This window comes from Manis pentadactyla, chromosome X, assembly GCF_030020395.1.
Source record: "Manis pentadactyla isolate mManPen7 chromosome X, mManPen7.hap1, whole genome shotgun sequence".
Lineage (NCBI taxonomy): Eukaryota > Metazoa > Chordata > Mammalia > Pholidota > Manidae > Manis > Manis pentadactyla.
In genome coordinates, this window is record NC_080038.1 from 107,166,821 (window position 1) to 107,677,422 (window position 510,602).

General features: G+C 38.9%; 1 protein-coding gene and 1 pseudogene across 2 annotated transcripts; one reads left to right on the forward strand and one right to left on the reverse strand.

Moving 5' to 3' along the window:
- Window positions 1-93,132: 93,132 nt before the first annotated feature.
- RTL4 (retrotransposon Gag like 4) lies at window positions 93,133-451,872 on the forward strand. Of its 2 annotated transcripts, none has more exons than XM_057495531.1 (4): window positions 93,133-93,274; window positions 95,307-95,368; window positions 440,363-440,464; window positions 448,029-451,872. In XM_057495531.1, exon 4 carries the CDS (start codon window positions 448,284-448,286, stop codon window positions 449,223-449,225), a length of 942 nt encoding a protein of 313 aa, XP_057351514.1. In that variant the 5' UTR covers window positions 93,133-93,274; window positions 95,307-95,368; window positions 440,363-440,464; window positions 448,029-448,283; the 3' UTR covers window positions 449,226-451,872. The 2 variants fall into 2 exon arrangements, with proteins under 2 accessions (XP_057351514.1, XP_057351515.1); XM_057495532.1 differs by having other exon boundaries at window positions 95,312-95,368.
- Window positions 136,757-146,599, reverse strand: LOC118926112 (calcineurin subunit B type 1-like; annotated as a pseudogene).
- Window positions 451,873-510,602: the final 58,730 nt, after the last annotated feature.

Consider the following 510,602-nt stretch of genomic DNA (forward strand, 5'->3'; position numbering starts at 1 on the left):
CAGGTGCTTGAGGCAGGAGGGTGGTAATCAGAAGACAGTGAAGAGAGATGGAAAGATGGTCAAAACAAAACTGTTCCCTTAATGTTTGCCAGGGGCATATTTTGATAGAGGCATGTCTTCCCTGGAACCACAATATCAATTTGAAAGAGGCTTTTTGGAAATTCAAGAAGGGGAGAGAAGTTTCTATTGAGTTGTAAAGTAAAGCTAAAGCCTTTTGAGCTCACACTATACATTCAGAGAAGAATGATGCTATCCTATGTGACTTACATCAGTTTTCAGAGACTGCCTACACACCCAGACTTCCTCTACATGTCAAGCAGCTTCACTCAAGACGCATTTACAGGTGGACTTTTTTGGTATGAAATACATCACCAAATATTATAGAGGATACAAACATGACTGCAATATAAGCCCATGTTCAATGGCTTTAAAGTCTAATGGGGGAGCAGAAGTACAACCAATATAATCAACAGAGGCACAAATAAAACATTATGTGTGTGCAAAGCAGACAGGCTTACTTTCACCTGACAGGTGGGGGTGATGGTGGTAAGGGAAGGTTTTGTAGTGAAGGCAGAGTTCAAGCTGGCCAGCAAAATGATACACTTTTCTAGGCCAGTGATTCTCAAAATGTAGTCTTTTGATCAACAACATCGGCATCATTTGGTAATTTGTTAGCGTTTCAAATCTCAGGCCTACCTTGGACTTATTGAATCAGAAATTCTGAGGTGGAGCCCAGCATTCTGAGTTGTAACAAGCCCTCACTTTGGAGAACCAGTACTTTAAGCAAAGAAAGGGAGGCATTCTGGGTCAAGGAAACAGTGTCAGCAAAATTTCAATGGAGTTAATGTACTTGGTGCCTGTAGATTGTAAAGAAGCAGGTGTGGCTGAAGGGTAGGTTGCATGGGTGAGGGTGGCAGGAAAGCAAATAGGAGTTATACTGGGGGACTCTTGGACTTTATATTTCAAGCAGTAGTGACATAGAGGGGTTCAAGAACTGGAAAGAATGGAAACTGGGAGATTGGGTAAGAGGCTACTATTCTCATCCAGTGGTTCTTTGCCCTGGCTGCACTGGAGAATCACCTGGGGAAACTTGTCAACATCACAACCCCAAGAGCCCCTCCCCCCGACCTTTGATTTAATTGACCTTGAGGGTGACCCAACATACTGGTATGTTTCAGCATTTCCACAGGTGATTCTGAAGTGTGGCCAGGGCAGAGGACCCTGTTAAGAGGAGGCTCCAGCGTAGCTGTCATGGGCGGGAAGGCACAGGGAGCAGGCTTCCGGCAGCTGCCCTTGATACAGCAGGGCTGCAGCCAGGAAGCCATGCTGAAGGCCTGAGAGCTGGGCTCCTCCACCTCATAAAGGCAGAGCCACTTGCCTGACTACTTTGTGACTTTGGCAGGTCAGGATGAACCTTTGCTGCAACACTGAAGTTGATCTGATATGACTTAGAGGACTTTCCCAGAGTCATTACACAGAGATGCCTGGGCAAAGCTCATCTGAAATCTCTATGTATCCCCCAAGGTCCACCGTGGGAATTTGCCAGGGAAATGGGTCAGCTTTGGCATGGGGAAGGAGCTGTGCTCAAAGTTGGAGTGCCAGTTCTCAGAGCTGCTTCCCTCTGAAGGCCTCATTGGCAAATGTGCTGCTTCCTCTCCATTTCTGCCTCTGCAGCTTCTGCTGGCCCATCAGGTTGCTCCCACACTAGCAAAGAGGGGACGCTTAACAACATGCAAAGTACAATGACCTACAACCAGAGGAGCGTTGTTGAGGTACACACAAGAGCTAAGTAGAGGGCCATGGCAGGTCACTGTGAGATACCCGAAATCTAGCCAGCTATGTGGCTGATTAGACTGGGACAAAGACTTCTAGAGCCACTCAGCTCTGTAACAATTAACAATATTAGCAGCTAATGTTTATTGAGAGTTTACTAGGCGCCAGTTACTGTTCTTAGAAATTTGTTTCTATTATTTCATTTAATTCTTTCACTGACCTTATGAGACAGGCGCCCTTTTGACAGATGAGGCAACTGAGGTTCAGAGAGGTTAAGACATTTGCCTGAAGTCACACAGCCAGTAAGTATAGAACCGGGAACTTAAGCCAGGTCTGCCTGACTCTGATATGTGATCTGTTAACCATTCTGCTGCAGTTAGTTAATGGTAAAACCATCCCCAGTTCTGGAAGGATGGAATTTGTGTGAGATACATGGAAGATTAGATGGAGGACAGATAACAGAGGCCAGGCTGAAGAGTTTGGGTTTGATTCTAGAGGTACTGGAGAGCCATTAAAACCATTAGGGCATTAGCAAAAGAGCTCTGGAAATACATATTATGTGTAATATGGATCCAGATGGGGAAAGATAGGCAGGTCTAGCTACCTAATTTGGGAGGCCTAATAAAGTGAAAATGCTGGGCCCCTTGTTAAAAAATTATTAAACCTTTCAGGATGGTGACAGCAGACTATTAAATCAAATGTGAGTCCCCATGAGATGCACAGACAGCATGCCCATGAAGGCAGCCCTGGAGACAGAAAGACAGTCAAGAAGGTATTGAGTGTCAGAGGGGGTGGGACATGGATAAGGCCAGGGATTGGGTTGGTGGGGGGTAGCAGCTAGAAAGCAAAGGCTAGATGCAAGCCTCATTGGGAAAGGAGAATTAACAAGATTTCATGAATGTTTCTCTCTCTTTCATCTCCCATATTCAGTGACAACTCTTAGATCAAGTCTGGATGATTGAATGGAAAGATCAAGAAGGGGAGCTAATTTGAGAGTGAAATTGATAAATTTGCTTTGGAAACCTATGTGGTTCCACCTGCATTTTTGGTGTTTAGATGAGTATGAATGTTATGAATTCACACTAGATGGTGTCCTATAAGTGACTCGGTCACTTGCTTAGCCATGAAAGTATGCTTTGCTTCCCTCCTGAGAGATTTACTTAAAGTTTGCTCCTGGGAGCTAGAGGTGGACAAAGTAAAGTCTCCTTCAATCTGCTTTCTTTGGACTAGAAATGGAGTTCTTACACAGGTTGGAGTTAAAGAGCATTCAACAATAACTTCCCCTGCTTTCCATTACTATGAGTCTATACAGACCCTGAAGGTCATTCCAGGTACAAGGGGTCAGGCAGTGTAAGAGATTCATTACCTTAACTTACATCTTCCCCTGTATTCTCAGCACTTCCTTGGCCCTGTTACCCCTAATATGCCCCTTAGTACATAGAGGTACTCTTGGTAATCCTTGTCCAAGATGGAAGCCTCTGAATGGATCCATAGCAGGTAGCCTTACTCTCTAACCAGGTCACTCTGATGAAGAGAGTCCGACCCCAGAGGAATCAGGGTGGTTTCAGTACCAGAGCAGCCTGGCAGGTCTGCTTGTTGACCAGTCATCAGTCAGCTCCACAGTGAAGAAGCGGAATCGAGGAGTCCACTCGACATGGCCTAACCATCTGGGTGGTAGGAGGATATAAGGTGTGAGGAAATTCATCAAGTAGCCATGCCATGTCCTACTATTCATTCTCTCCTTGTCTCCTGTCTCATGAAGTGTCAAGACCTACTCCAAATGGCACCCTACCAAGAAAATAGACCCTCCACTCCATCCAAGGTGAAACCCACCAATCACATGCTCATATGTTAGTTACCCTGGTGAGGAGGCCCTGGGCTGGACATAAGCGAGAAGATAGGTATCTTGGCAGATGATGTGAGTGGCATCATCTCTGCCTGATTCCCCAGTCTTCTGGGTCCTTGGGCTGTCACAGAACTCAAAACCCTTTATACTTCCAAATGAGACATATAAGATTGATAGAACCTCATGCAGAAGTCACTCTTCCTGCATGTGCCTCATTATATTTTAGAAACAGAGAAGTTGGCTTTGGGCATAGAGATAATGAATCTCTTGCACTGCCTGACCCCCTTGTACCTGGAATGTCCTTCAGGGTCCACTTACTAGCTGTGTGACCTTTCACCAGTTACTTAATTTCTCAGAGTCTCAGTTTTCTTATTTGTAATGTAACTGTATAATAAAGTTACTGTGAAGTTAAGTTAGTTAATGCATGTAAAACAACATCTGCTACATATCAGACGTTTGATAAAGGGAGATTCATCATAATCTTAATTATAATGACAGAAGCTGAATGGTTTGGGCATGTGGGCTGTGCAGCCACCTCAAGCTGAAAGTCTGGGTAAGCTGTCCTAGGGGATCTGCCTGTCACTGTGAGAGTCAATAACCTTGGGCTCATCAGACCATTAAAGAACTTTCTTGTGCCTTCTGTTCTCGATGCTTTGCTATCACCTTGTTTTGTCAAATGCTGCTACTGATGGGTGAGCAGGGGGCAGACTTCACTGAGGAGTGTCACAGCCACGGTGGGGGCAATTGTGAGTTTGGACACCCAACCACCAGGGGACTCATTAACCTGGGAACTTCTGCTCCTGCAGAAGAGGACCTCGCTGCTGCCTGTCAGGTCTGATTTGGGGCTAGTTTAAGAAGTCAGATCGGGAGCCAAACCATGAGAGAGGTAATGACTGTCGCCAACGCAGTCTTATTTCTCCTGGTGGGATCGTGCCTCCAGGTACCCTGTATTTTCACATGAAACCCCTGGCTACTTAGGGGTGTTCCTCATGGTTATTCTCAGGCTGATCTCTCCTGGGCAGCTTTGCCAGTTAGAGACCTTTCCTAAACTTTTTTTCTCATCTTCACAATTTGCCTGTTCAGGGAGCCAAACTATCAGGTCTCTGCTGGGCTTTGAATATGATAACGTGCTTTGGGTCTGTGTTAATGACCGATGATGACTGTATTACCCCTGCCAGGATTTATTCACAATTCAGGAAGGGTCATAGATGCCTGGCAGCGAAACTTCCTGCCTGCGAGAGGGCCAGCCACATAACCACTCAGTTCTCTCCATCCAGGACAGCGTGAGGAGTGTTTAGCCTGGATACAGAGTGGTCTTAGTCCTCTAGGTGGGGACATGCTGCCCTCCCCAGTGTGACACGGGTAAAAGGCTGTGTCTAGGGAGAAAGTGTGGGGAAAAGGATGAATCTGATTCTATCATCAGCTGAGATTCGGCTGCCTTTCGGAAACTTCTGCCAGGGAAAGTGCCTCCAGTTTCTCCTTAGATTTAGTGGATATTAATCCCCTTGGCTGATTTTGCTTCTTTCAAAACAAGGGACCTAAACTGCCAGCACCTGAACAAGTCAGAAGGTATTGAATCTGGTGGGTGTGAAACCCCGTGGCAACTCAAGGAATGTGGAAGCAGCAGGGCTCTGTGGGGTATGTGTGTATTTTTATAATGAAAAGGTTACACGCATCATAATGACTGTTACTTGGGAAGAGTCATGTGCTGCTGCTGCCTCTTCTTGCCAGAGATCAGCTCTATGAAACAGCCTGCTCCCTTAGGTCAGGGACTCGCAGAATCTCAAGGAGCCAATCTCAGCCTCACTTTGGCTGTACTGAGTTCTTTTGCCTGAAAGACAGGAAGTCCTCAACCTGGCCTTCAGCATGCCACGACTTCTCCTGCGGGGCCTGAGCACTCCACTCTCCATATATCTGTGAGCCACCAGAAAGCAAGAGAGAGGGGCCAGATGGATGGCTGAAACGGAGGTATTTTGCAAAAACAATTTAGAAAGTGTGGGGATCTCAGTAGGTCACTCAGCCAAAAAAGGGAGCTCATTGGCTGCCTCCAGGGCCACCAACTCCACCCCCAACACTGTACATTTTGTGTTCCAATCAATTTAGCACTTGGTCGAACATTTGGAGATTGCTATTGTTTTCCTGCACATCAGAGATTTCTCCACAGTATCAGACTTTACGAGAAATGAGGCATGGGCTCATATATTGGGTTGAACCATATAACATTGGTGAGTTTGTCAGTAAAATGGTCAAATGTTGCAATTTTGTGTGATTCTGCCTGCCATTTCTTGGCCATACCTCAGTATCTTGCACAGAGTTCGGTATATAGCAGGTACTTGTCAAGCCCATTTTTGTTTAAATTGCATGTAACCAGGATCTCATAACTCCCGTTGCTTTTACGTTCAAAGATAATTCATGATAATAATATCCTCTCTCATTTATTGAGCACAACATTGTTCTGGGTTCTAGCCATAATATAGAACCCAGAAATAAGCCCACACATATATGGCCAATTAATATATGACAAAGGAGCCAAGAATATACAATGGGGAAAAGGCAGTTTCTTCAATAAATGGTGTTGGGAAAATTGGACAGCTACTGGAATGAAACTGGATCACTGTCTAATACCGTACAGTAAAGTAAACTTGAAATGGATTAAAGACCTAAATAAAGGACATAAAACCATAAAACTCTTAGAAGAAAACACAGGCAAAAATCTCTTGAACATAAGCATGAGTAATTTTTTCTAGATACATTTCCCCAAGCAAGTGAAACAAATGCAAAAATAAGCAAGTGGGACCACATCAAACTAAAAAGCTTCTGTACAGCAAAAGACACCATCAACAAAACAAAAAGGCAACCTATGGTATGGGAAAATATATTTATAAATGATATATCTGATACTGGGCTAACATCTAAAACATATAAATAACTTACATGATTCAACAACAAAAAAACAAATAACCCTGTTAAAAAAATGGAGAGGAGCTAAATAGACATTTTTCCAGAGAAGACATACAGATGGCTGACAGGCCCATGAAAAGATGCTCCACATCACTAATCATCATGGAAATGCAAATCAAAACCACAATGCGATATCCCCTCACACCAGTTAGAATGGCCACTATCCAAAAGACAAGAAATAGCAAGTGTTGACAAGGATGTGGAGAAAACGGAACCCTCCTACACTGTTGGTGGGAATGTAAATTGTGCAGTCACTATGGAAAGCAGTACAGCAGTTCCTCAAAAAACTAAAAATAGAAATACTGTTTGACCCAGTAATTCCACTTCTAGGATTTACCTAAAGAAAACAAAATCTCCGATTTGAAACAATATATACACCCCTATCTTTATTGCCACATTATTTACAATAGCCAAGATATGGAAGCAACCAAGATGTCCATTAATAGATGAATGGATAAAGAAGACAAAGTACATATATACACAATAGAATATTACTCAACCATGAGAAAGAAAGAAATCCTGCTATTTGAACAACATGGTTGGACCTAGAAGATATTATGCTAAGGGAAATAAGCAAGGCAGAGAAGACAAATACCATATGATTTCACATATATTTGGAATCTAAAAGCAAAACAAAACAAAATGAATAAAATTAGCAGTAGACTCATAGACACTGACAAGTGACTGGTGGTTACCATGGTGGGGGATGGGGGCTGGTGGGTGAGATAGGTGAAGGGAACAAAGGGCCACAAAATCTCAATTGTAATATAAATTAGTCATGGGGATAAAAGTACAGCATGGAGAATGTAGTCAATAATTCTGTAACATCTTTCTGTGTTGACAGATAGTAACTACACTAGTTGGGGTGAACATTTAGTGATGCAGATAAGTATAAAAAAAGATTGTTCTGGGCCAGTTACATAATCCATTGTCCTATTTTACCCTGGGAACAACCTTATGAAGCAGGTGTATTATCTCCTTTTCACAGATGAGTCTGTTGCTCAAAGATGTTAAATGGTATGTCTGGTATTTTCACCATCTTTGCCACAGACATCTTTGATGCAAACATTTTTGCCAAAAGCATTTTTGACACATAACTAATTGGTCAAAAGGCAATTTTGCTACAAAAGATAAAATCACAAAAAATAAGAGGGATATTCATTATAAAAGATATAATGAAACATGAGAAATGAATAATAAAATCAAAGACTTTATTGCAAAACATCAAATATTGGAATGCATTTAAAATGTATGTACATTCATGGCAATACTGTACAAATAACTGATTTTATTTTGTGGATTATACCTAAGCACTTGTCTTCAAAATCTTTCATTCACCCTATTACACATTTTTTGTTTTTTTGCTCATTGATTCATCTTCTCATTCAATGTCACACTTCTTTTTTGCTAAAATTTCTCCCTTCATTAAGAGAGGCATCAGTTTCTAAATACTAGGATGCGTATTTATAACTGGGTTTTGTATTGCATTGTGACAGCCTTCTATGCTGTTGTTTGTTCTTGGCATATTGTCACAGGTCCATTGATAGATGTTCCAAAGTTCAAAGGAAAATGTGGAAGAAATGCTAAAGCTGCAGTGCATTCGTAACTGAGCTTTGTTATCATTGCAACTGATACATGTTATCATTTCCTGGTATAGTACAGTTTGCGATTTGGCTTTGCACTCTTATTTCACACTTTCAGTAAATTTTATCACCATATTTTCTATCAAGTCAATATACATAGTGGTTATTATCCACTATTTTAAGACCACAATGTCTACTCATCACTGTACAGACTAGCTAACTAAGATTTATATAATATAAAAATAGGAAATTTGTCAATGGAGAAATGAAACCAACCTGTTAACTTGTTATTTTATCTTTTACCGCAAAATTGCCTTACGGCTAGTTAGTTTTGGGGCAAAAATGCTCGGAGCAAAGATATCTCCAGCAAGGACATTTTGGGGAAACTACCCAGAACAGTTAAATGGTATATTGAAGTTCCCACTGCTACTGTGGAGCAGGGATTTGCATGAGCTCTGGCATCTTTACATTGCCCTAGTTCTTTTCCCTTTTTGCATTCCTTCCTGAACTGTGTTGAGAGTTTTCCTTGACCCTTTGTTCTATTTTTCACCTTCTAATGTTTAAGGGTAATTGATGAGTTTACTCAGCCCTACAGTCCTAATGAGCACAACAGCTTGCCCCAGTCATTGTGCAAAATGTTTGCCGGCTACTTCAAACAGCTTCCTACCTGAAGAGAGACTCCTGTGTACCCTCAGAAAATGGAGAACTCTATTACACAGGTCAGGATAGTGTTTAATCAGGTGGTTGCTTGCCACACATTAGTGATTAATTAACCACCACCAATAATAGTGGTAATAGATTTTTGTTGGGTGCTGGAAATTGATCACATATATAGAGCATATTCTGAGGCTGCAGAAGATTTTGTATTTGTATGGCCCTATCTTTATAGAAACTATTTGGGTCACCAAACTCTCTCAGTATTGGAGTGCAGATCTTTAAACAAAAACAATGTAGATGTCAATAGAGCCTTTGGAGATCTTGTTTCAGAATTTTGTAGCTGAGAAAAACTGAGGTTGAAGTGGGAAGTGCCTTGCACCAGGTCAAAGACTAGTTTAAAGGCAGAGCCAATATGCAAACTCGGATGTGCCTCACTCCTTCCTTCAGTATATCTTGCGTCCTTCACTATTGTCTTTGGTTTACAGGTACTCAGATAACAAATATTTATTAAGTTCCTGCTGTGTGCCAGATTTTAAGTCAGAGATGTTAGGTGACCTTCCTAGGGTCACTGTAAGTATGTGTGAGGATTTGGAGGCCTGCTTTCTAGTGTTTCCTACCAGCCACTTGGCCAGTCCTCATTGCAGCCCTGCACCTCTCTCAACATTTTCCAATGCAGTTCTGAGGAGGCCAGATAGGCAGGCTCCTTGGAAAATACTTGCTGATGAAAGGAAAAATTGATGGTACCTTTGAGAATGGGTTGAATGAATTCATTAGAGCTGCTGTTCTCAAACTTGAGCATGCATCAGGGTTACCTGGAAGACTTGTTAAAACATAGACTGCAGGAGCCCACTCCCAGAGTTTCTGATTCAGTAGGACTGTGGTAGAGCCTGAGCATTTGCATTTCTAACATTAGAATTTCTAACAAGTTCCAGGGACTACATACTGAGAACTGCTATTCTAGTTTACAAAATGGGTATGATAATATTTGACCTCATTCCTCCTTAAGGTTACCTGAGTCATCTCAAAATTTTAGGTGAGAATACTGTCTTGCCAATGGGTTTCAGCCCCAGACAATTTCACTATGGATTCAAAGAGACTGAAAAAATGACAGTGGAACATTCTTGGGGTGAAAGGGTTTATATGCAACTTTATTCGCATGGTGGCATTTCAATCACTAGAAGCCCACCCACTCAGAGCGAGTGTGCATGCAGCAAGCTGGTCTCTGCCTCTGAGCCTCTCTGCCCCTGCAGCTGTCTCAGCCTCTGTCCTCGGTGCTGCCACCACTCCAGTCTTTGCTCTTCTTCAGCCTTGAAGCCCTACAGCCATGCAGCAGCCCAGAGCACTGTGTACAGCTCTTTATATAGAGTCAGTTACAACATATTGCCCACACGTGTGTGGTGAGCGAGCCAACCAGGGCCAGGTGAGCATCTTGGCCATAAGAACCTTCACTTTCTCCACAAATGGTTTTGGACATAGTACCTCAGTTTTTGCCATAATTTTGAATGTGCAGAAATAGCTTCCAAATCATATCTTCTGGGAATATGGGAGTTCCTATAGCCAGGATTCTCAGGAGACCTTAAACTACTTGATGATTTAAATGTAGCCTAGCCTACTGCTAGGCTAATGCTCCCACACCCACAGGCGATAAGCTGTAACTGATAGAGTCACTATACAAAGAGCTCCGCCCAGTGCTCTGGGTGGAGGCAGAGACAGAGGTGGATTATGGACCTGCAGACTTCTGGATGAAGATGTGATTCAAGTGCTTGACCTACCGCTGTGAGACTAAAGCCTTTTACCCCAAGAACGTTCCGTTGTCATTTCTCAGTCTCACTGCATCCATAGTGAACTTGCCCAGGGCTGAAACCTTCTACATTTATGCTGGTGTACCTAAGCCTTTCCAAATAAATGCTTGGCTCCCACGTCTTTTATTCATTAATTCCTTGAATGATTGTGATAAGCATCTTCTCTGTTTGGTCCTGTGAACTAATCATCTCTTTGTCCTATTTCTCCTGTTGGATATTCCACACTGATTGTTCCCAGGAAGTCTATCTGCTCAGGGCTGTGTGGGCCTAGAGCCTAGCAGAGTGCTTGGTGGTGAGCAGGCAGACAGTGTATGTTAGCCTCCTTGCCTTCCCCTTCTCAAACTGGTAATACCACCCTATTACTCATGAGCCATCCTGCCATTCTCCTGCTTCAAATTGAGTGATATTTACCAGTTGATAACTGAGAAGGGAAAGCCCTCCAGGTGACATCCTACCCCGTATTTCTAAAAATGGTGACATCCTACCCTGTATTTCTAAAAATGGTGTTTTTCAGCCCTTATTGCATATTAGGTAGCTTTAAAAAAAAACCCTAATGCCTAGGGCCTACATCAGATCATCTGCATCTGAAACTGGGGTTAGGGCCCAGACATCAGTATTTTGATTCTAATGCATCCAAGGTTAAGAACTGCTGGGAAACTGAAGCCACTTTCCCCTTTACTCTGCCTTCTTGCCATGTTAAGCAAGGTTTCTCTAACTATATGGGCCTTACCTTAGCAGGGCTTTGGTAAAGTAGTGGTTCTGAAACATTAGTATGCATCAGAATCACCTGAATCACACAGACTTCCGGTGTCACTTCCAGTGTTTGATTCAGTAGCACTGGGGCAGGGCCTGAGAATCTGGATTTCTAACAAGTTCCTAGGTGGTGTGGATACTGCTGGTTCAGGGACTACACTTTGCAAACCTCTTTTTTAAGTTTTTAAGGCAAGGGACAGTCCTCTTCACCTGGTACCCCTTGAAAGACAGTTGTGATGGGTAGTTTTTTACCCTTAATTTCAACGACTATTTTCAAGCTCTGCAAAGTTGTGTACACTCACACAGCTGTGTTGGGGAGAGCAGTATCAAAATTATCAAGTATCTATTTGCAAAGACAAGTGAAAGACAAATGGAGTGCATTAGGGGAACTAAGCAAATGTTCTCCTGGGTAATGGGAGGCAGCCAGCAGCTGGGGAAAGAGTTAAATCATTAGGTTGTTTATCTTGATTCAGTCTTCATAGGGCTACGGTATCTTTGCCTCCATCTCCACCTGCCATGGTTAGAACTGTCTTCTACCATCTGAAGAGGAGCAGGTTCATTATTAAAGCACAAAGGCAAATTAGAGATCAGAGGCACCAAGAGAGCAGAACAAAACAAATCAAAGCCATAGCTAATCCAAGGCCAGACCAGAAAGAAGAATGTTTTTGGTTGTTTTTGAATATCACAGTCAGCTTTAGCTAACACTGCCTAGTTTTTGTAAGCTTAATTCTTCTCCACAAAAGTGGGGGAGTATGCAGACAGACAGGGATGATGAGGTTGGGAGGGAAATGGTTGGTTATTCTCTTGGCTCAGAATGACTGGCAATGTGGCTCCTACATTTGCCATCCATTCTATCTTCTCTACTGGATTAAAGACAAGAATAGAGGTGATAAATGAGTCCAACATCCCTAATTACATTATATCGTGCAAAGAAGCACCTCTGGGAGTTTGGAGTGTGTGTGTGTGTGGCCCAACAATACCAACTCTATTAGATATTCAATCTTTCTTCCTACTTTTTCTTTTGTACAGTCCAGAGCAGGGATGAGCTGGCATAAATGCTGGCCTAGTTGGAGGTACTCAGAAAGCAGAGTCAGCAAGGCAGTCCTGATATCTTTTCTCGGTTCTACATCCTAGTACCTTAAGATGATGAGGAACAGGGTGCTCTCCATCTCAGGTTCTTTCTGTCAGAATGACCACCTGTTTACCTCCTTGAGAGCTTGGTCTAACCTAACCATGTATTTCTCAGGGCTAAGCTTTTGCTGTATGTGCACGTGCATGCACACACATGTATGCGTATGTGTGCAGAGGGAGGTGATAATGAACTAGAGCTTAGTTATAGCAAATTCAGATTTCTTGTGTTTGAATCCCAACTGTACCTCCTATTAGCTACATTACCTTGGACAAATCACTTCACACTCTAAGCATCAGTTGTTGTCTATAAACAAGAGATAAAGAGCCTAATACAGAGAATGTTGTGAGAGTTCAGATAATCCATGTAAAGCACTTGCTTGGCACGTTATAAAGACTTAATACATGTATGTCTTGGCAATGGGTTTCAGCCCTGGGCAAGTTCACTATAGATTCAGTGTGACCAAAGAAATGACAGTAGAACATTCTTGGGGTGAAAGGGTTATACCCAACTTTATTTCCACGGTGGCAGGTCAATCAGTAAAATCCCATACACTCAGAGAGACACTGCACGCAGCAAGCTGGTCTCTGCCTCTGGACCTCTCTGCCTGCACAGCCATCCTCTGAGCCTCTGTCCTCAGTGCTGCCACCCCTCCAGCCTCTTCTCTGCTCTCCTGCAGCCTTGTAGCCCTGCCACCGTGTCACCCAGAACACTGGGTGGAGCTCTTTATATAGAGTCAATAGCAACATATTGCCCACACGTGTGTAGTGAGCTAGCCAACCAGGGTCAGGTGAGAATCCTGGCCACAGGAACTTCATTTTATCCACAATGTGAGCTGTTGTTACTATTATCATTACTTTTATGGAGGAAGATGGAGACTTCTGGGGCAGGTAGAGAAGCCCACAGTAGAAGCAACATAATCTAAATGTCTGTGGCATTGCAAAGCCTCTGTTTTAGGTCCCCAGGATAGCCTTAACTTGGGTAATTGCCATTAACACCATGGATCATGTGGATAAAGTAAAGGTTCCTATGGCCAGAATTCTCACCTGGCCCTGTTCGGCTGGCTCACTACACACGTGTGGGCAGTAAGTCGTTACTGACTCAATATAAAGAGCTCCTCCCAGTGCTCTGGGCTGTACGGCTGCAAGGCTACAGGAGAGCAGAGATGACTGGAGTGGTGGCAGCAACAAGAACAGAGACTGAGACTGCTAGGGGGGCAGAGAGGCCCAGAGGCAGAGACCAACTTGCAGCATGCAGACTTGCTTTGAGTGGACAGGATTCTAGTGACTGACCTGCCCACTGTGGGAATAAAGTTGGATATAAACCCTTTCACGCCAAGAGTGTTCCATTGTCATTTTTTCCGTCTCATTGAATCCATAGTGAACTTGTTCAGGACTGAAACCCATTGGCAAGACAGATGAATTAAGATATTTCACAGTCTGAAACACAAGATACTCTTGGGAGAAGGGGTCTGAAGAGGAACATTTTCAAGCAGAGAAAGGACTGGGCAGGATTTGCCTATGAGTGACCCTAAGCAGGAATACACAGAGCAGCTGGAGTCAATCAGCAGGCAGTGATGCTGATTCCATGGGGACATTGGGCCTTTCTTCTTCCTTCCCCATCCACGCTCCAACAGTGTCTGAAATTCTTGTGGTTCTCTGGGAATGCCCTGCTTTTCTTCATGTGCCTTGGAGTATACTCGTCCTTCTCACATTGCCAGTTCTTTGCTTAAGCTGTTCCCTCACTCTGGAACACCCTTGTAGCTGCCATTTACCTGTTTAACACTTATTAAGCTTTCCTTGTTTCCCTCTCCTTCCCCAGGTCTGAGCTCAGCACCCTGCCTTCATGTGCCCACAGGCCTCAGTAATTCTCATAGCATAACAAATTATCACAGTGCATCCGTGTATCAAGCAGACTTCAAGTTGTCTGGTACAGCAGCCATGAGCCACATGTGCTTACTGAGCACTTAAAACGCGGCTAGTCTGAAATGACATATCTTATGAATATAAAATACACACCAGAATTTGAAGACTTAGTATAAACACAGAATGTAAAATACCTCATCATGAATTATGATATTGATTATATGTTGAAATAATATTTGGGATACATTGGGTCAAATAAAATATATTCAAATTAATTTTATCTGCCTTTTATTTTTTAAGGTGGGTAGTAGAAAATTGAAGATCACAAATGTGGCTAACATTATATTCTTGCTGAGCCATGCTGCACTAGACTGTCAGCTCCATAAGCGCAGGCAGCTTGTCTGTTTTGCTCACCATGATATCTCTACTGCTTGCCATAAAACAGTGCCCCACAAATATTTCTGAATAGATAAACTGAAGGAATTGATCTTGTATCTGGGTTTTCAATGAACCTTGGAACTTTGGCTTGAAGGTACCTGGAATCATCTTGGATTTATTTTTCTATTCCTCTGGGTGATAGGTTATTTAATTCACATTACTGGATTTCATGTCTTTAATTTCACTAATAACAGGAAGTTGTAGCTGTTGCTAAGTGATGTAATGTTGTTCCACTTACATACAGATTTATTACCTGTAAATCCTTCTCATGTCTGTTCAGAGAAGCAATGTGAAGAAGAGGAAATAATTCCCAAGCTAAGGGAAATTTAAAGCAAAAAAGTGGAAAGGCCAACAGGAGCCAGCACTTTGTGGCTAACAAGACCTGTATTAGTGTTCTACTGCTGGACAAAAAAATTACTACATACTTAATGTCTTAAAAATGACATAAATGTATTGTCTCACAGTTCCTTTGTTTTGGAAGTCTGGGCACAGCATGCCTGTATTCTCTGCTCAGGGTCTCACTGAGCTGAAATCAAGATATTTGGCTAGAGCTGCATTTCCCATCTGAGGCCAGGGTGTCTTCTAATTTCATTCAGGTTTTTGGAAGAATTTGATTTTCTTCTGTTGTTGGCTGGGTACTGCTCTCAGTTTCCAGAGGCTGCCCAGCGTTCCTTGCCATGTGGCCCCCAAAGGCGGTTCACAAGATGACTTTGCTTTCTTCCAAGCCAGCTGGAACATCTCTCTCTGACTTCCTCTTTCTAACTAGCTAGAGAAAACTCCCTGCTTTCAAATGTTGATGCAATTGGGTCAGTCCCACCCAGAAAATCACCTTCTCTTAAGGTCATCTGATTTGAAACCTTAATTACATCTGCAAATACCTTCATTGCAGTACCTGGATTAGTATTTTATTGAGTAACTGGGAAAAGGTGTGTATACACAAATGACTGGGAATCTTGGGGGCTCATCTTAGAATTCTGTCTACCACAGGATCTCAGAAAAAGTCTTCCAGTGTTTCAGTGAGAATGAAATCACAAGCAGAAACTTTGAATCTACAGAAGGTCACAGCTCTTTTAAGAGCTGGAGAAGGCCTCTTTACAAAGTGGTCAAAGGATTGATGGAGGGGATGCTGAAATAGGGAAATGTCGGCATTGGCTGTCATGTTAAAGATAATATAACTTTCCTGTTTTACAGATGAGGAAATAGAGGCCCAGTGAGTGGATACCTCTTGGGAATGGTCATTGCGGACATCTCATGTGCCCTCTCTGGGATCCCCTGACTATTGGAAGGGCTGGCAGATGGAACACTTGAAATCTGGTGAGATTAAAATCTCTCATCCAAACTAATTTTCTCACTTTTCCCATAACTACTTGTATTCTCAAACAACTTACAACCTGAAAACACTTTTATTCTTTGAGTTTTAGGAAAAAGAATCTACTTTGTATATAATACTGAATTCATCCTCTAATCCATATCTACCATTGAATGTACTTGTTAAATAATTAATTGTGCTACATTTCCCATTTTTCAGATGTATATTTTTCTTTAAATCAATCATTTAAGACATGAAGAGCTTGGGCAAAGAAGTGCCTCTATTTCTCATTCAGGACAAAGTACAGTGATGGAATTACTTGAGAACAGACTTTCAAGGGCAGGGACTTGGAGGCCCTTGGCCACTGAAGGCCAGGAGTCTTGATAGCTTTGGATGGAAATTACCTTTGAGACTCCAAGTCCTCTGTTCAGACCTCCCTCTACCCACTGTCTCCCCCAAAAAAGGATCTAATGATAAACACAGAAGGAAGTGTAATGCCCTGGGGTCTCAAAGGAACATTACATGAGTGACATTATTAGGCCCAAATTTAAAAATGCATGCATACAGTTTGTTCCTCCAGTGCTGACAGTACATTATCAATGTGATGAGATGAGCAAATTTTTACAAAGGCAGAAAAAATAAAAATGGAATCTCTGAGGCCTGACTGACAATGATAGTATTTGACTTTGTTGACAACTGTATTTAAAGACAGCTGTCTCCTATGTTCTTTACCTTTGGGTTTGGACTGGGGCCTGATTCAGATCCCTGTCAAATCCACTTAGGTTATTTGTTGAAAATATTTTTTCATTGTTCATGTTTCTAGGAGTTCAAGACTGAGAATATTTTTCTCCACTGCAAAATAATCAATAACTTGACTGCAGCTGACTTTTCTAACTCACAATAGCAGTGAATTCTTAACTCTTCTGGGATGTTTATCTAGTATCCTGGTGCTTCAGGCTACTTTCTTGATGACTTCCATTTGCTTCTGGCCTTTGGGATCTTTATTCTCCTTATTACCACCTCTACCACTGGGTCACAAGAGGATAGAAGGAACTGGTAGAAAATCAGTTTACCTTCTTGCTGTTTGAAGCTTTAAGGAAAGGCCTGGTAGAAGTTAGAGTAGGAACAAACTATTGATTCTACTGGGCCATGGGGAATTATCTGTCACCTGTCCCTTTCTCTTGCTTACTTGTCTGCCTCACCCTTGCATATAATTGGGAACTGACTTGGTCTAGGAAACCCTCTGGGTTTACAATATTAAATGGTGTCCACTGTGCCAGTCCACACAGTAAATGTGATAGGTAAAAAACAACTAGAAGAAAACAAACAAAAAAATGCCAAAGATCCTCTACATGGTCAGTATGGGTACACCTATCTAATTAACACCTTGTAGCCAAGTCAAAACAAGGTTTTTTTTTCCGACCAATTAAGGGTTAAGAAGAATATTCATAAATTTCACCACACAGAGATCTGAGGCTCCACTTCTGTTTTTGCATTAATCTCTTTTGTGAAACGGCCCCACCCACTGATTTCCCAATCCCAAACTGAATAGGCGTAGAACTGCAGACTCTCAGTCACCTGCTAGTGAATGAATCTTTCACTATCACCACTGCTGCCCTGTCCTCCTTTGGTGACCCTATGCAAATGTGGAATCTAAAGGGAAAAAAAGCTCCTGAATAGTCAAGATGATTGAATAGACCTTCTCCAAGGACTACAGTTACTGTGTGCGCTGTGCTTATGGCATGTTTCATGCACATAGGGGGGTTGATAGGGAAAAAGATTCCCTCAGAAGGATGTTACACGGCAAGGGTCATGGAATCAAAAGAATGATTTTCATATTCCAAATGGTCTACTTACTAGCTAATTGACACATCCTGCTGGGAAATAGGCTAAGAATACCTATTCTGCATCTCCCACAGGGTTGTTGTGAGGAGTAAATGAAATAATTATGTGAACGTCTAGCCAAGTGCCTGGCACTTAATGGGTATTCAGCAAATGTTTGTAGAGTCTGAATGATGGCCGTAAAGGGTCTGGCTTCAGGTGGCCCAGGAGCTTGATGAGTAGAGTTTAGGTGTACATTTTGGAATAGGTGAGTCTAAGGTATTAGCAGGGGGAGATACTCTATACTGTAAGAATTGGATGTTCTAAGCCACACTCAGATTTCCATTCATCCTAACCCTGTGTCCTATTCGATGGGGAAAGGACTACTTTTCTGGGACTAAGATACTCCACTAAACATTAAAGTACAGTCAGAGAGGAAAGAGTTTCTGGTTACAGTGAGAAGCTGAATCTTTGTGTGTACCAAGATAGGTCAAAAGTCCTTGTTATCAGGCCCTCTAAACTGTGCATTAGGAATTCACAAGAACACAAGCTTTATGAGAGAGGAGATTTTTGTGTGATTTTCCCACTGCTTCATCTTTAGTACTGAGAACAATGCCTGGCCCATAGTAGAAACTCAATATCTTTGTGGAATGGATGAATGAGTACTCTCATTCATCATTCTAGATAGGACATTGTAACTAATGCATGTATATTACTTTATAGTGTAATTGTCCTGAAGTGGGACTATGGAATCTAGAAAAGGCATGGCTGTGAGAGAGAAATTTATGGTATTCCAAAATTACAACCACAAAAGAAAATTAGGTTTCCAACTTGGCTCAAGTTCAGGAAAAAAAATAATATTTTAATTGTCATGGGATTTATTTGAAGTAATCTTTTACTGGAGCAACATTAATTGCTATGGATTTTACTGACAGCAAGACTAGTATTTTCTACCTTCTTATTGTTTAGAATTTATGTAGTCCAATTTTCATACAGTGAAACCCTCTAGTAAACCCATCCTTGGGGGTTGGGGAAGATTGGTTACAAACAGGACTTACTTTAAAATTCTTTACTGTCTCCTTCCTTCTTGGTCTTCCTTTTGCAATTTTCCCACCTGCCACTGAAATCTGTTCTCAACCTCCAGCCTCTAGTGGGTTTCTCAGACTGCTTGGCAGATCCTCTGACAAAGATCCTGATTCTGTGACTTGTACCATGGTCCTGGACAGCTCCTGGCAAGTAGGTCCCAGGCTCCTGTGAAAAACTTTGAAAAGCTTCCTGTCAGAGACAAGTTGTCTGGTTTCCAAGTCTTGTCTCTGGATCCTTGTATTAACCTCTACTATTCTGACTCTTTCTTTGGACTTGCCTTGCCATCTAGCTTCTGGAGTTTTCTATTGATTACTTGTCTGGCTCTGATCTGTTATTTTATTCTGATTTGCAGTTTCCACAAAATCCCTGGAGCTGGATTCTTTTCTTGATGTGTTCCTATATTCTGGTTCTATAACTTACCTTTAGTAAGTTCCAGATATAGTTCCATGTTTTTCTGTAGCTCATGGCTCCTTTGCCTGATATCCTCATATTCTAAACCTTGATGCTCAAAACCCTGCCTATTGAGCTGCTTGACATTTTATAGCATACTTATGGCATAGATACAGGATGATCAGAAGGGAAAATGCAAGATGGGACCAGTCCCATAAAAGAAAATTTGCAAATGGAGTGAGGGCAGTTCCAACTAGAAATTTTATACCCTTCCTCTATATATAGAGTTAGGGACATGGTCTGCCCAATTCCTAGAAATCTCTTCCAGAGGAATTCTGGTCTTGTAGGTTTCATTCAGTCAAAATCATCTTAAAAATTAACCCTACCTTCTTGGAGATGCTAGTCCATATCTGAGCGGAAAGAGAAAGGTCTAAGGATTCCTCAGGTTCTACCTCCCCTGAAAAGGAAAAACGTTTCCCCGATCCCTACTGTGATGGTTAATTTTATGTGTTAATTTGATTGAGCAACGGATACCCAGATATTTGGTCAAATTATTCTGAGTGTGAGGGTATTTTGGGATGAGGTTAATATTTGAATTGGTAGACTGAGTAAAACCAATTTCCCTCCTTAATAAGTGGCCCTTATCCAATCAGTTCAAGGCCTGAACAGAATAAAATGGTTGCTCCTCCCCCAAGTAAGAAGGATCTTCTCCTGCCCAACTGCTTGAGCTGGACATTAGTCTTTTCCTGCCTTCAGACTTGAACTGAAACATTGGCTCTTCTTGTGTCTCAAGCCTACCCAGCTTTTGGACCGGAATTTACATCATTGGCTTTCCTGATTCTCAGGCCTTCAGACTTGGACTGTTATCAGACCATTGCATCTCTTGGGTTTCTAGCTTGCTTACTCATCACAGATCTTGGGACTTGATAGCTTCCATAATCATGAGCCAGTTCCTTATAGTCTCTCTCTCTCTCTGTCTATAAACATAGATATAGGTATCTACACATACATGTATGTAGATCTCTCTCTCTCTCTCTCTCTCCATTCTATTATCATATTGTTTTTATTTCTCTGGAGAACCCATACTATTACACTTACCCTTCCACACTGGCTGCTCCATGAAGAGCAGAAGAAAAGGTGGAAGAAAATTTCAAGCAGTCGTATTATACTTGAGAAAATATTTCAAGTTAGGGTGATTTTGGAGAAAGTAAGCTTTGTTAAGAATTAAGAGACCAATGTTATAATCCTGACCTCAATAACTTATTTGTGTTAGGACTTTTGGTAGGTCATCTCCCCTGTATTATTCCCATTTTATAGTGATAGAAACTGTTGTAATGAATGTACATCCTTTATCTATGCCATAAGTATGCTATAAAATGTCAAGCAACTCAATGAGCAATAATATCAACTCCCAACTTTTTTCCTTTTAACCAAGATCAATTCATTATAATCTTCCCTGATGCTATTTATACCAAAGGCAACACAAATTCCTTGCTTTCTTTTGTTTCTAAATAGAAATAGAGATACAATATCCTCCAGAAAGAATTTTTTTGTGGTCATGACAATTAATAGACATGTGCAGGATGGGTACCCAGATATTTTGAGAAAATCTAGCCACACATAATCAAAAAGCCCTGTAAATTATGGTATTTAAGTATATTGGATAAAATTTGATATTTTATTTCCAAGCTTGCCATTGGAGATAAAAACAGAAATAGCTTACCATGCCAATTGTCAAAACTGCAGCTTCTTAGAACTCATATAAAAGCTGATTTGATAGAATCTTCCAGTACTGACACCATTCTGAAAGGGTCAGTAGGAACAGATTTTGTCAGGATAGGAATCAAAAAGTTTTGTGAGCAGGAGACATAGGTAACTGGCACCATTTCCACAAGGAATGGCTAGAAGAGCATTCCAGATGCATCAACACCCCTGCACTTCTACTTAGGTTGTACCTGTGCTGGGCCCCCCTTTCCTTGAAACCCGCCCCCCAGGCCATTGCCGAGTTTAAGTCTAATCTCCTCTAGGAAGCAGACCCTGTCCACCAATGCTTCCCTGTGATTGTGCCTACCCAGATGATTTGTCTCCAGCACTTATTTGGCACTTGGCAGTAGCACAGATAGCACAAGGCAATTCTCCTCTCTTCAACACTACAGGGCTTGGCTAAATACTTGCAAAACCTTGGACTAATTGATGGAGCCTTCTGGATCTCCATTTCTTCATCTTTGAAATGAAGAATTTGGATCAGATCTGTGCTTTTCAATCTTTGCTTTATCATGGAACCTGTTCTACTAACAAAATCTGTAGAACTCCAATTTATACAATAGAGACAAAAAATGGGGTTTCTTTTAAAAAACAAGGCTTTGGACCTAGAGCCTTCTGGGTGTACCTCCCACCACCAGCAAAAGAAAAAAAACACATGCAACTAAACAACCCTAGAACTCTTCTTAATGTTAGTTTGAAACCTTTCTGTGGAATTCTAAAAGCTCTATGAAAGAACGGGAAAACCACCAGACTAGATGACCCCTAAAGACCCTTTCCAGCCTCTATAGTCTATGATGCTATGTGCATGTGTGTTTGGCTGGACTGCAAGCTTCTTAAGGGCAGTGATTTTGTATGACATTAGATTCCTAGATTATATATGCTTGTGGAGAGAAGGTGCTACATTAAGATATGTGGGACAAGGAGGAGGGTTAACTCCTTTGGAGGCATTTAGTCTTCTGTTCAATGGTCTGAAGAAATTTTGTCTTTTCCTTGACTAGAGAGATGGAGGCAAATTACTGCATTCTGGCCTTGACCTTGAGACCTTGAATTTGCCCTTTTGTAACCTTCCATAAATTTTGGCCTCCTAGAAGCTCTACCCTTGGAAGTATTGGTAGATTGCTTGATTCAATTGCTGGGTGAAGACTATGCAAGTCTCCTTGGAAACATATCTAACTGGTATTATTTGAGAGATACTATATCTCCTTTAAGAGAAGTGGACTGTGTGTGTGTGTGTATGCACAAGAGAGTGCATATTTGTGAAGTTTTATACATCCTGTTATGTTTCATCTTTCAAAGTACAGCAGTTAAAGCTTACCTAATTAAGTTTGATAATGGGAGAAAATGCCCTCAGCCCTGACAGTAGACTATGCTGGTATTTCAGACCAAATAACAAAATTCTTTTTTAGGTTCCCTTTCTTGATTATCTCAAAACCATGCCACACTGAAGAGCTCATCGTCATGTCTTTGAGCATAGGTTGATTCATTACACCAACACAGTGACTATTATATACCCATGTTATTTTCATACCCTATTGTATGCATATAAATTACAGAGGATTACTTTCAGAGAGAATGAACCTTAGAAAAAAGCCCACAAGGAAGCATGTTTGATCACTATCATAGGTGCTGGGCTTAAATCATTCTAATACTAAATAAGCTAGTTAATCTCTCGAGCTCTCTTAAATATCCACAGGTACCTGACTCTTTTGTTCTTGCTAGCAAAGGTTGTGTCAAGCTTTAGTGATCAGTTTCATGTAACTTTAAAACTGGAAGGGATATTTCAGCTCAGCTCCTCATTCACGATATGTAAATATAGGCACAGAAAGATGGTGTGTTAGTTTGTGGAAAAGTTAGGACTAAACTCAGTGTTCCTAACTTTTAATTTGTTGTATTTTCTACTGACAAAAGCTTCTTGTCTCTCAACTTTTAAATTGAGCCAGATTGATAGAGACTTACATAACCTAATGTAGGGGATGTTTAAATGGTAATTTGAATGAAAAGAAAGGTAGAGATGGTGATTCATTTTCAGGACAGCCTCATCTTTAAAAAGGAGTCCTTTTCTATAAAATAGGGTAGAATTTTATGTGATAGGAAGAGGGAGGGAATGAACTCTTATGGATTATTGACTATGTGCTTGGCATTGTGCTAAGTACTTTACATGCATTATCTTCTGTGATACACAGAACAACCCTACACGCTCAGTATTTACTTATAAATGAGAACTTCAAACTCAGAAAAGGAAAGTGACTTGCCCCAAATCCATAGCTAGGATCCATTGCTCCAACCCAGAGTTGGAGATCTGGGAACTGAACCAACATCTGTCTGGATCTACACCCACATTCTTGTTAGTTACTATAGTACTCTGGATCCTGGAACTTCCTGAAGAGGATAAGAAAACTATTACACTTCATGCTAAATAATTTCATTGTAATTCATTCAAAAACTTAGCATCCCTTTGTTTATGGGATGCAGATACCTTTGGTTTCTTATGGGACCAGTGGAAAAGACAAGGATTCTGGGGTAAAATAGTTTATTAGCCTTGTTATTCTTTCATTCTGTTGACCTCTCCTGGAAGAATTTGCTTTTATTCCTCCTCATGCAGAATGTTTTACCAGGTGAAAAAGGACTGCTTTTGATACTCTACTCCATCACCTGATATAATTGTTTTGGTGTCTTTTGTAATTGAAATTTTGGTTTATTATTCTTCCTCATAAACCAACTCTAATTACATTTTTTTGTAGAGGAAATGAAGGAGGAGGGAGAAGGAATCTGCAATTTAATTGAATAAAAATAACTAGTATCAGTTATCTACTTTGTGCCTGGTGTTGTGCTGGGAATTTTGCGTATATCTGAGCTCTCCCAACAATCAGCTATAGATCCACATATAAGAGAAGGGGAAGCTGAAGTTTGAGAAGGCTAAGTAAATAACCTAAGGTCACATGGCTTAAAGGGACAGAGTTGGGATTTGAACCAAGTCTTTTTTACTCTAAAATCCAAGCTCTATTCCACTATGCTACTTAGCCTTCATTTAAAACAGTTACTACCTTCTACAAGAGTCTAGGTAAGCTGAAACATCTGTCTTCCTCAATTGTCTCTAAATCCTGACTCTCCATCTCTGAAGGTTCCCCATACAGTAGAATGAGCACAATCAACCATTTTCTCTAGAAGGAAAAAGGGCAGAAAGCACAGTAGAAGAAATACAATCTACCATCTTACCCAGAAAGAAAAAGGGGAGAAAGCACTGTTCCTTGAGACATAGAATTGAAGGATTATTTCCTATTTCCTCCTGTCCCTGCTTAGATGAAAGGCCTGAGTATACCTGTCCTGCCTCTAGTCAAAGCAAGGACAAGCATTTGGAAATGGCTTCTCAGCTATGAAAGTCAGTGTTTTTATTGTCATTTTAAGTGCGAGCATTTCTTCCAGTCTCCTGTTTCTAATTCCTGCACCTGCTAATTGGCTAATTTTATTTCGCTATAGCTTGTGTATTTAATTGTGTTAATAGGGGTAAAATATTTAAAATATTAACATTTAAAACATGTACTGAGCATCAGCAAGTTTTAAAAAATAATTTATTGAGGTAAAATTCACATAACATGAAGTTAATCATTTTTAAATTGAGGAATTCAGTGGCATTTAATACATTCACAATGTTGGGAAACTATCTAGATCTAAACATTTCCATCACTACTGAGTAAAACACCTAATCAATGACGCAATTTCTCCTCATTCACACGCTGACCTCAATCCACCCCAACCCTTGGCAACCACCAATCTGCATTCTATCTCTATGGATTTATCTATTCTGGATATTTCATATAAACAGAATCATATAATATATGTGCCTTTTTTGTCTGCTTTCTTTTACTTAGCATGTTTTTAAGGTTCATGCACATCATAGCATTTTCAGTACTTCATTGCTTTGGCAAATAATGGCAAATAATATTCCATTATATGTATATATCACAGTTTATTTATCCATAAATCTGCTGATGGACATTGGCACTGTTTCCACCTCTTGCCTGTTGTGAACAGTGCTGCTATGAACACGTATGTATATATAATTGTTTGAGGACCTGTTTTAAACTATTTTGGATATATACCTAAGAATGGAATGTAGGTTTATATTGCAATTCCAGTCTATGTTTAAATTCAGAGGAACCACCAGCCCATTTTCCAAAATGGCTGAACCATCTTAGATTGTCATCAGCAATGTACGAAAGTTCCAATTTCTCCATATTTTTGCCAACAGTTTTTATTGTCCTTTTTTGTTAGAAGTCATCGTAGTGGTTGCAGAGTTCCTCATTGTGGTTTTGATTTTCCTTTCCTTAATTACGAATGATATTAAGTATCTTTTTATGTTCTTGCTGGCCATTTGTCTATCTTCTTTGGAGAAATGTATATCCAGGTCCTTTGCTCATTTTTAATTGGGTCTTTATCTTTTTGTTATTGAGTTGCAAAAGTTCTTTATATATTCTGGATACTATTCCCTTATTAAATATATGATTTGCAAAAACTTTCTCTGATTCTGTGGGTTATCTTTTCATTTTTTTGATAATGTCCTTTTATGCACGTAAATTTTTAATTTTGGTAAAGTCCTATTTGTCTTTTTTTTCTTCTCTCATTTGTATTTTTGGTGTCATATCTAAGAATCCATTGTGAAATGAAGGTCATGAAGATTTATCCCTATTATTTCTTATAAAATTTTTATGGTTTTAGACATTATACTTAGGTCATTAAACCATGTTAAGTTATTTTTCATATATGGTATAACATAAGGGTCAACTTGATTCTTTTGCATTAGATATCTTTTGACTGCTATGGTAAATGGAATTATTTTCATAATTTCCCTATGGATTTCCCTTTTGGATTCTTCATCCTTTCTTGCATTGGATATCTAGTTGTCCCCACACCATTTACTGAAGGACCACTCTTCTCCCGTTGATTGGTCCTGGCATCTTGTTAAACATCAATTGGCCATAGATATATGGATTTATATTGGACTCTCAATTCTATTCCTTTGATTTATATGTCAATCCTTATGCTGTGCCACACTATATCACTGTAGTTTTGTAGTAAGTTTTGAAATTAGGATGTGTGAGTCTTCTAACATTGTTCTTCCTTTTCAAGATTGTTTTAACTATTTGGGGCCCCTTGCAAATCCATATGAATTTGAGAATTGGCTTTTCCATATCTGCTAAAAGGCTTTGGAATTTTGATAGGGATTGCATTGAATTTGTATATCCCTTTAGGCAGCACTGACGTCTTAATAACATTAAGTCTCGCAATCCGTGAACATAGAATGATTCTCTACTTATTGAGATTTTCTTTAATTTATTTTAGCAATTTTTTTAAAGTTTTCAGGGTACATCTTCCACCTCCTTGGGTAAACTTATTCCTAGATATTTTATTCTTTTGACTGCTATGGTAAATGGAATTATTTTCAAAATTTCTCTATGGATTTCCCTTTTCGATTCTTCATTTCTGATGTAAAGAAATACAACTGATTTTTGTATCTTGATTTTGCAACCTGAAATTTTGCTGAATTTATTAGCATTTTCTTCATCAATTGAGATGATGATGTGTTTGTCTTCTTCTTTCCTTCAATGTAATGCATTACATTGATGGATTTTCTTACATTGAACCACCCTTGCATTTCTGGGATAAATCGCATCTGGTTCTGGCACATAATCTTTTTAATATGGTGTTGGATTGAATTTGCAAGTGTTTTGTTGAGGATTCTTCCATCTATATTTATGAGGTATATTATTTTGCAATTTTCTTGTGATGTCTTTATCAGGGTAATGCGAGCCTCGTATAATGAATTATAGTGTGTACTTCTGTTCTTTTGAAGAGTTTGAGGAGCGGTGTTAATTACTTTTTTTTGGTATCATTAATCTACAATTACATGAGGAACATTATGTTTACTAGACTCCCCCCATCACCAAGCCCCCCCCAACAAACCCCATTGCAGTCACTGTCCATCAGTGTAGTAAGATGCTATAGAATCACTACTTGTATTCTCTGTGTTGCACAGCCCTCCCCTTACCCCCACATTATACATGCTAATCATAATGCTCCCTTTCTTTTCCCCCCTTATCTCTCCCTTCCCACCTATCCTCTCCAGTCCCATTCCCTTTGGTAACTGTTAGTCCATTCTTGGGTTCTGTGAGTCTGCTGCTGTTTTGTTCCTTCAGTTTTTGCTTTGTTCTTATACTCCACATATGAGTGAAATCATTTGGTACTTGTCTTCCTCCACCTAACTTATTTCACTGAGATTAATACCCTCTAGCTCCATCCATGTTGTTGCAAATGGTAGGATTTGTTTTCTTCTTATGGCTGAATAATATTCCATCGTGTATATGTACCACCTCTTCTTTATCCATTCATCTACTGACGGACACTTAGGTTGCTTCCATATCTTGGCTATTGTAAAAATTTGTATTGTAGGGGTGCATCTGTCTTTTTCAAACTGGGCTGCTACATTCTTAGGGTAAATTCCTAGAAGTGGAATTCCTCAGTCAAATTGTATTTCTATTTTGAGCTTTTTGAGGAACCTCCATACTGCTTTCCACAATGGTTGAACTAGTTTACATTTCCACCAGCAGTGTAGGATGGTTCCCCTTTCTCCACAACCTCACCAACATTTGTTGTTGTTTGTCTTTTGGATGGTGGTGATTCTTACTGGTGTGAGGTGATATCTCATTGTGGTTTTAATTTGCATTTCTCTGATGACTAGCAACATGGAGCATCTTTTCATGTGTCTGTTGGCCATCTGAATTTCTTCTTTGGAGAACTGTCTGTTCATCTCCTCTGCCCATTTTTTAATTGGATTATTTGCTTTTTGTTTGTTGAGGTGCATGAGCTCTTTATATATTTTGGATGTCAACCCTTTATCAGATCTGTCATTTGTGAATATATTCTCCCATACCGTAGGATGCCTTTTTGTTCTATTGGTGGTGTCCTTTGCTGTACAGAAGATTTTCAGCTTGATATAGTCCCACTTGTTCATTTTTGGTTTTGTTTCCCTTGCCCAGGGAGATATGTTCATGAAGAGGTCTCTCATGTTTATGTCCAAGAGATTTTTGCCTATGTTTTTTTCTAAGAATTTTATGGTTTCATGACTTACATTCAGGTCTTTGATCCATTTCGAATTTACTTTTGTGTATGGGGTTAGACAATGATCCAGTTTCATTCTCTTACATGTAGCTGTCCAGTTTTGCCAATACCAGCTGTTGAAGAGGCTGTCATTTCCCCATTGTCTGTCCATGGTTCTTTTATCTTATATTAATTGGCCATATATGTTTGGGTTAATATCTGGACTCTCTCTCCTGTTCCACTGGTCTGTGGGTCTTTTCTTGTGCCAGTACCAAATTGTCTTGATTACTGTGGCTTTATAGTAGAGCTTGAAATTGGGAAGTGAGATCCCCCCGGCTTTAATCTTCCTTCTCAGGATTGCTTTGGCTATTCGGGGTCTTTCGTGGTTCCATATGAATTTTAGAAGTATTTGTTCCAGTTCGTTGAAGAATACTGTTGGTATTTTGATAGGCATTGCATTGAATTTGTAGATTGCTTTAGGCAGGATGGCCATTTTGACAATATTAATTCTTCCTAGCCTAGAGCATGGGATAAGTTCCAATTTGTTAGTGTCCTCCTTAATTTCCCTTAAGAGTGTCTTGTAGTTTTCAGGGTATAGATCTTTCACTTCCTTGGTTAGGTTTATTCCTAAGTATTTTATTCTTTTTGATGCAATTGTGAATGGAATTCTTTTCCTGATTTCTCTTTCTGCTAGTTCATCATTAGTGTACAGGAAGGGAACAGATTTCTGTGTATTAATTTCGTATCCTGCAACTTTGCTGAATTCAGATATTAGTTCTAGTAGTTTTGGAGTGGAGTCTATAGAATTTTTTATGTTCAATATTATGTCATCTGAAAATAGTGACAGTTTGACTTCCTCTTTAATAATCCGGATGCCTTGTATTTCTTTGTTTTGTCTGATTGCTGTGGCTAGGACCTCCAGTACTATGTTGAATAACAGTGGGGATAGTGGGCATCCCTGTCTTGTTCCTGATCTTAAAGGAAAAGCTTTCAGCTTCTCGCTGTTAAGTACGATGTTGGCTGTGGGTTGGTCATATATGACCTTTATTATGTTGAGGTAATTGCCCTCTATACTCATTTTGTTGAGAGTTTTTATCACGAATGGATGTTGAATTTTGTCGAATGCTTTTTCAGCATCTATGGAGATGATCATGTGGTTTTTGTCCTTCTGTTTTTTGATGTGGTGGAATGGTATTAATGGATTTTCAAATGTTGTACCATTCTTGCATCCCTGAGATGAATCCCACTTGGTCATGGTGTATGATCCTCTTGATGTATTTTTGAATTCGGTTTGCTAATATTTTGTTGGGTATTTTTGCATCTATGTTCATCAGGGTTATTGGTCTTTAATTTTCTTCTTTTGTGGAGTCTTTGCCTGGTTTTGGTATTGGAGTGATGCTGGCTTCATAGAATGAGTTTGGAAGTATTCCCTCTTCTTCTATTTTATGGAAAACTTTAAGGAGAATGGGTATTATGTCTTCTCTCTATGTCTGATAAAATTCTGTGGTAAATCCATCTGGCCCAGGGGTTTTGCTCTTGGGTAGTTTTTTGATCACTGCTTCAATTTCATTGCTGGTAATTGGTCTGTTTAAATTTCCTGCTTCTTCCTTGGTTAGTCTTGGAAGGTTGTATTTTTCTTGGAAGTCGTCTACTTCTTCTAGGTTTTCCAGCTTATTAGCATATAGATTCTCATTGTATTCCCGAATGATTCTTTGTATTTCTGTGGGGTCCATCATGATTTTTCCTTTCTCATTTCTGATTCTTTTGATTTGTGTAGATTCTCTTTTTCTCTTAATAAGTCTTGCTAGGGGCTTATCTATTTTGTTTATTTTCTCAAAGAACCAGCTCTTGGTTTCATTGATTTTTTTCTATTGTTTTATTCTTCTCAATTTTATTTATTTCTTCTTTGATGTTTATTATGTCCCTCCTTCTGATGACTTTGGGCTTCATTTGTTCTTCTTTTCCCAATTTCAATAATTGTGACTTTAGAATATTAATTTGGGATTGTTCTTCCTTCTTTAAATAGGCCTGGATTGCTATATACTTTCCTCTTAGAATTGCCTTTGCGGCGCCCCACAGAATGTTGGGCTTTGTGGTGTTGTTGTCATTTGTCTCCATATATTGCTTGATCTCTATTTTAATTTGGTCATTGATCCATTGATTATTTAGGAGCATGTTGTTAAGCCTCCATGTGTTTGTGAGCCTTTTTGTTTTCTTTGTACAATTTGTTTCTAGTTTTATATCTTTGTGTTCTGAGAAGTTGGTTGGTAGTATTTCAATCTTTTTGAATTTACTGAGGCTCTTTTTCTGGCCTAGTATTGGTCTATTCTGGAAAATGTTCCATGTGCACTTGAGAAGAATGTATATCCTGCTGTTTTGGGGTGTAGAGTTCTGTAGATGTTTAATCACTCCTCCATCTCTTCTAGTGTGTTGTTCAGTGCCTCTGTGTTCTTACTTATTTTCTGTCTGGTAGATCTGTCTTTTGGAGTGAGAGGTGTGTTGAAGTCTCCTAAAATGAATGCATTGCATTCTGTTTCCTCCTTTAATTCTGTTAGTATTTGTTTCACATATATTGGTGCTCATGTGTTGGGTGCATATCTATTTATAATGGTTATATCCTCTTGTTGGACTGACCCCTCTATCATTATGCAATGTCCTTCTTTATCTCTGGTTACTTTCTTTGTTTTGAAGACTGTTTTGTCCGATACTAGTACTGCAACACCTGCTTTTTTCTCCCTATTGTTTGCATGTAATATCTTTTTCCATCCCTTGGCTTTTAGTCTGTGTATGTCTTTGGGTTTGAGGTGAGTCTCTTGTAAGCAGCATATAGATGGGTCTTGCTTTTTTATCCATTCTATTACTCTGTGTATTTTGATTGGTGCATTCAGTCCATTGACATTTAGGGTGATTATTGAAAGATATGTACTTATTGCCATTGCAGGCTTTAGATTCGTGCTTACCAAAGATTTAAGGGTAGCTTCTTTATTATCTAACTGTCTAGCTTAACTTGCTTATTTAGCTATTATAAACACAGTCTGATGATTCTTTATTTCTCTCCCTTCTTATTCCTCCTCCTCCATTCTTTATATGTTAGGTTTTTTATTCTGTACTCTTTTGTGTTTCCTTTGACTGCTTTTGTGGGTAGTTGATTTTTTTTTTTGCCTTTAGTTTGTATTTGGTTGGTCTGCTTTCTTTGCTGTGATTTTATTTTCTCTGGTGACATCTATTTAGCCTTAGAAGTGCTTCCATCTAGAGCAGTCCCTTTAAAATATCCTGTAGAGGTGGTTTGTGGGAGGCAAATTCCCTCCACTTTTGCTTTTCTTGGAATTATTTAATCACTCCTTCATATTTAAATGATAATCCTGCTGGATACAGTATCCTTCATTCAAGGCCCTTGTGTTTCATTGCATTAAATATATCATGCAATTCTCTTCTGGCCTGTAAGGTTTCTGTTGAGAAGTCTGATGATAGCCTGATGGGTTTTCCTTTGTAGGTGACCTTTTTTCTCTCTGGCTGCCTTTAATACTCTGTCCTTGTCCTTGATCTTTGCCATTTTAATTATTATGTGTCTTGTTGTTGTCCTCCTTCGGTCCCTTTTGTTGGGAGATCTGTGGGCTTCCATGGTCTGAGAGACTACTTCCTCCCCCAGTTTGGGGATGTTTTCATCAATTATTTCTTCAAAGACACTTTCTATCCCTTTTTCTCTCTCTTCTTCTTCTGGTACCCCTATAATGTGAATATTGTTCCATTTGGCTTGGTCACACAGTTCTCTTAATATTATTTCATTCCTGGAGATCCTTTTATCTCTCTCTGCCTCAACTTCTCTGTGTTCCTGTTCTCTGATCTCTATTCCATTAATGGCCTCTTGCACCTCATCCAGTCTGCTCTTAAGTCCTTCCAGAGATTGTTTTATTTCTGTATTCTCCCTCCTAACTTGATCCTTTAGCTCTTGCATATTTCTCTGCAGGTCCGTCAGCATGGTTATGACCTTTATTTTGAATTCTTTTTCAGGATGATTGGTTAAATCTATCTCCCCAGGATCCCTCTCTGGGTTTGTCTGGGTAATTCTGGACTGGATCAAATTCTTCTGCCTTTTCATGGCGATAGAGGTAGTAGTAGGCAGTTGGTGTGTGTGTCAGCTGGGAGAACAATGTCCCTTCCTGCACCTTGCCTTCTCCGCTGCATGTCCCATTTACCTGCACACAGGGAGCAGCTTCCAGTTTTGTTTCCTGAGCCACCATGGGTGGGGCAGCTGTCTGGGCAACCCAGAGACCCGCGGGGAGGGGCAGGCACACTGGGTGTACTCTCCTGCGAGAACGGCAACCCTTCACATCCTGTCCCGGCTTCTTTTGTCTGTGCTGGGCTGCCACGCACTGGCAGAGCCCCTGAGTCTGGACTGGGTGGCTGCGGAGGAGGCTCTGGGCGGCTGCTGTGGTCGCGGCTGCTCTCAGGCTGCTCCCCTGCTGTGGTGGGGCCGTGTGGAAGGGGGAATGGATGGGAGGCTATTTATTGCCATGAGGGGCTTCAGAGCTGCGTTGCCTCCCAGGGGGCTGGGGTGCCTGAAATTCCCTGGGATTCCCAGCTGCTGGGCCGCGTGTGCCGTGATGGTTCCGTCTAGCTGTGAAGCCCCCGTCCCTTTAAGACTTTCAAAAAGCATTCGCTTTTCTTTTGTCCCAGGGGCGCTGGCTGCGGGGACCCACTCGCAGGTTTTACTGTTCCGTGTCCTTAACATCCAGCACACCATGCACTGTCTGTCTGTGCTCCCGGTGCGGGAGACTAGGGCTGGGTATTTAGCAGTCCTGGGCTCCCACTCCCTCCCCGCTCTGACTCCTCTCCTCCCGCTGGTGGGCTGGGGTGGGGGAGTGCTTGGGTCCTGCTTGGCTGAGGATTGTCTTACCCCTTCATGAGGTGCTGAGTTCTCGCAGATGTAGATGTAGCCTGACTGTTGTACTGTATGTTCTGGCCTCTCTTTTAGGAATAGTTGTATTTTTTGTATTTTCAAAAATATGTATGGTTTTGGGAGAAGATTTCCGCTGCCCTACTCATGCTGCCATCTTGGCTCCTCATGTTAATTACTTTTAAATGTTTGGCAGAATTCCTTAGTGAAACCCCTCAGGTCATGTTCTTTTTTTTTTTTTTTTTTACTAACTTAATCTCTTTACTGTTCAGAATTTCTGTTTCTTTCTCAATTTTGGTAATTGGTACATATCTAGGAATTTTTCCACTTTGTCTAGACTGTCTAATTTTTTGTCATGTAATTGTTCATAGTATTCTCTTATAATTCTTTGTATTTCTGTAAGGTTGGTAGTAGTGTCCCCATTTTTATTTCTGATTTTAGTCATTTGTATCTTCTCTTTCTTTCTTTGTGAATCTACCTAAAGATTTGTTATTATTGCTGATCTTTTCAAAGAACCAACTTCTTCTGGTTTCTTTGATTCTATTATTTTTCTGTTCTCTATTCTAATCATTATTATTTTCTTCTCTTTGCTAGCCTTGCATTTACTTTGCTCTTCTTTTTCTAGTTCTTTAGGGTGTTATGTTAGTGATTTGAAATTTTTCTTTTTTGAATGTAGGAATTTACAACTATACAACCTCTTAAGAATGGACTCCCTCAAGGGTGGTTTCTATTTCTTTTTTCTTGTGATGGGCTGTACTTTCCCGTTTCTTTGTATGTCCTGTGATTTTTTTGTTGAAAACTGGACATTGAATATTATAATGTTATATAACTCTGGAAATCAGATTATTCCCCCTTCCTGAGGGTTTCCTATTTTTGATTATAGACAGATATAGTTGTCCATTTGTTTGATGACCTTTCCAAACTATTTTTGCAATGACTGTCTTCAAAGAAGTCTCTGTTCCTTTAGCTTGTGTTCAACTAGTGTCTTGACAGAGATTTCCTTGAAATCCAAAATATATACACACAAACACATATACACCCCAGCATTAAAAAAACAAAGCCTAAAAGCCAAAAAAAAAACAAAACCCAAACCAACCCCACCTCTCCCAGTCTTTGCAGATTGGTTCTGTGCTAGGACACTCCTTCAACACTTAACCAGACTATTTACTACTTTGGCTTAGCCTTCACTTCCTGCCTACACTGAGCCTGGAGATCAGCCAGAGGTGAAAGCTTAGGCCTTTTCTAATATGTGTCCTGACCTGGGAGTGTGCATGGCTTTCCAAATTCCCAAAATGGGTGCTTTTAAATGTCCTACTTTCCCCCCCAGTACCCTCCTCCCTACAAAAAACTCTCTCTTGAGATATTCTGCCAGGATTTAGGTAGTCTATTATTTATCTCAACCATAATCTTCTGCCCCAGGGGAGTGAAGGTTTTTCACTCATCTTGCAATGTTTTTTAGCAAAGTCTACTGTTTTTCTGCCCTGAGTGATTTCTGAGTTTGGTGAAACAGAGGCGAGCACCTCACATCAGTCCTTTAGGAAGTTCTCAGTTTAGAACAGATAAACACAATAATTCTCAGATAAAGTCTGCACTGCTCCCTTTAGAACCAGAGCCCAGGGTCTCACACAAGGAATGGGGGTTGCTGTCTTCAAGACTGCTGCTGAGCTGGGGAGTGGGTAGGGCAAGGGCAGGTAAAAATGCTAACGCTTTCCTACCATATGGAAGTTACCTTTTTTCTTGATTCAGCATTTGCTTGGTTTCTGTAAATCTTTGACGGCTGTTTTCTGGAGTTCTAACAAAGTTAATTCTGACAGATTCTACTGTGTTTAAATATTTCTGAGAAGGGATAGGAGTCTGGAGATCCCTACCCTGACATTTTGCTAATGTCACTCTCACTGACAAAGTTTTAACTGATCCATTGAATCCAGGTCTTATTTTTGAAGACTTGTTTTAAGAAGGCTATAACATGTGCTCACCACAGATACTTCTCTCTAGAGACCCTTAAAAGGAACCCTGGTCTCCCTATGTCTTCCCCACATAGAATTCCTTGCTTAGACTTAGGCCTAGAGGATACCCATTGGCATTTGAATGTTGATGGGCACTGGGAAAAGATTCTGTTAATTATTAAAGCAATGGGAAGGGAAGTCAAGCAACATTTCAAGGTCAGTTGACCAGATTCCAGTCTGTCACTAAAATATGTCCTCACAAATGGCTTTCACTGATGCATTTGATCTTTCCTTGGGTAGTTCTTTTCTATTTTCTTTCTCCATCAATTATAAATACTCTTTGTTTAATGGGAGACAGAGCTTGATAAGCACAGCTCTGAAGTATTATCATATTCTCATAATGCTAGGTAATTTTTTTGGTATCTAGGTTTACCTGATTACTCCTCTTCTGTAACTCCATATGTATCACTTTTTGCTGTTCACTTACCTTCCTAGTCTGGACTTCTTAATGCTGAAGGCCTAGATTCACTGAAAGGCTACTCTTCCTACTTCTCTAATACCCCTCCCCGCCACTGCCAGGAAAGAGTAGGCAAAAAATTTCATCAGATTTCTTCTATCTGGTTTAATTCCTCTAGAATCTGACCATTTTTATTATTGGGAAACTAATGCCAATTTTCATTTGCCATCTTGACCTTATCATTTTTCTCCATAAATCTTTCCTGCTGCATTGCCCTCTCTTAGAAGTACTTTTTTTTAAAGCCATTATAATAGCTTTTAGAAGTAAGCCATACAATTGCCTCTCAATCTCAATTCTCACTCCTGCTCTGGACCCATTATTCTTACCCTTTTCCAAAATCTCTGAACTGCACCTTAAAAACATAGGTAGTTTCTGTTTCTGTGGCATTTTAAGAAAATGTAGGTTATGGATCTGTCAGACAAATTGTCCAAGCTGCAGTTGCTGCAAGTACAATAGAAGCTAAGTGCTAAGTGTACAGATGAGAAATCACACTAATTGTCTTGTAACCTAATTGGACCAGCAGTCCACTAAAAAGATGCATTGTGAGTAATTTTCTTCTACTTTTGGGGGTGTCTATATTTGCACTTGATTTTTGATTGTAAATTCACTGGTAATATAAAAATCAGAATGCTTTATGACTTTTAGAAGCATGTAAATATGCAATTAAACATAAAATCCCCCCATTCTTCCAAGAGTTGAAAAACTTGGTGTAAACAGGTACATGTATTTTTCCATTGCAGAAAGGAGTATCAGATGCAAAATCATCTTCTCCATTAAGAAGTGGCCAAGGCTGTAAAAGATGAAGTTTGGATGATGTAGAGGGAAATCATAACACATGGAGCTCCTGAAAAAGGAATCTTTCTGGATACCAGAGTTTTCTGGAGTTCAAATTTACCTCTTTGCATTTCAGTGAATTTTAAATTAATCATTTTGGCTGGGATGTTTTCTAATATGTATTACATACCTTGTTGCCTTCTTAAGCAGAATATATTGAATATAATTTTGTTTTTTTCTTGATGTATCAGGGTCCATGTTATGATTTTCAGCTTCTCAGTGTGCTGTACCCAGTGATGCCTTCAGGGCCTATTACAGACTATAAGAATGTTTGCTTCAACACTAAATTTTCCCAGACTGCAAAGAGTTATTTTGTCAGCTTTTCCCTAGCTTTCTCTCTTTCTCTCCCCTTGATGTAAGTGTTCTCTTGTATTTGTTTTAACATCCACTCTCTAGCACTTGACATGATGTTCCCAAGCTTTGGTAGGATTGGAAATAAAATATCTAAACTTGGTTCAAATTATACATAAAGTACAAGTGTATATAGATGCTGAATCAAGTCCTATCAGGCCTTACCTTGAGGGAAGCATATGCGTTAAAATGCATGGATGTGGTACTCAGATACTCTATTTGCTTTGACCCTGGTTCTTCACTATGTTACTAGTAAGTGATGTTGCTGAAATTGTAAGATCAAGTTGGGAAAGGTGAAGGGTCACTTTTTACAGTAACATTCAAATTACTGTAAAGCCAGGAGGGAGTTGACAATGCGTTTCATGTTGCACTCCACTATTGTAAAATGATAGCCATATTATTTTGCCTTTCAGAAAAATATATTAAAGCCATAGCCGAGGGCCATGATTCAAGCATATCAGTGTGCTATACCTCTTTCTTGCAACCTAACTGTCTGATCTTATGATCTCTCTTATGCCTAATATCCAGGACTCTGAAGGCTTTCACTTATAGGTCCTGCAGATGGAGGAGATAAGGTAGACAACAAGTGTCAGGATGGAGCGCCTTTTATTTTTTATTTTTATTTTTGCATGAAAAGAGAAGCTTCTGGTTTGATCACATCCCTCGGTTGGAACATTGCAATGCAGATGATTTCTAACTTGGCAAATACTCTTTGGGAGCTTGGATGAAGAATGCTCCTTTGATTATTCTCTTAAGGAATATCTGTGATAGGAGTTTTTCACTTATGTTTGTAATGAAAAAGACATGTGCAGATCCCTTTGACAAAGCTAAGGGTCTTGTTCAGCTTTTTATTTATTCTGAAGCTGCAGGGAGCCTCTATTACTGTTATGCAGAGCCTAAAATCAACTGCAAAACACAGGGACAATGAAAATAGCAGATCTGTGCTGAATCAGATTTGGCAAGGAGCATTCTGATGTCCTGTGTCTGCCACTTAATTCAATCAGTGATTTATTTTATCCCAACCTCTAGACCCAAATAATTTTTTATGAAAAATAAAAATAGCCCAATGTAACCTTGGCAGTCACCTGAGTACTGAATATTTTGGAGGGAAAGCAAGCACAGGCGAGTTTTCTACTAATGTATCTGCTCATACACTGTTTCCCTAATTACAGTCCTTCATGGTGGACCAGATGGCCATTAATTAAGGAAGCTTTCCAAATAAGAGACCCCAATATACAGAATCTTCTTGTGCTCTCTATCTAATATATACTCAATCTAGCTAGCCTCAGTTATGGTACCCAGGGTTATGGGGTACTTCCCTTTTGGGTCAGAGATTCAGAACATTGTGATGGCCCAGATAAGATGGTGCATCACATAAATAAATCTTAATATCCTCTAGCGCATCATTTGGGAACCATTAGCACCCAGCTCTTTTGTAAGTCTTCTAATGTACTGAAAATTGATAAATACACACATGACCTGAGGTCCTTTGGGTCCCCAGTTTCCTACCAAATCATCAAAGGAACTTTAATTTGCATTCAGTGAAACCATCATGCTAAATGTTACTTTAAAAAAAAGTTTCAGTTAATTCAGAACTACTCCATTAGCTAGACTCTGATGAACTAGAATAATCCATTTCTAGACTGTGACAGATAATTCAGTTTTCATTAGACAGATGGCTAGTTAAGATCATGCACTTAAAGAACAAACTAATAAATATGCATGTCAGACATGGAAAAGTTCAATGATATCTAAGTCAATTGGAGTGTGACCCTTTCTTGCCTTGTCCGGACATACTTTTGGGAAATCAAGTGATGTGCAATGAGGAGTAGGGTAATGAGTAATTACTGACATTGTTAGTCTGTGTGTGTGTAGCTAAAATAGGTTATGATATATACCCTGGTAACAGAAAAGGAATACAGGTGGCAAGAAACTTGCGTTCTAGGCTGGGTTCTTCCATTAAAAAGTCACATGACCCACAACTTCGTTTACTTACAGCAAAATCATGATGTCTACCCTTACCCATCTCACAGGTTTGTGAAAAGATCATAGTTTGGGCTCCCCAAACTAAGACTACGATTCAAATGTAAGTAATTGAGAGTTGAAGGAAACACTGGTAGAAAAATGGGGTAGTGAAACAAGGAAGGGAAGAAAGTGGTTATTAAAGGGAGCATTGTCTGTCAAAGCATTTAGCACAGAGAGTGACTGGGGCTTAACCTTTAAGGGAAAGTCTGGAAGGCTGTGCAAGACATCTGCGGAGGTACCCCCACAAGGAGTGAGGCAATACCAACTCCTGTTAAGTGTTTGGTTGAAGGCCACTCATACCTCAACACATCCAACCTGCCATATAGGTTGGCAAAGCAGGTTTCAGCATCCATAGGAAGTCCTCAGCGAAGGAAATGCAAGTGCTGGCAGGAGGAAGCAGTGAGAGCAAAGAGGAGTGTGTGTGATAGCATCTGCTGATTTGGTACATGGGTGAAAGTGAATGTATTTTGTATAAATAAAAGTTCTTAATAATTGTAAGCATTAGAATTATAGTTACCTGCTAATACCCATGAAACTGATGATGAAGAGCCATATGGCTGCAAAGAAATTGAAATAATTAGAATCATAGTGTCTATTGAATACTTACTATGTGTCAGTTTCCATGATGTGTATTTTAAACATGTTGACTCATTTAATTCTCTTTATGAGTGAAATACTATCTACATTTTATAAGACTGAAGTTTAGACAGTTGACTTGTCTTACTCAAGATCATAGAGCTAATAAATGGCAGACCTGGGATTTGAACCTAGCAGTCAAACAACCCAGTCCACACTCTTAAAATCACTGTGTCCTACCAACAACCCTGATGGTAAGGGGCAGAGCAGTGTCCTTGGTGACCTTGAAGATCCTGTGTCTTTAATTTTCCATTTATAACCAACTGCCTCAAGCTGGTAAAGAGGATTTAAGATGTCTTGCTGAGGTTTTGTTTGTTGGTTTCTGGACCAGTGCCTTGAAAATGACAGGAATCTATGATTTATTTTTTTACAGGTTATATTGCATATAGCTCTGCAGTGGGAAAAAAATCAACATGTTTTATGAACATGGCTCCCTTTATTGCAGAAATATATTTTATAGCTTGACTCTCTAGTTCTCAATGGTTTTAGGCAAGCTGGTCAATCTTGAAAATATTTTTAGTTTTACCTGTCACTTTATGGACAGTGGGGTGTACTCAAATGCAAATCAAATAAACTGTGCTTAATTTGCATGTTTCAATCTACTCAGGAGAAACAGCATGGGGAAGCTAGAGTGTTAAGGATTAGAAACTAATTCTCTATGTGCAGCCTATGACAAGGGTGACAGATGCTCACTGTAGATATGACAAGTATGTATCTTATCTGAAAATGATCTTCTGCAAGGACTTTGGGATAAGCCTACTTAATGGTGCCCATGAAATGACAGTATTGCAATGAAGTTTCCTGAGCGATGTGACAGCCATTAAATGCATGATCCATGGGAAGGGAAAATAAATGGCACTGTACCTTTGGAGGACAGATAGGAAGTACCACATTGGACCTGGGGACTCTGATATTATTGATGGGCTGTGCTCATTGCTCCAGGAGGCAAAGGCTTTTCTTTTAACTCTCTTCCTGCATCTGAGGCCACCATCTTCATTTGTCGTCTCTGTGCATGTACTTATCAACCGCTGAGATAAATTTACCAAACAGAACTCATCACCCTTCTCCCACTCTTTTTTGGGCTTCTAATAGTGCTGCTGGATTTCTGCTCCTTCTTCTTAGCCTACCTCCTCAAGGTCACAGCCCCTCCCTTTTCCCTTCTCTGCATGGATTAGCCCTCTTCAGTCCCCCACATCTGGTTTCTCTCCTATCACTAATCCTAACAACAAACCTCTGAACTAAGCCTTCATCCCGACTGCTAGAGCACAGTCTTCATACTGGAGCAGATGAAAAGTATAAGCTGATCATTTTTTCCAAACTCTCTGCTTTTAAAACCATACATGTTACAACTTGTCTATATTCCTCCATCCTAATTTCTCCATCCAGGCAAGTCGCTATTCTGATCTGCAGTTTTACCAGGTTCATTCTCACCTCTCTGCCCCTGTGAGCCTTATTCCCTCCACCTGAATTATTCTTGCCTCTTGTATATGCTCATGTCAAGTCCATCCATCCTTCAAGTTATCCTTCATTAAACCTCCCTGTCTACTATAATCTACTGTATTTCATAATGTTTGCAATCACTCTTTTGAATAGGTACTTAGGTATGCATTATATTTTATATTATAGAAATGCTTCATTTAGGAATCTCATCTCAAATGGATTGTAAACCTCTGAAGATGGGAACCGTGGCTTACATTTTTCCTGAGTTCTGACAGTTCCTAGCAGAGTGCCAAGCCTAGACAGTTTCACCTTTAAAATTGGTGATGAGCTGGACATTTTTTATTACAATGTACCAGTGTATCTGTGGCACATCCATTGAACCTCTCCATATAGAAAATGTCCAACCGTGTGTGTTCTTCAACTTGCTGTTTTGGTGTGAGCTTGGGTTTATATCACAGCATGGAAAGAAAGGAGCTATTCTGTGGCAGTAGGAACTATGTGGATGTTGTAGGTAGTTAGAGATTAGCTGAGGAAACTCATCATGTGTAAATTTCAAGTTACAGTAAGCCAGCAGTTTAGCTTTGGGAATATTTCTTAGGAGGAGGGATGTTATTATCTGCTACAGAGTGAATATTTGCATCCCCCCAAGTTCGTATGTTTATGTCTAATGCCCAGTGTGACAGTATTAAGAGATGGGGCCTATGTGGAGGTCCTATGTCATGACAGTGAAGCCCTCATGAATACAATAAATGATCTTTTAAAAGAGATCCATATGGCTCCCAAGCCTTTTCCACCATGTGAGGACACAGTGAAAAGACAGAGGTCTATGAACCAGGAGATAGGTCTTCACCAAACACTGAATCTGCTGGTACCTTGATCTTGGACTTTCCAGCCTCCAGAACTGTGAGAAATAAATGTCTGTTGTTTATAAGCCACCCATCTATGATATTTTGTTATAGCAGCCTGAACAGACTGAGACACTATCTTTTTAGGGGGTAGAATGAAAGTTTACGTCATTGTTTTAGCAAGAAAAGCTGTGGGGCTCTGTGCTTTCAGTAGTAACACATTGCTGTTTGAATGTCTCTGTTAGAAAAGAGGCAGGAAAGGAAGGGATAGGAAACTCAGAAGAAACTGTCTAGCCTAGTCTTTCCTCATTCTAGAAGTCCTTTTCCTGAAATCTTAGAGAGACACTGAAGAAGAATAAAGGCTTTTTCCACTTAGCCCATGTCTCCTTTGTTGGTAAGGTAAATAAAAGTCTTAAAACCATGTACTAGTCAGTAAAGAATTTGATTTAAAAATAAAGATTTAGAGTGAAGTTAAGTGAAACATTCTGATTATAATCTGACGAAGAGACCAAGCTTTAGTTAAACTCTAGTTAGTTGATAGCAGAGATTATTTTGAAAGACAACAAATCATATATTTTTTGAATTTTCTTTAAATAATTTTATATGCTGCATCTTTAAGCATATCTGAATATATTACCTAAAATAAAATAGACTAGCAAAGTGTATCTTTATGAATGTATAGTCCTGGAAATCTGCAATTTTTGTTGTAGCCTAAGATAAACACATTAACAATTTAAATTTGTTCATTCAAACCACTTACCCAAGGAACTGACTGCCACCTGTTGATCATGTATCTGAATTACATGAAAAGTAATGACTGGGTACTTGAGTCTCCTCAGGGTTGAGCTACATAATTAAACATACAAAGTGACATTTGCCATCTATACTGATACCTCAGTAGCTGTGGGTCATAACTTCACGAGATATCTGCATATACTGTTCTTAGTGAGATAATATTTAGATGAGACAATTATGATAAGAGGAAGAAAGCATGGTTGGATTCTATTTCAGTTTGGGAAAGTTGCTTAACATCCCAAACCTGTTTCCTCATTTATAAAGTGAAATGATGATAATGATTGCTCTTCTATACAGAGGTGTTGTGAGAATCCACCTGGAGACTATTGTGTGAAAATGTTTTGAAAAATTGTACACAGCATATGCCTACTCATCATTGCCATGTGAAGTGCTGAATAGCAGATAAAACAGAATTCCATCATGGATTCAATGAATATTAAAAGGTTACAGTTTGCCTTCTTCTAAGAGCAGGTTAACTTTCCTTTGGTTTCCCTTGTGCTGTTCAGTGTGTTGGGAGAATCTATGTGGCTGCCCACCCCTAAATCCCTCAGCATGACATGAAGTTTTCCAGAATCTTTCCTAGCCTAGGAACTCCACTTTCTAATCCTTCATGATTATACAAACTCCACAGTGCCTTTAACTACATTTTCTGGAAGAAGGAGAAATAAGATTCTATCCTTTTGGGCCATAGTTAATTAAAAAGAGGAGTTAGGGGCTCTGGATTCTTGCCCCATCTCTGCCAGTCTTTAATTATGCAACCTCTTATAAGTCATTTACTTTGTTTATGCCAGTATTTCCTCATTTATGAAATGGAAATAATAATCTTTGCTTTTTACCTGCTTCACAAGTGTGGTGTGGTGTGCTGATAATACTCCCCCCACTAAAAGGAAAATCCATTGGTTAATCTGGAAATGGTAAATGTTACCTTATATGGAAAAAAAAGGTCCTTGCAAATGTGATTAAATATGGAAATCATCCTGGATTATTTGGTAGGCCCTAAATGCATCCATATGTATCTTTATAAAATGGAGGCAAAGAAAGATTTGATATTACAAAGAAGAGGAGATAAATGAGCACAGAGGCAGAGATTGGAGTGATGTAGTCACAGGTCAAGGAATTATGGCAGCCACCAGAAGCTGGAAGAGTCAAGGAACAGAAGATTCTCCTAGATCCTCCAGAGGGAGTATGGCCTTACCAACATCCTGATTTTGACCCAATGATGCTCATTTTAGACTTCTGATCTCCCAAACTGTGAGAGAATAAAATTCTGTTGTTTTATGCCACGAAGTGTGTGGTGATTTGTTACAGCAGCCTTGGGAAACTAATACAGGGGGTATGAAGATTAAAAGCCCCTGGTGCATAGAAAATATCCAGTGAATGGAAAATTAAACTCAAATAAAGTGACAGATGTGAAAAATATGAAGTGTTCTACATTTGTAAGGAGTAGTCATCTTAACTTGATTTGGGGCCCCCTAATTATTGGCCTTCAGGAATTCATCTTTAGTGAGTGAAAATTCTGCTCCAATAATGTTGGGTTATTTAAAGTCAAGGTAGGAAGTTGAGAGAATATTACAGGTGGGAGGGAGTTAAATATCCAAATTATTTATGTGAACCCTGGAGTGGTATCCTCTGTATTTAGATGGATTTGATCCATCAGGCTTAGAAAATACAGTCTGTGTGGTTCCTCAAGAGTTAATGTGCAGGATCTCTAACTGCCCTTATTTCTAGGGCAGTGGTTGTCAACTGGAGGCAATTTTGCCTCCCTCCCAATATTTCAAGGTGATAGCTCAATACATTTTTGGTTGTCACACTTTGGTGGGGGGACCTACTGGCATCTAGTGGGTGGAGGCCAAGAATGCTGCTTAAAATCTACAGGATGGCCCCACAACAAATAATGATCTGGCCTAAAACATCAAGAATTACTGAGGCTGAGAAATCTTGCTCTGAGGAGAGAGAAAACTACTAGCAGCCTAACTCTTTACCTCTGTTTTTTTAAAATTTATTTCTTCTGGATTAGAGAAGAGTACTTAAAACAAGTTTGTTCAAGGCTGTGGAACTTGGTGGGATAGTGAGCTCACCAAAACCTTTCTCTGTATGGCTTCGCTGGCTTACAGCCAGTGGAAGGCAAAGTTCTGGAGCTCTTCCCAAAGCTCTTACTGCTCTGAGCAGTTCTCCTGGGAAGCGGGACTAGCCAGCACCTGCTGTTTCCCTCCATACTAGAGTTCAGGTCAGTAGCTTAATTCTTGACCCCCTGCAGGTTGTCAAGCTCTCACAGTCACCAGGGTCCCCGATATATTATTTAGAACCAGAATGTTTGTTTATGTGCCTAGACAAAATGGATCAGACATTTCTATTGCATTGTGGTAAAAGGTTATTGCTTACATAAACTAGATAAATGCAGAGTCAAGATGACCCTATTTTATGAATCATATTAACATAGAACTGCAAATCCTTGGGGCATACTTCAGGAATCAAAGGAAGCTGTGGCTATGCTGCCTAGAAAAGGGAAAAGATGCATGCAAGTTAGAGTAATAACATGGGTAATGAGAACTGTGTAGAACCTTAGCATTTCTCCTGTCTGGAATCTACCTCTGTGGTGGAACTGTCTGTAAAGGAGATTTGACAGGACCACGTTGGATGGGCCCATTGTGCCCATTTTCTCTCATTCCACTTTTGTCCTCCCTATCCTGACCAGAACGTACTAATATTATCATTACTCCATTTTTCCTGCTCTCCAGGAGTTCAAAAAAAGTACAAGGAAGAACTTTCTTTGGCTATTCAACCCACTTTAACAAGGAACTTCTCCACTAGACAATTAACTTCGTGATGATAGGGACCTTAGTCTTAACTTCTTTATAGAATCTTAAGTACCTAGCAGTGTCTGGTGCACAGCAGGTGCTCAAAAAATATTTGTTGGATAAATGGATGAATGAACTCTCTTCTCAAGCCTTTTTGGTTGCAGCTGAGGCTCATATTCTCTAATTTGTGTCATTGGTGGTGCTGTTGGGCAGATGACCTATATCTGTCCACAAATATCCATTGAGTATCCCCTTCAAAGTGGTTTTCAAACTTTGTCGTACCTCAGAAATACATGAAGGGATTGTTAACACGGATTGTCAGGCCCCACCTGCAAAGTTCCTGATTCTGCTGATCTTGTTGGGGCTTGAGAATTCACATCTCCAATAAGTCCCAGTGATACCTCTATACTCTAAAGTTCCCAGAGGGAGTATACTTTGAGAAACAGCGCCCTAGATGTATGCTATGATTATGTGTAGTAGACATGAGCTGGTCAAAGCTGAGAATGCAGTGCTATTGATTAGCTCCTCTGGTGGAGAGGAAACAGCATGAAGTAAAAATAAATGTTCAACATCACAAATAATTTTTTAATGCTAATTATAAAATGAGCCTTACCCTCAGCAGTTTGTTAAAGGAAAGGAGACTCTTCCCTATTGGTATAGAGTAGGTATTTTATATTTTACTTGTGCCAGTCTCCTTTGGTGCAGCCTTCCCTTCACTGAAAATTTCTTTCTTATCCTTCAGATCTCAGCTTAATTGCCCCTTCTTTAGAGAAGCCTTCCATGTTTGCCTTATCTAAAGAAAGATTGCTCTTGTCCTTCACAGAGTTTGATACTTTATAAATCTCTATAAGTATTTATTAATGTGTTTATTGGTTTAATGCCTGCAGACCTTACTGGACTGTTAATCCCTGGAGGGTTGGGTCCATATCTATTTTGTTCATTATTCTATCTCTAGCACCCAGTACTATGTTTGGCACCTAGTAGGACCTTAATTCCTCATGTTAAACTGTTGCTCAGTGCTATTTGTAATCGGGAAAAGCTGTAAATAATTCAAATGCCAGAAATAGGTGTTCGGCTAAAAAAATATGGTACATACAGTCAGTGGGCTGTTTTGCATCCGCTAAATATATTGTTGTAGAAACATATCTATTCACATAATGATGCCAGGAAATATGGGAGATGATAAAAGCAGGTTCCAAAACAGCAATCTGGCATAATTTGGGGAGAAAAAAGATTTCTCACTGACTCTAAGATGCCACGATTTTAAAACACATCATCTATATGATAACCCTAACCATATTTGTGAGGGAAGCACTACCACATCAACTGTGAACATTCGTTAGAAGACACAGCCCAACTCCAGAAACAATACCATATGAAAGAAATGCATCATAGAATCTAATATACATAGAAAAAGGCCTGGAGCATTTCACACCAAGGTGTCAACAGTAGATTTTTTCTGGATAGGTAAGTGTGGGTATTTATTGGTATTTTGATTTTTTTCTTCTTTTTGCTTATTTGCAGTTTCTGCCCTTTCTATAATAAGCATGATTAACTTTTGCAATAAAATTTACCCTCTGTTTATTGCAACATTATTTAAAATAACCAAGATATGGAAGCAACCTAAGTGTCCACCAATAGGTGAATAGATAAAGATGTAGTATATATATGGAATATTGGAATACTGCTCATCCTTAAAAATGAATGAAATCTTGCCTTTTGCAACAATATGGATGGACCTAGAGGATATTATGCTAAGTGAATTAAGTCAGACAGAGAAAGACAAATACAATATAATTTCACTTATATGTGGAATCTAAAAAATAAAAAAACAAACAAAAAAGGAATAGACTCATAAACACAGGCAGTGGACTAGTGGTTACCATAGGGGAGAGCGGTGGGGGGATGTGTGAAGTAGGTGAAGGGGATAAAGAGGTACAAACTTCAAATTACAAAATGAATTAGCCACAGGAATGGAAGTACAGCACAGAGACTATAAGCAAATTATGTAATATCTTGGTATAGTGACAGATGGTAACTACACTTAGAGTGGTGAGTATTTAGTAATGTATTTAATTGTCAAATCACTATGTTGTACATCTGAAATTTATATAATATTGTATATCGGCTAAATTCTGATAAAAAAGTAAAAAACAAAATAAAGCAAACTTCTTTAAAGATATTCTGCTTATCCCTCCCTCCTTGGAGGTTAATCAGGGGCAAGAGGATACCATCATCCCTGCCTCCTGCCTTCACAGCAGAATGCCTAGAACCAAATGCCCAGTGAGTTTGGGCCATTACAAAGCAGAGGGAATCTTTCTGCCTCTAGCTTGGTACATTAAAAGAAGGACTGGATCTGAAATGTCTAGACTTGCTTTTTAGTCCTGGCTCTGCTGAGTAACCTTGGAATATATATACAATCTTGCTATTTTTCATCTATAAAATGGAGGTGGTCATATGTATCTCAATTGTTTATAAATGACAATGATGCACATGAAAGCTCCCTGCAACTGTAATCTGCTCTTCAAATGTGAATTGTTATTATTAGTGTACATGTAGTGGACACATTTCATCTTACCCAAATAAGGCCAAGTACCAAGGGATTGCCTTATCTTTAATGGTATTGTGGAGTTCCTTTTTCTGATTTGGGTAGGAAATTATACATTTCTTTGCGACCTGCTCCCCTCAAAAAATCTATCTGGAAGCACCATCATTAGCAGGGGTCACAGAGCAGGGACTGAAAAAGAGAATATGCTATGGGTTATATGCTATATAAATATAGCATATTTGGGAATAAAATACAAATGTGAAGAGAGGCTGACTGAATATAGGACTTAGTTTAGCAATTCAGATCATTCCAAAGTACTTAAGGTGCTGTAGGCACAGTGGTGGGAGAGTTCTACAGTCAAATAAGTTTGGCAAAAACAAAACAAAGCAAAACATTATACACTTCACTACTAGGGTAGTCTCAGATATGCATAACATATACTAGAACAATAAAGGCTATAAGAAGTCCTACAATAAAGGTGCCTGTTTACTTTTGTTTATCTCAGCATTTTCCAGACATATTCAATTCCCCACTCCTGCCCCTTGTAATACTTATTAACATTTTGGATGAACACATGCTGGGCAATCTTGCCTTAGGTGATTATCCCAGAGATGACTGGTCCCCCACATGTTATGATATAAAGGATAAACTAATAATGAATGTCCTGGTTCCCAGTCTCATGGATGGCAATGTTGGTTTGATGAAAGCAAAACCAAGTAAATTGGTTTAAGGAGAGTGCCATTACCAAGATGGTGACATAGGTCATTCCTGACTTTGCCTCCCCTTATAAGAACAACTAACATGTGTTCAAGAACAAGACGAACAAGACACTGCCTAGAGAATCCTCGAACACAGGGGTGAGGCTCAAGTACTCCTCTGCACCTCAGACAGAGACAGACAACATCAGAAGGGTGAGAGTAAAGGCTACATATTAACCTCATTGTCCATCCTCCAGGTTGGTACTACATGGAGAGGTCTTCCCCAAGCTGTCAGCTCCTCCAATGGGAAAAGAGAATCCAGAAGGGACAACCGTACCCTCATCTCAGCATTGTGGGTTGTTTTGCAGGAGCTCCTACTATGCTCTCACACCATGGGGATTTCGGGGTAAACTGTGAGGCCCAGCAACTGGGAATCTGACTGCGGTAGCAGGCCCAAGTAGTAATCACAACCAGTAGCTTTGTCCATCTGCAGAACCAAATCAGGCGCACACTTTGATCAGGGAACTCAGCAGCATGCAAGTCTACCTGATTCAGATTCTTGAACGAGGAGTTCCTCTGGTCCTAGAGCCTGGTTTACCCATGCTTAGGCAAGGTGCTGAGTCATAGCCCCATCTACTGTCAAGGGTGTCTTCCAGCCCCATCAGACCAGAAGGCCCAGTGTCAACTGGAAGCTGTGTTGCCTAGTGGTGCTCAAGTCAAGAGAAGGCCAGCAAGAGCCAATAGTTTTCAGAGCAAAGCCAATAGCCCTGTTTGGCCACAGAACTTGGGGTATGGGTCAGCTTAAGTTAAAACAACAAAGAGCTTTAGAGTTTTAGAGCTGCTTCTCTTGCTGTGCCCAGGCAGGGAGTCTGATCCGTAGCCCTGCTCATTCCTGCTCATTACTGAATACAGTCTTCAGCCTGTCTGTCAAGGAACCTAACCAGAGCACACAAAAAGCTGTGTAGCCCATTCACTAGCCCTATATACAGTGGCACTTGAACAGAGAGCAGAGCTCATACCTTCACCCATCTGCAGAGTAAAACTGGTAGTCTCACCTGACCAGGGAATTCAGTGCCCACTCAGGCCTAATTTGGGCTCCTAAACAACAAGCTATCCAGGCTGTGGGCCCTGGTCTGCTGTGCTGCCAGGTCAGGGAAGCTAATTCATAGCTCCATTTCATACTGAGTATAGTACCTAGGCCTGCCAATCTAGTAAGCCTGGCTGGAGAATTCAGGCAACCACAGAGCCCATTCTATAGCCATACTTACATAGAAAACCAAACAGTCCTATCCAACTGTCCTCAGCCAGTGAAACACTCTCCAGTCACATCCTCAGAGCTTGAACACTTGCCTTACCCAAAAATAGACCCATAACAGCAGGTCCCACCTGCCCATAAACATTAGCTACAAAAGCCTTAGACAGGCACACCTAGAAACCCAAACTGAGCTGACTGGTGAGCTGCCTGTGAAAGCAAAAAAAAAAAAGTCTGGAAGAGGAGTCCCATTGTTCAAACTTCACATTTACCAATGCAAAAGATCAAGGATCATGAAAGATCAGATAAATATGATACCAACAATGAAAACTCATAAAGTTCCAACAATTAACACTAAAGAAATGGAGATCTACGAACTGTCAGACAAAGAAATCAGAATAATCCTCTTTAGAAAGTTTAGTGAACTATAAGAAAACACAGACAACTAAACAAAATTAGGAAGACAATGCATGAACAAAATGAGAAGTTTGACAAGGAAATAGCAGCTATCAAAACAAAAAACCCAGAAATCCTAGAACTGAAAAATATGATAACTGAAGAACTCAATAGACAGTTTCAAAAGTAAACTCAATCATGCAGAAGAAAGAATCAGTGACCTGGAGGCTAGGACATTGGAAATGATACAGTCAGAGGAACAAAAAGAAGACAAGAACAAAAAAGAATGAAGAAAGCCTACAGGAAATATAGAAGAGAATAAAAAGAAACAATATTTGTATTATGGGAATTCCAGAAGGAGGAGAGAAGGAAAAGGATACAGAAAGTATGTTTAAAGCAATAATACCTGAAAATTTCCTGAACTTGGGGAGAGAAATGTACATCCAGATCCATGAGGCCCAAAGGACCCCAAATAGATTGAACCTGAATAGGGCTACACCAAGACACATTATAATTAAATTGTCAAAAGTCAAAGATACATATGCTTAGGTTTATGTCTGAGTTCTCTATTCTCTTTCATTGATCTGTGGGTCTGTTCTTGTGCCAGTACCATACTGTTTTGATTACTGTGGCTTTGTAGTATAACTTGAAGTCAGGGAGCATAATACCCCCAGCTTTATTCTTTTTTCTTAAGATTGCTTTGGCTATTCAGGGTCCTTTGTGGTCCCATACAAATTTTTGGATTATTTGCTGTAGTTCATTGAAAAATGCTGTTGGTATTTCGATAGAGATTGCATTGAATCTGTAAATTACTTTAGGCAGGATAGCCATTTTGACAATATTAATTCTTCCTATCTATGAGTGCAGGATAGATTTTCATTTACTTGAGTCTTCTTTAATTTCTCTCATCAGTACCATATAGTTTTCAGAGTACAGGTCTTGCACCTCCTTCCTTGGTTAGGTTTATTCCTAGGTATTATATTCTTTTTGATGCAATTGTGAATGGAATTGTTTTCATGATTTCTCTTCCTGCTAGTTTGCTAGTATATAGGAATACAACAGATTTTGGTGTATCAATTTTGTATCCTGCAATTTGCTGAATCCAGTTATTAGTTCTCACAGATTTTTGGTGGAGTCTTTAGGGTTCTCTGTATATAGTATCATGTTATATGCAAATAGTGACAATTTTACTTCTTCCTTACCAACCTGAATGCCTTTTATCTCTTTATCTTGTCTTATTGCTGTGTCTCAGACTTCCAGTAATGTGTTGAATACAAGTGGTGAGAACGGACATCCTTGTCTTATTCCTGATCTTAGTGGAAAAGCTTTCAGCTTTTCACCATTGAGTATGATGTTAGCTGTTGGCTCATCGACACTGAGAAATGACTGGTGGTTATCATGGGGAGGAGTTAGGGTGGGTGGGTGGTAGGGTGAGGGAGATAAAGAGGCATCAAAACTCTCAATTGTAATATAAGTTAGTCACAGCCATGGTGTTACAGCATGGAGAATATAGCCAATGATTCTGTAATATTTTTCTATGTTGACAGATAGTGACTGCACTAGTTGGGGTGAGGATTTAATAATATGGGTAACTCTTGAACCACTATGTTGTGTATTTGAAACCAATATAAGATTATATATCAACTGTACTCCAATTTAAAAAAGTCAAAGACAAATAAATAATTTTAAACATAGCAAGAGAAAAGAGAGAAGTTACAAAGGAACCCCTGTAAGACTATTAGCAGATTTCTTGGCAGAAACTTTTCAGGCCAGGAGAGAATGTGATTATATATTCAAAATAGTGAAAGAAAATAACTCAACCAAAAATTCTATACCAAGCAAAAGCTGTCCTTTATAAACAAAGGAGGGCTAAAGACTTTCCCAAATAAACAAAAGCTGAGGGAGTTCTCCCTTACAAGAAATACTGAAGGAAGTTTTCTGAGTAGAAATAAAAGAATGCTAATTAATATAATAAAAACACAAAAAGGTAGCATAAATCTTACTGGTAATGGTAAATAGTAATAGTTAGATTTTTCAGTATCATAATAGTAGTACATAACTCACAACTCTAGTTTAAAAGTTAAAAAGATGGAAGCAAAAATAAGTATAAATACAACAATCTTTTATTAGTTACACAATATAAAAACATGTAAATAGTAACAACAATAACTTAAAATGTGAGGCAGAGAAGTGAAAGTATAAACTATATGAAATGTATTGAAGTTAAGTTGTTATCAGTTTAAAATAGGGTGTTATAAGTTTAAGATATTATATGTAACCCTAATGGTAACCACAAGGGAAAATCCTGTAGGAATTACACAAATGAATGTGATAAAAGTCAAAGCATACTGGTATGCATACAACATACAACATATGCATACATACAACATCAAAAAATTCCAAAAAGACAGCAGAATGAGAAACAAGAAACAATGGATGTACAAAACAACCAGAAAGCAATGAACTAAATGGGGAATTTCACTAACATAGGGACTCTAAAAAAAGAAACCAAACTCATAAAATAAAAGATCAGACATGTGGTCACCAGAGGTGGGAGATGGTGGGAGGGGAAAGTGGAGGAAGGTGGTCAAAAGGTACAAACTTCCATTTATAAGATAAATAGTACTAGAGATATAATTTACATGATGTCTATAACTAACACTGCTCTATGACATACAGGAAAGTTGTTAAGAGAGTAAATCTTAAGAGTTCTCATCACAAGGAGAAAATGTTTTCCTTTATTCTTCTTTTCTTTGTATTGTATCTATATGAAAAGATAGATGTTAGCTGAACCTACTGTGGCAATCATTTCATTTCAAAATATATGTAAATCAAACCATGTAAGCATATATGCTTAAACTTACATAGTGATGTATGTCAATTATTTCTCAATAAGACTGGAAAAAAATAGTTGGGTTTGAGCAAATATATGTGTGACTTAAAGCAGAGGGATAAGAAGGACTGTGTGTGTATATTTGTATATAAATCTTTTTACTGAAAAATCTATGTAATTGAAAGGGGCATCAGTAAAAACATCTAGTTCAACTATTCATACATTGCAAAACTGAAGCTCAGAGAGGAAAAGCCACTTGCTTGAGACCATAGGTCTCCCACCTCCCACCTACCAATTCAGTTTTTCCCATTATGCCCTCTTGTCCCAGGCAAGGAGAAAAGGGTTAAGGAAAGAGGGAAGGGAAAGAAACATTATTTTTCCATGCTTAACAGCACTTTGTAGGGTAAAAAGGAGCCTGTTATTTGTTATTTTATTTGATTCTCATAGAGCCCCTATCAAGGAGCAGGACAGGGTTTACTGTGTCCAAATTCCTAAGTGGGTCAAAAATCAGAATACATTAACTGATTACTTAAAGTCCCATGGTTAGTAACAGGTTTAGGACTAGAACCCAAATTGCTGCTTATTTTGTTTGCCACCTTCAACACATATACCCCATATCCATTCTCTGCTCTGCTCTGTACTTTGAGAGGCTAAGTGCAGCAGAATATGTAGCCTAAGTTCTTTGCTAATTGGTTTTTAGTTAGGATTAGTTGGGAGGTTCCTGCAACATATTGAAGGGTGGGAAGAAATGGAGCTCAAGATATTCCTTCTCTGTTTCCTCTCCACTTTGGTGCCATTTCCTTGGCACCATGATTCCAGCTTCTGCCAGGTAGCTCCCCTGCAAGGTTCTAGTTCTATTTCCTTCTCTTATTCCTTCACCTTCAGGGGTGACAACAGAGTTCTGCTGCTGCTAGTGGCTAGATGTGTCATTTTGTCCATTCCCCTTATTAGAATCTCTTTGAACATACTGATTAGTATTTCTGTAATAATTAGTGATGCTGAGAATCTTTTCATGTACTTGCTGGTCATTTGTATATTTTTGGAGGAATATCTGTTCAAATCCTTTGCCCATTTTTTAGATCGTTTATTGTTTTTGTCACTGAATTGTAAGAGTTCTTTATTTATTCTGTATATTAAGCCCTTATCCAGGTACATGATTTGTGAACATTTTCTCCCATTCTGAAGGTTGTCTTCTCATTCTGTTGATTGTGTCTTTGATGAAAAGGGTTTTAAATTTTGATGTAGTCCATTTTCTCTCTTTTTACTTTTGTTGTCTGTGCTTTTGGTGTCATAGCCAATAAATCATTCCCAAGTCCTATGTCATGAAGTTTTCCATATTTTCTTCTAGGAGTTTTATAGTTTTTGCTGTTACTATAAAGTTTGGGTTTTTGGTCCATTCTGAGTTAATTTTTTATGTCATATAAGGAAACTTACAAAACTTCATTTTTTGCATGCTGATATCCAGTTTTGCCAGTACCACTGTTGAAAAGACTGTCCTTTTCCCACTGAAGGATCTTGACAGCTTTGTCAAAAATCATTTGAATGTGTATGTGATGGCTTGCTTCTGGGATCTATATTCTATTCAGTTAGTGTACATCTGTCTTTATGTGCCAGGGAAACTTTTGTGGAGAGTTCTATTTTTTTTAGTATAGCAGTGACTACCCTCACCCATTTAGGTATGGGGTGAGGGGTGGGGTAGCAATCACAGAGTCAGGGGAGGAATTGGTTGGAAGTACCAGGCAATGAGAAGAAAACTTTCAGCTAATGGCAGTGCTAACAGTATTATACTCAAGGAGAAAGCAGTCTAATTGGAGAAATGAAATGGACACACTTTACAAAGGAGCTCACTGATGAGTACAAATTCTTTAATGGTTCAAATTCCAGAAGCTGACATTTAAATCAACTTTGGAAACTTGGTTTGCATTTTCCTGTAGAAAGAAGGTATATATGGTACTTTCCTTCTAAAACCAGATCATAAAAGACTAATCCTAAATATGTTTGAAATAGTGGCTATTGGTGATGAAAAATATGGTAGGCTCTAATACCATTTTCCTTTTGAAAGACAAAGAATACAGATAGTAATTGTTTAATATATTGTGAAAACTAGTCCTAGAGTAAAAACAAGTTTAGTTCAAGGACCAAGGAGATTGGTGAAGACTTAGAGAATCTGAAGGAACCTTCCCAGACTGTGGAGTGGGGTGGTAAGGAAAGGGCTTTGGGGTCAGATAATCTGGGTCTGCTACTTTCTAACTGTATGACAGATTCTTTGAGCTTCAGTTTCCTCATCTATAGAATGATGATAGCAGTATCTATGTTCTCAGGGCTCTAGTAAGGACTAAATGAAATTATGTATGCTTAGTATCTATTAAATTGGTCCATAGTAGGCACTTACTTAATAAATGCTATTCCCTTATATTCAAAGGGATTTAGGGGTTAATGGCACCAGTTCTGATGCTGATATATCCATAGCACCATTTCCTTACTCTGTTAAAGTTAATACAGGAGTGACTAGATGTTGCTATATGGCTGATTGGTGGAGAGTTTTTCTGGTGTAATAGATTAAGAGCTGCCCTACAAAGAACATATAGGAAGGGGGTGGTATGTGTATGAGAGAATGTCCTGGTGTGATTAACTAAGTGGAGGAAAATGGGTAGCACTGCATACTTCCCCTGAGGTTGGAGAAAGGAGATGGCAAGGGAGGGAACATGCACCAGGTATCTGTATTCCCATATGAGAGTGATTAATGGACTGAAAACTTCTTAAGTAACCCACTAGCTCACATGTGTTAAATTGGCTCACATGAATCTAACTTACATGGATCTAATTGTTATACTAACTATAATTTTACACAAATCTTAATATCTTAATAAAGCAGACCTAGCCAAGCTGTTATTTGGTGACACTTTGTGAGTCACTGGTTTAGGTATATACATGCATTTAAAAAGTATTATAAGCTCCACATTCTTCAAATTTGATCTTTTTCTTCATTCATTGGAATGCTCAACTCATCTAAAGTAACTGAGGTTTGACTGTGATACAAATGGATTATTACCAACAACTTGAGGTGATGTGGGACTATAAAGTAATGAGGGTAGGGTAAAAGAATACAGGGAATACCTCCTGGAGGCAATGTATTCTCAGCTGGGCCTTGAAGAAAGTGATGTGGATTTGGAAGTGGAGAGAGGTGAATTGTCAAGGGAATGTCATATGTTAACTAATGATAAAGGGAAGAGATGTTGCAGTTGAAAGCCTCAAGAAAGTATCTTTATACACCAAGATTAAGTGGTTGGGGTGAGGATACTAGAGGCTGGACTAAGGTGCTAGGCTTTAACTCAGTAGGCGATAGGGAGCCACTATGTAATATTGTAATAGGGAGTGGCAGGATGTGGATAAAAATGCTATATCCGTGGTTATGGCCATGGTATACCTCAGTGATTCCCAAACCAAGATTAAAAAAATACAGATGCCCAGGGAACATCCCCAAAGATTCTGATTCAAGGGGTAGGTATGAGAGAGGTGGGTATAAGGGGTCAATGGTGACATGTGAAGGAGGGGGGACCATGGCCAGAACTAGGGATCAGAACCCAGAAGCCTGCCTGTCTCCAAAGTCTATGAACACAACCCTAACCGTTTTTGATAGCTCTCCTATTGTTGCCTCTTCCTGGGATCCTTTTTCTCTCTGTCTCCTTGAAAATATGCCCATCGCTCAAGGCCTAACTCAGAGGTATCCACCTCTGAGAAGCCCTCCCTGGACCATGTCTCCCTCTGGGACCTCTCCTGTGGTTACTGTGGGACAGGATATGAGGAAACCAGAGGACACAAGTTCAGTCACAGGCCATGAATACTAAGGGAAGGGTCTGAAGGACAGGATGAAAGTTATAGAACAAGAAGAGGTAGATGACGTCCTCACTTCATTTACTATCCACATTATTGAAAAGTATTGCAGTTTGTATATGCCTGCTTGTGTGGAATTGCAGATCATACTGCTTAGTTTTACCTAACTAAGCCTCACACAATGAGTAAGTAGTTTACAATTTTTCCTGAAAATAAATGCAGGATTGAGGAGAAATGTAATGGAAGCGTAAGAGAATGATAAGAAAATAGTAGAGGTAATGCCATTCTGCTCTTGGAAGATTCTACCCCTAGGATGAACTTGTCAGCCACATTACCAAATCAGAACAGCAATGATCTAACAAACTGGTAAGAAGTGGACCAAAAAGATTTGCTGAAAAGTCTTTGTGAGACACCATTTTTTTGGAGGGTGGGGGGTGTTGACAGCCATTAATACCAAGAATTAAAATTACTGAACTTAGAATTGGAACTTCAGATTGCTGCACATGCAGAATTAAACTAAGATGTAAAAAATGAAGTTTATTAAGTCGCATAGCTCTCTCTAAAGAAATTATTTTAATATTAGTGAAATATTTTTTTTAGTGAAAGTAAAAAGGATTTTGGAGCTGTTAATATACTTATAAATTATTTTAAAATACAGTTAATTTTATCTTTCTTGCATGCTCTTAAATTCCTTTTTGTGTTTGTTTTATAATATACACAATATATTAGTACAGTAGCATGTTTAGTTACAAATATTTACATAAGGGAATGTAACCTCAGACTTGTTTTCTTAGTCATAGATTTAGAAGTAAGAATACATGAAAACTAAGGGAAAGGGACTGGGGATGATGGGTGGGAAGGGAGGGATAAGGGCGGGGAAAAAGAAAGAGGGCATTACGATTAGCATGTATAGTGCATGGGGGACACGGGGAGGGCTGCGCACCACAGAGAAGACAAGTAGTGATTTTACAGCATCTTACTATACAGATGGACACTGACTGTGAAGGGGTATGTGGGGAGGACTTGGTGAAGGGTGGAACCTAGTAAACATAATGTTCTTTCTGTAATTGTAGATTAATGATACCAAAATAAAAAATAAAAATAAAAATAAATAATAAATAATTAAAAAAAAGAATACATGAAAACTGTTGTATTAAGTAACTGCATATTTGAAGTAAGGAGAGAGGGGAAAGGATGCAACCCATTAAAAGGGCTTTATCTGTCCAGAGTCACAGAAGAGGCAACCACAAAATTGAGCCTATGCTAGGATTGGAAGAAGGCTCAAAGAATATTGGAGTATTAAGGGAGGGTAGAGGAGGGAGTAACAGTGATACCTGCAAGAAGTGGGAGCCATGGATATAGGGCTGCTGCTAATCCATATTGTGCCTTAGTACAAATTAGAAAAGGTAAACCTTTCTTTAAGCAGATGTAGCCCCACACCAGGGTCCATAGCTTGGTAAGTCTGTGCGCTGGCTCAGGTTGAGTCTCTGTTGATCCCCATCAGCGGGCACTCTCGTGTAGTGCATAACCTGTGCAACTGTATACAGTGGCCCTGCATGAGAATACTTAGTAAGTAGCCGATCCACTAAAAAAACCTTCCCAAGTGATTCTGATGACAAGGCAAAGTTGTGAATGACTGGCCTACATAATATTATGTTTACTTAGTTATCCTCTAAACTTTGCAGAATTCTTCAAAGAAACAGATTTTTAAAATTGATCTACAATTGACAATAGAAAGCTGCTCAGGATTAAAGATGGCAGCATAAGAGGTGGGACAGAGGCTTCCTCCTAAAACCGCATACAATATGAAAATATAATTAATACAACTAATCCTGAAAGAGCAACAGGAAAGAAGGCTGTGCCAGACTGCATACACCTGGAGAAAAGAATAAACCTCACGGAACAGGTAACGTACCAAAGCCATGGCCCAGTGAGAAGCCAGCTGTTCCCCCACCCCAGCTCACTGGTGGGAGGAAGAGAAATGGGTGGGGAGAGAGTGGAGGCCTGGGACTGCTGAATACCTAACTCTGAAGATCTGCTCTGGGACCACAAACCTACATTTCATGGTGCTTGCATGGTACTCTCATGATTAGGGGGTTGGAAAGCTAAGACAGGCAGAATACCTGGAAAGACTGAGATTCCAGCACTTGTGGAAAGCAGGGATCCATATCTGGCTGCTCTGGGACAAAAAGAAAGGCAGGCAGTCTGAGAGACTTCCTAACAGCAAGAGGGCTGCTAAAGGGGCAAGGATTGCACAGAGCTTACTGCTCAGGAAAAAGGACAGGATAGACAAAATTGTCCAGGTGCACTCTGTCCAGCAATTTGGGAACTGTCTTGATCTTCAGGCACTCCAGCCCCTGGCTGGCTATGCAGCTCCAAGGCTCCACTCTGTGATATGCAGCTTGCTGTGCCTTCCTCCCAGCCAGCCCCACGTGGCTTGGAAACTGGGAAACCCTACTCTGGCATTAGGCCAGCCAGAGGAAAGCCCCACCTATAGCAGCTACAAATGCAAAGCATAGAGGCTTATACCTGTGTACTTGGCCCACTGGTTCAGGCAGTGGAGACAGGCATAGCAGCTGGGAAGCAGGAAACAGCTCTTTCCTCCTCCCAGGCACCAGTACAACTCCCCTGAAACCCCAGACATTGCTTCAGTGGCTCAGCAGCTCCCGAGAGTAGAGATTTTGGGCACTAGAGGGCGCCACATACAAATATGAAATGTCAAAGGAACCTGGTTCAATGCAAAATTATGAATACACCAACACCAAAGATTCAAATTAAATCAACCTCATGAATCTTCCTGGAAGGGATTTCAAAATAAAAATAATTAACATGCTCATGGAGGTACAGAAAAATATTCAAGAACTCAGGAATGAATTCCGGTCAGAGATCCAATCATTACAGAAAACAGTATCAGAAATGAAATATACAATGGAATGTTTTAAAAGCAGATTAGCTATGGTGGAGGAGATGATAAATAAAATAGAAATTAGAGAAGAGGAATACAAAGAAGCTGAGGCATAGAGAGAAAAGAGGATCTCTAAGAATGAAAGAATATTGAGAGAACTGTGTGACCAATCCAAACAGAACAATAATCACATTACATGGGTACCAGAAGAAGAAGAGAGAGAAATATGGATAGAAAGTGTCTTTGAGGAGGGAACTGCTGAATACTTCCCCAGTCTGGGGAAGGAGATAGTCTCTCAGGCAACGGAGGTGCACAGATCTCCCAACACAAGGGACCCACGGAAGACAACACCAAGATATATAGTAATTAAAATGACAAAGATCAAGGATAAGGACAGACTATTAAAAGCAGCCAGAGAGAGAAATAAGATCACATACACAGGAAAGCCCATCAGGCTATCATCAGACTTCTCAGCAGAAACTTTACAGGCTAGAAGGGAGTGACATGATGTATTTAATGCAGTGAAGCAGAAGGGCCTCGAAACAAGAATACTTTATCTGGCAAGATTATCATTTAAATTTGAAGAAGGGAGTAAACAACTTCCAGATAAGCAAAAGCTGAGAGAATTTACTTCCCCAAGACCATCTCTACAGTGTATTTTGGAGGGACTGCTATAGATGGAAGTGTTCCTAAGGTTTAATAGCTGTCACCAGTGGTAATAAAACCACAGTAAAGAAAGTAGAACAGTTAATTACTAAGCAAATGCAAAATTAAATCAACTACCCCCAAAATCAATCAAAGGATTGAAAAACAGTACAGAATATGATGCCTAATATATAAGGAATAGAGGAGGAAGAAAAAGGAAGAGAAAAAAAGTACTTTAGATTGTGTTTGTAATAGCAAACTAAGTGAGTGAAGTTAGTCTCTTAGATAGTAAGGAAGTTAACCTTAAAAGTTTTGTAACCATGTATCTAAAACCTGCAATGGCAATAAGTACATACCTATCAATAGACACCCTAAAAGTAAATAGTCTGAATGCACCAATCAAAAGACAGAGAGTCACTGAAGGTATAAAAAAACAAGACCTGTTTATATGCTGCCTACAAGAGACTCACTTCAAACTCAAAGACATACGGAGCCTGAAAGTAAAGGGATGGAAAAAGATATTTCATGCAACTAACAGGGAGAAAAAAGCAGGAGTCGCAGTACTTGCAACAGACAAAATAGACTTCAAAACGAAGAAAGTCACAAGAGACAAATAAGGACATTACATACTGATTAAGGGGTCAATCCAACAAGAAGATATAGCCATTATAAATATCTATGTGCCCAACACAGGAGCACCTACATATGTGAAACAAATACTAACAGAATTAAAAGGGGAAATAGAATGCAATGCATTCATTTTAAGAGATGTCAACACTCCACTCACTCTAAAGGGCATATCAACCAGACAGAAAATAAGTAAAGACACAGAGGCATTGAACAACACATTAGAACACATGAACCTAACAGACATCTACAGAACTCTCCACCCAAAAGCAGCAGAATACACATTCTTCTTAAGTGCACATGGAACATTTTCAAGAATAGATCATATACTAGGCCACAAAAAGAACCTTGGTAATTTCAAAAAGATTGAAATTGTACCAACCGGTTTCTCAGACTACAAAGGTATGAAACTAGAAATAAATTATGCAAAGATAATGAAAAATCCCACAAACACACAGAGGCTTCTCAACATGCTCCTAAACAACCAATGGATCAATGACCAAATAAAAACAGAGATCAAGCAATGTACGGAGATGAATGACAATAACAGTTCAACACCACATAATCTGTGTGATACAACGAAGGCCATGCCAAGAGGAACGTATATTGCAATACAGGCCAACCTCAGGAAAGAAGAACAATCCCATATGAACAACCTAAACTCACAATTACTGACATTAGAAGAAGAAGAACAAATGAGGCCCAAAGTCAGTAGAAGGAGGGACATAATAAAGATTAGAGCAGAAATAAATAAAATTGAGAAGAATAAAACAATAGAAAGAATCAATGAAAGAGCTGGTTCTTTGAAAAAATAAACAAAATAGATAAACCCCTAGCCAGACTTATCAAGAAAAAAAGAGAGTCTATTCACATAAACAGAATCAGAACTGAGAAAGGAAAAATCACTGGGGACACCACAGAAATACAAATAATTATTAGAGAATACTATGAAAAATTATATGCTAACAAACTGGATAACCTAGGAGAAATGGACAACTTTCTAGAAAAATAAAAACCTTCCAAGGCTGACCCAGGAAGAAACAGAAAATCTGAACAGACCAATTATCAGCCTTGAAATTAAATTGGTAATAAAAATACTACGTAAGAACAAAATCCTGGACCAGATAGCTTCACCGCTGAATTTTATGAAACATTTCATGAGGACCTAATACCCATCCTCCTTAAAGTTAGCCAAAGAGCAGAAGAAGAGGGAATTCTCCCAAACTGATTCTATGAGGACAGCATCATTCTAATACCAAAACCAGGCAAAGACACCACAAAAAAAGAAAATTACAGACCAATATCCCTGATGAACATAGATGCAAAAATACTCAACAAAATATTAGCAAACTGAATTCAAAAATACATCAAAAAGATCATCCATCATGATCAAGTAGGATTTATTCCAGGGATGCCAGGAAGGTACAACATTCAAAAATCCATCAACATCATCCACCACATCAACAAAAAGAAGGACAAAACCCATATGATCCTCTCCATAGAGGCTGAAAAAGCATTCGACAAAATTCAATTCAACATCCATTCATGACAAAAACTCTCAACAAAATGGGTATAGAGGACAAGAACCTCAACATAATAAAGGCCATATATGACAAACCCACAGCCAACATCATACTTAACAGAGAGAAGCTGAACTAACAGAGAGAAGCTGAACTATAAGATTGGAATCAAGACAAGGATGCCCACTCTCTCCACTTTTATTCAACATAGTTCTGGAGGTCCTCACCACAGCAATCAGACAACACAAAGAAATAAAAGGCATCCAGGTTGGTAAGGAAGAAGTTAAACTGTCCCTGTTTGCAGATGACATGATATTGCACATAAAAAACCCTAAAGAATCCACTCCAAAACTACTAGACCTAATATCTGAATTCAGTAAAGTTGCAGGATACAAGATTAATACACAGAAATCTGCTCCTTTCCTATACACTAATGATGAACTAGCAGAAAGAGAAATCAGGAAAACAATTCCATTCACAATTGCATCAAAAAAGAATAAAATATCTAGGAATAAACCTAACCAAGGAATTAAAAGCTTATACTCTGAAAACTACAAGACACTCATGAGAGAAACTAAAGAAGATACCAATAAATGGAAATACATCCAATGCTCATGGATAGGAAGAATTAATATTGTCAAAATGGCCATCCTGCGTAAAGCAATCTACACATTCAATGCAATTCCTGTCAAAATACCAACAGCATTCTTCAATGAACTAGAGAAAATTGTTCTAAAATTCATATGGAACCACAAAAGACCCTGAATAGCCAAAGCAATCCTAAGAAGGAAGAATAAAGCTGGGGGGATTACACTCCCCAACTTCAAACTCTACTACAAAGCCACAGTAATCAAAACAGTTTGGTACTGGCACAAAACAGAACCATAGATCAATGGAACAAACTAGACAGCCCGGATATATACTCAACCACATATGTTCAATTAATATATGATAAAGGAGCCATGGATATACAATGGGGAAATGCCAGCCTCTTCAACGACTGGTGTTGGCAAATCTGGAGAGCTACATGCAAGAGAATGAAACCAGATTATTGTTTAACCCCATACACAAAAGCAAACTCAAAATGGATGAAAGATCTGAATGTAAGTCATGAAACCCTAAAACTCTTAGAAAACAACATAGGCAAAAATCTCCTGAATATAAACACGAGCTACTTCTTCCTGAACACATCTCCTTGAGCAAGGGAAACAAAAGCAAAAATGAACATATGGGACTACATCAAATTAAAAAGCTTCTGTATGGCAAAGGACACCATCAACAGAACAAAAAGGTATCCTACGAATAATCATATCTGACTTGACTGTTTATAGTTCATGATGTGTGATCAAAACCGAAAGTTTCTGTGATATGACTGCCCTTGCACTGTTCACCATGTAAGAACCTATTCACTATGTAAGAACTTGTTCACCATGTAAGAACTTGTTCGTTATGCTTCAGAAGATTGGAGACTGTTGAGAATTAAGCTTGGGGTTGATTAATGATTGTGCATTGAGTCCCCTATACAGAATTTTATTGTTGTTAACAACCATTTGATCAATAAATATGAGAGATGCCCTCTCAAGAAAAAAAAAAGGTATCCTACAGTATGGGAGAATGTATTTGTAAATGACATATCCTACAAGAGGTTAATATCCAAACTATATAAAGAACTCACACACCTCAACACCCAAAAAGCAAATAACCCGATTAAAAAATGGGCCGAGGATATGAACAGACAGTTCTCCAGAGAAGAAATTCAGATGGCCAACACACACATGAAAAGATGCTCCACATCACTAATCATCAGAGAAATGCAAATTAAAACCACAATGAGATATCACCTCACAGCAGTAAGAACAGCAAGCATAGAAAAGACTAAGAACAAGAACTGCTGGCGAGGATAGGGAGAAAGGGGAACCCTCCTACACTGCTGGTGGGAATGTAAGCTAGTTTAATCATTGTGGAAAACAATATGGAGGTTCCTCAAAAAACTCAAAATAGAAATACCGTTTGACCTGGGAATCCTACTCCTTGGAATTTACCCAAAGAATACAACTTCTCAGATTCAAAAAGACATATGCATCCCTATGTTTATCTCAGCACTATTTACAATAGCCAAGATATGGAAGCAACCTAAGTGTCCATCTTTAGATGAATGGATAAATAGGAGGTGGTATTATACACAATGGAATACTATTCAGCCATAAAAAAGAAACAAATCCTACCATTTGCAACAACAAGGATGGAGCTGGAGGATATTATGCTCAGTGAAATAAGCCAGGCAGAGAAAGACAAGTGCCAAATGATTTCCTTCATCTGTGGAGTATAACAATGAAGCAAACCCGAAGGAACAAAACAGCAGCAGACTTGCAGACTCCAAGAAGGGACTGGCGGTTACCAAAGGGGATGGGTGTGGAGTGCTGGTCGGGAGGGAGGGAGAAGGGGATGGAGGGGTATTATGTTTAGTACACATGGTGTGAGGGGTCACGGGGAAAACAGTGTAGCACAGAGAAGGCAAATAGTCAGTCTGTGGTCTCTTACTACACTGATGCACAGTGACTGCAATTCAGTATGAGTGGGGACTTGATAATATAGGTAAATGTAGTAACAACATTGTTTTTTCATGTGAAACCTTCGTAATAGGGTATATCAATAATACCGTAATAAATAATTTAAAAAAAAAGAAAAAAAGAAAAGAAAATTGGTCTATAATTCTGACATCTCACTACCCTCCCACCAGTGAGTTTGATTTAGGGAATGTTTATAACAAATAATCTAGCTGTGTGACCCTTGCTTAATCACTTTCCCTCTCTGAGCCTCAATTTATTCTATTATAAAAAGGACTTGAACTGGATGATCCTGAATGTCCTTTCAAGCCATAGAACCGTATGTTCAATGCGTTTTGCTGCTTAGTGATGCATGAAATTTCTCTGCCAGGCAGCCTGTCCAGCCACATTTTACTGGCTGGTTTTGGCTCATTTTCCTGAGACAGTTGAAGGCATGTGTTCATCCTAACTGTTTTTACAGAGGGGCCATTTTTACCATTAATTGCACTGTTTTTCTCTTGCGAGTGTCTAGCAGACATCTCTAAAGTGGGGTAGCAGCATAGACATTTACAGCCAACCACATAGTGGCAATTAGTTGTTTGATTATCTTTCATATGACTATACGCTTAATTGAATACCAGATTTACTCATAAATCTTGTAAATTATTAAAAGAATGTTTTCTTTCCTGGCTGCTCTAGTGGATAGCTGTAAAACCAAAGATCTAGTTTCAGCAATTTGAAGGCTTGATCAGAGCAGCTGAAGATCTGTGAACAGCAGTTTTTGAATATTTTCACTTTGAGTCACAAAGCTTCATTAGATCTCCTTTGGATGCTCTGCCCAAAATCTGAGAACTTGTGCTTCAGCTGACAAGCAATAGATACTAGTTGGGAGGCCAAAATATACTGGGAGACATGGTGTTTTCTTCTCAAAATTGGGGGAGGAGTCGGAAATGTGGGCAGATAGCAAATAAATCAAGTAAGTTTGGTCTTTCCATCCATGACCGATGTAACAAAGACTTATAACCAATTAACTAGCTATTTAACATTGGACAAATAACTTCCCCTCTCTAAGCCTCAGTTTTCTTAGTTATAAAATAAGTTCATTTGGGTTCATGTTTCTCAAGAAATATACAGAGCACAACTAGAGGAATTTTTAAATTATTCTTTTATTATTGTTTCTGCATACAGAAAGATGAGCCTCCTTTCAGGTAGTTTAGGCTTCATTCAGTTCAGGCTTTTCCCTGAACTAGCAAATCTAGTCACCTTATTTTAAAAACAGAAATCCGTGCTAAGGGTGACTATAGTTTCTATTGGTTCCCTATTCCTATGTGCCTAACCACCTTGCCAGAGTCTTTTACTGCCTGTTCAATTCTCTCCAGCTACAATTAACACTCATTTCCTTACCATAACTAACTTGTGTATAATTGAGACCCCCAAATCGCTAATCAACCTTTTAAGTTGGATTCAGGGAGCTGATTGATTAGACCATTGGTCCTTTTTTTTTTTTTTTGCTTAATTTTTTAAATTAAAGTATCATTGATATACAATCTTATGATAGTTTCACATACACAACACAGTGGTTCAATATTCATCCATATTATGAAGTCCTCCCCTCCCCCCACATTATGGTCACCGTCTATCAATGTAGTAAGATGTTATAGAGTCATTACTTGTATTCTCCATGCTGTACTACCGTTCCCGTGACCTCCCTATGTTGTGATTGTGAATTATAGTGCCCCTTAATCCCCTTCTCCCTCCTCACCCAACCTCCCCAACTCTTCCCCTTTGGTGACCACGAGTCGCTTCTTGGTGTTTATGAGCCTACAGCTTTTTTTTGCTCCTTCTGTTTTACTTTGTTTTTATACTCCACAGATGAGTGAAATCATTTGGTATTTGTCTTTCTCTGTCTGACTTATTTCACTGAGCATAATAACCTCTAGATCCATCCATGTAGACCAGTGGTTCTTTAGCAGGTTTCTTAGTAGGAAAATGAATTACTTGGGGAGGTTATTCAAATTCAAATTCCCGGGCCCTGCTGCCATGGATTCAGGTCTGGTGGATTTGAGTAGTGCCTAGGAATCTAATATTTTAACAAGCACTCCTGCTGATTTCACTGCAGGTGGCCAGTGGTTCACCATTGGAGGAACATTTCACTTGCAAGATGGTAATGGAGAGAGACCACTAATGCTAGTCACTGCTTGCCATTTCTCTAGTCTCTGGCCTATCTTATTTTTTTTCTAGTCCTAGTTATTGTTTTCTAGATTAGAAAACAGACCTCGAGAGAAAAAACTGATAAACCTAAAGTCACACAGTAGGTTAGTGGCATAAGAGCAAAAACACTGTCCACCTCATGTACTATTGTAGTCCTGGGAGAAGTTCTGAGGGGTAACTTTGGCAGGTTTGAAATCAGCCTGAGCTTTCCTGGTGAATTAAGGACAGTGACTCCTAGTTAAGGCATGAAACACATTGATTAATACTGTTGCTTTGTAACCACGGATGTGTGGAGTTTGAGGATGGTTTATACCAGCTTGTCAGCATTGTTTTTCTTAATTGAGGTAAAACTGACATATAACATTATAGTTTCAGGTGTACAATATAATGATTTGATATTTGCATATATTGAAAATGATAACCACAATAGGTTCATTTAATATCCGTCACTTTAAATAGTTATAATTTTTTGTGATGAGGACTTTTAAGATTTATTCTCTTAGCAACTTTCAAAAGTGCAATACAATGTTATTCACTATAGTCACCATGCTGCCCATTACATCCCCATGACTTACTTTATAACTGAAAGTCTATACCTCTTGACCCCCTTTTGATCTTGTTTATGCTCTCCATGCGGTGTCTTTGTGAGAGGAGGGACAGCGATTGCAAACACCGTTGTTTTTTCCAGGTTCAGAGAGGTGAAATGACTTCTCAGGAGCTCCCACCCAGCGAAGAAGGAAAAATATTGGAGTTTCCTCTCCCAGCTTTGAGCTGATCTCCTAGGCTGGACTATTTAGAGCAATCTCACCCCACCATTCAGCGTGATCACAGGCCAGGATGAAGACCAAGCCCATGTACTAACAGTCTTTTTACCTACCAGTTAGTCTGTGTAATTCCACTGACCAATGTTAGGTTTGACAGGGAACAAAAGGAAACAATGAATAAATGACACATTGCCCTCAGATGCTTGCTGCAGCTTGTACTGTTGAAGGATGATCTGTGCTGTCCCCTATCAGCTGGTGTGAGTAGATGTGCTGAAAGCAGGAGCCTTTAATTCCACAATTCTGGTGTCACAGGGTTAAAGGCAGAGTAGAAAGGACCACTCTTGGTCTTGGGGTCCTAACAGGACCTAAGGCATATGTAAGGTATCATTCCCTTATACCAAGATTTAGGTAAAAAACAAGCATCACCTGACCTTGAAGAAAAGGTTGCGCTACCAAAAATTGCTTGAAAAATCTATGATATAGTCCCAGCATCTCATTTTACAGATGGGTAAACTAAAGCCCAGAGAGGGAACATGAGTTGCTTAAATTCTCTTCAAACCTATAAATATTGAGCATTGATTTCAATTCTTACTCTTAGCTTTTGGGAGGAAAGCATATTAATAATGGCAATCTATTTGAGGATTCATTATGGTTCAGGCACTGTGCTTCATATTTAATCCCCACAATAACACTATAGGGTAGATATTATTAACACCCTATTTTATAGATGAAGGAACAAGGCACAGAAAAGTTAAGCAAACTGCCCCTGACTTCACTGACAGCCTTAGAGTTTGGATTAGAACCCAGAGAGTCTGGCTCCAGAGCCTATGAGCTTAACCATTATACATCTTGTCTCAGCACAAGGGATAGGATTACCAAAATAATCTTAATTAAGCTCTCTCCATCCTGTCAATTCCCTGATCAAAAACCCACATTGGACTCTAATTGCAACAGTACTGAATCTTGATTAGCTTCACTGATGTTTGAGGGATTCTAACCACAATGAAATAAGCACCCCAACTCACCAACCATCCCTTGCACTATTACTCAGGGACTCTACTGCCTTCCAGACCCATTCTGCCTTTCTGGGTAGTTGCTCAGCACTACTAAAATGTGTTTGGTGCTGTTCTACGCACAACACATGGAATAATCCCTGGCCTCTAAGAAACTACATCTAAAGCATCTCTCCAGCTGCCATGGATGGCATACTATTCTTTTGGTTGCTACAGTCTCTGCGACATGATAAAGTCCTTTTTCTAGAACTGTTTAGGTCATTGATGTGAAACTCAGAGTGTGGTTCAGGGTATTCACTCGGTGGACAACGTAGCTCCAAGTTCTGGAGCTTCTGAGTCATGCTGGAATTTAAAGGGTATAAGGTTAGGAAGGTGTGAAAAGAGAGCCCAACAACCAAGCCAGTAGTTCTCTGCTAACTCTAGAACTCCATGCCCATCCCTACCATCATAAACTTGGCCCAGAGTGTGTGTTTCTCAGCATTTTCACCTGTGTTGACTCAGAACAGGGCTAAGCAAGGGCATTAGCTCCATACTCTCCAAAATGCCAGAGCTGCTCTCCCACAGCAGGGGAGTGGTATTAATGTATGAGCCAACTGATTTTTATGGAACCTCATTTAGAATCTGGTCCATAAGGAGTCCTGATTGACTTGCAACATCAAGCACAAAATGACCAAATACTCCATCTGAAAGATGCCAAGGACTCACCAAGCCCATCCCTCTCTAGTCTTAACCACAGGCAGAAGAAAATAAGGTGTCCAAAAGTGGAGTCCAAAGCTTAGAAACATGTTTGGCCATCACATGGTTTGGAAAAGTTTTGAATTGAAGTCTTTTGGTTGGGCATGTCCTCTCTGGATCACAGTGATCACCACTCCCAGTTGCCTTGTACCCAACTGTTTCACATGATTATGTTATCTGCCTGGCCCCTGAGACATTTATATTTGTAACCCCTGCCCAACTACATCAGAGTGGTAAGATTATACACTGTGCAGGGAGAGGTGTCCACCCAGGGCCATATGCAACTGTTCATAGCTTGAAGTGAGAAGGAATAAAAGGTATTATTCTTACACATTCAAGTGAGGTTGTGAATAATACTAGTAATATAACTTTTGAAGGATTTAAGATCTAACATTTTCCAATGTTGATGTCCATGAGGGTGCTTCTATCAGTATAATATATTAGCATAATAAATTACTTGGATATTAACGAATTTGAAATAAAGAACTTTATCTGAGGCCCTATGTCAATGACATTGTTGTTTTCTGATTCCTGTGTTTAGCTGAATTGGTCATCCTAGTTTAGCTCAGTGGTTGTCCACTGGGGGAGCACATAAACATATCAGAACTTTCCAGGGGAAGTTCCAACAGTAAATCACTTTGCACAATGAGATATGTTGCTAATTGGAGTTCCTTGTGTGTACAAATGGTATAGGTGCCAAAAAATGGTTAAGAGCTACTGACAGAGGCTATTTTAAAAGGCTTCCCAAGAAAAGGTTGGTTTGTCAGATGTAATTTGCTTTTTTTTTTTGAACTCGTGCCTCTACTGTTCCCTCGTGAAATGGGGAGGATAAAACCTACCTTTCTTGGTTTTCTTATTTTGTGGACTCTTAAATGAAAATGCCTGATGGCTTAATCTGGGCTTTCCTCTGGACTCTCTAACAATTGGCCATTTCCAGGACCTAGATGCCCTGTTTCCTCCTTTGAAACTTCCTTCCAGTGGTGAGGAAAACACTTCCTTGGTTGGCTCCATACTGATTTGTATCTGATTCAGCTCACAGGCAGTTGCAGCTGCTCAAAAATTGTTTATTAATTAAATACCCACAGTGTTTGTTGGACTGGACCAGCTCTGTCTATTCTAGAGCCAAATTCAATTTTGATCACATCTGCAATGAAGTTTACAGGGCTGGTGGCAAAACAAGAATAAGAGAGTTGACAGAAGGTATCTTCATCTCCTACTGGATACAAGAACTCAGCCCTGTCATATTCCCAGTGGTGTACAAGCCACAAGGGAATACTTGGGACTGGTCCTTGGATATTAGAGAAAATTGATTTCATTGGGAGGCCAGGCATACGTTAAGGCTAAGGGAGAAGGCAAAGCCATGTCTGAGGAGGAGTGCTGAGGGGAAAAACTGAAGACCACACTGGTCTTCAGATCTGAGATGAGCGTGGGGCCTGAAATCAGAGCTGAATCAAAAGAGGAGTTAGGTAAAAGCAGAGCAGGCCAAAAAGCAAGCTTCCTGGGAGTTCCTGGCATTTGGTTTGGGGTTAGCACTGTGGCCCTACACTCAACACCTTAGAGTGCAGGGAAAAACAACCATTATCAGAGCAGTGTCCTCTCTCTCTCTTTCACAAACACACACACACAAATGTTCAAAACCTGAGTGTGTATTTATATATGTGTGTGTGTGTAGAGGATCTAGTGGTAGTAGGGCATATAGCAGGGAGGAAATAGTGGAGCAAGGAGGGAAAGAGAGTAAAATAAATGGTCCAGAAGCAGGTTCTTCTGGTTCTAGCCCATCTCTTTGCTCTTTCTGTACACTAATCCACAATCTGTAAGGAGGCCTGAAGTGAAGTAACTGGAAGTTATTGAGAATTTCTAATTACTTCTGTCTACAACCAGGAACAATTTATTCCAATGATATACTGATTTGATTTTCCTTTGTTAGCTATAGTCATCTTTTTTTTTCTCCTGTATCATACAGGCATTCTTTATATCTTCAGGCCAGTTAATCAGCAAGATGTGTTTTCCTTCTAGACTTGGAGTGCAATTGTATTGTGACTGAGATGGCCAACTTATTTTACTTCTGCCTTGCTTCTTCTAGACTGTTTCCATGCCACCTGGAAGTAGCTCTCTTCCAGAGCAATACGGTTTCTGACTGTAAATATGTTTATAAAAGTAACTGAAAAAACATTTATTGCCTTGCTGTCACATGCAAGGCAATGGGTTATTCGCAGGCTGTGGAGTGAGGGTTGGATAGAAAAAAATACAGAACCAAGTCCCTGCTTTCAAGGAGCTTATGTTTAGACAGACAAATGATGACTAATAATAACATAAGGGAATAATTTAGAAGGGCAAATTGTAAAATTTAGATGCTATCCTATGAACTCAGAGAAGGAAACAATCATCAGAGACTAGGGAGGCTAGCAAAGATTTAAAAATGCCTGGTACATACTAGACATGCCATATGTATTTGTTGGGTGAAGCAGAATTTGAGCTTGATATCAAAGGATGGGTATTAGAGAGGTAGTTCAGAGCAGAACTACATTATTGATAGAATCATGGTATAGCAAATGTGGGATAGCATAGGTTGTGCTGGGGGACACTCTGAGTAGCAGTTTTTCTAAAGTAAAGGGTTTATGGGAGGAGATCATACTGAAACTCTAGTTGGTGCCAGATAATGGAAGGCCTAGGATGCATGAGAAAAGTGTTTGAGCTTTATCCTCTGGGTAGTAGAAAACCCCTGAGGGTTTTGAGAAAAGGGTAATGTTAAGGGAGGATGAATCTGGTGACATGGTGCAGGATGGATTGACAGAGAGTCTCGAAGCAGCTGAACCAGCTAGGAGGCTACTACAGTGGTGTGACAGAAAGAATAAGGGCTGTAACTACATAATAGCAGTAGGAATGTAGTAAGATATGAAGTATCACCATGTAGAAGATCAATGAATAGTACTTAGTGACTTGGTTGTGTATATGGGGTAAAGGAAAGGTGGGAGGTAAGATGAGTTAGGCTTCTAGTCCATAAGACTGAAGAATAGTGGTGGCATTACCAGAAATGTTTTCTCTGCTTAGAAGTTGTTTAATGGTGTCTTATGCTACCTTGAAAAAGAATGAGTCTCAGGGAGCCATTTTTGTTGGCTAAGTCTGTTCCATATCATTGTATCTTGGGACTCTGGGGCTTGAAGAGACCTAGAAATTCTAGACTGTCATGTTTGAACTCTGGACTGTGGAGAGCGCCAACCCAAATTACGATAGATCAATTCCATTGTGTCTTGATTCACTTCCCTTTCTATTTTATGCAGATTGCAAGGCTGTTGGTACTACTCAGACTTACCATTTTTACACAATCCATTTAGGGGCTGAATAACTTCTGCTCATTGGCAGGTCTTCCCCCTTACTTACCCGTGCAGCACTGTGTCTCTGCTTGATGTCAGCACATGTCTTCAGGCTCAGTTTTGGCCTTTGAGAACTACAGCTATTACAGAGATTGATACTTGCTGTTTTTTTATGAAACTTTATTTTTATTTTACTAATTTAAAGAAAGGAGCCCTTTTGTGTATACAGCAGGCAGAAAGGCACAGGGAGATTGTTTTTTTTCCCTTTCCTCACAGGGGCCTGGGTTCAGTGGTGTATGTTTGAATGAATTCCTTGAGGCAAATGAGATTCCAGGGGAAGATACAGGAAAGATTAAAAGAATAATGTCAGATAGTATATAAAAAACCTACTTAGCATTTTTAAGTGCTTACTTATTCCAAAGCCATTTATAATAATTTAGTTTGTCTGTAAGCCAGCATACTCCCCATCCCACCCCAACACAGACTTATTCCAAAATAACAGAGTTCTGTGGTCACTTCTGTCATATACAAGAAAGCAAATGGAGGCAGAGTAAAATACGATTTCTGATTGGAACAATGATAGACTGGAAAGTAGAGCACGTGGATTTTGGTGCTTGAAATTATACTATATTTTGCTTACAGTGTATTTTAGAAAGCATTTTCATACTCCTCAGTTCATTTGATTCTCAGTTTTCTTGTGAGGTAGATCAGGTCGATATAATCATTTCCCAAGCTACAGAGAGGATTAAGTTAATGGCCCCAGGTCACTGAGCAATTTAGTATCAGTGTCCTTTCTCTTCTTCTTAGCCTTTTCCTCCTCCTTCTTCCTCTTGCTTTTCTCTTCTTCTCCATCTGCTTTTCCTCCTTCTCTGCCCCCTTCATTTTCCTCTGAAGAAGAAAGACTATTGCCAAACTTTGCTCTGGGCCCCAGTAGTCAATCGGTCATCAGGGGCAGGGGACGACTGGAAGATGGTTGAAGTCCTCCCTGTAAGGTGGAGACCATGGAACAGCTGTCCACTGTGGCAGCCCTGCAAACCTCTGTCAGCTAGCTTCAGAAATGGGGAGGAAATACCCAGGGTCTTTGGCCCAACACCCTCAGAATGGGAGCTAATCATCTCCCTTGTCCATAGCCACTGATGGATTTTCCTTAAGTTTGTAGAAATGTTGTGTAGGGAATAATTCCCCTACTGAAAATTGTAGACAACAGGTTCCCTTTCAACGTAGTATGGATCAAGTCATGGTATGGATGGTTTAGAAAAAGATCAATCTGATTTCACACACATAATTTCAGTGACTAATGTGTAGAACAGTGAATATCAAATCTAATCTTCTTCCTCTCTCGCTTGAGCTTAACTTCTGTGTCAAGCTGCCTACTGAGCTTCAGCACTAAATATGTAATCCTTCCACACTTACCTCAAATTCAACAAATCTAATACCAAATTCACCATCACTCCCGTCTTAACCTGCCTCACATATTTTCTATCTGCTTTTGGCAACACAATCTATCCAGTTTCCCAGTCCAGGAAACTGGAAGTCACCCTTGAATCCTCCTTTTTCATTACTCTGCTGCATCTCAGAACCAACAGCTATCAGTACAATCTCTAAAACAGCTCTCATCTCCATTCCCTTCTCTCCATTCCTATTGCTGTTGTCTGAGTTAACTATACTGGACTATTACAAGCTCCTGTTTTGTGGCCTGGATGACTGCATGCTCTCTTCCGTCTTTCACTTGATGATTATGGGATTCCCTCACACAAATCTGACCATGTCTTTCCCCCACTTAGAAGTTTGTTGATGGTTTAACGTTGACAACAGGATCAAGTCTGATAAGTAGGCCCTTACCTAGCTCTCCAAAGGTATCTTTTGCTACTGCCGCTCACATATCCTGGACTCCAGCCACATCAGTTTACCTGTCCTCAGCACACCTCTGATTTTCCTCACACCTGTCTCTTGGTCTGGGATGCCTCCACCTAATGCCTGTTCTCTGCTTGTGAATACCTACTTCTCTTTCAAGTTATAGCTCAAATGTCACCTCCCATCTCTACAGCTCTCCTGACTTCTCTAGGCAGACACAAACGCTCCTGCGTCTGTGCTCCCACAGTCCCAGAGTTGTCAATAGTGTACATACATTAAAAATAGCTCCTTCCTTGAGATATTGCAATTATTTGTTGTTCACAAGCAAAACAGTCTTGGAGATAGGAAGATGGGTCTTATCCACCCCTCCCTCATCCTAAACACTTTGTATACTGTTTCACACTTAGTTGGCTTTTAGCAATACTCCCTATATTTTATTAATAAATAAATTTAATCACTCAGCCCCTATATTAGGCCCTGAGAATTTGGCTGTGGACCAGCAAGGCATTGCCCTGGCCTTCATGGAGCCTACCATCAGTGCTTAGACTGCTGGGGCATACCCATGAATAAATGCAGAATTCCAGCAGAACATGGTAGTTGTACAGTTTGAATTAAAGTTGTCAGACAGTATAACATAGAGGCTAAGAGTATCGTTTCTTCTCTGGAACGGGCCTGGCCTGGATTTGATTCTTGGTGTCATCATTTAGTAGTTGTGCTGCTTTAGGCGATTCACCTCATGTCCTTGTGCCTTATTTTCCTAATCTGTAAAATGAGAATTATAGTGTTTGTCTTATATGGCTGTTATGAAGATTATATGAGATATTATTTGTAAAACACTTAGTGTCTGGCATATGCCAAGTGTTTAATAAAATACATTAAACAAAATCTAGTGGACATACATAGAAACTTAAATTGCTTGGCTTGCAGGATAATGTGGCTGGCCTTGTTTCCTTCTTATCAGCTCTGATTTCACCTCCTCATCTTGATCTTCCTCATTCCTGTCACTTTAGGTTTAGAGTTTATATGGAAAAGAAAAGAGGAAGGTATGGTGGGCACGCCCCTTCAGGGGGGAATGCACAGCCCAGCATCCTGCTACTCCTTCCACCTGCCTACCTCACACACCTCGGAGCCTCAGCCTTGCTCAGGGCCATTCACATCTGTGTGGCTACAACTGAGTCATGGGGCCCTGACAAGTGGGCCTGAGGTATTTCTCTGTTCTATTACCAGTCTCCTCTTTTCTGTCCCTCACTGGAGGTGGCTCTTAGCCCATTTCTGCCTGTTCTCCTCACAGAGAAGACTGTGGATCCCCTGGGGCTTGTGGGCAGACATTTTGCAGAGCCCTTGACAACCACTGGCCAAATGGGGTCCCTAGCGCCCCCCATTCCTACACTTGTCACCTCTTTTCCTCTGCTTACCACTCTTTTGGGGCCTCTGAGCCCAGTAGTTGGGGAGGGGGGTGAGGAGAGAAGAGAAAAAATAGCTAATAGCCTCAGTAATTGTTTATATATTGCTTTATTTTCTGAGACAACTGTTTTGCCATATTGCTGAAACGTGTGTCTGCCGCCTCAGATTTGGCTGGCCAATTAAGTCACTGCGTTAATGACTCCCGAGCCTGTTCCTGAGAGGTCATCCTAATTGTTTCTGTCTCCCCAGCTTGGTCCCAGGGTTTCAGGTCTGTCAGGAGGCTGCGGCTGGCCGGGGGAAGGGCAGGCAGTCTCAAGTGCCTTGCCCTGCCCTCTCCCCAACTCTGCTGCTCTCAGATCAGAACTCTTGAGACCTACTGCTGGTCCCAGGGAGAGCTGGTAAGCTCTTTTCCTTTGCCAGAGAGCGGGAGGGAGATGGACTCAAGAAGAAGCATGACACGTATATGAAACTCCCAGTGAACAGCAGAGGGACTGGGAAGAACACCAAGTGCATCTCACCTGGATATTAGCTGTGAAGGTCACTGCACTCTGAGCCTCCTTTGAAAAGTTCACTGGGTCCCTTTAGTTGCTAGAGTCCTAATAATCCTTTATATATGGGAAGGGATTTGTAAGCAGTTCACACACATTTTTTTTCTTACTCTTAACACAGTCTGGTGAGATAGATGGTATTATTATCCCATTTTACAAGTGAAAAAACTGAAGCTTAGAATGATTAAGAAGTTTGCTTTTAATATGGGAACCCTGTCTTTCCATTCCAAGCTCATGCTGTTTTCGAAATTCCAGGGATGTCTCTTTCATGCTTCCTGATCCTCCATCACCAGAAGGGGTACAGATGTGCTGATGTAACAGCTTACCTTTTATGTGCCTCTTTCTGCATTTATATCTTCCCTATTATCTTTATTGCATTCTAGCTGTACAGGAGACCTGAGCCGTGTTCTATACCTTAAATCTCTCCCCATCCCAAAGACAGAAAGAGCTGAAGAATCTAAATCCTCCTATTCAGCTGATGACTGATCCTTAGTAGCAAGCATTGTATGCAGGTTCTAGGGAGTTCATCTTCTGAACAAGGGCTGAGGCTTAAGGAAACACAGCTCACCGGATGGAGGTTCTGACACCAATATCAGGTGGTAGTGGGGAAAGGAAAGTATTTTGTATGGAAGTAGCTGGAGTTCTCTATTTGCAAATACTATACATTTGCTACAGGACAAAAAGAAGTATGTGAGGTTGTTGCTTCTGGCATCTGAACGGGGCTCAGCCAGTGTTGCTGCCTTTCTGGCTGGCAAGCAGCAGGGAAGCACTCACATTCGCAGATCCCCCACCACCGGGACCAGCTGGGACCATCTATTCTGAGTAGAGGATCAACTGCCCCCAGAGACTGTAAGTGGGAAGAGCCCTGGGTTGGAAGTAGAGGGTCTTCGGTTCTCATTCCAGGTTTGCTATTGCTTTATTGGCTAAATGCCTTTCCCTCTCAGGTCCATGTTCCTGTCTGTATAACGGCATGAATCTCTCTCAAATGGAAAATAAGCATCTGGATAGTTCTCTATACTTTTTACACAATTTTGTTTGATCAAAATAAATAGGATTGACTAAATCCCATTCTGATTTAAACTGAGGATGAAGAAACAGGCTCAGGGAGGTTATGTGACTTGCTTATGATCAGTAAGTGGCAGAGCCAGGATTTAAGTCCAGTTTTGTTGGAACTGGTGCCCCAGGGTGTTTATATATTAAATAATGATGATGATGATGACAATGATGGCAGCCCAGACTTTGTGCTAAGCAGTGTCATTTAATCCTCACAAAACTCTTGTAGGATGGTACTACTGTGATTCTCATTTGACAAATGCTAAAAAGCTGAAGCTCAGAGTGGTTAGGTGTCTTGCTGAAGGTCACACTCCTAGTAAGTTGCAGAGCTAGCTAGGACCCTTGACTCTTAGATTAGTGCTCTTGATACCATACTAGTCAGCTTAAATGCTAGATGAGAAACTGTTGGGAATGTGTAGTGCTATCTGACTGCAAGGCAGTCCTCTACATCATTTTTATCAAGTCCACTGCATGAGCCTGGCAGCCTCTAAGGAGAATGCACACTTGTTTGAATCCCAAGCCAAAGGGTCAGCGCAGGATGGAGAAATGCCTACAGGAGACCCACTTCCACCAGCAGGAGGCTCAATGCTCTCTGCAGGTAGTGTGTGCAGAATCCTCAGACCTAGCCTGCCATAGGTTAGCTGAGATGCATGTCACCAGGGGACTCAGTGGGCACCTTCTTGGGAGGTTGCCCTGTTGTTCCATTTCTTCCTTGCCACCTCAACTCCTAGCTAAAGCATTTGTTCCCTGCATCTCTGCCCTCTTCCGGAAACTACGGAGACATGTTCCTTTCCTCCACCCCTGCCCTGGCTGTAGTTTGCCCAGACGGGAGTTGGCCTATTAGCCCTGACAGTTTACCTTGGAATCTCAAGGGAAGCAAACCTAACACACCAGCTGTTGTAGCATTTTATTCAGATCCAAGCCAGAACACCATAAAGCTCACATTCTGCACCTTGAAGATTGAAAGGGGTTTTATTATTGAGCTCATGGAGTTCTGATAGGAACTCAAGCCATCTCTAGCATTAGCCTCCATCCTTCAGCAATATTCTCTCTCCATAAAAATCACAGTTTATGTTCCTTCTCAGAGCTTTCCAGTGTATCGTCTGTCTGTTATCATGTTGCAAAAAGATTTCAGAGAAAGAAAGCCAGAAATGTCAGGGGGAGGCTGCGCTGTCATACAAACTTGCTGGCACAGTAGGCAGGATAAAGATGAGCAAGCTTCAGAGCCTGCTGGCAAGATGGTGGTTCCAGGGACAGGCTGGTGTGGGACCAAGTGGTTGCCAGTGGTGGCCTTGTACTTTCCAGGTCTTCCAACACATCTTCAAGTCCTGGGTCAAGTGTACCTCCACTTCCTAGGTCTCTTCTTGCAGGCTTTTGACCACTTTGAGAGAAAGTCACATGGCTGTGCAGATGGGTGCCACTATATTCTGATTTTCCAAGCTCTGCCAAGTCCACAGTGCTGTTCCATACACGTTTCTGTTCTGAATTTTTTGGGTCAACTTCCTTGAAAACTCCACAGTCATGGATGCATCCTGCTTCCCTGCCCCCCGCCTCACACCTCACAACAGAAAAGCTTGTCTCCTACCTGACAGGGGAAGTCTTTGAGATATGAACTTACTCCACTCCATGTCAAATCTCATATTGTACCCAACTTTATTTTATTTTTTGAGGTGTTCCAACTCCTTTCTAAGGCTAATCTTTCCACCTCTGCTCTTGATTCCCTACCTCCTACCTCCTCAGTATGTTCCGTTTCTTTTCTCCCACATGCTCAGTCTTCCCTCAATTCTTCCCTCTTCAGCCATTGAATGTGTATGAGTCTCCATCCAAAATGAATTCCCCCTTTCAAGCTACTTCCACACATCCTGAATTCCTCTTCGAAAATTCTCAAAAACATAGTTTCCATTTTTATAGTCTTCATCTCCAATTCCTTCTGCCACCCATTAGAGTTTGGCTTCTGTCTCTATGACTCATTTTTACCACATCAGAACATTAATAGCAGCTAACATTTATTAAGTTCTTATTATGAACCAGGCACTGTGTTAGACACTTTATATGAATTGTCCTATATTAGATCCTCACAACAATACTAAGAGGTAAGTACTATTATAAGCTCCATTTTATAGACAATGATGGGTAGAGCTTTTGAGTGACTTGTTCAAGGTTACATAGCCTAGTGAGTGGGAGAGCTGGGATTTGAACAGAGGTAATCTGACATAAGGACTCATACTCTAAATCAGGGGCTCACAAACTTGTTCTATAAAGTCTAGATAGTAAAGGCTTTAGGCTTTTTGTACCATATGGTCTCTGGTGCTGCTGCTCAGCTCTGCCACTGTGGTATGAAAGCAGCCATAGACAATATATAAATGAATGAGAATGACTGTGTTCCAGTAAAACTATTTATGGATGCTGAAATTGAGTTTCATATAATTTTCACATATCATGAAATATTCTTCTTGTTTTGACTTTTTTTTTAGGCATTTGAAAATGTGAAGATCATTTTTAGCTTGTAGGCCATACAGAAATAGGCAGTGGGCCAGATTTGGTTGTGGTTTGCTGGCCCCTGCTCTAACCATTGCATTATTCAGAGCTGCTTGAACTGTCAAATCCAATGGCTACAGCTCCCCCTTTTTTCTCTTCCCATGATTTTGAAGGCAACACTCAATTCCAGTTTTCCTTTATTATCCCTTAGTTTCTTCTGAAAGCTTCTTTCCTCCCACATACCTCTCAAATGTTGGTATTTCCAAGGATCAGTTGACTTATTTTTTGGTTTACTCTGGTAGAGTAATTGATTCTACCTCATGACTAATATCTGATGTTAATGTACTAACTCAAAGCATGGACTTTTATATGCCTGGGTTTAAATCCTGGCTCCAATAGATACTACTTGTGTGGCCTCATAGGGTGATTGTGAAAGTAAGTTATTTATTATTTGGAAAACTCTTGAAACCATGCCAGTAATATGAATATTTGTTTTCAAAAATATTTGTTTTCATCATTGCTATTACTGCACTACTATTACGGGATGTTGACTTCCTAATCTAATCTCCAGCTCAGACTTCTATTATGAGTTCTAGACCCATATATATAACTGTCTATTTAGCATCTGTTCTTGGATGTCCCACTAGCACCTTGACCTCAACATTTCTCAAATCTAACTCACCATCTGTCTTCCATCCCCATATCTCTTCACCCTAAACTGCTATATTTCCTCCATCATTTCTTATTCTTGCTAACAGCAACACTGGCCCCTCAATCACTTAACTAAGAAAGCTGGGAGTCTAGTTTCCTGTCAGAAAAAAATGACATGAAACATCCCACTTTAAATTCAAGATGAAACTGAACATTTTAAATCTCCCTCAGTTGGGACTTGAGATTAACTGATCTGTGACTGATCTGAAAATTTCTTCTTTTCCCTTTCCTAATCTTCTCCCCTTTACTTCGGCCAGATCGATCTCTCTCACCTTTAAATTTGATGTTCCCACCTCTGATCACATAAGTCCTCTCATCTGAAATGTACCCCTCCGTATATCTCCAGATGTCATCCATCATTCAAGAGCTAAAACACCAATGAAGTCTTCTTGATTTCTCTAGTCAGTAAAATAAGGTATATTTTGGAATCAAGAGCTTATATTTTTAAATGGAATTTCATTATTATGTATTTCATACTTTATAATACTTTCTGTCACAAGTCTCTAAGTCATGTTGTTTCATCTGGATTAGCAGCATCTTAAATTCACAGAACATAAAATATTCTTTTGTGAATTTCCCATATGCCTTGCACAGGTCTCCTTTTGCCTTTGACCACTCTTTCTGTGGCTCCTCTCTTTGCAATAAATGTGTACCACAATGTTCTACTTAAACTATTTGCTTTTCTCCCTCTTCTGACTTTCTTCCTTGGATATATTAAAATCCATTTTTAGAGATAAAATTTTTACACTTCTATGACTTCCCAAATGTTCATCTCATTCCTACCCCTCTCTCTCTTGAGCTCCATTCCCACATCTCAAATGTATGGGGGAACATTATTATGAGGATGCCTTGCCTGACTTCAAACTTAATACGATATCAAAATCCCACCTCATCATCCCCATCTCACTGTACCATCACGTTTCCTTATGGTACCATCATTCTCTGTTACCTGGATAAAACTTGCAGTTGTCTTTGACTACCTTCATCACACATATGCAACCATTCACTGTAAAATATCTACTGTTCCTTTATGGCGTTTTTTTATACCCTATCTTTTCCAAGTCCACTACTATAGTAACAACAGTAACAACAATGATAACAGTTAACATGGATTGAGTGTTTGCTATGGCCAGGTATTGGGCTAAGTACTTTATATGTATTAACTCACAACATTCCTATGAGGTAGGTATTCTTAGTATCCTCTTTTCATAGGTGAGAGAACTAAGGCTCAGAGTGGTAGAGCTAGAAACTCACCAAAATGGATTTGGACCCAGATTCCCCACTTAACTACAATGCTACTCACTCCTAATGCCTAGATTTCTATAATTGCTTCCTATGTATGCCTGCCATTGCTTACTCCTCCATCAATCCTTCCTGCATACCATTTCCAGAGTAATTGTCTCCAAACATTGCTTTCATTTCTCATCTCAAAATCCATTGCTGCCTGCTTTTCATCTGCTAAATTCAATCTAGCCACAGCTTAACATATAAAGCCCTCCACAATCTTATCACGATGTAACTTTCTAACCCTAGCTCCTTGAAGTACCTGAATACATTTCCATGAATGGATTAAACCACAATGCCCTACTCAGCCATACCATGACATCACTTCATGTTTGCACCTATCATCCTACTCCTGCCCATCTCGTGAGCTCCCAGAGGGAAAAGGATGAGCATCTGTGTTTGTACCCCACAGTGTCTTCTGCCTCGTCCACACTCGGTGACTATTTGTCAAGTGATTGATAGTAGGGGTTCACTTGGCACTTGGAGGACTGGATTGTATAATTACTCCTTAACACTCTCCCATTTCTCTCCTCCTATTTAAGCCTCTCATTTTTCTCTTCCCTGGCATCATTACCCTGAACAAGTGTGAAAATCCTCCCTTCTGCAATATCAACATCCTAGGAAAATATTTACCTAAATCTTTACCATCAACACTTCATCAGCTTTTTCCTCAGTTTATCCCCAAACATACCTTTCTGTCAATAATTCTTCATTGTTTGGTGAAGTTTACTAATATTACTAATCTAGGGAAAGTTTCTGGGGACAACCACTGTGTGGACATGACAGCACAGTCTATAGCATAAAGTTCTCTGGTGGCTCTTGAGGCAACATATTTCATGTATGCTGTAGACTTTCAGGTCATGTTCAGCACTGGCCAGAACCCCTGAACCATTATATCCAGGAGATGGCAATGCAAGTGACAATTGGGAAGCTTAGTTCCCAATCCAGATATTATAAATCTCTAGATGTTCTTGAATCACAGAGAGAAAGCATTCCCATTTTTATTGGATTTTTAAAAGTTTTTCTTGGATACTTACTGCTTTCTGTGCATTGCCGTAGATTAGGGACCCCAGTGCCAAGGGGCAGCATAGAATTCCCTTATAGTTCGGGAAGATCAAAGTTTTTATATTTAGGCAGAGATTCCTTTGTTTATAAAGATTATTTATAACATCTAGCCAGTGGTTTCAATCATTCAAGGAAACATTTGTCAAACTTTTTGACAGTAACCCATAGCAAGAAAAACATTTTACATTGGACCCAATATACACACAAACATGCACATATGTATGTATATACATATGTGCACATTACCGAACAGAAGTTTCATGGAACAATGTTAATTCTTACTACATATGATTCACATTTTTCTCTTTTAATCTATTTCATTTATAAGCAGTGGTGATGAACTGCTAAACTGATTTCACACTACATTAATGAATCATTGCCCACATTTTGAAAAACACTGGTTTAAAGGATGGAAACAAAAACGGATTATGAGATGTTCTGTTTTGTGCTACTAGAAGGCAAGTATATATATATAACATGTAACTGATATGCTGGGAAGAAGCAGTTTTTAAGTTGCAGCTAAAGACAATGCCCCTAGCAAGGATAACAAAATAATTAACTGTGGTGTATTGATTTTGTTATTAGCTTTAGACAATTCTTTGTTTCAACCAAACTTGTCATCTTTTGTTTTCTGTGCCTGTTGCTACATAACATGGTACCCAACTATATGGTTTAACATTTACAATTATGTAAGAGTTCCATGCTCTTTTGCAAGTTAGTTGGAAAACTGTGTCAATTTTTCAAAGATTATTTATAAATAAGATATTGGGCTTATTTATAGTAAAATAAGCTTATTACTATATGGAATAATAAGACTATTATTTAATGAATTTGTTACAGTTTTTTTTCCTCTCTCTCATCTTCTCCTTCTCCCTTTCTCTCATGTTTGTGCTTCCTGGAATTCCAGGATTCTGGAATACTCAGATATAATTGGTGGGCTATATAACAGTATTGAGGCATTGGGATTATGTAATGTACGGAGAATTCAGGTGACCCTCATGGGGCCAAAGGGACTATAACACATTTTAAACAGTGGCTGTAGCCACCAGTTGCTTGGATAACCAATTGGCCCAACAATCTATCCTTTAATACAGATGGTACTTCTTCCAAGGTTGTGTTGTACTGAGAATGCAGCAAAAACACAAAATGGATTTAAGCTATACTTTGAGAGCTTTTGTTGTGATATAAAGATCTGTCTGAACATCCTTCATAGTTTCTTGTATTGTCATTCAGAGGTTTTGGAGGGAAAAAATAAAATGGGGGAGCGGTGGTAGCAACCAGCTCCATGGGAAACAGAGTGGGAGCAAGCTTTTTCACTAACCACCCTTTCATATATTTTGATTTTTGAACAATGGACATAAATTAGCTTTTCACAATTTTTAAAAGAGAGAAAACACAAAACAAAACAGCAACAGGAAAAACAAAAATAAAAACGAAAAGAGCTTTCTGACAATGAGGGGGCAATATAATGTAGGAAAAGTGAAAAAATGCAAGATTTGGAGGAAGTGGTCTATGTTCTAGTCCTGCCTCCACAATTTACTAGCTGTACAATATTGGGCATTCCACTTAACTCGCCTGCTCCTTTTTCCTCATCTGGTAAATGGAAATAATAATATTTATCACATAGAGACTGTAATAAAGATTATTTAAGATAATGTATTTGTAGTGCTCAACACATAGAAGATTGTGATAGGCAGGATAATGGCCTTCTAAATACGTCAGTACATCCCCAGAAGCTATGATTGTATTAGGTTACATGGAAAAAGGGATTTTTCAGATGGAATTAAGGTTGCCAATTAGATGACCTTGCAATAGGAAAATTATCCTGGGTTATCTGAGTGGGTCCAATGTGATAACATGAGCTCTTAAAAGCAGAAGAAGGCAGAAGAGTCAGAGAGAGATGCAAAGGAGAAGAGGTAGGAGAGATTCAAAGTGTGAGAGGGACTCACCCTGCCCTGGGTGGCTTTGAAGTTGGAGGAATGGGGCCATGGACCAAGGAATGCGTGTGGCCTTTAGAATCTAGAAATGGCCTTCAATTGACAGCCAGCAAAGAAATTTGGACCTCAGTCCTACAACCACAAGTGGATTTATACCAACAAGATGAATAAGCAAGGAAATGGACTTTCCCCTAGGGCCTCCAGGTGTGAATGTAGTCCTGCTGACCCCTTGATTTTAGCCCAGCAATCCCTGTACCACACTTCTGACCTACACACTATAACAATAAATTTGTGTTTGAAACTGCTTCATTTGTGGTTGTTACAGCCGCAATAGAGAACTAATACATAGATATTCAGTAATTGATAGCATTGCTATTTTAAATTTAGGTTAATCATAGAAATCTTAGAAATTTGTGATCTGTGTTGTCTGTTACAAGATTATTGATGCCACACTCTTATCCTCTTGAAAATCAATGGATGTTGGGCAACCTCAGTTTCAATAGAAGCTGGAGGTCTCAAACACGCCAACAGACTAGCACCCAGAGGTTGTAGTATCTGTCTCTGTGTCTTTGCAATTGGGCTGGCCAAATTACATATGCCAGTCAGTAAGTCCGGAGAATCAAGTGCTTAGTGATTTTATTAGAATTTATAAAAGGCATTGGAATTTATAGACAACTATACCTATCATATTTTACAGGTGAGAAAACTGAGCAGGTTGGGGACACTTTAGGCTGGGAGGAGGTAGGAGCTGGTCATTTTTCTCACCTGTAAAATAGTGATAGGTATAGTATTTTCCTAAATTGTTAAACTATAAAATGAACACATTACTTACTTCCTTTGAAATTCAGTTTTGTCTGTAATATAAAGATGATAATGTACCTATTTCATGGAATTGTGAGGATTTAAATGAGATACTGCATGTAAAATGCTTGGCACATAACTAAGCACTCTTTAGGTGTTACTGTTGTTGAGCTGACCTTTGTAAGACGTGTTGTTAAGGTAAAGTATTTCTTATCTTACACCAAGTCATTACCTTCTGGGGGCAAAATTATTGTAGCTTAGCTGGAGACTTATATATAATATTTTTATTCCTTTTGTGATTTAGATTAAAAAGTGTTTATTGAGTTTCTCTGCTATGTTTTTACCTACATCATTTTTTTTACCCAAATCATCTCATATCCATGCTATGAAGTAGGGGTTATTATTCACCCATTCTACAGATTGTTATCAGGCCAGAAATCCAATAATATTTAAAATAGCATTCTACCCCTAGAATGCAATTTCAGCCTTGATTTTTTTCACAATTACCCCATTGAAGGATGTGTGTGTGTCTCTATATGTGCATGTGTTTACCTGCTTATTTATATGTAAACATGCCTCGTGTTTAGGAAGAGCCTCACTAATAACTTTTTAACTTGGCAATTTTGAGACATGCCATATAAAGTAGGGCTACTTCTGATTTCAGTCTTATTCTATGAAGTAATTTCACCAGGAATACCTGTAATTCTTTCTGAATAAGATTTGTTTTGGGGCCTCCATTCTACTGAAATATATTTTATTTTTGTGTGTCTTTCTTAGTATTCTATCTGTGAGTCACACCAATTAGAAGTAGATGCTCAGTCCCCCGAGACATCACATTCAGTGGCTAGTTTTCTAGCAAACCAAAATTATTGGCCAAATCATATTAATTATAATGATATCTTCTACGTAGTGATTGTTCACAATATGCTAGTGTCTTAGAGAGTCTCATATAATCTTCCTAACAACTCAGTGTCAGTGGGTACTATTGTTAATCCCTTTGTACTGATGAGGAATTTGAGGCCCAGAGACAAAGTATCTTACACAAGTTTGCACAGCTAATTATTTGTGAGCAGGACCAGGATTTGAACTTAGGTCACTCCTATGGTTTGGCTCTCTTTGAATCAAACTCTCTTGCCCACACTTATGGCTTTTACAGTGGAAAATGAGAGAAGTAGACCTTCAGAAAGTTTATATTTTTATTTTTTTTAATGATAAGCCACATTAATAGTTCCTACATGCCCAGTAGGTAATTTTTTATTTTCAAACGGCTTTCAGATCCTTTCTAAGTTCTAGCTCTGTGCCTCCCAAACTTTAATATGCAAACAAATCACTGGAGATCTTAAAAATTAGATTCCAGCTCAGTTGGTCTGAGGAAAGGTCTATGATTCTGCATTTATATATAGTTCCTAGGGGATGAAGGTGCTGCTAGTGTAGGGACTACACTTGGAGTAGCAAGGTCCTAGCCCAGTCCATCTTAACCTCTCTTTCCTAACCTGTGATGTCCACACTATAATGTGTAAGTGCTTCATATCACCTTCCTTCTTCTCATAAACTACTATAAAAAACATCTGCCTTGTCTTTTCTACTTCCTTTGTTTTAGTTTTTCAGGGAATGTGTGAATGTGTGTATGTATGCATGTGCATTTATGGGTGCTGATTCTTAGACTTAACTATACAAAGCCAGAGCCATAATCACTAGATTCCACCAATTTCCATTCCTCAGAACTACAGGGTGCCTCAGAGACTGGTCTTCTAGTTGCCTTGCTGTTAGTGGTGTGAGCCAGATCAGCCAGATAATGTGAGCAGCTTTATGTTTGTCATGTTTAATTCTGCCCTCCACATGAATATGCTAGCTATAGGCATATGCCATGTTTTCTTAGCTAGCAAAGATAGGAGTGTGTGTGTGTGTGTGTGTGTGTGTGTGTGTGTGCATGTACATGTGTGTTCGGGGCAGGTGGTGGGTAAGAAGGCAAGTCACAAAGATATGGCAGTAAACATGTAAATATAAATATGGGCTGGAAGCAGAGAGTTGTGATCTTGGTAAACTGGGCTTTAGTTCCCTTTTGATTCCTTAGGAATATCTCCAGAGAGCTTTAGGTTTATTTATTCAATTCAAGCAGGCAGTCCTGGATTCTGGTTTTGGTTTTGTTACTAACTAGTTATGTGGTTTTGGCAAGTCATTCCCACTTTCTGGACCTCAATTCCTCGATAGGAGAAATGCGGGGATTAGACCCTGCCAAGATCCCTACTTATATGCCACCATCAGCTCTTTCTTTACCTTTGCTAAGGCAACATGCTGAGGCAGTTGCATTGGTCACCATCTTTTTAGTGTCAACTCCACAAAGGGTGATGGAAAACCAAACCTAAGAACTTGCAAACTTCCCTTGATCCAGTAAATGGCAATTTTTGCTTCACCCCACCAGTTTTGGGTTTTTTTTGAAATCACCTGCTCTTGCTCAGTTGAGCATGATGTACATGTTTGTTTGTGAGACCACAGCTGAGTCATTCAGGTCTCATATTTTGCTATTGAGGGGGTCAGTTGGTCTCAATGGACAACAGACTTGAGAGACCCACCAACAGAAGAAAAGCTACATGAGTTTCAGAAAGGCTGACACTGGAAACCTCAGCTACTAAGGTCTGGACTCGGTGGCTAGTCTCAGCTCAGCCCTGATCTGGGGTTGATTGGCTCCAACTTCTGCCTAGAATGAGGCATCATTTCTGTGTGCAGGCTGCAAACTTTGTCATATTCCTCCCTGAAAACCTGGAAAATGACCAGGCCAGATTAGGTTGGTGTCTCTTTGGGACACAGGGCACTTTGGGGAGAAAGGCCCTGCCCCTCATATTCCCTACCAGTTAACAGGAGGCTTTTGAAAGGCTTAGCATACTTAGCCAAAAACAAGAACCTTTGGCAGAAGTAAAGCTGACGGAAATGTTTTGGTCCCTCTCTTTCAGTGATGGAGCCATGGCAAAAGACAAATTAGAATATTTGGGAGCAGGCTGCAGGGAAGTAAGCAGCATGACACATTTGAAATATCCATTCAATAATTAAGCACCTGAATGGCTCATAGATTGGAATTTAATATGCTAAAAAGTGAAATGAGATGGCAAAAGTGAAAATGTACTCAAATACACCCAATTCTCTGGTTCTAGGGAATTCTATCACTATTTACTCGGTGTTTATAAGGCAAATCACAGGCAATTTGAGGGTGCTTCACATCTGAATCAATTTTCTAGACAAATTCCATCTCTAGCCAAAGCAAAAGTAGGCAAACATCTGGATGGTTTTCTTTTGATGTGTTTCAAAACATCTTTGGGTTTTCTCCTATCCCTTTACCTCCTGCATCTCTGATTTTTCTGGCCCAGCCTTCTCTAAGTGCTGTGGTTCTGTGCACCATTCTGGTTTGGGTTGTTAATTCTAGAAAGAATGGAATCATAAGACTATTGCTCTTATAGCTGGTTGGAGATGGCAGATATTTTCTGGTCCATATCTCTATTTTGGAGCATACACTGAAGCCAGGTGAACCTGTGTCAACACAGCTGGAGTCTACATTGGTTCTGTATCCATACACTGCCCTCCCCCCTGTCCCCTGAGGAACCGTGGATCAGTACCCACTGCAGAAGACAGATACTCACATTACCAAGAAGAAGCCAAGACCTAAACACCTTTCGGCTTCATCACTGTTGTCTCTTTCAGTTCTTCCCCGAGTATGAAGTGCCAGTTCTTTTCTACCTGCCTGCAACCTGGTCTTTGCTATTTATGGGAAAGTGTAATTTTAACCCATCTAAGAAGATTTGCTTACGATTGCCTAAAAAAGTAACAAAATGGGCACCTTTTCAGATCCGACTTGAGTAATCCTCATTTTGTTCTGTCTCTAGGCAGTGTGCATTAGAACAAATTGCCTGATGCAACATAAACAGTTCCACTTAATGCAGAATCTGTTTCTCTCATTTACTGAGTTAGAAGGAGGTAATTCATTGTATTCTGGTAACATAGTAATAAATAGAAAGTTTAACAGAAGAGTCTGGGTGCTTTGGAAGCACAAATTCAAATGTTCCCCTCCCTGCTACAGCAGCAGAGTCCAGATTGTATGGGGTTGGTCCGGATCCTTGAAAAGATGTCAACACTCCCCCCCCCCCGTATATATATAGTACAACTTTATGAAAGCATCACACACATGCCATATATATGTGTATATATGGTACAACTTCATGAAAGTAGCATCCTTCTGGAACCAAACAGATTTCAAGTGTCATTCAGTTTTTCCTTCAGGCTTGTCAACAGAGCAACAGAGGTTCCTCCTGGCCCTGTGGGTTTTCTTTACCCCAGGCTCAACATTTACATTGAAACCAACTTAGTACTACATGCATGTACTTCTATGTGTTTTGATTTAGAATAAGCAGATGTTAAAGAGTGGGTAGACGGTACCTTTGACATCGTTTACATCTCAGTTTTTTAAGAGTCTATGGGAAAGGAGACATTATAGATCATCTACAGAACACCAAAAATAGTCTGAGACTGACAATAGACAATTACGAATGCTAATATATAAACTTGATATATTTGCTAAATGCCATGAAGATAAATATATGACAATAGACAAGTGGGTCTGGGATCCATGTCAACGTAGTAATTATTTATCATTTGAAGCCAGGGCTGACACACATTATCTCTAAAGGGAGCATTATTGATCAGTCTGTGTCCTCCTACTCATACAATAAACTAGGGTAAAGTTCAGAGATCCTGTCTTTCAGGCTGGTTTCTGAGCCCCAGGCTCTTCAGGAGGGAGTGATAACCTTGCGAGAAACTCAGCCATCACCACACACCTAACTATGGCCACAAGAGCCCAGGTTGGCAATGGGGAAAAAGCCCTTTTCCCAGTCTCATTTTTAGAGACCATAGAGATAGATCAGGATCTGTGAATATAGCTCATTACCTGTGTGTGGGGAGGGTCAGGGATGGGGGCATGGTCATGACTGTCCAAGACAGTGTGGGTGTTTGGGGGGAAGGAATGTCCACTTTGAAGCAGAGATCTGACTGATGTTCCCCCTATTTGCATTTCCTGGTTCCCTTAAGAAAGCCAGGAAAATGAATCTGGTCATTTCTTAAGTTTGAAGGATACAAAACAGGAAGAAGGTGAATGGTGGCTCTGGTCCCTGAGCCCTCACAAGCTCAGCCCTGGCTCTCTGCATCTTGAAGTGGCTTTTGGCGAAAGGGCTAGTGTCTTTATTCCCATGCTTATCTCCCAGGCCAGTTTTGAAGAGGCCTGGGATCAGGTTCCCCAGGGAGCTTAAACCCACCCAGGGATGGAGCAGATCACCGTCCAGTGGCAGGACAAAGCTCTGGTTTAGGAGAACATCCTGAGGAAAAGGGATGTTTTTGGTCATTGCCAAGAGCCCCCTTGTCCTAACTCCTAGAACTTTCCCCCATCTCAGCTCTCTCCCCCCGTCCAAAAGCAATCTGTTGCTGGCTTCGATGTGCTCCCCACCACCCCAGCCCACAGCCAGCCAGCGCCTCCCAGCTCTCAGCATCCAGCCACCCTCATCAACCCGCACCTCGCCGCCCCGTGGCAGCGCTCTGGCAGCAAAGCAGAGGGCACAGGGTTGGCTGTCGACTTACCCAGGGTCAAGTGGCTTGTTCGGATCTGCATTGTCTGGTGTCCACAAACCAGGACGCGTGGTATGGCCGTCTTACCCGGGCTCATCTCCCGAGGCGTGCCAAAAACAGCTTGCCCGGGACAGCCCTGGGCCTTGAGGCTGCCGGGCAGGCCGGCAGAGGAGCACAGGAAAGGGGCGGGGTGTGGAGAGGAGCGCAAGTGTTGGCTCCCACCTAGATTTCTTCCTTCGCCCCTCAGTTATCCTCAAACTTCCCTGTGGCTGGCCGGTCCTCCTCACCTTTCGCTTCCGTCAGCGCCCCGAAACTCTTTGCTCTGCCCGCGCCCGTGCCTTATTCTGGCCGGCTTCTCCGGCTCTCTGACCCAACCCGGGCCCCTTCAAGCGCACACACTCCCTTCACGCAGCCAGCCACACGAGGAGAGCAACGGAATAAACGGACACGGGAAACTGACAGGGGTAGCTGTCGCCGGAGCGTGGGGAAGAGAGAGAAGAGACGGGGGGGTGGGAGGCGGGAGAGAGAGCGCCAGAGAACCGCATTCACAATCTTACATGCAGCAACGCACACTCAATCTCCTGCTGCTAGGTAGCGGGCGGTGGGAGCCCTGGCCACCCCTCCAAATCTTTCTAGACTCGAGGTTTCTCTCCCCTTCTGCTGCCGCTTCTCAAAAATGCTATACAACGAAGGGGGAGAAAAGCAAAGAGGGGTGGGGAGGGGAAAATCGAGGAGGCGCGCTCCCTTTCTCCTCGCTACCCCTAGCTCCAAAAATGTCCAACCCTGAGCTCTCCCTTTTCCCTTCTATCTGCTCCCGGCTTCCCACTGCTCCCGTTCTCTTTCTTGCTCGCTTTGGGTGGCTGTGAGCTGCAGAGAACCCGTCGCGGGTGTGTGTGTGTGTGTGTGTGTGTGTGTGTGTGTGTGTGTGTGTGTGTGAAAGAGAGAGAGACAGAAGGAAGAGAAGAGAAGAGAAGAGAAGAGAAGAGAAGAGAAGAGAAGAGAAGAGAAGAGAAGAGAAGAGAAGAGAAGAGAAGAGAAGAGAAGAGAAGAGAGGGACGGGAGCAGGCGCGGGGTGGGGGGCGCCTCGGTTGGCAAAAGCACCTCTCACCTCCCCCAGTCCAGGCCGAAGCCTCACACCCTTCTGCTCCGGCAGGGGCGGGCGGGGCGGGGCGGGGGAGGCGGGGAAGGGGGAGGGAAAGAGGGAGGACGGGGCAGCCTGCAGGGGCAGCAGCTACTGCCTTCTCTGCAGCTTGGTGGCCAGGGGTGGAAGGAAGCCGCAGCCGCAACCCCAAGTCAGCCCCCGCTGCCCCATCCCACCGCTTCATCACTCCCCCCTCGGTACGGAATTTTCTGTTTGGTTCGTTTGCTCTCCCCGGGCCTCCCCGTCCCTTGGGTGGTGGCAGAGACTGGGAAACTGAGCGCGGATGCGGGAAAAGGGGGCCGGAGAGCCTAGGAGAGCCTGGTTTGCAGAGTCTCTCTTTGCCCCTTGGCTTGAGTGCTCCTTGCTTTGGACAGTGACTCCCCGCCCCGCCCCCCCCCTCTTCGCCCGGCTCTTGGCGGGCAGTGGGGTGGCTGCGCTAGCAGCCACGGGTCATTCCGGGGAAGGGGAGTTGAGCCACCTAGAGCGTGGGCGAGAGGCCGGCAGACAGCGGGACAGCGGGACCCTGAGTCGCCAGGGGCTGATCTGGGGTCCTCTCGGGCAGGCTTCAATCCCTGATAGGTCTGGCGTAATCCAGTGCAGGCAGCCTGGGAGTGCAGCCCAATTCTCCCATTCGCGCCCTCTCACCCATAGGGTTGGTCTTCCAAGACCTAGCCTAGATTGAAGTGGGTGGGGGCGAATTGTAGGAGGAGGGAGTAAGTTGCTCAGCGGTGTCAGTGGTGTCTGTGTGCGGCGGTGGGGGGTGGCGGTATCACTGGACACTTGGGCGATTCTTTGATCTTTGCGCCATCGTGTCACGTGAGGCACCTGCCCACCCCCATCTCTCTGTGCTTTGGAGCCCAGAATGCCGACCCTCTGGAACACTCCTGGAACCGACTGGGTGGCCCCACCTCCATCACCAGCCTGAGTCTTTTACCTCCAACCTGCAGGCGCTTAGGTCCGTTGGCTGGCAGCATCTCCTGGCCCAGCAGCACAGTCCCCAGGCTCGGCTTTATCTTTTATTTCCCTCCCTCCCTCTCTCCGGAAAGGGAGGGTGCAAGGCTCTGCCCTTCTGGACGCTGGGCTGATAACTGAAACTCTTTTCTCTACCCATTCTCAGAAACAATCCGGAGCTCAGAGAAAGCTCCGCGGTACTTCCCACTGTTGCCTTTTAAGCCCCTGAGCACACTCTGCGACCCTGAGTCGAGCTCCAGAAAGAAGCCAGAACCATCTGCCCTGCCTAAACGGCCAAGTGTTCCCATTGCTGTGCCTGTGAAGCTGGCGTAGTTATGTTTAGTGGGAGCCCTAGCAACTCTCCTAGGATACTCTGGGAAAATCTCTTGGGGCACCACACCAAACAAGGTTTTCTGTTGCCCTCAGTACCCTTAGCCCCGAGGTGGCCCAATATTCTGAAGAGTCTTAAGCTTTGTGTGGGAGCAAGACATTGGAAAAAAGGAATTTGGGGAAGAAGTTTTGTTTGTGTGTGGGTAGGGGCAGGGGTGAGGATGGAGCCTCCCTGTCCATACTGTTTAAACACTTAAGGAAGTGTTAAAAATGTTGGTCCATGTATGTGAAGAAAATCACTTGATTCTGGAAACTTTCTAACTTTTCTCCCATTCAGAGGCAGTTTACTGTGACCAGCCACCTCGTATATACAGCCTCCCAAATAAAAGAGGTCTATGTTTGATTAAGCTGATACTTCTTCTGGAATGAGGGCTGAGTAGGATATATGGTTCTGGGCAAGACTTTGGGGCAAAGTCTTTTTCTGACCAAACTGCTATCTAGTTGAGACTTCTACTCCAAGCCTAGGAGCAGTGCCTAGGGAGAAGGAAAGACCTATTATTGTGAACTATCTCTTTTAAAGGCCCTTGTCTTTGCAATTGTCTTTAGCATATGGAAATTATGGGTGTTTTTGAAGTTTGGTGCCTTCCCCCAGTTTTTGTGTGTGCTCCTGCCCTAGGCTGCTAACCTCTCCAGGAGATCAAGGTCATACACAGCAAACTCTTTCCAAAGTTAAAAGCACTATGCAGATGTCAGGCATTACCATGTGAGGATTCCAGGACAAACCTCTGGGGGATTGCCTAGAATGCTTTAAGAGCTGATTTGGGCAGAAGCCCCAGCTGGCCAGGTTGCCTGTCAGCCTTGGGGCTGGGTGGCTGATCTCTGTGATAAGGGTATTTTCAAATTTTCTACTGGGTAGTTGAGAGTGTATGTCTGTTTGAACTTTCCCAGGGCAGTTGGCAACCAGAGGCCACATCTGCAGAAGTGCTTCAAAGCCAAAAATGGAAGTGACTGTGAGTACTTTAAACCCAAATCTACCTGGCTTCGAAGAGAGGTTTACTCACATGACCTGGACTATTCAAACACCATTCAGATGTGACTGTCAAAATGCAACTGCGACTTAAACATTCAGGGGCATTTTCTTTACTATTATAGCCTTGACCTTAGTGCTAAGTGGGGTGGATATATAGACTTAAGTTTAGTGTAATATCATAGGCAAAGACAGCTTGATATGAGGAACCCAAAGAGTAAAGACATTTTCTTTTCCCCATTAAGCAGGGTTTCTCCACCTTATTGTAGTGGGATGTTCTGGGTATTGAAGGATGTTAAGCAGCATCCCTGGCCTCTACCCACTAGATACCAGTGAACCCTCCACTTTGTGCCAACCAAAAATGTCTCCAGGCATTGCCCAATGACAAAGTCACCCTCCCCATTTAAGGTAGTGTCACATTTATTTCAAAAACTGTATTTTACCTTAATTCTACCCACATGGCATGTCCAGATCTTGTATTGCACATAATTTCAGAAAGTAATATTTTTTAAGGAAACAGCATAAAAAGGACTCTTCATAAATTAATACATTTTGACAAATGGTTGAATTCGTTGTTATAATCATTGCCATGTCCTTATCACATCTAAGTGGTGTGTTATATCCAGCCCTACTACTATGAGTAGGGCTGGATATAACAAGGATCTATAACTCATAATCCCAGTTTTCAATATACTAAGAACCCATGGGCTTTCATGTCTCCAAAAGGAGAAGAGTTACAGATTTTCATGGATAGCCAATTTCTGGATTGAATCCAACCTACCTTTCTCCCTTTTTTATTTCTCCTTTGTCCCCAAGCAGTGACTTATTCTTTAAGGTTCTACCTTAGGGGGATTTCTCCTTGTCTTGCTAACAAATGCAACATAGCTCTATGTTGAATTTTTGGTGACTTCACTATATATATGGCACTTATGCCATGACAATGTATCCAGCATTGAAATGGCCACAACATCACAAAGGCTTTAACAATCTGAGCAGTTTGAAAGCAGGGTTTTTATTTACAAAGGAAAAGGCTTCTAGTTACCTGCATGTTAGAGAAATATTCAACAATGGCAGTGTAATGGAATGGAGTATAAGAAGTGGTGATTCTTAAAATACTGTGGAGTGTTGAACAATGTCTCAGTGTGATTGTGGGTTTTAACAATCAGCAGTTTGTGCTCCAGGATGTCAAACAACACTAGTGTGAGTTGTAGGATGCTGATCAGGAATTCAGCAAAGGAAAATGCAGGAGAAAGTGTGGAATATCTGCTCAAAATCACCTGAGTAAGTAAGCTCCTGTCTTAGAAAATATGTTTCCAGTAAACCAGACCTACATCAGTGTCACTGCTTTGATGAACTCCTAGCCCAATCCAATACCATTCATATATATATATATATATATATATATATACATATATCTCAACATGTCACTTGTAAAGACTAACACAGGGACTGGCAATCAGTGTATGCAACTTTGTATATTCATAAGTTATGGTTCTCTTGCCAAGGCGAATTATTTATTTAAATAAACGTCTTGCCTGAACTTGGACCGTGAAGGGCTCTGAAATAATTGAAAACATGTTCCACATTTCAAAAGTATTTAAAATTATTATATCACAACAGGATCCCTGTAATCAAAGCATAAGGCCTTAAATACTGATTAATCTCAATAAAAGAAGTGTAAGCAGAATCACACTTCAGAGATTAGCTAAGGATTTTGCTGTACTTACCATTAATAATAATGGAAATAGGGTTGGCCCTGGGCAAATTTATAGAGTGGAATTATAGAATAACAGAACTCAGAGAACATTGGGCTAGTAAGAAGGCTTTCCCTGAGGTTCCATCATAGTGACAGAAAAAGGCCATTAGGATTTTGATAGTGATTGCACTGAATGTGTAGATCGCTTTGGGGAGTATTTCTATCTTAACAATATTGTCTTTCAATTTATGACACATGATGTCTTTCCACTTACTTAGGTTTTCTTTAATTTCTTTTAGCAGTGTTTTGTAGTTTTCAGTGTGCAAGTTTTGTACCCCTTTGATTAAGTTTTTTAAAAGTATTTTGCTGTTTTTGATGCTGTTGAAAATTGGTTTTGTAATTTCCTTTTGGGATTGTTTATTCCTAATGTATAGAAACACAAATAATTTTGCATGTTGATCTTGTACAACTAGCAAATTTGTCATATTTGTCCATTAGCTCTAATAGTTGTATATTTTTCCTATCTATAAAATTGTATCATCTGTGAATAGAGATATTTTTACTTCTTTCTTTCCAATTTTGAATCATTTTATTTCTATTTCTCTCCTAATTGCTCTGGCTAGAACTTTCAGTCCAATGTTAAATAGAAGTGAAAAAAAGTGGGCATCCTTGTCTTGTTTTTGGTTATAGGTGAAAAGTTTCAATTTTTCACAACCAAGTGTGATGTTATCTGTGGGTTTTAAAAAAATGTCCTTTATGAGGTTGACAAAATTCCTTTCTATTTCTAGTTTGTTGAATGTTTTTTAATCATGAAAGGTTGTTCAGTTTTAGTAATTTTTTCTTAATTGTTAGAGATAATAATGTAGTTTTTCCTCCATTCTGTTAATTTGGTATATTACATCGATTGATTTTCTTGAACTAACCTCACATGTAGAACCAACCTTACATTCCTGGGATAAATCCTACTTATTCATGTAGTATAATCCCTTTAATACGCTGCGTGGTTCAGTTTACTAGTATATTATTGAGGATTTTTGCATCTGTACTCATAAGGGATATTGGTCTATAGCTTTGTCTTCTTGTAATGTCTTGGTCTGGCTTTGAAATCTGAGTAGTGTTGGCCTCATTGAATAACTTAGGAAGCATTTTCTTCTATTTTTAGTGGGGCTCAACAAGGATTGGTTTTAATTCTTCTTTAAATATTGATAGAATTCAAAAGTGAAGTCATCTGGTACTGTGATTTTCTTTGGAACATTATTGATTACTGATTCAATCCCTTTACTTATTATAGATCTGTTCAGAATTTCTAATTCTTCTTGAGTCAATTTTGATAGTTTGTGTGTTTCTAGGAATTTTTCCATTTCATCTTCAGTTATCTATTTTTGCGGTATACAACTATTCATTTTTTTCTTATAATTTTTTTTTCTGTAAGATTGGTGGTAATATTCCTACTTTCATTTCTGACTTTAGTAATTTGAGTCTTCCATTTATTTTTCTTAGTCAGTCTAACAAAATGTTATTTTTGTTGTTCTTTTCAAATAAATTACCTTTGCTTTGGTTTCTCTATTGATTTTCTATTCTTTATTTCATTTAATTTCTAATCTTTAATTTCCTTTCTTCTACTGGCTTTGGGTTTAGTTTGGTCTTTTTCTAGTTCCTTAAAATATAAAGTTGGATTATTGATTTGAATTTTTTTAAATTAAGGTATCAATGATATACAATCTTATGAAGGTTTCACATGAACAACATTGTGGTTTCAAATTCACCCATATTATCATGTCCTTACCCCCCCATTGCAGTCACTGTCCATCAGTCTAGCAAGATGCCATAGAGTCACTACTTGTTTTCTCTGTGCTATACTGCCTTCCCTGTGATCTACCTATATTGTGAGTGCTAATTATAATGCCCCTTAATCCCCTTCTCCCTCCCTCCCCACCACACCTTCCCAACCTCTTCCATTTGGTAGCCGCTAGTTTCTTCTTAGCGTCTGTGAGTCTGCTGGTGTTCTGTTTCTTCAGTTTTGCTTTGTTGTTACACTCCACAAATGAGTGAAATCACTTGCCTTTCTCTGCCTGGCTTATTTCACTGAGCATAATACCCTCTAGGTCCATCCATGTTGTTGCAAATGGTAGGATTTGTTTACTTTCTGCAGCTGAATAATATTCCATTGTGTATATGTACCACCTCTCCTTTATCCATTCATCTACTGATGAACACTTAGGCTGCTTCCATATCTTGGCTATTATAAATAGTGCTGCAATAAACATAGGGGTGCATGTGTTTTTGAGGAACCTCCATATTGCTTTCCACAATGGATGAGCTAATTTACATTCCAGCCAACAGTGTAGGAGGGTTCCCCTTTCTCTGCATCCTTGCTGGCATTTGTTGTTCCTTGTCTTTTGGATTTTGGCCATCCTAACTGGTGTGAGGTGATATCTCATCATGGTATTAATTTGCATTTCCGTAATAATTAGCAATGTGGAACATCTTTTCATCTTCCTGTTGGCCGTCTGAATAATTCTTCTTTGGAGAAGTGTCTTTTCAGATCCTCCACCCATTTTTTAATCAGGTTATTTGTTTTTACGGGTGTTGAGGTGTGTGAGTTTTTATATATTTTGGATGTTAACCCCTTATCAGATATGCCATTGATGAATATGTTCTCCTATACTGCGGGATGCGTTTTTGTTCTGCTGATAGTGTTTGTTTGCTGTACAGAAGCTCTTTAGTTTGATGTACCCCATATGTTCATTTTTGCTTTTCTTTCCCTTGCCCAAGGAGATGTGTTCAGGAAAAAGTTGCTCATGTTTATATTCAGGAGATTGTTGCATATGTTTTCTTCTATGAGTTTTATGTTTTCATGAGTTATATTCAAGTCTTTGATCTATTTTGAGTTTACTTTTGTGTATGGAGTTAGACAATAATCCAGTTTCATTTTCTTACCTGTAGCTGTCCTGTGTTGCTAACACCAGTTATTGAAGAGGCTTTCATTTCCCCAGTGTATATCCATGGCTCTTTTGTCATTTATTAATTGGCCATATATGCTTGGGTTTATATCTGGGCTCTCTAGTTTGTTCCACTGATCTATGGGTCTGTTCCTGTGCCAGTACCAAATTGTCTTGATCACTGTGGCTTTGTAGTAGAGCTTGAAATTAGGGAGCATAATCCCCCCAGCTTTGTTCTTCCTTCTCAGGATTGCTTTGGCTATTTGGTGTCTTTTGTAGTTCCATATGAATTTTAGAACTATTTGCTCTAGTTTGTTGAAGAATGCTGTTGATATTTTGATAGGGATTGTATTTAATCTCTAGATTGCTTTAGGCAGGATGCCCATTTTGACAATATTAATTCTTCCTATCCATGTATTTCCATTTATTGGTGTTTTCTTTAATTTCTCTCATAAGTGATTTGTAGTTTTCAGAGTATAGGTCTTTCACCTCCTTGGTTAGGTTTATTCCTAGGTATTTTATTCTTTTTGATGCAATTGTGAATGGAATTGTTTTCCTGATTTCTCTTTCTGCTAGTTCATCATTAGTGTATAGGAATGCAGCATGCTTATGATTTTTATTTTGAAATCTTTATCAAGAAGACTGGGAATTTTAGTTTCAGTTAGCCTTCTTTCTGGTGTCTTCTGCTTTATTTTTGTTTGTATGAAATTTTTTTGCCATTTCATTTTTTTAGTGTGTCCTATGGAATAATAACTTTGTGTAGGCAGTGCCCCCTAGTGCCCAGAAGCTCTACTCTCTAAAGCCGCTGAGCCCCTGTAGCTATGGTGGAGGTTGCAGCCGAGTGGTACTAGTGCCTGTCAGGAGGAAAAAGACCTTTCCTGCTTCCCAGCTGTAGTGCCTGCCTCCACTGCCAGGTCCAGTGAGCCAAGCTCTCAGGGAGGAGTCTCTGTGCTATTGTCCTATAGCTCCCATAAGTGGGGCCACCCTCTGGCTGGCCTGGTGCCATGGTAGCAGGTATGCAGGACTGGTACCTGCAAGGAGGAAGGAGCAGCAGGCTACGTATTGCAGTGGGGGGCCTCAGGGCTGTCTTGCCAGCCAGGGGGATAGAGCATCTGAAGTTCCTGAGAGTTCCCAACCTGCTGGGCTGAGTGCGCTGGGACAATTTTGCCCTCTTGCCCTTTCTCCTGAGCAGTGAATTATGTGTTATCTTTGCCCCTTTAGTGCCCCTCTTGCTGTTGGGAATTCTTTCAAAGTACCCACCTTTCTTTTGTCCCAGGGGGCAGTTGTGCATACCTGTTTTACACAAGCAGCTGGAATCTCACTCTCTCTGCGTATTCTGCCTGTCTTTGCTTTCCAACTCCACTCACCCCAGAGCAGATCTCCAGGGCTGGGTGTTTAGCAGTCCTGGGCTTCTACTCCCTCCTGCCTCTGTTTCTCTTCCTCCTGTCTGTGGGCAGTGATGGTAGGAGGGCTTGCGTGCCTCCAGATCATGGCTTTGTTACTTTAGCCTTTTCTGTGGGGTCTTCTCTTTTTCCACAATTGTAGGCAGTCTGTTCAGCAGTCTTTGAATCGCTCTTTCAGTGTTAGTTGTATTTGCTGTATTTTCATGTTATATGTGGTTTTGGGAGGAGGTTTCTGCCTCACTTCTCATACTGCCATCTTTTTCCTATTGTCTATTTGAATTGTTTTTCAACATAGGTGTTTATAATTTAAATGTAAGATGTAGAGCACTTGGAGCACTGCTTATACTGTATCACATAAGTGTTGGTATGTTATACTTTCATTTTCCTTCTTCAAGTATTTTTAAATTTTCTTTTGTGATTTCTTCTTTGATACCTTTGTTGCTTAAGAGTTTGCTGTTTAATTTCTATATGTTTGTGAAATTTCCTGTTTTTCTTCCATTATTGATTTCTATTTCTAGCTTCATTCCATTGTGGCTCATGAATATACTTTGTATGATTTCAGTATTTTTAAATTTATTGAGTCTCTTGCTTTGTGGTCTAAACTATGGTCTGTTCTGAAGAATGTTCCATGTGCACTTGAGGAGAATGTTTATTCTGCTATTTTTGTGGGAGGTGTTCTTTCTTTATATATCTGTTAAATCTAGTCAAATTATAGTGTTATTCAAGTCCTTTATTTCTTCATTCATTTCCTGTCTCACTGTTCCACCCATTATTGAAAGTGGAGTATTGAATCCTCCAACTACTATTGTAGAACTATTTCCCTCTTCAATTCTTTAATCATATATATTGTGTCTCTGTTGTATTTTTTGTGTTTATGCTTACAAGGTTATATCTTCTTGATGAATTGACCCTTTTATCTTTATATAATATCATTCTTTGTCCCTTATAAAAATTTTTGACTTTAAGTCTAATTTGTCTGATATTAATATAGTCACCCCAGCCCTCTTTTGGTAGCTACTTACATTAAATATCTTTCCATTCTTTCACTTTCAACCTATTTGCATCTTTGAGACTCTTGTAGACAGAATATATTTAGATCATACTTTTTGTTAAATCTCTTCTGCCAATTTTTGTCTTTTATCTCTTCGGCCAATTTTTGTCTTTTAATTAGAGATTTTAATCTATTCACATTTAAAGGAATTACTAATAAGGAAGAACTGCAACATTGCAATTATTCCTCTATCTTTTTTGTTCCCTAATACTCCATTTCTACCTTTTGTGTCTGATTGATTTCCCATTCTGCTTTGAGATTCTGCCTGGTAAAGGACAAGTATGGGAAAGTTATAAACTTATTCTTCATATAGTTATGCAATAACCATGAAGTATAAAACTCTCATTTCCCTCTATATCTACTTTCTCATCTACTCTCATAGAAATGCAAATAAACCTATCTGGTCCCTACTTCTCACTCCCATACCTAGCCACGTAAATGTTCAACCATCGGTTCAAACTCAGTGGTTCTGAAATTGGCTACCTCTTCCCAAGAAACCCACCTAATTTTAATAATTAAAATATAATCAGGACTTTTATTATTCCATTCCTCCAGACTTAACATTTTATTGGTTTCTCCTATCTCCCTTAGTCCTCCACTTCTATTAAATCTATCAAAGAAGATTATTGGCAATTCCTCCTTGTCATTTGGATTTGAGAGTATATGAAGGAAAATTCCCAGACATAGGTAATAATATGTGACAACTCTTGGGTAAAAGCAAAATATGTTCTAGGAAGTTAAATAAAATAAAAGCAACTGTCATATAGATTCCAAGGAGAAAGAGTGGCAAGAATAGTCAGGGACTAGATTATTCAATTATGTGAAATTATGTGAGGACTTGTTGCTATGTTAGGGACTCTGAAATTCATCCTAAGAAAAATGAGAACATATTTAAGAAGGGGAGTTACATGAACAACAATCTATGTTAGAAGGATCACTCTGTCTATGGAGGATGGGCTAGAGAGGAAGGGAGACAAGCTAGGAGGATTGAAATAATATGGGGAAGAAATAATGGTGGTTTTGAATAAGACAGTCATGGTTGAGATACACAGAAGAGGATAGGATTATGAGCTAGTTAAGAAATATAATCAACAAGACTTAGTGATGAATTGACTGTGGTGGGTGAGGGAGAGAGATGTATCAAAGATAACTTCCAAGTTGCTGGCTTGAACAAGTAGGTGAATAGTGATACCTTTTTACTGAAATGGGGAAACTGAAGGATATGCATATTTGAGGGAAGAATATGAGTTCAGGTAGGATAGATAGGAAGTGTTTAAAATGCCTGTGAGACATTCAAGGGGAGATGTTAGAGAGAGTTGGTCATATAAATCTGGAGTTCCAGAGAGGTTAAAGTTGGTGACAAGATTTGGAAGTTGTCAGCATGTAGATGGTATTTAAAGCCATGTGATTCAATGGTATCACCTAGAGAAAGAGTCTAAATAGAAGAGGTTAGAGGGCCTAACTGTGTAGTCTTCCAACAATTGTAGATCAGACAATGAAGTAAAGGCCATAAAAGGAGACTGGAAGTGGAAAGATAGAAAAATCAGAATAGTGTGATATTCCAACAACAGTTGAGGATGGTGGCCAAGGGATAATATTTCAAGTAATCAACATTATCTGATGCTGTTGAGGAGAAAAAGTGGCTACTTGGGTTTAATGACATGATAGTTACGGCTTCTTGATTTTAGTTCAAATGCACTGGAGTGAGGAGTGAGAGGGAAGTGAGAAGATGGAGACAGCTTAAAGGACTTGTTCAAAAGATTTGGCAGAAGAGACTAAATGAAAGGAGAGACTAGTTTGTGGGGCACATGAGATTGGGTTTCCTTGTTTATTTTTAAGATGGGAGAGCCTTTAAGATGTTTAAATGCTGACAGGAAGGGACCAATAGAAAAGGAGAGAAGAGAAAATCAATAGAGTAGGGTCCCTCCAAAGGGGTCAAGATTAGCTTTAGAGAGGAGGGGGACATATTTTCTACCATAACATAAACAAAAGAGCAAAACTATCAGTGTGGATTCAGATAAGTATGTAGATCTCATGGTACAAATGTGGGGGCAGTTCCCTTCTGGCACTTTTATATTATTTGTGGTGAACTAGGAAATTAGAACATTTGCTAAAAGTGAGGGCTCAAGGTGCAAGGGTTTGGAGGTTTGAGGAGAGTGGAGAAAATTCTCAGAATGGGAGATCCAGATAAGTAGATTAGAATCACCAGTAATGTTGAGAGCCCCTTGGTGGTTCTTCCAACACTGTTCAGCAAACTAAGTGCAGATGCAGAGAAGGGAGATGATTAACTTATCCAGGGGTTCGCCAGGTAGGTGAGATAGAAGTTTGATGGAACCAGAGAGCTGCATATGTGATTGATCATTGAAACCAATCTTGATGCAGAGAGAAGTGAAGGCAAGTTGAGGTTATGGATAGGGTAAAAAGTTGAGGGCTTAATAGACAGGTGGTTACAGTGAGGTTGAGGAACCTTATTGTCTTGAGAATGATAGAGTGTATGCAGCAGAAAGGTAGGAACTTGTGGTAAGAGTGGGATCATAATTGTAGAGAAGAAGCAGTCAAGAGTGTGACTGTTAGAGTGGATGGCTGAGTTATGGGGAAAATAGAAGATAATTGGAAATAGAACTGAAGGCTCAGGACATTGGTTGGATCAGCCATATAGCCATGTATATAACCCAAGGTGATGGAAGAAATTGGTTTATAGAGGAAATTGATAACCTAGAGTTTCCAGTGAATGACAGAAGATGGAGATGATAGTGAAGTGGTGGTGGTAACAAAGTGACTGGGAAGTTGGTGTATGATAACAAGAATGGTTAAGAGTCTATTTAGCTGAAAGGTATGAGCTTTAAAGTAGCAGGGCTTATGTCGAATCTGGAGCCAGACTGCCTGAGCTTGAATCCTGAATCCACCATGGAGTGAAGATTGTCAAGTGACTTAACCCATGTGCTTCATTTTTTTGTCTGTAAAATGGGTATGATAATAATACCTACCTCATAGGCTTGTTAAGAACATCAAATAAATTAATAGCTGAAGTATATTTAGAACAGCACCTGGCCCATAATAATCACAATACAAGTGGCAATTTTTGTGTAGTATCCTTCCTTACAGAAGGCTGGGTACCCATCTCTGATTTTATCCAGATCTAAAATCTCAACTAACTATTGACATCCCTTTCATCAGCTTTAGGGATTTTATTCCTGTCATCTCTGACCTATTCTTAGATAGGGCTATGCTAAATACATCATCAGTGAGGTCCTCAGACTCAGTTTCATAAGCAGGCAAGACATGATTTCTGAGACCCATTTTCTTGAGTCAGAGACTGATAGGAAATATGTAAGCTATATTCTCAGAGGCTATATTGGTAATGAGTGGCATCAGACTTATCATAAGCAGAGTGACCTGATGGGAGTGTCACTAGCACCTTTAGAACCACATTAAACAATGTGTTATAACCATTCTCAATAGCCATTTTCCTATTTAGAAACCACAGACCAACAAGACAAGCCTTGCACTGCATAGTAAAGCAAGAATGTTGAGTAGGGAGGAAAGTGGATGAAGCCACTCCCAGGAAGATGCTCTGACAGAGACAGTTATATATCCCTATAATTCAGTAATAGTCTTGGGTGGTACAATTGAAGGATGCTGTCATGATTTAATATTTTAGGGTATGTCCAAAGCAAGCATTTGTTCTGTAGTGTCCCCCAAAGCATGCCAACATCAGGTAATTCTAATAGAATCACAGACTCAGATGTGGAAGAGGTCTTAGAGATCAAGATGTGTCTTTATGGCAAAGGTTATACAACAGACTCAGTGGTTAACAATTTCCTTAATTGTTTAAGGAAGCTGTGAACTCTGAAACCAAGTAATATAACCATCCTTACCTCCATTCTCATATACACTCCTTCATTTAACAATTATTGTTTAGGCTATATCAGTGAATAAAACAGGTAAAGATCTCTGTCCTTGTGTCATTTACAGCAGGGGAAAAGGTGAAGGGAATACATAGCAGTGTAAGCAACCAAAAGAATCATGGTTATTTATTTAAAAAGTAATGAGTTACTTCCACTTTTATCCACCAAGATGACACAAGACTACATTGAGAGAGAAAGTCTCTGCCAACAAAGGATGGTGTCTGTTTTCCTCCATTTCCCCATAAGTACCTAGTGATGAAAATGCACTTTTTATACCCCCCTAAATGTGTTCTTTGGAAAAGATCTGTTAAGATGGTTATAAACACTTCTGGCCCATCCCAGAAGCACATTTTAGCAATGGTGAGTGCCTTAAGTCAAAGATGGAAAGGTGGGATTTTAGGCATTAGTGAGCTGGGAGGGTGTCAGCGCCCTGAGGACCAGGAATTTTCTCTTCATTCTGACCCTGGCTATTGTTTCCCATTTTTAGCCAGACACTCTGGCAGATCCTACATTTGAATAAGACAGTTTCTGGTTTCAAGGAGCTTGAAATGTATAGAAGGAAAACAGACACTACAAAACATAATCACCACATAATTAGTGCTATATCAGTGGTGTGGGTAAAGTAGTGGCAGTCTGGAGGAGAAAGACTAATTTCTAACTCTGTGGGAGTCAGGGAAATCTTCATGGAAGAGGTGATATTTTAACTGGGACTTGAAGGATCAATGACAGTGTACAGGAGAAAGAATATAGAGAAGATATTTTATTCAGAGAGAGCAACATGTGCAAAGATATGGAGCTATGAAAGGATTTACTGAAAGCATATTTTCAGTGGTATGAGAACTCTACCTATAGCTGGAGCATAGGAAATGTGTGGGGAAGGGGTGGCAGGAGAGGAAGGAGAAGGAGTGTGTCAGATTGTCAAGGAGTTTGTACACCATACTAAGGAATTTGGCAATGGAGAATCAAGAGATTTTTAAAAGCAAAGTGGATATGTGATTAAATACATGGCTTATTAGTCATTGAGTGGGATTAGAGGCTTTATGGAAATGAGGGAGAGACTAGAAGGCCATGGATTTAGGAAGCTATTGGAGTTGTCCAAGCAAGAGACATTGAGCATCTGAATTAAAAAGTATCTGTGATGGAGAGGATTGAAGAGACATTTTTGAGGTAAGATTGACAGGATTTGGTGACTAATTGGAAATATAGAGTGAGGCAGAAAGAAGAGTGAAAAATCATATTAAGGTAGGCTGTGTAGGTATTAACCAAAATGAGGTATATGAAGGAAGCAGGTTGAAGGAGGAAGAAGAAGATGGATTCAGTTTTGAAATGGATGAGGGAGATTCACCTAGATAGAAATATAGCTCTGGGTTTCAGGAAGAAAACAGTATCCTGAAAAACAAGAATGTGAAATATTCCAGAAACATAAAGTATAGTGAGGAATTTAGTAATACAGGGACCTTAACAAGAATGGCTGTAGTGCATTAGTGGGAGCAGAAATAAGATTGCCTTGGTTTGAAGTTTAAATGAGAAAAGTTAGGAACAAAGATAATCAAAGAAAAAAGAGTAAAATTAATATCAAATGAATTAGAAAAGCAGGTCATAAAGTATTATTTATGAAAAAACTGTTAGTTTTATTGAAAAATGCTAAAAACTACCATAAACATTAGTCATGAACATTTATACACCAAGTAATGTAGCATGGTAGTTTATAAAGCAAATACTATTACAAGGAAACATTAGCAAAATTTTCATCCTAGTGGGAGACATTAACCTACCTGTATAGTTAGAATTTCTTTTGGCTGCATGTAAGGAAAAACTTTAAATAGCAGGGGCTTAAACTGGATAGAGGCTTATTTCTCCTTATAGAAAACAAGACTGGATGTAGATATTCCAGCCTTTATGTCTTGCTGTTTTGCCATTATTAGTACACTGCCTTATAGGCCAAAATGGCTGCTTGAACTCCAGCTATCATATCTACATTCAGGTAGAAGGCAGTGAAAAGAAGAGGAGCTGCCCCTGCTATACATGCTTATCTCACTTATATTACAATAGCCAGAACTTACATGGGAGCTGCAAGGAAGGCTGAAAAATGTGGTCTTTTGGGTGCCAATATGCCCAGTGAAACTCAGGCAGGCCCCCACTACCAAGAAGAAAGGGCAGAATGGATGTTGAGTTGGCAAGTAGCAGCCTCTGCATTATAACTGACAGATCAAATAGACAAATAAAAAAAGAGAGAAAACCAACAAATTAAAAAATATAATTACTTAGTTTGACTATGTATATATATATATATCTATATCTACAACTGTGCTCTACCCAGAACTCACATTTTTACTAAATGCTCATGAAACACTTACAAAAATAATTTTTATTTTTAACACCACAAAGGAAAATGCAGTGTATTACAAAAACCAGAAGTGATTTAGTCCATAATCTCATTCTCTGATCACAGCTCAATGTACCTAGATATTAAAAGCCAAGAGTAAATAAACAAAATAAAAAAGACATAATATTTTTAAAAACTTACTCAAATAATTTCAGGATCAAAAATAAAATCAAAACTTTAATGCCATAATATTTCTATAATAATGATGAATACAACATACTAACAATTTGGAGAGCACATGCAACACATTATTCAAAGGAAAATCCACATAATTTTTTGTCAAACAAGAAAGGAAAAAAATAAAACATGAAGCTAGAAAAGGAAAAATTAGAAAAAATTAGGAATGCATGAGTAAGTAATTATTATAGCTGAAAGAAGAAATGAGAGAGCAGAAGCCTAGAAAACTGGTAAGTAAATCTAAGAGCCAGAGTTTGAAACAACAGATAAGTGACAAATCTCTGGGGAGAGTAATCAAGAATATAAGAGGAAAAAAAGAATGAAGGAAAAGAAAGCAGAACATTAGAAATATTATGTGTGGGATTGAATTAAACATGGTGGTATTAGAGGTGAGACAGAGGCTTCCTCCTAAGACCACATATAATATGAAAATATAATTAATACAACTAATCCTGAAAGAGCAACAGGAAAAAGGGATGCTCCAGACTGCATACACCTGGAGAAAAGAAGAAACCTCAGGGAACAGGGTAATGTACCAAAGCTGTGACACGGCAGCACACAAGCCCTTCCCCTACACCAGCTCACCGGCAGGAGAAAGAGAAACAGAGCAGGAAGGGGGTGTAAGCCTAGGACTGCTGAACACCTAGCCCTGGAGATCTGCTCTGGGAGCACAAACCTACATTAAATGGGGCTCTCATGATTAGGGGGGTTGGAAAGCTAAGACAGGCACAATACCTGGAGAGACTGAGATTCTAGTGGCTTGTGGAAAACAGGGATCCATATCCGGCTGATCTGGGACAAAAGAAAGGTGGGTAGTCTGAGAGACTTCCTAACAGTGAGAGGGCTGCTAAAGGGGCAAGGATTGCACAGAGCTTAATGCTAAGGAGAAAGGATAGGTGGATAAAATTGTCCGGGTGTGCTCTGCCCAGCAGGTTGGGAACTTTCATGATTTTCAGGCACTCCAGCCCCCTGGCTGGCTGTGCAGCTCCAAGGACCCCCTCCATGATACACAGCCTGCTAAGCTTTCCTTCCAGCCAGCCCACACCTGGTTCACAAACCTGCAAACCCTCCCCTGGCATCAGGCCAGGCAGAGGGAAGCCCTGCCTACAACAGCTACAAATGCAAAGCACAGAGGCTTATACCTGTGTGCTCAGCCTACTGGTTCTGGCAGTGGAGGCAGGCATAGAAGCTGGAAAGCATGAAACAGCTCTTTCCTCCCCACAGGCACCAACACTGCTCCCCTGCGACCCCCGACATTGCTCCAGGGGCTGAGCAGCTCCAGAGAGTAGAGCTTCTGGGCACTAAAGGGTGCCACATACAAATATGAAATGTCAAAGGAACCTGGCTCAAAGCAAATTTATAAATACACCAGAGAAAGATTCAAATGAAATTGACCTTATGAATCTTCCAAAAAGAGATTTCAAAATAAAAATCATTAACATGCTCATGGAGGTAAAGAAAAATGTTTAAGAACTCAGGAAAGAATTCTGGTCAGAGATCCAATCATTACAGAATGCAGTATCAGAAATGAAACATACAATGGAAGGTTTTAAAAGCAGCCTAGATAAGGTGGAGGAGACAATAAATGAAATAGAAATTAGAGAAAAGGAATACAAAGAAACTGAGGCACACAGAGAAAAAAGGATCTCTAAGAATGAAAGAATATTGAGAGAACTGTGTGACCAATCCAAATGGAACAATATTTGTATTATACAGGAACCAGAAGAAGAACAGAGAAAAGGGATAGAAAGTGTCTTTGAGGAGGTAATTGCTGAAAACTTCCCCAATCTGGGGAAGGAGAGTCTCTCAGACCAAGCAGGTGCACATATCTCCCAACATAAGGGATACATGGAAGACAACACCAAGACACACAGTAAGTAAAATGGCAAAGATCAAGGATAGGGACAGACTATTAAAAGCAGCCAGAGAGAGAAATAAGATCACATACACAGGAAAGCCCATCAGGCTATCATCAGACTACTCAGCAGAAACCTTACAGGCCAGAAGGTAGTGGCATGATGTATTTAATGCAATGAAGCAGAAGGGCCTTAAAGCAAAAATACTTAATCTGGAAAGATTATAATTTAAATTTAAAGGAGGGATTAAACAATTTCCAGATAAGCAAAAGCTGTGAGAATTTACCTACCACAAACTATCTTTACATTGTATTTTGGAGGGACTGCTGTGGATGGAAGTGTCCCTAAGGTTTAATAGCTGTCACCAGAGGTAATAAAACCACAGTAAAGAAAGTAGAACAGGGAATTACTAAGCAAATGCAAAATCAAATCAACTACCCCCAAAGTCAATCAAGGGATAAACAAAGAGTACCAAATATGATATCTAATCTAAAAAGAATGGAGGAGGAAGAAAAAGGAGGAGAAAAAAAAAAAAGAACCTTTAGATTATGTTTGTAATAGCATACTAAGAGAGTTAAGTTATGCTCTTAGATAGTAAGGAAGTTAACTGAACCTTTGGTAACTACGAATCTAAAGCCTGCAATGGCAATAAGTACATACCTATTGATAATCACCCTAAATGTAAATGGTCTGAACACACCAATCAAAAGACATAGAGTCACTGAATGGATAAAAAAACAAGATCCATCTATATGCTGCCTACAAGAGACTCACTTCAAACTCAAAGACATACGCAGACTGAAAGTAAAGGGACAGAAAAAGATATTTCATGCAACTAGTAGGGAGAAAAAAGAAGGAGTTGCTATACTTGTATCAGACAAAATAGATTTCAAAACAAAGAAAGTCACAAGAGACAAGGACATTACATAATGATAAAGGGGTCAATCCAACAAGAAGATATAACCATTATAAATATCTATGCACCCAACACAGTAGCACCTACATATGTGAAACAAATACTAACAGAATTAAAAGGAGAAATAGAATGCAATGTATTCATCCTAGGAGACTTCAACACTCTACTAACTCTGAAGGACAGATCAACCAGACAGAAAATAAGTAAAGAGACAGAGGCACTGAACAACACATTAGAACAGATGGACCTAACAGACATCTACAGAACTCTCCACCCAAAAGCAGCAGAATACACATTCTTCTCAAGTGCACATGGAACATTTTCAAAAATAGATCATATACTAGTATATGAAAAGAGCCTCAGTAAATTCAAGAAGATTGAAATTGTACCAACCAGTTTCTCAGACCACAAAGGTATGAAACTAGAAATAAATTACACAAAGAAAATGAAAAATCCCACAAACACATGGAGTCTTCACAACATGGTCCTAAATAACCAGTGGGTCAATGACCTAATAAAAACAGAGATCAAGCAATATATGGAGAGAAATGACAATAATTCAACACCGTAAAATCTGTGGGATGCAGCAAAGCTGTGCTAAGTGTAAAGTAGATTGCAGTACAGGTGTACCTTAGGACAGAAGAACAATCTTATATGAACAGTCTAAATGCACAATTAACAAAACTAGAAGAAGAAGAACAAATGAGGCCCAAAGTCAATAGAAGGCAGGACATAATAAAGATTAGAGCAGAAATAAATAAAATGAAGAAAAATAAAACAATAGAATCAATGAAGGCAAGAGCTGGTTATTTGAGAAAATAAACAAAATAGATGAACCCCTAGCTAGACTTATCAAGAAAAAAAGAGACTCTACACATATAAACAGAATCAGAAATGAAAAAGGGATAATCACTATAGACAGCATGGAAATACAAAGAATTATTAGAGAATACTATGAAAAATGATATCCTAACACTCTGGATAACCTGGGAGAAATGGACAACTTTCTAGAAAAATACAACTTCCTGAGGTTGACCCAGGAAGAAACAGAAAATCTGAACAGACCAATTACCAGCAACGAAATTGAATTGGTAATCAAAAACTTCCTAAGAATAAAACCTCTGGACCAGATGGCTTCACCACTGAATTATATCAAACATTTCATGAAGACTTAATACCTATCCTCCATAAAGTTTTCCAAAACTAAAAAAGGAGGGAATACTTCCAAACTCATTCTACGAGGTCAGCATCACTCTAATACCAAAACCAGGCAAAGACACCACACAAAAAAAGAAAATTACAGACCAATATTCCTCATGAACATAGATGCAAAAATGTTCAACAAAATATTAGCAAACCGAATTCAAAATATATCAAAAAAATCATCCACCATGATCAAGTAAGATTTATTCAAGGGATGCAATGATGGTACAATATTAGAAAATCCATCAACATCATCCTCCACATCAACAAAAAGGACAAAAACCACATGATCATCTCCATAGATGCCGAAAAAGCATTTGACAAAATTCAGCATCCATTCATGATAAAAACTCTCAACAAAATGGATATAGCAGGCAAGTACCTGAACATAATAAAGACTATATATGACAAACCCACTGCCAACATCATACTTAACAGCAAGAAGCTGAAAGCCTTTCCTTTAAGATCGGGAACAAGACAAGGATGTCCGCTCTCTCCCCTTTTATTCAACATAGTTATGGAGGTCCTTGCCACAGCAATCAGACAACACAAAGAAATAAAGGACATCCAGATTGGTAAGGAAGAAGTTAAACTGTCTCTGTTTGCAGATGCCATGATATTGTACATAAAAAACCCTAAAGAATCCACTCCAAAACTACTTGATCTAATATCCAAATTCAGCAAAGATGTAGGATACAAAATTAATACACAGATATCTGTTGCATTCCTATACACTAATGATGAACTAGCAAAGGGAGAAATAAGAAAAGCAATTCTATTCACAGTTGCATCAAAAAGAATAAAATACCCAGGAATAAAACTAACCAAGGAAGTGAAAGACCTACACTTTGAAAATTACAAGACACTCATGAGAGAAATTAAAGAAGACATGAATAAATAGAAAGACATCCATGCTCATGGACAGGAAGACTTAGTATTGTCAAAATGGCCATTCTGCCTAAGGCAATATACAGATTCAATGCAATTCCTATCAAAACGCCAACAGTATTCTTCAAAGAACAAGAGCAAATAGTTCTAAAATTCATATAGAACCACAAAAGACCCCGAATAGCCAAAGCAATCCTGAGAAGGAAGAATAAAGCTGGGGGGATTAGGCTCCCCAACTACAAGCTCTACTACAAAGCCACAGTAATCAAGACAATTTGGTACTGGCACAAGAACAGAACCATAGACCAGTGGAACAGAACAGAGAGCCCAGATATAAAGCCAACTATATATGACCAATTAATATATGATAAAGTAGCCACGGACATACAATGGGGAAATGACAGCCTCTTCAACAACTGGTGTTGGCAAAACTGGACAGCTACATGCAAAAGAATGAAACTGGATTATTGTTTAACCCCATACACAAAAGTAAACTCGAAATGGATAAAAGACCTGAATGTAAGTCATGAAACCATAAAACTCTTAAAAGACAACATAGGCAAAAATCTCCTGAATATAAACATGAGCAACTTCTTCCTGAACTCATCTCCTTGAGCAAGGGAAACAAAAGCAAAAATGAACACATGGGACTACATCAAACTAAAAAGCATCTGTATGGCAAAGGACATCATCAACAGAATAAAAAGGCATCCTACAGTATAGGAGAATAAATTTGTAAATGACATATGTGACAAGGGGTTAACATCCAAAATATATAAAGAACTCACATGCCTCAACACCCAAAAAGCAAATAACCCAATTAAAAATGGGCAGAGGATATGCAGAGACAATTCCCCAAAGAAGAATTTCAAATGGCCAACAGACACATGAAAAGATGCTCCACATCACTAATCATCAGGGAAATGCAAATTAAAACCACAATGAGATATCACCTCACATGAGTAAGGATGGCCAGCATCAAAAAAACTAAGAACAACAAATGCTGGTGAGGATGTGAAGAAAGGGGAACCCTCCTATGTTGCTGGTGGGAATGTAAGCTAGTTCAACCATTGTGGAAAGAAATGTGTAGGTTCCTCAAAAAACTAAAAAGAGAAATACCTGGGAATCCCACTCCTTGGAGTTAACCCAAAGAATACAAGTTCTCAGATTCAAAAAGACATATGCACCCCTGTGTTTACTGCAGCACTATTTACAATAGTCAAGATATGGAGGCTACCTAAGGGTCCATCAGTAGATGGATGCATAAAGAAGAGGTGGTATATATGCACAATGGAATACTATTCAGCCATAAGAAAGAAAAAAATCTTACCATTTGCAACAACATGGATGGAGCTGGAGAATATTATGCTCAGTGAAAAAAGCCAGGTGAATAAAGACAAATGCCAAATGATTTCCCTCATTTGTGGAGTATAACAATGAAGCAAAACTGAAGGAATAAAACAGGAGCACACTCACAGACTCCAAGAAGTGACTAGCGGTTACCAAAGGGGAGGGGTGTGGGAGGGAGGGAGAAGTGGATTGAGGGGTATTATATTTAGTACACATGGAATGACAGGTCACGGGGAACACAGTGTAGCACAGAGAAGGCAAATAGTGGCTCTGTGGCATCTTACTACACTTATTGGCACTGACTGCAATGGGATATGGGTGGGGACTTGATAATATGGGTAAATATAGTAACAATATTATTTTTTCATGTGAAACCTTCATAAGAGTGTATATCAATAGTACCTTAATAAAAATTAAAAAAAATAAGTAATATTATGTGTGGGTAAAATAGTGTCCCTTTCCACAATTCATATCCATCCAGAACATGAGAATGTGACTTACTGAGAATAGGATCTTTCTGCATGTAATTAAGATAAAGTCATACCAAATTAGCATGAACCCTAAATCCAATGACCAGTGAACACACAGAAGAGGGGACACACAGAATGACACACACACAATGCTGGTGAGCACACAGAAAAACAGATACAGGGAAGACTGTGGAAGATGGAGGCAGAGATGGGTGTTATGCTGACACAAGCCAAGGAATGTCAGGCATACCCAGAAGCTGGAAAAAGCAAGGAAGGATTCTTTCCCTATAAATTTTGGATTAAGTAGGACCCTGTAGACACTTTGATTTTAGCTTCCAAAACAGTGAGAGAATAAATTTCAGTTTTCTTAAGCCACCCAGTTTGTGATACATCGCTATGGCAGCCCCACAAAACTAATATACATAGCAGCTTAAAAATTGATGGCTAAATATATTATACAGAACATTCTAAGTGTTTTACATGTTTATATACGTTAACTAATATCATGCATACAGTACCTAATGAAGTAGATGCTGAGCTAGGTGCTCTTTTAAAAATGAAAATACTGAGAATTTAAGTAATTTGCCCAAGTAAAGGATTCAAAGCTAGATAGATTGATTTCAGAGTCTGGTATAAATCAGAACAATTAACTTCCTCTCAGACATAGTGTAGACATAGAAGGTTGAGAGAGAGAAAAAGAGAGAGAATGTTAAAGAAAATTATATATTTGAAATCCTGGGGGAAATAATAACTACCAATTTTTCCACCACAAACTAAACAATATAACAAAATAAACAGAAATAATATCACATAGAGTTCCATAGGTGAGTTTTTCAACATTAAAGAAAGGATTTGTGGAAGGCAATTTTACTATGTATTTTCAAAGTTTAAAAACCTTTATAGGCTTTAAATGAGCAATTATACTTCCAGTAATTTATTCCAAAGAAATAATGCTATAAATCTACAATATTTAATGTATAGGCAATTAATTATAATCATAATATTGTTTGTAGCTGGGAAACAACCTAAATTTGTAAAGTAGGAGATTAACTAGGCAAATTGTGGTTTATCTTTAAAATAAAATATAATGCAGTCATTAAAAATAACAATGTAAAGCTTATAGTTATGGACATGGTAATGTGTTCTTTTAAATTTTTTCCAGCTTTATTGAAGTATGGTTAACAAACATAAATTATATATATTTAAGTTCTAAAACATGATTTTTAAAGGTGTACAATGTTGTGATTTAATATATACATATACATTGTTAAATTATTACCACAATCAAATTAACCCATCCACCATTTCACATAGTTACCATTTTTTGTATGTGTAAGAACACTTAGATTATTCTCAGCAAATTTCAAGTATGCAGTACTATTAACTATAATCAACATGTACAGCAGATACCCAGAACTTACTTATTTTATAACTGAAAGTTTGTACCCATTGACCAACATCTATCCCATTGCTCATCACTCCCCCACCACCTTTCATAGCCCCTGGCAACCAGTGTTCTACTCTTTACTTCTCTGAATTTGATTTTTTTTTTTAGATTCTACATATGAGATCATATAGTGTTCATCTTACTGTGTCTGGCCTATTTTACTTAGCATAATGTCCTCCAGGCTCATCCATACTTCTGCAAATGGCAGGATTTCCTTCTTTTTTATGGTTAAATAATATTGCATTGTGTGTATATATGTAATTTCTTTATCCACTCATCTGTCAACGGACAGTTAGGTTATTTCCATATCTTGGCTATTGTGAAAAATGCTACAGTGAATATGCAAGTGACACTATCTCTTTGAGATAAAGACTTCATTTCCTTTGGATACATACCCAGAAGTGGAATTGCTCGATCACATGGTAGTTCTATTTTTAAACTATAAAGGAATTTCCATACTGTTTTCTATGATTGTACCAATTTACATTCCTGCCAACAGTGTTCAAGGATTCTCTTTTTTTCATATCCTTACCATTTATTGCTTGTCTTTTTGATGATAGCACTCCTAACAGGTAATAAGGTGATATTTCATTGTGGTTTTGATTTGCATTTCCCTGATGATTAGTGATGTTGAGCACATTTTTAATACCTATTGGTCATTTGTATGTCTTTGGAAAATTGTCTATTCAGGTCATTTGCCCATTTTTTATTCAGTTTTTTGTTTGTTTATTTTTTGCTGTTGAGTTGTATGCATTTTTTATGCATTTGGATATCAATTCCTTATCAGATAAATAGTTTGCAAATATTTTCTTCCATTTTGTAGGCAGCCTTTTCATTTTTTTATTGTTTCCTTTGCTGTATAGAAAGCTTTTATGGGGATGTAGTTCTACTTGTTTATTTTTGCTTTTGTTGCCTGTGCTTTTGGTGTGATACCCAAAATATCATTATCAACACCAAAGTCAAGGTTTTTTTTCATATGTTATCTTCAGGTCTTTTATGGCTTCAGGTCTTCAATTTCAGTGTTTAATTTGTGTGTATGGTGTAAGGTAAGAGTCAAATTTCATTTTTATATATGGATATTCAGTTTTCCCAGCATCATTTATTGAAGAGACTGTTCTTTCCCAATTGTGTATTCTTGGCACCCTTGACAAAGATTGGTTGATTATATATATGTGGGTTTATTTCTGGGTTCTCTTATTATTTTCCATTGGTCTGTGTCTCTTTTTACATCAGTATCATACTGTTTAGATTACTATAGCTTTGTAATAATTTTTAAACCAGGAAGTGTGATGCCTGGAGCTTTGTTCTTCTTTCTCAAGATTGTTTTTGCTGTTCAGGGTCTTTTGTGATCCCATATAAATTATAGGATATTTTTCTTTTTCTGTGAAAAAGTGACATTAGAATTCTGATGGAATTGCATTGAATCTGTATATAGCTTTGGGTGTTATGGACATTTTTACAATAGTAATTCTCCCAATCCATGAACATGGGATAACTTTCCTTTTACTTGTGTCTTCTTCAATTTTTTCATCAATGTCTTATAATTTTCAGTGTATAGATATTTTACTTTCTTGGTTAAATTTATTCCTAAGTATTTGATTCTTTTTGATGTTATTATAAGTGGGACTGTTTTATTAATTTCCTTTTTGGATATTTCATTGTTAGTATATAGGAGCACAACTAATTTTTTATACTGACTTTGTATCTTGTAACTTTACTGAGTTTTTTAATTAGTTATAACAGTTTTTATGATGGAGTCTTTAGGATTTTCTATATATAAGATCATGTCAACTGCAAACAGGGCAATTTAACTTTTTTCTTTCCAATGTAGATGGCTTTTATTTCTTTTTCTTGCTTACTTGTTCTAGCTAGGACTTTGAGTACTATGTTCAATAGAATGTCTTATTCCTAATCTTAGAGGAAAAGCTTTCAGCTTTTCACCATTGAATATGATGTTAGCTGTGGGCTTGTCATATACAGAAATAAGTCTTGAGAGAAGCTGGTTCCAAAGTGCTTCTGTATTATCTATTGCTGTATAACAAATTAGACCAAAACATAGAAGCTTCAAACAACAAACATTTATTATATCGTAGAGTCTTTGAGGGTCAGGAATCTGTGGGTGCATTACCTGGGTAGTTCTGGCTTAGAATCCCTCAAACATTTGCTGACAAGATGTTGGCTAGGGCTGTGGTCATAACAAGGCTTGAATGGGATTGGGAAAACTATTCTAAATTCACTCACATGATTGTTAGCATGCCTCAGTTCCTCCCTGGCTTTTAGCCAGAGACTTATTTTCCTTATTTTATGGACAAACAAGTAGGCTGTTCAAATGTCTTCATGGCATGGCATCTGGCTTACCCTAGAGTAACTGATCCATAAAAGAGTAGAGACAGAGACAAAGAAGGAAGGCACAGTTTTCTTTAACCCAATCTCAGAAATGTCATACCATCACTTCTGTCATCTGATATTTGTCACAGAGACCAACCCTATTACAATGTGAGAGGGAATTAAACAAGGATGTGACCACCACGAGGTGGGAATCATTGGGGCCATCTTTGGAGGCTGATTACCAAAACAAATATGCATATATTTGTATGGAGATATAGAGGGAAAAGATAAGACATCAAGCATCAGAAATGTTTACCTCTGGGTGTTGAGATTATGGGCATTTAAAAAATATATTTTCTTCTTTTTTATCTGTTTTCCAATTTTTTACAGTGAACATAATTACTAATGTTTCATAAAATCAGCAACCAATCAATACTTTTATAAAAGGAATGACTGGGATTTGAAAGAATAAAGAGAGTGCATATAGACTATTCTTTCACCAAGTTTCGTAGTCAAGGGAAGGCAGAGAGATAAAAGTTTGGTTGTAGGGGTAGGCATAGTAGAGGAATGTAGGTTTTTTTAAATAGAAAAATATGTTTGTCTACTGAGGGGAAGGATCTCTCCTCCAGATCAAGGATAGAGGAACAGGAGAGAGAAGATACTGTTGATGAAGTTCTAGTGGATGTGAAAGGGAGTGCACTCCAGCATAAAGGTGGAGGCCATTGTCACAATCAGTGAGTGACAATGAAAGCATAGATATGTGAAAGAGTTGGTCTTGGATGTGAGAATGTGTAAGCCTTTGACAAAACATATTAGCTTTGGCCAAGAACAGTTAGCCTTGGATTAGAGTGGGCTCTGAAATATAAGAAGAGGAAAAGATAGATGCCATTATTAGAAATATTAGAGTAATAAGGTAGGAAATTTGATGAAATTGACACTTACTAGTGTGTTTTTTCCCCTCTAATAAAGGCAGTGAGACTTTCTGCTGAGTCTGATTACAAAGGGTTAAAGGACTTGTAGACAGTTGACACAAGGTTAAATATCAGTTGTTTGGAATGGGAAAGAGTATTAACCAGGGAAAGGATTGTGGAGAAATGTTGAGGGTCCAGATGGTAATATCTGTGATCTCTTGGGTCATCTTTAAACTCAAAGTACATTACCAGCTCTAATGTTCAATAATATTCATCAGTTGATCATTAAAATGCTTGCTGTATTTCATGTTAAATGGAAGCTGTTTCTTTACTCATAATACTTCTGACACCAAATATATTGTTTTTCCCCGCAAACCAGCCAATTTTTCCAACTCTCTGGACACTACATGGATGTCCTATAATCTGACTCAATTCTGACACTAATTACTCAGAGTTAACATCAGACTTCACAAGTTTAAGGGTTCCATTCCACAAAACTGGCTTCACTTCAGATGTCATTGACATGTAATGGGCCCCTAAGGTATTCACACTACTGTTTGACTTGGCCACAAAGTTGGGGACTCCCACACAACTCCCCCTCAGTCTTGATGGAATGGTTCACAAAACTCTGGGCAACATTTACTTATATGAGTGATATTATAAAGGATACAGATGGACAGCAAGGTGGAGAAGTATGGAGGGTAAGGTCTGAAAGGGCCCTGAGTGCTGGAGCTTATATTTCTATAGAGTTGAGCTGCTGCACACTCCTGGTACAGGGTGTTCACCAACCTAGAAGCTCTCCAAACCCCATAGTTTAGGGATATTTATAGAGGCTTCATCATGTAGGAATGATCAGTTAACTCAATTTCCTGTTCCTCTTTCCTCCCCAGAGGATGGGAATGGAGCTGTTAGTTCTAAGCTTATAATCATGGCTTGGTCTTTCTGGTGACCAGTCCCCATTCTGAAGCCATCTAGGAGCCCACCAAGAGTCTCTTCATTAAAACAACAAAAACAATGTTGCTATCACCCAGGAAATCCCAAGGGATTTAGGAGCTCTGTGTAAGAAATTCTTTTCATCCCCATCACTCAGGAAATTGTGAGTTTCAGGAGCTCTGTGTCAGAAACAGGGGAAAGAGATCAAATACATGTTTATTATTATGTCACACATGTTATTGGCCAGCCTGTAGCATGGTTTCTCTCTCTTTAAAAATGATGATGAATTAATGTAAGATGTTTTTACAGCATTTCTCCTTACTGCTTCTAAGTCAACATTTTGAATAATGTTTATAGAAATCCATGATGTAGCTGACTTCAGTTTTAGGATGACAGTGTTCAGTTCCCATTTCAGGCCAAACCATAAGCAATATTTTGGTCTTCTTTTCAAAATGTCCATGGTCATCAAAATAGGATCTTTGCAAGGATATTTTATGTAGTTGACTTGAACTATTTTCAGATTAAAAAGACTTCATTACATAGGTCAAGAGTTTGCACATAGGTATGTAAAGCTTAAGGTTTTTTAGAAGTTGGAAGCTCATTAACTTTAAGATTAGTCCTCAAACTTAGAAGTTTTTCTAAATACCAAAGACCATATTTTATTGGAGAACAGAAAAAGCACTATATTCCTGAGCTTAGGGGCTGACAGGACATTAAAAATACTTTTTAGCAAATTGAAAAAATAACTCTTTTCATTCTACATACAGACAGAATTTTATACATTTAAAGAATTGTATATCCACATTCTAGTCCCTCTGTAAAACCTATTGTCTGACTGTTAGGACTAACTGAATACTTGCAGCTAATACATTCCTTTCTGTTAAGTCAGAATACACTACCTGCCACCAGTTGAGAGGTATAAAAGTCAAGATAGGGTTGTATTTGTTTCCAAACCTGTTTATGCCAATTAAACTTGGTATTGTAATTCCATAATTTAACTTTAATATTATGAAAGCTAATGGAACATAACTACAAAAATAAAATTTTTGTTTCTATAAAACCGAAGTTGAATGAACAATATTAGGAATAAAGGGATTTTATAAGAGATTAATGAGAATATTATAATGTACTTCATACTAATACTATTGAAAAATTAGATGAAATGAATAGATTTATAGAAAATTATTAATTACCAAAGGTGACTCAGTAATAAAAGAAGAGAAATGTCAAATTAACTATAACATTCAAGGAACTTATTCACTGATTGAAAATTTCCCCATAGGCAAAACACCAGATCTACAGAATTTTACCATTTTATACAAAGTATTTAGAGGAGATAAAAAGAGGAAACAATACCTAAATCATTTTATATGGTGAGTATATAATCATAATACCAAACTAGAGAAGGACAGCATGTGGGAGGAGAACTAGAGGTCAAACTCACTCATGAATATAGATAAAAAATTTTAATGCAAATATTTAAAAAATTAATTCTAGCAACATTTAAAAGGATAACACATTGAGGCCAGATGGATTTATTTCATACATGCAAGGTTTTAATTTCAGAAATGCTTTGAAAATAAAATTTAGGCTCCTATGTGAGAAATATTGACTTTTGCAATAATAGAATAGAAAATCTATTAATGCTGTCACATTAACATGTCATCTCAGTAGGTACAGTGAAAATTCAATAAAAATTTAACATATTCATGATAAAAATAAACTCTTACAAATTAGGCACAGAAGGAAATTTATTTAATTTGGAGACCTAAAAAAACCCCTAATGCAAACATTATACTTAAGGTTGAAATTTCAAAAACTTCCCTTTGAAATTAGATATAAGACAAGGAAGCCCATAACACCATTTCTTCTCTTTATAGGATATATTAGCCAGAAGACTTAAATAAAGAAATGAAAGTTATAAGGATTTAAAAGGAAGAAACAAACTATAATTTCTTTTTTATTTATTACTGTTTTCATTTGTCTCCATATATTGCTTGGTCTCTGTTTTCATTCAGTCATTGACCCACTGGCTATTTAGGAGCAAGTTGTGAAGCCTTCATGTGTTTGTGGGATTTTTTCATTTTCTTTGCGTAATTTATTTCTAGTTTCATACCTTTGTGGTCTGAGAAACTGGTTGGTACAATTTCAATCTTTCTGAATTTACTGAGGCTCTTTTTGTGGCCTAGTATATGATCTATTCTTGAAAATGTTCCATGTGTACTTGAGAAGAATGTGTATTCTGCTGCTTTTGGGTGGAGAGTTCTGTAGATGTCTGTTAGGTCCATCTGTTCTAATGTGTTGTTCAGTGCCTCTGTCTCCTTAATTATTTTCTGTCTGGTTGATCTGTCCTTTAGAGTGAGTGGAGTGTTGAAGTCTCCTAGAATGAATGCATTGTATTCTATTTCTCCTTTTAATTCTGTTAGTATTTGTTTCATATATGTAGGTGCACCTGTTTTGGGTGCATAGATATTTATAATGGTTTTATCTTCTTGTTGGATTTACCCCTTTATCATTATGTAATGTCCTTCTTTGTCTCTTGTGACTTTGTTTTGAAGTCTATTTTGTCTGATACAAGTACTGCAACTCCTGCTTTTTTCTCCCTACTAGTTGAATGAAATGTATTTTTACATTCCTTTACATTCAGTCTGCATATGTCTCTGAGTTTGAAGTGAGTCTCTTGTAGGCAGCATATAGATGGGTCTTATTTTTTTATCCATTCAGTGACTCTATGTCTTTTGATTGGTGCATTCAGACCATTTACATTTAGGGTGATTATCGATAGTTATGTACTTATTGCCATTGCAGGCTTTAGATTAGTGGTTACCAAAGGTTCAAGGTTAGCTTCCTTACTATCTAAGAGTCAAACTTAACTCACTTAATATGCTATTACAAACACAATCTAAAGATTCTTTTTTTTCCTCCTTTTTCTTCCTCCTCCATTCTTTATACATTAGGTATCATATTCTGTACTCTTTGTCTATCCCTTGATTGACTTTGGGGATAGTTGATTTAATTTTGCATTTGCTTTGTAATTCCCTGTTTTACTTTACTGTGGTTTTATTACCTCTGGTGGTATCTATTAAACCTTAAGAACACTGCCATCTATAGCAGTCCCTCCAAAATACAGTGTAGAGATGGTTTGTGGGAGGTAAATTCTCACAGCTTTTGCTTATCTGGAAATTGTTTAATCCCTCCTTTAAGTTTAAATGATAATCTTGCCAGATAAAGTATTCTTGGTTTGAGGCCCTTCTGCTTCATTGCATTAAATACATCATGCCACTACCTTCTGGCCTGTAAGGTTTCTGCTGAGTAGTCTGATGATATAGCCTGATGGGCTTTCCTGTGTATGTGATCTTATTTCTCTCTCTGGCTGCTTTTATTAGTCTGTGTTTATCCTTGATCTTTGCCATTTTAATTATTATATGTCTTGGTGTTGTCTTCCTTGTTTCCCTTGTGTTGGGAGATCTGTGCATCTCCATAGCCTGAGAGGCTATCTCCTTACCCAGATTGGGGAAGTTTTCAGCAATTACCTCCTCAAAGACACTTTCTATCCCTTTTTCTCTCTTCTTCTTCTGGTACCCCTATAAGGCAAATATTGTTCCATTTGGATTAGTCACACAGTTCTCTCAAAATTCTTTCATTCTTAGAGACCCTTTTTTCTCTCTGTGCCTCAGCTTCTTTGTATTCCTCTTCTCTAATATCTATTTCATTTATCGTCTCCTCCACCTTATCTAATCTGCTTTTAAAACCTTCCATTGTATGTTTCATTTCTGATACTGTGTTCTGTAATGATTGGATCTCTGACTGGAATTCATTCCTGAGTTCTTGAATATTTTTCTTTACCTCCATGAGCATGTTAATGATTTTTATTTTAAAATCTTTTTTTTGAAGATTCATGAGGTCAATTTCATTTGAATCTTTCTCTGGTGTATTTATAATTTGCTTTGAACCAGGTTCCTTTGACATTTTATATCTGTATGTGGCACCCTTTAGTGCCCAGAAGCTCTACTCTCTGGAGCTGCTCAACCCCTGGAGCAATGTCGGGGGTCACAGGGGAGCAGTATTGGTGCCACATCACATGCCAAGCATTATAAATCATAAATTGTTTTCCAAAGAACTGTGTTAAGGATTCTCAGGCTGCAGATAAGCCCAGAAAGATGGAGGGCTGTGTCAAACTGTAATTTCTTACTAAGATGTTATGACTACCATCACTTTTATCAGAGTGCATGCCTGTATATTATATGGCACTTTTATTTCTTGGGATAAGGAACATTAATTTATTTGACACCTCCCCCCCATTCAAAGAACTAAAAATGGTGAATAAAATATTGCTTAAAATGTTCTTAGGGGCAACCAAGAGATTTCTAGATATTAGTAAATTACAAGGCCAAAATCTAAGATGACAATGGGAAAAGACATATGAGCTGAGCTCCAAAATATTCAGTGAGCAATATGAAAGTAATTTAAGAAAAAAATTCAATTTATAACAGCATCCAAAAGAATAAAATATGTAGGAATACATTTTTAACCAAGGAAGAGAAAGACTTATACACTGAATATTATAAATCATTGTTTAGGAAATTAAAGAAGAACTGATTAAATAGAAAGATATTCCATGTTCATGGATTGGAAGCCTTAATATTGTTAAAGATGGCAATACAAATCAAGGCAGTCTATAGATTCATGTGGTACTTATCAGAAGTCCATTGGCCCTTTTTTCTTTTCTTTTCTTTTTTCTTTCCTTTCCTTTCCTTTTCTTTTTTCTTTTTCTTCCTTCCTTCCTTCCTTTCTTCCTTCCTTCCTTCCTTCCTTTCTTTCTTTCTTTCTTTCTTTCTTTCTTTCTTTCTTTCTTTCTTTCTTTCTTTCTTTCTTTCTTTCTTTCTTTCTTTCTTTCTTTCTTTCTTTCTTTCTTTTTCATTCTTCTTTCTCTCTTTCTCTCTCTCTCTTTCTCTCTCTTTCTCTCTCTCTCTCTTTCTTTCTTTCTTCTTTCTTTCTTTTTCTCTTTGTTTCTTCCTTCCTCCCCCCTCCCTTCCTTCATTCCTTTCTTTTCTTTTCTTTCTTCCTTCCTGCCTTTGCCTTGCCCTTCCCTTCCCTTTCTTCTTTTTGCAGAAATATAAAATCCAATCATCTAATTATTAAGGACTAGAAAGAGGCCTTGATTAGCCCAAACATTCTTGAAAAGAAGAAAGAAGTTCAGGAATAACATTCCCAATTCCAAATCTTAGTACAAAGCTATAGTAATGAAACAGTGTGGGGTTGATATAAGGACAAATATATAAACTAGTGTAATAGAACTTAGTGTCCAGAAATAAACCCATACATCTATGGCAAACTGATTTTTGACAAGAATTCTAAGGCCATTCAGTGTGGAAACAATACTTTCTTCAACAAATAGTGCTGGGTATCTGGATATCCTATACCAAAGATTGAAATTGGACCCCTACCTCACATCATACACAAAAGTTAATCAAAATGCATCAATGACCTGAATATAGTAGCTAAAACTATAAAATTCTTAGCATAAAACTTAAGGGTAATTCTTCATGGCCTTGAATTTGGCAATGATTTCTAAGATGTGACACAAAAAGAATGGACAATAAAAAAACAATTTAATCAGAATTAAAGACTTCTTTGCACCAAAGGACATTATCATGAAAAGGAAAAGATAATGTACACAATGGGAGAAAATATCTATAAATCACACATCTGATAAGGGCCAAATATCAAAAATGTATAAGGAACTCTTACAACTCAACAGCAAAATGACTAATAGGCATTAATTATTAAAATTAAAATTTTTTTTTTTTTTTTGCCAATTAAAAATAGGCAAATAAATTGAATGGATATTTCTCTAAAGAAGATATATAAAGGTCCAATAAGCACATGAAAATAAGCTCAATACCATTAGTCATTAGAGAAATACATATGGAAATCACACAATTCTACTTGACAACCATTAGGATGACTGTAATTTTTTTAAAACTGGAAAATAACATGCTGGTAAGGATGTGGAGAATTTGAAACCTTTGTACATTGTTCATAGGAATATAAAGTGATTTAGCCACTGTGGAAAACAGTTTGGTAGTTCCTCAAAAATTTAAACATATAATTACCAGATGACCTAGCAATTCCAGTCCTTGGTTATATATCCAAGATAATTGAAAACAGGCACTCAAAGACTTGTTCCTGAATGTTCATAACAACACTCATTACAATAGCCAAAAGGTAGAAAAACCCAAATGCCCATTAATGAATGAGTGTGTGAGTAAACTATGTTATGTACATACAATAGAATATTATTCAGTCATTAAAGTGAATGGAATACCAATACATGTTGCAACATGGATGAACCTTGAGAACATGCTAAGTGAAAGAACCCAGATACAAAAGATCATATATTGTATGATTCCATTTATATAAAATATCTAGGATAGATAAAATTAAATAATGAAAACAGCTTAATGTTTGCCAGGGGATTAACTGCTCAGAGGGTATGATAAAATATCAGACCCTTCACAGTGCTTGACATTAAGGGCCTTCAAAGTTATTTGTTATGACATATTTCTTAAACTGTGTTGTGAGTATGTGGATGCTCATTTAATGTTTATCCTTTATATTTTACATATCTATATATATTATATATTACTTTTGTATGATATATTTAATAGTAAACATAAAAATATTAAAATGATTTGGAAAAACTCAGTAAATCCATGTCACTAAAAATGTTGCTGTCAAACCAAATGGGGTTATGACAACTATAAGTAATTAGGAATAAGGTCATACAATCTAGAAGAATTCTTTACTTGGTACGCTTTACAAATATCTGTAGGTTTACTCCATGTTAAAAGAACTGAAATTAGAAATTATTGATGACATTTATGAGTGCATTTTATACAAGAAAATTTATAATGTAGGCCTTGGTTCCATATCAAAATATTGGGAAATAAATGTACATTTATCTTTTAAGTTAAAATATCTAAGGTATACATCTTTTTAAATTATTTTCAGCCTTAAAGGAGATTTGAGATTAGTCAACCATCTATTTGTCTCTATTGCATTGGTAAGAGGGCTTCTACCACATTTTAAGTAAGTAATGTAGCAAACAAGTCCTTGGGTAAATATTGTTTGGGTGTTTGGCATTTCATTTAAGTAAAAGCTCAAGAGCTTGGGGAGAACTTAAATCTCCATGGCACCCAGGGACTTATTTTCAGCTCTGAATGCAACAGGAAACCTGAAATTAATTTTGGCTGAGATTGAGCCATTCAGAGGACAGGGTAACTTTAGAGGCAGTTGCATATTTATATACAAGGTTTCAGGTGAAGATGTAGAATTTTAGTAATGAGGTCTAGTACTTGAAATGTGACTCAATAAATTCCTTTTCTTTTCCCTCGACTATTTGTGTCTTAGAATCTTTTAAGTTGCTTCATGTTTCCCTTCTTCCTGACAGGTAGTTGGCAGGGAACACAGACTGAGAATGAGAGAAAGAGACATTAAAGAGAGGAAGGCAGGAGGAAATTAAAAAAGAAACAAGGGGAAGTAAGGAAGAGAGAAGGAAGGGGCCAACCAGGAAAATAAATAGATTTAGGAGGACAGAGAGAAATAAGTAGAGGTAATTAAAAAAAACAAGAGTAGGAAGACTGTGTCTGTGGTGATAATAGTGAATTCTAATAAGAATCTCTACTATTTATCATGCCCATTCTATTTATCAGACATCTTAGCTAATCCAATTTAATCTGTACACCAACATTATGAAGTAGCTCCTACTATTCTCATTTCATAAATGAGGAAACAGAGGGCCAAAGAAGTTAAGTAATTTGCCCTGGAGTGGTGGAGTTTGAATTTGAATCCAGGTCTTTTTGTCTCTACAGCCAATACTTTTTCCACTGTATCAGTCTGACTCTAGATGATACTAAAGCAACAAGCTAAAGGCAAAAACATATGCTACACAGGTTATCTGGCCTTATACAAATAGAACACGCAGCACAAAATAACCTAGCTTTTGTTTCTCTTCATTACCTCTCTTCATGATGCCAACAAGAGAAAGGAGCAGGCAGGTAGGCAGACAGAAAAATAAAGCCCTTGACTCCGTTTTTACTTTTATTGAAGCTTTCAGATCAAGCTTACCTCCTGATTAATGCCCAGTTCACTCAAAGAAACTTAGTCCAAGCTAGTGGTTCCTAACCCTTTGGTGAACTTCTTTCAGATTCTGAAGAAAGCTAAAGACTCACTCTCTAGAAATATATGCAAATACATACAAAATTTTGCCTAACAATTTGGGAACTTCATAGACCTCCTCAAAGTTCTGAGGTTTGCATCTGAGATGAAAGTCTTAGGGCCTGGAACTGCAAAGAAAGTGTCTGAAATCTGAGACAGAGGTTGAGCACCAAGCATGCACCCTGTCTCTGCCAGAACTTTGATGAGTCCTTTTCAAATGCATGTTGAAATCAAATGCAAAATATGGTTGCCTTCTATTTTAAGGCATATCCCTATGAAAAGTTTGATGCAAGTAGCTTAAGCTTAAATTTCTAGCCAGACCCCTAATGATTTGCACTAAGAAAGATAAGTCCCATCATAGAATTAATTTCTCTGTACACTTCAGTGCCCACTGGTGGTCAAGGAAAAATCTTTTACCTCAAGTGTTTGGATGTTAGAGATGGCTGCTTACTTCCTGGAGGAGGGAGGATAGCTCACTCTGAATTTCAGAATAGGATATTTTCTCTGGACATTACATACTTTCAGTTTTGATTTTTCATGTATTCCATGAAAAATTTGATGGGATTTTGTTGGGGTTCATGATGAAATAGTGGCATATAGGAAAGAATGCTGGACAAAGAATCAGGACCTGCCACGAACTTGCTGTTACTGTTACTGAAGATAAAACACATTCCCTTTGTCTTCAGTATTTTCATCTATAACACTCTTTTCAAACTTTAAAAATTTTTTAGTAGTCAAAACGGTTTTTACATGGAAATATTATGCAGATTGTAATATATAAACAAATAAAAATAGAGTGGCTCTGATAAAAAAAAGTGAAGATTGTGATGGTCAGGGGTCAGATTTCCTCCCACCTTCTCACCCTCCCTCCACACCACCAATGCCTCAGTTTCCATGTCTAACAAGTGAGGATGATAAATAGCTCTTATGCCATAAGGTGGTTGTGAAGATTTAATGAGTTAATATGTATAAAGTGATTAGTCCAGTGTCTGGCACATGGTAAGTGCTCAGTAAATGTTTGTTGTTATTATTATTATTGTCGATCTATATCATTTTGGAAGAAAAATTGGCTCATGAAAAATTAGGTCATCCAGCTTTCCCATTCTGCTCTCTTGCTCAATAACTCATCGCTTCCTATTCCATGCTAGAGCTGATGTAACTAGAATAGTAAGCAGGACCTCCCAATCTCTCTAATGTTTTAGCTATACTATAATAAATGGATACAGTGAAAAATTAGTCGCATAGCAGTCTGTTTCAGTTACACATGTGATTTTCCATTTCTTTCTTTATAGTTGTGCAGTGCTTTTAGTTTTTCAAATAAAATATTACTCTGAAATGCAGAATATAAAACATAAGAGTGGAGCTATTCTAATTGAAGCAGGATGGAAGAGGGAGAATTACCTCCTATGTCTTTCTAACCCCTACAACACCACCCCCTCATATATGAATACACTCTGGAGAACTCAGAAGAATTGGAGTACTCCATAGGGTAGTGTTTGAAAGCCACTGAATCACTAAGACCCTTCCAAATCTTAGGTTCTAGGGAACTGATTCATATAAAACTTGAACAAACAATTTTAGATTTGCTATACTCCCTTCATTTCAAGGAAAATATAGATTCTGGAAAAGCATATCTCACTCCTACTGATCTTTCTTATACCGATAGGATTGGGAAGGTTAGACCTCATGCCCTACTGTGATCCGTCTTGAGTCTATCTGCTATGAACTCCCATAGTACTTTTTAAAAAAACAGCTTTATGGAGGTATAATTTGCATACAATAAACTGTACTTATTTGGAGTACACAACTTAATGTTTTCATATATGTCTACATGCATGAAACCAATACTACCATAAAAATTGTGAATATATCCATCATTACCCAAAGTTTCAACAGGCTCCTCTTTGTATTTCCCTTTCAGCCCTAGGAAACTGCTTTTAGTCATTATATATTAGGTACCATTTCCTGGATTTTTATATAAATGGAATTATATAGTATATACTCTTTTTTTGTCTGGTTTCTTTAACTCAGTGCAATTATTTTGAGATTCATCTAGACATCAAAATGTTTAGAATGGTTTTCAGTGTTTAGAGTTTAAAATAGTTTTAGTGTTTAGAATAAATACCTAGGAATAGAATGGCTAAATCATATCATTCTTGTGTGTTTAACTTTTAACATTTTGAGAAATTGCCAAACTGTCTGCAAAAGAGGTTCTACCACTTTAAATTTCCAACAACATTGTATGAGAGTTTCAGTTGTTTTTTTTTAACTGAAGTATTGTTGATATACAATCTTATAGTGGTTTCAAATATACAACACAGTGCTTCAACAGTTACCCATATTATTAAATCCTCACCCCCATTAGTGCAGCCGCTGTCCATCAATGTAGTAAGATGTTATAGAGTCATTAAGTGTATTCTCCATGCTGTACTACTATCCCTGCGGCCAACTTATATAATAACTAAGTATTTTTGTGTCCCTTTATCCACCTCACCCTCCCCATCCACCCACCCCAACTCCTTACCCATGTTAACTACAAGGCACTTCTCAGTATCTATGAGTCTACTATTTTTGTTCATTTTATTTTGCTGTGTTTTTATATTCCACAAGTAAGTGAAATCATATGGAATATGTCTTTTTCTGCCTGGCTTATTTCACTAAACATAATACCCTCTAGATCCATCCATACTGTTGCAAATGGCAGGATTTATTTTTATGGTTGAATAATAATTTATTGTGTATATGTACCACAACTTCTTTACCCATTCATCTATTGATGGACACTTAGGTTGCTTCCATATCTTGGTTATTGTAAATAATGTGATGAACATCGGGGTGCATATATCTTTTTGAATAAGGGATTTTGTTTTCTTCAGGCAAATTCCTAGAAGTGGAATTACTAGGTCAAATGTTATTTCTATTTTTAGTATATTGAGGAAACTCCGTACTGCTTTCCATAGCCATTGTACCAATTTACATTCCCCAAAACAGTCTAAGAGTGTTCCCATTTCTCTACATCCCTTCCAACACTAGTTATTTCTTGTCTTTTGGATAGTGACCATTCTAATGGGTGTGAGGTGATATCTCATTGTGGTTTTGATTTGCCTTTCCCTGATGATTAGCAATGTGGAACATCTTTTCATGTGCCTGTTGGCCATCTGTATTTCTTCTTTGTAGAAATGTCTGTTCAGATCCTCTGTCCATTTTTCAATTGGGTTATTTCTTTTTTAGGTGTTGAGGCATATGAGCTGTTTATGTATTTTGGATGTTAACCCCTTATCAGATAAATTGTATACAAATCTATTCATCCATACTGTAAGTTGCCTTTTGTTCTGCTGATGGTGTCCTTTGCTGTACAGAAGTATTTTAGTTTGATGTAGTCCCATTTATTCATTTTGATTTTGTTTCCCTTGCCCGAGGAGATGTGTCCAGGAAAAAATTGCTCATTCATATGTTCAAGAGATATTTGCCTGTGTTTTCTTCTAAGAGTTTTATGGTTTCATGTCTCACATTCAGGTATTTGATCCATTTCAACTTTACTTTGTATATGGATTTAGGCAGTAATCCAATTTCATTCTCTTGCATGTGGCTGTCCAGTTTTCTCAACACCAGTTATTGAAGAAGTTTTCTTTCCCCCATTGTGTATTCATGGCTCCTTTATCATATATTAATTGACCATATATGCATGGGTTTATATCAGGGCTCTCTATTCTGTTCCATTGACCTATGGGTCTGTTCTTGTGCCTGTACCATGCTGTTTTAACAGCTTTGTAGTAGAGCTTGAAGTAAGAGAGTGTAATACCCCCAGCGTTGTTCTTCTTTATCAGGATGGCTTTGGCTATTTAGAGTCTTTTGTGGTTCTACATAAATTTTAGAACTATTTGTGCTAGTTCATTGAAAAATGCAATGGTGTTTGATAGAGATTGCATTAAATTTATAAATTGCTTTAGGCAGGATGGCCACTTTGACAGTATTAATTCTTCCTGTCATGAGCATGGGATAGATTTCCATTTATAGTTGTCTTCTTTAATTTCTCTCATGAATATCTTATAGTTTTCAGAGTATGGGTCTTTCACCTCATTGATTAGGTTTACTCACAGGTATTTTATTCTTTTGGATGTAATTGTAAATGGAATTGTTTTCCTGATTTCACTTTCTGCTAGTTCATTGTTAGTATATAGGAATGCAACAGAGGTGTACATATAAATTTTGTGTCCTGCAAATTTGCTGAATCCAGTCATTAGTTCTAATAGTCTTTGTGGTGGAATCATTAGTGTTTTCTATGTATAATATCATGTCATCTGAAAATAGTGACAGTTTTACTTCTTCCTTACCAATTTGGATACCTTTTCTCTCTGTATTTTGTCTGACTGCTGTGGCTAGGACCTCCACTATTATGTTGAATAAAAGTAGTGAGAATGGACATCCTTGTCTTGTTCCTGATCTTAGAGGAAAAGCTTTCAGCTTTTTATCATTAAGTATGATGTTAACTGTGTGTTTGTCATATATGGCCTTTACTATGTTGAGGTATGTACCCATTTTGTTGAGATTTTTTATCATGAATGGATGTTAAATTTTGTCAAATGCTTTTTCAGCATCTATTGAGATGATCATGTGGTTTTTATCCTTCTTTTTGTTAATTTGGTGTATGATACTGATTAATTTATGAATATTATACCATCTTTACATCCCTGGAATAAATCCCACTTGGTTGTGATGGATGATCCATTTGAAGTGTTTTTGAATTCAGTTTGCTAATATTTTGTGAGGATTTTTCTATGTATTTTCATCAGGGATACTGATCTATAATTTTCTTTTTTTGTAGTGTCTTTGTCTGGTTTTGGTATTAGAGTGATGTTAGCCTCATAGAATTAATTTGGAAGTAATCCCTCTTCTTCTACTTTTTAGAGTACTTTAAGAAGGATGGGTATTAGCTCTTCTTTAAATTTTGGTAGAATTCAGCTGAAGCCATCTGGTCCTGGACTTTTATTTGTTGTGAGTTTTTTGATTACCAATTCAATTTCATTACTGGTGATTGGCCTGTTCAAATTTTCTGTTTATTCCTGGCTCAATCTTGTAAGGTTGTACTTTTCTAGGAATTTGTCCATTTCTTTTGGATGTTCAATTTATTGGCATATAATTTTTTATAGAATTCTCTAATAATTCTTTGTATTCCTGTGGTATCTGTTGTGATTATTCCTTTTTTATTTCTGATTTTATTTGTGTACTCTTTTTTTATTGATACTCTGGCTAAGGGTTTATCTTTTTTCTTTATTTTCTCAAAGAACCAGTCCTTGGTTTTATTGATTTTTTTCTGTTATTTTATTCTCTTCTATTTTATTTGTTTCTGATCTGATCTTTACTATGTCCCTCCTTCTATTAACTTTGGATTTCATTTGTTCTTTTTTCTAATTTCTTTCATTGTGAGTTTAGACTTTTACTTGGGATTGTTCTTTTTTGTTGAGGTAGGCCTGTATTGCTATGTACTTCCCTCTTAGAACCACTTTTGCAGCATCCCACAAATTTTGGACTGTTGAATTTTTGTTTTCATTTGTCTCCATGTATTGCTTGATTTCTGTACTAATTTTTTCATTGATCCATTGATTATTTAGAAGCATGTTGTTTAGCCTCCATGTATTTGTAGGGTTTTTTTGTTTTTTTTTGTAATTTATTTCCAGTTTCATACCACTGTGGTCTGAGAAGGTGCTTGATATAATTTCAATCCTTTTAAATTTATTGAGGCTCTTTTTGTGGCCCAGTGTGTAATCTATTCTAGATAACATTCCATGTACACTTGAGAACAATGTATATACTGCTGCTTTTGGGTGGAATGTTCTGTAGATATTTGTTAAGTCCATCTGATCTAATATATTCTTCAGCGCCTCTGTCTCCTTATTTATTTTCTGTCTTGCTATCTGTCTATTGATGTGAGTGATCTGTTAAAGTTTCCAAAAATGAATGTATTGCAGTCTTTTTTTTCCCTTTAATTCTGTTAGTATTTGCTTTAAATATTTAGGTGATCCTATTTTGGGTGCATAGATATTTATAATGATTATATCCTGTTGTTGGACTTACCCTTTTATCATTATGTAATGTCCTTCTTTATCTCTTGTTACTTTCTTTGTTTTGAAGTCTATTTTGACTGCTATAAGTACTGCTACTCTTGCTTTTTTCTCCTTATTATTTGAATAAAATATCTTTTTCCATCCCTTCACTTTTAGTCTGTGTATGTCTTTGGGTGTGAAATGAGTCTCTTGTAGGCAGCATATAGATGGGTCTTATTTATTTTTCCATTCTGCCACTCTATGTCTTTTTTTTTAAGTTTCAAATATTTTATTTTCTTATTCATACAGTATGAAGTTTTCTAAAGATCCCACAAGATGTTTCATGCTGAAGAAAAACTAAACATTCAATATAAACCATCCCTCCCCAACCCACACTAAAAATAAAGAAAGAAAAACCCTTACTTCCCAGTAAGGAAATAAATAATGTTTGCACTATTTTTCTGTAATGCCAGCCAACATATGCACAAGCAAGAGAAATACAAAGCATTTGCTAAAATATTAGTAACAAATACTTATGTACAAAAAATTCACAAAAGTCTAGTTTCCCCTTGAAGCAGAGCACATGCAGGTGACATTGGAACAGATCAAACCACTGGCTGGGATTATAAACCACATACTGATCCAGAGGAAGAAAGTTACATGTAGTGGAGATTTTCATTAACATTTCCAAAGTCTGGCAACATTATCTTTTAAAATTATGCAAATTACGTAAACAAGAGGTACACTGTAAATTGATCTACTTGCAAAACTCCATGTCATGCAAGGACACCAAGCATCAGGATTTTTCTCTCACAGACAGAGCCCCTGATGTGCAGCACTCAGCTGAAGGAGCAGCCATGGCAGACAGGTGTGCCTGATTTAAGATTCATTCACCTTGATTCAACCTGCTCTTTTCTATGATTATAAAACCAGTTTTTACAGAAAAACCATATGAGAAAGACTACTGTCCTAGAAAGCCAACCAAAATGTTTTCTTCCAGCCAACAGTACCTTTGCAGAAAAGGGAAGGGATAATATCAAATGATGGAACATGATACACTACTTTGAATCAGACAAATATTCTGTTATCATCCATTACAGATATGGGCAAATCAAAAAGAAAACCATCATGCACTCTCTATGCCTTGTGGTAAAGACATTTAAGATATTAAATTAAAATTTTGCTCTTCTGTGGCATACAGATTTAAATCACATATATATGTGGGTTTTCAGATACATATGTGCACTTTAAGTATCACCAGTTTTTTAGAAATAGCTGTGAGTCTTTTGAAACAGAAGGGAGATTTATGGTTCAAACATAAGTTTCATGACAAATTTATTTACCCATGTAATGAATCAAACATTCTAAGCAGTTCATGATTACTTCAGGTGCTCTTCATTCCTCTAAGATAAACCATGACTGCCTTGACAGCTTCTGGCCTTTCTGTGTAAAACCACAACTGGTAATTTACATCTACTCAGGGACATTAATAAACAGAATGGCTATAGCTCTGAAGTAACAGAATGAGGCAGCCACAGGCTTCGTGCACTTACTGTGTGAACAAGAACAAGCTCTCGGCTGTAGCACTGCACTGTACTTTCTCCTCAAGCAGAGATGTAGTCAAAGCTGCTCAATATTGAGACTAGTCCCTGGAAATATATTCACAGGTACAAATAAAGTTACAAAGTTCTTTGTTACAAAAATGTAATTAAGGGAAATAATAGGAGGTTAACAAATGCTTTGCCAATCTCTTAAAGGAGAAAGCACAGGAAAAGGAAAACAGCTGGCCTAACACCCTGCTCACATTGTACAATCTTGTCTATATAAAACTATGTGAAATAAAAGTGAAGATGTCTTATGTTCTGCTTGGCGCTTTTGTACTCTATCATTTTGTTTCTGAATCAAGTATATTAAATTAAAGCCAACCTACTACACATATAGAAAACTATATATATATCTCTATATAAATATTTATGTATGTATATATAGATAATTTCTTGTTATAAAAGATGAAGAAAAATAAATTAAAAAGCCAACCCCTTCCATTTCTTCACCACATTGATATGCTCTTGTCATGTTGCTGTCCTTCAGACTTTAAAGTGCTACACTGAGTTATTGAGAGAATAAAGAGTTCAATAACACTGAGCTGGCTTCATGAAGCTCATATTGGAAAATGTGGCTTCACAGAGAAAAATACTTCCATTTAAATACACAGAAAGCATTGCTGGATGTCTTGAGCAGATCTTCAGAGATGGAGAAGAAAGCAAAAGTGTTGGGTGGTACTCTTTGAAAAAGAGTCACACATCTACCACCGTCCTTTTGTGGATATCTAGGCCAACTATAACAGCACAGAATTCTTCAAAGGATATTCTTACATCTCCATCTTTATCTCTATTTATTATGGTTTTGTCTACAATTTGCTGTAACTGTGTATCTTTCAGATTGTTCCCCACCATCATATTCAGCACCTAGAAGAGTTCCCCATTGGAAATACAGCAATCTTTACCCATGTCATAGATATGGAGAGCAAACCTCTACTTCTGCTCCTTATTTCCTTTGACACTGAACTGAGAGACTTCCTCAATGAATTCTTTTTTTTTTTTTGTAGATAATTATTTTTTATTGAAGGGCAGTTGACACAGTATTACATTACATAAGTTTTAGGTGTACAACATAGTGAATCAACATTTATATACATGATAATTCTAGGTACCAGCTATCACCATACCGAGTTGTTACAGTATTTTGACTATATTCCTTATGCTATACATTACATCCCGGTTACTTATTTATTTTACAATTGGAAGTGTATATATATATATATATATATATATATATATATATATATATATTTTTTTTGTGAGGGCATCTCTCATATTTATTGATCAAATGGTTGTTAACAACAATAAAATTCGGTATAGGGGAGTCAATGCTCAATGCACGATCATTAATCCACCCCAAGCCTAATTTTCGTCAGTCTCCAATCTTCTGAGGCATAACAAACAAGTTCTTACATGGAGAACAAATTCTTACATAGTGAATAAGTTACATGGTGAACAGTACAAGGGCAGTCATCACAGAAGCTTTCGGTTTTGCTCATGCATTATGAACTATAAACAGTCGGTTCAAATATGAATACTCATTTGATTTTTATACTTGATTTATATGTGGATACCACATTTCTCTCTTTATTATTATTATTTTTAATAAAATGCTGAAGTGGTAGGTAGATACAAGATAAAGGTAGAAAACATAGCTTAGTGTTGTAAGAGAGCAAATGTAGATGATCAGGTGTGTGCCTGTAGACTATGTGTTAATCCAAGCTAGACAAGGGCAATAAAACATCCACAGATGCAGATTTCTCTCACAACAGGGGGGGCGAGGTTCTAAGCCTCACCTCTGTTGATCCCCAGTTTCTCACCTGATGACCCCCCTGTGACTGTGCCTGTCTTAGGTTGTTCCTTCCTTGAGGAATCTTACCCGTCTCTGGCTAACCAGTCATCTTCCGGGGCCATACAGGGAAATGTTAAGTTGGTAAGTGAGAGAGAAGCCTTATTGTTTGCAATGGTTAGCTTTTTATTTCTTTGCATATTTATGCCTTGTAGCTTCTATGCCCAGCATTTGTCTTGAGGTATCTTTACCACTTGGAAGAATTATGATACTCGGTAAATTTGATATGAGGCAAGAATTCTATTTAAGGGTTGTAATTAGGAAGGAAGAAGAAAAGCTATAGAAGTAGCAGGCGGAAGAAAACATGGGAAGATTGATTATTTCTTTGACATATCTTCTTGTAGAGTAACTTCAGCATGTATAGGTTTTAAGCTACTACTTAAATTACGCACACACATTAATGTAATAGGAGTATAGTTACATAACCAAAGCATACCTGTAATTACCAGCCATCTCCAGTGAAACCAAGAAAACCAGTTAGGCACCTTAGGCATTTGTGAAAACTTATGTATGATATGGTGGATATTGTCCAACTGAACTTGAACAGTCTGAGAGAAATCAGACAAATTAAAACAACCCATTCCTGGGGAATGTTCACATCCCTTATGTTCTTTTAACAGTAAATAGTCTGTAGTTGTAAGATTTTGGAGCGCTACAGTTTGCACTTCTCCTAATTCTTGATTGAGTTCCAACAGTATAGATCCAGTCAAATTTGTTGTTTTACTGTATGCACAGGCCAGCTTAGATATCTCCTCCTTCATTCCCATGGCAAGTCCAGGAACTGGTGGGATGAGTGCATCTACAGCTATAGCACTGCGTGGATCTTTGTTGGGATTTTTTGATGATCATCTTCTGGCATGAGTCTTCCAGAGAGTGCTGATGTTGGAAGTTCTTTTTCATACCGTATCTTAGTTCATTTTCAGGGTAGCCCAATTAGGCTTTGATCCTCTGTATAAACACAAACAGACCCTTTGCCTACACTTTTATATACCCTTTACATCATTGTGTAGAACTCATTGGAGGTCACCACACAGGAACTGCTTTTTTCTTATCATTAATCTACACTTACATGACTAATACTTGTTTACTAGGCTCACCCCTATAGCAGGTCCCCCCTATATACCCCTTTACAGTCACTGTCCATCAGCGTAACAAAATGTAGAATCACTACTTGTCTTCTCTGTGTTTTACAGCCCTCCCCTTTCTCCCACCCCCCTATGCATGCTAATCTTAATACCCCCCTTTCTCTCTCCCCCCTTATCCCTCCCTACCCACCCATCCTCCCCAGTCCCTTTCCCTTTGGTACCTGTTAGTCCATTCTTGAGTTCTGTGATTCTGCTGCTGTTTTGTTCCTTCAGTTTTTCCTTTGTTCTTATACTCCACAGATGAGTGAAATCATTTGGTATTTCTCTTTCTCCGCTTGGCTTGTTTCACTGAGCATAATACCCTCCAGCTCCATCCATGTTGCTGCAAATGGTAGGATTTGCCCTTTTCTTATGGCTGAGTATTATTCCATCGTGTATATGTACCACATCTTCTTTATCCATTCATCTATCGATGGACATTTGGGTTGCTTCCAATTCTTGGCTATTGTAAATAGTGCTGCGATAAACATAGGGGTGCATTGGTCTTTCTCATACTTGATTGCTGCATTCTTAGGGTAAATTCCTAGGAGTGCAATTCCTGGGTCAAATGGTAAGTCTGTTTTGAGCATTTTGATGTACCTCCATCCTGCTTTCCACAATGGTTGAACTAACTTACATTCCCACCAGCAGTGTAGGAGGGTTCCCCTTTCTCCACAGCCTCGCCAACATTTGTTGTTCTCTGTCTTTTGGATGGCAGCCATCCTTACTGGTGTGAGGTGATACCTCATTGTAGTTTTAATTTGCATTTCTCTGATAATTAGCGATGTGGAGCATCTTTTCATGTGTCTGTTGGCCATCTGTATTTCTTTTTTGGAGAACCGTCTGTTCAGTTCCTCTGCCCATTTTTTAATTGAGTTATTTGTTTTTTGTTTGCTGAGGTGTGTGAGCTCTTTATATATTCTGGACGTCAAGCCTTTATCGGATGTGTCATTTTCAAATATATTCTCCCATACTGTAGGGTTCCTTTTTGTTCTATTGATGGTGTCTTTTGCTATACAGAAGCTTTTCAGCTTAATACAGTCCCACTTATTCATTTTTGCTGTTGTTTTCCTTGCCCGGGGAGATATGTTCAAGAAGAGGTCACTCATGTTTATGTCTAAGAGGTTTTTGCCTATGTTTTTTCCAAGAGTTTAATGGTTTCGTGACTTACATTCAGGTCTTTGATCCATTTTGAGTTTACTTTTGTATATGGGGTTAGACAATGGTCCAGTTTCATTCTCCTACATGTAGCTGTCCAGTTTTGCCAGCACCATCTGTTGAAGAGACTGTCATTTTGCCATTGTATGTCCATGGCTCCTTTATCAAATATTAATTGACCATATATGTCTGGGTTAATGTCTGGATTGTCTAGTCTGTTCCATTGGTCTGTGGCTCTGTTCTTGTACCAGTACCAAATTGTCTTGATTACTATGGCTTTATAGTAGAGCTTGAAGTTGGTGAGTGAGATTCCCCCTACTTTATTCTTCTTTCTCAGGATTACTTTGGCTATTCAGGGGCTTAGGTGTTTCCATATGAATTTTTGAATTATTTGTTCCAGTTCATTGAAGAATGTTGCTGGTAGTTTCATAGGGATTGCATCAAATCTGTATATTGCTTTGGGCAGGATGGCCATTTTGACGATATTAATTCTTCCTAGCCATGAGCATGGGATGAGTTTCCAACTGTTAGTGTCCCCTTTAATTTCTCTTAAGAGTGACTTGTAGTTTTCAGAGTGTAAGCCTTTCACTTCTTTGGTTAGGTTTATTCCTAGGTATTTTATTTTTTTTGATGCAATTGTGAATGGAGTTGTTTTCCTGATTTCTCTTTCTGTTGGTTCATCGTTAGTGTATAGGAAAGCCACAGATTTCTGTGTGTTGATTTTGTATCCTGCAACTTTGCTGTATTCCGATATCAGTTCTAGTAATTTTGGGGTGGAGTCTTTGGGGTTCTTTATATACAGTATAATGTCATCTGCAAATAGTGACAGTTTAACTTCTTCTTTACCAATCTGGATTCCTTGTATTTCTTTGTTTTGTCTGATTGCTGTGGCTAGGACCTCCAGTACTATGTTAAATAACAGTGGGGAGAGTGGGCATCCCTGTCTAGTTCCCGATCTCAGAGGAAAAGCTTTCAGCTTCTCGCTCTTCAATATAATGTTGGCTGTGGGTTTATCATAGATGGCCTTTATTATGTTGAGGTACTTGCCCTCTATTCCCATTTTGCTGAGAGTTTTTATCATGAATGGATGTTGAACTTTGTCAAATGCTTTTTCAGCATCTATGGAGATGATCATGTGGTTTTTGTCTTTCTTTTTGTTGATGTGGTGGATGATGTTGATGGACTTTCGAATGTTGTACCATCCTTGCATCCCTGGGATGAATCCCACTTGGTCATGGTGTACGATCCTTTTGATGTATTTTTGAATTCGGTTTGCTAATATTTTGTTGAGTATTTTTGCATCTACGTTCATCAGAGATATTGGTCTGTAGTTTTCTTTTTTGGTGGGTTCTTGCCTGGTTTTGGTATTAGGGTGATGTTAGCCTCATAGAATGAGTTTGGGAGTATGCCCTCCTCTTCTATTTTTTGGAAACCTTTAAGGAGAATGGGTATTATGTCTTCCCTGTATGTCTGATAAAATTCCGTTGTGAATCCATCTGGCCCGGAGGTTTTGTTCTTTGGTAGTTTTTTGATTACTGCTTCAATTTCGTTGCTCGTAATTGGTGTGTTTAGATTTTCTGTTTCTTTCTGGGTCAGTCTTGGAAGGTTGTATTTTTCTAGGAAGTTGTCCATTTCTCCTAGGTTTCCCAGCTTGTTAGCATATAGGTTTTCATAATATTTTCTAATAATTCTTTGCATTTCTTTGGGGTCTGTCCTGATTTTTCCTTTCTCATTTCTGATACTGTTGATTTGTGTTGACTCTCTTTTCTTCTTAATAAGTCTGGCTAGAGGCTTATCTATTTTGTTTATTTTCTCGAAGAACCAGCTCTTGGTTTCATTGATTTTTGCTATTGTTTTATTCTTCTCAATTTTATTTATTTCTTCTCTGATCTTTATTATGTCCCTCCTTCTGCTGACCTTAGGCCTCATTTGTTCTTCTTTTTCCAATTTCGATAATTGTGATATTGGACCATTCATTTGGGATTGTTCTTCCTTTTTTATATATGCTTGGATTGCTATATACTTTCCTCTTAAGACTGCTTTTTCTGTGTCCCACAGAAGTTGGGGCTTAGTGTTGTTGTTGTCATTTGTTTCCGTATATTGCTGGATCTCCATTTCGATTTGGTCATTGATCAATTGATTATTTAGGAGCGTGTTAAGCCTCCATGTGTTTGTGAGCCCTTTTGCTTTCTTTGTACAATTTATTTCTAGTTTTATGCCTTTGTGGTCTGAAAAGTTGGTTGGTAGGATTTCAATCTTTTGGAATTTTCTGAGGCTCTTTTTGTGGCTTAGTATGTGGTCTATTCTGGGGAATGTTCCATGTGCACTTGAGAAGAATGTATATCTTGTTGCTTTTGTATGTAGACTTCTATAGATGTCTATTAGGTCAATCTGCTCTACTGTGTTGTTCAGTGCTTCCATGTCTTTACTTATTTTCTGCCCGGTGGATCAATCCTTTGGGGTGATTGGTGTGTTGAAGTCTCCTAGAATGAATGCATTGCAATCTATTTCCCCCTTTAGTTCTGTTAGTATTTGTTTCACATATGCTGGTGCTCCTGTGTTGGGTGCATATATATTTAGAATGGTTATATCCTCTTGTTGGACTGAGCCCTTTATCATTATGTAGTGTTTTCTTTATCTCTTGTTACTTTCTTTGTTTTGAAGTCTATTTGTCTGATATTAGTAGTGCAACCCCTGCTTTCTTCTCGCTGTTGTTTGCCTGAAATATGTTTTTCCATCCCTTGACTTTTAGTCTGTACATGTCTTTGGGTTTGAGGTGAGTTTCTTGTAAGCAGCATATAGATGGGTCTTGCTTTTTTATCCATTCTATTACTCTGTGTCTTTTAATTGGTGCATTCACCCCATTAATATTTAGGGTTAATATTGAAAGATATGTACTTATTGCCATTGCAGGCTTTAAATTCGTGGTTACCAAAGGTTCAAGGTTCTCCTCTTTAGTATCTTACTGCCTAACTTAGCTCCCTTATTGAGCTGTTATATACACTGTCTGGAGATTCTTTTCTTCTGTCCCTTCTTATTCCTCCTCCTCGATTCTTCATATTTTGGGTGTTTTGTGCTGTGCTCTTTCTAGGAGTGCTCCCATCTAGAGCAGTCCCTGTAAGATGTTCTGTAGAGGTGGTTTGTGGGAAGCAAATTCCCTCAGCTTTTGTTTGTCTGGGAATTGTTTAATCCCACCATCATATTTGAATGTTAGTCGTGCTGGATACAGTATCCTTGGTTCAAGGCTCTTCTGTTTCATTGTATTAAATATATCATGCCATTCTCTTCTGGCCTGTAGGGTTTCTGTCGAGAAGTCTGATGTTAGCCTGATAGGTTTTCCTTTAGATTTGACCTTTTTCTCTCTAGCTGCCTTTAAAACTTTTTCCTTGTCCTTGATCTTTGCCATTTTAATTATTATGTGTCTTGGTGTTGTCCTCCTTGGATCCTTTCTGTTGGGGGTTCTGTGTATTTCCGTGGTCTGTTAGATTATTTCCTCCCCCAGTTTGGGGAAATTTTCAGCAATTATTTCTTCTAAGATACTTTCCATCTCTTTTCCTCTCTCTTCTTCTTCTGGTACCCCTATAATACGGATATTGTTCCTTTTGGATTGGTCACACAGTTCTCTTAATATTGTTTCATTCCTTGAGATCCTTTTATCTCTCTCTATGTCAGCTTCTATGCGTTCCTGTTCTCTGGTTTCAATTCCATCAATGGCCTCTTGCATCCTATCCATTCTGCGTATAAACCCTTCCACAGTTTGTTTCATTTCTGTAATCTCCTTTCTGGCATCTGTAATCTCCCTCTGGACTTCATCCCATTTCTCTTGTGTATTTCTCTGCATCTCTCTCAGCATGTTTATGATTTTTATTTTGAATTCTTTTTCAGGAAGACTGGTTAGGTCTGTCTCCTTCTCTGGTGTTGTCTCTGTGATCTTTGTCTGCCTGTAGCTTTGCCTTTTCTTGGTGATAGGAATAGTTTGCAGAGCTGGGATGAGTGACGGCTGGAAGAACTTCCCTTCTTGTTGGTTTGTGGCCTTCCTCTCCTGGGAGAACAGCGACCTCTAGTGGCTTCTACTGGGCAGCTGTGCTCAGACAGGGTTTCTGCCTCCTGCCCAGCTGCTATGGAGTTTATCTCCGCTGTTGCTGTGGGATTGGCCTGGTTTGGGCCTCTGCTCCAAAGTGGTGGAGTCGCATTGGAGGGGGAGGGCTGGGATGCTATTTATCTCCGTAAGTGGCCTCCCTGCTCCCTGCAGTCCAGGGTTTAGGGTGCCCAGAGATCCCCGGATTCCCTACCTCTGGATTAAGTGTCCTGCCCTGCCCCTTTAAGACTTCCAAAAAGCACCTGCGAAAACAAAAGAACGACCCCCCCCCAAAAAAATTTTTTTTTAATTAAAAAAAAAAAAAGGTGGTCTCTCATTTTTCTTTATTCTCCAGTGCCAGCTTCAGGCATCTGCTCACCAGTCTTGCTGCCCTGTTTCCCTAGTATTGGGGTCCCTATCCCTTTAAGACTTCCAAAAAGCGCTTGCCCAAACAAAACAGAAAAAAAAAAATGATCGCTCGCTTTTCTGGTGTCCTCTGACGCCAGGCCTCCGGTGCCCGTTCACTGTTCTTGCTGCCCTGTTTCCCTAGTATTGGGATCCCTATCCCTTTAATACTTCCAAAAAGCGCTCGCCAAAACAAAACAAAACAAACAAACAAAAAAATGATCGCTCGCTTTTCTGGTGTCCTCTGACGCCAGGCCTCCGGTGCCCGCTCACTGTTCTTGCTGCCCTGTTTCCCTAGTATCCAGGGCGCCCTGTGCACGCACTGTGTGTGCGCTCTGGTCTGGATGGCTGGGGCTGGGTGTTCAGCAGTCCTTGGCTCTGTCTCCCTCCTGTTCTGCCTATTCTTCTCCCGCCGGGAGCTGGGGGGAGGGGCGCTCGTCTCCCGCCGGGCCGGGGCTTGTATCTTACCCCCTTCGCCAGGTGCTGGGTTCTCTCAGGTGTGGATGTGGGCTGGATATTGTCCTGTGTCCTCTGGTCTTTATTCTAGGAAGAGTTGTCTTTGTTATATTTTCATAGATATATGTGGTTTTGGGAGGAGATTTCCGCTGCTCTACTCACACCGCCATCTTGGCTCCGCCCCCTCAATCAGTTCTTTAAAGTCTACTTCTCCATTCCCATCTGTGTCTAATATGTCTATTACTCGCTGTACTAAAGGATTCTGTTGTAACTCAGGCAGAGACATGAACTCTTCCACAAAGAGCCAGAATTGTCCAAATCAAGCTTTTCAAATCTTTTTCCTAGCCTTTTAATTTCATCAGCATCAAAGTGTGAGCACATTTCCAAAGGATAACTTGCCTCATTTCCTATTTTGTTGGGTAGTCAGTGGCTCGCTCAGGTGGAGGAGAGTGTCAGCACTCAAACAGAAGCATCCTGCAGGAAGCGGCGGTGACCCAGCTGTGCTTTGTTGGGCTGTTGCGGCCCTCAGGACCCCCGCACGGGAGGGCGTGCAGGCTGCGGGAGGGGAGGTGGCACTGCAGGGCCCGTGCCAGCTGGGTGAGTGGCAGAAGAGAAATTAAGGTCAAGATTCAGAAACAGAGTGGGAGAAGACACGGCAAGAAAGATGAGAGGCAGAGAAGCACAAGAAGGGGAGAAGGGGGAAAGGGGGCTAGGCGGCTCGGGGGCTGGAGTCTCACGCTGGAGCCAGAGCCATGACTGACTCCTGTGGTGGCTCGCGCTGACCCGCAACCTCCACTCTATGTCTTTTGATTGGTTCATTCAGTCCATTCACATTTAAGGTAGTTATTGATAGGCATGTACTTATTGCCATTTTATTAATTGTTTTCTGGTTGTCTTTATATCTCCTCTTTGTTCCTCCCTTCCTCTCTTATAACTCTTCTCTTGTCATTTTATGGTTTTCTTCAGTGTTGTGACTGGATTTCTCTTTTTTAAATTTTTTGTGTATCTATTATAAGTTTTAGGTTTGTGGTTACCATAAATTTCAAGGATAGCTTTGTGACTATATAACAGTCTATATTAAGTTGATGATTGCTCTATTTCAAACACAACCTGAAAGTACATTTTTTCTTCTTCCTCCACCACATATTATGTATTAGATGTCATAATTTGAACTTTTTGTGTATCCCTTGACTGATTTTGTTTATAGTTGGTTTTACTGCATTTGTTTTGTTTTAATTTCATCCTTGCTTGGTAAGTAATTGGTCTACTACCTTTACTGTACACTTATTTTCACTGGTTAAAACTATTTAGCCTTAGAAACATTTCTATCTACAGCAATCTCTTTAACATATCATGTAATGTTGGTTTAGTGGTTATAAATTCCTCAAGTCTTTGTTTCTCTGGGAAATGCTTAATATCTCCTTTGAATTTGAATGACAATCTTGCTAGGTAGAGAATTCTTTGTTGAGGGCCCTTTCATTTCAATACATTAAATATTTCTTGCTAGTCCCTTTTGGTCTGTAAAGTTTCTGCTGAGAAGTCTGCTGTTAGCCTGATGGGGTTTCCATTATAAGTAATCTCTTTTCTATCTTTGACTGCTTTCAATACTCTCTCCTTATCCTTAATCTCTTCCATTTTAACTATTACATGTCTTGGTGTTGTCTTCCTGGGGCTCCTTTTGTTAGGGGCTCCCTGTGCTTCCATGACCTGATTGTCTATTTCCTTCTCCAGATTGGAGAATTTTCAACAATTATTTCCTCAAAGAGGCTTTCCATCCCTTTCTCTCTCTCTTATCTTTCTGGTTTCCCTATTAATTTTAATATTTTCTTGTTTGGAGTTGTCACACTGTTCTCTTATCATCCTCTTCTTTCTAGAGATTCTTTTTTCTCTCTGTTCCTCAGCTCTGTTGTTTTCCTGGTCTTTTAATTTCCATCTCATGCATTATCTCCTTTACTTGCAGCAATCTATTATTCATTCCCTCCATTGTATATTTCATTTCAGTTACTGTTTTCCTCAGCTCTGAGTGGCTCTTTCTCAACTCTTCTGTCTCTTTGTTGAAGTCCTTCCTGAGATCAGTACTTTCCACAGATCAGTGAGCATATTTATGACTTTTACTTTGAAATCTTTTCAAGAAGATTGGTGATCTCCACTTCATTTAACCTGTTTTTCTGGTGTCTTATCCTGTAGTTTTGTCTGGAAGATAATCCTCTGCCTCCTCATTTTTTCAGTGTTTCTGTGTTTCTTCCTTTATATTAGATGGATCTGTTATGCTTCCTAATCTAGAGAGTAATGGCTTTATGAAGAAGGTGCCCTGTGGTGTCTAGAAGCTCAAGAATCTTTCCTCTCCAGTGCCTTTTTCTCCTTTGTGGTGGAGCCCCAGTTGCTGTTGGTGGGTAATGTGGGAGGCCACTTTTCTGTCTGTCTACCAGCAGTGGTCTATCTCAGGCCACTGTGGCTGGCAGTTTGCCTCAGCTGGCCATTTGTGATAAGGTCAGTGGTTTCTGCAATGGTTGGGCAGCTAAGTTAACTAGGTGGGTGGGGCAGTCACCCACTTCTGGGGCAGTTGCATAGCACAGAAATTTGTATAGTTTTGGGGTGCCTGGACACCCAGGTGTAGCAGTGAGTCACATGGGCACCCCTTGGCAGTGGTGAGGGGCATAGCACCAGGCTTTGCCACCTGCAGGGAGGAAGGAGCTCTTGGATCTGGATCTTACAGGCATCTTTGTAACTGGGCTGAAACAGGATTGAGAAAGCTGTGAAAGCCTCCCTCTGCCTGCCAAGCAGCAAAGTCTAATGCTGCTCAGCCGAGTGGTGGGCTGGTGCACTGGCAGTGCGCAGGGAAGTGCTTTGGGGCTGAGTTGCCAGCAAAGGGAATGGAGCATCTGGGTAGCCCAAGAGTATATGACCTGTTGGGCCAAGAGAGAGCTGGGTAGGTATCTGCCACCTGCCCTTTCTCCTGCAGCAAGGGCTCTGTCTAACCCTCTGACCCTCTGGCACCCCTCCTGCTGCTGGCCAATCTTTCAAACTGCCACCTCTGCTTTGGGTCTTAGAGGGACTGGTAGAGCATACCTGTCCTCCACAATGGCTGGAGTCTCAGCCTCCCAGAGTGTTCCACCTGTCTCTGTTGTCCAGCCCTACTAATCACCAGAACCCAGTGCAATGTGGACTTGTTCTCCCAGAGCAGATCTTCAGGGCCAGGTGTGCAGTGTTCCTGAGTGCCTCTCCCCTCCCTGTTCTGTTCCTCTTAACTTCTGCCTGTGGGCTGGGTTGGGGGAAGGATTGGGTCTTGCTTGATTGTGGCTCTGCCACTTTACCTTTTTCAGTGTGGTCTTTTCTTCACCAGATGTGGGTGGTCTGTTCTGCACTCTTCAGTTTGTTTTCAGGTTTGGTTGTATTTGCTGTAGTTGCTTCCTTTGTGTGTGTTTGGGAGAAGAGTTTTCCACATTGCTTTCCTACTCTGCCATTTTTTTCACACTCTTGAGTTCCAGTTGTTTTATATTCACCAATACTTAGGTCATCCTTTCTAATTTTGAGCATTCTGAGAGATGTGTATTAGTATATGATTATCATTTTAATCTGAATTCCCCTAGTGATTAATGTTGTTGAATATCTTTTCATGTGCTTATTGGTCATATGTATATTTGCTGAAGTGCCTGTTCAAATTTTTTGTCCATTTAAAAAATTGATTCAATGTTTTCCTTATTATTGAGATTTGAGGATCACTTATCAAACATTCTTTGCAATGATTTTCTGCCAGTCTGTAGCTTGTCTTTTTATTCTCTTGCCAGTGTCTTTTAAGAGAAGTTATGATTTTTATGAAGTCCAACTTATCAATTGTTTTGTATAGATTGTCCTCTGGATTGTATCCAAGATCTTTGCCTAACCTATGGTCACAAAAATATTTTCCCATGTTTTCTTCTTGGAGTTTAAAAATTTTAAGTTTTAAATTTAAATCTATGATTCATTTGAGTTTTTGTATGTGGTGTGAGATAGGTATTGATGTTTCTTTTTTGCATATGGACATCCAATATTTTTAGCACCATTTACTAAAACTGTTTTCATTTCTCCATTGAATTGCTTTTAAACTCTTGTCAAAAATCATTTGAACATATTGTGTGCATCTATTTCTTGGTTCTGTATTTTGCTCCATTGATCCATTTATGCATTCTTACCTGAATAGCACACTGTCTTGATTTTTTAACTCTATAAAAAGTCTTAAAATTACATAGTGCTTGTTTTCCAGTTTTTTTTTTCTTTCCCCAAAGTTGTTTTGCTACTCTAAGTCATTTTCATTTGTAAACTTAAGTGTCAGCTTGTGAAATTTTAGAATCAACTCTATCTACAACAAATATTACAAGGATTTTTCAACTATTTAAAAAATAATTCTAGACTTGTTGAAGAGTTGCAAAAATAGCTTATAATATGCCCATCTACACTTTGCCCAAGTTCCCATAGTGTTAGCATCTTACATGACTATGCATGGTACAGTGATCAAAACAAAGAAATTAACATTGGTGCAATACTACTAACTATAGACTTTATTCAGATTTCTCTTGTTTTCTACTCATGTCTACTTACTGTTCAAAATTCTAACCCGGATATCACAACCCATTTAGTTGTCATTCCAATCTTTGAGAGTTCCTCAGTATTTCCTGTCTCTCATGACCTTAACACTTTTGAAAATTACTGGTCAAGTATTTTGTTGATTGCCTCTCAATTTGGGTTTGTGTGATAGCTTCTCATTATTAGATTGAGGTTATGGATTTTGGGAAATAATACCACAGAGGTGAAGTGATTGTCTCCTCACATAATATCAAGGGTTGCATGCTATCAAAATCACGTATCATTGGTGATGTTAATCTTGGTCACTTGGTTAAGGTGGCATCTGTGAGATTTCTCCACTGTAAAGTACTATTTTTCTGTTTGCACACTGTTCATTAAAAGAAAGTCAAAGGGTGAGGAATTAAACTCCCTCCATCTCTAGGAGGGAGGACTATCAAAAAATTGCGGACATATGTTAAAACCAACACAGTAATTAATAACTATTTTGGAAAATATACTTGGAGGCTATGTAAATATCCTGTTTCTCCTTAAAGTTTTACGCACTAATTTTAGCATTTATCTGTGGATTTTGCCTGCAGCAATTATTACTGTGGTGGTAAAATAGTTTCTATTTCCCCATTTCTTCTTCATTTATTAATTTGAATTATTCAGTAAGGAGGAGCTGTTACTTCTCTACCATTTATTTATTCAGTCATGTATCTTAGTATGGACTCATACATTTATTTTATTCTTTGGGTTATAATCCAATACTATTATTGCTTATCTTGTTGCTCAAATTGTTCAAGTTTTGGCTATTTGAAGCTCTTTCAAGTCAGCTCCTATGTCCCTTTGACATGCCCCTCTTTTGTTTATCTTTTTTTTTTTAGATAATTATTTTTTATTGAAGGGTAGTTGACACACAGTATTACATTAGTTTCAGGTGTACAACACAGTGATTCAACATTTATATACATGATAATTCTAGGTACCAGCTATCACCATACTAGTTGTTACAATATTTTGACTATATTCCTTATGCTATACATTACATCCCAGTTACTGATTTATTTTACAATTGGAAGTGTGTATATATATATATATATATATATTTTTTTTTTTTTTTTGTGAGGGCATCTCTCATATTTATTGATCAAATGGTTGTTAACAACAATAAAATTCGGTATAGGGGGGTCAATGCTCAATGCACTATCATTAATCTATCCCAAGCCTAATTTTCGTCAGTCTCCAATCATCTGAAGCATAAAGAACAAGTTCTTACATGGAGTTCAAATTCTTACATAGTGAATAAGTTACATGGTGAACATTACAAGGGCAGTCATCACAGAAGCTTTCGGTTTTGCTCATGCTTTATGAACTATAAACAGTCAGTTCAAATATGAATACTCATTTGATTTTTATACTTGATTTATATGTGGATACCACATTTCTCTATTATTATTTTTTTAATAAAATGATGAAGTGGTAGGTAGATACAAGATAAAGGTAGAAAACATAGTTCAGTGTTGTAAGAGAGCAAATGTAGATGATCAGGTGTGTGCCTGTAGACTATGTGTTAATCTAAGCTAGGCATGGGCAATAAAACATCCACATATGCAGAAGATTTCTCTCAGAATGGGGGGGGTGGTCTAAGCCTCACCTCTGTTGATCCCCATTTTCTCCCCTGATTGCCCCCCTGCGACTGTGCCTGTCTTAGGTTGTTCCTCCCTTGAGGAATATTACCCGTCTCTGACTAACCAGTCATCTTCCGGGGCCATACAGGGAAATGTTAAGTTGGTAAGTGAGAGAGAAGCCTTATTGTTTGAAAAGGTTAGCTTTTTACTTCTTTGCATATTTATGCCCTGTTGCTTCTATGCCCAGCATTTGTCTTGAGGTGTCTTTACCACTTGGAAGAATTATGATACTCGGTAAATTTGATATGTGGCAAGAATTCTATTTAAGGGTTGTAATTAGGAAGGAAGAAGAAAAGCTATAGAAGTAGCAGGCAGAAGAAAACATGGGAAGATTGATTATTTCTTTGACATATCTTCTTGTAGAGTAACTTCAGCATGTATAGGTTTTAAACTACTAATTAAATTGCACACACACATTAACATAATAGGAGTACAGTTACATAACCAAAGCATACCTGTAATTACCAGCCATCTCCAGTGAAACCAAGAAAACCAGTTAGGCACCTTAGGCATTTGTGAAAACTTATGTATGATATGGTGGATATTGTCCAACTGAACTTGAACAGTCTGAGAGAAATCAGACAAATTAAAACAACCCATTCCTGGGGAATGTTCACATCCCTTATGTTCTTTTAACAATAAATAGTTTGTAGTTGTAAGATTTTGGAGTGCTACAATTTGCACTTCTCCTAATTCTTGGTTGAGTTCCAACAGTATAGATCCAGTCAAATTTGTTGTTTTACTGTATGCACAGGCCAGCTTAGATATCTCCTTCATTCCCATGGCAAGTCCAGGAACTGGTGGGATGAGTGCATCTACAGCTGTAGCAGTGCGTGGATCTTTGTTGGGGTTTTTGATGATCATCTTCTGGCATGAGTCTTCCAGAGAGTGCTGATGTTGGAAGTTCTCTTTCATGTCGTATCTTAGTTCATTTTCGGGGTAGCCCAATTAGGCTTTGATCCTCTGTATAAACACAAACAGACCCTTTGCCTACACTTTTATATGCCCTTTATACCCTTGTGTAGAACTCATTGGGGGTTACCACACAGGAACTGCCCATTTTTTTGTTGTTTTTTTTTGTTTTGTTTTTGGTATCACTAATCTACACTTACATGACGAATATTATGTTTACTAGGCTCTCCCGTATACCAGGTCTCCCCTATATACCACTTTACAGTCACTGTCCATCAGCATAGCAAAATGTTGTAGAATCACTACTTGCCTTCTCTTTGTTGTACAGCCCTCCCCTTTCTCCCACCCCCCTATGCATGCTAATCTTAATACCCCCCTTTCTCTCTCCCCCCTTATCCCTCCCTACCCACCCATCCTCCCCAGTCCCTTTCCCTTTGGTACCTGTTAGTCCATTCTTGAGTTCTGTGATTCTGCTGCTGTTTTGTTCCTTCAGTTTTTCCTTTGTTCTTATACTCCACAGATGAGTGAAATCATTTGGTATTTCTCTTTCTCCGCTTGGCTTGTTTCACTGAGCATAATACCCTCCAGCTCCATCCATGTTGCTGCAAATGGTAGGATTTGCCCTTTTCTTATGGCTGAGTATTATTCCATCGTGTATATGTACCACATCTTCTTTATCCATTCATCTATCGATGGACATTTGGGTTGCTTCCAATTCTTGGCTATTGTAAATAGTGCTGCGATAAACATAGGGGTGCATTGGTCTTTCTCATACTTGATTGCTGCATTCTTAGGGTAAATTCCTAGGAGTGCAATTCCTGGGTCAAATGGTAAGTCTGTTTTGAGCATTTTGATGTACCTCCATCCTGCTTTCCACAATGGTTGAACTAACTTACATTCCCACCAGCAGTGTAGGAGGGTTCCCCTTTCTCCACAGCCTCGCCAACATTTGTTGTTCTCTGTCTTTTGGATGGCAGCCATCCTTACTGGTGTGAGGTGATACCTCATTGTAGTTTTAATTTGCATTTCTCTGATAATTAGCGATGTGGAGCATCTTTTCATGTGTCTGTTGGCCATCTGTATTTCTTTTTTGGAGAACCGTCTGTTCAGTTCCTCTGCCCATTTTTTAATTGGGTTATTTGTTTTTTGTTTGTTGAGGCGTGTGAGCTCTTTATATATTCTGGACGTCAAGCCTTTATCGGATGTGTCATTTTCAAAGATATTCTCCCATACTGTAGGGTTCCTTTTTGTTCTATTGATGGTGTCTTTTGCTATACAGAAGCTTTTCAGCTTAATACAGTCCCACTTATTCATTTTTGCTGTTGTTTTCCTTGCCCGGGGAGATATGTTCAAGAAGAGGTCACTCATGTTTATGTCTAAGAGGTTTTTGCCTATGTTTTTTCCAAGAGTTTTATGGTTTCATGATTTACATTCAGGTCTTTGATCCATTTCGAATTTACTTTTGTGTATGGGGTTAGACAGTGATCCAGTTTCATTCTCCTACATGTAGCTGTCCAGTTTTGCCAGCACCATCTGTTGAAGAGACTGTCATTTTGCCATTGTATGTCCATGGCTCCTTTATCAAATATTAATTGACCATATATGTCTGGGTTAATGTCTGGATTGTCTAGTCTGTTCCATTGGTCTGTGGCTCTGTTCTTGTGCCAGTACCAAATTGTCTTTATTACTATGGCTTTATAATAGAGTTTGAAGTTGGGGAGTGAGATCCCCCCTACTTTATTCTTCTTTCTCAGGATTACTTTGGCTATTCGGGGGCTTAGGTTGTTCCATATGAATTTTTGAATTATTTGTTCCAGTTCATTAAAGAATGTTGCTGGTAGTTTCATAGGGATTGCATCAAATCTGTATATTGCTTTGGGCAGGAAGGCTATTTTGTCGATATTAATTCTTCCTTGCCACGAGCATGGGATGCGTTTCCATCTGTTAGTGTCCCCTTTAATTTCTCTTAAGAGTGACTTGTAGTTTTCAGAGTATAAGTCTTTCACTTCCTTGGTTAGGTTTATTCCTAGGTATTTTATTTTTTTTGATGCAATTGTGAATGGAGTTTTTTTCCTGATTTCTCTTTCTGTTGGTTCATTGTTAGCATATAGGAAAGCCACAGATTTCTGTGTGTTGATTTTGTATCCTGCAACTTTGCTGTATTCCGATATCAGTTCTAGTAGTTTTGGGGTGGAGTCTTTAGGGTTTTTTATGTACAGTATCATGTCATCTGCAAATAGTGACAGTTTAACTTCTTCTTTACCAATCTGGATTCCTTGTATTTCTTTGTTTTGTCTAATTTCCATGGCTAGGACCTCCAGTAATATGTTAAATAACTGTGGGGAGAGTGGGCATCCCTGTCTAGTTCCCGATCTCAGAGGAAAAGCTTTCAGCTTCTCGCTGTTCAATATAATGTTGGCTATGGGTTTTTCATAAATGGCCTTTATTATGTTGAGGTACTTGTCCTCTATTCCCATTTTGCTGAGAGTTTTAATCATGAATGGATGTTGAACTTTGTCAAATGCTTTTTCAGCATCTATGGAGATGATCATGTGGTTTTTGTCTTTCTTTTTGTTGATGTGGTGGATGATGTTGATGGACTTTCGAATGTTGTGCCATCCTTGCATCCCTGGGATGAATCCCACTTGGTCATGGTGTATGATCCTTTTGATGTATTTTTTAATTCGATTTGCTAATATTTTGTTGAGCATTTTTGCATCTATGTTCATCAGGGACATTGGTCTGTAGTTTTCTTTTTTGGTGGTGTCTTTGCCTGGTTTTGGTATTAGGGTGATGTTTGCTTCATAGAATGAGCTTGGGAGTGTTCCCTCCTCTTCTATTTTTTGGAAAACCTTAAGGAGAATGGGTTTTATGTCTTCTCTGTATGTCTGATAAAATTCTGAGGTAAATCCATCTGGCCCAGGGGTTTTGTTCTTGGGTAGTTTTTTGATTACCGCTTCAATTTCGTTGCTGGTAATTGGTCTGTTTAGATTTTCTGTTTCTTTCTGGGTCAGTCTTGGAAGGTTGTATTTTTCTAGGAAGTTGTCCATTTTTCCTAGGTTTCTCAGCTTGTTAGCATATAGGTTTTCATAGTATTCTCTAATAATTCTTTGTATTTCTGTGGGGTCCGTCGTGATTTTTCCTTTCTCCTTTCTGATACTGTTGATTTGTGTTGACTCTCTTTTCCTCTTAATAAGTCTGGCTAGAGGCTTATCTATTTTGTTTATTTTCTCGAAGAACCAGCTCTTGGTTTCATTGATTTTTGCTATTGTTTTATTCCTCTCAATTTTTTATTTCTTCTCTGATCTTTATTATGTCCCTCCTTCTGCTGACCTTAGGCCTCGTTTTTTCTTCTTTTTCCAATTTTGATGATTGTGACATTAGACCATTCATTTGGGATTGTTCTTCCTTTTTTAAATATGCCTGGATTGCTATATACTTTCCTCTTAAGACTGCTTTTTCTGTGTCCCACAGAAGTTGGGGCTTTGTGTTGTTGTTGTCGTTTGTTTCCATATATTGCTGGATCTCCATTTTGATTTGGCCATTGATCCATTGATTATTTAGGAGCGTGTTTATTAAGCCTCCATGTGTTTGTGAGCCTTTTTGCTTTCTTTGTACAGTTTATTTCTAGTTTTATGCCTTTGTGGTCTGAAAATTTGGTTGGTAGGATTTCAATCGTTTAGAATTTACTGAGGCTCTTTTTGTGGCCTAGTATGTGGTCTATTCTGGAGAATGTTCCATGTGCACTTGAGTAGAATGTGTATCCTGTTGCTTTTGGATGTAGAGTTCTGTAGATGTCTATTAGGTCCATCTGTTCTAGTGTGTTGTTCAGTGCCTCTGTGTCCTTATTTTCTGTCTGGTGGATCTGTCCTTTGAAGTGAGTGGTTCGTTGAAGTCTCCTAGAATGAATGCATTGCATTCTATTTCCTTCTTTAGTTCTGTTAGTATTTGTTTCAGGTATGCTGGTGCTCCTGTGTTGGGTGCATATATATTTATAATTGTTATATCCTCTTGATGGAGTGAGCCCTTTATCATTATGTAATGTCCTTCTTTGTCTTTTGTTACTTTCTTTATTTTGAAGTCTGTTTTGTCTGAAAGCAGAATTGCAACAACTGCTTTCTTCTCTTTGTTGTTTGCATGAAATATCTTTTTCCATCCCTTGACTTTAAGTCTGTGCATGTCTTTGGGTTTGAGGTGAGTCTCTTGTAAGCAGCATATGGATGGATCTTGCTTTTTTATCCATTCTATTACTCTGTGTCTTTTGATTGGTGCATTCAGTCCATTTACATTTAGCGTGATTATTGAAATGTATGAACTTATTGCCATTGCAGGCTTTATGTTTGTGGTTACCAAAGGTTCAGGGTTAGCTTCTTTTCTATCTTACTCTCTAACTTAACTCGCTTGTTGAGCTATTATAAACACAGTCTGATGATTCTTTATTTCTCTCCCTTCTTATTCCTCCTCCTCCCTTCTTCATATGTTGGCTGTTTTGTTCTGTGCTCTTTTTAGGAGTGCTCCCATCTAGAGCAGTCCCTGTAGTATGCCCTGAAGAGGTGGTTTGTGGGAGGCAAATTCCCTCAACTTTTGCTTGTCTGGGAATTGTTTAATCCCTCCTTCATATTTGAATGATATTCGTGCTGGATACAGTAGTCTTGGTTCAAGGCCCTTTTGTTTCATTGCATTAAGTATATCATGCCATTCTCTTCTGGCCTGTAGGGTTTCTGTTGAGAAGTCTGATGATAGCCGGATGGGTTTTCCTTTGTAGGTAACCTTTTTTTTCTCTCTGGCTGCCTTTAATACTTTGTCCTTGTCTTTGAATTTTGCCATTTTAATTATTATGTGACTTGGTGTTGCCGTCCTTGGATCCCTTGTCATGGGAGTTCTGTGTACCTCTGTGGTCTGAGAGGCCATTTCTTCCCCTAGTTTGGGGAAGTTTTCGGCAATTATTTCTTCACAGACACTTTCTATCCCTTTTTCTCTCTCTTCTTCTTCTGGTATCCCTATAATGCTTATATTATTCCTTTTTGAGTGGTCACTTGGCTCTCTTAAAATTCTTTCATTCCTGGATATCCTTTTATCTCTCTCTGCGTCAGCTTCTCTGCATTCCTGTTGTCTCTTTTCTAGTCCATTAATGGTCTTTTGCATCTCGTCCATTCTGTTTTGAAGTCCTTCCACAGCTTGTTTTATTTCTGTATTCTCCTTCCTTAGTTCTTGCATATTTCTCTGCAAGTCCATCAGCATGGTTATGACTTTTGTTTTGAATTCTTTTTCAGGAAGACTAGCTAAATCTATCTCCCCAGGTTCCTTCTCAGGGGAAGATGTAGCAGATGCCGAAGGTGTCTGGGTTAGTCTTGTCTGGATCATATTTTTTTGCTTTTTCATGTTGACAGGTGCTATTGACTGTCGGCTGGGAGGGCCAAACTTTTCACTTGCTACTGGCCTTTCTTTACTGGGACAACTGCGACCCCTAGTGGCTTGTGTTGTGTAATTGCATGTAGACTGGGTCTTTGTGTCTTTCCTGGCCGAAGTGTAGGAATTTTCCTTTCTGCCTTTCTGTGGGTGTGTTTTGCCTTAGGCTGTTTCTCTTCTTTCACAGTGCCCGGAGGGGTAATGGACTGGGCGTTGTTTGGCTGTTTACCTCCGTGAGGGGTCTCAGAGCTGTTGCCCAGGGGGTTAGTGCGCCCGGTTTTCCCTGTAATTTCCAGCCACTGGGCTGTGACCTGTGCTGTTTCCATTCAGCTGTTAAATCCCTGTTCCTTTAAGACTTTCAAAAAGCCCCCACTTTTCTTTGTCACAGGGGCATCAGCTTTGGCACCCGCTCAGAGATCTTGCTGCCCTATTTCCGTAGTTTCCAGCCCTCCACGCATGCACTCTGCCTGTGCTTTGGTGCGGGTGTCTGGGGCTGGGTGTTTAGCAGTCCTGGGCTCCCTCTCCCTCCCGCTGGGAGCTGGGGGAAGGTGTGCTCGGGTCCCGCTGGGCTGGGGCTTGTATCTTACCCCTTTCACCAGGCACTGGGTTCTCGCTGGTGTAGTTGTAGTCTGGCTGTTGTCCTGTGTCTTCTGGTCTCTCTTTTCGGATTAGTTGTATTTGTTGTATTTTCAAAAATATATATGTTTTTGGGAGGAGATTCCCACTGTCCTACTCACGCCGCCATGTTGGCTCCCTCACTACCTCTCTTGTTTTTCTAAGCAATTCTTTATTTACTTTTTGGCGCTACAAGATCCTACAACTATTGTAATTCAGCCCAGTTTGGAGTTAAAGAACTTCTTGTATCTCCTTGTAGCTCCAGCTGTTTATTGAAGTCAGAGGGGGTATATTCTGTTTGCTTAATCTGTTACTGCTGGTTAAGGCAGTGGTTCTCCCACTGAAGGGGGGTACATTGTTATCACCTGGAGGGCTTGTTAAACTGCAAATCACTGGGTCCTACCTCCAGAATTTTGATTCAGTAGATCCGAGGTGGGGCCCCATAATTTGCATTTCTAACAGGTTCCTGAGTGACACTTTCTGAAGGTCTGGGGACCATAATTTGAGAATCACTGTGTCCTGTCAGTGGGTTTCAGCCCTGGACAAGTTCACTATGGATTCAGTGTGACCAAAGAAATGACAGTAGAACGTCCTTGGGGTGAAAGGGTTATAGCCAACTTTATTTCCATGGTGGCAGGTCAATCATTAAAATCCTGTCCACTCAGAGCGACTGAATGCAGCAAGCTGTTTTCTGCTTCTGGGCCGCTCTACCGCCACAGCCATCTCAGTCTCTGTCCTCAGTGCTGCCACCACTCCAGCCTCATTTCTGCTCTCCTACAGCCTTGCAACCATGCCACCCTGTCACCCAGAGCACTGGGCGGAGCTCTTTATATAGTCAATAACAATGTATTGCCCACACCTGTGTAGTGAGCTAGCCAGCCAGGGCCAGGTGACAATCCTGGCCATAGGAACCTTCACTTTATCCACACACTGAATTAAAGAAAGAAACATTGGCTGCCTTCCTAAGATTTAGGTCAGCAAAAAATAGTTTTCAACCGTTGAGACTCCATGTCATAGCACATTGCAATCTCCTGGGAAGCTTGAAGAACATACTAGTGTCTGGGACTTGCTCCAGATTAATTAAATCAGAATCACTGGGAGTGAAGCCTAGGCAGTAGCGTCTTTTAATATTCACAGGTGATTCTGATGTGAATTCAATGTTGCAACCCACTGTGCTACAAGCTTCAGGCCAAATTCCTTTTTATTTGTCCACTTATTCTCTCCCATGTAGCCGAATAATAAATAGAGGTGTTGAAAGTCCCCTACACTTATTATTTCCTCTATTGGACAACTTCCCTCCTTGTTCAATGTTGCCTAGGGATAATCCTGATTTTTAATCCCAACTTTGACCTATTTTCAAGGCTCCTAATGCTTGCTTGGAGTGACTACATGTCAACATGCTCTTCCACTCCTTCCATGTGTCTATGGTTCTAGAAGTCAATTTATTTCTGTAGCAATAAGCCATCCATCAGCAGAATGATTAGCCTGAAGGTTTCTGTGCCAGAGCTCTTCTCCTATACAGTATTTACAACACATTTTGTTTTTAACCTCTTTATTTATAACCTCCTCCTTAAGTGGAATGTGCCAAGCAAGTGGACACTAGTCGAAATATCTTAATTATTTTACATTCATCATGACCATATGTCTTTCCTGAGGGTTTCAGCCTGGGGCAAGTTCACTATGGATTTGGGGAGACTGAGAAATGACAATGGAACATTCTTGGGGTAAAAAGGTTTACACCTGGCTTTATTCTCACAGAAGGAGGTGTAGCACTGGAATCACATTTGCATCTAGCAGTCTGCAGGTCCACAATCCACCTCCATCTCTGCCTCTGTGCAGAGCCCTGGGCAGAGATCTTTACATAGTGACTCAGTCAATAATAGCTCATTGCCTATGGGTGTGGAAGCTTTAGCCTAGCAGTAGGCCAATTATATCATCAAGCAGTTTAGGGTCATTTGAGGATCCTGGCCATGGAACTTCCATGTTCCCCACACCATAGTTAAGAACAGTACTTTTGATCATTATAGATTCTTTTTCATTTAAATCTTTTGTAGACTGGAGAAATCACAGTTTTGCCATGAAAAGAATACTTTCAGAGAGCTATATTGATGCTTAATTCACCTACCAGTATCAAGGTGGGGTGGAAAGCAGCTTCTTCTCAAACTCTCTGTGATCTTACCTAGAACGTGGACTTTGTTTGAGGAGAGGGTTTCATAGACAGAGGCAGGGATATTGGGACCCAGTCAAATTGACTTTTTAGTAAGGTTTCTGTTTTTTATTCTTGTACTTAACAAATGTTTGCTGAAGTCCCACTGTGCCAGCCACTAAGTCCTAACTGATGGGGATAGAGAATTGAATAAGCAAAAGTTCCTCTCTCCTGACAATGACATTCTGTTGACTGGTGTGTAAGGAAGAGATTTGAAAATGTAAACAAGACAAATATTATATGCACAAATGTTATATGCACATACCATTTCAAATAGTGATAAGTGCTATAAAGGAAAGAAACAGAATAGTGGAATAAAAATGCCCTGGGAGTTGGGGCAGAGCTATGCTGCTTTACCTATGGATGTCCAATGAAAATCATTGTAGGAAGTTTTAAGCAGAGGAATCACATTATCTGAATAATGATTTTTAAATAATCACTCTAGCTGCTGCATAGAAGGATTGCAAGAATGAATGCAAGGAGATCATATTGGAGGATGTTGTAGTGTGGATAAAATGAGAGTTCCTGTGGCCAGGATTCTCACCTAGCTCTGGTTGACTAGCTCACTGCACACCTGTGGGCAATACATTGCTGTTGACTCTATATAAAGAGCTCTGCCCAGTGCTCTGCGCGTGACACGGTGGCATGGCTGCAAGGTTGCAGTAGAGCAGACCAGAGGCTGGAGTGGTGGCAGCGCCAAGGACAGAGGCCCAGAGGATGGCTGTGTGGGACGACTGTGCAGAGAGGCCCAGAGTGAGGCTGTGTTGGATGGCTGTGCAGGCAGACAGGCCCAGAGATGGCTGTGCGGGAAGAGGGGTCCAGAGGCAGAGACCGGCTTGTTGCAAGCAGGCTTGCTCTGAATGCATGGGATTTTAGTGACTGACCTGCCACCTGGAAATAAAGTTGGGTATAACCCTTTCACCCCAAGAATGTTTTGCTGTCAATTTCTTTGGTCACACTGAATCCATAGTGAACTTGTCCGGGGCTGAAACCCATTGGCAAGACATAGTAATTTAGACCGAATATATATTGGATTAGCCTAATATTTTAGCAATGCAGGGATGAGAAGTGAGTAAATTTGTGAATTTCATGAATTTTAGAGGCATAGCCAACAGGACTTGCTAATGGATGGGGTGTAGGATAGGAGGAAAAGAGAGCAGGTGCCTGGGTTTTTGGTTTGAACAGCTGGAATGATGTGGGGAGCATTTACCAAAATGGGGAATGGTAGAAGGAGGTGTAAATTTGGGCGGAAAATCAAGAAGTCTATTTTGGTCATATTTACTTTGAAAGGTCTATATTGAAATGTAGATGCTGGATTGGCATCATGACACTGAAGCCCAGGGGAGAGAGAGAGAGAGAGGTCTGAGCTAGAGAAAGACATTTGTGAGTCATCAAGGTACAGAAGGAATTTAAAAGCTTTAGGCCTGAATGAGATGCCCTATGGATGAGTGTAGAGGAGAGAATGGATCTGAAGCCTGCGCCTTGAGGCAATCTAAAGGTTAATGGTCAGGGAAATTAGACAGAAGCAGAGGAGACTAAAAAGGAGCAGCCAGTGAGGTAGTAGAACAAACCTAGCAAATGAAAAATGTGAATCCAGGACTTTGTCAAGTCATACTGACCAGTGTTGCTGAGAGGCCTGTCCTGAGCCAGTGTGATAGAGTAAAATAGAATGCTATTTTCAAAGCAGGAAGCTTGCGCTTGAAAGATTAACTAGAACTAACTGCAACATCATCATCATTGTAATAGTAGTAGTGATCAATATTTTCCTCCATATCTAGTGTGTTTTAGGCTCTGGCCTAAGAGAATGCATTATCTTCATGAATCCTAACGATGAAGTTATGAGGTATACAAAATTATCATAAGTGAACTGAGGCTCATGGATGTAAAATTATTTGCTCAATGTCACACAGTGTCATTTGGTGTGAATTATTTCCCTTCTTTGAGCCTTGCTTTCCCTCATCTGTAAAATGTATTCCTTGGATCTTCTTCCTACCCCCACCATAATCATTGCCACATTGAGTAGTCATTTTTCATCTGATTACATGTCTCTCTCCCCTAGTAGATGGAATCACATTCACCTTTCTGTCCTTTGCACTTAACACAGGGCCTGGCCACTGTGCTCACCCAGCGTTCCTTGATGAACAACAGATTCTCCTCTTTGGAAGAGGGTAGCTGTAAGAAGAGGAGGAGAATTGTTTGGCAGGCCTCCAGGGAGCCTGGTGCCTCCAGAATATTTGTTGTTCAGTGGAACGTGTTGTCCCTGGGAACTTGCTCTGTACTGTGATACTGGCTTGGAATTCCTTAGAGCCTATTAGCATGCCCCAGACAAGGAGGAGTACATGTGTTCCACTTCTCCCAATGTGATTGGACTGCTATGTGACACTTAGAGTGTGACATTCTGGTTTTGGTCTTCCAGCTCCAGCTCTGCTAATGGAAATGAGAGATAAGTCAGGGAAATGGAGGCAAATACAGTCAACAGCTTCCAAAGGAGAAGACCATCATTTGTCATGATGTGCTGCAGGGGGTGGGGCAGGGTAGCAATTTCATTCCTGTCAGTGCAGAGACCTTTTGTAGCTGCGAATGTAAAATACTCACTGCAATGCCAAGTAATGCCAAGTCTGTGGATTTTGGTCAAAATGGAAACTTTGGATGAGGATACATTTCCTCCCTTCAACTACAGTAGTAAGGTAGAGCAGAAAGAACAGAGTCTCTGTGTGCTACTGACCTGGGTTTCCAGTTATGTGACTTTTGGTATATTTCTGCATATTTGTAATTATGGGACTTTTAGAAAGTTACTCAGTTTTTCTGGGTGTTAGTTTCATTTTCTACAAAATCAGAATAATGATATAAACCTTGATAAATTTGGGTGGGAATTTTAGGTGGTTATATAAAGGGCTTTGCATATAGTAAATTCTCAATTTATAGTAGTTTGACAAAATCAGACTAGCTTTACCTGTGTTGGAAGTAGTCCCTGCACCTCTCATTCTGTTGATGAGTCTTATCTGCTAAGCACCTTAGGTAAGGATTGGACAATGATAGCACCTCTGAGAGCAATTGGGGAAGGCATTCTCTCTGCCCTCAAGTATCTCAGTATCTCCTTCTTCTGTCTGCAGATGGCTCAGACATGTGAAATGGAATATGTACTTTTATTAGTTAAGCCATACAGTCATTCTTTTCTCCTGGAAAGAAAAACCCTCTCAGCTGATTACTTTAGCATGATAAGATTAATCTCTTTCATTCATTCACTCACTTATTCATTTCTTTAAGAAATATTCCATAAGCGCCAGCTGTGAGTGAGGTCCTTTTCTAGGTTCTAGGGATACAAAGAAGATAAAAATCCTCACTTGCATAGAGCTCATAATCTTTTTAAGGGAGACAGATAATTGAAAAGGTCAGTAAAATATGTTGTCATATGTTAGATAGTGCTAAGTACCAGGGAGAGAAATACAACAAGAAAAGGTAATAGGAAATATCGAAAGTATCCTAAGTGACAGAGTTTCAGTTTCAGCTGGAGAAACTAGTAAAGGGATCACTGAGAAGATGACAGTCTAGTAAAAGGCTGAAGAAATACAAATGTCTCGGGAAGAGCATTCTAGGCAGAGGGTACAGACCAATGCAAAGGCCTTGGAGCAAGGGAAAGGCTGGTACATATACTGAGTAGGAAAGAGACCAGTGTGGCAGGGGTTGAATGAACAACAAAAGTAGAAAATGAGGCCAGAGAAGTAACTGGGGAGTCAGAGGACAGACAGAGAGGGCCTTGGGGGTAGTAGTTAAGTACTTCATCTTTTACTCAGTGTGAGATAGGGAGCTATAGAGAATTTAGAAGGACCTCTCTGGTTTCTGTATGAAGATTAGACTTTGATGGGGGGGCGCACAAGTAGGGGCAGTTTATCCATTTGGGAGGTTATTGCCCATTTTACCCACTGCCATCAGCAAAGAAGGCGGTAGAAAGAAAAATGTTGTCTGGAGAGGAGGACTCTGGCCATCAGTCAGTCTGACACAACCACTGCTTCCGAATGTAGCTGGGAAACCACAGAAAAGGAAGCTAGAGATGTAGCAAAGACCAACTAATTTAGCAATCTTACTGTTATCTGTTTTTTTTCTGGTGGGAGGTGAGAGGGTCTCACCAACCTCAAGGCATTGCCTCAGCTCAGCTATCATGGTCCCTGTGGCAACAGCCTCCCCTTGGAGCTCACGCTAGCTCTGTAAAAGCCCCAAACTCATTGAAATGCCAAACTGCAAAGACCTCTTCTGTGTTAGACCTCTTTTTCATCCTGGTTTTCTTTTTTCCCAGATTGAATCTTAGGTTTTGGCTGTGCACTCATCACCAGGCTCCTTAGTATAAATAAGTGGGTGTGAGAGCTCTGGGAAGTTGGTTACATATGCCATTTCCTCTTTGGATGAGGAAATTGTGGGTTACGAGCTCTCAAAGGTCCAATGCTTTAATATTGTCAGTTTTCTTAAATTACGTTTACTTTATTATCTAGAAATATGAGCATGGGGGCTATTTCTAAGTTTCCTGTAATTTGAGAAGTGGTCTAGGTACTAATGGCAAGATGTTAACATCTTGCCTATTGCTAATTGCACCCAGGGGCAGTGAACACATTTGGCAAATTTAGTAAATAGGCTCCAAACAATGAAAGAGCGCTATGTTCTTAGCCATCAGGTGACGATAATGAAGGCAAAGCTAAGGTTGCATCTGTGCAGCCCGAATGGTATGACTGTGGTGGAAGTAGTCTGTTGATTTCCACTGCCTTAATGATCTATTGCTTCCTTCCTGGGGCAGTATTGAGTACAAAACGCTGACACGCACCAGGCTTTTCCACTGCACACTTCCCATGAGGCTAGGCTCATCATCTTCCTTCTGCCTTTCTAATACAATGTTGCTAATATAATTAGCCGTTTACAGGTTAATTTTATGCATATCTCATTTTAACATTATGGAATAGGCAGGGCAAAGATTATTATTAGTATTTCCAGATGAGGAAATTGAGATACCCAAAGACGGGAAGGGTCTTGCCTATAACCAAAGAGTAGACCCCTATACCTTGAATCCCGTCTTCATTGTTCCTTCCTAAAAATGAATCACAGTCCCTATTACAGAATTATTAAACAGACTTTATTAGCACTGGATGCTGTATTAGGCATGAAACAAAAAAGAACAGACTTATTTTCTCTAAATCTTTGTTCTCTGTATGCAAAGGGTATATGTGTATATATATATATATAAATGACAAATAAGAGCACAGGGATAAAACTAATATCAAATTTGTTGACACCAAAGATTCCTCAAGGGGGGAACAACCTAAGACAGGCACAGTCACAGGGGGGCCATCAGGTGAGAAATTGGGGATCAACAGAGGTGAGGCTTAGAACCTCACCCCCCCTGTTTTGAGAGAAATCTTCTGCATCCGTGGATGTTTTGTTGCCCTTGTCTAGCTCGGATTAATACTTAGTCTATAGTCACACACCTGATCATCTACATTTGCCCTCTTACAGCACTAAACTATGTTTTCTACCTTTATCTTGCATCTACCTACCACTTCAGCATTTTATCAAAAATAATAATAATAATAATAATAAGGGAGAACTGTGGGATTCACATATAAATCAAGTATAAAAATCAAACGAATAATCATAATTGACCTGATTGTTTATAGTTCATGATGCGTGATCAAAACCGAAAGTTTCTGTGATAACTGCCCTTGTACTGTTCACCATGAAGAACTTATTCACTATGTAAGAACTTGTTCATCATGTAAAAACTTGTTCGTTATGCTTCAGAAGATTGGAGACTGTTGAGAATTAGGCTTGGGGTTGATTAATGATTGTGCATTGAGTCCCCTATACAGAATTTTATTGTTGTTAACAACCATTTGATCAATAAATATGAGAGATGCCCTCTCAAAAAAAAAATTTGTTGACACCAAATTTGGGTTGAAGTATGGACACTGTAGGGTAGAAAGAAAGATGAGTTGTAGATTTGGTCTGAGTGACAGGTAAGGTGATGAACTGTCCTGGTTTACTGGGGACTGAGAGGGTTCCTGGGACACTGGACTTTCAGTGCTAAAACCAGGAAGACCTAGGCAAACCAGGACAAATTTGCCACCCTAGAAAACAAAACTTATCTGGGAGCAAAATATGGAAACATAAGGAAGTCATGGAAGGAGCACTGGACTTAGAGTTAAGAATCTAGGTTAACAATCCTGACTTTGTCATCTACCAGCTGTGTAACCAGTGGAATGTCATTGCTCCTCTCTGGGTCATAGCATATTCATGTGGAAAATGGTGATATCAATAGTACCCATCTCCCAGAGTAGTGAGCATTAAATGAAAGAATCCATATAGGTAAAAATGCTAAAGTGTAGATAACCATAGAAATGTAAGGTTTTATTTGATGAAGGCTCCAAAGAGAACAATGAAACCAAGCTTTACGCTTGTTCTCACACATCTGCTCTCTATATAAAAATAAAGTTTCAATGATCTTTGAGTGATTTGAAGAGTCAAGTTAGTCAGCAAAACTGTCAAATCCTAAACAGCTTTGAATCTGTGCTCCATGTCTGTTTTTTTCATAGATCTGGAGAACAGAATATTAGTAACTATAGATGGTACTTACATCTTTTCTATCAAGCCAAATATGAGAAAGCATCCTTCTTCTGCTTCTTTCTGTTGACCAATTTTCTCAAGATCTACATGAATAGTGATCACACAATGTCAAAAGTGGAAAGTAAAATATTCATGTTAATTGGTGGTTTGCTTCCCTTTATGTCCCCACTTCTACTTCAAATCCTCAAACAGTGGCTGATGGATGCAGAGATCTCCATATCGGAGTCTCACATTGAGTTTCTCATCTCTATGATCCCTGCATCCCCTGCATTGGTATTGAAACAGCATAGCTAAGAAAAAGGGAGGATTTAACTTCTATAAAGGTCTTCTCATTTATTCATTTACTTATTCAACTCATATTCATTGAGAGTCCACCAGGCCCCCATCAGTGCACTTGGTTGCTAACAATGTAAGTAGTCAACAAGGAAGACATGTCTGTGACCCTCATCAGCTTTCATTCTAACGGGAAGAAGCAGATGTTAAACATCTTTTTAAAAACAAACACATGATCACTACACATTGAATAGTGCTATGAAAGAAAAGGTAAAGGAGCTTTGACAAAGAATAAAGGGAGTTGTAATTTATATTGGAGTGCTTGGCAGTGAAATTTATACTTTAAGGTCTCATGTGACTTTGGAATAGACATTAAGTACATGGTTAATACAAAGGTTTTTTTTTTCTTTTTCCCTAAATCACCAATGAGAAACTCAATTGGGGACTCTGATATTGAGATCTCTGCTCATCATTCTCTGCTCATTGTTCATTCAACAAATATCGAGCACCTATTATGTACTAGGTATTGTGCTAGGTGCTGGGATAGAGTGTAGGGAACAAGGCAGATGGAGTTTCTACCTTCGTGGAGCTTATAGTCTAGTCAGGGGAGAAAATAAACATGTCAGGTGCTGAGACATGCTAGAGTGAAAAATAAAACAGGGTAAAGGGGAAAGAGAAAACTGGCAGAGGTATTTTAAATAAGGTGGTCAGGAAAAGCTTTTCTGATCAGGTGATATTTGAGTAGAGACCAGAAGAAAATGAGGGAGCCAGCTAGGGGATTTCTGGTACAAGATCCTTTCTAGGTAGAGGGAATCACCAGTGCAAAGGATGTGAGACTGGAGTGCTTATGTGTTTCTGGAACATGTGGCTGGAGTAGCATGAGCGAGGAGAAACATGGCAGAAGATGAGGACAGAAAAGTAGTAAGTTTGCTGGGAGTGGGGGAGATGCGATCATGTAAACCTTGTGGTCCACTGCAAGGAATTTGGTTTTTATTCACCTGCTTGAAAGAAATGCGGTGATCCTTTTAAAAAAAATGCTCTCTTTAAAACTTGGCAGAAGAATTCTATTGGTTCTATGAAGCAAAGGATATGTGTACTGCCTGGGAAGCTCGGGTGATGCTAGGCCAGCACTAGTGAAGTCATCCATGTTTTAAAAGTTGTCAGAATATATAGATTTCCTTTCAAGTTTCAATTTGGTATGTGAAAAAGAATGTAAAGACGTTAAGATAGGAACAATTCCAAATGTGGACAGTATCTTGTGTATAAATAAAGGAATCTTGGGGCCATGGATGAAGTTCTTAGAATACATTTGTTAATCAGGGTAGTGTTTTTCAATTGGAGTTTGAGGTTTCTTCACTTCTGGAAGGAGTAGATGGGATGGAGAAGGCTGGTAATCTTCAATAGATTAAAGGATGGGGCAGAGATTTAGGCAGTGGAGTTCGTTTTAGCTATTCCAACCAACTGCTCCTGACTGACATGAATTGCCTCCCACCACCTGCTCAGACATAACTGCTTTTCTTTTCTCTCTCCCCCTGGACTATACTGGAATTCGAGAGGGAAGGCACAAATGTTCAGTAGTGGCAGCATCCAAAACAGTGATGTTTAATCTTTTTAGAGTAAAAGAGCCCATTGAGGATCTGACAAAAGTTGTGAAGTAGCTTTTCAAAAACTTCTATGAACAAATGAATGTGAATTTTTGCCCATTTCCATATATTTGTGGATCTCCTGATGACCATCCATGGATATTCTAGGGGAACATGGAACTCAGGTTCAATACTGTGCTAAGAGATCAACCAGGGCTTTTGCTTTAATAAGGGCAAATGTGGGACATGGAGGACTCTGAGAGGAAACAGTCAGGAACCATTAATCTAATAGCATTAATTTAGGTTATTTTCCCACCTACCCATTTTCCCAGGACTCTGAAAAGCACTCTTTATTTCTGTTCTCAGTATTGACCATCTGCTTTACACGAGGATTTCAGAGGGATGTCAGGCAGGGATTTCTGAGGGCCCTTCTGCTTTTTCAAGTTCCCATGGGAAAGGGTTCCAGCCACATTGTCTGAAATTTTTTAAAAAGGAGCAGTTGGGGTACATCAAGGAATCCATATCTGTTTTTATTTTTAATTCTTCCAAAAAGAAGGATGTCATTTCCAACGAGGTTCAGGGCTGCAAGACAGCCCCAGGCTGGCTGTGAATGCTGATGGTCTCATTCTCATCTCAATGCTGATGTGAATGCATGGTCTCACAGATTTGTCCTGTTGGGGATAGTTTTCTGTGTCTAAGCTTCCTTTTTTGTGCATGATTTTTAAGCCTCTCAGCAAATATTCAATGGAAAAAGCTCAGGGCCGAGCCAAAGGCAGTTATGAAGCACTCAGAGAGTTGGAGACTGACAAGTGGTAATAATTTGGAGATGCTTGTTTTCCTTGCCTCTTTACCACTCTCTCCAACCTTGCCCCACAACCTGGTATGGACTGACCATTCAGTTTATGTTGCCTCATTACCAAAGTTTGCCTTTATCACCTCTACAATATGTAGAGAAGTATTAGTAATGAAGCCATTGTGTTATTTATCCAGCATTGAAGTTAGTTAAAAGTCTGATGATTTCACACCAATGATGAATGTCTTTTCACTATTCCCTTTCATTAACCACTGGGAAAAGGAAGAAACAGGTTTGACTGTGTTCGGTATGTCTTACATGTTCCCCTAGAAACAAAATGAGTTTAAATCATTTCTACAGTCTCACCTTTTGTCCCCCTCAGTAAGGCAGGTGTTCGTGCTGCTTCAATCCATTAAAAGCAATGACTAATAATATTTTGCAGCAATCTGTTCCAAGCCCTGATCCCATAGCTCCTCTGATCACAAATTCTCCATTTTAACACCCATGCAGGTTTACAAATGGAATGCAAGAGGGAAATAAAGGAGAAGGAAATAGCAACAGTGGGTCAGCACAGTTTTTCATGTGCTTGTTGAACATTTGACTAAGTACATAAAACAAAACACCATTTGGGAGGAGGTGGTTCTTCCTGTCAAATTTCTAGACTTCCAAGGACCAGTCAGAAAACAAAGGGATAAGGGTATAGCATCTTGCCCAGGGCACTTTCTTCTTTAGTTGAAATGAGCATGCCATCTTCAGATTGAGCCTAAGAAGAACAAATACAACAAAAAGGCCATAGTTGTCCCTATCAGCTTGGCAGGATATAGGACTATGTATGGTCTTTGGGGCTGTGGATGGGGCTGGGGTAGAGATAGAGGTTTCTAAATTTTGCCCAGTGTTCTGAAATTTGGAATATGCTAATATAATCACCTCATTTTTGGGTCTAAGTTTCAGTGGTTGATGAGTACTTTTGGAGTATTTTGAAAGGCATTTAGAAAACTCTTAATGGAAATTTGTATAATTAGAAATATGGAGAATAACTATTCCTCACTAGACTATATCCTCCATAAGAGTAGAACCTGTATCTGTTTATGTTCACCATCTCCAGGACCTAGTACAGTGCCTGGTCAGTGGGAGTTTTCTATTACATATTTGTTGAATGAGTGAATGACTTACTGCCCTGGAAGCAACTTGATCTTTTCTCCTCTCCTGCCTGTGCACTTTGGAACGTAGGAAAGAGAGCTACTGCTTTGTAGATTAGCCCAGGTATGTAGCAGTCCTATTAAAGAAAGTGGCCTCTGCCCTGTTCCAAGTACCATAAACTTTCTTAAGTCTTTCCCTAGCAGGTGTACACTACTCTTATCTCTACTAGAGGGTTAAACTCTATAAAAATAAGACTTTGGGTCTAGTATTTTTCTCCAATAAAATTTACAGTCCTTTTGAACTGTTTGAAGCAAACTCTTCTGTTACATCAAAGTGTTACTGATTTTAAGGAATATACCTTAGGACATTGGATGAACTTATTCATGTCCTGAGAAGTCCTTACAGATTCTATGATAAAGCCTATGAAACATTGCCCCAGTCATACAAGACTGTTCAATAGCTTCCAAAGTATTTAATTTATAGCCAGGTACAACAATTGTTTATGTGTCTGAAGTCCAAACCATGGAAAGGTCAAACAGATTTATTTGGCATTTTCTTTCTGCTACTTTGATGGGAAAGAGTAACTAAACTGACATAAGGAATTGATTTATATATTAAATTTTTTATTTATTTGTTAATTTGTTTTTTTCAAATAGAGGTACATACAATAAAATGTATAAGCCTTAGTATACATTTTGATGGATTTTGACATGTGTACACACTCATATAACCAAGGAATTGATTTTTTAAAGCAACATCCAAGGACTGGTTAGGACTTGGTACACATCCAGCCCAAGTTTCTAAAGCCAGCTGTAGCTCTAGTACTGGACAATGGGAAATTGTTTCTCCATGGAGACATTAAAGCTATAAACAAGGTTTAAGCACTGAAGAAAAAATGGTCGTTCTCAGTAGGTTTTCTGTTTTTCATGTTATTATCTTGATTATTTGAAAAATGGCAATTTATGTAAAGTAGAAAGAGCAGATATCTTTTAGTCACCCAGAGTAATCAATTAAGAAATATGCCATTTCTCAGTCAAACTGAATAAATAGAAGTTGATTGTTGAGATAATTCAGTAATGGTTTTTATATTTTGAGTTATTTAATAATCAAGGGTTTTTTTTTCCCCCTGAGATAATTTGCCTACAAGAATTTTGATTATGGATACAAGAGCCAACAATCAGGCCTTCTGTGAGCTACTATAATAACAATTTCCCATACAAGTACTCATTTCTATAGAAATGCAATTCTAATGCTTGTGTTTGGCTGTTTGAGTATATGATGGCATAGATAGTTCTAAATCATACATTTTTAAATAAAAAATAAAGAGACAACTAGGTATCATACTTTCAAGATTTTCTTTTTTTCTTTTACTTTCATACAGATTGTTAATAGTTTTCAAAAATCCAGAAATAGCAAAATTTAGATCACCAAAATAATAAATGTTATTTAGTAAGAATTCATTGTGTATATAAGAACAGCTCGTGAACTGGGAACTTTCAAATTCAAACACTGATATGAAGCTCAGGGGCATGATGCTATAGGATGGCTTGTAAAAGTGAATATGAGGAAGTTTTTTGTGTGTTTTTTTTTGTTTTTGTTTTTATCTTTTTTTTTCTTTTTTCTTTGTGAGGAAGTTTTTAAATCTTTGTAATGATTGGTTAATACAGTGGGGGTTTCTGTAATAATCAATCATTACAGAATCCAGAATCCAGAATCCAGATGACAGGGAATTGATTAAAAGTGATCATCTTATACTATTTTCAGGAAGATTAGTTGTTTCTTTTATGCTTATCAGACACATTTATAAGTAGCCCAAGTTAAGTTTCACTTGTTTTACAGAATAAGTAAATTAAGTATCACCCTATGTGACTAAAATGGTTTTGCCTGCTCAGGGAGTTTTCAAGTTCAGTCTCTATTTTGTATTTTAATTGAAGAGTGTCTAGGTATGGATCTATTTGAGTTTATCCTACCTAGAATTTGTTGAGTTTCTTGTATGTATAGATTAATCTGTTTGTTTTTTTAATCAATTTAGCAAAGTTTTAGCTACTAACTAGTTCTTCAAGTATTCTTTCTGTCCTTTTTCTTTCTCCTCTCCTAGATTTTCTATTAAATATGTTTTGGTATTCTTAGTTGTATCCACAAGTCTTTCAGTCTTGGTTCATTTTTCTTTGTTCTTTTCTCTTTCTGTTCCTCAGACTGGATAATCTCAATTAACTGATCTATAAATTTGCTGGTTCTTTCTGCCTTCTCAGATCTGATGTTGAACCCCTCTAGTGAATATCTCATTTCAGTTATTGTACTTTAAATTTTTAGAATTTCTATTTGGTTCATTTTATAATTTCTATCTCTACTTATATTCTGTATTTGATAAGACATCTATCTCATGCTTTCCTTTAGTTCTCTAGACATGGTTTTCTTTCACTTTTTTAAGCATATATAAAATAGCTGATTTAAAGTTTTTATTTAGTAAATCTAACATCTGAGCTTCCTCAGGGATAACTTCTACCATCTTCTTTTCCTATGTATAGGCAATAATTTCTTGTTTCTTTGAACATATTATAAATTTTTGTTGAAAACTGGACATGTTAAACAATATAATATGTCAGATCTGGAAATCAAATTCCCATTACTTAGTTATCTGTGTGGTCAGCTAATGGTTGGACAGAGATTTTCTTAAATGATTCAACCCAAACAGTCTTTTAGCCTTTGCAGAAGTTCTCTGTGTGATTGTTGGGGCATGCATTCAACCCTCCAGCAGTTTATAACTCTGCCTTATTCTTTACCTCCTGTTGGCACATGCAGAGCCTGAAGGTCAGCCAGTGGTGAGAAATTAGGGCTTCCTTAAGTCTTTCCTGGGCAAGCACACTGTCCTACCCTTTTGCATGGCCATTTAGATCCCTAGGAATATGTTGGAACTTTTCAAAGATCCCGTGTGTATCTCATTCCCTAGCTTTTCTCTGTAAGTTTTTAGGTTACCTTCTTATTTGCCCCAAATTTTATCACTCTTAGGCTAAAACAGTATTAAACAATAATCACAGATTGTTTTCAAAAGTCCAAGGAAAAGGGTGTTTGCACTGAGAAATGTCTGAATTAGGTCAAATAAAGACAGACCCTGTGAATTTGGGTTTAATGGAAGTGGAAGACAGGTCGAATAATTACAATTTTGAGAATAGTGGTTTTGGGAAGTTTTGAAACCGTTTTACCCTGTGCGGTGGTTCCTGGGCTGCTGGTTTTCACTGTGATTGTGGGGTTGGTTCTGAAGGTTACTATGGAGCTTGGGAAGGGTGGGAGGATTGTGCATTGGGAAAGTAAAACACCAAAAGGCTTACTACTCTGAGCAAGATTCAACCATTTTTCTTGAATTAATGTTGGTCAGATTTTCGAAAGCCTGTGATTAATTTCCAGAGTTCTGAAAAAATTGACTTGGTCATTTTTTTTTGGCCAGTGTTCTCATAGCTTTTATGGAGGATTAGCTTTTTGAAGGTCCTTACAGTGCATTCTCACGTCATTTCCCTAGGTACCATGACTATTAATCTTGTTCTTAATATTTGATTAATATATCTATAGTTTTAAGTTCATATTTCAGCAAAATGCATCTTCAACTTATTTTAGATGGCTCTGAGAGTTTTAAGCCATGTTCCTAGCATTCAGCATCACATTATACTTAAAATTTTTAGTGGCTATTGGTAATCAGTTTGGCTATTGGGTTTCTGTCCAAGAAATCATTCTGATTATTATCCTCCTTTAAAGCCTATTGGTTGAAATAATGTCTCAGTGATTTAAGCTGCCTTGTTCTGAGAATTTCTTCTTAATCTGTTTAACTTTTCCTGAATAGAGAGACTATAAGATAAGATTTTTCAGGAGGATTTTTTGTTTGGGTTACTTCATTTATTACCTGTGACTTGCAAGTCAAAGAGCTAAGTTATTTAATAATCAAGTAACATAAATAAAAGTAAATAAGCACTTTAGGAGTCATTCAATCAAAATGGCATGGTTACTTCATGCTTGGAGAATTCTTCCTTTCCTAACACATAACAATGATGGATAAAATATAAAAAGAGGAAATGTAGGAAAGAGCTATACTCAAAATGAGATAAATAACTCCATGGCTAAGAAACTGGACAGAAACTCAAAAAAACTAAAAGCAAGGTAAGTATCATTGGTCTGTTACACTTACGGTCTACATGTAGGCAGAGGTGGATAAGTGTTCAACTGTTTTAGAAAAGCAGAGACTAAAAGTCCTTCATAGGAGTGTAAAGAACTACATCTAGGCTTGCTACTCAGAAGAAGGGACTGGCATTAGCATTGGAGTTGGGGGTAAGTCTTTTCTGCATTGAAAGAAGGCTGAAAGCAGCTTCATCATTGCTTGGACTTAAGATTTGTGTAAAGCTATATACCAAGGAAGTGGGAGGAAGCAGACATATCTTAGCATCTAGGACTTCAGCTAAATAACTGGCTAGCTCAACAATTGTATCTTTAATATCACCAATATCATATTAGAACAGAGACCTAAGCCATAGTTCTGAACTTCAGGGTAGGCGTGGGAATTTTTATGAGTAGAGGCAACTAAAGATGTAGTAGAGAGGGTCAGTGAAGAGAAATATATATATATATATATATATATATATATATATGTAATAATAAAACTTTGTCAACTCAACAAAAAGTAGGAATGGATAAAACAAAAGCCAAGTAAAAAGGTTTGGTAAAATGAAAAAAAAGAAAGAAAATGCCAGAAACATATGAAAAGAAATCATTAATAACAACCAATGTAAATTAAAGAAAACTTTCATTAAACAGGATCCTTCAGATTGAATGAAAAAATAACAAAATGCAACTGCATACACTTTATAAGAAACTCATCTAAAAGAAAAACAGAAAGAATGAAAATAAAGGAATTAAGAAAAACAAGTGAGGCAAATCCTAGGCAAAAGAAAGGCTGTTGTGGCAAAATTAATATCAAACAAAAATAGAATTTAAGCCAAATAGCATTAATGGTGATAAAGAAGGATACCACCTTTTGAAAAGAGAAACAGTATATTTTATAGGCGGACTATTATTACTAATAAAATAATTCAACAAGTATCAAGATACAAGATAAATATTAAAACAGCAAGGGAACACTAATACACTGTGATTACACTGAGAAATATATGATGGAAAAAATCCACTCACAAACCATTCTAGTAACCAGAAATCTTGACACAGTTGAAAGCTGTGTTTCTTAAAAAGATCTAAGTAGGAAAAGCAAACTTTACAATTTTTAAATGAATGAATATACAACCTGAGAGCAGGGAAGGATTTCATAAACATGATGTAAGAAGGACAATTCATAAAGAAAACTATTGATAAATGCATTAAAATGAAGACTTCTGTGCATCAAAAGACAGTTCACTGAACGTGAGATATTTGCAGTGTATTTAGCTGGCAAATGATTCAGAATATATTGGACACAAATAAGAAAAAGGCTAACAACCCAATTAGAAACATTGGAAGTGTATAAGCAGGCAATTCACAAAAGAGAAAGATTGAATGGTTAAGAAATATGCTCCTCTTCACTAATTAGGAGGGAAATGCAAATTAAAGCAATCAGATACCACTTTTCACCTATCACACTGGTGAATTTTTAAAAGTCTGACTTCCAGATTTGTGAATGTGGGGAATATAGAACCGAGGGAGTGCAAAGTGGCACAGACGTTTTTAGTGAGCAGTTTGCCAATGTCTAGTCAAACTGAAGAAGAGCTTGCTGTTAGTGAGAGTCTTGGGAGTCTTAGGGTGAGGCTGAGCTCCTATCCTGTCCTCCTGTATGTTTAAAATTTTACTGTCCAGTGTTGCTTCTGACTTGGGTGAGGGTAAACTGGGTTTTAGGATTAGAAAATATACCTGGCTGCAGATATAAACACATTTGCTAATGTCGGCTTTATTAATTAATAATAATCTTTTTTACTCTTAAAATAAAAGAAAAACCTCTCTCAGTTGATTGATAACCTGAGTGAGGAAAGAAGATGCTATTTACTGGAGGCTCCTCACCACCAAACACCATCATTTTACTTTTATGTGTATGCACTAGAGAAACAATCACATGTGTACACAAGGACATAGCTAAAAGAATATTTAAGGCAGCTCTGCAGGAGTAAAATTAGAAACCACCTCAATTTTTCTCAATAGAAGAAATAAATACAATGAACTAGACCTGCATATATTAACACCTCACAAAATATGTGGAATGAAAACATTAAGTTGCAAGATGATATGTACTGTGTGAGACCGTGTATATAAAAATGTAAAACATAAAATAATATACTGTACAAATACATAAGAAGAAGAAAAGTATAAAGAAATCTTTTCAAATGATTATACCAGTTTAGGAGCATGGTTACCACTTGTGCAGCCAGGTAGGAAAGGGAGTGAGATTGTGTGAACCTACAAAGAGAATTTTGACTGTATATGTAAAGCTGTGTTTCTTAAAAAGATCTATAACAAAGCTGGCAGGGTATTAAAGTTGGTTAGATCTGGGTAGTGGGTACATGGTTGTCTGTTATATCATTTTCTGTACTTTTTCCTATGCTTAAATTATTTAATAACAAAAGAGATACCCAGAATATTAGCATTAATATACTGACCTCAATTTCTCACTAAAAATACTTAAGAATGTCTTTTGACCATGAATGCTGTTGAGTGAACTTGATATTCCCGTTTTGTTTTTCTTTTTAAGTGAAGCCTTAAGCACATCCCTTCCTTGATCTTGGCCTGAATATCCTCATTTATAAATCAAAGGAGGTCAGGCTAAATGATCCGTAAGTATAGTTCTATATTGTTCTTGCTCTGATATTCTGTGAGATTGGGATGTTTTCCACAAGTCAGATGTTGAAAGAGAAGTTATACAGTAGCAGCCTAAGGCCTATGATCTTTCGGAAAACCCGTATTTTCCCCCACTCGATCCTAGGCTTCTCCGCTAGTCTACTCTTATTTCTGCTCTCATCTCCATGCTCTGCTTAATCGATATCTTAGCTGGCCTAGTACAGGTGGGTAATGACAGCAAGGTGCCAGGCTTTTGCCTATGCGGTAATGACCTCCCATCCATATATTAGTGCTGGCTGCATTCCTCAGACAAGTGTGCACACTGGGCAATCTTTTTCTATTTATACAGTAAGGATTGCTCAGTCCCAGCTCAGAAAGCCTCAACATTCACATCCTCATGCTGCTTCCTGAGTGCTATCCCTGTTCTCTCTGACTAGTCTTCTTTTTCAGTTACTTCTTTGTGTGCCATTTGAGGCCTCAGCCCTGGTCCTCCCGTTAAATGCAGACTGCTCTCGCCCCTGCACTTCAGCCCAGTCTGGCGCTGTAAAAGCTGATCTTTGCCAGGCTCCCCTGATGAGGTCTTGCCTTTAGCCTGTTCCCTCTGGATCTTTTGGACCCTCTTGTCTGCCCTGGACCCTGCTCTTGCTTCCCTGTGACCCTCTGGCTCTTGTGACTTCTCTTGCCTTTACCACACTGGCCTGGCCCCACCAGCCCTAGCCCACGCTTCCTAGGTGGCTGCCTTGAAAGGCAATTTGAATATCATTTGATTCCAGCCTCCAAAGCTGAAAGCAAACTGCCTGCCTGACTTAGATAAAACAAGGTGTCATAGTAATCTCAGCCTGGACCAGAAACTCTTCTAAATGAGCTAATATCATTTCAAAAACAAGTCATTTTTTTAGAAATAGTTAATAGGCACCTAATGTGACTTTTAAAATAGTCTTTTTAAGAAATACAAAACTAATGTGTATTATGTAATACAGACAAGCAAAAAGAAGATAATAAAAAGTGCTTACAATCCCACTGCTGAGAGATGACTACTAATATGTTTGTGCATATCCTTCTCAGTTTTTGCTCTCTCTTTATATGTATATGAAAGTCATTATATGTGTGTGTACATATATATGCCCATATACATACCCCCCACATATATATACACATGCACACATACATACACACACAATTAGAACTTTTTTTTACCAAACATGGTCAGATTATATATGATACTTTCCCATTTAATGATAGATAATGGCATCTTTCCATGTCATTATATATTCTTCTACAACACTTTCAGTGACTGCATGGTGTCTATTATGGACATAATAAGATATAATTTAGCCATTCTTCAATTGTTGGACATATAAATTGTTTGCAGTTACTTTTGCTATGGTAAATAATTATGTATTTATCTCTCTGTGGCTAAATCTTTGTGTCACTTTCTGATAAATTCTTGAAGATCAATTCCTGGAAATAAAACACTAGGTCAAAGAGCATGAATATTTCGAAGGCCTTTGAAATGTATAGGCTGGCTTTGGAAAAGTTTGCACAAATACACACTCTAACCTGCATATAAGAGAAAGACTTTCTGGAAACTCTTATCACATTATTATCTATGTTTTAAATCTTTAACAATATGTTTGTAAAAACTGCGATTTCATTCTTGGTTTAATTTGCATTCTTTGATTACCAATGCTTTTTTTTACTTTACCATATGATTACTGGCCACTTGTATTTCTTTTTCAATGACTTGCCTATATTTTTAGTGTCTTTGTCACATTGATTTGTAATATCTTTTAGTGAGGTATTTTAAAAGCACAGATATGAAATGGCTTCACTGCATTCATCATAGAAAATTTTACTTACAATTGGGAATAGGATAGTTTGCTCATTTATAATTTCAGCATCATTGTAAGTCAGTTCTTGATTATTAAGGTTCTGGAAAGTCTGGACGTGCCTGGAGACGATGGAGAGCCACTGAAGGTTTATGTGATGAGGAATCAAGTGATAAAATGAATAAAGCGATAAAATGTTTGCCCTGCCTTACCCAGCTGATATTAAATAGCCTATATAAAATTGAGCTCCTGGATTTATTTGTATCTAAATACATTGGCATCAAGAAGAATATTTCAACAAGACAGATTTTTAGAAATAACTTGTATTTCTTCTAATTAAACAGAGTTACCATTTGCTGTTTCTAAAAGAAAGCTGTGGAAAGAAACTTTGGACTGTCATATCACAAGGAGTATTGGTATATGGTCACAGTTAACCAAATCAATCTGGTTTAACAATAAAATTAATAATAATCAGCAGTAAAACTGTGTGAAACATTTGTTTTACTTTGAATCAATCCTGACTGAAGAAAATCTTTCTGGGGCAACAAACCGCCTTCCGAGGAGGTGGGTTTTCTGTTCATAAGATCTCAGAAAATTCTCCTTTCCATTTTTCTCACTATTCTCATTGGTAGATTGGTTTTGGGTATAGATGTTGTAGGGAGAATGTTTGCATGATTGGTTATAAAGCTGGTAGAAACTGTCAGATAATCCTTTTCCAGTTGAGAAGGCTTTTAGTCTTGCACATTTTCCCATTAAGGAGAGGAGAAATGATTTGCTTGGCATCAGTATTGATAGAATTCGGTTTAGAACCTCCTACCCGCAGTAGTTTTTACTACACTATTTCCTAGCAAGCCTGCCCTGCCCTGATTAAACTGAAAGAGTTCTTGAGGTAAAACCATATGGAAGACGGTAAACCTCAGGTCCAAAGTGATTTTAACACTAAGCCACTTGGAGAACTTTATTATGGTTAATTGTCATTGACTCCATCTCCTTTGCTATCTGAAGTTGACAGGCCTCCCCTAAATGTAGTTTATTCAGGAATTGCTATTGCTAATTTTTCTCCAAATTTGCTCAGTATTTTCAGTTCCAGGGGACCCTATGGAGATAGGGTCAGAAAAGGGGATAGGTCTGAAAAGTCAGAATTTATTATTATTGTTAAATCAGGGGAGGGAGATGAATTTATTTAGCGGCATCTGAAAATAGAATTGCCTCAATGTTGACGCCTGCTGTAGATGCTGACTGATGACTACAAAACACCTGGCACACGCTTTGCATTTTGCTACATTTATCCGTTCTATCTATTCTGGTGTTTTAAGATGCATGGAGCACATTTGCACTGTATTGTACTCTTGGCTGGGAACCAGGCAGATGTCATTGATTATTTGTTAAGCATCCATACTACGTGGGGAACTGTACAAATCACAGCGTGAAATTGTGAGAAAGAACACAAGTGTGTAGATTTCAGCCAGAAATCCTGCATTTGAATATTGGCTCTGTCAAGTTCCTAGTTTTGTGACCTTGAGTGAATTATTTAACTTGCCTGAGATTCACTATCTTTAACTCTGTAAAATAGGAGTCTCTGTAAAATAATAGCAGTTATATGTAACTGAGGGGGTTGATGTATAGTTCTGATGTGTTATTCCTTGGGCTAGAGTTCTGCAAACCAGTGTGTCTCTGCATGCTGCAGGCAAAGGACAGTCCTTACCACAGGCATAGTGGGCAGCATCCTTTTCGCTTCACAGAGTACCTCCCAATACTTCTGCCATGGAACCCTTTAGGCCTTCATTTCTTTTACTTGAGGATAAAGCCTTTTGTTACAGAACCAGAAGCTCTGCTTCAAAGGGTGGTTACATTTGGAACAGAAAATGTGAGCATGAACTTTGGAATCAGACCCATTCAAGTGCTAACTGTGTGACCTTGGAAAAGACATATAACCTCTCTGAACCTCAATTGCTTCAACTGTAAATTGGAGATGAATAATAGTACCCTCTTTTATAGGGTTGTTGGGAGGTTTGAATGAGATGAAATATGCAAAGTTCCTAGTGGGGGGTAGGCATTCACTTAATGATAGTTCCTTTGGGAGCAGAGTGGATGTACACAATGCTCTCCCACTCTTAAATTTTAATCTATTATTTTAAGGCTGGCAGGAATTGAATGAGCCCTGGGAATAGGGCAACTAGTTTTCTCTTTCTACAGTCATAAGGAGATGGTTTGGTGAAGGGTAAAAAAATGACATACAAACTTTTGAAACCTCAGTCATCTCATCAGTAAAATTGGGCTGATTGTAGAGCTAAGGAAGCTCAGGTCTAGAGCAGGGCAAGATGGGAGAGGAGATTTGTCCATTGTGAGCCAGTCTGTAAGTGGTAGAGCTGGGATTAAATCCACGCAGGCTAACTCCAAAGTCTGTGTGATTTCCATTGATTTTAAGCAGCCTCAAGTAGCTGTAGAGTTTCATGGCACTTCTTGTGGCAGCTAATGGGAGACGGGTCTATGTAGATTCTCCGTGCAGGCATTCCAGCCTCCGATCACCAGGTTTGTCCCTACTGTGGGTGCTTCCTGAAAATGGTAGTTTCGCCTGAGTTGCCTTTCCCTCCGTAACCATCTTGCTGAAGTTCCCAGGGGCTGCTAAGCTTTTGGCCAAAGGAAAAAACTCCTCTCTGGAAGAAAGTATTAAATTAAATCTCTCTGCTCTATTCAGTGGTTATGACCATAAGGGAATGAGGTAAGTAGGTCCTCTTTCTCTTTCTCTCTAGTTTCCCTTCACACTTGCCACCATTACTCACAGATTGCCCAGCAGGGCATGGAGAGGGCGTATCCCACGGGCAGTGCTGTTGGCTATCTATGTCTGTGGCCCAGAGAGGACTGAGTCTGTCTTGACCTATCTAAATTCAAGAACCTGTCTATAATCTGCTTCCAGCCTGCCCTTTTCTGTAAGTGTAAAACCCCTCAAAGTCTGACTTTGGCCTGTTTCCTAGCTTCCTATCTATCTTTTTAAAACTGTATCTCTAAGGCTCACCCTCCTGACTCCCCTCAGGGCACCTTCCTCAATTAGCTCATTTCCTGATCCTGTCAGTTTGGTTATAGGACACCTATTGTAGGTCTCTCCCAAAGAGCAACTTATCTAGTTTTCCTGCCTGATCTCCTAGAGTCTTATACACAACTTCAGCTCCAGCCAGATTCCCCTGCCTATTACCAGACCACTTTCATTCCTGTACCTGGCATTATTCTGCTATTTCTCCATCTTCCCATTACCTACACCATGAGTGCCTTCTCTCTGCTTATCTACTGCACTCATTTTTCAGGTCTCTGATCAGATACAACCTCATATATAGTGACTATCCTTCATATTGGAACCACAGAGATTGTTACCATTTCAGAGAATCGGAGCCTGCAGAGCATATTTCTGTAGTTCTAAGATGTGCTATTGCTTTTAAAAACATCTTTTCAGAAGATAAAATGAAATGCTGAAACACTACATGGAATGTACAAAGCAACTGTAAGACAGCTTTCATTTCCAGAAGGATTAAAATGCCAAAAGAAATACATAGGTCTCAGTCTTGAAACAATACAGTGGCCTATACCATCTTATCCAGCATTGTTTATAGATTGGGATGAACTATCCTCTGTCTCCTGTCAACATGTCTTGTCTCCCCAGCAAAGTGGTCCATTCATTGAAGGAAAGGGCTTCTTGCTTTTTTCTTGTTCCTTTTTGTTTTTTCATCCTCCCTCCAGATTCCACCCCTACTCCTCCCGCCCCCTTGCCTCTGAGCACAAAGCATAGTATGTCCTCAGCAAATCCTCAGGGAATTGGATTGATTGAATCTAGTCAGCTTGAATCATCTGTCTCCTGTTGAGCCAAGACCAGTATGAAATCTTATTCTCTGCAGACAGAGATTTAAGACTGTCTTAGATCTATTCTCTCTTTTATTTTTAATACTGTTTATGTTAGTGTATTTGCTATGCTTCTCATTACTTAGGCTTTGTATTCATATCACTCCTCCTGAACAGTCAGGAAACACCCAAGAAGGGCCTTGCAGGGAGCACTGTAAATGAGCTGTTACTGTAACTTCCCTTTCTCTGCCTGTAGATGCTCTTCTAGCTCCATGATGGCGGGGTCCTGCAGGTGCATTGTCAAGGGGCCTCCTGAGGTTTCCTTCCTGTCAAGTAGTTCCAGCATCATAGCGCTTTGCCTTCGACTCCAAGCCATTAATGGAGAACATATTCATTAGAAATGGAACATATATTCATTAAAATCAATTCGTATGGAAAAATACAGCACTCTTCAGCAGGGAGGAGATTAAGGAGATTTACAACCTGAGAAATAATTGACTTGTTGAAACCTCCTCCAACCAAAGAATCAGCCCTTTCTTAAAAGCTCTAAAGAGTAATTAATACAGTGTTCTTGACAAAAGTGCTTATTAGTACTGGCTTATGGATCCATAGTATTCAGCAAAGTCTTTCTGAGGCTCCGTCTGGTAAAAACATTTGGTTATCGGTGTTGTGTGGCCCATGTTCGGTGGCAGTGTAGCTGTTGGATCCATTAACTGGGAATGTAAAGACAGGGTGCAGTATATTCTCTGGGTATTTCTTTCAAGTTGCCTTTCTTGCTTCTTATAAAATACCGTGTTCTTGACTGAACTCATTGGCAAAGGAGGAAGAGTAGTAAGTGTGCAGGAGACGGAGCATGTTCTGTACGCTGACAACTATCAAGGAGACAGGAGCCAGTGAGCTCAGATCAGTGAAAAGGCAGGCACAAGGTAAAAGTATCTTTCGGGAATTCCCAAGTGTCTGTAAGTATGGGTGAGTATGGTGGCAGGCTAGAGGAGGTGAGTAAGTACAGATGAAGATGTGTATCCAAAAAGAAAAACTGCATGGAGAAACTGAGAAAGAACACTTGTTGGGGGAGAAGCGGGGGTGAATGGTTCTTTTTTATTCAGTTTAACTGCAGCCTGTGCTTGAAAGTGCTGTTTCCTGAAAAGGCAATATAGCACTGTGCTTACCAACAGAGGCCTGGGAGTCAGGTTGTCAGCTTCTACCACTTACTAGCCGGATTACCTGAGTCTGTGCCTTGGTTTCTTTATCTGTAAAATGAGATACAAAAGTACCTACCTCTTTAAAGGTACCTCAAGACAAATGCTGGGCATAGAAGCCACAGGGCATAAATCTGCAAAGAAGTAAAAAGCTAACCTTTTCAAAAAATATGGCTTCTCTCTCACTTACCAACTTTACATTTCCCTGCATGGCCCCGGAAGATGGCCAGTTAGCCAGAGACGGGTAAGATTCCTCAAGGGAGGAACAACCTAAGACAGGCACAGTCGCAGGGGGGCCATCAGGTGAGAAATTGGGGATCAACAGAGGTGAGGCTTAGAACCTCACCCCCCTGTTCTGAGAGAAATCTTCTGCATCCGTGGACGTTTTATTGCCCTTGTCTAGCTTTGATTAACACATAGTCTACAGGCACACACCTGATCATCTACATTTGCTCTCTTACACCACTAAACTATGCTTTCTACCTTTATCTTGCATCTACCTACCACTTGAGCATTTTATTAAAAATAATAATAATAATAATAATAATAATAATAATAATAATGGAGAAATGTGGGATTCACATATAAATCAAGTATAGAAATCGAACAAATAATCATATCTAACTTGATTGTTTATAGTTCATGATGCGTGATCAAAACCGAAAGTTTCTGTGATATGACTGCCCTTGCACTGTTCACCATGTAAGAACTTATTCACTATGTAAGAAGTTGTTCACCACGTAAGAACTTGTTCGTTATGCTTCAGAAGATTGGAGACTGTTGAGAATTAGGCTTGGGGTTGATTAATGATTGTGCATTGAGTCCCCTATACAGAATTTTATTGTTGTTAACAACCATTTGATCAATAAATATGAGAGATGCCCCTCAAAAAAAAAAAAGTACCTACCTCTTGAGGTTGTGTGAAGATTAAATGAGTTGGTGTATGGGAAGTATTAAGAAAAGGGCCCGATGCACAGTGACTACTACATAAGTCATTTTGATTATGTGCTTTTGGTTTAGGATGACTTTCTGAGTCTGTTCCCCTTCTGCTGCAGCTGTTCTTCCTCTGTGTTAGGCTTGGCAGGCATTATCTATTCTGTTCTTATTTGATTTCTTTTGTTTAAAAGTAAACACACTGAAAGCCTCTATCTTTGTGTATCTGACAGGAAGTAATGAGGTAAGACAAAAACTTCCTTAGAGCAAAAGATATATCACAGACCACAAGTTTGCAGGTGCAATAGTTCTGACTGGCTAGAACCAAATCCTGTGTCCACTTAGAGTCTCAGATCATTACAGTCAGTGATAAAAAGGGCAAATTTCCATCTATGTGTCAGATGTACATCTAACAAGATGTATCTTTCAGTGACATCTTTGGCGCCCTATTAGGTTTCTTAAGTCTTTCATATCACTAGGGAAAGGAAAAATAGAGAGGTTAAAGCAAGACAGAACAACGGCACAGTAAGGTGTGTTAATAGAATTTGGGTAAATTTCCTTCTTGGGAGTAAGGTTCGTCATTCTTAACTTGCTTCATCTGTTGCTTATTCCTGACCTCTGCAGGCAGAAAGCTGAAGAGTCTGACCCTGAATTCAAGGGCTTCTATTTTTTCTTTTTTTTTGCAGAGGTAATCCCATATTTATATCACTGACACTTTCAGAAGTCTTGTTTGTTTTTTAAAGTAATGTGTATTGCGTTCCTGCTGTGTGTCTGCTACTATTTCTTCTGATCTTTATTACCAAGTTCTGAGGGGCTGGTATTATCCTTGTTTTACAGGAAAACTGAGTTTAAGGGAGGTTTTGATGTATCTGAGATCATGTAGTACTTTATTGTTGTGGTGGCATTTCCCAAAATGGGAATCCCTTTTTTGCTACTACTTTTTATAGGAGAAAATGCATACTCAATGGTAAAATGCATGAGAAGACACAGAAATGCCTAAAGAAATTAAAAATAAAAGTCAACATTTTGGTTATATAGCTGTCCAAGACTGTTTCCCTTTATCTATATATCTAGTTCTCTATCACTTTATTTGTGTTTGGGTAATGCCCAAGGTATCAGTCCACATCTAATCTGACTGTCACAAGTATTGCAGAAAGGTTCACTTATTTGCCAATAGGCTAATTTCTGCTTGTGCATCTCTCTTGCATGCTGAGTAAAAGATTTTTCAAGAGCTGGATTTGTTCTAAAAGGCCAGACACCAGTTCACCCTGAATGACATCAATTACCTCTACTCTGTGTAGACTCTGCTTCTCTTCCACACTTCCTCTCATAGCCTGCTCTTCTAAGCTATCTGAAAGGTACCCTGAGCAGACCAGGAGGAATGAAAGGGTTCCACGTTGTGCATAAGGCACGAAATCTTTGGTGGCCAGAATGTCAGATTAGCTACTCCTCAAGGTCAGTGCTTTCCAAACACTTGCACTGCAACCATGGCATAAACAAAATATTTCTATGGAACCCTGGTGCAAAAAGATGAGAGTTGTAGCACCCAGGGACAATCAGCACTGGGACCATGAGGCTGAGGGATAAAGAATCTATTAGCAAACCCATAACTCACTTGCAGTATCCCCGAGTGCTGGGGCAAGCTGATTAGGAAGCACTGCTGGTTAACAGCATTCTCCCAGGCCCTCTCCATATAGCTTTCCTCTCTGTGTCTCTTTTGACCTCTCCTGGTACCAACTTCCACATGGCTTCTGGCAGATAGTCTGTCAGACAAGGATTGGCCTATAGACTGTAATTAGATTGCTGGTGACAATGTTTTGGCTCCAAGAAAGAAGAGTGGGTAGGTAACAGGTGCTGTCAGGACATGAAGTGTGCCTGTGGTCCCTGCTGACCGTTTGGAAACATTAGGCAGTTGCATTTAGGATCTAGGAAAGTACCTGATCCTAAAATACTTTTAAAAAATCTATTGTTTTTCTGATGTTTTACTTTAAGCAACAAGTGATGATCGGGGGTTTTAGGGGACCAGAAAGGCTGTCTAGTATTGTTGTAAGGAGTATGGTGCTCCAGTCATTTCAAGTGGGGTTCTAATCCTATCTCTGTCACTGGCCAGCTGTGTGACCTTGGGCAAGTGAGTTGGCCTCTCTAAGCCTCACTTTTCTTTCTCATCTCTAAAATGAAGACAGTATAAGCAATTATGGTTCTGTGATTTCTGAGCTGTAGGGGAATGAGCAGCTTGCTCCTGAGGGAGTTTGAGGGGAAACAGGGGCCTTATGCTAGAGCCAGACTTCAGTTAAGTGAAAAAGTGTTACGTGAAGAATGAGTGCATCAGAAAGTTTGCTTATCTTGAAATGGTGGTTCCAGAGACCACAGTGGAGAAGGTTGGAAGGATGATATAGGGAAAGGAAGTACAATGCAGTCCTAGGAGTGAGAAGGGGTTGGAACTTAAATGGAGGCATTTACATATTTTGGTACTTTCTCTATTTTACCTACATTATAGGTGGTTGGGTATATGTTTTTCCTTCCTCACTAAAATCATAATGGTTTAAGTCCTTTTTGTAATTCCACAGGGCCATGCACTAAGACTTCAATAAAGACTTGAGCCATCCTGAAAATACAACCTTGTCAAAGGAAAACATTAAAATATTTAAATAGATTATTCTCATGGGTGTCCCTTATTCCTGTTTCTTAATAATACCACACTCCTGCAAAGATCTCTCAGAGCATTGGTGAGGAGTGATTTCTGCCTTCCCCAAACCATGCCTTCCCAGCCTTTCTGTGGTTCAGTGATCTACCCTTAATTAGAGATTCCAGCAACTGGGGCCTAGGGTAGAAGCCAGACTCAGCAGTCTGATGTTGTCAGAGACTCTAGGGAAACCTCATGCATTACTGGGTATGCCACTGGCCAGGCACCAGACCTCTGACACAGGTTGCATGTTTTAGCTGTGACAGGTGCACCACTTCTACTTGCTAGAGACCATTCAGGCTCGTATTTCTCTAACTATTGATTCAACATGGAGAGTAAATATTTTAGGCTCTGTGAGCCAAGTAGTCTCTGTCACAACTAATTAACTCTGTCTTTATAGTGCAAGAGCAGCCATAGACCATATACAAACAAATAGAAATGGCTAACTTTATTTACAGCAACAGGCAGCAGACCAAATTTGGCCTGTGGGGCTATAGTTTGCAAACTCCTGGTCTAGAATATTTTATGTGTTTGTTGATTTAGTAGCCCTAACATGGCTACTTGATAATAAAGGTTTGTCATTCTTAGTAGAATCAGAGGCAGGGAATTTGCTTAGTGTGTCACAAATGCCTGGCCATAATGCCTTTTCATGCTTGAACACGCCCCTGCCACTGTCTTCCTTATGGAGTCCTACTGAATTCTTGGTAGTTTCTTCTTGATGTATTTTAAGAAATTCTGATTAGTGACTTTCGAGTCCCTGGGGAAATGACCATCAAATTCCTCTTTGTCCACCTAATCTCTACTTGGCACCTGATGTTCTTCTTCTTTGCCCTCATGCCTTTCTATTATCTGAAAGATGTCCTTCCCCTTGCAATGTCCTTTTTGATTTTGCTGTTTAGCTAACCTCCCATTGGCTGCACTATGCCGTACAGACTAACCAGGATGTGTAGTCAGAGAAAAAGGAGGGTTTTTTTTCTTTTTATTTTGTGAGCAGTGAGCAGCTTTCTCCTACTGAGCTTGGCCGATGCTTGGCCTCCTGATTAGATCTTCTCGTACTGTACCAAAAAGCTATCTGTAAAATGCAATGTGGAATACTAGATTGGACCTTGAAACAGTAAAAAGAGATTAGTGGAAAAACTGGTGAAATCCAGTCGTTTAGTTAATAGGAATGTGCCAATGTTAATTTCTTACTTTTGCTGAATGTACCATAGTTACATAAGATGTTGACATTAGGGCAAACTGAGTGAAGTGTATATGAGAACTCTCTGTACTGTCTCTGCAACTTCACTGTGAATTTAAAATTATTCAAAAATACATAGTTTTTATCTTTTAGACCTGCCTGTTTAACTGAACGCCCACAATCACCCCTCCCACTTCATCGCTGGGTACCACGGCAGTCTCACCTTGTGATAGCATATGCAAAGTGCAGTTCCCTTGCCCCAACCCCAACTCCCACGTTGCTCGCCCGGAATGCCATAACAAGGCCAAGAGCACTTCCGAGGTAGAGAGGAATGAGATTCTCATCATATTTCTCTCCTCTGACTATACAGTTTTTAGAAAATAGGTCCTTAACACACAGGAGCAGACAGTGTGAAGAGTCTCTCTAGTTGTCAATAGTAGGAAGAGTCCTCTTGGGTTCTTGACCTAGTGGACAGAAACTAAAACAGTTAGTTGGCAAAGACAAGAAGTGGTTGGTTGGATTGATCTCTCCTTGAGGAAGAGATTCCCAGTATTCAATGTTTCCTAACTCTTTGTCAAGCATGACCTACCCAATGTGCTGGTGGAAGAGGGGCTAGATGAAGTGACTTGATAGGAGGTTAAAAAGGTCCCCAGCTTCTGTTGCCCCCTGATTCATGTGGGGACAACACAGTTCTTCACTCCTGTGAGTTAGGCCTAGGGCATTATAGGGTTCCCTAGTAAAATGAAAATACTGTGTAGAAGGGCAAATAAGTCAAGTAAGGCTAAACAGAGCTTGAATGAAGTGTGAGGACCTGGACAGGGGCTGAGCTGACTAGTTATGTTACTGCTTCATATGTTTAGGTCAGAACCATTTTAAACACTCACATATGTAGTAACATTAAAAAATAGCTTTAAGGAGAAATGAATAAATGAGTAGTTTTGTGGGTGGGCTGTTTGTATGCAGAAAATGCTTTGATTTAGGTATTTTCTTCCCTGAGATAGAGGTGTGTCTAGTTCACCAATCAGAATCCAGGTGATATATGTGAAGTAAGGCAAGCAAAGGATTGATGTCCTAAGTACAGGAAGATGAGGTTGATGCTGCAGACCTGTGGAAATGGATATTGAGGCCCCAAAAGGCAGCAAAGGCAAGAAGGGACAGGCAGATATCATTCATTCATTAGTTTTATTAAACCTAGTTCTGGGACAGCATTTACTCTCTATTTTGGTCTCTCCATTGTTGGAAGTGGCAGACTTTGGTCCACAGGTATTGATCAAAATCCAAGAGTCTAAAGAACAGGGGTATATCTTGCCTCTGATTGATGGTGGCATGGAGTGCTATACGTGGTCACTAAAATGTCTTGACAATGGGGAACATTACTTTATATGCCTTGTGGCTTGCATTTAGGCTATCTTGCATGCCACACACCCTCCTTTCTACTTTACTGATAGTGTCTTGCCAATGGGTTTCAGCCCTGGTCAAGTTCACTATGGATTCAATGTGACCAAAGAAATGACAGTAGAACTGTCTTGGGGTGAAAGAGGTATACCCAACTTTATTTCCACGGTGGCAGGTCAATCACTAAAATCCGTTCCTCTCAGAGTGAGTTTGCATGCAACAAGCTGGTTTCTGCCTCTGGGCCTCTGTGCCCACACAGCCATCCTCTGGGCCTCTGTCCTTGGTGCTGCCACCACTCCAGCCTCTGCTCTGCTCTCCTGCAGCCTTGCAGCCATGACACCACATCACCTAGAGCACTGGGCGGAGCTCTTTATATAGAGTCAATAACAATGCATTGCCCATATGTGTTCAGTGAGATAGCCAACCAGGGCCACGTGAGAATCCTGGCCACAGGAACTTTCCACAGATAGCCTAAACCTGAATTACAGGGGAGGGTTGGAGGAAAACCAGAAAAGGAGGAAATTCCAAAGCAGAGTGAAAAATCTTAAAATTGACATTGAAGTCCCAGGCCTAGAGGCTTAACCTCAAAACACTGTTCTTAAAGGCTAAAGGGATAGGACAGTCCCTAGCACAGCACTTAATATAAGGTCCATGCTTAATAGATATTTGAATGAATAAATGAATTGAACAAATGCCATAACAAAAGAAGCAACTAGAAGCAAAAAGGAGATAAAATATGGCTTCTTGTGATATTGGATAGACTTCTTCTCCAAACATAAATTCCCACTGTGGATTTTTCATCTTTTGAAATAGGGCCATATACAAGCAGTTAATTAATCCTCTTTATTTCCCCTGAAAAACCACTCCATGCTAATTAAATGAGGTCAGGTCATTTATCTTACTTAAAAAACTAGTTACTGTACCTTATGCACTTGTAGGTCAAAGCAATGTGATCTCATCCATATACTTTCAGGACCTTGGTCTTCCTAGACCTAAGAGAAATCTCTTTAAATCACATCATTTTCTTTAAAGATAACAGGAAAACTTCCCCCTCCCCACCCACTTTTTCAATTATCTGATTCAGATGCTTCAGGATATAATGCTAAGTCTGTAGCTGTTCTTTCTTCATTGAAGAGATGGCTGCTCCAATTATAACCTTACCCATGATACCTGAGCTGCTCACATACTTCAGAACTCTATCATTTTAAAATTTGATTAGAGAAACGTATTCAGTTCAAGCAGCAGAACAACAAATGTAATTGAACAGAATAGGTATTTTATCTCTCTTAACTCCCACATATCAAGAAAATACGAAGATTTGAATTCAGACTATTCAAAATAGAATTTCTAATGCCCTCACTCCCACTTTCTCCCAAGAGGAGAGAGCAAATCAATTCTAGTTCATGTTTTTCTTCCTGGCCAAGGCAGAAAGTATTCATCATTTTCTGGGCAGAAGGTCATGTGGTTTCCTTGAATCATGCTTTGCTTTCACATTCTGCTGTTTGATAAAGGTCCCCTCGGAGACTTTCTGGATGACGAGATCACCTCTCCAAAATGAATGTGCTCATCTTTTTTATTGCACTCAAGAATTCATTTGAGATATTGGTGAAAGAAATGGCTTATAGTCTATAGCCAGTGACTGCAAGACTGGTTTAGGACCAAGTAAACTGGCCCAGCCATCCCTTCTTTCTCTTCGGGAGTCCAGCAAAACTACTTAAGTGTTAGCTATTTTGTTTTCTATTAAGAATCTACAAATAATCACCTAGGAGTCCCCAGCTCATCACCCAAGTGTTTTCTTAACTGAGCCAAAAGCCTGAGCAGACTCTAATTTCATAGGCCAGTGGTTATAGAATCGTGGAAGTAGAAGGAATCTTAGAGATCATAGAATCTAACCATATCATCTTAGAAAGGGGAAACTGAGGTTCAGAGAAGGGAAGTCACATGCATAAAGTTACACAAATCAGTGGAAGAACTAGGACTATAAGGCAATATTCTGGATTCCCCATCTAGGGCATGTATTCTTTCATCAGTGTTCAGCACTGCAAACAGCTTCTGCATGGCTATGCCCTTGGTAGACTAGTATCTCTTCTGTGGAGTAGGCAACCACTGTAGCCCAACAGTGGTGTCAGGGAAATGGAAAGCCTCCTGCTTTTTCTCCTTTGCCCAAACATAGTCAGGTTAGGCTCTCCCTCCTACACCAGGTATTTTGTAAAAGATGTGTATTTTTCTAAGCTTATGGAGATAGGATTGATCAACAGAGAGATAGATATATAATCTCATTCAGGCTCCTTGTTTTATGCTACACTGTCATAGAATTGTGTTCTTTTTCTCATAGTACTTATTTACCTGTGGGCATAATTTCAAACTAAGGTTTGAGAGGCAGATAGTGTGGTGGTTAGTCACACACACACATACTCTCTGTCTCTGTCTCTGTCTCTCTCCCTCTTAAGCCAAATTGCTTTAAAATTTTAAAGATGAGGACTCTAAGGCACAGAGAGATTAAGCAGCTTTCCCACAGTCAAACAGTTGATAAATGGAGGAAGTGAAGTTTTGAATCCAATCAGTTTGGCTTATTAAATAGCTTCTATACGGCTCATTGCAGCATTTGGTATTAAATCTGACATCAGCATGGGAAGTGGGGAAGAACAAAAATGGGCCAGTGTGTTAGCAATCATGATCATAAACTGAAACAGCACCCGGCCCCACAACAGCCTTCGGAGTGTTAAAAATGGCTGCTCATTTACCTATTACCTCTTGTGACCAACCCTAACTTGCAACTATACAAGGAAAGTAATTCTGGGAAGCATAGCTCTTAATTTGATATAATACAAAGCTACCATGCAGTTCCTGGCATATTACAAGCACTTACTAGACATTAGTTCTTTTATTTGCTAGTGTAGTTCTTTGACTAATGTTTTTCTTCTCTACTAGATTGCAAGAAGAGAGAATGTGTTTCTGTGTACCGTGGCATCCCACCACCTAGCACAGTGGCTGATACATGGTGGAAACTCATGAAATATTTGTTGAATAAATAGGCAGACAGAAAGAAGGTAATTTTGATAAGTTATAGCACTTTCAAAAACAATATGTGAACAAGTATTACGATGTTTGGAAGAATATAGATAGATGTGTAAGGTGTGGCCTCTAGCATAACTTGCAGTTGAGGGGTGGGGAATTGAACATTGCAGTGGCAGGAACCTCAGAGCACAAGGAAGTTTAGGCAGGGTACTGCTGGTGATAACAGAACTGGCCTCCCTGTCAGTGTAGTCTCTAACAGAAGTATCCGACTGTGCTGAATATTTCCCATTTATTCCTTTATATCCAGCCCTTACTCTGCTACATTCTACTCTTGGCCTCAGGAGGCTGACCTTTATGGATGTATCAACTAGGTTATTTTGCCTTTGACTTCTCAGTTGAGTACAGCCAATGGAAGACAGCAGCAAAAGATGGGAGGAGACTGAGGTCAAAATATTTATTCTGTCAGGTTGATCTTTGTAGTCAGTGGTCAGATTCCTCCCTTGTAGGCCACAATTTTGGGGAGGGTGAGGGGGTCCAATCTCCTATAGTCACAGCTATGGGACTCTCTCTGGGTCCCAGTAACTGCCCCCTCCACTGGTCCCTCTAGGTCTAGGGGTGGTAAAGGGTCCTCTGCTATTGCTAGTTTTAGAGTGCTTCATTATCCTTTGTTGGTTTATCTTAACCTTTCCCACACCGCTTAAATAGCCCTTCATTAAACTCCCCTCAATTACCCTTTCTGAATGTACCATCTCTTTCCTCCTATGACCCAGATGGAAGCATCATCAGTCCAATATAGTACTTAAAGGCATGCACTGGGGTTTGTGAGGCATGGGAGCAATAAGGTCTAGGTGACAGACAACACTCAAAGCTGGTGTGGAGTGGCATCTTAGTTTTAAATTATCAGTCAGTCTGTTGTAATAAGAACCTCAGCCATATCTGAGGGTGCCATAATCCAGAACCAAGCTTCCAGAAAAGGAACTTGTTAGATCTAGGCAGGCAGCCAAGATAGCCTTAATTCTCACCAGGAAATCGAGGCAGAAGGTCAAGCATCTTAACCTAAGTCACCATTGTTAAGGAACAGACATGCCACAGGGATATGAGTCCAAGGGTCACTACAAGCTCATTAGATGCCATGCATTGGGGAGAACAGCAAAGGCTATACTTACCTACTTGAGAACATAAAGCTCCCCAAACACTTCTGGTTGTGGTTAGGATTTGGAGAGTAATTAAACAGGCCAGGGATTGCAAATAAATGGCTTCAAAAACTAATAAAATGAGAGAGGCCAGATGAGGCCAGATTGTGGAGGGTGTTAAGTGCTAAACAAAGGAGACTGGATTTGAAACCATAGGAAATAAGGAACCATTGATGACTTTTTAGCATTTAATGTCAATGACCTTTGATAAGTCATTAGTTATGTGAATGATTTAGGAATGTTTTTACTGCCAGTGTGGAGAGAAATTGATGATGATGCTAGCAGTCATTTATTGAGCACCTACTAGGTATCAGGTACATGCCCCACACATTAAGTACAATATCTTATTTAATCTTTACATAATCCTTATATAGTAAATATTATTATTATCCTCATTTTACACATGAAGTAACTGAGGCTAAAATTTAATGGTTAAACACTTTGTTCAAAGCGCTGGAGCTAGAGTTGCGCCTAGGACCAAATGGCTCTAAACTCTGTGCTTGTAATCTCTATAATAGGCCATCCCCATTTCCAATTCTGTTGTCTTTTCCTCACCTCCAGTCTACTATGCCCTTTTTGACTTGAAGTTGGCATTGTTTCTCTAGCAATATTACAAAGGATACCAATTTACCACCCTTATTCATGAGCACCAAACACTGTCTTCATTTTTAGGCAGATACTGGGCTCTCTGCCAAAGAAATGGCCCTGATAGGAATCTCCTTTCAATCCTCTTGCATTTGGACAGTAGATGATGTGAATGGAAAGTCTGGAAACTTCAGGCTGACTTTGGAGTTGCCCTCTATAGTTTCCCTGAGGAAGTTTTGGAATGAGTCACCGACTTTCCAGACTTCATTTGATGATCCTTGGAGAGGAAATGTTATCTAGCCTTTGCATTGGACATTTATGATCTTCAGCTGCCAGTGAACTCAAGGCTTTGGGAAGATACCTTGTGCTCTTGGAATTGAAAAGAAACTCATCTTCGAAAACAACTAAGCCCTTTTTATCATGGGATGTTCAACTATTTTTCTCCAACTTTCATACTCTCTTGTTATTTTTAAGTAAATGTCTGAGTTTGGAAGGCCCTTAAGGATCAGTACAATTTCTTCAGTTTACTCACAGGAAAACTAAAGCCCATAGAGGAGAAAAGACCTGCCTGTGGTGGCATAGTAAGTGAATGTTAGAGCTAGCACTAAAACCAAGGTCTCCTTCTTTTTACTATCTATCCATAGTTAATTTTTCTTATTTTTTTTTACAAATAGTGTGTAAGCTCTTGAAGACAATGACTTGTTCTATACTTCTTTTGTATGCCTATGAAATGCTTAAAGGTACTTGACATGCAGCGGATTCTCTGTGAATGTTTGTTGATTAAACCTTTTTTTTTCAATTGACCATAGTTGGAACAAACAGATCTCTTCAAGGTTTGGGGCATTGGTCCTGTTTGGAACCATCTCTCCCATTTTAATTTCATCTTGATCCAATGGAAAGGCCAGTTGAATCTTTTCACTTGGCAGGAGGCCTATCAAAATGGCCCAGCTCCCCAAAGGACTTTGTCTAATCCTAATCTTTAGAAAAACTCCTCAGGAAACAAACTTCCTAACAAAGCCTGATTCCATTCCTTTCTTGGAGGGCTAAAAGTTGGTGAAGTCTCACAAGAAATTCATTCTCATAGATTATATGCTACAGGAGCCTCTCCTGATTTTTCCCTTCATGTGAGAAATTCATGAATGTTATTAACACTTGATGACTCAATTTCTCTGTCTCCTCTCATCAGAATCCATAATTACATTTGATATCAGTTTGTTTATCTCTTCTTGGGGATAGCAAGTCTGACAGTGGTTTAGTAGCACTGCTAGAAACATAGGAAATGAAAAGGCTGTGTTTCATGAGAAGACCTCTATTCCCTTTCTGAGGTCAACTTTCTGCATGTGGTTAGTCCCTGATATGGTAACTGGTGATGGGCAACTTAGTGCTATGGCTGCAGTGTCTATGCATTGACCTTCAGGCCAGACTCCTAAGCTAGAGGATCACAACTTGCTTTCCACCAAAGTAGGGAAATTCCTTTCCCCATATTCTAAGAATGTGGACCACCTGGAGCAGACTGAATGAAATGCCATAGTTGGAACAAACAGATCTCTTCTCAGTCCCTGGATAGTGCAGGGGGGTGTCTTGGAAGGTAGTGATGGCACATAATGATGAACAAGTGGGTGGAAAATTGTAAAAAAGTAAGTGATATGTGGTCTTCATGCTTCTAGTGATTGCCTCTTCTGCTCCCTTGTATCCTCTACTTTTCCAACTGCTTCATCCTGGTCTCTTCTCTTGGAAGATTGCATGTGTCCTTTCCTAGGACTTCCTTCCCATCAGAATAGTCTCGATCACTGACATATCCCCATTCGATGGCTTGTGTATGCAACGGAAAGAGCAATGGGCTTCAATTCAGCATATCTAGGATCTTCATTAACTTTAAACTAATTATATGGCTACTGGGAACCCTTTTCTTACTTTCCATTCTCTCCCCAACCCCTCACCATTCTTGAGGTCTGTGCTTCCCTGGCATCTTAAGGTATATAGAGAAAAGTCTAGGCCGGTTTTGCTTGAAAGAATTTCAGAAATGTTGTTCATTTGATGCTGGCTGTCACCATGGGATTAGACATGAAGGTATCTTAAGCATCAAGTAGAACTCTTTGGATGCATTTTGTAGTGCCAAACCCTTTCTCCCCACTGTAAGATTTTTAGGATCTCCTTTCAATTCAGTTCCCTCCTCCTTCACCAAAGAAAAAGGACATAGGCATTTTGAAAGATCAGTGGGAGGGGTAAACTGCAAATGTGACCTTCACTCTCAATCCAGATATTATGCTCAGTGATCTCATCAAGTAATTTTTTGGATGGTTTTGGCAACTTGTGGCGCAGAGCTGTCTCTCATTGCACTGGAAAGTCTCAGATGCGGCTGAGTCCTCCAAAGATTGTGGCACTATGGATATTGTTTAGCTCCAGGTATGTTTTCCCACATATTCAGCAAAAATTGATAAGAAGAACTCAAAACGTCACTAATCTCACCAATCAAAGGGAAAAAAATGAGAAAGAAGGTTGTTAGTGAACAGCCACATCAAAGGATAAGAAAATACAGGGTGGTAGAAAGCTAGAAACATACCCTTCAGAGCAAAAAAGAAGAGAGGAGATACTCATCAAGGTCAGCCAATGGGAAATGGCAATGCCTTAAACTTGGGCAGTTGTAACTTATCCCCATTCTGCTAGCAAACAATAAAAATAATAATTATAATAGTAATAACACATTGAAAGATCACTATACTAGGTGCATTATATTTATATTTTCATTAATCCTTAAAACAACCCTATGAGGTAACTATACTACTATCTCTATTGTATACTTGAGCAAACAAACTAGGCACAGAAGGAGTTTAAATAACTTGCCAAAGGCCATAAAGCCACTAAGTGGGGTAACTTGGATATTTTTTTCTTTCTTTTTAAATTCACATATAATTCACATGTAATAAAATTCATCATTTTATTTTTCCTCCTCAAGTTCTAAACTCTCAATTAAATGAGGCAGCCTATATAAAGCACACTAGCCATACGGCCAAATGCATAGCAGCTGCTAAAAAATGCTACATCTCCTGTATTTATTACTACTAGCTACTACTTCTCAAACACTTTCATTACATGATCTCAAGTAATTAAAATTCACCATTTTAAAGTGTACAATTCAGTGCCTTTCTGTACATTCATTTACATTACTAATACATAGAAATACAATTAATTTTTAATGAACTACTTAAGTTCAATCTAACAAAAAACATGCAAAAGACTTGTATGCTGAAAGCTACGTAACTGATGAAGGAAGTCAACATCTAAATAAATAGAGACATACTGTGTTCATGTATAGTTCAGAATAGTAAAGATGACCCAAATTGATGTATGGGTTTAATTCCTATAAAATCCCTATCAAAAAATCAGCAAGATGTTTTGTAGGTATGGACAACATTATTCTAAGCTTTCTCCTCTTCACCCCTCAGAATCTTCTTATGTATGTTTTTTACATAATTTTCAGGATTTTAGTTGTACTTGGTGGGAGAAATTGGGACAAATATGCCTACCACATTTTCCTGAACAGCAGAAGTCCCAAATTCATTTCTATAGATGTTACTCTTAAGATTGTTTCTTTTCACAGCCTCATAAATAGCTAATCCCTGACTGCTTTTCCATCGTACAGAGAAGCAGAAGAGCAGAGCAGTTATCTGAGGGTCTGATACTAAACATATGGTGAGAGATAAGGACTCAGCCAAAAAAATGTGACCAGGCAGAAAATGGAGTACTAAAGACATCTGGGGTTGTGATGGTCCATAGGGAGGGGCGCATGCTCTGAAGAAGATATATGCATGTGTATAAATGGAGCAAAAGGAAAGAAACTTGGTTATGCTACTTCCTTGTTTTATTTTTGTATTCTTACAAAAGAGCAAATGAATTGAGAATGAGCTTGGCGTGTGTTCAAGGAACAGATATGGATATACTACTTTCTAACACATAATTTACTTACTAACCATGTTTATTGTACCTCTCGCCCCACTAGTATACAAGCTCTATAAGGGCAGGAATTTTTGTCTGATTTGTTTACTGATATGAGCCTAGAATGGTATCTGGCATGTAATAGGCTCCCGATAAATACTGGTTAAATGAATGTATGAATGAATGAATGGCTTGGAGATGGGAGACCTAGACTCTGATCCCGATTTTGCTACTAACTAGAGATCTTAACCAAGTCACCTTCCTTTTTCTGGACTCAGTAACTAAAGTTATGAAAGATGAGGATTGCACTAAAAGGTCATTCAGGTCCTTCTGTGCTCTATTATTCAGTAGTTCTGTGAATATGCTTTATCTGTAACCTATCTGTGATATCCACTCATCCATTTATTTATCTATTCACTCATCCATCTACTAATTCAGCCTTCCACCCATCCAACCTTCTTTGAATACTGACTATATGAGAAGGACTTATACAAGGATTTGTGACAGAGGTAAAGTAGTTGATTTAAGTTGTGCTGAGTGTTGCTATGGAGAACTGTGGAGTGTATAACTATAGAATGTATACATGGAGTGTATAACTATGTATAGCCTCTAAGCTAAGGGGCTACTTAGTTATTTTTGCAGTGAAACTGGGTGAGAGCAGTGGAGTTGCAAAATGTGTAGGTAATTACAAGCACAAGGAATAACAGATACAGAGGTCCTGAGGCAGAAATAGAGCTTTACATGAAATAGGGAAAGGAAGAACTGTTCACGGGGGAGTTTAGTGAGCTAAGGGCAGAGGGGTGTGAGTTAAGATTCAAGAAATAGACAGGTACATGTAAATCCTGAAAACAGTGCACATCTTGTCTTTATTTTCAGCTACTTGAGGAAGAATGGGTGGAATTGTGGGTCAGGGAGGTTCCATTAACCTCCTCCTAGTTCTCCTCTCTGCTTTTGTGTTTCTTTCTTGGAGACTTTTTCTAAGATGAAATGGTAGTAAATAACATTGTTAGATTAGAATAAAAAAAGACTATCTTGTTAAAAGTTATTAGGCTTGTAATGAGAACACCTGTTGTGTAGGTCACTCCTCCTAAGACCATTTGGATGCCGAAAAGCCTTTAAGCTCATCAAACTCTACCAAAAAATTGCTCAAATATTTTATAAGAAATGCTAAATACTTTCCAGAAGGGAATGTTAAATACATTGCACAACAAAGTTCTGCTTTAGATCATCTTTCCTTAGATTTTAAATAATATCCTTTCTTAATTATACGAAGAGTACTATAATGATAGTAATCATAATAGTTAAAATGTATGGAGCATTTACTATGTGGCAGACACATCAGCAATGACTTTCCATACATTATTTCATTTATTATGTGCCAGGCACTCTTCTAAGTGCTTTATATAACTCATTGAACCCTCGCCACAACCTAGAGATAGGAACAACTATTACACCCATTTTACAGATGAAACTGAAATCTAAAGGAGTAACTTTGTGGTTCAAGGTCCCACAGAGAGTAAGTGGGGAGTTAATGATTCAAACTTGAGCAGTCTATCTCCAGGGAGTGGGCACTCAACTATTTGGCTGTGTAGTGAGCTAAGCCAAGAATGGGCTGCCAGTGCCAAAATACAAAGGGGTAAAAAAATGCAGAAGTCAACAGATAGACACCAGAGTCCAGTTAGTGAATTAGGACTGGAGACAAGGAGAGGCTCAGATATTGGGAGCAGTTACCCAGAACATCCAAACCTGAGTGGGACTAATTGGAAAACCAAAGTTGATGGGGTCATCCTGAGTCAAAAGCCAACCGGAGCAAACCAGAAATTGGAGTGGGAACATCATTCAAGTCTGCAATCATTCTTATCGGCTCTGGGAATTTGAACACACACTTTCTTTGAAAGAGTTTTATCTCTTTCCCCAACAAACTGCTCAGCTTAAAGGTAGTCTTCAGAATTTGTCAGGAAGAGTATGGAGAATCAAGAGTGGTAGAATAGAGAGAATGTACAAAGCAGGAAAAGAAAAAGGAAGAATGAACAAGTATCTCTTCTACTACTATTTGAGTGTCACTCCCTCCTTGTTTACCATTCTACTGTTTCTACTTTGTTGTATAAATTATTTTCATACAGTCGCAGATTCCCCAAGGGAATTCTCCTCTACTCACCTGCATCCCCAAAGCATCTTTAAGTGAGTAAGTGCCTTTCATCAGTGGTTATAGTGCACTTGACACATGTCAAGGGCCAGAGAAATATGAGTAATACATGTAAAGGAGAGGAGACTATAAGCACCTAACCCATTGGGAACACAGTTGAGAACCAGGTAATAAGGAGAAAAACAACCTCTGAAAAAATCAAATTAGGTTAAAATGAGAGCCTCCAGGAGAGCCTCTTTCTGTGTGAGAAATATATTTGTCTTAGGACATGGATTTTACATTATCTATTTACTTTTTAAAAGTGCATTGATTTTTAAAACATTTTATTTTGAAGTAATGTTGCTATATCAGTTGTAAGTAATAATAGAGATGTCCCAAGTAATCTTTACCTAGTTTACCCTAGTGATGACATCGTTCATAACTATAGAACTTACCATACCAAAGCATTAATATTGATACAACACAAGTATTATATTTATATTTCTGCAATTTTACTTTTTGTGTGTATATGTGTTTGTGCATGTGTGTGTTTACAACTATACAGTTTTATCATATGGGCAGGTTTGTGTGACCACCACTGCAGTCAAGATGTTACCCTTTTATAAACAAACTCACCTCCCTACTACACCCCCAAACATGTCCTCAATTCCTGGCAATCACAAATACGTTCTCCATTTTTGTAATTTTGTCATTTAAACAAGTTGTGCAAATGGAATCATGCAGTATGTTAACCTTTTATGATTGGCTTTTTGTTTTTTTCATTTAGCATAATCTTCTAGAGATTCATCCAAGTCATTGTTTCTATCAATAGTTTGTTCCTTTTTACTGCTGAATAGTAGTACATGGTATGGAGGTACCATGGTTTGCTTAATCATTTGGTTATTTACTGTTCTAGGATATCTGGGGTGTATCCAGTTTTTGGTTACTTTGAATACATTTTCTACTGATGTCTGTGTATATGTTCTTGTATGCACATGAAAGTTTAGTTCTTTGAGATAAATAAGCAAGAGTGTAATTGCTGGGTCACATGATAGTTGCATGTTTAGTTTTATAAGAAACTGCCCAACTGTTTTCCAGAGTGGCTGTGCTATTTAAGTTCCAAAGAGCAATATATTAATGATCCAATTCTTTTGCAAATCCCCAGCATTTGGTGTTGTCACTATTTTTTATTTTTGCCATTGTGATAGGTGTGTATTGATATGTCATTGTGGTTTTAATTTGCATCTCTCTGATGGTTATTGATGCTGAATATCTTTTCATGTGTTTATTTGCCATTTGTATATCCTCTTCACTGAAATCTTTTCATGTCTTTTGCCCATTTATATTTGGATTGTTTGTTTACACTGATAAGTTTTGAGAGTTACTTATACATTCTAGACACTAGACCTCTGCCAGATATAGGAGTTGCAAATATTTTTTCTTCATCTGTAACTTGTGTTTCCATTCTCTTAACAGGGTCTTTCACTGAGCAAAAGTTTTAAATTTTGGTGAAATCCAGTTCATCAAATTTTCTTTTTCTGGATCATGTTGTTGGTATCAAGGCTGAGACACTTTTGCCCATCAGTAGAGCATAAAAATTTTCTCCTATTTTTTTCTTTAAAAAAATTACAGTTTTGTAGTTTTGCATTTAAGCCCATGATTCCTTTTGAGGCATTTTCTTTCTAAGATGTGAGGTTTAGGTTAAGATTCATTTTTATGCCTACAAGTGTCCAAGTGTTCTAACACCATTTGTTGAAAAGGATACCCTTCCTCCATTGAATTGCTTTTTTATCTTTGTCAAAACTAGTTGGACATATTTGTACAGTTCTGTTTCTGGCTTCTATCTTCTGTTCCATTGATCCATGTGTTTATCCCTCTTCCAATACAATTGTCGTGGTTACTGTAGCTATATAGTAAGCCTTAATATCAGGTAGAATGATTTCCTCCACCTTATTCTTCTTTGTCAAGGTTGTTTCAGCTATTCTAGGGTCTATGCCTTTCCATATAAATTTTAGAATAAACTTGTTTATGTCTAAAATAATCATACCAGGATTTTGATAGGAGTTGCTTTAACTCAACTTAAATCAATTTGGAGAAAATCTTTTCACTGGGGGTAAATGTAAGTGGTATTGTGTTTTAAATTTCAGTTTCCCTGTGTGCATTGCTAGTATATAAAAATGTGGTAGATTTTTCTGTGTGGATCTTGAGTCTGACAACCTTGCTGATACCTATTTACTTTTATTCCTCTTACAATTCTAACAGCTTTCCAAACCTGGTTTCCAAGATTGCTGCTAATTAGGAGGGAGAGGGACTGCCTCAGGCAGATGCACTTACAACAGTACAATATGAAAGTTGACATGAGGGGAGAAGGGATCTAATTTAATAAGGTGGACATAAAAACTCCCAAAGAACAGGCCTCTGGGGCCCTTTGGCAGAGCGGCACACAAATTATACTCCCTTAAAACATCCTTGTATAATTGAGGTTCTTGATGACCAAAGAGGTCATTAAGAGGTCATTTATGATCTAAAAGGTTATAAAATGCAGCTCTTATTAGACTTTAGTTGAGGAAAAAAGTTTAAATACAAAGGTATTGTACCTTAAAAAACAGAGCACACGGAATTATCAGGGATGATTCTTGTGTTTCTGAGTTAAGCATTTCATCATCCCTCCTGATTTCTCTTTTTCTCTCACAACTCACATTCAATCCGTCATCAAATGCTCTCAACTTTACTTCTAAAAGTAAATCCTGCATACATCTACTTTTCTCAGTCTGCCATGTTACCACTCTAATAAGTCACCATCATTGCTTAACTGAACTACTATAATAGTCTCTTTAATGCTTTGGCTAATTCCTCTCGTGCCTTCCTTCACAACCAGCCCCAGCACTAATCTTTTGCCAATGTTAATCAATCCATACTTAAATTCATTTGGCAGCTGCATGAACTATCTCTCTGATCTCAACTTAAGGTACTCTGTATATACTGCACTGATTCCCTGAGTGACAGCTGACTGTTTTTCTCTCCATACCATCTCATCCCAAATGTCACATGGGGGTCTTCCCTGACCCCATCCTGTCTAACATAGTTCCCTTATCTTCCACTCTGGTCATGCTATCTTATTACTCTGTTTTATTTTCTTTGTACATATGACATCTGAAAGTACTTGATTGAGGCTTAAGCTGAAAATATTGCTTCAAAAATGGATGTGATAGATTAATGGGTGGCAAATCTAACCATCTATGTTTGAACAAATAGCTTTTCTTGACACTCTAATCTCACTACTTGGAGGCTCCATCCATGTTCATGGCCAGTCATGTCTGGATTGATTGCAGCAATGCCTTGCAAACTTAAACGTTTGTTTTATTAGTGGCATCACTTTTTTCAAATAAAATCTTCTTCTGTGGAACCCCAATAAATCAGATAACAATGGAATTACTCTGGTGAAGAAAGGGATTAAGTTAGGATACTGTGCCTTTTCAGTTAGTCCTACCCCTTGAAGCTTTTCTAGAGGACTCTAAGACTCAACGTGGAATCCTAGGGCTCTAAAACATGGCTTGAAATATTGAATTAGACTTAATAGGATTGAATGCAGGGTCACAACACTGGGCCTTGCTCCTCTAGCTTCTTCTCATTCTAAATATCTATTTTGCAGTAGTAATGGAAAGCAGAGACCCTACACAAATTGACCCCATTGAGTTTCATAACTTGAGAATGTGTCCCCATTTATACAGATATTAGACCAAGACATTGTTGTTTGTTAAGAGCAGGAACTTGTGGCACTGAAGTCAAAGATTAAATCAGAGAATCAACTGCAATGCCCAGGGAAATTACCCCTGAGATTAATGGATGGTGCTATGATTCCAAACTGCTATTAGTTGAAGAAGAGTTCAGCTGAGAAGGTCACTGAGTAACTGTGTATAGAAGATGTTCATGTTCTTCTTTCTTAATAAGTCACTGGTGCTGGTACAAATCATGATTTCTGTAGTGTTCGGAAATAGGACCTAATGGGAGGGGCTAGTTCAGGAGACATGCTTGATCTGAGAATCCTCACCAATAAGAATCAAACCCAGATATTGTACTGCCTGCATGATCATGTCCCTAAAACAGCAAGTAGTTTTGAGGCCAGGAGGTGACTTGGCAACAGTTTATCTTTCAGTCATCAATGGAAAAAGTAAGATCCCTGAGCTCTTCACTAAGATTGTTTCCAGGAACTAGGATACTATCCAACAGTAAGCGCCATTTGGAGAGACTGAAAAAGTCAATACAGCTATCATCTACAGATGGCCTCAGTTAATCTGGCATCCTAATCAAGGGAGAAGTCAGTTTCAATATCTGTCTTGCAGATAAGGAAACATTTTAAGCTACTTAAAAACAGGTTAAACTATCAGAAATGCTGGGTGTGTATGTGAAGACATAAACATCAATACTCTATTCTGTTTTTAGGCCGGAAACTTACATAAGGAGCATGGCTCAATTATCTTTGGAAGTCTTTGGAATAAAAGGCTATTTTTAGCCTCTTTCAAACACCTTTCAGTTATGATATGTAGCCGAGCCCCAGTGTAATATCACAGATGGAAGGACTATACAGTGGTCCATCTAGGCCCTAAATTCTTTTGTTATCAGTTCACAGGATCCTCTTCTTGGGTTCCTATTGATAGCAATGTAATCCTCCCGATTGGTGTCCCAATAAGCTTCCCACAAACAGAATTGGGTTACAAATAGTATCAATCTGTTTACCAAAATACACCTAAGGAGAAAAAGTTCAATGCAATCTGTATCCTTTCCCCACCCACTCTCACCACCATACACAAATCCCAGAAGGAGGAGCTATGGTGTGGCCAGGTGGGTCTGCTGTCTTCCAGATGTCCTGGCAAGCTTGGGAATAGGGCTCCTAGTATCTCCAGAGGAGCAGATCACAAGAGACCTTGAACTTCCAGCTCTCTTCGACTGCTATTTCTGACACAAGTTGCTATCAACATGTTAAGACTTCTGATCTCATTCTTATCTCCTTTTTTTAAATAAAAAAACAGCTTTATTGAGATATAATTCACATACCATAAAATTCAACCTTTTAAAGCATACAACTCAGTGATTTTTAGTATACTCACAGGGTTGGGCAACCATCTCCACCATCTAATTCCCAGAACATTTTAATCATCTTGAAAAGAAACCCCACACTTGTTAGCAGTTACTCCTCATTCCCTTCACACCCCCCACCAACTGCTTCTGTCTCTATACATTTGCCTGTTTGGGAAATTCCTCTCTTGTTAACTGCATTCCTTTTTCCAAAGGTGTTTTCTTCAATGTAGGATAATGTTCAATTTTCTTTCATAGCTGGCTTAGAATATTCAGATTCTTAAGAGTTTGCTTTACTGTAAAAACAGCTCAACCACAATCATTTTCTGCTCTGCTTTTTTTCACCTAGTCTTCTTAAACCCCTTCTCCTTGTCTTATCTGACAGGAATTATAGGACAGTGGCTAAGAGTGTGCTGTTTGGAGTCAGACAGACCTGTGTTGTAATATCAGCTCTGTCACTTATGAGCTCTGTGACCATGGGGCATGTTAATTACTTCTCTGTTCTTAAGCTAACACATGTAGAAAAGGAGATTAGTAATAGTGCCTATGCCATGGGGTTGTGAAGGTTGAAAATCTGAATAAATGAAAACACATGGCACAGTACCTGACCCATACTAAGTGCTTATCTAATGAGTGCTTTTTATGTCTAAGCAATAGTATATGACGTAACTTGGATTGTGTGGCAACATGCCGTCATGACAGGTTCTGTATGATTTAGTTTAGCAATAACAATGTTGAAAATATGGACATGCAGAGGTAGCATTTTAGTTTCTTGTATGTTACTACATTTTCATTATATCTTATCCAAAATTCATGTTGATTACCTTCGTAAAGATCAGAAATTCCTCTATCTTTTCATCCGAGATTCACTCTGAGCTCTACTAAACCCATGGGGACGACACAAAGAGAGCAACACAAACTAGTGACATAGTCAATTGATTTGCATTCATTACAGTTCCAACTGAAATTTTCAGATGAGTTTCAGGGCATTACATTCAAGGAGGAAAAAGGCTTTTGGTGGCAGGTCTTAGATTTTTCAGCTCCTATGAGAACTTGAAAAGAAAAAAAAAACAGTTTGCATTTTAGCTTAAGATTTCCCCAGGTCCTAGCTAACACTAAGGTTTCCCTAAAGGAGAGCTATTTTTCCTTGAGAACTCTCTCCATTATGTCATGGGCTATGCATTCACTCTTCACTATTAGAATCCAGGATTAGAAATGGCCAGAACATAATGGGAGCCAGTCCTTCAAAACAGTTGGTTTATGTGTTCTAAAGCTCTCTATAAAAAAAGAAGAGTAAGGTAATGGAGATGAGACTTCACCCCCTTCAGAAAATGACACCACATGGAATGCTGAATACGTCTCTCTGCATGAGATGATATTAGTGGCCTAGAAATAGAACTAAGTAAAATGAAGTTCACAGTCATAAATAGACAACTGAAGGTTTGGAAGAGCAGGCAGGGGATTTAATCAGGAAAATGTTCTTTTAATTTTAACGCTTTTTCATACCAAAACCACTGAAGTGCTTAGATAGAGGGCTAATTAAAACAGAGGGACAGAGGGGAAAATAGACGATGCTTGTATCAAGGCTGCGGGAATGCAGGAAAAGCACATTAGCGTATTTGCTTCTCAAGAAAATTGTGGTTCTGCTTGTATGAACCACAGCCCAGGCCGGCCCTCCATGGCAGGACGCTTTGTTGGAATGCGTCCTCTGAGAAGAACAGTGTTGCCTAGAACTGAACCATGGAGGTGGCACACAGAGTAAGACAGCATTTAATAGACTGTCTTAGGAGCTCTGCCTGCTGTTCATTTGGCTGTTTTGACCAGCACGTGGATTTACGTTTGTTGTGAATTTTGCAGGTGACTGAACCACAGCATTGGCCACAGTTTGGTGCTGGCAGCCTATGACAATTCAGCAGTGTAATTCAATGGTGAAGAGCACAGGCTCTGGAGTTAAATCTACCTGGGTTTTAGTTTCTCCCTTCTTTGCACTGAGGCTGGGGTTTTGAGTACTGTCTTCGTAATCCCATAAGCTAGCACTGCAAAAGGACCCCGCTGAGGCTCTGAGAGGGTTGCTAGTGGCAAAGCTGAAGTGCTAACATAAGGGCAGGGTGGGCTGGAGGCAGAATAGCTGGTGAGATAGTCAGTGTTCAGTATTTCCCTGGTCACCTTTCAGTGTCCCTCATTTGATCAGTGGGTATTTTCCTTCCCAAGTTCAACCAAGATTCTCTCTCCCTACTAAAACTATTTACATAGGAGCTATTGCATTTTAATTACAGTGATGTATAAATGACAAAGTGGGCTTACAATGTGGGTTTGAACCATCTGACCATATCCTCCCAATGTTGCCTTTAGGTACCAAATGACCCTGGAGGGCATGTATTACTATGCTATGTGAGTAGCAATATTTCTTTTCTTCAATCTGTTTGTCTTATGGAAAAGACCTGATAAGCTCACTTCTATGTCTTTATTCCAAGCTGGATGGAATAGCCAGTAAAATAAAAAACAGTATAATCATGGTAATGGGGAAGAACTAGCTGGTTTCTTGGAAAGGAAAAAAATATCTGAGGGTTTATAGTGGACCACCATCTTACCATGTATTAAATGTTTAAGGAGCCACATAATGCTGTTCCATAGTAAAACAAGGCTAATAACATTATTTAGTTCATAGAATTGTGGAGAGGATTAAATAAGTTAATAAATGAGTGGTGCTTGGAGAAATGCCTTTCATATTGTAAGCATTCAGGAAGTGCCATATTATTATGAGAATAAGTCCATGTTTATCAAAATCTCTGATTCACATCAAGGGAGGTGACGGAACTGTTGTACTTGGGTTCAGTTCTGGGTGCCATGTAGACATGTTTTGTTTGTACCATTGAATGTTTTTTTATTTTTCATTATTAATTAAGGTCTAGATTTTATGCAGATTTCACCCATTTTTTAAAAGTTGTTGTAAAATATACATAAGTTAAAATTTACCATTTTATATATTTGAAGTGTACACTTCAGTGGCATTAAGGGTATTCACATTGTTGTGTAGCCATTACCACCATCCATCTGCAGAACTTTCTCATCTTCTCAAACTGAAATTCAGGCCCATCGAAAAACAACTCCCATACCCTTCTCCCCACAGCCCCTGACAGCCACCATTTTGCTTTTTGTATCTCTGAATTTGATTACCCTAGGTGCCTCAGTAAATGGATAATAATATTTGTCCTTTTGTTTCTGGCATATTTCACTCAGCTTAATGTTTTCAAACTTCATCCATGTTGTAGTATGTGTTAAAATTTCCTTCCTTTTTAAGGCTGATTAATATTCTGTTGTCTTCTGTTTTGTTTATTCACTCATCGGTTGGTGGACATTTGGGTTGTTTCCACCTTTTGGCTATTGTGAACAATGCTGCTATGAACATGGGTGTACACATATCTGTTCAAATTCCTGCTTTAAATTCTACCTAGAGGTAGAATTTCTGGGTCATATGGTAATTGTACGCTAAGTTTTTCAAGGAACCACCATACTGTTTTCCACAGTGCCTGTACCATTTTACATCCCTACTAATAATGCATAAGGGTTCCAATTTCTAGCTCAAGTATTTTTAAGGGCTTTCAAATTAGTTGCCAACATAAAAATCAGGAGATTTCATATCTGTTTGCCCTTATGTCAAGGGCTGGGGAGAGGGAATATTATTCTCCCCAAAGCCACAAGTACAGGTTCCAGGGAAGTCAGTCTGGACTCAGTTTGAAACAATTGCAGCACGTGACCTTGGAAAATAAAGACTTCCCAGTCATCTCTTGGAGCCCTATCTGTCAGGGATGTTGAAGAGGAGATTGCCAAGCTGTAAGTTTGAAATTGAAGGCCTTTTTGAACTTACCAAAATAAAATATTCCACCATATTAAACACTAGCACTAAAATTAAGCAACAAAGAATGGTTTCCATGAATGCTTTAGCACTTTTTTTTTTACTTTATAATCACTATATACCTCACCATAGGATATTTGTATTTTTAATAGTTGCCACAGCCTTAAACCCCCAATAATGAAATCCATCTGCAAAGGAAGAATTTTTAGGGATTAGTATCTGGGCACTAAAGCAATATTTTGCCTGCCCTAACCCATTACTTATTTCATCTATAAATTCTGGTTCCAGGAACTTATATGAACTATCTGACAATTCTGAGTTAAATTTGGGGTTTGTGTTCTCCCCTTCTCCTACTTACTTTGCCTCCGCATGAAGAGCTTTCCTACAATAATTGACGACTCCTATTTTTAATGGACTAGTAAAGATGGGAAGTATGATTGCCTTAGAGGGTTCTGGGATAGACCATTCTCCTCAAGTATGTTTATTTTAGTACAAAAGGGATAAGAAATCTCCTTCAGCATCTACAGGTTGAGAAATTGGCTCATTTCTCCCAATGGCAGTAGAGCAACCCATTAACGTCTATTCATAAATTGAGGACATCTGATTGCATATTTCAGTCTTTGGCCCCTGCATACTTAATGAGAAATTTAATCCAGCAATCCTTCAGTAGCTGTGTGAAGAGTTAACGATCCATTCTTAACAAAAGGGATCCTCCAGAACTCTATGAGCCTTGAAATCAATAGTTCTCATTAAACATTAGAAAAATTGACATCCTTTATCCAGAAGTTAGCACTAGCCAATGCTACAATAGGTGAAAGGAGATTAGAGATTGAGATAGGGAGAGAGAGAGAGGAGAATATGCAAAGTTCTTATTGCTTGTGATCCCAGGAAAGCCCTGCCCTTTTGCAGGGGTCTGAAATAATGGCAATAGGCAGTGCCCTGAGGGTCCTTAGACAATAAGAGCCCGGAGGATGCCCTCAGTGCATGGGATTCATGAATATAGGAGGTGGTGACTGGAGGAGGCATCATGCTTCATGAATCCAAGAAGGACCCTGCCTTTTTCCATTTTAAGGGCTTGATGTCAACAACACACACAACTCCTTAATTTCTCTTTAATTCCCAATAGGAAGTAGAATGCAATTTCAAGAACATGGACTCCAGGGACCACCTAGGTTCCAGTGTCAGCTCTACCAATTACTACCTGTATGCTCTCCTCCAACTCCTTAAGCTCTTTGAATTTTAATTTACTCATCTGTTAGTGGGAGGAATCATAACACCAGGCTACGTAAGACTGTTGTGAGTATTAAATATGATAACGCACATATCAAACAACCAAATGTTGGCTATGAAGAAAAGAATATGCCAAAAATATTTCCTGCCCATAGTGTATTCACAATAAATATCTAACTGCTCTGCTTACATGGAGTTGATCTTAAAGGAGCCTAGGTAGTATGATTTAAAATTGTTGGGCGGGTCCCCTGCATGAAGTATTTCCTTCCTTCATCATCATATAGGTGTCTGAGATTCCATTAAGATTGAATTTCCTTATCTGTGGGAGAATTTTTAGTCTTCAGGAGTACCTTGCAAAAATTGAAAGAAAAAAGGAAAAACAAAGCAGTGTGAATGGGAATACTGTAAGCCATTACTGGATGATTCATCAATTAATTAACAAATCTTATCAAGAATTCATTGACAGTCAGCCAGAACTAGCCTTTTGAGAACAATACCTAGCTAAGTGTAGGAGGAATGAGGAGTACCTGGAAAGGGGCAAGAGAAACCAAAAGGGAGGTACAGGGGCACTAAAACCAAATATTGCCAATAATACAATTTTCCCCAGTAGCTCATCGAGAGCATCAGGATACTTAACAAAGGTAGTAGCTTTGGCAGGGACCAAACTGAACAGGAGAATGTATGTAAGCAAAGGCTGCAACCTTTGGCTTTGTGTGTCTTACTTGACTAACATGGGCTAATCTCTCAGAATCAGTTTCCCTACGTCTGTGATGCTGGTCTGCATCAGGCCATCTACTAAGCCACCAACTAGTCAGGCCACATGTTGCTAGCTGGAACCAAAGTCAAGTTCCTTTCATGTTTCTCCATCTGGGCAAAGAAGCATACAGTTGTCCTAGGACCTCACTGTAAAGCCCAAGAGGCAGTCTTTGATCAGGCTGCCTGAGGGCTTTGTCCCATAGGATGTCTCTCTGGGAACACTGTTCTCCTTTACTTCTCCAGTTTTCTACGGTGTGCCTACTGGCAACTAGCATTCCAAGTCCCTTTTCACCCAAATTTGGTACCCCTCAGATGAAGACCAAGTAGCTTAAGCCATTTAAGTCCTCAGCAGATCTCTCCTACCAGTTGCCGTTCCCCACCACACTCTCACACACATCTCTGGGTATGCCATATCAGCATTTTCTAGTTCTTGGTTTGTAATAAAAAATCCACAGGGCTGTTGCTTTCTGATTAGATATTCTCCCTGCATTGGAGTAGTCACTACTGTGTAGACAGTAGTGCTGTTTGGTTATCAGCTATGGTATAAAGACCTGAGTATCATGGTTGACTATAGTTGTCAGTGTCTGAAATTTATGTTGCGTTTACCAGTATTTGAATTTTAAGCCCTTTATCAATAAATACAGCAAGAGAAGCAGTTTGCCTTTTAAAATTCATTTTAGGAGTCACAAATACTACAGGGTGATTTTGGCTTTAAGAAGTAGGGAGAGCAGTCCCTGGTGGCCCATTAGACCCATCCAGTGAATGGTAAACGAAACATGACAGGCCTTTTATGATGGTGCATGTCTATGTGTTGCGCTGAGGAGGGTTCTTAAGCAGTGGTCCCCAAGATAGTGTGCTGGAAGAAAATATTAGAAATTCTAGTGATATCTTAACATTCATTATATGAGAGGAATTAGGATGCCCTCAGATTGATATCAGTACCCTTATTGAGTTCTTATGTTAGAAAGGCTCATGGCACCTAAGATTTATAAGATATCCTGAGAGAAAGGTAAGAGTTCCACAAGTAGAAATTCGCTGATTTGCCTTCAGAGCATTGTGATACATTGCAGTTAGTGTAGGTCCAGATCAGTGAATTCATTAATCATATTATCTGATTTCAATTAAATTAACCTTCAACAAATGGACATGTGGCTTAATAAATATTTCTGCAAAGCAACTGTGGATTAAAGATCATACTCATAACATAAGTACAAATAAACAACAGTAAAATAACAGAGCTGGCCCTTCTCCTATTTGTGGTATGAGCTTTTCATCAGCTATTAATTTATCAGGTAAAAACAGTTGTGATCAAATTAGTTTAGAAAAGCAGTCGTCCAGAAGCAGAACAAAACAAAATTATTGAGAAGACAATATTTGGATATAGTCTCTCTAATTTTTTGGAATATGGTATGTGATCTCTGCCCTTATGCTGGGTATTGCTCTGGTTAGACTATTGGAGACTTAATCCTAAGGACTGCTTAGGAAAGAAAAATCCTTCTTCCTCCACAATTCTCCCCTGTTCCTCAGCCTTTACTCTACTTCCTTCTTCTCTGGTTGTTTCTCCAGTTGCTTAGATCCAATATTCCTTTCTCTACCTGCACTATTAAATCAGTAATTCTCTCTTTATATAATCAGTTATATTTACTCATCAAAAACTTTCCGTAACAGTTTTATAGCCTGTCTCTTGACCTTAATATTTCTCTTTTAATAGACTCTGCCCCTTTTTCTTGGATCATAATCAGTTTTTAAAATATAAGCATACCTCAGAGATATTTCAGGTTCAGTACCAGACCACCTCAATAAAGCAAATATCACAATAAAGTGAGTCAAATGAATTTTTTTGTGTCCCAGTATATATGTTATGTCTACACTATACTATAGCTTATTAAATGTGCAAAAGCATTATGTCCAAAAAAACAATGTACATGCCTTAACTAAAAAATACTTTATTGCTAGAAGAGGTGGTACATATACACAATGGAATATTACTCAGCCATAAGAAGAAAACAAATCCTACCATTTGCAACAACATGGATGGAGCTAGAGGGTATTATGCTCAGTGAAATAAGCTGGGTGGAGAAAGGCAAGTACCAAATGATTTCACTCATCTGTGGAGTATAACAACAAAGCAAAACTGAAGGAATAAAATAGCAGCAGACTCACAGACTCCAAGAAGGGACTAGTGGTTACCAAAGGGAAGGGGTTGGGTAGGATGGGTAGGGAGGAATGGTGATGGGGATTAAGGGATATTATAATTAGCACACATAATTTAGGTAGGTCACTGGGAAGGCAGTATAGCATGGAGAAGACAGGTAGTGAGACTATAGCATCATTGTACACTGATGGACAGTGACTGCAATGGGGTGTGTGGGGGGGACTTGATAATATGGGTGAATGTTGTAACACAATGTTATGCATGTGAAACCTTCATAAGATTGTATATCAATGATACCTTAATAAAAAGAAGTACTTTATTGCTAAAAAATTCCATGTGAGCTTTCAGTGAGTCATAGTCTTTTTTCTGGTGTGTTGTCTTACCTTGATGTTGATGGCTGCTGACTGATCAGGTTAGTGGTTGCTGAAGGTTGGGGTGGCTGTGAAATTTCTTAAAATAAAACAACAGTGGATTTTGCTTTGTCAGTGGACCTTCCTTAGAGGAACAATTTCTTTGTAGTGTGCAATGCTATTTGATAGCATTTTATCCACAGTAGAACTTCTTTCAAAATTGCAGTCAATCTTATCAAACCCTGGTGCTACTTTACAGACTAAGTTTATATATTATTCTAAATCCTTTGTTGTCATTTCAACAATCTTTACAGCATCTTCACCAGGTATAGATTACATTTCAAGAAACCACTTTCTTTGCTCATTGCTAAGAAGCAACTCCTCATCTGTTCTATTTTTATCCTGAGATAGCAGCTGTTCAGCCACATCTTCAGGCTCCATGTCTATCTCTAATTCTCTTGCCATTTCCATCACATCTGCAGTTATTTCCTCCACCAAAGTCTTGAACCCCTTCAAGTTATCCATGAGGATTGGAATCAGCTTCTTCCAAACTCCTATTCATGTTGATATTTTGACCTATTCCCATAAATCACAAATGTTCTTAACGGTATCTAGAATGGTGAATCCTTCCCAGAAGGTTTGCAATTTCCTTTGCCAAGATCCATCAGAGGAATCACTATCTATAGCAGCTATAACCTTATAAAATGTATTTCTTTAACAATAAGACTTGGAAGTCAAAAATGCTCCTTGATCCATGGGCTACAGAATGGATGTTGTGTTAGCAGTCATGAAAAAAAACATTAATCTTGTTGTACATGTCCATCAGAGCTCTCGGGTGACCAGATGCATTATCAATGAGCAGTAATATTTTGAAAGGAATCTTTTTTTCTGAGTAGTAGATCTCAACAGTGGGCTAACATGTTCAGGCAACCATGTTGTAAACAGATGTGCTGTTTTCCAGGCTTTGTCGTTCCATTTCTTGAGCACAGGCAGAACAGATTTAGCATAATTGTTAATGGCCCTAGGAATTTTGTAATGGTGAATAAGCACTGGCTTCAACTTAAATTCATCAGCTACTTTAGCCCCTAACAAGAGAGTCAGCCTATCCTTTGAGGTTTTGATGCCAGGTATTGACTTCTCCTCTCTAGCTATGAAAGTCTTAGATGGCATCTTTTTCCAATAAAAGGCTATTTTATCTACATTGAAAATTTATTGCTTAGTGCAGCCACCTTCATTAATGATCTTAGCTTGATCTGCTGGATAACTTGCTGCACTTTCTACATCAGCACTTGCTGCTTCACCTTGATGTTAGGGAGATGGCCTCTTTCCATAAACCTCATGAACCAATCTCTGCTAGCTTCAAACTTTTCTCCTTCAGCTTCTTCACATCTGTCAGCCTTAATAGAATTGAAGATTTAGGGCTTTGCTTTGGTTTAAGGGAAGGTTGTGGCTGATTTGATTTTCTATCCAGAACACTAAAACTTTTTCCCTATCAGCAATAACATTATTTTGCTTTCTTATGATTCATGTGTTCACTGTAGTAGCACTTTTAATTTCCTTCAAGAGCTTTTCCTTTGCATTCACAACTTGGTTAATTGTTGGGCTCAAGAGGCCTGGCTTTTGGTCTGTCTTGGCTTTTGACATGCCTTCCTCACTAAACTAATCATTCCTAGCTTTTGATTGACAGAGAGAGATGTGCAATTCTTCATTTCACTTGAACATTTAGTGGCCACTGCCGGATGATTAGTAGAACTAATTTCAATATTGTGTCTCAGGGAATAAGGAGACCTGAGGAGAGGGAGAGAGATGGGGTGTGGCCATTTGGTGGAGCACTCAGAACATAGATAACATTTATCCATTTAGTTTGCCATCTTATATGAGCTTGCTTCATGATGCCCCCAAGCAATTGCAATAATAATATCAAAGAGCCCTGATCACACATCACCATAACAAATATAATAATGAAGAAAATGTTTGAAATATTTTGAGAATTTTCAAAATGTGACACACAGACACAAAGTAAGCAAATGCTGTTGGAAAAATGGTGCCATAGGCTTGTTTGACACAGGTTTGTGACAATCCTTCATTTTGTAAAAAGTGCAGTTACCTGCAAGAGCAATAAAGCAAAGTGCAATGAAATAAGTTATGCTTGTAATCCTATAAAATAGTGACTTTTAAAACTAAGAATAAGGTCGACTTATTTTGCTAGTCTGGATTGTATTTTCTGAATTGAAAATATTTGTACTTCTGGGCTCACAGTATATATTTTTTTAAAAAAGGACTTGTCAAATTGAAGAAATGGTGCAATTGAGGAAGGCGTTGCTGAGACTATTAACTATAAAACCAGTAATCACTCAATTAGAGTCAAAAGAATCCCAACGTGTTCAAATAACAAATATCATCATTTGAATATATATGAATCAGGGCTTTTTCAGTGGTGTGTAAGAAGGAAAACACAACTCAAAGTGGTTTTGGGAAGAAAATTGACTCAGGTACCTAAGCAGTCCAGGGAGGTAGTTGGCATCACATATGGCTGGATCAAGGTACTCCAGCCACATTATGAGGAATCTGTTCTTATCTCTTAGTTCTGCTTTACTGTATGCTGATGTTGTTCTCAGCCAAGTTTTTCCCAAATGCTAGGAAAGATGGGCACCAATACTCTAGATATATATCCTACTAGCTTAGCAGCCCTAGCAGGAAAACCCTGTTTTCTAATAATTGCAGTTAAGATCTTGAGTTTCATTCTTATTGGCCAGGCCTTATGTCATGTGCTTTTATGAAAAGCCAGGGGAATGGGGTCAGCCTCATCCAAACAACGTGAACTGAGAATGGTGGAGTAGTTTTCTGAAGGAAATTCAAGGTATCAGCAAAGGAAGGAGCAATGAACAATCAAAAGTAACTATTTAACTTTCTCATTATGGCATCTCTTGGGTGGCACGTGACTCTTTGGGGTTAGTCAATTGATTTCATTATTCAGACGGTCTGTTTCCTGTGAGATTCTGAACTATTTTTGAAAATAGGGCTTTGCTCTTGTTTTCATTGTATCCCAGACAACAGAAACAATGAGTGTAAAACAATAAAAGATCTAGAGCTGATCTTGCATTCATTCTGTGGCCCTCATTCTCTCATTGTTTACAAGATAAGTATTACAGGAAAGAGTTCATTTCTCAGAATAGAGGGTGAGTTCAAAGATATCTTTGTGGGAATTGCATAGTATTCTAAGGAGTTAAGGATTTAGTTTTTTTTCTTGACTATTTGGAGGCTCACTAGACCCACAAGATTTGTAGTCATGACCACAAAAAAGTTGACGGGAAGACAATATTCTACCTGAGTTGTCTCAGAGACAAAAATTAAGATTTTTACCATCTCTCCAGAAATCACCCATTTTTCCTCCCACTCCACCCACTGTAATGGGTCCTCTTACAACAGGGGACAGGAAATACATTCTAAAATCTGGAATATCAATTAGGACTGCAGACTTCTAGAATCAGGAATAGGCCTAGTGTTAATAGCCATAGCCAGTGGAGCACACTTTTTTGTATTGTCTTTAATAATAAAGATTTTCATGTCATTCATTAGGATCCAGTCAAAGAAGTGCTGAGTGGGGCTACTGCCATGTCATTGGCAAGAAGGTCCCTTGGCCCTGTTATACTGTTGACAACTGTCTTGGGCTTTTGTGGTAGTCACCAGTGAAAGAAGTGAGGGTAGGCAGAGGAAAATCATTACCAGTGTTTTCACCCTCACTTAGTCCAGACTGAACATGTTATGATACAAATATTAATGTATCATAAAAACAGAATTATTGGCAATCCTCAGCAGTGACTAAAACTTGCATAGGGTGCTGAACACTGATCCTTCAGCTGACATTTTGCAAATAGCCTCAACTGGGTGCAAGAAAGAGGAAGAAGGTCAGGAGAGGAGATTATCATCACAAGGATTTTTTCTGCCTGTTCAAGCTGTCACTTGTTAATTGTATTCTGCTCGCGTGACTGTTGGTAAGGGAGGGTGACTGGAATTATGAATACGAAACCCTCCAGCTTTTTAATTCATTTGTAACCAGTGACTGAATGGCTAGCGCAACTGGATTTGCATTTTGAATAGCTTTTTGGAATCCTTCCAACATGTAATACAATACAAATAATTCTCTGACAGCGTGCCAGAGATAATGCAATTATCATTGAGTTTCCTTAGACATGTTTTATATTATCTACTTAAAAGAATCCTATTTCCTTGCAGTAATCTAATCTAACTTGGACCTGGCTATCTTAAATGAGACAGATAGTTTAAAGACAAAGGATAAACTGGGGATGGAATAAGGTGCTTGCTACCTTTGTCTCCCTTGTGAGAGAGCATCTTCTGTGTAATCTGAGTCAGTAAAGAGGCCACAGCCTCCAACTCTGCATCCTCATGTTCCTAGGTATGTCTATGGTAGCTTCAGGCTATTTCCATGGATGTTTCCACTTATTATACTAATAGGAAGAGATCTTAAGGGTACATTTAGTTCATTTCCCTCCTTCTAGGAGGAACTACATTGGGACTATTCCAGCAGATACTGTTCCAAGTTAAAAACTGCTTGAGCAAGGTCCCTCAGCCACTCTTTGTCCGACCCAGTAATCCACAGTAGTGTTCATTACCCTTTTCTTGCAGCAAGTTCTTTATATCTGACCAAAGTTACTGACAGTGTAACTTAGTGCTCATTTTTCCTTAATGGAGATTTACAATACTATATTCCTCTTCATGTAGTGATGTCTTATAATTCCTGAAAACCACAGTCAAATAGCTCTTTGTTCTTCCATGATAAAACTCTTCCATTTCCTTTACTTTCTCCTTTCAGGCCTCAGTTTTGAATATCTGTTATTTAGCTATCTGCTCTCTTTGGTCCCCATCTGGTTCTCCACATGTTCTGAATTTGTGGAGCCCAGAATTGGTCCCTATTGTTAAAGCCAGAATAGGTACAAACCAGGACTGGTGGACAGTCAGGAATAGACAGTCTGACTAAGAATCATGCCAGTTGAGACATGGCCTGCAGAGTGAAACAGTACAATCTTGTGTTTTGGGTAACACCAAATGAGCTTGGAAAATTACATTTATTTGTATTATGAATAATAAAAATAACTGTAAACCTTCCAGATTCTTTCAGAAAAATAGTTCGGCCACATACATCAGTAATGTTTGTGCTTCCTACTCAATCACGTCACCTCAATGACAGGCAAGCTCTTACACTGGTTACATAAAACAATCATAGTGGTTTTCATTCCCAGGCAGGTGAGAGTTTGGTGGAGGGCACAATGTCACATTCTTCACCAGTTTTATTTTCATTCAGCAAGAGCGTAGACTCTAATTCAGCCATGAAAACAATGTCTGGCCTAGAACCTTCCAGAATGTTTTCCTTTCTGACTGGCCATTTATTTATTTCACAAACACATACAGTGCTTCTAATGTGCCAGACACTATTGTAAGCATTTTACAAATATTAATTCATGTAATCTTAATCAAAATTCCAGGAGGTAGTTACTAATAATAGTAAATCATTTTACAGATAAGGAATGTGTAACACAGAGTTAGTAAGTAACCTGCCTGAGGTTATGCCACTAGTAAGAGGCTTACATTAAGAAAAAAAAACCCTAATAAAGAGATTTAAACCCAGGCAATTGGATTCCAGAACCTGCCTTTTTACCTATTATACTTCTCTGCCTTGACTTTCTTCTCTACCCCAACCTCCATGCCTACTCTTTTCCAAGCTAGACTTTGGTCTCTCCTAAACTCTTGTTTTTTCCAGTAATTTTCTCTGGTACATCATGCATGAACATAGTGCATGATTTGGAGCAAGAGATAGCCAGGAGAAATTGGCCTGCCTAAACGGTAAGCTCTCTTTTACTTTGTGCATTTTGCTCTTGTGCTTATTTGCCACCTTCATTACAATGAAAGGTTTCTCTCCAGCTGTGTAACAATTGCTTTCCCAATGGTAAAAACAGAAAACCTGATGAGAAGTTTGAGCAATTCTGTTCTGTTCTTAGATGTCTGTGATTGGCATGGAACTGAGAGCCCTGCCCTGTGCTTTGCCTCCATTGCCTGTAGTGCCTGTGTACTTGAGATGAGACAAAATGCCCTAGAGCACCTCCAATAGAATCATGGGCCAGGGGAGAATCTTGTAAAAATGCAGATTCCTGAAATCTACTCCTGACCCACTGAATTAGGATTTTAGGAAGGAGTTCCAGAAATAACACATATTAGCAAGCTCCCTTTCATTGATTCTGATGCATACCTAAGTCGAAGATCCACTACCCTAAGAAGATTTGTGCATGACCAGACTACAGAATTAATGTGGAGTTTTTGAAAAAAAATGAAGATGCCCTAGTTTGTGCAGTGATGTGCTGGTAAGTGTTTAACAACCATCTCTCTAAAAGAAAAAAAAACCTCTGATTTGCAGCATTTGCCAATTTCCATGGTGTAAATATTTCCATCATGATTTATTTCCAGCTACATATGTGAAGTCACTGAACTCAGGATTGGAAAGACATGTGCCTGATTGGTTCTTGCAAGCAAGTACAAACTGGCATCTGGGCCCTTCATGGGTGGATGTGAGAAGGAGTGATTAGGAAGTTGGCAGAAACAGAGGAGGGGAAGGATATTGAATGCAGCTAGTAGGTGGCATATCTGGGATTTAAATCCAGCTCTTTCTTACTCCCAAGTTCATGTTTTTAACCCTCTGTATTTTCTATACTTTTGTGCACTACAGCCAATTTCAGGAATATACTTTCCCTCCAGCTCTGTCTGTGAAAATTCTTCCCATCCTTCAAGACCCAGCTCAGTTTCCTTGAAGGTTTACCTGTACCATTTCTGCACTCCCAACTGATCTGTCCTCCACCATTGCTATGGGGTAGGTTAATGGAGAGACAACAACACTGGAGGCATGCTCTAAGAAGATCCACCTTGCTTAAAGCAGGAAAGCATGGTACAGGAAAGCAGTGGTGCACAGTGACAAGAGCATGGGTTTAGAGCCAGATATACATGAACTCAAACCTCAGGTCCAATGTTGATCAGCTGTGTAGAGAGGTGGTCACCTCTCTAAGCCTCAGTTTCCATAGCTATAAAATGGGGCTAAGAGCAACCTTGTAGGATCATTGTAAAAATTAGTAATAATTTATGGGGCATTCCAGGCACTTATAAATGGTGGCTATTTTTTTAATTAAGGTATTATTGATATACACCTTATGAAGATTTCACAAGAAAAACAATGTGGTTATTACCTTCACCCTTATTATTGAGTGAATGTAATAGTAAAGTGAATGTAAACCCCCCTCATACCCTATTGCAGTCACTGTGCATCAGTGTAGTAAGATGCCACAGAGTCCCTGTTTGTCTTCTCTGAGCTACACTGTCTTCCCCATGACCCCACACACATCATGTGCACCAATTATGATACCCCACAATCCCTTCTCCCTCCCTCCCCACCCGCCCTCTCCCACCCCTCCCCTTTGGTAACCGCTAGTCCCTTCTTGGAATCTGTGCGTCTGCTGCTATTTTGTTCCTTCAGTTTTGCTTCATTGTTATACTCCACAGATGAGGGAAATCATTTGGTATTTGTCTTTCTCTGTCTGACTTATTTCACTGAGCATAATACCCTCTAGCTCCATCCATGTTGTTGCAAATGGTAGGATTTGTTTCTTTCTTATGGCTGAATAGTATTCCATTGTGTATATGTACCACCTCTTCTTTATCCACTCATCTACTGATGGACACTTAGGTTGCTTCCGTTTCTTGGCTATTGTAAATAGTGCTGCGATAAACATAGGGGTGCATATGTCTTTTTCAAACTGGACTCCTGTATTCTTAGGGTAAATTCCTAGGAGTGGAATTCCTGGGTCAAATGATATTTCTATCTTGAGTTTTTTGAGGAACCTACAAATTGCTTTCCACGGTGGTTGAACTTAGCTTACATTCCCACCAGCAGTGTAGGAGGGTTCCCCTTTCTCTGCATCCTCTCCAGCATTTGTTGTTCTTAGTCTTTTCTATGTTGGCTATCCTAACTGGTGTGAAATGGTGGCTATTATTATTCATGTGTTGGCTTTATACCAGCAAGTGCCACTCATGGCTTTGCATCTTCAATTATTTGATATCAAAGGCATGGTCTGTAGTGTAGCTTTTCCTTTGTCAACCTTGAATATCACTCCTCCACTCACCCAACAAAAAGGGTGGCATTTGATCTTGTCTTTGGTGACTCTCAGCTTCACGTTGAAGTTTGGTAAGGGCTGCCCACCCATGCAGGAGCTGTGTCCTTAGTTGCCCTTTATCCTGTGAAGCTGTAAATGGCTGACTTGTTTGATATCCACTCACCTCTCCTGTCTCATCTTCTTTATGGCTTTCAGGGCTATGAGTAAGTCAGGAGGGATAAAATTGGGATTGAGATGGTGTACTCTAGTACCAGTGAATCAAAACTCACTTTCCATACACTGTGATCTACTTGAGTGGCAGCCAGCCTCAGTGGGCTGATAAAGTGATCAAGAGGTTGTCAAAGAAACAACCAATAGCAATCCATCAACTTAGGCTTTGGCCTAAAGACAGGAGAGAGCCAGATGTGTCTGGCATTCACAAGCCTAGGCTTAGATCCTCCAGGATGATTGCTGCCAAACTGGTGTGCTGGAGAATATCCAAATCCACACAACTCCAGTGTCTAGTCTTTCTGGAATGCTCTTCTTTAAAATGAGGCATTATTGAAGGCTACTTTCAAAGTGTAATAGTTGTGAGTGGAGCCACTATCTGCTTTTGACACCCATACAGAAATGTATTTATCAGCTTAGTCAGCCACTCAGTAATGCTGAGTGAGATTCAGGCACATGAGGTTTAACACTGTGGCCAGGATGGACTGATTGGGTAGCAGAACTGGGCAGAGATTAACAGATCATTTGAATGGTAAGGTATGAGATGAGGGAGAAGGTTGGAGTATTTTTTAAAGTAAGCTTGTCCGTTCAGAAATGGGAGTTTTGTGGCTCAGGAGGCAAACTTTCCAGACTTTGACATCTTGCTCCAGGCTGATTCAGGGTCCCAGGCTAGGAACATCTCCCTGAATTGCCAAGTGACAAGTGACTTCAGTCACTGCTGGCCTGCACTGAGAAACGGTAGGTAATGGTGTGACAATACTTGGACATATTTATATGCACTTGCTGACAGCCCAGGGATTGGTCAGGGGTGGTGGTTGCAGAATTGTTTTTCACCAGCCATTTTTAATGTTCATTCTCCCTACCTTTGAATGCAGGGATTCTGGGGGATATCACTGAGTCAGAAGTAGGGATTTGAGTAACCAAAGGACGTCAGTGCTGTGTGCATTTCTTGGATGCCCTCTAGTTGAGGACAGCGGTAGCTGGTGAGGGCAGGGGCCCAGGATTATGACAGGCTTTGGTTTCACTTCTTCCCTGCCATCCTCACAAGTTCAAAGGAAGCATTTTCATTTTAATTGTAACACAGTGAATTCTGTGAGGGATGTGGGTTTTTTTCTCCATGTAATTCTAATTTTGTCTCAACAAGATCTGATTAGCTGAGAATTATCTCAGAAGCAAATTTTCAAATCAATTTCCTAAAACCAAGCAACATCATCCAGTCTCCCCTCACTGACTTCCTAATAAAGAGAAAATGCCAGACACCCAAACCCTCTATAAGATGAGTGAAGCTTGACATTTATGCCAAAAAACGTGTCCCCTCTAGGGGAAAAATGTACCTGCATGAGGGTTCAACATCATTAATCCTCATTCAGCCCATTAATTATCTTATCCACTCCTATCTAGTCTCCTGAGGGATGATGTTTTCCTTATTTTGTCCCCCCTACTGCAAGTGCTAGGCTGTTCAGTTCCAGTCCATAAATATTTACTAAGCATCTATTATGTGTCAGGTACCATCCTAGGCATTGAAAGTAAAAATAAAAATAATTACAATAGTTACCATTTATTGAGTGCTGAATATGTGCCAGATACTTTAGACATATTGTATCTTAAGTCCTCCCAACAGCTCTATGGATCCAGGTACTATCACCATCCCCATTTTACAGGTGAGCAAACTGATGCACAGAGAGATTAAAAAACTTGCTCACAGTCACAAGCGGTAACAGTAGGACTATAAACCCAGTTTTCTCTGGTTCAAGAATCAAAGCTTTAATTCTATCATGTATATTACTGTGATAAGGGCTTTGTCTTCTCTTACGTGATACTCACCAAACCCCTAAATGGTAAGTATTGTTATTGTTCCCATTTTTCAGACGAAGAGACTGAGACTGAGAGAGGTTATGTGACTTGCCTGAGGTCATGTGAGGAATAAATTGTAGGGCCAAGATTTAAGCACTGGCAGTCAGACTCCAGAGCACATGCACTTAACTGCTATGTTCCACTGTTTCTGTGAAAGCAATCTCTGATTATTACATGGGGAAAAAGAGGTTAAGAAGACATATCAGTATCAATAAAACAGGCCAAACTAGAAATAGAAGTCCTAGTAATGTAATTCAGGGGGGCCAATGGAATGCCGGAAAGGTTATAAGAAGCAGGATGTAGGTAACTTGGGTTCAGGTGCAGGAGATAAAGCCCAGAAATATCAACTAAAGCAATAGTAGCATATATGCACTCAGTAAAAGGGTCACATCTGGTATACCATGGAAGTCAGGAGCTCTGGGTCTTAGTCTCAGCCTACTATCACCTCTCTGGGTCATAGTAGGCAAGTTAGGTCTCTTTCGGCCTCAGATTTTCCATTAGTAAAATCCAAATTAGAGTCCTTGCTCTAACTTACAGAAGAATCCTATGAATGAAAGAAAATAATAGACATCAGGATGCTGTTCAAATGTTTTCATCTATATTAAATTTATTTTTAGAGCAATTAACTCATTTTTTCTGTAACATTTTACATCATATAGGCACCTATAGTTATCTAACTCGGTAATTAATGGACCTAAATGGACCTACCAGTTGTCTTTAGAGATATCTAGAAACCTAAGTCAACCATTATACAACAGGCATCTCACTGGGGCTTCATAAACTGAGTGATCTGAGCATAGGGCTGAAGTGATTTTCAATCACTTTTGCCAGCAAATTTGATTTTTCATCTTGCTCACATGATTAAGGCAGAGGACACTGGAGTGGGCTTTCCTGAATTAGATGGAAAATTCCCCTTCTTTTGTTTCTTGAGCTACTTGTTAGATGTGATTTTTTTCTTGCCTCCCTACCCAATTTACAAATGTGAAGACACTAGGAACTTTACAGTCTTGATTCCCCACCCTAATCCCCAACTTCCCCATTGCCTGAGGAGAACTAAAATCCTTATCCTACTTTGGACCTGATTCTCAGGGAAGAGGATGGGGATGGACAGCCACCATCATCACTATTCATAGGGCAGTAGGAAACATAGTCAGCCAGTCATAAAAGCCCTCAGCTTCTTTGGGACCAAGAAGTAGTAATGTTGCAGTAGGATTGAATTACCTCTTTAGACTCAGAACATTGATGCATCTTGGTGGGCATAGAAGTGAGAACAGGCTTCACTCCCTCTTTCCACTGGTCATCTCTGTAACACAACACTCATGCACCTGCCAACACACTGTCAACTCACAGGAAGATCACAGTGAGCATAGTTGGGCATGTGGCAGAAAGGAAGCTCAAGAAAATAGATAACATCCATCTCCTTCAAACTGGCTAGTTGATTTATCCTGTGGTTGTAACTAAATTGAACTGTCTTTTGGGCTGTAGCTTTTTATGCCAGAGAGAGTTTAGAAGAAGCTGAAACCCATTGTTCTGGCCCAGAGTTAACTGATTTTGGAGCTGAGCCCTATTAGATCTTAAGTCAAAGAAAGAATCTTCTATGCTCAATCTGAGTGTGACTGGGCTCTTAGATGTCACATAGGGAGTCAGCTGTTTGTTAATGAAGGAGTAGCAGCAAAACGAATGTTGTTGGATTTTCTAGATCTTTCTTTTTCTTATATTTTTAAAATTTATTAGCATACAATTGTGCATAGCATTTCTTTACAATTAAAAAATACTGTTTAAACTGGTTGTTACATCCCCTTTCTCATTTCCAATTTTATGTGTGTGCTTTTCTTTTTTTTAAAATTTTTTATTAAGGTATTCTTCATATACACTCTTATGAAGGTTTCACATGAAAAAACAATGTGGTTACTACATTTACCCATATTATCAAGTCCCCACCCATATCCCAATGCAGTCGCTGTTCATCAGTGTACTAACATGTTACAGATTCACCGTTTGCCTTCTTTGTGCTACACTGTTTTCCCCATGACCCCCCATACCATGTGTACTAAACACAATACCCCTCAATCCCCATCTCCCTCCCTCTCGATCCCACTCCCACGCCCCTCCCCTTTGGAAACCACTAGTCCCTTTTTGGAGTCTGTGAGTCTGCTGCTATTTTGTTCCTTCAGTTTTGCTTTGTTGTTATACTCCACAAATGAGGGAAATCATTTGGCACTTGTCTTTCTCTGTCTGGCTTACTTCACTGAGCATAATATCCTCCAGCTCCATCCATGTTGCAAATGGTAGGATTTGTTTCTTTCTTATGGCTGAATAGTATTCCATTGTGTATATGTACCACCTCTTCTTTATCCATTCATCTACTGATGGACACTTAGGTTGCTTCCATATCTTGGATATTGGAAATAGTGATGCAATAAAAATAGGGGTGCATATGTCTTTTTCAGTCTGAGACGTTGTATTCAGTAAATTCCAAGGAGTGGGATTCCCAGGTCAAACGGTATTTCTATTTTGAATTTTTTTTTAAATTTTGTTATCATTAATCTATAATTACATGAAGAACATTATGTTTACTAGACTCCCCACCTCACCAAGTCCCCCACACACACCCCACCACAGTCACTGTCCACCAGCACAACAAGATGCTGTAGAATCACTACTTGTCTTCTCTGTGTTGTACATCCCTCCCCATGCTCCCCACCACATTATACATGCTAATCTTAATGCCCCCTTCTTTTTCCCTGCCCTTATCCCTCCCTTCCCACCCATCCTCCCCAGTCCCTTTCCCTTTGGTAACTGTTAGTCCATTCTTGGGTTCTGTGATTGTGCTGCCATTTTGTTCCTTCATTTTTTTTTTTATTCTTATACTCCACATATGAGTAAAACCATTTGGTACTTGTCTTTCTCCGCCTGGCTTATTTCACTGAGCATAATACCCTCTAACTCCATCCATGTTGTTGCAAATGGCAGGATTTGTTTTCTTCTTATGCCTAAATAATATTCCATTGTGTATATGTACCACCTCTTCTTTATCCATTCATCTACTGATCGACATTTAGGTTGGTTCCATTTCTTGGCTATTGTAAATAGTGCTGTGGTAAACATAGGGGTGCATCTGTCTTTTTCAAACTGGGCTGCTGCATTCTTAGAGTAAATTCTTAGAAGTGGAATTCCTGGGTCAATTGATATTTCTATTTTGAGTTTTTTGAGGAACCTCCATACTGCTTTCCACAATGGTTGAACTAATTTACATTCCCACCAGCAGTGTAGGAGGGTTCCCCTTTCTCCACAACCTCGCCAACATTTGTTGTTGTTTGTCTTTTGGATGGTGGCGATAATTACTGGTGTGAGGTGATATCTCATTGTGGTTTTAATTTGCATCTCTCTGATGACTAGCGATGTGGAGCATCTTTTCATGTGTCTGTTGGCCATCTGAATTTCTTCTTTGGAGAACTGTCTGTTCATCTCCTCTGCCAATTTTTTAATTGGATTATTTGCTTGTTGTTTGTTGAGGTGCATGAGCTCTTTAAATATTTTGGATGTCAACCCTTTATTGGATCTGTCATTTATGAATATATTCTCCCATACTGTAGGGTATCTTTTTGTTCTATTGATGGTGTCCTTTGCTGTACAGAAGCTTTTCAGCTTGATATAGTCCCACTTGTTCATTTTTGCTTTTGTTTCCCTTGTGCGGGGAGATATGTTCATGAAGAAGTCGCTCATGTTTATGTCCAAGAGATTTTTGCCTATGTTTTTTTCTAAGAGTTTTATGGTTTCATGACTTACATTCAGGTCTTTGATCCATTTCGAATTTACTTTTGTGTGTGGGGTTAGACAGTGATCCAGTTTCATTCTCTTACATGTAGCTGTCCAGTTTTGCCAGCACCATCTGTTGAAGAAACTGTCATTTCCCCATTGTATGTCCATGGCTCCTTTATCATATTTTAATTTACCATATATGTTTGGGTTAATATCTGGAGTCTTTATTCTGTTCCACTTGTCTGTGGCTCTGTTCTTGTGCCAGTACCAAATTGTCTTGATTACTGTGGCTTTGTAGTAGAGCTTGAAGTTGGGGAGCGAGATTCCCCCCTACTTTATTCTTCCTTCTCAGGATTGCTTTGGTTATTCAGGGTTTTTGGTGTTTCCATATGAATTTTTGAACTATTTGTTCCAGTTCGTCGCAGAATGTTGTTGGTAATTTGACAGGGATTGCATGAAATCTGTATTTTGCTTTGGGCAGGATGGCCATTTTGATGATATTAATTCTTCCTAGCCAAGAGTATGGGATGAGTTTCCATTTGCTAGTGTCCTCTTTAATTTCTCTTAAGAGTGTCTTACAGTTTTCAGGGTGTAGGTCTTTCACTTCCTTGGTTAGGTTTATCCCTAGGTATTTTTTTCTTTTTGATGCAATTGTGAATGGAATTGTTTTCCTGATTTCTCTTTCTATTAGTTCATTGTTACTGTATAGGAAAGCCACAGATTTCTGTGTGTTAATTTTGTATCCTGCAACTTTGCTGTATTCCGATATCAGTTCTAGTAGTTTTGGAGTGGAGTTTTTAGGGTTTTTTATGTACAGTATCATGTCATCTGCAAATAGTGACAGTTTAACTTCTTCTTTACCAATCTGGATTCCTTGTATTTCTTTGTTTTGTCTAATTGCCGTGGCTAGGACCTCCAGTACTATGTTGAATAACAGTGGGGAGAGTGGGCATCCCTGTCTTGTTCCCGATCTCAGAGGAATAGCTTTCAGCTTCTTGCTGTTCAATATTATGTTGGCTGTGGGCTTATCATATATGGCCTTTACTATGTTGAGGTATTTGCCCTGTATACCCATTTTGCTGAGAGTTTTTCTCATGAATGGATGTTGAATTTTGTTGAATGCTTTTTCAGCATCTATGGAGATGAACATGTGGTTTTTGTCTTTCTTTTTGTTTATGTTGTGGATGATGTTGATGGATTTTTGAATGTTGTACCATCCTTGCATCCCTGGGATGAATTCCACTTAATCATGGTGTATGATCCTTTTGATGTATTTTTGAATTCGGTTTGCTAATATTTTGTTGAGTATTTTTGCATCTACGTCCATCAGGGATATTAGTCTGTAGTTTTCTTTTTTGGTGGGGTCTTTGCCTGGTTTTGGTATTAGGGTAATGTTGGCTTCATAGAATGAGTTTGGGAGTATTCCCTCCTCTTCTATTTTTTGGAAAACGTTAAGAAGAATGGGTATTATGTATTCTCTGTATGTCTGATAAAATTCTGAGGTAAATCCACCTGGCCCGGGGTTTTTGTTACTGGGAAGTTTTTTGATTACTGCTTCAATTTCTTTGCTGTTAATTGGTTTGTTTAGATTTTGTGTTTCTTCCTTGGTCAGTCTTGGAAGGTTGTATTTTTGTAAGAAGTTGTCCATTTCTCCTAGGTTTTCCAGCTTGTTAGCATGTAGGTTTTCATAGTATTCTCTAATAATCCTTTGTAGTTCTATGGGGTCTGTCGTGATTTTTCCTTTCTCATTTCTGATTCTGTTGATGTGTGTTGATTCTCTTTTTCTCTTAATAAGTCTGGCTAGAGGCTTATCTATTTTGTTTATTTTCTCAACGAACCAGCTCTTGGTTTCATTTATTTTTTCTATTGTTTTATTCTTATCAATTTTATTTATTTTTTCTCTGATCTTTATTATGTCCCTCCTTCTGCTGACTTTAGGCCTCATTTGTTCTTCTTTTTCCAATTTTGATAATTGTGTCTTTAGACTATTCATTTTGGATTGTTCTTCCTTCTTTAAATATGCCTGGATTGCTATATACTTTCCTCTTAAGACTGCTTTCGCTGTGTCTCACAGAAGATGGGGCTTTGTGTTGTTGTTGGCATTTGTTTCCATATATTGCTGGATCTCCATTTTAATTTGTTTGTTAATCCATTGATTATTTAGTAGCATGTTGTTAAGCCAACATGTGTTTGTGAGCCTTTTTTCCTTTCTTTGTACAATTTATTTCAAGTTTTATGCCTTTGTGGTCTGAAAAGTTGGTTGGTATACTGAGGCTCTTTTTGTGGCCTAGTATGTGGTCTGTTCTGGAGAATGCTCCATGTGCACTTGAGAAGAATGTGTTTCCTGCTGCTTTGCAGTGTAGAGTTCTATAGATGTCTGTTAGGTCCATCTGTTCCAGTGTGTTGTTCAGTGCATCTGTGTCCTTACTTATTTTCTGTCTGGTGGATCTATCCTTTGGAGGGAGTGGTGTGTTGAAGTCTCCTAAAATGAATGCATTGCATTCTGTTTCCTCCTTTAGTTCTGTTAGTATTTGTTTCACATATGCTGGTGCTCCTATGTTGCGTGCATCTATGTTTATAATGGTTATATCCTCTTGTTGGACTGAGCCCTTTATTATTATGTAATGCCCTTCTTTATCTCTTTTACTTTCTTTATTTTGAAGCTATTTTGAGTTTTTTGAGGAACCTCCATATTGCTTTCCACAATGGTTTATCTAGCTTACATACCCACCGGCAGTGTAGGAGGGTTCCCCTTTCTCCACATCTTCGCCAGCATTTGTTCTTCTTAGTCTTTTCGATGTTGGCCGTCCTTACTGGTATGAGGATATATCTCGTGGTTTTAATTTGCATTTTCCTGATGATTAGTGATGTGGAGCATCTTTTCATGTGTCTGTTGGTCATCTGAATTTCTTCTTTGGAGAATTGTCTCTTCATATTCTCCACCCATTTTTTAATCAGGTTATTTGCTTTTTGGTGGTTGAAGCATGTCAGTTCTTTATATAGTTTGGATGTTAACCCTTTGTCGGATATGTCATTTACAAATATATTATCCCATACTGTAGGATGCCTTTTTGTTCTGTTGATGGTGTCCTTTCCTGTACAGAAACTTTAGTTTGATGTAGTCCCATGTGTTCATTTTTGTTTTTGTTTCCCTAGCTCAAGGAGATGCGTTCAGGAAGAGGTTGCTCATGCTTATATTCAGGAGATTTTTGCATATGTTGTCTTCTAAGAGTTTTATGGTTTAATGACTTACATTCAGGTCTTTAATCCATTTTGAGTCTACTTTTCAGTATGGGGTTAAACAATAATCCGGTTTCATTCTCTTGCATGTAGCTGTCCAGTTTTGCCAACACCAGTTTTTGAAGAGGCTGTCATTTTCCCATTGTATGTCCATGGCTCATTTATCATATATTAATTGATCATATATGGTTGGGTTTATGTCAGGACTCTCTAGTCTATTCCACTGGTCTATGGGTATGTTCTTGTGCCAGTACCAAATTGTCTTGACTACTGTGGCTTTTTAGTAGTGCTTGAAGTTGGGGAGCATAATCCCCCCAGCTTTATTCTTCCTTCTCAGGATTGCTTTGGATATTCGTGGTCTTTTGTGGTTCCATATGAATTTTTGAACTATTTGTTCCAGTTTGTTGAAGAATGCTGTTGGTATTTTGATAGGGATTGCATTGAATCTGTAGATTGCTTTAGGCAGAATGACCATTTTGACAATATTAATTCCTCCCATCCATGAGCACAGGATGTGCTTCCATTTATTGGTATCTTCTTTAATTTTGCTCATGAGTGTCTTGTAGTTTTCAGAGTATAGGTCTTTCACTTCCTTGGTTAGGTTTATTCCTAGGTATTTTATTATTTTTGATGTAATTGTGAATGGAGTTGTTTTCCTTTTTTCTCTTTCTGCTAGTTCATCATTAATGTATAGGAAAGCAACAGATTTCTGTGTACTAATTTTGTATCCTGCAACTTAGCTGAATTCAGATATTATGTCTAGTAGTTTTGCAGTGGATTCTTTAGGGATTTTTACAATATCATGTCTTCTGCAAACAGGGACAGTTTAACATCTTCCTTACCAGTCTGGATGCCTTTTATTTCTTTTTGTTGTCTGATTGCTGTGGTTAGGACTTTGAGTACTATGTTGAATAGAAGTGGGTAGAGTGGACATCCTTATCTTGTTCCCGATCTTAAAGGAAAAGTTTTCAGCTTCTCGCTGTTAAGTATGATGTTGGCTGTGGGTTTGTTATATATGGCCTTTATTATATTGAGGTACTTGCCCTCTCTACCCATTTTGTTGAGAGTTTTTATCATGAATGGATGTTGAATTTTGTCAAATGCTTTTTCAGCATCTATAGAGATGATCATGTGGTTTTTGTCCTTATTTTTGTTGATGTGGTGGATGATGTTGATGAATTTTCAAATGTTGTACCATCCTTGCATCCCTGGAACAAATCCTACTTGATCATTATGGATGATCTTTTTGATATATTTTTGAACTCAGTTTGCTAATATTTTGTTGAGTATTTTTGCATCTATTTTCATCAGGGATATTGGTCTGTAATTTTCTTTTTTGATGGGGTCTTTGTCTGGCATTTGTACTAGAGTGATGCTGGCCCCATGGACTAGATTTGGAAGTATTCCCTCCTTTTCTACTTTTTGGAAAACTTTAAGGAGGGTGGGTATTATGTCTTCAGTAAGTGTTTGATAAAACTCAGAGGTGAAGCCATCTTTTTGTTCTTAGGAAGTTTTTTGGTTACCAATTCAATTTCATTGCTGGTAATTGGTCTTTTCAGATTTTCTGTTTCTTTCTGGGTCAGCCTTGGAATATTGTATTTTTCTACAAAGTTATCCATTTCTTCTAGGGTGTCCAGTTTGTTGGCATATAATTTTTCATAGTATTCTGTAATAATTCTTTGTATTTCTGTGGTATCTGTAGTGAGTAGACCTTTCTCATTTCTAATAATATTTATGTGTGTAGACTCTCTTTTTTCTAGATAAGTCTGGCTAGGGGTTTATTTACTTTGTTTATTTTCTCAAAGAACCCGCTCTTGCTTTCATTGATTCTTTCTATTGTTTTATTCTTCTCGATTTTATTTACTTCTGCTCTAATCTTTATTATGTCCCTCCTTCTACTGACTTTGAGCCTCATTTGTTGTTCTTTTTCTAGTTTCATTAATTGTGAGTTTAGTGTATTCATATGGGATTGTTCTTCATTCCTGAGGTAGGCCTGTATTGCAATATACTTTCCTCTTACTGTGGCCTTCACTGTGTCCCACAGGTTTGTGGTGTTGAATTATTGTTGTCATTTGTCTCATTATATTGCTTGATCTCTGTTTTTATTTGGTCATTGAACCATTGGTTATTTAGGAGCATGTTGTGAAGCCTCCATGTGTTTGTTGTATTTTTCATTCTCTTTATGTAATTTATTTCTAGTTTCATACCCTCATGGTCTGAGAAACTGGATGGTACAATTTCAATCTTTTTGAATTTACCAAGGCTGTTTTTGTGGCCTAGTATATGATGTATTCTTGAAAATGTCCCATGTGCACTTGAGAAGAATGTGTATTCTGCTGCTTTTGCGTGTAGAGTTCTGTAGATGTCTGTTAGGTCCATCCCTTCTAATGTGTTGTTCAGTGCCTCTCTTTCCTTATTTATTTTCTGTCTGGTTGATCAGTCCTTCAGAGTGAGTGGAGTGTTGAAGTCTCCTAGAATGAATGCATTGCATTCTATTTCCCCTTTTAATTCTGTTAGTATCTGTTTCACATATGTAGGTGCTCCTGTGTTGGGCGCATAGGTATTTATTATGGTCATATCTTCTAGTTGGATTGACCCCTTAATCATTATGTAATGTCCTTCTTTGTCTCTTGTGACTTTGTTTTGAAGTCTATTTTTTCTGATACAAGTACTGCAACTCCTGCTTTTTTCTCCCTATTAGTTGCATGCAATATCTTTTTCCATCCGTTCACTTTTCATCTGTGTATGTTTTTGGGTTCAAAGTGAGTCTCTTCTAGACAGCATATGGATGGATCTTGTTTTTTTATCCATTCAGTGACTCTGAGTCTTTTGATTTGTGCATTCAGTCCATTTACATTTAGGGTAATTATTGATAAGTATGTACTTATTATCATTGCATGCCTTAGATTCGTGATTGCCAAAGGTTCAAGGTTAACTTCTTTACTATCTAAGAGTCTAACTTAACTCCCTTAATATGCTATTACAAACACAATCTAAAGATTCTTTTTTTCCCTCTTTTTTCTTCCTCCTCCATTCTTTATATATTAGGTATCATAATCTGTACTATTTGTCTATCCCTTGATTGACTTTGGGGGTACCTGATTTGATTTTGCATTTCTTAGTAATTAACTGTTCTACTTTCTTTACTGTGGTTTTATTACCTCTGGTGGCATCTATTAAACCTTATGAACACTTCCATCTGTAGCAGTCCCTCCAAAATACACTGTAGAAATGGTTTGTGGGAGGTAAATTCTCTCAGCTTTTGCTTATCTGGAAATAGTTTAATCCCTCCTTCAAATTTCTCTTTTTTTGTTATCATTAATCTATAATTACATGCAGAACATTATGTTTACTAGGCTCCCCCCTTCACCAAGTCCACCCCAAAATCCCCATTACAGTCACTGTCCATCAGCGTAGTAAGATGCTGTAGAATCACTACTTGTCTTCTCTGTGTTGTACAGCCCTCCCCATGCTCCCCCCACACTATACATGCTAATCATAATGTCCCCTTTCTTTCTCGCTGCCCTTATCCCTCCCTTCCCACCCATTCTCCCCAGTCCCTTTCCCTTTGGTAACTGTTAGTCTGTTCTTGGGTTCTGTGATTCTGCTGCTGTTTTGTTCCTTCAGTTTTTCTTTGTTCTTTTACTCCACATATGAGTGAAATCATTTGGTATTTGTCTTTCTCTGCCTGGCTTACTTCACTGAGCATAATACCCTCTAGCTCCATCCATGTTGTTGCAAATGGTAGGAATTGTTTCTTTCTTATGGCTGAATAGTATTCCATTGTGTATATGTATCACATCTTCTTTATCCATTCATCTACTGATTGACACGTAGGTTGGTTCCATTTCTTGGCCATTGTAAATAGTGCTGTGGTAAACATAGGGGTGCATCTGTCTTTTTCAAACTGGGCTGCTACATTCTTAGAGTAAATTCCTGGAAGTGGAATTCCTGGGTCAAATGGTATTTTTGAGGAACCTCCATATTGCTTTCCACAATGGTTGACCTAATTTACATTCCCACCAGCAGTGTAGGAGGGTTCCCCTTTCTCCACAACCTCACCAACATTTGTTGTTGTTTGTCTTTTGGATGGTGGCGATAATTACTGGTGTGAGGTGATATCTCATTGTGGTTTTAATTTGCATTTCTCTGATGACTAGCGATGTGGAGCATCTTTTCACATGTCTGTTGGCCATCTGAATTTCTTCTTTGGAGAACTGTCTGTTCAGCTCCTCTGCCAATTTCTTAATTGGATTATTTGCTTTTTGTTTGTTGAGGTGCACGAGCTCTTTATATATTTTGGATGTCAACCCTTTATCAGATCTGTCATTTATGAATATATTCTCCCATACTGTAGGGTACCTTTTTGTTCTATTCATGGTGTCCTTTGCTGTACAAAGCTTTTCAGCTTGATATAGTCCCACTTGTTCATTTTTGCTTTTGTTTCCCTTGCCTGGGGAGATATGTTCATGAAGAAGTCACTCATGTTTATGTCCAAGAGATTTTTGCCTATGTTTTTTCTAGGAGTTTTATGGTTTCTTGACTTACATTCAGGTCTTTGATCCATTTCAAGTTTACTTTTGTGTATAGGGTTAGACAGTGATCCAGTTTCATTCTCTTACATGTAGCTGTCCAGTTTTGCCAGCAACATCTGTTGAAGAGACTGTCATTTCCCCATTGTATGTCCATGGCTCCTTTATCATGTATTAATTGACCATATATGTTTGGGTTAATATCTGGAGTCTCTATTCTGTTCCACTGGTTTGTGGCTCTGTTCTTGTACCCCTTGTGTTGGGAGATTTGTGCACCTCCATTGCTTGAGAGACTATCCCCTTCCCCAGATTGGGGAAGTTTTCAGCAATTACTTCCTCAATGACTCTTTCTATCCCTTTTTTTCTCTCTTCTTCTTCTGATACCTCTGTAATGTGAATATTGTTCCATTTGGGTTGATCACACAGTTCTCTCAATATTCTTTCATTCTTAGAGATCCTTTTTTCTCTCTGTGCCTCAGCTTCTTTGTATTCCTCTTCTCTAATTTCTATTTTATATATCGTCCCCTCCACCTTATCTAATCTGCTTTTAACACCCTGCATTGTGCTCTTCAATGATTGGATCTCTGACTGGAATTCTTTCCTGAGTTCTTGAATATTTTTCTGTACCTCCATGAGCATGTTAATTATTTTTATTTTGAAATCCCTTTCAGGAAGTTTCAGGAGGTTGATTTCATTTGAATCTTTCTCAGGTGTATTCAATATTTTACTTTGAACCAGGTTCCTTGGGCATTTCATAGTTGTATATGGCACCCTCTAGTGTCCAGAAGCTCTACTCTCTGGAGCTGCTCAGCCCCTGAAAGCAAAATTGGGGGTCGCAGGGGAGCAGTGTTCATGGTTGAGGGGAGGAAAGCTGTTTCCTGCTTCCTGGCTGCTATACCTGCCTTCACTGCCAGAATCAGGAAACATAAGCCTCTATGGTTTGCATTTGTAGTTGCTGTAGATGGGGCTTCCCTCTGGCTGGCCTAATGCCAGGGTAGGGTTTGCTGGTTTGCGAGCCAGGTGGGACTGGCCGGGAGAAAGGCGCAGTGGGCTCCGTATCACGGAGGGGTCCTTCAAGCTGTGTTGCCAGCCAGGGAGTTGGAGTGCCTAAAAATTGAGAAAGTTCCCAACCTGCTGGGCAGAGTGCACCTGGACAATTTTGTCTACCTGTCCTTTCTTCTGAGCAGTAAGCTCTGTGCAATCTTTGCTCTTGCTGTTAGGAAGTCTCTCAGAGTGCCTGCCTTTCTTTTGTCCCAGAGAAGCCGTATATGGATCCCTGCTTTCCACAAGTGGCTGGAATCTCAGTCTCTCCAGGTATTCTGTCTGTCTTAGCTTTCCAACCCCATAATGATGAGCGTATCATGCAAGCACCATGAAGTGTAGGTTTGTGCTCCCAGTACATATCTTCAGAGTTAGGTATTCAACAGTCCCTGGCCTCCACTCCCTTCCCTCTCTGTTTCTTTTCCTCCTGCCCAAGAGCTTGGGTGGGGGAGGGGCTTGGATCCCACCGGGCCCCTGCTTTGGTATGTTAACCTGTTCTGTGAGGTTTATTCTTTTCTCAGGTATATGCAGTCTGGTGCAGCCCTCTTTCCTGTTGCTCTTTCAGGATTAGTCTCCTTAATTACAATTTTGTATTATCTGTGGTTTTAGGAGGAAGCCTCTGTCTCACCTCTCACACGGCCACCTTTTAATCTGTGTGTCTAGATCTTTCTATTGTCATTTTAGAACTTTGATTTTATTTATTGGAAGACTTTTCTCAACAGTCACATGATTCATTGATTTTGACTTTGAAGTCAGATAAAACCTTTACTGGCTGTGTGACTTTGGGCAGTTCACCTAATCTTTCTGAGCTGTAGTATTGTTTTTTTCCCTGTCAAACAGATTAATAATGCCCTCCTCACAGATAATGCAGTGAGGATTAAGTGATATACCATAGGTAAAGCAGTCACCATAGTGCCCTGCTACAGAATAGACATTCAACAAGTACTGATTTTCTGTCCTTCATTGTTTTGTCATTATTTGGCAAAATGGCGTGGATATTGAATTGCCTTAAAAACAAAAACGGAAACTTCAAAAAATAGTAAGTGATTGGCTTGTTAGTCAGTATACTTTTTTTCTTCTGGAAGTTAAGGGTCAGATCATCACCTTATATACTCTTATCCCTTTATTCCTCCTGTTGAGTTTTCAGCCTTGCGCATGTAGGACATAGCCATGGAAAAGAGAAACCAGTACGTTTAAAAACCTAACCTGGATTTGAGCAATATAGTTGAATTTCCTGGGGCCCTCTACGATAGTGGCATTTTAATTAACATCATGTATTCTGGGACTGGGAGCACCTGGATTTTTAATCTATATATGGAAGCACTATCTCCATAGTTTGGTCAGCTCGAGAACCCATAGTCAGGTTGCCAAAGTTTATGATTCCCACAAGTTGCACTTGGGGCCAGGGCTACAAGTCATGAGTCATCCATGAATCCCACCCACCCACCTGTACTCACTCCTTTTTCTTTGCCTTTGCCAGAGCAAATAAGTGCCTGGAAAGAAGCCAGGTTGGTGGGCTCATTTTTATACTCTAGAAATCTGATTTTGAATCTCCACTTCAGGCAAGTGTGATCAACATCTCTCAACCCAGTAAAATGCAAGCCTGGATGGCTTGATTTATCACTCTCAAACAATTTCATTATGATCACTTTATGCTTAATGGAGCAAAAAGTGAGGAGGGACTGCACCACAGAGCTTTAAGATTCTGGTATGATGACTGCTTATATTCACATTGGCCTTGAGGTTTGGCTGGTATTTATCAAGTGGCAGAGCAAGTTTGCCTTCTTAGATGTGTTTGGGGCTTCTGCCCTTGAAGCTCATGATTCAGACTCACCTATTTTCAGGATTCATGTATCCTTCCTTCCATTTTTCTATTCCAAGTTGTTTTTGGCAGCAAAACTGAGAAATATTAGCAAGATCTGCTTATAGAATTATTTACCGCAGATGGTGTCAAACTCAAATGAATAGACATATTAGTTTCAACTTCTTAAAACCTACCACTTGTCCTTCACAGCCAACTAATATTAGTGGACTCAGTCAAGGACAAATGACAAATACCTATCCTAGGCTAGAATACAGTCTGCTTAGCAGCAAGTAACTTGACTACATCCCAAATGTGAGTCAAACCTAAGCCTACAGCTTATTCAATAAAGAAGGTAGACTTCACTATTTGGTCTGAAGTTCTGGGATGCCTCTGCTAAGTTCCCAGAATGCCTTAGTGCTTCACAACAGCTATGTTCCTTTTGTTTTAACCCAAAGCAACCCTCATAATTGACTTCACTACCAGGACTTTTGTTTGCCTTAGAGGCAGATTGTATGCCTATCTGTGTCTTTTGTGAATGTAGGGTTTGACCACATGGCCTGTCATGGAATTGAGTCCCAGAGCTCTAAAACATTTTTTTCTTGAATTATTGGGCAATGTGTTTTTAGTTATTATAACTTAAGCAGAAGTATAAACATTAATTTTAGCCAATAAAAATGCCAAGCAAATTGAGAACTCTATAAGGTCTAGGCAAGGGCTCACTGAAAAGTTGGGCCTAGCACTGTTCCCCAGAAGATCAGTGGACCAGCTTTATTGATTTGTCAAGGAAGGAGCCATTCCTGAAGTGAGGATTTTGACTTGCTCTCACTCTGTCCTTGGCTGCTTAAATCTGGTAAGTATTATCATGAGCATATTGGGAAATTTCATTTCCCAAGAGTCTACTCATGAGTAAGGCTGGGGAAATGATCCATTTTAGAGCTGTAAACATTTATGGAAATAGCACCTTACAAGTACCCATATAGAGCCATGCATCACAAGCTGTACCAAATGTTTTCAGCAATGGAGAAAGCTATTGCTTTGGAGGTGGGGTAGGAAAGAGATAAAGAGAGGAGGCTAAGTGTGAAACAATTTAGACTCCACAGCTCGCCCAAGTACCAGGGAGGTGAAGAGAAGAGTTTGAATGAACCTAGCAGCTCACCTAGCAAGTTACTTTTGACCAGTTTTGATGAATTGGCTCAGGGAATATAGTGTCAAAACAGAATTTTCTCAACTATGGTTTGCCATTTCCTATCTGTGTGATTGAAATTAGTGATATAACCTCAGTTTCCTCATTTACAAAATGGGGATAAATAGTATCTATCTCACAAGTTCATTGTGAGGATTAAATATCCCTCCCCTCCCCTCTCCATGTGACAGCGCCTGCTCCTCATTCTTCTAGGTACACACTTACACAAATTTCCTTTCAGAGTAATCAAAAGGCCGAGACATTCACAGTGTTCAGATTCAAGCAAGGGTCAGTTCCAGGAATCAGTAGAGACACAAGACACAATTTTGGATAAGAAGTCCAGACCATGAGGTGGATAAAAGAGCAAAATAGAATAATGCCCCACCCCAAGCAAAGATGTCCACATCCTCATCCTTGAAATCTGTAAATATGTTACTGTACATTGAAAAGGGGGCTTTGCACATGTGATTAAGTTAAGGATTTTATGATGAGGAGATTATCCTGGATTATCTGGGTTGGGCCAATATAATCACAAGTGTCCTTATGAGAGAGAGCCAGAGGGTCACAAAGGCAGAAGAAGAGAATATGACAGAAGCAGAGGTTGGAGTGATGCCATTGCTGGCTTTGAAGGTAGAAAGGGGTGACAATCCAAGATAAGTGGGATACCCGTATAGGCTGGAAAAAAGCAAGGAAAAGGATTCTCCCCTAGAGCTTCCAAAAAGGAACCAAAGAGCCCTCAAATTAATTAGTCCCTAGCAAATAATCCTAGATTTCAGGACAGTCTTCTCTTAATCAGGACTAACCTTCTGTAGTGTGAGGTCAGTTGCCAAGATGGTTTTTTTTCAGGGGCATCAAAAAGGGCTGACTTGTTCATAAGAATTCACAGTAGAATTACGGAGGGAAAACGTGTGTGGTTTATTGAGAAAGGGGGACTATTAGATAGTGGCCTGTGGGGTACAGTGGTTTCACATGTAGCTACTCCATTCACACAATTCACATGGTGTGCAGGGGCTAGACTTTTTCCCTGGGAATTCCCTGAGGACAAATGACAAATAGCTACCATAGGTCAGAATACAGTCTGTTTAGCAGCAAGTAACATGACTATATCCCAAATGTGAGTCAAACCTAAGCCTACAGCTTACTCAATAAAGAAGGTAGACTTCACTACCTAAGTCTGAAGTTGGGACCTCCAACTTGATCTCCCTCAGAGCTGAGTGGCCTCTGAAGGGCATTGAGAAGGGAGGAAGTGGAGCAGATTGTTACTATTTGCTAATTGGCAAATTCTCTAGGGATTAGCTCCTACATTACCCTAGCTTAAGTACAAAGTAAGGGAGGGAAACAGATTTTTCCTCCCTCTGAGGCTTTACAGCTCACTTTTAAGGGCAAATTAGTCTGAACATTGCTATAATGGAGGTATATGCTCTGTAAACATTTCTACTCTAGCTCTTTTATAATATATTTTATTATTAAACACTGTCTGCATCTTACTCATCAGTTCATGCTCAGCACTTAGCATAGAGAGGGAGCACTTAACTGCATTCTTTGAGAATGAACAAGGAGTAGTTTGTTCTGAGAGTCAAATGTTGCTGAGTTTGTCTTAGAGAGATTGGAACATGGGGAAGGCTAAAAGCTATTAGCTATTGAAGGAGTATGTCATGCTTTTCTTAAGTTAGGAAGGTGGCTCACTACAGAAACACTTCTCAGAGAAAGTCCTATTTCACTAACATGGCTCCTACTCCAAGCAAATGTGTCCTTTGCCTTTCACTGAGACACATTAAAAATAAAAGTGCAAAGAATAACAACACCCATGTCCCCTGCCGTACTCTTATAATTAACTATTAGCATTTATTGTCATTTCCTTCTAGTCTGTTTTTAGTGCTGTAACATTCAAGTTAAGCTAAAGACCCCTTTAACTACCACCCCAGTCTCATTACTTTCCAAATTAGGGACAAACAATAATAAATTTCATACCTTTATTTATGTTACCATAAACAATGGGTATTATTTTTATACACAGTTTTTGTATTTATATAATTGGCACCATACTTTACTTATCATTCCATATGTTACTTTTTTTATTCAACATTGTTTTTTAAGATATGCCCGTGGTGATATATACAGATCTACTTCATTCCTTATAATTGTTGTAGTAGTCCACCTTAAAACTACACCAAATTTAATTATTCTACTCCCCTTCTTGTGATACAATTAGGATGTTTTTCACTCTTACTGTAACTGCAAAGAACACTGGAGTGAGTGCCCTTTTTGCAGACAAAATGAACAACCCCATTTCTTCCATTCACCCTCTTACAAATAAAAAGAAACATGGAATTAAAAATCAAACAAAAATGAAATCTCCAGAAGGGAGCCAAGATAGCGGAATGAGTAGGGCAGCAAAAATCTCCTCCCAAAACCATATATATTTGTGAAAATACAACAAATACAACTACGCTACCTAAAGCAATCTACAGATTCAATGCAATCCCTATGAAAATACCAATAGCATTCTTCAATACTTTTAAATTGGAATAAATACTTTTAAAATTCATATGGAACCACAAAAGACCCTGAATAGCCAAAGCAATCCTGAGAAGGAAGAATAAATTGGGGGAGGTCTCTCTCCCCAACTTCAAGCTCTACTACAAAGCCACAGTAATCAAGACAATTTGGTACTGGCACAAGAACAGAACCACAGACCAGTGGAGCAGAATAGAAAGTCCAAATATTAACCCAAACATATATGATCAATTAATATATGATAAAGAAGCCATGGACATACAATGGGGAAATGACAGTCTCTTCAACAGCTGGTGTTGGCAAAGCTGGACAGCTACATGTAAGGAAATGAAACTGAATCACTGTCTAACCCCAAATATAAAAGTAAATTCAAAATGGATTAAAGACCTGAATGTAAGTCATGAAACCATAAAACTCCTAGAAAAAAACATAGGCAAAAATCCCTTGGACATAAACATGAATGACATCTTCAAGAACATATCTCCCCGGGCAAGGGAAACAAAAGCAAAAATGAACAAGTGGGACTATATCAAGCTGAAAAGCTTCTGTACAGCAAAGGACACCATTAGTAGAACAAAAAGGCATCCTGCAGAATGGGAGAATATATTCATAAATGACAGATCTGATAAAGGGTTGACATCCAAAATATATAAAGAGCTCACACACCTCAACAAACAAAAGGCAAATAATCCAATTAAAAAATGGGCAGAGGAGCTGAACAGACACTTCTCTAAAGAAGAAATTCAGATGGCCAACAGACACATGAAAAGATGCTCCATGTTGCTAGTCATCAGAGAAATGCAAATTAAAACCACAATGAGATATCACCTCACACCAGATAGGATGGGCAATATCCAAGACAAACAACAACAAATGTTGGTGAGGATGTGGAGAAAGGGGAACCCTTCTACACTGCTGGTGGGAATGTAAATTAGTTCAACCATTGTGGAAAGCAGTATGGAGGTTCCTCATAAAACTAAAAATGGAAATACCATTTGACCCAGGAGTTCCACTCCTAGGAATTTATCCTAAGAATACAGTATCCCAGATACAAAAAGACAAAAAGACAGATGCACCCCTATGTTTGTCAGCGCTATTTACAATAGCCAAGAAATGGAAGCAACCTAAGTGTCCATCAGTAGATGAATGGATAAAGAAGATGTGGTACATACACAGAATGGAATATTATTGAGCCATAAGAAGAAAACAAATCCTACCATTTGCAACAACATGGATGGAGCTATAGGGTATTATGCTCAGTGAAATAAGCCAGGCAGAGAAAGACAAGTACCAAATGATTTCACTCATCTGTGGAGTAGAAGAACAAAGAAAAAAACTGAAGGAGCAAAACAGCAGCAGACTCACAGAACCCAAGAATGGACTAACAGTTACCAAAGGGAAAGGACTGGGGAGGATGAATGGGAAGGGAGGGATAAGGGGGGGAAAAAATAAAGGGAGCATTATGATTAGCATGTATAATGTGGGGGGTGGTCATGGGGAGGGCTGTACAACACAGAGAAGACAAGTAGTGATTCTACAGCATCTTACTATGCTGATGGACTGAGACTGTAATGGGGTATGTTGGGGGGACTTGGTGATGGGGGGAGTCTAATAAACATAATGTTCCTCATGTAATTGTATATTAATAATACCAAAATTTTAAAAAAATGAAATCTCTAAAAGGAGGCAAGAAGGCAGACTGCCTTGGCGACCTCAGGACTTGAGGAATAACACAGTGGTGATTTAGCTGGTTGTCCTTATCTCCCATTTACCCCAGACATGGTACTGCAATAGCCTCCAACCTGGAACCAACAGGCACAGCCCCCATATCTCTCTGAAAAGCCTGTTACTCCTTGCTAAGACACTGGGAAAAGGGTGGCCTAACAACAAGAAATCTTTTTAGCAATACCTGCCCTACTCCAGCTAAGTGCCAATGGAAAAGCTATACCCCAACCCCCATGGTTTCATTAGGGCCAAAAAGAAGCTAATTTTCTATCCCACCCTCCTGTCTTGCAGAAACAGGGGACTGTACTCCAATTCCTCCACTGGGAAGTAGGTATTCCACCCTATCTACATCTAATGAAAGCAGATGGTAGCACTCTGGGTCCCTGACCCAGGTGATGTTCATGAGTAGAGTAGGGGGTTGATATTCCATTCTCCCACTACTTTACCCCATTACCTCTGCTCTACAGAGGTAGATGATATTCTGATCCTGAACTTCCACTCCACTATCTGCAATGGGATAGTGTAATTTAGCCTCTACTTTTGCCAAGCGGGTATTAACAGGCCCAGAGAGAAGCTGAATATCCACTCCTACCCATACCTACACATTTTGCTTATGCATGGTGACTGCCTGCTATAAAGAAGATAAAATAGGGTCCAGAGTTTCACAGCATAATACCCAAATCATCCAGGATACAATTGAAAAGTCACTTGTTATACCAAGAATCAGGAAAACTATAACTTGAATAAGAAAAGATAACCAACAGACATGAACAATGAGATGACTCAGATTTTGGAATTATCTGGCAAGAATTTTAAAGTAGCAATCGTAAAAATGCTTCACTGAGTAATAACAGGCACTCTTAAAACAAATCAAACATTAAATATCTCAGTAAAGAAATAAAAAATATAAAGAACTGAAGTGATAGTATAGAATTCAAAAGTGTAATAACCAAACAAAAAAACTTTCTAAACAGTCTCAATAGTAGATAGAAGAAAACAGAGGAAAGAACAAGTGAACTTGAAGACAGATCAATGAAAATTGCCCAGTCTTTGAACAACAGAGAGAAAAGAGGCTGAAAAAAGGATGAGCAGAGCCTCAGGGACAATGAATAATAACAAAACATCTAACATTTGTGTTAGCACAGTCCTGGAAGGAGAAGAGAAATAGAGCAACTAAAAAAGAATTGAAGAAATGATGGCTTAAAAAATTTACAAATTTGTTAAAAGACATAATCCTACAGATTTAATACATAAATGAATTTCAAACAGGGTAACCCCAAAGAAACCCATGCCAAGATCTCATGATAATCAAAATTCTGAAAACTTAAGACAACAAAAAAATCTTGAAAGAGGCTATAGAGAAACAACAAGTTGCCTATAGGGGACCCATGATTCAAATGTCAATGAATTTATCACATGAAGCTATGGCAGCCAGAAGAAAGTGACATAAAGGAACTATCAACAACAAATTCTATGTGCAGCCAAAATATCATCCCAGAATGAAGGGGAAAGGAAAACAGTCTCAAATTAAGAAAAAACAAAGATAATTTATCAGCAGTCCTACCTTTAAAGAATGACTAAAGGAAGCTCTCTAAACCAGAAATAAAATGCTAACAAAAGCACACTAAGGCTCCAAGAAGGAAGAAAACAATGGGATAGGTAAAAGTAGGGGTTAATATAATAGATTGGCCTTCTCATCAGCTTTTTAATTGTTTGATGGTTGAGCAAAATTTATAACATTATCTGATTGTGGTGCCCAGTGTATGAAGAGGAAGCATTTAAGATATTTATATTTAAAAAGTAGGGAGAGTAAAGCAATTTAAATGCATGTAAGGTTTCCTAACTTTACTTAGTGATAAAACATTGGTACATGTAGAGTGTGATATGTTCAGCATATATATTGTAATTCCTAGAAAAATATATTATACAAAAACATTATAAATGTTAAAATTCAAATACATTAGGCATAAATAAAAATGGAATTCTATTGAATGTTTGAGCAATCCTAAAGAAAACCTGGAAAGGTAAACATAGGAACAAGAAATACAACTAGCAAATAGAGAACAAATAATAAAACAGCAGTCTTAAGCCCTACATATGAGTAATTGCTTTAAGTGTAAATGGTATAAATATACCATTTAAAAGACTGAGATTTTCATCACTTCAAAAAGAAACAGTCATTCCCTGTTTCCTACAACCACTAATCGACTTTCTGTCTCTATAGATTTGCTTCTTCTGGACATTTCACATAAATGGAATCATCCAACATATAGTTCTTTGCAAGTGGCTTTTTTCAATTAGCATTATGTTTTCATGTTCATCCATGTTGTAGCATTCCCCCTCATTTTTAAGTTATTGTTTATAGGCACATAACATTGTGCCAGGAATTATGATAGGCTCATTGAGTGCTTTATTTTGTTTGCTCTTCAAAACAATCCTTTAAAGGTAAATAAGATTATATCTGTTACAGATGAGGAAAATGAAATTCAGAAAGTTTAAATAGCTTGTTCAATGTCCCACAGCTAGTGAATGGCTAAGCAAGAAATTAAACCCAGGTCTGATGCCAAAGCCTCAGTACTATTCTTTCCACTATGCTATGCCACTTCAAGGCAGGTGGATTTTTTCCAGAAAATAACTTGGAATCTGCTCGATGATCAGTGGTGATTAGTGTTTGGTAATAACAATAATGTTTGAGGATCCTATTGGCCTTGAGTTGAGTTGGTTCCCTTGAGAACAAGAAGGACTTGTTCCCTCCAACCATGAAAGCAGGTCTTGCAAAACTGGGCCTCCCACATTTTTCATTTGAGACCAATTCTGCTGCATGTAAGCAGATTTGTATAATATTCTTCCCTATCGTCAAACCTTTTAGGTTTTAGATGAAATGAATATCTATTTATTGTATACCATAGTTGGCAGTGATTTATCATAGTTGGTTATATGCATTATCAATGTAAGTGGAAGACACTATGTGCTACAGATAGCTATAATTATTTCTGGGAGACACTTGCAAGTTTCAAGGAGATTTGGTGTTTCATTCTATAGATTCTTTCTGTAGTCTCTTTAAACAATAACTTTTTTTTAGTGGTGAAAAGAGCATTTTAAAATTTCCTCTGAAACTTGTGAGCAGAAAATTTGTTGAGCAAATAATGTACAGTTGGGGAAAGCAGCTTAGGTAGCTAGATTTTCAGTAGATAATTTGATATTCTTAGACTGTCAGATACTGTAAGACATCCAGGTTTTGCTGCTTTGAACCAAAGCACAATTCCCTCCCCAGACCACCACAATTTATTTTTGTTGTTAGAAATGTTGCCTAACAATGGCTTTCTCCCTTCAACTCACCATTCTGCACCATCTGTTAGGAACGTGCCTATTTTGAACACAATGTGTCATATACCCTATCATTCCTACGGCTCCTGGAGGAATGAGGCTGTTTGGAGAGGAATCCTGGCATTGGGAAAGTGAAAAAGGAGAAAAGGTGGAACCAGAGTCTTCAATAGATTTCTATGAAGTTTCACTTCCTTAGCTAGATAGACAGATAGCTTAAAAGATAACTGTCCCATGGTTGACCATCCTTTGATAGTGGGGAGTGATGCCAAGTTAAAAATGGGTTAAAGTATAGTCAAAGGCAGATCCAAGTAGAGAGTTTAAGAGCCACACAGCAATGAGTGCTCACTGGGTGCTTTACTTGTTCTTCAAAACAATCCTTTGGAGGTCAGAAAGATATTTTTAGCTGCGTAGAGTCAATATTAGGGGTGGAGTCATGAATAAGAACCTAGGTTAGAAATAACATAGCAGTAGAATGGTACCGGAAAATTAGATAAAGGCAGTTTAACTTTTTATCCTCCCTGATAGCCTGTTGCTGGTACAGGCTTCCTTTTAAATCATGGGGGCATCCTTTCCAGGCTCAACTGCTATTTGTCTTTCAGGCATCAACCAAAGCCAAGCAATAGCAAGTGCCCGGGGAGATAAATGAAAGTGGGGTATTCAATAGCTTTCAGTGCAGCCAGAGTGAGATTAGTGAGTGAGTGGGTTAAGGAAATAGTCTTATCTTTTCACTCTCCTCACCTCAAATAATCCCTTATGGGCACTTGCTGGAGGAAGGGGAAGTGCTGTTGGGTGACAAACTTTGGGTTATACTGTTGCCAGTCAATAAAGATTTGTGGTGGATAGGGAATATAGGTCAGTGTGTAAGCATATGAGCAGCTTACTCTTTCATCAGACCATTCATCTTGATCAACCCTAGATCTTGTGATGGTTAATTTTATGTGTCAACTTGACTGGGTCACACAGGGTGCCCAGGCATTTAGGTAAACGTTATTTCTGGTTGTGTCAGTGAGGGTGTTTTGGATGGGATTGGTATGAATCAATTCCTTAGAATAAATCTATCTACACACACATGCACATACACACACACACACACACACACACACATCCTGTTGGTTCTGTTTGGTTCTGTTTCTCTGGAGAACCCAAATACAGTACCATAATTCCCTTTGCTTGCCCCTTGGGTCACACATGATCAGTCTAATTCTCCCATAGGTGACCTTCATGGGATAACAGAGAAGGATGTCCTTGCATTGCTCCTGTAAGAGGAAGAAATAATTCTCTCCTCCTTAACCTCCACAACCACCTTCTTCCATATAATCGCAAAGACCCATGTGTAGACTTTAAAATGTGAGAAATCAAGTGAAGCTGTGTGATTGTTAATTTATTCACTCTTGCGCTTACTTGATCATCGGTAGCTATAACTGCATAGGACCAGAGTCAGCTCTTCTGGCTGAATTGACTGGCCAGCAAATGAGTGGGAATGTTATGTGGACCCCGCCTGTATATCACTATGTCTGGGGGTGTTACTTCTCTAAGAGTTCACAGGGCAGAAATTGCATTGCTTTGTTGTGTTTACAGTGACTAGGATAGTGCCACATGCACAAGGAGGCTTTATTAGAATTATGCAGTGATAACAATGATTGGTAATTTGCCATCTGTATGCAGATCTTTCAGGAGAAAGAAAACAAAGCAGGAGCAATGATATGTCTGTGTAGAAAAATGTATTTAAAGTCACACAGGAAAAATGTAATTGATTATCAAAATGGTTGTTATCAGAAGCGGGGAACATTTAGCCCCCAGAGGGGGAAGATCAGATATTCAGCTTGTTTTCTTTTAGTCACAGACTTTAGGAGATGATCCCATTTATGTGTGTAGTTGGGAAGATAAACCTGACATTTTTTTTGTGGCTATATTTAAACAACAATAAGAGAGGAATGGTTTTTTCATACAAGATCTATGTCTTGGTAAAAATGTAATGATGATGATATTGAGTATTTACAAAGTACTTGACATTGTTCTGCAGGTTTTACATACAACTCATCCAATCCTCAAAAAGACCACCTTCAGCTACAGAGCTTCATTTAGGGGTGCTCCTTAAGTGAGGAAAAGGAAGTGTTTTAGGAGTGTCTATACTGATGAACTTTAAGAAGAAATTAAATTAATTTTTACCTACTGCTATAATATGAGGGATTGTGTTATTTTCTTTTAAAAAGCCAGTGGGTTTGCTCTTTGTGTCTTGGCGCTTCGACCAAGATCAACATCTTTCTGTCTTTTCTGCCCTTGCATCCTCCCCTCTGCTCATTCCTTCCTTTCCTTCATCCTCCTCCTCTTCTTTCCTTCAGTCGCCATGTGTAGAAAGATGAAAGACATTCTTCATTGGCGGTGTGGGCCCTGTTTAATATCCTGTGAAAGGCAACACTGGCCATCAGGCCATTTGAAAACTTCTGAATTCCTAAGGGAATTTTTCAATATTCACAATATTTAGAGTAAATAAATTAAGTCTTGATCCAACCAAGTTTTAGATCAGGCTAGTATTGACTATCTTTGACTATTTTTCACACTTACATACATAATATATAATATGTGTGGATATATTTGTTAGAATTGAAGAGAAAAGATTAGAAATGACTCCATCGTGACCTTGCAGGCTCACACTACACTGCTAAAAGATTTACAGCCATAATTCCCAGTCTCTATCTCTCAAATACTTGGTTATGATATGCCAGGATGAAATAGCTTTTCATTTTAAAGCAGATATACAGCTCTGTTTTTTAAAAAATGCCCAATGCCTGAGAAAAAAACAGGTATACTTTGATTTCAAAGGATTAACTTGTTGTTGATTGTGAGCATTCTAATAAAAAATGTGCCTTTGAACCTTATGAAAATGAGATACACTAAAGCATGGAAAGTGAACATCAACCACAAAACACACAGAGAGACAGATCAATCTAGGAGTTCTCTGTCGGAGTTCTGGGAGACGATTTAAGTGCAACTTTTTCCATACCGTCAGCTGCTGCCCTCCTTGTCATCAAAGATAAACATGCAGCATTCTCCAGGTGCAGTGAAATCTACTGAAAATGAACTGAGTTTAAAGCAAACTGGTTCATACCTTCTTACCTGGCCCAAATTACTCCAGGTGTCCTACAAGGAGTCATGTTACTAAATATTATTTTAAAAGAAGCTTTCTCATAACCTATGAGCTCACTCTTTTCTAAACTCAGTCTCCTAATAAGTACTGCTATGATAACATGAGCTTGGCAAGTGTTTGCTTTATAACCTCCAATGTCAGGTTGATTACTGAAATAAAAGGTAAAGTCCATGTGAACTGTTATATTGGGAGAGACAGAGTATGAGAGACTGAGTGTATGCATGGGTCTGTGTGTGACTATGGAGGCTGGAGCCTGAGCATTGCAAAATGTTGAAGTAAGGTTTGTCAGTATAGTCTGTGTTCCATCAAATGTGGTTGCCCTAATTTTCCTGCTGGCTCTGTCCCATAACTACCCAACTCCTCTGGCTATAGAGCCCTTACCAGACTTGGCTCCGTGCAGTGTCCCCTGCCCTGTATATTTCACTCTCTGTGTCCTCTATCACAGTTTTCCTCTTCTGAATCCTGATAATTAGGTTGCATTTCCCAGCTGATAATGAGTGCCCTCTGAAGAAATAGAGAAGTATAGAAAATCAGAGCTGGATGAGACTTAGCCTAAATCTTTCATCTTCACCTTGGTGATCCTGCAGCCTAGAGATGGAAATGATGTCAATCCATTGGTTTACCCTTCCCATGTCCTATTTTAAGTATATGCTTCTGGAATAAATGTTGCAGCCCACTCTAATGGTGGAATTACTCCATGCTTCGTGTGGTGTAATAGATATGAAAAGGTTTCAAGCCATTCTGAGCCTTTTAATGGGAAGTCTTTCCTTCTGTGCTACTGATTTGGCTCCTATCTCCTGAAGTGCAAAGCATGGGCCCCTCTGCTGGGTGAGCATATCATCCTAGCAGGTTGCACCTGTGCTATTTTCCATAGGCACTACCTCTGGTACCTTCTCTGGTAGATGTCGAAGAAGTGGCTCCTGGGGAAGAGGTGAATCTATCCCAAGCTGCATTCACCATTTCACTGAGCTTATTTCCATATTCTCCTTTGCAAATCACTGATATGACTTATCCACAAATTGAAAGAAGCAGCACCAATTAAAAATACATGGGGTTGTTCCCTAATAATTTCACAGTGGGAAGCCATCCAGGAACACTCTAGATGCTTTCTTTCCTAGATTCTACTTGGAACTTAATATGCCAAAAACAGAAAGGCCAACTAGGCTAGTTTCATGGGCTTGTGGTAAAATCACAGAAGTGGAGCTCATTTTGTCTTAGGCTTCTTTTCTCTTCAAGTGTTCATAGATGTAAGAAGCAGGTCTTGACTCTAGTATATTACATTTCAATGACCATAGCATTGGAAAGAACCATAGAGATTATCTATTACAACCTACCTCTTGACAAAGACTCTCTTCGTGACCAAACTTTAGTCAAGGTCCTCTGAGCTCACTTTTTAACAAGGCTTTGACCTTGGCCCCTGTTCTGTCTTTGGCCTGCCAGCCCAGTCTTAGCAAAGAATCCTGTTAAGTAATCCTCTAACTCTTGATATCCAATCTTCTTTGATATCTGATCGATTCCATCATTCCTCATCCTTGACCTCTCAACCCTTGGCCTGCCTTTAGCAAGACTCTTAGTAGGCCAATTTAGTATGAACTCCCCTTACACTTGATATTTTCTCTTAATAATTTTCCATCTGTTGATCACTTCACCCTGCACATTGGCTATAAGTCTCCAGCTGTCTTTGCTACATTCAGATTTGAGCCCAATCTCTCTCCCCTACTGCAGTACTTCTATTGCAATTGTCTTTTAATAAATTCTTCCATATTGTTTTAACTAGTGTTAGAATATTTTTTGTTTAACATTCTCAATGTTAGAATCCCACTTTACTATATCCCTAATGGTATGATAACCCAGGTTCTACTTGAATACTTCCAATGACAAGGAGTTTGTTACTCTAAGGTAGACTTCCATTGTTTAGATTATGTCAAAGATGTGAAAGGCAGCAACCTATTGGAATGATCATAGGCTTTGGAGTCAGACAGACCTGGGTGGGTTGGTTTATTTCTGAATGTCTAATCTTCCTTTTCCTTTCAGTTAACAAACATTTTTTAACCCTTTGCTGGCAACAGGGGAAGACAGGGTAAGGAATCTGTTCTACAAAGAAGTAACAGACTATGTGAAGGCCCAGAGACAAGAAAGAAGAGCATGGCGTGTGTTAAAAAATAATTGTGAGAAAAAAGTAAAATCACAATGCTTATAGAGGTATAAAAATGACTGTGTTATATAATTTATTTTACTCATATTATATGAGCAAACCAGGCAGGTGTTATAACTGGTTCAAAAGAAAATCCAAAATGGCACAGATTTATACAGAGTAAAAGAATAATGAAATGAATTGCAAATAAATACAAAACTGGTTTTTCCACAGGGTGGGAAGTAGTCAATTATATCCCTGCTGGCTCACAAAGAATTGCAGAATGGCTCAAGGACAAGAACAGATATAGAATCTGATAACCCAGAAAGTGCGCTATAGAGGATGCACAGTTTTCCACTGAAACACAATTTTTTTCCCTATGTATATTGAATAATTCCAAGATATTCTGTGTGGCCACAGTGTAGTTGCAAGTGGTAAATGGTTATAAAGAGGTAAGCAAGGGCCAGATCATGAAGGGCTTTGTAAATTAAGCTAAGAAATCTAAGCATGGAAGTAACATGGTCAGTTTCATGTTTAAAAAAGTGTATTCTGGTTACATTGTTATTAGAGAGACAGGATGGGATGTATGGAGATCAATTTGGGAGCCTGGTTGTAAACTGGATTCAAATCCTTGTCCTGCTGCTACTAGCTGTGAAATCCTAGGTGAAGTTACTCATCCTTTCTGAGACTCCATTTTCTCCTCTGGAAAATGAGTAGTGATACCTTCCTTGTAGGACTGCTGTCACTTTTAATATTATGTATGCAATGAGTCTGGCATGTTGTAGACAGTAAATATTAATTTCCATCCATTCTGCTCCTGCTCCATAACTAAATTGTTATAACATTTTTATACTGAAGCAAAACTTGCTTGCCTTAATCTGTGTGATTATGGAGGTCCTAGGAGTGCTGTTTGAAAATATATAAAATGAGTCTAACCCCTCTTGCCTTCATATATTTGAAGATTAATCTCTTATTTATCTTAAGTCTCCCTTTCTGGAACTAATCTTTCTCAACTATTTCATAGTTCTTTCGCTCTTTCCTGGATACTCTCCCCCTAAAGGAAGTGAATATCTCCCCTAATTTATGTCATACAGAAATGAAATGAACATAATACTCCAGGTATGGCTGAGATAGTATACAGTAAAGTGGAACAATTAGGCCTCTTGACCTGGATAATTGAACTGTTATATTGCCTAAAATTGCATTAGCCTTTTTAGCAACCATGTCACATAATTGGTTCATTTTTAGCCTATAGTTAATGAAAATGCCCGGTATTGTTCATTTGAATAGCTGTTTAAATGCATTTTTTAAAATTCAGAACCTATGCAATGGCATTTTTAACTTACAGATAAGATTTTGTTTTGCCTGTTAAAATACATTTTAGTTTGTTTCAGACTGGTTTTCTAAATGTAGTTTATACTCATTCAAACATCACAAAATTGTTTGACAATGAACAGTAAATTTTCCCCCATTGACATAGTGTGTCTCTTAATCCCCTTCCCCTAAAGCAACTAGTATTGCCATTGTCTTGTAAATCCTCTAAAAAATATTCTATTTGTAAACAGGTAAATATACAACTAAAAGTGCAAATTATAGCATATATACACATTGGTCTAATTTTGCCCTTTACATTTAATAATTCCAATAGAATATAAGAGCTAGGAAGGCAGGGAGTTATTTTTCTTTTTCAACACCTAGAAAAATGTCTGCCACATATTAGAAGACCCATAAATATCTGTTGAATGCTGAACAATGTATTCGGAGATTTTCCATGTCAGTACATACCAGGGAGCAGCAAACATTTTCTGCAAGCGACCAGGTAGTAATTTTTTTTACATTTGTAGACCATGTGGTCTCTGTCACACTACTCAGCTTTGCCATTGTAACATGAGAACACCCAGAGATAATACCAAACAAATAGGCATAACTGTATTCCAGTGAAATTTTATTTACAAAATTAGGTGGTGAAGCAAATATGTTCTGTGGATTGTAGTTTGTCAACCGCTGGTATATACAAATCAATCTAGCCATTTTTTTTCACAGTTGCATACTATTCTGTCATATGGGTGTACTATAAATTCTTTAATCAGATCCTTCTTATGTTCATCTAGGTTAATAGTCTTTTGCCATTACAATCAATGCTGCAACAATGTTTCAATAAACAGCTTTTCTTTGTTCACCTGTGCACTAATGTGAGTGTCTTTAAGATAGAATCTTAGAACTGGAATTACTGTTATGTAAAGGTATGGCATCTTCAGTATTTTCAAATGACTTTCCAAAATAGTTCTACAAATTTATATTCCTATCAGAAATCCACAAAAGCTTCAGTTTCCCCAAATCCTCACCATTCCTTCGAATAGATCAGGGTAATGATTAAGACAAATGAGATGAGCCATGCAAGTGCACAGTCAGACTCTGTCTTTATTTAAAAGTGTGATACTTTGTTCACCATTGAGTTTTTCTTTTTTTAGCTTGAGCAAGTTATTTATTTATTATTTTTTATTTTGGTATCATTAATATACAATCACTTGAGCAACATTGTGGCTACTAGATTCCCCCCACTATCAAGTCCCCACCACATACCCCATTACAGTCACTGTCCATCAGCGAAGCAAGCTGCCACAGTCACCACCCATCCTCTCTGTGCCACACTGCCCTCCCTGTGCACTCCCCACATCATGTGTGCCAATCGTAATGTCCCCCACTGCCCTTCTCCCTCCCTTCCCCCCCACACTCCCCAGTCCCTTTCCCTTTGGCAAATGTCAGTCCATTCTTGGGTTCTGTGAGTCTGCTGCTATTTTGCTCCGTCAGTTTTTTTCTTTGTTCTTCTACTCCACAGATGAGTGAAATCATTTGGTACTTGTCTTTCTCTGGCTGGCTTATTTCACTGAGCATGATATCCTTTAGCTCCATCCATGTTGTTACAAATGGTAGGATTTGTTTCTTTCTTGTGGCTGAATAATATTCCATTGTGTATGTGTACCACATCTTCTTTATCCATTCATCTACTGATGGACACTTAGGTTGGTTCCATTTCTTGGTATTGTAAATAGTGCTGCGATAAACATAGGGGTGCATCTGTCTTTTTCAAACTGGACTCCTGCATTCTTAGGGTAAATTCCTAGAAGTGGAATTCCTGGGTCAAATGGTATTTCTATTTTGAGATTTTTGAGGAACCTCCATACTGCTTTCCACAATGGTTGAACTAATTTACATTCCCACCAGCAGCGTAGGAGGGTGCCCTTTTCTCCACATCCTCACCAGCATTTGTTGTTCCTAGTCTTTTCTATGTTGGCCATCCTAACTGATGGGATTTTCTTTTTTGCATTAATTTTGGGTTTAAAAAATATTGTTTATCTTGACTAGTGAGTTTTTTGGTGTCCCCTTGCATTTTGTGCCTGAGGAGAGTGACTCACCTCAACCTAGTCCCAGCCCTGCTCAATGTTGATTAGATTTATTCCTTTTTGTCATTGTGATTAGTGTAAAATGGTCCTTCATGGTCCTAACTTGTACTTGTCTGATTATTGATGAGATCAAGTATGTTTTCCTGTATTTGATTAACCATCTAGGTTTTTTTCTGTGAAGTACCTGTATATATCTTTTACCATATTTCTGTTGGGTGTTTTGTCCTCTTTATATTAATTTACAGAACTTAATTTATATGTTCTGCATTAAAAAATACTTCTGTTGGCTATGTTCATTACAAATATTTTATCTTGGTTTCTGTCTGGCCTCTTCATTTTGTTTATAGTATATTTTATCATATACAAATTTACAATTTCTGTGTAGTGAAATTAATCAATTTCTTAATTTATGATCTGTGGTTTTCAGTTTGTCTTAAGACACTTTACCCCAGTATCAAAGCTCTTACCTCTTTCCTTCTGAAAGTTTGAGTTTTGCTTTTCATATTTGATTTTTCAGTTCAGCAGGATGAAATTGGAATCTCATTTTATGCTTTTTCTATAGATAGCTAGTTGCCAACAACAATGTCTTGATAGTTGATCCCATCTTTTCTTAATTAATTTATAATGAGTCTGTGTCATATAGTGAGTTCAGATATGTAAAGTGGGTTTATTTCTGAGTTTTCTGTTACATTCTATTGGTCTATTTGTCTACCCTTGTACCAATAATACACTTAAATAATGATAGCTTTCTCATGGCTGAATAATATTCCATTGTGTTTGTATACCACATCTTTTTTATCCATTCATCCATCCATGGACATTTAGATTGTTTCCATATCTTAGCTATTGTGAATTGTGCTACAATAAATATGGAGGTGCAGCTTTATCTTCAAAGTCCTGTTTTCATTACCTTTGGATATATACCCTGAAGTGAAATTGCTGGATCATATGGTAGATCTATTTTTAATATTTTGAAGATCCTGCATATCATTTTCCATAGTGGTTGGACCAATTTACATTCCTACCAACAGGTACAAGGGTTCCCTTTATATCACAGCTTGTAGCACGTGTTGTCTCATATCTTCTTGGTAACAGCCTCTCTAATAGGTGTGAAGTAATATCTCATTGTGGTTTTGATTTGCATTTCCCCCTGATGGTTAGTGATGGTGAGCATCTTTTCATGTGCCTGTTGGCCATTTTGATGTCTTCTTTTGGAATAATGTCTATAAAAACAGAGTGAAATAGTGGTTACTGGGGAATCAGGGATAAGATTGATATTGTTTAAGGCAACAAACTTGCAAGGAGTAATAGATAAACCATTGGGGTCTCATGCACAGTATAATGAATATAGACAATAATATTATACTGTAATTATGTAATGTGAATATTGCTGCAATGGCAATCATATTACATAAATCTATTAAAGTAACACATTGTAAACCTTAAATTTATACAGTTATATGTCAAATTTATTTAATTAAAATAAAAAATAATGATAGCTTTAGAGTAAGTCTTGATTTCATGGTGGGTATATCCTCCACTTATTATTATTATTATTATTATTATTACTACTACTACTACTATTATTATTATTATTCAGTATTTTCCTGGCTAATCTTGACCTTTTAGTCTTTAAGTTTTAGGACAAGTATTTGAAAGAAAAATTTTGTTGTCACTGTATTGGGTTTATGAATTAACTTGGAGGAAGTTATAATCTTTGTGATATTGATTTTCCCATCTATGAACATGGTACATGAACACTGACATTTGTCCATCTATTTTTATCTTCTCTTAAGCTTTTAATAATATCTTATAATTTTCTTCATAAAAGTATTATATACTTCTGTTAGATTTATTCTTCAATATTTGTTATATTCTTTTTCTATTATAAGTATTATCTATATTTGTTACCTTTTAAATTATTTCTTGCTAGTATATAAGAATATAATCTTGCATTCGTACATTAATTTTATATCCAATAATATTTTAGTTTTAAAAGTTTGTCATTTTTCTTGTGTTTTCTGTGTAAATCGTGTCAGTTTTATTTTTTCTTTCCTATACTGAAATTTTTAATTTCTTGTTGTTTGTGTTGGCTAGGTCTCCCAGTAAACACTGAATAAAAATAGTGATAGTAAGCATTCTTCACTTATTCTTGACTTTAAAGGAAATACTTCAAAGTTGTCACCAATTATATTTGTTATATATTTTCCAGTAGTTAACGTTTACCAAGTTAAGGAAATTAACTTTTTTTTAAGATTAATTTATTTAAAGTAGTTTAAACTTTAAACAAATTTTGAGGGGGAGATGCAGAGATTTCTCATATGCCCCCTGTACCACACATGCATTGATACCCCACCAGCATTACTCACAAGATTAGTACAGTTTTTACCAAAGTTTTTCTACATTGATATATGATAATCATTAAAACTCCATAGTTTACTTTAGGATTCACCATTGGTCTTGTAAATTCTATAGGTTTGGACAAATGTATAGTGACATGTATTGATCACTATAATATCAGTGTTTTCATTGCCCTGTAAAATCCTCTGTGTTCTGCCTATTCATTTTCCTCCTGCAAGACCCTGTCCACCCACTGGCAACCACTGATTTTTTTTCTGTCTCTGTAGTTTTGCCTTTTAGGAAATTAACTTTTATTCTCAGTTCTCTGAATATTTTTATCCTGAAATGGTGATGATATTTATCAAAGCTTTTCCTGCATTTCATCAAACTATTTTTCTGTTTGATCTTACAATGTTAAAAAACATACAATACTTTTTTTCTTGAATGCTAAACCATCCTTGCAGTCTTCAGATATACCAAACTTGGTATATAAAGAGAAAGATAAGGTTTGTAATATTTTATGTAGTTTTTTTGTGTCCGTGTTCATAATTCAGCTTGGCCTATAATTGTTCATTTTCACTCTTTTTGTTTTTGATGTCAAAACTAAACTAGACTCATTAAACAATTGAATACCTTTTCTGGAACATTTATGTAAATTAGAGACTATATGGCCTTTAAAAGTTTGTTTTTAAAATTTGGCTGAAGGAAGTAGAGTTTCAACTATTCAATTTTTTAACAACAATTGTAGGTCTTGTCAGGTTTTCTGTTTTCTATGACTCAGTTTGGAGAAAATTTTTCCTAAGTTTAATTTTATTAGCATAACACTCTTCATAGTTACCTTTTGGATTGTTAAAAGTATTCTCACTAAAAAATGCATTTAATTTCAATGTGGATGTATGTCATTATACATCTATATAATACAATGGCATAATGAAAAGGCAAAATTGTGGGGAGAGAAAAAGCTCAGTGGTTCCCAGTGGGGAGGAAAGATGAATATGCAGAACATGAGGATTTTTAGGGCACTCTCTGTGATAAAAGAATGGTGGATACATACCATTATACATTTGTCCAAACCCATAGATGGCACAAAAAGAAGCATGAACCCAAATGTAAACTTTGAGCTTTGAGTGATTATGATGTGTCAATGTAGTCTCATCGATGTTAACCAATATACCACTCTGGAGGGGATGTCAACAGTGGGGGAGGCTGTGGGTGTGTGGAAACAGGGGATATATAAGAACTTTCTGTGCCTTCCCCTCAATTTTGTTGTGATCCTAAAACTGCTTTAAAAAAATTAAATCTATTAATTTAAAATGTGCATTTAATTCTGGGTGAAGTTAAGTATTCGTATATTTTACAAGTCACTTAAAGATTATTCTCTGAACTACATGTCCATGTTATTTGTCCATTTCTATTTGGGTTGTTATAGTTTTCTCCAGATTTCTAAAAACTCTATAATTCTAAATGAAATTTGGTTTTTGTCCTATGTTGTAAATATTGTTTCATTTTTCTTTTGATGTTTAGGATAGTTTTTGCTGTCAGAAATTGTAACTTTTTTCTGTATTCAAATTTATCAGACTTTCCCTGTATAGCTCCTAGGTTTTTTTGTGTTGCTTAGAAAGGCCATCTTCAATGTTAGATCATTTTGTAAATATTCTGCCATATTTTCACTTAGTATTTCTATCATTTTATCTCTTATATTTAAATCTTTTACTACCCAGAATGTATTTTGTTTAGGGAGTTAGCCAATTTTACAACAATCAATAACATCAGTTATCAAACAATTAGTTATTGATTTAATAGCATTAGGTATTGAATGACAGATTTTAAATACTACCTATAGAGTACAAAACTCTTATATGTATAGATGTTCCTTCTGGGCACTGATCTCTGTTCCACTGACCAGTTTGTGTTCCTATTAGCCAGTCCTAGATTGTTGTAATTACCACAGCTTTATAATATATTTTTCAGTACTTTTCTGGATATTCTTGCATGTTTATTTTTCCACATGAACCTAATATCTGTGTGTTTAAATCCAAAAAGTCCTGTTGGTATTTTCATTTGGTTCACAATTAAATCAGACTGAACTGTAGACTACTAGGTGAATTATCTTATAATATGAGTTTTCATGTCCCAAAACACTTCATCCTTCTATTTGTGCAAATTTTCTTTAATGCCTTTCAGTGATTCTTCAAAGTTTAAACTGGTCTTCATATAAATCTTTCATGTTTTTATTTAGTCCTGTTCTAAATAGAATCTTTACTTCCACCATAGTATCTAATGATATGGACGTGAATGGTTTCCTCATCTGTAAACTAGTAATGATAATAGTAGTTGCTACTTCCTATAGATATTACAAGGATTAAAGGAGATGATGTATTAAAACACTTGGCACAGTGCCTGGCCACTCAATATTTGATATTTGATAACCACTCAATATTTGTTTTGATAACCACTCAATATTTGTTTGAGAATTTATTCGTGGATATTAGGTAATGAACCTACTAGGGGTATACAGCATAGTGCCACCCAGATACTTGCTTTCTTGCCATAGCATCTAGACCCTGTATGCCTTAGTGTCCCCCTTGGAACATGGGACAAGCAATTCCAATCTGAAGTGCAAGAAAAAATTTGAGACTAGTGTTGAGAATGGCTCATTCTCTAACCATCAGCAGCAAAGCAATCTCAGGAACTCTCTCCTTTGTGTTTCTGTCCTGAGTGACTAATAAAATGCCAGATAATAGTATATTGTCTCCATGCCCACCCAGAACTTTCCTGATTATGGAAAAGACAATAACATGGAATCTCTAGCCATGGTTTGGAACCATTTTCTAAGTTGGTTAGTATTAGATTATTATAAAAGGAACTTTGGTGGGCTGAACAGATACTTTCTGCCTTGAAAGACCTATATCAGCTACTCCTAGTGGTCTGAGCTTTTGGTCCTGATGAGGTCAACTTTTGAAGCTTGAGATAGACAGAATTCCACCTTTCGACACCCCCCTCCCCACCCTGGATGGAAAGCTCTGGGGTTTTTACAGTGGGCTGCAGAATCTTAGTTGGCTAGAAAGAACAATTTATCTAGGGCTGTTGGCTGCAGTATGTAACTCATCCGTGCATATCGGCACCAGCTTACAGGAACTCCTGAAGGAAATGGATCTGGATCTTGGAAGCAAGTCCAGCTTTTAAGAATAGTCCATATTCTATGATTTCTGGGGTTCCAGGCAGGTCCCAGTGCCCTTTACAGTTCTTCTCTGTCCACTCATGGAGGCCTTTTACTCTGCAATTGAGAGATACATCCACAGGGATGGGATTGCAGTGACGTACAATTAATTCAGGAGAGACTTGTGTTAGCTGGCTAACTCTTATAAGAGGAAGTCAATGAATGTCTGAGGGATAAGGGTATTATATTGGGGTAAATGTTGCCACTGAGTGTCTATGATAGTTCTGAAAGGGAGGATTTGGCCTTCTAAAGGCAAATTTCCTTCACACCAAGCTTGAATACACTAATAGCAAAATTAACAAAATCAACAAAGTCACCATCCTTCCTAAATCTTCTCATCAGTGTTACTACCTTTATATATTCAGGCAAATGACTATTTGCAAGGCTCAAGGACATAAACATATCTACAGAAGGCCTCTCCTTTCCTATTCATTTAAGTCCCATCTTTCCTGTCTTAATTCAGCTATGCATACACACTATCTTACTAACACTGTACTGAATCTAAGCACAACTTTAGAAAGTTTTTGCAGATTTGGGCCTCAAGAGCATAAAAAAATATCCCACAAATATCTACTTCTAGGTAAGTAACTTTGCTTTGAGGCCTGGGCAGGCTAAGGACCTTATCTATCTAGTCTCATTCAGAACACTGAGTGGTTACTTGATGTGAAGTCTAAATTCCACCCCTTGCAACTGATCCTAGGGGACATAAAATTTACAGTACAACTAAGGTCAAATCTTAGTTTTAATTCATGTATGAAGCCCATATTAATGGAATGTCCATAATATAACAGGAACTGCACAAAGCACTGAGGACACAAGAATACATAGGGCATGGGCTCTGCTCTAAAAGAGGTTGCAGACAAATAAAAAGACAATTACAAAACAGAGGGTTAAATAAAGGTATTTATTTAACTAGAGAGAAGCACAGGGTTCTGAGCCATGGTTTCAGAGGGTTTTAGGCCAAGCCAGTGGTGGGGCTAAAGTGGTAGTCTTGTAGCACAATAATATTTGAGGTTTGAGCAGAGCAAGAGAATCCAGAATAGGAGACTAAGGATGAATGGCCAGAAAAGGAGAGAAATTGGGAGAGAATGATTTCCAAGAAGTCAAGGAAGACAGAGAAGTTTAAGGAAGGTATAGGCAATAATATCAAATGGAACAGAGATGTCAAGTAAGAAAATGACATAAGGGTATCCATTGAATTTTGAATTATGGGGCTCATTGACAAGGGAGAGCAGTTGTAGTGGAATTATGGGGGATGAAGCCAATTTGAAGTAAGTTGAGGTATTAATGAGAGATCTGAGAGCTAAAATGGTGAGTGTAAGCTGCCATTTCCAAAGGGCTTAGCTGAGAAGGAAAGGAGAACATGAGGATGTCAGCTAGAAGGGGTTGTAGGTTAAGGAGGCGTTTTGATTTTGTTTAATGTGGGAGAGCCTTGAACATGTTCCTGTGCTGTGGGAAGAGTCAGCGGGAGAGAGTGAGCTTGAGAGTAAGGAGAGGAAGGGATTGCTTTATATACAACAGTGTCCCGGAGAACAGAGGAGGCAATAGGATGCAAGCATTGGCCTTGAACAGGAGGGGTGATAGCTCATTCTCTGGGACTAGAGAAGAGGAGTCAATGGGGTGGGGGTGGTTGCTGAATAGGAAATTCTCCCTTGATGGCCTCTCCTCCATGAAGCAAGAGGCTTGAGTATCTGTAGGTAGTGAGGAGAGAGGTGGCAGAGTAAGATTTATGGCAGTCAGGTGTCTGGCCAAGACCATGGAGTCCGGAAGAGAATATGGCAACAACAACAATGTTGAGGTGACTACTACTATTGGTACTGCTACTAACTATTTGGAAATTCAACAACTCTAACAGTTTGGGATATTTAGACTAGTGTGTGGAGAGATGTATGATCACCAAGCAAAGCTCAGCCATTTCTTTAGCTCCAGATCCCTGCAAAGTTATTGAGGTAGATCAAATTCATGTTTGGAGCCTCCCCACCATCCTCTCTAAACAGCTTCACGCACACTGCAGTTCCCATAATGTTAAAATATGCCTGCAGATCGTGATGATTGTAAGGCAGAACAGTTAACCTTCATTTAGTGTTTTCTAAGTGCCAGGCTTTTAAACTTTTTACGTGGATGAAAGCTGACTAAGTTAATCCATTGTGTGTGTGTGTATACTCATATATATCATAAATATCATATAGATGACACATGTATAACATACATACTTCACACCGTGTCTGTTGCTTAGTGAGAACTCTTGTTTTTTCAACCCCCGCTCTTCATCATTGGCCCGCACTACCCATCACGGCCCAGGGCTGGGGTAGGAGAGAGGTGAATGCAGAAGGGGTCCCTGTGTCATGGTTCCTAGTAACAGACTGGTTAGGGGAAGAAGGTGAGGCTCTGGATCCCTTGGAAAGGGTGTCTAAGCATCATCTCCCCATTCAAGCGGTCATTTGAGAGCGGGGTCTACACCATACGCCTGCCCGAGGTGCCCATAAGCACCAGCATGGAGGTGGGCATGTGGAAGGCCCTAAGTAAACTCGTAGCTGGGTTCTGCCTTGGAGGTCCAAGGTTTCAGCGATTGCTGAGGCAGGTCTTGGAACCATGGCTGACAGGTTCTCAGGAGCACTGAGAGCAGCAGCCAGAGCTGCCGGGTAACAGCTCTTTGGCAGGGCCCTGCTGGGGACAGACACCAGGCCGTGAGGCTGAGGACCTGCTTCCCACATGCAGCTCTGCTATGGATCATCCAGGTGACCCTGTGCAAGTCTCTCCACTTTCCTGGGCCTCAGGGTCCTCATCTGTGAAGTAAAGTTCATAATCCTTGCTTTGCTTAACTTCACAGAGGTTCTCTTATGATCCAGTTTGGATGATAATTATGAAAGCTTTTTGCAAAGTGAAAAGCATGTAGGTGTGAACACATGTTAAATCCCAGGAACAGCATGTAACTCAGAAGAATACAGGAGGGAGAGTCCCTATGTAACCTGGACATATGGGGGCTTTAATTTGTTTTCCTCCTGTTTAACCAATATCCGTGATTCAAGATGGCATTGCATGTGGAATATTCTATCCTTTGAAATCCTCAGAGATAAGAGAATTTGTAAAACAGCCAGGCATCAATCAGCTCATGGTGTAATGAAAAATAGATGAAATATGGTGCGGTTCATGCATGAGTTTCTTCAAAGTCAGCCTAACAGCAGTCAGGTGAAAGATAGGTAGCTTGTCCTGTTCGCTTCCCAAGCAGCTCTTCCTTCCCTTACCCCTGCCTGCTTTGCAGTATAGTCAGACCCCACAGCTCTGTTCTCAGCCCTCCTCCACTGCTTTCCTGCACAACCCCATCCGTTGTATACACATGGCTTATTCTCTCAATGAATGAAAGAACCAGAACAGTGAGTACAAGACAGATAACCTTCTGAAATCCTCACAACATTCAAGCCCACAAAGTTATTCCTTTTTGTCTTTATATATACTCTCTTTGGGCAGTTTCTACTCTTACCCATAAGCTCATAACTCCCAAATCTCTATTTCAAGGCCAGATAGGCCCTCTGAACTCCAGATCCACATCTCCTACTGACTATTGTCACAGAAACTGCCAATGGTTCTGGAGGAAGTGGGGAGCTGTCATCTAGTTGGGGCTCTGTTCACAAAGTCCTGCACCAGCCTGCATCAGACTAGATAAATGGGTGCTTTTTTCTTCACAGGAAGGTGCTAGCTGTTTGTCCATGGATCAAGTCTTGTGCTGGATCAAGTCAGGGCTGTGTACCTGGGGAGACCACCTTGTTAAATATTCACACAGAAACTCCAAAAAGGCCAGCTGTAACTCTACCTCCTGGGCATCACTGCCTGAATGTTTCACTGGCATTTCAAACACAATGTGTCCAAAAATGAATTCATCATCTTCTCTATCTCCACTGTGAATCTATCTACTCTTGTTCTTGACTTCCAAATGTCTGTTAATAGAAGCATCATTTTCACAGACATTCAGGCTCCAAACCTCAGATATCTTCCTCCCACTACCTTCTGCCATTTGAAGGCAGAATTTTAGGTTCTGTCAGTTCCAGCTCCATGGCATTTCTTGTCTCTAGACTTGGAGGACCTCACTGTATTCACTTGACTATAACCATGTCTTAAGTAAATCTGAGAGCTACTTAGGAAGTTGTCTCAGCAAATAGCTATGGATGTTGTGGGCTGCAGATTGTCTCTTGAAACTACTGGCTTAAGTAGAAGACCTAGGAAAAGATTGGAGAAGAGTACCTCCTTTCTGTGTTTTGTATCTGGATAGGAGTGGGTAATACCGAATGAATTATAGACTTCTTAAGAATATTGAGGTAGGAATTAGTAGCTCCATTTCTATTTTATAAAACAGCCCAGTAAGGCATATTCAACCTCTGTGAACTTTTGTTTTCTCTTCTGTAAAAATGAGGTAACTGAAAAAGATGAACTCTCAATTTCCTTTTGCTCTGATAGCTCAAGTTTCCATGCCTTTTGCTCAAACACACTTCACATCAGGGAAAAAGAAGAGAGGGGAACTAGTGCTATTAAGCACCTCTTTGTACCAGACTCATATCTATTGTGCGCTTTAATACTCATGACATCTCTGGGGAGTAGGTTACCTTTATGCCTGCTTTTCAGTTTAAGAAACTGAGGTTCAACCAAGTTATATAAAAAGTTTAGGGTCCCAAACTAAATATACTCTGGGCTTGACTCTAGTTCTCTTTGTCTTGAAAGACTCTCCCAGAACTAGACATAGAACTTGCTCCTGTGATTTTTCACTTAGTTGCCTTTCTTTAATCCCAAGCTGCAAGATAATTCATTTTCAAACCAGGTGCGCTGAACCCATCGTCTAAGCATTATTTATAATCATTTGAACTCTGGAGCTCACTTTTCTCTTCCTCTTACATCCAGTTCACTTCTAACCACATATTGCAGTAATCTTGAAGTGTGGTGGTGGTTTTCTCCAGGGAAAAACACAACTGTGCATAGCTTTGTGGCATGAATAGGATTAATCATGGAGAAGGATGTTTAGAATGTTAGGTAAGACCATTGATGACATCATTTAAATATAAATTATTGGCAGCCTCCTTAGAGAGGACCCACTCCCTTCCCTCCTCTGCTCTAATCAAGTCACCTTTTCCTGAGCCCTGGAAAAACTGTTGGGGAAAGTCTACCTTTAGGTGAGAAAGTTCGTCACATCCATTGGGGTCACATTTACCAGTTGGAAGGTGAAAGAATCAACCTGTTTTTTAGGCACTTGGAATCTCCTAAGGTACCACAACTGGTTTGGATGATTTTTTTTTTAACTACCAATGATGAATTAAAAGTCTTTCTATAATACTGTGAAATCACAAAACATTTACCAGTTGAAAAGTGTGGCCTGGTATCTGGAGTTCTGTTTTTCAATTCTGTTGATAACAAATGACCATTTTTATTAATCAGGAGCAGAGTACTTGAACACAGTATTTATCATCAATGCCTTTGCTCATATTTGTTTTTAAGATGGTAGTATTACCCAGCAGGATTAAGGAGACAGACATAGGATACGTAAACCATGATGGGAAGAGAAGTTACGGAGTTTGGGTAGTGGTTCCAATTGCTACAACTGAATTAGCCCTATTATTTCATTCTTTTTTCTGTCTTTCCAGGGCCAAGTTCTTATCTAGGCAGCTAGCAGACAGGCCTGTGCCATTCACTGAAGGGGAAATGGGTTGGCAATTAGGAAGTGGCATAATGATGTTTGGTGCCTGGAAGTGCCTTCTTCTTCCAGAAGGAAGGAGAGTATACCTGAAGAGAATGGGGGCTCTCTTGAGCCTTCACCCGGAGGATTGAGTAATGTGAAATGTACTTTCTTTACTGTTTCACAGGCTGTAAAGGAGCATTTGAAGGGCACTGGGATTTTTTTGTTTTTAAAGCCCTTCAGTAACACAGGTAACGGATGCATAGGCCAGCTGTGCCTATTAGTGATCATAGTTCCTCAGGGGTAAAGGCACAGTCAAGAGTCAATGAAGCACCCACTCTAAGCTGTGCAACTGCTGTGAAAGATCTGGTCCTAGAGAGAAGCAAAAAGAGAATGAAACAGCAATGCTCCATAACAATTAGGGTTTGCAGGAAAGAGATAACAATAGCACAATGGGAACTAAACTGATGCTCTCTGATGGGATTAAGGAGAACAAGCATGGCTGTCAGGGACAAAAGGATAAGGTGGAAGAATTGAAAGATTCATATATTAGACAGATCATGAGATTAGCAATGACTAAACAATGGCCAAAAGCTTGAGCTGTTTTGAGACCAATCACTTGAAAGGAGAAAGATAAGAAAAGAAAGCCTTGACAGTATGAACTTGAAGGTTTGGCAGAAATTGGTATAGACCAAACTGGGCCAAACCAACTGCTTAAATTACTTTGTTTATTCTTTGAGGTACTCACTTGTACAGTTAATTGCTTTTGTCTGGGATTTTTAGATGTTTGCACATAGCAATACTGTTTCATTTACTTGTTTTCTGGGCACTTAATAAAAACCTGTTGTGTACCTAGAACTGAGGTAGAAGCTATTCTGAACCCTTAAAAAAAAGAATTGAAGACATACACATTTCATGTCCTTAAGGAACTTATGACACTGCTTTGGAAAGAAAATTATCAATCATTAAACAATTTAAAAATGGTGATAACAAAATTTTCTTGAAATAATCCAGGAAACTCAAGAATTCATGGGTTAAATGGTTATTTTGGTATGCTGGCCTTCAATGAATGATCATGTCTAATGTTATTTTCTGTAGGGAAATTGATTCTGACTTGTAAATTTAGAAGCCAAGAGGTCATTGTGAGTTGGGGTTCACCTAAGAAGTGGCCCCTAAATGGCCTGGATGGATGGACATGGAGGAAGGGGAAAGCAATAGGCACAGATGCTGAGGCAGGAATGGCAAAAGGTGCACTTGGTAGCAGGGAACAGAAACGTTAGATTGGAGTATAGAGTTCATGTAGGAGAGGTTAAGTTGGCTGTGAATAAATATGGAGGCTCTTGAATGTCAACCTGAATGCATTTAATTTTATAGCGCTTTTGAGTAGAAAAATGTCATGATCACCCTTTTTCTTAAATGGAAGTATGTTGATGTATAATCTTATATTGATTCAAGTATAGAACACAGTGGTTCAACAGTTACCCAGTTTATTAAATCCTCACCCCAACTAGTGCAGTTACTATCTGTCAACATAGGAAGATGTTGCAGCATCACTGGCTATACTCGCCATATACAATCATCCCTGTAACCAACTTATATTATGATGAGCTTTTTGTGCCTTTTTATACTCTTCCCCCATGGTAACCAGTCATTCTTCAGTGTTTATGAGTCTATTGCTATTTTATTCATTTTGTTTTGTTTTGTTTTCATATTCCACAATTATGTGAAATTATATGGTATTTGTCTTTTTCTGCCTGGCTTATTTTTTTCCTTGGTCACTTAGCAGTACAGCATGTCCATTTCACAAACTATTTACTCTTTGAAAAGACCACATCTAAGTTGAAACAATTAAGTAAGAGTAAGGTATTAAGGGTTGCTTCTCAGACTTCTGTCTTCCAGGGTCCATTTAGAGCCTAAAATTAAAATTCACACTTGAAGGCATTAGGTGTGACACTCTCCTTGACCTAAGTGTGCAACCTTGGCATTTCTGTACCCAGGTGAAATCTCATGACAAGAAAATCTTTCCATTTTTCAATGTCTATGGAAAACCACCATCTGGTTATAACAAACTGCACAGCAACCTAAAAAATAGGAAGATTATTTTCTCCCTATCATATGAGGAAAGAACATTCAGGAAGGTGAATAGTACTGCCTAATATTACTGCCTAAGGGTACAGGTTTTTAAAGTCACACAGATATGGGAATCTGACTCTGTTCCTTCCTAGCTGGGTCACTTTAGGTATGTTTTTTTCAGCTCTCTGAACCTCAGTTTCTTCATCAATAGGATGGAGAGAAGCATTCATACCTCACAGGGTTTAGGATGAATTAACATCCCACATGCAAAGCTTTCAGCACAGTGTCTCTGGTACATAGCTTTCAGCATTCTGTAAGTGCCATTACTTGCTGAAAGTGGTGTTGACAGTTTTGAGAGTCTACTGCATGGAAGGCAGAAGAGTAAGGTGGTTAAGATAAGAGCATGACTTTTGGAGCTAAGCTGCCTTGACTTGAACACAAGTTCTGCTTTGTGAATTTGGCAAGTAACTTAACCTTTCTATGTCCTAATCTTCTCATCTGCAAAGTGAGGATAATAAGGGTACCTGTATCATAAAACTATGAGGATTAAATAGATAAATACATGTAAAAAGTGCTAGAACACTTCCTGGCACTTAATTACAAGTGTTAGCTACAATTATGTGCCAGGCACCATGCTAAAGGTTTCACATGCTTTATCTCATTTAATCCTCAGATGCCCTGTAAAGACCTAGGTATTATTATTATCCCCATTTCATAGGAAAGGAAATTGAGTCTCAAATAAATTCCAGTTAATAATGTGTCCAAGATCCCACCACTAGCAAATAACTCAGAGATAGGTCTGTCTTGAGTCTAAAGCCCCATATGCCTTGTAACCACTGCTCCATAGTAAGTCTTACTTTTTCAGGAGGAGCAGCTCAGGTGCAGAATGCCAGGGGCTAATGGGAAGGAAGAGGGGCTGGTCTGGAAGGGAAGGCAAATTTGATGTGAGATACACTGAATTTGTGAGGCTGGAGAGGACTCTCAGAGAAGGATGTCTTGCTATTTTCTATGGAAAGATGTGTTCCCTTTAGAAGTAAGCAGTCTGTTTCAAGTCCATGCTGTAAACACTTCAGGGAATCTGCAGTGCTTAATTAGAAAACTTTGGCAGTATTTTAAAATAGCAGTAACACAACCTTCTACTTTAAAGAGCAAAAAGCTAATGAAGAGAAGTTGTAAAATGAAGAGCAAACCTCCTGATTGAGAAAGGTCAGTCATGCAAACAATACAATATTAAGAACGAAACAGGAAGCAAGGTTAAGAACACAGAAGAGCAGAGGTAGGTGGCATTGGAATGTCTCGCATCCACAGCTACAGAGAAAGACTCAAAAAATTCCTAGGGTCTTAGCCATTTTGAAAGGGTCTTAAAACCCTTTCCACATGGTCTTGACTTACAGATTCATTCCTTTTTTTGTACTTTCTTTTATAATGCTTACAGTCTGAAGTTCTACTTTTTGAGATTCATTCATTTAGCTCAAGAAAGTTCCCATAATGAAATACGAATAGCCCTAATAGTGAGATAATTATCATAATTAGAACTGAGAGAATACATATCAGGAGCCAGACCCTATTCTAAATGCTTTATATATATTAACTCATTTAATCCTCACAACAACCTTGTGAGAAAGATCCCACTATTATTCCCATGTTATTGACAAGAAAAGTCAGGCACAGAGAAATTAAGGAATTTATGAAAATCGTACAGTTGATAAATGGCAGAGCCAGAATTCAAACCCAGGGAGTTTAGCATCAGTATCTGCATGTTGCTTATCATATTATGCTGCTTCCTTGGGCCATTATCTGCCACCAACACAATTCTTTGATCTAGTTTTTCTGCTTTTTCCCCAGTGTGAAAGCATCTGAGAGCTGGGAAGAAAAAATCTTGAAGTCACCAAATTCACATGTGGGAACCAGCCAGGGATCTGAGTAAAGTTCTAGACCTCCCTCCAGGGGAGGACATGTGATGTGGTTAACAGTGGGAATGTGCCAATTAGACCAGCCTTAGACTAACCCTAGAGTTAACTGTGGTCCTTTCCCTGTAATTGTCAGAATAGACTCTTTAACAGCTTCTTCAATAAGAGAATTCAGTATGGTGAGTAAGAGCATCCCCTATGGAGGCATACAAACTGGGGTTCAAATGCAGGGTCTGAAATTTGCTAACCATATGACCTTGTGTAAATTACTTACCTTTTTGTGCATCAGTAACACAAGCAAAATTAGGAGAAAAATAGTACCAATTTCATAGGATTAATGGAAGGAAAAATGAAATAATCAATGTTTGAAAAAAAAATAAAAACTAGTACAGAGAAAGCACTCAGTTCATTTGGCTGTTATTCCCTCTGGGGAGCTCTTTGGAGCCTCAGAAGTTCATTTCTGAGCCTGACTCACCAACCACTCTTTCCTCTTCCTGTCGTCTTTTCAGAAGGTCTCCAAGGTCTTCATTCATTTGTCTCTATGGATTTTCTTTCCCCTACATTTGTCTTTCATTTTAAAGGAAGTGGTTATTTATTCAAACCAGTCAACCTTTTGACAGCCTTTACCATATTCTTTACTAAAATGTGTCAGTAAATCCAGTCATTTTGCTTAGGGGCAGAAGTGAAAGGAAATATGAATAAAAGATTGACGTTGAAAAGGCACCAAGATGGCAGTATCTATTTTCTTTTTTTCTTTTTTCTTTTGGTATCATTAATATAAAATCACATGAGCAACGGCAGTACCTATTTTCTTAATGAAGCTTTTCCCAAAGTATGGTCTGTGGAACATTAGTCTCATGAGATGTTTCTGGGAAAAAAAGGTTTACATTGCCAAAATGTTTGGGAAATGGAGCATACTGTATCTCCTTCTTAGAGAGCCATACTCCATACTAGTCTATTAAAAGCTCTAAACAATTTTGCAGTAAGAAAATCTGTTTAACCCTGCCTTATCCAACACTTAAAAAATATAATTTGACCTCAGAATCTCTTAGAGTAGGAAATTTCCTTGATATAATAGTCATCTCTCAAGTATGTTAGCAGGCACCTTATCCTAGAGGTCATGGAGCAGAAAGGCTCACAGACCGAATTAAAATGCTCAAACCATTTGGTTTATTGGATTATTTAAAATATACAGTGAAAAGCAAAGAAAAATAGGTGGATATGTTAACACAGGATATGGAGCTATTGACACAGCTCATCAGTTCATTGAAATTTGCCTATTAAACTACTTACTTGTTTTCAGATAATAGTAACTGGTAATTTACACTTAATGAGTGCTAGGACTGTTCTGCTTTTTATGGATACTTAACACAGCCTGTGTTGTGCATATTTTATAGTGGGAAATGAATAAAATGTTCATTTCTCAAAACACACATTTGGTGTTATCCTAAGTCAATGATTTGAGCACCTAAAATTTCTTATTTATAACCATCCTTATCGATTTTAATAAAAAAGAAATAAATAGTCAAATTTTGGGGGATCAAGATGCTGGTACATTGAACACATGCATCTGATTTCAGTCTGTTTTCCCCATTTCTTGGGTCCAGTAAAAGCTTCTGATGTAATTCAGACAAGGGCAAAGGGTGCTGTACCAAAATAGCGGAATTGAGTGAAGCTGTGCTGCTGAAGTCAGAAACCTTCTCCCTTCTCCCTGTAGTCACTGCTTAGAATGTGGGCAGCCAGACCTTTCCTGTGTAGGCAGGAGATAGAATCATACTCACTACCAGTTTAGGAACAAAGACCCAAAGATACTGACAGTGGAGAGTTCATCAAACCTTCTGAAATGCCTCTAAGCTACAATAAAAAGGATTATTTTTTAGAGGCATAAAGCTCACAGGGATAGAGAGAAATGGAGGAAAAACAATAATAATTGGAAATTGGAAAGTAAATAGATCAAGGTTAACTGAATTAGCAGATCTGAGAAAGACAAATTCTAGAACTGGCACTGGGAAAATTTGGGAGCTGTCCTGGTTTCCCCTGCAGAATCATCAAAAGAATCAAAATTGGAAGTTCCATGTATCTCTGGAACTGGACATAAAGTGGGAGCTATCAAAGGAGGACTGATGGAAAGCTGTTTAAGAAATAGACGCCTAGGTGTGCTCCCTCAACTCCACACTTCTAGGTCACTGGCCCTCCTCTACCTCAGCAGAAAACTAGAGATAGATTCTCTAGAGATGGTTAGACGTAGGCTCTCTGGACTGCAGGTTAACACGAACAGCTGACAGCTTGAGCGTCATAAGGATTATGGATTATGTGAAATGAATCCTGAATGCTGAAACACCAGACTTTTCCTCCCTCTAGTCTGTTCAGAAACATTGTCCGAAAGTTGGGAATCAGGCTAAAAGCATGCAGCCTTGGACTAACCCTAGAGTTAACTGCCATTTTGATGCCATATGGAGCATTGTTCAACAACCCACCTAGGGATGATTTGATTACCCAGGGAACTACACCTTTATTTGATTTTGCTGTTTATTGTTAAGTGCTCAGACTCTGTGAAGTTATATGTGAACTTGCAGATTTTACTCAGTAGAGATACAAATAATTTTTTGTCCAGTAGAAGAGAGAACTTCAAAGTTTATAGTTTTTATTGCTTTGTTGGACATTAACCAGTTGTATATCTAGCAATCTGATTCTAAAATTCCTTCTTAAATGACTATATATAATGTCCAGTTCCTCAAAATGTTCTCTGAATCTGCTTGACCCTAGATTTGTATGAGAGTCATGCTTTCAATTTTTTGAACACTTTATTGTGGCACTTTCTTGAATGTTGGCAATCAGACCTTTACCTCTATGTAGAAAGATGAAAGAGTATTCCCTGGGAAATTTGACCAGCCAAAGAGGAAAACCTAAAGATACTGACATCCAGTTTCCCAACAAATAGTCTAGGCAGATCACCTTGTGTTTAGGATGACCATATATTTTGTCATACAAAATAGGATATTTTTGAGAGTAAAAGGAAGCTTTAGTAATAATTATGCTGGGGCAACAGGCATAACCTGGGACTGTCTTGGTGATACCAGGACATACGACCATACTTCCTATAGTGAAGGTCTCAGTCAACCATCCCATTCATGCTCTCAGAATTTCCAATCAGCTCCTTAGTCTGGCAATATATGAGCAGAGAGCCAAGCATTACAAAGGTATGATGGAAGCTTCTAACTTGAAAGGTAGAGATCAAAACAAAGAAATCATTAAAGGCAACATGGAGGGAACAGAGACCAACGAGAGAGAATAAAATCCCCTCTTCCCAGATAACTGCCAGACATATCATCAGAGAGCTAAAATTTATATTGAGTTCATGAAATGAGAACAAGATGATGTAAAAAGGAAAAAAAGAGAGCATTCAGAGCAAACACACACACATACACAGCCCTTGGAAATTTAAAACATAATAGCAAAAATGAAAAAAAATGAGTGGAAGGGGTAGAAGATAAGGTATGGAAATCTCACAGGAAGTAGAACAAAATGATGAAAGGTAAAAAATAAGAGAGAAAAGGTAAGAAAATTAAAGGATCAATCAAGGATGGTCCTAAAAAATAGAAACTGCAGAAAGAGATAGATGTGACAACAAAGAAAATGGAAAAGAAGAAATCAAGAATGAAATAATATGTAAAAATTTTCCCATGCAAAGAATATGAATTTCCATATTTAAAGGACCCAATAAGCATCCAGCACAATGAATGAAAATGAGCCCACAGCAAGGCACATTATTAGGAAATTTTAGACCTAAGGACAAAGAGAAGATTCTACAAGCTTCTGCGGTGAGTTAGCTAGCGGAAAGTGAAAAACAAAACATTGAGAATTATTTGGACTTTAATTGAAAAACAAGAAGCCAGAAGATGGTGAGCCATGCTTTTAAAAATCTGAAGAAAAAATATTTCTAACTTAGAAACCCAATACATTATTAATTACAGGGAGAATAAGAAGTCGAGTAGCAAAGGAAAAATAGTCAAAAGCTACTATATTGTCAACAGAGCTATCCATACCACAACTATCTCCAAACTGAGTAAATAAAATACTCCTTTTGCTTTAAATCTAATGAATTAGTTCGTGCCTTCTTTATGCCTTTCACCCACTGTGCTTTTGTCCTGGGACCCAATTTCTCATCTTGTCATGCCAACCCTACTTTGACTCCTCTTTCATTACCTCTGCCCTGCAGATAACCTCGTAACCTGCCTCTGTAGGCATATCTTTTCCAGAACTTGGCCTTCATTTCTAATCTTAATTCTCTAGGAGTATAGCACATACTTTAAAAGGGTGAGCAGATCCTGAAATGAGACAATACCATGTTTTGTTTTGTGGCCTAGTTCATAGAGCTCCAGGTCTCCCTCTTTTTCAACCAGATCAGCTCCATTTTCATATATATAGATGTGCGTGTATGTGTGTATGGCTTTTGGGTAAGACTTTGGGAGAAAGGTTTGTCTTTCAAATTTTTGATTAAATTTAAAAAACTCACAAATGTCTGACTTGATACATGTGAAAAAGTATGATCTGGGTTCAAATCCCAATTTTCCACTACTGGTTGTGGTTGTATGACTATGGGTTAGTCATTTGGCCTTACTATATATTATGAAGAAGCAGAATCCAAAGGTAATGGGATATTACTTTTGAGTTCCCCCTGAACCGTCTTGCTCCATGTCTCAAGTGGTTGTAACCTTCAATGAACCTCTGTCCTCTGTCTATGCTAAATTTAGGGTTCAGCAGACAAGGTTCTGTCAAATATTGAAAGCCAAAGCACCATTCTGTGGCCTTGAGTGGTTGTGTGTGGCTCAGAGGAATCTTTGCCTGGGTCAGCCTATAATCATTATTTAATGGGAAGGTGTCCCCCTTCCTTTTTTTTTCGAGGGCTTGACTCACAGGCACCTGACACCCAGGCCTTGATGACTCTTGTACTCACACTGATTAATTCCCGACAGCTCATTGTGCCTCTGACACAAAAGAGGCATATTGTCCCAGTTGTCATCAATTTAGCATGTTTCAGTTGCCCACTTTGATCACAGAGTCACTCCAAACCCTTAATTCTTAACTGTTGAAGATTAATCTGATGCCTTGCGCACTCTTGGATGGAGACAAATAGACCCTGAATAATTTAAAGGACATTTTCTTAAAGTGTCCAACAGAGTTGGAGGCTCCTGATTTTTCATTTCTCTTACAACCTAAACCAAACAAGCTAAATGACCAATATTAATGCTTCTATTCCTCTAAAATAAAAGGCTCAGTGTACATGCTAAGTGATCAGAAAGTCTTTGCTTATTAAAGTTGAAAATACATTTTGGGGAGCTTATATCTTTGGATCTGCCCCCAGCTGGGTTCTGGAAACTGAAGAATGAGAATTTATTCAACATCTCCTAACTGTCAAATGTGCTGTAGTTAAAAAGAAGGGGGGCCAAGCACAGGAAGCCGACTAAATGAAGGCCAAGGATGATCTAGCAGTTACCGTGACATATGCCTGGGTTTTAACATTAATGGAAATCCCAACAGTTATCTTAATAGATTTCTTAAGTGACTCCAAATCATGAACCATAATAAACATTATTCAGGTGTATTTTCAATGGATGGATCCTTCCTAACATGGCTCATTCCTTAGAAGATCCAGAAGAATGTTGCTATCTGAGGTTGGGTTTTATTTTGTATATGTAGTATTTGCCTCTTTTACACTCAGAATCCTGAGAAATCAGGGCAAACCTGCTGGAAATGGACATTTAACAGTCAAGGAAAAATTGGGAGGGGCTGAAGGAAAAAAATTAAGGAAAGTGTTATCCATAATACTGGTCTTCAATATATTGATTGCCATGAGCCAATCCTGGGCCCTCTCCTCTTTCCACTATATATTCTTTTCTAGTTTACTTCATTGTTATCCAGTTTCAATGGTTTTAAATATTGTCTCTCTGCTTATGGCTCTCACATTTCTATTCCCACCTTGATCTGACCTTCATATACCACTATGCAACTGTTTACTGGACATCCCAGCTTGGATGTCCCAAATTATCTCCAAATCAACACATCCAAAACTAAGCTCACAGTCCTGTCCCATCCTACCCCTACCTTTTAGGTATCAAACATAATTCTAGGTACTAGAGATATAGTAATGGACAGGTTTCTGACTCCGGAGTTTATATTTTATTGTTAGAGAGCAATAATAAAAAACAAATAAGTCTAATTGGTTTTTAATATAAAAAATATATGTTAAGTATATTGAAGCAAAGTGAAGTGGACTAAGGAAATAGAGAGTAATGGGGAAGATACTGTATTTCATAGGATGATCAAGGAAGGTCTCTCTGAGAAGACATTAATTAAGGAAAACCTGAACAAAAAGAAGGAATAATCCATGAAAATGTCTGGGAGAATAGTTCAAAAAGAGGAGCAACAAGTGCAAATGCCCTGAGGCAGCAATATATTTGATGTGTTTGAAAAAGCATAAAGGGTAGAGAGTATAAGAGAGAAGGAATGTTTTAAGGAGCAGGGTCAGAGAGGTAGTCAGGAGCTAGATCATATATGGGCTTATAGGCCATAACAAGGAGAATTTGATTTTTGTTCCAAGTGTGATGAAAAGTCATTGGGGGGTTTTGAGGGCAGGAGTGGCATAATTTGGATTAAATTTTGAAAGAAGTTCTGTCAATTGTGATGAGAATAAACTATAGGGGCCACATGGAAGCAGAGAAACTAGTCCAGATGCTATTGCAAGAATCTTAGGAGAGAGATGATGGTGGCTTGGACTAGAGTGATAGCAGTGGATATAATAAAACATGGTTCGATGCAGTATATATTTTGTAGGTAGAGCCAATGGTTTGGCTATTTAAAGGGATGGAGCCACCACCATGAAACCAGTCTAAAAGCCAGAAACCTAGGAGTCATTTTTGACTCTTGCATTGCTATAATCTGTTGATTCTCCTCACATGACAATTGGAAAGAAAAGCATTTCTGGCAGAAAGAGAAGCATGTGAGATAAAATGTGTAGTAGGACCAATTAGACCATGACTATTTCTCAAGGAAACTAATTAAAAAGAAATAGCATCCAAGAGTAAATGTCACTATATGCAGTTACCTTGTTGGACTCCTCCCTCAACCTAAATTATGTTACCTCCATTTCGTACTCCCACAGTCCCTTGTTATTTTCCTTCACGGCACTTACCACAGGTTGTGGGTACATATTTAGTCATTTGATTAATTTAATGTTTGTTTCTTTCACTAGGATGAAAGTTTAGGACAATGCAGCTATCAAGGCATCTTTGTATCTCTAGTGCCTAGTACAGTACCTGGGTCATAGAATGTGCTTAATATTTGATGAGTGAATAAATGAGTGAGTGAATATAAACATAAAATTATTATAAAGAGAATATTGATGATCTTCTATAAGTCATTTAGAGCACTGAGATTAGACATAAGAATGAGATTATACATAAAAAAGGTCTTGACCACAATATTCTTAAATCTTGAAATGAGTCTAAGAGTAACAATAACATCTCATTTCTTACATCTAGCATGCAAGAGATGTCCAGGTAATGGATATAAAATAGGTTTGTACCCACATGGACTAAATGACTTCTAAACTCCTTTCTAGAAATGTAGTACTTTGAGAAGTATAATTGATAAATCACTAATCTAGGGAGCATTCATTAACTTGTTGATTTGATGAAAATAAATTGAGTACTTTACCTACTTTGTACTAGGCATTAGCTTAGGCATTGCGGACTCAACATCAATTCACATTCCCTATTTTCAAGGGGCCTGCATACTACTAAGGGCATTCATTTGAGAGATATGCAGGCTCTGTGTGGACATGGTTTCTTGTTTCCATGTCTAAACCCCAGGGGTGACATCCTAAGGAGTGACAACAAATTGGCCTATGTGGTTGTTAAAGTTCTCTGAGAAACAGATACCAAGAAGGGATTTAATGTCCAAGGGATTTAATGTCCATTTTATTCGTGTGAACACCTGTGGGAGAAAATGAGGAAAGGGTAGTAAAGGCTGGAAGAGCTGTCAGACCAGTTTGAGTCTGACCCTGAGTAAAGAACAGAGTGAAGGAAAGTCCAGTGAACTGTCCTACACTTCTGAGCAGTCTAAAGAAAGTTTGGTGAGACCTTGGGATATCAGCCATCAGAAGAGTCCTGTGTCTCCCAGGGATGGGCCTGCTTTAATTTCTCTACTGTACTTAGTTGGGAGTAGCCTGTAAGGAGTGTGTCTTGGGAGCAAATGCTGTGCTGAATTTCAGAGCAGGGCAGCTAAGGCCCTTGGTGAAATATGCTTGCTATAGTTGAGAGGTTTGTAAGACTCATTCTTGTGGCTGCCACAGCCCACTATGGAGTTACAATGACTTATGCAGACCACAGACATTTACTTGGAGAATATACAATGAACAGTTTCCCAGGGAGAACATTAGAAGTCTGCTTTCATGGAAACAACCAAAAGAAAGTGCAACGTAAGAAATTGGTTACCAGGTTGCTAGTGAGAGAAGCTCTCAAGCTTAACTCTCTTGGTTTATGTGCTCACCTGATCTATGTAGATATATGTATACAGTTTTGTTGTACTGGTGCTTGTTTTTATTGATACTATAAGGAAGGTGGTACCTACTTGGGTGGGGGCACTGCCATAGCCATGTCTAATTTGCAGCATTCTTTGCTATTCAGCCTTCCAAAGACCATTCATCAGTTTAGAGAGCTGTTAGTAAATCCACAGCAATGGTTGCAAAAGACAGCGGGCTGCTGTTTTCTTTTCCTCTTTTCATTGTGTATCAATCAGGGCATGTTAGGTTATGCTGCAGCATAAGAAATAATCTGAAAAAGTACAGTGACTTGGATTGGCAGAAATTTATTTTTTACACTCCTTGTGGTTTGGCTGGGGCTCTTCTCTATGCCATCCTTATTTTGGGACCCAGGCTAATGGAATAGCCATCTGGAACATCAGTGCTCATTGCTGTAGAAGGGAAATAGCAGTTATCCAAGCATGCAGTTAAGTCTGAAAACTTCTGCTCAGAAGTGACATGTGTTGCATTATACTGATCCAAACAAATCAAATTCCCAAGCCCTGACTTCAAGGGGGTGGGAAGTACTGTCCTCTCACAGGGAGGCAATTGTCATGTTAGTGAATACTAATATAGAACATGCAGTTCCAGTCTGGGCAGTCTTGTCTATATCCCTGGTACCTGGAAAGGTACCTGGCACACAGTTGGTATTCAAAAACATTTTGTTGAATGAATGAACCAAACTTAAACCTGAATGCGCAAGACCCTTCAAATCCCCAACATCTCTTCATTTCATCTCTTAAAATAGGGATTACTCTGCCTGACAAGTACAAAGGGAGAGAGGTATAAAAAAACCAGGTTGCATTGGTAGGGAATGATCAGGGAGCCTGATAAATCCCAGGCAAGAAACCCTTTTAGTGAGTTTGCCAATAAGAGATGTCCCTGTACCTGAAGGATTATAGTTTCTAGGTTTGACTCAAAAAGTGCCTTCTAAGTCAGTGAATGTTTAATAAAAGCCAATTTCATGGCAAACAAAAACTGAGGATTGCAGTGGAGATCTTAAAGTAGTATAAGACAGATTCTGCCCTTGGAAGTTGATAGTCCTATTGGGAAGACAAGGAATGCACAATAGAAACAAGCTGAATAAGCACTACGTTGGAAAGAACATTGACTTGGAGCCAGATCAATTCCAGATTTTAATCCTGGATCTATCAGTTTATTTTGTATGAGTTGGACATGTGTTTTAACTTTTCTGGTTTCATTTTGTTTTACCCATCTGAGAAATGCAGGTAATAATATAACCTATGTCACAAGGTGGTTGTGCATATTAAATGGGATAATATACATTACAAGCCTAGCACGTAGCAGGCAAGAAATAATGGCTAATATTTACTGAACACTTATTATGTGATTGCACAATTCTGTTTGTTTATGTGTGTATATATATATATACACATATATGTATGTGTGTGTATGTATATATATATATGCATATATATGCTTCCAATGTTATTAAAAAATATATGTATGTACATTCATTTTAAATGTATATTTATGTGTATATATATTTATATATCTGTAGATAAATATATACACACACTTTCCTTTAACTTTTACCACAACCCTGTGAAGTAGGTGAGATAGATACTACCACTATCCCCATTTTACAGGTGAGAAAGTTGAAGCATAGAGAGCTTAAGTAGCTTACCCAAGGGATACAGTTAGTAATGGCAGCTGACTTTGTACCCAAGCAGCCTGATCCTAGTGTGTGTAGTGTTAGTTACAGTGCCATGCTGTAGGTTAAGCATGGAACATGCAGACAACATTAAGTAGTCAAGACTGTACTTAGCATAAGTGTATGTATGTCAGAGAGGAAATAGGTCATGGAAATATTGTGGAGTTTTGGAAGTTAACAAACTTATTGAAATTATTGTCTTGATCTATAGTAGAAATTTAAAAATGGTGGCTACTAATTATAATGAGTAACTAGAGAACAATTTGAGAGTATTTATATACAAGGACTGTATTTCTTGTTAGTGATTAGATCTGTAGGTCTTCAGTGAAAAGAAGCTGTCAGTATAGGGGAAGGCTTCATCAAAGAGGTAGAATCTGAAGATTTAGATTTTTGAGATAGAAAAATGAGCGAAGGCATGGCATGTTGAGAGGTGATAACAGACAATGACAGACCTGATCAAAGAGGAAGGATCGTCTTAAGAAGTCATGGTACAAGCCGGTAACACAATAAAATTAGGACAGCGGTATTAATACTTTTCATGATTATTGCATGTTCCCATTTGTACAGGTCAGTGTTGTGTGATAGAAAGAGCATTGGATTGAGAGAGTCTATGGACTGAGGTTCATACACCACTGCTGTCACATATTAGCTGGATAACCTTGGGCATATAGCTGACCTTTTCTAATTCTCAACTGCCTTGTTTATAATGTGAGTAAAAGAATATAATATTTAGCACAGACTTGTTCTTTCAGGAATTAATTTAGATGGTGGCTGTGAAAATACTGAAAGTACTCCACGCATGTGAGTTCTTTTTTTCTACATCTCTTTGGATCCTTCTGTGAAGTACATAGTGCAAGTTTCATTACTGAACCATTTTTTTCCAGGGAAAGAAACTGAGGTTTAGAGAACCTTAGAAATTTGCCCCCAAACTACATGGGCATTAAGTGGTATAGGGTCATTCTGCCTTGCACTGTAAAATATATTCCTTTGTCATTACATTTATAGTAATATGGGTAGGGGACAGCACAATCTTGTGGGAAAAAGACCCAAAATAGGGACATTTTGCATAAGGAACAGGGATGCAGGACCAGTTCAGAGAGCGTCCTTGCAAGGGAGAAAGGGAATAGAAAAGGTCTCTAAGTAGCCCAGAGGTAGTTGAGGGTTCTGGGGGTCGGCTAGGTACCCAAGTAGGTAGTAGCAGGATGCGGAAAAGCATGGAGAGCATCACAGAACAACATTTCTCAGTTTGACAAGGACCAGTCTGACCAGGATGAGAGTTGTCCCTATCTCTTAGAATGTTCATTTTGCAAAGAGCATATGAGCCAACTTCATGAATATATATATATATATATATATATATATATGCACACACACACACACACACACACAGAATGGTGGGATGATCGGGAAAAAAAGGAAACAGTGATGTTTGGGATTGGTTTCAACAGAAACATTGGCATCTAAAAATGGCATCCATAGATCAACACAAAACAAGAATAAACACCAGGATAAATAACCAGAATAAACTGCATTTGCCTCTATGTACTTGAACTAATTAGATGCCCACTCTTTCCATCAACTCTCTCTCCCTTCCTTTCCCTCCTGCTTTTCCCCCCTAGGAGCTGGACTGCCTCCTCCCCCTATTCTCCTACACTCACCAGTTGCAGCAGGGTGATTTCTGGAGAAATTGAATTCATTAGGATTTTTATGGGTAATTATAGTTGCAATATGCTTGGAGTCATTTTATTAAAGCAGTTATGAGGTAATTAATCTTGTCAATAACCTCTGGAGTGAATGTGCATTTTTTGTATTTGCCACACTTTTTGCCTCTGTTCTAGTGTCTGAAAATACCCAAATGTGTGTGCCTCTTCTGATGCTCTCACCCATCCTTCCAGATCTGAGAGGAAGCCTGGAGCACAGACCAGAATTATTTTCTTGGCCAAGGAAGGACGTATAGGAAAGGAGACTTTTAGGTGTCCTTTGCTTTTATTCTGTTCTTTGCTATTTGAGAATGAAGAACTACCCGAGGTCTGATATCTCTCTACAGCCTCTTCTCAAATTAGGAGAACTGACAGTTTTGCGAGATAAAGACTAGCAACTCAAGGGCCTTTGAGGCTCTTCCCCACATTGAACACCCATGTGCCTCCATTTCCAAGAGCACCTGATAAACAAAAATCTGAAAGTACAGTATCATGAAATTTGGGTACTTGGCATTCCCATTATCGAAAGATGATCCCTTGCCCAGTGGTTTCCTTTAAATGGGCATTTAATATAAGACCTACTTTACAAAACCAGTTAAATGAAAAAAATCCATTAACTGAAAATTTTAGAAAATGCTGGTTTGCTAAACTCAGAACCCAATTGCACCTCAGTATTTTTTTAAATTGGACTGTGAAGCAAACTATAGATTTTCCCCCTAAATGTATGGAGTAAACAAGGTCAATCCAGAATATGTACATACATATACATATATATATATTCTATTCAATAATAAAAATATTAATTTATTTCATATAATTTATATTATATAGCTATATATATATAACTTTTTTAATAAGGACCATACTAGAAAATCAGAGCATTCTTTCCGTGGAACCAACGGATCATTGACTCACTCACTTTCAGTCTTCAAGTTGCACCTAATGTCTCAAGAACACATCTACTAAGAGGGTAACTTTGTTCTTCCTACTGTGCTTGTGAAGCTTCTGTCCTAAGAACTGCTAATGGCAGTGCAGGCAGCCTGCAGAGAATCAAAGGACAAGCCTATCTGGACCTCTGGCTGCTCTTTGATTTTCTTCCTCTTATGACTCTTGTTCTTTGTAGCTCAAAGGTAATGTCAGGAATGGCCATTATTGTCCATGTAGGCAAAATTGCTGAAGAAATATTTGTAACCAACTCTTCCCTCTGTCACAAATACTTTCATCTTTCTTCCATGGCTGGCTGAGTCAGACAGAGCTTCCATGAAGGGCCCCCATCTATAGATAGACACCCAGTTCTGAGACTATGCATTCCACTGACAGACACATGCTCCTCATCTTCCCCAATTTTATTTTTTTGCCTTATTCTTGTCCTTTAGCTGCCAACTTGCTAGAACACAGTAGCCATTATTTGTTTAGTTTTTAAATGAATCATATACTTCAGTGGGATTTTTGAAATGATATCATTATCTGCCAATATTACCTGAGTATGACCTGCAATAATTTTGATAATTTTACTCAGTAAGAAGGGAGTAACATTCTTCATGCAGTCACCTGAACAGGAGGGTGTCTGTTGGAATTATGCCTATCTTGGAACAGAATAAACGGAATTGAGATGGTTCTTGGTTAATTCACTTTCTGGCACTAAAGGAAATCTAATTAACTAAAGGTACGATAGCTTCTGATCTATAATATTTAATGGTTACAAAACCGTTGCTAAGGTTACAATGTTTACACTACAACCTCCCAGCTTTTGGATATGGAAACCCACAGTGATGTGGTGTTGGTTCAGAATATTAGACAACAAGCTAGATTGTGACGTGGCCAAATATCCTAACTCTACCAGTCTGAGAAGTTTGGGGTTTTTCACAGTCCAAAGTAAGTTTCCATGTGTGCTGCCTGATTAGCTAGTGTCTAGAACTGATTAATAACTATAGACTAGCAAGTGCTAATACTCAGGAAACCTCACTGGGATTGTTCTTTGTAAATAAAAAATGCCTGCAAGTGATTCTCCACTCCTGGGGCCTCTTCAACCACTTTGGGAATGAGATTACAGTGATTGATTCTCTCCAGAGAAATATTTATATGCACATATTTTATAGATAATTGTGGGAGGTATCACTGATCTTATCAGTCCTCATCTAGATAAATCTTATGGTAATTGCTGAGTGCATAAGCCTGAGAAGCCTTGGGGTCCACAACACAGGCAGAGCTTTGGAGATGAGGTCAGTGTATCAGATGTTTTCAGTGTGTCCTTGGACTACTGGAAAATAACAATCACTTGTCCCTCAGAACTTTTCTTTATCTGTTACATAGTTTGACATCTCATACTACTTTTAACTGTAATATGTTGACACAGCCTTAGTCTTCTGGGAATATGCAGCATATTCTTTGTAACTTCACTGGTGTTTTTACATGGCTAACATCATTGGAAGTTCATTTCATTAGTAATTAGCAAGCTCGATACCTGGTCTGACTGCTGAATAATGGATGACTGCTTTTAATGCTCTCATGTGCGTCCTAATAGATCCATTAGGGTACCAGCCACAGACAGGAAAGACCAATTTCTGAGCAGGCCCTGGTTTGTCTGTCATTAGATATTATTACAAATACATTTTCTTATAATTCAACTTTACAACACACTTTCTCTTTGTCTCCAAGGGCTGCCCCCAAAGGTTAAGGGCATTTGAATCACAGTATGAGCTTCAATGTGTCTACGTTTCACTGTAGGTTATATGGAGGTAACATAAGAGCCACTTGCTCCTTGAGAGTGACTCTGTTACTTCCAAGTGCATCCAAAATGAATTTTGGCCTTACAGAGACCTTGAATTAAACCTCTCCAGGCAAAAGCTCATGCGCTCTTTCATCTCACTCTTCATAATTTCCTGCCACTGAAACCTTCCACTCTCCATTTGATATAGTTGCCTTCTTCATCCTTCTGACATCTCCTTTTATACCTGGCTTCCAGGACACTATGCTTTTTGCCCTGTCTCCATGCCCACTTGAAGTATAGACAGTCCACTTCCCTTCTCTTCACTTGTTGCCCTCAAATGGTTTCAGTAAGCTCTTATCCTCAAAGAGCCAAATCAAGTGGACTCCACTACAGATGCCTACCTGCCAGTGTCAATGGCGGCCACAGGGACAGCCCACACAGGAGATATGCCCATGGCATGCACCAGGGCCATCCCTCTTCTCCCGTCTTTCTGCAACTCCCAATCTCACAGCGAAATTCAGTACCTTGAACTTGTGGGGTATTATGAGCAATCATTTTCAGCTGTGGCCAATTGTGGGGCTCCCAGGACAAGTTAGCCTGCGGGTCTATTTCCATGCCTGCCCTCTTCACCTGTAATACCAGCTTTATCCAACACTCTGAGTACAGCTCATTAAGTTTGCATTCCTTTTTTTTCCCCATTGGAATTTTTGTACAATTTGTGTAGAGTGTTTTGTATTGAGGGATATGAAGATTGTGCCCAAATGTCCTAATTCCAAAATCAGGTAAGTGACAATAATCAGCTGTATTTTATATTGCTGAAATATATTACCAAAAAATATTGCTGACATATATTCCTTTATACCGGAATGGACTCTCCGGCCATTTCCTCCTGTGTCCTCTACCACACTGCAGAGACGTAGAAGGATGAAAAGGGCTTTTTCTCCAGAGAAGCCAAAGCCCTGTGGGGGCAGCTGCTTTGGCCTGCGCCTACATTATAGAATGTAATACCCTGTATCACTTGCCCATGGGCCTTCCTCTCCATCCAGTGTCATCTTTCATTACTTCCTCCCTACCCCCCTTAAAACTCTGGCCACACCAAAGGACCTGAAGTTCACCAACTCTGTTATTCTCTGGGTTGCCTTGGTGCCTTAGTTCATGCTATTGGCCCTTTATGTAGCTAATTTCCCCTTTTACCCAGCTAATTCCTATGGGCATTTGAACACGCAGCCTAAACTTTGGTTCCACTCTAGAATTCCTAGGTGCATCTCAGGAGTTTACAGCAGAATCAAATAAGTCCATTTTAGCTGTAGTACACTCCATATATCACTTCCTCCACCAAATTCATAGAAACACAGTGTTTTACTGCACCATCCCTGCCCCCCACTAACCAGGGCTCAGTATGACCTCTTCCTGATCTCTTGTTTTCCCTTCCTTATGAATTTTCCCTTCTTGTGAATCCCTTTTCTTTGCCTTCTCTTTCTTGGTGTTTTATCTCCCTAAGTTTTTCTTAGATCCAAAAGATAAGAATTAGGGGAGATTCGAACACTGATTGTATCCATCTTTGTCCGTTTTCCAGTGCTGACTGCCTTTTCCTGCATTCCAGAGAGGTCTGTCCCACCTGCCATGAGATTCTGGAAGAGAAGATAATGCCCTTCGTGCTATTTTCTATTTTTCCTCAGTCCTAAGTGTAATCCATGATTCCCTCCTGAGTGTGCCTACAGCGTGGTATAGAGGTCATATTGCAGTTACTGGTTTCTCAGTCTGTCTCTCCATCAGACAGGGGCTCTCAACCTTTTTTAAGAAAATTAATGTGATATATGTGTTCATTTACCCTAGATTGCTCAGGGCCTACTCCACTTGGACAAGATAGGAAAGATGGGCTTCGGATTCTGGGACACTCTCATCAGGGCTGCTGTAGTTGTAACTCTGTCCCTTCTCACAATTGCAACGTAGCTAAGAACTGCTCTATTAAGATTTCATGAGGACTGGGCCTGAGATTGAATCATGTCTAGTATCCAAAGTATGCGAGATCAAGGAGGCACCCAGAAACACATTGGCTAGTTGGCTGGTTGGCTGGTTGGGTAGATGGGATAGCATAGTGTAGTAGTTTAGAATCAGAGTGCCTGCTCCCCCACTTCACCATTTACTTTCAAGTTGACCTTAGGTGAGTTATCTCACCTCTCTGGGCATATGTTTGCCCCAAATATTAAGCGTGGATAATATTATATCCACCTTAGAGTATTTTCTGTGTTGTTCGTTTTGGCTCACATTTGTTGAGTGTCTTTTATATGCTAAGACCTGTCCCCACTGCTTTACATGGATTAACTCATTTGATTCTTCCTGTAAGGATGAAATGGAATAAAGCATGTAAACTGTCTAACACATAGAAAATGCTCATAACTGTTAGTTATTATGAAAGAGAGACAGCCTGGGCATAGCTATGAAGCTCTGCCTCTAAAGCACAGCTGGAAGAGCCCAGTGAATCGGCTTGGCTCTGCCTCTCCAGGGTTATTAATTAGGCCTCCTCTTCTCAGGATCCCTTATCATGGAAGCAATTTTCTTTAAGGTCTTAGGTTCCTATTTTGGAATACCTTCCTTTCAATAGGGTTTCCCTGTATTCCTTATTCCCTAGGACCTTGGGCCAATGTTTGAGCAGAAGGATGTGTGGCCCGGGTCTTTGTAATTGCTCTTCTGCTTAATGGTTGGCTTAGTGTTCCTGAGCTCTGCTACTGTAGCCCCAGTGACTGAGGGCAAACTCCTCCTGGTGGGAAGTGGAGTTCTTCAGGGGCTTTGTTCTTTGCTAGATCCCAGAATCAAGGTGAGCTTTTATTCCCAAACCCCCAAATCCTGATTTGCATGCCTGCTGTGCAGTAAGCCAATCTCTGAGTCACTGGGTTTGAAGCAGAGAAAGGTTTGTTATCAGAAGGACAGCTCAAAGAGAAGGCAAAGACCTTTCCCAAATCTGCCTTCCCTGATTGGGCTGAGGGCTGGGGTTATATGCTATCGGCAAAGGAAGGTAGTGTTTAAAGGATAAACTGAAAGGGCCTTGAAACTTCTCAGAATTGTGCACCAGTCCCATTTTCCTGGTGCTGCCTAAGGGGTCTTGGCATGGTTCATGTTGTCCCCACACCTGGTATCAGCTCTGCAACATAAATGTTATCAGCCAACATCCCCTCGGTCTTGTAACCAGCTTCAGGGAAGAGGGCAAAGGGGAAGACAATGTTGATGATCCTTGAAAGGCTGTGCAGCAGTAAGGTGACTGTAGAGGGAGAGCCTACTGAAGGTATAAGGAACAAAGAAATACATGCCCAGGTTCATTTTCCCCTCTACTCAGCTGCATGGTAACAGTGGCAGAAGACACTCTTTAATTGACCTTTACTTAAACTGACTTGCTGGATTGGCCAACCCTCTGTAAGACATACTAACTGGTACCCATGGCGCTCTGTTCTGATTGAGTGCTCTAAGTGAGCTCAGCTGTGTTTGAGTTGGTTAATTCCCAAGGCTCTTTGCACCCTTTTTCCCTTTGCAGGTTGCTTTTGCCATCATAGGCCACTCAAGTCAGGGCATTCAACAGTGACATTTTAACTTTAACTCTTGAGTTTTGGGAGCTGGTTCCCTCAGTTCTTTGAACATTGCTTTTCAACTGGTACGCTGAGGCATACTGATATGCCCAGAGTGACTTACACGTGTACTGTGTTGTTGATCCTTCCAGGTGGCCTGATAGATACCGAGGCAGTCAAAGTCCATTAGCATTTTTGCCTCTGCCCATGAGCAAACCTGTAATTCTACTTTGATGTGCCATATAAACTTTGTCATTTTTCACCTGGGCCGTGTCCTGGAAAAATCAGAGAGCATTGTGTTTAGAGCATCAATTGTCAAATGTCTTTTAACTATGGAGCCACAATATATGAATCAGTTTAAAAGTGGATCTGCTTTCATACTGCCACTAAACGATATGCTTACAAATGTTTAAGATGGCAAATTTTATGTTGTGTGTTTAAATTGTTGAACTGCAATTTGAATTGTTTTAAAAAGTGAAGCTGCTTGGAGTAAAATGGAGCCAGCTCCTGGGACCTTGGCATCTCTCTCTCAGCAGAGTCTGAGGGCTTCAGGGAACACAGCTGAGGAAGCACTACTTTAGAGCAACAAATGGAAGCCTCACTCTGCCCTTGTTTTTTCTGGTGTCTGTAGTGGCATGTCGCCCTGGGAAGCCAGTTCTCAGCAGCTCTGCAGTGCAGCAGGGGCCTTCCCGGCCCTTCTCACGGGGCGTATTTATTCTTCCTGAGATTCTGTCCTCTATCAGACTACTTGGGCACTCAGTGCCAATATAACCTGTCCCTGCCTTTCCCTTCCCAACACATTGAAGAATCACCTATCATAAGTATGTATAAGTATATGTGGATATATGTATATATATTGCACAAAACAAAATATTCTATCATTTCACAGGGCATAAAATAAGAAAACTTCTTCCTGCCCATTTCTAGTCTCATGCCTTCCCAGGTAAAACCATGGCTGATAGTTCTGTGTTTTTTATGTCTATATATCCTTCCAGGAAAAAAATCTCTGCACATAAACCATCTGTCTATAATATGTACAGGACATTTTACATGTGTGATTTTGCAGTTTCACTTTTTACTTAACAACATATCGTGGTAATCACTCATACCATCACTTCACAGTTTACATAAAGCTTTATAATAGCTGCATGTAGTTCTTTGAATGTTTGTACCATTTTTTTATCTAGTGATAACATTTAGGTTGTTTCCAGTGTGTCTGGAAAGCAAGTAATTTGAATCAATTTAAGTGTTCAATATTAAAAAAGACATTAAATAAATTCTATTGTATGCTATATAATACGATGTAGTCTTTTAAAAATGATGCAAAAGCACATTCAATGCCATGGAAAAATGTCCACTGTGTTTTTTTATAGGAAAAGTAGATTACAGATTAGTTTGGATAGTTTGAGCCCTGATGAGTAAAAAAAATATGAGCATTCATGCGTAGAGCCGGTATGAAAGCGTGTGCATTAAACAAATGTTAACAAAGGGTCTCTCCAGGTGGTGAGATGATAGGGTTTTTAAGTCTTCTGCATTTTGCCTCTGTTTTAAGTTCTCAACAATAAATGTATATTGCTTTAGTAATATAGAAACAATACAGCAAAGGTTATTATTTTTTTAAACAGATTCACATGCACCCTCAACACTTTCCTGTCCCTTCTTGTACTTACGGCACTCTACTTATGGTGGAGACACAGGCAGCCAGAACCAGCTGTAGGGGAGGAAAAATAATTTTCCCTCCACCCTTCTAGGCTTTTGGCTGAGACCTCCTGTAATAAAAGACATGATCAGGAGAAAAACAAAAGTTTATTAGTACATATACCTCCTGTATACGTGGGAGAGAGCCAGGAAGACTGAGCGAGTCTCCAAAATGGCCCCTGCCACCACTTTAAATATCACCTTCAGCTAAAGAAAAAAGAATGAGGTCAAAGGGAAGGGCTGGGGCCAGTTATAGGAGGTTATCAGGAAAAGCAAAGTAAACAAGGGGATGGTTATTATACAGATTGAAGTCAGCGACTTGTCCATTGATCCAAATTTCTAAAGATTTTGTCATCCTCCTCTTCCTCGTACAGAGAGGGAGACCCCCTTACAAATGAGATTCCCTTTATAAATGTAAATGTCCCTTACAAAAGAGTAACTTCCACTCAGGTTTTTCAGAGCTTTTCCTCTGTCTGCTGCTTCTTAAAAATAATCAGCTCAGAATAACCTTTGTACCAAAGAGGTATCTTTTGGGGTGGCATATCCTACTCCCCTTCACAGAAAATCTGGGCCTTGCAGTCTGTGTGCTCCCAGTCCACCCAGTTGAGACCAGGGAACACAGTTATACCAGAGAAGCTGGAGAACAGTGTGAGGAAGGAGGAACTGACAGCTCTTTGCACACCAACCACAAAAGTACCCATTAGTGAGTTCATTAAATGTTAATTAGATATTGACACTTTAAATGTTTCATATTATTAATAAATACTTCATGGATTAATATGTAGTTGTTTAGGAGTGTTTTAGTAATACTTCATCCAAAATTGACCTGCGGTTTTTGGATGAATTGGGAATGTATTGTTGTTTTTTCCTTCAAAATAATAGAATATAGGGTTCCACTTCATGTTAATTCACTATATAACCTGTTCTCAGTGATGTTTTATATTTTAATATGCTGGGTTGCCTGTACTACAACTGCTACTATGATATTACTTCCACCTATTTTCTAGTGCTTGCAAACTAATAATTGCCACCTACTAACTTTCACCAACTACTGACACCAGCATTGCATTTAGAATCTTTACAGAAGCTAATATTGTGCCTTCCTCTTTATCCAAGTACAGTCATGTGGTTGGGCGTGGGGCCTAGTCCTCAAAGTGAGGGACCCGGACCTTGTGACTGATGTCCAAGGAAGGCTGCCTAAGAATGATGTGCACAACTCCAGTCACATATTTTTGTGGCTCTGAGGCCATGCTAGGAAAACAGTGATCCACAGAGCCAAGGTATTGGCAATAGGGAAGGAGACCTCACAGGGAAAGGTGGCCAAGGTGCCCTTTACTGAGGCACTGGCCTCTGCATGCTGTGTATGTGTGTGTGTCTGTGGGTGGTGTTACCAGAGATGGGTCCTTGGTCTTGTTGCAAGAAAGAATTTAAGAACAGATGTAAAACATCAGTGGAGCATTAAGAGTTTATTTGGAAACTTAGAGTTAACTTTAATTTAAAATGTAAAATAAAAAGGAAGGAGAGAGTCCTCACAGAGAGTTAGGGCAGGGGCTAACAATAGGCAGCCTTTTTTATATACAGGGAGATGAATATTTACTAAATGAGATTAGGTTGCAAAGGGAACAGATGAAGTCTTCCTAGAGCTCAGGCTTGCTTCACCCTAACACTGGGCAGGGGAGTTTGTTTTTGTTTTTGTTTTTTTTCACTGTATTTGGTTCTCCGTTTTCTTTACTGTCTTGATTCAGGAAGGCATGAATTTTACTATGTTAATGAGTGTATAATGTGTTTGGAGGTGAAGTCAAGGTCAACTTTTCCTCCATGTTGGAACCAGCCAGTTCTGGTCAGTTTGTTATCTATATTCTCACTCCACATCCCCTGGGAATAGCTTACACAGAATGTGTAGAATGTAAGCAAGCATCGGACTGAAGTCCCCTTCCCTTTCCCTGCTTAGGTCTAGCTATGTACTGACTCTAACATAACTGTGTGTCCCCTAGGGTATTGTAAAGGCACATGCTTGTTTTGACAGGTGTTGATAAGCACCTGAATGGGTAGACATAGAATGGAATTCCAGTTGTGTTAAGGATTAAAAATGTTTTAAAAGGGCCTGTTTCTGATGAAGGACCAAGAACGTGTTCCTGAGTCAAAGAATTTGGGGGAACATTGTATACATTATCTTCTGGGGATGTGGTCAACATATAAAGGCTCCAAGTAGCTGTGCAGTAAAAAAGCCTGACTACTCTGCTTACCAGGATTTCCCATACTTTTCTGGCTCAACATTGATCTTTTCTGTGTGACAGCCCACTGAACACTACTCCACAACACGTTTTGAGAAGCACTTTTGCATAATGTTCTAGAATGAGGTATAATAAATGTTAATAAACTTCCTGACCCACCCATTATCCTCCTACTCCCTCTTTCCTCATACATCTCTCCTCCCAGCCCACCCTTTCATCTCTCCTCTTTCTTGCCTTTCTTTCCTTCCGCATTCATCAACATATTACTAAGAGATTTGACCTTCACCAAAAGCATTTCAAGAATCCCTTTTGCATTGGGAACAATGCCAAGGGCTATCAAAAGGTGAAAAAAAAAGAAGTACTCCCTCTCCCTGCCCCTCAGGACTTGGCAGGAGCTCTAGATCTGGGCTGGGTGGATATGCAGATTCTTGATAACGTAAGTAATCTACATGCAAGCAAATGGCTGAACACATGGCACGTTCATGGAGGGGATGGGAGTAATCATAGTGAATTACAGCTACACCTTTTACAGTACCAACAACTTGCCAAGCACAGCTTGGCCAGGAGAGAGGAAACAATTGTTATTCTCTGTATAATGTATGCCATTGTACAACCAGTGCTGCACTCTCAGAGGACATTGTGCAATTTTCAGATTTTGTCACATGCCACCTCCTTTGGGAAGCTGCACAAGAATTAGGCTGTTTGGATTTTCCTGCCAGCTCAGCCACAGACTTGCTGTAGGATCTTGAGCAAGCCACTTGGCCTCTCTGGGTCTCAGAGAAGATTTCTTTGGATGACCTGTAGTGGCCCTTCCTTTCCTGGTCTGAAATTCTGTGGTCGGTCTTATGGGATTGCTGCCCCTTAGTGGTAGCTTGGGGTGAGGTGATGTTGAAAATGTACAGAAGGTGTTTCCCCTCAAAACCCATTACTGGTTTTTGAAAGTCCCTTGCCAAATGTCACCCGGGAAGGGAGAGGCTGACAGATTTGTCAATGCAAGCTGATTGTGAGTGGCATTTGTGTGTCCATCTCCAGACCCTGCCCCTCCCTCAAACTCCAGTGTTGCTCTGCTCAATGAATATTTGATTTTGAAGCACATTTGTTCAGATGTCATCTGCATTCTGGGAGTAAGCTATGGTGTGCTAGTCAAGAGAACAATGTGTGACAACTGAATATAGCAATCACTTATCTAGAACTTAGATAGGCAGGGCTCCAGAAGAATTAACGTGTATTATCTTCCGCAAGCCTCCCAACAATCCTTTAAGAAAGGTCAATTCTAACTATTCCCACTTTATAAGTGACAAAACCTAGCCTTGAAAGATTCCATGACTTGCCCAAGATCACACAAGTAAATAACTGGAGAAGCCAGCTTTCAAACCTCGCCAGATTGACTCCAGAACTCTCAGTTAGCATGCTTTTCTTTTAACTAAATAAAACAGGTGCCCTGGAAAGTAAACAGTGATGAAGAGGGGAGGGGTGGCAGGAGGGAAGCAGAGCCCCTTGGCCAGGCTCGCAAAGCATCTCTATCTTATGCTGGCTTTCTGTAGAAGCATTGGATACCGTGGAGACCAGAGTCTCCCCACAGCATTTGGCACTCGGCCACCACTGTGGAAACTACTCCCTGGGAGGCTGGTGGGAACAGAGTGGAAGGGCTTCTGCAGTGGCCACATCACGAAGCTTGTCCCAGGGCTGTCTGTACACATGACTGGCCAAGAGCTAAGTCCTGAAAGGTGTCGAGCTTGTCTTTGGCACTTCCTACTCTCCTTTGGAGGTCCCTGTCCCTCTCTGGTCAGCATTTATTAGGAATGTGTGTGCATGCATATGCCACCTCTGGGATCCCAGGGCCCTTCATACAGGCACTCTGCTCATCAACCTGCCATCCTCAACAGTTCCTAGTGCTCCAGATCTTCCCATCCTCATTCCTCCAGCTAAAATCTCCTGATCCTATTCCTATCATTGACCGAGGTGATAATAGCAAGAAACTGATAATAGCTAATGTGTGTTAATCATTTTCTATGCTTGGGGCTCTGTTTTAAGTATTTACATGCAGTATCTCATTTAATTCTTATAATCTTATGGGCAGGCCCACTTATTATGTCCACTTGACAGTGGAGGGTGCTGAAATTCAGAGACATTAACTTGTCCAGAGTCATCCAACGAATAAATGCTTGAGAAAGAGTCACACCGAGGTCCTTTTAACACCAAACCACATGCTTGTGTCCATGTCACTAGTCCATATTACCTAGAAAAGTTATGCCAATGCCCAGGATCCCCAGTCTGCCTGGCTGAATGTAGCTCTGCTGAGGAAGTAACTTCACAGCAAATTTCTCTTTAGAGGGTCATCACACTGTAGATGATTCCTTCTCAGTATCTTTGGACTGTTATATAGGCCCTACAGGATGCACATGGTAAGATTCTTCAGGATTTAAAAAAAACTCTCATTTTCCTTCCATTTCTTCCTTCCATTCATCTCACCCACATTCAGCACATTTTTCTAGTTTCCTCCAGATTTTACATTCACATGTGATCCTCACTGTGCCCTAGCTTGGTTAACTTGAATTTTGAGCACTGCTAAACTTTCTTAATCCCGCCCTGATATTCTTTTGGTTGCTCTTTCATCTTTCCTCTCAGCAAGAACTGCCTAGCATCTGCCTTCACAGTTCTCTCACTGGCTTATCCTCTTCCTTGTCTCCACTCACTCACAGATGGGACTCATTAGCTGTCACACTATCCTTGTGAGGCAGGCAGTACCACTTATATTGGCCCCATTTGATAGATGAGGAAACAGGCTCAAATGGCTTATGTGACTTGCAAGGGATCACACAGTCTCTCTGCTCCATTTGGAAGGTCTTCCCTAGTACTATTAGCTATAAGCAAAAGTAGATGTTGGGAGTGCCTGAGATGTATCGGGGCTCCTAAAACATACTTTTGGCTGAAGAATCACACCATTTTCTGGGTGTTTTTGCCAAAGCACCAGGACAAGAATAGAGTTACCTGGGTTAGAAGCCTGTAAGAGGTCACAAATCTGCTACTCAGCTGGGAGAAGATGAGTTTGATACTTGGAACATCATTCAAATATAGCAAAGCAAATCACCTGCCACTTTGAGACAAAACCAGAATGAGCCTTGATAGCATTTCTTTTTTAATGATCCTCTTATTCCTGACTTGGATCTTCCTGACATCATAACATATGCAAATGTCAAAGGAAAACACATGGCTAATAATCCTTAGAAGAATGAGCTATTGTGGGGAAGGCCCCACCTTTTCCTCAGTATTTACCCTCACAATATTCTATAATTAGCAATCCTAGTTCTCTGATTGGCTAAAGAGCTAGTAAGTAGGAAATTTGAGGATGGGTTGGGCCTAGGGGAAGAAGAGTATCTTTCTTTTTCTCCTGTATACCAGATACACCTTCCTTCCTGGTCAAATTTCCCCATTTACAATTTTGCTGGAATTCTCTCTGTATTTTCAGTACCTGGTTTATTGCTTGGCACATAGCAGAGGTGTGATAAACAATGGCTGTCTAGGTGGGTGAGTGGATTGGGGCAGCTGTGGTATGTTGATTGCTTGTTCTGGATAATCATTCAATGTGTTAGCCTATGCTGTTGCTGTCCTCCTCAGGGATTCCTCAGAGACAGCACTGCCCAAACCCTACAAACCCTAGATGGGGTAAACCGCTTCACATGGTGTGGAAATGCAGGGGGTTAGGATGATTCTAGTAAACCCAGAACAAAACTTCTTCCTATTACTCAGTACCCTTCAAATTAGGGCTCTGCTTTGTGTTGGAGTGTAAATGCTCCTGGCCTAGGCAGAATGTGGGCAAGAGAGCCTTCTGTGCCTGTGCTTCTCAGATTGTCCTCAGAAGCAGGGGGCATTCAAAGCAATAGCTTAAAATAAGGCACATCTTCCTGGAGTGTCAATTTGTACCTCAAGATTTGAAAGAAGGGAAGGTAGGTAATTTTAAGTTATTTAAAGCATCATTTATGTATATTGAAGCAAACATTAGTACCTGTATCAGTCAGCTTGGGCTGCAATAACAACATACCAGAGACTGGGTGGCTTAAAAGACAGAAGTTTATTTTCTCACACTTCCAGAGCCTGTGAAGTCCAAGATAAAGGTGCTGGCTGATTTGGTTTCCCAGTGAGGACCCTCTTTCTGGCTTGTAGATGGTTACCTTCTCGCTGATGCTTCCTGCCATGCATGTGATCTCATTTAGTCCTCACAACACCCTGTAAGGTGGGTGCCCTTATCCACATTTTGCAGGTAAGGAAACAGAGACTTAGAGAAATGAAGTGCATTGCCTAATGTCACCTGGTTTACAGGGAATGAAGCTGGGGCTTGGTCCCAGAGCTGTAAGGCTCCAAAGTGACAAGCAGAGTAAAGAAAAGTTGCCCATATAATTTTTCTCTCCCTCTCCTTTTGTCAAAAGTGCGTATCGAATCTGAAAGGAGTAGACTGAAAATCATGAATGAAGACCAAACCCAGTTATAGACCTTGCATGACATTGCTCTGTCAGGAATGGAGGAAGAGGAGAGTGATTAAGGGATGTAGGGACCAGCCAAAGTCACCCAAATGACAAAGTCATGAAGATCGATGCCATGATAACAATCATTTATGTACCTAATGTAAGAAGTAAACCATTAACAATACATTTGAAGCCCCTGTTTAACCCTGCTGCCATCTCAGGAACAAACATTGTTTTTATCATTTTTCCCACCAAAAAAAAAAAAAAGAAATTTGGATGCCAATGGGAAATTTGAGAGAATTCTCCTAAAGAGAAAGGGCAGAAAGGCTGAATAGATGGGTATTCTCAGCATGGAATTTAGAGGGGAAAGAGATAGCAAAAGGGAAGTAGGTACATATGAATGTCTCTCATATACTAAACCAAGTACTGGGGGAAGGATGGCTTCCTTCCTTACACTATACTAATAGCTTATCTGCATATTGCCCATCTCACAGCAACCCTGTGAGAAACCTATGTTCATTATCATTTCACAGATTTACATTCAGTTCCCCAGACATACAAATTCCGGTACATGCCAAGCCCTGGCTACTGTGAAGAAGGTGAGAATCATAGAGAACAAATAACTTGCTCCTCAATGGCAAAGCCAAGCCTTGAGCCCAAGTCTAACAGTTCTAAAACTCACTTTCAAATGCCATCCTGGGAAATTCAAAAGTTGGGAAAACAGGATAAGAGCTGATCAAGCAATTCCTGGTGCTAGTTTTCCTGGAGTTCTATGCTACTCCCTAACACCACATATAATCCTAGCAATGGGAATGTTTTGGCCCTCGTTGGCAGGAGCTCATCTTCCTTCACTGTTTTGCTGGAAGTTAGGATAAATACTATGGAATGACAGAGATGCTAACACCTATAAAATGGGCCAAAGAGCCAAAGAAGTAGATGATTCACTAATGATGACGAAGGTGGTCCAGGTGAATGGTATATAAAGGACTTTTGAGATTGTTGTGTTAATGAGAAATTGGTAGGCCATATCTATTGGAACTTTTATGAGCTTTGGCAACTAGACAGATTGTAAATATGGAAATCCTTAAACGGAACAGTCAGGTTGGAACTTTACACTACTTCCACATCTGCTCTTTCATTGGAGCCTCACAAATTGTTCTTTTGTTTTCCTCATCAATGTGCTTTTTATAACCCTGGCATGATCACTGAGGAACCTGTCCCACCAGCCCTGGCTTTTCTCACACTCTCCTACAAATTTTCAGACCTTCTCAAGTTCTCCTCCTGTTCCATGTATGCTCCATTTCTGATCAAGCTCCTTTGGGTGATCTTGAAGGAGAGGAGTCCCTGTTTCGTGTCTTCCTTGTGCACCTTCAGACTCTTAATTCCATTCTCCAAGATTCTGGGCTCAGCTTTAACAACATTCCTTTTTATCAGGAAGCTGGGAAGGTGTCAAATATCATGAACTGTTATGGGCTGTAACAAATATTTTTTCTGCTGCTTGGGAAGTAAATATGGAGTGGTAGCTCTTTCAGCAAACCTTCCCTGGGAGAAACCAGCAGGGAAGTCGAAGCAACCTTCATTCTGCTGTGGAGAGAAAGCTCTAGAAGTTGGGGCACTGGTTGGGATGGAGGTGATCAGGGCTAAGAGCTTTCTCTTCAGGAACGTGAAGCCAGGAGTTGAAGATGGGGAGGGCAGAAAGTAGGTCCAGCAGGCTCCTTTGCCTAGATATTCCCTCGGAGGGCTGAAGAAGTTGTTAGTGAAGCTGCCAAGGTAAAGCGGTTTGATCTGGAAGTGAAGCGCATGGTTACCGTGAGTGCGTCAGGACCTCTCAAATTCTTCCACCTAAGCAGCCCTAAGGGTGGGACCAGTAACCTGCCCTACCCCACCCCCATTCCTAGGTACCACAAGACTGGGGACAAAGTCCAAAGCCATTCTCAAGTAGAACATGTTTTTCTTTTAAAAATTTATGTGACTCTGGTATTCTCTCTCTTGTTTATTTCATTTTAATTTTATTCCACTTTAGCCTCCCAACCCCCTCCCCATTTTCTTCCCCAACATATGCAACTATGCTCCTGTGTTTTGGGGTATCTTTTGATTTGAATGTATTATCCCAGAATGTATTGTTTTACATGCATGCATTTTAATTTATGCAACTAGCATTTATTTTATATCTCTGCTCAGTTATTACATTTTTTTTCTCTCAGCATTGTGTCTGTAAGAGCCATCCAGGCTCTTTGTATACATCTAACCTGATCCTATTCACTGAGGCATTCTGTTCCTGCATAATATATTCACCACATTTTACCTGCCTGCTCGTCATAGGGATGAATACTCAGATAGCTGCCAACTCCCTGCCTCCCTGGGAAGAGATGCAGGGAACATCTTTGTACATGTCCCCATATGGGCCATGTGAAAATTTATTTGGAGTATATATCAGGAAGAAAATTGCTGGGCCATAGAATATGTGTTTTCTTCATTTGATTAAATTGTGCCAGATTGCTCTCCAGAATGGCTGCACCAGCTTTGACTCCCACCAACAGTGGAGGAGAGTTTGTTCCTCTTTTCCCTCATCCCTTCCAACCTTTAGCAATATCTGAATTTTGAATTTTTGTCAGCCTGAAAGGTATAAAGTTGTATGTAGTCCAGTGACTATTTTCACTTGCATACCTTCTCCTGAGTGATGTATGTTTATATTGAATGACCAATCCATGATAAAGCTGATGCACCATAAATCATGAAAGGTCGAGTTAATCCATTTTTTTTGTTTGTTTGGTTCCCCTAACACAACTGGATGTGCTCCCCAAGTTAGGCATGTATCATTTGGGGGAGTACTGTAATTAGCTGTGTGACTTGGGGAAAATTGGTTTCCTTCCCTGGATCTCCATTTCTTTCGCTATAAAGGAAGACTGGACTAGATAATCTCACTGACACCTTCAAGATCTAACATTTTGTGATTCAAATGTCATCTTGAACCATCAAACATTGTACTAACACTCTTTCAATAAAAAAAACCCATCTAGTTCATTTTTCTGCATACTACCAATTTACCCGCCACTAACATCCACATCGTTCCCTCCCACTTCTCCCAACCAGGGAAGTAAACTGCCTTCTTACACTCTCTCTCCAGTAAGTGAATAGAATGACACCAATTTGTTCCTGCTGTTCTTTAGTCTCCCGCACAGCATTTGCCCAAATTACAGACCTATCAGACTTGGCTTCCCCCAGAAAGAACAAGGAGAAGATTAAAAGACAAGCTTGAGCTCAGCCACATGCTGCTGTAAATATGAAATGCAAAGGGGGCTAATAATATGACATTATAGTCTGACTATCACATGGTACACATCATTCTTGGCACCAAATAAGCACTACTTATGCCCCTATTTTTCAGGGGATTGGAAAAGAAAAATTTCTAAGCCTTGCCTGATTCAGTCTTAAGGAAAGAAAATAAACAAATAAACAGAAACTAAACAACGTTCCTTAAAAATTAATGACATATTAGGTTGAACCATGTGAAAGTGCACTTTTTGTAGGTAAAAACCAGTCAAATATCCCCAGGTTCATATGGTTCAACCTAGTAGATATGGCATTGTCAAAAAGTCTCTTAAAAATCCCAGAGAGATCATTATCAATGACTTCATGAATACTACCATCATCCCTTTCCAAATAGGACTGACATATATTTTTCCCTGGTAGACAGAACTTCAACAAGCCATTCTTCCCCCAGCTAACTTGATCATGGATTCTCCCTTTCCTTGAATATTTTGAGTGTTTGCAGTTCATGCTGCTCACTGTGACCCTGCCCCCTAGGGCTGTTCTGTGAATCAAATGTGATGATATCAGGCAAATCCATTTATCTAGTTTTAAAGCCCAACACGTACAAAAAATGAGGAGGAGTTACTATTAAGTATGTATCAGATGTGGTACTCAGCATTTCACATGTGTGAGAAAGTCACTTTTATATCCATACTGTAAGTGAGGAGGCTGATGCACAAGGTTGATAACTTGCTAAAGGTGGCACATAATTAGTGATAGATTTATCAGACTCCAAAGTTTAGTCTCCTTTCCAGTGCTTTGTTCTGCTTCTTATCATGGTCTGGGATAATTCTAACAACTTTTTTGTGGGCGTTACTTAAACAGTGACATAAGAAGTTGCTAAAGGTTGAGAGTTCTTGTACCTGAATCAGCTGTTGGTGTCCATTGTAATTACACACAGCACTTATTTTACAAATGTTTATTGAGCATCTGTGTACGTCAAACAAAACACCATCAACAAAGCTTCTACAAGTAACCCTAACTTCACAAACCCCTGTTTCACTTGAGTTTCACTCTGCCTTTGTCCCCCAGGTTGCTTTCTGCCACGTCTGCCAGAACCTATCAAAATCTTTCCCAATCCTGTATCTCAGAGACTTGGAACATGCTCTTCTTCACTCTGAAACATTCTTTCCCTCAAGCCAAATGGCAGCTCATCAGAAAGGCTTTCCTTAAATACCTGCAGTACACAGAAGTCCTTGGCATTTCCTATCTCCTACTCTTCTTTATTTTTCTCCATTGCACTTATCACCATCAGATTTGTGCATAATCTATTTTGCTAAACATGTGTTCCCAGGTATCTAGAGTAATCCCTTGTCCATAGTAGATACTCAATATTTATTAAATGAAGGAGAAAATTTTCACAGCTGAAGGGGATTACATGTGCCTATGCTCATTATGCCATTGTCATTTTGATGAGTGGAACAAAATATGTATAATATAATATTAGTAATAATAATGTCAGATAGCTTTTGTTAAGAGCTATTTTTTCCTTACTGAAACACCTATTCTCTAGCTTCTTCTTACTCTTTACAAGGTTTCTCTTCTACCAGCTTCTCTAAGTAAGACACTTGAATTACATGGTGTATTCATTACAGATGATAGAATCTCAACATCATCCCCCCACCCCATTCAGACACCATTGCCTTAATTACTTTTTATAAAAAGCTTACCTTTTAATATCTACAAAAGATACTTTTCTTCCAGAAACTTTCAATCCCTCGGTTATTGATTACTGACAGCCAGATCTCATAACAGCCTATAAATAGGGAACTGAATGAACTTAATACACGTACAATCAGCCCAAGAGCAAAAAGTGATAGGAAAGAGAGAGGAAGAGAGCATTCTAAAGTCTTCTTGGTTCTTCCAAAGGTCAGCACTATGGACCAACACTGAGATTTCCTACCTGGGAGCTCTGTAAAAAACTACTGTATGCTTGGGTCGAGATAGGCATGAGTGGGACCTGTGGAGGTGGTGGCAGGGGGGAAGTGGTGCTTTTTTTGTGAGGGCAAGGATCCAAAAGTCAGGTTTTACATCCAGATCTAACCTTTACAGACTAATAGTTTATTATAAGGATACCTAATCTTTGAATGTCTCTTTTGGCCTCATGAGTAATGAGAAATAGTGAAGGGCCTAGACTTTGTAAAGTCTAGTTCTCTGCTTTCTTCATACCTGATGCAAGTACCTGTTGTTTAGTCAGATATGTGGATTCCCTTTTACCTTCCCTCTCTTGCTTCCTTTTCCTTTTCTTCTTCAATTGAAAGACCGCTCAAAATTTCAACAGCACAAACAAGGATTATAGACATACTGAGGTAGCTATACATTATGCCTTTCCCTTGATGTGTAGAACATTTTCCATAATGACAGAAAGGTCAGGCAGCAAACCTTTAGAGCAAAAATTTAGAAGCAAATTAAGTAATTTGCTTTGTGGGGAACAAAATGGCATGTTAAACAAAAAGCAGATGTAATAAACGGTGGAGGTAGAGAAAAAGAAACAGTAAGGTAATTAGAGGGGTAGAAGTTACTCAAAGCTTTTAGTTGAAATGTACTGGAGTTCAGGGTAAATATCTAAGTATAAAAGCTAGTAAGCTTATTAACTATAAGCTTCAGTTTATGGCATCAAACTCAGATTAACATAATTTTTTTAAATTCAAGTTTTCTTTTCCACTCCCTAACCTAAGATCAACAAAAAGTCAAATCCTCTCACATGTACTGGTTTAAGTTGCCTTTAAACATCTGCAAGTATTTAATTGCATAGAAAAAATTTAGCTCTGTTTCTAAGAGAGGGTGGGAAATAGTGGCATGAGTGAAGTCCAGGGAAGATAATGGTTATTAGAATCATTAAATAATAGAGGAAGACTGAGGCTACCAAAACGATAGCCACCTCATTGTCCAAGTTCAATGTCTTGGGTTTTTGAGACCTACACTCCAAGAGCTATTTGCTTTCCTCTATGTACCGTGGTGGCCGTTTGCTGGATGGTATTTTCTAGTTATGAACTCACAAATTGAATAAGGAAAATTCCCCAGGTATAATGAAAAAAATTTAAATGATTAGTATGCTTTGCCATTTACCTGACTCTTCCGCACTTCTGGCCTCCATTATAGCATTTTTTAATTAATTTTTTAAATTTTTATTAAGGATACTAACATTTACTGAATGCCTACAAAGCGAAAGGTATTGGGCTAACTTCTTTTATATATGGTATCTTATTTAATCCTTCAATAACCCTAGGAGAAACTATTAGATCCATTTTTGGATGAGAAAACTCATGGACAGAGAGATTAGTACCTTGCCCAAACTCAAACGTCTAATTAATAGCAGAATTGGGAGTGAAGCCAGGTCTCTTAAGTCTAAATCCCTCACATCATCTTTCCTGTACTTTTCCCTGCTAAGCAATATGTTTCAATAGATTGAACATTTAAAATATTATTTAAATGAGTAAAAACTCCCAGCCACAATCAGAAAGTGCATCATTAAGTTATCGACAACTATTTAATTCAACCACGGTTTTTCTTCCAGGTTAGGCTATAATACTTCTTTCAACCCTTAATTTTATGGACATATGCAGGATTCTGAGGGACTGCTAAGTAGCTTGAAATCAAGATTTGGAAAGTGTAGCTTTTCCCATGGAAGCACTTTATGGCATTTGCAGAGGCTAAGTCTAAATTTGCTAGGCGAGTTCTATGATGAAGCTTCTTATTATCTCTATAATCCCACCAAATGAAAATCATACTTCCCCAACCAATTTCACTATCACATATCAAAGTAAAATAAGGACATAACATTGTCACTAGAGACTTGCCTGAAGTTAAGCTGTTTTCAGGTTTTTGTTCTAGGTTTCTTAGAACGACTTCATATATAGCCCTGTTTTCTACTACTACAGTCTTATAGTCTTATTGAAAAAGATTTTTTTGTAATTTTTATGATCTTTTGAATTCACAAAGCAAAGCACATTCACACTGGCTTTCTCATCTGACCCTTAAGCCAGCTGTGGTGGACAGGTGATTTGTCCAAGGTAATAGCCAGGTCTTCTGATTCTCCATCTCTTGGTATTGTTCTCCTACCACTTATCAAAATGAAAACTTGCATATAATGACATCTAATGTGGATATATGGAGTGCACATAGAATTTATTCAGCCTTCTCTATAGTAGAAGGCATTTGCTAATTGTTTTTGTTTATGTCAGTCTGTCACTGTGAGTGATTCTGTCACAATTGATGGCTCACTATGTGCTTGGCAGTTTTTCTTAGCTATTTATGTGTGAGATCTGGTTTAATCCTCAAAACAATTCTATAAGGTAGGTACTTTCATGTTCCTTGTTTTATAGGTGGAAAGTATAAGGCACGGAGAGGATAGGTAACTTAATTATGATCACACAGCAAATAAGTGGCAGGGCTTGGATTTGAAACCAGGATACTGAGTATAGCATCCAAACTCTTGACCAACATCTGCAGCTATACCCCTAACATACAGAATGCTTGCTGAGATAGGAGGGTGTATTTAAATATTTTAGTAAGATTTTCATGAACATATGTTTAAAACAAAGATTTTCATATTGTCTGATTTGATTGTTAATATTAATTTGTGAATGCCTTTAAACAATTTTATATATTAACCTACAATATCATATATATAGAGATGCATATACAACTTTATAGATGTGATCATAATCTGTGGATTTATTTTTCCCTTTTCTTTTTGTTTGTCTCTCTCTTTCTTCTTTTTTCCTTCAGGTAACCCACGTCACCCTTAGGATATGTCCTTCTGTATTTTCTCATGCTCATACATATATGCACATATATAGGATTTTGTCATAATTTGGTGGGATTATATAATACAAACTTTTTTGCATCTTGCTTTTCTAAATCAAGGGTTCATTTTGGAAATTTATTTCAGTCATTTGGAATAGCATTACTACATTAAGTTTAATTTTGATTGCTGTATAATATTCTATCAAATGGATATATGATAATTTATTCAGCATTCCCTATGGTAGAGAGCATTTGCTAATTTGTTTTTGTTTATGTCAGGCTCTCAGTGTGAACAATTCTACAATAAACATGCTTGTACATATGCCTTTACTACAATGGAATAAGCTATAAGGAATGGGACTACTGAGTTAAGGAGTAAATTAATATATAATTTCAATAAATGTTTCCAGATTGCTTTCCAAAATAGGTGTAATACTTCACATTTCCACCAGCAATACATGGGTATTATTGGTCTTTATGTTTTGCCATTAAGATGGATTTAAAGTATTACCTCATTTTACCTTAATTTGCATTTATGCATTTATTTCCCTGACTGCTAGTGAATCTTTTTGTCTTTACTCTTCTGAGAATTTTATTCATTACTTTTGCCCATTTTTCTATTGAGGTGTTTGTCATTTTCCTTCCAATTTAAAAGACCTCTGTATAAACAAAGATAGTAATCTTCTGTCTTTCATAAGCATTACTAATTTTTGGTTACATTTTTATTTGATATATTTTGCCATATAGTTTTTAATTTTAAGTGATCAAATATGTTTGTCTTTTGATCTAAATATTCTTACGTTCCTAGATTTCTCATATACTCTCTAGATAGTAACATATAGCATCCTAAATTTTTCATAGGATTTTGATTGTATTGTTATTAAAATTTTATTGAGATTTATTCTCTCTTTTAAAGAGATTATAATCTCTTTTTTGAGATTTATTCATTCTTTTAAACTATACATACATAATATTTTCAAAGTTCATCCATATTGTAGCATGTATTGGTACTTCATTACTTTTTACGGCTGAATTACTATTCCACTGCATGGATTTTGTTAACCCATTCATCAGTTGATGGACATTTGTGTTATTTCTACTCTTTGGTTATTATTAATAATGCTGCTATGAATATATGTGTACAAGTTTTCTGTGAACATATGTTCAATTCTCTTGGGTATATACCTAGAAATAGAATAGCTAGGCCATATGATAACTCTATGTTTAACATTTTGAGGAACTACAAAACTATTTTCCAAAGCAGCTAAACCATTGTACACTACCACCCACCAGTAGTGTATGAGGGTTTCAATTTCTCCACATCTTTGCCAACATGTTATTGTCTGTCTTTTTGACAGACGCACCTAGTAGAAGTAAACTGATATCTTATTGTGATTTTGATTTGCATATCTCTGATGACAAATGATGTTAAGCATCTTTTCATTTGTTTATTGGCCATTTCTATATCTTCTTTGGATAAATCTCTATTGACATCCTTTGACCACTTTTAATTCTGTTATTTGTATTTTTATTAATCACCCAGCCAAAACAACCACTCTTTCACTGTGTTTCTGTGAGTATGACTTTTTTTTTTTTTTTTAGAATCTGCATATAAGAGATACCATACAGTATTTTTCTTCTCTATCTGGCTGAATTATTTCACTTAGCAAAATGTCCTCAAGGCACATCCATGTTTTTTTCAAATGGCAGGATTTTGTTCTTTCCCATGGCTGAATAATATTCCATTGTGTTTATACAGAATATATTCTTTATCTATTCATCCACTGATGGATACATAGGTTGTTTCGGCTACTGTGAATAATGCTGCAGTGAACGTGCGAGTTCAGACATCTCTTCACTCTCCTGTTTTCATTTCCTTTGGAAATATATCCAGAAGTGAGATTTCTGTACCATGTGGTAGCTCTATTTTTCATTTCTTGAGAAAGTTCCACATTGTTTTCTGTATGGCTTATGTCTTTTTTATTCCGATATTCTTCCATGAATGCCTTTTCTTGTGTTAGATTTTTTTAAATTTAGTTTATTTTCTTATTGAAGTGTAGTTGATATACCATAGTATTTGGTTTCAAGTATGCAACATAGTGATTCAACAGTTATATACATTGCTAAAGCCTCATCCCAACTAGTGTAGTTACTGTTTGTGAACATAGAAAGATGGTATAGAACTAGTATATTCTCTATGCTGCACTTCCATCTCCGTAACTGATTTATATGATTGAGATTTTGTGCCTCTTTATCCCCTTCACCTATTTCACCCACCCACCCCCACCCCTTTCCCATGGTAACCACCAGTCACTTCTCAGTATCTATGAGTCTACTGCTGTTTTGTTCATTTTGTTTTATTTTGTTTTTAGATCCATATGTAAGTGAAATTATATGGTATTTGTCTTTCTCTGCTTGGCTTATTTTACTTAGCATAATATCCTCTAGGTCCATTCAAGTTGTCACAAATGGCAGAAATAGATATTTTTAATATATCATTTTAATTCCCTTGTCATTTATTTTAGTATGTTTTTTGAGTTATTTTCTTAGAGATTCTTCAGTTAACACCTTGCTTAGTAACAGTCTTGTTTGGATTAATGTCAACTTAATTTAAATTGTATACAAAAATCTTTTAAAATACTATTTTCATCAGATTTTAGAATTAAAGTTTTGCTGATATTATAAAATGGATTGTAGAGTCTTCCACTGTCTTCTATGGCCTGAAATAATTTACCTAACATAGGAATATTTAGTTTTTAACGGTCCTATAAAATTTTTTGTAACTTCTGTGTCTTGAATGCAGTTTTTTTTCAATGCTAACACATTTACCTTTCCAATATTTCTCTCTGATATTTGATCTAGTCATGTTTCTTACTTCCTTTTGGTTCAATTTTGGAAGTTTACAATGTTGTTGCCATAGAGTTTCACCATTTATCTTTTCATGTTTACGTTTATTTCTTAATCCTACACATCTGTTTTGTCATTCTCTCTTTCCTGGACAGGAATATGAAAAGTTTATTTTTCCCCCTCAAAACAGCAATGCATTTATTTTCCCTTTCAATGTTTTTGTTTTTTTAAACTTTTATTCATTTTTAGCTTTTATCTTTTCTAGTTTTCTTAAACTTTATTTTGTTATTTTTATAGTTTTTGAAGATGAATAAATTCCTTTGTTTCTTTCTTCTGTGATGAAGACATTTAAGACTACCTATTTTTCACTGACAACAGTTTTCAGTGTCTTATAGATTTTAATATAAACTGTTCTCCTTTCCATGCTTTCTAGATATTTTATGCTTTCCTTTTATATCTTCTTTGATCCAAGGGTTATCTTGGGATGTTTCTTAATTTAGCTTCCAAGTCATTAAGATTTTTATGCCCAAATTTTCATCTCTAATATTGTTAGATTATAATCAAAGACTTCAACCAGTAAAATCCTTTTTTATTGTTTTATGGTTTTTCTTGCAGCCAAGTACCTGATCAATTTTGTGAATGTTCCATGGACATACCAAGGAATATATGTTCTCTGACAGATAAAAGTTGCTATATATATAGTTAATCAACTTTGATGATTGTTTCCTTCTATACCTCTGTATTATTTTTTGTTTGTTAGAGCAGTCTTATCTCCTACTATAATTTTTATTTTATAAAGTTTTCCTTTTATTTTTAATAATTACTGTTTAATGAAGTTTTGTATATACAAGCATGTGCTTTTTACCATTACTTAACATCCCTCTTATTCTATTTTGTGCATTAAACCTTAAATTCACTTTGTCTGAGATTATTGTTGCTAGATCTGCTTTCTTCATTTTATCAGTGCCATCACTATCCCCACAACTCCTAGATTTTGCTTGAATTATTTAGTACTTTTTGTTATAAATTTGAATTGTCCAATATAGTAGTCAGTAGCCACAAGCCACATGTGACTATTTGAGTTTTTGAGTTTAACATTATTTAAAGTAAATAAAAATAAAAATTCAGCAACTCAGTTGTTCTAGTCACATGTCAAGTGTTCAGTAACCACTCACTGATAATGGCTACTGTACTGGACAGCACATATATGGAACATTTCTATCATCACATGAATTTCTATTGACAGCACTGCTCTAGACCAGGGATTGTTAAACTTTCTATAAATGTGGGCACGGTAGTAAACACATTAGGCCTGACAGGCCTTGTTGTCTTTATTGTAGCTACACAGCACTGCTTTTCAAATAAATCAGAGATAATGCATAAATGAATGAGTATGGCCATGTTCCAATAAAACTTTATTTATGGATACAAAAACTTTAAATTCCTATAATTTTCACATGTCATGAAATATTCTGCTTTTGATATCTTTCAACAATTTAAGAATGTGTAAAACACTTATCTCATAGACCACACAAAAATAGGTGGCAGGTCAAATCTGACCTGTGCTCTGTAGTTTGACAACCCCTGCTCCAGACTGTTATAGAGTTTCTCTTAAAGTATTTCCCTTTTAGGTTAAGTGCTTGTTAAACATTTCAAACATAAAGTGGGAAGGCTGTGTATCCTGATGTATGTACATCAGTTTGTGTCTTAATAGTGACCACTTTCTGTTTCAATTCATTTACAGAATTGGATAGATGTAAAAGTACTCTTATTTTACTCCAGAAAATATTTTCTGTACTGCACTTGAATCTCCTTCAGTGTTCTTATTTTTTTTTTAAGTTTTCATCTGTCCCTTCCAGCAGCTATATTTCACTGAGCATGCATTCAGTTTGTTCTGCTTGATCTTCCTCTCTCTAGCTGCTTGGGTACCTTGAGATAGGATTGTTACTTTCCACTGTCATCTCTTTGGGATTCAGGTCTGGTAGGTGGCATGCCCTATGTGTCAGCAGTCCTGCAGCGAATGCAAAGTGCTCTCTATCCCTGTAAGCCAGGAGCATGGAAGCAGAGAGAGTACTGGTCTCCTGATGAGACACTTGGGAAAAGTTTCTTTGCTTTCTTATTTTCCCAGCACTCTCTTTGACTCAGGAAGGAAGGATCACTTTGTCAATTTCTTCTTGGATTTTTAGGATGCAGGGTAACTTGGCAATCTCATGTAAGGTCAATGTCAACCTTCTCCACAAGGATTCATAGGTCTGTAAGAGTCAACATTTAGCAATTTACATTCTTCACCTTAGAGGATCCCTGATGCTGGGATGCTTACTCATATTGCACATACTTACACATATGTAGGAGTAGGAGAAGTCCTGTACCAATCAGTCTTCTCACTAAGATCTAACAAAGCCCCAGGTCTTGTTTACCCAGCTGCCCATGGGCACTAGCACCCATTTTGCTCAGGAGAAGCAAATAGGTTGTTGTTGGGAGTTGAGGGGAAAGGTGTTATCTATTTTCAGTTCACCATGTTCCAGAATCTCCTTCTCTTAAAACTTAATTAAACAGATTAGTTCAGTATCACAACATATGTGTTTATTACACACATAGTCACACATATTCTAAATGAAAATTTTCCCTGTTTCAAGAACACAATTTGGAGTAATTAAACTAAACATGGATAGCAGAAAGTCAATTTGAGGTTGATAAGTTAATTGAAGATGAATTCAGGTAGTTCTATGAAATATATTGCTTAATTTACCCTAATCCATGTTGTACAAATAATCTGTTGATTATATTAATTAAATTTTGAATATGACAGAATGTTAGCTCTTAGAGGTCATTTAGTCCAATCTTACTTCTTTGACAGATGGAGAAACTGAGGTCTGAAGAGTTTAAGCGATTGTGATGGAGCCAAAAATAGAAACTTCAATCCCACGGCTTCTGTTGCAATGTTTTTTCCATTACATACTTCTGAGAATTAAAACTGTCAAGCCACTCTGGCTGAATGGGTTAGACTCAAAAATCATTTGAAAATTAGAGATGTATCAATAGAGTCATCCTGATTTTAGATAATTATCCATAAATCAATCAAATCAATATATATATACATAAATTAATTTATGTATATAAGAGATAGTCTAGTAGCTGAACAGGTACAAAATATGTGATATGACCACCAGGCGGGTGAACCACCACAATGAGGCAAAGGGATAAAATATTGGTGGGGCCAAGAGGCTCAACCTGTGCCGAGGTGGCCCTTCCTTCAAGAGGCTGCCTTTGATTTGCCTCTGTTGGAAGTAAGCAGTGTAGATCTGCTGCTGTCCCACATAGCTTATCACTGCCTCCCCAATCAGTTGCAGGAGAGAGGACTCACCTTATCTTTAAGGACCTTATCTTAAAGAAGACCACCTCTTTAAGGACAGGGCTAGTCTTATCATCCGTACAGTTCCAGTTCGAGGAACAGATGGGGTGCTCAACAAATGTCCCATAAATGGGACTCAATTCCCGTTTTTTTCCTGGAAGCTGTTCCTACTTCTGAGCACATAGAAAATTCTCAATAAACAAGTGTGGAATGGAAAAAAAATACATATGTATGTCATGGCTCTTATCTGAAGAGAACTTATAATCTACTTGAGGGCCAATATTACAAAAGAAAAATATATCTAGTCTAAGACTCCGTGCTATAAATAACATTTGAGTGTTCTAGATACTAAGAAAGCTTGAAAGAAAGAGCTCTGTAAGTTGAGTACATCAAAGCCTTCATGGGAGCAATAGAGTTTGAAGTATCCTCGAAGGAAGAATATGAATGGTTGACAGCTAGAATAACTATATAATTTAATGTCCAAACTAGGAAGCTTTTTTTTTAGAGTGTAAGAAGGCACCATTAATTGCTACACCAGGATAACAGGGTAAACTGAGATTACTAAGGTAAATGTGGACAAACGATTTTCATATTCATACAGGGTTCAGGTCATTCTAAACAAAGGGGGTGGTTTGAAGAAAAAGGCAAAGATAAGGATGACCTGGCTGTGTTCTGGATAAAAGATGGTTCATACAGAGAATAAGTAAAAAAGAAGATTAGAAAGGGCTTTGAATGCTAGGCTAAGGAGCTTGATTTTATTTTATGAAAATAACTATTTAAGCAAAGGTGACTTTCAAAATATTTAACAATCATCATGACATGGGCACTAACAATAAGAGGAGTAAGGCCACAACAGTACACATCGGCTGAATATCAGTTGCACCTTTAAGATTTTTGTGCAGGAGACTGACAGAATGACACTGATGTTTTAGAAAACCGAATTTGTGAGTGATGTGCATGATCAATAAAGAAGAGACAAGAGCAGGGGCCAGCAAATGATTTTTGTGAATGCATATTTTAGACCATACGGTCTCTGTTGCAACTCTTTAACTCCAGCATTACAATTCGAAATCAGCATTAGTTAATATGTAAACAAATGAGTGTGGCTGTATGTTGATGAAACTTTATTTAAAAAAACAGTAGGATGGATTTGTCAATCCCTGAACTAAGGTAGAAAGACTGGTTAAAAGGCAGTTGCAATATTTCAGACTCTTAGCCTGGGCTAGGTTTGTAAAGGAGGCAATCAAAATTTAAAAAATAGATATAAAGAAAATCTCAAAAACATTAAATAGTTATAGTTGTCTGAATAATTTGGGCAAAAGTCTATCATTAGCAGCCTGAAAGAGTCAAATAATTGAGGGCAAGTGTTTTTAGCTGTAGTATCCAGATTGCTTCTCCCCTCTGTCCATGAATATTTTTCTAGCCAGAAAGGATGTGCCCATGCACATACCAAACGGATTGAAATGAATAAAAGCGAACAATGAACTCAGTTACTTAAACAGATGCCAATAACCAGTTCAAGTGAAATTTGTACCAAACTGGATTATGAATTCAATGAGGATTATGGAGACATAACTATATACCAAATTAATAAATTGAGGGATTATCAAATATCAAAAATTAGCCAGAGAAAGTAGATGAAATATCTGAAAAGCTAGAGCACCTTTTAAGTAAAGACTCAAGGGAATAGTAATGCTATCTTCTTAAGGTGGTAAAAATGTTCAGGACATTAGTAAAGGAACAAAAAGAACATTTTAAATGGCACTCCTTGGGCATTTGGTAGATGAAATGAACTAAAGAACACACTGATTTTTGAAGTACTTGATGTGGGCAAATGGAGGCATTTAGAGAGCAGAAAGAGATACTGTCATTGAGATGCGACTGTCTGCAAAAAAAAAAAAAAGCAATTATCCAATGGCAGCCAAGCGTGGCTAATAGAATTAACAGTAGAAGAAGGGATGACACAGTCGACCCTGCCAATAAAAGAGGGTTGTTGATCACTTCTATCCAACCTGTGTCCATTGGAAACCTAAAACTGTCCACTAAGAAGTTAGAATGTCGACCCCCACCCAATGGTTTAGTCAGTGGCCAAGTGGCAGATGACGATTTTGAAATTGACATCATGATGCCAGAACTTCTGGCCAGTTTGGTCAGGTCTCTCAAATAACTAGTCCTTTTGTGAGTGGGGCTGGGGGGTCAAATTGCATATTTTTTGTTTTTTCTAAAATCACCAGTCTGAGTTCATTAAATTGGCTGGCCACGCAATCATTTGGTAATTGGGTAATTTGGTGGTCTGTACAAACAGAACCTACGTTATTTGCTCTTCTGATTGTTTTGTTTAGAGGAGGAGAAAATTGGAAGAAAGTGTTTACATAAAAAACAATTCCTATATCCCAGTTCTTTATAGGATCCCTAATATGCCATCACCAACAGGGACAAAATGAATATAAATGACTCAGTTCACAGGCAGCAAATGTAGAGGGTCAGATGAGTAATCTTAAAACTGAAAGGGGAAGGCAATGAAGAAATACAGGGAAGGGAGACAGTAAACTTTTGATGCAATTCTTGGCACAATCTCTGAATAAGTAATGTTTCTCTTCTTGTATACACACTACTCCCTCCCGGCCTTGTTAGATGACAGGCTGATCCATTAAACAACATGGTACCAGTGACTAATAATAGCTTTAATATACTCCTTCTCCAGAGGGCATTTGCATTTTAGGAGGGTACTCTGGGGGCCTAACATAAAAGAACACATCTCTAATAAGGAGAATTTCTAGTACAGTGTTTAACTGGAAAGGAATCTGGGGACTCAAGAGGGATAAACCTACCCAGTGCCCCTGAAATCATCCCGTGTTGGTAGACACCTACTCTGGTTGAATATAAATCCACCATAGAATAATGGAATCATAGATCTACCATACTAGGTTCAGTACTTTCAATAAAGGATTAAAAATACCTAATCCAGCAATTCTCAACTCTGGATGCATATTCTAATCACTTTTGGGCCTTTAAACAATAAGATGCTTAGGACCCACCTCCACAGATTCTGATTTTATTGGTCTGGAGTGGAGCATAAGCACTGGCATTTCAAAGAACTCTCCATGAGATTTTACTGTGAGAGATTTGAGAACCATCAGTCTAATGCTAGACTTTTAGGATTTATAAGAGCCCTTATAAATCACAAAGACCAATCTCTACCTTTTGACAATCTTGCGGAGTGATTATCACTTTTTGCCTACATATCTCCAGGGGAGAGATTCCTCCAGGAAACTCTCCATCTCTGAGAATGATTTTCTCATAAGCTACAAGATATTCTCCTAGGAAGCAAGAGGAAGGATGGTAATGTCTATTTTCTAAAGCCCATGACATTCCCCAATCTTCAGTAAGCAGGACTCAAAAAAAAATTCAAAACTAATTCCACAAAAGAGTAGTTACCAGAGAGAGAGAGCTTTAGCATCAGGAAGTCCAATAAAAAAGACACTTTCATGTCTGCCTATTTTCACCCTGCAGCTGAAATGGTTATTTGTTCATCAAATGTAACAAGCTCAAATGTCATGCATTTAAGCCAGGGCTAAAGGGATTAGAAATGGGTAGTGGCTTAGAACAGTGTTTTCCAACCATGGCTCTGTAGACAGACCATCCTTTAAAATGCTTTGTGTTCATTTTCTTCTCCCTTTCCCTCTTTAGTGACAGCAGTTGGTGCTTAACTCCTGTGACCCTCACCCTGTTTTCTTATCTCTCATTTTTGGAGATTTTGATAGAGAATTTAAGTTGCTTACTTTTCTGTAGCAGTGGTTTCCCGAGTGTGTTCTGTAGCACACTAGCATCATGGAACTTTCATAAGCATTTATTCAACCGAAAGTTTCCATAACCAAGCTGTTTGAAGAAATGCTGGATTAAAAAATGTTAGAACTGATTTTTTTATTTGTTGCAGGGCTTTTCCAAGAGTTTATGATGCTAATGTGCATTGTCAATCCTCAAGAGGAAATTGCAGTACTTCCCACCTTTGACTCTGGATATCTTTTAAAATGAAGCATCTCAGGACTAGTGTATTGAAGAACATTCTTTAGGATGGATAAACTGGTTCTCATTGTAATCTAGGTTGAGGAACACTAGTTTGGAAAGCATGTTGAGAATTGGTAGAAAACTTGATGATCAAAGGTACCTTGTCCCTTGTTTATGTTTTGTATCCAAACCTTTCCTACTTTTTATTTTCCCCTCCATCTGGAAACCTTCTTCAGCCTCTCTAGCCAATACTGATCTCTAGCTTCTCTTCTGTGAATTCCTACATGCTCACTGGCTATGGTGCTCTATTCCTAAGTACTAGGAAAATGACTATCTTTTCTTCTGTTTCATTTTTCTTCAAAAAGGAATAAGTTCTTTTAGGGCACAGTGGCACATTCTCCTTTTGTATGTCCCAAACTCCTCAATGAATCCATGTTCCTCCACTCTACCAACCCCATCCTACCCTGACACTCACCTTTCTTTTACCAATGATTTATATGATTTAAGCTGCACAAAAGCACTATTTGACCATTTTTGACCACAAAAATGGCAATTTTCATGTTTTATTTAAGTTTTGTGAAAAGCTGTTCTGCATCCTCTGCTCAGTCTCTTGCCCTTTTCTTCTGTCCATTGCTAGATAGTGATTGCTGATGGTCCCAGTGATGGACTGAATCTTCTTGCCCTCAGTCAATAAGTAGAGCATCTATGGGGGTCACTGTCATAGCTCTGAGAGTGCTCTAAAGTGCAATCCCTTGAATGCAATCCCTGGACTGTATAGAGTTCTTACTGTACTCTTATTTGCCCTCAGCAAGACTGCTAAATGTCCAGACAGCACCTCTCCAAGGACTGGTTGTCACACTGTTGTGTCAGTCTGCTTCTGACCCAAATCCTGAGTCTCTGTGCCTGGTCTCCCTCTGTTCCCCAACTATTTGTTTATCTCTGTCTTAAATACCAACCCAAACCTGTGTTTGCACACCCTGACTCTACATTGCCCTCCTGCTTTCATTTAGCTTACTGGGCATCGATCCCTGACCTCAGACTCTGCCTATGCTAGGCCTCCAACTGATCTGGACCTCTCTGAGTATTATTCTCACATAGATTATTACAGCCCACATACTGTAATTTTATCATAATGTAATGGAATTTTGCTTATGTTGTTTCTTCTGATCCCCTGGGTACTGTTTCCTTCTTCATCCTTATGACTTACTTGGGTGTAAGTCCCAATGGGCTTCTAGTTAGACTATTAGCCACAGGCCCACCAGTCTAATTTGGCCCCTAGTTCTGGTTCTTCTTTGCCTGTCTTATTTTTTTAGTAATCCTTGACCAAGTCATGGCAGTCATTAGACTTTTTTAAAAAGCAAGAAAAGAATTTAATTTAAACACTTTATAAAGTTTCCCAACATCATATTTTGTATAAGAATATTTAGTGAAATAGGGAAAATTCTCATGGTATATTATTGATATTATAAAATTCAGGATCCAAAACCTTGTATACAGTATCATTCCATTTTTTACATAATATGTGTGTCACACATACACACATGAACACACACAAGCTTGCACAGAAAAAGTCTAAAAGACTATATATAAAAATGTTGACAATGGCTCTGTTAGAATGATGGAGTAACCCGTGAATGTTTCATTTGCTTTTTTTTATATTTTCCAAGTAATCTATAATAAGAATCTTGTATTTTTACTTGAAAATGTACATTATTTTTAACAAAATTTTCTAACGGAAGACTTAAAACTGTGGCTGCCATCTTAATGTTTGATCACTTTTGTCCAAAGGCATACTCTTCATATCTGTCATCTAATATAGTAGTCCTTCTGTGGCCCAGCATTCTTCAGGCCACCACAATCTCTAGCTCCTTCTATAAGCATATTTCTCCCTGGGAGGCAGTGGCAAGGAACCAGTGATTAGAGAAAGACATCCAGAAAAGGAAGGAAAATCTTAGTGATATACTCAATCAAATGCCATTCTCCCTGTGAAGACAGAAAGGTCACACCATTGCAACACCCTGTTTATTAATGGAATGGGCCAAACAGAAGTGCTTGAAATTAGAACCACTCTTTGTGGTTCCTATAGAGAGATACAGGGAGTGACAGCACTCCTTTTAGTATGAAGCATAGAATGGTGTCTTCTCTGAGATAACAAATACCATAATAGCACTCATAATGTAAGAGCAGGCTTACTTAAAACCATGCATGTGTACAATGTACTGAGTTATGCAGTGAGCAGGCCATACAGAGAGAAACCATGTCTCTTAAACTCTAGTCAGGAGACAAAACACATAAACCAGAAATACAAAGGGTCATATACAGAAGTAGCCAGCAAGGAATAATGGATATCAAGGAGCTTTGTAAACATGAAAACCTATATAAACTCAAGGGAGTTGCTCCAGGAGAGTTTTTATCGCAGTGGTTCTCACAAACTTCAGTGAGCATCTGAACCTCCAAAGGCCTAGAAAACATTCAGATTCCCAGACTTCCTTCTCAGAGATTGTCCTTCAGAAGGTTTAAGGTAAAACCTAGCAACCTATGTCTGGGTGATTTTAATGCCTGTGATCTGAGAAACCGTGGTATAGCAGTTAAGAGCCTGAAAGCCAGAGACAGAAAAAACCTGTTTGAATTCTGGCTCTGCCATTTACTATCTATGTGACCATGGGCAAGTTATCTAAACACTCTGAAACTGTGTATTCATCTTCAAAAAGAGATACAAAGAACCTACCTCAGAGGGCAGGGGTGAGGAGCGAGATAATTCATGAAAAGCCTCTAGTACAAAGAACTACTCAACAAATTTTAGCTGCCACAACCACCAACACTACCACCACCATCATTAGGACATGTGATAACTGTTATAAAAGTACAAATATATGTTCTCAGAGTAAGAAGAGCAGAGATATTACTTCCAGAATGATCAAGGAATTCTTCACCATGAATATGCAACTTGAACTGAGCCTTGAAAGGATAGGAAAGGTCTAGCCAGGGAGGGGTAACAGGAGATACACAAAGGAAGTGTGCAAGTCAAACTTCACCTACTCCCTGCGTGTGCCAAGGTCCAGGCCTAGAGAGAAGCAGACCACGGGGTTCTGAGAGAACTAGATACAGTCAAAGAAAAACTCTGGGCAGATGTGAGATGGGGAGTAGGAATCTGAGACCTTCTGTTCCTTTGACTGGAAATTATCTTTAGGACTAAATGGATTATTTAGGCAGGGCTACCAGTAAATTATTCGCTGTATAACTGAGTGGCTCATTACTCACCACATAAAAAGCCATAGAATCTGACCTCTACTGAGATGTTTCCAACCTAGTGCAGGGGTGGAGTCACAGGTCTGGTCTAATACCTAGCTTTGCTGCTAACCAGTGGTGAAACTTTTGGATTGCTCCTTAACCAATCTTCAAACTATTGCAAGTACTAACTGTGGCTGTAATATCTGTCGTGACTTTATTCTGTTGAGTTTACAGATTTGGCATCCAAGACTCTTTTCTCACCTAATCATTCCCCTATAATTACAGTAAGTTTACATCAGGCCCCTTGATTCATATGGCTTCATGAACTGAATTCTAAGCCGTATGTTTTACACTACATACAGATAGAAACCTGGAAATGTTTTGTGACTTTTACTTTTTCATCAAGATAGAACTTTCTTAAAAAATGAATAAGTGGGACTACATCAAACTAGAAAGCTTCTGCATAGCAAAGGACACTGTAAGCAGAACAAAAGGGCATCCTACAGTATGGAAGAATATACTTGCAAATAATATATCTGGTAAGGGGATACCATCCAAAATATATAAAGAAGTCATTTGACTCAACACCAGAGAACAAATAACCCAATTAAAAAATGGGCAGAGGACCTGAACAATTTTCTAAAGAAGACATACAGATGGCCAAAAGACACATGAAAAGTTGCTCCACATCACTAATCATCAATGAAATGCAAATTAAAACCATAATGAGATATCTCCTTACAACAGTCAGAATGGCTACTATCCAAAAGACAAGAAATACCAAGTGCTGGTGAGGATGTGGAGAAAAGGGAACCCTCCTACATGTTAGTGGGAATGTAAATTGGTACACCCACTGTGGAAAGCATGTATGGAGGTACCTCAAAAAAATAAAAATAGAAATACCATACAACCCAGTAATTCCACTTCTAGGAATTTACCTGAAGAAAACAAAATCTCTGACTCAAAAAGATACATGCACTCTTATGTTTATTGATGCATTATTTACGATAGCCAAGATATGGAAGCAGTCAAAGCATCCATCAATACTTGAATGGATGAAGAAGTTATGGAATATACATACATACAATGGAATATTATTCACCCACAAGAAAGAAAGAAATCCTGCCATTTGCAACAACATGGATGGACCTAGAGGGTATTATGCTGAGTGAAATAAGCCAGGCAGAGAAAGACAAATATCATATGATTTCACTTATAAGTGGAATCTAAAAACAAAACAAAACAAAACAAAATGTACAAAATAGCAATAAGACTCATAGACACTGAGAAATGACTGGTGGCTACCATGAGGAAAGGGTTGGAGGGGTGGGTGAAATAGGTGAAGGGGATAAAGAGGCACAAAATCTCATAATATAAGTTGGGCACAGAGATGGTAGTACAGCACAGAAAATATAGTGAATGATTCTTAGGTTGACAGATAGTAACTATACTAGTTAGGGTGAGCATCTAATAATGTAGATAACTGTTGAATCACTATGTTTGTATACCTGAAATCCAATGTAATATTGTATAATATTGTTTATCAACTATGCCTCAATAAAAAGAAAGAAAAGGAAAAAATTGCAATCAGTACAGGGAGTTGGTTGGTTAATGAAAAATATTGGTTAAAGAGGTGTATATTAAAAAATATTGTAGATATGCACATCAAATTTTTATTTGTAATTAAAATAACTGCATTGTTTGGCCAGGCTTTAAAAAAAAGATGTAAGTATTCTGCATTCTAAATTTAATCTTACAGATCAAGCATAAACAATCAACACCTAGGGACGTTTTGATATGTATCTCACTAGCTGATATCAAGCATTTTTTTTAAGTCCTGGTCTTATGTTTTTATTAAAATGCTCCATTTTTTATTGGACATGGTCCCACATTTATTTCAGGTGCAAAGATTTTGTTCAGTTGACTATGGATTCATTACTTTAGCAGTTAGGGGCTCTCTTCCTCCTCCATTGACAAATTATATAATCACTGCACATTAATTGTTAAAATTAATTAAAGGGATAACTTTAGTTTATGTTTTTAGTGTTCCAGATCAGTTAGGGGGCCCTGCTGTTCCTTTAGTTTCTTTTTCTCTTTTTTTCCATTAAACAAAAAGCAAAAATCAGGAAACAAATAAGCAGACAACCAGAAAGACACAGAAATAACAGGTCACAGAGCTGTCTCTCTCCTGATAGTGACATATACCTACCATGAGTGGATTGTTGCCATTATAAAGTGATACTTTTCTACTTTTCAGACAGACATGGAATTTGAATGTACAGTACAGTGATTTTAGAGACTGTCTTAAAGTAGCTCCCATATGTCGAGTTCCCATCTGTGCATGTACTCTAGCAGGACTGTCTGTGGTATTGCCTTTTTTCTGTTTGATGATGGACAGAAAACAAGGAAGAAGTGGTTAAAGGCATTTAGAAGTGAAGTGAAGTCCATGTCCTGAGTAAATCATTTGTTGGAGAGTTTGGGGATGGAAGGAGAGTTAAGAACTCCCAGTGTTACTTTTCAGTGCTACTGTTAGTAATAATTATAGCTAATGCAAATAATGCTCATTACTGCCAGCCACTTTTATAATACTTTTAAATATATTTACTTGCTTAATCCTCACAACAGTCTTATCGGTAGGTATTGTTATTATCCCCATTTTGGAAATGAGGAGACTGATGCATAAGGTAGTTGAGTGACTTGCTCGAGGTAACAGGTAAGCAACACACAGGTAGCAACATTGAGGCTAATTAAAGGGATTAGATTTGAACAAGGAAGTCTGGCTCCAGAGTCTATGTCCTTAAATACTACACTGTTTAAAAAGGAATTACATTCAGTTTAAACATTTATACACAATGAATTATAAAGGATGTATAATGAGTTCTGATATCAACTTGTAGTTTTCCTTCCTTAAAGGAATGTGACTGCATCTGTTCTGTGTGCTTGACATTATCCTAGCCTCTCTCTGACTCCACAGCAATGCCCTGTTTCTGCTTCAGGAGCCATTTGCAAGTGGCCTAACCAGTTGAAGATGGAATTTACAACCTTTAGAAAGAAAGAGCTCCAACCCTCCATCTTTTTCATTGAAACAAAGAAATAATTGGCGAATCAAGTAGAGGTTTGGTGTTTTGTGGAATGGATGTTCAGGAAAGGGAAGGCAAGTGATTCTTTTAAAATTAAGCAGTTAAAGGAAAAGAAGATAGTGCTTTAGTACTGAAACTAAAATTGGTTCCATGGCTCTGGCTACTGCCTTTACAGCAACTATGGTTAACTGTGGAGTAGTTCCGTGCTTCTCTTGGGCCAGTAGTTATAACTCCTAGACAGAGAAGACTGAGGTATGAAGAATTTTGCTCCCAGAAACTTTTTTTCCAGAAGTCAATAGGTGCTGAGAAGGTAGTACTAAGAGGGGAATTAACTTGAGAGAACATTGCCCTGTTCTACATTGTAGCCTGTCCAGGGGATGCAATTGTGTGAGGGAGGCAACACAGCATTATGGTATGGAGCATAGACAGGGCCCAGGCTGCTTAGACCTGAATCTAGACTCTGCAGCGTACTGACTGCATGGTGGGCTATTTGTATAGTTCATCGTTACCTTAAGTTTCTCAACAGTAAAATGGTCATGACCACATAATGTATCTAAGCAACCTCCTTCGGTTGTTATGAAGATAAATGGATAAATATTTGTAAAACCTTCACATATATGCCTGTCACATAATGAATGCCATGTGAGTGTTTATTAAAATAGAAATAGGGTCCCATAGAATTGGTTTCCATACCTGTTCATTACTCAATTTTTGCTTGGTACTTAGAGTTGTCTTTATTCATTGATAAAAGTGAAAAATATCTGCATCTCTCAACATTGCCAACAAAGCTGTTTAGTGCTTTTAAAGAAGGACACCTCCCCTTTCTCAAAATTTTCTTCCTGCAATGATAATGGATGACTTCAGTACAATAGCATTTTACTCTGATAACTGTCCTAGCTAGAAAACTGCCTTTTAGAAAAATTCCAGTTACAAATCCAAACTTGTATCAGAACCAAACTGAGATAATAAATGTGAAAGCACTTTAACAAGTCAAGAGACCCTGAGATTCTGGTGCTAAAATCTCTTTGAGGTTGACCCTATGGGATGACCAAAGTTTTCAACGGTATCTTGTCCAGAACTACAGATGTGAGCACTTAAGACTAATGATAATAACAACAATAACGTGACGAACACTGACTGAGGTGTCACAATGTACCAGTCTTTGTTGTTGGCTTGTTCCTTTTCTCCAGCTAGAATGACACAACTCGGACTTCACCTGAGGAAATCATGTTGGGTTTTATTTTTCTGATAATAGGGGGAAAATATTCACTTCCCCCTTCTCTGCTTGTAAGTTCTTTTAACAGAGCTTTGAATTGTTATTAATTCCTTATGTAACCTTGATAGAATAGGCAATTTTAATACAAGCTCATTTTAATGATACAAAAAAAACACACACATCCTTTTCAAAGAAAAGGAAGGGAGGCTCATAGGAGGGAGAGGACAAAAGGCAAGGAGGGAGGGAGGAGTGGCAAGGAAGGCAAGACAGCACTTTACCCAAATAATTACATTCACAGGCTAGAAAATAGTATCACCAGTGTCCAGGACCCCTGTTTGGTCTCTGTCTCTCTCTCTCTTTCTCCTCTTCACTTCAAGTTAGGAAAAAGAGGGAGTAAAAGACAAAGTGTTTGACTAAGCTCTGGAATCAAAAAGAAAGACTAGAACCTTTCTTTCATACCAACCAAAATCACCCTTTTAAGGTCTTTACTACTTCTCCAAGAATTGAACTTCTGGAGAATTCAATATATACTGAATCTTCTCATTATTTCCAAACAGTCTTTCACTGGTCCTATGGACTACATCAGAAAAGAATTTAAGAGGGGTAGTGAGCAAAATGCATCCAGAATTCCATTATGTTTAGTTTTCTTTGCACTGGGGTAGGATCATCTTAAGGATTGACTAGGTACTTGTCCAGTAGCCTGGAAGATGATCTTGAGTTCATTGGGGAACCTGAATTCCATAGAAGGTGACTGCCTGCTTTGACTCTTCTCTCCTGCCAGGAATCTCTGCATCTTTTTTCTCTCCAGGAGCATTTGGCCTGCTTATTCTGTCCAGCTGGAGAACAGACCAGGAAGAGAATAATACCACAGAGGACATTCATTTTCAGACTATTTAAAATTACTTCATGTAAGACAATGAGAATCATCTGCTCTCCCTTGCATCTCAGACATAATCCCCTAAACCATTTAAAATTAGCTGGAAAGGTGCCCATCAAATGGGAACTGGATCTAGATGTTGATGTTAGCACAGTAGCCTGCTGAATACACACAGAGTTCATTCATTGATATGCACAGTGCTCATTGATGTGTACACACAGAATAATTGAGATGGTAATTTAAACACTGTGATAAACACTTGTGGGGGAGATTTTCCCTAGCTCCATGCCCAAGGAAGCCAGTCCACAGATTTAAGGCTTCAAATTGAAGTCTAGCACTCCGTCTTCTCTATATTCAAAATTCATGCTATAGAGAAAACCAGAATCTTATCCTTTTAGCTCTATTTCCTCTAGTCTGTGTAGGTGTATGATGAACTTTCCTCACCCTTTGGCATAGTCCTTGGATCTGAGGGTGAAAGGGGCAGTTGGTTCTAAAGAACAGAAGCCCACTCAGGCTAATATAAATCATAACGGGAAGTTATATTAGAAGGTAAAGGTGGGGAGTGGCTCTATTCTACTGTTTTCTCTTTACAGATTAACTTTCTCTATTCATGCTTTCTATGCTTCCCTGTAACTATGGTTTATAAGAGACTTTGCCTTGCATGGTACCAATCTGGCCCAATTTGATATGATCTTATAGCTAATTCAGTCAATCAATCACTGTGTCAAAATGATTGTCTCAATATATCTTATTGATTGGTAACTCCTGGTTTTCACTCCAATCCAAAACATAACCACTACCTTTTCATTAGGGACTAAGACTATGTGGACAATTTCAAACAAGGAGAGTTTGGCTACATGACAACCCATATCTACTGTATGTACAATCTATGGATGTGAGAGAAATAAAAGTCTGTATGAGGGCTCCTTTCCTGACAGAAAGCATAGTTCAAAGTAGTTTAATCAAGAAAGGAGACTATATCAGGTCAGGTACCTGAAAGTTTCAGGAGTAAGGCTAACTGGAGCGGGGAATTCAAATGATATGTTTAAAAATCTCTATCATCTCTCAGTGCTGCTTTCCTTTGTGCTAGAAGCTATTCCCAACAAACTGATTAAGAAGACTTTCAGCATCTCTAAAGTTACATCTACTAGCATAACAACATCAGCAAAAACAAAACAAATGAATAAAAAAAACAAATTCCTCGTGTCTAATAATTTATACAAGTGTCATAGCATTTTCTCTGATTCAACTGGTTTGGATATAAGCCAATCACTGTGGCCAGGAGGATATTATCCTTTTATCGGCCAATCCCAGGTTATTTGCCCATTTCTGGACCTGGGAGGAATGATTAAGCCAAAAGGAACAGGTAGGCTCTTTAATCAGAAAAGAGGATGTTGGGCAAGTAAAAATGACTGATGCCCACTTCACTGGCACATATAGGATTAAAGCAATTCTGTACTCTGCTCAAATCAATATCTGCCTATCTTCAATGGCAGCATGTAGGTTAAATACCAACTGTGTTGCATTGATGGCAACTTTCCTAGTAAACGAATCATCTATATATGCAAGGAGCTTATACATGGCTATGCAAACAACATTGGGGTTTTATGTCAGTATACAAACAACACTGATGAAATCAGTGTGTGATGTTTGGCTACTAACTCTGTGGGCTAATCGTCCTCCCTCTGGATCTCAGTTTACCCATGTGTAAATTAAAGTGGTTGTACTAAACAAGCTTACTAAGGACCTTTCAAACACTTATGTACAACATAACTTCAGGTGCTCACAGCAATCACCAGGAAGATTAAGACAACCATTTAAAATATGAACTGATTCTCATGTCCAGGGCTCCAAAATAATGGAAAGTACTTAGCTCTTTGGTTATACCATCAATACTGTTCATAAGCCTTGAGCATGTGCCTTGTGCTGCACATTTTTATTTGTAGTTATAGAATAGGTTTCCACCCACTCATCCAAACTTACTTTCAGCTAATTCTAGGATTCATCTGTAAAACAGGTGACCATACTTACATGGCAGATATAACATTGTCAAAGCCAACTGGCCAGTTTTGTAGAAAGAAACCAAGATAAAACTGATTTATGCATTAGAACACTTTATATTTTAAGTGACTGAAAACTCAATGTAGTTTATATAATAAAGGGAATATGCAGCAGTGCCTCATATAACTTAAAATAGCAGAAATAAACAAAGCTCAGTCCAGCAGCTCAAACACCATCACTGACAGCCCAGTTTTTCTGTCCTTCTACTCTGACTTCTGCAGCCCTGGCTGCATTCTCATATTCCACTTGGTAGACACTTGGTAGCTCTAACCTCTCCCACCTCATGGTAGCAAGGTGGCTGCTGCAATTCCAGACCTCTTACTTTCCCTCTAATATATATAGGAGAAAGACAGAATTTCTTCCAGTATTTCTGCACTAGTCCATTCAGTCTCTTTAACTGGCATACATTAAATGCTCATCATTAAACTAATCACTTTGGTGAGGGGGGAATGAGATTTGCTGATTTTTTTAGATCAATCAGTCCCCATCTCTGGATTTAGGGAATGGAATCAACCCCATTCAAACCATATTGATGGAAAGTCAAGGAGGAGTACATTACTCAAAGGGCTACTAGGGCATCATTGCTGGAAGAATGGAGTATGGCTGCTGGAAAGGGCAACCACAGTGTCTATTTTTAGTTAGTGAAAATAACAGGTCTATAATATACCAAATATATAGAACTATACCTCTTAGTTAAATACAAGGAATGCCTTATTTTTCATGAAGATGATTAGAATCTATAACAAGTTAATTAACAAGTAATAACCGTAACTTGAAGAGGTCTGAACAAGAAACAGCTTTATTTTTTCACTCCTCATTGTCTTAAATTATCCTACTGAGAATCTCCCTTTCTTGTTTCACAATGACCCCTGGGAAGAGTATATAGCTTTTCAGGTACTTTCAATCATAAAGATAGCTTCCCTTTGAATATGAAAACATTTTTAGTTAACAGAGTCTAGCCAATGTAGAGTAAAAGTTCAGTTTCCTGTTTTCTCGCTCCCTAGCTCAAGGATCTGCAGTTGGGAAGGGGGGAGGTGGGGTGGGTGGGGGTCGGAGGCAATCCCTCTCTATTCCTAATGGCTCTTATACTTCTATTCTTTCATCTCCCAATTGATTAGGGCTAAAGAAAAATAAGCAAGAATCTTTTTTTACTTATTTGGTGCTTATGACAGTTCTCCCTTGGCTAACACTGGCTGGCCATTATGACAGACATTGAAATCCAGGCTCTCTAATGAAGCATGTTTGGAGTTCTCTGAAGTTATCTTCCCAGATGCCACAATATCACAGTTTCCTGATACAGGCATATATGTTCCCCCTGATCAGAACTAATGCATGCATTGAAAGCTACAATTTTTCAAAACAAATAGGAGCAGTAATTTACTAAATCAGAGTGGAGTTCTTTAGGAAAATAGAAAAGTCCAGAGGCTCTCATCCACACTTAATGCAGAATAATCACAATTCTAGCAATAGCAAGGAAGAAATATTTGTTATGTAAGCACCCTGTTATAGTCCTTTTATTCACATGAATTGTATAAATTAAGCCTCTTCTGTCTCAGCCTCACTGTCTGAACCATGTTCTGTCTTTTGTATTTTCCATAGCCTACTCACTGCTCATCCTTTTGCAGATACTTCTGCTACCAGTCCTCTTTATCCTCTGACTTCTTCCATTACTGACTCCACCCTACCCTCCTCCAGGTCCATTTCAGTCAAGTTGTGGATTGTTAACACAGGCTGTTCTTAAATTGTAGACACAGTCTTCCTTCTCTAGCTCAGATCTCAAAGTGCTAAATTCCATTTGTGAACCCACTTTCAAGACCTAAATCTATAGTATAAGGATTCATACAAAGGGTATGTTCTTCAGGATTTTTCAAATGTGAGATAATAGAACACAGAGAAGAAACTGTAGAAACACTAAGGCAACACTGACTCCAGACAACCATGGTTTATATTGTTTCCCAAAACACCTTAGATCAGAATAGTCTTAAGAGGAAAGCTTTCTGACCATAAAATATCCAGTTTAAGTATTTACTTTGACTCTGTTTATTTTCATTTGACAGATCTTTGAACCTTTTGTCCTTCCTCCATCCTCATACTGTATTGCTATATACGGCTGCCTTCTGTTTTCTTATTCCGTTTCCTAAACTCCTTTCAACATTTGTCTTTGGCCTTTTGTTCACAAGAATATTATGATAAGTGAGTTCCCTCATTCCATTCCTCTCAGTAATTTTGTGCCATTTTTCCTTCTCTATGCTTAAAAAATAGAGAGGCATTTCATTAAACCTGATAGGTACAATGAGTCATTTTAGATAGTTACAAAACCCAATTCATAATAGTATGTCTTATTCTTGTGTCTCTGGAGTTATTTATGGCCTGGGGAAGCAGAGTATTCTCTCTATTGCAGAGGAGAAACAGAAAAAAAATGAAAGGGAGAAAACCTTTAGTTCTAAATCAAATTAAGCTTGAATTAGCCAGCAAGTAACAAAGGAAGAAAATACAACACTTAAACACACACACACACACACACACACACACACACACACACACATACATGTAATCTCACACAAAGAATCACTCAAAAATTTGCCTAAGAGCTTATTTTCCTAATTGCATAGGGACTAGATTCTTCCCCAGATAAGTTACAATTACAATTGAAAAAAAAGGACAAGTGGTATATATATTCCACACACACACACACACACACACACACACACACACACACACACACCCCACACCCCACACACATAATTAACAACTGTTTTAGTTTATAGCTTTAAAAGATCAGCTAACAGTCTCACTGCTTCTAGTCTAATCCCTAGGGTCTCTGTTTTTAGCTATTCCCTGCTTCTTTCTCTCTCACTAACCCCTTCAATCTTACCCATGGGGATAGATAACTTTTACAGTTTACTTGTTGGCTTCAATCTCCAGAAAGTTCAAAACACAACGTAATAATTTGCTTTCTATTCCTTTTTATTTCAAGACTGAATGTTACGGGCTGCATTATGACTGAATGGATAGCTTCCTCTTCAGAGGCAGCTCCAAGAGTTTTCTATCAACAATCTCACAGTGCCCTCTGCTGCCTTCTTACCCTACCTGAAATTCAACCTTTACACTCTACCTTCTCTATCCAGGGGATAGGTTCCTCTGCCAAGTCTGGGAAGTCTCATGGAATACCTTCCATGAGAAGAGTTTGGGCCTCACGAATGTGCATAAGACTCCTATTAAGTCCCTGGTCTCTCTCCTTCTCTCCCCACTTTCAACTATATTCCCATTCTGGTTAATTGAAATTTATGGTAACAGGAGATACTATCCTTAGGTATGATGAATTTATGCTTAATCATGACAACCACCAATTCCAGCTGAAGGGCCAGTCTTTTTGCTGAACCATTCACTCCGAGGAGGTAAAATTCTCCTTCTTTCTCCATTTCCCAGCTCTGACAACCACCTTCTACCAATAATGTATGCCATTCCCAAGTAACTATATTCTCCTCTTTTGTCTTCCACATCTACCATCAAAGATCCAGAGAATATATGCAAGACACATTCAGATCCTCTTTGTACAAATGTCCTTCTAAGAAGTTACTCAGATATGGCTCTAATACTGGAGCTATGATATCTTAGATAGTACTTTTGTAATGTCCCACCAAAGATGTGGAATCTTGCAGTGCAGAAGCGCTTGGATTTGTTTATTCACTGAACAGGTAGAGTGAGCTCTCACTACTCTTTTATGGGCTCTGGTAATAGAGCAGTAAAAAGAAAGCCATGGTTCCTGCCATCATGGGATTTTCATTTAGTGGTGGAGACACACAATAAACAATTGAACAGATCAATAAGATCATTTGCAGCAGTGCTAAGCACTATGAAGAAAATAAAGATAACATGCAAGACACTGGGAAGAAGTAGAGGACCTCAGTGAATGGTTAGGAGAGGTCTCTGATGATTTGAAAATTGAGTCAAGACTTGAAAGATGAAAAGGAAGAAGCCATGTTAAGATCTAGAGAAGGACTGTTTTCTCAGGCAAAGAGAATAGTCCCAGCATGCACTATATTTGAGGTGGTTGAGAAAAGGAGAGGTCAGTATGGCAGGGGTGGAATGGAGAGAGTGGTAAGAAATGGGATCATAAAGATGGTCAGGGGAATCTTCTGATAAGGAAAGTTTTGGCTAAGCTTCATTATAATACACATAGCTTAAGGGTCCATGGTGACTGGGGTTACTGGTGGGGTTATAGTGCCCTTCACAATAGGCTCACTCAGACCATTACCCACATCTGAGGTAACCAGCCATCCTGGTTTTCTTGGGATTGTCCTGGTTTTAGCACTGAAAATCCGTGTCCCAAGAAACCCTTTACTCCCAGGAAAACCAGAATGGTTAGTCATCCTATCACATCTCAGATCCCTGTCTCTACACATGCAGAAATACCATCTCAAGGCCTGAGCTGGATCTCTCCTAAAGTTGCATGGTAAAAACACAAAGTATACTCTGCAACCTACCTTGCCTCCCTTCTTTTATCTCAAATCTCAATTCAGCTTTTTGTCTTCCCAAGTAGGAAGAAAAGTTATTTGCCCAGAGGCAACATTATATGGTGGTGGGAGAGAAGTGAGTTTGAAACTTAAGGGGAGATCAGCTCTGAAACAGATTGTGATGGGAACACTTGGAAGTCAATGAAGACAATTAAATGTTTGCAGATTGGCAGCAAATGCCCAGTTGATGCCAGAGAGCATGAGTTGGAAAAGGATCAGCTCTGCCAGGTTCTGTCACCCTTCTGATTGCAGGGAAACCAAGAGATACATCATCATTTATTCTATGGAATGCTTGGAGGGTCTCCAGGGGAAGGTGCTAGCTGCATTGAAATTAGTCCCAAGAGAACAGCTGCTTTTAAATCAAGGACAAGAGGGACACGCATTGGGAAATCATGGGGTCACCTGTGAGATAAACTCCCTACTTATTGTGGTGTCATGTGCAGGAGTCTACAGCAGTTTGCCAGTTGACCATAAATGCCAGGAGCCCTATACTCACCCTTATGCCAGAGTAGGACCAATCAGTAGCAAGTGTCTGATATTTACATCCTAAGTATAACCATTCAGAGGATAAATAAGCAAGAGATAGAAGTCGAATCATAGTTTCACTGTAAAAATAGACACCTGGTCCCTGCCCAATTGCACTTTGTGAAATGCCCTTTAATTTCAGATGCTCCTGCTTTTGCTGCTGTGTTTTTTTAAATAAAAGCTCATTATCTGAAGCACCATTAACCTCAGCACCATTGGCATAAATATAATGCACTTTCCATATTAAACACAAACTGTTCAGCAGGTTGAGGATTGACCCATAAGCAGGACATTCAGGAGGTGACCACTGTGAGGTACACAGCTAGATGGGGATTCAGAGGCACTCATGAGGGTATTTTTCAGGGAGGTGTGTGAAGAGGGAGGGGGAGCAAAAACATTTCTGATGAGTAAGGGACTTTGCTTTAGTTAACCATTATAGAGGCATGAGTATTTGTTGCTTTGGAAACACTAGTGTTGGCTCTCTCAATATGACTCAGTAGGACTAGTCGAACTGAATGGAAGAGGAAGAACATGAGTATTGGAAATCCACTTTATTCAATAGTTGCAAAGTTGATTTTAGCAGAGGTTGTGAGCTCCTCCCAAAGAAATAAATGTGACTGACCTGGATTTTCTCTTCCATCACTCCCCACTAGCACCCATTCACAAACCTAAAGCCCCCCAAACTTAAATTCCAATATCACAGGTTTATTTCTCTGGCTTAAGGCACTGTGGCTTCAGAAATGGATTGTTTAAATGCACTGGGGCTTCAGAAATGAATTGTTTATATTCAGTTTGGAAGTCCTAAGACTTAAAGCAATTTTTGGGTTGGGCATCAGCATCTTGGCATGATGTTATAACTTAGAACTACATTCCAATAAAATATCTCACTGAGGTCCGGGAAAAGAAGATGCATCTTTTTTGATGAGGGGTTTGGTAGTGGGAGTACAAGAGGTAAAGAATAGTCCCAGAGCATGGATCATTGCTGGGGAGGGCAAGAGAAATGACAGAGACATCTCTCAGCAGCTGCGGGACCAGAAATTGGGAAGCAGTAGAGAGCAGAAAATGATATAGAAAGAAAGTTTAAGAGCAAAAAGAAATATAAATAATAAAATGGCCAGCAGATGGGAAAAAGAGAACAAAACTAGGTGAAACAAAGTCTAGATTCTTTGCTGGTATGGACTAGCATTTTACTTCCACTGATGTTTTATGACATAACACATATTTTGAGTTCAATTTATTGTTGATACTAATTCAATTCAAGCAATATTTACTGCATATTGACTGCCTGTCACACACTGTGCTAGGCATGAGCATACAGCAGTGGCAGAGCCCCTCATGGGGCTTAAAATCTGTTAAAGGTTACTTGCCATTGCAGTCAGTGTAGAGGATATATAGGCTATAGGATATATGATGGTGAGTAGGTCACTGTGTGAAGGGGCATGAAGGAGGTACCTCATCCAGGGTAGGGTCAGGAAAAGCTTCTCAGAGGAAAATACTTTTAAGCTGATGCCTGAAGGATCAGTAGAAGTATGCCAAGGGGACATAATTGGGGTGGGAAGAGAGTTCAGGCAGAAGAAACAGCAAACACAAAAGTCCAAAGGCAAAAGAGAGGTTGATCCTTTAAAGGAACCTAGAAGAAAAGTAGTCTGGTTGAGACACATAATACAAGGCAGAAAGAGGCGTGAGAGAAGTTTAGAGAAACAGGCTGGGACCAGGTCCTGAAAAAGCCATGTTAATTTATTTATACTTTATCTTAAGAGCTGTAGGAAATCCGTCATTTCATATCAGCCTTCCCGAGTCAAGGTACCAGGATCAGACATTTGCAACTTATTTCTGCTGGTTTTCATTCCTCTGGTTAGAAGACACTCAGTTATGTAGAGATTTAGTCATTGCAGATTAAGGCCTTCAAACCACCAATGTGAAATACTTTTTGGTACCTGTTCAAGTTACTTAATATGATAAGTCTATAGACTTCCTGGGAAGGTCACCTGACTCAAGGTAGAAAGAGTTACCCAGGGAGTTTAATGTTCATATCAGAGATCTGTCTGACCCACAAATAGGACAGTCTGACCTCTAATGTCCTTTCTGACTTGAATGCTCCTCAGTTTTGTCCTAGATATTTTACCTTTCACCTCTATGCTCTTTCTTTAACCCCATGCTACCTCCCTAAGTAGAGGATATTAGGAAGGTACAAACTGTAACTACATGGCAATAGGCCCAGCTTCATCTGACTTGGGGAAAGGTCTTACTCTGTCCTCTCCATCATGGCTATCTCTGAACCCAAGTTAAGGTCCTCCTTTCCTCCTTATTTCAAGCCAGTTGCCTCTTCTGATTGAGTGAGCATTCCTGGCTAAGCTCCTGTGGTTGTTTGGGAGGTTTCTGTCTCTTCGGGTACAGTAGAGCACCTACTGAATTAAAGAGCCTCCTTCTTTCCTTCACCTCTGATGCCCTTTCAGAAACTTACATTCTGCTATGAGTTGTGACCTGCAGTAACACGCAGGTATCTTCAACTTCCTGGAGGAGACAGAGAGGTTTCTCTCCTTTGGTCATTAAATAATATCAAGAAATTATGACAGTTGAGGCAATGTAATTGAATAGAAAGTAAATGAACATCAGCACACCTGAGTTGTAGTTCAGCTCTGCTTTTCCTTGGCTATGGGATCTTGAGTAAGCAACTTATTTTTGTTGTATCTTGGTTTCCTCTTGAGAAAGAGGAAATAATAGGATGACAGTACTCTGAAAAGTATAATATTCAGAAAAGGTAAGATAATAATAAGTGTAATCACCATCAACACCATCATCCCATCCTATACAGACCTGTCATATGCTACACAGACCACACACTCAGGTGCACACATTGGTAGGTGACTTCTCACGAGCTCTGAGCACACCAGAGGCCCCTCCCTGCCCAACAGCTGCCTCTGGGGAAAGGTGAGGTGTGATCCTGCAGTTTGCAGCAGGAAATGCGCTCATGCAATTAAGCATCTCCATCCGGACAACTGTTCTGATCTCTGGAGTTAAGTATCTGTTTATTCAGTGGCTTATTTCATCAATATGCTAGGCTGCCTTCCCAGGCTGTCTGACACACATTCTTCATACGCCCCTGCCTGCCAGATTTTTCTTCTGAAGGCAGCCTCCCTTTTTTTGTAAGCACATTCCATAAACTTGTGCAAACTTCAAATCTGCATTTGCAGCAATCACAAATAATACCTATTTTTTTTTCTGTGTGTACATGGTAGGGACAGAATAAAAATAAGTCTTTGGGCCTTGGTTGAGGATCCAAAGTGTCAAAGGGCAAGGCTGGAGATCTGATCTGAGGCAGCTTTGACCAGGCCTGAAATGGAATCCTGAGAGGCCCATTCTGACTCTAACAAACAGGGTGTGGGTCCCCAGCTATGGGGGTAATTGAGGTGATTAGACAGTTGCCTTTCAGGGAACTTCTTCTCCTTGGAGTGAAGCTGAGAAGTACAGAAGCTGTACAAAGGACTGCAAGTGGTCAAAATAGCTGTTCCATGCCCTAGTGATCACACCCCTTACACAGGAAGAAAACTCCTTTATCCTTACCCTGTGCCGATGCAGCTTTATTCTGTATACCAGTCTAGCAAAACTGGCCATTTCCTTTCCCTGTCTACAGCAGATTAGATAGAGCAAAATAGAAAGGAAACAGAGACAGGACTCTGCCACATATCACTAGGTTATTCATGTCAGTCATGCTGATAGCTGCAAGAGACACGCAAGTGGAAACTGATCACTGAAAAGACCCAAGAATGGAAACCTTCAGCTATCTGGGACCTTTGAGTACCAAGGCAAATAGTAGGACCTGTCCTCAGAGTCCCTAAAGGCATTACATGAAAGCGCTATGCTTAATGATGACTCTAAGTCATCAGGAAGAAAAATAAATAAATAATATTAGGTATTTCTCTGTAAGTAAGCATAGACCTCTGTGTGTATGTAATTTTTAAGGAAGGCAGAAAGTTGTTTAAAAAATGCAGACTCAAAAATCTCATTTCTTTCATTGATTCTTTCATTCATGAAATATGAATTGAGCACCTTGCTATGTGCCAGGCACTGGGGATAGAATGATGAACAAGATGTAACTCATGCCACCTTGGAGATCACATTCTAGTGGGAGAAACTGACAAGCGGAACAGGTGATTAAAGTGCAGGGTGAGAAGAGAATTGACTGGATGCTAAGAGACCACACGGTGGGGGGAATGTTTGGGGCACTTAGGCTGGATACAAGCATTCAGGGAAGGCTTCCTGGAAAATATGTTATCTAAGTTAAAAAACTAACCAGACAAAAATAAGTGGGGATGAATAGTTATATGCAGAGGGACCATCACATATGATAGACCAAAAATAAATATGGCATATTTGTGGAAGTGCAAGTAATTCAGTGGGAAGGGAATGATGGGCAAGTATCAGATAACAGGTTAAGATATTTGCCATTTTCCACAAAGAATGCGAAGCCACTAAAGAGTTTTAAGTTACTGAGTAACATGAATCAATTTTTAAAATTTAGAGCATTTACTCGGGCTACAGTGTGGGTAAGAGACTGGAGGGAGCAAGATTAGAAACAGAGTATAGTTAGGTAGCTGTTTTAGTGACTCAGGTAAACGAAAATGGAAGCCTAGTCTGAGAGTGGCTGTATCACTGGAAAGAAGATGGGTTTGAAAAAGACTTAGCAATGGCATTGATAGGACCTTGTGAATATGTGCTGAGGGAGGGGAGTCAAGAATAACACCCAATCTTCTAGCATGGGCAGCAGGGTAGATGGTGTCAGTGCCATTTCCATTAGTAGGTCCCTATTTAGCCACACGCTAGCTTTGAAATCAAATTCTGTCCACTCATTTGTAAAATGAGGAATTTAGACTAGATCGCTAGTTCTCAATATGGAAGATTTTTGTCCCTCAAGCAGGATACACTTGGCAATGTACATTTTGGAGGCATTTCAGTTATCACATCCCGTGGGGAGGAGTGTTACTGGCATTTAGTGGGTAGAGGCTAGAAATGCTGCTAAAGATTTTACAGCATACATGAGAGCTCTTTCCCCTCAACAAAGAATTGTTTGCTCCAAAAAATCAATAGTGCTGAAGTTGTAAATCTCTGGGCTAGATGGTATAAAGGATTTGGACTAAACTCAGAGGTGTCTTCAAAGCTGAAGAGTTTACCACTGTATATATTTTGACACTTTAGGGGATCAGCTTAGTTACCTGTAAGTCTTTCTTTTGTGAACCAGCCGGATACATGAGGCATTATTAGATTTATTGGAAGATAACCAGACATTGGTGTATGTGATCTCAATAACCTAGGACAATTTTCATGAGTATTGGGGTGAACGATGTGTCACAAGTATTTGGAGTATATGTGGCATGTGGCACTTAGACTGTATCTGCAAACTTATTCTGATCTTCAAGACCGAGATTGCCTCTTGACTGTGTTCTTTTCCTCCAACATGCAGTATGCCCACTTGCACTTTCGGGCAAAGGAACAGGGAAGAAATGATGGGGCTGTGGCGGTTCCTGCCTGAGCTGTGTGTTTCCTTGAACTGTCCTTGGCACCAGAAGCCCCATGTGTGCAGCTTTAGGCTCCACCTATGAGAGCACAGGCAGAGGCCCACAGAGTATCCACCCCAGAACAAGGTATTGTATAGGCTTTCAGCTTTAGGTTGTAGTTAAAATTGTGATAACAGGTGCTGTTCTCCCACTCTGTATTAAGAGACACCCTTTCTGACAGCATGTCTCTCACTCTCAGACCTGGACTATTCAGGGGCCTCATAGAGAAGGGATAAAACTCAGACCATCTGTGTGAGCCTATGGAGCCCCCACTCACTGTTCCACAGCCATGCAGGCAATGGGGTCCTTACCTCAGGCCTTCAGAGCACATAGTAGGCATTCAATAAGTAAATGTTTGTTGAATTAATGAATGAGGTCCCTACATATTGGGTGGCAAAGAGGAACCCCTGAGTTCCTTGGGAGGAAAAAAGGAGAAAGGCAAATCTATTTTTTTTTATATAGTAGATGTTTACTGAGTGCTCACTATATGGCAACACCATTTAAGGTGGTTAGAGGCTTTTGAATATGACTGCTATAGACTGAGGATTTTTGCTCCGCACCCACAACATTCGTCTGTAGAAACCTAATCCCAAATGTGATGGTATTAGGGTATAGGGCCTTTAGAAGGTACTTAGGTCATGAGTGGTATTAATGCCCTTATAAAAGAGGCCCCAGGAAGCTCCTCCCCACCCCCCCACCTCCATGTGAGGGCACAGCGAGAAAGCAGCTGTCTTTGAACCAGGAAGTAGGCCCTCACGAGGCACTGAATCAGCTGAAGCCTTTATCTGGGACTTCCCAGCCTCCAAAACTGTGAGAAAGAAATTTCTGTCGTTTATAAACCACCTAATCTATGGTACATTTGTTGTAGCTGCCCAAACAGAGTAAAACACTGGTTTATGCTTTAAGCTAGAAGATCACCTAAGAATGTATTGAAGTAACCAGAGGCAAGTGATAATAGTGGTCAAAATAAGCATGGCCACAGTGGATGTAGTAAGAAATGGGTGGATTTGGGATATATTTTGAAGGTTGAGCCAACAGGGTTTCCTGATGGAGTGGATGTGGCTGCAGGAAGAGAAAGGTCTGAAGGATGACTCCAAGGTTTGAACCAGAGCAATAGGAAGTATGGAGTTGCCAACAAGTGACTTTAGAGCCTTAGGTCTCTAGACTATGTCCCATTGCTCAATCCTCTCACAGCAATAACTGCTAAATCCTCCATGTGATATTTAAACCTCAAGGGGTTCCTTGGTTATAAATATTTATCATTTCCTCCAGGCTAATATAATGATTATTAATCCTAGCTGAATAGGAATCCATTCTTACCAGGGTGAGGAGATTTTTTTTTCTCTGCATAATTCGTATGCAAATATTTTGAAAAGCAGTTTGAATTGCAAGCTGCCACCTGTCAGTTTGCTTTTTGCAGGGGAGGGGAAGGCACCACTGTCCCTGAATTCTGAGAAGAGCAAGCATTTGCCTTGCGCTACACATCTTTGGTTTATTGTTTGCAGGCTGAAAGGCTCATATAGTAGGTGTCAGTTTAGGTAGAAGATGTACTCCTAACGCTGTTATGCAGTATTTATCACCATTTCAAAGGACATTTTTCTGGCTTTGAGTGCATCCTTGCTTTCCATAACTCCTCTTGGGGTGTAGACACAGAGATAGGAACTTTAATTTCTAAAGTAGGAATGAGAAAAGGAGAAGCAGCAAATACTGGGCTAAAGCATTATTCCAAGGTCACCATGTTCCCTGCTCTGCCTCTCAGATAGGACTACATCCAGAATTGGTCCTAATTCCCTTGAAACTCTTTAGGTATATTTCACATTGTAATCAGAGCAAATCAATCTTGATTTCTAAGTTCATGGCTCTGGTGACAAAGGTAATTCACATAAAAAGGCTCATAGTGCAGGGGCACATATGCTGTCAAATAATAGCTTTCATACTGGGATGTATGTACCCTTGGAGATATATGAAAACTTTCTAGGGGACACACAGGCACAGTTTTAAGAAAATCAATTGCCAAGTTCTCAATTTTCCTAAGTGCTTTTTTCCCTAAGTAGATCTGTAGTTGGAGCATCATGCTAGTTTTCCTTTTGCACCTCTTCTTTCAAACTCTTCTGGTCTACCAAAGAAAGGCATACCCCTCACCCATTCTAATTACTACAATGTTGTCTGTCCTCTCACTATTGTTAAAGAATATAATATTCTGGACAGAGCGCCTAGTGAGAGTATTACAAAGAGAGAACCTTAGTAAGAAATGCCTTTTCTAATTTCTGCATTTACTATTAACAAAATACCTTGTCTTCTTGCTGTTAATTTCCACAAAGCACATTTAAACCAAAGTCTTAAAAGCCTAACATCTACTTATATATAAAAGTAGGACAAAATGTTTCTAAAAGGTGTAACCTAGTATATAATGACTTGAACTTTAGAATATCAGTTTCATTTCATGAGGGCTAATTTCTTCCTCTCAGTTAGTTATGTTCTATTTCTGTCAAATTGTTTTCCACCATGAAATGAAATTATTGACCTATGTATATATAATAATTCTCAACTGTCCATCTCTCCATTCATCTGTCACACCATTTAAAAGCACCTTGAAGCCATCTATGTTAGAAATGGAAATTTAGCATTAAATATTTAGATCCTAATTCACAGCCTATTGGAAAAGACAATATGCACACTTTTAAATTTTATGAGTTTTTGTTCTCCAATTTTGTCTGGTTTTAGCTCCCTAGACAAGGTGCCTCTAAATGAAAGAGTTATATATGTAACTAATGTTTCTATTTCTATATGTAAATTGCTTTTGTTGATGTATAATATATGTACCGAAAAGTATGTAATCAATAAATGCACATCTTTATAAATTATCACAAAGGATAGACCCATATAACCAGTCAAAAATTAAAATGTTTCCAGTACCGTAGAACGCCCTTTGAGCTTTCCAATCACTCTCATTCTTCCTCCCTGTAGGAAACCACACTCCTGACTTCTAACATCACAGATTTTTCTTTTTGCCATTTTGTTTAAATGCAATCATACAGCACGTATCCTAGTGTGCCTGGTTTCTTTTATTCAACAATATATTTGAGCGATTCATCCCTGTTGTTTAGTGTGGTAGTATCTATTTATTTCCATTGCTATATAATATTTTATTATGTGAATATTACATAATTTATTCATCATTTCTACTGCTGATGGACATTAGGATTTGCAGTTTGGGGCTATTACAAATGCTACTATGCTTGTGTCCTGACAGTAAGAGGATTTTTCTGCCCCTCCCCCAGAGACAGATGAGGATTCCTTCTACTCCTTCCACAGAAGCAATGGATTTGGGGCCTGGGCCTTAAGGGAGAAAGGGTTTGTTGCCCCACCACCAACAGCTTAGCCTTCACTTTGCAGGAAAGAAGGATGCTGGGAAGCAACTGAACTTCTGGCCTCTCATGCAGCAGCTAATTCTGTACTGCCACACAGGGTGGGGGTGGGGGACGCTCTTTCACTATCTCGCCCTGCCTACAGTCTTCTTCACATGCACCTGCAGACCCATAGAAGTGAGCTTGTGAGCCAATGTGAGCTCTTTTTGTGTCAAAGCCTTCTCGCTATTCCAAACTGATTGTAGCCTCTAATTGCCTTTAATAATTTGATAAAATTTTAGCTAATCTCATCTTAACCTGTTTGTATCATGGCCAATTTTTTTTTCTTGTGCTCTGTTAAAGATGAAGAATTTCTGCATTGCATCTCTCCTTGGAGGCACCTGTCACACTTTGGAATGTTTATTTCATTGCCCTGATACCTCAAATCTCTGACAGGATCAAGAAGGTTATTTGGAGATTATGCATCTTCTTTGAACTGTCAGGGTGGGAGCAATTTTCCCATGTGGCTTTCTATATCCTAAGCACAAGTGGAACTCTCAAATAATGCTACAGTGAACATTATTATACATATCTTTGATATACTCATGTACATCTTTCTATTGGAAGGGGAATTGTTGAGTCATGCATGTTTATGTTCAACTTTAGTATGTACTGTCAGTCTTCCAAAGTATTTTACCGATTTACAATCCCACCAGCAGTGTATGAGAGTGCTAGCCAGTACTTGGAATCATCATTTGTTGTTGTTTTTTTGGCCATTTTTATAGACATATCATGGTAACTCATTGTGGTTTAACTTCATTTTCTCTGGTAGCACATTTTCATTTGCACCATTTTATTTCTTTTGCCCATTTTCTACTGAGTTGTTAATTTTTTTATATTGACATGTAGGAATTCTTTATATATCATGGAAATGAGCACTTAAAGTCATATGTGTTGAGATATTGTCTCTCACTTTGTGGCTAGTTTCTTTGCTCTCTTAACAGTGTCTTAAAAAGTCAAATTTACTGAGGTACAACTTACATACAATAAGCATAATACAATACATGCAATAAAATGAACCCATTTTAAGTGTACTGTTCAATGAGTTCTGGCAAATGGATACTCTGCCACAATCAAGGTATAGAACATTTCTATCACTCCAAAAAGTTACTTCCTCCCTCTTTGCAGTCAGTCCCCATCCCCCACCTGAGTCTGGACAAACACTTGTCTGCTTTCTGTCACTATACATGAGGTTTGTCTTTTGTAGGTTTCCCATCAAGAGAATTTTTTACTATGTTTTGTTTTGTTTTTTTCCTTTCTCAACACAATATTTTTTTTTGGTATCGTTAATGTACAATTACTTAAGCAACATTATGGTTACTAGACTCCTTCTATTATCAAGTCCCCCCCACATACCTCATTACAGTCGCTGTCCATCAGTGTACTAAGATGCTGTAGAATCAATACTTGTCTTCTCTGTATATACTGCCTTCCCCATGTCCCACATTATGTGTGCTAATCGTAATGCCCCATTTTCCTCCTTATCTCTCCCTTCCCACCCATCCTGCCCAGTCCCTTTCCCTTTGGTAACTGTTAGTCCATTCTTCGGTTCTGTGAGTCTGCTGCTGTTTTGTTCCTTCAGTTTTTCCTTTGTTCTTATACTCCACAGATGAGTGAAATCATTTGGTACTTGTCCTTCTCCGCCTGGCTTATCTCATTGAGCAAAATACCCTCTAGCTCCATCCATGTTGTTGCAAATGGTAGGATTTGTTTTCTTCTTATGGCTGAATAATATTCCATTGTGTATATGTACCACATCTTTTTTATCCATTCATCTACTGATGGACACTGAGGTTGCTTCCATTTCTTGGCTATTGTAAATAGTGCTACGATAAACATAGGGGTGCATATGTCTTTTTCAAACTGGGTATTGAAACTGCATTCTTAGGGTAAATTCCTAGGAGTGGAATTCCTGGGCCAAATGGTATTTCTATTTTGAGTTCTTTGAGGAATCTCCATACTGCTTTCCACAATGGTTGAACTAGTTTACATTCCCACCAGCAGTGTAGGAGGGTTCCCCTTTCTCCACAACCTTGCCAACATTTGTTGTTGTTGTTTGTCTTTTGGATGTTGGCCATCCTAACTGGTGTGAGGTGATATCTCATTGTGGTTTTAATTTGCATTTCTCTGATGATTAGCGATGTGGAGCATCTTTTCACGTGCCTGTTGGCCAACTGAATTTCTTCTTTGGAGAAGTGTCTGTTCAGCTCTTCTGCCCATTTTTAAATTGGATTATTTACTTTTTGTTGAGGTGTATGAGCTCTTTATATATTTTGGATGTCAACCCCTTATTGGATCTGTCATTTATGAATATATTCTCCCATACTATAGGATGTCTTTTTGTTCTACTGATGGTGTCCTTTGCTGTACAGAAGCTTTTCAGTTTGATGTAGTCCCAGTTGTTCATTTTTGCTTTTGTTTCCCTTGCCCGAGGAGATCTGTTCATGAAGAGGTTGCTCATGTTTATGTCCAAGAGATTTTTGCCTATGTTTTTTTTTTTTGCAGGAAAAGCTGGATGGTTTTTTTGTTTTTTTTTGTTTGTTTGTTTTTGGTATCATTAGTCTACAATTACATGAAGAACATTATGTTTACTAGGCTCCCCCCTTCCCCAAGTCACTGTCCATCAGCATAGTAAGATGTTGTAGAATCACTACTTGTCTTCTCTGTGTTGTACAGCTCTCCCCCCCATGCTACCCCACATTATACATGCTAATCATAATGCCCCCTTTCTTTTTCCCCACCCTTATCCCTCCCTTCCCACCCATCCTCCTCAGTTCCTTTCCCTTTGGTAACTGTTAGTCTATGTTTTTCTCTAAGAGTTTTATGGTTTCATGACTTACATTCAGGTCTTTGATCCAATTCAAATTTACTTTTGTGTATGGGGTTAGACAATAATCCAGTTTCATTCTCTTACAGGTAGCTGTCCAGTTTTGCCAACACCAGCTTCAACACAATATTTTTGAGATTCATGCATGTTGTACCAGTAGTTTGTTTCTTTTTATTACTGAGTGGTTTGATGTTGACTTTTGATGCATGTAGTATCATATTATATTTTCCTAATATAAACTAGGCCAATTTATCAATCATTGCCTTTATTTTTAATGTTTATGAGTCCTTTATGAGTGTAAGAAATGTTTGCCTACCCTACATTCATGAAGATATCCCATGTTATCTTCTAGAAGCTATGTTGTTTTACCTTTGTCATTTAGACAAAATTATACTTGGGAATAATCTTTTGCATCTATATTGAGGTGGGGGTCAAGTTCCTTATTCCGTGTAGATATTCAAACTACCTAACTACTTACTGAAAATAATGCCTTTTACTCAATGCCACCTCTGTCATAAATCAGTGATCTATATGTGTCAGTTCATTTCTGTACTTTCTATTCTGTTCTATTTATGTATTCATCTGTCTTTATGCCAATACCATACTGCCTTGATTAGTATAGCTGTAGAGTACATTTTGAAATCACATTAGTATAAGTCATCCAACTTTGTTCCTAATGTTTTTGTCTGTCTTTGATCCTTTACACTTCTATATATATTCTGGATTAGCCTGTCGTTTTTTCTACAAAAATATTTGCCATAGTTTCTATTGATTTATAAATCAATTTGGGAATGGTTGACATTTTTATAGTATGAACCCTCTGATCCATGAACATGGAATATCTTACCATTTATTTAAGTCTTTTGAATTATACCTCCAAATTTTTCTAGTTTTCTATGTAGGTACTTTTCATATATCTGGCTAGATTTACTGGGAAATGTGGTATGCTGCCCATATCTCCTCCTTCAAGACTAAGTAACTCATTCCCCTAGCTGCTGGGAGTCTTGGGAACTGAGGGCTATTGGCTGAGTCTTTTTCCAGGAAGTTACCTCTGCTGAAAAGAGGTACCCAGCCATGTCTCACCTCCCTCCCAATGACTGGTTAATACAAGAGAATAATTAGAAAGCTTTGTTCCTTTGCCACAAGAGTGGGTTGTCACATAAAAATGCCAGACACCCAGTTAAATTCAAATTTCAGATAAACAATAATTTTTTTGGTAATGTTTAAATATACGAAAAAGTATCACTTCTTTATCTAAAATCCAGATTTAACTTAGCAACCTATTTTTTTGTTTTGTTTTGTTGTTGTTGTTGTTTTTATTTTTAGTTAAATCTGTCAATGCTACTTAAGGGTGGACAATTACAAAGTGCCATCCCACCTTCACAGAATCCCTTTGGTTTGGATGAGGCTCTGTTGCTATTACATTGCACTTCTTCAGCTCCTTCCTTTGGATAATTCTACTTACACTCCTCCACAAATGTTGACCCTGAGGGTATTCTCCAATAATCTTATGCATCCGAATCTTTGTTTCAGACTCTATTATCTAAGCCAGATGGTACCAGGAATGGTCAGAGGATGCAGACTAAAAATGGAATTTTGGACCTGAATCACTCTGGGCATCTGGCAATTAGGACTCCATCACTAGTAGTATGTGCACTTCTGGCATGCTCTAGTGGTGTAATCGTTAAAACTTTCACCTTTGGTGAATGAGGATGGGATACTAGTTGAAGAGAATGCATTGGTCACTGGTTGGTATAATATCAAGCTTTTGAGAGTTTTGAGAGCAGTAGTAATTATAAAGAAAATGGAATCAGATGGCTCTTTCTGAATGCCATCAATGCACTGAAGAAAGACAATGAATGGCTGAGGGTGATTAATACCAACTGAAGATAAAGTGTGAAAATCAAAGGGCTTATTTGACAGCATATAAAAATACTCTTATCTCCTGTAGTGGAAAGGAAACACTGAGTGTCAGTCTCAGGACTCAGTCATGTGAAAAGCAGCGCTCCAGGAAAGGTTGATTACTCAGCCACAGAAAGTCTTCAAATTTGGAGCCCTAATTGTGTAGGAGTACTGGGACCTGCAATGGGGACAGCAGGATCAGATAATTAAAAATCCTTGTAACCCCAGTTTCCCTTGAGCCCTCTAGGCCTGTGGAAAGGAGGAGGCGTATTCCTCCCTGTTAAAGACTTTCATTCCTCCTTGGCTTGAAGATGATGCATAAGACTCTCCCTTACAAAGCAAAATGTGATTCCTTCACAGTCTACTCCTATCTCCCTTCCCAGCTACAAGGCCAGAAACTAGGACCCAGTCACAATGTAAACTGGAGCTGCTAAGGAAGAAAAGGGCTATACCCCAAAACAGCTATAGGACCTGGCAAACAGGAGCCAGGAGAGTATGTATGAGACTGAGTCACGAAGGTAGATTGGGGTGGGGGGAATATAAGACTGTATAAAATAGAATATATTGACATAGGAATATTCTCTATTGATCTATACTTTACCATCCTGGAAAGAACCTTGAGAAGCAGTGCTAAGAAGCTGCTTGGATGGCTCTTAGAAACTTAGAAAAAGTGGTGGCTCACATTAAGTAGATATACCAGAACTGCCATGGAAGAGAGTAAAAGAAGAGACCAGAAGGTTCAGAGAAGTGAGCATATTAGCATGGCTATAAGGATTGGAAAACTCATCAGTTGATTATACTCTGTGCGAAGACCTACTGATACTCAGTTTACTGAAGCAATAATGAATGGGCTGGTGAGAAGCAGGACCAGCATTGTCGAGAAGCTTAGGAGGGGCTGTCTTCCGGCTGGGGCTAATAGATGGAAATGCTTTTACAAACTAGGCTCACTGATAGCCCTAAGGAAGAAAGAATCCTGAAATAATGGAGGCTAACTTGTGCCATCAGAAACAAATAATATGAAATTTAACTTAATTTTAAAAAGCATTACAATTAGAAAAAAGTAATGGGTAATAAACTAGTACCCCCAGAAGCAAGAAAGATGGGCAACCCCCCAAAAAAGCTATTGGCCAATCTATATGATGAGTCAGTAAACTATAACCCATGGACTAGCAGTCTAGTTTTATAAGTAAAGTTTTATTGGAATACAAATGTGGCTATTTATTTTTATATTGTCTATGGCTGCTTTTACACTACAAAGGCAGAACTGGGTAGTTGTGACAGAGCCCAGTGAACTGCAGATCTAAGATATATACTGTCTTGGATATGTTAAATAAAAAAGTTGCTAATCTCAGACCTATGTAATCAAGAGACATCAAAGGTGGATAATCAGGAGGCTGAGAATAGTCACACCAATAAAAAGTCACAATCCTTTGCCAAATTTCAGGACTGGACATGAGTCAGTTTTTAGGTTCCCAATACTTGCAACACCAGAAAAAATATATACAATACTGATTTCTTCAGTCTCTTCCTACAGTACTGATTCTCAACTACAAGTGATTTTTACCCCCACTCCCCCAGGTATATTTGGCAATGACTGGAGACATTTTTGATTGTCATGATTGGAGGGATATTTTATCATCTACTGAGTATAGGCCAAAGATGCTGTCAGACATCTTACAATGCGTATGGCAACCCCCAACAAAAGAGGATTACCCAGTCCCAAATTTCAATAGTAATAAGGTTGAGAAACTCTGCCCTAAAGTTGCCTATGGCTGTTTACTCAGATAATTGTAGGCTGGGAGAAGGAGAGTAACCAACTATGTCAAGTGCTATTGGGTATGATTTTACATTAATACTCAAGGACTGGAATCAACATCACTGACCACCCTCTCTTTAAGTGGGAATGTATGGGAGCCAGATATAAATAGAGTCCTAACCCAAGGTCAGCTTACAAGGGATCCACTATCCAAGCCAATAGTTATTTCCCAAGCCCTCAAATGTCTAATTGGAATGTATATACTTGGTAGTTGTTAGGTCTCTGCTCTAGTTTTTTGGCCTATAAGGCAAGAGCTATCAAAAGAGGAGAAGACCCAGTAGAAACCTCTGAAACTCCCCTCCAGCAAACCCCAGGCCAAGATAATAAATAAAAACAATATTACAAGCCAAGTGAAATGGACTGCTTAATGCCCTCTTTAAAGATCCTAAGGGTAGTGCTCTCTATCGTATCTCCATTTAATTCACCAGCCTGGTTCTTAGAAAAGCCAGACATTTACTGCAGGATGACAGGGAATTTAAGCAATAAGCTGCAAGAGCAGCTGCTGCAGTGTTTGCATTTTTCCTAGAGCTGATTAACAAGACCTCAGGTACTTGATACATTGTCACTGATCTGGTGAATGAGTTCTTTAACATCCCTATCAAGAGGGAGGATCAGAAGCAGTTAGCATTTACTTGGAAGAGATAAAAGACTACATTTTCTTGCCATCAGCGTTGTTAATTCACCCATTCTCTTTAATATAGCTCCAAGAATTCTGAATTTTCTGAACATTCTACCTAGCAGCACATTGGCATACTCTATCAATGATATCATGTGAATCAAAAAAGATGGAAAATATGTAGCAAGTAATCTGAAGGTAATTAGTACGAAGTATGAGTATCGGAAGTCAGGAGATAAACCTTGTGAAGATTCAGAGGTGCATGACATTAAATATTTTAGGGTGGTGGGGTATGCCAAGATAGCCCCTTCAAAGGATAACTTCTTTCATCATACTTCTCATGGCTAAGAAGAGAGAACAGTGCTTGGTAGGATTCTGGAGATGGCATGTTTCACATCTTGGAATATTACTTCAGTACATTGTATAATGACACGAAAGGGCTCAGGGCAGAAAAATGTTCTGTAGCTGGTCCAGGTTGCCATCTACGTGGCCCTGTTGCTTGAGCTATATGACTCAGCAAACCCTATGGTATTCAGGGTATTGGAGTTGGGAAAAGATGCTATGTGGAATTTATCACAAGTTTCAATAAGAGAATCATAGTGTCAACCAATGAATTCTGGAGCAAATGCATGCCACTTTCAGTGGAAAATTACGTAACATTTGGGAACTACTCCCTGACATGCTATTGAACCATAGTAGAGTACTTCCCCATGGAGTATCAAGTGGCCATAACTATCCATCATGAACTGGGCTCCAAGAGATTCTAGACCAAATTATAAGGTTTAGTGGACCTGGCAGCAAATTACTGTAAGGTGGAAATAGTGCATCTGAGATTGGTCCCATCCACCAAAGCTGATGCAGCCACTACCCCTGCCAAAAGTCCAACTTGCCAGCAACAGAGACTGACACTGAATCTCCAACATGGCACCATCCCTCAAGGAGACCAATTATCCTCTTGGTTGCAAATTGATTAGATCACACTCCGTCTACCTTGGAAAGGCAGTGATTCAGATTGACTGAAACTGACACACATCCTGAGTATGGGTGTGCCTTTTCTGTCTACAGAACCTCAGAAATTACTACTCTCTAAGGGTTTACAGAATGTTTGATCCAATGGCACATGATCCCACCTAGCAGTGTATCAGACCAAGAAGTTTCCTTTACAGTAGAGGAAGTGCGACAGTAGGCACATGACCATGTAATACACTGGTCTTATCATATTCACATTTCCCAGAAGTTGCTGGCCCTGTTAGGGCAATAGGGCAACCTTTTGAAAGTACAACTGGAGCATCGGATTGAAGATGATAGCCTATGAGAATGGAGTCTCATCCTCCAGGATATAGTGTACACCCTAAGTCAATGGCCACTATATGGTATTGTGTCCCTAATAGGTAGACTCTGGGAACCAAAGGGTAGAAGTATGGAGTACTCCTGCCTACCAGGAGCTCCAAGGAACCCACCTGGAAAGTGTGTACTTCCTGTCCTTGCTAATCTGGTTCTGCAGATTTAGACATACTGGTTCCTGGAAAGGGATTACTTCCACCAGAGGACACAGCTAAAGTTCTAGTACACTTCAGGCTTTTCAAGCTTCTCATTCTAGTAGATAAATAGGCAAGGAAAGGAGTCACTATCTTGACAGGGGTAATTTACCCTGACCATCAGTAGGTGATAGAGCTTCTGTTACATAATGAAGGTAGGGAAGGATGTTTGATACCCAGTTAATCTATTCAAATATCTCATGTTACTCCCTTTCCTGATTTTGATGGTAAATGGAAAATTACATCAGTTATGGACTGAGAAGAGCATAGTAAACAGGGACTCAGACCGCTCAGGGATGAGGGTTTGATCATCACATCAAATAAGCCATGCAGGCCAACAGAGTAGGTAGCCAAAGGTGAGAAGAATCTAGTAGTAGGCAGGAAACTATGAATATCGGTTGTAACCTCAATACCAGTGCTATGTCAGAGGCTATATTTTATCCCTCTAACCTTCATTTTTAAACATCTGAAGGAAAAAAAGAGACCAAATAGCATTTTATAATAACTGTTCCCTCAACTTATTATATCAAGCAGACGAATTGAAGTGGTGCAAATGGTGAATTGTAGTGAATGCTGTGGTGCACTACTCACATTACCCAACAGGTTTGAGCTACTCATTCTCCCAGTTACTAAAAGTATTAGTAGCTGAGTGCTCTTAGCTGAGTTCTTTCTGAGAATTTCCCTCCACTGAAGAGAATCATCTTGGCCTAAGTAATGCCCAAACTCTATGAGCAGGTTGTGTCCAATGATTGTTCATGTGGGGCTATAAAACCCATCCTCCTTGCCTGCAGGTTGGGACACTCTGAAAGGCCATTATGTTATAGTTTCAGAGTACCCTTTGGGATCACTAAGGCTTTGCTGCAACCACATGAGAGTTTTAACTTCTCCCTCTTCTCAGTCCTACACCCTGCACTCCCCAACAAGTACTGTTATTGAACCCAGTGAAATTCCTGGATATAAAGCTCCATCCTTTAACTTACCAGGGAAGCTGATTTAAGATACTATGTATTTGGTCTTCTGTGCTATTTTGATTGACATATTTTAATTTTTTTATTTATTGTTATTGGCTGCTGGTTTAAATAAATGCTTTTTGCTTTGATGTATTGACTTTGTATCCAGCAGACTTGCCGAATTCACTACTAATTCTAGTAGCTTCTCTAGAGTCTATTTTTTTTCTATTTTCTACCTACACAATCATATTGTTCATGAATAATGGCATTTTCTATGGCTTCTTTTTAAATTCTTTTGCCTTTTGTATCTTTTCCTTGCCTATTCCACTGGCTAGAACATCCAAGTATAATGTTGAATAGAGGTGGTAAAAGCAAGCATCTTTGTCTTATTTCTAATCTCAGAGGGAAAGGTATAACATGTCATCATTGGAAATGATGTTTACTCTACTTGTTTTGCCTATTTTTAATATGTAAAGTCAATGTTTTGTTCATACATATAGTTTGATTTACATATACTTTAATTAAATTTAAATATAATTTAATAATTTAAAAATGATATTTCTTTTACTTCTGCTTTTCTAATAATTTTTTGTTTCTGAGTATATGTTGACTTTTCAAACACATCTAATGCATTAATTGATATACTCATAAAATTTTTCTTCATACAGTTAACATAATGAATTACATAGATTTTTTTTAGTAGAGAGAGTTGTTTATTTTTATTTTACTTTTTAATTTACAAAGAGTAAATTTCACTCTTTTGGAATACAGTTCTATGATTTTCAACAAAAACTTATAGTCTAATAACATTATTAAGATACAGAATAATTCTATCACCTGAAAAAATTTCCTCACGGCCTTCTCTGCACTAAGCTCCTCACCAAATCCCAAACTCTGGCAATCACTGACCTGTTTGTGGTCCCTATATGTTAGCCTTTTCCAGAATATCATATAAATGGAATCATACAGTAAGTAGGCGTTTGAACCTGACTCCTTTCACTAAGCACAATGGACTTGAGATTCATCCAGGTTATATAGATCAATAATTTTTACTTTTTATCACAGCATAATATTCTATTGTAAGGATGAACCACATTTTGTTTATTCAGGCAGTCATTAAAAGAAGTTTGGATTGTTTCCAGTTTGGGTTGATTATGAATAAAATCACTGTAAATATTTTTGTATGGCTTTTTTGTGCAAACACAAGTTTTATTTCACTTACATGAATACCTATGAGTTCTGGGGCCTTTCCATATAATGTATTTTTGCAATGGTGTAGTTTTTAAAATTTTGCCTAATTCTGGTTTCATCTTTCACACATGGTATTCATGGTAATGGGGAATAAAAAAATTTGATCCAGACCAAGTTGATTTTATAGATCAGTTAGGAAATAATTGATATCTTGAAAGTATTGAGTGTTGCAATCCATGAACACATTACATTGTAGGTCTCCATTTGTTTAAGTTTCATTGACTTTTGTCAGTGTTTTATAGTTTTCAGCATATAGTTACTGCACGTATTTGGGGAAACATTTAAATATTTCATGAGATTGGTTATAATGTACATAGAAATGAGTTAAAATTTTTTATTTCCAATTGTTGCTTATATATAGAAATGCAATCAATTTTTGTAAGTTGACTATATCTCCTATAATCTTGCTAAATTCACTTATTTCTAGTAGCTTTTTGTGGATTCCTTTAGACTTTTTATGTGGACAATAATATTATCTAATAGGAACAGATTTACTTCTTTCTTTCTAATCCAGGTAACTTTTATTCCTTTTTCTGGCCTATTGCATTACTAGATCTTCTTATATAATGCAGAATAGGAGTGGAGAGAATGGGCATCCTTACTTTTGTTGGGGTAATCTTAAGGGGAAATCATTTATTCTTTCACCGAAGTATGATGTTAGCAGTAGGTTTTTTGTAGATGCTCTTTATCTGGTTGAGGAAATTTCCTTCTATTCCTAGAATTTTGCTTAGAGCTTTTTATCAGAAATGGATGCTGCATTTTGTCAAATGTTTTTTCTGTGCCTGTTGAGATGGTCATGTGATTTTGCTTTTTTTAGTCTGATAAAATGGTGAATCGCATTGTTTTCTGAATGTAATACCAACCTTTCATTACTGGGATTAATCCCCCTTAGTCATACTTTATTATTCCTTTTATATATTGTTGGATCAGATTTGCAAAAATTTTGCTAAGAATTTTTCACATCTAGGTTCATAATGGATATTGGTTTATAATTTTTTTCTTGTAATGCCTTTGTTTTTGATATCAGAGTAATGCTAGCCTTATAGACTAATTAGAGAATAATTCTGACCTCTTCAAATTTCTAGAGAGATTTCTGTAGAATAGGTATTATTTTTTTCTTTAACTATTTAGTAGAATTTCCCAGTGAAGCCTTTTGGACCAAGAGATTTCTTTGTGGGAAGGTTTTGTAATTACTTTAAATTATATAGGGCTGTTAAGACTTTCTATGCCTTGATTGAACCTTGTCAGTTTCTGTCTTTCAAGGAATTTGTCAATTTCATCTAAATTGTTGGACCTGTTGGCATAAAATTGTTCATTATATTCCCTTATTATTTTTAAAATATCTATAGAATCTTCAGTGGTGTCACCTCTCATTCTTGATATTGATTTATGTGTTCTCTCTCTCTTACTCTCTTTCTTGCTGTCTCTCTCTGTCTCTCAAGAGTCTGCCTAAAGGTTTATTAATTGTACTTATATTCTCAATGAATATTTGATCTTATTAATTGTCTTTGTTGTTTCTTCTACTTTCTGTTTTATTGATTTCTGCACTGGTCTGTATTATTTCCTTTTTTCATATATTAGTTGGCCTTTGTTCTTCTTTTTCTAGTCTCTTAAGATGGAAACTGAAGTTGCTGATTTGATTCCTTTCTTCTTTTTTAATATAAGTATTTAATGCTATAATTTATCTTTAGGTACTGCTTTAACTGCATCCCTTGAATTTCAATATAGTGTGCCTTCATTATCATTCAGCTTAAAATACTTTCCCTTTTGATTCTTCTTGGACTCATAATTTTTTAAGAATTTTTAAATTAAGTTTCCAAATATTTGTAGATTCACAGACATCCTTCTGTTATTGATTTCTAGTTTAATTCCATTATGGTCATATGACATACTTTGTATGGCTTGAATCCTTTAAAAATTTTGATTCTTGTTTTATGGCCAAAAACATAGTCTATCTTGATAAATATTCCATATGCACTTGGAAAGAATGTGTATTCTGCTACGATGTTGGGTGGAGTATTCTACAAAGTTTAATTTAGTCAAGTTGGTTAATAGTATTATTCATTTTCTACATCCTTTCTGATTTTCTGTCTACTTGTTCTATCAATTATTGATAGAAGGCTGTTGAAACGTCTGACTATAATTGTGAATTTGTTTGGTTTTCCCTGCATATCTATCAGATTTTTCTTCATGTATTCTGAAGCTTTGTTACTGGAGGCAAAAACATTTAGGATCCTTATGTCCTGTTGCTGAATTGACCCTTTTATCATGATTAAATGACACTAACTATGACTGTATTCTTTGCTCTGAGATACTCTAGCTTTCTTTTTATTAGTTTGCTTGTTATATCTATTTCTATCCTTTTATTCTGTATCTTTACATTTAAAGTGGGTTACCTGTAGGCAATATATAGTTGGATTTTGCCTTTTTAAATCAAATCTGATAATCTCTGTCTTTTTATTTGGATGTTCAGACCATTAACATCTAATGTGATTATTGACATGTTTGAGTTTACATATATTATCTATTTATTTTTTATTTTCTTCACCTATTTTTGTTATTTTGAACTTTTCCTGCCTTTTTTAAAATTGGATAATTTTTATGATTCCACTTCATATTCCTTTTATTTCATTAGCTTTAACTCCGTGTTGTGTTGTTTTAGAGTTTATAATGTACATCTTTGATTTATCAGTCTGTCTTCAAGTGCTTTTATACCACTTTACCCATAGTATAGGAACCATTTCTGTCACACATCTTCTACATATATTATAAACACCAAAATACATGTTTTCATTTTTATTTCAGTAGATTATGCTTAAGAGTGACTTAAATTATGAGACAAAGTTTCTATATTGATCTATGTTGTTACTATTCCTGGGGCTCTTCATTCATTTGTGTAAATCTATCTTCCCATCTACTATCATTTCTCTCCTACATAAAAGACTTACTTTTACATTTCTTGTATATGAGTCTGCCAAAGGTTAATTATTTCAGTTTTTGTATGTCTGCAAGTCTCAATTTCTCTTTTGTTTTTTTGAAAGAATATTTTTGGAGGTAAACTAGTTTAGTTTGACAGGATTTTGTTTTCTTCTAATACTAAAAAGATTTTACTCCACTGTGTTCTTTTTGTTGTTGTTTTTTGAGGAGATATCTGCTGTTATTGTTATTTTTGTTCCTCTATAGGTAATGTGTACTTTTTTTCTGCGTGTAAATCATTTGTTTTATTAACTCATTTTAAGCAGGTTAATTCTCATATGCCTTGCTAACATGGTCTTTATATTTATTGTTTTTATGTTTTTTTGAGCTTCTTAGTGTTTATCAAATTTGGAAAAGGTTTGGCCAATATTTCCTCATATATATTTCCTGTACATTCAGGGACCTCAATTACACTTAGATCATTTGAAGTTGTTCCATAGCCCTCTTTGATGTTCTAATTTTTTTCCAGTATTTTTTTTCTTTGTTTCACTTTTTTTATCATTTCTATTGTTATGTATTCAAATTCACAATCTTTTCTTTCGTAATGTCTGTTCTGCCATTAATTCCATCCAGTGTATTTTTTATCTTAGATATTGTAATTTTCTTATGTAAAACTTCATTTTCTTTTTACCTTCCATATCTCTTCTTAACATGTTCCAACCTTCATCTAGTTTCTTGAGCATATGAAATACAATTACAATTATGATAATTTTAAATGTCCTTGTCTACTAATTCTTTCATCTGTATTCTTTCTGTTAATTTTGATTAATTGATTTATTTCCTTCTTCATTAAAGTTATGTTTACTTGTTTCTTTGCATGCCTGATAATTTTTATTTGGAAGGCAGACATTGTGAATTTTACTTTGCTGGATGCTGGATGTTTTAGTATTCTTATAAATACTCTTGACATTTGTTCTGGAACATGTACTTTGAAACAAATTTATCCCTTTGTGTTTGCTTTGAAGATTTGAGAGGTGAGATTATAGCAGTGCTTAGTCCATGACTAATTATTTCCAGTACTGATGTAAGACTTCTGTGTATTTTACCCAATGATCAGTGAATCCTGAGTTTTTACAGTCTGACTCATGGGAACAGGCACAATTCCAAGCCTGTGTGAGCACTGAGCATTCTTATGTCTAATCATTTCAGATGGTTCAGCAAACACACATATGATGATCAGCACTCAGCTGAATACTTGAGGAGATCCTTTACAGATCTGCATGGTTCTCTTTTTGTGAGGATCTCTCCTTGGTACTCTGTCCTGCAAACCCAAGTTGCCTTAGTCTCCCCAGATCCACAGCTCTATCTCTTCAAATTGAGGAGACTATCAAGTTTTGCCTGGCTTCCTGCTCCTTATGCTGTGGCTTGAAAACACTCCAAAGGCAGTAAGCTGGGGCAGTCATAGAGCTCCCTTTTTGTTCTCCATCTCTTGTGGATACTGCATTTCATTATCTGATGTCAAATACCCTGAGAACTGCTGTTTCATATGTTTTGTCTACTGTTTTACTTTTTCCAGTCAGGAGACCGGAAGACCCAAATGCCACCCCTGTTGTTCCATCTTGGCCAAAAGTAAAAGATTCCCATCCCTTATTTTTCAAAATCTCCTTTCTCTTGGCTCCTGTGACATGTCTTCCTCTTGATTAACCATCAGTTTTGTAACTGTTCTTTCATTCACCTCTTAATCTTGTCTCTGTTCTTGTCTCTACATGCTCCCTCTCAGAGCTTCTCCACAGTTGCTGGTCCAGGTACCATTCCTTCATATAACATCTAAAGTATTCATTCACTTGAATGTCTGTACCACATCCACTGCTGCCTAGAGGGAAATCCGCTTGGTTATCTTGCTCTCATTTCAAGTTCAACAGCTTGGCATTTTGTAAAGTGCACTTGCTAAGGTACACTCAAAAGGCCTGGATTATAGTCCCTGCTTTGCCACTAACTACTTGACTAGGTAACCTTAGAAAAATCGCTTATACTTTCATACCTTCAGTTTCCTCAATATAAAGTGAAGAAACTTGATTAGGTGATTTCTAACACCTTTTTTCTTCTTTTAATGTTTTTTAATTCTAGGTAACTCTGGTTAAAACCATTAAAAGTTCATTGTCATACCCACCTGGTTTTTCTGAAAGCTAATTGCCTTCACCTCACATCTGTATTAATGCCTTAGCTTCCTAACAAGCTTGCTTTCTTTCATCTAACTCTGTTGAACATTATAGCCAGATCAATTCAAATCCCTGTGTAAGAACTTGCAGTAGCTCTGCTGCCTGACACCTTAAATACTAACTCTTCTACCTGACTTTTAAAATACTTATCCCATCTTTTTTATACACTCTTACATCCCACTGTTCATCTATGTGAATTCTTCACCTCATTCTGGATGAACTCCTTGATTCTCCATCTTCCTATTCTTGTTCCCATGCCCAGTGTTCTCCTAGCTTGATGCACCTTCTCTATCCATTCAAGTCCTAACTATCCCTCAAGACCCAGCTCAAGCTTCCCTCCCCCCATGAAGCCTTTGCTTACTGCTTAAGAACGCACAGATGTCTTTACTTTGTAAGTTCCTCTTGTACTTCTTCAGTATACCTCATAGTTTAACTAACAAATATCTGATTATTTCGTGCCTGGTAATTTTTTTGTATCATGCAGAATTTAAGGTCCTTGGATACACAAACTATACTTTTCCCTTCTCTTAGTATCTTCCAAGCATATGGTATTTATAGAAATCCTGATTGATTGATTAAAAGCCATCCAACTGAGGTTTAGCTCATTTCCTTCCTGAATTATCATTGTGTGTGTATGTGTGTGTGTAAAGGTGCTGGCTCCCAAGACAGTTTGAGCTCACGTTTATCCATGTTATGCTGACATTTGCATGTGCTTTCTGAATACTGTCCATTTCTAAGTTTTCAGAAGTAGTCCTTGATTAGTGACTCTAAGCTGGGACTTTGAAATACAGATCTGTCTCGGTGGCAGGAGCTGGGTTGCAATAAACAATCATCCCTTCCTTAGTGAACTTGGCAACTCTTTTTTGAGAAATCTGTCAGTGAATCATTGTGACAAAGAGGGAGAGAAAAGCTCAAAGCTCTAGACTTTAGTGGCTTAAGAATAAGCATCTAATATTAGAGAAAATTTAAAAAGGAGATGATACAACCTTGCCATGGTACCTCTACAATAAGCAATCAGATAATGGCCAGATCAGAAGAACCAGATAGCTTTAAGGAAGGACAGAGAAAAAAATTGTCAGCAGGCATTCTTGGAAATGAAAGTATGCTAAATAAAGGAAAGGAGGCAGGGAGCTGTGAAAGGAAGCAAACATCTTGAATTTGTTTTGAATAACTTAGTATGCAGCATGAACAGTATTTTAAGGCTTCTGAAATCACACTTTGCCCTGTTCAACTCAGAACTCATTCTTAGGCTTCTGAAGTAGTGAAGTGGAAGCAACTCAGCCTCTTGGTTTCATATAGATGTGGTTGGAATAAATGCATTTCCTCTTCATAACCACCACCTCTTTTCCTGTCAAAATTAAATGCTCAGAGTTTTGCTCTTGTTTGACTTTGTTTTTCATTTATTTGCTCCTCCAAGTTGGCTTTAGTAAATAGATTACAATCTATATAGCTATCTGTTGTGCATAGGAACTGCAAAATTCAGTCAGAATAGGGTATCTAACAGTCACCTACAAGTCGGAAAACAAAGGCATGTCAGTTGAATTGCTGGGATACATTCTTCATTTCTTTTCCAAAGGCTGGTTTATTAACAGGTTCACTGAACTGACCCCCCAGAAAAAGTGTGATCTAGTAAGTAGAAAGAGTACTGGAATTAGACCAAGGCACTAACTTGCTGTTTGACTTTGAGCAACCCACTTAATCTCTTGTGTTTTAGGAGTCTCATCTGTTAAATCAAGGGGTTGAACTATACAATCTCTGTTGTACCATTCAGGGGTGATGTTTGACATATTTATAACGACTCTGTTGCATGCAGTACTTCTGAGATGTCTTTTCCTTGATGCTCTGTCTACTCTTAGATTCTGAGACATTTCTTCGCCTCTCACCTCCTTTACCAATACTTGGCTTTCTTTCCTGAATCTTCTTTTTGTTTGTTAGATCCATCTCTTTTGATGGGTGAAAGCCAGAAATATGTTAAATATAGCTCAATTCATAGGTTACAAATACTCATTTCAAAGCCCAAACTAGCTTATAGTCATGCCTGTCCTACCAGAACAGTGTTTTTTTTTCTTTTTCTGAACTTGGCTTTTGAAAAATTGAATTAGTTGCCAGCATAATAATCAAGAGATCTCACATAAATACCCAGCTTTCCAGCTTCTCTGAAAGAATCATAATATCAGGAGACAAGACATCCTCATTTCCACCAGGGATCAACCAGCTGGTATGGAGGTGCGACACCCCCTTTTAGCCTGGGCTCTCCAGTTTACTACCTCCATCATTTCCCCTTCCCATTGTCTTCCTGGCACTAAGGCCAATAATAGTTGCCATTTATTATCATGCCTTGTGTTGCTGGCCCACTCTTTAGGTGGGGCATTAACTCTGTGGTTTACTGCCACCCCCACCACTTCCTGTAGTACTGATGGTAAATGCCAGTTACCACTTATCAGCACATTTGCACTACTGGTGTTCTTATACCAGATTTAAAAGGCAAGTGGAATTTTTGTACCTGTATCTCTATCAAACACATCAAACCAAAAGAGCCAAGTGTTGTATTTGTTCTACCCAATTTATTGTTTTATTTTACCTTCATGACCTCTGTTGATCTTTGTGTTTGTAACCTCTGTTCTAAATTGAATGTATTGTCAATATAGTCTTCATTCACAAAAGGTGTTCATCCCAGAAGCCTCTTTTTTTCCTGTACCTTCTTCTTAGGCCTCCATGTTCTGCATAAAGGAATTAGAAGCATTTGCTGGGCACCAGTGACAGAAGAAACAGGTAGATGTTTTAAACTTCCATAGTAAGACAGAGAAGTACTTATTCAGGTATTCTTTGAAGGTAGAATGTTTATTTGAATTCACCTGAATCTGCTACAAAAGACCATGAATAGCTATCCTGAGAAAAAAAGAACACAGCTAGAAGCATTATACTTCCTGATTTCAAACTGTACTACAAGGCTACAGTAATAAGAACAGTATGACACTGGCATAAAAACAGACATAGAGACCAATGGAACAGAAGAGAGTGTCCAGGAATAAATACATGCATATACAGTCAACTGATCTTTGACACGGGTACCAGAAATACATAATGGGGAAAGAACAGTTTCTTCAACAAATGGTGTTAAGAAAACAGGATATTCACATGCAAAAGAATGAAAGTGGACCACTATCTTACATCATACACAAAAATCGACTAAAGAGGGATGAAAGACTTAAATGTAAGACCTAGAACTGTAAAACTCATAGAAGAAAGCATAGATGGAAAATTTTGTAACATTGGTGTTGCTAATGATTTTGGATATGACACCAAAAGCACAGACAACAAAAACAAAAATAAAGCATGTGACTACAACAAACTAAAATTCTTATACAAAGGAACGTCAGTTAGATAAAGGGAAAGAAAAATAATGCAGCAAAAGAAATAACCCATAGAGTGAAAGGCAGCCTACAGACTGGATGAAAATATTTTCAAACCATATATCTAATGAGAGATTAATCTCTCAAATATATGAGGAACTCATATAACTCAATAGCAAAAACTAATAACCTGATTTTAAAATGGGGAAAGGCTTTGAAAGACATTTCTCAAAGAAGACATACAAGCGGCAAAAATGTATATGAAAAAATTGCTCAATGTCTCTAATCATCAGGAAAATACAAATCAAAACTTCAATGAGATATCATTTCACACCTATCAGAATGGCCATTATCAAAAAAATACAAAGTGTTGGTAAGGATGTGGAGAAATTAGAACCTTTGCACACGGTTGGTAATGTAAAATGGTGTAGATACTCTGGAAAATAGTATGGCGTTACTCCAAAAAATTAAAAGTAAAAATACTATATCACCCAGTAGTCACACTTCTGCATATTTATCCAAAAGGATTGAAATCAGGATCTCAAAAAGAAGTCTACACTCCCATGTTCACTGCAGCATTATTCACAATAATGAAGATGTAGAAACAACCTAAATGTCCATTGACAGGTGAAGGGATAAAGAAAATGTGGTCTACATATATATAAATAAAATTGAATACTCATTAGCCTTAAAAAAGAAGGAAATTCTGTAATGTGCAACAACCTGGATGAACCTTGAGGACTTTATTACAAGTGAAGTAAGCCAGTCAGAAAGACAAATAATGTGTGATTCCATTTATATTAGGTAACTAAAATAGTCAAATTCATTGAATCAAAGAGGGGAATGGTGGTAGCCAGGAACTGGGAGGAGGAGCATGTGGAGAATTATGAATTAATGGACACATCAAGCTAAGCTAGATGAATAAACTCTAGAGATCTGCTGTGCAACATTGTACTGTAGTCAACATTAATGTATTGTACACCTAAAAATTATTTAAAAGTTTGATCTGTTAAATGTTCTTACCACAATTAAAACTAAATCAAACTAAACTAAAATAAAAAGAACAATAGGAACCATTGACGGGTTTTCATCTTGGGGTACTGTTGCCAGATAAAAAGCAGAATATCCAGTCATATTTGTATTTCAGAAAACAACACAATTTGTAATATCTATATGTCTTAATAGTGCATAGGACCTACATGTATTAAAACATAACTTGTTTTTCTGAAATTCATATTTAACTGGGAATTCTGTATTTTTATTTGCTGAATCTGACAACCCTATCCTGGGAGCACCCTGACTGGTTTTGTCATTTAAAAAGATCACTTTGGTTGTTAAGTAGAGAACAGATTGGAAGGTAGTAAGGCTGGAGGCAGGTAGACCTTTTATAAGGCTGAATTGCACTAGTCCAGATGACACAGTATTGGTAACTTAGGCTAAGGTTATAGCAGTGGAGATAAAAAAAAAGGAGATAATCAAAATAAAGAGGTCTTGGTGAAAGATAGGGACAGGGGGAGAAGGCATTGTAGAGGATGATCTATAGTGATGTACCCTTTAATTTCTGATTTTGAGTATTTGCAGGATGACCATAATTTATCATTCAGACCTCAGCATTTTTGAGAATGTTAAACCCAGATGTATGGTCACCCTAGTAATTTGGGGCCTCCCTATTTTTTTCTTGATCAGTATTACCAATGTGTATTAATTTCATTTATCTTTTCAAAGAATCAACTTTTGGCTTTGTTTAGCCTTCTGATTATACATTTCTTATCCATCTAATCTCTGCTCTTATTTTTATTATTACCTTCCTCTTTCTTTGGCCTAAGTAACTATTCTGTGTATAATTTCTTGACATGGATACTTAGATCACTGATTGTCAAACTTTCCTCTTTTCTAATATGTGCTTTCTAAGATTATGCATTTTTTCTATGAGAATTACCTGCATCCCCCAAACTTAGGATATATAGAATTTCCAATATCATTCAATTAAAAATATTTTCTAATTTTCATTGTTATCCATGGGTTATTGAAAAGGTATTTCTTAATTTTTATTAATATGAGTACATTCATTATCTTTTTAGTTCTTCACTACTTTTTTCTGCTGTGGTCAGACTATCCTGTATGATTTCAATCTGAAATATTTGTGATTTGCTTTTTGGTTCAATACATGCTCAGTTTTTGGAGATGGTCCACATGGACTTGTAAAAAATGTTTATTCTGCATTTTTGGGGGAGTGATCCATACTGTCAATTAGATTAACTTGGTTAATAGTGTTGGTCAAATATTCTACATCCTGTCTGATTTTTAAAAAAACATTGCATATCTTTGATGATTTTTTGCTTGTTCTATTATCTTATAATCGAGGTGTGTTAAAACTCACTCCAATTGTAAATACAGTTTTTTTTTTATTAAGGTATCATTGAAATACACACTTATGAAGGTTTCACAACAAAAACAATGTGGTTATTACATTCACCCTTATTATCAAGTCCTCCCCATATCCCATTGCAGTCACTGTACATAAGTGTAGTAAGATGCCAGAGTCCCTATTTGTCTTCTCTGAGCTACACTGTCTTCCCCGCAACCTCACACACACCATGTGTGCCAATCATAATACCCCTTAGTTCCCTTCTCCATCCCTCCCTGCCCACCCTCCCCCACCCCTCCCCTTTGGTAACCACTAGTTCCTTCTTGGAGTCTGTGAGTCTGCTGCTATTTTGTTCCTTCAGTTTTGCTTCGTTGTTATACTCAACAAATGAGGGAAATCATTTGGTATTTGTCTTTCTCTGACTGATGTATTTCACTGAGCATAATACCCTCTAGCTCTATCCATGTTGTTGCAAATGGTAGGATTGCTTTCTTTCTTATGGCTGAAAAGCATTCCATTGTGTGTATGTACCACCTCTTCTTTATCCATTCATCTACTGATGGACACTTAGTTTGCTTCCATATCTTGGCTATTGCAAATAGTGCTGCGATAAACATAGGGGTGCATATGTCTTTTTGAATCTGAGAAGTTGTTTTCTTTGGGCAAATTCCTAGGAGTAGAATTCCTGGGTCAAATGGTATTTCTACTTTTAGTTTTTTGAGGAACCTCTATATTGCTTTCCACAATGGTTGAACTAGTTTACACCAGCAGTGTAGGAGGGTACCCCTTTCTCTGCATCTTTGTCAGCATTTGTTGTTCCTACTCTTTTCTTTGTTGGCCATCCTAATTGGTGTGAAGTGATATCTCATTGTGGTTTTAATTTGCATTTCCTTGATAATTAATGATGTGGAGCATCTTTTCATGTGCCGGCTGGTCATCTGAATTTCTTCTTTGGAGAAGTGTATGCTCATATCCTCCACCCATTTTGTAATAAGGTTATTTGCTTTTTGCGTGTTGAGGCATGTGAGTTCTTTATATATTTTGGATGTTAACCCCTTGTCAGATATGTCATTTACAAATGTATTCCCCCATACTGTAGGATGTCTTTTTATTCTGTTGATGGTGTCCTTTGCTGTACAGAAGCTTTTTAGCTTAATGTAGTCCCATTTGTTCATTTTTGTTTTTGTTTCCCCTGCCCGAGGAAATGTGTTCAGGAAAAAAGCTGCTCCTGTTTATACTCAAGAGATTTTTGCCTGTGTTTTCTTCTAAGAGTTGTATGGTTTCATGACTTACATTTAGGTCTTTGTTACATTTCAAGTTTACTTTTGTGTATGGGGTTAGACAGTAATCCAATTTCACTCTCTTACATGTAGCTGTCCAGTTTTGTCAACACCAGTTGTTGAAGAGGCTATCATTTCCCCATTGTATGTCCATGGCTCCTTTATCATAGACAAATTGACCATATATGCTTGGGTTTATATCTGGGCTCTCTATTCTGTTCCATTGTTCCATGGATCTGTTCTTGTGCCAGTACCAAATTGTCTTCATTACTGTGGCTTTGTACTAGAGCTTGAAGTTATGGAGCATAATTCCCCCACTTTATTTTTCCTTCTCAGGATTGCTTTGGCTATTTAGGGTCTTTTGTGTTTCCATATAGATTTTAGAACTGTTTGCTTTAGTTCATTGAAGAATGCTGTTGGTATTTTGATAGGGATTGCATTGAATCTGTAGATTGCTTTAGGCAGGATGGCCATTCTGACAGTATTAATTCTTCCACTCCGTGAGCACGGGATGTGTTTCCATTTATTGGTATCTTCTTTAATTTCTCTCATGAGTGTCTTGCAGTTTTCAGAGTATAGGCCTTTCACTTGCTTGGTTAGGTTTATTCCTAGGTATTTTATAATTTTGGTGCAATTGTGAATGGAATTGCTTACCTGATTTCTATTTCTGCTAGTTAATTGTTAGTGTAGGAATGCTACAGATTAATTTTGTATCTTGCAACTTTGCTGAATTCAGATATTAGATCTAATAGTTTTGGGGTGGATTCTTCAGGGTTTTTAATGTGAAATATCATGTCATCTGCAAACAGGGAGAGTTTAACTTCTTCCTTGCCAGTCTGGATGCCTTTTATTTCTTTGTATTGTCTGATGGCTATGGGTAGGACCTCCAGAGCTACATTGAATAAAAGTGGGGTGAGTGGGCATCCTTGTCTTGTTCCCGATCTTAAAGGAAAAGCTTTCAGTTTCTCTCTGTTAAGTATAATGTTGGCTGTGCGTTTGTCATATATGGCCTTTATTATGTTAAGGTACTTGCCCTCTACACCCATTTTGTTGAGATATTTTATCATGAATGGATGTTGAATTTTGTCAAATGCTTTTTCAGCATCTGTAGAGATGATAATGTGGTTTTTGTTGATGTGGTGGATGATGTTGATAGGTTTTTGAATGTTGTACCATCCTTGCATCCCTGGAATAAATCCTACTTGATGAGGATGGATGATGTTTTTGATGTATTTTTGAATTTGGTTTGCTAATATTTTGTTGAGTATTTTTGCACCTATGTTCATCAGGGATATTGCTCTGTAGTTTTCTCTCTTTTTTTTTTGGTGTCTTTGCCTGGTTTTGGTTTTAGAGTGATGCTTGCCTCAGAATGATTTTGGGAGTTTTCCCTCCTCTTCTACTTTTTGGAAAACTTAAAGGAGGATGGGTATTAGGTCTTCAATAAATGTTTGATAAAATTCAGCAGGACATCTGGTTCAGGAGTTTTGTTCTTTTTTTTTTGTAATTATTTTTTATTGAAGGGTAGTTGACACACAGTATTACAATACATTAGTTTCAGGTGTACAACATAGTGATTCAACATTTATATACATGACAATTCTAGGTACCAGCTATCACCATACCAAGCTGTTACAATATCTTGACTATATTCCTTATGCTACACATTACATCCCGGTTACTTATTTATTTTACCATTGGAAGTGTGTACTTTTTTTGTGTGTGTGTGAGGGCATCTCTCATATTTATTGATCAAATGGTTGTTAACAACAATAAAATTCTGTATAGGGGAGTCAATGCTCAATGCACAATCATTAATCCAACCCAAGCCTAATTTTCGTCAGTCTCCAATCTTCTGAGGCATAACAAGTTGTTACATGGAGAACAAATTCTTACATAGTGAATAAGTTACATAGTGAACAGTACAAGGGCAGTCATCACAGAAACTTTCGGTTTTGCTCATGCATTATGAACTCTAAACAGTCAGTTCAAATATGAATACTCATTTGGTTTTTATACTTGATTTATATGTGGATACCACATTTCTCTCTTTATTATTATTATTTTTAATAAAATGCTGAAGTGGTAGGTAGATACGAGATAAAGGTAGAAAACATAGTTTAGAGTTGTAAGGGAGCAAATGTAGATGATCAGGTGTGTGCCTGTAGACTATGCGTTAATCCAAGCTAGACAAGGGCAATAAAACATCCATGGATGCAGAAGATTTCTCTCAAAACAGAGGGGGTGAGGTTCTAAGCCTCACCTCTGTTGATCCCCAATTTCTCACCTGATGGCCCCCCTGCGACTGTGCCTGTCTTAGGTTGTTCCTCCCTTGAGGAATCTTACCTGTCTCTGGCTAACCAGTCATCTTCCGGGGCCATACAGGGAAATGTAAAGTTGGTAAGTGAGAGAGAAGCCTTATTGTTTGAAATGGTTAGCTTTTTATTTCTTTGCATATTTATGCCCTGTGGCTTCTATGCCCAGCATTTGTCTTGAGGTATCTTTACCACTTGGAAGAATTATGATACTCGGTAAATTTGATATGAGGCACGAATTCTATTTAAGGGTTGTAATTAGGAAGGAAGAAGAAAAGCTATAGAAGTAGCAGGCGGAAGAAAACATGGGAAGATTGATTATTTCTTTGATATATCTTCTTGTAGAGTAACTTCAGCATGTATAGGTTTTAAGCTACTACTTAAATTGCGCACACACATTAACATAATAGGAGTATAGTTCCATAACCAAAGCATACCTGTAATTACCAGCCATCTCCAGTGAAACCAAGAAAACCAGTTAGGCACCTTAGGCATTTGTGAAAACTTATGTATGATATGGTGGATATTGTCCAACTGAACTTGAACAGTCTGAGAGAAATCAGACAAATTAAAACAACCCATTCCTGGGGAATGTTCACATCCCTTATGTTCTTTTAACAGTAAATAGTCTGTAGTTGTAAGATTTTGGAGTGCTACAATTTGCACTTCTTCTAACTCTTGGTTGAGTTCCAACAGTATAGATCCAGTCAAATTTGTTGTTTTACTGTATGCACAGGCCAGCTTAGGTATCTCCTTCATTCCCATGGCAAGTCCAGGAGCTGGTGGGATGAGTGCATCTACAGCTGTACCAGTGCGTGGATCTTTGTTGGGGTTTTTTGATGATCATCTTCTGGCATGAGTCTTCCAGAGAGTGCTGATGTTGGAAGTTCTTTTTCATATCGTATCTTAGTTCATTTTTGGGGTAGCCCAATTAGGCTTTGATCCTCTGTATAAACAGAAACATACCCTTTGCCTACACTTTTATATGCCCTTTATACCCTTGTGTAGAACTCACTGGAGGTTACTACGCAGGAACCGCCCTTTTTTTTGTTTTGTTTTGTTTTGTTTTTGGTATTACTAATCTACACTTACATGACAAATATTATGTTTACTAGGCTCTCCCCTATACCAGGTCTCCCCTATAAACCCCTTTACAGTCACTGTCCATCAGCATAGCAAAATGTTGTAGAATCACTACTTGCCTTCTCTGTGTTGTACAGCCCTTCCTTTTCTCCTACCCCCCCATGCATGCTAATCTTAATACCCCTGTACTTCTCCCCCCCTTATCCCTCCCTACCCTCCCATCCTCCCTAGTCCCTTTCCCTTTGGTACCTGTTAGTCCATTCTTGAGTTCTGTGATTCTGCTGCTGTTTTGTTCCTTCTGTTTTTCCTTTGTTCTTATATTCCACAGATAACTGAAATCATTTGGTATTTCTCTTTCTCCGCTTGGCTTGTTTGACTGAGCATAATGCCCTCCAGCTCCATCCATGTTGCTGCAAATGGTTGGATTTGCCCTTTTCTTATGGCTGAGTAGTATTCCATTGTGTATATGTACCACTTCTTCTTTATCCATTCATCTATCGATGGACATTTAGGTTGCTTCCAATTCTTGGCTATTGTAAATAGTGCTGCGATAAACATAGGGGTGCACTGATCTTTCTCATACTTGATTGCTGCATTCTTAGGGTAAATTCCTAGGAGTGCAATTCCTGGGTCAAATGGTAAGTCTGTTTTGAGCATTTTGATGTACCTCCATACTGCTTTCCACAATGGTTGAACTAACTTACATTCCCACCAGCAGTGTAGGAGGGTTCCCCTTTCTCCACAGCCTCGCCAACATTTGTTGTTGTTTGTCTTTTGGATGGCAGCCATCCTTACTGGTGTGAGGTGATACCCTATTGTAGTTTTAATTTGCATTTCTCTGATAATTAGCGATGTGGAGCATCTTTTCATGTGTCTGTTGGCCATCTGTATTTCTTTTTTGGAGAACTGTTCAGTTCCTCTGCCCATTTTTTAATTGGGTTATTTGTTTTTTGTTTGTTGAGGTGTGTGAGCTTTTTATATATTCTGGACGTCAAGCCTTTATCGGATGTGTCATTTTCAAATATATTCTCCCATACTGTAGGGTTCCTTTTTGTTCTATTGATGGTGTCTTTTGCTGTACAGAAGCTTTTCAGCTTAATATAGTCCCACTTACTCATTTTTGCTGTTGTTTTCCTTGCCCGGGGAGATATGTTCAAGAAGAGGTCACTCATGTTTATGTCTAAGAGGTTTTTGCCTGTTTTCTTCCAAGAGTTTAATGGTTTCATGACTTACATTCAGGTCTTTGATCCATTTTGAGTTTACTTTTGTATACGGGGTTAGACAATGGTCCAGTTTCATTCTCCTACATGCTGTCCAGTTTTGCCAGCACCATCTGTTGAAGAGACTGTCATTTCGCCATTGTATGTCCATGGCTCCTTTATCAAATATTAATTGACCATATATGTCTGGGTTAATGTCTGGATTGTCTAGTCTGTTCCATTGGTCTGTGGCTCTGCTCTTGTGCCAGTACCAAATTGTCTTGATTACTATGGCTTTATAGTAGAGCTTGAAGTTGGGGAGTGAGATCCCCCCTACTTTATTCTTCTTTCTCAGGATTGCTTTGGCTATTCGGGGTCTTTGGTGTTTCCATATGAATTTTTGAATTATTTGTTCCAGTTCATTGAAGAATGTTGCTGGTAGTTTCATAGGGATTGCATCAAATTCGTATATTGCTTTGGGCAGGATGGCCATTTTGACGATATTAATTCTTTCTAGACACGAGCATGGGATGAGTTTCCAACTGTTAGTGTCCCCTTTAATTTCTCTTAAGAGTGACTTGTAGTTTTCAGAGTATAAGTCTTTCACTTCTTTGGTTAGGTTTATTCCTAGGTATTTTTTTTTTGATGCAATTGTGTATGGAGTTGTTTTCCTGATTTTTCTTTCTGTTGCTTCATTGTTAGTGTATAGGCAAGCCACAGGTTTCTGTGTGTTGATTTTGTATCCTGCAACTTTGCTGTATTCCGATATCAGTTCTAGTAGTTTTGGGGTGGAGTCTTTAGGGTTTTTTATGTACAGTATCATGTCATCTGCAAATAGTGACAGTTTAACTTCTTCTTTACCAATCTGGATTCCTTGTATTTCTTTATTTTGTCTGATTGCCGTGGCTAGGACCTCCAGTACTATGTTAAATAACAGTGGAGAGAGTGGGCATCCCTGTCTAGTTCCCGATCTCAGAGGAAATGCTTTCAGCTTCTTGCTGTTCAATATAATGTTGGCTGTGGGTTTATCATAGATGGCCTTTATTATGTTGAGGTACTTGCCCTCTATTCCCATTTTGCTGAGAGTTTTTATCATGAATGGATGTTGAACTTTGTCAAATGCTTTTTCAGCATCGATGGAGATGATCATGTGGTTTTTGTCCTTCTTTTTGTTGATGTGGTGGATGATGTTGATGGACTTTCGAATGTTGTACCATCCTTGCATCCCTGGGATGAATCCCACTTGGTCATGGTGTATGATCCTTTTGATGTATTTTTGAATTCGGTTTGCTAATATTTTGTTGAGTATTTTTGCGTCTACGTTCATCAGGGATATTGGTCTGTAGTTTTCTTTTTTGGTGGGGTCTTTGCCTGGTTTTGGTATTAGGGTGATGGTAGCTTCATAGAATGAGTTTGGGAGTATCCCCTCCTCCTCTATTTTTTGGTAAACTTTAAGGAGAATGGGTGTTATGTCTTCCCTGTATGTTTGATAAAATTCCGAGGTAAATCCATCTGGCCCGGGGGTTTTGTTCTTTGGTAGTTTTTTGATTACCACTTCAATTTCGTTGCTGGTAATTGGTCTGTTTAGATTTTCTGTTTCTTTCTGGGTCAATCTTGGAAGGTTGCATTTTTCTAGGAAGTTGTCCATTTCTCCTAGGTTTCCCACCTTGTTAGCATATAGGTTTTTCATAGTATTCTCTAATAATTCTTTGTAATTCTGTGGGATCCGTCGTGATTTTTCCTTTCTCGTTTCTGATACTGTTGATTTGTGTTGACTCTCTTTTCTTCTTAATAAGTCTGGCTAGAGGCTTATCTATTTTGTTTATTTTCTCGAAGAACCAGCTCTTGGTTTCATTGATTTTTGCTATTGTTTTATTCTTCTCAATTTTATTTATTTCTTCTCTGATCTTTATTATGTCCCTCCTTCTGCTGACCTTAGGCCTCATCTGTTCTTCTTTTTCCAATTTCGGTAATTGTGACATTAGACCATTCATTTGGGATTGTTCTTCCTTTTTTAAATATGCTTGGATTGCTATATACTTTCCTCTTAAGACTGCTTTTTCTGTGTCCCACAGAAGTTGGGGCTTAGTGTTGTTGTTGTCATTTGTTTCCATATATTGCTGGATCTCCATTTTGATTGGGTCATTGATCCATTGATTATTTAGGAGCGTGTTGTTAAGCCTCCATGTGTTTGTGAGCCTCTTTGCTTTCTTTGTACAGTTTATTTCTAGTTTTATGCCTTTGTGGTCTGAAAAATTGGTTGGTAGGATTTCAATCTTTTGGAATTTAATGAGGCTCTTTTTGTGGCCTACTATGTGGTCTATTCTGGAGAATATTCCATGTGCACTTGAGAAGAATGTATATCCTGTTGCTTTTGGATGTAGAGTTCTGTAGATGTCTATTAGGTCCATCTGCTCTACTGTGTTGTTCAGTGCTTCCGTGTCCTTACTTATTTTCTGCCCGTTGGATCTATCCTTTGGGGTGAGTGGTGTGTTGAAGTCTCCTAGAATGAATGCATTGCAGTCTATTTCCCCCTTTAGTTCTGTTAGTATTTGTTTCACATATGCTGGTGCTCCTGTGTTGGGTGCATATATATTTTGAATGGTTATATTCTCTTGTTGGACTGAGCCCTTTATCATTATGTAATGTCCTTCTTTATCTCTTGTTACTTTCTTTGTTTTGAAGTCTATTTTGTCTGATATTAGTACTGCAACCCCTGCTTTCTTCTCGCTGTTGTTTGTTTGAAATAAGTTTTTCCATCCCTTGACTTTTAATCTGTACATGTCTTTGGGTTTGAGGTGAGTTTCTTGTAAGCAGCATATAAATGGGTCTTGCTTTTTTATCCATTCTATTACTCTGTGTCTTTTGATTGGTGCATTCAGCCCATTAACATTTAGGGTGACTATTGAAAGATATGTACTTATTGCCATTGCAGGCTTTAAATTCGTGGTTTCCAAAGGTTCAAGGTTAGCCTCTTTAGTATCTTAGTGCCTAACTTAGCTCGCTTATTGAACTGTTATATACACTGTCTGGAGATTCTTTTCTTCTCTCCCTTCTTATTCCTCCTCCTCGATTCTTCACATGTTGTGTGTTTTGTGCTGTGCTCTTTCTAGGAGTGCTCCCATCTGGAGCAGTCCCTGTAAGATGTTCTGTAGGGGTGGTTTGTGGAAAGCAAATTCCCTCAGCTTTTGTTGGTCTGGGAATTGTTTAATCCCACCGTCATATTTGAATGATAGTCGTGCTGGATACAGTATCCTTGGTTCAAGGCCCTTCTGTTTCATTGTATTAAATATATCATGCCATTCTCTTCTGGCCTGTAGGGTTTCTGTCAAGAAATCTGATGTTAGCCTGATGGGTTTTCCTTTATAGGTGACCTTTTTCTCTCTAGCTGCCTTTAAAACTCTTTCCTTGTCCTTGATCTTTGCCATTTTAATTATTATGTGTCTTGGTGTTGTCCTCCTTGGATCCTTTCTTTGGGGGTTCTGTGTATTTCCGTGGTCTGTTCGATTATATCCTCCCCCAGTTTGGGGAAGTTTTCAGCAATTATTTCTTCTAAGATACTTTCCATCTCTTTTCCTCTCTCTTCTTCTTCTGGTACCCCTATAATACGGATATTGTTCCTTTTGGATTGGTCACACAGTTCTCTTAATATTGTTTCATTCCTGGAGATCCTTTTGTCTCTCTCTATGTCAGCTTCTATGCGTTCCTGTTCTCTGGTTTCAATTCCATCAATGGCCTCTTGCATCCTATCCATTCTGCTTATAAATCCTTCTAGAGTTTGTTTCATTTCTGTGATCTCCTTTCTGGCATCTGTGATCTCCCTCCGGACTTCATCCCATTTCTCTTGTGTATTTCTCTGCATCTCTGTCAGCATGTTTATGATTCTAATTTTGAATTCTTTTTCAGGAAGACTGGTTAGGTCTGTCTCCTTCTCTGGTGTTGTCTCTGTGATCTTTGTCTGCCTGTAGCTTTGCCTTTTCATGGTGATAGGAAGAGTTTGCAGAGCTGGGACGATTGACGGCTGGAAGAACTTCTTTTCTTGTTGGTTTGTGGCCCTCCTCTCCTGGGAGAATAACGACCTCTAGTGGCTTGTGCTGCGCAGCTGCGCGCAGACAGGGTTTCTGCTTCCTGCCCGGCTGCTATGGAGTTAATCTCCGCTGTTGCTGTGGGCGTGGCCTGGCTTGGGCAGCTACTCCAACGTGGTGGAGTCGCGTTGGATCGGGAGCGGCTGGGAGGCTATTTATCACCGTAAGGGCCTCCCTGCTCCCTGCAGCCCAGGGGTTAGGGTGCCCAGAGATCCCCGGATTCCCTACCTCTGGATTAAGTGTCCTGCCCTGCCCCTTTAAGACTTCCAAAAAGCACCCGCCAAAACAAAACAACCACCAAAAAAAAATTTTTTTAATTAAAAATATTTTTAATTAAAAAAAAAAAAAAGTGGCCACTCATTTTTCTTTATTCTCTGGTGCCAGCCTCAGGCATCTGCTCACCGGTCTTGCTGTCCTGTTTCCCTAGTATTGGGGTCCCTATCCCTTTAAGACTTCCAAAAAGCACTCTCCAAAACAAAGCAGCAAAAAAATAAATAAATAAATAAATAAATAATTGGTCACATGCTTTTCTTATGTCCTCCGGCGCCCGGCCTCCAGTGCCCGCTCACTGTTCTTGCTGCCCTGTTTTCCTAGTATCCAGGGCCCCTTGGGCACGTACTGTGTTTGCACTCTGGCCCGGATGGCTGGGGCTGGGTGTTCGGCAATGCTGGGCTCCGTCTCCCTCCCGCTCTGCCTGTTCTTCTCCCGCCGGGAGTTGGGGGGATGGGCGCTTGGCTCCCGCTGGGCCGGGGCTTGTATCTTACCCCCTTCGTGAGGCGCTGGGTTCTCTCAGGTGTGGATGTGGTCTGGATATTGTCCTGTGTCCTCTGGTCTTTATTCTAGGAAGGGTTGTCTTTGTTATATTTTCATAAATATATGTGGTTTTGGGAGGAGATTTCCACTGCTCTACTCACGCCGCCATCTGTAGGAGTTTTGTTCTTATGTAGTTTTTTGATTACCAATTCAATTTTGTTGCTGGTAATTGGTCTAATCAGATTTTCTGTTTCTTCCTGGGTCAGCCTTAGAAGGTTGTATTTTTCTATAAAGTTGTCCATTTCTTCTAGGTTATCCAGTTTATAAGCATTATAATTTTGCAGAGTATTTTTTAATAATTCTTTGTATTTCTGTGGAGTCCATAGTGATTTTTCCTTTCTCATTTCTGATTCTGCTTATGTGTGTAGACTGTTTTTTTCTTGATAAGTCTGGCTAGGGATTTATCTATTTCATTTATTTTCTCAAAGAACCAGCTCCTGCTTTCATTGATTCTATTGTTTTATTGTTCTCAGTTTTATTTATTTCTGCTTTGATCTTTATTATGTCCCTCCATCTGGTGAATTGGGCCTCATTTGTTCTTCTTTTTCTAGTTTTGTTAATTGTGAGTTTAGTCTGTTCATATGGGATTGTTCTTCTTTCCTGAGGTAGGCCTGTATTGCAATATGCTTCCCTCTTAGCACAGCCTTTGCTGTGTCCCACAGATTTTGCAGTGTTGATTCATTGTTGTCATTTGTCTCCATATATTGCTTCATCTCTGTTTTTATTTCATCATTGCTCCATTGATTATTTAGGAGCATGTTATTAAGCCTCCATATGTTTCTGGGCTTTTTCATTTTCTTTGTGTTATTTATTTCTAGTTTCATACCTTTGTGATCTGAGAAGCTGGTTGGTACAATTTCAGTCTTTTTGAATTTACTGATGTTTTTCTGTAGCCTGGTAAATGGTCTATTCCTGAAAATGTTCTGTGTGCACTTGAAAAGAAAGTTTATCCTGTTGCTTTTGGTTGAAGTGTTCTTTGGATCTCCATTAGTTCCATCTCCTCTATTCCAATGTTCAGTGCCTCTGTCTCCTTACTTATTTTCTGTCTGGTTGATCTGTCCTTTGGAGTGAGTGGTGTGCTTAAGTCTCCTAAAATGAATGCATTTCATTCAATTTCCTCCTTTAATTCTGTTAGTATCTGTTTCACATATGTAGGTGATCCTGTGTTGGGTGCATAGATATTTATAATAGTTATATCCTCTTGTTGGACAGACCCTTTTATCATTATCATTAGGTAATGTCCCTCTTTGTCACTTGTTACTTTCTTTTTTTTGAAGTCTATTTTGTGTGATACAAGTATTGAAACTCTTGCTTTTTTTTCCCTATTAGTTGCATGAAATATCTTCCTCTATCCCTTTACTTTCAGTCTGTGTATGTATTTGGGTTTGAAGGGAGTCTCTTGTAGGCAGCATATAGTTGGGTCTTGTGTTTTTATCCATTCAGTGATTCTATGTCTTTTGATTGGTGCATTCAGACCATTTACATTTAGGGTGATTATTGATAGGTATGTACTTATTGCCATTGCAGGCTTTAGATTCATGGTTACCAAAGGTTCAAGGGTAATTCCCTTACTATCAAACAGTCTAATTTAACTCCATTAGTATGCTATTATAAACACAACCTAAAGGTTCTTTTTTTTAACTCCTTTTTCTTCCTCCTCCATTCTTTATATATTACATACCATATTCTGTATTCTTTGTCTATCCCTTGATTGACTGTGGATAGTTGATTGGATTTTGCATCTGCTTAGTAATTAATTGTTCTACTTTCTTTACTGTGGTTTTATTTCCCCTGGTGACAGCTATTTAACCTTAGGAATACTTCCATCTAGAGCAGTCCCTCCAACATTCACTGTAGAAGTGGTTTGTGGTAGGTAAATTCTCTCAGCTTTTGCTTGTCTGAAAATTGTTTAATTCCTCCTTCAAATTTAAATGATAATCTTGCCAGAGGGAGTATTCTTGGTTTGTGGCCCTTCTGCTTCATTGCATTACATACATCACGCCACTCCCTTCTGGCCTGTAAGGTTTCTGCTGAGAAGTCTGATGATAGCTTGATGGGTTTTTCTTTGAATGTGAACTTTTTTCTATCTCTAGCTTCTTTTAAAAGTCTGTCCTTATCCTTGACCTTTGCCATTTTAATTATTATATGTCTTGGTATTGTCTTCCTTGGGTCCCTTATGTTGGGAGATGTGTCCACCTCCATGGCCTGAGAGACTATCTCCTTCCCCAGTTTGGGGAAGTTTTCAGCAATTACCTCCTCAAGGACACTTTCTGTCCTCTTTTCTCTCCCTTCTTCTTCTTTTAGTACCCCTATAATGCAAATATTGTTTCATTTGGATTGGTCACACAGTTCTCTCAATATTCTTTCATTCTTAGAGATCCTTTTTTCTCTCTGTGCCTCAGCTTCTTTGTATTCGTCTTCTCTAATTTCTAGTCCATTTACTGTCTCTTCTATTACATCTAATCTTCTTTTAAATCCTCCCACTGTATGTTTCATTTCAGATCTGGAATTTCTTAATGATTGAATCTCTGTCCTAAATTTTCCCCTGAGTTCTTGAATATTTTTCTGTACCTCCATAAGCATATTACAATTTTTATTTTGAACTCTCTTTCAGTTTCATTTGTTCCTTTTTCTGGTTTTTGTGATATTTTTGTTTGAACCAGGTTTCTTTGATGTTTCATATTTGTATGTGGTACCCTCTAGTGCCCAGAACCTTTATTCTCTGGAGCTGCTCAGCCCCTGGAGTGATATCAGGGGTTGCAGGGGAGTGGCACTGGTGCCTGGGGAGAGGAAAGAGCTGTTTCCTGCTTCCCAGCTGCAGTGCCTGTCTCCATTGTCAGAACTAGTGAATCAATCACACTGGTGTAAGCCTCTGTGCTTTGCATCTGTAGCTGCTGTAGGCAGGGCCTCCCTCTGGCTGGGCTGACACCAGGGCAGGTACTGCTGGTTTGCTAGCCAGGCCAGGAGGAAGGCTCAGAAAGCTGCATATCACAGTAGGGGGCCTCGGAGCTGAGTAGCAAGCCAGGGGGATGGAGCACTTGAAGCTCCTAAAAGTTCCCAACCTGCTAGGCAGAGTGTGCCCAGACAACCTTGTCCACCTATCCCTTCTCCCTCACAGCAAGCTCCGTGCAAATCTTGCACCTTCAGCAACCTCTCACTGCTAGGAAGCCTCTCAGACTGCCCAGCTTTCCTTTGTCCCAGAGCAGCTGGATGTGGATCCCTGTCCTCTCCAAATGGCTGGAATCTCAGTCTCTCCAAGTATTCCACCTGTCTTAGCTTTCCAACCCCACTAATCTCCAATGCACCATGTAATGTAGGTTTGTGCTCCCAAAGCAGATCTCCAAGGCTGGGTGTTCAGCAGTCCTTGGCTTCCACCCCCTCCCTGCTCTGTTTCTTTTCCTCCCACCTGTGAGCTGAGGTGGGTGAAGGGCTTGGGTCCTGCTGGATCAAGGCTTTGGTACATTAACCTGTTTTGTGAGGTCTGCTCTGTTCTTCAGGTGTATGCAGTCTGGTGCAGCCTTCTTTCTTGTTGCTTTTTTAGGATTACTTGTATTAACTATCTTTTCATATTATATGTGGTTTTGGGAGGAGTTCTCTGTCTCCCCTCTCATGCTTCCATTTTGAATCCTTGATTATTCTTTGTGATTATAGCTTTTTATTAACCTTTCATAAATTTGAAATTCTGCCATATCTTTAATAATTCTTATTTCCTTAATGTTTATTTCTGTGACATTAATATAGCTAACCAACTTTTGGTTGTTTAGTGTTTGCTTGCTATAGCTTTTTCTATTATTTAACTTTTAACCTTTCTGAATGTTTATAATTTAGATGGGTCTCCTGTAAGAAAGTTATACTTGTTTTGCTTTCTTTCAGATCCAGCTTGATAATTCTTATATTTTAATTGGATCATTTAGTCCATTTATATTTGGTATGATTTTTGGTTTATCTGGGCATACATCTACTAAAATTGATAATTTTTATTTTTTATTAAAAATTAAGAATTTTTCTTTATGTCTAATTTGTTTCAAGTTTCTGTTGTTGTTATTCTCCCTTCTTGTTGTTTTTTGGATTATTTTTCCATTTTTTCCCCTCTATTTTGTACTTAATGGTTTACCTGGAGATTACAACATCTGTCTTTTATGTTAATTAGCTCTTCTGTCTTTTAACAACAATTCAAGGATCTCAGAATACTTTAAAGAGCGTAGAGAATGATTCACAGGTATTATTACCCCCGTTTTATAGATGAAAATACTGATGTTTGGAAGAGTTAAATGGCTTGCTTATGCCCTAGGAGCTAATAAGTGGAGGAATGTGAACTATGATAGCCACAGGCTGCACTCTTTGGAGTCCTTCCTAGACATTGCTGTTATATATTTTATAGTGCTCATGAGTCCATGAGCTGTTTTGTTCACAATAGCCCAGAGAGACATGGTTGTATCACAGTTCCCTCCCCTCTTTTATCTTAGTTCGCATAACAATTTATCCTTTGCAGTGCATCCTCACATCCATTATCTGCTCTAATACTTTCAATAATTCTATTAAGTTGGTAAGGCAAAAATTATTACTACTTTTTGAAATATAAAAACATTGCTCAGAGAGCTTAAGTAAGTTGCCAGGCAAAGATGCTGATGTTAAGTGCTGACCTAAAGCCCAACTCTCCTGTCTACTCTATGCTTAGTTCCATTGTAGATGTGCTGGACCCTGTTGCTGCCAATATTTTTATGAAATGTTTTTGATGACATAGAGAAAACTTTTGCCAAATCTGGAGGTGACAAAAAAGGAATAGCTAATGTGCTAATGTAATAAATGAAAATTATTGCTCAAAACCAATAAAGTAAAACTTAATAACGATAAATGTAAAGTTAAACATTTATGTTAAAAAAAATTTACTCGAGTAAAGGATGGCAGAGAACTAACTTGCTAACAGTTCAGTCTATAAAACTTTTGTATTTCTTTAATTGTTTATTTGTTTCTCTAGGTGCTTATAAGCTTGGTATGAGCTAACAATGGTATGTGGCTGGATAAAATCCCTCACTGGTGATACATTGATTAATGACATGGAGCACAGACTTTGGAGTCAGATGGGGTTCACATTCTAGCTCGAGCATTTACCACCTGTGTGACCTTAAGTAATTCACTTTTCTTCTATGCCCCAGTTTCTTCATTGTAAAATCAGGTACTAACGGCATCTATCGCATGGAAATGCTGGAAGATTAAATCAAATAGTGCATAAATAGGGTTTAACACTATATCTGACACATAGTACCACTAAAAAAAATACCAGCTATTGATAATTTGATTCTATCTAGAATATGACAAGCAATTCTACATACTAAATCCTAAGAGGGATATTAACAAATATCAGTGTTGTAAAAGGGACTGGAAACCATTTCATGTGAGGAATGACTGAAGAAAGAGAATCTTTAGTCTAGAGGAGAGAAAAAAGATACAATATAATTTTTTGAGGGAATTTTTTCCTTGAAGAAGAGGAATTATGCTTATTCTGTGTGGCTCATCGAGGAACAACCAGGGCCAATGGGCAGAGGGTACGGAGGTCCCAGGAGGTATATTTTTGCTCAGTGTAAGCAAGAAAAACCTTGCAAGAAGATTGGTATGGAAGAGCCAATGAAACATTGAGTCCCTTATCACAGGAGATAATGAAAAACTTCTGTCAAAGATGATGACAAAGTGTTTTCTCTAACAGGGAAGAAGTTAGCTTAATGAATTCTAAGCCCTTTTGCTTTGAGAGTTGATGATATTCCACTTTGGAGATAAGAATCTCTAGATCCCACTAAGCCTAAGTAACGTAAGGGATCCCATCTTCCCAAAGAGCCTACTGCTGAATCTTCTCAATATCTGTACCTACCCTAAATTTCTCTCTGCTTCATTGTGAATCCATTCTAGACCAAGCCTTCAGTTGAAAACAAGAGAACAGCATCTCACTTACTCTAAAGGTGGTGATTACAAACTCGGTCAGTCCTTTCGTTTTTCCTTATTGACTCTTGCCCTCTGGTAATTAGTTCTGTGCCCATAAGGAAACAGGTAGCTTTAGAGGGAAGAAAAGCATTATTTTCAGTAGGAAAAAATAATGGCTATTTCTCCTCAGCTCAAACTCAAGAATTAACTCCTGGAGTTAACCAGCTTTTAGGTCTGTATGGTTTGCATCCGAACATCCAGGAGAGGATGTAGTAGGAAGAGGTATTTCAGGTAGGGGAAACACGATGGATAGGCAGTGGGCTATGAGCAGTGGTTAGACTATAATTCCAAGACTCAACTGTCACTAACTAAGAATCATAGTCATGTTCATGGATATGGCCTTGGGACAGTATCCCGCACCCTCCATAGTCAAATGTTACAGCAGAAATCAATTCTCTGGGCAGAAAAGGATAGGCACAAAAGAATAACATAGTTAAATGGCCTATGGCAAACTAAGGTTCACAGGCTACAACCAGCTTGCTGCTTGTTTTTGTGAAAAAAGTTTCATTATGGCAGCCATGCCCATTGTTTGCATATTGTCTATGGCTACTTTTCCACTATAATGGCAGGCTTACATATTTGCAATAGAGATTATATAGCATACAAAGTCTAAGATATTTACCATATGGCTCTTTACAGAAAGAGTTTTCTAACCCTGGTCTGTAGCACCACTCTCCAAATTTGTGGGCAATCCAAGGAGTACACAGACAATCATTTGGGATATGGAAAGAAAGTTTTAGAACTTCTGTTGTTGATGTTTTTCATCTCATCCTTTTTTCTTCTCTTTTTGTTATATCTTGTAACATGTTAGTACTATTAGTATTAAATTTGTTTACAGGTGAGGATACACAATCTGTGAAATTCACAGAACACTGGTCTATGGTTGTGGTCCCATATCAGAATCACCTGAAGAATGTTAAAATGCAGATTCTTGGGACCTGTGTTAGGCAGAATAATGCACCTCCCCCAATGATGTCCATATTCTAATCCCTAAAACTTGTGAATATGTTACTTTATGTGGCAAAAAGAGCTTTGCAGATATGATTAAGTTAAAATTTGAGATGGGGATTATCCAGGTGGTCCCAATGTAATCACAAAGGTCCTTTTAAGTAAAATAAGAAGGCAAGAGACTCAGAATCAAATAGCAGAGTGATGTAACTGGTGGCTTTGAAGATGGAGGAGGGAGCCATGAGCCAAGGAATGCAGGTAGCCTCTCAAAGCTAGAAAAGGCAAGGGCATGGATTCTGCCCTAGAGCTTCCAGAAGAGACACAGCCCTACTGATTGATACCTTGATTTTAGGCTAGTGAGACTCATTTCACACTTCTGACTCCAGAACTGTAAGATAATAAATTTGTGTTGTTTCAAGTTACTGAGTTTGTGGTAGTTTGTTAAAACAGCAATAGGAAATTAGTACAAAATTCCTAGAGATTCTGATTCAGTGTGGCTGGATTTAGGAGTCTAGGTTTTTCTGAGTTTTAGAGCTATAGTTGCTACTAATACAATGTATTCTCTCAGGCAAGTTACTAATCTTCAGTTTTCAAAGGATGAAAGTGATCTTCCAAAGTTAATACCTACTTAGCTCATAAGGTTGTTTTGTGGATCAGGTGAGATAATAGATGAGAAAAAAGTAAAAGCACCATGCAGATCTTTGTCCTTGGGTCAGCATACCTACATTTATTTTAATATGACTTTTGTTATATTTTCAAGAGGTAGCATGATTTTTTCCCTCTAAAATCTCTGAGAACATTGATGACTTATATGCAAACATTCTAAGGGCTTTTTCATTTATTGTAATGATACACTTCATATTTGGCTTTATGGTTTACAAAACACTTCATTTCACTTGAGCTGAACAGTAACCCTAGTCCACTCGAGTATTAATATTAATAGCAGTAAAGGTAGAGGGCCATATATTTGTAGAGGCTTGCAGAGGTGGATAATCCAGAACTCTATCCACAATGGCTCTGGATTGGGTTATAGTAATTAGATTGGATGCAGGTTTGTCAGACGCACCAGGAATTAGCTACAAGATAATCTCTGAATTACCCAGAGCTAGAATGTGATCTAGCATTCTCATTCTTTTCAAATATTCCCTTCAAATAATTGTTCCTTTTTCCACCTGAGGACAAGCATAAATCACATCAGTTTCTGGCTAGAGGCAAAGTGCTTGGATGAGCTTGCTTGCCATTCTAAAATGTCTATGGATTGGTGAAAATAATTTCCTCCAGTTTACAGAGGATATGAATCATAAACACTTTTCTAATCCTTTCAGCCTTTGCACATGCCTTTCATAATGCTTTCTTCCCTTCTTTCTCCCACCTACCCAATGTTATTTCTCCTTAAAAATGACGTCCTTGAAAGTCTTCTGGTGGCCACTCCAGGTCTCACTTATCTGTCTTCCTTGCAATCCTATAAAGCAAGCAGTTCACACAGTTTAGTATTGCCTGTTGTGGAGAGTTCACCCTGCTACCTTACTGGGTCTGCATTTTATTTTTCTCCTCTGTTTCCTATAGGTCTAAGCACAGGACTGGGAAAGATCTTGATGTTGAGAAATACTTACTGTTTGGTTTGAAAATCTTACCCTCAATTATAGTCTGTATAATTTTTTCCAGCTTTAGTGAGATATAATTGACAAATAACATGCTCTAAGTTTAAGGTGTACAGTGTGATGATTTGATACAATTATACTTTACAAAATGCTTACTGAAATAAGGTCAGTTAACACACCCTTTACCTCTGTAATTACCATTTTATTATTGTTGTTATGGCAAGAATGTTAAAGCTCTACTCTCATAGCAACATTCAAGTATACAATACAGTATTGATAACTATAGTCACAATGCTGTACATTAGATTCCCATAACTGATTCACCTTATAACTGAACATTTGTACCCTATGAATAACACGTACTCATTTCCTCTACTCTTTAGCTGCTGGAAACCACCATTCTACTCTCTTTTTCTATGACTTTGATGTTTTTTTAGATTCCACATATAAGTGATATCATACAGTATTTGACTTTGTCTTTTTTCACTTAGCATAATGCCCTCAAGGTCCACCTAGGTTGTTTCAAATGGCTGATATTCCTTTCTATTCTATGACTGAATAACATATTTATATCACATTTTCTTTATCCATTCATGCATCAACAAACACTTAGGTTTTTCCATGTCTTGGCTATTGTGAATAATGCTGAAATGAGCTGGGGAGTGCAGCTATCTCTTTGAGATAGTGATTTCATCTTTGGCTATATACCCAGAAGTGGTGTTGCCAAATCATATGGTAGTTCTATTTCCAATATTTCAAGGAACCTCCATACTGTTTTCCATTATGACTGTACCAATCTACATTCCCACCAATAGTGCACCAGGCTTCCCTTTTCTCCGCATCTTTGCCAACGTTTGTTATCTGCTGTCTTTTTGGTAATAGACATTTAAACAGGTGTGGGGTTATATCTCACTGTGGTTTTGATTTGCATTTCCCTGATGATCAGTGATGTGAAGCACCTTTTTATATACCTGTTGGCTGTTTGAACAACTTCTTTGGAAAAATGTCTATTCAGATTCTTTGTCTGTTTTTTAATTGGATTATTTGGGTTTTTGCCATTGAGTCTCATGAGATCCTTATGTATTTTGCATATTAACCACTTATCAGATATGTGGTTTGAAAATACTTTCTTCCATTTCATAGGTTGTCTTTTCATTGTGTTGATTATATTTTTAGCTGTGCAGAAGTCTTTTATTTTTTTTACCCAGGGCTTTATTTATTATTGATATCACTACTCTAAATACATATAATATATAAATGTGATATTATTTAATATTGTTGTGATGTATATTTAATAATATGGTTTATTTATAAAAGGGAGTTCTGTTTGAATAATGAAAAAGAAATAGTTATAATGGAATCGGGTAATCTGATAAGTACTGGATGTAAAGTCCAACATAAAACATAACTTCATCAAAGAACTGCAGTTACATGTTGGCAACAGACCATAATTGTTAGCAAAATATCCTAAAGGAAATTCACTTATTTTTGAACTAAGGTTGATATGCAATATTGTATCAGTTTTCAGATGGACACCATAGTGACTCAATAATTATAACACTACTAGATGCTTGCCATGGTAAGTATAGTTCCCTCTGTTACCATACCAAGATATTAAAATATTATTGGTTATATTCTGTATGTTGTACTTCCATTCCTATAACTAGCTTATTTTACAATTTGAAGTTTGTGCCTCTTTATCCCCTTAACCTATTTACCCATCCCTCCACACCCCTCCCTACTGTAACAGTCTGTTGTCCATATATATGGGTCTATTACTTTTTTGTTTTGTTTTTTAGATTCCACATATAAGTGAAATCATATGGTATTTTATTTTCTCTATCTGGCTTATTTCACTTAGCATGATACTCTCTATGTCCATACATGTTGTCACAAATGGCAAGATTTCCTTCTTTTTTGGCTGTGTATATTCCGTTTTGTATATATACCACATCTTCTTTATCCATTCATCTATTGATGGACACTTTGATTGCTTCAATGTCTTTGCTGTTGTAAATAATGCTTCAGTGAACATAGGTGTGCATATTTGTTTTTGAAGTAGTGATTTTGTTTCCTCTGGGTAAATTCCTAGAAGTAGAATTGCTGGGTTGTGTGGTATTTCTATTTTTAGTTCTTTGAGGAACCTCCATACTGTTTTCCACAGTGGCTGGACAAATTTACATTCCTACCAACAGTTTATGAGGGTTCCCTTTTCTCTATATCCTTGCCAACACTTCTTATTTCTTGTCTTTTGGATAGTAGCCATTCTCACTGGTGTGAGAGGATCTCTCATTGAGGTTTTGATTTGCATTTCTCTGATGATTAATGATGTGAAACATCTTTTCATGTGTGTGTTGGCCATCTTTATGTCTTCTGTGGAAAAAATGTCTTTTCAGGTCCTCTGCCCACTTTTTATTTGGATTATTTGGTTTTTTTGGTGTTGAGTTGTATGAGTTCTTTGTATATTTTTGATGTCAGCCCCTTATTGGATATATCATTTGTGAATATATTCTCCCATATGGTAATTTGCCTTTCTGTTTTCTTAATGCTTCCTTTGCTGTACAGAAGCTTTAGTTTGATGTAGTCCCACTTATTCATTTTTCTTTTGATTCATTTGCCCATGGAAGCATATCCAGAAAGAAATTTCTCATGTGATTCTTGCCTATGTTTTCTTATAAGAGTTTTATGTTTTCACATCTTACATTTAGGTCTTTAATCCATTTAGGATTTACTTTTGTGTATTTAGACAGTAATCCAGTTTCATTCTCTTGCATGTAGCTGTCCAGTTTTCTGAACACCCTTTACTGAAGACACTCTCTTTTCTCCATTGTGTATTCATGGCACCTTTGTCATACATTAATTGATCATAAATGCATGGGTTTATTTCTGGGCTCTCTATTCTGTTCTGTTTATCTATGGGTCTGTTCTTGTGCCAGTACCACAGTTTTAATCACAGTACCTTTGTGGTATAGTGTGAAATCAGGGAGCATGGTACCCACAACTTTGTTTTTCTTTCTCAAGATTTCCTTGACTATTCAGGGTCTTTTGTGGTTCCATATAAATTTTAGGATTATTTGTTATAGTTCATTGAAAAGTGCTACTGGTATTTTGATAGGAATTGTATTGAATATGTAATTTGCTTTGGGCATGATGGCCATTTTGACAGTATTAATTCTTCCTATCAATGAGTATGGGATAAATTTCCATTTATTTGTATCTTCTTCAATTTCTTTCATCAGTGTCTTATAGTTTTCAGAGTATAGGTCTTTTACCTGTTTGGTTAGTTTTTTTCCTAGATATTTCATTCTTTTTGATGCACTTGTGAATGGAATAGTTTTCTTGAGTTCTCTTTCTGCTAGTTCATTGTTAGTATATAGGAATGCAACAGATTTCTGTATATTGATTTTGTATCCAGCAACTTTGCTGAATTCATTTATAACTAATAGGTTTTTGATGGAGTCTTCAGGGTTTTCTGTATATAGTATCATGTCAACTGCAAATAGTGACAGTTTTACTTCTTCCTTACCAATTTGATGCCTTTTATTTCTTTTCCTTGTCTGATTGCCATGGCTAGGGCTTCTAGTACTATGTTGAATAAAAGTGGTAAGAGTGGGTACCCTTGTCTTATTCCTCATATTAGAGGAAAAGTTTTCAGCTTTTTGCCATTGAGTATGATGTTGACTGTGGGTTTCTCATATATATCTTTTATTTGTTGAGGTATGTTTCCTTTGTACTAATTTTGTTGATTTTTTATCATGAATAAATGTTGAATTTTGTCAAATGCTTTTTCCACATTTATCGAGACGATCATATGGATTTCATCCTTCCTTTTGTTAATGTGGTGTATCATATTGATTGATTTGTGGATACTGTTATATCCTTACATCCCTAGAATAAATCCCACTTGGTCATGATGAATGATCCTTTTGATATATTTTTAATTTGGTTGAGGATTTTTGCATCTATGTTCACCAGGGATATTGGTCTGTAGTTTTCGTTTTTGTAATGTTATTGTCTTGTTTTGGTATTAGAGTAGTACTGGCCTCATAAAATAAGTTTGGAATCATTCTTCCCTCTTCTATTTTTGAGAATACTTTAAGAAAGGTAGGTATTAACTCATCTTCAAATGTTTGGTAGAATTCACCCATGAAGACATATGGTCCAGAAGTTTTGTTTGTGGGGAGTTTTTTGATTACCATTTCAATTTTGTTGCTAGTAATTGGTCTGTTCAGATTTTCCATTGCTTCCTGGGTCAGTCTTGGAAGATTGTGTGTTTCTTGGAATTTATCCATTTCTTCTATTGACATATAATATTTGGCATATAATTTAATGGAATTTAATTTTTCATAGAATTCTCCTATAATTCTTTGAATTTTTGTGGTGCCAGATGTAACTTCTCCTTTTTCATTTCTGATTTTTTTGTGTGTCTTCTTTTTTTTCTTGATAAGTCTGGGTAAGGGTTTGTTAATTTTATCTTCTCAAAGAATCAGCTCTTGGTTTTATTGAGTTTTTCTATTACTTTCTTAGTCTCTGTTTTATTTATTTGCACTCTGATCTTTATTACCTCCATCCTTCTATTAATTTTGGGCTTTGTTCCTTTTTTACTAGTTCTTTTAGTTGTAGGGTTAGATTGTTTACTTGAGATTGTTCTTGTTTCTTGAGTTGGGTCTGTATTGCTATAACCTTCCTCCTTAGAACCACTTTTGCTACATTCCACATATTTTGAACCATTGTGTTTCTGTTTTCATTTGTCTCTGTGTATTGTTTGTTTCTTTGATTTATTCCTTGATCCATTGATTACTTAGAAGCATGTTGTTTGGCCTTCACATATTTGTGTTTTTTCTAGTTTTTTTCTTGTAATTGATTTCTAGTTTCATACCATTGTGATCTGAGATGTTTGATAGAGTTTCAATCTTCTTAAATTTGTTGAGACATTTCTGTGTCCTAATATGTCATCTGTTTTGGAGAACACTCCATGTGCATTTGGGAAATCCTATTGCTTTTAGGTTGAATGTTCTGTATATATTCATTAAGTCCATCTTGTATAATGTGTCATTCATGGCCTCTATTTCCTTTTTTATTTTCTGCTTGGATGATCTATCTATTAATGTAAATGGGGTGTTAAAGTCCCCTACTATTATTATTTTTATGTCACATTCTCCTTTTAGGTCTGTTAGTATTTGATTTGTTTATTTAGGTGCTCCTATGTTGGGTGCATAGATGTTTGCAATTCTTATATCCTCTTGTTGGACTGATCCTTTTGTCATTACATAATATAATTATTTGTCTCTTGTGACTTTGTTTTGAGGTCTATTTTGTCTGATATAAGTATTGCAACTCCAGCTTTCTTTTCATCCATATTTTCATGATATATCTTTTACATCCCTTCACTTCCAGTCTGTATTTGTCTTTAGGTCTGACATGAGTCTCTTGCAGGCAGCCAATAGATGGGTCTTGTTCTTTTTATCCATTCAATCACCCTGTGTCTTTTGACTGGACTATTTAGGCCATTTACATTTAAAGTAATTATCAATAATACTTACTGTCATTTTATTAAATGTTTCCTGATTGTTTTTGTTGTTCTTCTCTGATCTTTTCTTACTCTTTTGCTCTCTTCTTTTGTGCTTTATAATTTTCTTTAGTGTTATGGTTGGGTTCCCTTCTTTTTCTTTTTTGTGTATCTATTATCTGTTTTTGGTTTTTGGTTACCATGGGGTTCTTATATGACATCCTATGCATGTAACAATCTAAAATAATCTGATGATCACTTAAGTTCTAACACATTATAACAGTACTGCAATTCTTACTCCTCCTTGTTGTTTGTATGTATATGATATCTTCTTTTATACTTATTTATTAAGTGATTCCCTTGTGGCCTATAGAATTTCTGCAGAAAAATGAGCTGATAACTTTATGGTGTTTAGTGCATTGCTTTTCTTCTTTCTGCTTTTAAGATTCTCTATTTGTTTTTAATTTTTGACATTTTGATTACAATGTGTCTTGATGTGGACTTCCTTGGGTCTGTCTTGTTTGGAGCTCTTTGTGCTTCCTGGACCTGGTAAACTGTTAATTTCCCCAGGTTAGGGAAGTTTTCAGCTGCTATCTCTTCAAATAAATGTTCAACTTCTTTCTCTCTTCTCCATCTGGAACTCCTATAATGCAGATGTTGGGATGTTTGGTGTTGTCCCAGAGCTCTCTTATCCTATTCTCATTTCTCTTAACCTGCCTTCCTCCTGCTGTTCAGCTTGAGTGCTTTCTATTACTCTATATTTCAAGTCACTGATCCTTTGTTCTGCATCCTCTATTCTGCTGTTTATTCCCTCCAGTGTATTTTTTATTTCATCTATTGAATTCTTCATCTCTGATTGGTTCTTTTTCAGAATTTCTGTCTTTGTTATGGTCTGCCTTGAGTTCCACTGTTATTTTCTCAAGTCCGGTGACTATCATTATAACCATTCCTATAAACTCTTTATCAGGTAGATTGGTTTATTCTATTCCATTTAGTATTTTGTCTGCATTTTTTTCATTGTTCTGTCATTTGGAGAATATTTCTCTGTCTCCTTATTTTGTATGACTTTCTAGGCTTGATTCTATGGATTAGTTGAAAGATCTTGGTCTCCCAGTCTGGAAGGTTTGGCTTTGTGTAGAGGAGTCCCCTGTGTAGACTGCATGTACCTCATGTTTTTGGTAAGCTGGAAACCGAATAAGTGTGAGATGCCAGGAGTTTTCCTGGTGCTGGGGATCCCAGGGCATGGTCCCAGGGTTGTGGCCTTGGGGGCCATTTGGAGGGGCTCTTGGGTTGGAACCTGTGGGTTGTGCCCTGGTGTGGTGCAGATGGTGTGCCAGCAGCAGGTCCAAGGTACAGAGGTAACTTCCAGGTTGGTTCTAGGTGAGTCCTCTGTGCCTTTTCACCCCTATGCCTGTGCATGCTCTGGACCACTTGGAACCACTCCAAGGAATTCCTGTGTCAAGTGTCCACCAGGTCTCACTGGTGGAATGTTCCCCTTTGGCTCCTGCTTGCTCTCAGCTCCTCCCAGGAATTCCTGCATAGGTGCTGGCAGTTCTGCTGCTGGCTGGGATCAGGCACCATGCATACATGCATCTGCCCATAGCCCCTGCTCATTCTGGGAAATACCCATGTTGGTACCCACCAAACCTGCTGCAGCCAGGATCAGACACTGTGCATGTACACACTCCTCCATGGCTCCTACGTGCTCTGGGCTGCTCCAGGGTATTCCCACATTGGCCCCCCACCAGGTCCCACTGCTGGCCAGAGGTCAGTCCCACATGCACGTTCCCCCTGAGTGCTCTGGAGAGTTGCCTTTCCAACACCATCCTACAAATTCATGCACCCTCCCTGTGAACTGGGGAACTTTCTGGCCCTGCTGATGGGGGCTAGGCCAGTAGATAACAGCAGGCAGGAAGGTGGTTCTGTTGGATCTCTGGCAGGCATGTTTGGATATGGGTGGGGCTCAGGGGCTGACTAGATCAAGTCTGAGATTGATGTATGCTTCCAGATCCTGCTCTCAGCCATGCTAAGATGTGCTAGAGTGCAAACAATGGTGCTGACTGGCCTCTCTGATCCTGGCTGCCTCCAACAATTTCCTTGCCAAGCAGCAGATATTTAGTTCTGATACTTGGGTTCTTTCACTTAAGGTCTAGTTGCACTTTAAACCTCAAGGCTTTTTTTCCTGTGCCAAAGGGCAGGGAGTCCAGGCCTGGCTCCCTCAGCAATATCCCTCTCGTTCCCCTCTGCCAGTGGCTATGCTAGGGATGGGGTTCCTGCAGTTACCATGTCTTTGTCTCTCCTGCCATTCTGCTTTTTTTTTTTTCCAACGTGGTCTTTCTGTCCCTTGTTTTATACAAAGTGTTCACTTCGGTCTCTGTTCTTTATGGTAAAATTCTCTGTGTATACATAGGAAAAAGTGGATTCAGGCTTTCTATTCTGCCATCTTCCCAGAATCCCTCAGAAGCTTTTTAATTTGATGTAGTCCCTCTTATTGACTTTAGTTTTGATGCTTATGCCTTTGGTGTCATATCCAAAATATCATTACCAAGACTAATATCAATAAGCTTTTCTCCTCTATGCTTTCTTCTGGGAGTATTATGGTGTCAGATCTTACATTTAAGCCCTTAATCCATTTCGAGTAAATTTTGTGAGAGGAATAAAATAGGGGTCCAATTTCATTCAGTTTCATGTGGATACCCAGTTTTCCCAGCATCGTTTCTTGAACAGACTGTCCTTTCTCTATTGATTATTCTTGTCTCCCTTGTGAAATACTAGTTAACCATATATGTATGCATGGATTTATTTCTGAGATCTAAATTCTTTTCCATTGGTCTATGTGTCTGTTTATATGCCAGTACCATACTGTGTTGATTGCTATAACTTCATAATATAGTTTGATCTCCTGAAGTGTGATGTCTGCAACTTTGTTTTTCTTTCTCAAGATTGCTTTGATTATTCAGGGTCTTTCATGGTTTCATATGAATTTTAGGATTGTTTTTTCCATTTCTGTGAAAAATGCCTTTGAAATTTTGATAGGGATTACACTGAATCTACAGATGGCTTTGGGTCATATGAACATCTTAACAATATTAACTGTTCTGCTCCATGAGCACAAGATATCTTTCCATTTATTTGTGTCTTCTTGAATTTCTTTCATCAAAGTCTTATAGTTTTGGTGTACAGATTTTTCACTTTTTTGCTTAAATTAATTCCTAATTATTTTATTCTGTTTTTGATGCTATTGTAAATGGGATTACTTTATCTTTTTCAAATTGTTAATGTGTAGAAATGCAACTGGTTTTTGTGTGTTGATTTTGTATCCTGAAACTACTGAATTTGTTTATTAGGTTTAACAGACCTTTGGTGGAGTCTTTAGGAATTTTTATATACAATAACATGTCATCAGCAAACAAGGCAATTTTGCATCCTCTTCTGTGTTTCAGATGCCTTTTTTTCTTTTTTCTTGCCCAATTTCCCTGGCAAGGACTTCCAGTACTGTGCTGAATAGGTGGTGTGTTTCTAGGTGAGATTGGCACCCTTGTTCCTGATGTTAGAGAGAAAGCTGGTACTCTTGTCTTGATCCTAATTTTAGAGGGAAAGCTTCAAATCTCTTATTATTTAGTACGATATTAGCTGTGGGCTGGTCTATGGCCTTTTATTGTGTTGAGATATGTTCCTGCTATACCAAATTTGTTGAGAGTTTTTATCATGAAAGGATGTTAAGTTATGTCAAAAGCTTTTTTGCATCTATTGAGATTTTATATGATTTTTTATTTTCATTCTCTTAATGTAATGTATCACATTTATTGATTTGCATATGTTGGACAATCCTTGCATCCCAGGGATAAATCCCACTTGATCATGGTGCATGATTCTTTTAATATGCTATTGAATTTTGTTTGTTGGTGTTTTGTTGAGAATTTTTGCATCTGTATTCATCAGGGATATTGACCTAGAGTTTTATTTTTATTTTTTGTACTTTCCTTATCTTTGATATCAGGGTAATGCTGGCAACATAAAATGAGTTTGAAAGTGCTCCCTCTTCAACTTTTTTGGAAAAGTTTCTGAAGATTTGACATCAATTCCTTAAATGTGTAGTAGAATTACCTATGCAGACATCTGATTCTCACGTTTTCTTTCATGGGAGACTTTTTATTACTGATCCGATCTCCTTACTCATTACTGGACTGTTAAAATTTTCTATTTTTTCATGATTCAGTCTTAGTTGGTGGTATGTTTCTAGGAATGCATACACTTTTCTAGGTTGTCCAATTAATTGATATATTGTTGTTCATAATAGTCTCCTATGATCCTTTCTATTCTGTGGTATCAGTTGCAACGTTTCCTCTTTCATTTGCAAATTTATTTGAGTTCTCTCTCCTTTTTTTATTGGTAGCTCTAGCTAAATATTTACCAGTTTTGTTTATTTTCTCAGAAAAGCAACTCTTAATTTTGATCTTTTCTATTGTTTTTCTGTTCTCTATTTCATTTATTTTTTCCCTGATGCTGGTTGTCTCCTTCCTTCTGCTATCTTTGGGTTTAGTTTGTTCTTGTTTTCCTAGTTTCTTGAGGTGAAGTTAGGTTGTTTATTTTGTGATTTTTTAATGTGGGCATTTATCACTATAAACCTCCCTCTTATCACTGTAATACATAAGTTTTGGTATATTGTATTTCCATTTTTGTTTGTTACAATAGTTTTTTAAATCTCTCTTTTAATATTTTGTTGACCTATTGTTTTTCAGGAGTGTGTTACTTAATTCCAACATAATTGTAAATTTTCCAGTTTTCCTCTTCTTACTGATTTCTAGTTTCATAATATTATGGTTGGCAAACAGACTTGGGATAATTTCAGTCATTTTCAGTTTGTTGAAATTTGTTTTTTACCCTAATGTCTAATCTATCCTGGAGGACTTTCCACATGAACTTGAGAAGAAGGTGTTTTCTACTGCTCTTGGATGGAATGTTCTCTATATCTCTGCTAGATCCTTTTGGTCTAAATATAGTTCAAGTCTAATGTTTTTGTATGGATTTTCTCTCTAGATGATCCATGCATTGTTGAAAGTGGGGAATTGAAATCCCCTAATATTATGTTGTCTATTACTCTTTGCAGGTCTGTTAGTATTTGCTTGGTATATTTAGGTTCTCCAGTACTGGGTGCATATGTATTTATAATTGTCATCTTAATGAGTTTACCCCTTTATGATTATATAATAACTTTTTTTGTCTCGTTACAGTTTTTTACTGAAGTTCTGTTTTGTCTGATATCAGTACAGCTACCCTTTTGGTTTCTATTTGCATTGAATATCTTTTTCCATCCCTCCACTTTGAGCCTATGTGTGTCCTTAAAGCTGAAGTAAGTCTCTTATAGGTAGTACAGAGTTTGGTCCCTTTTTTTTTTTCACTCAATCACTCTATTGGGCTGTATGATTTAGAGTAAAGAAACAGACTTGAAGCCATACAGGTAACTCTGTCCAAACCCTGGCTATTTCACTTATTAGCTGAATAATCTTAAACATCTCACTTACCCCTCTATTTCAGTTCATTCAGCACTCAAAAGGAAGAACAGTTGTTATGCTACCTCATGGAGGTATTCTGACATTAAATGAAATAATTCCCAGAAGGTGTTTAGTACCATTCCAAGAACATAATAAGCTCCCAATAAATGGTAGCTATTATTTCTTTTTTCTAAAATTAGGAAGGTAGAATCATATAGTAACTATGATCAAGTTTATAAACAGGCTGTGACCTTCAGTAAATTACTTAATTTCTCTGAGATTTAGATTTCTCTTCCACAAGTGCAAGTTAGAATAGTGTCGAACCTCATAGGGTTGTTAGTATGAAATAGGGATCATAAATTCAGTATTTGACACATAGTAGGAACTCAGTAAATCATAGCTGTTATGATTATTAAGAACAAATAAGAAAATAGAGTTGAATCAATAACAAAGAACTATATCACCTACTCTTCTGTAATCTAGTAACAAATAAAGTTAAATGTGAGTTTTCTGTTATAGTTCTTGAGGAAAAAAATAACAGAAAAATACACTTTACTGAGTCTCTGCCTTCCTAATTTACCCAGTATGTTCATAGAATAGATGGTTGTGATAGTGCTTAGAATAAAACCTGGTTCATATTATACCCTAAAAAATATTGAATCTGAACCTGGATATGCTCACTTAGCCCATATTGAATAATTCAATATTCCATGCAATTTTTTGTGTTGGCACTTTTAAAAAATAATATATGTAAGCACATGGAAAAAATACTCAAATAGTACAATGATATATATAACAAAATATAAATTCAAACTGCAGCATTGTTATTTATCAACTGTATAGCCTTGGGCAATTCACTTAACCTCTTTGTGTCTCTTTGTTTAGCTGTGAAAATTATGTCACTTCCTACTCTATAGGGTTGCTGTGAGACTCTTACGTGTAAATCACTTAGAACTGTACTTAGCCTATGACAAGTACTATATAAGTTTAGCCATTTTCATGAACCATTAGTATTTTTCTGTGAATTTCTCATTCATTTCCTCTTCTTTTAATTAGGCTGTACTTTTCTTTGGATTTATAAAAGTTCTTTATTAAGTATCTTCTTTGCCATAGCTTGAAATCTTTTTTATCAGCTTTTAATTAGTGTATGAATTTTAACCATATTATTATTCTTTCTATGAAGAAATTAAAATTTTTATAGTCAAATTTATCAGTATTTTGACTCTAGGGTTTCAGGGTTTGAGTTTTGCTTATAAGGGCCTTCCATATTCCAAAATTATTATTTTTTTACAGAAGTATTGTTTATATACAATCGTATATTGGTTTCAAGTATACAACACAGTGGTTCAATAGTTACCTACATTATTAAATCCTCATACCCACTAGTGAAATTAATATCTGTCAACATAGGAAGATGTTACAGAATCACTGGCTATATCCTCCATGCTGTACTACCATTCCTGTGCCCAACTTATATTATGATTGAGATTTTTTTTCCCTTTTATCCCCCTCATCCTCCTTACCCACCCACTTGAGCCCAGGATCAAAAATATTTTAAAAGAATTATCCCATGTTCTCTTCTACTGCTTTTACAGTTACCCTTTTTGATCCATCTGGAATTTATTGTGTTATAAGAAATAAAATAGTATTCTACTTTTATTTCTTTTCCAAATGGCTAGCAAGTTGTTTCAGCACTATTTATTGAATTATCTATATCAGTTAAAATTCTTGCTATCTTCTGTACGACTGGGTGTTCTAGTGTTTTTCAAGTCTAAATAGTGTGTGGCCCAATCTTAATTCATTCCACATTCATTTTTCTTCTGGATTTGATATGAATAAAGTTGACTTGGGCAGATACATTTCTTTAGCAAGTTACTCTCCCTCCTTATAAATGAAAAAATCACAGAAGCACAAAGAGGTTATACCTATCTTTAAGATCACTCTAACAGCCTATGAGAGTTGTTAAAAAAAAAATAAAAATTCTCTGTTGAATGACTGGATATGAAAAGCTCTTTGTCCCTCATATTCTATTATATGAGTATATCATAAACGATTAAATCATGTCAATTCAGTTGAATATTTGCATAATTTTCTCTGTACGATCTATTGTACATATTACTATGCTGATGCCTTAGAGATATATTTGATTGACTCTTAAGACATATTTTTAAATGTAGAATTACTAGGTCAAGTGATAAGAATTTTAAAAGTTTTATTGAAACGTAATACAAATAGAAAAATGCATGTATTGTAAGTGTACAGCTTGACAATTTTTCATAAAGTGAACACACCCATTTAACCAAGCACCATATCTAGAAACAGATATTACCAGCACCTCAGAAGCCTCCCCATGCTTCATTCCTAATTCTTCCCAAGGGTAAGCACCATCAGGACTTGTAACAGTGTATATTAGTTTTCCAAGATTTTTGAATTATATATATGTTTGGAATCACAAAATATGTAGTTACTTTGTTTTCGGACTCTTTCATTCAACAAGTTTGTAATACTTATAAAGAATACACTTTAATTGTTGTATAAAATGTCATTTTATGAACATACCACAATTTATTCACTTTACTGTTAGTGGTCATATGACTTTTTTTGCTATCAAGAACATTATGAACACTATAGTGTATGCATTTCTTTTGGGCATACACTTGGGAGTAGGTATATACCTTAGAAATTACTGTTGTGTCTGTATCTTAGAAAGTAGTAGATCATAGAGTATGTACATGTGAAGGTTTTATGCATTTTTATACCAAATTGCTTTCTAGAAATGCATATTTATAATAATAGAAAATAATCACCACTCTAAAGTGATAGACACTTTCAACTTTGAATATTCATTTAATGCTCATAATAATCCTATGGGGTAATTACTGGTATTCTCTTTTTATTGATAAATAAGCAGAGGCTCAGAGGTGTTAAATAATCTGCCCGAGGTCACAGTCAGAAAATGCAGAGCCAGAATTTGTACTCAGAGTTTTCTGACTTCCAAAGACATACTCCCTCTATTGCACCTCCTGTATTCATTTCCTAGGGCTGTTTTAACAAGGTACCACAAACTCTGTGGCTTGAAATAACAGAAATTTATTCTCTTACGGTCCTTGAGGCTAGAAGTCCAAAATCAAGGTTCTGTCAGGGCCGGGTTCTCTCTCCTAACTTCTGGTTGTTACCAGCAATCCTGGGCAGTCCTTGGCTTACCGTTGCATAACCCCAGTGTCTGCCTCCATACTCACAAAGCAGTCTTCCCTCTCTGCATCTCCATCTTCATATAGCTGTCTTCCCTCTGTGCATGTCTGTCTTTGTGTCTTTTCTCCTCTTCTTATAAGGATGTCAGTCATATTGGATTAAGGGCCCACCGACTCCAGTGTGACCTCACTTTAACTTGATTACATCTGCAAATACCCTATTTCCAAATAAGGTTGCATTCACAGGGACCAGGACTTCAGCATATCATTTTGGGGCACACAATTTAACCCTCAACACCTTCCTACTTATTTCAACCCATTCAGCATTGAACATAGTGGGTTAAAATGTACCATGTTGTTTAAAATTGCAGCTTTTATTACTGCAGAGCCAATGCCTATGACGTATGTACCTGCGGGAGTTGCACTTGTATATGACTTACCGGGAGAATGGATGAAGTGGCTGGGCTGAGTGCAGTGCCAGACTAATGTTCCTCCTACCTGGTGAGCCTAGCAACCCAAATATCTATAACTCTAGCTGGTATTCCAGCCAGAGCCATGTGTTCTTGAGTGCACTGGGGGGAGGGATATAGGGATCCCATGAGGCCCAGGTTGAAGAAGAGCCATGCCTGTTTACTTCTTTCTGCAGATTGGCTCTACATCTCAGAAACCTTGCATTTCTATTGTTGGCATGCTGGGCTGGCTAAGAGCTGCTATTTTATTTTTCCTTCACCAGAAATCCCTGTTTTCTCTTCAAACCTCAGCAGAATCAAAATTGGTACTTGCTGGTGTTTAATGAGAACCTGCCAAAGGCCACACACTATCCTAGGAATTTGGCAAACGTTATTTCTAATCCTTAACACAACCTCTAAGTTAAGTATTCATATGAGTGTAGCCCTTAGAATTTGTCCTGCTGGTGAGAGGTGAGGAATAGCACTGATGGACAGTGTGCTCCAAAGAAGGAGGACAAACATCAGGGCCAGATACCCTGTCACAAACCAGATTGTCCTGGTGTTTGGGATACAAGCACAGTCCGAAAGAACTAGAAATACTTTGCTTCAGAATGACTCCTAGGGACATCCTTTGTGTGGGCTTCAGGTTTGGAGCCCTAGTAAGATAAATGTGTTTGAGTTTCTCTGGAAAATGACAAAGGGTACACCATTCAGACCTCTTTTCAGAGAGATGAGCACAGATATAAGATGGACCAGTATGAAGGAAGGGGTATTGTTGTAGCCCCCCAAGAAGCAATCTAGTCCATGTCCTTACATTAGGGCAAAACCATACCCAGACCAAAGCCCTAAGGCCAGAGAACTCTAATTCCAGTTTGGTAGGTGGGCAAGTGGTAGGGGAGGGCAGTGTCAAGAAAACTGACACTTGGACTTTCCTTCATACTTGAATGCGCAAGTTACACACCAGTAATCCAGGTTTTGGATGCAGCCTACAGATATTGTTTGTTTTGCTCACATAGGATTTTCAAAAAAATTTCAGTTGCTATCTTGCAAAAAAAAAATCAGGAAATTTTATATAAAATTCCATGTTTCTGGCTTATATTTGAAAAGCAATTGAGTCCATATTCCATAGCTCAGCTGCAGCTGCTTTCTTTCAGTGCTGATGGTGTGTTACTCTTTGATGTTACCTGCTTGTCCCTTACAGCCTTTGAGTTTGCAACTTCTGCTGTAGACCCTCGGCTAGGACAGGTTTGGAATCAGGACAGATCCAGCTGTCTACTAAGTTAAAATAAAATAAGACAAAACACCACCAAAGTTGAGAGATCAGTACTTTTGGATGTAATGAAAATATTCTAAAACTGACTGTGGTGCTCGTTGTGCAATTTTGTGAATATACTAAACAAAAAAAACATTGAATTGTGTGCTTCAAATGTCTGAATTATATGGTGTGACTTCTCTCTCGATAAAGCTGTTAAAAAACACTAGAAACCAGCCAGGAGGGAGGAAAACACAAATGATGAATCAACTTCCCAATATTAGTCTTTGTCACTGAACTCTTAGAAGGTCCCTAATATTGCAATATTGGGGTGGAATTTGCATGAAAAACAAGGATTAAAAAGAGTACATGCTTCACAGGGTTGTTAGGAGGACTAAGTGAACTAAGTGAGGTAATCTTTGCAAAGCACATAGCATTCTGCCTGGTGCATGGTAAGCAGTGGATGAATGTTAGGGGTTACTGGCTACTATGGCACATATGAGACCTAACAACACTTGGCTTAGCAACACTAGCATTGTCACCCAGCCAGAACCCTGGCTCCTGGAGAAGCTCTTTCCAGTGCCTCTCCAAATGCTCAATTGGCTCTAGGTGGCTACAGATCCCAGCCAGAACTCTGGGAGGCTCAGAGACTCTTAAGTGATGAAGGAAAAAATAACATACAAATACTGGAGTATCTAGGGAAGTGGGGACAACCTGTTTGTACCTTATTCAAGCAATGTGATGTAGTAGAGTCTCCACAATGCTGAGAGAGTCCTGAATTCTAATTTTGTTTCCATTCCAAATTGGATTCCTTTAAAGGGTACTAAATTTTTCTATGCTTTAGTTTCCTTATATAGTGAAGGACAATGGTATTTACCCTACTTAACCTTAAAGACCGAATAAGAACAAAAGCCTGAAGCTACTTGGAATGGTACAAAATTATATATAAGGTAAGGTATGTTTACTCAAGTATATAAATCAGTGACCTCAATCAGGTGACAAGCATAAGCCCACAGAAAGGCTACGGGGACTGAGACTCTTATTGTAACAAGAGAGGGCCTTGGGGATGATTTTATAGTTTTAGACCCATTGTCTTTTTAAGGATTGCCCAGAGGATGGTGAGGCTCCTGGCAATCAGAACAGCTGAGGCCCAGGCTACCATATGTCATGAAAGAAAAAGAGCTTCTGGCAAAGGAAAATCATCAAACCAACGTCTTTGCCCTGTTGCAGAATGGAAAATGTCAGCTTCCCTAGATTACAGGGTAGGGCTCCAAAGCAGAGAACATTACATTCACACCCAGAAATGGGAAAATTCTTCTCTGGGAAGAGCTAAGCTGTCATTAGGAGAGTAGGTAGGTGGTTGTGACTTTTTTTAAATTCTGAAGTTCTTTATGAATATCCATAAAATTCTAAGGTTTAGAAATTGATTAACCCTGCTCTATCTACCCCCTTGCCACACAGACACAGAGCTGTCCAAATAACTTTAGATAATTCATCCTGGGTATATGGGATAAGCAGGGACATTTTGCCAGTGAAGCAGTTGGTGGGTCACCTTGACCAACCGAGGGCATTCACATTCAGCTCAGCTAGGATCTGGGAGTACTAAGGCTCGAGGGACAAACTGATCTCTCACGTTCTCCAATGCATTCTCTCAGTTGGAACTGAAAGAAGTCACCAGCAGCTCTTTATAACTCATATTGTTATGTCAAAGATGTTTTAAGATGAAAGAGTCAAAGGAAGGAGCTGAGAGAGAGGGAATAAGGTGGAAGTATTCATGGGACTTGACAAGAAGGGAGGAGTGTCCTGCCAGAAGGGAAATGAGTATGTTAGGCAGTATTGCAGAGTGTTTAAGAGCATGGGCTGTGGCATCAAACAGACCTGTTTTATATCCTGGTTCTGCTACTCTGAACTGAGTATAAAATTGGATGAAAACAATACTGATCTTATGCAGTCCTTATGAGGAGAAAGTAAGATTGCATACTTAAAGTTTTAGCACATTTCCTGTCACATGGGATGTGCTAAAATTAAAAGTAGATATTATGTGCTCTTTAGCATATCATTCAAAGCTCTTCCCAACTAACCTAAGCCTATATTTCTAGCTTCATTTCCCATCACTCTCTGCCACATACCTTTTGCCTGGCCACACAAGGTTCACAAGGTCTCCAGTCCCAGATTTCATTCTACATGTACACATTTTCCCTTCTTTGCTTATGCTTATCTTTCTGCCTAGTATTCCTTTTCTCTTCTCTATCTACTTAAAAATCTTGTTTTCTCATCAGGAACCAACTAATATTCCATGACTTCTGTGAAACTTTCCCTTTTCTTGAATCTAGGCAGGATTAAAACATCCTTCTTTGTATTCTCCTTGCATTTTTTATTTCAATGTGCCAAGTGCCATATTAGCATTATCAGCAACTGTACATATTTTAGTAATCCCCATGCTCTTGTGAGAACAAGGGCTCTGCTGTATGCATTTTTACATCACCAGCATAGAACTGGCATATAGTAGGTACTTGTGAAAGTTCATTGAGTAGAATGGAGTTTGTCAAGAGATTTATTAACACCTATTCCATCTATTTCATAATGGGTTAACATGAGGAAATAGTGTAAGAACATATTTGAAAGGACCAAAAATATAGTTTTATACAAATGAAAGGAATTGATTACCCAGAATTCAAACTGGAGAATTTAAAGAGGAATTCTTCTCTAGTCCTGTCAAAATGATAATCAATACACATAATACCCCCCAGTGCATTTCCAGTTCATGAAGTGCTTTCTGAATTATGAACTTTTATAAAAAGTGTGTTCGGATTCTTTGGTGTTAGAGAATTTATGGAAAACAAAACTGATACAGTTCCTGTATGTAGCTAGAACATTAGCCCAAGATACCTCAATTCCTAACCATTCTGGAGAAATGGATCTTTGATGTTTACAAGAAAGAGTGGGAATGTTAGCAGCCTAGCTACTATCAGCATCCACAGCAAAGGCTGGCATGATGCCTTGAATGACACAAGGGCACTCCTTCAGGAGCATCCACTGTAATTCCTGTCTGTAATATGCATATTTGATAATGTTTTTTAGTTTGGGATTTGCTTCCATACACTCTTTCATTTTTCATTCATGGTTTTGTGTCTGAGTATGATCTACGTTTGCTTCCACAAGCTCTCTAAGTCCAGGGACTCGGTCTTCTACTTAGGGTTATCCACAACAGTGCTTAGCACAGTTGCTGGGAACATTGGAAACTTTTGGTGAATAGTGGTTGAACTTAACTGAACTAGGGAAATAGATAAAGAAGTTGATACATAGATGACATTAATCAAAAGACAGTTTTAGACCCAACAAAAACATGAAATACATAAATGGATAAATCTCGGAACAAATTTTATCAAATACATACTAATATAAATAATTTGTTACTGGAGGCATTTTTATAATGCTTTGTCCTTTATGAATTGCTCTCATGCACTCTTGTTCTCAAAATAACCAGTTTGAGTGGAAATAGATACCAAATAAATAATTAGGGTAAAAAATATTATTCCTAGGAAATGGAATAACAAAAATTAACATGTATAAAGCAAAGATAGGCATAATTTTAAGTGCTTTCCATGTGGTCTCTTATTTAGTCCTCTCAACAACTCTGTGGAAATGGTATGGTCGTTATTGCCATTTTATAGATGAAAAAGCTGAGGCTCACGTGAATTCATTTACCCAAAGTCAAACAGCTAGAATTAAGGAAAATGATTCTACACTTAAAGACTGTGTCAACCAACCTGCAAGAAAATTCTACTATTAGAGGAACTAGACATCGGTTTGAGAAGACTCTTTACAGACTCATATCTAGGAAACAATTTGTGAAGAGAAAAACATTGCCAACTCACAATAGATTAACCAGAATAATGAACTACATCTTGGATAACAAAAACTAATCCAACTGTAAATGACATATTGGATCCAAAGCAAAAGCCTTGCACTCTGAAACTATTTTTTCCATTTGAGCATGATAGGCAGAAAGGGGATGGGTCTCTGTGTGGAACTGAAGGGGAAAACTTTATAGAAAAATATAGGTCCCCTGAAATAAGATGTTTTTTTTAAAGGCCCAAACAAGAAATCAAGAAAACACAATATGTAAAGTAACTAGAGTTTTTCTGTATGGGATTTATAGAGCACAAACTTGTAAGCTTGTTAAAATGAGAGCTTCACGTAGGGGTAAAGGGGCCGTTTTAGCATAATAGCTCAGAACTCTTTCTTAAAGGATTTGTATTTTCAGTCCAGCCTAATTAATGGCCTGAATGGGTTAACTCTTCTCCAATACAACTGCCTTATTATGTGATCTTTTTTCATGGGCTCATGCTTATTGAAAAATTGCAAATGCTTGACACAGATGCTGCCCTTCCCATTCCTGTGCCCATGGCAGACATTGCAAATAAATTACAGCACTCTTTCTCATTCTCTGCGATCAACCTCAGAATCATTCTTGATACAGCACTGCAGATGGCCACTACTGATAGATTGGATTTGGCATGTGAAATGAGACCTATTTATCATCTCTTCCCCAAAGCATACAAATTATTTGCAAGCTGAGAGGTAGCTGGCATCATAGACAGCAAACACTAATGAGTGTGTCTATAGTAATCCAATGCTACTAAGCAGCAATGGAGGCTTCCTTCCTTGGTCATCTGCTAGTCATCTCTGATACACCAGCAACACAATTTTTCTTGATAACAGAAATAAATTTGCTAGGCATGCATTAACCTTTAGGAGGACTTCAGTGATTAAGACTGATCCTGCCCACTTGTTGCCCATCCCAAGCCCTCAAAAGCCTTAGGAATATGGTGTTGAATACAAACTCCTAAGAGTTTGTAAAATGCTCATTTAGTTTCAGTTCTTTCCCGTATAGAGTGAGCTGAGATGTAGTTAAAAGCATTATGTTATAAGTAAGATGACCTGGCATCTAGTTCTGTCTCTGCATCCTTAGTTATACTTTTCCTACCTCAGCCTCAGTTTCCCCATCTGCATAATGGAAATGATAAATGTCTGCCTTACCTACCAAATACCTTATTGTGAAAGTGTTAAACCTTTCATTTCCTTTTTGATTCTTTCACTCTGTGTCACTACTCCTCAAGTATTTTGCCTCACAGGGTTAGGTAGGATTGGATTTGACTCAAAAGGATATTTAGACTGTGTGATAATTTTACAAACATGTTTTTGTCTTGTCTTGTTTCATTTGCTGTGGGGGGAGTTGTTTCTCTAATTTTGGTACTAAGAAACTCGTTTTTCATAAATTACAGGAGAATGGATTGACATGTTCCTTAGCCATGTGTCTGACTTGGCCAGTGGATGTGGATCATAGACTTAGGAAGGCAAAACAATTTACTCATGGCCCAAGTCCTTAGCTCAAACTAGTGGTCAATCTTTGACAGGATAAGCAGCAGAGATTCTTAGAATCTATGGGTCAACACCACCTCCCAAAAGTGCATTGGTCACCTAGCCCAGTGGTTTTCAAACTATAATTTTCAGTTTCCTAGGGTTCCACAGGAATGCCTCAGGGCTACCTTACATGCTTTTTAAGATCTTGCATTGAATGAATAAATACTACCCTTGACTTACTTGGCTTGGATTTCCTATGTTTTCTTTCTGCCCAGGTTCATTTTCCAAATCTAGATGCTCTGTATCTATTGCTGAAACCCATCTTTAGTTCATGCATGCAGTACCTGGGATGATTTTTCGAAGTTCCCTCATCGATTAATGAGAATCCCCTATGTAAATCCAAAAGGAGAGTTCTTGCCAGTTGAGGTTTGATAATTCTATATTTAATATAAATGAGAATACATAAATCAGCTTATGTACAACAACCCCAGGACATGCTATGGAGGGTGTTGATGAAAAATCTTTAACAAATATACTATTTACAAGGCAACAGATACTTTCAGACTTTGTTAATACCCTTGGGGAGCTTGGTTTTGACAGAATTATTTCCATTTAGAAATTCTCTTTGGTCTAGCTACACTTAATCTGATTTATCTTCTGGATTTAGAGTTAAATAAAAGTTCACAGCATTGAAAAACACTCAGTGAAAACATAAAGATTGATTATTATTGTGTGAGAAGGTTCAAAATAAATCTTTTGGCAACTGCTACATCTGGGGTTGCAGCTAATGACCTTTTTGGATCAGTGCCCAGGACTCAGATCTTCATGTGCATGGCTCTACTAAGGTTACAACCAATTTGAAGAAGGGAGGGTGGTAATTTAATAAAATGGCCCAATGTGAGCAGCAGATTAAAAGCATTAATGTCATCATGTCTACCTGGGAAAGGGCTTTTCAGTGGCTTTGGTTTTCTTTTCTCCCCTGTGTAGTTGGCAGGCAAAAAATAAAGCTGGAAATTTTTTTGGATCCTCATGCTTTTTTTTAAATTAATAAACTTTATTTTTAGAGCAGCTTAAGGTTCATAGCAAAATTGAATGGAATGTTCAGAGATTTCCTGTACACCCCCAGAATGCCCCTCTACACATAACATCCTCCATTGTCAACATCCCACACTAGACTCATCCATTTGTTGTAATTTGATACATTATTGTCACCCAAAATTCATAGTTTACCTCAGGGATTACTCTTGGCATTGTATATTCTCTGGGTTTTGACAAATGGATAATGACATGTAGCCACCATTAGAATATCATAAAGAACAGTGTCACTGCCCTAAAAATACTTTGTGCTCTGCTTATTCATCTCTCCCTTCTTCCTAACCCCTGGAAATCACTAATCTTTTTTACGCATTTCTATGTTTTTTGCAGTATTATTTACGATAGCCAAGATATGGAAGCAACCAAAGTGTCCATCAATACATGATGGATAAAGAAGAGGTGGTACATATACACAATGGAATATTATTTAGCCATAAAAAAGAAAGAAATCCTGCCATTTGTGACAATGCAGATGGACCTAGAGGATATTATGCTCAGTGAAATAAGCCAGGCAGAGAGAAACAAACACCATGTGATTTCACTTATGGAATCTAAAAACAAGACAAAACAAAATGAGCAAAACAGCAGTAGACTCATAGACACTGGGAAGTAACTGGTGGTTATCATGGGGGAGGGCTCGGGGAGGGTAAGTGAAATAGGTGAAGGGGATAAAGAGGCACAAAATCTCAATCATAACATAAATCAGTAACAGGGATGAATGTACAGCATCAAGAATATTGCCAATAGTTCTGTAGTATCTTTCTATGTCGACAGTAACTACACTAGTTGGGGGGAAGATTTAATAATGTAAATAACTGTCAAATCACTATGTTGTACAGTTGAAAACAATATAATATTATATATCAATTATACTTCAATTTAAAAAATAAGAACAAAAATAAAAATAAAAAGTCATCCCCATGACCAAAGTCATCTAGGTTTTTCTCCTACGTTATCTTCTAGTTTTCCAGTTTTGTCTTTTACACTTAAGTCTATGATCCATTTTAAGTTAATTTTTATGAGGGGTGCAAGGTCTGTGTCTATATTCATTTTTTGCATATGGATGTCCATTTGTTCCATTAACAATTGTTGAAGATACTAACTTTGCTCCATTATTTTGTCTTTGTTCATTTTCAAAGACCACTGGACTGTATTTATGTGGGTCTATTTCTGTTCCATTAATCTGTTTATTCTTCCACTAATACCAAACTATCTTGATTACTCTAGCTTTATAGTAAGTATTGTAGTTGGATAATGTTCCTCCAACTTTATTTTCCTCATTCAATATCTATTTAGCTATTCTGGGTCTTTGCCTCTCCATATAAACTTTAGAATCAGTTTGTCAAAGCCACAAAATAACTTACTGGGATATTGACCGGTATTGCATTGAATCTATATATCAAGTTGGGAAAAACTGACAAATTGAAATATTTAGTCTTTCTTTCAATGAACATGGAATATCCTCTATTTATTTATTTCATCTTTGATATCATTCATCAGAGTGTTGTGGTTTTCTTCACATATATCTTGTATATATTTTATAAAATTTATATCTTTCATTTGGGGTGCTGATGAAGTGGTAATGTATTTTTTTCTTCCAGCTTTTTTGAGATATAATTGACATATAAGATGGTAAAGTTTAAGGTATTCAGTGTGACAAATTTATACATGCATATATTGTGAAATGTTGACTATGATAAGGTTTGCTAACACGTCTCGTATACCACATAATTGCCATATTGTTGTTGTTTTTGTTATGTAATAACATTAAAGCTCTACTCTCAAAGCAACTTTCAAGAATACAAATCAGTATTGATAACTATATTCAACATAGTGTGCATTAGATCTACAGAACTTGTCTTATAACTAAAAGTTTATATGCTATGAACAACATCTCCCCATTCTCCCAACCCTTAAGCCCCTGGAAACAATCATTCTAATTTGTTTCTATGAATTTGATGTTTTTAGATTCCAAATACAAGTGAGATCATACAGCATTTGCCTTTCTTTACCTGGCTTATTTCACTTAGCATAATGCCCTCCTGATCCAGCCATGTTGTTTCGAATGGCAGATATTCCTTTCTGTTTTATGGCTGAGTAACACACACACACACACACACACGTACACACATACACACACATATCACATTTTCTTTATTCATTCATCCATCGATGAGCACTTAGGTTGTTTCCATGTCTTGGCTATCATGAATAATGCTGCAGTGAACATGGGAGCATAGATACCGTTTCAAGATAGTGATTTCATCATCTTATATACCTAGAGGTGGGATTGCTGGATCATATAGTATTTCTAATTTCTTGAGGAACCTCCACAGTTCTCTATCGTGGCTATACCAGTTTAAATTCCCACCAATAGCATACCAGGGCTCCCTTTTCACAACATCCTTGCTGGCATTCTCTTTTCCTTTTGGTAATAGCCATTTTAACAGGTGTGAGGTGATACATCACTGTGGTTTTTGATTTGCATTTTTATGATGATTCGTGACGTGGAGCACCTTTTCATATACCTGTTGGCCACTTGAATATTTTATTTGGAAAATGTTTATTCAAGTCCTTCACCCATTTTTTAATTGGATTAGTTGTTTTTCTGCTTTTGGTGTATATGAGTTCCTTATGTAGTTTGGATAGTAACCACTTACCAGATACATAGTTTGCAAATATTTTCTCCCACTCCATAGGTTGCTTTTACATTGTGTTGATAGTTTATTTTGCTATGCAGAGGCTTTTCAATTTGATGTAGTCTCACTTGTTGACTTTTGTTTATATTGCTTGTTTATTTGGTGTCTTACCCAAAATATTATTGCCAAGACCAATGCCAATAAAGATTTTCCCCCTATGTTTTTTTCTGTAAGTATGATGGTGTCAGATCTTCCATTTAAGTTTTTAATCCATTTCAAGTTAATTTTTGAGTGGTATAAAATTAGGGTCCAATTTCATAGTTTCACATGCGGATATTCAATGTCCCAGCACCATTTATTGAAGAGACTTTTCCTATTGAATATTCTTGGCTCCTTTGTCAAATATTAATTGACCATATCTGCATGGGTTTATTTCTGGGCACTTGATTCTATTTCATTGGTCTGTGTATCTATTTTGATGCCAGAACCACACTCTGTTGGTTACTATAGCTTTGTAACACAGCTTGAAATCAGAAACTGTGATGCCTCCAGCTTTGTTCTTCTTTCTCAGGATTGATTTGCTATTTGGGGTCTTTTGCAATTGCAAACAAATTTAAGTTATTTTTTTCTATTTCTGTAAAAAAATGCCATTGGAATCATAAAGGGAATTTCATTGAATGTATAGGTAGTTCTGAATATTATGGACATTATGACAGTATTAATTTTTCCAATCCATGAACATGAGATATGTTTTCACTTATTTGTGTCTTCTTCAATTTCTTTCATAAATATCTTACAGTTTTCAGTAATCAAATCTTCTTGGTTAGATTTATTCCTAAGTATTTTATTGTTTTTGATGCTGTTATAAGTGGGATTATTTTCTTTATTTCCTTTTCAGATAGTTCATTGTTAGTGTCTAGAAATGCAACTAACTTTTGCATGTTGATTATTGCATTCTGAAACATTACTGAATTCCTTGATTAGGTCTAATAGTTTTTAGGTGGATCTTTAGGATGTTTTGCTTACAAAATCATGTCATTTGTAAATAGAAACTTTTATTTCTTCCTTTCTGATTTGGATGCCTTTTATTCCCTTTTCTTCCCTAATTGCTGTGGCTAGGACTTCCAGTACTATGTTGAATAGGGTTTAGTGAGAGTAAGCACCCTTGTCATGTTCCTGATCTTGAAGGAACAGCTTTCAATGTTTTACCAACAAGTATGATGTTAGCCATGGGCTTGTCATATATGGCCTTTATTCTGTTCAAGTTTGTTCCTTCTGTATCCAATTTGTTAATAGTTTTTATTATGAATTGATGTTCAATTTTGCCAACTGTCTTTCTGTATCTATTGAGATGATTATATGACTATTATCCTTCATTCTATTAATGTGATGTATCACATATCTAGATATGCATATGATGAAACATTCTCACATCCTAGTATTGAATCCCACTTGAATGTGATGTATGATCTCTTTAATATGCTGTTGAATTCAGTTTTCTAGTATCTTGTTGAGAATTTTTGCCTCTTTATTTATCAGTGATATTGGCCTGTAGTTTCCTTTTTGTGTAGTGGCCTTATCTGTCTTTGGTATCAGGGTAATCCTCATCTCATAAATGAGTTTGGAAGTGTTCCCTCCTCTTGAAATTTTTAGAAAAATTTAAGTAGGCTTGGCACTGATTCTTTGAATAGTCAGTCAAATTCACCAGTGAAACCATCTGGTTCTGGAATGTTCTTTGTTGGGAGGTTTTTGACTACTGATTCAATTTCCTTACCTATCATTGGTCTGTTCATATTTTCTATTTTTTCATGATTCAGTCTTGGTAGATGGTATGTTTCTAGGAATTAATCCACTTTTCTAGGTTGTCGAATTAATGGATATATAGTTGTCATTGATCTTTTCTATTTCTGTGGTCCCAGTTGTAATGTCTCCTCTTTTATTTTTAATGATATTTATTTGGATCCTCTCTTTTCTTTCTGGTTAGTCTAGGAAAAGGTTTGTCAATTTTGCTTTATCTTTTCAAAGGATGAATTCTTAGTTTTATTAATCTTTCTATTGTTTTTTTGTTCACTATTTAATTTATTTTGCTCTATTCTTTATTTCATTCCTTCTAACTGTGGCCTTAGTTTCTTCTTTTTTTCCAGTTCCTTAAGATATAAAGTTAGGATGTTTGAGATATTTTTTCTTGACGTATGCATTTATTACTATAAAATTATTCTTAGAATTGCTATTTCTGTGTTCTGTAAATTTTGACATATTGTGTTTCCATATTTGTTTGTCTCAAGGTATTTAACATTTTTTTCTTTTAATTTACTTGATCCATTCATTGTTCAGTAGTATGTTGTTTAACTTCCATGCATTTTTGAATTTTCCTCCTGTTACTGATTTCTAGTTTAATACCATTGTGGTTAAGAAAAGATAACTGGTATGATTTCAGTCTCCTGTTATTTGCTAACACTTGTTTTGTGGCCTAACATGTGCTCTGTACTAGAAAATGTTCCATGTGTGATTGAAAAGAATATGTATTCTGCTTTTGTTGGCCAGAAAGTTCTGTATATATTTGTTATGTCCATGTGGTCTAGAATGTCATTCAAATCCATTGTTTCCTTATTTATTCTCTGGATGATTAATCCATTGTTGAGAGTGGGTATTAAAGTCCCCAGGTATTATTGTATGGTAGTTTATTTCTTCTTTTAACTCTGTTAGTATTTGCTTTTTTTTTTCTTAGTCTGTTTATAAGCTACTTGATTTTATTGATGTTGTCAAAGAAAGAACTTTTGGTACTATTGATTTTTTGTATTGGTTTCCTGTTTTCAAGTTCATTGCTATCTGCCCTATTCTTATTTGTTTTCTGTTCACTTTGGATTTAATTTGCTCTTCTTTTTCTATTCTTCTAAAGTAGAAGCTTAGATTACTGATTTTAGATTTTTCTTTTCTTAATGTACACAATAAGTGCTGTAAGTTACCCTCTAAGTAGTTTTTGTTATATCCTGCAAGTTTTAATATGTTGTGTTTTCACTTTACTCATTTAAAAATATTTTTAAATGTCATGAGATTTCTTATTCAAGCTATGTGTGATTTAGAAGTGTAATGTTAAACCTCCAATTATTTTGGAATTTTCTAACTATCTTTTTTTCTTTTTTTATTAACGTATTATTGATACACACTCTTATGAAAATTTCACAAGAAAAACTATGTGGTTATTACATTCACCCTTATTATCAAGTCCCCCACCATATCCCATTGTAGTCACTGTCCATCAGTATAGTAAGATGCCACAGAGTCCCTATTTGTCTTCTCTGAGCTACACTGTCTTCCCTGTGACCCCACACACAACAGGTGCACCAATCATGGTACCCCACAATCCTCTTATCTCTCCATCTCCACACACCCTCCCCCAACTCTCCCCTTTGGTAACCACTAGTCCCTTCTTGGAGTCTGTGAGTCTGCTGCTATTTTGTTCCTTCAGTTTTGCTTCATTATTATACTTCACAAATGAGGGAAATCATTTCGTATTTGTCTTTCTCTGCCTGACTTATTTCACTAAGCATAATACCCTCTAGTTCCATCCATATCATTGCAAATGGTAGGATTTGTGTTCTTCTAATGGCTGAATAATATTCCATTGTGCATATGTACCACATATTTTTATCCATTCATTTATTGATGGACACTTAGATTGTTCCATATCTTGGCTATTGGAAATAGTGCTGCAATAAACATAGGGGTGATATGTCTTTTTCAAACTGGGCTGCTGCATTCTTATGGTAAATTCCTAAGAGTGGAATTCCTGGGTCAAATGGTATTTCTATTTTGAGTTTTTTGAGGAACCTCCGTACTGCTTTCCACAATGGTTGAACTAGTTTACATTCCCACCATCAGTGTAGGAGGGTTCCCTTTTCTCCACATCCTCGCAAGCATTTGTTGTTTGTCTTTTCTATGTTGGCCATCCTAACTTTTGTGAAGTGATATCTCATTGTGGTTTTAATTTGCATGTCCCTCATAATTAGCAATATGGAGCATCTTTTCATGTGCCTGTTGGCCATCTGAATTTCTTCTTTGCTGAAGTGTCTGTTCACATCCTCTGCCCATTTTTTAACAGGGTTATTTTCTTTTTGGGTGTTGAGGCCTGTGAGTTCCTATAGATTTTGGGTGTTAACCCTTTAGAGGATATGTCTTTTACAAATACATTCTCACATAGTGTAGGATGCCTTTTTGTTCTACCGATGGTGTCCTTTGCTGTACAGAAGCTTTTTAGCATGATGTAGTCCAGTTTGTTCATTTATGCTTTCATTTCCCTTGCCTGAGGAGATGCATTCAGGAAAAAAAGTTGCTCATATTTATATTCAAGAGATTTTTGCCTATGTTTTCTTCTAACAGTTTTATGGTTTCATGAATTATGTTCAGGTCTTTAATCCATTTTGAGTTTACTTTTGTGTATGGGGTTAGACAATAATCTAGGTTCATTCTCTAACATGTAGCTGTCCAGGTTACCAATACCAGTTGTTGAAGAGGCTGTCATTTCCCCATTTTATATCCATAGCTCCTTTATCATATATAAATTGACCATATATGCTTGGGTTTATATCTGGGTTCTCTAGTCTGTTCCATTGGTCCATGGGTCTGTTCTTGTGCCAGTACCAAATTGTCTTGATTACTGTGGCATTGTAGTAGAGCTTGAATTTGGGGAGCATAATCCCCACTGCTTTATTCTTCCTCCTCAGGATTGCTTTGCCTATTAGGGGTCTTTTGTGATTCCATATGAATTTTAGAACTATTTGCTCTAGTTCATTGAAGAATGCTGTTGGTATTTTAATAGGGATTGCATTGAATCAGTAGATTGCTTTAGGCAGGATGGCCGTTTTGACAGTATTAATTCTTCCTATCCATGAACATGAGATATGTTTCCATTTATTGGTATCTTCTTTGATTTCTTCCATGGGTGTCTTGTAGTTTTCAGAGTATAGGTCTTTCATTTTCTTAGTTAGGTTTATTCCTAGGTATTTTATTCTTTTTTGATGCAATTGTGAATGGAATTGTTTTCCTGATTTCTCTTTCTGCTAGTTCATCATCAGTGTATAGGAATGCAACAGATTTCTGTGTATTAATTTTGTATCCTGCAACTTTGCTGAATTCAGATATTATTTCTAGTGGTTTTGCAGTGGATTCCTTAGGGTTTTTTATATACAATATCATGTCCTCTGCAAACAGGGACAGGTTAACTTCTTCTTTATCAAACTGGATGCTTTTATTTCTTTGTGTTGTCTGATTGCCATGGCTAGGACCTCCACAACTATGTTGTATAAAAGTGGGGAGAATGGGCATCCTTGCCTTGTTCCTGATCTTAAGGAAAAGCTTTCAGGTTCTCACTGTTAAGTATGATTTTGATTGGGGTTTTGTCATATATGGCCTTTATTATGTTAAGGTACTTGCCCTCTATACCCATTTTTTTGAAAGTTTTTATCATGAATGGATGTTGAATTTTGTTGAATGCTTCTTCGGTATCTGTGGAGAAGGTCATGTGGTTTTTGTCCTTCTTTTTGTTAATGTGGTGGATGATGTTGATAGATTTTGAATATTGTACCATCCTTGCATCCCTGGAATAAATCCTACTTGATGATGATGGATGATGTTTTTGATGTATTTTTGAATTTGGTTTGCTAATATTTTCTTGAGTATTTTTGCACCTATGTTCATGAGGGATATTGGTCTGTAATTATCTTTTTCTGTGGTGTCTTTCCCTGCTTTTGGTATTAGAGTGATGCTTGCCTCATAGAATGAGTTTGGGACTATCCCCTCCTCTTCTACTTTTTGGAAAACTTTAAGGAGGATGGGTATTACACTACACTAAATGTTTGATAAAATTCAGTAGTGAAACCATCTGGTCCAGGAGCTTTGTTCTTAGATAGTTTTTTGATTACCAATTCAATTTCGCTGCTGGTAATTGGTCTATTCAGATTTTCTATTTCTCGTTGGTTCAGACTTGGAAGATTATATCTTTCTAGAAAGTTGTCCATTTCTTCTAGGTTATCCATTTTGTTAGCATATAATTTTTCATAGTATTCTCTCATAATTCTTTGTATTTCTCTGGTGTCCATAGTGATTTTTCCTTTCTCATTTCTGATTCTGTTTGTGTGTAGACTCTTTTTTTATCTTGATAAGTCTAGCTAAGGGGTTTATATATTTTGTTTATTTTCTTGAAGAACCAGCTCCTGCCTTCATTAATTCTTTCTATTGCTTTACTCTTCTTGATTTTATTCATTTCTAACCTAATCTGTCTTTTTTAATTTTGGTATCATTAATATACAGTTACATGGGCAACATTGTGGTTATTAGATTCCCCCCATTATCAAATCCCCACCACATAACCCATTCCAGTCACTGTCCATCAGTGTAGTAAGATGCTGCAGAATCACTACTTGTCTTCTCTGTGCTATACTGCCTTCCTGATGTCCCCCCCTACATTATGTGTGCTAATCATAAAGCCCCTTATTTGCCTTATCCCTCTCTTCCCACCCATCCTCCCCCATCCCTTTCCCTTTGGTAACTGTTAGTCCATTCTTGGGTTCTGTGAGTCTGCTGCTGTTTTTTCCCCCAGTTTTTGCTTTGCTCTTATACTCCACAGATGAGTGGAATCATTTGTTACTTCTCTTTCTCTGCCTGGCTTATTTCACTGAGCATAATACCCTCTAGCTTCATCCATGTTGTTGCAAATGGTAGAATTTGTTTTCTTCTTATGGCTGAATAATATTCCATTGTGTATATGTACCACATCTTCTTTATCCATTCGTCTGCTGATGGACACTTAGGTTGCTTCCAATTCTTGGCTATTGTTAGTAGTGCTGCGATAAACATAGGGGTGCATATGTCTTTTTCAAACTGGGCTCTTGCATTTTTTAGGATAAATTCCTAGAAGTTGAATTCCTGGGTTAAATGGTATTTCTATTTTGAGTTTTCTGAGGAACCTCCATATGGATTTACACAATGGTTGAACTAGTTTACATTCCCACCAGTAGTGTAGGAGGGTTCCCCTTTCTACACAGCCTCACCAATATTTGTTGTTGTTTGTCTTTGGATGGTGGCCATCCTAACTGGTATGAGGTGATATCTCATTGTGGTTTTAATTTCCATTTCTCTGATTAGCGATGTGGAGCATCTTTTTATGTGTCTGTTGGTCATCTGAATTTCTTCTTTGGAGAAGTGTCTGTTCAGACCCTCTGCCCATTTTTTAATTGGATTATTTGCTTTTTGTTTGTTGAGGTGTGTGTGCTCTTTGTGTATTTTGGATGTCAACCTCTTATTGGATATGTCGCTTATGAATATAATCTCCCATACTGTAGGATGCCTTTTTGTACTCCTGATTGTGTCCTTTGCTGTACAGAAGCTTTTAATTTCATATATTCCATGTTGTTCATTTTTCTTTTGTTTCCCTTTCCAGGAAGATATGTTCATGAAGAAGTTGCTCATGTTTATATTCAACAGGGTTTTGCCTATGTTTTCTTCTAAGAGTTTTAGGGTTTCATAACTTACATTCAGGTCTTTGATCCATTTTGAGTTTACTTTTGTGTACGGGGTTAGACAATAATCAAGTTTCAGTCTCTTACATGTAGCTGTCCAGTTTTGCCAACACCAGCTATTGAAGAGGCTTTCATTTCCCCATTGTATGTCCATGGCTCCTTTATCATGTATTAGTTGACCATATATGTTTGGGTTAATATCTGGACTCTATTTTGTTTAACTGGCCTGTGGGTCTGTTTTTGTGCCAATACCAAATTGTCTTAATTACTATGGTTTTGTAGTAGAGTTTGAAGTTGGGAAGCAAGATTCCCCCTGCTTTATTCTTCCTTCTCAGTATCGCTTTGGCTATTTGGGGTCTTTTGTGGTGCCATATGAATTTTAGAACCATTTGTTCCAGTTCATTGAAGAATGCTGTTGGTGTTTTGATAGGGATTGCATTGAATCTGTATATTGCTTTAGTTAGGATGGTTATTTTGACAATATAATTCTTCCTACCCAACAGCATGGAATGAATTTCCATTTATTAGTATCCTCTTTAATTTCTCTTAAGAGTGTCTAGTAGTTTTCAGGGTATAATTCTTTCACTTCCTTGGTTAGGTTTATTCTTAGGTATTTTATTCTTTTTGATGCAATTGTGAATGGAATTGTTTTCCTGATTTCTCTTTCTGCTAGTTCATCCTTAGTGTATAGCAATGCAACAGATTTCTGGGTATTAATTTTGTATCCTGCAACTTTGCTGAATTCAGATCATAGATCTAGTAGTTTTGGAGTGGAGTATCTGGGTTTATTATGTACAATATCATGTCATCTGCAAACAGTGACAGTTTAACTTCTACCTTACCAATCTGGATGCCTTTCTTCTTTGTGTTGTCTGATTGCCATGCCTAGAACCTCCAGTACTATGTTGAACAAAAGTGGGGAGAGTACACATCCTTTACTTGTTCCTGATCTTAAGGGAAAAGCTTTCAGTTTCTCACTGTTAAGTGTGATGTTGGCTGTGAGTTTGCCATATATGGCCTCTTTTTATGTTGAGATACTTGCCCTCTATACCCATTTTGTTGAGAGTTTTTATCATGAGTGGATATTGAATTTTGTCAAATGCTTTTTTGGTATCTATGGAGATGATCATGTGGTTTTTGTCCTTTTTGTTTATGTAGTGCATGATGTTGATGGATTTCGAATGTTGCACCATCCTTGTATCCCTGCAATGAATCCCACTTGATCATGGTGTGTAATCCTCTTGATGTATTTTTGAATTTGGTTTGCTAATATTTTTTGAGTATTTTTGTATCTCTGTTCATCAGGGATATTGGTCTGTAGTTTTCTTTTTTTGTGGTGTCTTTGCCTGGTTTTGGTATTAGAGTGATTCTGGCTTCATAGAATCAGTTTGCAAGTATTCCTCCTTCTTCTATTTTTTGGAAAACTTTATGGAGAATGGGTAATACGTCTTCTCTAAATGTCTGATAAAATTCAGCAGTGAGTCCATCTTGTCCGGTGATTTGTTCTTGGGTAGTTTTTGATTACTGATTTAATTTCATTGCTGGTAATTCGTCTATTTAGATTTTCTGTTTCTTCTGGGTCAGTCTTGGAAGGTTGTATTTTTCTAGAAAGTTGTCCATTTCTTCTAGGTTATCCAGTTTGTTCGCATATAGTTTTTCATAGTATTCTCTAATAATTCTCTGTATTTCTCTGGTGTCTGAGATGATTGGCCCTAATCTTTATTATTTCCCTCCTCCTACTGACTTAGGGCCTCATTTGTTCTTCTTTTTCTAGTTTCATTAATTGTAAATTTAGACTGCTCATATGTGATTGCTCTTTCCTAAGGTAGGCCTGTATTGCAATATACTTCCCTCTTAGCATGGCCTCTGCTATGTCCCACAGATTTTGCGGTATTGAATTATTGTTGTCATTTGCCTCCATATATTGCTTGATCTCTTTTTATTTGGTCATTGATCCATTGATTATTTAGTAGCATGTTATTAAGCCTCCATGAGTTTGTGGGCTTTTTCATTTTCTTTGTGTAATTTATTTCTAGTTTCATGCCTTTGTGATATGAGAAGCTCATTGGTACAATTTCAGTCTGTTTCAATTTACTGAGGCTGTTTTTGCAGCCTAGTATATGATCTATTCTTGAAAATGTTCCATGTGCACTTGAGAACAATGTGTATCTGGTAGCTTTTGGATGGAGTGTTCTGCCACTGTCTGTTAGGTCCATCTGTTCTAATACGTTGTTTAGTGCTTCTGTCACCTTACTTATTGTCTGTATTGTTGATCTGACCTTTGGAGTGAGTGGTGTGTTGAAGTCTCCTAAAATGAATGCCTTGCAATCTATTTCCCCCTTTAATTCTATTAGTATTTGTTTCACCTATGTAGGTGATTCTTTTTTGGGTGCATAGATATTTATAATAGTTATATCCTCTTGTTGGACTGACCCCTTTATCATTATGTAATATTCTTCTTTGTCTCTTATTTTCTTTGTTTTGAAGTCTATTTTTTCTGATACAAGTACTGCAACTCCTGCTTTTTTTTCCTTATTAGTTGTGTGAAATACCTTTTTCCATCTCTTTACTTTCAGTTTGTGTATGTCTTTGAGTTTGAAGTGAGTCTTTTGTAGGCAGCATATAGATGGGTCTTGTTTTTTAATCCATTCAGTGACTCTGTGTCTTTTGATTGGTGCATTCAGACCATTTACATTTAGGGTGATTATCGATAGGTATGTACTTATTGCGATTGCAGGCTTTAGATTTGTAGTTACCAAATGTTCAAGGGTAATTCCCTTACTATGTAACAGTCTAATTGAACTCACTTAGTATGCTATTACCAACACAGTTTAAAGGTTCTTTTTTTTCCTCCTTTGTCTTCCTCCTCTATTCTTTATATATTATGTATCATATTTTGTATTCTTTGTCTATACCTTGATTGACTTTGGGGATAATTGATTTTATTTTGCATCTACTTAGTAATTAATTATTCTACTTTCTTTATTGTGGTTTTATTTCCCCTTGTGACAGCTATTTAGCCTTAGGAATACTTCCATCTAGAGCAGTCCCTCCAAAATGCACCGTAGAGGTGGTTTTGCTTTTGCTTTCCTGAAAATTGTTTAATACCTCCTTCAAATTTAAATGATAATCTTGCTGGGGAGAATATTCTTGGTTTGAGGCCCTTCTGTTTCATTGTATTAAATATGTCATGCCACTCCCTTCTGTCCTGTAAGGTTTCTGTTGAGAAGTCTGATGATAGCGTGATGGGTTTTCCTTTGTGTGTCATCTTTTTACTCTCCCTGGCTGCTTTTAAAAGTCTGTCCTTATCTTTGATTTTTACCATTATTATATGTCTTTATGTTGTCTTCCTTGGGTCCCTTGTGTTGGGATATCTCTGCACCTCTATGGCCTGAGAGACTATCTCCTTCCCTAGATTGGGGAAGTTCTCAGCAATTACCTCCTCAGTTACACTTTCTATCCCCTTCTCTCTCTCTTCTTCTTCTTCTGATACCCCTACAATGCAAATATTGTTCCATTTGGATTTGTCACACAGTCTCTCAATATTCTTTCATTCTTAGAGATCCACTTTTCTGCAGTGCCTCAGCTTCTTTGTATTCCTCTTCTCTAATTTTTATTCCATTTACCGTCTCTTCTACCTCATCTAATCTGCTTTTAAATCCCTCCATTGTATGTTTCATTTCAGATATGGAATTCCTTAATGATTGACTCTCAATCCTAAATTCGTCCCTGAGTTCTTGAATATTTTTCTGTACCTCCCTGAGCATGTTTATGATTTTATTTTGAAATCTCAGGAACATTGGTGAGTTCAGTCTCACTTGGTCCTTTTTCTTGTGTTTGTGAGATTTTGGTTTGAACCAGGTTCCTTTCACACTTCATATTTGTATGTGGTGCCCTCTAGTGCCCAGAAGCTCTAGTCTCTGGAGCTGCTCAGCTCCTGGAGTGATGACAGTGGTCGCAGCTGAGTTGCATTGGTGCCTGGTGGGAGGTAAGAGCTGTTTCCTGCTTCCCAGCTTCAGTGCCTGTCTCCACTGTCAGAACCAGTGTGCCGAGAACACAGGTGTAACCCTCTGTGCTTTGCATCTGTAGCTGCTGTAGGCGGGGCCTACCTCTGGCTGGCTGATGCCAGGGCAGGTACTGCTGGTTTGTGAGCGGGTGCTGGCAGGCCAGGAGGAAGGCACAGAAGGCTGCATATCACAGTGGGGGGCCTCAGAGCTGAGCAGCCAGCCAGATGGATAGAGCACCTGAAGCTCCTGAAAGTTCCCAACCTGCTGGGCAGTGCACACTCAGACAACCTTGTCCACCTCTCCCTTCTCCTGTTCAGCAAGCTCCATGCAATTCCTGCCCCTTCAGCAGCCCTCTCACTGCTAGGAAGCATCTTTGACCACCCACCTTTCCTTTGTCCCAGAGCAGCTGGATGTGGATCCCTGTCCTCCATAAACTGCTGTAATCTCAGTCTTTCCAAGTATTCTGCCTGTCTTAGCTTTCCAACCCCACTAATCTCCAGAACAATATACAATATAGGTTTGTGCTCCCAAAGCAGATCTCCAGGGCTGGGTGTTCAGCAGTCCTAAGCTTCCACCCCTTCCACGCTCTGTTTCTCTTCCTTGGGCTGTTGAGCTAGGGTGGGGGAAGGGCTTGGGTCCCACCAGATCACAGCTTTGGTATGGTACTCTGTTTTGTGCGGTCTGCTCTCTTCTCCAGGTGTATGCAGTCTGGCACAGCCTTCTTTCCTGTTGCTGTTTTATGAATAGTTGTATTAACTATATTTTCTTATATGTGGTTGTGGAAAGAGTTCTATGTCTCACCTCTCATGCCACCATCTTTAATCTCCTATCTTTTTGCAATTGATTTAAAGTTTAATTTCTTTGTGGCCTGAGAGCAGACATTGTTTGAGTCCTATTCTTTTAAATTTGTTGAAGTGTATTTTATGGCCCAGAATGTGATCTAGTTTGGTGAATGTTTTATGTGCATTTGAGAAGAATGTGTATTGTGCTATTAATGTGTAGTGTGTCCATTTGATTGATGTTGTGTCTGAATTCACCTATACCTTTTTGATTTTCTGCCTGCTGAATCTGTTCATTTCTTATAGAGGGGTATTGAAATCTCTGACCATTATAGTGGATTCATCTATTTCTCCTTATAATTCTATCAGTTTTTGCCTCACGGATTTTGATGCTGTGCATACATGTTAAGGATTGTTATGTCTTCCTGGAGAATTGACCCTTTCATCATTATATAATACCCTTCTTTATTCCTGATAATTTTCCTTGCTTTGAATTCTGCTCTGTCTAAAATTAATATCACTACTCCTGCTTTCTCTTGATGAGTGTTAGCATGTATATCTTTCTGCAGCCATTTGCTTTTAATGTGCATTAGTCTTCATATTTAAATTCAGTTTATTGTAGACAGCATATAGTTGGGACTTATTTTCTGATCCATTATGACAGCCTGTCTTTTGATAGGTGCATTTAGAACATTGATATTTTAGGTGATTATTGATATAGTTGGATTAAAATCTATACTATCTGTTACTCTTTTTTATTTGTTGCCCTTATTCTTTGTTCCTACTTTTTCCTTCCATGCTTTTTCTACCTTTTGTGGTTTTAATTGAATATTTTATATGACTCTTTACTCTCTTAGTATATCAACTATACATTTAAAAATTTTATTTAGTGGTTGTCCTGGAGTTTGCAATATACATTTATAATAATAAATCCAATTCCACTTTCAAATAAGACTATACTGCTGCAGAGGTAGTATAAGTACCTCATAAAATACAAAATATTCCTAATTCTGTCTTCCTGTCCCTTGTATCATTTCTATCATTAATTTCCTTTAACATACATTTACATAAGCAAATATATGTATATAACTGAATACAATGTTGCTATTACACGTACACCACCAGTGAGATATTGCAGGTTTCATTCCAGACCACTGCAGTAAATTGCATCTTACAGTAAAATGAGTCAAATGAAGTTTTTAGTTTTCCAGTGCATATGAAAGTTATGTTTATTCTATGTTATAGCCTCTTAACTGTGAAATAGCATTATGTCTAAAAAAAGTACATACCTTAATTGAAAAATACTTTATTGCCAAAAATTCTAGCCATCATTTGAGCTTTTAGCAAGTCATAATCACTGATCACAGATCACCATAACAAATATAATAGTAATGAGAGGTTTGAAATATTGAGAGAATTATCAAAATGTGACATAGAAACACAAATTGAGAAAATACTGTTGGAAAAACAGTGCCAATAAACTTGCTCGATGCAGGGTTACCACAAACCTTCAGTTTGTGAGAGACACAATATCTGCAAAGCACAATAAAGTGAAGTGCAATGATGAGGTATGATGGTATGCCTATATCATTTTAAACAAAATATTATTTGTTAGAACAATTAAGAATAAGACATATTAAAGTTTTTATTTTACCTTCACTTATTTATTCACTGATATTCCTTCATTCTTTATGAAGATGTGAGTTTCTGACTAGTATCATTTTCTTTCTAAGTAACTTCTTTTTACATTTCTTGCAAGACAAGTCTACTGGTAATAAATTCCCTCAATTTTTATTTATCGGAGAAAGTCTTTCTCTCTCCTTCACTTTTGAAAGATAATTTCACAGAATATAGAATTCCAGGATGGTGGTTTTCTCTCTCAACACTTCAAATACTTCACTCTACTCTCTTCTTAATCACATGGTTTCTAAGTAGAAGTCAGATGTAATTTTCATCCCTGTTTCCCTATAGGTATGGTGTTTTTTTCCTTTGGCTTCTCTCCAGATTTTTTCCTTGTCCTTGATTTTTCTAAGGTTTGAAAATATACCTAGGAATAGGTTTTATTGTGTGTGTGTGTGTGTGTGTGTGTGTGTGTGTGTGTGTGTGTGTCTTGCTTAGTGTTCTCTGAGCTTTCTGGATCTTTAGTTTGGTATCTGACATTAATTTGGGAAAAATTCTCAGTCATTATTGCTACAAATATTGTTTCTTTTCATTTATTTCCTTCTTCTCCTGGTATTCCCATTACATACATGTTATAACTTTTTAGTATTACACTGTTCTTAAGCATTCTGTTCTGGAGTTTTTTTTCAGTGTTTCTTCTTTGCTTGTCAGTTTTGGAAGATTCCCCATGAAAGACATTCTTCATTTCTGTTACAGTGCTTTGGATCTCTAACATTTTTATTTGATTCTTTCTTAGAATTTCCATCTCTCTGCTTATATTATCCATCTTTTCTTGCATATTATCGACTTTTCCATTAAATCCCTTAGCATATTAATCATAGTTTAAAAAAAAATTCTTGTTCTGATAATTCCAACATTTCTGCCATATCTGATTCTGGTTCCAATGCTTGTTAAGTGTCTTAAAACTGTGTTTTTCACCTTTTACAATGCTTGTAATTTTTTGTTGAAAGCTGGACATGATGTACTGGGTAAAGGGAATTGCAGTAAATCAGATTTTACTGGTATCGTGGTAAGCTCTGGGGAGAAGGGAAATACTCTACAGTCCCATGATTAGGCTTCAGTCTTTTGAAGACCCTGTGCCTCTGGACTGTGAAGTTCACCAGTGCTTCTCAGTGGTTTTTCTCCCCTTGGATGGGAGGGGATGGCTGGAGGGGACTGGAATTGTGTATTTCCCTTCCCCTGTGTGGAAGATTAGAGTCAGCTGGCATTGGTATTTCACTTCTCTCAGGTAGGTTAAGCTCTGGTAAAACCTCAGCAGATTAGGCTCTGGTAAAGTAGTTTCTCCTGAGGGCAAGCCTTATTAATAGAATTCTCTGACATATTTCATAGTTTCCTTTTCCTCACTTGTTATAAGCACAAGGGGATCTTTCTCCAATATTCAGTGTGAGAACCAAGTTGAACTCTTGGAGATAAAACACAAAAATGTGTATCCTGTGTGATTAGGTCCCCTGAAGTTTTCAACTCTTACAATGGTTTGCCCTGTGACCTCACTTCTTTGCCAGACTGAAGAAGAATTATTTTATTTAAGTTTGTTCCGTTTTTTTACTTGTTGTTAAGACAGAGTGGCAACTTCTAAGCTCCTTACATGCCAGACTGGAAAGCAGAAGTAAAGCTGGGAATTTTAGGAATGAAATTATTGTCTTCCAGGCCTTCCTTATCCACCATAGATCTCCTCCAGCAGTTTAGTGAGTCCATAGATAAAGCCACACCGATACTCACACACTACCAACAGCACTATCAAGCATCCTATGATACCCATAATCCCTTACACATGTTTGAGTTCTTCTTCAGAACTTACATTGAACATAAGCTATGTATCCATTTGTTTTTTTCCTCAAGGAGACAGTTCTGTGCATTTGGTACCTCTGTCTGATTGTTTATAGTTTATGGTACAGCTTTTATGCAGTTATTAATCTTAACTTCTTGAGATTTTTATGAAATAGCATTACAGTCTTTGGGGAGAATTTTCTTTTTCATTTTAGGAGAGTATATTTTGTAAAGGAAACAATTTTGAAAGAAGTGATTGCTAACAAACCTCCATACTCTCATGAAACATCTCCAGTAATTGGTTTCTCTTGGATTTGAGCTCATTTTTGGTATGAGAGATGGAGGGGGAAGGGAAGCAGTAGGTTCAGAAGGTATCAGAGCAGGCTGAAGGAAAACCCAATGTGTGGAGAAGGCTACAAAGCATCCAAAATGAGCCAAGTGATGCTATATTGAGAGCTATTGACAAAACATAAATAAAGACTTTTAAAATTAATTTTATAAATTTTTTTCTTAAGGATATGATAATTCATTAGATTATTAAATCCAAACATATGTATATTTTCTCTTTTAACCCTTTAAGGACGATACTTACAAGATGATCATGTCCAAACTTTTCGTGTTTTTTCATGCTATTTTATTATAATACTGTACCAGAGTTTTCTTCTTCTAAATTAACTCTGCTTCATTTCTTCTTTATCAAAGCTGATTTGATAGAGATATTTAATGATGAAATGTGAAGGTAGGATAGAATCAGTTGGGTGGAGAAGTCATAGATATTTGAAAAAACCTTAACCTCCACCTCACAATGGAAAAAAAAATTACTCAATAATTGAAAGTGCCAGGTTCTCATCTCCTCAGCTGTGAGCATGGGAGTTCATGAATAAATCATGTTATTTTAGGAAAAATCAATAGATCTTATAAAATTACCAGTCTTCTCATGAACACCGAATAGTGTTTCTGAAAGTAAATACAATTTGTTGTTCTGTTCTATAAGTTTATTTATAGAAATCAATGGGAGATATGGTATAATCAGAGAATTCCTTGGCAGCCCCTGATAAATCACTTTTCCTCCAATTGTGAGAGGAGGAAGGATTTTTTACATCATAGAGCTTCCATCATAAATTTACACTGTTTTCTCTAGCACCCCAAATGTGAGAAATATAACCCAAGTTCTGTTGTTCAGCATAACTTTCAGTCTGTGCCTACGGGCTGCTAGGCACAAAACAAGTCCAAAACATTAATTCTGCTATACAGGCTATTTCCTCAACACTCAGACAAAGGCAGCAGTCAACCAGGAATCTCAATGACAGTCACCAGATAGCCTATTAAATAAGAAACGTCGGACTGGTAGTAGGGCATTTGGTCCCCATAATGGATACTCTATCCTTTGGATTTGTCATCTATAAAACAGCAACAATCAGTGTCTTTCACATATTAATTATAATACATGGCAATGATGAACAAATGCCAAAGAAAATCCTTCAAATTTATGTTGGCCCTTGGCTCCTGCCTCCTTTCCTATCTCAGCCATTCCAGCTTTTTTGCCCTGGGGAAAGAACCAGGAAACAATGGAATGACACACAATGGATTAAGAGAGGAGGAGGGAACAAACTAGAAACTCAAGGGTTTCTACCAATTAAGAAGTTTCTGCTTCCCTCAACTCTAACATACTTGCTACCAGCTCATCTCTACTAGGCAGTTCAGCATAATTAGTTAAGAATAGAGGACTTTTATCACGGGAAGATGGCGGCGTGAGTAGTTCAGAGGAAATATCCTCCCCAAAACATATATGTTTGAAAATATAATAAATACAACTATTCCTAAAAGAGACACCAGTGGATGCAGTACAACAGCCAGGATACATCTACATCTATGAGAACTCAACATCACACGAAGGGGGTAAGATACAAGCCACGGCCAGGCAGGACCCGAACGCTACCCCGCCCCAAAACCTGGTGGGAAGAAAGGTGTCAGAATGGGGAGGGAGTGAAAGCCCAGGAATGCTAAACAACCAGCTCTAGAAATCTGCACCCAGAACAGACACAAGGAGCATGGGGTGCTGGATATTAGAGAAATGGGAAAGCAAAACCTGTGGGCAGTTCCCCGCAATCAACACCCCTGAGACAAAAGAAAAGCAAGTGCTTTCTGCAAGTATTAAAGAGACAGGGACCCCATAGATGGACGAAGTTGTCCCGGCACACTTAGCCAGCAGCTGGGAATCCCGGGGAAACTTAGGCGCCCTAAACCCCAGGGAGGCAATGCAGCTCTGAAGCCCCTCACGGTACTAAGCATCCTGCCAGTCATTCCTCCAACTGGCATGGACCCCAACACACTGGCCCAGTAGCAGGAGAGTGGCAGTGCGTGCCGGGGACAGTGGCGCCGGAAGGGACCAGGAGCAGATCCGTGCACCAACGGCACAGGAGGGGACCAGGAGAGGCTTGTGCAAGCCCGCAGCAGCGCAACCGAACAGCCCGGGTGTGGCTTGCGTGCACCGGCAGCAGTGGAGCCAGAGAAGCCCAGTAGAGGCTTGCGCGGGAGAGCCCTGCGCGCACCTGCAGAAGAGCCACAGGGAGCAGGTGCACTCCCAGCAGCCGGCCGGAATTCCAGCCCAACGCACAGCTGCCTGGGCCAGATCCAAAGGCCACTGCTGGTACACAGCTGCCCGGCAGGGGTGCTGCTAACATGGAGGAGAGCACCTGGCATGCTTGCCACTCACCGCAGGGCTCTGTGCTACTCTGACAGAGACCCCGCCCGAAGGATTTATAAGCAGAATGGATAAGATGCAAGAGGCCATTGATGGAATAGAAACCAGAGAACAGGAAAGTATAGAAGCTGATGCGGAGAGAGATAAAAGGATCTCCAGGAATGAAAAAATATTAAGAGAACTGTGTGACCAATCCAAAAGGAACAATATCTGCATTATAGGGGGACCAGAGGAAGAAGAGAGAGAAAAATGGATAGAAAGTGTCTTTGAAGAAATAATTGCTGAGAACTTCCCCAAACTGCGGTAGGAAATAGTTGCTCAGACTACGGAGGCACACAGAATTCCCGAGAGACAGGACCCAAAGAGGACAACACCAAGACACATATTAATTAAAATGGCAAAGATCAAGGACAAGGACAGAGTATTAAAGGCAGCCAGAGAGAGAAAAAAGGTCACCTACAAAGGAAAACCCATCAGGCTATCATCAGACTTCTCAACAGAAAACTTATAGGCCAGAAGAGAATGGCATGATATATTTAATGCAATGAAACAAAAGGGCATTGAACCAAGGATACTGTATCCAGCACGACTATCATTTAAATATGAAAGAGGGATTAAACAATTCCCAGACAAGCAAAAATTGAGGGAATTTGCCTCCCACACACCACCTCTACAGGATATCTTAGAGGGACTGCTCTAGATGGGAGCACTCCTAAAAAGAACACAGAACAAAACACCCAACATATAAAGAATGAAGGAGGAGGAAAAAGAAGGGAAAGAAATAATCATCAGACTGTGTTTATAACAGCTCAATAAATGAGTTAAGTCAGACAGTAAGGTAGTAAACAACCTAACCTTGAACCTTTGGTAACCACGAATCTAAAACCTGCAATGACAATAAGTACATGTCTTTCAATAATCACCATAAATGTAAATGGACTGAATGCACCAATCAAAAGACACAGAGTAATAGAATGGATAAAAAAGCAAGACACATCTACATGCTCCTTACAAGAGACTCACCTCAAACCCAAAGACACGCACAGATTAAAAGTCAAGGGATGGAGAAAGATATTTCATGCAAACAACAGAGAGAAAAAAGCAGGTGTTGCAATACTAGTATCAGACAAAATAGACTTCAAAACAAAGAAAGTAACAAGAGATAAAGAAGGACACTACATAATGATCAAGGGCTCAGTCCAACAAGAGGATATAACCATTATGAACATATATGCACCCAATACAGGAGCACCAGTATATGTGAAACAAATACTAACAGAATTAAAGGAGGAAATAGAATGCAATGCATTCATTTTGGGAGACTTCAACACACCACTCACTCCAAAGGACAGATCCACCAGACAGAAAATAAGTAAGGACACAGAGGCACTGAACAACACACTAGAACAGATGGACCCAATAGACATCAATAGAACTCTACATCCAAAAGCAACAGGATACACATTCTTCTCAAGTGCACATGGAACATTCTCCAGAATAGACCACATACTAGCCCACAAAAAGAGCCTCAGTAAATTCCAAAACATTGAAATCCTGCCAACCAACTTTTCAGACCACAAAGGTATAAAACTAGAAATAAATTGTACAAAGAAAGCAAAAAGGCTCACAAACACGTGTAGGCTTAACAACATGCTCCTAAATAATCAATGGATCAATGACCAAATTAAAATGGACATCCAGCAATATATGGAAACAAATGACAACAACAACACAAAGCCCCAACTTCTGTGGGATGCAGCAAACGCAGTCTTAAGAGGAAAGTATATAGCAATCCAGGCATATTTAAAGAAGGAAGAACAATCCCAAATGAAAAGTCTAATGTCACAATTATCGAAATTGGAAAAAGAAGAACAAATGAGGCCTAAGATCAGCAGACGAAGGGACATAATAAAGATCAGAGAAGAGATAAATAAAATTGAGAAGAATAAAACAATAGAAAAAAATCAATTAAACCAAGAGCTGGTTCTTCGAGAAAATAAACAAAATAGATAAGTCTCTAGCCAGACTTATTAAGAGGAAAAGAGAGTCAACACACATCAACAGAATCAGAAACGAGAAAGGAAAAATCAAAACGGACCCCACAGAAATACAAAGAATTATTAGAGAATACTATGAAAACCTATATGCTAACAAGCTGGGAAACCTAGGAGAAATGGACAACTTCCTAGAAAAATACAACCTTCCAAGGCTGACCCAGAAAGAAACAGAAAATCTAAACAGACCAATTACCAGCAACAAAATTGAAGCGGTAATCAAAAAACTACCAAAGAACAAAACCCCCGGGCCAGATGGATTTACCTCGGAATTTTATCAGACATACAGGGAAGACATAATAACCATTCTCCTTAAAGTTTTCCAAAAAATAGAAGAGGAGGGAATACTCCCAAACTCATTCTATGAAGCTACCATCACCCTAATACCAAAACCAGGCAAAGACCCCACCAAAAAAGAAAACCACAGACTAATATCCCTGATGAACGTAGATGCAAAAATACTCAGCAAAATATTAGCAAACCTAATTCAAAAATACAACAAGAGGATCATACACCATGACCAAGTGGGATTGATCCCAGGGATGCAAGGATGGTACAACATTCGAAAATCCATCAACATCATCCACCAGATCAACAAAAAGAAGGACAAAAACCACATGATCATCTCCATAGATGCTGAGAAAGCATTTGACAGAATTCAACATCCATTAATGATAAAAACTCTCAACAAAATGGGCATAGAGGGCAAGTACCTCAACATAATAAAGGCGAAATATGATAAACCCACAGCTAACATCATACTGTACAGGGAGAGGCTGAAAGCTTTTCCTCTGAGATCGGGAACAAGACAGGGATGCCCACTCTCCCCACTGTTATTCAACATAGTACTGGAAGTCCTAGCCATGGCAATCAGACAAAACAAAGAAATACAAGGAATCCAGATTGGTAAAGAAGAAGTCAAACTGTCACTATTTGCAGATAACATGATATTGTACATAAAACACCCTAAAGACTCCACTGCAAAACTACTAGAAATAATATCAGAATTCAGCAAAGTTGCAGGATACAAAATTAACACACAGAAATCTGTGGCTTTTCTATACACTAATAATGAACTAATAGAAAGAGAAATCAAGAAAACAATTCCATTCACAATAGCATCAAAAAGAATAAAATACCTAGGAATAAACCTAACCAAAGAAGTGAAAGACCTATACCCTGAAAACTACAAGACACTCTTAAGAGAAATTAAAGAGGTCACTAACAAATGGAAACTCATCCCATGCTCATGGCTAGGAAGAATTAATATCGTCAAAATGGCCATCCTGCCCAAAGCAATACACAGATTTGATGAAATCCTTATCAAATTACCAACAGCATTCTTCAATGAACTGGAACAAATAGTTCAAACATTCATATGGAACCGCCAAAGACCCTGAATATCCAAAGCAATCCGGAGAAGGAAGAATAAAGTGGGTGGGACCTCGCTCCCCAACTGCAAGCTCTACTACAAAGCCACAGTAATCAAGACAATTTGGTACTGGCACAAGAACAGAGCCACAGACCAGTGGAACAGAATAGGGAGTCCAAACATTAACCCAAACATATATGGCCAATTAATATATGATAAAGGAGCCATGGACATATAATGGGGAAATGACAGTCTCTTCAACAGATGGTGCCAGCAAAACTGGACAGCTACATGTAAGAGAATGAAACTGGATCACTGTCTAACCCCATACACAAACGTAAACTCCAAATGGATCAAAGACCTGAATGTAAGTCATGAAACCATAAAACTCTTAGAGAAAAACATAGGCAAAAATCTCATGGACATAAACATGAGTGACTTCTTCATGAACGTATCTCCCCAGGCAAGGGAAACAAAGGCAAAATGAACAAGTGGGACTATATCAAGCTAAAAGGCTTCTGTACAGCAAAGGACACCATCAATAGAACAAAAAGGTATCCTACAGTATGGGAGAACATATTCATAAATGACAGATCCGATAAAGGATTGACATCCAAAACATATAAGGAGCTCACATGCCTCAACAAACAAAAAGCAAATAATCCAATTAAGAAATGGGCAGAGGAGCTGAATAGACAGTTCTCTAAAGAAGAAATCCAGATGGCCAACAGGCACATGAAAAGATGCTCCACATCGCTAATCATCAGAGAAATGCAAATTAAAACCACAATGAGATATCATCTCACACCAGTAAGGATAGCTACCATCCAAAAGACAAACAACAACAAATGTTGGCAAGGTTGTGGAGAAAGGGGAACCCTCCTACACTGCTGGTGGGAATGTAAATTAGTTCAACCATTGTGGAAAGCAGTATGGAGGTTCCTCAGAATGCTCAAAATAGAAATACCATTTGACCCAGGAATTCCACTTCTAGGAATTTACCCTAGGAATACAGCACTCCAGTTTGAAAAAGACAGATGCACCCCTATGTTTATCACTGCACTATTTACAATAGCCAAGTTAAGGAAGCAACCTAAATGTCCATCAGTAGATGAATGGATAAAGAAGAGGTGGTACATATACACAATGGAATACTACTCAGCCATAAGAAAAAACAGATCCTACCATTCGCAACAACATGGATGGAGCTAGAGGGTATTATGCTCAGTGAAATAAGCCAGGCGGAGAAAGACAAGTACCAAATGATTTCACTCATATGTGGAGTATAAGAACAAAGGAAAACTGAAGGAACAAACTGAACTGAACAAACTGAAGAATCACAGAACCCAAGAATGTACTAATAGTTACCAAATGGAAAGGGACTGGGTAGGATGGGTGGGAAGGGAGGGAAAAGGGTGGGGAAAAAGAAAGAGGGCATTACGATTAGCATGTATAGTGTGGGGGGGGCACGGGGAAGGCTGTGCAACACAGAGAAGACAAGTAGTGATTTTACAGCATCTTACTATGCAGATGGACAGTGATTGTGAAGAGGTATGTGGGGGGGACTTGGTGAAGGGGGGAGTCTAGTAAACATAATGTTCTTCATGTAATTGTAGATTAATGATACCAAAAAAAAAGTATAGAGGACTTTTCAAAACAGAAGGAATAAAAGAGCAGTAGACTCACAGACACTGAGAAGGGACTAGTGGTTACCAAAGGGGAGAGGTTGGGGAGAGTGTGGGGGGAAAGGGAAGGGGATTAAGGGGCACAATAATCACAGACACAATATATATTGGTCACAGGGATAGTAGTACAGCATGGAGAATACAGTTAATGGTTCTGTAACATCTTACTACGTTGGTAGATAGTGACCACAGTGGAGTGGGTGAGTATTTAATAGTATGGGCAACTGTTGAACTACTGTGTTATATACTTGAAATTAATGTAAGATTGTATATCAATGATACTTTAATAGATAACTACAAAGAAAGGACATAGGGCTTTTGTGTCAGATAGACTTTGATTTGAATCTTGGCTCTGCCACTTGCTCACTGTGGGGTCTTGGGCAATCCACTCTTCTTTTAGGTTTAATTTCTATATTGGTTCAGTGAACATTGTATATATTGGTACAAAAGGCCATGTATCTGCAGCAATTGGATTCCTGTTTTCATCATTTTTCAAAAATTATTTTTGTCTTTATAAAGCTCCTATTTATCTTTATGAACACAAGGTGATTTTGGGTCATGGCCATGGATCTTAGAGATTTCCCAGAGGTTCAATAAATAGGTTTCTTTTAAGTCATGATTAGCTAGTTGTCATGCTAACTGTCCAGGGCTTTGAGCAAAAGTTCCTTCCTAAGTAATCTGCTGATAGAGCCAGAAGAGCTATTCAAGTAAACTGAAGTAAGAGCTCGTGTTTCATTCCACTAACCCTTTAGTAAGTGGCAAGACATGTAAAAGTGAGTGTTATACTGTGGGTCCTGAACCCAGCAAAGTTCAAACCTCGGGAGATCATGGAATCTAGTAAGTTTTAAAACATGAATTCTAGGGAGCCAATGTCCATATAGAACCCAGATCCAGGAAAGTAAACGTAACAGCTTTCTTTACTTCCTCATATCTCCATTTCCTTATAGTTATCACTAGTAGGCGTCAACTCACACTGGTTCTTGAATGATACTGGTAGGGTCATGAGGGCTTTTAGCAGATTTACCTCACACCTATACCACCAAATCAAAAGTAGGGCATATGGGGAGCTGGAATGCAGTCTTGGTGCCAGAACAGTCTATGTCCATGATGAGGTTAATGGTTGATTTTTAGTATTCCTTTTTCCTCTGCAGTGATGGCTAAAGTGGACAGAGTTCATTAAAACCCTGGCTTCTACCACCATTGATATTTAGGCTTTCAGTTCTCTCTCTATGGAGTTTGGGGTTGGATGTAAATAAAATGTTAAGAGCTCTACTCCTTTTTCCTAGAATCACTGAGAGTCAATCACTTTCCCTCTCTAGATCTCAGTTATCTTCCTGGAATGACTTAGAACAGGGGCACTTCATGTTTTGAGGTGATACTACTCATAGATACTTCTCTCGTGATTTTGAAAAATAATCTACTAATATGCTCATAAATAATATTTGCATATGAGAATGATTAAAAACCATCTGGACAGAAAAAAAGGATGAAAGAAAAAGGAACACAAACTTGTGTCTTCTATACAGCTGCCACTTATCTGTGACAAAATACTTGAGGTCATCTAGCCCAGTGTACTGCCTCCACTGTGGAGTAAGTCACATTTATTTCATGGCTGGTGTTTTAGCTATCCCTGAGAATACTGATTTCATTTTTTTATTCACTCATGTACACGAGTTCAGATCTTAAAAATATTCCTTGATATGCAATGCTATCATATTTCTTTCTTGGTTTATTTTTTATAAAGGAAATCATGGGGCTTGGGGATATTTTACTCTGGCACAGCTCCAGGGTCTCTCTGTAGACTGAATCCCTGAAGCCCAATGGCAGGTCACAACCAGTTTCCTTTATGGTGATACATCCTTACAGAAGGCAGGAAGGCTTGACAGTCTGACAGACACTTAAAGTGTGAAGATGAGTAAAAGATACATCACTCCTGATGGGTATATAAAAAAATCTGTTGGTATTCTAAAAACATACAGTACCATATCAGTGCTAGAGAGTGTTAGATACAAAATTGAGCTGGCAGATGGACAATTTTCGGTAGTCAGATCTATGAGGATCTGAAAACCAAGCTGAGTTTATTAGTCTTCATCCATTGTCCTGCTTTGAAAATCATATTTGGAAGCTTTGCTTTCCTTCTCTTTGACTTCCCTCAGGGCCTATATTGCCAGTAGGTAGACTAGCTGATGATCTAGGTGCTATGTCTAATGTGAGTGGTGACAGACAGGAAATTCTAGTCAAAACATCTTATTCACTGACTATTGCTTTGCCTGATGTTTATTCACTGACTATTGCTTTGCCTGATGTTCTATCATTAGAATTTCTTGGAGAATATAATACAGTTCAGACACTCTGGGAAAGAGAAATTTTCAGCTTACTTTAGTAGGGATTGATTTCCAAACATTAGTGGTACCAGGGCATTAAGGATTGGGGGTCAGCCTGAAGTCAGGTGAAATGGAAGAGAACAGAGAGGAAGAGTCGGCAGTCAAAAAATTTCAGTTGTCAACTTCACACTGTCATAGTGTGAGGACATTCATCCAACCTTTGTCTGGGACATGAATCTGCTTTAGAATATCGCCACAGTGTTCACCAAGTTTCTGCTTGAATACCTCCAATGAGAGGGAGCTCCTTTCTTCATGAAGTTCACTCTACTGTTAGGCAGTTCTAAACTTTAGAAGGTCTGTGCTGTAGGAATCCCAGATCTGCCTCCTTACAACTTCTGTAGTATTGATGTTTGTTCTTTGTATAATTAGATTGCCTCCTTGTCCCCATGGAGGCTTTATGGATAGGTAAAGGCAGTTTTACTGATTCTCTACCCCCAGTGAAGCTTCTCCTTCCATTTCTCAGAGTATTCCCCAGAGGCCATGGGGATAGGGATGATAGTGAGTAGCCAATAAGGGAAAGAGCAAATGGCTCATGACCCTCCGGGAGCTTCTATAAAAACCCACACAAATACAATTTAAAAGACTGGCAATGTGAAGTGTTGGCAAGCGTATATAACTGGAACTCTCATACACTGCTGGTGAGAAAGCAAAATGGTATAGCCACTTTGGGAAACAGTGGTCAGTATCATCTAATGTTAAACAGTCTTACCATATGATCTACTCCTGGGTATTTAACCCAACATAAATGAGAATATATGTATGCACACAGACTTGCACATGAATGTTCATAGAAGCTTTATTTGTAATGGACCCAAAGTGGAAACAACCCAAATGTTCACCAACAAGGTGAACATGCTGTGGTATGTCAATGTGATGGAGTATGTTGGTAATAACAAGGAATGAAGCGTTGCTACATGGTACAACACAGAAAACCTCAGAAACATTATGCTAGCTGAAAGAAGCCAGTCACAAAAGACCACATATTGTATGACTGCATTTGTATGAAATGTCCAGAAAAGGCAAATCTATACAAGCAGAAAGTAGATTAGTGGTTGCCTAGGGCCAGGGATAGGGGAACTGACTGCAAAGGAACATGACAGAATTGTGAAAGTGATGGAAATGTTTATGTCAAATGTGGTGGTAACTACACAGATGTATATATTTGTCAAAAGTGTACATTTGAAATTGAAGAATTTTACTGTGTGTAAAGTATACTCCTGATACACTCCCAGATTCTTTGTAAAGCCAGGCAGAGGCCAGCTTTCTGCAGAATCATGTTACTGCTGTTCTGTTTATATCCCTAGTTATGCTTTGGGCACTTCAAGTGTCAATGGCAGTAGCATCCTGAATAGAGAGGTCATCAAGAACACAGAAACACAAGGTAGAAAGAGCTTATCAGAAATACAATATTTTTAGCAAGATGAGAGAAGTAGACATGGCCTTCCTAAAATCTGGGGTTCAAGACAGAAGGGCCTTGCAAAGGGGGCACTCTGAGTCTAATATAAGCAAAGGCAGTTAAATACTATGACACAATTTTCTCACCTGCAATGGATGTGAAGAAGGGAGCTGTTTGCTTGTCAACTATTATTTCCCTGCCATATCTGTACTTACAATGTCATCAGAGATATTGGCTGTTCTAACAATAGTTTTTACTTTTACTTTTCTTTTTGCCCTAGACAAATTTCAAGCAGCTCAAGAGATGCTTTTCTTGAAAGGCCTTTATTTTTTATCCAACTAGACCTGTTTTAGTCCTGAGTCATTAGCCCTTAGAGGAAAGAAGACTTGCTGGAAGTTTCACATTGACACTTATTTGATATTCCCAAGCTTATCAAACTGTTTTGATCTTTACTATTTATTTTATAGGTGAGGAAATCGAGGTATGTGAAGTTAAAAAACATGCCAAGTTCTCATGACTGATAAGTGTTGCTAATACTTGGAGCTAGAACTACAAGCCAGGTCTGACTCCAGACAGTGGGCTCTTAAATGCCACATCCTTATATCTCAGGCTATTAAAATAATACCTCATTTTGATTAAATGGTTTTTATGAGCCAAGTACTGAGACAAGCAGTTTGGATACTAGATTATACTAGAACTACTTCTGTAATTCTAGAATGCCCATGCTTTAGGAGGGCTTTTTACTATTTTCCAGTTCCTAACCTCTTACCTGGCATGTGATAGACATTCAATCAAGATTTATTGTATGAATAAATGAACAACCCTCTGTAGTAGATATTATCGGCCCCATTTTATGATTTAAAAAATGAAGCTCAAAGAAATTAGCTTGCCTGAGATTACATAGCGCTCACTTGCAGAGCCCAAAGCTCTACCACCCCATATCTGTCCCAGTGTCAGGGGATTACAGAATGTTGGCCAGTGAAAATAGAGCATTCTAGCAATAAGAGCATGGAACTAAGGTTGTTGCTGCAGCATAGGATGTTAGAAAATCCCACCCCTTCCCACTTGTCTTTTCACATCCCCAAGAATCTGCCCCACTGCCCAAAGTTGTGGTCTGGTTATGTTTGGGGTACAACACATAAGAGGTAAGGAATTCTCCTGTCTTCACTTAAGGGTGGTTGAAAATTACATATCTTTAAGCAACTCTTGTCTGGATTATTCTGCATTCATTTTCTTTCCAAATCTATTAGATAATTGTCTTGACCTAGGGGCTTGGCTAATTTGAATCTCTTCAAAGAAGAGTAGCCACAAACTTAATGACTCATCCATCTAAGCAGAGTACATTCTCAAGGGTCTCCAAGGTATCTCACTGCCCTGGGTAGTCACTGAAGTCCAAGGCTGGGACATCTGCCTACTGAGTATTGGTCTCACTGCCAGAAGTCTGTCTATATTTCTATCTGATTAATGCAGGCATCTATAATGCAAAAGCATGCTTAGATGCACTAGAGGAGGGCTAGGTTTTTCACTCACATCGTGGAAGAATAATAGAAGAGATATATGGGGAGTTGGGAACAATAAGACCACCTTTGTTAATGTCCAGTTCTACTTATGGCTGACATGGGCAGATTTCATAAATTCAACAAAGTATTACTAAGTTCCTCCATGCATAAGGGTATGTGGTAGGCCCTGGGAATACAGAGATGAAATTGGATGATTCCTATCTTCATTAGCTCATAGTCTGGTAGGAAAAACAGGTATATAAAAATTAATTACAAGTGATCAGAAACACTAAGGCAGGCTATATACTCTAAGTGATTTAGTTTAAGCCACTTGTTCCACACCAAGAGACTTGGGTATAATCACCTTCCCCAGAATCCCTAGATGGAACCTGGAGCTGGTAACAAACATGTTTGATAGACATCTTTCAGTGTCTGTAGAAAATATGATGCTATCAGTGATGTCTGTGGGATGCCAGGAACTTTGCATGTAGTATCTCAACTCATACTTTGCAATACACATTTTACAGATGTGGAAACTAAGGCTCAGAGAGGTATTTTCCCAAGGTCTCTGATCTTTGGCTTTGCATTCAGATTGGAAGTTCAATCTGAATTCTATCTAACTCCAAAACCCATGATTTTTCCAGTGTTTCAAATTACTTCCAAGACATAGTGTTGTTAGGAGCAAGAGTTGAGAATTCTAGTCCCAGATCTAATACTAGATAGTTGTAAGTTCTTAGATAGCTCTCTCTTTATCTGTTGGGGGAGCCTTGAATACATGCCTTGCCTGCTTCATAGTTTATCAAAATGATAATGAGATAGTAGGAGAATACTTCGATCACATAAAGTGCTCTGCTTGTGTGTGTGATATTACCAATTATTGAATGACATTAAAAGGTTGCTTCTGCACCACGCTCTATAATCCCTGTGTTGCTTGTTCACTCGTAGCCAATGCTGAGAGGGGATAGAAAGCTAACTGGAAAGGGTTTGGGATTGAAATTTAGCAAAAAGTCATAAACATGATCTGAATCATTTTCCATTTCCTGAAACCTCAAATTCTTCATCTCTAAAATTGGAACTTTTCTCTGATCTGTAGCTGTTAGGAAGCTTCTTGTAATTGAAAAACATGATATGTACTAAGTTGCTTAGATTAAGTTTTCTGTACCTTGAGCATAGCCGAGAGTTGCCCACACACCACAGGGACCTGATGATGTAAAAAACTGTAAATTTAAGTGGACTAAGCTCTGTCACCTCATCAGTTGTAAGTGGTATTCAGCACTAAGTGAATTGCACTTAATGAATTAAAGATGAACAAGACAGCAGGGAACACGAATGCAGAAGACCTTTCATTTCAAATTTAAAGGTTTTATTTTATAACTATTTGAGATCTGCAGATCAGAATTTCTCCACTCTTCCCTTCATTGATTATGTGAAACAGCATGTACTGTTGGAAATGATGGGGGCATTAGGAATGGACAGAGGAGCCAAGCTAAGCCCCCAAATTCGTAAACAAGAACCTGCTGTACCTTAGCCACTGAGTCCCCACCAGGAATAGGAGCTTTGAGGTAGATGAGCAAGGTGCATAAGGTTAAGATTTACTGTGGATCTGAGGATCAGATTCCTAAATGTGTGCAAGTATCAGGCAGTGTCATAACCCATGTTTTAGCTGTGCATTCAAGCATGCTGCCGAATCTGTAACTTTGGAAGTACTGGATCATCTTTATGACGCCTCTTCTACCTGATTCTTGGAGGCCCCACTTTCACTCCTCACCAGGTGGTAATCCTAACTCTGCTTACATTCTTTCACCGATAGGGAACTCATAACATACTTCATGAAGACACGATCCTGTTTCCACTTCCACCTGCCCAAAATCGTCTTTAGATAGCTTCTATATCTCTAAGAACAAGTATTTCACAAGAGAGTCCTTCAGAGACAGTTTTCCATCTATCGAGCTTCCCCCTTGCCCCTTGATTTGACTTACTACTTCAGTGCCTTGGTTTTCTGACCTGGAAAACAGCAAAACTGTGGTCAAGATTGAATGATACAATGAATATTACAGTTGTTCTTAAGATATGCAAATCTTTGTATACGTAGGCAATGAGCTCATTGGGATGGAAACCTAATTATTCTTTTCTGGTTCTTTAAATATGTTCACATATTGATTTGATGATGATTACATGGGTATGATGATAGCTCAATGCAGCTTTATTGAAAAGGTTCCAATTAAAAATATTTCATCTCATTGTTCTTATAAAACAAAGCAAGGTGCATATTCAATTATGCAAAGCACTCTCTCAGACTGCTTTCTTGAACCTTGAATTAATACAGAAGTCTTTATCAGGCCTCTTCATTTGTTTTGAACTGCAAAGAACAAAATCACTGCATTTATGAGGTCTGAGGAAGAATGGGAGATAGGGGAATGAAAAGTTAAGAGCTAGTGATACCAATGTCTGCTGGCCCTTCCCTCAAGTGCAGACCACTTCTTTTGAAACCCCATCCCCCTGCTTGGTTACTCAGCATCATCCTTTTTTGACAGGATTTTCATGACTGGATTTCAGGTCTTCTTTTCTTATCATAATTTTAACCTCAGACTGCTAGTGGGGATGCTTTTGTTTGTCCTTCCCTCAGCCTTTGTCATCTTAGTATATCCATCAACACAGACTTGTATAAGGCCCAGGGGACTGGGCCTCTGCAAGGTACTATGAGGGTTCAATGCAAGGAGACTTCCTCCTTCCTCCTGCAGTGTGCATGCAATAATGTGTCTTTCCACAGCTCACGGAACAGAGAAGTCAAGGTCTGAGTAACCAGAGGAGACTGCATCAAGGAGACTGAACATGAGCTGGGCCTAGGAAGAAGAAAAAAACGGGCTTTCAGGTAAGGGGACAGAGAGTTTGAAAGCAGGAGTGGGAATTATTATATGTTTGGAAGTGGGTAGGGGCTCATTTTCCTTAGGTATAAAAGTAAATCATCATACCTAATGCATAAGACTCCTTTGAGGATATGTGGTCTGGTAGAGAGGTGGCCAATGCCTGCTCAGGATGTTGTGTTTATTCCTCCAAAGCTCATGGAAGATATTGACAAGCCTTCACAGCATTATACCAGTGAGGCCAGCTGCAGACCCAAAATCCTTTTAAGTAAGGCTCTAGGCAACTAGTGCGAATCAGAGTATGCAAACTGGCATACATTGGGTACTAAAGAAATACATTACCCCCAAGTAAATGGAAGTATGGGGGAAGTATGATTACCCCCAAGGCCCCACAGAATGTCTGGTATAACTGGGTAAAAACAGAACTTGTCTTTTTCATTCTTACTGAATACATATGCAAACATTTGCATTTATGGTGTCAGAGGCTCACCATGTCCTCAGCACTTGCAGGTTTGAAATGGGACTTAGACCAAATCCTGCTACAAAGGTTATCTGCCATATGTTGTAATATCCTTTGTGAGCTATAAATAGCAGCACACTTGGTCTTCAGGGGTTTGCAGATCTCTAGAACATGGTTATTTCCACCAAAGTCTCCATTTCACTACCCATGTTATGTTAGTACCTCTCAGGGCCTGAGTCAAGTTGGGAAGTAGAGTAAAGAGACAATGAAGTCTATCTTTCGGGTTGTCCCTTGACTCCATGGAATGCTCTGTTATATATTCAACCTTAGAGTTATGACTCCCACCCACTGTCTGATCTCCCTGCCCTCCACCAAGCATCCAAATCCTTTCCTTCCTATAAAAGTACATTCATTCCTTCTAGGCCTTCCTTTCTGCTGGACTGAGAAAACAGAATGGTACAAATGGGTCATGTACTGCTGGAGCAGTGTTATCAGCCATGATTCTGACTGGGGATTGAGTAGGATCATTCAGGTTGGTAGTGTGACTGCCAGCAGAGACAGTAGGCAAAGGCAAGGAGATAAGTGAAGGACAAGACTGAGAAACCTTGCCTAGGAGGAACATTACATATGCCCATGGAGTAGGAAGGCTTGGAGACCAAGTATGGCTCCATAATAGAGTTATGCACATTAGAAAGGAAAACTGGGAAACTGTGACAGGGAATACTTCTAGAGAGTGTCCATGACATGTTTAACTTCATAAACAGGTAGGCCATGGGTCCAGCAGACCCAGAAAGAAGGATGAAGGCTAAAGGAAATTATGAGGTCTGAGTCATAGCAGTTGCCAGATTGATCCCAGCTGGGCTGCTCCATCTTGGGATTGCACATACAGGAATGGCTTTTCTACTTCATTCACAGGCATAGCCCGGCAGAGCAGTGCATATCGCCCAGCAGGAACCACAGAGCCTGAGAGTAAGGTCGGCTCAATTCCTACACCCTCTCTTGCCCCAAAGTGAGCTACTTTTCACACATCTAAGCCAGGCTAGCACTAGCCTGCTGTTTAGAGGTGACCATGAGACCTCAGGCAGAGCCTTGAAAGGAAGCTATCCTTTTATCATGCACTTCAGGGGTCACTTCTGGAACTACAATATAATGATTTATAAGAAATATATATTTGGTCATTCCGATGACCAAAATATACTTCTGAGATATATTTGGTCTTCATCCACAGTTCCTGAAAAACGCTGAGAGCTATAAAGCTGAAATGTGTGTCTTATTATGTTAATGGAGAGACCTGGACCCCAACCAGGGGCAGGGGCTGGTTGCCAGGGCACCAACCATGTGATTAGAGGATGGGAGCTTTCAGCCCCCAGCCTCCAGCCCCTGGGAGGGGAGAGGGCAAGGGGCTGGAGGTTGAATCAGGCAATGGCCAATGATTTAGTCAATCATGACCATGCAATGAAGCCCACAAAAACCCAAGGGCATTTGCTTTTTTTTTTGTACTCTGCTTCTCTGTTGGAACTTACACCTGCCACCGAGCCAGGCCCCAAGCTCCACGAGGATAGAAGCTCATTTACTTGGGACCTTGCCCTATGTATCTCTCCATCTGTCTATTAAATTGTATCCTTTACAGTATCCTTGATTAAACTAGTAAGTGTAAGTGTTTTCCTGAGTTCTGAGAGTTGCTCTAGAAAATTAATTGAACCTAAGGAGGAGGTCGTTGGAACCTCCAATCTGTAGCCGGTTGGTCAGTAGCACCTTGTGACTGGCATCTGGAGTTGTGTGTGGAGGGCAGACTTGTCGGATGGAGCCCATGGAACCTGGGGAATCTGGTGCTATCTCTGGGCAGATGGTGTCAGAATTAAGTTGTTCTTGGATGCCCTGCTGGTGTTTGAGAATTGCTTGGTGTTGTCTGTGGGAAAACTTTCTACCTCCTACACCTACACTGGAATTGGGTCCAGGAACCTGAACGGAGGAGCCAAATATTTTCTACTTTTAAAAATAGAGATAGTGCTGAAGCAGAAAGGGCCTTTTGAGAGTACTCAATTTAGAGTTTTTCAAAAGTGCTACTGGGGGAACTATGACACCAGCATTATCTGCAGAGCTTAATTAAAATGCAGATTATCTGGCCTCATCTCAGACCCATTGAATCACACTGTCCAGAAATGAGGCTCAAGAATCTGTATGTTAAACTCCCAGGGGATTCTAATGTACCCTGAAATTTGAGAACCTCTAACAAATGTTGGAGCTCCCTGTGATCCATCACTCAGTATTCTCAAAATAAAATCTGTAGACCTCTTACTGTTAGGCAGAAAGAAAGACATGAGCAGGGTGAAGAGAGAATAAAGCCAGGAAAGCCCACTAAAAGGGACTCAAGGAATTTACCATATAAAACCAGAGAGCCAGTAAGGACTCACAGAGTTAATTAGTTAATTAGTCCAAGTTTCAAAGGCCTGGAGTGACTTGGAATGTCCAGATATTCCCTAGATGAAAAACAATTTCCCAGATAAGGAAAAACATCAGAGTGCATCCCACGTCTTCATCGTACCAGTTAGATCAGGCCTCCAAGGCCAAAGATTGTCAATCAAGGACTTCTCTGTCCTACCCCATGAGGCACAGCAGGGAAATGGGACAAAGATCATGCTATTGTAAAATCTACTTAGCTTGTGAGAGAGGCCCAGTTTATTCTTTATCTTAAGCTATAGGCTGTTCTTCTTCCTCTTCCCGCCTCTTAATCAATTAAGTAACTCTCTAACCAGGACAGGAGATAGACCTCCAAAGTGTAAATGAAAAATAATGCCAAGATCTGGACCAACACAGTCACCTAAAAAACCCTATTCTTAAGACAAAACTTCAAAGGAATTACCAATCACCTGTATACAACATGACTTATGCTGACCCCTACCCAAAAGGCCCTATAAAACCCCAAACTTTAAACCTTTAAGGGAGCCTCCTCTTTGAGGTTTCCCACACTCCCCTTTCTTTGTGTGTGTACCTTTTGCCTTAAATAAAGACTTCGTACTAGTCACCTTAATACATTTTGTCTCTGCACTCTTCCAGTGGTAAGCTTCTTTGTCACTTTGCCATTTCATTCTATTCTTCAGACTTAAGCACAAGTCTTCACTCTTTTTGTCCTACTTCAGACAAGTAGGAAGGGGCTACAAGATCTCTGCTTTGGGCTTGCAAGTTCCCACTGCCTGGGTAACCAGACAGGGCTGCAGCTCGTATGATCATGCTCCTTAGTAGCCTGCCTGAAAATCTCCTTTCTTTGCCTTTGGGAAGTTCTCAGAACATAATCTCACTCCAGCCAGTGTTCTGTGGCTCCCTTAAATCCTGAGGTAGTAGGGACTTAGTTCCCATGCTGTGCAGATTCAAGCAGACGCTGGACACCAGGTGACCCTGGCTTTAGGAGTTGGCAAGGGATTTGCCCTATGCTGAGCAGGAGTTCAGTGAGCTTCCCTTTCTTCCCTCTGTTCATACTTGCTCTCTGCTGCCTACAAGCCAGCTGCCAAATGAATTCTTTCCTTACCTTTCACTCAGACTTCCCTGCATCTCTGAACCAAATTCCTTCCCAACATTACCATTAAATCATTTGAGGTACCAATAAAAAATTTAGATTTCTGTGTCTCCTGCTAACCTTCCTGAATCAGAATTTCTTCTATATGATTAAGTTTGAGAAATCCGATCCCTTCATTGAACAGATACAAAAACTGACCCAGAGAGAGGAAATGATCTGCCCAGGATGTCAATCTAGATGGCAGCAGAGCTAGGGTCACACACAAGTCTCCAGAAAAGTCCAAACAGTATGCCCCTGTGGTCACCTCTTGAGGGTTGTTTTTGTCTCCATTTAGCTTCCATGGCCACAGCATTCCTTAGAAGGTCTGGAGCTCAAGAGTAAGAATGTAACTCTTCTGGGTAGTAGCATGACCCTAGGTGAAAGCTTCTCCTCCAGTGGGTTATGCAGGATAGCTTGAAAATAAAGCATTGTAAGCTCTGCTGTAGGCACCAGGGGCTGCAGGCCCTTCTCCGAACAGGGTCTAAGGGGAGTCCAGAGTGGGGCAGTTTTATATCCAGGGAAACTTAAGCATGGTTTTGAGTCAAACTGCACACAAACACCAAAATGACCTGCAAAAGTTTACTAAACCTTTTCTTGCTGTTGTTTTGTAGTTGAAACACATACAGATTAAGTAGAAACTTACACGTTTGCAGTTTTGTGTCAGACCTGATGAAAGCTACTAGTCTGATCCCCCAAACCTGTGCATTTTAGTTTCCTGCTCTGTCTGTGCTTCATCTCCCCTTACCTCCACCCCGGCTGTGGTCTGGAACTCCTCCAGACTATCATGCTCCACCCCAGGATCTGCTGGGACAATCCAGTAAAAGGCCACTGACCTCTAAAAGGAGAGCAATTTCCAAAATAATAAGGCAAGGTATATTTTCTTTGAGGAATTAAGCAATTGCCATTGACGACAGTGCCATTGCATGATTTACATTAGGATTAATGCTTATAATTTCAGCAAGTGTTTCACCAGTGCTACATAATTAGAAAAATTAAATGCTCTGCCACCTTGAATGCATAATTCTGTTAAGAAAAAAACCTAGAGACCTCTACAGATATTCTGGAACTTCTGAGGGTGGAGGGAAAGGGCAGAAGGCAGAGACAGAGAAAGAAAAGTTATAGTCATTCCCCTCCAACCAAAAGAAGAACATGGTAGAGGTTCACCATCCCTTATCTTTCATTCTGAAATCAAAAAGCTCTATTAAATGAAAGCTATTTTTTTTCATTAATTTGGAGCCAACATTCATGTGGCAATAACACCTGACCTGAACTGACAAGAATTTAGTCCTTATCTCTTTTAGTATGAATATTCAGACATTTTTATGCAGAAATGTTAATGGCTTCATTATGGGATGTTTTCCCAGACACCACTGGGAGTGTTATGTAATAAACAGTACTTACTCTGTGTTGCCTTTCTAAAATCTGAAAAAATTCAAATTCTGAAACACAGATAACAGACTGTGGACCTAGAATAATGATAGCTAACATTTATGGAGCACTTGCCATCTGCATGAAGCTGTGCTAATTTCTTTTCGTATCATTTAATCCTCATGACACTGTGAGGCAGGTATTAAAATCATTCCCATTTTAAGGTTTAGGAACTGATTCTCAAGAGAGGTTAAGTAACTTGCCCAGAGTCACACAAATTTTGGTCAAGCCAGGGTTTGGACCCAGGTCAGTCCAGTTCTAGAACATGCATGCTGAGCTCTTGCACTTTACTGCCTGGGAGAGAAAAAGAGTTGTGAAGGACAGTGTGGGTTCTTTGTGGGCTTTATGTGGAAGTAGAATAGGCTACCATCTATTCAGTGTCATTTGAGGGCCAACCTCTTACTACCAAATGTGTCCCCAACCCATCCTTACTTCTCTGTGATGCTGTAACATGGCTTGATTTATTTTTCAAGGTTCATCTGGATGGCTTTCCTCACAGGGACTACTAGCATCAGAAGTCCACTGGGCAGCGTATTAAAGTGCAGATTCTGGGCATCCACCCCAGACTGACTGAATCAGGATTGCGAGGGATTGGGGCCAAGTTGATTTTTATGCACATTAAAGATTGAAGAGAAACTGAATGCCCTGAGAAAGGCTAATCATTAACTCTCATTAATTAATGTCGTAGCTGTCAGTTGACACCTAGATAGACTGGCAGGAATAAATTCATGGATGGGCACCTGGAAAGTGGAAGAGTTCTGAAAAGTGGACCAGAAGGGTGAGATATGGATAGGAAGAAAGAATGGTGACTATGACAGTATCTCCCTACTTTGGCCATATGACATTGTTCAGCTGCATTGGAACAATCTTAGAAACAACTATTTCATTTCATTTTGCCCCGCAGAGCACCTATCTATTATCTCATTAATGCAATAAGCCTCTGAAGTAGATAAGATAGTTATCCTCATTAGGTAAAAGAGAAAACTGAGACCTAAATGAGTCATTCAAAGTCATCTAACTGATTAATTCTAGAGGTTGGATAAGTTTCTGGCCTTTGATCTTATACAATTTCAGTCTTCTAATAATTTCTTCCATAGGTCTAGAGAGGAGGAACATTAAATAAAACCTAGGGAATCAAGTCTTACTTTCAATGACTAACATTTTTTTGCCCACCAGTGGCCAATTTAAATACATTTAAATGGTGTGCTACACAAGGAAAGAGCAATGAGAGGAATTACACTGATATGCCATAGGTTAAGGGTTTGTGTTTAACTTTTACTAGTTGCTTTCTTCTTGTTATCAGTGCAGGGATGACTACTGAATATTTTGATCATTATACTTTTCATACAATTCTGTTCTTGTTTGCTAGGCTCTCAACCTCATCTCTTCATTTTGCCTGTGATATCTTAATCATCTCCATGGCAACAAAATGTGACCTCAGACAGGGACTAAGAAACTAGAAAAAAATGGATTAACTATGACCAGAGCAATCATATCCCCACAGCAATGCAGGCTAGGATTGGGGCATCGAAGGTCAAGTCCAATAGTGATTATTCCTATCCAGGCTAAATGCTCTCTAGAGAAGCACTTTTCAAACTTCAGTGCACATTCAAAGCACATTTAACGAGGGAATCTTGTTATATATTGACTCAGTACGTCTGGAGTGGACCTGAGAGTCTGCAATTCTAACAGGCTCCCTGGTGATGTCTATGCTGCTGGTTCCCTGACCACATTTTGAGTAACAAGGGCCAGGAACCATCATCATGCCCGAGCAGTATATGCAGATAAGCATATTTGTAGTCCTAGAGGAAGTGCATTTTTTGGACTGCAGTCTTGATGAGCATGCCAGCTCTAATATTAACTAGTTGTGTGGCCTTGGGAAAACATCTTTACTTCTCTGGTCTCTATTTTCCCATCTGTGAAATTATGAATTTGGCCTGGATGATCTCTAACATTACTGTGGATTGTGAAATCCCTTGATTGCTGGATGAAAAAAAGGAGACCCTTGAAAACAAAAAGCTTAGTTTGAGGGCAAATTGCTTCTATATTACAAGTAACGGGGGTGGGGAGAGAAATATGCTGTGACTTTTGTATTTATCTTCTTAATTCCAATTATTCTATGTGTCCTAAGGTGATTTATTTCTTCTGAATGTGAAGAACACTGGTATTCTCCGTGAAGAAGAGGCAACACTGAAGAGTGGACAACAGTTTTGGCTACTCTCCAACTCAGTTTTCAGCATCCCCTTGTGACTTCTTCATAGCTAACAGCTCTGGCTACTTGCTCGTGACACTGTCTCTCTAATCACAGGGCAAACCCACTGTCTGCCCTTGGCCTCCAGTACTGGGTCTCAATTTTACTTAGCCCCACTTGATTCTAGAAGATATAATGGAGAAGTACACAGAATCCCTGCCTACACTGCAGGTAGAGCATTCCTCCCTTCAGGCAGAGGATCTGATAATACCACCACAAAAGCAACATTTGACTAAGGAGGACACTGCTCTGAAGGGCCAAGTCATGCCTGCCCTGGACACCCCTATGATGTCTGTACCCTTCTCGTTTGAGCATCTCTCCCAGTTTCGTGGTGACCCTGACAGTCTCTCAGTGTTTCTTGCTCAGGTGACTACCAACTTGACAGCTCTCAAGACCCTCAGTCCTGCATATGATGCCCAAATTAAGTGCTTCTTTGATTTCCTATCTCAGCAGATGGAAAGTAATGGGGTCATGTCTGGGCCTGACCAGAGTACTCTGCTGCAACAATATGATGACTTTGTTCTTAAGTTCCAGCAGTCAATGTGTGAGCCCGCAAAACAAGAGATGAGCCCTCTAGACAAAGGGGACAACTCTCAGCAGGATGCTACTACTTTTCACTTCCTTGCTCAAAATCTGAGCTGTAATGAAAACAGTCGGAGTGATCACCTCCAAGAGGGACTGCCTGACCCCATCCAGCATGAAATGAGTGGCACAGATATGATGGACAACCTTCCAGACCTGATCACTCAGTGTATGCAACTGGACAAGAAACAAAATGACTGGCCAGAGCTCCTACAGTCAGAGGCCCATTTCCCAGTGTTGGCTTCTCAGATCCACCAGCAAGCCCTCTCCATCCCTGCAGGTCTATCATCCAAGGAAGAGTCTGTACAGCTGCGAGGAAGCCAGCCGCCTCTTACCCCAGCCAAACGAGCCCGCCAGCAAGAAACTCAGTTGTGCTCCTACTGTAGCCAGGCTGGTCACTTCACAAGAGATTGCCTTGCCAAACGTTCCCGAACCCCAGCAAGGGTAAATAACTCAGCTCACCAGCAAGAGGAGCCCAGGCAATTCACTTTGTAAACTTACATCCCTCTCACCTCTAGCCTTACTGATTTATATCCTGCACTTTATAGACAGTCATGAACTCATGTGCTTCTGGGAATTTACACAACCAGATCTTGTTCATTTGGTGACCCATCACTAAACCTAATCCAACAATGATGAAAACAATTAACAGGCCCTTTTCATAGTTCATACCAACTCGCCAAGAGCACTGAAAACCTGCAGGCAAAACTCTGCCTTGTCTTAGCCAGTGCAAACAACTCAGTGCATTAGGAACCCATCCCCACTAATGATGGAGATCTGCGTTGAATTTGTTCACCCAAGTGTTCTGTGCCTACGACTCAGCCAAGCCTTTTACCCCCACCCTACCCTCTGTATCCTAGTTCCCTTTTGGTTTAGGACCATTAGCTGAAGTCCTAACTGCATTCCCATATCCTACCAATATTTTCCTACTAGAGGCGGAATCCTGCTCCACCTATTGAGTAGAGTCCAGCTTCAACACAAAGCATCCTGCATGGAAACACAGCTCTGCCACCCTTCATACAGCTATGTATTTTGTGCCATTTGAAGACTTCGGTCTGCCCCACAAACTGGCCATCTTGGCTGTTGACAAACAAGATGGTATGGCCCTTTGAACACTCTGCTTGGAACTATTGGTCCATTTCTTTGAGGGCTGGCCCTTCGGGCTGGTGCATATTTGCAATGTTGCAATACTTTGACAAGTATTTATAAGACTTGGGAGAGGAGTCCCATCCTAGTTATTGTGTCTGTAGCATGTCCTGGCTGCATTCAACAGGAAGCCTGGCTAAGTAAATCTCCACTGAAGACTGAGAGTCAGGCCCTGCAGTAGTTTCTGACTCTGGAGGCATCAGTGTGATCTGAGGATCACTGCCCAATGATGTTGAGTTCTATTCTTAGGGACTACCTCTGAGAACCCTCATCTAGCTGAGGATCTTGGAGAGCAATTAATGGCAGACAACTTTCTGAACCATCCTATCTGAAAAATCCTGGGACATATACATCAACACCATCTGTACATAGAAGTCAAGAACTGGGGGTTTGATTGCTTGTGTTATGCTCTTGGCATGTGACAGCTTTGTATATGAGTTCCTAATGCTTCTGAACAAAAGTAATGCCATGCTGGAAATACACAACTCCCTAAAATGTGAAGGATATCAAGTGATGATCAGTGTTGGATATTAATTACCAGTCCTCTGTTCTCTACTCCTTGGTGCTGATGTATGTCGCTATAATGGATATTCTGAAGAAATACCAGATTCCATATTCCCTAGAAGCCATCAAGGCCTCTCAGAACATGCCATGCCATTGTACTTTGGCCTTTCTGCCCATCAGTGCCTCACTAACCACTGTTTCAATCCTTGTTGGCGTTCACAAGAGGTCTCCTTTATCAATAGCTTGCTATGCATCCACCTTACTCCATATGCTCTCACAACAACAAAGCTGAATGCGTATAGTCCAGTTGTGCCAAGAAATGTCCACTAGGGTACTGGGATGTATGAGATCTTCTATCAAGTAGATCATTTGTACTTTCAGTGACTGGGATTACCTGGACGTATCCTGATCTAGTACTAAAATTTCTGTAATAAAGGACTAACCCAATGGTCTCCAGTTTCTTTCCTTACTGACCCCAATACAGTCCTGGATGCTGATAGGAGCGCTTAGTTGGCTTCATCACCAGTCTTTCCTTATCTTAGGGTCACTGTTTATCATTCTGTGCTCTCTCACAAAAATGTGTCAATTTATTTCCTGTTGGGACCTTTCCTCTGCAGCAACATTACCTTCTTCCCCAGGACATCTTCATATTTTATAACCTGTTAAAACAAATAATTGATCCTGGACTATGAACTTCAGTTCAGCTCTCATTTCTAGAAGCCCCTTTTGAGGAATTCCCAATCAAGGCCCTCTTGTGCTCTATGTGAAAAAATCCAAAAGCCAAACAGCATATGGATAGGATGTTGGGATAGTGCTTAACTGTCTACTAGCTAGTAAATATTTCGCTTGCCACTTCAAAATTTTGTTATGCCACCATCTACTTCAGCTAGAATGAACTCATTATTTAGCATAGAATTCCACCAGTATGTCCTCAGAACTTACACTGAAGTGAATTTCTCTGAGAATGAAACTGATTAAAACCTACAGAGAATAGCTGATCTGTAACCTACTCAAAGATATAGTCAGCAACTACAAAGTCTTGGGCAATCCTCAAGTCCAATCAAGGTTGTAGTTTAAGAAGGCAGATCTGGTATATGATTAATGCCACCAAGCAAGATAAAATCTAATCATTTTATGGTAAGTATGAAGAAGGAACTGTCAACAAGAGAATAGTCTGCAAAGTCTAGAAAAAGGGGCAGTTAAAGACCCATAAGGCACTGGTAATCTCCCTAGACTCAGAGAGGGAATGTTGTCCTGCAGATAATTTGGCAGATCCACCTACAGTGGGGTAAAGGCTGTAGGCCATCCCAATTTGTGTCATTAGCTATTAAGATCACCACCAAATTCCCCTTTCTCTGACTCCCTGCTCTGAGAAGTAATCTGATTGTAATTACTTTCCCACATAAACTTAGTTATGAGAAGAAAATTTGCCAACCAGCTGACAGGAGTGTCCTAACCTACTGGGCAGTTAATTCCCATTATAAACGAATAAATTGATGTTTGGCTTATACATCCATTTTTGTGCGTTTTAATAACAATCAATCCTCCAGATCTTAATCACCTCTGAGCACACTGGAAAAAAAGTAAGGTTCTCACTATGCGGAGGCAGCACCACAGAGTGAACCATAGTGAGTCCACTGAAGATCAGTCCTCCTGGAAGCCTTGCATCAACAGTCAGCCAGCCTCCCTCTTTATCTCTCCTACTTGTCTACAACTATACTAAAATTCTCCAAAATCTATGTTTTCCACTTCCTGCACCCATCTCCACTCACACCCAGAACCATGGCAACTGCCAAAGTAACTCGGTCTTACAATGCTATTTATTTCAGTCCAACCATCAGTATCTACTGCCATGGATGAAGATAGAACACATAACTATAGACACAAGCTCCTGGCAAGCACCTTCTAAGAGGGAGAAGTGTATGATTGTCATAACTCTTATTCTGCCTGGCTGGCAACACAGAGGACCCATGCTGTCTCTGCCCTCACCTCTGTCCGTGATGGTAAAACAAATTTCACCCTTTTCTGGACTCTGAAATATTTTTTCCACCTAGCACCATCTTTATATGGCCACAGTAACCATCTCAAAAAAATAGAGTATTTAGGATATATCAGCATCTTGGTCAAATCTAACACCTCATGCCCTTTGGAGATTTCTCGGAGCTTGTGTCACAACTCTAAAGCCTTCTACATTGGTGGCATGTTTCATTGTCTTCCTATGAAGCTTCCGGCCCCACTTGGCCAAGAGAATGGAAAAACCTTCAAGGGAATATAGCGTCGTGGATGTCACCGTCATGCAAGAGTCACTGCCTACATTTGTGCACTAAATTACTGGTATTACTTCCTGGTGTTGGCTTTGAATCTTGGGTCTACTTGAATGTACTTTCTGTTCATTGATTTCTGGTACATATACTACATGGTACTGGTTCTTTTATCTGTTCAACTCAGTAATAAGCCAGCGGTGACTGTATTTCACAAACCCCATTTGCTTCATAGCTACCCAGTGGAGAACCACGTAGAATTTCAGTTTTCCCTATACACAAAAGACTTGTCCCTTTGGGCATAAAATCATTACAGATATACCCAGAATTCCAGGTATAGACACAAAATAAATTTGAATAGGATAACATTTTCTTTTTTATTACTAAGACTTTGTAAAATGATGTCCAGTGATTTGGGGGCATTTTGGGGTTTCCTCAGTATCTTGACAGAAGAGTTACTGTGAACCCTTCCCTGAAAGCTGCAATTCTCTTTCTTAAGTTGTACTTGATGCACAAATCCCACTCCCCTAAAAGTTCAGTTGGAATGTTTTAATAAATGGGTTTCCTTAGCAATGAAGCTCATCTTTCCTCCCCCTCACAAGATGTTCCTATAGTTTTTCCATATTGGCATTCTTAATAATAGAAGTAAGAGTTACCATTTATTGACCACTTACTACATGTCAGGCACTGTGCTCTTTGATTTGTGTGAATTTTTTCTTTTAATCATCACAACCCTCTTAGATATCTGTTATCATCATCCTTGTTAGGCAGATGAGGAAAGTGAGGCTTATAGTAGGTAAGGAAATGATTCACAGACACAGTGTAGTAAGAGACAGGACTCAAATACAGATAGATCTAACAACAGAGCCCATACTCCTACATAGTATATTGCTGTCCATCTATAACAGGAGTCAACCACCTACCACCTGTGAGCCAAATCTGGCCTAGTGCCTGATTTTTAAAAATAAAATTTCATTGGAACACAGCCACGCCCATCATTTACGTTTTGTCTATGGGTGCTTTCATGCTAGGACATGTATGGCCCACAAAGCTAAAAATATTCACTATCTGGCCCTTTACAGAAAAGCCTCCCATCTCCTGATCTACGACATATTGAAGTATTAGACTAAAATCAGATTTACTTTTAAATTATGTGATATAAACCTTGAATTCCACTCTTTCCAACTAAAACTGCATAGAAAGAAAAAAATGAAATAGGAAAGTGTTAAATCAGTCCAGCCCTTGGGGCATCTTACTGCTTTTATTTGTCCTCTCAAATAGCCCACTTATCACCATTCTTTTTTTCTTGCCTCTAAAGTAGTCCCCATATATATGATAACACAATGGGATTTTGTAGAGGCTTGCACAGAATGCTTTGGGTAGTCTAAATAAGTTTCACCGGTACTTTCTACATGGAACACGCATACTTTCTATATCAAACAACTTTACTAGATTGTCCAGGTATGGTTGTGAGAGATGTTTGCTATATGCCTCCCCAGCAAGCATTTTACTTTTGGCAATAGACCCTAATCTTCATATAGAGATTCAACTTCTTTCCCATGTCAGTCCATCTTCCTGGGTGGAATTCCTTCTTCAGCTGTGAGACCCAGGCTTAAGTCAATGATCACATGGCATTTGCCTGGCTCTTGTAACTATTCCAAGTGTGGGTTTGTGTCCTAAACTTATCCAAGAGTGAATTTTATGGCTTTTCTTGGAAATGATAGACAAGGATTCTCATTTTTTTTCTACTGGAATGGAATGTGGAACGATGTAGCCCTGATTATGCTGATAGCCATCTTCTGGCTAAGAGAAGAGAACCTTTTTAAGGATGGAAACATCCTGAGGAAGCAGAACTGAGGGGTAAGGAGAAACCAAATCCCAATGATGGCTTTTGAATTACTGAACCCAGCTATGCTTGAAGGTACTTAGCCATTAAGCTAATAAATCCTTTTATAGTGGCACATTGGGTAGAGTTTTCTGTCTTTTGCAACCCAGAGTCCTGCTAAAATGATTTTCTGTACTGAAACTATACTATTTTTAACTGTATATACTATATCAACGTGAGTAGCCAAGGCCTAATAACAACAAAAATGTTCTTACACTGCAGTGGTGGTATTGGGCAAAGAACAGTTTTAGGAACTCTGCTCCACTTTTACCCTCTAACACAGAAATTCCCAGCTTCTCTGCCAGGAGGAGCTTTGTAGAGTCTACTGGATTCAAGAGTTTTGTTTGACCTACTGGGCAGATACAGACTGACCTTGTGTGGACAAATCATTTTTCAAAAAGATTATAAGCTTCTGCTCAAAAATCCTGTAATTACTTTGTAAACAAAGGTGAGATGGCTGCTTAGGGTTTTGGGGGCAGGTTGTGGCCCAGCACCTTTCCCATCATCAACACCTGTGCCATTGCCAGGTACTATTTTTTAACCTATGGTTTAAAAAGCTATAGCAAGACAGCAAAGTGTAGTGTTTAAGAATGGGAAGTCTGGAGCCAGACTCCAGGGTTCAAATGCTAGTTCTACCTCTCACTAACTGGATGGCCTTTTGCAGTTTCCCTAACCTTTGTGACTTTGTTTCCTAGTATATGTAAGTTTATTATGAAAACAAATGAATGTTTTTAAAAAACTTAAAATAGTGCCTGGCATATAATAAGCAGTACGGAAATGTTTGTTAAATATGAAAAAGTGAATAAATGGCAGAAAAAGTACTGCAGATATTTGAAAGATACATGTACAGGGTCTGTCAAAATATACATGGTCCTAAAGGGAAGGGAGTTGGGACGGTGTGTGATGAGGAGGGAGAAGGGGATTCAGGGGCATTATGATTAGCACACATAATGTAGGGGGGTCACGGGGAAGGCAGTATAGCCCAGAGAAGACAAGACGTGACTCTTACGCACCTTACTATGCTGATGGATGGTGACTGCAATAGGGTGTCGGGGGGACTTGATAATATGGGTGAATGTTGTAGCTACAATGTTGCTCATGTGAGACCTTCATAAGATTGTATATCAATGATACCTTAATTTAAAAAATGCATATACATGGTGGAAAAAACAGCACAAATATCTTTGGATGAAGAAAGGATATTTAATTTGATATACAGAATAGGCTATTCTTGTCAAATTCACAATCCTATATCATGTATTCTTCTTTTTTCCATTGAGATCATTGCAGAAGTGGTCTTTCTTGGAGGCAACATATGGACATAAGTCAATAGTGAGCTAAACATATAGTCTTCCTCTTTCCCAACGGGATGGGTTCTTTCTCTTTCCCTAATCCCCCAAATGACACTGGTCTCAGACATGTGCTTTTGTTTTGTTTTTTCCATCTGGGAAGCACTAGGTTAAAGACTTGAATTTCTTCTGCAGTCTCCTACATTCCCTACATTCCCTCTAGCCCACCACAAACCCCAGTTCAAGTAATCATTCAAGACTTAACTAACTCTGTGCCTAGCACAGTGCCATAAGGCATAGGGAATTTAAAGAGGTGGAAGGCAAAGCCTTGGGTCTTAAAATATGGTTGAGGACAAGCAAGAAAAACAGTGCAGGAGGATGTCTGATTTGGTTCTAAACTTTCAAGGCCATCAGGGTCCCTTGCCATCCTTGCCCAGTTCCCAAGCACTGCAGCCCTTGGCCTTCTGCCTATTAGACCCTCTTGCCCTCGCTTATTCATTCCAGCACTGGCCAATACTGATCACAGACATGAGAAGTTTAGGGAGATCCCTCCTAATGCCCCAGTTCTTTCAGCTCCAGGACTGGCTATGTAATTATGGCAACCACAGCACAATGAAGATATGGAGCCTCTGGTTTAAAAAACAGAAAAAAAATTCCATTAAAGGTACTAAAATATAACATATTTTAGTTTAGTGTAGAGTCTCTCTTGGCCTGTTATAATAGGGTTTTTTCCATATTTCATTTTGGAAATTTAAAATCTACAGAAAACTTGAAGGAAAGTATGGTGGAAATCTGATATATACCCTTGCTTTAGTTTCCTTGGGCTGCTGCAACAAATTATCATGAACTTGATGGCTTAAAACAACAGAGGCTTATTCTCTCACAGATCTGGAGGTTAGAAATCTGAAATCAAGGTGTTGGCATGGCCAAGCACCTTCTATGGAAGGACCTTTCTCTGCCACTTTCAGATTATGGTGGCTCCTGGCAATCCTTAGCTTGGGGTAACTCCAATCTCTGCCTCTGATTTTACATGGCATTATTCCTTGCATCCCTATGTCTTCTCTTTTATAAGGATACCAGTAATTATATTTAAGACCCAAACACTAAATCAAGTATGATATCATCTCCTGATTCTTAACTTATTTATGTCTGCAAAGACCCTATTTGCCAAATAAGGTCACATTCACAAGTATCAAGAGTTAGGACTTGGACATACCTTTTCAGGGAGCACTATTTAAACAATTACAACCCTTTACCTAGATTCACCAATTTTTAACATTTTGTCAGCTTTGCTTTCTCTCTCTCTCTCCCCGTTTGCATGTGTGCATGTGTGTGTGTGTGTGTGTGTGTGTGTGTGTGTGTGTGTGTGTAAATTGCAAATATCATAGCACTTCAGCTCTAAATACTTCAATAGGCATCCCCTAAAAATAAAAATCATTCTACATGACACTTAGGAAATTTAAAATTAATTCAATAGTCTCATCTATTATCCAGTCTATCCAGTCTGTACTTAATGCTTCCATTTCTCCTAAATTTGTCTTTTATAGCTTTATTTATGGATTCAATTAAGAGCCACCCATTACACTTGGGTTGTGAAGTCTCTTTAGTTTCTTTTCATTTTGAAAGGTCCCTTGCTATTTTTGTTGCTAGTTTGTTTCTTCATGACATTGATGGTTTCAAAGAGTCCAGATAAGTTCTGTCATGTAGAATATCCCACATTCTGGAATTTCTGAAACTTTCTACATGATTATATTTAGATTAAATATTTTGAAAAAGACCACTATGTAAGTGATATCGTGCCCCAGTGTATCACATCACCAGGCCCAGAATCTTGGTCTGTCCCTTACTGATGATGTTGGGTTTGATCCCCTGGTTACTTTGGGGGTCCAGCAGCCCTCCACACTGTAAATGTACCATTTTTGGTTAAAATTAACTGTACAGTGATATACTGAGACCTTTTGCCTATCTGCTCCCAATAACCTTTTACGCAACGTTAGCCTCCAATAATGATCTGTGCTGGCACTTGTCATTATGCCAGGGGGTATAAAATGGTGACTTACTACTTCGACCATTCCTGCCTTCTTTCATTATGGATTCAAAAATTCTTTTTTTTACTATCCAATATGATATGAGCATTCTTCCTTCTTAATGTTCTAAGATTCTTTCTTTAGCATTTCCTCTCTCTTTCAAGAACTTCTTTAGCCATCTTTTAAGGTGTAGGTCTGCCTGGAAACAAGTTTTCCTAGTTTGGCTTTATCTAAGAATGTCTTCATTGTCCCTTAAGAAGGATATTTTTGCTGGATGTGGGTTTTATGGTTGACAGTTCTTTTCTTTAAGCACTTTAACAATCTGGTGCCACTTCCTTCTGGCCCCATGGTTTCTGATGAGAAATCCACTGTAACTTGAATTGTTTTTTTTCCACTAATGGCAAGGTATTTTTTCTTTCTTGTTGCTTTCAATAATTTTTTTCTGTTTTTAGTTTGCAGAAATTTGAGTAAGATATATCTTGGCATGAATTTCTTTAAGTTTATCTATCACGAGCATGTCATTCCTTTATTTTGAATCAAGCGACATCTAAATAAATGCAAATCCCCCCTGAGAAGGGCCCACATTAAGCTTTATCATTAATATAAGACTGAATGTAAAGAAATGTATCACTCACTGTGGGACTGGGGTGGCAGCCAGGTGAAGGACACAGGAAGAAGCAAGAGCCAGGAAAAGCAAACTACCCCCTCCATGGGTTTTGCTATTGGCCTTGAGTACACAAAGGCCTGATCTTTAATCAGGACCCAGTTCCTGTGCTGATTGCTGTTGAGCTCACAAGGAATTTCAAACTGCCCCACAGTGATCTGTTTCTGGTTGAGATGTCTACCCTGCTTATCCTCCTGAGAGCAGTGTTAAATAAATCAATAAAAGTGGCCAAGTCCAGACATGCTGGCCTGCAAGCCTCTGTACAGTGGCATTTTATTAATATAAACAACTACATTTCCAAAACACAGTGCATTAATCCCAGACTAATATAGCAGTCCCTGAGCCCAATTCGGTGTTGAAGCAGGAAAAACGGTCTGTAGCCTTAGAATGCCTTTTCTATTCTTTTCCGCTGTCAATGGCTGGGAGTCTGGCCTGTTACATGTTCTCTAGATTTGAATCTAAGCACTATCCTAGCAATTTAGACTTGCCAAGACAAATGTTTTGGAGACATCACCCCAACGGCAGTTGGCAGTTCCTTTCTCCAGGAAAAATTAATGCACTATGTATTTGTCACAGGTGGGAATTTTAATAAAGTTGCTGTTCATTTGGAGAATGTAGACAAATTAATTTTTATGGCCCTGAGGCTGGTAAAATTACCACATATGTCAGTGCCTTTTTTGATGTATGGCCTTGATTAACACTCAGCTGCCTAGGGATACAGGCAGTGGAGAGTGTGGGGTAAGGTGGAGCTTGACACCTGCATCCATGCTGTAAGTTTTGTTTGAGGTGACAGGATACGATTCAAGCAGTTCATGTACACTGAAAGCCCACTATGTGCCAGGCACGGTGGGGATGCCAAAATGGCCAGGACAGGGCCTCTACATTTAAGGGGCTTATGCCATAGCAGGGTAGATGAGACCTCTGGTGGTGATGACAGGTATGATAAAAATGGCAGTAGCTACTTTTAACTGAGTGTTTACTGCTCGCCCTCTACTGTGCTTACTGTTTTACAAGTATTAAAACCCTCTAAGAACCCTACAAGGTACACACTGCTGTGCCCATTTTGTAGACGCAGAAACAGAGGCCTGGATCCAGTAAGCAGTGAGATCAGGGTCCCATAGCTAAGATTCACACCTGGTGAGTCTAGCTCTAAAACCTCAACTTTTAACCACTGTGACATAAATAATTAAGCCACAACATGGCCCGTAACGCAAAACCGGAAGACAGCTTCAGAAATCAACTAATTCAAGTAGTTCTCAAACTGGAAGGACTTGGGAGAGATGGAAGACAATCAGACATCCTAAAACCAAAGAATGCTGAATGGCAGGGGTGAGGAGGCCAGCACTGTTCTCTGAAAATTGAAGCAGGAAGCAAGACAAGCCAGTTTCCCTCGGTTGCTGTGTTCAGGGCTCTTTCCAGGTTAGCTTCTTTCAACTAAAAGCAGACTGGAATTTGCATATTATCAAATATTGTCTGACATCAACACTACTGGAAAAAAAAACTTCAGGCTTTAATTTGGCAGACAGGACCTTCCATCTCATTTCTTATCCATTCTTTGGGCAATCACTTTTAAGCTACTATGGGCACAGCACTGTGCAGGCCACAGGTAGGGAAAGTAGAGATGAATCAGACAGGGTCCCTATACTCAGATTATCTTCTATGCCAGGGGTCAACAAACTTTCTCTGTGTTGATCCAGATGATAAATAACTTAGGATTTCAGGGCCATGTAGTCTCTGTCGTAACTACTCAGCTCTGCTACTCTACTGTGAAATTAGCCATAGACAACAAAAACAAATTGGCCAATAGAAGTTTATTGACAAAAATAGGCAGTGGGCTAGGTTTGACCCATGGGCCAGTTTGCCAACTCCTAAGGCATGGTGCTTAAGCTTGGCTGCACATTAGATACACTGGGAGAGCTTTAAAAAATGCTGATGTCAGGGTCTCACCCTTAGAGAGTCTATTTAATTGGTTTGGAATAGGGCTTGAATCAGGATGCCTTAAAAAGTTCCCACATGATTTTAATATACTGATAATATTAAGAACCATTGCTTTAAAGGGCAACAGACTTGTTATTAGCATAGTGCAAAACATGGGCCAGAATAAAGTTATGAATAGTTATCATGGGAATATAGAGAAAATAAACAATTGGTTTCAATTAAGGAAATCAGGTTAGTCTTCTTGGAGGAGGTGGTACATGAGCTAGCAAGGGAAGAAAAGGGTAGTTCAAGGAACAGCAGAGGATTACTACTACCACAGCCAGTCCTCATATGCCAAGTGCTTCTCTAGGTGCTTTGTATGCATTAGGACACTGAATCCTCACAACAACCCTCTGAGACAGACATTATTTTTGCTTTGTCATTTCATTTATGAGAGGAAACCATGAACCCAAATTGAGAAATTTGCCTTTGGTCACACAGCTAGGTAAATGGCTGAGTGGCCAAAGTGCCATGCCTACATATGTATGTGATAAAATGAAGAGTAAATCATGGGAACAATAAGCACAGAATATCAGTCATTACCTCTGGTGCAACAAAGGGGGCAAAGGGATAAGACAGAAGAGGAGCATATAGGCAGATATAAGTTTGGGATAATGTCCTAGTTTTTTCTCATTGGGCAGTAGCTTCACAGGTGTTTATCATATTGGATTTATAAATAAATAAGTAAAACCATGTGTGGGCAAATGATGATAATATATCATGAACAGCTGAGTATGTAAGTATATAAATAATCCAACTGTGCGTACCAGATGTTTATAAAAAGAGAGACAATGGGAGAGGGCTAGGGAGGGAGACAGAGAACAGGCTGGAGAATTGGGAAGATACAGGAGTGGTAATTATTTAACTTACAACACTCCTCACTCACCCATGCAGCCCTGACCAACTTCACTTTAACCCTACCTGTCCTATACAGCCACCCCAAGAATAGGGTTATCAGGGGCTCGGCCAGTCTTTATGGTCTTGGGATGTCCTTGTGCCTTAGGGAATTGGCATAAATTGTGGGAGGCTGCAGGGAGGAATGGGTCTCTCAGGCTTGCCAAATTGGCATGTGCTTCTTGTTCACTGTCAGCAGCATCAACAGGATGTCCAGGAGGGGTGGCTAACAACATGGCTGTCATGGTTTCCCAGCTCTCCCTTTCCTCACCTCTTCTTCATGCTCTTAGTTTGTCCCAAATAATCACAGTTATCTGACTCCTTGGAGAAACAAGGGAGACCTTGATGTGGATGGCAATTTGACCCAGAACTCCTTCCCTACTTGTTAGCTTCTCTCATAGTTCCTTTCTTTTCTTCACTATTGTCCTGAGAGCAGAGCCAAAATTAGGGCACCAAAGTAAATACTATGAAGAACCAGTAGCCAATGTCAGTTACCTTTCTTATTTCCCCATTTGTTCCAGTACCCTTAACAGACTTCAAGTGAGATAAATCTGCAGCAGGCTTGTAGTGCGGCCTTTAAGATAGCTGGGAACACTCCAGAAATGGCTCGTGAGTCAGCATAACCTTAGCAAGACTCTCAGCCTAGTGGGCTCACCTTCCTCCTTGGGCACTGTCTGGCCTTGCCTGAACTGTTTGAAACATAAGCCCTGCTGCTGCTCCCCCTTCCCCACAGTGGTTCCCAGCTTGCCGCCTTCCCACTCCCCCACTGGTACTTCTCAGTCTAAGTTTTTCCTTCTCACATCTCTATTTATGTTTTCTCTTCTTTTTGTGCCCTTCAAAGTTTTCTTTCCTGTCTTTAATTCTTTTGTTTTCTTTTCCTTTTGGTTCCTGTTCCCACCCTCTGTAGCTTGCCACACTCCCTTCTATCTTGGGTTCCTATCCCCTGGTATCTCTCCGTCTCTTCCCTTCCCTTCCCTTCCCTTCCCCTCCCCTCTGCTCCCCTCCTCTTTCTTTCCCATCCTTCCCTTTTCCGCCTTTCATAGCATTATTTTTAGCAGCAAAGTATCTCCATCCTCCATATTTCCATTTTTCTTCCCAGTCCCCAGTTTGTCTTATTCAAAATTAAAATGGATGGGAGCCCAATCCCTCAGACTGATACTATGAGGTGGGAGGGTTGGAATGGTCAGCCTAGGCGCTACCTCTACTGGAGTCCTCAGGGGTTATATTTTAGCAACCAGCACAAGAAGCATGTATGTAGGTATGTGTGTGTGTGTGTGTGTGTGTGCGCGCGTGCGTGTGTGTGTGTGTGAGAGCTGTATTTTGGGTAGAAAGTGCTGCCTTGATAGAGCTCCCTGTGTTTGTTTCATCACCATCCAAAAATGCTGGATCTCAAGCCAGTTCCAAAGCCAAATGTGGCCACTGAACAAATGTCCCTGAGATAGAGACAGCCAGGGAGCCAAAGCAAAGAGCAAGTTCACTCCCCAAATGAATCACAGCAGAGCAGATCATCATTATGAAGAGGCTTGGGCAGGTCAGCCAGCTCATTAAAGGAAGGCAGCTTGTGGAGAGTGAGTACATGAAGGCTACCTCTATCTGCTTAGCAAGTAAGGGCCAGGCCTGAAAAATGACTGGGGCTTCTAAACGAAATTTCTTTGGGCTTATAGCCATAGCTCTCCCATTTAAGGGATCCATGGGCATATGTGTCTCGACACACAGAGATACCAGTTGGTGACCAGAAGGGCAGGAGGCCAAGCAGTAATGGAAGCAGAGAATCATTGATGATGTGAGCAAAGGAATTCACTCATTCTCCTCAGCAATTTTGAGAATAATAATAATACTATCAATAGCACCACTTATTGTGCACTATGAACCAGGTGCTCTTCTTTTCAGAAGAGGAAATCAAGGCTCAGAGAAATCAATTAACTTGCTGCAGGTAACAGTGAATTAGTAGCTAAGCCAGCTTTCATGCAGCTGCCTGGTTTAGCATTAGTATTAGGAAATAAAACAGAGTGTAGGCCGACCTCACCACTAGGGGCACTAGGATGCAGGATTGGGATTACAGTGAAACAAGTGAGGCACCTAGGGCACCAGCTTTAAGGAGGCATCCTCCTTAGGTGCTGACCCTACACTTGCACTGCGCTGTGTGAGCGCGCCTCAAACTTTGAGCCCTAAGCACCTCACTTGTCTCCCCATTGTCCCAGCCTTGCTTGGATGGATCATTTTGTACAGAACTGGAGGAAAGGCCCTAGATTGGAAATGAATTTTATGCCTGAATTTGCACATTTCAGTTGCAGTTGCTAAAACTGTAATCTAATTGAATACTGAGAACACAAATTAGAGGATTATTATATTGGTCTTAAAGGTTAATTGCCATAACAAACAGCCTCAACATCTTAGGGACTTAACGTAGTAAAAGGTTTTTTTCTCACATGCTCCACAGTCTAATAAGGTGTTTGACAGGCAGCCTACCACATGGAAGTTCTGGGACCCAGCTTCCTCCCATCATCTTCTAGAGCCCTGGTGTCCTCTACTAGAGCCTCTATTACAACCAGGAGATGAGAGGGGAGGAATGTCAAGAAGACCGCAGGGGAGATTTTATGGGCCAGACCTTCATGTACTTCTCTTCCATCTACATTCCATTGGCCAGAATGCAGTCACATAACCCTAACTACAATGCAGGCTTATCAGATGCCAAAGAAGAGAACACAGATGGCAGTTAGTAGTGAAAACTTTACCTATCTCTGCCGTTAGCGAAAAATGTCACCTGTGTGTACATGTGTGTGCATGTTTGTACTGTAAGCTCACAATGACACAGCATGTAAGTAGGAGCCACAGGTAGAGTTAATCATCGACAGAACTCAGTTCCAAGTGACCCTAAATACTACTACTACTACCACCACCACTATTATTACTAGCTAATATTTGCTGAGGACTTACTATGTTCCAGGCATTTCTCTAAGTGCTTTACATATGCATTAAATCATTTATCCATAAAACTCCAATGAGATAGATGCTACTATTACCTTAAATTTATGGATGAGGAAACCAAGACACGTTAAACAAAAAACTTGTCCAAGGTCACACAGCTGGTGAGTGATGAAGCCAGAATGAAAATTCATGTTCTTACCCAAGAATTTATGCAGACATTAGTCTACATGTATCTGAGGACATGTGAGAAATAAGGGAGTTATTTCTGGGCCTGGAAGGAATTGATTAGGTTATAGTTGAGAAGGTGGGCATCCACATATTATATATTAAAATAAAAATGTGATATACTATGCTTAGGGATAAGAGGGTGTGGAGTGGATGATAGTACTACAGGAGAAGGATTCATGGAATTTCTAAGACTAGAATAGTCTTTAGAAGGTAATGGGTACTGAGAATCATAGTTTGAATATTGCTCTAAATTGTGGCTTATAGAATTACCTCCCCAAAAATATGTACAGAAATGTCCCACTGGAGACATAGTAGCAACTGTCCTGAAGGTGAAAGGATAAAGAAAGGTATACAGCTCCCTGGGAGGGCAGATATGCCAAATATCCCTTAAAAAATGTGTTCTCAGTTATGCCCCAGAGAATTGGAAAAAGGCATTCGAACAAAAACTTGTACATAAATGTTCATAGCAACACTGTTCACAATATTCAAAAGGTAGAAACATCCAAATATCCATCAACTGATGAATGGATAAATAAAATGTGGTATCTGCTTATAATGAAATATTATTTAGCCATAAAAGGAATGAAATTCTGACACATGCTACAACATGGATGAACCTTAAAGCAATTATGCTAAGTGAAAGAAGCCAGACCCCAAAGGCCACATTGCATATGATTCCATTTATATGAAATAACCTGAATAGGTAAATCCATAGAAACAGAAATCTGATTAGTGATTGCAGAGGCTAGGGTGAGGGAGCAATGGGTACTGACAGCTTAATAAGTATGGAGTATTCTCTTAAGATGATAGAAATGTTCTGGAAGGAGATAGTGGTGATGGCTGTAAAACACTGTGAATGTACTAAATGTCACTAATGGTAAATTTTATGTCATATGTATGTGACCACAATAAAAAAGTCATAACTCTCATTCATACCTACAAGGAGGGCCTTAAGAGGTTTTAAAATAGGATCTGAATGAATCTTGAGGACATAATTCTAAATGAAATAAACCAGGCACAAAAAGACCAAAACTATATGATTCCACTTACGTGAAGTTATCTCAACTAGTCAAATTCATAGAGACAAAAAGTAGCACAGTGCTTACCAGGGGTTGGGGAGGGGGAAATGGGGAATTGTTTACTGGGTATAGAGCTTCAGTTTGGCAAGATGGAAAAGTTCTAGAAATCTATTGTGCAACAATGTGAATATACTTAACACTACTGAACTGTATACTTAAAATGATTATTAAGATGGCAAGTTTTATGTTATGTGCTTTTTGCCACAATTAAAAATAAGAAAATTAAAATAAAATATTTTTAAATATTTTTAAAATTAAAAATAAAGAATACATATATGAATATACATATATATGATTTGAGGGTTGAGATCCTAGGGATTCTGGCTCTACTAGAGGTTCCTATAAAAAGGATATTTATGAAAAACCTTGTGGCCTAGTCTCTTAGAAGAAAAGTCAATTGTCTCACCTCATATTCTTTATGTTACCTGGGACTTGGAAGTACTCAGAATTTTCTGTATCTCTCTTTGTATTTTCCTGGAGCTCATGGGGAGCTATGGATGAATTCATGTGTTAACTGCCTAATGGTGCCTTATTGGTTGGAAGGCCTCTTTCAATTCCCTTCCTTCTTCCTGTTTTCTATGTGTTAACTGATTTTGCCACTCAGATTTCTTCCGTTGAGAGAACCGATGAACAAAACCAGTCGGTACTGTTCCTTATGGGTCATCCTAGTGAGAAGTTTAATTGTAGGGAAAAGAGAGTGTCACTATTGCTTCAAGTGGAATCATAAACGATTGCATATGTCCTTCATAAGAAGATTCATCAGAGAGCTACCAGCCTGCCTGCCAGCCCTATTAGTTTCTTGAGGTCGGCCCCATGTTGTAAAGGTAGGAAAGATTGGTGCATTGCCCAGGATGGAAAATCTGAGAAAGGGTATGTGCTTTAGAGTCGAACAGCCCTGAGCTCAGCCACTTACAATATGGGTGAACTTGGACTTGTCACTTAATCTCCACAGACCTCAAATTTCCCATCTGTTAGGGTTTGTACTTTGTGGAGTTGTTTTGATGATGACATGAGATACTATATGTAAACGGTTTAGTCATTCTGACACATGGAAAGTAGGCAACAAATTCTAGTTATTTTACAAATGCAAAGCTGGCCTTCACCTGCAAGGAGAAGACTTCAGAGGCAAAAATGCAACTGCTTGGTTCAATCCAGAGAGCCACATTAGTTCCCTTCTACTGTAAAACATCCAACACCCACATTCACATCCCAGCTTGAGTAGGAGAACTTTCTTAAATATTTCTTACTTCTTATCTGCCTTCTTTCACATAAAACAAGCTCTTGCTTAGCCAGTGAATTCAAAGCTGTTTGTGTTCTTCCTAGGATATTCCCATACTCAGGCTTTCCATTTCCTCTTTCAAGCCTTCTCTCAACATTCCTAATATTAAAATTTTCTCTGACACCTTTATGTGCTATATTAACTCCATCCATTCCTGTTTTTCAAATGGCTTCTGCAATTGTCCTCCGTGCAGTCAAAAGTTAGTACAAAATCTCCTTGGCTACTATCTTCCAAACAGGTAAGCCCCCTTAATACTCACTCTCCCCAAGACTTCAATTTATGCAAAATGCTTTTTCTTTGCTTCAATGGATTTAGGATTGCATGTGTGTGCTTTTCCATATTTTTGTCACCATGCAAGCAGTTATGCTATCCATACACAGCATTACCATTTGTCTAGATGGAAGGCACCTCAAGGGCAGGGATCATGATTGACGGTTCATCTTTTCAAGAGATGAAATAGGCCATGATATACACAGAGAACCATCTGTGAAAAAGCATCTCTGAGAAGCCAGCAGTGAGTATGCAGGTATTTTCAATTCGAGTGGATCAGAGGAGATGGGCCAACTAACAATACTCAATAGCCTAAATCTTAAATGCTCATGCCTTTCACTCTGCGGACAAAATGTAATCTTACAGACTGCTCTCAGTCTTTTATACTGAAGAGAGCCAGCCAGTCATTTCAACCAGACTACCCTTTTGCCATGCAGAATGAGCACATATGAATCTTAGATTGTTTGTTAGAGTGTGTGTGTGTGTGTGTGTGTGTGTGTGTGTGTGTGTGTGTGTGCGTGTGTGTGTGTATAAGAGGAACTCCCCCTAGAGTCCTTTCTGAAACATTATGGCCAAGAGGCATTGTTAAATTTGTGTCTGACTAGATAATTGAGGATAGCTTCACTGACTCCCAGATAATTTTGCTGCTAGCTGTGGTATATACCCTTTTCAGCCTCTGGGTAAGATCCTGAGACTCCTGCCTGGGAAGTGGACAAACTAACTCAGGCAAGTAAGTTCAGGCTCCCTTAACAACTCACTAGATTTCTTTCTGGAAGAAACTAAGAATAATGCAAGCTCTTTTGCTATTTCAGGTAACATTGAGACTCCAATAATCAAGTTTATAGCAGATTAATAAGGCATGGTTCTGGTCCCTGAGAATATTCCTTAAAGATAGAAACTGTTCTCTTTCTGTCACCTTGGTTTTCTCTTTAAACCTTTTACTCTTTCTCTCTAATGTTCATTATTATTTTGTATATTACAGGGATTTTTAATTAAATACATATGCAATAGCAAAAGCCCCAAATTAAATCCATTAGGCAAGCTCCCTAACACAAGCACCACTACTATTTTGCTATGTGTCTTCCCTGCAGCTTGCTTTTGCTGTGCCGTGGATTGTTTGCATGGTTGCAGTCATATTGAAATAGTGTGATGGAATAGGAGGAAAATGGGCTGTGGGGTCAGATAAACCTGGTTCATACCCTGGTTTGTCCACTCATGAGTTGTATGATTTGGCCTACTTTCTTAATTTCTCTTGGCTTCTATTTCCTCATCCACACAGTGAAAGTGGATAATTGGTATTTCATAAGGTAGTTGCAAAGTTTATCAGTGACAATATGTATAAAGATGCTCAACACATAAAAAGTTTTCATATAAGCTTTCCATTCCTCATTGATTCATGATACCTCATTCATTCATCCAATAAATAGTTGTTGAATGTCTACAATATGCATCTTTCATCATGTATCTAGTAATTTTCACACAAGGACCTAGTTGAGTGCTATGTATTTTTGCTGCTGATTTGTTCTTTCACATACCACCATGTTTTGACTCTTGGCACCTTATAATATCTGTTTTAATATCTGGTAGAGCTGGTCCCTTCTCACTAATTTTATTCCCCTGCCCCACAATGCATTATTGCCTCTTTATTCTTCTAAATTAAAAATTAAATAATAAGATTATTTGATAACCTAAATAAATACTTAGGTTAACATTTAAATATTTAATAACCTTTAACAAATATAAGGTTCTCTATAGTCCTCTCTTAATTTGTGTGAAACTGCACTAAAATGGCAAAATTTTTGGCTAAGAATCTTTTCAATGTTCTGTACTGAGTTTTAATTCTGGACATCCAGCTAAAATCATGGCCTAATCCATAGTGGTGGCTGAGTAGGAATATCAGGCAGTCACACCGAATAACCAAAAACCAAGACTGGAATCCCTACTCTACCACTTACTATAATTTGACCTCGTATAGTTTCCTCATCTGTAGAGCAAGATAGTAATTCCTAGCTCATGGGGTTGCCATGAGGGTTAAATGAGGTAATTCAAGTCAAGGTCATTACTAAGTGCTCAATAAAAAAGAGCTGGTTAAAACCAATGTGATTTTGTATTTAACTTAGAGAGGTTAAGTAACTAAGCCACAGTCACACAGCTAGTAAAGACAGATCCACAGTCCAAACCAAGATTTATCTGACTCCATGTTCCTCTTATTATATCACACTGTCTCAGTGTGACTGTGAGCATGCGAACAATCCACTGCATTGCAAAAAAACTGCCTAGCAGGTGGTGCTCAATGAAAAGATAGCTATTTATATCCCATTTAATTGTATTATTTTTAAACTGCTATATACTCCTTGATCTTCCATACACCACCCTTCAAGCCTTATTATCATGTAGACTTCAGAGCTCTGAAGAGAGGCCCATGCCATTGATGAAGGCTGGTCAAACTAATTTGCTGAAGTGGAGGCAAAATAGAGAACCAAACAACAGTGGCTCCACACCACCTGGGTTTAAATCCAAATGCTGCTACTTGCCAGCTGTGTGACTTTGTGCAAGTTCCCTGGCTGCTCTGTGCCTCGGTTTCCTCTTCTTTAAAGCTGGGGTAAAACTGGTAAAGTACTTTTAAGTACTTAGAAAATTATCTGCCACATATTTAGTGCTCAATAAACACTAGGCGATATTATTATTATTAGTCTCTCTTTGTCCTGGCCTTCCATAGTACCTTTCATGTAGGTATTAGATTCCATCTAATTTTTTACATAATTATGAAGTGTTTTGTGCTAATCTCTTAGGTGTGTATCATGTCTTCTCAACTAGATTGAAAACTCTTAGGGCAGGAGCCATTTCTTGGGCACTGAATCTTCCATATACTGAATCTTTCGTATCATCTAGCACATTGCCAGGCACAGGACATTTGCTCAGCAAGTTGCTGTGTGTGTTGAAATTGCACATGAGCCTCCATGCAGAAGACAGTCAGAAAGAATCCTCAGTGTCTTAAAATCGCTTGGTGCCCTCATCATCTCCCATTACTCTCCAGAGAGCCGCATGAAAGCTGCCGGCTCTGACAACTAATGGCCAAGTCCCCAGGGGGTCTGCGGTGTCCTTTACGGTCTGTACTTCATGATTCTCTAGGATGCAGGACACAGAAGTGGAATGTAATTGAGAATTCAGTCTCCTGCCACAAAACCTGCAGGGCTGGACTTCAGTGGCCCTTAGCTGCATGCACCTGTAGTGTAATGTCAGGAGAGATCTGAAAAATGATGAAAACCCCTCAGGATTCAGGTATAGGGGAGAGGGAGGAATGGTGTGGGTGGGGCAGAGTTAACAGGGGATGGTCTATTTGGGAAAATAACTTACAGGCTTTTTACTAAGGCTGGGTGGATGTTTCCAAAATGGAGGAGGCTGCCAATCCATACAAAATCACCAGTGCCAGCAAACAGAGATTGCTCCATCATCTAAACTCAGGCTCTGGAAAGAGGTAACCTGCGTTTGAATCCTGGCTCTGACATTTGATAGTAATGTGACCTCTCTTTTGGAAAGACGAGATGGAGCAAGAATCAGAATGCAGATGCTGAAGTTAGGAACATAGAGGGCTTTGGCTCAATAGCCCCCATTACTTTGGCCCATGGTTATCTCACATATGTGACAATGTCACCTGTTGCTCTCACCATAATCCGCTGCTGCTGGGGAGCCAAGACCTTGAGAAAGGCATGTTACAACCATGCAATAAAATGACAAAACAAGTGTTTTCTTCTCACACTTTGTAGCTGTGTAGAATGCAGCATTGCATAGTTAAGAAGGTCATCTATAGCTACCAGCATAATAGCAAACCCTGCAGTTTTAACCAATGATAATTTTGTCTTTTACTCCCATCCATACTCTGTGTATCTCAGATCAAGCCTCCCTTCTTCTCCAGATCTTTTATTTCCACTGTTCTCTGGAGTCTTCTGCTTTCGTATTTACCTATTAATGTTGCAGTATAAAGGTAGGGCAGTGTATTTTAATTTGGGGAAATAAGTACCCACTGACACCAAACTGGATTACTTACACCATACACACACACACACACACACACACACACACACACACACACAGCCTCAGGGTGGACCATTTTTCTGTGGCTTATTTAAATTGATCATCCACAAGAGTCCAAGCAAGTAAACTCCTCACTTACCCATCTCATTCTATACTCAGGAGACATATTCCAAGATTTGAGATAGGGAAGGAAAGAACACTGTTTCAGAACATCACATTTTTAGAAAAGTAATTCCTTTGCCTCTAGTGCCAATAAAAACCCTCTGTGGCTTCTTCATTATCTGTTCCCATGGTTTTCAGAGTCACCCATCGAGGGAGTTATTAATCCAGAAATGTGTCTACGTGTTGGTTTCTCCATTTACTGAGACAGATTCAAAAGGCACAGCCCAAAATAGACTTCAAGCCTTCTCTCACATGAACTTGTCCAAATTATGGTACTTCTGCCAGCTCCCTGGGCCTCTTGGTCTAAAGCTGAGGGCCAAAGGAATTAGAAATTATGGGCCCTGTCCATCAGCCTGGATCACACCCCAAGACAGTCACAGCATCTGGCTTGGTCCTTTTTCTTTCCCCTCCAAGTTAAACAGAATTTTAAAATCTTTCCTCTTTGATACTTCAATGTTTATGAAGTGCTTCCAAATGCATTATTTCATTTTAGACCTTAAAATTCTAGACTGGCAAAGGAAACCATTATTAACCCTATATTTTAGACAAGGAAGGTAAAACCAAGAGAGATAAAGCCTATTCCCATGGTAACATAGCTCATAAATGACAGAGCTGAAAGTCAAATTCAGGTTTTCAGATTTGAAGTCCATTGCTCTTTCTACCTCTTTGTCAACAAACTTGCTCTCAGGCCTTTCCTCTCTTCAGAGGCCTAACCCCACCAGTCAGGTGATGGACCTTCATCACCATGCAAATGATTCCTGGCTTAGCCCTTCCCAAGGGGCTGAATATAGTCATCTGAACTACATTATAAGGTTGATTTGAAGGTCACTGCTTTACTGTTTTCTTTTGCACCACCTGACCACTGACATCATCTCAGTTTTACAGGAATAGTATGCACACCATTTCATGAGAATGTTTATGTCCTGCATGATGGCTTACTAGAAAGCTACCACTCTGCAGAAATCTCTCAATAATCAAATGAATGAAATGTCTCTACTGTGGTTGTCAGTCAGCTTTTTCTCCCAGCTCCGTGGTACTTACTCAATGAGCATTATTATATCAAGCGTTCATGCGGGCAGAGATAGAGGTCATGCACAGCATCAACCACATGGACTCCACTTTGCCAAGGCTGATTCAATTACTGTCTCTGCTGAGTGCCCACTGCCAACACCAGTGCTAAGCAACACCCATGCTAAGCCCCCATGAGGGCCCATTCTCCAGAGACACAAGGTAGTGGGTTGATGACTTTGGATGCCCTCCATTGTGAAAGAGGAAGCCATTTGTCCTTACTGGAAATGATAGTCACTATGATAGGTATTTGCTTCTCCAGCCTGCAGTGCATCTGCCAGCATCACCACTCATAGACATAATGAATATCCACTTCACTGACATTGTATCCCTCCCAAGAAGCTCATTTTACAGAGAAGGAAGGAAGGTGATAGACTGATCCTCACAAGACTAACTGATCTTAGTGCAGACATCATAAACCAGAAGCAGTTATTCTGGCTGAGCAGTGCAGTGGTCTATTAAAGACCCAATTACAGAGCCTCCAGGAGTCAAGATCTGAAAATTGGAGGTGTTATCCCATAAGATGTGGCATATGCTCTGAAATAGTGGCCAAAGACAGTGCTATTAGTGTTATAGCCAGTTTTCTGGGAACCAAGTGATGGTCATTAGAGTGGCTCTTCTCAATATGACATCTAATAGCCCACTCACAAAATTTTATGGGTCTACTGGGTTAGAGGTTTCAGTAATGGAGGGAGGTATGCTTCTTCTGGACAGATACACAACAATGTGTCTGTTACCTGGGAAAAGGAGACAGCTATCTGGCTTTTTGGGGCTGTTCATGTCACCAGAACAACAGCCAAATTGGAGTTGCACAGCTAGGTTGTGTGACATAGGGTTGTCATTGTAATGAAATTGGGAAAGTGTATATCTGGGACACAAAGGATTCTTCAAGGTACCTCCCTCTGCTGCCATTCCAGTGGTAAAAAGTTAAAAGGGCAGACTTGGACAACCACAAATAGGCAGAACTATAAAAGACCATGATACCTCAGGAATAAAGATTTATGTAACGTCTGTGGTGAAGGATCTTGATCTGCTTAGATTCTGCTTAGATCTGATTAAAAGCAAAAGAAATATAGACTGAGTAGTAGAGGAAAAGTGGCAGAAAGAAGATTATAATATCTACCTGTAGTTTCTTCCTCATTGTAACATATTGCATTCTCCTACACCCCACATTCTATGTTATTTATAGTGGATAACTTTACACAGAGTCTCTAGTTTACAGAATATCAAGACAGAACCAGAGGATGAGTGCCCATCATCCAAAGATCCTAGACCAAGAGTTGGACTTAGTAAATGATGAGAATTTGAGATGCCACCCTTTTGTATGTTTTCATTTATATCAGGAGAAGTTGCATTATATTATGTGGAGGCTTTTGTTGTTGTGAAATCTAAGTATGGAAAAGGGATACTTGTTGATACTGGTCAGCCAAAGGTGTGGACATTGTACATTGTCTTGTGATTGGTTCCCCAGAATGGATTCTGTACAAATGACTTATTAGGAGATGTTGTCAGGAGAAACCAAGGGGAAGAAGATAAGGTTGGGGAAGAAGCTAAGCAAGAACGTGATTTCAGATGAAATCTAGCTTTCCCGTGATCCCACAGGTAGCTCTTGGTGTATATAAATGGCTCTGAAGAATCTATCCTACCTTGAGACAAATGGATGGGGGGTTTGTACTGCTGCCCCGATCAGTCACTGGTTAGGATCAGCCTTAGAGGACAGACATGACTCCCAGGCACCTTTGGGTGAGGCAGCTTCATTTGCTCAAGGGCAGCCCTACAGAGAAGAATATAGATGTGAGCCTTTAGCATCAGCACCCATAGTAGCTGGGGGATGGGCACACCAGACCAGTAAAAAGAATCCCTGGGGAAACTGGGAGGAGAACCTACAACTAGTCAGCACTTTTGAATATCCTTTCTGTTTTGAGAATCCTTCCCCTTAGAAGTCCCAGATTCCTTAAAAAAAATGAGACATTTACTTTCCAAGCCTCCCTATTTATAGAGTATAGGCATGGGACCTATGCTTCAATAATGTCTACCTACTCACACCTAGAATTGGCAACTAGTGATGCAGGAGAACAGATACAATATGGATTCCATTCTGGTCACGGCAAGGGGCGTTTCATTTAAGTTTTAGAGGCAGCAGATGGAAAGTTTCTAGGAGCAGATCTGGTACCCACAGTAAGTGATATTGGCAGTTGTCAATGCCCTGCAGCCAGAGACCACCAAGAGCACATCTTGTAGTTGAACTTGTCGGGTTTATCTCTGTTTGCTACAAGGGAAAGTGCACACCACAGGTAGGATATTAAAGCGGATATAATATAGGATTTAGATTTTCCCTAGGTCCTTTGGGGTAGTGTTTGAGGAAGCAGAGCTTTATACTGGATTGGATGCTGTCAGGAAATAGTATTAATTCCATGATTGGGTGTCTTAATAAATCTTATCTAGGCAGAGGGATAACTGATCTGAAGCTAAAACTGTAATTGGTAAAGAACTAAGTTATTTATATTAGCCAGGGTAGGGGGATGTCTGGTTACTTTTGTGATTTACATTTATGTCTTGATCTATCACCACTGCAGAGTGATCCCGTCTGATGTTGTTGTTCTGTGAAATTATGTTTAATAGGAAAGCACCGAGGCCAATCTATGAGTGCCATACAACCTTCTAAAAACACCAAGGCCTGGGTGTCAGTAGCCTCATGTTAGGTTTGGCCTTTCTCTTTCTCACAGTTCAAAATTGTAGTCTTTGTGCCCAGAAGTAGTGTCTCCATTTCGCCTTGAGATTTCGAGTGTTATTTTTTACTGCATTGCCTCCAAGTTGGTTCTCTGGCTTTCTCAGGGTTATATAAGCTTCTAACTAGCCTCAAATAATTTGTTTTCTGCCTAAACTAGTCAGAGTTGTGTCTTGATTCTTTACAACTAAGAACCCTGACTGATAGGCATCACCTCAACCCCTAGATGCCAGCTCCTAGGACTACCGGGATTGGCACTTCCCATTAAGACATAAAAGAAACAAGATTAGCTAAGGAATTCATGAATCTTTTGGAAGGATGAATTGTCCTCATGAGTCCTTTGATATTGGTGTGCTGTCATATTTTAGGCTCAGGATGGGGCTAATGGGGAATCTGACAGTCAGATCTTGAGGGATCATGGATTCCTGTGAGGAAGAATCAGACTCACCTTGTCTTTATTCTATCAACTACAACTCCCTCACCTACTCTTACTATCAGCAAGGTAAGACAACACAAAAGTGGCTAGGAGATGAGATCTTGTATAATCAAGTACAAAACTGCAGGTTTGGAAAGCAGAGGAAGGAGATTTTATTGTGGGCTATTGTTGTTGGAGAAGGCTTTATGGGGGGAATGGAACAGAAGTTAGACATTGAGGGTCAAGAAGGCTTTGACCCAGAAGCAATGAGGGAAAAGAGCATTCAGATGGCAATGGTTAGCTCATTCTCCTAGTTTTGACCTTTGGCTGCTAGTGACCTTAGGCTCATGGTTTGAAATGACCTCAATTGGTTAATAGGCCATGGTCTTGATCCCTGTTACTGACTCCAAATCACAGGATTCTGCCCTGGATCTTCCTCACTAGAATGTAAGTTCCATAAAAGCTGAATTTTTTTCCTTGTGTTTGTATTGCCAGCTCTTTAAGTAGTGGTTGACACATCGTAGACCCACACTAAATATTTGTTGAATGAATGAGTGGATGAATTAACAAACGAATCATTTCCAACACTCACTCCTTCTGGAAAGAGACCAAAAAAAAAATACTGCTTAGCTTCACCAATTTAGTTTTCTGCTGCTGTCTTTTCCAAAAGTACTCTATTCTTCCCCTACCTTTCATAAACACCTTCATTTCTTAGGCTCTCAGCTTGGTGCCGACAAGTTCTCCAGTGGCTTCAGTTAAACTCTTATTGTGCAACCAGCCCAAGAGACACTGAACACAACTCTGCATTCTAGGCCAATTACACTCAGCTCAACTGAGGTATTAATTAGGACACAGACAGGAAGTGTTCAATTCAGAGATCTGCAGCACAGGGGATAGGTTTCCCCTGAGTCAGGGACTGTTTCCAGGGAACAGAGAGGAGATACGTATACTTCAGTTTAATAGCATCAAGTTTGATTCCATAGTCGATAGGCAATTTTACCTCCGATTTTTTGGGGGGGACAAGTTCCTCAATCTAATGGCCCTTGAGGAGCTGAATCCTGCCAATAACCACTAAGCTTGGAAGCATATCCTCTCCTTGTACAACCTGAAGGTGAGTGTGGCCCTACCACCACCTTGTTTGTTGATTTGTGAGATCCTCTGAGCCAGAGAAGCCAGCTAAGCCATCCACAGATTCCTGACCCACAGATACAGTGAGGTAATAAATGTGTGATATTGTAAGCCACTACCAGGACGTGTAATTCTTACACAGCAGTGAATGACTAATACAACAAGGAAAGCAGCCTCCAAGCTCATGTGTGAAAGGGGGAAAGATGAAGTGGTTTTATAATATTTTGAAGATACAAGGGGCAGCAAACATTAGGTCATAGTGCTGATCATAACAAGGCAATGAGGAAGTGGACTGTTTGATAAATAATATCCTAGAAAAGCCCCTTGTCCTATTGTTACCAAGCATACATAATGGAAACAAGTCAAGTTCACAGAGAAAGCAGTTTAAACTAACAGCGAGAGGCCAGAAGTCCAAAAGAATTGGCAGCCCAGGTTAGTCTCATGGTCTAGTCATCCCAGGCAACTCTTTTTACTAGAGACCTTGTGGGACAGAAACCTCTCATGTGACATCTTTTTGAAGTCTTCCCTTGAACAATGAGGACTTGGATGGGAAGAAGGAATAGAAGGCTTCTATTATAATTTCAGCTTCTGAGATGTGCTGTGTGAATTGAAGAAGAACTCAGTCGGAAGGTGAATAGGGAATATTAACCTGAGCAGGATGGTGAGAGGAAGAAAGAGTCACTTGCAAATATCACTGAGCCTGCTTTTTTGTTTACTGGGACAGGAGTTGTGGGGTGATGTGAGACAGGATGAAGGTCATCATGCATGCACTCCCATTACCTGTGCTCCAGCTGCTCTCAGTCCTGAAGTTTCTGATCTGTCAAAATCAAGGGAGGGGGAGAGGGACTCGCAAAACTTGGGCTCATGATTATGCATTTCATCAGCCTTGTTTTGACTTCCAGTCCTTCTGGAGCAATGATGGCACTGCACCGTGCTTTATGCACATCATCACAGACCCTGATACAATGCTGCTTCTCTCTCGGTCCTACCTCTCACTTTAGTGGCTCTGTCCCACTGTCTCTGTGCCTTTCCACAATTCCAGGAAATAATCCAATGTATTTGGTTGTTTGATCCTCACAAAAACCCTATGAGGTGGTTAAGACATTGTTGTTCTTTCTACTTTATATAAATAGCATAAAAAAAGAAGTGTCACAGGAATGGTAGGGTTCATTACTTTACAATTAAAGAGGCTCTTTCAAAAATGAAAGGTTTGTTTTTCCTTCCTGACCTAGGGAATGACATAAATGGTTACAAGTACACAATACTAATAAGCCCTAAACGAAGATTTGGTCTTGCCCTGGATGACTTCCAAAGGTCCCTTCATTAATGTCTTTGTCTTTGAAAGCATTTTCTACACAGTAATCTGCAGTATTTCACAAAGTGTTTCTCCAAGAAAATGTGCCATGCTTATATGACTGGGATGTGATGGGTTTAACAAAGATAAATAGTTTCATAATTGCAGGACTTCTCAGAGCCTTTAATAAGATTACATGCAAAGTAAATATACAAGATGACATTTAAAATATGCAACCTTACCAAATTTATTTTTAATGGGATCCATTTTTCTCAGAGAACTTTTTGGGACTTAGTGTACCTTAAAATATAGTTTGGAAATGTTGGTCTACAGCTATACAAAACATGCTTTATAAATTTATTACATTAATACATATATCTTCATTCCTGGAAACCATGAAGGAAAAATATTGCACCAAACACACATAGAACTCTTTCAGGGTGTAGTTTGATAGGAATGGTAGAAAGAATTGCACAGTAGAACTATGTTGGAAACACACATTTCATTTCCAATAATAAGGAAAAGGCCTTCTCCCCTAACTACTGGAGAAACAGACTGAAGTTTGGGAAAATGGCCAAACACTTAAACTCTCCACTGAGCTGGCACCTATCTACCCCAGAATGGTTTCTAAGCCCTGTGTACAGCCCCTGCACAATTATAGGCTATGCTCCATTATTCAACCAGATAGCCCAGGAAGCTTCAGAGCACAGCTAAGTTTCTAGACTTGAAGTGTTTGGAAAGATATAAGCACGGAAAAGACACCAGTGGTAGGCCAAGGAATGTAGTCTTAAAACCCTAGAATTTTACAGTTGATTTTGCAGATTGAAGAACCCAGCACAGATATAAGCTGTCTTTGTAGACTTATGAGTGGCCTTTTCAGAATCAGGACCCTTGGCTCATCTGAGACTGGAAACAAACATAATCATACAGTGTTTTCCAATGCAGCCAAATTTATCCTTGTTTTTATTACCTTCTTTTTGTATAATTCCTAAGAGCAAATGCCCCAATTGCTTTCCTTCACTTGGGAGTGAAACTCTGCTTAAAAGTACAATTTCTCAGAACATTAGAGCTGAAGACCCTGCAAAGCTTTGAGCCTTCTTATGGCTCAATTCAATCCTAGGAGGAATTGTTTTTAAAACTTAAGGGTAGAAGTGTTTCCATTGCAGGAAAAAAAACCAACAAACAACTAACTTCCTCTGAATTGTGTTCTGCACCCAACGGACAAAGACTACTCTAAATGTGAAAATAAAAAGTGGTACTCAAATGTTTGCCCATCAGCCCAAAGCAGTGACTAAATGGCTGCATCAAAATCACCTGAAGGTCTTGCTTACAAATACACATCCCAGATTCCCCACATGAGATGTATGAATCAGAATCTCTAGAAGTGGACTTTAAGAATCTAAATGTTTAAGAAGTTCCTCAAGTAATTCTGATCCATAGCAAGGGTTAAGAATAATTAGATTACATGATCTACAAGATGTCTTCTAGCCCTAATATCTATGGGTCCATTTATTTTAAAAAGTCAGAGACATAGATTCACGACCTACAGGTTCCAAGAACCCAACCAAGGTTCCTCATCTGAACCACAGATCCCAGAAGTTGATTTTTGTGACTACTTTTTCAGTTCTTCTAAGGATGCTACCCAGTGAATACCATTATAGATACATAGGAGAGAAGTTAATGCATTAGATGCAGCATTTGCCTTAGAGCACTAGGGCTTAGTTCTCTCAAGACTGCTAAAGGCTATTACCAGAGAAACAATGTGTGAAGAACCAAAGAACTGTCTGCAATATAATATATTTATACAATACATGGCTCAGCTACAGGATGGTGCCTTGAGCTGCGTGGCCCCCTGAGTGAATGTGTGGGATGAAACAGGCTCCCTTCTCTTCCCTACCTGAATCAGAAACAAACAGTGATCAATAAATAAATCACAGTTGAAATTTGGGGATTAATTTGTTATCACAGTGCAACCACCTAGCCTGAGTAAAGCAGTAATATTAATAAATTTGAACCTCATTCAAGCATAAAGCTCTGGAAGAGTTTTTGACAGGATGAGCAATAGCATCAACTATGCATTTTTCAAAGATCACTCCAACTGCATGGGAAGGAAGCAAGAATTGCTGTGGACAGATCAACTTGTTAATGAAATAGCTATTGAATTAATGTGTTCAGTCAACAAATAATTATTTTAAAACTGTGCTATAGGCACTGTGCTAGGTGTTGGAAATACAAAGATAAATCACATAATTACAGGTGGTGTTAAATACTATGAAAAAAAAAGAGCCAGGTTGCTATGAAAGAGCAAAAGTAGACCTATCGAGAATGAAACTGGATTACTGTCTAACCCCATACACAAAAGTAAACTCGAAATGGATCAAAGACCTGAATGTAAGTCATGAAACCATAAAACTCTTAGAAGAAAACATAGGCAAAAATCTCTTGAATATAAACAGGAGCAACTTTTTCCCAAACACATCTCCTCAAGCAAGGGAAACAAAAGCAAAAATGAACAAGTGGGACTACATCAAGGTAAAAAGCTTCTGTACAGCAAAGTACACCATCAGTAGAACAAAAAGGCATCCTACAGTATTGGAGAATATGTTTGTGAATGATATATCCTACAAGGAGATAACATCCAACATATACAAAGAACTCACATGCTTCAACAACTGAAAAGCAAATAACCCTATTAAAAAATAAGGACAGGATATGAACAGACACTTCTCCAAAGAAGAAATTCAGATTGCAAACAGGCTCATGAAAAGATGCTCCACATCGCTAATTACAGGGAAATGCAAATTAAAACCACAATGAGATATCACCTCACAGCAGTGAGGATGGCAAGCAAAGAAAAGACTAGAAACAACAAATGTTGGCAAGGATGTGGAGAAAGGGGGACTCTCCTACACTGCTGGTGGGAGTGTAACTAGTTCAACCATTGTGGAAAGCAATATGGAGGTTCCTCAATAAACTAAAAATAGAAATACCATTTGACCCGGGAACTCCACTCCTAGGAATTTACCCAAAGAAAACAACTTCTCAGATTCCAAAAGACATATGCACCCATATGTTTATTGTAGCACTACTTACAATAACCAAGATACGGAAGGAACAAAAGGGTCCCTCAGTAGATGAATGGATAAAGAATATGTGGTAAATATACACAAGGGAATATTATTCAGCCATAAGAAGAAAACAAATCCTACCATTTGCAACAACATGGATGGAGCTAGAGGGTATTATGCTCAGTGAAATAAGCCAGGCAGAGAAAGACAAGGACCAAATGATTTCACTCATCTGTGGAGTATAAGAAGAAAGAAAAAACTGAAGGAACAAAACAACAGCAGACTCACAGAACCCAAGAATGGACTAACAGTTACTAAAGGGAAAGGGAATGGGGAGGATGGGTGGGAAGGAAGGGAAAAGGGGGAAAAATGGGCATTAACCATTAGTATACTTAATGTAGGGGGGTGGGTACATGGGGAAGGCACAGTAACACAGAGAAGACAAGTAGTGATTTTATAGCAAAATCTCCTCCAGGGACCTCTTCATACCTCTCATTACACAGCCATAGTTTTCATTGGCATGACAGACCTCCCCATGCAAGTCCAGAGCCCAATCCTGCATCCCTGCACAAACAAAAGGTCCCAAGCACATACTTCTTTACCAGAGAGAGACTTCATGATTGATAGCAGTCATCATGCTGTGTTTCAGCTCTGCTGATAAGTGCAGGGGGCAACTGGAGAGGATATGACTGAGCATGAATAGAGTCTTGGCAAGTCTATCAGAGCACAGGCACTGGGTGCAGCTGCGAGGGCCTGGCGTCCAGGGGTCTTAGCCATCTCCTTCAGAGATGCACACGAGTGATGGTCAGGGAGGCACTGGGATGGGGACCAGAGACCATTCTGCCACCTTTGGGTTTCATGTGTCAGATAAGAACAGGTACAAATGACGATTCCAGTGGGATGCAGCATGGGTACACCAGAAGGTGCTGAAGAAATTTGGTACATGTGTAAACACATGATTTAATGAATAACGGTGATCAGTTTGGGCAGGAGGTAAAGAGGATGGGAGGCCACTGTGCTAAGTGAGTGTGGAGGGGAATGCTGGCGCAGAGGAAGATGTGTTCATATAGGAGGAGGAAGGCCTTCTTAGTACTAACTCCTAGTAGTAACAATTATTCTCAGTAGTTATTATGGCCTCAATCAGCTTTCCAGGCCCATCTGCTGCTCTGCACATGCTGGAGCCATTTCATTCTTTGGAAAGGTGCACACACACACACACACACACACACACACACACACACACACACGAACACACCCCCCCACACACACATATCCCTTTCACTGTTCATGCTGCTTCCTTTGCCTGAAGTTACCCTCCTCTTTTCCCTGTCCCTGTCATCCTTCATTGCTGAAATAAATACCTTCAAAATCCATGTGAAATGCCACCTGTTGATCACGCTTCCAGGCACCAACCCACTTCCCTCCTCTCCCTGACCCCCAGCCAATCATTCTCTTTCCCGTGCACCCATAACACTTTGTGCTCATCCCTGTTTAGTGCTTGACACCTGTGGCATCATTGCCCAAGTGCCTGTCTTTGCTCTAGACCATGAACTAAGACAAGCCATGGGTCTTAGAAATCTGTGAGGAGAACCAACACAACTCCTGTAGTGGGCGATCAGTAGATGCCTGGTGAATGATGAATGACTTGTATCTCCAGGGTATGTCCTGCAGCTTCATGAGTCAACAGATGTTATGAATATTGCTAGCTTGTTACTTACTTGAGGAGTCACTGCTGTTTTTTCTCTACATAATGTTTCTCTTTCTGTATGAGTTTTAGGAAGGGCAGAGTGCATTGGACTAGATTTTTCCTAACAGGTCCGTAGAACTATTTCCAGGCTTCTCATCCCTGATCATAAGATGTAGGGAAACTCCCTGATGAATTGGAAGTAGTGAATTCATGAATAAAATGCTTACTTATGAATAAAATACATATCCTTGCTAACTACACTTGAAGATAGTAAAAGATCACAGAGTGAAGTTGCAGAAGCCACTACAAAGGCCCACATATGCCTGTGCTTTTCAAAAGTGGACATTTATTATGAAATATTTAGACAATGGTTTGTCTGAGCTCCTTGAACTTCTCTGTGTCCAAACCATATTGAGCATCACAGAGATTTGACTCTAATCTGTAGTGGTTTATTGTTAACTTGGAGTGAGAAGTATGGCACTTAGAGGCAGTGTGCACTCCAAACGACAGATCACCTTTCATTGCGTGGACTAAGGCACTGTTTTAGCACCAGACCCTGCATTGGTTCCCCTGTCTCTCGTGTGTATCAGCCACTAGTGACTTAGCTCAGAAATGGCTAGTCAAAATAATCGCCAACATTTCATAGGCACGGTTTTTCATTGGCAGCTTCCTAACGAGCTCACCCACGGGATGCCAAGTAGCAGAGTGATGGACTTCCCTCAAGAGATTTGAGAGATGTAGTCAGATAGCCAATTAGTATTTTTACGTACCTTGGGAGAACTCTGAGTCCCGAGACCTGCCTGAGATGGTCCTGGTAAGACTTGCACTAACCAAGCATCTCAGAAATTTCATACTTGTTGCCCTAGTAATTGGCAGTAACAGGACTGAGCAGACCAGGACTCAGAGGTTGTTAAATGCTGAGTTTGATGTGGCTCAAGAATCGGTATCTATGAACAGTCTGCATGGAACTAGTCTGGGGAGAACACTTTTGAAGAAGTTGAAAAAAACAGTAACTGCTGTAACCTGAAGTGCAATCTGCTAAGATGTGTTAAAACCGATGGTGATAAAAATATGCATGCAGCAGAACAAGGGTTAGTGAACAAGTACACAAAACTTGTGTAGATAAGTAAGGTATTTAACTCTTATGATTATTCATTACATTATTTATTTGGCAGTCACACTGCAGGCAGTGTTTGACTCCCTCATGTGTTATTGAACCAATAGTGCCCATGGGGAACTTCATTCACTCGCATGAACTTAACCCCCCAGTTCTGTGACATTTTGTCAGAAATAAAAGCTGGATATCCTGATTTGCCGTAATTCTATGGCTCCACAGCAGTCAAGGGGTGTGTGTGTGTGTGTGTGTGTGTGTGTTTGTGTGGCCTGTGTGGTGTGTGTGTATGATTTTTCGGCTCGAGGTGGAGATTGAATTACTTTTGACTGAGAAAATCTCCCTCAAGTCTTACTATTGAACACTGAATGACTTTGGAGATTAGCTTTTGTTGTACGCTTGATAATATCTCTTAATGAATTCAACCTGAAATCACAAGGCAAGCAATGCTTATTACAAAACTTACACTGTGGTAAAGTCATTTCAATGACAACTGACAGTGTTTGAATCAAAGTAATGCAGGCTACTCTATATGTTTCCCGTGCTGACAAAAGTTAAAATCAGAAGTGAGATCCCTATGCCCACACAAATTTGCAGTGAAAGTGAATACAAGTTCAGACTTTAGATCCAGCAGCTTTCTTCAGACTTCCATGCCAGTACAAAGGACATTTCCGTATTTCAAACCCACTTAATTGTGCAGATGAGGAGCTTCCACATACACTTCAATTGGAAGTGATTCATCTGCAATAGAACATGCTAAAAGGCAAATATCAAGACAAGAATCTAGTAGGATTCTACAAACGCCTTCTAAGATATGAATATGCTCAATTCAAATCATATGCGTGTGGACTGATAACAATATTTAGAAGTATATAGCTCATAGATTGATATCGGTATTTGCCACTCTCTGCGTGAAGAGGCATTTGTAAAGATGAACTCCATAAACCATCACTATAGATCAAAAGATGAACATATGCAACCAATTTCGATGATAGAGAATACTAACTTTGAATCCCAATTAAGTAAAATGTTATTCTCCCAAAAGAATTCCATTCTTCTTATTAATACACCTATACTATAAAGAGTTGTATGCAAGTATTATATTTTTAGTTGCAATGGTAAAAGATTTGTGGTAATATTCCCCTCTCGTTAGGTAAGTACCTACATAATGGTCCCAGTTTTACCTCTGAACTCTGCCAAATGCAAAATGCTTACTCTCTGCCCTTTACAGAAGTCTCCCCAACCCAGGTCATCAGTATATCGGAGCACTATAGTTTTTCGGACAATCCTACAACTGAAAGAACAGGAGTTGTGTGGACCTAAATGGAGCCCCAAACCCTGCAGGGTCAAGGAACAGGCAGGCGATCGTGAGGAATCCTAGAACCTAAAGGTCATTCATTGGATGCACGGCATGTCAGTCATTACTTCTCAGCAAATGAGCTCAGGAAGAGGGGGGGTGGCCCTCAGGAGACTCTTCCGGCCCCGCCTCCTTTCAGCTTTCCAGTGGCATCTTTCGCGCCTCCTGCACAGTCGTCGTCAGAGGCTCAGGCTTGGGAGGCCAGTCCTGACGTCGGCCCTCTCTGCCTTTCGCGTGGTGGGGTCTCCTGAGGCACCACCACAGATTGTGTCTTGTCCCCTCAGCCTCCCGCTCCTCTGACACCCCACCTGCCTCAAGTCAGGCCCCAGTGCCCAGGGCCTCCCCTCAGCGGCAGCCATCTCAGGGGCCAACCGCCATCTTTGTGGTTGTTGCCACAGAGCAGTCAACAGCGGTTGAGGTACTGCCTGGGGCCATGTCTGCCACAGGCGATGGAGACAAGGCCCTGGGTGGCCAGGAGAGCCCCGTGGGTGCGGCCGGGGTGTGGGCTGAGGTAGTTGGAGCTGGCGACCCAGGGGTCGGTGACTCTGAGCCGCACGGGGATGATGCGGTGGGCGGTTCCGGAGTGGCGGGAGGTGACACGGCAGGAGTCCCCGATGTGGCGGGGGATGATGCATCGGCGTCCGCTATAGTGGCGGGGGTTGTGGAAGGCCTTGGGGAGGAGGTGGTGAGCGGGAGCGGGCAGGACGGCTCAGACATCTGGCAGGCTGAGGAGGGCGAGGGCTCCCTGCAGGGAGACCTGCAGCCTGTGGATGAATCCCTGTTCCGCGGGGTGTGCTACTTCTTTGTGCTCCTGGAGCTGGTCAACTGGATCCTGGAACTCATGTTCCACGACATAAGCCTGCAGCAGCACGTTGGCAACCAAGGCCCTGGTGAGCCCCCGCCGGCCCTGGTGACTCAGATGGTAGAACAGTACATTGAGGCCTTGCAGCTGGCGGAGGAGTCTGAGAATGAGGAGGAGGCTGAGGGGGATGGCCACCTTGGAGCCGCCCGCGGAGCCAGCGGAGGAGACCGAGGGGGCGGGAGCTGGTGAGTCCTCGGCCGGGGCGGGGCCCAGAGGGTGGGGAAGGCGCTGGGCGCGGGCGGACCGTGGGCCCTGGGCGGGTGCCGGGGGAGGCCGGCGGGAGGCGGCCTCTCGGCCGGCCGCGGGTGGCGGCGCCGGCCCGGGGGTGAAGCCTGGGTCGGGGCCCTCAGCAAGCAAAGGCTGCATATGCCCGCGGAGAAGCCCCAGGCCGCTCGGGCGTTTGCAGCTTTGAGAAGAAAAGCGCTGCCTTCCACCAACCAGCCTGTGAGAGGAGCTGAGCGTTCTCCGCGCGCTTCCTCAGCCCCCGGACGGGTGGGGGAGGCGGGCGGGAGGCAGCCTCGGGGGAGATACAAGGGAAAGAACGAGCGCACGCTGGGCCTCGTTTCTGGTTCAAGCCCTTTGAAATGACGAGATTCATGGGAAGTTGATCCCAGAATACTACGTACTGATACGGGGGCACTTGGTGCGCATTAAATATTCAGGGAGCTTGAGGCACTGATGAGCTTCACCACAGAATTCGTCAATGAGGCAAAAGATTTTCTCAAGGAAGTTTTAACCACAACGTACAGAAGGCAGCCCACCCCAGTGGTCCTGATCCCTTCTTCTCGAGAAATAATCAGTAGCGCACGGTGGTGGCTGGTTCAGTGGAAAGACACAAGTAAGGTCACTGTGAAACGGGCAAGCAGCAGAAAGGTGCGGGCCCTGGAAGTGCTGTGTCAGCCAGGAGGAAGGTGTCCAGCTCGGCTGATCTTAGTTACTCCTCTCCTCCTGCTTGTCCTGAAGGTAGAGTAGTGGATGTCACTCGTCATTATGAATTGGGATATTCCTTTCCTGTGAATGTCTGATCTCAAAGTCTGTATTATTCTCCACTAAAGAAACGACTAAATATCAACATGAAAACTTTGATGATGAGGCCCAAGACGCTGAAAGTTAGGACCAAAAAGAAAAGTCTGACAAAAAACAACAAAGCCTCTAAATGCACCTGGACCCAGCAGAGAGTAGGAAACCCAGGCATGCTTTGAATATTACCCAGCAATTCCTGGCATTTACCAGTTCCTGACAACTTTATTATTTTTGTAAAAAATCTCCTACTAAATTAAGAAAATCTTAATTTAAAAATTCAGTTTTGCCTACCTAGAATGTTAATAAATTATGCATATATCTAGTAATATAAAATAGAGTGTTTTCTGAGATATCCCTCATGGCTACTCATTTGTTCTTGTGAGGTCCTTTGTCCTCTGTGTGTAATATTACTAACACATGGTAAATGTATCAGTACCCGAGACCAATATTTGTTTAGAAAAAGTCAGCGGGAGCTGAGCAGCTAAAGTGGCTGGGCTGAGCACCACTTGGACTTTCATTACGGGGCCATGGAAATACAGTCCCTTGTACTAACTAGGAGACGATGCCTCTTAGAATATGACGACATACAGGTAGCAAATGTTAAGAATTTCAAATAGGACCACATTTAATGACGGATACCTAAATATTCATTCACTTGTACACTTTTGGATTTTATGTGACCATGGAAACTTAGTCATACTGTGGCTATTGTTTATCACTGCATTGGTAATTAGGTCTTAATATAGATCATGTCTTTCAGTTCATTTAAAAGATAAACTAGCATTTTTCATTGTCTTTTCTTTTCTTTTTTTTTTTTTTGCATTTTCACAGCTGTGTATTTCATAATTTATAACAGCCTCTTTCTCTTATCGTAGATATGGAAACTGAGCGTCTGGGAGAGCAAGGGAGAACCTCCCGTGGCATGAGCACAGGGCTTTAAGGTGGATTGATTCATGTACATCCCAGTATGGCCTCTCAAGCTAAAGAAAAGGCATTTATGGAGTTAGGCTAACGGGACAAGTTTTGTATAGTCACGTGATCTAACCCATCGGTTCCACCAGCATCCTATGGGAAAGGAATATGGAGTCAAAGGATGTTTCCATTTGTTTGCCTTTTGAAAGTAACAGGGCACCACTGCCTATCTGTGGAGATATATTTATGAAGAGAAAGATTACCATTACAAGACAGACGTCCTTGAGGTGGCCACAGGAGATGGCATTTCCCGTGCCCTGCTGTCAGAGTGCTTTCCCAAAGGGCACTTTTGATGATGCAGTTCCTCTGCTCCAAAATTCTTCATGGCTCTCCACCGCCTACTACGTGAACCCAAATTTCAAGACTGGCATTTAAGCCCAGCTCCAACCAAACCTTCCAGCCTTGTTATCCCTCAGCTAGTCCCCATGTGTATCCTCTGTGAAAGCCAACACAAGCTACTCACTGTACCTTCATACTCTGTGTTCTCATCTCCAGGGCTTTGCTGGCACCCTCTGCCCTAGTTCTGCCTGCTAAAAGCCTCATGCTTCAGTGCCTTCCCTGACTTCCTAGCAAGAAATAACCCCTCACTGCCCCAGCACCTATAGCACTATGCAGTTCTTAAGGCCTGTTCAAAAAACTGTCAACTGTTACCATTCATAGTTTCAGATTATAAAGGATATGTGTATGTTCTCATTTAGCCTCCTAATTAACACTGTCTTATCTAATAAAATGTTGAGTTTGAGGATGTGTCTTATCTCTCCCACTAAATGATCAGCTCTCTGAGGTCAAGCACTAGGCCTTAGTCCTCTTTGTATCTCACAAGAGGCACAAAGCCAGTGCTCACTAAATGGTGTAGCAATATGAAGTGATGCTGGATCTTCCTCTGTGCGCAGGTGTATCTCAATGCAGCAAACATGTTTCTGAAAGTTAAAAAGCATCCTGAATTTATGTAAGTAAATCCTGCAGACATTCTCCTCAGAAACTTGTCAGTTTTAAAGAGGCCTGTCTGTCATCCCCTGGGGTGCATTGAGCTTCCACCCCCTTATATGGCCAGGTACTGGGGCATATGTGTGTTCTAAGGCAGGGCATGTGATATGCCCTAGCATGCCACATGCCAAGAGCTATATACAGTGTACATGGAATTGCAGCGTTAGCCAAGTTCTGCCATATTAAGGGTTATTAACACTGAGAGAGTGCATGTGGGAAAGGCAGGAACAGAATACTCATAGCATCTAATACCTGTAATAACAAATAGTATGCATATAACACTGATCATGTGCCGGAATTATGCTGAAATTTTTTCCATGTATTATCTCATTTTCCCTTACAAAGCCCCTATGAGCAGCTACTATCCGTATCCTCAGTTATAGGTGTGGAAACTAAGGCACTTGGAGGTTGTGTGACTTGTCCAAATCACACAGGTGGCAAGGTGCTGGCTGAGATTTGGAATCACTGCCAGCTCTACTCTGGCTCTATATTGCCTCACATGATATTATGCAAGATTATATACTTTCCAGGCACTCCAACCTATATCACTGTGTCCTCACAACAATTACATGTGATAAGCTGAGCAAAGATTATGTGGCCATTTTGCAGAGGAGTAAACTAAAGCCCAGCAAAGGGAAGTGGCTTGTGTAAAGTCATATGCTTGTTTGACCATAGGCTCCTTACTTCACCCGGAGTAATCGCCCCCCTAGACAGTACCGCCTCAACTATTGCAAGGAAAACAAGTCGGCCTCCCACCCCTTAAGGCTGGGCCATTTTGACCCTTCCTTCTTCTGACAGCAAATGCATGTAGTTAATGTGTGTCCAGCACCCAGAGTGATGCCCAGCAAATAGTAAGCACTCGGTAAATGACAGCTCCCCTATTGTCTTTCTCTGTCTCAGTGCCCGGACAGCTCGCCCTGCCCACCATCCATCAAGGCTCTCTTCTGGACCCTAATTGAGCAGGTCAGCCTGAGTGGCCCTCGTTAACAATGAGAGATGAAGTTATGGAGTGAAACTGAGATTGGTAAATGAGAAGGCTAGGTTCCCTCAGTTGAGTGGCATGGCAATGGCAGAAACGAAAGCTCAGAAGCAGGGTCAAATAGAGGTGACCAGTGCTGAAAAGTTTCTGCCCACTGGAGTCCTAGACTAACATCACCAATGCAACTGAGAGTCACCCACTCTCCTCAGATCCTAGCCCAGCTCTGGCCCATGAAAACAGCAGGTGAGGTGGACTGATATGGGCCACAGAGGTAGTTGTATAGAATCTTGAAACCATAACTTCCTAGAGGAAAAGAAATGTTGCCCATTACAATACAGCCTCTGTGGCTGGAGTTGTGTGACTAGGCTTGACTGCTGGCAAGACATGTGGTCTTCTGTAACAGAGTAGATCCAACTTCTGTTTAACGAGTCCAACTTCCCAATTATCTTCCTTCTCATTATCCTGGGAAAACATCAGACACTGAATACAATCACATCACACTAAAGGGGGTAGCAAGTTTACTGAAATACCTTATTTAAATGAACATGGACCCATTACCATATGCTGAATTATCCACAGTTCTTCTCAAATATCAATAGAAATACTGGGCTCAAAATGTCAGAAAATATAACTACTGAAAACAAAAGTATAGGTTAATCCTGGCAACCCGGAAGTATTTGCCTATAACATATTGGAAAGTGAGAGCAGTGAGATTCTGCTTATTATTAACGCGGGTGTCAAACCATCTTAGTGCTTTCAAAGTGATAGTCAAGGCAGTTTCATATACATTTTGTGCGCTTTTCCCATTGCTTGTCTTTGTTGGCCTCTTTCCAGACACCTGTGCTGGATTTTACCTGTAGCACCTGGTGAGGAACTTTGGGAAGAAGAAGTAACAGTGCCTAAACTCTAAGTCAATTTCATTGGGGAGGAGAGGAGAGAAAGGGTGTGCAGGGAAGATCTATGAAGGTCTGTGGCTGGGGTGTCTGTCCCTGTGCTTCCCTTGCAAAGGCTATATAGACAGACCACTGTACGTTGTCATGTCCTATGTCACAGCCTGAATCTTCCACCTCTCAGTATTTCTGAGTCCCCTATGCCAGCCCCCCAAAAAGACACAATCTCAATAATCCAGTTTAGGTGGGCAATGCCAAAATGGCAGGTTTCCTTGGAATTTTTGTTCCACTAACCTGCTTAGACACTTTCCAAGATCAACTTCTGGTAGTCACAGATGCCGGCACAGATGGAGAAAGGAACGCTCACGTGTAAAAGCACTCCATAATTCTGGTATGCAGGTTCTCCAAAGCTGCACCTGAGGGACTGCTGCCACAGGGTGAGATGGGTGGGTGAAAGGACAGGAGGCCTGTTCAGCAGCAGCAGTAGGCAGGCCACCTCAGAAGCCAAAGAGGCACCCTTGTGTTTGCCAATGATGGGGGCCCCACTGCCACACCCATCTCCCTATTTCTAAGGCAACATTTAGGGTGTGACCAGGGGGGATGGGATGGGATGGGATGGAAGGGAAGCAGAGGGAAGGGGAGGGAACAGAAGGGAATTGAACCTTGATACCATTGTCAATTCTTTCTCTAGGGGTTCCTACACAAAGCAAGGTAGTCAAAGACCAGATGAAAAAAGCACGTCTTGCCCTTGGGGAATGTTGCTGTTAGCAACCACTGAGGGGAGGTAGAAGGAAAGGCAGGAGCACCAGGGGTCACCCTCCCAGTATTTGGCAAGAGTAGGGATAGTGCATTGGGGAATAACACTCTCCATCATTTGGGCAATGTGATGGTGACACAGTAGAGTGCAAGGCGTGTGTGGTGGGTCTGGGTTCTCCTTCAGGCTCCAGCACTAGTTCACTGTGTGGCTCTGGGCATGTAAGTTTACGAAGATTCCTCATCTACAAAATACAGTTTTAAGTCCCCCATTCCACCTGCCTCTTTCAAAGCATGACAGAAGAGCATGCACTATGCTTTGGTTTCTTATAATTGTTGAAACCACCAAAAATCTTTGGACATTTTTATTTTCATCTTAAAATGAAGGAGATTAAAGTTGGTGGTGTGAGAGGTGAGAAAGAGGTTTCTTCCTAAAGTTGCATATAATATGAAAATATAATTAATACAACTAATCCTGAAAGAACAACAGGAAAGAGGACTGTGCCAGACTGCATACACCTGGAGAAAAGAGCAGACTTCACAGAACAGGGTAATGTACTAAAGCTGTGGCCTGGTGGGACCCAAGCCCTTCCCCCACCCCAGCTCACTAGCAGGAGGAAGAAAAATGGAGCAGGGAGGGAGTGAGGGCTGGGGACTGCTGAATACCTAACCACAGAGACCTGCTCTGGGAGCAGCAGCCTACATTTCATGGTGCTTGCATGATACTCTCGTGATGAGGGTGTTGGAAAGCTAAGACAGGCAGAATTCCTGGAGAGACTGAGATTCCAGCCACTTGTGGAAAGCAGGGATACATATCCAGCTGCTCTGGGACAAAAGAAAGCTGGGCAGTCTGAGAGACTTCCTGACAAGGAAGCCCTTAGCAAGAGGGCTGCTAAAGGGGCAAGGATTGCACAGAGATTACTGCTCAGGAGAAAGGACAGGTAGACAAAATTGTCAAGGTGCACTCTGCCCAGCAGGCAGGGTGCTTTCACGATCTTCAGGTGCTCCATCTCCCTGGCTGGCCTCACAGCTCCAAGGACCCCATCCGTGATACGCAGCCTACTGCGCCTTTCTCCTGGCCAGCCCCACCTGGCTTGCAAACTGCAATCCCTACCCTGGCATTAGGCCTGCCAGAAGGAAGATCTGTTTACAGCAACTACAAACGCAAAGCATACAGGCTTATACCTGTGTGCTGGGCCCACTGGTTCAGGAAGTGGAGACAGGCATAGCAGCTGGGAAGCAGGAAACAGCTCTTTCCTCCTCCCAGGCACCAATACCACTCCCCTGCAAACCCCAACATTGATTCAGGGGCTGAGCAGCTCCAGAGACCCCAGCTTCTGGGCGCTAAAGGTCGCTATATACAAATATGAAACACCAAAGGAATCAGGTTCAGGGTAAAATTATTAATACAACTCCTGAGAAATATTTAAATGACATGGACCTCATGAATCTTCCTGAAAGGGAGTTCAAAATAAAAACCATTAACATACTCATGGAAGTACAGAAAGTTATTCAAGAACTCAGGAATGAATTCTGGTTGGAGATCCAATCATTGAAGAGCACAATGGAGGCTATTAGAAGCAGACTGGATACAGTGGAGGAGACGATAAATGAAATAGAAACTAGAGAAGAGGAATACAAAGAAGCTGAGGCACACAGGGAAAAAAGGATCTCTAAGAATGAACGAATATTGAGAGAACTGTGTGACCAATCAAAATGGAACAATATTTGCATTATAGGGGTGCCAGAAGAAGAAGAGAGAGGAAAAGGGATAGAAAGTGTCTTTGAGGGGGTAATTGCCGAAAACTTCTCCAATCTGGGGAAGGAGATAGTCTCTCAGGCCATGGAGATGCACAGATCTCCCAACACAAGGGACCCAAGGGAGACAACACCAAGACACACAGTGACTAAAATGGCAAAAAGCAAGGATAAGGACAGACTATTAAAAGCAGCCAGAGAGAAAAATAAGATCACATACAAAGGAAAGCCCATCAGGCTATCATCAGACTTCTCAGCAGAAACCTTACACGCCAGAAGGGAGTGGCATGATGTATTTAATGCAATGAAGCAGAAGGGCCTTGAACCAAGATTACTTGATCCAGAAAGATTATTATTTAAATTTGAAGGAGGGATTAAACAATTTCTAGATAAGCAAAAGCTGAGAGAATTTACCTCCCACAAACCATCTCTACTGTGTATTTTGGAGGGATTGCTATAGATGGAAGTGTTCCTAAGGTTTAATAGCTGTCACCAGAGGTAATAAAACCACAGTAAAGAAAGTAGAACAGCTAATTACTAAGCAAATACAAAATTGAATTAACTATCCCCACGGTCAATCAAGGGATAGACAAAAAGTACAGAATATCATACCTAATATATAAAGAGTGGAGGAGGAAGAAAAAGGAGGAGAAAAAGAAAAGAACCTTAAGATTGTGTTTGTAATCACATATTAAGTGAGTTAAGTTAAACTCTAAGATAGTAAGGAACTTAACCTTGAAAGTTTGGTAATCATGAATCTAAGGCCTGCAATGGCAGTAAGTGCATACCTATCGATAATCACCCTAAATGTAAATGGGCTGAGAACACCAATCAAAAGACATAGAGTCACTGAATGGATAAAAAAACAAGACCCTTCTATATGCTTCCTACAAGAGATGCACTTTAAACCCAAAGACATACACAGACTAAACGTGAAGGGATGGAAAAAGATATTTCATGCAACTAATAGGGAGAAAAAAGCAGGACTTGCAGTACTTGTATCAGACAAAATAGACTTCAAAACAAAGAAAGTCACAAGAGACAAAGAAGGACATTACATAATGATAAAGGGGTCATCCCAACAAGAAGACATAACCATTATAAATATCTATGCACCCAACACAGGAGTACCTACATATGTGAAACAAATACTAAAAGAATTAAAAGGGGAAATAGAATGCAATGCATTCATCCTAGGAGACTTCAACCCTTCACTCATTCTGAAGGACAGATCAACAGATAATAAGTAAGGAGACAGAGGCACTGAACAATACATTAGAACAGATGGACCTAAAAGACATCTGCAGAACTCTACACCCAAAAGCAGGAGCATACACATTCTTCTCAAGTTCACATGGAACATTTTCTAGAATAGATCATATACTAGGCCACAAAAAGAGCCTTGGTAAATTCAAAAAGATTGAAATTGTACCAACCAGTTTCTCAGACCACAAAGGTATGAAAGTAGAAATCCCACAAACACATGGAGGCTTCACAACATGCTCCTAAATAACCAATGGATCAATGACCAAATAAAACAGAGATTAAGCAATATATGGAGATAAATGACAGCAATAACTCAACACAGCAAAATCTATGGGATGGGATGCAGTGAAGGCAGTGCTAAGATGGAAGTATATTGCAATACAGGCCTACCTCAGGAAAGAAGAACAATCCCATATGAACAGTCTGAACTCACAATTAATGGAACTAGAAAAAGAAGAACAAATGAGGCCCAAAGTCAGTAGAAGGAGGGCATAATAAAGATTTGAGCAGAAATAAATAAAATTTGGAAGAATAAACAATAGAAAGAATCAATGAAAGCATTAGCTGGTTCTTCAAGAAAATAAACAAAATAGATAAACCCCTAGCCAGACTTATCAAGAAAAAAAGAGAGTCTACTCACATAAAAAGAATCAGAAATGAGAAAGGAAAAATCGCTGCAGACACCACAGAAATACAGAGAATTATTAGAGAACACTATGAAAAAGTATATGCTAAGAAACTGGATAACCTAGAAGAAATGGACAACTTTATAGAAAAACACAACCTTCCAAGACTGACCCAGGAAGAAACGGAAAATCTGAACAGACTAATCACCAGCAATGAAACTGATTGGTAATAAAAAAGACTACCTAAGAGCAAAACTCCTGCACCAGATGGCTTCACTGCTGAATTTTACCAAACATTTAGTGAAGACCTAATACCCATCCTCCTTAAAGTGTTTCAAAAAGTAGAAGAGGAGGGAATACTTCCAAACTCATTCTATGAAGACAGCATCACTCTAATGCCAAGACCAGACAAAGACACCAGAAAAAAAAATTATTGACCAAAATCCCTAATGAACATAGATGCAAAAACACTCAACAAAATAGAAGCAAACCAAGTTCAAAAATACATCAAAAAGATCATCCATCATGATCAAGTAGGATTCTTCTCAGGGATACAAGGATGGTACAATATTTGAAAATCCATCAACATCATCCACCACATCAACAAAAAGATAAAAACCACATGATCATCTCAATAGATGCTGAAAAAGCATTTGACAAAATTCAAGACCCATTCATAATAAAAAAACTCTCAACAAATGAATATAGAGGGCAAGTAACTCAACATAATAAATGCCATATACAACAAATCCACAGCCAGCATCAAACTTAACAGTGAAAACCTGAAAGCTTTTCCTCTAAGATCAGGAACAAGACAAGGATGCCCACTCTCCCCACTCTTATTCAACATAGTTCTGGAAGTCATAGCCTTGGCAATTAGACAACACAAAGAAATAAAAGTCATCCTGATTGGTAAGGAAGAAGTCAAACTGTCTCCGTTTGCAGATGACATGATATTGTACATAAAAATCCTAAAGAATCCACTCCAAAACTACTAGAACTAATATCTGAGTTCAGCAAAGTTGCAGGATACAAAATAAATACACAGAAATCTGTGGCATTCCTATACACTAACAATGAACTAACAGAGAGAGAAATCAGGTAAACAATTCGATTCACGGTTGCATCAAAAAGAATAAAATAACTAGGAATAAGCCTAACCAAGGAAGTGAAAGACCTATACCCTGAAAACTACAAGACACTCATGAGAGAAATTAAAGAAGATACCAATAAATGGAAATACATCTCTGCTCATGGAATAGGAATATTGCCAAAATGGCCATCCTGCCTAAAACAATCTACAGATTCAGTGAAATGCCTGTCAAAATATCAACAGCATTCTCAAATGAACTAAAGCAAATAGTTCTAAAATTCATATGAAACCACAAAAGACCCCAAGTAGCCAAAGCCATCCTGAGAAGGAAGAATAAACCTGGGGGGATTATGCTCCTGACTTCAAGCTCTACTATGAAGCCACAGTAATCCAGGCAATTTGGTACTGGCACAAGAACAGACCTATAGACCAGTGGAACAGAAAAGAGACTACAGATATTAACCCAAGCATATATGGTCAATTAATACATGATAAAGGAGTCATGGACGTACAATGGGGAAATTAAAGCCTCTTCAGCAACTGGTGTTGGCATAACAGGACAGCTACAAGCAAGAGAATGAAACTGGATTATTGTATGTCCCCATACACAAAAGTAAACTCAAAATGAATGAAAGACCTGAATATAAGTCATGACACCATAAAACTCTTAGAAGGAAATATAGGGAAGAATCTCTTGAATATAAACAGGAGCAACTTTTTCCCAAACACATCTCCTTGGGCAAGGGAAACAAAAGCAAAAATGAACACATGGGACTACATCAAGCTAAAAAGCTTCTGTACAGCAAAGGACACCATCAGCAGAACAAAAAGGCCTCTTACAGTATGGGAGAATATATTTGTAAATGACATATCTGAAAAGGGGTTAACATCCAAAATATATAAAGAACACAGATGTCTCAGCACCCAAAAAGCAAATGTCCCTATTAAAAAATGGGTGGAGGATATGAACAGACACTTCTCCAAAGAAGAAATTCAGGTGGTCAAAAAGCACATGAAAAGATGCTCCCCATCACTAATCATCAGAAAAATGCAAATTAAAACCACGATGAGATATCACCTCACACCAGTCAGAATAGCCACCATCCAAAAGACAAACAACAGCAAATGTTTGCAAGGATGTGGAGAAAGGAGAACCCTCCTACACTGCTGGTGGGAATGTAAACTGGTTCAACCATTGTGGAAAGCACTATGGAGGTTCCTCAAAAAACTCAAAATAGAAATACCACTTGACCCAGGAATTCCACTCCCAGGAATTTACCCTAAGAATGCAGCAGCCCAGTTTGAAAAAGACATATGCACCCCTATGTTTATCACAGCACTATTTACAATAGCCAAGATATGGAAGCAACCTAAGTGTCCATTAGTAGATGAATGGATAAAAAAGAGGTGGTACATATACACAATGGAATACTATTCAGCCATAAGAAAGTAACAATTCCTACCATTTGCAACAACATGGTTGGTGCTACAGGGTGTTATGCTCAGTGAAATAAGCCAGGCAGAGAAAGACAAGTACCAAATGATTTCCCTCATTTGTGGAGTATAACAACAAAGCAAAACTGAAGGAACAAAACAGCAGCAGACTCACAGACTCTAAGAAGGGACTAGGGGTTACCAAAGGGGAGGGGTGGAGGAGGGCAGCTGGTGAGGGAGGAAGAAGGGGATTGTGGGGTATCATGATAGGTGCACATGGTGTGTGGGGGGTCGTGAGGAAGACAGTGTAGCTCAGAGAAGACAAGTGGGGACTCTGTGGCGTTTTACTACACTGATGGACAGTGAGTGTAATGAGGTATGGGGGGCACTCGATAATGGGGGTGAATGTGGTGGCCACATTGTTTTTCTTGTGAAACCTTCATAGGAGTGTATATCAATGATACCTTAATAAAATATAGATGTTATCATTAAAAAAAATAGCGGCTGTTCTATTTTATGTAGAAGCATGTGGATAGAAATACAGTGCAAGCCACATAAATAATTTTTTTAAAAACAGTCTGATTGCTGTAGGCAGAATTAAGAGGCTATGGTGTGATGAGACTGAACACTTAGCCCATCAGAGTTAGGTAATCCAGGCACCCAGACCAGGAAGAGAGGATGGGTCCAGTACCAGGCTCACCCTGTCTGTCCTCTGCATTTTGGAGAGGTGAGCCAAAGCCTTGAGCCAGTGGGAAGCCCTTAATCAGTGGATAATGGTCCTGGGAGTCCTGTGCAAATACACCCAGGTGAAACGGGAGCAGCTTATGAACTTGTTCTGACCTGGATATACACAATTGTCAAAACTCATTGAATTGAACAATTAAGGGCTGTGCATTTTATTGTGTATGAATTATACTTCAATGAGTTAAAACAACTATATTCAAATGATTTGTCTTAACCAATAGTACTTTCTGGTGAAGAAATAGTTGGCAACTGTCCTGCCTGTTTCCATGTGTCCTAACCAGAGAGGAACTTCCCTGAGTTGAGGGCAATTGTGCTCTAACTGAATTATCTGTGGAGTCTTACCTGCGCTTAGTGTGTTTTTCTGAGGCATGGACACAAATCACCCTGCCATCCTGGCTACTCAGGTTGGAGGGAATTTGTTCAAGCCTGTTTTCCCAAGGCTGCCCCATCCTACTTACTAGTTCATGTTCTGCCTTAAATGCCTCCCTTGGTGTTTTTTAAATTACTATGTTCTTGTCTGATTGTGTCAATGGCCACTTTTTAACACCAAAAGGTCTATGATACTTTGTCTTTATCAAAGACTTTTATAATGAGATTTTAACTGCCACCCAAGAACAAAAGAAAATCCCCAAGAAATGAAATATTCTGACTGGGAAACTCTGTGGCAGATCCATGAGCATGGAGGCCGTTAGAGAAGTAGACTGGAAAGTAGCTCCATTCCAGACAACAGTCAAGATAAACCACTGGAAGCTTTTTGCTTGAGGATGTTACAAATGAGAAATAAAAAAGCCCTACTTCAAACCACATGCAGAAGAAAATCCCAAATTACAACATTCTTTCCATTTTCTAATAAATATTTAAAAGCACTTATAAATACTAAGCACTAGGCATATAAAAGTGTAGGCAAGGGGTCTGTTTGTGTTTATACAGAGGATCAAAGCCTAATTGGGCTACCCCGAAAATGAACTAAGATATGATATGAAAAAGAACTTCCAACATCAGCACTCTCTGGAAGACTCATGCCAGAAGATGATCATCAAAAAACCCCAACAAAGATCCACACACTGCTACAGCTGTAGATGCACTCATCCCACCAGTTCCTGGACTTGCCATGGGAATGAGGAAGGAGATATCTAAGCTGGCCTGTGCATACAGTAAAACAACAAATTTGACTGGATCTATACTGTTGGAACTCAACCAAGAATTAGGAGAAGTGCAAATTGTAGCGCTCCAAAATCTTACAACTGCAGACTATTTAATGTTAAAAGAACATAAGGGATGTGAACATTCCCTAGGAATGGGTTGTTTTAATTTGTCTGATTTCTCTCAGACTGTTCAAGTTCAGTTGGACAATATCCACCATATCATAGATAAGTTTTCACAAATGCCTAACGTGCCTAACTGGTTTTCTTGGTTTCACTGGAGATGGCTGGTAATTACAGGTATGCTTAGGTTACGTAACTATACTCCTATTATGTTAATGTGTGTGCGCAATTTAAGTAGTAGCTTAAAACCTATACATGCTGAAGTTACTCTACAAGAAGATATGTCAAAGAAATAATCAATCTTCCCATGTTTTCTTCCGCCTGCTACTTCTATAGCTTTTCTTCTTCCTTCCTAATTACAACCCTTAAATAGAATTCGTGCCTCATATCAAATTTACCGAGTATCATAATTCTTCCAAGTGGTAAAGATACCTCAAGACAAATGCTGGGCATAGAAGCCACAGGGCATAAATATGCAAAGAAGTAAAAAGCTAACCTTTTCAAACAATAAGGCTTCTCTCTCACTTACCAACTTTACATTTCCCTGTATGGCCCCAGAAGATGACTGGTTAGCCAGAGACGGGTAAGATTCCTCAAGGGAGGAACAACCTAAGACAGGCACAGTTGCAGGGGGGGTCATCAGGTGAGAAATTGGGGATCAACAGAGGTGAGGCTTAGAACCTCACCCCCCCTGTTCTGAGAGAAATCTTCTGCATACATGGATGTTTTATTGCCCTTGTCTAGCTTGGATTAACACATAGTCTACAGGCACACACCTGATCATCTACATTTGCTCTCTTACAACACTAGACTATGTTTTCTACCTTTATCTTGTATCTACCTACCACTTCAGCATTTTATTAGAAATAATAATAATAAAGAGAGAAATGTGGTATCCACATATAAATCAAGTATAAAAATCAAATGAGTATTCATATTTGAACTGACTGTTTATAGTTCATAATGCATGAGCAAAACCGAAAGTTTCTGTGATGACTGCCCTTGTACTGTTCACTATGTAACTTATTCACTATGTAAGAATTTGTTCTCCATGTAAGAACTTGTTTGTTATGCCTCAGAAGATTGGAGACTGATGAAAATTAGGCTTGGGGTGGATTAATGATTGTGCATTGAGCATTGACTCCCCTATACAGAATTTTATTGTTGTTAACAACCATTTGATCAATAAATATGAGAGATGTCCTCACACACACAAAAAAAGTACGCACTTCCAATGGTAAAATAAATAAGTAACCGGGATGTAATGTATAGCATAAGGAATATAGTCAAAATATTGTAACAGCTTGGTATGGTGATAGCGGGTACCTAGAATTATCATGTATATAAATGTTGAATCACTATGTTGTACACCTGAAACTAATGTAATGTAATACTGTGTGTCAACTACCCTTCAATAAAAAATAATTATCTACAAAAAAAAAAATACTAAGCACTAAAAGAGAGCAGAGAGTTACAGAAATAAATAAGATGTCATGTCGCCCTCAAGTTTCAGATAAGTAGACTTCCCATGATCTCTAAGGCTCTATTTTATCTGGTCTGCCTCTCCTGATTCATTTTGGACAAGTCCTCACACTATGCATCAGGCACTCCCATACTCTTTCTGTTCATTGAACACACCAAAGCTTCTTTATCCGCATTCCTTTGAATTTTCTCTTCCCTTTGCCTGGAATGCCACTGACTCCAATCTTTCCCTATATGGCTCCTCTTCATAATCACCAGTTCAGTAAGAACTTCCCTGAACATCCTATATAAAGTAATTCTCCTCTTTACTCTTTTCCTCAGTATCTTATTTGTTTTCCTCAAAAAAACTAATTGCAACTGATCATCATTTCATTTATTTATTTTTGTTTGTCTTCTTTCCCATAATGTAAATGCCCTGAGTTTAGGCATTGATTCTTGTTCACCAGTGAATCGTCAACAATTAGCACTATTCCTGGAACACAGTAGTTGCTCAAAAATATGTGTTGAATGAATGAATGAATGAATGAATGAGATAATAAGGTATGCACAGAAATAACTACTATACAATGTGGCATGGAACAAATACAATCAGACGGTATTGTGGATGTTTGCTTTTCCACAATTCATTCTCCTCTGTTCTTGCAGTGTTCTTGATCTTCCCTTCCGAACTTCAGTTCACATCAAGCCTTACAGGGTGGAATATGTGACCCAGGCCTAAGCCAAGCAGTTCATTACGCTCCCCTGGCCATACTTACTGATTCAGTAGTTGGCACAATTACAGCAAATCTCAGGACTTCCCTGGGAATGCTGAGACAAAGGCTATTACAAGATGGCTGCTTTAGCTCCAGTCTCACATGCCCTGCCAAAAGAAAAAGAGAGTATCTTTTGTCTTAGCATTCCCAATAAAGTCCTCAGATGTTTTTTAAACTTTTCAAATTGGAACGAACCTTAGTGATCTGGAAAGGTGAGGCTCAGAGAAGTGAACTAGCTTGCTTACAGTCACATGGTAAAGCCATATGTCAATGGCAGTGCCACAACAAATACCCAGACCTACTGTCTCCTGGCTTAGTATTCTTTTTACTTTATAGGTGGGATTTTGGATCTGCAGTTAGGCATTCTTGGTAGAGGGAAAGATTTATACCATGAAACATTTTGCATAAAATTTGAAAATAATAAAATGCTCATAAAGTAATAATCTGTCTATGTGGCTTTAGGAAAAGGTGTCAGTAGGGGGGCAGGAAACATCAATTGGGGTCAGATTTTAGAAAACAAAGGGAAATGATTCATAATATTCAAGTAAAAGAGCATGTATGATTTAGGTCCCATGGAAGATGAGGACAATGGAGGCAAAGAGACCACTAGGTGATTGTTGTATTCATCTAAGCTTTCCAAAATATGGGGCCAAAGTAAAGTGATTGGAATTAAAAAAAAAAAAAGAAAAGAAGGAACAGACCTCCATAGCTGACCTCATACTTGTATTACTGTGTAAAATCAATTTCAATTATATTCATTTCTGTGAATGGTTTTCTGTGTATATCTATTGATGGAACCATTTCCTATTAAATAAGTTTCAAATCAATTATGCTGTAAATTTTATTTCACTTTAATGAATTTTGTTCATCTGTGCTCACTCAACCTTCTGGATTTGATGCTCATTATGTGAACGGGAGAATAGAGAAACTCAGCCAGCCACTTGGCCTTAGGCTTTATCATTTTTCACTTATTTCCACTTGAGCATAGCCTTTTCAATCCCCAAAAGTGAGCTCCTCCCTTGCGTCCTGGATGGAAATTTGGGGTAAACCCCATCAGGGAAGGGCAAGACTATCTCCTAGGACAAAGCCTTAACACCTGCTTATTCTGTTGTAAGGACCAAAGTTGGCCACTTCTCAGCTTCTCCACTGTCAACCCACCAAGATATTCCTCAGGCCATTGTGTCTGGCTGCTCAGCTGGGGAGGCTGTCCAAACCAGCTCTTGTGGTTCTGCCTTGCCCTATACTTAGCAACATATCAGAGGCAAATATTAGAGGGGAAAGAACAAAAAGAACCCAGGGAAGAGCTGGAGCCCGTTCAAGTGATCAGTCATCAGCCAAAGCTGTGCATTGTAGCTATTTACATGGGAACCTTTTGGTTGTAATAACAACAAGGGAGAATAAGTTTATTCATGGCCCAACTTTTTTCTAGATCTGATATTTCGGAGAACACACACACATACATGTACATTTTCTTGTGTGGCCTAGAAGATAAAGCAGAGCATTTAAGAGTGAAGCCAAGTAAAGATGTGGACAGGATGGACATAATGAGATGAAAGTCAATGTAAGGGTAACTGTAGTCTGGGTTTGCCTAAGACAGTCCCATTTTATGTCTGTTGTAGATTAACAACTATTCATAATTATTTCACTTCCAAATTTACCCTGATTCAGAGGGTAAATTATATGGTCATTACTTTAAAGAGAAACACCTTGTATTTTGTATCGCTCAGTATGCTTTTCAGTAGACTTTGTCCTCCATTATCTGTATTAACACTTAAAACAGTTAAGTGCGGTAGGTACAGAAAGTATTATTATGCCCTTTTAACAGATGAGAAAAACTGAAGTCAAAAGAAGTTCTTTTACCTGAGGTTAATAAAGGGAAGAATGAGATTCCTGTTTTCTGTTCTTTTGTTTTTCCCAATTTTATTGCTTTGCTGTCCCCATTAGTATTTAAGACATGTGGCCAGTTCTAATGCATCCAATATCAGCATAAAGTTAGAAGGGCTCAGTATGTAAAATGCTTAGCCTTTTGATTCCTAAAATAGACACAAGGTTCATACAAATCTGGGAAGAGTGGAAAAATCCTCTGTAGGTTAAAATGATGAGAAAGTGTAGGGTTAGTAGAACCATGTTTTATATCCCCATAGCTCCAATCAGGGTCAGTCAAAGCTTGGATGACAAAGTTGGCAAGCTGGTTTGTTGACTGAGCCCAAGTAAACTCTTGATGAAATGTGAAGTAAAAAAGCTTGAATTCAGGACACGTACCTTTCATGCCAATTCCTGCTAAATCCACACTGCCTCTGGCCCTCACTCTGCTCATGTTGACCATTTACCTCTATTTGCCCACCTACCTCTACAGCAAGTGACAGATCCACAATGTCCTTTTACTTAAGCCCCAATCTCCAATGAGAGCAAATTAAAATAAGGTAGAAGGTAAAAGGGACCTGATTATTTAAGTTACTCACTGTGATTGGAACAATGGTTAAAGCCATGATTTTCAACCCTATTCCTCTTCAGTAATGCCTATAACCTTACCCCAAACCTACTTAATCAGAGCTTCAAGACCACTGCCATAATATCTGTATTTTTTTGCCATCTTCACTGGTGCATTTAATTATGTGCACCAATGACCCAGAAACTAATGTGCTTGGTGAATCATAGTTGCTCAATAAATAATTTTCCTTGAAGAGAAAAGTAGATAATTTTCAGTGGTTATCAAGTTGCATTTTATAGTCATCTAGAACTTTGGGTTCTGCATGTAGACCCAGAATGTGAAACGCCTATGGGATGTCCATCTCCATGATCTATCTGAAGCCAGGAGCAGTGATGTTTAGTTTCTTTTCCCAATTTAGGGCTCAGATAGAGCTTGGGTTGCTCTTTTTTATATCTTGACAAGCAACACTTTGCATATGAAGTCAGAGACCCCAATTATGGATCCTATAGCTCTTGCTCCACTACAGATGACTGGAGACTGGCTGAGACCAATGGCTGGCCTCTTACTCGGAAACCATTCTAGTCAAGGCCATATTGGGTCAGCCTTACTTACCCCACGTAAACAAACACCTTCTTCCCCAGAGAAGCACCATCACTTTACCCTGGCTGATCAATGTGCCTTGTTGTGACATGAAGTGCCCATGATCTTCATATAATCTCCTTTTCCATAGTTTGAAAGTGGTTTTTTTTAAGTGAGGCCTGAGAAGTACATAAATGAGAGAATGCACAACTACCTGAGTTAGCATGTGCATTTCAGATGGGGTCTTCTAACAGGAAATACTGATATGTGAGAACAGCATGATTAAGGATAAAGGAGCGGGGTAGAAGTCATGAGTACAGCTCACATCATATAAAAGGGAAGTGTGGAGGACTATAAGGAGTGAGAAGGGTCAGGGCATGAGAAAGGTTTAGGCCATGAGAAGCTCTAGGAAGAAGTGACAGACCAGCTGGAGTCCCAAAAACATACTCAGTCTCTTCAACGCAATGCAGTTTGAGGACCTGCTGCATCAGAAGGCTCTGGGGAGCTTGTTCAAATGGCAGATTTCTAACTGGATTATGCTGGTGGTTGCACAATTCCATAAATTTACTAAGAATCCTTACATTGTGCACTTTTAAAACAGGCAGATTTCATGGTATGTAAATTATACCTCTATAAAGTAGATCTGTTAAAATGCAGATTTCTAGGCACCTAGATTCCTAGAGTCCCAGGCACCACCCCAAACCTCCTGAACAAGAATCTCTTGGAGTGGAACCCAGAAATCTTCACTTGAACCACTTCCTCAGGCAATTCTAACACCTGCTGAAGTTAGAGATCCACCTGGCAACATGGCTGAATCATAAAAGAGCTGATTGGGAAAGCAGCGGTGAAATTTAGAACAATGTTTATGCAAATTAAAAACCCATACAGATTTTTCGAGAACACACACAAACAAAACATATGCATTGGCTATCCTGGAATGATTGACTGCAGTAAAGATATGGGGGGGAGAGAGAGAGACAGAGAGAGAGAGAGAGAGAGAAGAGAGAGAGAGAGAGAGAGAGAGAGAGAGAGAGAGAGAGAGAGAGAGAGAGAGAGAGAGAGAGAGAGAGAGAGAGAGAGAGAGACGGGAGGAAAGAACACATGCTTCAGCGGGGACGCTTTTGACCAGTTCTCAGGAAAGTCGAATCCTACCTTTAAACTCATCAAGGAGAGAAATGAATCCCTTTGTCACTTTCCCAGCATGCCCATTCTAGTTTGAGAGCTTGCTTGGCCTTGCTGGTTAACGGTGGTCCTTTCCAATGCTGTGCAAGCCCAGCACTTCCAGATCTATCGTGGGAATTTCCAAGCTTCAGCAAGAAAACCACAGGGCAGAGTGTGTTTATGGTTGCCTACTGGAGTTACTCCCCATGGAGAAATGAAGGACTTAGATCTCAGGTTCAAGAATTCTCAGTCAATTCTCCTCTGATTGCTTTTACGTCTCTGGAAAAAACTACAACCTATAATTAAATACTTCCAAACTGTTTGCCACAAAAAAAAAAGAGAAAAATCAGGGTAATTAGTAACAGGAAGCATGTACTAAGAACATGAAATAAAATTTTTTGGATTATAGTTTTTGTCTATCCCTCTTGAGAATAAATCATTAATAATAAGTCTAGATGAGTTATCCCACCTCACCCAAGAATGCAAATTCTTGGGCTTCACCCCAGAACTACTGAATGGATGCTCTGGGGGATGGGACCCAGCTATCTAGGTTTTAACATGCCCTTCGTGTGTTTCTGGCCCACTGAACCACTGAGCCCCAGTTCTACACTTAGGCAGGGAGCCAGCTCTGCCACCACTACTGCCTCACCCCGTGAACTCCTCTATTAGCTGGGGAGGTGAGCCACATTTAACTGGGTCAAGAAAGGGAAGAAACCCTTTGAGTGCTAGTCCCAAGAGTAAAATCCAGGCACTTTTATAAATGACTGCCCACTCATTCCTTTCCTTCCAGAAACATCCAGAGTTCCCCTATGTTACAAGACAACCTTGCTCAAAACTCCATGTCACAATACACCCTGTCCACCAAAGTCAAAGAAAAACAATTAATTGGAAAAGGACCTCTTTCAACTTGATAAAGTTTCTAAAGATAGTTCTGTATATTTGTTCTATGTAAAGTTGTGTGGAAGGACACTTATTTATTTTTATTAAGGTATTATTGATATACAATCTTATGAAGGTCTCACATGAGCAACATTGTGATTACTATATTCATCCATGTTATCAAGTACCCTCCATACCCCACTGCAGTCACTATCCATAAGCATAGTAAGATGCTATAGAAGGACATATATTACTTCAGGTACTAAGGAGCTAAGTAAATAAATCAGTTCATCTGAGAACTTTATTCTCTCTCTCTCCCCCTCCCTCTCTCTCTCCCCTCATTCATGTACATTATTGCTAAATGATGGTCTTTAAAATTTAAAGTCTGTTGTCTCTTCCCCATGGTATTTTGTATCAGGTCACAAACTCAGTTACTTATGAGGACAAAATGGGTAATGTAAACAAGAAATGTGGGATTGGCATAAGAAAACCTGATACCCAGCCTCTGTGTCAGAGAGCAAGAGGAGGTAGTGAGAACTGTGGCAACTGGAGAACATATTATTAAGAGCTGATTGTAGATAGATCTGAATGATTTTATGTGAAATTCTTGAATCTTTAAACGGTGGCTTCAATTAAAACTACAACACTGTGAAAACCAAGCAAAACATATCAGTTCGTGGACCAACCAGCTTGGATTTCTGCTGTAAATTGAACGAGTCCTTACCAAGAAGGCTTGGGCATCTGCATGCAGTCTTCCTGCTCTCCAAGCCAGTGCGGTAATCATCAGTTACGACACATAATCTACATGTAGAAGCCACCCTATTGTCAAAAAGCCGAAAAGAGGATTCGATTTAGAAAACTCTTGTGCCCTGTATGAATTCCAGAATTGTGACTCAATTCCATCTCTTAATGACTAAATTCCATGATGGAGTCTTAGAAATGGGGCTAAACTTCTCCCTGGCCTCCTTCCTCAAGATCTGTATTTACATTTGTCCAAGTCTCTCACAGCCTGGTTTTCCTTGCAAGGGGAAAATGACACTAACTCTTAGATGAGACCATTCCAAAATGGAAAACATGACCGGGAAGTCAAAGAATAAATGAAGATGTATGAAAACTGCAGCGAGATATCACTATATACCCACCAAATGGCTGAGATCAAAAGAACTGACAAGACCAAGTGATCATGAGGATATGGATCAACTGGAATTCTTCTGTGTTGCTGTTGGGAATGTAAATTGGTTCAACCACTTTGGGAAAACAATTTGGTCTTATCTGATGAAGCTCAACATATTCCTGTCCTGTGGCCCAGCATTTCCAGTCATAAGTATTTTTCCAAGAGAAATGCACACATATATCTACCCAAAGACTTGTGGCAAATATTGATAGCCATTTTATTCATAAGAACCAAAAACTGGAAATAACCCAAATATCCATGAATAAAAGAATAGATTAAAAAATAACAATCTATTCCTAAGATGGAATACTACATGTTATTTTTTAACAAACTTCTGATACCCCAAAACATTGATAAATGTGGAGACATTAGGTTAAATGGAAAAAGTCACACGACAGAGTACATACTGAATGATTGTGTTTATATGAAATTCAAGAACATGTTAAATTCAGTTAAGGATGCGAGAAGTGAGAGCCACTCTGGTTGCAGTACTGGCTGAGAAAGGGCCCATGGGAAATTTCTGGTGTGCTGTAAAGATTCTATGTTTTGATCAGGGTGGTAGTTATATGGGTATACATATTTGTCAAAACTCATTTTAGGATTTGTCTACTTTTCTGTATATAAATTAAACCTCAATAAAAATAATACAGCAATAAAAACAGTACAAAGGGCTTATGTACAGGACATATAAAAATATCCTACAAAAACAAGAAAGATGAAGTGTCCAGTGAAAAACTGGGCAGAAGATGGAAATAGGCTAGTCACCCAAAAAGAGCTGTACATCACCAAGGAGCCTATGAAAAAAAAATCCACTAGTAGTAATTGGAGAAACACCACATAAAACACAAACTACAGAACCGTATTTTTGACCCCAAACTGGCAATTTTGTTGAGAGGGTACTAGAGGAGTGTCTCTCTCTCTCTCTCTCTCTCTCTCTCTCTCTCTCTCTCTCTCTGCCCTGTCCCCAAAATATGTGTACATATATACCTATTTTTTTGACTTATTATGATGAGCAGAAATTACTTTCTTAATTAAAAAAACTAATAGTAAAAATTCTGTCTATTCTATTCAGGCCTTCAATTGATTGATGAGGCCTACCCACATTAGGAAAAGCAGTCTGTCTCAGCCCACCAATTTAAATGTTAATTGCAACCAAAAATACCCTCATAGACACCCAGAATAGTGTTTGACCAAGTATCTGGACACCCATAGGCCAGTCAAGTTGACATATAAAAGTAACCATCACAGAGCACTTGGCCACATTAAAGAAAAAAGCTACTTTGCTATTAGGACTCTATCCAGTAGAGATATCATGGATCAGATAAATAAAATATATTATACTAATGGTAGTAATATCTGTGTAAAAATTCTTGAGTAGATTACTTAAGCTTGCTAGGCCTTAGTTTTTCTCATCTGTAAAATGGTGATGATAATGGTCCTATCTCACAGGACTGTCATGAGCTTTAAAAGAGTTTATAGATGTAAAGCACTTTAAAAAGGGCCTGGTACATTGGATACTACTATGATCTGAATGTCTGTGTCACTCAAAATTCCCATGTTGAAATTCTAACCCCTCAAAGGTGATGGTATTAGTAGGTGGGGCCTTTGAGACATACTTAGGTCACGAAGGTGGAACCCTCCCTCATGGATAGGATTAGTGTCTTATAAAAGAGGTTCCAGGGAAATTCCTAGGCCCTTCTCTCATGTGAGGATGCAGTAAGAATTCTGTGACCCAGAAGAGGGCCCTCATCTGACCATTCTGTCACCCTGATCTCAGATTTCCAGCCTTCACAACCATGAGAAATAAATATCTGTTATTTATAAGCTACCCAGTCTGAAGTATTTTGTGATAGCAACCCAAAGGGACTAAGATCCCATAAACTTATTAGCTATGATTACCCACTTAAATATATACTTCAGGAAGTCAGGAATCCTGGCCTGTTTTCCCCCTGATATACCCCAAGTGCCTAGAGAGTATCCAGCACATAGCGATCACTTAAAATATTTGTGGAATGAATGAATTTATATAGTTGTTTATACTTTCCAGAGGATTTCCATCTCATCTGAGAGACATGCTTTGTTCAAGTCTCAGTTCCCTTTTTGGACAGTTCTTTGGGTAGTCCTACCAGTGACAGCTTGGTACAGTGGGTAAGGATGGCCATTGCATGTTTGAATTATATGAGCAGCAGGCAGACTTACTGCAGAGGAAGGGGAAGCTTGCAAAACCTATCTACTTAGTCCCTTCCTCAATGTACAGGGCCCATCAACAGGAGGGGGA

Bases quoted from the DNA above. Each gene is read 5' to 3' on its own strand.
- RTL4 (XM_057495531.1), top strand. From the start codon at position 448,284: ATGGAGAAGTACACAGAATCCCTGCCTACACTGCAGGTAGAGCATTCC.